The 472,786-nt window shown below is 47.3% G+C and overlaps 1 protein-coding gene and 1 non-coding gene across 5 annotated transcripts; one reads left to right on the top strand and one right to left on the bottom strand.

Annotated features, from left to right (window-relative positions):
* Positions 1-18,486: 18,486 nt before the first annotated feature.
* Positions 18,487-398,086, bottom strand: OLFM2 (olfactomedin 2). Of its 4 annotated transcripts, none has more exons than XM_060253545.1 (6): positions 397,976-398,086; positions 172,772-172,921; positions 103,992-104,147; positions 58,860-59,079; positions 48,832-48,938; positions 18,487-19,504 (listed from the first exon to the last, which is right to left on the bottom strand). In XM_060253545.1, exons 1-6 carry the CDS (start codon positions 398,030-398,032, stop codon positions 18,545-18,547), a joined length of 1,650 nt encoding a protein of 549 aa, XP_060109528.1. In that variant the 5' UTR covers positions 398,033-398,086; the 3' UTR covers positions 18,487-18,544. The 4 variants fall into 4 exon arrangements, with proteins under 4 accessions (XP_060109528.1, XP_060109527.1, XP_060109526.1 ...); XM_060253544.1 differs by having other exon boundaries at positions 103,992-104,150; XM_060253543.1 differs by lacking the exon at positions 397,976-398,086 and adding an exon at positions 308,622-308,799.
* A 64,029-nt stretch (positions 398,087-462,115) lies between these two features.
* TRNAA-UGC (transfer RNA alanine (anticodon UGC)) lies at positions 462,116-462,190 on the top strand. The gene has a single exon. It is a non-coding gene; the product is annotated as a tRNA-Ala (tRNA).
* Positions 462,191-472,786: the final 10,596 nt, after the last annotated feature.

Here is a 472,786-nt window from a genome sequence, read left to right on the forward strand (position 1 = left end):
CGGCTGCCCATCTCAATCTATTTGCCTAGTGTGAGGCCCTGCTCTGTTGCAACAGGGCAGATTTCTTTTGGCCCGGGAAGGGGCTGCCATTCCAAGGGAATTGAGCCGGAAAGGTCTGGGCCAGGTGGGAGAGAGCAGCTCGGGGTCTCCGAGAACTTAATGAGGCCCTATTGATCCTCAGTCCCCAGGCTATAATTCTTCTGGCGGCAAGGTCTGGCCAAGGCTGAGGAGGATGTTCTGCCGTGCCCCACGGAGCACAAATTGCTGTCTCAAGGACTGTAATCACAGAGACGGGGATAATAATAAAAGCTCCAGGAATGAAGCTGCTGCAGTCAAGCGAATGATCAGGACGCAACAGAGGCAGGGTTTTGTGGGAGAGTCCCTGACCCAGAGGTCCTTCCAGCTGGGGCCAGACTTCTCCAAACACCAGGCAGAAAGACCTCCAGACAGCCATCAGGTTGTAAACTAGAGATCTGTCTCACAGGGTTGCCAGGCTCCAGGTGGTGGCTGGAGATCGTCCGCTGCTTGCAGGGGATTGGGCATTATAAAAAGTGAATATGATAAATAAATAGAAGAAGAATTGCAGATTTATACCCCGCCCTTCTCCCTGAATCAGAGTGGCTTACAATCTCCTATGTCTTCTCCCCCAACAATAGACACCCTGTGAGGTGGGTGGGGCTGGAGAGGGCTCTCACAGCAGCTGCCCGTTCGTTCAAGGACAACCTCTGCCAGAGCTATGGCTGACCCAAGGCCATTCCAGCAGCTGCAAATGGAGGAGTGGGGAATCAAACCCGGTTCTCCCACATAAGAGTCCACACACTTAACTACTACACCAAACTGGCTCTCTTACAACTGATCTCCAGGTGACAGATATCAGCTGGAGAAGATAGCTGCTTTGGAAGGTGGACTCTAGGGCATTATACCCCACTGAAATCTTTCCCTCCCCCAAATCCCACCTTCCTCAGCCTCCCTCCCCCCCACCACCCAATTTCCATGTATTTCCTAAACTGGAGTTGATAAACCTAGGTTTAAAGCCAGTCAGGAAGATTCACCAAAATTATCCAGATTAGTTCTTAGCCTTCCGTCTCTGGCTGTGTCTTAGCACATGCTCAGAGATGCCTTTGATATAACTTGGCATGTTTTGAGCTCCAACATTCCAAAGAGCTCCCTTGACACCTTTTTACGCCTTTCCAGTGTTTGTGGTGTGGGTTCAAGTCTCGAATGTCACATTCTGGCCCCTTCACATTTATTGATTCCAGCCCCACCTCACCCCCATAGTTAAGGAAACTCCAGGTTAGCAAGTATGGGGGAGGGAGAAAGAATATACAGACTAGGATCAAGTCAACCTAGAAATGTTATTTTCAGGCCTTTTTTCCTGGGGGAAACGTGGCAGAATGAGTTTCGGAGTTACAAAAAAGAGCCCTTGTATGCTCCAGGAGGATTGGCTATATCATGAGGTGTGGCCTAATATGCTCCTGCTAGAATTCTACCCCTGATTGTGAGACTTGTCTCTTTGCAAATGAACATCTGATGTTTTGAGCCAGCTTGTCTCTGCTGAATGGACCTGAGAACGGGTGCCCTGAGGGAGTGCTCCAGTATGGGAACCCACAGCCAAAGGAGGACATTACACTAACCACTATCCCATGCTGGTTCTCAGCACATATAGTAGATTGGTTCGCTTCTGGTTGGAAAGTACCTGGAGATTTTGGGGGTGGAGCCTGAGAAGGGTGGCATTTGGGAAGGAGAGAGACTTCAGCAGGGTGTAGAATAATATAGAGTCCCCTTTCCAAAGTAGGCATTTTTCCAAGTGAACTGATCTTTGCTGCCTGCAGATCAGTTGTATGAGCAGGAGATCTCCAGTCACCACCTGGAGGCTATAATAGAAGAAACATCAGGGTGAAACTATACTATCAAAACATATACATTTATATGTAATAGGAAAAACCTTTTGGCCTCTACTTCTGAGTAGACTCTACTTCTAAATCAGGGGTAGGGGAACCTCCATCCTCGAGGTCACTTGGTGTGGCCCTCAGGGATTGCTGGGCCGAACCGAGCCATGTGGCAGCCTCTCTGGTGCCTGGCTGGCCGGCGAGGATCATGGGGCCCAGCTGTGCTAAGCAGCAGCCTCCCCAGGGCCCAGGCAGGATCACAGGGCTCCGATGTACCGTGCAGCAGCCTCGCTACAGGGTCTGGAAAAGTTACTGTCACAGTTCAGTTTGCACTTGATTATCCCAGATGGTGTGGCCTAATATGCTAATGAGTGTGTGACCTAATATGCTAATATTTGGGGATGTGGTCTAATTTGCTACTGAGTTCCTGCTGGATTTTTTCTACAAAAAAGCCCTGGACCTATGCATTTGCCTATGGCAGCGGGCCGTGTGTGTGTGTGTGCCAGATTAGGCTCTCCCCACGACTTCAAATAGAAAAAAATATTTGCATTAATTTTGCTGGCCTGAATCATTCTCCCTTGGCGGAGCACGGTTTTTTTAAACTGATATTTTTTTATGGCCCACGAGTGATGTTATAAATATCCATATGGCCCTTGGCAGAAAAAAAGGTTCCCCACCCCTGTTCTAAATAATCTAAGATGAACAATATAAATATGCAGAAAGGAACTTTAAAATCCCAAAGCTTCTACCTTTGAACAGACTGCAATATGAAATACAAGAGTGCACACAGGCACTTGGACATAACCTCTTTTCCAAACAGTCGGCCCTAAAATGAATTCCAACAGTCTGCATAAAATAAATCAGAGTGCACACAGGCACTTTTTAAAGGTTAAGAGTTTGCTTTTTGACTCATAAACCAAAATCATGAGAAGACAGCCTGTAATGAATTCTTTCATCCAGATTGCACACAGCATTTTAAGAAACAAATTATCCCACTTCACAGTCTTGCACGTTCAGTCCACTATTTTTTCAGTGAGGTGCAGGATAAAGACTAAGTTCATCCACATAAAGCCAGTCCACATTAGCCGGTGTCAAACCTTTCGTTGCCTTTTTCATGACTGATGGCTTTTAAGTGGAACCCGAAAATCCTGTCTCTTCCTCACAAGGCTCTAGTTCATTTTTTGTAAAGACGGAGCATGTGAGGCAGTGGATTTTAGTTCAGAACCAACTCCGTCTTTACAGAGGTTATGTCTAAGTGCCTGCGTGCACTCATCTGTTTTCATATTGCAGTCTGTTCAAAGGTTAGAAGCTTTGGAATATTAAAGCACCTTTTGTGCACATTTATATTGTTCATCTTAGATTATTTAGAAGTAGAGTCTTCTCAGAAGCAGAGGCCAAAAGGTTTTTCCTATTACATATAACAGGGTTGTTTTCTAGAAAAACAGGTGGCGGAGCTCATCCAGGGATTGTTATGCAGCTGCACATACTATTCAATGGACAAAGAGGTGGAACTCTCAGAAGGAGAAGGTGGAACTCTCAGAAAGGTTTAGGAGCTGCGCTCCCCCGTGAGCTCCCACTGAATCTGAGGCCTGCATATAAATGTTTTGATAGTATAGTTTCACCCTGACGTTTCTTCTGTTGTAGTTTTGCTTAAACTCAGGAAGCCCCCTTTTTTTTCTATAGTACCACCTTGGAGGCTGATAACCCAAATAGAGGGGGAAAGCCCTGGCAAGTTCTTTTGCAGCATGCTAGACAACCTCAAAAGAGGAGTGACCTTGAGCAATTCAGGTGCAGGCTAATAGGTTCCAAATTTGCAGACCTTACCGGACCTGCGAGAGCTTCCAAGAAAGGAAGTTAATTGATCAGACAAGATGCAAAGTTCAAGGGGAGCCATTAGATTTGCAAGCAGGGCCCGGGGGCTGTGAAAGACCAGCTATTCCCATGAAGCTGCAGAACAAAAAATATCAAAATGTTGCTCTTTTGCCTGGAGCTCTCCACTCTGGTGCCAATGAATAGCTTTGGATTGCACCCTCTCTTTTCTCCTCACAGTGGGATCTTCACTGGCTGGTGGGAGGGCTGATACAGATTCCTCTCCCCAGAGGTCTGAGCAGAACCGACTTACCCATTCAGCCCAGCGTCAAGGGTCATGGCAACCAGGGCTTTTTAGCAAGAAAAGCCCAACAGAAATTCATTTGCATATTAGGCCACACCCCCTGATGTCACCATTGTTTGGCACAGGGCTTTTTTGGTAGGAAAAGCCCAGCAGAATTCATTTGTAAGCCAGCTGGAATTGCGGACCTGTGCGTTCCTGCTTAAAAAAAATTTAATAATTAAAATAATAATATTTTTTTTAAAAAACAACCTGATGACAACCCTGTAGGGTTTTCAGAGCAAGAGACAAACAGAATTGATTTTAGCTTCTGTGATCTGATGAGACAGAGAGCTAACCTGGACCATCCAAGGCAGGGTGTAGGGTGGCCAGTCCAGTTCAAGAAATATCTGGGGGCTTTGGTGGTGGAGCCAGGAGGCATTGGGGTAGAGCCAGGAGTGAGGTTGTGGCAGGCATAACTGAACTCCAAAGGGGGTTCTGGCTATCACCATTTAAAAGAACCACACACTTTTTAAATGAAGGATAGGGGCACCTTCTTTTGAGGCTCATAGAATTGAACCCCCTGGTCCAATCCTTTTGAAACTTGGGGAGTGTTTTGAGGAGAGGCATTGGATGCTATGCTGCAAATTTGGTGCCTCTCTCAAAAAACAGCCCCCTCAGAGCCCCAGATACCTGCAGATCAATTCTCCAATATACCCTATGGGAATTGGGTCTCCATAGGGCAGTGATCCCCAACCTTTTTGGTACCAGGAACCAGTTCTGTGGAAGACAATTTTTCATGGATCAAGGAGGTGGTGGGGGAATGGTTTCAAGATGATACAACTGTGCACTTTATTTCTATTAGTGTGGTGTGGTGGTTAGGTGTGCGGACTCTTATCTGGAGAACTGGGTTCTTGAAAGGGCAGCTTCTGGGAGAGCTCTCTCAGCCCCACCTACCTCACAGGGTGTCTGTTATCGAGGAGGAAGATAAAGGAGATTGTGAGCTGCTCTGAGACGCTGAAATTTGGAGTGGAGGGCAGCCCAGCATATTAGATCACTCCCCCCTTACATCACCATTGTTCCACACAGGGCTTTTTAAACGAAAAAGTCCAGAAGGAATTCATTTGCATATTAGGCCACACTCCAATGTTGTCTTCTTCTTCTTATTATTATTACATTGTAATTTATAACTCACGGCTCGGTTGCTAACAGGCCACAGGCTGGTACTGGTCCACGGCCTGGGGGTTGGGGACCCCTACCATAGGGAACAATGGAGTGTCCAGCAGACATTTCCCCCTTCCTGCTTTCTGATGACCCTGAAGCGGGGGGAGGACTCCAAACTGGGGGATCCCCCTGCTCTCACCTGGGATTGGCAACCCTAGCAGGGTGGGTGTTTGATAGAGGGCTAGTTTTTCAAGGGCTCTGGCTCCTCTTGGCTTTGGCTCCTCCAAAGAGTCTGAAAGCTTTTCCCAGCCTTCCTGTTCCTTTGCTGTTGGAACAATTTGTGCCTCTTCAGGAGCAAGCTGCTGCTGTCCTCCCCCAGGGCCATCCCTCCCCCAATTTTACTTACCATTGGAAACATCCGCCCCCCCCCCCCCCGTGATGGAAGAATTGACAATTGACACTTCCCCACAAGAGGCATCTCAGGTGCTTTTCTGAATTCCCATCTCCTGAACTGTGACGTCAGATCGATTTCTCAAAGGGCTTCTTATGTTACTGGACCTTCTGCTCTGAACATATGCTGCTGATGTTCGTCGTGCATTGTCATACTTTCTTTCTGAGACTTTTTCTTTGAGTTTTGGGTCATGTTAGCATTCTTTGATCTGCAGGGTTTTAAACCAGGGCTTTTTTTTAAAAAAAAAGGAATGCACAGGAACGCAGTTCTGGCTGGTTTGGTGTCAGGGGGTATGGCCTAATATACAGTTTGGTAAAGTGGTTAAGTGTGCGGACTCTTATCTGGGGTAACCGGTTTGATTCCCCACTCCTCCACTTGCACCTGCTAGCATGGCCTTGGGTCAGCCATAGCTCTGGCAAAGGTTGCCCTTGAAAGTGCAGCTGCTGTGAGAGCCCTCCTCACAGGGTGTCTGTTGTGGGGGAGGAAAGTAAAGGAGATTGTGAGCCGCTCTGAGACTCTTCGAAGTGGAGGGCGGGATATAAATCCAATATCTTCTTCTTCAAATGAGTTCTTGCTGGGCATTTTCTACAAAAACAGCCCTGTGTGAAACAATGGTAATATCAGGGGGTGTGCCCTGATATTTTAATGAGTTCCTGCTGGCTTTTTCTGTATCGGGGTGGCCAAACTTGCTTAACTTAAAAGCCACATAGAATAAACATTAGATGTTTGAGAGCTGCAAAGACATGAAATATCAGATATTTGAGAGCAGGCAGGCAGGCAGAAAGGAAGGCTTGAAGGCTTTTTTGTAGAAAAAGCCCAGCAGGAACTCATTTGCATATTAGGCCACACCCCTGACATCATGATTGTTCCACACAGGGCTTTTTAAAAGAAAAAGTCCACAAAGAATTTATTTGCATATTAGGTCACACCCCCTAATGCCAAGCCAGCCAGAACTGAGTTCCTGTGCGTTCCTGCTAAAAAAAAGCCCTGGAAGGAAAATAGATTGGGAGGGGGAAGTGGAAAGTAAGCAATTTTAATTTTAAATGCAAACTTCAAACTCCCAGTCTGCTTGGCTTGGAGAAATGATTTAAAGAGAGAAATGCCTTCTCCAAGCTGGTCAATGGGGGGTGAGGGCTTCAAGAGCCCTGCTTTTTGGCGATTTACGTTTGAGCGGCTTTTGCGAAGGGAGTTTCCGGCGCAAAAGGCTGCTCCGCGGCATTTAGTGCAAAATCCGCGCAGATCCTGCGCGGTGAAGAGGGGGGGTCGCACCGGCTGGAGGTGAGTGCGAAAACGACGAATGTGTGTGAAAGAGCCACATGGCTCCTGAGCCACAGTTTGGCCACCTCTGCTCTGCATGGTGACCCAGGTATCCCTTGATGTTCTCCCTTCCAAAGATCTACCAGGGCTGATCCTTCTTAGCTTTTAAGACACTCTGGACAATGTTGGTCGGCTTACTGATACTTTGTTCTTTCTTCAGTTGCTTTGCCCATGCAGGATCTTCCAACTTCAGCTCTTGGACAAATTCCGTGACTTCTCATCTCCTGACGTTCTGAGAAATTAGTGCTGCAAGGCAGTTGTTTTCCTACAATGGGCCTGAAATGTGCCCAAAGGCACAGTTGTTTACAACCAGTCCAAAGAACATAAGAACATAAGAGAAGCCATGTTGGATAAGGCCAATGGGCCCATCCAGTCCAACATTCTGTGTCACACAGTGGCCAAAAAACCCCAGGGAGTAGGAGAAGGGTACTTGGGGGGGTATGCATCATGCACCTGAACTAAAATTATTTCTCCTTGCGCTTTGGGAGATGCAGACGCACCAGATGGTGTCTCGTGCCTGGTAATAGAACGCCTGCATTCATAACCTGCCAGGGAGATGCAAGCATCCCTCCCTGAGCTTCATCTCACAATGGAAAGTGACTCCCATCCCTAAGTCAACTGGATGGCCTTTGCCAAGATGAATGATAGGATCTCCACAGCCTAAACACGTCTGGCCTGCCCATGCCAAGAGCTTTATCTGTGACAGATGAAGGCAAATACAAGTGTTAAGGTGAACCCTGCTGTAGATTTCAAAAGAATTAGCACCAGCTGACCAACTCTGTGCTTTTTATTCCACAAAGTGCTTTCTCAGGGTGTTCTTCTCTATGGGTAGTCCTTCCATTTACATTAAGGAGAAAGAATCTTTCTGATCTGGGTTTCCCCTCCCCCTCCCCAGAGTGTGGGTGTAATGTGTGTGTTAAGTGGCATTAAGTTGCTTCCAGCTTTTGCTAACCCTATGAATCGGTTATCACCTCAACAGAATATCCTATTGTTAACAGGCTTGTGCAAATGTTGGAAACTGAGGGCCCTTGTGGCTTCTTTGACTGAGTATAATTTAGTATCAGCAGGGCTTTTTTTGTAGCAGGAACTCCTTTGCATATTAGGCCACACACCCCTGATGGAGCCAATCCTCCTGGAGCTTACAGTAGGCCCTGTACTAGGAGCCCTGTAAGCTCCAGGAGGATTGGCTACATCAGGGAGGTGTGGCCTAATATGCAAAGGAGCTCCTGCTCCAACAAAAGCCCTGACCAGAATATCCTATTGTTAACAAGGTCTTGGAAACTGAGGGCCGTGACTTCGTTGATTGAGTCCATCCATCTCATGTCAGGTCTTCCTCTTTCCTGCTGCCTTCAGCTTTTCCTAGCATGACTGTCAAAGAGCCAGTTTGATGTAGTGGCTCAGAGCAGTGGATTCTAATCTGGAGAACCAGGTTTGATTCCCAACTCCTCCCCTTGAGCTGGGTGGCCTTGGGTCAGTCACAATTCTCTCAGTCACTCCCCCCTTCAATAAAAAAACCTAGCTCAAGTTGGTTACTTCAGACATGATAGAGTTAGAATCATAGAAGCATAGAGTTGGAAGGGACCTCCAGGGTCATCTAGTCCAACCCCCTGCACAATGCAGGAGACTTACAAATACTTCTCCCTAAATTCACAGGATCTTCATTGCTATCAGATGGCCATCTAGCATCTGTTTAAAAACATCCAGTTTTTAAACTGTTAACTGTTGTTGTTTACCTGAAAAGAGGATGTGATATATTGTAGCTTAAATCTAATTAGGAACTGTTTCTTCAAAGCTGGGGAAAATGTAAACACGGTATTGGTCAGTTGGCACCTTGTGTGTGGAATTCCTTTGATCACATATGCAAGGGTGAATTGGTCTTCTTCCTGTCCCAATGTTTTCTGGGAAGAAGAACCAGCTAACAAAGAGTTGTAAAAGCAGTCATGTCGTAGATAAGATGTAGACAGCCATATTTCCTTTATCCCAAGTACCTTTTCCTGATGTTTTATAGTAAACTTTATTTCTTTTGATAAGCTGAAGTCTCATCTCCATTTATTGCCACCTCCACACCTCTGAATTTTACACATATTTCCCAACATCACCACAAAAAGAGCTAGAGTTTCAGGTGGCCAAACAATCTTCAGATCGCCTGGCTATACTACACCCACTGCCATATGATAATTAATTAATTAGCATGATTGTCTTTTCCAGGGAGTCTTGTCTTCTTGTAATGTGACCAAAGTACAACAGACTCAGTTTGGCTACTAGAGAGGGTTCAAGCTCAGTTGGTTCTAGAGCCTACTGATTTGTCTTCCTGGTGGTACACATGCTCCATAAGCACTCCTCCAACAGCACATTTCAAATGTGTGTAATAAACACACACATTTGGGGGATATGCTTGGCTGGATACAGATGGGCAGCTTTGCATACATCAAAGTGTCCCCAACTGTGCTACTCCAAAGCAGAGTGGCCAAATCCTGATCAGACACTCCTGCGTGATGCTTCTGTATCTTGTGCATGGGGTGCTTTGGTACGTCCACACTGTTGTTGTGCGCCATTGCCATAGCACAGTTTGGGTTTCTTTTTCCCCCTCTTACATTTTTAGTGGCCATGCTCTCATGTGTTCTGGGCAGTGTTTTTAAATTTTTTAATAAAGAATACTGCTGAGCACCTAGAGCAGATTGTTGGGTTGACACCACCAATCCACCTCGCTTGCGTGCTCCCTCGTTCAGATGCCCAGAAAGATAGATTGGGTGCAGCAGAAGAATTTAAGACCATAAGAGAACATAAGAGAAGCCATGCTGGATCAGGCCAATGGCCCATCCAGTCCAGCACTCTGTGTCACACAATGGCCAAAAACCCCAAGTACCATCAGGAGGTCCATCAGTGGGTCCAGGACACTAGAAGCCCTCCCACTGTTGCCTCTCCCAAGCACCAAGAATAAAGAGCATCACTGCAGCCACTGATGGACCTCTGCTCCATATATTGATCCAATCCCCTCTTGAAGCCGACTGTGCTTGTAGCTGCCACCATCTCCTGTGGCAGTGAATTCCATATGTTAATCACCCTACTGCTCAGCAATTTCATTGAGTGCCCACGAGTTCTTGTATTGTGAGAAAGGGAGAAAAATACTTCTTTCTCTACCTTCTCTATCCCATGCATAATCTTGTAAACCTCTATCATGTCACCCTATTTGATTCTACCACTTCCTATGTGATCCATTTCAGATACATCGGAGAACGGGGTGAGGGCAAGAGCGGGACGGGTGGCAGCTGTGCCTCTCTGATCTCCCTTTTTACATCCACCTGGGAGTGGTGCCTGTGTGGCCTCAAATTGGCCATCTGAATTCAGCCACTGAAACTCTGACATTTTCGCTGTCAAGACCCATTCTCTGAGATCTTTGGGACCGCTTCACATTGATTGACCCAGTTTTTGCAAGGGCAGGTCTCTCCTATGAGGAACTCCGGTCACAAACAGACTGATGAGAAGAGTTGGTTGCTCAATGTGATTTGAGACGCTGATGTGCTGGGCTCACGCTTCACGCTTTTAGTCTGTGTGCTTGAAAAAAATAAAATCCCAGGTGTGAAAAAGCTATGCCCAGGTGAACTCCGAGTTTCAATTTTCAGATCAGAAGGGTGCCATTCCTCCCCCCCCATTTCAGCCCTGAACAACTTGTTCTGGTAGGACGTGAACTTGGAGGATAAAGCACAGGAGGTATCAAACAGTTTCTGCAGTGATCACTCTGGTAACCTATGTCAGTGCCACTAAGTTGCAGTCAACTTATGGTGACCCCAGCAAGGGGCTTTCAAGGCAAGTGAGAAACAGAAGTGGCTTGCCATTGTCTTCCCCTGCAAAGTCTTCTTCGGTGGTCTCCCATCTTAGTATTGACCCTGCTTATCTTCTGAGATCTGATGAGATTAGGGGTGTCAAACTCCATTTGTTATGAGGGCTGAATCTGACATAAATGAGACCTTGTCGGGCCAAGCCATGTCAGGTTCGGCCGGACTATGTTTGTACCTATTTATGATTAGGTAGCAGAGGTATGGTAGAAGGAGGATGGTGGAAGACAGGAGGGCCTGGCATGACTTGGTCCATGGGTCGCAAAGAGTCGGACTCGACTGTGCAACTGAACAAGAAAGCAGAGATATAAACTTTATAAAGGACACAAACACGAGGATTTTTTTAACTTAAAACGTCCTTAAACATTAGCACTCATTGGTCTTAAAGGTGCTTTCATTGTAGATACTTGCCATAAGAACAGCTATAGCTCGTCTTTACACATGAGTTTCCCAGCAGGGGTCATTTGTAGAAGAGAGGTGCTGAAGCTCATTAGCACAACTCATTAGCATATGCCACACACCCCTGACATCTCTGGAAAGTGTACTAAATTATATCAGCTCAGCTTCTTGAACTATAACTGTCATCATAAAACCTTACTCCCATCATACTTTTTCAATTCCTTTCTTCTATGTGACCACAGTGGCATGATGAAGATTTCCATCAGTTTGCTTTGTATGTTTTGGTTATTTCCCCATTGTTTGTGGGGAAAAATATTAGAAAAAGTTTGTCAAACCTTAAGAGGGTTTGAACAATGGCGCCCAAAAGCAAGTATTTTTTTTTTGGGGGGGGGGGTGTTAAAAAAGAAAGAACACAATAAAGTTTAGAGGTTCCGGAGCTCTGCTCCTGTGAGCTCCTGCCAGAAACGAGGCCTGCCTAACAGGTCAAATAGCAGCTCCTCTGGGGCCATTGAAAGCCAGAAAAGTGAGGGGTGGGAGGCCTAAACTTCTGCTTCCTTTGGCTATGCTCCAAACTGAACCTACATGACCTAGGAATTCAGTTCCAAGTAGGGGTGGAATTCTAGCAGGAGCTCCTTTGCATATTAGGCCACACCTGCTGATATAGCCAATCCTCCAAGAGATTACAAGGCTCTCTTGGAGAATTGGCTACATCAGGGGTGTGTGGCCTAATATGCAAAGGAGCTCCTGCTGCTAGAATTCAACCCCTGGTTTCAAGCATGGAACTCTCACCACACATCTGGTGGACAGGACTTGTGGTAGACACAGAGCAGGGGAGAGAACATGAGGACAGTGTACTGTGCAGTTAGATCCCTGAGTTCTTTAGAAGAAAAGTGGGGGGCAGGAATCTGGTAATAATATATCTTGGTTCTCTTGAAAGGTGTCCCCCAGAGCCACCATTGGTTGACAGCACGGGCTGTCAAGACTGAAAAGGAATGAAATAGTAAGCAAAGCAGGGCGCTTTTTTTTTGTAGCAGGAACTCCTTTGCATATTAGGTAACGCCCCCCCCCCCCGATGTAGCCAATCCTCCCAGAGCTTACAGAGCTCTTCTTACAGGGCCTACTGTAAGCTCTTGGAAGACTGGCTACATCAGGAGGGTGTAGCCTAATATGCAAAGGGGTTCCTGCCACAAAAAAAGAGCCCTGAGCAAAAGCACCGTGGTTTGGTTTCCATCGCTGCTCAGATTTCCAGACACAAAAGACCTGAGTCTATTTAGAAGCCACTGCAGACTCCCCCTCCACCAATATTTCCTGAATGCTAAGGAGCAAATCAAGTCATGCTGCTAATCAGACGTGTCTGGCCCATCTGGTCCCCCCAGGCTTTAGGAGACCACCGCAGACATCACCCTGGAATGTTGCAGTGGTTTCTCTGTATGGATGGGGGATAATCTCTCCATTCTTACCAAGAGAGGTTCCTGAAGGGAACAGAGCACGGTTCTTTTGTATGCAGACAAACGGCTGAAAGGAGCACGAAAAGAGTCACGTTCCAACCCTGTAGTGCAATAATTCCGGGAAGGTTGCTGCGTTAAAGACAGGAGTCTTGTGGCATCTTCAAAGAGAAACCAAATTTTATGTCAGAATAAAACGCCATGTGAGATGCCCCAGGACTTCTTGTGTGTTAGGGCTGCAAACTGTCTGAAACAAATAAATGCCTTGTCCCTTTTAGATAGGCTTACTGACACACAGAGCTTTTTGTATAGCAGGAACTCCTTTGCATATCAGGCCACACACCCCTGATGTAAACAATCCCACAAGAGCTTACAGTAGGCCCTGTACAAAGAGTCCTGTAAGCTCTTGGAGGATTAGCTACGTCAGGGGGTGTGGCCTGACATGCAAAGGAGGTCCTGCTACGAAAAAAAAAAGCCCTGATGACACATATGTGCTGTCACTACAACCGTGTTATGGCAACCCCAGCAAAGGACTGTCAAGGCAATGAAGAAGCAGAGGGGGTTTGTTTATTTATTTATTTATTTATTTATTTTATGACTTCTATCCCACCCTTCCCAACAAGTGGCTCAGGGCGGCTTACAACACAGGAATCTGACATAAATAGGCGTTAAACATAGAGCATTAAATTTAAACATCGCCATCCTCTGCATAGTCTTTCTTGGTGGTCTCCCATCCAAATACCAGCCCTGCTTATATTCCAAGATCTGACCCGATTGGGCTATGGTGCCTTCCCTCCCTCAGGATCGGCTTAATGGGACATTATTTGTCCAGTGATATTCTTTACCTCCATGCCATGAAAAACTTCAGCTGTCCATTTCCACATATTTAAAGGAGGTTTTTTTCTCCAGGCTCTTGGGCAACTCTGCTGTTTATTTCCTCCAGATGTGTGTGTGTGTTTGCATATATATACATGAGAGGGCAGCATACTTATTTGGGGAGTAGCACTGGAAGGCATCTTTGCCCAGCATACTGCAAAACCTGGAACTGTAGGTCTTTGAGAGGGGCAGGTAGGTTTTGGCCACAAATGGGTGGAATGGAATCAATAGGAGGTATAGAAGGAACACGCTGCCTGGGGTAGTGATGCTCTGTATTCTTGGTGCTTGGGGTGGGGGTAACAGTGGGAGGCAGGGCTTTTTTGTAGAAACAGCCCAGCAGGATCTCATTTACATATTTGGCCACACCCCCTGACATTGCCATTGTTTCACACAGGGCTTTATTATAGAACAAGCCCAGCAGGAACTTATTTGCTTATTTAGGGCACGCCCCTTGACACTAAGCCAGTCGGAAGTGTATTCCTGTACATTCCTGCTCAAAAGAAGCCCTAGTGGGAGGGCTTCTGGAGCTCTGGCCCTGCTGGTAGACCTCCTGATGGCACAGAGTTTTGGACAGGATGGGCCATTGGCTTGATCTAACATGGCTTCTCTTATGCTCTGTTATGGTTAGACTCTGGAATGAAGGGCAAATTTCCATCATCAGGACACAGGAACACAGGAATTTGGATTTGGAAACACTGATCAAGGCCTCAAACCTCTTTTGTTCACAAACCATGTCTTCCTTCCTTCTTTCCCTTGATCAACATGCGTAGGTCACTAAGATTTTGTCAACATTCCTAATTCACTGAGATACTGGCCATCAGGTCAAAGGGTACACTCATCTACCTATTTCACACTCTCCACATGAATAGATTCCAGCTTGTTTTGCAACCAGAGGCCGTTTTCGCACTTAGCGTTTGCTCCCCTTTTTCCGCGGCGCAATTATGTCCGGATCATTTTTCTCGTTTTCCCACTAGTGACTCTTTGCGGAGTCGCCTTCCCTGAAGCCCCGGCTCAAATCGTTTTCCCACTGGCATCGGCTTGAGTCCGATGCCCTGTCAATCATTTTTTTTTTAAGCGCAAGTCTGGTTGCGTAATGACGTACTAACGTACTAACGTAACATCGAGCTGTTCCCTCCCCTTCTTTTCTTGGACAAACCGCATCACGTGTGCTGCTGCTGCTTATGGATTGGCTGCAGCTGTAGAATCCTCCACAGCCCTTTATGTATTAACGGAAGCATTCACAGTGGAGAATCCTAGCACTAGATTCCCCCCCCCCAAAATTCTGAAGCACTAGATCCCCCCCCCCCCCCAAATTTCCTCCGCTCTCTTTCCCCTCCCCGGCTGGCGCTTGCAACGGGGACCTGACTGATTCCTGCTGCCAGAACTCCCCCCCCCGCTCCATTCTCTCCTTCCCCTTCTATGGCGCGTGTGAAGCGCGAGGTTGCGTCTATTTTCTAACCGAGCGGAATGTAGCCAGGGAGAAGAATGCAGGACTCCAACTTCCCATTTTATACATGGCGATTTTGTGCAGGTCCAGAAATCCTGGTGGCACAGCTGAGGGAGGCATTCCCTTTTTAAAACACACACACATGGACGCTTTGGCCCGCACCGGCACTAGATTCCCCCCCCCCCCAACAATGGTCGTTTTCGCATTATCGAGATAACGCAACAGCGAAATAATGCAACTAAAGTCAATAATAATAAAAAAAATTCTAACGAAACCAATTGAAGTGGCAATTGAGGCTATTCCAGGAGGGTTTTTTTTTTCTGTTTGTTAATTTCGAAATATCGCTATTACGCAAAACTGTGAAGTTTAAAAAAAAAAAGGCCGTGCCGGCACTTTGGGGAAGCGCCGCGAAAGGCTGATGATTGGCCAAGCGGGTGGATGGGGTGGGAGGACGGAAAGGGAGAGGGTGACGCCCACAAAGCAGTCGATCCGGCGTGGATGGATTTCGCACAGGAAACTCCGCTGAGTGGATCCGGAGTGGATCCGGAGGTTTTCGGAAACTCCGGCAACATGCTGAAAAACATACTCCGGCGTAAAATCCCTGAAGCGCCGGAGCAAAGCGCAGCGCCGGAGCAACATGTGCGAAATCCAAGAGAAGATCCGGAGGTAAATGGGGCGCTACGCCGGAGCAAACGCTAGTGCGAAAACGGCCCAGAGGGACTACCAAGGCGCTGCATTATAGCATACTTAATCTGATGACTAATCCAGCCCAGCCCTGTTGCAGCCAAAGCCTCCTCCAAGTTGTGGGGTCATGTGAGCAAAAAATCTACTTCATGAGCGAGCAGCACTTACGTTGTGAGGGAGTGATTTGGCTGCTGTGTACGTCAGTTTGCTCTTGGGCCATCCATCCTGAGCTAAGACAAAAATATGTGAGCCAGAGGCTAAAAAACTGTGAGCTAGCTCACACTAACTCAGCTTAGAGAGAACTCTGTCAACTGTTCTCAAGGTAATTTCAAAGGGAAGCCATGTTGAGCTAAAGTAGAAAAGCTAGACTGGAGTCCAGCAGCAGCTTTGTCACCAACTAGGGTTGCCAAGTCCAGTTCAAGAAATATCTAGGGACTTTGGGGGTGGAACCAGGAGACATTAGGGGTGGAGCCAAGAGCAAGGCTGTGACAAGCATAATTGAACTCCAAAGGGAGTTCTGGCGATCACATTTAATGGGACGGCACACCTTTTCAATTCCTTCCTTCCATAGGAAACAATGAAGGATAGAGGTACCTTCTTTTGGGGCTCATAGAAATAGACCCCCTGGTCCAATCTTTTTGAAACTTGGGGGGTACTTTGGGGAGAGGCACTAGATGCTATACTGAAAATTTGGTGCCTCTACCCCAAAAAACAGCCGCCCCAGATTCCCGCGGATCAATTCTCCATGATTTTCTATAGGAATAAATCTCCAAAGGGACTAATAAAGTTCCCAGAAGACATTTCCCTTCCCTCCCCCCGCTTTCTGATGACCCAGAAGCGGGGGGGAGGGCCTCCAAACTGGGGGATTCCCTGCCCCCACCTGGGGATTGGCAACCCTATCACCAACAAGACTTTGAGGGTATAAGCTTTTCGAAGTCAAAGCTGCTTTTGCCAGATCGGATGAAATGAGCTTTGACTATCACAGGCTTATACCCCCCAAATCTTGAAGGTCCCTCAGTTGCTACTGTTCTTTAATATGTGTTCTCGAGGCCTCTCTAGCCTGATATACTGTTGTAATTGGTTTCTGGGAGGCCTGAGAGTTACCCAGGAGGGCAGGCTGTTGAGCCTTTTCAGTTTCCAGATCAGAGGGAGGCACGGACTTGGCTTCCTCCACCCTGACCTCTCAAACCCCAGGAAACAGGCATTTAAGCCATCTCTGTGAACCGCAAGGCTTCAATGTGTAAAATTCTGCCAAGAGGGGAGAGTTGTTTTGCCCAGGGCCAAATATGACTGTTCTCACAGTTTGCTTTTCAAAAGAAGCTCACAGTGGAAATCATCATTCAATCTGAGGAGCAGTTGCTAAGGGCTCAGTGAGCTTAGACTTTGCAAAAGGACCACAGTTATGTGCTGATGTGCGAGCCCACTGGGCTACAGCTATAACATGCCAACAGCATGCAAAAATGTGTGACTTTGCAACAAAGGATCTGCTGAAGTGCCCAAAGAAATTAATGTATTGGTTCACAAAAAACTCCTGAGAGTCCAGAGTACTCATCCACACTGGGGACTGCCCACCTGTGTCTCCGCATGAGTCACTGTCTGGGCTCAGGAAGGAAGGAAAGAAGGTACATAGATGGGGAGGGAGGGAGAGTTGGGAAGAAAGCAATTTTAACTTTAAATGCCTTCTCCAAGTTGGCCAACGGGGTGGTGGGGGCTTCGAGAGCCACACAATAGGTGTGAAAGAGCTCCTGAGTCGCAGTTTGGCCACCCCGCTATAGAACTTTCCACCACCTTCTCCACCACCCTTTGAGACAGTGGTGAGCAACACATCTTGTGGCAGTGAGTTCCTCAAGTCAACTATTTTAAACAAGGATATTGTTTCTCTTACCCATTCCTTTCCCTCCTCTGTTGGTCTACGAGTCTCCCTGTGACAGCTGTAGTGAGCAGAATTTCAAATCTACCATCAATCAAGCTGTAGCATCTTCTGCTTAACTGGTGGATTCGCAAGAGATACAGAAATTCTCGAGGTTTCAATATGATAGTAACGCTTAGGAGCACTGGTACATATAGAGATATGCAGGGGTGGAATTCTAGCAGGAGCTCCTTTGCATATTAAGTCACACACCCCTGACGTAGCCAATCCTCCAAGAGCTTACAAGGCTCTTTTTTTGTAAGCTCTTGGAGGATTGGCTACATCCTTGGTGTGTGGCCTAATATTCAAAGGAGCTCCTGCTAGAATTCCACCCTTGGAGATATGTGTGCAGTGTGGGAATGCACAGGCTCAAATGAAAGACCTCCTCTGTTGTCAGTCCAGGGTCTGCAATATTTTTTGGCTGGTAGACAAGCTGGTAGTTGGTCATCCTTAGCTGTCAATGGAACATCCCCTTCCAATGATGCCACCTTACAGTGAATCAGACCATTGGTCCATTGAGGCCAGTGCTGTCTATTGAGACTGACAATGGCTCTCTGGGGTCTCAAGCAGAGGTCTTTCCTCATCTCCTAGATAAAGGTAGTCCCCTGTGCAAGCACCGAGTCGTTATAGACACATGGGGTAATGTCACTTCACGGCATTTTCTTGGCAGACTTTTTTACGGGGTGGTTAGCTGTTGCCCAGTCATCTCCTCCTGACCCTTTTATTTGGAGTTGCTGGGGATTGAACTGTCCACTGCATGAGTCACTGACCGGGCTTTGCCTTCTTCCAAGCAGACCTGGCTGGGAACCCTGAAGTGCACTTCAAGTCATTTGATTGCTCCTCCCATTGCTAACTCCGACCAAAATGAATCATTCTCAGAGGAGCCTGCCTGTCGCAACTCTGCATGTTACTGCTCTGAGCTTGCACTACCACTGAGCCACAGCCCCTTCCCACTCACGAAACCAAGAAGGGCCCAAACGTTGTCCAACCTCAACGAGATCATCTTTATTTGCCACCGGTAATTAAACAAAAATAAAATCAATACAAAAATAAAAAATAGCCCCGCCCCCCCAAAGAAGCCCCAAACCAGATCCATGCGTCATCAACCACAGAAGAGAGAGAAAAAGAGTGAGGAAGAAGAGAAAGAGAGCGAGGGGCTCTCTCTCCCTCCATTTTATTATGTAGAAATAACAGCATCACGGAATTGTTCCCAGGCCACCGAGTTTGCAGGCCACAGTGCCCCCGACCCCACCCGCAGGATAAGAGAGAAAATGAACAAAAGGACAACTGAGAGAGTTCAGGCCTCTTAGCGCACAGGATTATAACTCCCCCCGATGTCTTTATGACGTGGAAGAGAGTCACATTGTAGATGACCTGGTGGCCATTGTTCCAGGTGTAGAGGACTCTCTCCCGGGGGTTATAGTCCAACATCGATATGTGGGAATACTGATTGTGGAAGGGAATATCCGTGTACTCATAGCTAGAAGTGTTTGTGTAGTAGGCAAAATAGATCTTGGCCCCAGCCAGGTGAGAATTTGTCACGTAGAGGGTCCCACAAATGATGAAGGACTCGCCAGCACTCCGCTTGGGGTAGCCGGTGTCCCAGCTGTGGAGGATCTCCAGCGTGATGGGGTCCATCCTGCTGACCACAATGTTGCCGGCGTTCTGGTTGGTGGTGTAGACCGCCCACAGCCCGTTCTCGTCCACCATGAAGTCGATGTCAGAGAAGCCGCCCCAGGAGTACGGGAAGGTGTTGTTGTAACCGGCGGCATTGAGGCTGCGCTGCACGACGACGCTCCGCGAGCGGAAGTGGTATTTCACCACAATGTTGCTCTGGTATTTGTTGTAGTAGAGGGAGCCGTTGTAGACCACGTGGCCCGTGCCGGCCCAAGGGTGAGGCAGGAGGTGCTGGACAAAGTTCTGGCCTGTTATGAAGTCGTTCAGGGTACGGTACTCGAGGACACGGCGTCCCTTGTAGTAACCATCCATGTACCAGACCTGAGGGACGACACAAGGGAAGTGAGGATGAGCTCTCATGAGTTAATTCCACCTTCCTCTTAAGGAAGTCACAAAAACTCAAACAGCAGTGGGCCACTCCCCCCAATATTTTGCCGCTGGAGGTGAAAACCCAAATGACACTTACTCCACAGTAAAAATGAGAAAATGAAGCATCAGGCAAGTGTTTTTAGACAGGGGGTGGGACCAGCTGGAGCATTTGTCCAGCAAGGCTTCTAACTGGTCACTGGAGATTAGGATGTGTACTCGGTATATACTGAGCAGAATTTTTTTTTTAAAAAAAACCCCTTATTGGTATTTTTGGGTATTTATTCAGCTATTTATCAATGTTGTTTCAGAATTCCAAAGGTGCCTATAGGCTCAAAAAGGTTGGGCAGATAATATATAGACAGATTGCCTTGGATGACCAGGGCTTTTTTTTATAGCAGGAACTCCTTTGCATATTAGGTCACACACCCCTGATGTAGCCAATCCTCCAAGAGCTTACAGGACTCTTCTTACAGGGCCTATTGTAAGCTCCAGAAAGATTGGCTACATCAGTGGGGTGTGGCCTAATATGCAAAAGAGTTCCTGCTACAAAAAAGCCCTGTGAATGACTATGGCTGGATCTCTGTATTTAGATATTTTTACTCCCCTTTTTTCACCAATGGGGACCCAAAGAGGCTTACAAAGACATTCCTCTCTCCTCATGGTATCCTTACACCTGTCACTCTGTCACACTAGGTTAGGTTGAGAGAGAACAGCTGTCCCAAGGTGACTTAGAGAGCTTTCATGGCAGAGCGGGGATTTGAACCTAGGCCTTTCAAATCAATTCTGCTTATCACACCCTTGCTCCACCCCCCAAAGTCTCCTGGCTCCACCCTCAAAGTCCCCTGAGAGCCAGTTTGGTGTAGTGGTTAAGTGTACGGACTCTTATCTGGGAGAACTGGATTTGATTCCCCACTCCTCCACTTGCACCTGCTGGAATGGCCTTGGGTCAACCATAGCTCTCTCCTTGAAAGGGCAGCTTCTGGGAGAGCTCTCTCAGCCCCACCCACCTCACAGGGTGTCTGTTGTGGGGCGAGAAGATATAGGAGATTATAAGCTGCTCTGAGTCTCTGATTCAGAGAGAAGGGCAGGGTACAAATCTACAGTCCTCCTTCTTCTTTCACAAGAGTAGCAGATCTCCACAGTTTCCAAGAGAGGGCTTTCAAACCTTGCCATCGGCATGCAAAGCATGAGCTTTGCCTCTGAGCTCTGCCCCCCTTCCCACCCCTTGCAGAATTTATCTTGTTTATTTACTATGTTCTGTTTTAGATTTACGGGCTCTGAGCTTCTGGGGCTAGGAAGGTTATGAAGGTGGATAAATAATCATCCACAACATGTGTCTTCTTTAATTCCTCACACGCTTATGCACTGCAGCCTGTGCTTCGTGTTCCCAGTTCCTCCGAATTCTCACCCCTCAACAAGGATAGCCTTCGCTAAGCTGGAATTGCAATCAGTGCGGCTGGTTGTTAGAAGTCCTCCCTGTAGGCTGGTTGCCCATGATACTCATTGAAGAGGAAGCAACACCTTTTCCGAACAACTGAGTAAAATACGGGGCAGGGAGGCTACAGGGAATGGGCAGTAGGTGCAGCATGACTGGGCAGCTCTCTTGGATTTGTCTAAGTCAGCCATTCCCAACCTTTTTGGCAGGGGTCGTTTTGTAGAAAAATAAGTGGTGAAGCTCATTGGCATAACTCATTAGCATATGCCCCCCTGCAACCAAAAGCAACCCCATGCAAGAAAGAGAGCCCCGAGCAAGCGAGGCCTGCATAGACTGGCTAGAGATGCATCCAGCCCAAGCAGGCTTCGCTCACCTGGGGCTCTCCTCAGCTGCCACCCTCCAGTCAAAAGGCCAGCAAACCACCCATCGCCCAAAATCACATAAGAAGTGGAGAAAGGGTGGTGCGAGCTTCTCCAGGGGTTAATGAGGGCTGCTGGGGGTGTGGCAAAGCTGGCTGGCTGCCCGCTCTCCTAATCCAGGGATTGTTATGCAGTTGCACCTACTATTCAATGAACAAGGTAGGTGGAGAGGAAGACGGGGAACCCTCAGAAAGGTTCAGAAGCTGCGCTCCTGTGAGCTCCTGCTGAATCCGAGGCCTGCTTTTTGGTATTGGTGGCCAACAAGTCTGAATTTACTGGCTTTGTGACCAATCAAGGGCTGGCCCAAGGTTTTGGAGCACTCTAGGCGAGCAACAACCTTAGTACCCGTTGTTTTCAGCATTCCGCTTTCCACAGTGGCCAACTGGATGTTTCTGAGAACCAAAAAAGTCACACGAAGGGCATAGCTGCCCCCACTGAACTCCCAAGCAAGCAGCATTCCAGCATACTCAGCCTTTGCATCTGGAGGTCACATTCCATCCCCTGACCAGCCCCTCCTCCATCAAGGGTAGCCAAACTGCAGCTCGGGAGCCAAGTGTGGCTCTTTCACACATTATATGTGGCTCTCAATGCCTTCACCGCACCACTGGCCAGTTAGGAGAAGGCATTTCTCTCTTTAAATCATTTCTGAGGAGGGGCCATGGCTCACTGGGGAGAGCATTATTTATCCACCTTCATAACCTTCCCTAGCCCCAGAAGCTGAGAGCTCATAAATCTAAAACAGAACATAGTAAATAAGCAAGATAAATTCCGCAAGGGGCGGGAAGGGAGGCACATGGGGAGGGGCCATGGCTCAGTGGCAGAGCAACTGCTTGGCACGTAGAAGGTCCCAGGTTCAATCCCCAGCATCCAGTTAAGAACCAGGCAGTGGGTGATGTGAAAGACCTCTGCCTTAGTCCCTGGAGAGCTGCTGCCAGTCTGAGTAGACAATACCGACTTCGATGGACCACAGGTCTGATTCAGTATAAGGCAGCTTCATGTTCTCCAAGCTTAGCTAGCTAGCAGCTTGGAGAAGTTATTTAAAGTTAAAGTTGCTTTCTTTCTACCTCCACCTCCCCATCTCCCTCTCTCCCTTCCTTCTCTCAAACGTTTGATGTTTATTCAATGTGGCTCTTACGTTAAGCAAGGTTGACCACACCTGCCCTAGCATTTACTATTTGATTTTTAAGAGCTTTTGCTCTTCATCACCATCAATTAAAATCTGTACTGACAGAGGTTTCCTGGAGCCCCACTAGCTCCTCCTCCTCTTCCCTGTTAGCTTCTCCAAGCCCAGCCGGCAAACAGCTTGGAAAATGCATTTAAAGTTGCTTTCTTTCCACCTCTCCCTCCCCCATCTATTTTCATCCCTCCCTCCCTCTCTTATGGCTCATGTCATCTGACGTTCATGTCTTGCAGCTCTCAAACATCTGAAATTTATTCTATGTGGCTCTTACATTAAGCAGATTTGGCCACCCTTGTTCTGCATTATTCCCTCTAATCACCCCTAATATTTTCACTCACTCTAGAGACTGTCAGAACACCTTTTGCTTGATCGACAGGTATACGTAGTGAAGGGAAAATAAAAACACAAGATACTGTTTCCAGAGTCAGATCTTGATTTCCACGATACCAGACAGAGCAATGGAAAAGACGAAGGTGGCCATTAGGGACCACTGGTCCCTGACTCACATTCAGAGGCTTCGAGAGCCACCTTGGGGTCCTGACCCATGGGCTGGGAAACATTGTTTTAGACAGGGCATTTTTGGTAGCAGGAACTCCTTTGCATATTAGGCCATACCCCCTCTTATAGAAGAAGAAGAAGAAGAAGAAGAAGAAGAAGAAGAAGAAGAAGAAGAAGAAGAAGAAGAAGAAGAAGAAGAAGAAGAAGAAGAAGATATTGGATTTATATCCCGCCCTCCACTCCGAAGAGTCTCAGAGCGGCTCACAATCTCCTTTACCTTCCTCCCCCACAACAGACACCCTGTGAGGTGGGTGGGGCTGGAGAGGGTTCTCACAGCAGCTGCCCTTTCAAGGACAACCTCTGCCAGAGCTATGGCTGACCCAAGGCCATTTCAGCAGCTGCAAGTGGAGGAGTGGGGAATCAAACCCGGTTCTCCCAGATAAGAGTCCACACACTTAACCACTACACCAAACTGGCTTATGGAGCCAATCCTCCAAGAGCTTACAGAGCTCTTATTACAGGGCCTACTGTAAGCTCTTGGAGGATTCGCTGCATCAGGGAGGTGTGGCCTAATATGCAAAGGAGTTCTAACTACAAAAAAAAGCCCTGTGTTTAAGGAACCTTGTGAGTTCCAACTTAGGTTTGCAGAAGAGGAGGCAGCTGAGAGGTGATATGATCACCATCTTCAAGTATTTGAAGGGTGTCATAAAGAAGATGGTGTGGAATTGTTTTCTGTGGCTCCAGAAGCTAGGACTGGAACCAATGGATTGAAATTAAATCAAAAGAGTTTTCAGCTCAACATTAGGAAGAACTTCCTGATCGTTAGAGCGATTCCTCAGTGGAACAGGCTTCCTCAGGAGGTGGCGGGCTCTCCTTCCTTGGAGGTTTTTAAACAGAGGCTAGATGGCCATCTGACAGCAATGAAGATCCTGTGAATTTAGGGGGAAGTATCTGTGAGGTTTAGGGTTACCAAGTCCAATTGAAGAAATACCTGGGAACTTTGGGGGTGGAGCCAGGAGTCTTTGGGGGTGGAGCCAGGAGATGTTAGGGGTGGAGCCAAGATCAAGGCTGTGACAAGCACCGCAGCCGCAGGTTCCCGCGCCGCAGCCGCCGCCTGAGGAGGAAGCTTTCCCTTCCTCCTCCTCCCCGCTCGTCCTCCCTGCCCCTCGGCCCTGCCTGAGGCTGGAAGCCTGGGTGAAGCAGGGCGGTGGCGCGGGCATGGAGAGCGGGGCCAGGGGCTCGGGGCCTCCTCCTCAGCCTCCGGCGCTGCCGCGCTGGTGCTGGCGGGGCTGTGCTGCCAATGCCGGAGGCCAAGGAGCTGCCTCCGGCGCTGCCGAGGTGCTGCTTCCAGCGCTGCAGCGCTGGTGCTGGCGGGGCTGTGCTGGCGGGGCTGTGCTGCCAACGCCGCCAGCCAGCGAGGCCCTCGGCTGACAGCTCCTCCGTCACCGCCGCCTCCTCCTGCTGCTGGGCGCCAGCGGGCCCCGCCGCCTGCGGCCTCACTGGGCGGGAAGGGGGCGGCAGCGGCGCGGCGCGGCGGCCTCGCACGCTGCGAGACGGGGCGGCTCGCCATTTCCCCCCCTCTCCCCCCCCCTTCCATTTTTTGGGGGAGCGGGGGAAGAGGGGGGGAAATCCTGGGGTCCCCCCGCCAGGGCGGGAGGGTTGGGACCCCTAGTGAGGTTGGACTATGATGTTGTAAGCCGCCCTGAGTCCGCTTGCGGAGAGGGGCGGGATATAAATTGAAAGTAATAGATAGATAGATAGATAGATAGATAGATAGATAGATAGATAGATAGGTAGATAGGTAGATAGGTAGATAGATAGATAGATAGATAGATAGATAGATAGATAGATAGATAGATAGATAGATAGATAGATAGATAGATAGATAGATAGATAGATAGATAGATAGATAGATAGATAGATAGATAGATAGATAGATAGATAGATAGATGACCCTTGAGGTCCCTTCCAACTCTATGATTCTATGAAGTTGCTAGCTCACTCCAAAATTACTTGCCCACCTGCTTACTTAAAAAACTGATCTATATCACTCCAACAGTTTGAAAGGGAGGGGGGAAGGAGCCAACTTTCTGCCAGTTTATGAGGGGGGGCGGGGAAACCAAAACAACAACAAACACCCTTTGGATCAAACTGCATGATGACCTGCAGACATCTTTTCCGCTAGAGGTCCAGCCGAAGGGCTGTTTACAAGCCTGTCTTATCTGACAACTTCCTAGACTGCTGAAGAAAAAAAAATGCAGCAAATTTTCAAAGGGGGCTTTTATCTATAAGCGTTTTCAAATTGCAAAGGAGCGTCAGAAACCGAAGAGCAGATCGATAACAGCTCTGGGCAATGGAATGTATCAGAAAAATGTTACCGATGTTGTAGCTAGACCGCCCGGAGACCTAGATGTTATGATCATTAGATGAGCCAATTTGAACTGTGAATTCTAGGATTGGGCCCAAAGAACTTGGGTGTTTTTTCACAACCATTTTGGCATTGCAGAAAACCCTCCACCTTTCTGTTTTCAGTGGTATTTTGGTGCTTCTTTTTAAAAACATTGACTCATTCAGTTCTGTTGCCTTCAATTACTGTCATTCCGGCTTGCCCTCAATGATGTTTGGTGTAGTGGTTAAGAGTGCGGACTCTTATCTGGGAGAACCGGGTTTGATTCCCCACTCCTCCACTTGCACCTGCTGGAATGGCCTTGGTCAGCCATAGCTCTGGCAGAGGTTGTCCTTGAAAGGGCAGCTGCTGTGAGAGCCCCTCTCCAGCCCCCACCCACCTCACAGGGTGGTCTGTTGTGGGGGAGGAAGGTAAAGGAGATTGTGAACCGCTCAGAGACTCCTTCGGAGTGGAGGGCGGGATATAAATCCAATATCTTCTTCTTCCCTACCCTGGGTGGAACTCAAAGAGGCTGTTAGACCATTGTTCTCAACTTCATTTCTCTCTCTTTCGCAAAGACTAACATCCTGGCATTTTTCCAGTTCTCCCATTGGCTGTGATGTGTACCACGAACCACCACTCAAGACAACTTGTGTGTCATTGGGCTGGATCCACTCTTCTCCCCCTTGTAGACAGGCCCAGAGAGCTTCCGTGGCAGAAGCGGGGGTTCAAACCCAGCTCAACCAAGGTCCTGGTCCACCATTACACCAGAATGGGCCTCCAGTCACCCCCACAGGCAAAGCTAGGGTTGCCAATCCCCAGCTGGGGCAGGGGATCCCCTGGTTTGGAGGCCTCCCCCCCACTTCAGGGTTAGGAGAAAGTGGGGAGGGGGAATGTCCACTGGGTGCTCCATTATACCCTATGGAGATTGCTCTCCATAGGATATAATGGAAAATCAATCTGTTGGTATCTGGGGCACTGGGAGGCTGTTTTTTCAGGTTGAGGCACCACATTTTCAGCATAGCATCTGGTGCCTCCCCTCAAAAAACCCTCCAAGTTTCAAAAAGATTGGACCACGAGGTCCAATTCTATGATCCCCCAAAGAAGGTACTCCTGCCCCCCCCCCATTATTTCCAAAGGAGGGGAGACATTTAAAAGGAGCACAGGCCCTTTAAATATGATGACCAGAACTCCCTTTGGAGTTGTATCATGCTTGTCACAATCTTGCTCCTGGCTCCACCCCCAAAATCTCCTGCCTCCACCCCCAAAGTCCCCCAGATATTTGCTGAGTGAGACCTGGCCACCCTAGCATAGAACTCTGATGTCATCCGCTTGGCAATTCTTAACCAGATGAGAATATACAGGTCTGTCACCCAGGGAAGCAGCAGCAGTAGCAGCAGCCACGAATGGTGGCATTGAGGTTAGAGTTCCAAGCTAGGACTAGAAAAACTCTCAAATCTCCACTCAGCTAGAAAGCCCATGAGGCCAAGTGTTTTCTTGAAGTCTAGCCTATCTCATAGGGTTGTTGGCAGGGCTTTTTTTTTTGTAGCAGCAACTCCTTTGCATATTAAGCCACACCCACCTGATGTAGCCAATCCTCCAAGAGCTTACCGGGCTCTTCGTACAGGGGATACTGTAAGCTCCAGGAGGATTGGCTACATCAGGGGTGCGGTGGCCTAATATGCAAAGGAGTTCCCACTACAAAAAAAAAAAAAAAAAGCCCTGGTTGTTGTGAAGGTAAAATGGAAGATGGGCGAATCATACCTATCACTCACAGCTCCTTGATGGATAAGCAGCATAAAAATTTGACCCAAAAGGAGGGAAAAGGGCATCCTATCCCTGAGGGTGCAAGAAGTGGAGGAGGAAATCTGGCCCTTCCTAGATTGCTCAGGCTAGTTCCGTCTCGTCAGATCTCAAAAGCTAAGCAGAATCAGCCCTGGTCAGTATCTAGATGGGATTGGGAGACTATCACCCTGGAAGTCCAAGGTACACAGAGGCAGGAAATGGCCAACCACCTCTGAATGTCTCTTGCTTTGAAAACCCTACAGCCGGGGTGGCCAAACTGTGGGTCAGGAGCCACAGGTGGCTCTTTCACGCACATTGTGTGGCTCTCAAAGCCTCCTTTGCCCTCTCAGCCAGCTTGGAGAAGGCATCTGTCTCTTTAAATCACTGCTCCAAGCCAGCTGGAGGCTTGGAGAATGCATTTAAAGTTGAAGTTGCTTTCATAAGGACATAAGAGAAGCCATGTTGGATCAGGCCAATGGCCCATCCAGTCCAACACTCTGTGTCACGCAGTGGCCAAAAAACCCAAGTGCCATCAGGAGGTCCATCAGTGGGGCCAGGACACTAGAAGCCCTCTCACTATTGCCCTTCCCAAGCACCAAGAGTACAGAGCATCACTGCCCCAGACAGAGAGTTCCAACAATACACTGTGGCTAACAGCCACTGATGGATCTCTGCTCCAGGTGTTTCTTTCCACCTTTCCCTCCCCCATTCATTTCCCTTCCCTTCCTTCCTTCCCTTCCCCCTTCCTTGTGGCTCTCAAACATCCAATGTTTATTTTTTTTGTGGTTCTTACATTAAGCAAGTCTGGCCACCCCTGCCTAACAGGGTCACCATAAGTGGGCTGTGAGTTGATGGCAAAAAAGAGAGGGAATGAGAGAGAATCTGTAGCCTGGTGAAGTGGCTCCCTTGAATACAGCAACAGGAATGGAAGCTGTGTGTGTGTGGGGGGGTGCAGCTTTATTCAATTCACCAGTTCCTTTCTCCCCCTCTCTCCTGGAAGGAAAGAGCTGGCACAAAAGGAGACAAATTGCTCTCTGCTCTTGCAGCAAGCACCTTCGGCGGAGAGCAAATGGAACACGGGTCAGACTACAGTGAAGCCAAATTGCACGCCGTCCAGACAGTGGAAGATCAAGCAGCATCTCACAGAGCCCATAATGAGAAAGAATGGACAAGATCACATTCCACAGCTTCCGTGAGCAATTGCGCTTGAGACTGGCACACGGCAGACGTGGGGACATCCTGCTTTCAGAGTTGGCCACAGACTGTCTGGCATTCTAGGCAAGGCTAACTTCTGACCCTCCCCCCCCCCCCCCGCATTGATAACATCACCAAATCACATGGAGGGATGCTCAGTTTGGCAACCCCAGAAGGCTGGTGACCTAGGCCAGGGGTGGCCAACAGTAGCTCTCCAGATGTTTTTTGCCTACATCTCCCATCAGCCCCAGCCAGCATGGCCAATGGGGGGGCTGATGGGAGTTGTAGGCAAAAAACATCTGGAGAGCTACCGTTGGCCACCCCTGTCCTAGGCAATTGCCTAGTTTGCCTAGTGGCTGGGCTAGCCCTGCCTGCTTTATTAATGGGGGTCTGCGGGAGGGATTGGCAATATAGCCCTCAGGCATCATAAGGTGGAACTCCCTATTGGCTTGGGACCCGCTGGAAATTGGTACATGACTTTCTGGAAACGAATAAGTGACACGGGCCAAGGTGGTATTCCCATTTTGGTATCAATGCTAATACAGGGGCATCTGCAGGGGAGAATGTCTTCATTTCATTGATTCCCTTTCTTTATTTCAAGCAGGGGACCCAAAGTGGCGTAGATCATTCTCCTCTATTTTATCCTCACAACGACCCTGTGAGGTAGGTTAGGCTGAGAGCGTGGGACTGGTCCAAGGTCCCCCAGCAAGCTCCCAAGGCAAGGTGGGGATTCAGGCCGAACTATCCCAGCTCCTAGGGTGACACTCTTAACTGTTGTTAAGAGAGCCAGTTTGGTGTATTGGTTAAGTGCACAGACTCTTATATGGGGAGAACCGGGTTTGATTCCCCACTCCTCCACTTGCACCTCCTGGAATGGCCTTGGGTCAGCCATAGCTCTCGCAGAGCTGTCCTTGAAAGGGCAGCTGCTGCCAAAGTGCTCTCAGCCCCACCCACCTCACAGGGTGTCTGTTGTGGGGGTGGAAGGTAAAGGAGATTGTGGGGGAGGAAGGTAAAGGACTCTGAGGCTCAGAATATAGGGTGGGGTATAAATCCATATCATCATCATCTTCTTCTTCTCCTCTTTGGATCAAAATCTATTGGTGATCCCCAGCCCTAGAGACTTTGGACATCCTCTGACCTGTCTCCAATCTGGTGGAACTCTCTTCTGAATAACAACTGTGCCTTGCAGGACCTGTTAGAGTCTCCACAGGGCTTGCAAGGCAGAGATGTTCTGCCAGGCGTTTGGTTGAGGGCAGCGATGCTTCCGTTTGGCACTCCCACCCCCTCCCCTAAAGATTGTGGCGTGACTGGCATGTTTGGCACCGTCTTCAGTTACATCAGTATGTTTTAGTCTTTTTAACCTGTTTTATTGCTGTTTTTATGATTATGTTGCACACCACCCTGAGCCTGGTTCTCTGGGGGAGGGCGGTTGAAAAAAAAAATCTAATTCGTTAAATAGATCATACCACACTGGCCCTCCAATTGCCTGCTGACTCTCCCAACAATCCGCCCTCCCAATTTGGGGAGGGACGGTGGCTCAGTGGTAAAGCATCTGCTTGGTAAGCAGAAGGTCCCAGGTTCAATCCCCGGCATCTCCAAAAAAGATCCAGGCAAATAGGTGTGAAAAACCTCAGCTTGAGACCCTGGAGAGCTGCTGCCAGTCTGAGTAGGCAATACTGACTTTGATGGACCCAGGGTCTGATTCAGTAGAAGGCAGCTTCATATGTTCATATGTTCCTCCAGGGCTTTTTTTGTAGCAGGGATTCCTTGGTATATTAGGCCACACCCCTCTTATGTAGCCAATCCTCTTGGAGCTTACAGTAGGCCCTGTAAGCTCTTGGAGGATTGGCTACATAAGAGGGGTGTGGCCTAATATGCAAAGGAATCCCTGCTACAGAAAAAGCCCTGGTCTCCCTATCTGAGCACAGCTGTTTCAGAGATCAAAAAGCAAAACCAGCTACGTGAGAAACAACCAGGGGGCTTTTGAGAGAGCGGAGGGTTCCATCCTGCCCCCCCCACCCCCATCTTCCCTACTAATATCCCCTACCCCTCAGCCTCTGCAGGACAAGAAATGCATGCTTGGGGAAACGTGACCAAGGGAATGTGCCATTCCACATTCCACTTCTTGTGCACCATTAGCATGCTCTTCTTGCCATCCTGGGCCAGATGCTGGATTCGCTCTGTCTCTGCTGTTCGCCTCCGACGTCTGCAAAGCAGACAGGAGGCCCTGAGTGTATAAACTTTGCCAGAGGCTCCTTCACTCATCGCCTGACATCGGGGCTCCACTGAGCCGTCCCCCGGGGGTCTCCGGCATCCTCTCCCTCTTTCATTCTTTTTTAAACAATTAAGCCTGTTTGATGCAGCGGCTGACATCTCCGCGCCTCAGATTAGCCATGTTTGGTGTGTGATGCCTCTCCTCCCCCCCCCCCATAAAGCACAAGGCTGCCTTTTGAAGTTTAAAAATATAATTCATTCCCCCAAAAAAGAGAGAGAAGAAGGGGAGGGAGAGAGGAGGGATAACACATCTTGCAAAATAAGGCTGTACGTAGTCCAAGGCTCTCCGGAGTCAAACAGCAACTGGAATGAAGATCTTGCCGAAACTCGCGTGATCGCCAGAAGTAGCCCAGCTGAACAGAGTGATGCTGAAGATGATGGAAGGAAAGAAAAAGCTGTGCATGTTGCTTGGAGGAAAAGCGAGATCAAAATGAACTAGAATGGGGACAGGGCTTTTTTGTAGCAGGAACTCCTTTGCATATTAGGCCACACCCCTCTTATGTAGCCAATCCTCTTGGAGCTTACAGGGCTCTTAGTGCAGGGACTACTGTAAGCTCCAGGAGGATTGCTATATCAGGGGTGTGTGGCCTATTATACAAAGGAGTTCCTGCTATACAGAAAGCCTGAACAAGGGTGTCCAATGTGGTGCCTGTGGCTACCACACCATCTGCCTACACCCTTCCTTGTGCCTGCCATGTGTTTTAGAAAGTGGGTGAGGCCAGGTGGGATTTTGGATTGGACTATGTGGTTTATAAATCTGTTCCAGCTCAAGGATTCTGTAATGAATCCACAGGTTCCTAACAGGACCACAGCTGCAACTGCCTGAGATTATCTGATCCCTACAGCCATTTGGCCCATAATTTATGCCAGCAGTGTGGTATATATCAGGGCTATTTGCCTTAGCTTCACTAAAACAACCTATGGGCTCTGTCTCCATGAGCTCCAACAATCAGCCCTGGATGACAGCCGAATATAGGCAGATTGCTCATAGTGCCATTGTATTTGTGCACAGAATCCATACAGCATTGTTTGAACTCAGGCATGATCTACATCAGGGGTCCACCCCAACCCTTTTGAGCCTGCAGGCACCTCCGGAATTCTGACATAATGCGACTGAGTCAGGCCCAAAATGGCTGCCATAGGAGGTGGAGCTTGCAGCAAAATGGCTGCCATAGCTTACCTTCAGTCACATGGTAAAGATCCTTGTGCGGTAGTGGCAGCTGCTGCCAAAGCAAGGTTTTTAAAAAATCTGCACAGTCAATTGAATCTCGAATGGCCAACCAGAAGCTTTGCTGAACTGCCCCACCCACTTTATCAAAGACTTGGTGAGCACCAAGAAAAGTGTTGGTGGGCCCCACATTGGGGAGCTGTGATCTCCATGTTAAAAAGAATTTAAAAGGTGATGCAGCCTTTCTTGGATTCCCTGCCACATGAAAATACAGGTGGGAGAACCACAGATTTCATAACTCCCTGCACATAGTAAACTAGGCAGAAGACACACTTAGGATCCTCCTTCCTGACATGCTGGCTTTCTCCTAGCAGGGAGCTGTAGATGAGGGTTCCCAGCCTTCCATGGAGGTAGGGGTTCTCTTGGTTTTGGGGCCCCTGCCCCCAACCTGCTGGCACGGAGCTGGCCCCCAGAGGGATCCCTGTGCCCAAAGAGCTCCGATGTGCCTGCCACGATGACATCACCTGGAAGTGACATCATCATGCCGGCTACTTCACGCAGGGGACGCTCTGGCAATTTGATTAAAAACTCTATAAAGTCACCCAGAGCCAGGCAACCCTACTTTAGATATGGGAGAGTGTTCCACTGGGCAACTCTTGGCTTGCATTCTGATGCACAACATCCCCCTCATGCCTAGGAGGAGATTGGAGGGGGACCAGCTCTTAGCGGTTCAGGGGACCATTGGCACATTGTGACCATGGAAAAACAAAGAAGGGAAAGAAACTTGACCCAAAAACTGGAGTAAGAAACCTAAAAGGTTAATATGCAATTAAAAGGCCGAACATTAAAAACAAAGTGTAAAAAAATCATAAATCAACATACATGTATTTATTGTTGAAAGCTAAAACCATTTAAGGGCCCATCATAAGCCTTGATCCTATGTAAAATCATAAAACCTCAATGGGAACCCACTCAACTTGACCTGACGCTTTTTGACCTAAATTGGTCTTCTTCAGAGGTCAGAAAGGTAAGTACACATATTGGCTCATAATACAGGACAGAATAAAACAATAGAACAATGCTGGACCACAAGGAAATTTAGTGAAGTGACAAAGGCTTAGAGATATTCTTGAGGCCTCTTGTTCTGTAGCCTTATGTCTTACTCAAGAGCATACCTATAGCATTCAGTGCTTTTTTGTATACCACGTGGTCCAGAATTGATCAAGTAAAGTCAGAGCCTATGTGCCAAGAGTTGTGTGTCATTGTGGCCATGGTTCACTGGCAGAGCATGCAGTAGGTCCCAAGTTCAGTCCTTGACCTCTCCGGTTGAAAGGGCTACTAGTAGGTGACCTGAAAGACCTCTGTCTGGGACCCTGGAAAGCCACTGCTGGTCTGAGTAGACAATAGAAGAAGACTGCAGATTTATACCCCACCCTTCTCTCTGAATCAGAGACTCAGAGTGGATTACAATCGCCTATACCTTCTCCCCCCACAACAGACACCCTGTGAGGTGGTTGGGGGAGCGTCGCTGGCTCATGGCGGACGCGTTCTGAGGTAGCCCCCGAGCTACCCTCTTGATGTCGGACTTCTAGCAGCACCAGACTTCAAAGATATAGCCCTCCCAATGGGACAACAAACAAAAAACAAGAAGAAATCGACTTCCAAAGGAGAAAAATCAGTTGCTGACTTCTTTAAGGCAGAAACTTCGGAAAAGGTCAGTTTCCCCCTCACTAGATCGGCATCAAAGATGGCCACCAGCAACCCCCCTTCCCCGGGATCGGATCAAGGAGATGAGGAAGCCCCCTTGTGTAGACGGGACCTGGAGGGCCTAAAAACCGACATACATCGGTTCTTCACGGAATCTATGGAGAACTTTTTAAAACCCATCCAGTCCCGAGTGCAAGAACTCTCGGAAGAACTAACAGTCACCGCCAAGCTGGCGGAGCAATCGGCTGAAGCCGCGTTGGGGCTAAAAGAGGACATCAAAGCAATCAAAAAGCACGAGTCCCAACTTGAAAACAGGATCGCAATACTGGAAAATCGCCATAGAGCCGCAAACCTCAAATTTAGAGGAATGGAAGAGGGGGAGGAACGAGACTCTGAACTATCCATATTCATGTATAAATGGCTGGCAAAGGCATTAAAAAGGGAGGAGGGAAACTCAATCGCGATCGTGAAGGCCCAGAGACTGGGTGCAATGGCGACTACAAAGCACGGGAGGCCACGAGACATACTAGTGACTTTTGTCTCCCCATCAATCAGGGACATGATCTTGAGAGAGGTGAGGCTTCACGGAGCACTCTCCTTTAAAGGCAAAACGGTTATGGCTCTCCTGGATCTACCCCCTGAAGCCTTGGCGAAACGGAGGAAACTCAAGCCCTTCGTCACAAAACTGCACGACGCGAATATACGCTTCAGATGGAGCCCCTCATCCGACATTACAGTTTTCAAAAATGGCGCTCTACTTAAGGCGCATAACATCGAGACCAGAAAAGAGATGCTGAACTCACTGGCCCTCAAACTGTCTCCAGCTGAAGAAGAAGCCTTAGCGAAAGAAGACGATACCGGAGAAAACCTACCTACTGGACACTGAATAGTTTTAAATCGCCTCCTGCATGGAACTCGTCTGCGTCGCCTGTCCCCTCCGGGCGCCATGATCGCAAGCGCCCCATTTAGCACTCAGCAAAGACGTCCCAGCGGCGCCTATGTAAGGTCGTACAGCTCCAAATATGGTCAAAAGCCCCCTCTGGCATTATTTCGAAATCCAAATTGAAGCTTACCCCTGCTTCAATGGTGTAGAGTGAAAGAGATGTGTGATTGGTGATGAGAAAGAATGGGATCGCGACTGCGGAGGTCAGTGGAGGGAAGGGGAGTGAATGAGGAATGTGTGTGTGTATGTGCGTCTGGTGTCGATCTTGAGGAGCCGGGGCCCAAACAAAGGCTATCATGGTCGCTTTGTCGTTGGCGGGGCTTGCCGGATCGTGTTGGGGCGCTCCCCCGCGCGCCCGCTGGTTCCGCCCCTTGTTACTCGGGGCCTCCGTCTCTACCGGCGATGCCTTACCGGGCGGCCGCTCCCTCCTTGGCTCCCTTCCTCCCCCCCCTCCCCGTGGCTGGCCCCCTGCTGGGCGCGCTCGCTCGGTTCCCTTGCCTCCCTGTTGCGCTCCCTCGCGTCCGTGCCGCGCCCGCATGCCCTCCCCCGCCCGGCGGCCCCGCTCGGGTTGGTCGCTTCCGCCGCCAACGGCGCGCGCCGTCCGGGCCCCGCTTGCAGGGGGGGGCGCCCGGGATGGCCTCAGGTCGGAAACCGGCTGGGGGCTGTTGCGGGTGCTTGTTCTCCTCTCTCCCGGTTGGGCGGGGGAGGGGCCTGGGTGGCGTGCGTCGGCGGGGGGGGGGCTGGCTGGGGCGGGGCGGGGCGGCGGGGGGGGGTGGGCTGGGTGCGGGGGGGTGTGGTGGGGGGGCGGGTGTGCTTGGTGGGGGCTGGTCGTGGGGGGGTGGGGGGCGCGGGCCTGGGGGGTGCTGCGGGCGAGGGGGCGCGGGGCTGGGGGGCGGACGCGTGCTCTGGGGAGGTTGGGGGGGGGCCCAGCCAACGACAATCCTATAGAACTGACGGCACCAACAAACTAACCCGTGACTTGCAACGGAGAGGAGGGAGCCATGAGTTGACCAGCCCAATACAGCAACGGCCACGGGAAATGTGAGTAGGGGTGGATGAATGATATGCAGCTATATTGGCTCTATGAAAACACACCATCTAATATGCCAAACATTAAACTGGTCTGCTCTGCACCTTTGGAGATTCCTACCAAATCTAATTGCCCATCCTCTACTGGAAGACCATATGGGATGCAGTACCACAAGACTTATGGTCCCAGATCTTACTACAATACTTGAGAAGCCTGGTTAGGAACTCTTATGTTTAGTTAAAGGGGGGTGGCGATAGAGGTGCAAGGTAGACTGTGTGCACCTATTCAACTTTGATTATAGCTCCCCCACAGAAGTGAAACAGTTTCACGTTAAGGGAGTACATTGTGTATTCCTCCCTTGGCTTCCTAGCTTAGGGAGTGGTGAAACTCCCCCCCCTGAAAAGGGGGAGGTGGTGATTATTTGCACTAGCCACGAAAAGTGGTATAGTGACCTTTTTAGAGAACCCCCTACCCGACTGCCTCCAAGTTTAGGGAGCAGAGACCTTGACCCTAGGGAAGGGGGGGTGAGTATAGATAGACAACCCCCAACTTAGTAATATACACCTCACCCCAACAGAATCAAAGGGGGGGGGTATAGAGTTAGTTAAAGTGTAGTTGTTGATTATTAACTGTTTGATACCTGGACACCTGGTCCCGGGTAAGTCCAGTTTTGCTACATGGCCGATCACATTAAAATAGCCTCCTGGAATTGCAGAGGATTCCAAAACCCCATAAAACGCAAACGTATTTCTAACTATCTGGAAGGGAAAAAACTCAATATTGTGTGCTTGCAGGAAACGCACATCAAGGAGAAACATATCAGCGTCCTCAAATCACGGTGGTTTGTTCAAACATTCCAGGCTCCTGGTACCTCCAAAGCAAGAGGGGTAGCTATTCTTATCTCTAAAAACACTCCCTTTGTCTGCTCTCAAACCAAACATGACCCACTGGGTAGATTCCTGTTCATCAAAGGCACATTAGACGGGACACCTACTACAATAGCCTCAATCTACGCCCCTAACTCTGGACAGATTGAGTTCCTTGAAAAAACACTCTTAGAATTGCAAAACTTCCAAGAAGGCAATGTGCTAATTGGGGGAGACCTAAACATGGTAGCTGACTCCCTGCTAGATAAATCAAACCATCATAGAACAGTAAGGGACCAGACCTCTACCTCAAAACTGGGCACGATCCTCAACAACTTTAACCTACTAGACACGTGGCGTAATCTACACCCCAAAGTTAGAGACTACTCTTTCTTCTCACCAGTGCACAACTCCTACTCAAGAATTGACTTTATACTCGTATCCCAGTCTCTAATCAACAGCATCACATACGCAGACTATAATGTCAGAAATATCTCTGACCACTCTCTGGTGGAATGCAAATTATCAACTCAGGCTACTGATGGAAAGGGACCTAATTGGTCTCTAAACAAGCTCCTACTGTCCAACGAACAGACATGCCAAAAGATAGACCAACAAATACAGACATATTTCGAGCTTAACTCCGACTGCGGGACCCCCCAAGCAGTCATATGGGACGCCTTTAAAGCGGTTATGAGAGGCAACCTTATATCTATAGCAGCTGCCTGTAATAAAGCGCGCAAAAAAACCATAGCAGACTTAAACCTACACATCGCAGAACTCCAACATAGACACCAAAACTATGGAGGGAAAAAAACCCTAAGAAGATTAGACCAAGCTAGAAAGCAACTAGAACTTCTAGAGGCTTCCTCCATACAGAAATCATCCCTATACCTCAAGCATAGGTATGTAACAAAAACTTCCAAATCAATCAGATATCTGAAATTCCGTATCGCCCAAAAAAATCCTACTAACTCGATCCATGCTATTCGAGATGCTAAGGGAATCCTGCACTCATCCTCTAAGGAAATCTCAAGAGCCTTTCTTGAATATTATAAAAAGCTGTATGAATCTGGGAAACCCAACTGTCAGAACATTGAAAACTACCTAAGATCAATCAAATTCAACTCAACCCTCTCAACAGAGCATGCAGACTTCCTAGACAGGCCGTTCAATCTGACAGAGTTAACTGAGGCCCTCTCCAAAATTAAAAACAACAAAGCCACTGGCAGGGACGGCTTCCCATCGGAATTCTATAAGCTATTTAAATCTTCGTTACTAAACCCCCTCCTTGAGACCTGTAACACAGTCCTGAGGGATGGTCAGCTCCCCTCCAGCTGGTTGGAGTCACGAACGATTCTCATTCCCAAACAAGGCAAGGACAAGCTCAACCCCGCATCCTACCGACCCATCTCAATCTTAAATCATGATTTTAAAATCTTTTCCTCTATGCTGGCGGAGCGTCTAAAAAAAATCATCACACATTACATCCACCCTGACCAAGCTGGCTTCATGCCAGGCCGCTCCATCACGGATAACATCCGCAAAACCTTAAATTTGATACACAGGGCAAAGCTGTCCCCAGTCCCCTCCCTGATTCTCTCGTTAGACGCGGAGAAGGCCTTTGACAAAGTGGAGGTCGACTACCTAAAGACCCTACTACAATTCATGAACTGTGAGGTGGTTGGGGCTGAGAGGGCTCTCACAGCAGCTGCCCTTTCAAGGACAACCTCTGCGATAGATATGGCTGACCCAAGGCCATTCTAGTAGCTGTAAGTGGAGGAGTGGGGAATCAAACCCAGTTCTCCCATATAAGAGTTCACATACTTAACCATTGTACCCAACAACTCTTGCGAGAAGTATGGCTGACCCAAGGCCATTCCAGCAGGTGCAAGTGGAGGAGTGGGGAATCAAACCCAGTTCTCCCAGATAAGAGTCTGCACACCTAACTACTACACCAAACAATACTGGCCTCGATGAACCAATTTTCTGACTTGGTATAAGGCAGCTTCATGTATATGTTCCATACAGTCAAGCAGACTGGTATTTAACGAGCCCTTTGGTGCCCCTCAGAATCAGAACAGGCTCTCCATAGGGTTGCCAATCTCCAGGTGGCTCCTGGAGATCTCCTGCTATTACAGTTGATCTCCCGATGGCCAAGATCAGTTCCCCTGGAGAAAAGGGTTGCTTTGGAGGCTGGACACTATGGTATTATACCCAGCTGAGGTCCCTGCCCTCCCCAAACCCCACCCTCCCAGGTTCCACCCTCCCAAATCTCCAGGCATCTCCCGAGCCAGAGCTGGCAACCCTAGCTCTCCAGTCTAACTCAGTTACCACTCACCCTTTAGAAGGTGTCATTTTGTAGAAAAAATAGGTGGTAGAGCTCATGTAATGTAATGTAATGTAAAATTTTATTTGTATCCCGCCCTCCCCCGCCGGAGCAGGCTCAGGGCGGCTAACAACATTTAAAAGTGAAACAGTACAATAATAAAACATTAAGTTCACATTAAAACCAATCAATCGATAATCAAAACATTCCTAAAACTAACATTGGCGGTAAACATTATTAATTTAGCAGTAAACATTAGCTCAGTCATTGGTGAACGCCTGTTTGAAGAGGGCGGTCTTGCAGGCCCTGCGGAACTGGTCTAAGCTCCGCAGGGCCCGCACCTCCTCTGGGAGCTGGTTCCAGAGTTGTGGGGCCGCTTGTTATGGGCTTGTTATGCAGCTGCACCTACTATTCAGTGGAGAAGGTAGGTATGTGGGGAGGAGGAGGGGGAACCCTCAGAAAGGCTTGGGAGCTGTGCTCCTGTGAGCTCCTGCTGAATTCAAGGCCAGCCTTTTAGCAGGAAACAGAGGTAATCTATTGCTTCTATACCAGCACACATTTATCCAGGGTTTTCTGCCGCCCACATTTCTTCTCCCTAAGTTTCCCTGTCAGCTTTATCTTGCCAAAAGAAGCTAAACTGCAGAGAGTGAGTAAACACCTCCCCCCCCCCATTTTTCCGGATGATTTACGCTGGTTTTATTAAATGTTTTCTCTCCTTTAATTTACTGAGTTAAAACACACTTTCGGGCTCTTTTTCTGCTGATCAAACGCCCAAGTAGTTTTTAATAACTGAAGAAGCGTCTGCAATGGCAAGGAGGCGGGAAAGATTGATTTCACACTTGCTGGATGATCAGACAAAGTTCCTTTCTTTGGTCTGTTTTGGACAGCTGGGGAGGGGAAGGGGAGGGGGAGCCTCTTCAGCTCAGGAAATCGCTTGCCATAGAAACCGGGGACTTAGAATCATAGAATCATAGAGTTGGAAGGGACCTCTAGGGTCATCTAATCCCACCTCCTGCACAATGCAGGAAACTCACAAACACTTCTCTCTAAATTCACAGGATGAGTCCTTGAAAATGGGGGAGTCTGCAAGCACAAACAGCAGTTAGGGAGCCACGCCTAGGGTTGCCAATCCCCAGGTGGGGGCAGGGGATCCCCAGGTTTGGAGGCCCTCCCTCTGCTTCAGGGTCGTCAGAAAGCGGGGGGAGGGGAGGGAAATGTCTGCTGGGGACTCTGTTATTCCCTATGGAGATTTATTCCCATAGAAAATCATGGAGAATTGATCTGCGGGTATCTGGGGCTCTGGGGGGCTGTTTTTTGAGGTAGAGGCACCAAATTTTCTGTACAGCATCTAGTGCCTCTTCCCAAAATATTCCCCAAGTTTCAAAATGATTGGACCAGGGGGTCCAATTCTATGAGCCCCCAAAGAAGGTGCCCCTATCCTTCATTATTTCCTATGGAAGGAAGGCATTGAAAAGGTGTGCCGTCCCTTGAAATGTGATGGCCAGAACTCCCTTTGGAGTTCAATTATGCTTGTCACAGCCTTGATCTTGGCTCCACCCCTAATGTCTCCTGGCCCCACCCCCAAAGTCTCCTGGCTCCACCCCCAAAGTCCCCAGGTATTTCTTAAATTGCATTTGGCAACCCTAGCCACGCCTGAAAGTTTGCAGAACCACATTGGGAGGAAGCTCAGAAGGGCTTGGCAGTAGGGTTGCCAGCAGGGCTGGCACGTGGGGTTCTGCTGCCCAAGGCAGAACCCTGAGGTGTGCTCACCCCCCTCCCATGGGGGAAAATTTCCACACATGCGCAAAGCACACATGCGCAGCATGACGACATCACCCAGAGGTGACATCATCATGTCAGACACTGAAGCGCTGTTGTTTCTAGGCGATGAAGGGCAGGGGAGTTCCTCTGACCCTGCAGTGCCCAGAAACAAGGAGAACGCCAAAGCCTGAAAGCACCATTGTTTCTGGGTGCTGAGGGGCGGGGGAATTCCTCCAACCCCTCAGCATCCAGTCGGAGGCTCAGGGACGTCGCGAGTGGGGAGGGGGTGCCTGCCCTGCGCCTCTGTTGGGAGCTGGTACCCTAGGCAATTGCCTAGGTTGCCTACTCCCACGCGCTGGCCCTGGTTGCCAGGTCCGATTCAGGAAATATCTGGGGCCTTTGGGGGTGGAGCCAGGAGACATTGGAGCCAGGAGCAAGGTTCTGAAAAGCACAATTGAACTCTGAAGGCAGTTCTGGCCATCCCATTTAAAGGGATCACACTCCTTTTAAATGCCTTCCCTTCATTGGAAATAATGGAGAATGGGGGAACCTTCTTTGGGAGCTCACAGAATTGGACTCCTTGGTCCAATGTCGTTGATGCTTTGGGAAGGGGGAAGGTTGAGAAGAGTCCCCTATGGGGACTAGTGTCCACAGAGTTTAATGGTGCGCCCAGTAGACATTCAACCCCCCTCCCCAGCTTTCTGAGGATCCAGAAGTGGGGGGAGGACATCCAAATCAGGGGATCCCCTGCTCCCAACTGAGGATTTGATAACAACAGAGGAAACCATGGTCTAGGTTGAACAAACGCTTGGAAAAAAGCAGTGTTAATTAATTCTCAACATATACTAGGGGTGGAACTCTACCATGAGCTCCTTTGCATATTAGGCCACACCCCTTTGATGTAGCCAAAGGAACTTTGTAAGCTCTTGGAGGATCGGCAACATCAGGGGTGTGTGGCCTAATATGCAAAGGAGCTCCTGCTAGAATTCCATCCCTGTCCAGATCTCTGCTGTATCGTTATACAATATAGGCACAAATTCCTCCTCTGTTATGTAAACCTGACTCCCAGCATAATCTAACTCACAGGCAGGGATGGAATTCTAGTAGGAACTCCTTTGCATATTAGGCCACACCCTTCTGATGTAGCCAATCCTCCAAGAGCTTACAAGGCTCTTTTTGTAAGCTCTTGGAGGATTGGCTACATCAGGGGTGTGTGGCCTAATATGCAAAGGAGCTCCTGCTAGAATTCCACCCATGACATATACATTCAATAATTCTCAATGCCATAATTACTGGTAACAGGAGGGGTCTCCTAATGCTAGGCCCTATCTCTCCACCACTGATAAGTTGGCCTATGGGGGAAATTACCCCCCCACACACACAAATAAATATATAAGGAGGAACATCTGACATTTTAGCAACCTGTCTACAAGGTTTACTTTACTTGGCAGTACAATTCTGTTCTGCAGGCCCTCTGAAACTGTACTAAGTTCTGGTAGGTATGCCAGTCCCCAGGTCTGGGTGGGGGATCCCCTTGGTTTTTGGAGCTGCTCTCCACCCTAAACAGCCATGCCCTCATGCGATGTCCCTGACACCATGGTGTCCCATGAAAGCAACATCATCGCATTAGTGACATTGCGTGATGACACTCTGGTTTTTGGGCCAACTCTATGGTTTGAGTCCAATTTGACCATAGAGTTTGCTCAAAAAGTAGAATGTCAATGCCTGATGTCACTGATGTGATGATGTCGCTTCCATGTTCTTATCAATGGCATTCCCCAAGGGACCTGCTCTTTCTTTTACCCAGACAGGGTTCTGTAATAGGACTGGAAGCTACTTTGGTGTAGTGGTTAGAGTATCAAACTAGGATCTGGGGGATCCAAGTTCAAATCCCCACTCTGTCATAGAAGCCTGGTAGGGGTGACCATGGGCCTCTTGCATACTCTCAGCCTAACCTACCTGGCAGGATTGTTGTGAAGATCAAATTGAGGAGAAAGATGCAAGCTGCTTTGAGTCCCCACTGGGGAGAAAGGCAGGGAATAAAGGATAAACTGACAAGCACATAAATAACATGGCTGTCCTTTCTGTGCATCAGTCATGCATCTGGGTTCTCCCTCTGCCTATCATCTACAATATAGATCAGGGGTGGCCAAACTGTGGTTCAGGAGCCACATGTGGCTCTTTCACACATATTCTGTGGCTCTTGAAGCGCCCACCGCCCTGTCGTCTGACATTTCTCTCTTTAAATCACTTCTCCAAGCCAAGCCTGCCAGCAGCTTGGAGAGTGCTTTTAACAGTAAAGTTGCTTTCTTTCCACCCCTCCCTCCTTCCCTATCTTCCTTCCAATTTGACTTCCTTCCAGTTTGGTGTAGTGGTTAAGTGTGTGGACTCTTATCCGGGGCTGATTCCACACCTTTCTCCAGGGCAGGCTTCTGTTTCTGGGCAGAGCAAACTGGTGATTTCGCATCAATTACTCCACACTGGCATTTTGCACGGGGCAAAACCGTGAATTGCCCCGCCACAGTGTAAACCGCAAAATGCCAGCGCGGAGCGACTGGTGCGAAATCGCCAGTTTGCTCTGCCCAGAAACAGAAGCCTGCCCCGGAGAAAGGTGAGTGCGGAATCAGCCTGGGATTCTGATTCCCTACGCCTCCACTTGCAGCTGCTGGAATGGCCTTGGGTTAGCCATAGCTATCGCAGGAGTTGTCCTTGAAAGGGCAGCTACTGTGAGAGCCCTCTCAGTCCCAGCCATCTCACGGGGTGTCTGTTGTGGGGGGAGAAGATATAGGAGATTGTAAGCCGCTCTGAGTCTGAATCAGAGAGAAGGGTGGGGTATAAATCTGCAGTCTTCTTCTTCTCCTTCCTTCCTTCCTGCCTGCCTGCCTGCCTGAAGCTCTCAATCAACTGATGTTCATATCTTGCATTGGGCTGTCAAACACCTTACATTTATTCTATGTGGCTCTTACATTAAGCAAGTTTAGCCACCTCTGGTAAAGAATGCATCAGGGAATCCTTGGGCATACTCCCTTCCTCCCTTGGGGCAATGTTACTGACCACATATTGAGAAAGCAGAAGCTGGGCGGAGGGAAAATCAATGCTGAACAAGCCTTGCATGCTCTGACAGTCTTAGAGAGATAGATGAATCTGGCACCAAGCCTTCATTTTTCAAGGTACACTGCAGTCCTTCTCGCAGTGCATTAGTGTTCCCTTGGTGTGCAGTTTTGGAATCATGGGTTTGGGAATGACTAAGCTTAAAGCACTGGCAGAGCTACAGAGATGCGGACCTCGTCAGTGGCAAGATGACCCTGGCTGGATCCAGCCGCCTGGTTTAAACCGGGCAGCAGGAGAAGGCAGCTCACAGCTATGCCCGCTAAGAGCGATGGATCCCATCAAGGCTTTTTTTTGTAGCAGGAACTCTTTTGCATATTAGGCCACACCTCCCCATTGTAGCCAATCCTCCTGGAGATTACAGTAGGCTCTTAGTACAGGGCCTACTGTAAACTCTAGAGGGATTGGCTACATCAGGGGGGTGCGGCCTAATATGCAAAGGAGTTCCTGCTGAACCCCCCCCCCGGATCCCATAAAGAATTGTCCGACTGCTCCAGAAGATAGCAGGGTATTATTGTTTACCAGGCAGTTTTGTAAAAGGTATCTGCTGCCTTTGCAAAGTTAGTCAGAGCAATGTATAGAAACTGGATTTTAAAAATCAAGTTTTAAAAAAGAAAATAAAAAGTTCTCCAGAGCTTCTGTCGAAGACTCCTCCCCCATACAAACTGCAGCCCTGTGTGCAGCGTGGCGGATTTGCAGCCGACTTTGCACAGGTGTGTGCACATGTGTGCACACAGACACGTTGCCAACAGTGTCCCCTCTAGCTAGCTCACATTTTTTTTAGCCTCCAGCTCACACATTTTTGTCCAAACTCAGGAAGGATGGCCCCAGAGCAACCTAATTTATGCAGCAGCTCATAGCTTTAATGCCAGTAGCTCACAAAGTAGAATTTTTGCTCTTAAAACTCTGAAGCTTAGAGGGAACATTGGTTGCCAATGGTCACAGCTTGCAATGCCAGGATCAGTGGGTTCTACCAAGCATTCTGTACACTCAACATGTGCTCCCCCATATTATGAGATTGTGTGCCTTTTCCCTGTTTTTCACAGTGGCTGATGACACTGCAGAGTATGCCCTAGTGCTCATCAATATGGAAAGTGGGGCTTCAGCTGCTTGTCAGTTTCAGAAAAAGTCTGGTCAGTTTCAACAGTGGTTTCTCTCCCCCACCCCTTGCCTGAGTTCTTTTCTGTTTCTTTTCATTCAACCAAGGGGTTTTTATGTAGAAAAAGCCCATCAGGAACTCATTTACATATTAGGCCACACCCCCTGACACCGCCATTGTTTTGCACAAGGCTTTTTTTTTTTTAAGCCCATCAGGAACTCAATTGCTTATTAGGCCACACCCCCTAAATCACCATCATTTTGCACAAGGCTTTTTTTGTAGAAAAAGCCCAGCAGGAACTCATTTGCATATTAGGCCACACACCCCTGACACCAAGCCAGCTGGAACTGCGTTCCTGTGTGTTCCTGCTTAAAAAATGCCCAACCAATGCTAAAATGCATGTACAAAACCTGAACCATGAGGATTTATATGGAAGGTGTTTGCTGGATGCTATAGCACAGCTGCAATAGAGCAACTGTAGATCTTTTTTTTTTTTAAATTTGGAGACCACCCCCCATGCCACAAGTGGCATTCCACCCCAATTCAGAAAAGTGCATTTTAAACATTGTAGCTGCAGAATAAATAAACTGAAGGAAAAAGAATGGTGCGTAAGGCAGGCACAGAGTCTGAAGTCAAGCTAAAAGGCTTACTGCTCTGCAAAACTGCAGTGAGATGCACGGGCGTAATGGGCCAACGTTACCACCATGTGGATGATGTCTGTCTCAAAACTTCTTCCCTGCCCTGCTGATGTGCAGAGCTTGTTCTCATTCAGACGGATTTGACAGGAGATCAAATCGCTTGGGAGGGAGAAGAAGTGCAGTTTGCCTAATTTATTCTCCCCGCTTTGGATCTGACAAACTTTACTGCTTGAGGCCGAAGTTGGCTCTTAACTCCTGGTCAATCGATAAACCCAAGCGGCTCTTGAAGGTCAACGCAGGCACAATGCTGAGACATCCATGAATGGATCTGCTAGCATTTCTTCCAAAGGGTAAAATTAGCAGGGGAGGTGTGATTGGATAGAGGTTTACAAGATTGTGCCTGGGATAGAGAAGGCAGAGAAATAAGTACTTTTCTCCCTTTCTCACAATATGAGAACACATGGACATTCAATGAAATTGTTGAGCAGTTGGGTTAGAACTGATAAAAAGAAGTACTTCTTCACCCAAAGGGTGATTGACACATGGAATTCACTGCTACAGGAGGTAGCGGTGGCTACAAGCATAGCCAGTTTCAAGAGGGGATTGGATAAGCATATGGAGCAGAGGTCCATCAGTGGCTATTAGCCACAGCGTATTGTTGGAACTCTCTGTCTGGGGCAGTGATGTTCTGTATTCTTGGTGCTTGGAGGGAGGCAAAGTGGAAGCACTTGTAAACCTCCTGATGGTACTTGGGGGTTTTCTCTGTATTCTTGGTGCTTGGGGGGGGGCACTGTGGGGGGGCTTTTAGTGTCCTGGCCCCACTGATGGACCTCCTGATGGCACTTGGTTTTTTGGCCACTGTGTGACACAGAGTGTTGGATTAGATGGGCCATTGGCCTGATCCAACATGGCTTCTCTTACATTCCTAAGTTATGTTCTCTGCTGTTGCTTTATTGCTTGACACAGGCTTTTCCCCTGAGCTGCTGTTTAGCTCTGGCAGACAGGCAAAGAGGGGAGTGGGCTCAATTCCCTCTCTGACCTCCCACACAGGGTTGCCAGCCTACATGTGCTGGCTGGAGATCTCTTGGGATTACACCTGATCTCCAGGCAACGGAGATCAGTGGCCCTGGAGGAAATGGCCACTTTGGAAGGTGGAAGCAATGACCTTATACCCCACTGAAGTCCCTTCCCTCCCCAAATCCCTTTGCCAGGCCCCGCTCCAAAAATCTCCAGGGATTTCCCAACCTAAAGTTGGCGACTCTACTCCCACAGAAAAAGAAGACTGCAGATTTATACCCCGCTCTTCTCTCTGAATCAAAGACTCAGAGCGGCTTACAATCTCCTGTATCACCTTCCCCCACAACATTGAGGTGGGTGGGGCTGAGAGAGTTCTCACGGAAGCTGCCCTTTCAAGGACAACTCCTACAAGAGCTATGGCTGACCCAAGGCCATTCCAGGAGGTGCAAGTGGAGGAGTGGGGAATCAAACCCAGTTCTCCCAGGTAAGAGTCCACACACTTAACCACTACACCAAACTGGCTCTCTCAGTTCACAGCATGGCCCAGCGTGGCTGCTGTTTTCCTTTTAAAATGCAGGGAAGTGGTAAGCAGGGATTTCTCAGCCCGCATGTCAGCAGTCACAGTCATCAAGAATGCCAGATAAGAACGCCAGAGCAAAAACCATAAACTGGGAGCGAGAGCTGAACAGTCGGGGGAAGAGGAGGGGGAATGTGGAATTGATGGACAGAAACACAGGGATTTGGGCTCTTTTTAAGCTCGACATAATCATTTTTCTCTCGCTCTTGCACACATGGAATAATGGACTTTCAGTCCACCTTCAATCCACTTTGCAATGGGATTTACGGTGTGAAATGGCAAAATCTGCTTGCAAACAATCACTTAAGTGGATTGAACGTGGATGATTCAGCTTGTGTGAAAGCGTGCGCTCACTCACAGGGCCAGCCCGGCCACTAGGCAAAGTAGGTGACTGCCTAGGGCGCTGACCTTCTGGGGGTAATGAATTGGGTGCCCCCCCACATGACTTGGTGACATTATCAATGCACAGGGGGTGCCAGAAGTTAGCCTTGCCTAGGGTGCCAGGCAGTCTAGGGCTGGCCCTGCTCACGCATTTAGTTTTTTCCAGATGTCACAGTCCATACATACTGGGAAGCTAGCAACCATACATGCTGTTTCCTTGAAGGACAGCAAGCACACATTTGGCTGCAAATATTTGCCCTGACCTAAATGGCCCAGGGTAGTCTGATCTCATCAGACTTTGGCAGGGGTGGAATTCTAGCAGGAGCTCCTTTGCATATTAGGCCACACACCCCTGATGTAGCCAATCCTCCAAGAGCTTACAAAAAAGACCCTTGTAAGTTCTCGGAGGATTGGCTACATCAAGGGGGGAGTGGCCTAATATGCAAAGGAGCTCCTGCTAGAATTACAAAAAAGACCCTTGTAAGTTCTCAGAGGATTGGCTACATCAAGGGGGGAGTGGCCTAATATGCAAAGGAGCTCCTGCTAGAATTCCACCCCTGGATTTTGGAAGTTAAGCAGAGTTGCCCCTGGTTAGTGCTTGGATGGCAGACCAGTGAGGAGGGGGCTGCTGTCCAAAGAAAGGCAACGGCAAACCACCTCTGTTAGTTTCTTGCCTTGGAAACCCCAATATGACTTGATGGCACTTTGCACCACCACACATGAACAGTAAAAATGGGTTTGTGTACAGCAGTGGTGGCCAAACGTGTTTAATGTAAGAGCCACATCGATTAAACATCAGATGTTTGAGAACCACAAGACATGAATGCCAGATGTTTGAGAGCTGCAAGATGAAAGGAAGGAAAATAGAGGGGGGAGGGTGGAAGAGGAGAAAAGAAAGCAACTTTAACTTTAAACGTATTCTCCAAGCCGCTGGCTGGCGTCTTGGAGAAGTGATTTAAAGAGAGAAATGCCTTCTCCAAGCCAGCCAACGGGTTGGTGGGGGCTTCGAGAGCCACACAATATATGTGAAAGAGCCACATGTGGCTCCTGAGCCACAATTTGGCCAACCCTGGTGTAGAGTATCCAAAGCCTGTAAGTATATGAAAAAAAAAATCAGTGGGTGATACACAACACAACATGAAAGCCACACACGTCAGGAAGATGCCATGAAGGGTTTGTTACTTTTACATGTTTTGGGCAGGCTATGAAAAGAGATTTTTAAAGGAAACAATCTAAACATGCCCACCTTGGTCTCATGTCCTATTTATGTCAGAACAAGGAACCCAGTGGTTCTTCTCCTAGCTGCAGAGCTTGCTAGACAGAAGAGAAAGAGTTGGGCTCTTTCACCCTGGGCCTTACATCCAGGGCCTCTACTGTCTCTGGATCCTCAGAGGGGGGCCTTCTGTGATACACCGAGAGTCACCCAGCTGGAATCTTTTGAGGTGCAGAGAGCACTGTAGGACTTTGATTGAGAGGCAACTCACCCGACTGTCAGAACTTGGAGCCACCGTGTCCGTCATCCATGAGCCGAATCTGGATCCAGAGGCCCGGATAGTGATGGGGTTGCTCACCCCGGTCAGCTTCCCACACCCTGAAGTACAAAAGACAAAGTGGATTAGAATAGAGTTCTTTGATTATTCAAGAACTGGAATGGCCCTTTAACCACCAGGTATCTCTTCAGGGGTCCAGTGAGGACTTAGAACTGTGCTTATGCCGAGTCAGACCCTTGGTCTAGCAAGGTCAGTTGCATCTCCTCTGATTTTGCAGAGGCTCTCCAGGTATCTTCCAGATTGCCTACAACTTTGATCCTGTATGACTATCAACTGCAACTTGGCAAATTCCTGGAGATGTTGTGGGTGGAGTCTGGGGAGGGTTCGGGGAAGGACTTTGGTGGGGTAGAAATGCTATCGATCCCACCCTCCAAAGCAGCCATTTTCTCCAGGGGAGTGGATCTCTGTAGCTTGGAGATCAGTTGTTATTCTGTGTGATCTCCAGACTCTACCTGGAAGTTGGCAACCCTGATGGAGATGCTGGGGCTCAAACCTGGAACCCTACACCAAGAAAGTGATAGGCTGAGAACATGCATTGTGGGATGACGACTTGTTCTGTTTTTGTGAAGTGGTCGTGATCGGATGGCATCACTCAGTTTTAAGAAATGAGCCTATGTAGCCATGCCCAGGGCTTTTTTTTTTTTTGTAGCAGGAACTCCTTTGCATATTAGGCCATACACCCCTGATGTAGCCAATCCTCCAAGAGCTTACAGGGCTGTAAGCTCCAGGAGGTTTGGTTACTTCAGGGGTGTGTGGCATAATAGGCAAAGGAGTTCTTGCTGAAAAAAATGCTCTGGTGCAGAAGATAACAGGGACCATAACTCCGTTTCTGAACTCATCTGCCTAGGTGCTACTGGAGCAGTGACTCATGAAAGCTCCTTCCCGGCCACGAATTCTGTTAAGTCTCTAAGATGCACTGGACCAGCTTGCTCTTTTCTAATGATACAGACAGACTAACAGAGCGATCCATCCTGATCTATCCTGATCTGTCTTGGTAACTATCAGCGTGACCCGCATTACATCCTTCGGTATATGACAGGGCTTGTAAACCTAATTAGCGCAGAGCGAGTCAAACATTCAGCCCCAGAACACAGCGCAGCTTCTTCTGAACACAACCACTTCAAAGTATCTGGGAAGGTGTCGGGCCTGCCAACACTGGGGTTGGGCGGACATTCCTAGATATTTCGGGGAGGGCAGAGTTTGGAGAAGGGAGGGAGTTCAGCAGTGATATGAAGAAGAAGAACTGCAGATTTATACCCCGCCCTTCTCTCTGAATCAGAGAGTCAGAGCAGCTTACAATCTCCTTTATCTTCCTCCCCCACAACAGACACCCCGGGAGGTGGGTGGGGCTGAAAGGGCTCTCACAGCAGCTGCCCTTTCAAGGACAACCTTTGCTAGAGCTATGGCTAACCCAAGGTCATTCCAGCAGGTGCAAGTGGAGGAGTGGGGAATCAAACCCGGTTCTCCCAGGTAAGAGTCCGCACACTTAACCACTACACCAAACTGGCTCTCTACGATGCCTTAGAGCCCACCCTGTAGTCTGGTTTTCTGTAGTCTGGAGATCAGCGGTAATTCTGGAAGAATTCCAGGCCCAGCCTGGAGGTTGGCAGCCCTAGAAGTAGGGGTCCAGATCTCTGATCCTAGCTTCAGTGGCCAGGGAGATCAGGGAATCCTATTAAAGCACCATTTTGATTGGTATATCATCAGTCATACAGCTGCTGATTTTATTTTATCTTTAAAAAAACAAAACACAGTTGCTTTTAACTTGGAAAATCTGCTGTAGGATGAAAGAGGCAGGGTGCTTTGTGATGTCATAGCGTGCAGCCAATCGGCATTTTGCATAGCCTGTTCTGCTTCAAACTGTCAGAGGGTTTTGTTTCTCCTTACAGAGCTCCTCAAGAGAAGATTGCGGATTTCGCGACAGCCCCGTTTGAGTGTGCTTTCCAGAGAGGAGCGGTCTTTTACCACCCTTAAAGTAGGGTTGCCAGCCTCCAGGTGGTAGCTGGAGATCTCCTGGGATTACAGCTGATCTCCAGGTGACCAAGACCAGTTCACCTGGAGAAAATGGCCACTTTGGAAGGTGAGCTCTATGGAATCATACCCCACTGAAGTCCCTCCTTTCCCCAACCGCACCCTGCTCAGGCTCCACCCCCAAAATCTCGAGGTATTTCCTGACCCAGAGCTAGCAGCCCTGGTTGGTGGGAGCCACTGGGTAAAGTATCCATGTGGCTGAAGAACTTATGAAGGATGATTTGATGCTTATGAAGGATGCTGATGATAGCAGATCTTATGCTCATGAAGTGCTTATGAAGGATGATTTGATGGCAGATCTTTGGCTTTGCTGCAGGGGCAAGGTCTTGAACTGATTCTTTTAGCTGACGTTGTCTGATTGGTTTTGGTTGGCAAAAGTTCTTGGGCATCTCAGGCAGACAGGACTTTCTTTTTTTTTTTTGTAGTGAGAACTCGTTTGCATATTAGGCCACACACCCCTGATGTAGCCAATCCTCCAAGACAGTAGGCCCTGCACTAAGAGCCCTGTAAGCTCTTGAAGGATTGGCTATATAAGGGGTGTGTGGCCTAATATGCAAAGGAGTTCCTGCTACAAAAAAAGCCCTGCAGGCAGAAAAAGGTTTTTCATAACATCTGTTCCTGGAGATGCCAGAACTTAAACCTGGGCCTTCAGTGGACAAAGCACTGAATCTCAACCCCATATTTCCCACCTAAGTGCCCTTCCTTCCAGAAGTTTAAGGTGGTTTACATGGGCTTCCCTTTCCCATTTTCCCTCTCACAACCACCTAGAGTGGCCAGTTTGCCCGCTTTGTTGGGCAGCCTCCTACCCTCTGCATTGATCCCCTGCCCTGACTTGCTAGAGTGGCAGCAGAAAAATGGGGAGGGGGGGCTGTGACTCATGATGTCATTGCCAGCTGAATCACCAGAAGTGACATCGCTGTTTAGCGAGTTGCTCTAGGAATCCTCAGAAACTCTATACTGTTTACCATAATGTTTTAGGGAAATCCTGGAGTGTCCTACCATGCAGGGATCTCAATTCCAGTTAGACAACCAGAACTGACATCAGAGCATTATGGGACACCCTACTGGTAGGCCTCCATCCCGCCAGCTCTCAGTTGACAACCTGCAACAACTCTGTGAGATAGGCAAGGCGGAAAGTGTGTCACTGGTCCAAGGTTCACCCAGTGAGGTTCATAGATGAGTGGGGATTTGAACCAGGATTTCCTAGGTCCTATCACTATACTCTAACCTCTGCAGTACACTGGCCCTACTATTTCCCTTTTGGTCACAGGTTATAATGGGCCCAAAGAAGGCAGTAGTAGCCCAAGCAAGGAAGCAAATATACTGGAAACCTAAATTAGCGTTGTCAGGTCCAATTCAAGAAATATCTGGGGACTTTGGGGGTGCAGCCAGGAGACTTTGGGGGTGGAACCAGGAGCAAGTGTGTGACAAGTATAATTGAATTCCAAAGGGAGTTCTGGCCATCACATTTAAAGGGACTGCACACCTTTTAAGTGCCTTCCCTTCATTAGAAATAATGAAGGATAGTGGCACCTTCTTTTTGGGCTCTAGAATTGGACTAGGCTTCCCAAATCCCCCGCCTAGCCGGGGGACCCCCGATTTGGAGCCTTCTCCCCCCGCTCACCAAAAATCTGGAAAGCGGGGGGGAATGGCGGCCCTTCCCACCCAGCCCCGATCCCAGCAGCTTCTCCTTGCCCTTCCCTTCCTACCCAGCCCCGATCGCAGCAGCCTTTCTTCAGTTTTCCCAGGCTGCTTTCCACCCCCAATCAGCTGGCTGGAGGTGGGGGGGGGAGAGGGAGCCCCGCCCGCAAAGGACCATGTGCCTTTGCACCTCCAGAGGTTTGACTTGAAAGGCTTCAATTTAGGATGGTGTGTCTGTGTTTCTGTGAAGAAGCTGGCAGCAAATAGTGAGTAGAGAGGCTGATCCACTGCTTCAGACTCTCCAGAAAGGGGGGGGGGGAGAGAGAGGGAAACGTCTTCATTATTCCCTATGTGATCGATTCTCATAGGGTATAATGGGGAATTGTTCTGGAGGTTTCGGGGGCTCTGGGGGAGCTTTTTTTTTCAGGTAGAGGCACCAAATTTTTAATATAGTATCTAGTGCCTCTCCCCAAAGTACCCCCCAAGTTTCAAAACGATTGGACCAGGGGGTCCAATTCTATGAGCCCCAAAAGAAGGTGCCCCTATCCTTCATTATTTCCTATGGAAGGAAAACATTTAAAAAGGTGTGCTGTCCCTTTAAATGTGATGGCCAGAACTCTCTTGGAGTTCAATTATGCTTGTCACACCCTTGTTCCTGGCTCCTCCCCCAGTGTCTCCTGGCTCCACCCCCAAAGTCCCCAGATATTTCTTGAATTGGACTTGGCAACCCTAAATTGAACCCCCTGGTCCAATCTTTTTGAAACCTGGAGGGTGTCTTGAGGAGAGGCACTGGATGCTATGCTGAAAATATGGTACCTCTGTCTCAAAAAAGCAGCACCCCACCCCCCAGAGCCCCAGATACCTGTGGATCAATTATGCCCTATGGGAATCAGTCTCCATAGGGAATAGTGGAGTGCCCAGCAGACATTTCCCTCTCCCCCCCTGAGCTTTCTGATGACCCTGAAGCGGGCGGAGGGCCTCCAAAACAGGGGATCCCCTGGGGATTGGCAACCCTAGCCTAAAGAGACATTTCAAAAAGCTTTGCTTAGCGCTAAAAGGAGAAGGAGGTAGAAGCATCTTTTTTGCAGTACAGAAGGGCATGGAAGAGGGGTAATCCATGCTGCATACCCTTCCATTTAACGTCATGAAATGCGTTTACAGTTCTCTATTGCTGGGGCACCCTTTTATTGCTTGGCCTCTGGTACACCCTGTAATTTGGCTAGATTGCAGGCTGAAATTCTATGGAATTTAGGCTCGGGAGCAATCACTGGAGTTTGTGCTGCTATTTCCAACCCAGAAGTGGTTTTTTCCCTTTGCTCTTCCTTTCTGACTTCATTTATTTATTTGCCTAAAGTCTTCTAAGCTTACACCAGGGCAGGTTTTTACTTAATCTGGCAAAACACAACTCTAACCCCTGGCACTGATCATCGCACAAGGGTTTTATGGCCTCCGCAGCAGGCAGAAGGAAGGATTGCCACCCACCCATGGCAGCTGGGGGGGGGGGGGGATGGTGGTGGCAGAGACCTTGGCCTGGTTAATCTGCAACCAGGTAATCAGTTTGAAAAAAACAGGAAACAATCTCATTTTGGCTGTGATGACGAATTCTCTGTTGCAAAGATGAGCTGCTTCCTCCACATTCCCGCATCCCGGTTCAAAGCCCCATTCTTCTTCACCCAGGTCTTACTTCCAGAGGGAACAGACATTTCACCAGAGTACAAAAAAAACTGGCAAATATTCTGAATCTGCCCAAATAGATCAAATGGCTGGTTCCTGTGGGGCAATCTGTATTCAAATCCCCCACTCTCCCGAATCCGTTTTCTACCACCTCAGAAAAACCCATTGGTAATTCCAAGAATTGTGATTTAGGAATCTGAGCTCCAAGTTTGGATTCTGCAATCCCGAAACCAGAAAAAAAGGACATCTAAACCGTTTTCGCACACAGTTTACCTCGCGGTCACAATCCTGTTCCCTCCGCAGTGTCTGTCAGATTTCCCACCATCTGCGCCGGAGTTACAGGAAGTGCCGCAGCTTCTGCGTAGCAAACGTAAACTGGGTTTTAGCGGTTTATGTTTGCTACGCAAAAGCTGTGGCACTTCCTGTAACTTTGATGCAGATGGTGGGAAATCCGACCAGATGCTGCGGAGGGAACAGGATTGTGACTGCGAGGTAAGCTGTGTGTGAAAAGGGTCCTACTTAGCTTGGTCAGTTCTGAGAAAATGTTATGTTCTCCTGGAAATGCTGCTGGGCTTTTTTTTTTTTTGTAGCAGGATCTCCTTTGCATATTAGGCCATACGCCCTTAGGTAGCCAATCTTCCTAGAGCTTATCGCAGGTCCTGGACTAAGAGTCCTGTAAGCTCTTGGAAGATTGGCTACATCCCTCTGTCTGTATTCTAGAATCTCCCTTGAACCTCAGTGAGAAAGATGGGTTATAAATCAGCTAAATAAACCAATATTCCTGCCTGTATTCTGAGATTATCACCTGAAGTTCAGTTGTCTTTCACCTGTTTCACCATCACCACCACCATCATTGTCATGAGTTCAGCATCCTAGGAGTTCAGGGCAGGGCACCCTGTTCTCCCCTCCTCCACCTGATCCTCACAACAACCCTGTAAGGTAATCTTTGCTGAGAGAGTGAGTCCTTGCTGGGGAGGGCTCACTTCTGCCCCAGCTTTGACCCAAGGGCAGAAGTGTGCCCTCCCCAGCTTTGACACCCTCTCATCCCAAGATGCCTATATGGTGCCTGGTTTTTCCATGCTCTCCTAGGATTTTAAGTGGTTTTCCCTTTTCCTCTTTCCCCTGGGCATGCCATTCCATTTTTAAGCTTTCTAATTTTAGATGATATTGTTTGTCAGTTTTTTGCTCTCTGCCCTTTTCCTGCTGCTTTAACGCTGCGGCAAATCTGAATATTTTTGCCCACATTGCCGCTTAGGCCTGAAATGGTGTCTGTTTCTTCTGTTTTGCCTATTGAAACTGTTTTATGATGTTTTCATTCTGATCTTTGTTTTTTACTGCTGTAAACCGCCCTGAGCTTGCTTGTGGGATAGGGTAGGGTATAAATAATAATAATAAAAAAATTAAATTAAAATTATATAGAATTAAATTATATAGAATTAAATTATATAGAATTAAATTAAAATTAAATTATATTATATATATTATGTATTATAGAGAGCCAGTCTGGTGTAGTGGTTAAGTGTGTGGACTCTTATCTGGAAGAGAACCGGGTTTGATCCCCCACTAGCATCTGCTGGAATGGCCTTGGGTCAGCTCTGGCAAGAGTTATCCTTGAAAGCGCAGCTGCTTTGAGAGCCCTCTCAGCCCCTCCCACCTCACAGGGGGGGGGTCTGTTGTGGGGGAGGAAGATAAAGGAGATTGGGAGCCACTCTGAGACTCTGAAATTCGGAATGGAGGGCAAGATATAAATCCAATATCTTCTTCTTCTTAAATATATGGTGTTCTGCCATATAACAAACACATACACTAAGCTCCTGCTCATAGGCAACAATTCGGATTTCTCTTTCAGGTTTCCTATATGTTAAAGAAAAGGTCAAAAAAATACAGTACAATCTGTATAGATGGGGTTGCCAATCTCCAGGTGGGGCCTGGAGATCTGGAATGACAACTGATTCCCTGTAGAAAATGCCTGCTTTGAAGGGTGAACAGTCTAGCATTATACTCCCCTCCCTGACCTCCCCACTGAAATCTCCAGGAATTTCCCAATCTGGAGTTAGCAAGGGAACTTAATTCTTTGTCTTTCTCAGTTAAGGGGAAAAAAACGCTTTCTAGTCAATCCTTGATCAAAGCTTGAGAAATATACACAGGGCTTTTTTTGTACCAGGAACTCCTCTGCCTATTAGGCCACACCCCTCGTGTAGCCAATCCTTCAAGAGCTCACAGGACTCTTCTTACAGGGCCTACTGTAAGCTCCAGGAGGATTGGCTGCATCAGGAGTGTGTGGCCTAATAGGCAAATGAGTTCCTGCTACAAAAAAAGCCCTGAATATACATACATAAGATTGCACTTTATTGAGTGGGTAAACTGTTCCAACCAATTCACTCATCTGAAAACAATTCACTCCCCCTGCCAGAACAGCTGGTGTTCAAAACACAGTTGTTGTTGCTTTCCTGGCCTTGCAATTTTTGTAGCCACAGGCTGTTTTTTGTGTGCTTGTCCTATTAAGGGAAGGAGATACTGATCCTTTGGGCATGGCAAAGTGTTAAATGAGCGCTCAGCAAACTCTACAGACACAAAAGAGGCCACTGAGGGGAAGGAAACTTTTCCCTGATGCAGAAGCCAACGTGAAGAAAGAGGGCCGGTAGATGGGGAGCAGGGTTGCCAATCCCCAGGTTGGGGAAAAAAAAAATCAAAGGTACATAACCCACCGTGAAAACCAGCTTCTATTATTAAATTATACAAGGTCAACAAAAATAAAACAAATTCCACCATCATAAATTACAAAACAACCATAACTTTTAGTCCTTAATAGAAAAGGAAGCAATAGCACCAAGAGTCTTTCTTTTCATCCTATGGTAAAACTCCCCATCTTATTCCATGCAATCCTGGTGTAGTACTCCAGATGTTTAATGCTTGTCCAAAGATGCAGCCAATGATCCAAGTTTCCAAGGACAAGGTCGTACTGAACCCTTGTTTCGCGTGAGCTTCTTCAAGCTGCAACAATCCTCTTAGCAATTTCTCTTAAGCGTTAGGCCAAACAGCCAGCATATTTGAAGGAACACCTACAAGGTGTTCTTTTTTTTTTTTGTCCTTTTGCCGTGTTACTCTCTGTGTGTTGTATAATCCCTAGGTGGGGGCAGGGATCCCCTGGTTTGGAGGCCCTCTCCCTGCTTCAGGGTCATCAGAATGGCGGGGGGAGGGAAATGTCTGCTGGCCACTCCATTATTCCCTATGGAGATCGATTCCCATAGGATATAATGGAGAATTGATTTGCGGGCATCTCAGGCTCTGGGGGGGCGGGGCTGTTTTTTTGAGATAGAAGCACCAAATTTTCCGCACAGCATCTAGAGCCTTCCCAAAATACCCTCCAAGTTTGAAAAAGGTGGGACTGAGGGGTCCGATTCTACGAGCCCCAAAAGAAGGTGCCTCTATCCTTCATAATTTCCAATGGAGGGAAAGCATTTAAAAGGTGTATGGGTCCTTTAAAGGTGATGGCCAGAAGGTGTGTGGTCCCTTTAAAGGTAACAGCCCCTCCAGAGCCCCAGATACCCATGGATCAATTCTTCATCATTCCCTATGGAAATCAATCTCCATAGGTTATAATGGAGTGCCCAACAGCAATTTCCCTCTCCCTTCCTGCTTTCTGATGACCTTGAAGCGGGGGGAAAGGCCTCCAAACCAGGGGATCCCCTGCCCCCACCTGGGGATTGTGCAAGCAAAAAGAGCAACACGGATAGTAGAGCAGGGACAAAGGTATAAACCTCTGCGAAAACCAGGCTCTAAATTTATACAAATTATTTACTAGGATTGTTGTCAATAAAAATCTCTCAAAATATTCACCAACAGATTCATACAAAATTAAACATTAAGGAACATCACCCAGTCACCCATAGTCACCAAACAAGAAGCAAATGTTCAATTTTCATAGCAAGAGGGTGCAGGTGACCATTCCAACTACGTAGTCTTTCGCGGAGACCAGAGCTCCAGATGGCTTTCTCTTGCACAGCCTGGCACAAATATGATTTGCTACGTGGTTGTACTGAATCCCACGTTTCACTTTTGCGAAAAAAGCCCTGGCCATGCTGGTATGGTCATTGGAAAACGTTACAAGTGACAGCAGTTGGAATAGGAAGTCATTTTCGAAAGCTCGTTGGAGCAAAAGCAAAACGTGGGATTCGGTACAACTGCATAGCGAATCATATTTGTGCCAGGCTGTACAAGAGAAAGCCATCTGGAGCTCTGGTCTCCGTGAAAGACTACACCGTTGGAATGGTCACCGACACCCTCTTGCTATGAAAATTGGACATTTACTTGGTGTTTAGTGACTATGGGTGACGTTCCTTAATGTTTAATTTTGTATGAATCTGTTGGTGAATATTTTGAGAGATTTTTTGATTGATAACAGTCCTAGTAAATAATTTGTATCAATTTAGAGGCTGGTTTTCGTGGAGGTTTATTCCTTTATCCCTGCCCCACCTGGCGACTGGCGACTCTACTTTAAGTGCTGAATAAATGCTATTCCTATTTTAGGGTGGAACATCCATATTTCCAATCAGCCATGCAACTTTGCCTTCCAAGCCAGACAGAGAGGCGCCAGGAACGATGGCATTTCCTACCTAACTTCTGCATGCAAGCATGCAAGCGGGCCTCCAGAACCAGCACCCGCTGCTGGAGCTCCTCATAGTCGTAGGCGCCCATCTCCTCCTGGATCTGCAGCAGGCTCCCCGAGAGGTTCCTCACTTCCTCCTTCAGCTGGACGATGCTGCGCGTGTCGGCCTTGTACTGGTCCAGCACGCGGATCAGAGGCATCAGCTCGGTCATCTTCTCCTTCAGCTCCTGCCGGAAAGGAAAAGGAGGAACCTCGTGAATGGGAAACCTCTCGCTCTCCCCGCAAATTTCATCCCTAATACTCTACTGTCAAAATGTTATCACTTTATTTGAAATATTTATCCGCTGCCTTTCTTCCTTATGGAGCTCAAGGTGGTTTACAATTATGGTTGCCAGGTCCAATTCAAAAAATATCTGGGGACTTTGGAGGTGGAGCCAGAAGACCTTGGGGGCGGAGCCAAGAGCAAGGTTGTGACAAGCATAAGTGAACTCCAAAGGGAGTTCTGGCCATCACATTTCAAGGGACCATGCTCCTTTTAAATGCCTTTAAATGCTCCTTTTAAATGGAGGATGTGGCACCGTGTGCCTTTTAAATGCCATTGGAAATAATGAGGGATAGGGGCACCTTCTTTTGGGGCTCATAGAACTGGACCCCCTGGTTCAATTTTTTTGAAACTTGGAAGGTGTTTTGAGGAGAGTCACCGGATGCTTTGCTGCAAATTTGGTGCCTCTGCCTCAAATTATGGTGCCTCCCACCATAGACCCAGATACCCACAGTTCAATTCTCCATTATACCCTATGGGAATTGGTCTTCATGGGGAATAATGGAGAGGGCAGAAGACATCTCCCTATCCTGCTTTCTGATGACCCTGAAGCGGGGGGAGGGCCTCCAAACTGGGGGATCCCCTGCCCCCACCTGGGGATTGGCAACCCTATTTACAATTAGGGTTGCTGGTGCCAGGATGTTGGGGGTGGAGCCTGAGGTGGGTGGGGCTTGGGGAGAGGAGGGACATTAGTGGGGTATAATATCCCCCTCCACAGCAGCCATTTTCCCCCATGTTAACCAATTCCTGTCACCTGGAGATCTCCAGGCTCCACCTGGAGGTTGGCAATGCTGCTTACAATATTATCAAAAGGCCTAAAACAGTTTACCTAAAAACCATAAAGCCAGCATTTTAAAAAACACAATTTAGCATTGTTTTGATCAAATGCAGTCCTGAAGAAAGCCATCTTTAACCAAATGGATTTTTAAATAAAACATTTAATCAAATGCAATCCTAAATAAAACATTTTGCCGATCCATGTTCAGGGGGCAGCAAGAGAGTTGCAAATGAAGACACCTGACGCACACAGAAATCCAAGGACAACATTTCTGTGCCACATATTAGTCAAGAGGCTTGTGAGCTCCAGGTTTACATAGTCATTTTTCTAGCGAGATAACACCAGAGAGGGCTTGTTCCTCTCTCTAGCACAGGGGTGGCCAAACCGTGGCTCTTTCACACACGTTGTGTGGCTCTCGAAGCCCCCATTGCCCCGTCAGCCAGCTTGGCAAAGGCAGGTGTCTCTTCTAATCACTTCTCCAAGTCAAGCTAGCTTGTGACTTGCAGAATGCATAAAGTTAAAGTTGCTCTCTTTCCACCCCTCCCTCCCTCCCTCCTTCCTTCCTCCCTCCCAGCTCTCAAACATCTGATGCGTATTCTATGTGGCTCTTAGGTTATGCAAGTTTGGCCACCCCTGCTCTAGCACATTCTTATCCCGCCTTTCAGAAAGAAAGAAAGAAAGAAAGAAAGAAAGAAAGAAAGAAAGAAAGAAAGAAAGAAAGAAAGAAAGAAAGAAAGAAAGAAAGAAAGAAGATACTAGATTTATATCCCACCCTTCACTCTAAATCTCAGAGTGGGTTACAATCTCCTTTACGTTCCTCCCCCACAACAGACATTCTGTGAAGTAGGTGGGGCTGAGAGAGCTCTCCCAGACAGCTCTGTGAGAGCCAGGGCTTTTTTTGAGCAGGAATACATGCAGTTCCGACTGTCTTGGTGTCAGAGTGTGTGGCCTAATGTGCAAATGAGTTTCTGCTGGGATTTTTCTACTAAAAAAAGCCCTGGTGAGAGCTATGGCTGACCCAAGGCTATTCCAGCAGGTGCAAGTGGAAGAGTGGGGAATCCAAGTTCTCCAAGATAAGAGTCTGCGCACTTAACCACTACACCAAACTGCCTCTTGGTAACCACCAAAGTTCTCTCCTCAGAACAGGAGGTAGGTTAAGCTGGAAGACAATGAGCAGCCAAGGTCACCCAGTAAGTTTTCTATCAAACATGGCTTTGAATTCGCCCTGACCTGGATAGCCCAGGCAAGCCCAATCTTGTCAGATCTCAGAAGCTAAGCAGGGTTGACTCTGGTTAGTACTTGGAGGGAGACCTCCTTGAAGTACCAAGTCGGGAGGATAGGGGGAGGCTTTATTCAGCCACCTCTCTGAATATATTCCAGGCCCCCAGGAGGGATCAGTCACCAGAGGTCAACAGGAATTCCAGGTGCAGACGGACAGACAGACACATGCACACAAATACAAAAATAGCACCCCCTCCCCCCAAAAAGCATGGATTTGAATTCAAATTTCCCCACTACATGAAATCATAGAGTTGGAAGGGACTTCCAGGGTCATCTAGTCCAACCCCCTGCACAATGCAAGAAACTCACAAATACCTCCCTCTAAATTCACAGGATCCACATTGCTTTCAGATGGCCATTTAGCCTCTGTTTTAAAAACTCCAAGGAAGGAGAGCCCACCACCTCCCGAGGAAGCCTGTTCCCCTGAGGAACTACTCTGACTGTCAAGAAGTTGTTCCTAACGTTGAGCCAGAAACTCTTCTGATTTAATTCCAACCCATTGGTTCTGGTTCTACCTTCTGGGACCACAGAAAACAATTCCACACCATCCTGTATATGACAGCCTTTCAAGTACTTGAAGATGGTGATCATCTCACCTCTCAGCCGCCTCCTCTCCAAGCTAAACATGCTCCTTCAACATTTCTAGTTGAGAATGAGTTGGGTGTAGCAGTTCATGGATTTGGGCTGGGGAATCAAGGGTCAAATCCCTGCTCAGCCACAAAGTTCACTGACTGCGCATTCATGAAATCTATCTTTAACTGATAGCCCACACTGTTCTTTGTGTCTGCTTCAGCTGAGACAGCAGCACATTAGTAACACAAAATAATTTCCCAAGTTCAAACACGAGTGCCATGTCATCTCTTCCTCGAGCATCAGGTATGTTTCTCACTCAACTCTCCGCCTGAAGTTCAAACGCCAAGTCTACTCTCTTTACTCCCTTCACAGACGGAGGAGAGAGATGGAAAATGCATTGTAATGAAAGAGAGGAAGCCTTTTGGGCATGCTGCTTTCTAAGTTTAACCACAAAATCTCATTTGAAAGGTCCAGGGTTAAATTTTATAATTTCAATGAAACATAACTAGGTTTTTTCCGTCTGGGGCTTCTCTTGAGCGATATCAGAGGTCCATACTGGGCACTGCTGGTGACATGACTGCCCAGTGCTTTGCTAGAACCCTTGTTGCCTTTTGTTCTGGGAAGGGTGCTGGATCCCCATTCAGCAGTGTTCAAGGGGCAGTAGCTGGTAGTTTCCCACTAAACAACCTTATGTGTTGTTCCTGGTCACAGCAGAAATGCTCCGTGCCGCATCTGCTACAAAAGGAACTGCGGCCCTGAAGCCAGCGGGTTTCCCACCACGCAGACGATGTCCTGTTCTCTTTCACCTTCCCCTAATGAAGATCAAGGGGTTTGTACATCCTTCACCCCAGGGCTCTTAATGATGACAGAGCTCCTGGAACATTGTTAGGGACTCATCAGCCATGCAAAAGGCACGCTTTGCCTTCTGGATCCAAAGTTAATAATAATTATGATGCTTAGCAACTCTGCTTCCTCCAAGCGCTTTCGGGGCACCGTCTAATTGCTTGCTGTGCCAACGAATAAAGTTCCTCATTTGTTCACTCTGCCAAGCCAAGGAAGGTAAGAGCTGCGGGACCCAAAGGGTAGAAAGACGGATGTCGGAGGTGGGGAGCAAAGTATGTCATGACACCAGCATTGTGTGAATGGGATTCACGCAACACCGGTGTCATAACATACTTTGCTCCCCACCTCGTGTTATTTGGTCCTCAACATTAGCCTTAGGGCAGAGAAGGGATACGGATCAGTGGGAAGGGAGAGGAAATTTAATTCCCGCTGTTTCCTGGATTGCAAATGTCTTTCTCATGAGCTGTTTTCCCAGTGGAGGATAAAAGACCGGATTATATGAGTACCTGTCTTTTACCCTTAATGTTGGGAGGGGGCATTTTTGATTGGGGAAATGGTGCTTGGAGTTAACCTCCCCTTCCTCAGCACTTGCAGCCTTGATCCATATTTCCTCTTTCTCCTTGTTTTTTTAGGGTCTGATTGCCCACCTGGAGTTGCAGACATGGAGTTTAAGAACATAAGAGAAGCCATGTTGGATCAGGCCAGTGGCCCATCCAGTCCAACACTCTGTGTCACACAGTGGCCAAAAAACCTAGGTGCCATCAGGAGGTCCATCAGTGGGGCCAGGACACTAGGAGCCCTCCCATTGTTGCCCTCCCCACCAAGCACCAAGAATACAGAGCATCACTGCCCCACACAGAGAGCACCAACAATACTCTGTAGCTAATAGCCACTGATGGACCTCTGATCGATACGTTTATCCAATGTTTATTTCAATCATGGTGTGCTTATTTACTGCATTGACATCCCTGCCATCCTCTCTAATGGAACCCAACATGGCTTGTACCCTTCTCCTCTGTTTTCGTTCATCCTCACAAGAACCCTGTGAGGTGGGTTAGGTTGAGATGGCATCCAAGGCCACACAGTGAGATTGCAAGACAGACAGGGAACTCGAACCTGGGTCTCCCACACCCTACTATAACCTCTACCCAGGGCTGGTCCTAGACTGTCTGGCACTCTAGGCAAGGCTTATTTCCGGCAACCCCCCCTCCCGCACTGATAGCGTCACAGTGTCACACTAGGGTTGCCAAGTCCAATTCAAGAACTACCTGGGGACTTTGGGGGTGGAGCCAAGATCAAGGCTGTGACAAGCGTAATTGAACTCCAAAGGGAGTTCTGGACCTCACATTGAAAGGGACGGCACACCTTTTCGATTCCTTCCTTCCAAAGGAAATAGTGAAGGATAGGGGCACCTTCTTTTGGGGCTCATAAAACTGGACCCCCTGGTCCAATCTTTTTGAAACTTGGGAGGTATTTTGAGGAGAAGCACTGGATGCTATACTGAAAATTTGGTGCCTCTACCTCAAACGACAGCCCCCCCAGAGCCCCAGATACCCATGGATCAATTCTCCATGATTTTCTATGGGAATAAATCTCTATAGGGAATAATAATAATAATAATATTTTATTTTTATATCCCGCCCTCCCCGCCAGGCGGGCTCAGGGCGGCTAACAGACATGGGATCCCCAGCAGACATTTCCCTCTGCCCCCCCCCCCGCTTTCTGACGACCCTGAAGCAGGAGGAGGGCCTCAAAACCAGGGGATCCCCTGCCCCCACCTGGGGATTGGCAACCCTATGTCACACAGGGGTGTCCAATTTGGCGCACTCAGAAGGCCAGCACCCTAGGCAATCACCTAGTTTGCCTAGTAGCAGGGCTGGCCCCTGCCTCTGGCCCACACTGACCTGCAGCCAAGCCCATTGTGCAAGCTGGGCACCTGTTTTCTAGAGCCTTACTAAAGAACAGGAAGCCTCCGCATCCCCTTGGCTCAGCTGACTGCCGCTTTTTAAAATGGAGATCGTTTCCAGGCCATCCACAGCTGCATCTCATTCGAACTGCTGGCAAAGGCCGGCCCGTTCACCAGATGGAGAGGTGGCAAGTACCTGGCACAGCAGGCAAAGTCATTGGGCAGCACCGGAAGATAGCCAGGAGGGGGGTGTCTCTCTGCAATGGATTAATCGGACCAAGAGAGTGTCACAGGTCCTGGAACACCACGGCTGGCACAAAGATGGGATTGGCTTCCAGGGAACATCCAGTTCTTGAGGCTGGGAGGATTCTGATCTTCGATGGAGGCAAGAGCATCGCCAGGTCCCCCCGGCCACCGGTGAAGATGGAGTGGGGTAAGCAGTACTTTTTTTTTTTTTGTAGCAGGAACTCCTTTGCAGATTAGGCCACCCCCTGTGATGTAGGCGATCCTCCTGCAGCTTATAGTAGGCCCTGTACAAAGAATCCTGTAAGCTCCAGGAGGATTGGCTACACCAGGGGTGTGTGGCCTGATATGCAAAGGAGTTCCTGCTACAAAAAAAAGCCCTGCAGTAGGGTAGGGCTGTCAGCTCCAGGTTGGGGAACTCCTGGAGATTTGGAGGTGGACCCTGGGAGGGCAGGGACCTCTGTAGGCTACAATGTCATAAAGTCCACCCTACAAAGCATTTTATTTCTCCAGGGGAATTGATCTCTGTAGTCTGGAGATGAGGTGTAATTCCTGAGGGATGTTCAGGTCTCATCTGGCATCCCTAAGAAGTAAAACACAAAGTGGGGGTGGGTGGGACTTAACTCAAATTACAATAATAAGAAGACTGCAAATTTATACCCCACCCTATTGGAATCAAGAACCGAAAAAAGTTAACAAACTAAACTGAGGGCCATTGTTAAAATCTGCCTGCCTGCCTGTCTGTCTCTCATCTATCTATCTATCTATCTATCTATCTATCTATCTATCTATCTATCTATCTATCTGTCTGTCTGTCTGTCTGTCTGTCTGTCTGTCTGTCTGTCTGTCTGTCTGTCTGTCTGTCTGTCTGTCTGTCTGTCTGTCTGTCTGTCTGCCTGCCTGCCTGCCTGCCTGCCTGCCTGCCTGCCTGCCTATCTATCACTTAGATGTTATCAAAATACATATATTTATTATTAAACACTTAAAAACATTTAGGGGCCCAACATTAGCCTCATTAAAATACATAAAGCTCTAGTAGAAAACAAGACAACCCTATGCATTTTGGCCCCAAAAGGCTGTCCTCAGAGGTCAAACATATTTAGAATTCCCAGACCCCCTGGTTGGGGGAGGTGTTCCCCCAATTTCAGGGTCTCCAATCAATGGACGGCCAACCATCCACCCCCAAACAGCCCCCGCCCACATCAATGTCATCAGCATGATGACATCAGCATGATGACATCACATGGAAGTGGTCGGGTGGCAGCACTGTAGCATTTGGGGCCAAAACTAAGCCCAGTAACATTGTGAATGAGATGGCGACAGAATAGGAGGGAGATTGAATGGGAATAATCCTCTTATAACAATATTAGAGGGTCAACTCTGTGGTAAAGGCAGGGAGATTTGAGCCAGGTTGTTCAACCCCCTGATATTTTATCTGCAGAATATTCAGAGAGTTGCCAGCTCTGAGTTGGGAAATACCTGGAGATTTTTTTGGGGGGGTGGGGGGGGATGGAGCCTGGGGAGAGGAGGTCTCCCCAGCCACAGAAGAAGAAGAAATTGGATTTATATCAAGCCCTCCACTCCGAATCTCAGAGTGGCTCACAATCTCCTATATCTTTTTCCCCACAACAGACACCCTGTGAGGTGGGTGGGGCTGAGAGGGCTCTCACAGCAGCTGCCCTTTCAAGGACAACCTCTGCCAGAGCTATGGCTGACCCAAGGCCATTCCAGCAGGAGTGGGGAATCAAACCCGGTTCTCCCAGATAAGAGTCTGCACACTTAACCACTACACCAAACTGGCTCACTGCAGAGGATAGGGGGTAGGTTTGCCAGATTCAGGTTAGGAATCTCCTGGAGATTCAGGGATGGAGCCTGAGGAGAACAGAGACCTCAGTGGGGTACAACCTGGAGTCTGGCAACTCGATATATTCAGATTATGCACCCACCAACTTAGAAAGGTGCCTCTACCCGACGCCCGAAGGCAAACCACAATGCAAGCACCATCTGCTCCTGCCCTTTGGCCAACCCTGTGTCTTCCTTCCAGGTTCTCTCAGCTTCAAGGGCCAGAAAGCCCACTTGCTGGGCAGTGCCAGCTGTGCGCAGCTGACATGAAGCTGAGTGCTTCAAGGTGTCAGAGAAATTGCTGCTGCATTTTTTATGACCTTGGCGGAGAGCAAAGTGGGGGAGAGCTGTGCCAACGGAGATGAGAAAGGGCAAGCCTGGGAAAAGAAAATGCAGGGGATATTGATGGATACAGCCAGGAGGGGGAGGGAAGAAAATGGAGAGGTGGGACTGCAGAAACGAATGATGGGAGGATTTGAGAGGCTCACGGAAGAGGTGGCAGGCCAGGTTTGTGGGTGTACAGTTGTCAGTCTCCAGGTAGGGGATGGAGATCTCCCGGAATTACAGCAGATCCCCAGGCTGCATAGATTCAGGGCTTTTTTTTTCCATAGCAGGAACTCCTTTGCATATTAGGCCACATCCCCTGATGTAGCCAATCTTCCAAGAGCTTACAGGGCTTCTAGTACAGGGCCTACTGTAAGCTCCAGCAAGATGCGCTCCATGAGGGGTGTATAGCCAAATATGCAAAGGAGTTCCCACTATTAAAAAAAAATCCTGCATAGATTGCTTATTAATTAATTAATTAAGGAATATATTGCACTTCTCCTGGAGGAAATGGCTGCTTGGGAAGGTGGGCTGCATAACACTATACCCTACCAAAATCTCTCCCCTCCCTAAACCTCACCCTCTGAGGCTCCACCCTCAGACCTCCAGTTATTTCCAAGCCTGGAGTTGGCAATTCTTTATGGAAGTGTAACAAACACCAGCCTTGGCAAGTTGTTGAGTCAGGTCTTTAGGGGATTGCAGGAGCAAGTCTAAGCAGTTCTACGAAGCTCCAACATTACTCACTGAGGCTTACTCCTAGGAAAGTGCTGAGGATAGTAATCTGCAGCACTATAGAGACACAGTGTGACCATTCAAGCTGGTGGGGAGCAATTTTACCCAATGCACACTGGATGGCACCTAACATTCGATTGGAGGAGGTAGGGGGGGGGGGTTGGTAGAAAAAGCCCAGCAGGAACTCATTTGCATATTAGGCCACACCCTCTGACACCAAGCCAGCAGGAACTGAATTCCTGTGTGTTCCCGCTTTTACACACAAAAAAAAAAGCCGGTAGTTTGCTTTTGAAGTCACAGCAACTTTGCCAAAACTTACCCATTAACCTCGGAGTGCCTACTAACATTTTTTTTTTAAAAAAACCTACTTTGAGAACCCCTTGCTGCAAGAGAGTGGCTTGGTTTTCTCTAGTGTGTCTCAATTAGGCAGAGGTTTGATTGGGAGCCTCTGTGCTAGAGATTAACCCAGTCTGGTGGCAGCCTACACTCCTGGTGTTTCTGGGGTGAAATACCATGCTTTGTTTCTGTTTGTGCTATCAGTTAACAGCTCTGCCGGCAAAACTTGGCCTGAAGGTTGGCAGACTCTGTTACATGGGAGATCTTAGTGAATAGACAACAGGTGGCAGCTGCCCTGGGCCCAGTGCTGGCGGGGGGTGGGGGTTACTGGCCACGACCCTACCCCCAGTGGAAGGGGTGGAGGAGAGCTTTTTTTGTGGCAGGAACTCCTTTGCATATTATGCCACATACCCCGATGAAGCCAATCCTCCTGGCGCTTACAGAGCTTTTAATACAGGGCCTACTGTAAGCTCCAAGAGGACTGGTTACATCAGGGGTGCGTGGCCTGCTACAACAAAAGCCCTTGGCGGGGGGAGGGGGAAGAATATGAACAATAGCTAGGGTTGCCATTCTGGGTTGGGAAATTCCTGGAGATTTCGGGAGGCAGTGTCTGAGGAGGATGGGTTTGGAGAGAGTAGATCCTCAAGAAGAAATAATATCGTAGAGCATGGGTGGCCAACGGTAGCTCTCCAGATGTTTTTTGCCTATAACTCCCATCAGCCCCAGCCATTGGCCATGCTGGCTGGGGCTGATGGGAGTTGTAGGCAAAAAACATCTGGAGAGCTACCATTGGCCACCCCTGTCATAGAGTTTCCCTTCCAAAGCAGCTAAGGAACTGATCTGTGTAACCTGGAGACAGGTTGTAATACTGAAAGACCTCCAGCTATCACCTGGAGGTTGGCAACCCTGTCATCACTGCTCATGCCTGCCCCGTCAAGGGCTTGAGCTGCTGACTTCCAGTGGTGGCAGACACCTCTCGCCTGCTTCACACGGGTGATGGGCGGCTGCCCTTTGCTGGGCCTCAGGGGTTTTTTGGGTAGAAAAATCCCAGCAAGAACTCATTTGCATATTAGGCCACACCCCCTTCCATCACCATTGTCTCACACAAGGCTTTTTGTAGAAAAAAGCCCAGAAGGAACTCATTTGCGTATTAAGCCACACCCCTGACACCAAGCCAGCCAGAACTGTGTTCCTATGCATTCCTGCTCCAAAAAAGCCCCGCTTGGCCCCACTGGGGGAGGTGGGCTCAGGAAGCGGGCCCTGATTCTAAGGCCCATCCTGAACTTTTATGGATTTTATTTTATTTATTTATTTTATTCGAATTTTATCCCGCCCTTCCCGTAGAACAGGCTCGGGGGGGGGGGGGGGTTACATCATAAAAACAGTCAACAGTAAAAACAGTAAAATACCAGTTTAAAATATATAAAATCTAAAATTAGACAGACTAAGATGGCAGATTCGGCCTCACAGATGTGACCTTTTGCCCAGGAAATCGCTAGGACTGTCCCTGCATTGAACACAGTCCATTCCAGAGCAAACAGAGAGAAAATGCAGGGGAAACAATTCTTCTCTACGTCACTGGTGGTTTTGCACAAACACGCAACGGTTCCCAAGGGAGGGTCTTTACAGTGCATTCCTATGCAGAAATCAATAGACTTAGACGAATGCGACTACATAAAACTGCACGGCAACAGTGTTGCCCTAAGCAGAGTTGTCCCTTTCCAAGCCCATTGATTTCGATGCCCATAGAAGGGCGAACTCTGTTTAGGGTTGCACTGTGTGCCACATCGAAAAATATAAATATCCTGAGACACAGAAGACTCTCATATTCCAACGATTCACAAGGAATGACTAACTTTCTTGATTTAAGTTTTTAAAAATGCATATTGCTTCATGTTGGAAAAGCAAACTGACTTTTTTTTCTTTCTAAACTGCAACTTTTAATTCTGCTGCGTGTGTTTTGCACCTAAAAGCAGCAAACAACACAGGATTTCTTCTTCCTTTGACCCAAACAACACAGGATTTCTTCTTCCTTTGACCCATTCCCAAGTGCGACTCTGCACCAGCCTACAGGAGCTTTGAAACCAGCGTTTCAAACTCTGCAAACTTACATTTACATTCCCTGAACACTCGGTCTGATATGTGAAATGTTAATCGCTGATGAAACAAACTACACGAATTAAAGCCGCAGAAAAATCCTCTTACATAAATAACTATATAGAAATATTGATCTTCTATCATTGGTTGACTCAAGAAATCTGGCACGTGCCCTGAAAGACAGAGATCCATATGTACATTAATCGTAAGTGGTTTTTTAATCTTCATAAAAGTGATGTAAAATGCTTATGAAATGAGTGATACATCCAACATTAGTCAGTTCTTGAAATTCTTAATCTCACTCTGGAACATTCTCTATTATGACTAAAGGATGTAATTATCCTTTGGCAGCCTATACTGAAAAATGATATGAAATATATATATATGTGTGTGTGTGTGTGTGTTTGTGTGCTGGCATAGTATAAAATTTTCTGCTTCATTGTGGTCCAAAGACACACATGCACACACATACATACATACCGAGAGCAATCAACGCCTACTGTGTGTTGGAAGTAAAGGCGCTGTCCCCTGTATCAGCCTCCAGACATCATGGCAACAGAGTAGATAACTAGATAGTCACATTGATCCTTCCTTCCTTCCTTCCTTCCTTCCTTCCTTCCTTCCTTCCTTCCTTCCTTCCTTCCTTCCTTCCTTCCTTCCTTCCTTCCTTCCTTCCTTCCTTCCTTCCTTCCTTCCTTCCTTCCTTCCTTCCTTCCTTCCTTCCTTCCCACCTACCTACATGTATACTCTTCTGCCTCTGTCCTTTTGAAGTGCAGATTGTTTTCTCAGGGTACTTCTTTCTGTCTGTCCTCTCTCACACAATGCTAATGCCCTTCTCCCCATGGACACCAGGAGAGACAGCATGCTGTCTGCTCCTGGCCCCGAGAGGCAGATGGCCCTCTTGCCATCTGTTTCACATCCTTAGCTAGTCAGTTAGTAATCTAGCCTTACTCTTTCCTACCCAAGGTGTACTTCTCTAATAAAGAGAGGCGTATTTTCTCCTTTTAAACTTGAAACATGGCTCTGTGTAGCTCTGTAAGCTGAGTAACCTGGTTAAATGACGCTCCTGTGTTTGTAGCTTTATTCAAGCACACGGCTAACTAGTGGGAACTGGCCTAATGATACTAGCTAGTCCCAATATACCGATCTTGGCTTCTACCAGTCAGAGACAACTTTGACATCTGGTGCTGCATTTGGATACAGATCCAGGGAACAAACACAGCGCTTGAGAGAGTATTGTTAACATACATCTTTTGGTTTCCTGTTTGATTTTGGATATTCTCAGATGTGGGAGACTGGGGTGGGGACAAGAATTCCCTGCCGGGTTTGGGCAGCTGGGAAGTCTGACTATTATTTCAGCTCATTTTCAGTCCAGCAGCACCTCAGAGACCAATAAGATTATTGGGGTAAAAGTCTTCAAGAGTCAAAGCTCCTTCCATATGATCTCCCAAGAAGAAGAGGTGGAGGAGGAGGAGGAGGAAGAAGATGAGGAAGAGAAGGAAGAGGAGAAAGAAGAGGAGGAAGAAGAAGAGAAGGCAGAGGAAGAGGAGGAGGAAGAAGAGGAGGAGGAGGAAGAAGAAGAGGAGGAGATTGGATTTATACTCTGACCTTCACTTGGAGTCTCAGAGTGGCTTACAATCTCCATCCCTTCTCTCCCCACAACAGACACCCTGCGAGGCAGTTGGGGCTGAGAGAGCCCTGAGAGCCCCGAAATGCAAAATTTCACAACTTTATTAGTTGTCTCCTGGGAAAAGTCTGCAAGAAGGAGGGAGACGTAAATTTCTTCAGATCTTCCTGGTAAAGTTGGCAGAACCAGAACTATATAGTAAGTAAGTAAGTAAGTAAGTAAAATTTTATTTGTATCCCGCCCTCCCCGCCTAGGCAGGCTCATACAAATACAATAATAAATATAAAAACTTTAAATTTAACAATAAAACTTTAAATTTGACATCATTTAAAAACCAGTTAATGTATTTAAAAATTCATATAATTTAAATTAATCTGGCAGCAATGGTGGCGTTCTGATGCTAGTTCTGCCCATTTGATTAGTTCCATGTTGACACAGGTCCTTAGTTAACAACAATTCAGCAGTCAATATATGCTCGTTTAAAGAGGGTAGTCTTGCAGGCCCTGCGGAACTGATCAAGGTTCCGCAGGGCCCGCACCTCCTCAGGAAGCTGATTCCATAGGGCGGGGGCCGCGGTTGAAAAGGCCCGTGGAGATTGTCATAAAATGGGCAGTGCAGCAGAACATGTTAGACTATTTTTCCTGTCTGGCATGGGTAGAACCATTGGAAGAGTGGGGCACAATGGCATCTGCCTTCTGGGAGGCAGAGGGTAGAATGTCAAAGTGTGCAAGGGTGAAGATTCTCCAATATTTGGCGACTGGGGCTTTTTTGGTAGAAAACCCCCAGCAGGAACTCATTTGCATATTAGGCCACACCCCTTGACATCACCATTATTTTGAGTTGGGCTTGCAGAAGAAAAATCAGCAGGAACTCATTTGCATATTAGGCCACACCCCCTGACACCAAGCCAGTCGGAACTGCATTCCTGTGCAATCCTGCTCAAAAAAAGCCCTTGAACAAAGCAGGAGTCAAGTTTAAGACTCCTTTAAGACCAACCAAGTTTTATTCAGTTTTATTCAGAATGTAGGCTTTTGTGTGCTCTCTAAGCACACTTCATCAGATGAGGTGATCAGGTATAGTGGGCTGAAATACATGCAGTTTGTTGATTAAGAGGGCAAACTGACTGGGATCACATGGTAAAACAGTGTGGCTTGGCCAGTTGATCCGGATAGCCATAAAAGGTAATAAAGTTTCCTGCCAGTTGGTGTTTCTGCAAATCTAGGTAAATCACAAAAGGACACGTATTTCCTAGTTGTAGTCCACCTAATTCACTTTGTAGTGAGCTAAAGATATTATTGTAACCTCGTGACCATGAGGTTCGAAATGTTACCACCGTTTGCTAACGGCTATTGCCCATCTATATAATGCCCTCCCTACGTTCGTTCCTTAATCTTCTCACCGACTCATCAGCAATATGTCCTCTCCTATCTACAACAAATGCATCTATTTGGAAATACAAAGGATCTCGTTATTGTTAGCATGGGTGACTTGACACATAAACATGCAGCACCCCCTCCTCTGCACACACACACACTACAGCGTTAAGCGGCATCATGCTAAGAAGCTTGCACATTATACAGGTTGCATGAACCAGCCACAGCTCTTTGGCGGCAGCATGGCCTTCTCTTTAGCGTGCTGTTTGGAAACTGTTCCACCACCAGCCCTCCCATTCCTGCAAACAGGACCAGATGAGGAAGTCTCTCCCCAAGGGCCTCTGTGTGCACTCACCCACCCACGCACGTACTGGCCGGCCACGGTGCTACAAGCTTTTAAGGGCTCCGACCACTTCACAGCTAAATGCTGAAAGAAGTCTGTGGGTGGGTGAGAGGGAAAGCAGTCATTAAGCCGGAAGGGAAAGTGCTTCCTTGGACCTTAATTAACCCCGCCTGCCTCACATGAGTCTTCAGACAGTGAAGAGGGACAAATTCCTACCACAATTGTGGAGAGGGAAGGAGGGGTCAAAGAAGGTGCTGAATCCCAATTTTGGCCCAATTCTCCCATGAAACATGACAAAAAAAAAATCTACTCACAAGGTCAGGGCTTTTTTAATATATATAGCGGGAACTCCTTTGCATATTAAGCCACACACCCCTGACGTAGCCAGTCCTCCTGGAGCTTACAGTAGGCCCTTTACTAACAGCCCTGGAAGCTCTTGGAAGATTGGCTACATCAGGGGTGTGTGGCCTAATATGCAAAGGAGTTCCTGCTACAAAAAAAGCCCTGCACAAAGTCCTATTCAGGGTTGAGAGCAATGTTTCCTCTAAGCTGCTGAGTCTTGTGAGCAAAAATTCTACTTTGTGATCTACTGGCATTAAAGTTGTGAGCTACTGCATGAATTAGTGTGCTCTGGAGTCATTCTTCCTGAGCTAAGACAAAAATGTATGCGCTAGAGGCTAAAAATCTGTGAGCTAGCTCATGCTAACTCAGCTTAGAGGGAACACTAGTTGAGAGGTCCCCATGACCACTGTTAGGGGATGTGGGGTAAGATTGTCAGATCCAGGTTGGGAAACTCCTGGGAATTTGGGGGATGGGATTTAGGTGGGGCAGGGACCTCAGTGGGGTACAATGCCATAGAGTCTACCGTGCAAAGCATCCATTTTCTCCAGGGGAACTGATCTCCATAATCTGTATTGGAATGTTTGGTTAATATAGTAGAGTTTGCTCACTCCTAGAAGTGTGATACTGAACAGGGGTGTAGACTTTTCAATTTCCCAGGGGTGGGGTGGGCTGGGGCCCAGCCAGAAGCATTTGATTCAGTGACATCATAGGGAGGAGCCAGTGACATCACAGGGAGGGACCTTCATTATCACTACCTATGAATTTATAGAGAAGCTCCCTCTCCGTAAATTTAGGGAGCACCCCCCCCAACAATGCCCATGGACTGGGCCAAACCCAGGAAAAGGCGGGAGTTTGTCAGTGGTTATAATGGTATCTCAGAGGTCTCTTGCTGTATTCTGTTTCTGAAATTCATTTTTATAATAGATCTGCAAATATACATATCATGTACATAGGACAAACCAATGGTCACAAACTTGATAGTAAAAGGCAATACAGAAATGCTTTAGGGGAACATTATATAAGTTTCCCCGGACTTTCACTTACAAGTGTCTTGTTTGTGCCTCATTAATAAAGTACAATTATACTGAAATTGACAAAACTATGGCATCACTGTTTGATAAATTCATGGGTCTCTGACCCAGAGCAGAATACAAAATAGTTTCTGGGTGTTCAATTTCTGAGCAATGTACAAAGTTCAGTTAGTTAATACTATAGCAATATGTATGCAACACAGTGTTATTGTATTAACTAACTCTGAACTTTGTACAATATGTATGCAACATAGCAATACAGAGGACATGCAAGTTAGGGCTTCAGAGTGGGATCTGCCAGACCCAGGTTCTTGCTGTGGAAGCTGACTGGGTGATTTTGGACCAGGCATAGACTTCCAGCCTAACCTGCCTCTCAGGGTTGTTGTTCAGCTCACACGGGGGGAGAGGAGAATGATGCAAACTGCTTTGGCTCCCCCACTGTAGAAGCCGCGGGGAGGGGGAAGGCAATGGAAAGCTGAAGTCAGAGGGGCAGATAAAGGAAAAGAGATAGGGTTGCCAACTCCAGATTAGGCGTGGGGCCTGGAGAGGGTGGAGTTTGAGAAGGGATAGGACCTCAGACAGGTACAGTGCCGTTTCCCTCTAGGGAGGCACTGGAGATCACTCAGATTTACAACTGTTCTCTAGATGGCAGACATTAGCTCCCCTTGAGGTGTGTGTGTGTGTGGGGGGGGGGTTAATGCCCTCACTTGGGTGGGTGGGAAGACAGCAAGGATGGCAGGCACTCGCCCAGAGACTCCTTCTATAGCCTGCTGTATTTTTCTTCACAACAGGCCTTACTCCTAGTACAGATAATAAAGCAGTCAACAAATGTAAGAACTGAGTTGGAGCCCAGTAGCACCTTTTAACTATTCAAAGTCCTAAAGCAGGGGTGGCCAAGGGTAGCTTTCCAGATGCTTTTTGCTGACAACTCCCATCAGCCCCAGCCATTGGCCATGCTGGCTGGGCTGATCGGAGTTGTAGGCAAAAGACATCTGGAGATGTTGGCCACCCCTGTCCTAAAAGATGATGCTGTTAAAGTGATGCACACATTATGTCAACAAATTTGGAAAACACAACAATGACCACAGGATTGGAAGAGATTAGTTTATAATACAATCCCAAAGAAGGGTAATGCCAAGGGATGTTCAAACTATCGCACCATTGCACTCATTTCACAAACCAGCAAGGTCATGTTAAAGATCCTACAAGCTAAGCTTCAGCAGTATGTAGATCAGGAACTACCAGAAGATCAAGCTAGGTTTTGGAGAGGTAGAGGAACTAGAGATCAAATTACCAACATTCGCTGGATTATGGAGAAAGCATGGGAGTATCAGAAAAACATCTATTTCTGCTTCATTGACTATGCTAAAGTCTTTGATTGTGTGGATCACAACAAACTGTGGCAAGTCCTTAAAGAGATGGGAGTATCAGACCACCTCACGTCACCTGAGAAACCTGCACAAAGATCAAGAAGCAACTGTCAGACTGGGATATGGAACAACTGATTGGTTTAGAATAGGAAAAGAAGTTCAACAGGGATGTATATTGTTACCCTGCTTATTTAATTTATATGCAGAGTACATCATGCAGAATGCTGGCCTGGATGAAGCACAAGCTGGAATTAAGATTGCCGGGAAAAACATCAACAGCCTCAGATATGCAGATGACACTACTCTAATGGCAGAAAGTGAGGACCTAAAGAACCTCTTGTTGAGGGTGAAAGAGGAGAGCACAAAAGTAGGCTTGAAACTCAACATAAAAAAAAACTAAGATCATGGCATCCAGCCCCATCACACCTTGGCAAATAGAAGGAGAAGACATGGAAGTAGTGACAAACTTCACATTTCTGGGATCCGAGATCACTGCAGATGGTGACTGTAGCCATGAAATTAGAAGATGTTTGCTCCTTGGGAGGACAGCTATGGTGAACCTTGGCAGTATAAAAAAAGTAGAGACATCACCCTGCCAACAAAAGTCCGTATAGTCAAAGCGATGGTATTCCCAGTAGTAATGTATAGCTGTGAGAGCTGGACCATAAGGAAGGCCGAGCACAGAAGAATAGATGCTTTTGAGATGTGGTGCTAGAGAAGACTCTTGTGAGTGCCTTGGACTGCAAGAATATCAAATCAGTCAGTCCTAAGGGTGATCAACCCTGACTGTTCCCTGGAAGGTCAGATACTGAAGCTGAAGCTCAAATACTTTGGCCACCAAATGAGAAGGGAGCACTCACTGGAGAAGATCCCGATTCGAGGAAAGACAAAAGGCAAAAGAAGAAGGGGACAGCAAAAGATGAGATGGCTGGACAGTGTTACTGATATAACAAAGACGAATTTGAGCAGACTTTGGAGGATGGTGGAAGATAGGAGGGTGTGGTGTGACTTTGTCGCAAAGAGTTGGACTCGACTGTGCAATTGAACAACAATACCACCTTTAACAGCAACAAAGTGGTGTCTATAGCCCCTTCACAGTGCCTTTTTACCTTTTGATATTGTTTCAGATACTAGAGTTTCTGAGGTTACACACAGGCCTGTAGCCATGGTGGGGCCCGGGAGGGCATGGCCCTATCACCCAACCCTCACTTCTACTTGTGTGGCCCCTCCTTTCCCCACTGCTCTCCATGCAGTCCCATTTTCGTCACTGCTGCTTTCCCCGGGCCCTTCCCTGCCTCCCAAGCTCTCCCCGCAGTCCCGTTTTTGCCACCGCCGCTCTCCTCAAGCTCTTCTTCCCATCCCCAGGAGTGTGTGTGTGAGAGAGAGCTGGGGCCCAGAGGCTGGCTTCTGGAAAAAGCAGTCAAGGCTCCATGGCCCCCCCACCCAAAATTTTATGTCTTGCCCCCCCCCCACCCAAAAATTCTGGCTACAGGGCTGGTTACACACAGACACAAATATTTCTCTGACATGAGGCATGGATTTTTTTTTTGCTAGGGGGTTGGATGGGGTATAAATTGAGATGAGGAAGAAGAGGAGGAGGAAGAAGATCGTAGATTTATAACCCGCCCTTCTCTCTGAATCAGAGTCTCAGAGCAGCTTACAATCTCCTTTATCTTCTTCCCCCACAACAGACACCCTGTGAGATGGGAGGGGCTGAGAGAGCTCTCCTTGAAGCTGCCCTTTCAAGGACAATGCCTGTACTTATGCACCTTGACTCTAAATTCTGTTTCACCTGTATCTGATGAAGTGTGCTTGTACACAAAAGCTTATACCTAGGCTAGAATCAAACTTTGTTGGTCCTAAAGGTGCCACTGGTCAAACTTTATTGCTTCAGAACAACACAGCTACCCACCTGGATCTAAATAAAACAGTGTGCATGGGATTAAACTTGGTTGATCTTAAAGGTGCCACGGACTCCAACTTTGTTCTGCTGCTTCTGACCGACATGGCTACCCCACCTGATGCGTTCTGGATATCAAAACCTTAGTAATTAATTTAGAGATTCCAAAGGTACAGCAAAAAGATTTGCAGATCAGAATTACCTTTTAAGAGTTCTCCTTCAACCCCCTAGGCCGGCCAGATCTGTTCCTCCTCCATGGATCGAACAGCAAAAGACCTTTCCTTTCCCTAGTCCCCACCCCTTATTTTTCCTGTCTAGAGATAGTGGAGGGCGGGGGATGTTTATCTATTCTATTCCTGTTCTGCTAGCTCATTAGCATTTGTAAGAAGGTGTAGAAAATCACACCACACCACTGACTTTCTTGTTTTCAGCCTAGAGGAAAAAACTTCAAAGAAGTTTGTAACTATTTGGTTGCTTGGTTGCTGAGCCCTGAAGTCCTGTACTGATTGCCAGCAGGGGCTGAGCCCTGGGTGGGAAACTCTGGGGGTGTGCTCGAGCCCTCCAGCCCCCATGTAGTTTACACCTATGATACTGAGTGCAGTAAATAAATTTCTCAAGGAGTATATTGCCAAAAAGGTAAACATACACGTATTCAAGTAGACACAGTTTACATTCAGTCAAAGGAAGAGAAGGAAGCCTAATCTAAAGAGTCCTTTCCCTAGAAAGTCACAGAACAACCAGCACATTTCACAGAACAATCAGCACAGTCAACAACCATCTTCCTTATCTTCACACCCCTTCCAACCCTCCCAGCAATTAACACAGAACAATGGTCACATTCAACAGCCAGTTTCCTTATCACTACCCTTCCAGGAAGCCCCACCAAACAATGGGCACATCCACAAACCAATTGCCCTTTCACCACACCCCCTCCAGCCTAGAAATAGCAGCTCTCCAGCAGCCCTGGCCTCACTTAATGCACAGCAGCCAAGAAGGTCAGAGCGCCTGCTCCGGCTGCAACGCCACTGAGGATGTTCTCTGCAGCTGAGAACGAAATGTCTGAAAGAAAAACTTTCTCCAGTAGAACATGGCACTTGAGCCCGAAAGATTCTAAAAACCCTAGTCCTTTCCCTGTTACAAATGGCCTGCTTGTCTGTATCATGTGTGTGGGAGCATGAAGGTGTTGTATCTACAGGAGAGGCTTGCAGAGACATGTGTCTCCATGGAAGACCATGAGCATTGAGTGAGAGGAAAAAAGGAGAGAATAGTGGTAAGAGGGCAGCTCTGACATCAAGACAAAGAGAGGTATCCCATTCAAGGAGATAACACCTATACACACTTAAAATGATGTAGCGCCCCCACCCCCCCATGCCCAGACATGCTGAGTCAGTCACTCACTCCAACAGTCTGGAGATGAGCTTTAATTCTGGGGGATCCCCAGGTCCCAGCTGGAAGCTGCCATCCTTAGTTTTGTTCAGTGTTCCAAGTGAGATGACTCCAGGGTTGCTAGGTCACCTGATCAGGCCAGCAGGGAGATCCGTGGGGCATTCCGGGAATGGGCTGGGATGTCCCCAACATGATGATGTCACATGGAAGTGACATCATGTCATTGTGCAGGGTTTGATTCCCCACTCCTCCACTTGCACCTGCTGGCATGGCCTTGGGTCAGCCATAGCTCTGGCAGAGGTTGTCCTTGAAAGGGCAGCTGCTGTGAGAGCCCTCTCCAGCCCCACCCATCTCACAGGGTGTCTGCTGTTGTGGAGGAAGGCAAAGGAGATTGTGAGCCGCTCTGAGACTCTTCGGAGTGGAGGGCGGGATATAAATTCAATATCATCTTCTTCTTCAAACTCTATGACAGAATTGGACTCAAACCATACAGTTTTGCCAAAATAAAGCAGAGTGTCACTGCACAATGTTGTCAATACGATGACACCATTTCCGCATTGGGGACATCATGCAGGGATGTGGCTGTACGGGGTGGGGAAAAGCCCTGAAAAACAGAGAATCCCCTGTTCAGACCTAGGGACTGGCATCCCTAGATGACTCGGAATCGGCATATATGTGACCGATAGAAAGCTTTTCAGGATCACAGCCAAATACTTTCTGGAGATTGTTGAACTGGAGATGCAGGGATTGGACACAGGATCATCTTCATGCAAAGCATGTGCTCTGCCCCTGAGCTGCAGACCCTTCTCTGTTTACCTCCTGTCTGCAAGTTAAAGCAAACTTTCTGGTGAACGTCTTGGGTTCTTTTATTGCTTCGTGTTTTAATATGATTTTTACCCAGAGAGCTTCCTGCTGGAAAAAGCAAACTGAGTCGTACAAACACAGTGGATGCGCAATGTTCTCACCAAAGTAAGCTTCGCGGAATCATGATAGTCAAAGCGATATGAAGCCAAAATATGTCTTAAAATGCCACTCCACCTATCTTAAAACAGTTCACCTTTCTACCCAGGAACTCCTTTGCATATTAGGCCACATACCCCTGATGTAGCCAATCTGCTGCATATTGTAGCAGGAACTCCTTTGCATATTAGGCCACACACCTCTGATGTAGCCAATCCGCCAAGAGCTGACAGGGCTCTTAGTCCAGGACCTACTGAGAAAAAATGGCGGCTTTGGAATGTGGAGTGTATGGCGTTGTCCCCTGCTGATGTCCCTTCCTGACACAGCCTGCACCTTGAAATCTCCAGGAATTTCTGTGCTCAGAGTTGGCAACCTAAAAATGTGGACCCAAAGCAGCTTACGACTTCATCCTCTTGTTCTCTCCCCTCAACAATCAACCTGTGAGGTAAGTTGAATTCAGAGCGTGTTTCGGGGTCCAAGTTGGGTTGTCACCTTTGGGTTGGGAAGTACCTGGAGATTTGGAGGGTGAAACCTATGGAAGGTGTGTCTTGGGAAGAGGAGGAACTGGGGTGGGATGCCATAAAGCCCACCTTCCAAAGCAGCCATTTTCTTCCAGGGAACTGAGCTTGATCAGGTGGAGATCAATTGTAATAGCAGGAGATCCCAGGTTCCACCCTATGTCCAAGGTCACCTGGCCAACTTCCAGAGGGGAGCAGGTGTTTGAACCAGGCTGTTCCAAATACAACAATCTAACCACTATAATCACCCTGACTCTCACATTTAACCGGGGCTTTTTTTTTGTAGCAGCAACTCCTTTGCATATTAGGCCACACCCCTCCTATGTAGCCAATCCTCCAAGAGCTTACAGGGCTCTTGTTACAGGGCCTACTACAAGCTCTTGGAGGATTGACTACCTCAGGGAGACGTGGTCTAATATGCATTTAATGCATTTGCTTTTAACAGGGAGTGAGAAAGTCTTCTGTTCTGAAATAGTTTTGCTCAGGGCTTTTTTCGGGGGGGGGGGGTAGAAAAAGCCAAGCAGGAACTCATTTGCATATTAGGTCACACCCCAGCATAATCATTGTTTTTGCAGGGGGGAAAACCCCAGCAGGAACTCATTTGCATATTAGACCACACCCCCTGATGTCAAGCCAGTCGGAACTGCATTCCGGTGTGTTCCTGCTAAAAAAACACAAACCCTGGTTTTGCCACTCTGGGGCTGTGATCACACACACACTGAATAATGCACTTTCAATCCACTGCCTATGTATTCTCCAACTGGATTTTGCCAGTTCACACAGTAAAATCCGGTGGGAAAGGGCACTGAAAGTGGATTGAAAGTGCATTATTTAGTGTGTGTGACTGCGGCCTGAGACAGCACAGCAAAACTCCAAAGAAGCTCCTTGAACAGAAATTCCGCCATCCTAGCTGCTATTTGAATGTCAGGGTCTTGAATTTTCTCTCCTTCTCATCTCCTGTCCTGGTAAATGTCTTTACACGCAAGCTTAATTAGGGTCCTGATAGACCAGCAGTGAGGAACATCTGTCTAATGTCTGCCGTTCAAGCGCCACCCGCCAGCCGAGGGTACCGCTAACTGTCAGCCTGGGTCACGGGTCAGGCGATGATGCCAGTGGCAAATTGCAGAAATGACCCTGCACGCTGGCAGCTCGGAAAGGCCTCATCGTTTCTAATTAGCTCGGCAAGAGGCAGCTGGAATCCTCAGGCAGGCAGACAAGGGACGTTTTGGATCTTCCATCAAAGAACATCTGGCACAGCGCAAAATGCCCAGGAATGCAGGAAGGAGCACTAGTCTCGGGTAACAAAGGGAGCCGAAGTCGCTGGATGAAGAAAAACATTACTGGGTCAATGAGGAGGAAAATCAAATGAAGGGAGCATCAAAAGCAGGTGGCACCATTCCCCCACTGATGTAATCAGTGTTCTCTCTAAGCTGAGTTAGTGTGAGCTAGCTCACATTTTTTTTAGCCTCCTGTTCACACATTTTTGACTTAGCTCAGGAAAAATGGCCCAGAGCAAACGAATTCATGCAGTAGTCACAGCTTTAATGCCAGCAACTCACAAAGGAGAAGTTTTGCTCACAAGACTCCACAGCAGGGGTGGCCAAACCGTGGCTCAGGAGCTACATATGGCTCTTTCACACATATTGTGTGGCTCTCAAAGTCCCCATCGGCTGGTTGGAGAGGACATTTAAAGTCTCTTTAACTCATTTCACCAAGCCAGCTGGTGGCTTGGAGAATGCATTTAAAGTTGCTTTCTTTCCACCTCTCTCTCCTCCCACATTTATTTCCCTCCCTCCCTTCCTTCCTCTCTTTTCTGGCTCTCAAACATCTGATGTTTATTCTATGTGGCTCGCACGTTAAGCAAGTTTGGCCCCCCCTGCTCCACAGTTTGGTGGTAATTGCTGTAAAATGCAGGATCAGAAGTAGCCAAAGAGAGGAAAATGTTGTTTAATTGACTTCACGTTATACCCAAGCCTGCCAGTCTCCAGGTGGGGCCTGGAGATCTTCTGCTATTACAACAGATTGCCAGGCAATAGAGATCAGTTCCTCTGGAGAAAATGGCTGCTTTGGAGAATGAACTCTATGACACCGTACACTGCTGAGGCGCCTCCCCTAACAAACCCCACCCTCCTCAGACTCCACCCCCCAAATCTCCAGGTATTTCCCAACCCAGAGCTGGCAGCCCTACGTTATACCCTGCCTTCCTCTCCAACAGGAACCCAGAATGGGTTAGAATATTCTCCTTAACTCCATTTTAACGTCACAAGAAACCTGCTTATTTTTCTACTTTGTTTATATCCCATTCTTCTGCTGAACAGGGGTCTGGTCCCACAGTGGTTGACCAAGCTCTCATCGTCTCTGTTTTAATCGCACAACAGCTCTATGGTGAGGTTACACTGAAAGCAGGGCCAGCTCTGCTGCTAGGCAAACTAGGTGACTGCCACGGCACCAGCCTTCTGGGGGCACCAAATTACCTCCCCCATGTTACTCAGTGACATTATCAGCGCAGGGGCAGGAGCTAGAACAGGGGTGTCAAACATGCGGTCCGGGGGCTGGATCAGGCCCTTGGAGGACTCCTATCAGGCCCCCTAGCAACTGGCTGTCATCTGCTTCCTTCTCCCTCTCTCTTGCTTCCGTCTGCATCTTAGCTTGCTTTGCAAGGCTTGCTTAATTGCACAGGAGCTACAGAGCAAACACTATTTTCTCCATTGGCTGAAATTCCTCCCTTGGGAGGAATTGGGAAGGGAGAGCTTGCCTTTGCCAGGCGCTCTCAGTTGCATAGCAGAACTACTGAACCAAGCCTCTCTTCCTTCTATTGGCTGAGACTCCTCCCCCGCCTGGCTCCGTCCTCTGTGGAAGGAAGGAAGGAAGAAGATATTGGATTTATATCCTGCCTTCCACTCCAAATCTCAGAGTCTCAGAGCAGCTCACAATCTCCTTTATCTTCCTCCCCCACAACAGACAACCTGTGAGGTGGGTGGGGCTGAGAGAGCTCTGACAGAAGCTGCCCTTTCAAGGACAACCTCTGCCAGAGCTATGGCTGATCCAAGGCCATTCCAGCAGTGGAGGAGTGGGGATTCAAACCCAAAAGAGCCAGAGCTCCATTGCCCAGTTCCCTGGATCCTATGGGAGAGATATAAAGAAAGCACCTTTAAGACCAACAAGTGCTAATGTTTTAAGCAGGTTTTAAGATTTTTTTTTAAAAAAAATTTATTTGTGTTTGTTTGTGTCCTTTATAAAGTTTAAATCTCTGCTACCTAATCTCATATAGGTACACACATGGCCCGGCCCAACATGGCCCAGCCCAATAAGGTCTCATTTATATCTGATCTGGCCCTCATAACAAATGAGTTTGACACCCCTGCACTAGAAGTTAGTCTTGCCTAGGGTTCCAGACAATCTAGGGCCAGCCCTGGGCCCAAGGCCTCCCAGCAAGCTTTCATGGCAGACTGGGGATTCGAACCTGGCTCTCCCGGATCCTAGTCCAACACTCTAATCGCTACACCACAAAATCAGAGAACAAGAAATTGGAGTTTGATCTTCTAGAGTTCAAGGAAGGATAAGAGTGCATGTGATTTGTTGCTGCATTCCCTTTTTTACTCTGTCTCCTGAGACCGCCACAATGCTGATGTTTTCGTTTACAGCAATCAGGTGGACAAATTTATGTCCCCAAGGAGGAAGGAGAACCAGGTGGCACCACTCCCCCACGTTTGCTGCTCTGAGAAGGAGGGGGAAATGACTGAAGTGATCCTTTCACACTGCTCCATCCCCACCCTCCCTAGGGCTGCATGGCTTTTTGTCCACCCCAAAATTCTAGGACAGGAGTGGCCAAACTTGCTTAACATAAGAGCCACATAGAATAAATGTCAGATGCTTGAGAACCACAAGCCGGATGGAGGGAGGGAAATAGATGGGGAGGGAAGAGAGGAGAGGTGGAAAGAAAGCAACTTTAACTTTAAATGCATTCTCCAAGCCACTGACTGGCTTGACTTGGAGAAATGGTTTAAAGAGAGAAATGCCTTCTCCAAGCTGGCTGTTGGGGTGGTAGAGGCTTCAAGAGCCACACAATATGTGTGAAAGAGTCACATGTGGCTCCCAAGCCACAGTTCGGCCATCCCTGTTTTAGTGTATGCCCAGGATCGAAAGGGTGTACCATGGGCCAAAAAACTGCCTTGGATTGGTCCTGTAAGAGATTGCAAGAGTGAGGCAAGTCTTGGGGTAAAACATTGGGTTTGGGGCTCAGTGGCAGAGCATCTGCTTTGCAGTTATCGGATCCCCCAAGTTCAGTCATCAGCCTTTCTGGTTTAAAGGCTCACTTCACAGATGACCTGAAAGAGCTCCACCAGAAAACCTGGAGAGCTGCTGCCTGTCCGAGCTGGCAATACTGACCTCGATCATCCAAGGGAACTTAACTGCTTCATATGCAGTAGGTCCCAAGTTTACTCCTCAGCCCTTCCAGTTTAAAGGCTCAGCTTGCAAATGACCTGAAAGAGCTCTGCTGGAGAACCCAGAGCTGCTGCCAGCCTGAGCTGAAAATACTGACCTTGAGAATCCAAGGAAACTTGACTGTGGGTGAGTGGCAGAGCATCTGCTTCACACACAATAGGTCCCAAGTTTAATCCTCAGTTTAAAGGCTCAGTTCACAGGCGATGTGAAAGAGCTCTGCCCGAGGACCCAGAGAGCTGCTGCCTGTCAGTAGATAATACAGTGTAGATAATACTGACCTTGATCAACCAAAGAAACTTGGTTGTGGCTGTGTGGCTGAACATCTGCTTTGCACACTGAAAGTCCTGGCATAGGGGAGGGATGGTGGCTCAGTGGTAGAGCATCTGCTCGGTAAGCAGAAGGTCCCAGGTTCAATCCCTGGCATCTCCAGCTAAAAAGGGTCCAGGCAAATAGGCGTGTAAAACCTCAACCTGAGACTCTGGAGAGCTGCTGCCAGTCTGAGTAGACAAGACTGACTTTGATGGACTCGGTCTGATTCAGTATAAGGCAGCTTCATATGTTCATATGTCCCCTCTTCAATCTCTGGCATCTCCAGTTAAAGGGATCAGGTAATGTAGAAGACCTCCACTGGAGATCTCATCCCACTGCTGCCAAACAGAGCAGACAATACTGACCTTGATCAACCAAAGGTTCATTTGGGTCTATGGAAACTTGGCAGTGACTCAGTGGGAGAGCATCTGCTTGCACGCAGAAGGTCCCCAGTTCTAGTTAAAGACCTCCACCTGAGACCCTGGAGAGCTGCTACCGATCAGAGCAGACAATATTGACTTGGACAGACAAAACATCAGGTTCCATATAAGGCAGCGGCCAGAGCTCAAGCCCCACAGTTTCCATCATCAGCGTGTTAGAGGCCCTAGGGAAAGGGCAGCAAAGAATGTCTTCCCCGCACACACATTCCAGAGGAACTGGAGAAACAAGAAGTTGACTGGGCAAATGAGAATATTGCTCTAGATTTGGAGAAAAGAGACAGACTGGCTCTTGCCAATATTGTTTTCATCGCTTGCCATCATTGTATCAACTGCTTGGTTGTAGTGTGTTGCATAGTTCTGCTTTTTCCACTAGATCAGTGGCTCCCAACTTTTTGGCACTAGAGACTGGTTTCGCGGAAGGCAATTTTTTCACAGACCAGTGTGTGTGGGGGGAGGTACTGGGTTTTTTTGCTGTCCCAGGCTGTCCCCTGCCCGCACCCTGTCTCTATGGGGGCTCTTTAAAAGGAGGGGGGGAGATTGGAGCTGTTTCTGCCATCTCCCTGCTAGGTGGCTAGGTGGCAGAAGGCCAATCTGCCTCCCCCTCCAATTTCAAGACCTCTGCCGGCCAGTTGATCAGTGGGGATCTATGAATGAGGGGTGGCTAAGGTCACAGCAATGCTGCTCTTCCACCAGCCCGGGGCCCGGGCAGCTGAAAGAGGAGTTGTGGCCTCGCTCCCCAGCAAGGGGAGGCAGCTTTGGAGTGAGCCCGCATCGCCTCTTGCATTTGCCCAGGTCCTGGGCTAGTGGAAGGGGCGGTGGGGTTGCTCTGCCTCGCTCCGAGGCTGCCTCCCTGCCTCAGAGCGAAGCCACACTGCCTCTTTCATCCACCCAGGTCCCAGACAGATGGGTTTGGGGCGGCACCTCTGCCTTGCTCCACAGCCTGGTTGCTAGCAGGTCATGGACCAGTACTGGTCCATGGCCCGGTTGGGGATCCCTGCACTAGATCTTTGCATTATGCCTTGGAACAATATCATAAGTACTCTCTCTACCCTGGCTACAGAAGGACCTCTCTGTGGGCTAAGATGTATTCCTCAGCACAGCTGCGAAGATCATATGTTATCTGTCCAGCCAGAGACATTAACTTTCGATTCTTCATAAAACAGTCTTGAACTGGTGGGAGAGCACCTGTCTGAGAAAGCCTTTTGAATTGGCAATGGCAAGTGACAATTCATGGGGACAAATAAGAAACCTCCAGATCCTCTCTAACACAGAGCCCACAACAAGGCAAAATGGAATAAGTTTTGTGGGAAACATTGCTGATCTGCTTTTGCACAAAACAGTTTGGAAAATGAAGCAGGGATATTCACAGAGCAGGCCTGTGTGTAGGCGCATGGGAAATTCGCATTATGCTCAAAGACAGACCGAGTGTGCTGGGTGGGCCTGGAATGTTAGCTGTGCCTCAGGCATGGCGATGAGCAATGACCTTGAGGAAGGTCGTGCAGAGCCCTCTTCAAGGCTTTTTCTCAAGCGAGAGGGAAAAGGGAAGCCAACCTTTTTAAAATAGATTTTGCCCAGGGCTGACCCATTCAATGACTGTTCTGCCTGAGGTCTTCGTCGGAGAGAGAAAGAAAGGGTAAATACAAGAAGAGGATATGGAACTAATCAGAACAGTCTACTGGAGTGGACTTAAAAGGCCTATCAGATCGACAATTGATTGGGTTGCCAGGTCCAAAGAACAAGCCAGCAGGGGACTTACTGGGACAGTCCAGGAGAGGAGAGGGAAGAAGCATGCTGTGCCTATGTCACTTCTGGGTGATGTAGGCATGGCAGGGGGGAAGGAACAATGCTCTAGTTTTTGGACAAAACTCTGTATTCTACCATAGTGTTTTGCCTCAAAACCGGAGCTTCACTCCTTAACGTCGCTGATGTGCTTACAGAGAGCCAGTTTGGTGCAATGGCTAAGTGTGTGGACTCTTATCTGGGAGAACTGGGTTTGATTTTCCACTCCTCCACATGCACCTGCTGATGTGATCTTGGGTCAGCCACAAGTTGTCTCAGAACTGTTCTGCTCAAGAGCAGTTCTGGGAGAGCTCTCTCAGCCCCACCTACCTCACAGGGTGTCTGCTGTGGGGAGGGGAACGGAAGGAGATTGTTAAGCACACTGAAACTTTTTTGGGTAGTGAAAGCGGGGTATAAATCCAATCTCCTCCTCCTCTTCTTCTCTTTCAGGTGGTGTAGGTATGTTGCATTTGAGGTGATAATTTTCCTCTGCAGGCCACCTGGCTGGCACTGGGGGGGAAGGATGCCAGAAATTGGGGGATCCCCCACATGCCTGGGGGACTTGACACCCCTAAGGATCAATGATGCTGCTGCGATTTTTCTGTTTGTGGCCTTCTTAGAGGCAGCTGATTGGCCCCAGAATGCTGGACTAGATGGGCTGGTGGTCTGATCCAGCAGGACTCTTCTTACGCTCTATCCAGACCAGCATTCCATTACCGGCAGTGGTCAGCCTTAGGAAACTCGAGATATTTCTGTGACGCAAATCATCATGACTTGTTTCTATTACCTGTTGAGTAACCTCGTGGGAAAGCTACTGGGTGGTCCTGCATTGGAAGGCAAAGAGCAGAAAGAAAGGAAGGATGCGACACAAAGGCAGGAGATGAAAGGATGAATCTGAACAATATTAACAGGATGGCAACTCTTGGGCACTGAGGATGAGCTAACTGAAGGTGCTTAAATGTTTGGAGGCCCTCCCCCTGCTTCAGGGTTATCAGAAAGGGAGGGGGTTCAGTGCCTTCTGGGCACTCCATTATACCTTACGGAGACTGGTCTCCATAGGGTATACTGAAGAATTTATCTGTAGGTATCCTGGGCTCGGGGGTGGTGGTGGGGGAATCTGGTTTTGGGGGTAGAGGCACCAATTTTTCAACATAGCCTCTGGTGCCTCTCATTAAAAAACCCCTTCAGAGTTCAATCGTGCTTGTCACAACCTTGATACTGACTCCACCCCCAGTATCCTGGCTCCACCCCCATAGTCCCAGATATTTCCTCAACTGGACCTGGCAACCCCACTTGAGGTCTAGATAAAGATCAGTTCCCCTGGAGAAAATGGCTGCTTTGGAGGGAGGAGCCTATGGCATTGTACCTCACTGAGATCCTCCCCTCCTCAGACTCCCCCCCTCCCCCCCAGAATCTCCAGGCATTTCCCAGCCTCAAGCTAGCAACCTTACCCAGTCTTATGCATCTGCCTGTCTGGCCCAAGTTGCAGTTCCTTGAGTGGCCACTTGCACGACGGTGCTGTGGCTTACTTCAGGCTTCAGTGGCTTGGTGGCACAAGGAGCTGAGCACCAGTTCCTAGGCAGGGCTGCCCCTGCCACGTGGCAAACTAGGTAACTGCCTAGGGCGCTGTCCTTCTGGGGGTCATGAATTGGGTGCCCCCCATGTGACTCAGTGATGTCATCAATATTGGGGAGGGGGCACCAGAAGTTAGCCTTGCCTAGGGTGCCAAACAGTCTAGGGCCAGCCTTGTTCCCAGGGCCTGGTGTTGGACGTTCTGAGACCCGACAGCAGGACAATGCGGTGGCCTTCTTGCACACAGCAGGGTTTCACAGCTGCAGCTCATTCTCAATGCATCAGCCCTGAATTTATCAGTCAATCCCATACCTGTACACAACACTTGTGGGGGAAGGATCGTAGAAGCCGGCTGCTCAGCTGTCTGAGCAAAGACACCTTCCAAGCGTCCGCCCCAGCCCAGCTGTCTCTGGGAAGCTGCCTGCCTGGCCCGCCCTCCTCTCTCCCATACACAAAACCAGAGGGGGCCCATTATTCTCAGCGAATGTCTCTAATCACCGTGGGCCGGGTTGAAAAATTACCGGGAAAGGTAATTGAATGGCAAAGGGCCCAGAATATGGATGGCGCGGCCCTCATTTATCAACAGTGCCGATTCCTCCTCGGCAGGAGCCCAGAGGGGAAACTGGAGCTTGTTGATTTGCTTGGTTCTTAATTGCAAATATGATGCTCCTCCGGCTGATTTGTGAGCTAACGATGGCAGACAGAGGCGACCCAAGGCAGCCCGCTCCAAGGCAAAGCAATCAGTTCCCTGGCTCACCTTCCCCGGCATATGCCTTCGCTCTGGGGAGAGGCCAGTAGGAAAGTGCTGGCAACAAGCAGCATGCAAGTGCCTGAGAAAAAGACCAGAAAACAAAGTTTGAGTCCAGTGGCACCTTAAAGACCAGCAAAGTTTAATTCTGGGGCTAAGCCAGGGGTGTCGAACGCATTTGTTATGAGGGCCAGATCTGACATAAATGAGACTTTGCTGGGCCCGGCTGTGTTGGGTCGGGCCATGTGTGTACCTATTTAAGATTGGTTAGCAGAGATAGAAACTTTTTAAAGGTCACAGACAAACATGACCAAGGATTTTTTTTTTAAATAACTTAAAATAAAACATGCTTAAAACCAGGGGTGAAATTCTAGCAGGACATAAGAACATAAGAGAAGCCATGCTGGATCAGGCCAATGACCATCCAGTCCAACACTCTGTGTCACACAGTGGCCAAAAAAACCCCACAAGTGCCATCAGAAGCTTCACAAGTGGGTCTAGAAGCCCTTCCACTTTGCCTCCCTCCAAGCACCAATACAGAGCATAACTGCCCCAGACGGAGAGTTCCAACAAGACGCTGTGGCTAATAGCCACTGATGGACCTCTGCTCCATATTTTTATCCAATCCCCTCTTGAAGCTGTCTATGCTTGTAGCCACCACCACCCCCTTTGGGTGAAGAAGTACTTCCTTTTATCTGTTTTAACCTGACTGCTCAGCAATTTCATTGAATGCCCACAAGTTCCTGTATTGTGCGAAAGGGAGGAAAGTAGTTCTTTCTCTGCTTTCTCCATCCCATGCATAATCTTGTAAACCTCTATCATGTCACCCCGCAGTTGACGTTTCTCCAAGCTAAGGAGCCCCAAGCATTTTACCTTTCTTCATAGGGAAAGTGTTCCAAGCCTTTAATCTAGTTGTCCTTTTCTGGACTTTTTCCAATGCTATAATATCCTTTTTGAGGTGAGGTGACCAGAATTGTACACAGTATTCCAAATGAGACTGCACCATCGATTTATACAGGGGCATTATGATACTGGTTGATTTGTTATCACTTCCCTTCCTAATAATTCCCAGCATGGCGTTGGCCTTTTTTATTGCAATCACACACTGTCTTGACATTTTCAGTGAGTTATCTACCACAACCCCAAGATCTCTCTCTTGGTCAGTCTCTGCCAGTTCACACCCCATCAACTTGTATTTGTAGCTGGGATTCTTGGCCCCAATGTGGATTACTTTGCACTTGGCCACATTAAACCTCATCTGCCATGTTGACGCCCACTCACCCAGCCTCAACAGATCCCTTTGGAGTGCCTCACAATCCTCTCTGGTTCTCATCACCCTGAACAAATTAGTGTCATCTGCAAACTTGGCCACTTCATTGCTTACTCCCAATTCCAAATCGTTAAAGAGCATGGGACCCAGTACTGAGCCCTGCGGCACCCCACTGCTTACCATCCTCCACTGCGAAGATTGCTCATTTGTACTCACTCTCTGCTTCCTATTAATGAGCCAGTTTTTGATCCACAAGAGGGCCTGTCCTTTTACTCCATGACTCTCGAGCTTACCTAGGAGCCTTTGATGAGGAACTTTATCAAAAGCTTTCAGGAAGTCAAGGTAAACAACATCTATTGGGTCCCCTTTGTCCACATGTTTGTTCACCCCCTCAAAGAAATGTAACAGGTTAGAGAGGCAAGATCTTCCCTTACAGAACCCATACTGAGTCTTCCTCAATAACTTGTGTTCATCAGTGTGTCTACTCATTCTGTCCTTGATAATGGCTTCTACCAACTTTCCTGGTATTGAAGTCAGACTGACTACAAAAAAAGAGCCTTTTAAGCTCTTGGAGGATTGGCTACATCAGAGGTGTGTGGCCTAATATGCAAAGGAGCTCCTGCTAGAATTCCACCCCTGCTTAAAACATTAGCACTTGTTGGTCTGAAAGGTACTTTCTCCCATGGGATCCAGGGAACTTAGCAAAGGAAGCTCTGGCTCTTTCCCTCCCTCCCCAGGGGACCAGGAGAGGGAAGAGCCTCAGCCAATGGAGAAAATCAAGGTTTTGCTCTGTAGCTTCTGTGCAATTGAGTAAGCCTTGCAAAGCAAGTTGAGAGGCAGAAGGAAGCAAGCGAGGGGGAGAAGGAAGCAGACAAGAGCCAGTTGCTCGGGGGGCTGATAGGAGCCCTCCGGGGGCCTAGTTCGGCCCCTTGGCCACATGTTTGACACCTCTGGTAAGCTTTCACATGCATGATCACCTCTTTGGTATCTGAAGAAATGTGCATGCACACAAAAGATTATATCCAGAATTAAACTTTGTTGGTCTTTAAGGTGCCACTAGACTCCAACTTTGTTCTGTTGCTTCAGACCAACCTGGCTACCCACCTGAATCTATTTTAACAGAAAACAGTCCCCACTTCTGTTGCTGTTCAAGGGTAACCTCAGACCCAACGCATTTAGGTATTCACTTCAAGTAAACGTATGTACAGAATGGATGCTGCAAACCAGGGCTGGTTCCCAATTGGGTTGGGGGGGCAGGCACAGAGTGCCAATGGTCCTCCTCTCCTAGCCAGTAGCCCCCTGCTCACCACTCCCTCCATCCCACAGGTCACCCATTTTGCCAGGTGGCTGCAAGTACAGACAGCTTCAAGAGGGGATTGGATAAGGATATGGAGCGGAGGTCCATCAGTGGCTATTAGCCACAGTGTATTGTTGGAACTCTGGGGCAGTGATGCTCTGTATTCTTGGTGTTTTGGGGGGGGGGGGGGTGCACATTAGGAGGGCTTCTAGTGTCCTGGCCCCACCGATGGGCCTCCCAGTGGCGCCTGGTTTATTGGCCACTGCGTGACACAGTGTTGGACTGGATGGGCCATTGGCCTGATCCAACATGGCTTCTCTTATGCTCTCATGTTCTTAGGGTTTTATTTGTAGCAGGCAGACCTTTGAACATTAGGCCACATACTCCTGATGTAGCTTGCAGGGCTCTTATTATAGGGTTTACTATAAGCTCTTGGGGGATTGGCTACATCAGGGGTGTGTGGCCTAATATGCAAAGGAGCTCCTGCTACAAAAAAAAGCCCTGCATCTTGCTGTGTATCCTCCTGTCAGCTGCACTTACAGGTACTCTCAACTGCCTGCAGCACCGGTGCTTGGCAAGGGAAGGGCACAAAGGTTGGGGATTGCATGGGCAGAGGACTGGTGGCAGTGGACCCCCAGAAGCAACTGACTCCATGACTGAACCATTCAGAGTGTTTCTCTGCATGTTTGACGAATATCTGTTTGGGATGGCACTTTCCCTCTGCTCTTTCCCTCTGGGGCAGCAGAGAACAGGTCTTCCCTCTCTTGCCTGTGACGGCTGGTCTTTTGGAAATCCAGAAGGGATTAATATAATTATGTATATGCTGGCCAGGCTTAGTTTCTGAGATCTGATGAGATCATGCAAGCCTCGGCCACCAGGGTCAGGGCACTCTGCATAATATCTCTGTGCAGCCACAGTACTTTCAGGATGGAGTTAGCCAAATCATTATTTCTCAGTTTTAATATAAGAACATCAGAAGAACCCCACTGGATCAGACTAGCGGGCCATCTAGTCCAGCATCCTATCTCACACAGTGGCCAACCAGTTCCTCTGGAGGGCCAACAACAGGGCATAGAGGCTGAGTCCTTCATGAGAACATCAGAAGAGCCCTGCTGGATCAGACCAATGGTCCATCTAGTCCAGCATCCTGTCTAACACAGTGGCCAACCAGTTCCTCTGGAGGGCCAACAGCAGAGCAGAGAGGATGAGGCCTTCCCCTCATATGAAGAGCCTTGCTGGATCAGACTAGTGGTCTATCTAGTCCAGCATCCTGTCTCACACAATGGCCAACCAGTTCCTCTAGAGGGCCAAAAACAGGGTGTAGAGGCTGAGTCCTTCATGAGAACATCAGAAGAGCCCTGCTGGATCAGACCAATGGTCCATCTAGTCCAGCATCCTGTCTAACACAGTGGCCAACCAGTTCCTCTGGAAGGCCAACAAAAGGGCAGAGAGGCCTTCCCCAGACGTTGCCTCCTGGCTCTGGGATTCAGAGGTTTAACCTATCAGATGGTGCTGTTGTAAAGACATGATTTAACATTTATTTATTTATTTAGATTTTTATCCTGCCTTCCTCGCAAGCAGGCTCAGGGTGGGTTACAAGTCATAAACAATATAAATAAAACTGTATTTCAGTTAAAACATGAAGCAATTACAATCAGGGTGGATTCAGATCAACCGCAATGCTCACTTTGGGCTGGATCCATTGGCCAGCATTGTCAGCAGGGGAAGCTGAGATGGATCTGAATGTCTGCTGCCTTATTATCCAAAGGCCTGGCAGAACAGCTCTGTCTTTCAGGCCCTGCAGAATTGTAACAGCTTCTGGAGGGCCCTGATCTCAAGATGGAGCTTGTTCCGCCAGGTTGGGGCCATGCATGAAAAAGCCCTGGCTCTAGTCGTGGCTAGCTGGACATCCTTGGGTCTAGCGACAATCGAAAGATATTGATCAAGTGAGAACTACACTATGCAAGGGTCATATGGGGAGAGGTGGTCTGTAACTGTTGCAAGCCTTAAGACAAAGGCAATGCTAGGGACATACCTTGCTGCTAATGGTCCTTCCTTAGGACCATGAGTTCAGCCTCCTGGTACTGGTCTACCATGCTCACACACATTTTTGCTAGAACCACACCATTCCACGTGTTGAGACTCATGGACTCTGGTGACTTCACAAGGTGGGGCCTGGTGATGTCACACTGAATAACCGTATGAATGGTAATGCTTCCACACAGATTTAATGAGTGTACTATCGTATCTATGCAAATGTGTGTAAATGTGTTTGAACAGATGACCTATTCATCACATATGCATACATATACACATGGGCTGGAGCTTTCTCAGTGGCAGCACCAGAAATGTGGAATGCCCTCCTGGAGGCCATAAGAGCCCTGCGGGATCTCTCTCAATTCCACAGGGCCTGCAAAACTGAACTATTCCGACAGGCCTTCAACATCTAAACTGGGAGAGGACTGCCACCCAACACCGCTGAGGAGCTACGATCATGATAGGATCACTATCAGAAAGATCCCACCTGTATTGAAGTTGCACAGCATCGTAAAATGTTTTCATGGTATTTTATTGGTTTTAAATTGTATATAATTATAGATGCTTGAACTGACTGTTAGCCGCCCTGAGTCCACTTGCGGAGAGGGCGGGATAGAAATTTAAAGTAATAAATAATGATAATAAATAAAGAATGTTGAATGTCCTAAAGCCAACACAGGATTGGCTTCCATGACTCTCTTCTGGGTTGGAGCCAGGGACCCTCTTCCACTAAATTTACCTCCATGTTTTAGAAGAAATCATTAAGTGAGTAGGCTTAATGCCCTTGAGATTGATTCAAATGTCTGATGAAAATGTGGAATTGGCTGCTAGAGGATGTAGTGATGGCCACAGGCAGAGACAGCTTTAAAGGGGGTTAGATAGATTCATCATGGAGGATAAGTCTATCAGTTGCTACTCGCCATGGTGACTGAGGGGAACTTCCACATTCAGAGGCACGAAGCCTCTGAATCCCAGAGGTAGGAGGCAACATCTGGGGAAGGCCTCAGTCTCGATGCCCTGTTGTTGGCCCTCTAGAGCAGGGGTGTCAAACTCATTTGTTACATGGGCAGGATCTGACATAAATGAGACCTTGTCGGGCCAGGCCACATGTGTCATAAAATGTAATACCAGGTAGCAGGGATATAAACTTAGCACTCGTTGGTCTTCAAGGGCTTTCTTTGTATCTCTCCTGTGTGAATTGGCAAAGGAAGCTCTGGCTCTTTCCTTCCTTCCTCAGGGGACCAGGAGGGGGAGGAAGCTCAGCCAATAGAAAGAAGAAAGGATTGGCCCAGTAGCTCTGCTGTACAATTGAGAAATACTCTCTCTCCCCCGCTCCTCCCCAAAGGAAGAGCCTCAACCAATGGAGAAAACAGAGGCTTTGCTCTGTAGCTCCTGTGCAATCGACCAAGCCTGGCAAAGCAAGTTGTGATGCAGAAGGAAGCAAGAGAGAGGGAGAAGGAAGCAGATGATGAAGAAGAAGATTTTGGATTTATATCCCACCCTATACTCTGAATCTCAGAGTCTCTGAGCGGTCACAATCTCCTCTACCTCCCCCCCCCCCACAACAAACACCCTGTGAGGTAGGTGGGGCTGAGAGTGCTTTCATAGCAGCTGCCCTTTCAAGGACAGCTTCTATGAAAGCTATGGCTGACCCAAGGCCATCTCAGCAGGTGCAAGTGGAGGAGTGGGGGATCAAACCCGGTTCTCCCAGATAAGAGTCTGCACACTTATCCACTACACCAAGCTGACAGCCAGTTGCTTGGGGGCCTGCTAGGAGCCCCTCGGGGGCCTGATTTGGCCCCTAGGCTGCATGTTTGACACCCCTGCTCTAGAGGAACCAGATGGCCACTGCGTGAGACAGGATGCTGAATGAAATGGACTACTGGTCTGATTCAGCAGGCTTCTCCTCCTCCTCCTTCTAATTTATAGACCACTCTTTCTGGAAGGGCTCAGGGTGGTGCACCACAGGTTAAAATAAACAGAATACTTTAAATTCAGTTTATGATTTAATTTCTGTTTATGTTCTTATGAGACTTCAAAATTTTCCCTGAAGCTGGGTCTCAAGATCAAACTCTGAAGACATGCATGATCATCTCCAGGGAAGAGGCTTGACTTGGCCTTCCTCCCCAAAAATATCCATAACTCCACTAGCTTCCTCCATAACCCCTCCAACATCTTGGATTCCTTCCCCAAAGTATGGCCTTCTGCCGACCACACTAGCTACTTTGCATCTAATTTCAGCCAGTCCATTCCTAGCTCCCTTCTGGGTTCCAGTGTCCGGTCATCTCAAGAAAGATGCTCAAAGATGCCAGCTTGGCAATTTGCACTTTGTAGGGGCGGGATTGGAAATGCCATTTTACCACAAGCCAAAAACAAGAGGTGTCACAATTTACAGACGGATGTATCTCAACATATTAATTTCCCAGCTTTTCCACAGCTTCTTTTAGATCTTGGCAATATCGCCAAGGCAACATTTATTCCACATTATCCCAGTTTAAGAGTAGAACTGGCTGCAGGAGGCTGTGCGTGACATGCGTTTTCGTATTTATGTACATGGATTTAGATGCATGAGCAACACAGTTAAGATGTGTCTGGTGTCCATGGCCGAGTGCTGGACAGGGGTGCCCTGAGAGTGTTGGAAAGGCAGGAATTGAATCGGATCTGAGGAAAACAATATATTAGGCTTGGTCTTCCTTCAGCAACACATTTCCCAAACTGGTGTGTCAGAACTTGGTTTAGCGTCTGCATCATTTGCTAATTGCGATCAGCACTGTCAAATGTTTGACCAACTGCCTGTGTGTGAACAGTTCACATGTGTCCAACAGGGCAAAACAGCTGTGTTGGAACACTACTTCCTCATGATTCCCTTCCTGTTTGCCACATTAAATGTCCAAAACATTTCATATTGCAGAGTTCGGAATGTGTTTTTGACATGCCTCCCTAATCTTTTAATAGCAGCCTGTGAATAGAGGAGGAGGAGGAGAAATTAGATTTATACCCAACCCTTCACTCTGAATCTCAGAGTGGCTTACAATCTCCTTCTTCCCCCACAAGACACCCTGTGAGGTGAGTGCAGCTGAGAGAGCTCTCCCAGAAACTGCCCTTTCAAGGACAGCTCTGCGAGAGCTATAGCTGACACAAGGCCATTCTAGCAGCTGCAAGTGGGAGAGTGGGGAATCAAACCCGATTCTCCCAGATAAGAGTCCGCGCACTTAACCACCACACCAAACTGGCTCTCAGAATGGAGCAGGATTAATTTCCACACACATTTTTCTTACACTGCCTGATGGGAATAGGGGTTATTTGGGGGAAGGCTTATCCCCTTGGCAACTGCATGACTCTCATCTTGCACCACAATGAAAAGTTGCTCTAATCAGTTGCCTTTGTGCATTCATGACCATGTAGTATTTGAAGGTTCTTATGATGGAAAACCAAAGTGGATACTGAGCATTAACATGGTGTTTGATGTGCACTTCAGACAAAAACATCAAGGCAATGTGATGAGGGGACTCAACCCACATGTAAATGAACAACTTGATTGCATTAAGCCTGAACGTTCTTGCTCTCAATAGCTCTGAACTCAGTCTGATCCTAAAAGGCTCTTCTTGCTTTAAAGGAGGATGAGACAGGTTCATGGAGGATGAGTCTATCAGTGGCTACTAGCCATGGTTACTGAAGGGGACCTCTATGTTCAGAAGCAGTGAATCTCTGAATCCCAGAGCCAGGAGGCAACATCTGTGGAAAGCCTCAGCCTCTATACTTTGTTGTTGGACTTCCAGAAGAACTGGTTGGTCACTGTGTGAGACAGCATGTGGGTCTAGATGGACCACCAGTCTGATCCAGCAAGGGTCTTCTTACCTAATTGGCAGTGCATATTAGGCCACACACCCCTGATGTAGCCAATCCTTCTGGCCCTGTACTAGGCCCTGTACTGAGAGCCCTGTAAGCTCTTGGAGGATTGGCTACATCAGGAGTGTGTGGCCTAATATGCAAAGCAGTTCCTGCTACAAAAAAAAAAACCCTGGGTATTTGCATTAAACGTCCAAACCCCAAATGGAATGATCAGGGGTAGGATTCTACCAGAGGCTCCTTTGCATATTAGGCCACACACCTCTGATGTAGCCAATCCTCCGAGAGCTTACAAGGCTCTCTTTTGTATGCTCTTGGAGGACTGACTACATCAGGGTGTGTGGCCTAATATGCAAAGGAACTCCTGCTAAAATTCCACCCCTGGAAATGATCCTTATGATTGGTGTTCTTCAACCTTTTCCCTCATTGGCTACAGGATGAGCTTGGCAACTGATCCTAATGTTTAAGTTAAGATCTTTGAAGCTCTGCTCTATTGTAAAATGTATGATGGTTTTCCAAAGCTTGTAGAAGCTTGTCAGTGAAACAGGGGATCAAGTACAGCCCTGTTGCGCTCCTTGAGCCCTGCTGCACTGGATTATTTCATCTTTAAAATTTGTGAAGACATCCTGGAGTGCTGGACTCCCTAGAAGAACCTACCTTTGCCATGACTTGGACTGCTCTTCTCATCTTCTTGGCGTTAATTCGTGGTCTTTGTCTATTTCATGATTAATTTCACGTTATATGTTTGGCTGTTATATTTATAAACATTTGTATCATTTGTTATATATTTTTTTGAGGCTGGTTTTTCACGGAGGTGTATACCTTGTTCCCTGCCCCACCTGGGGAATGGTAACCCTATTCCCAACCAAGAACTAGCAGCCCTAACTAACATCAAATCTTTGGATTAAAACTGACTACATAAATTCTTTTTTAAAAACAACAACAACAACACACACACACAAGATTATTGTGAACTCTTTATCTTGTTTCCAACAAAATAATAGTGTGCCGTTCCAATATCCTGTCTATAAAAAGCTTTTTATTTTTCAGTGAAATCAGGCTGACCCAAACCTGCGGCTGAATGCCTGCCATCAAGCCCAGCATCTCCTCTCCTCTCTGGAACTTCTGATAAATGAGAAGAAGCGAGATGACATTATCTCATGTTGTGAGCTTCCCTGCCTGCCCCTACAAAAAATGACAAACAATGAAGTGGAATGGGATTGCCAGATCCAGGTTGGGAAATTCCTGGAGATATGAGGATGAGGGCTCAGGAGGACAGGGACCTCCACCTCCCAAAAGCATCCATTATTCTCCAGGAGAACTGACTTTTGTAGTCTGGAGATGAAATGCAATAAGAACATAAGAGAAGCCATGTTGGATCAGGCCAATGGCCCATCCAGTCCAACACTCTGTATCACACAGTGGCCAAAACCCAGGTGCCATCAGAAGGCCCACCAGCGGCTTTAAGAACATAAGAGAAGCCATGTTGGATCAGGCCAATGGCCCATCCAGTTCAACACTCTGTGTCACACAGTGGCCAAAAAAAACCCAAGTGCCATCAGGAAGTCCAAAACGGCATTGCAAATTACAGATCATATCCAACGTTCAAACTCAGACAATGATAACTCGAAATTCACAGAGAAATGGTTTCCTTTTATTGAGTTCATTACAGCAAACGACATTCAACCACACAAACTGGAATATCTTGATCTTCTCTACCTATGTTTGTAATATTTTCCTTTTGGTGTGTGTTTTTTCTTTTTACTAATTATTTTTTATTTCTCTTTTTTTTCCTACCTCCTTTTTCTTTTACTGTGCAGGTCGTGGACTGCACCTAATTGTAATTACCCAATAGCAGTTTTTGGAATAACAGTTTGCACAGAAATATTTAGGCAGTTAAGAATTCATAGCAATGCATAATTAATAGTTTAATGATAATATGGGTTCAATTAGATTGACTGTATTTTGATACAGGAATTATTGCCTTAATTTTAACAGTTTTTTCATCTTGACCTCTCTGCTTGGATAGAAAATGATCTACATATCAAGATATATCTATATAACCTAAAATCTTTACTCGATATTTTATTGTATGTATGTAAGTATTTATGCTGGTTTATAACCTGATTCCATAAGATTAATTAATAGTATGTGAATATTAATATTGATATTAACTTGTATGTTTTCAAAAAATCAATAAAATATATAAAAGAGAAAGAGGATGTCCACCAGTGGGGCTAGAAGCCCTCCCACTATGCCCCCCCCCCCCAAGCACCCAGAATACAGAGCATCACTGCGCCAGACAGAGAGTTCCAACAATATGCTGTGGCTAATAGCCACTGATGGACCTCTGCTCCATATGCTTATCTGATCCCCTCTTGAAGCTGTCTATACTTGTAGCCGCCACCAATTCCTGGGGATTCCCAGGTCCCACCTGGAGGCTGGCTTCCCTATGTGGAGGTAGGAAAAAACAGACAATATTTTCTTACACATTTTCATTTCCTTTGCAGAGGAGAGAAGGCAACACGGGCCGGCTGCTTTCTGTGGCAACCCTGTGATTTCCGCAATGTCTAGGTTCAGGAGCAAATGAGACATATATGTAGTGATATATAACTAAGTCATGGTGGTTTTTCTTCTTCTAAAAAATTAAAAGAAGCCTCAGGAGTCTGCAAGGTTGAATCAAGGAGCAGCAGGGAAGCTGAGCCTTTCCTCTGCCAGCCAATTTTTAGGGTTGCCAACCTCCAGTTGAGACTGGAGAGAAAACCCGAAGGCTCCGTGCACAAATACCTCTTGAAGACGTCAATTTCAGCCCTCCCTACAGTGCAGTCATGCTATATCAAAAGTATGAGACTACTTCATCTTTGATAAAATTACAGCAGATTTACAATTTTGAGATTCTCAAATCGAACACTCACAGCTGTTAAACACTCACGGCTTCTTTGGATGAAATGTTATACATCAAGCACTTCACCAAACCTCACAAATGCCTGCTCATTATTTCTTCTTGATCTGTAGCACCCAACACTGATTTATATACTCATCTATATTCATAAATCTATTTGTCTATTTTTGGAATTATGTTCCATTTCTTCTTAAACTTACTTGCCTTGATATGTGGAAATACTGACATACTTCATAATCTAAGTTGTAATAATTGATCATATTCAATGTAACGTGTGCATACCTACTCTACCTTCTTGGTTTGATCATTTACTGCTCCACTTCTTTTCTCCCAAGTAATATTGTGTTGTAAAGAGCCCCGTAGCACAGAGTGGTAAAGCTGCAATACTGCAGTCTGAACTCTCTGCTCATGACCTGAATTCGATCCCTGGCAGAAGCTGGGTTTTCAGGTAGCCGGCTCCAGGTTGACTCAGCCTTCCATCCTTCCGAGGTTGGTAAAATGAGTCCCCAGCTTGCTGGGGAGAAAGCGTAGATGACGGGGGAAGGCAATGGCAAACCACCCCGTAAAAAGTCTGCCATGAAAACGTTGTGAAAGCAACGTCACCTCAGAGTCGGAAACAACCGGTGCTTGCACAGGGGACTACCTTTTTACTAATATTGTGCTGTATCCTGTTTAACATCAATAAAGTTTGCAAATGTGGGGGGGGGGGAGGGGAAACCACAATTTCTTGCCAATAATCTATCCAGAAATTTTCAATGTGATAGTGCTGTGGATTAAGTGGAAAGTGCCTTAAGTGATTGAGAATAAAGTAGCCAAAAAAAGCTGATGTGTGGAACAGGACATTAAACCGGTCTTGCCTGTTGCTAAACAGGTTGAGTGGAATAAAATTATTGGATGTCAATTGGATCAATATTACTGCCTTTGGTGGAATATTATAAGCGCTTGGATTGGAATGTCTTCTTTTAAAAAGTGATACCTGTGTGCTTGGGCACATTAGGAAGAAAAGTAAAACTTTTATCATCACATTGAAAATTTCAGGGTAGATTGTTGGAAAGAAATTGGTTGACGTCTTTAAGAGGTATTTGTACGTGGAGCCTTCAGGTTTTCTCTCCAGTTCCACTTTCTGTGTGACTCTTGATTGCTATAACCTCCGGGGGATGGGGGGGGGGCTGGGGCTTTCCCTGAATAACAGCTGGTCTCCAGACTACAGAGATCAGTTCCCTTAGAGCAAATGGCTGCTTTGGAGGGTGGACTACATGGCATTGTACCCTAATGAGATCCCTTCCCTTCCCAAACTCTGCCCTCCCCAGGTTCCACTGCTAAAGTATCTAGGTGTTTCCTAACCCAGAGCTGGCTACCTGACCTAAGCTGCTTGTTTCGACACCTCTCCCCAGGTAGTGGATATGTGTAGCATGCATTTTTGCCCCTAAGCCCATGTCCAACGTCAAGTGGAAGGAAAGGAAACCCTAGTGGTTGGAAGTTGACATTTCGGTGTACAATTCCTTTCATTTCTATCTGCTCTCCCTTCAGGGAATGGGCTCCCAAAAAGGATGCAAATTTGGCAAAGAAATAAAGCAGACTTCAGAGATCAGCTCCCCTGGAGAAAATGGCTGCTTTGGAAGGAGGATTTCATGGCATTATACTCCAAATCTTGCTCTCCTGAGGCCCCACCCACAAAAACTCCAAGAATGTCCAAACTTATAGTTGGCAATCCTACTCTCCTCCCACCCAGAGTGGTCAAAAACATCTGTCATCTCCTTTCCAGGTGCTTTCAAAAGAACATAAGAAGAACCCTGCAGGATAAGACCAGTGGTCCATCTAGTTCAGCATCCTATCTCACACAGTAGTCAACCAGTTCCTCTGGACATCCACCAACAGGGCACAGAGGCCGAGGCCTTTCCCTGAAGTTGCCTGCTGCCTCTGGGATTCAGAGGGTTAGTGCCCCTGAACATGGAAGTTCCCTTCCCCCCAGTCACAGTGGCTAGTAGCCTTTGACAGACTTATCTTCCATGAATCTACCTAACCCCCTTTTAAAGCTGTTTATTCCCATGGTCATCACTACATCCTCTGGCAGCGAATTCCACATTTGAATCACTCTCCATTAGTCCATCAGTCAAAACAATTAAACCCCAGAAGTCTAGTGGCAGTAGATCAAGAAAGAAAGAAAGAAAGAAAGAAAGAAAGAAAGAAAGAAAGAAAGAAAGAAAGAAAGAAAGAAAGAAAGAAAGAAAGAAAGAAAGAAAGAAAGAAAGAAAGAAAGAAAGAAAGAAAGAAAGAAAGAAAGAAAGAAAGAAAGAAAGAAAGAAAGAAAGAAATCCTGAGATGGTGATCTTGCATAAAGACTTGAGCAGAAGTAAAGTTACCTGGAAACTTTTGGCATTCAGATTTTTCTGACTCTCTGTGGCCACTTTCAGCTTGGAGTCCAGTCCCTTCATCAGTGACTCGGTATTACGGACATACTGCAAATCCCGGTAGGTCCGAAGGTCCAGCTCCACCATGGACTGGGAGATGTTTTGCACCTGCTCAATGGAAGAAGATCACAGACATTAGACACACCACCCCATGGATGGTATGGACATACGAGACAATCTGGAAAATGAGAGAGGTCCCTTTAGATAAATAGATACACATGAACACACCTGAATCTGCCTTATACAGAACCAGATCCTTGGTCCATCAAGGTCAGCGCTGTCTACTCAGACTGGCTGAAGCTCTCCAGGGTCTCAGGCAGAGGTCTTTCAGATCACCTAATGCCAGATAACTGGAGAGGCATGGGATTGAACTGGGACCTTCTGGGTGCCAAGCAGACGTTCTACTACTGAGCTATGCCCCCTCTCTTAATAGATAGAACAGCACCATGAAGATTACACCCTAATGACTAATTGATTGATTGATACTATAAATAGCTAAGAATTAGAGCAGGGGTGTCGAACTCATTTGTTATTAGGGCTGGATCCGACATAAATGAGACCTTTTTCAGCTGAGCAAGGCTGTGTTGGGCAGAGCCATGTGTGTACGTATTTAAGGTTGGGTAGCAGAGGTATAAACTTTTTAAAGGACACAGACAAACACAACTAAAGTTTTTTTTTTTAAATAAAACATGCTTAAAAATTAGCACATGTTGGTCTTAAAGGTGCTTTCTTTGTATTTCTCCCATGGGACCCAGGAAACTGGGCAAAGAAAGCTCTGGTTCTTTCCCTCCCTCCTCAGGGGACCGGGAGGGGGAGGAGCCTCAACCAATGGAGAAAACTGTGGTTTTGCTCTGTAGCTTCTGCACGATTGAGCAAGCTTTACAAAGCAAGTTGAGATGCAGAAGGAAGCAAACGAGGGGGAAAAGGAAGCAGACAAGAGCCAGTTGCTTAGGGGTCTGATAGGAGCCCTCCAGATGCCCAATTTGGCCCCCGGGCCTCATGTTTGACACCCCTGAATTTGAGTCTATTTTGTCAGATAGTGCTTACAAATGTACACATAGTGCTCATTCAATCCCCACATGGATCCCAATCTATCCACTGTGGATCACTTCATGCATCAGACAAAACATTATGCCATCCTAGGGAGATCTCCAGCTACTACTGAAGGCTGGCAACTCTAGAAGTGAAGTCTTCCTGAGAGCCAGTTTGGTGTAGTGGTTAAGTGTATGGACTTTATCTGGGAGAACCAGGTTTGAGTCCCCACTCCTCCACTTACAGCTGCTGGAATGGCCTTGGGTCAGACATAGCTCTCGTAGAAGTTGTCCTTGAAAGGGCAGCTGCTGTGAGAGCCCTCTCAGCCCCACCCACCTCACAGGGTCTCTGTTGTGGAGGGAGAAGATATAGGAGATTGTAAACCACTCTGAGTCTCTGATTCAGAGAGAAGGGCGGGGTATAAATCTGCAATCTTCTTCTTCCTCTTTAGCGTTATATTCACAGCTTTACAATGTTCAAACCATTCCACCTTAAGGAAGGCAGTAATCTTACCACAGCCCTAATGCTGGGAAGCTCATTTTTGCCAGTGAAAATTTTGGAAACAGAGGGTTTAAAAACAAAACAAAAAAAATTGATTGTTTTTGGCAATCTGTTGAGAAGCTTTGTTGCATAAAGCCTTTTTTGATGTAAAATTGATGTTTATTCATATAAAATATTTACAGGCCCACTTTTCTCCCAGAGATATGGGGCCCCAGATGGAAAACAACTTCCAATTTAGAAACAATGGAACGAACAATTAAAACACGCAACGAAGCCAGCACCGGAATACAAGTGAGCCGTTAAAATACTGCAACTGCAGCCCCTACATGACTCTTCCAAAGTTATTCTGAAACGCTGCTGTCTTACAGCTTCTCTGGGAAGTCATCCGGGAAGAGGGAGACTGTTAGAACATAAGAGAAGCCATGTTGGATCAGGCCAGTGGCCCATTCAGTCCAACACTCTGTGTCACATAGTGGCCAAAAAACCCAAGTGACATCAGAAGGTCCACCAGTGGGGCCAGGACTCACTGTTCTATAAAGTGAGGCTGCGACCAGATAACCCTGGGGATGGACCACAGCAGTCCACACCACAGTAGCACATGAAGCTGCTTTATACCTCATCAGACCCATGGTGTATCAGTCAAAGTCAATGGTGTCAACTCCAGCGGTCCCCAAAGTGGTGTCTGTGGGCACCACAGTGCCCGCCAACACCTTGCCTGGTATCTATCAAGTGTTTTTAGAAGTGGGTAGGGCTTCTTTTGTAGCAGGAGCTCCTTTGCACACCTGATGTAGCCAATCCTCCAAGACCTTACAGGGATCTTTGTACAGGGCCTACTGTAAGCTCCAGGAGGATTGGCTACATCGGGGTGTGTGTCTGTGTAGCCTAATATGCAAATGAGTTTTTGCTACCAAAAAAAGCCCTGTGTGATATTTTGTGTTGAGGTAGAGCAGTTGCCAAGCTTGCTTAATATAAGAGCCACATAGAATAAGTGACAGATATCTGAGAGCTGCAAGACATGAATGTCAGATATTTGAGAGGCAGCCAGGCAGGCAAGAAAATAGATGGGGAGAGAGTGGTAGAAAGAAAGCAACTTTAAACACATTCTCCAAGACTCTGGCTGGTTTGGCTTGGAGAAGTGATTTAAAGAGACAAATGTCTTCTCCAAGCCAGCCAAAGAGGTGGTGGTGGGGGGGGGGGGGGGTTTGAGATCTACACAATACGTGTGAAAGGGCTATATGTGGTTCCTGAGCCACAGTTTGGCCACCCCTGCGCTAGTGGGATGTCTGATTAGCTCACACAGATGGGCTCCAGAGGCAAGCTTAACCATGTCCAAAATCTATATAAGGAGGGAAATTTGCTGACAAGTACAAATGGCATTGAACAGTGTGATATTGACAACCATGTACCTGCACCACAACTTTTCAGTTCTCCCCGAAACCCTTCCAGTCATAAATCAAAACAATCCAAAGGGCCTGAATGCATTAATGATTTCAGAAGATGCCAATTATAAGAACATATAAAAGAATGTCTTACAAACACACTTTAATTCCAGTGATGGCCAAGAAAGTCAATTTCTGTTCATTAAGGACCTCAATTAAATCAAGGCAGAAAGAAATATAAGACTTAACACCTAAGATGATAAATGAATTGGTTTGGATCAATTGGTTTAAATAATTCTAAGGTTAAAGCATTCCTGCGGAAACATCCCACTAAGAATCAGTAAGAAAGGAGTTGCCATTGCAATCCTAAGGGTTTTTTTTTTCTTTGATTAAGGGCCACTGACTAGAACAACTTACTACTGATGGAAATGATGGAAGTAAATCTCATTTTATTCTCAATGATGGAAGTATGATAGAAGTAAATCTCATTTCATTCTCAATAGGACTTACTCCCTGGAAAGGGTCCCTAGGACTGCAACCTATGAGAACAAGATTTCCAGCCAAAGTCAAAGGATAAGCAAAATTTTTGTTCATTTTGGCAAGGCAAGGAAAAAGGAAATGTCCCCTGTGCAAGCACCAGTCATTTCCGACTCTGGGGTGACATTGCTTTCACAATGTTTTCACAGCAGACTTTTTACGGAGTGGTTTGCCATTGCCTTCCCCAGTCATCAACACTTCCCCCCAGCAAGCTGGGTACTCATTTTACCGACCTCGGAAGGATGGAAGGCTGAGTCAACCATGAGCCAGCTACCTGAAAACCCAGCTTCTGCCAGGGATCGAACTCAGGTCGTGAGCAGAGCTTCAACTGCAGTACTGCAGCTTTAACACTCTGTGCCATGGGGCTCTTTTTGGCAAGGCAGCCCCACAATTGCCAGGATCATGCTTAGACCTGCCTAGCAGTTTTTAGTTTTATTTGAGTTCAGAAAAGACTACTTGTCTATCAGATTTTACCATCAAAAACACAGTTTCACAACACGGGTGCCTTAACTTTCCACCTACTGTTGCCAACTCCAGGTTGGGAAATTCATGGATATTTTCAGGAGCAGCCTGAGAAGGATGGGATTTGGGGAGAGGAAGGAACTTAGCTGGGTATAATGTCCTGGACTCCACATGCCAAAGATGCCATTTTATCCAAGAGAACTGACTTCTGTAGCCAGGAGATCTGTTGTAAATTCTGGGAGAGATCTACCTGGAGGGTGGCAACCAACATTGTAGACATAATCAAAATTGGAGTTCTGTGGGGGGGGGATTAAAGTATTTTGTATCAGCTTAATGATGGTCTCCTCTATTCGTGTGTATGCAATCAGTTTGTTGTTGTTCAGTCGCACAGTCTTGTCCGACTCTTTGCGACCCCATGGACAAAGTCACGCCAGGCCCTCCTGTCTTCCATCATCCTCTGAAGTCTACTCAAATTCGTGTTAGCTACATCAGGAACACTGTCCAGCCATCCCATTTTTTGCCATGCCCTTCTTCTTTTGCCTTCTGTCTTTCCCAGCAACAGGGTCTTCTCCAGTGAGTGCTCCCTTCTCATTGGGTGGCCAAAGAGAGCCAGTTTGGTGTAGTGGTTAAGTGTGCGGACTCTTATCTGGGAGAACCGGGTTTGATTCCCCACTCCTTCACTTGCACCTGTTGGAATGGCCTTGGGTCAGCCATAGCTATCGCAGGAGTTGTCCCTGAAAGGGCAGCTGCTGTGAGAGCCCTCTCAGCCCTAACCACCTCACAGGGTGTCTGTTGCAGGGGGAGAAGATATGGGAGATTGTAAGCCGCTGTGATTCAGAGAGAAGGGCGGGGTATAAATCTGCAGTCTTCAGAGTATTCGAGCTTCAGCTTCTGACCTTCGAGGAAACAGTGTGCAATCAGTTTAACCAAGGTTTTTTTTAAAAAACAAAAACAAGACCCCCCCCCCGCCTCCCGCGCAATGTAGCCAATCCTCCTGGAGTTTACAGTAAGACCTGTAAGCTCTTGAAGGACTGGCTACATCAGGGGTGTGTGGCCTAATATCCAAAGGAGTTCTGCTATAATAAAAGCCCTGTTTAACCCATGTTTTGACTTTGCATTTTTGACTTTGCATCAGTGCAGGCTTCATGTTCAAGTTTCCTCAACAGGTTGGTAAAATACGAAGGCAGAGATGGAAGCAGCTACCCACCAGGGAAAAGTGCTGACAGAAAGTTTTCCCCTAGCCCAGCTGTCCTGTTGCTGACAAGAGCAACCCATCGATTTATGTCCCTATTAATCCACATGGGTCTTGTGACTAGCACCGCCATCCTCCAGGTGGTTACACAAACTGGGAAACCTGAGGTCTGGCAAAACAGATGAACATTGTGTTACAATATATGATTTCTACAACAAAGTCCAACTGTTCCAAAAAAAAAACCCCATTCCCATCTCTTTCATTTTTAAATTCAAAATGCATTCCGTAAATCAACAGTCAATAATGCCTTTTTACAACATATATTTTAACAATCGCCAGCCTTCTCACAAAAACTCCGCTGATTGCAACAACTGCTGTCAATTCCCACTGATGCAGGCGATGAAAAGCAACGGTTGTCAATTTCAGTCAGTACTTGATAAGTGACAACACAGGTCCTAGATTCAAAAGCATGAATTAGAGAATCTTCTGGTCGCCATTGCTATGGGAACCAGTGCTCCAGGCTAATGCTCTTAAGTTACAATCTGTTCAGTTTTCAGACAGCACCAACAGTACCTCTCCCCTTCCCATACCCAGGGCTTTTTTTTTTAGTAGAAACGCAGTTCTGACTGGCTTGGTGTTAAGGGGTGTGGCTTAATAGGCAAATTAGTTCCTGATGGGCTTTTTCTAAAAAAAAGAAGAGCCCAGTGTGAAACAAGGGTGACATCAGGGAGTGTGGCCTAATAGGCAAATGAGTTCACGTGGAGCTTTTTCTACCAAAAAAGCCCTGCCCATACCCCACCCTCCTCAGGCTTCATCCTCCAAATATCCAGGTATTTCCCACCCCAGAGTTGGCAACCAATCCTACTTGGGAGGAAAGCCTAAGAGTCAGGGGTGGAATTCTAGCAGGAGCTCCTTTGCACGTTAGGCCACACACCCCTGAAGTAGCCAATCCTCCAAGAGCTTACAAGGCTCATTTTTGTAAGCTCTTGGAGGACTGGTTACATCAGGGGTGTGTGGCCTAACGTGCAAAGGAGCTCCTGCTAGAATTCCATCCCTGCTAAGAGTTATCTAAGAAATGTTGGAAACATTTAACTTGAACCCTTTCTGAACTGGGCTGGGGTTGGGGCTTTGTACATCAGCTACTCTTGTGCATGTATTACAACCTGCCCAATCAAGAGTTGCCAGTCTCCAGGTGGTGGCTGGAGATCTCCTAGAACAACTGGTCTACAGGTAACAGAGATCAGTTCCCCTGGAGAAAAGGGTTGTTTTGGAAGGTAGGCTCTATGGCATTACATTGCACTAAGTTTTAGGGTTGCCAACTCTGGTTTGGGGAATTCCTGGATATTTTAGGTGGGGGGAGGAGCCTCAGCTTTTCTTAATGTTGCACTTCTTAGGCCAAAGGAGGATCTCTCCCCATGATAAAACTGTCTTTTAGGAAGAACTTCCTGACAGAGCAGGTCCTCAGTGGAACAGGCTTCCTTAGGAGGCGGTGGGCTCTCTTTCCTTGGAGGTTTTTAAATAGAAGCTAGATGGCCACCTGACAGCAATGCTGATTTTGTGAACTTAGGCAGATCGGGGGAAGGAGGGCAGGGAGAGTTGCATCAGTGATTAGTTCTTGTGGCCTTTTCTTGCACTCCCAGGGAAATGCTGATTGTCACTTTGGAGTCAGTCAGCAATTTGTCTCCAGGTCAGTTTGCCAAGGGATCCTGGAGGTTTTTGCCATCTTCTGGGCATGGAACAGGGGTCACTGGGGATATATGTGTGTGTGTGAGAGAGAAATGTTTGTGTATTTCCTGCATTGTGCAGGGGGTTGGACTAGATGACCCTGGAGGTCCCTTCCAACTCTCTAATTCTATGATTCTCTGCCTCCTCTCCAGCCATCTCATACCCTTTCCTGCCCTTTCGAAGCACATTCTCCAAGATGAGGCTGCAAACGGCATATAGACAGATGGAGAGAACTAATATATATGAAAATGCAGACCAGCCAGGTCCATCCATCCAGACAGTCTCAAGTCCCTCGGCTGTCTTGCAGACGGGATCGCTCCGCAATCCTGGTTCGGCAGGCACACAATGAAGCCTCTCCTTTGGGGAGCTGAGCTGGAACCCACAGTCTGGAGCACCAGCTGGAATGCAAGTGCCTTTCCCCTGCTTTGCACCCATGAAATATGGATGATAATAATGGGACTGGAATGAGCTGAATACTGATGAGAGCTGGGAGGGGAGGGGGGAAGAGGGAGAAATACAAAACTTCCTTTTCAAAAACGGGGTTCCAGGACCATGAAGGAGCCCAGAATGTTAACTGGCTGCCCTGGAGGAAACTCTCCCCCCACAGCCAGTGATAGGTTTTGGAGGGCCCTGGGCACAGCATGCCCAGGGTCCCCCTCCCCTCCTCTGCCCACCATCGGGCCCCCACCGACTCCTCCCTTCCCATTCATCTCACTGTGCTTCCTCTTCCCACATGGCCTTTCTTGGATGGCCCCGAGCAGAACCAAGCCAGATAAGTGTTGGGAGTACTAGACCTGGGAGAGCATGGTGATATAGTTATAGTATAGGAATAGGATCCAAGTAGGATTGCCAATTCCCAGGTGGGGGCAGGGGACCCCCCAGTTTGCAGCCCCCCCCCTGCTTCAGGGTCATCCGAAAGCTGGCGGGGGGAGGGAAATGTCTGCTGGGCACTCCATTATTCCCCATGGAGACTGATTCCCTTAGGGTATTATGGAGAATTGATCCGTGGTTATCTGGGGCTGTGGGGGGGTGTATGTGTGCTTTTTGAGGTTGAAGTACCACATTTTCAGCATAGCATCTGGTGCCTCTCCTCAAAACACCCTCCAATTTTCAAAAAGGTTGGACCAGGGAGTCCAATTCTATCAGCCCCCAAAGAAGGTGCCCTATTCATTATTTCTAATGGAGAAATGGCATTTAAAAGGTGTGCGGTCCCTTAAAAGGTGATAGCCAGAACTCCCTTTGGAGTTCAATCATGCTTGTCATAACCTGGCTCCATCCCCAAAGTCTCCAGATATTTCTTGAATTGGACTTGGCAGCCCCAGATCTGAGAGACCCAGGTTCGAATCTCCAGTATCTATAGGGTATAATGAAGTGCCTAGCAGATATTCACACCCCCCCCTCCACTTTCTGATAACCTTGAAGCTGACGGGGCCCCCTCCAAACCAGGGAATCCCCTGCCCACAACTGGGTCGGCAACCCTAGGTTATGGTGAGGATAAAAAGGCAGGATGGTAGAACAGTGTAAGCTGCTTCGAGTCCCCATTGAGAAGGGCTGTTAATCAGAGCTTTTTTGTAGCAGGAACTCCTTTGCATATTAGGCCACACACCCCGATGTAGCCAATCCTCCTGTAATAAGAGACCTGAAAGCTCTTGGAGGATTGGCTGCATTTTGGGAGTGTGGCCTAATATGCAAAGGAGTTCCTGCTACAATTTTTTTAATATAAAAAACTGTAAGAAAGGTGACCTGCAACAATGCACAACAGAAGGAAAGTTAACCCCACATCGCTGTCTCTCACTTACTCCCCTCTTACTCTGCCTAAGTGTGTGTATTAACTTGCCCAATTATGCATTTATGTCCTCCCTTCTCTCAGGTATTTCTCTACCTTTCTCCACATTTAATGCTTTTTCTTTTTTTGCAGCGCCTGTGCAAAAAGAAGCTCCCTTTTGCTTGCATGTATAGAATATACTCACCTCATTAATCCACAAGAGGGCGACAGGGCAGGAAACAACATCTGATAATGAAAATGGAACAAAAAGATGTTCGCTAGAAGAAATCAAGTAGCACTTTTAACAGCTGGAGGATAAACTGCAGCTAGGGAAGGAAGGACATGACCTGGCTGGTCTAGGCTAGCGCAATCTCACCAGCATTCAGAGTCTAAGCTGGGTGGGCTCTGTTTAATACTTGGATGGGAAACCAGGGTTAAGAACATAAGAGAAGCCATGTTGGATCAGGCCAATGGCCCATCCAGTCCAACACTCTGTGTCACACAGTGGCCAAAAAACCCGGGTTGCTACACAGAGGCAGGCAATGGCAAACCACTTCTAGAAGAAGAAGAAGAAGATATTGGATTTATATCCCGCCTTCCACTCAGAGTTCCAGAGCGGCTCACAATCTCCTTTATCTTCCTCCCCAAAAACAGACACCCTGTGAGGTGGGTAAGGCTGAGAGGGCTCTCTTAGAAGCTAGCCTTTCAAGGACAACTTCTGTCAGAGCTATGGCTGACGCAAGGCCATTGCAGCAGGTGCAAGTGGAGGAGCGGGGAATCAAACTCGGTTCTCCCAGATAAGAGTCTGCACACTTAACCACTACACCAAACTGGCTCTCGAAACGTCTCTTGCCTTCAGGGCCAGCCCTAGACTGACTGGCACCCTAGACAAGGCTAATGTCTGGCACCCCTCCCCTGCGCTGATAACATCACCAAGTCACATGAGGGGTGCCCAATCTGGTGCCCCCAGAAGGCCAGCGCCCTAGGCAATTGCCTAGTTTGCCTACTGGCAGGGCCAGCCCTGCTTGCCTTAAAACCTTACAGGATACCAGCAAGTCAGCTGTGACCTGATGGCACTTTGCACCACCTTGGAGCACAGCCACAAGGAAAGGGCTCTGTGCTAACACAATCCAAACTCTCTGATCAGAATAAAGGCAAACTCAACGTATTTGAAGATACTGATTTGATATAAGTTATTCTGCTCTGTTATCTGAGAAGTGACCCAGAGCACCTAATAATGCAGTCCTGTGCACAGAAGCAGGGATATTTTTGAGCAGGAACGCACGGGAAAGCAGTTCTGGTTGGCTTGACATCTGAGGGTGTGGCCTAATATGCAAATGAGTCCTGCTGGGCTTTTTCTACACAGAAGCCATGTGTGAAACAATGGTGACAACAGGGGGTGTGGTCTAATATCCAAATGAGCTCCTGCTGGGCTTTTTCTAAAAAAAAAAGCCCTGCCAGAAGTAAGCCCTACTGTATTCAATGGGGCTTACTCCCAGTTAACTATCTCTAGGACTGCAGCCGAAGTCACAGTTTTTAGTTGTTGGACATTCTGTCCAACCATCCCCTTTTGCTGCATTTGCAACAGACACCGACCACACGGCGTCAAGCTACTCTTCAGTCACAGAGAACAGAATTTGTCATGAATTAATTAAAAAACCCTTGTGCTAGTCAATGCTGCAGTTCATACAAGATTACACACCTGCACCATTAAACTAGGAGCCCCGTGCAGGGCGGTCAGCTGCAGTGCTGCAGTCCAAGCTCGGCTCACAACCTGAGTTCCGTCCCAGCAGACACTGGGTTCAGGTAGCTGGCTCAAGGTTGACTCGGCCTTCCATCCTTCCGAGGTCGGTCAAATGAGTACCCAGCTCACTGGGGGTAAAGTGCAGATGACTGGGGAAGGCAATGGCAAACCACCCCGTAAAAAAGTCTGCCATGAAAACGCCATGATGTGACATCACCCCATGGGTTGGTAATGACTCGGAGCTTACACAGGGGACTACCTTGACCTTTTTTAACTATTAAACTGGGGCTCATGAAGCCTTGCTTGAAACCCAGCATCTCCCCAAACACATAAACCATTCAGTTTAGCATGAACTGCTCCCTAATTCCTTAATCTCAACAATCAAGCTTATGTTATTTTGATGGTGGTCTCGATGCCCAATTGCAGCTGCTTTATGGCAGACCCTCGTGGGGTTTTCATAGCAAGAGATGAACAGAGACTGTTTGCCATTGCCTGCCTCTGAAGGGCTGTCATATTAAGGGTGGTGTGGAATTGTTTTCTGTGGCCCCAGAAGACAGGACCAGAACCAATGGTTTGAAATTAAATCAGAAGAGTTTCCACCTCAACGTTAGGAAGAACTTCCTGACCGTTAGAGCGGTTCCTCAGTGGAACAGGAGTTCTCAGGAGGTGGTGGGCTCTCCTTCCTTGGAGGTCTTTAAACAGAGGCTAGATGGCTAGATCCTGTGAATTTAGGGGGAGGTATTTGTGAATTTGCTGCATTGTACAGAGAGGTGGACTAGATGACCCTGGAGGCCCCTTCCAATTCTATGATTCTATGATTCTATGAGGGCTGACTCTGCTTAGCTTCTGAGATCTGTTGAGGCCTCCTTCCTTGGAGGTTTTTAAACAGAGGCTAGATGGCCAGCTGACAGCAATGAAAATCCTGTGTATTTAGGGGGAGGTATATGGCTGGAAAGCGTTACTGATGTAACTAACACGAATTTGAGCAGACTTGGTGGAAGACAGGAGGGCCTGGCGTGACGGGTTCGGAAAGAGTCGGACTCAACTGTGCAACCGAACAACAACAAATATGTGAGTTTCCTGCATTGTGCAGAGGGTTGGACTAGATGACCTGGAGGTCCCTTCCAACTCTATGATTCTATGAGGCTGGTCTAGCCTGGGCCATCCATGTCAAGGCATCCGATCTCAGTCTCAACATCCCCCCGAACACAGAGACAGACATTCCAAAGAACGATCCATAATTTTAAAAAAAAGACTTAGTCATATCCTTCCCGCGGAAAGCAAAGAGCCAAGTTAGTCTTGACAGCTACCTTTCTCTGGGATGAATAAACTGTCTCAGGTGACCTCGGAGCTGTCGACATTACCAGCGCTGGCATCTTACGTTTCTGCAGATCCAGGGATGATCTCCATGGCCCTCTCCTAACCTTCTGATCTCTGAGGTGGTAAAAATCGGTAGGAGCTTCCCGTCACTCCAATAATAACTGACAAGTCCCCTTTTTGTCATTTTAGACCCCGGCCAAGCTTTGCAGCTGCTTAGGTTTGAGAAGCCGCCAAAGGTGCCCGGTGTTCTGCCAAAGGAGGAGAGGAATCAAAATGGGAAGGCAGCTGACACATCTCCGTGTCAGTCCGAGCCAAGCTGTTTATGCATAAACTGGGGGATTTGGCTTTTCATTATGCAATGGTAATCTCATCTGGGTCTCGAGCCAAGAAAGGAAGGGAAACTGGCTCTTAGCAACTCTGCTGATGGAAGACCAGGCTTGCTGAAGAGATCTTCTCTATGAGTTCTTCCAAAGGTTCCAACCTCCAGGGCAAGATTAAACCCTGTGGAGGCAGTCAAAATCTCGGGGGCCCCTTGAAGAGTTGGAGCGGCCCCCACCTCTGCCCGTGGCCCCTGCTGTGGCCTGCAGGCACCTTCTCAAAAGCCCCTTTGACAAAGCTGCAGAGGAGAGGCAGAGAGAGGCAAACTTGGCAACAACGCAAGCAGCAGCCACACCAGGCAAGTCGGGCAAGAAGCAGCTCAGTTGCTGGCTATGTGTGAAAGCTGGGAGGGCTGCAAGCAGGGGGGAAACCAACCTGGGGCCCCTAAAGGCATGGGGGGGCCATAGGCCAGTGCCTACTTGGCCTAATTGTTGATCCAGCCCCGTCAACCTCAATCTATCCTCAGGCACAAATGTGAGAGTTTAACACTCAGTTTCTGATCTGAGTTCCCAGGGTATACTGGGAAGCTAAAATGACCAAAAATCAAACCAAGCTGATCAGCCTCTGTGATAGCAGCAGTGGACACAATGGACATCCATTACTTAGAATCATAGAGCTGGAAGGGATCTCCAGGGTCATCTAGTCCAACCCCCTGCACAATGCAAGAAATTCACAAATACCTCTCCCCGCCCCCCCCCCCCCACTTCCCCAGTGACCCCTGCCCAGAAGGTTGCAAAAAATCCCACGATCCCTGAGCATGTAAGAAAGGGCTACAAGAACTAAGCACTGATGCAACCCTTCCTGCCCTCCTTGTCATGATCTGCCTAAGTTCACGGAATCAGCATTGCTGTCCGATGGCCATCTAGCCTATGTTTAAGAACCTGGAAGGAGAGCCTGTTCTACTGAGGAACTCCTCTAACTAAAGTTCCTCCCAGGGATTTTTTTTTTGGTAGAAAAAGCCCAGAAGGAACTCGTTTGCCTATCAGACCACACCCCCTGATGGCAAGCCAGCCAGAACTGTGTTCCTGTGCATTCCTGGTAAAAAAGAAAAAGGAAAAAAAACCCTGGTTCCTCCTAATGTCTAGCTGGAAACTCTCTTGATTTCATTTCAAGCTGTTGCATCTGGCCCGACCTTCTGGGGCAAGAGAAAACAACCCTGCACCATCCTCTTTATGACATCCCTTCAAATACGTGAAGATGGTGATCATACGTGAAGATGGTCATCTCTTCTCCAGGCTAAACATACCCAGCTCCTTCAACCTTTCCTCGTAGGACAACTCCGCAGGAGGAGGCAACTGGTGAACTGACATGAGGGTTGCCAGGTACTTCCTGGAAACTCTTGCGGGAGGGACATTATACTCTATGGAGACCAGTCCCAAAAGGGTATAATGGATAATTGATCTGGGGCTTTGGGGGAGCTGTTCTTTGTGGTAGAGGCACCACGTTTTCAGCATAGCATCTGGTGCCTCTCTTTAGTCCCCCAAGTTTCAAAAAGATTGGGCCAGGGGTCCAGTGTTATGAGACCCCCCAAAAGGTGCCTCTATCCCCCAATATTTCCAGTGGAGGGAAGGCATTTAAAAGGAACACAATCTCTTTAAATGCGATGGCCAGAACTCCCTTTGGAGCTCGATCCTGTCTGTCACAACCTAGCTCCTGGCTCCACCCCCAAAGTCCCTAGATATTTCCAGAGTTGACCTGGCAACCCAATTATCAGCAGCAAACTGAGGCCTAGGCCACTGTTGCTGGCAAGAAGACAACATCACTTTTGGCCCATCATCTCTCCACTGGTGATGTGGGGATGGTTTAGTATTTGGGCAAACACTTTATGGTAGAAGTCATTTTTACCATACAGTTTCTGCCCAAATACCAGAGCATCCACACATCGCTGGTAATGTGATGATGTCACTTCCAGTGCATGCAGGAAGTGATATTGCCATTTTGCTTGTGACAGAGGGCTAAGTTGCAGGTGAACTCTCCCCCCACTGGCCAGTTGAACAGTGCTGGGGGTGAGGGCCCCCAAAGCAACGGATCTCCCACTCCTGACAGAGATCTGGGAATCTTAGGTGACCTTGATCGATGTGGCCATGGAAGCCAGGTAGTCCTATGGGACTGGCAGAGCTCGTGAAGCTTAGCTCTTCTCATTCCTGGCCTCCAATGTCCCTCTAGAACAGCAGTGCACTGGGAAATTTCCCATTAAATGCAATGGCCAATCTGCCGAGTGCTATGGTCCCATAACCTCCAGCTGGCACAGGTGAATAAGGCAGTCCAAAGGACTCAGAACCCCGATGGACCCGGGTCTGTCTTTCTTGCAAAAAGTCATTCCTTTCTCATCTCACCACACGCTGCAGCACGAAGCCCGTAGCCCCTGGTTAAGCGTTGTCACGCAGAGATATCAGCAAATGCAATTTGCTTGCTCAATGGCTGTGTGTGGTGTCTCAACCGGCGCAGAAACCAACTGCACTAGTTCCAGCTGAAGAAGCAGCCAGGAGAGCTTGCTCTTAGTTGCAGCACTGCAGGAATTGGAGCCATCTCTCAGAAAAGATAGACCTCAATTTGAAGTCTGCTTCTATGGAATTGAAGAGCCCCGTGGCGCAGAGTGGTAAAGCTGCAGTACTGCAATCGGAGCCCTCTGCTCACGACCTGAGTTCGATTCCAGCAGAAGCCGGCTCAAGGTTGACTCAGCCTTCCATCCTTCCGAGGTTGGTAAAATGAGTACCCAGCTTGCTGGGGCGAGAGTGTAATGGCCGGGGAAGGCAATGGCAAACCACCCCGTAAAAAGGTCAGCTGTGAAAATGTTGTGAAATCAGCGGCACCCCAGAGTCGGAAACGACTGGTGCTTGCACAGGGAACCTTTCCTTTCCTTCCTTTCCTCTATATGGAATTAGTTGCGGGTTTAGAGGAATATCCCATTAGCCTTCTAAAATGGGGGGGAGAGCACTTGACTAAAATAGATCCCAATTAAATCATACTACAGTCAACATTAAATAATCTCATTTTATATATATGAGGTTATTTAATGATGACTGTTGTATATTCTATTTATATCTATCTATCTATCTATCTATCTGTCTGTCTGTCTGTCTGTCTAGGGCTTTTTTGAGCAGGAACGCAGTTCCAGCTGGCTCGGCATCAGGGGGTGTGGCCTAATATGCAAATGAGTCCATGCTGGGCTTTGTAAAACAAATGGTGATGTCAAGGGGGTGTGGCCTAATATGCAAATGAGATCTTGGTAGGCTTTTTTGATAGAAAAAATAGATAGATAGATCTCTATTTATATCTTGCCCTCCCTGCGAACAGGCCAAGGGCAGCTAACAGCATATTAACATAATAAAACACAATAATCTATCATAAAATAGTATTAGTATAAAACATTAAGCAATTATTAAAACCATAATATATAAAATTAACTTCTTTGTTGCTGTATCTGCTGATATGTAATGTATAAAATAGATTTGTGTCATTATATGTATAGTGTGTATGTATATTTATAAAAAATCAGGAGACCCCAATCTTGTTGAACCCGTGGATGCTTTTGACAATTTTGAGAACAAGTACTGGGGTGCCATAACAACATGGCTCATCTGATAAGTGGGCCAAATCACAAAATAGCTGCCAGGGAATCTGATGCAATTGCGCAGTGTCAAGAAAGTCCGAACAATGGCTGCGATCATGTAAACTAAACACTGCACTTTCAATCCACTTTCAATGCACTTTCCAACTGAATTTTGCCAGTTCACACAGTAAAATCCAATTGGAAGTGCACTGAAAGTGGATTGAAAGTGCATTATTTATTGCATGTGATCGCAAGACAATGTTAGGGTATTCAGAACCGAGTATTCTCCTGTTCCGAAGGCAGCTGTTTCCCAATGAATGTTCCTAAAGTCACAAAGGTGTTCCCTCCTGTTCTCTTCTGAAGCACCTTCTACTCCAGTGAAAAGGAAGGAAGCCAGGATTTTTCTCTTTGCTTTTATGAAGTGGTGCTTTGGAAGAGCAACTAGAACAGGGGTGTCGAACTCATTTGTTACGAGGGCCGGATCTGACATAAATGAGACCTTGTCGGGCCAGGCCGTATGTTTTAGGTAGCAGAGATATGAACTTTATAAAGGACACAAAAACAATTACATTTAAAAAAAATTAAAACATGCTTAAAGCATTAGCACTCATTGGTCTTAAAGGTGCTTTCTTTGTATTTCTCCTGTGGGATCCAGGGAACTGGGCAAAGGAAGCTCTGGCTCTTTCCTTCCTTCCCCAGGGGACCAGGAGGGGGAGGAAGAGGGGCTTGCCTCAATAGCTCTGCCTGGCAAAGCAACCTCTATTTCTGACAGGAATGAAGATCCTGTGAATTTAGGGGAAGGTATTTGTGAGTTTCCTGTATTGCGCAGGGGGTTGGACTAGATGACCCTGGAGGTCCCTTCCAACTCTATGATTCTATGATTCTATGGCTCCAAAGCCAGGTCTCCATATGTGCATACTAGCACTTGTGTATGCAAACAAATGAGACCTAACTCAACATTCCAGAACATGTTTTGTCCAAGGAATGTCAGAATGTTATGACAATGCATTATTCATTCCAATGCATTGATTGGGCAGAAGACACAAGGGGAAAGGTCCTGATAGATTCATTGTGGGGGAAGGGCATAAGATCAGTGCCATTTTGATATAATTGAGTTTTATTGTTGAATAGCTTTAACAGTTCAATTTGATTTATGGTGAAGTATAAATGTATTTATTGACATGATGGTCATCAGCCTGAACCCTGTCTAAAAGTAAAATTTAAAAAATAAAATAAAAACCAAAGTAGAATTAGTCTCATTTTATCAGTCATGGGCATTTTTCATGTACCTGAAGACTTAACAGGCTGAACTGTGTGCAGATAGCCAAATTTGTGCAGTGAGGCCAATGAAGTCAGCCATTGTCACAGGTTAAAAAGGTAAAGGTAGTTTCCTGTGCAAGCACTAGTCGTTTCCAACTCTGGGGTGATATCGCATCACAACGTTTTCATGGCAGACTTTTTACAGGGGTGGTTTGCCATTGCCTTCCCAGTCATCTACACTTTCCCCCCAGCAAGCTGGGTACTCATTTTACTGACCTCAGAAGGATGGAAGGCTGAGTCAACCTTGAGCCAGCTACCTGAACCCAGCTTCTGCCGGGATCGAACTCAGGTCGTGAGCAGAGCTTAGGGCTGCAGTACTGCAACTTACCACTCTACGCCATGGGGCTCTTGCTGTCACAGGTTAGGGGTCTGCGAAATAAACTGCTGGAGTTCATGGAGCACTTTGGGATGTTATGGCAAAAGTGGGCAGGTGGTCAATGAGGAAGCAACCACTGCTAGAAAGAGACAAGATTTGGGGTGGGGGGTGGGGGGAGAATGAGATATCCTCTTCTCCACAAACTCATATGAGACTGACTTTTGTAATAAACAACAACAACAACAACAACAACAACAATAATGTGTTAGTTCTGAGTACCAACCCACCAGCAAGACACGGCTGCTTTAATTTCGTTATTGGTCAAAAACAGGCTATATAAATAGACCCATAGCTGCATGGCAGATTATGTTTGTTAGTTTAATATGCTGTTGATCTGCAGGTGATTTTTCTTGCTTCTATTGCTCCCAGATTCAGCAGTCAACACAAAACGCTGTTCCAAACAGATTTTGCGTTGCCCTCCTCTGTCAAAATGAAAATCTAGGTACGTCCATTCAATTTCAATCTCTTTCCCACTTCTTAGAGTGAATTAACCAAATCCACAACTGATGTATTTTGTGAAAGGGGTGGTTAGTCTTCGTTTAGGGCAGGGGTGGCCAACGGTAGCTCTCCAGATGTTTTTTTGCCTACAACTCCCATCAGCTCCAGCCAGCATGGCCAATGGCTGGGGCTGATGGAAGTTGTAGGCAAAAAACATCTGGAGAGCTACCCTTGGCCACCCCTGGCTTAAGGGGGGGGGGAATATTCATAGAGAAGGACATCCCATAACTGCGCCATGGCCCTGCACCATTGGCTCTGCTCTTTACTGAGGTGTTTTCATCACCCTGTCTTTCTGCTCAAAACAGCCCTCGGGGCTGCCTGTCAATCAATAAAACAATCTAAAGCAGTGGAATCAGATTAAAACTACACACAGATGCAGCTATAAAACACAGTGACATTATTATTATTATTATTTTAAAAAGAAGAAATAGATCACATCCAAGTTACCAGTTATTAAACATACAAGTGGACAAGGTGAATTTCAGCAAGGGCTTAAATCAGGGGGTCCCAAGGCGGTGCCCGTGGGCACCAAGGCACGCACAGATATGTGCTCACTTTGGCAGCATATGCTCTAAAAGTGGAACTCTGGTACCCATTGATACTCTTCTTGGTCTCCACCAGGTGTCTTTAGAAAGCAGGTAGGGGCAGGTAGGGCTTTTGTCCAGCAAGGCTTCTGATTGGCCACTGTTAGGGCTGCTGACTCCTGGTCCGGTCAGGATTCCTTGGTCTGGGGGGTTCCAATCTGCCACTCCCCAGCTGGCCAGTGGGGGAACCCCACCCCCAAAGAGGGACATCATGGTGATATCATAGATTTGTAGCAAAAAAAACCCAACCCAGATATTTTTTGCCCAGTTCCTAGAATGTCATGTGCAACGTCCCTGATATGATGACATGGAGATGGAGCCTGGATAGGACAGGGACTAGGGTTGTCAAGTCCCTCTGCTGCTGTTGCGGGGGACTCCTCTTGTGTGATGACATCACCTGGAAGTGACGTCATTGCGCCAGGCACATCACACCAGGGGGCACTCTAGGATTCGCGGTAAAAACTCTATGGTACCATAGAGTTTTACTGTGAATCCTAGAGTGTCCCCAGCATGATGACATCACTTCTGGGTGATGTCATCATGCAGGGCACATCACATGACGATGGGGCTCTATGGAGGACAGGATCTCCCCAGTAGCCTGCTCCATGCCGGTGGGTTGGCGGCCCCCAAACTGGGGGATCCCCCACTTCTGGCGGATGCTTGGCAACCCTAACAGGGACCTCAGCGTGGTACAATGCCAATAAGTCCATCCTCCAGAACAGCCATTTTCTTCAGGAAAACTGATCTCTGTAGTCTGGAGATAAGCTGCAGTCTGGAATCCCTAATGGGAAGAAGAAGTGGTCCTCAGGTATACTCCAGCACAGCCTTCTCTCTCTCCCTTCCCACTTGTACCTCTCTGCTATTTTTTTTTTTTTTTGTTTCGGAGTCTTATCTGGTTTCTCGGCTTCTGATTTGGAGCTCAGCTCCCCTCTAGCTCTCCCGACCTGAGCATCAATGATTCTATTTGACTTCCTTCTTTGAAGTCAGGCTTCCCCTTATGCTGTTCCGGGGACTGCAGAGCATATTTAAGGCAATTATGTAAATGTTCTGGAGAAACAGGTTTCCCTCAGCACCGTTAATGTCCGCAGTAACGGCTTTCTCTCCGCTCGCTCACTTCAGCTTTAATGTCCGCTTCGGCTCCCCCTGCCCGAAGCCCCCCAGAGTCCCCTTCTCTACCCAAACCAGACACTTTCTCTCCTTAATTCTATTTGTCATAGGTAGAAAAGTTATTTTATTCCACAGGCCTTAAAGAGACTTGATTCTATACAGCGGTTTTAACAGTTGTTTATTTATTAACATGGGCTTGGTTGGTGTTTTATAGCTCTGGTGGTGGACTCTGAAGGGAGCAGTTAGCATCTTTCTTTCTTTTTCTTTTTTTAAAAAACAGCAGGTTACAATAAAAGTTTAATCGATTTCTGAGGCCCTGCTTCTTTGCACGTATGTGTAAAAAAGCCAAGGGAGAAAGAAAATACAGCTCGTCTGTGGTACCCCCTCCTTTCCTCCCACAATGCAGGCAGGGGAGTGGGGTGCCTTTAAAGAGCACACACAAATGTATCTAAAGTAACAACTTTTCACAATGTCAGAGCGACCTTGAGATTGGTATCAGTGGACAGCGGATGGTCTACCTTCTGTCCTCGTTTCCTCCAAGGATTCACTTTGCAGATGCTAATCAGGGCTTATGTTCAGCCCTGTTCCCCAGAATGTTGTGAAGGTCAGAATCCAACCTGAGACAACGCCAAGTTAACAAGAAGTGAGTCCTCTGAGCATAAGCAGAGAGCAAGTTTGCCATGACTAAATAAGCGTGACACGTGGCGTAAGGAAGCGGAATTTCAGGATGATAGGGTGTGGGCCAAGATCATAAGCTTGCAAACTCTAGTTTCTGGGCTGAGAGCAGGGGTGATGGGGTGTGTGTAGAGGGGAGGTATTTGTGAATTTCCTGCATTGTGCAGAGGGTTGGACTAGATGACCTTAGTGGTTCTCTTCTACTCTATGATTCTATGAAATACCTGGAGAACTGGGCAGAGGAGACTAGAGAAGTAGGGTTGCCAAGTCCAATTCAAGAAATATCTGGGGACTTTGGGGCGGAGCCAGGAGACTTTGGGGGTGGAGCCAGGAACAAGGGTGTGACAAGCATAACTGCACTCCAAGGGAGTTCTGGCCATCACATTTAAAGGGGCAGCACACCTTTTCAAATGCCTTTCTTCCATAGGAAATAATGAAGGATAGGGGCACCATATTTTGGGGCTCATAGAATTGGATCCCCTGGTCCAATCGTTTTGAAACTTGGGGGGTATTTTGGGGAGAGGAACTAGATGCTATACTAAAAATTTGGTGCCTCTGCCTCAAAAAATAGCCCCCCCCAAAGCCCCCAATACCCGCGGATCAATTCCCCATTATTCCCTGTGGGAATTGTTCTCCATAGAGAATAACAGAGTGCCCAGTAGACATTTCCCTCCCCCCTTACACTTTCTAAAGCGGGGAAGGGCCTCCAAACCAGGGAATCCCCTGCCCCCTCCCTCTCTCACACACACAAATACTTACTGGGTCTTGTTCCTGCAGAATATTTCTGCTTGCTCTGAAAACAAAACCAAAAGAAAGGGAGGGGCCGTTCTCTGAAGAAACTGTTACTGATCCTTTTCCCATGAAGCCCTTCCTGTTTCCTACTTCCTCTTCAGCCTTAAAGGCACACATTTTAAAAACTGTTTGCAGGTTTCTAAACCTGCAGGAGCTCTAAAACTACAGAATGACTCTGGGGGCGGGGCTTCCCCCGCAAGCCAGCTGCTGGGGGCGGGGAGAAGCCTGTCAAAACGGGGGATCCCCCGCTGGGACCTGCGGATTGGGAAGCCTATAGAGAAGGCAGATTTGAGGAGCAATAGGATCTCAGTGGGACTTAGTGCCTTTGAATGTGGAGATTCCCTTGAGTCCCCACAGCTAGTAGCCACTGATAGACTTATCCTCCATGAAGATATCTAATCCTCTTTTAAAGCTGTCTATTCCTGTGGCTCTCACCATCCTCCCGCAGTAAATTCCACCTTTGAATACCTCTGTGTAAAGTAGTATTTCCTTTTTTTGTTCATCCTGAACCTACTGCCCATTAGTTTCACTGGCTGCTCTTGAGTTCTAGTATTTTTGGAGAGGGAGAAAAAAAATATATTTTCGCCAACTTTCTCCACCCCTGTGCATAATTTTTTTTTTTTATCTGTAAAAACAGATTGGAGAGAGTTTTTTTCCAGCCAGAAACTAGTGCAGAAGGCAAGTTGCCCTCATCCATGCTCTTTTCACCTTGATAAAGCACTCGTAGAGTCTGAGAAAGGTGATGTTTGGGGAAGGGAGGGTACAATGCCATAAAGTCTACCCTCCAAAGCAGCCATTTTCTCCAGGGGACGTGATCTCCATCAGATGGAGATCGATTATAATACCAGGAGAGCTCCAGGCCCCACCTGGAAGTTGGCAAGCCTATCTGTGAAAAGTCATTAATTCCTTTCTGGCTCTCTCTGACCCATTCCTTTCTACTTCCATGACTTAGCACTGATTTCCCCCTTTCTGTGTTGCTGACCACTCTCTGCTTCTCCTTATCGCTGCCTTCTGTTACATTCTTCAGCCCATCTCTGCAGAGAGATCCTGGAACCTCTCCACAGCTAGTGGTAGAACGGCTCTCAGGCACACACAAACTCTGGCATTTCTTACAGCAGCAATTCAAATTACAGGAACTAACCCGCGAGTCGCTATGTATAGCTTTGAGTTTTAGGCTTGCCAATCCCCAAGTCTCAGCGGGGGATCCCCCGGTTCTGCAGGCTCCACCCCACCCCCAGCCAGCTGACTGGTGTTGGGGGGGAAGCCCTGCCACAACAGCCAGGATGGGCCATTAAATCTCCACAGGTTAGCAAACTCCTTATGGTTTTAGAACGTGTGTGTGCCCTTAAATTTGAGCAGGAAGTGAAAATGGATTCGGGAGGAGCCAGCAGCAGAGCCATGTATGAGTGAGTGATATTACAGTCTTGTTTTGTTTTGTTTTTCAGACATCTTTTTAAAGGAACCAGAGTCAGTGAGAGAGAGAGAGAGAGAGAGAGAGAGAGAGAGAGAGAGAGAGCACAGTCTGTGGTTGTTTTGCATTGTTCCAGACATTTTTTGTATAGGAACCTGTTTATGGGATGGAGGAAAACTCCACCTCTCTCTCTTTTCATTTGTATGTGTTAGTATGAAGAAGTTGGTGGAAATACAGCAGCTCCTGTGAATAGAGCCCCAGTGAGATCACTGATGTGTGTGCTTGCAAACTCTGTTTATTTTGGCTGCTTTGTTAGTGTGTGTTCACTTTCATTTACTGGGATTGCAGCTGCTAGGGGCCGAGGAAATGAAGACTATTCAGGAGAACGGCACTGCTGTACTTTTATTGATTTATTTTAGGGAATTGAGAAGTCTCCCGGCTCCACCCCCAAAGTCCCAAAATATTTTCTGAGTTGGACCTGGCAACCCTATTGAGTTTGGTCAATGACTTTGCATACAAGCTCTGACATTCCTGCTTATAAAATTTGATTTTTTAAAAAAAAATATGAGTGGTATACAACTAATTTTAGGGTTAATGCAGAGGGATAAATAGCTAATTGCACCAACAGCCCAGTAACATACAAAGTGTGCTGTCATTTCGTTGAGAAATAAGTGCACACCGAAGGGCTGCGGAGAGACAGCTGATATTTTCCCATCTCATGAGGCCATATATCCTGGATTGGCCCCGTGGGACTCTCTGGGCACATCAGCCAAGGGATATGAGCTATGAGCTAAAGACAACAACAAAGCTTTAATACATCCAGACGGTATGAAGAGGCCCTGAGTGATCCATCAGCTCTCCTTCCCCTAATCAACAGTGGCGCACCCACAGAGCTTTTCTGGCTTTCAGATCTACAAGAAGGACAGCTTCTTCCCCCCCCCCCCCCCATCTTGCCTTCCAGTTATTTCAATCCCAGCCAAGGTCAGCCAGCACCTTCACTGTCACCTGAGCCCTGCCGATGCTCAAGGGAAGATTTATAGCCATGTTATTCTGCATCCTCAGGTCGGGCAGGATACACAGTGATTTCCCCACCAATCCCCGCTAAAGAATTGCCTGTGCGGTTTGCTCCAGGAGGCTGCTGAATGAAAAGATTTATCTTGGTCTGGGGGCAGATCCTACCTTATGGACTGATTGCACACCTCAAGTGAGTTATTTGGGCCAGAGGGGAAGAGGTTATTAGATAGCAGGGCTCTCCACAGCCGGGTCAGGCAGCAGTGGGTGGAAGAGGATTCATATGAAAAGGCTGCATCCCTCTGAGAGGCAAAGCGTACATTGCAGGGATCTGTACTGGAGGGGCTGTAGCTCAGTGGCAGAGCATCTGCCTGGCATGCAGAACGTCCCAAGTTCAATCCCCGGGACCTCCAATTAAAAGATCTGGCAGTAGGTGAAATGAAAGACCTCTGCCTGAACACATGGGCCGTTTTCGCACTAGCGTTTGCTCCGGCGTAGCGCCCCATTTACCTCCGGATCTTCTCTTGGATTTCGCACATGTTGCTCCGGCGCTGCGCTTTGCTCCGGCGCTTCAGGGATTTTACGCCGGAGTATGTTTTTCAGCATGTTGCCGGAGTTTCCGAAAACCTCCGGATCCACTCCGGATCCACTCAGCGGAGTTTGCTGTGCAAAATCCATCCACGACGGATCGACTGCTTTGTGGGCGTCACCCTCTCCCTTTCCGTCCTCCCACCCCATCCACCCGCTTGGCCAATCATCAGCCTTTCGCGGCGCTTCCCCAAAGTGCCGGCACGGCCATTTTTTTTTTAAACTTCACAGTTTTGTGTAATAGCGATATTTCGAAATTAACAAATAGAAAAAAAAACCCCTCCTGGAATAGCCTCAATTGCCACTTCAATTGGTTTCGTTAGAATTTTTTTTATTATTATTGACTTTAGTTGCGTTATTTCGCTGTTGCGTTATCTCGATAATGCGAAAACGACCATTGTTGGGGGGGGGGGAATCTAGTGCCGGTGCGGGCCAAAGCGTTCATGTGTGTGTGTTTTAAAAAGGGAATGCCTCCCTCAGCTGTGCCACCAGGATTTCTGGACCTGCACAAAATCGCCATGTATAAAATGGGAAGTTGGAGTCCTGCATTCTTCTCCCTGGCTACATTCCGCTCGGTTAGAAAATAGACGCGACCTCGCTCTTCACACGCGCCATAGAAGGGGAAGGAGAGAATGGAGCGGGGGGGGGGGGAGCTCTGGCAGCAGGAATCAGTCAGGTCCCCGTTGCAAGCGCCAGCCGGGGAGGGGAAAGAGAGCGGAGGAAATTTGGGGGGGGGATCTAGTGCTTCAGAATTTGGGGGGGGGAATCTAGTGCTAGGATTCTCCACTGTGAATGCTTCCGTTAATACATAAAGGGCTGTGGAGGATTCTACAGCTGCAGCCAATCCATAAGCAGCAGCAGCACACGTGATGCGGTTTGTCCAAGAAAAGAAGGGGAGGGAACAGCTCGATGTTACGTTAGTACGTTAGTACGTCATTACGCAACTAGACTTGCGCTTAAAAAAAAAATGATTGACAGGGCATCGAACTCAAGCCGATGCCAGTGGGAAAACGATTTGAGCCGGGGCTTCAGGGAAGGCGACTCCGCAAAGAGTCACTAGTGGGAAAACGAGAAAAATGATCCGGACATAATTGCGCCGCGGAAAAAGGGGAGCAAACGCTAAGTGCGAAAACGGCCATGGAGATCTGCTTCCAGTAGACAATACTGATCTTGAGGAACTGGTGGTCTGATTCAATACAAGGCAGCTTCATATGTTTATGAGTACAATACGTGTAATGTCAATGGTTCATCTAAGGCAGGTGTAGTCAACTTTGGGGACAAGCATCGGTCACAACTTACTATGTACATGATTTCCTATGTACAGTACCCACACTGTTATCTTACCCTCCCCTCCAACAAATTTGGGGCAGCATACATGAGCCCCATGGAGCAGAGTGGTAAAACTGCAGTGCTGCAGACGGAACCCTCTGCTCACGTCCTGAATTTGATCCCAGCGGAAGCTGGTTCAGGTAGCCGGCTCAAGGTTGACTCAGCCTTCATTCCTTCTGAGGTCGGTAAAATGAGTTCCCAGTTTACTGGGGGGGAAGTGCAGATGACTGGGGAAGGCAATGTAAAAAGTAAAAAGACTCAATGCACAGCAGCCAAGAAGGTGAGAGCGCCTGCTCTGGCTGCAACGCCACTGAGGATGTTCTCCACAGCTGAGAACGAAACGTCTGGAAGGAAAACTTTCTCCAGTAGAACACGGCACTTGAGCCCGAAAGATTCTACAAACCCTAATGATGTTACTAGCCATGAAAACCTGAAATCTTTGAAAAAGTAAAAAGTCTGCCGTGAAAACGTTGTGAAAGCAACGTCACCCCAAAGTCGAAAATGACTGGTGCTTGCACATGGGACTACCTTTACCTTTTACATGATTCTTGCCTCTTCCAGTGTAGCCCCACAACAATCCTGCAATGTAGGAAAGTAGGAAAGAGAGAGAGAGTCTGGTCCAAGGTTACTCACTTGAGTTTCATGGCAGAACAAGGACTTCTGGTTCAGTCTGATCCACAACACTAACAGCTGTAGCATGCTGCCTCATTGCAAGTAGATATCCAGCCTTCCTCTCCCTAGCACAAGAATCCTCACCCTTTTTCAGCCTGCAGACATACTTGGAATTCTGACACAGCATGGCGAGCATAGAAACAATATAGCTGCCACAGGAGGCAGAGCCAGTCACAAAATGGCTGCCACAGCTTGACTTCAGGAACACAGTGTAAATTTTTATGCTGTGGTGGCATCTGCAAAGGAGCTCCTGCTAGAATTCCACCCCTGCCCCAGACAGAGAGTTCCAACAATACACTGTGGCTAATAGCCACAGAAGGACCTCTGCTCCATCTGCTCTCTCAGCGTTATGCACTTCACAGGGTGGTTGTTCTGAAAATCGAATGGAGGAAGGCGGGAAATATTGTAAGCCACTTTGGATCCCCACTGGGGAGAAAAGCAGAGTATAAATATTAAAGCAAATGCTGACCTGGGCACAAGTGATGCACACTACCTGTGCTACTTTTGCTACGGATGAACTCTCTGTAATTGACTGCTACCTTACAGGATTTCCTGTGTCTAAGAAGTTACTCGCAAAGGTTTCCAACAGAAAAGAACGCTGTGTTCTCTCCAAGCCATTCGTTGTATGGAGCACATCTGCAGTTAAGCAATTCTGAGTCTGGCCTAGACTTACCATTGTATCATTTAAAGGCGTCTCCAGTGCATGAGCAACAGTTTCTGCTATTCATTCTGACATCCTAACTATGGCATCATATGGTCCATTTCTGAGCATGTGGAAGAGAAAAAAACCTACTCTGGATTCTCAGTCCAGTTCCGGTTCCTCTCTTATGGAGCAGAGATCCACGACTGGCTATTAGCCATAAGGTATAGGTCATGAAACACTCTGTCTGGGGCAGTGATGCTCTGTATTCTTGGTGCTGGGTGGGCAACAGTGGGAGGGCTTCTGGAGTTCTGACCCTGCTGGTGGACCTCCTGATGGCACCTGGATTTTTTGGCCATTGAATGTTGAACTGGATGGGCCGTTGGCCTGATCCAATATGGCTTCTCTTATGTTCTTTATTTAGATCAGATCAGGCCTATCCAGTCCAACACTCTGGGTTACACAGTGGCCAAAAATTCCAGGTGCCATCAGGAGGTCCATATGCCTTCTCTTATGTTTTTTATTCAGAGCCCTGTGGTGCAGAGTGGTAAGCTGCAGTACTGCAGTTCAAGCTCTGCTCACACCCTGAGTTCGATCCTGGTGGAAGCTGGGTTCGGGTAGCCAGTTCAAGGTTGACTCAGCCTTCCATCCTTCTGAGATCATAAAATGAGTACCCAACTTGCTGGGGGTCAAGTGTAGATGACTGGGGAAGGCAATGGCAAACTACCCCTGTAAAAAGTCTGCCAAGAAAACTTCATAATGTGATGTCACCCCATGGTAGGTAATGACTCAGTGCTTGCACAGAGGATGACCTTTACCCTTTTATATACGGTAATTTATTCACTCCATGTTTCTTTTCTTTCTTGGTCACTGTCACCTTCTGGCCTTAAAAGAGCATCTTCTGCTACAAGGATACTGTCTTTATTTACTGTATAATCCTCCTTTCTCTCTAGGCTCAAAGCAGGATTACACAGTGTAGATCGATAACAGTCCATAGAAAGAGACGTCTAATCGGCACTGTGTAAGGTCGATGCAATCAATACGAGACATCGTGTGAGCAATGTACTAGAACGAGGATTGCTGAAATCTAAATAAATTTAGCATACTAGGCATGATACAGGGTGTGGATCTAATGAAGAAAAATAGTATTAACATCAGTAGAAAACAATGAAACAGCAACAGGGTGGTAGGTACAGTGAACCGATCATACATCTTATAAACAGCAGTATAATCCACAGACCAGTTCCCTATATAAAGCATCTTCCCTAATATTATACAGTGAGTTCAGCCAGCTTGAGGTAAGCAAGAACATTTACTGAACAACAGCAGAACTGAACACAAATAGGCCACCCCACTCCTTATATCCATTTGGCCTGAGTTAAACACACCCCCTTATGTGGGCAGCCATCCACCCTATTGGTCTCTCCAGGATCCTTCATTTGCATTTCCTGAGAGAAATGCCTCATGTCCCGATTGGCTGGTTCTAAAAGAACAGCCAATCGGAATGTAGGCATCAGGGTCCTGCAGGGCAATGAAGGATGCTTCAAGGTCAACTAGAAAACATACCAAAGCAACAGTCAAAAAAGCCAATGCACAACACCAAACTATTCTGCTACATTATCATTAGAACTAAGGTCTCCTGAACAGCTCCCTTTTGCATAACTTGCAGAATAGCAGGGCCATGGGAACCTTCCTGAAATCTTGGGGCAGGTGATTCCACAACAGAGAAAACGCCTGTACAGACAGCAGATGATCTTGTCTGTTTGCAGAGAGCCCTGAACAGACCACACAGGGCTCTGTACACTAGGGTTGCCAGCCTCCAGGTAGGGCCTGGAGATCTCCTGCTTCTACAACTGATCTCCAGACTAAAGAGATCAGTTTTCCTTGGTGAAAATGGCTGCTTTGGAGGGTGGACTCTATGGCAGGGGTGTTGAACTCCTTTGTTATGAGGTCCAGATCTGACATAAATGAGACCTTGTCGGGCTGGGCCATGTGTGTCATTAAATGTAATGCCAGGTAGTGGAGATGACAGTCAATAAAGAATACAGAGGCTTTGCTCTATAGCTCCTGTGTGATTGAGCAAGCCTAGCAAAGCAAGCTGTGATGCAGAAGGAAGCAAGAGAGAGAGAGGGAAGCAGATGTCAATGAATTGTTCACAGGCCTGATGGGAGCCCTCCAGGGGCCTGATTTGGCCCTTGGGCTGCACATTTGACACCCCTGCTCTATGGCATCATATCCTCCTGAGGTCCCTCCTCTCCTCAAACCCTACCCTTTCCAGGTGCCATCCCACCCCCAAATTCCAGGTGTCTCCCAACTCAGAGCTGGTAAGCCTACTACATGATCATCAGTGTCTTGAACTGAACTCTATATCTTGCGTCCATCCCTCAGAAAGGAATGTTAAGGTATAGCCAGTGACTTGCACAACCTTGTCAGCAACCCGCTACTGCCTAGAGCATGGGTGTCAAACATGCGGCCTGGGGGCCTAATCAGCCCCTCAAAAGGCTTCTATCAGGTCCCGGAGCAACTGGCTGTCATCTGCTTCCTTCTCCCTCTTGCTTCCTTCTGCATAACAGCTTGTTTGCCAGGCTTGCTCAATTCCACAGGAGCTACAGAGCAAAGTCTTTATGTTCTTCATTGGCTGAGGCTCCTCCCTTGGAGAGGAAAGGGGGAGGGAGAGCTTCCTTTGCTAGGCTCTCTCAATCGCACAGCAGGGCTACTGAGCGAAGTCTCTCTTCCTTCTATTGACTGAGGCTCCTGGGGAAGGAAGGAAAGAGCCAGAGTTTCCTTTGCCCAGTTCCCTGGATCTCATGGGAGAGATACAAAGAAAGCACCTTTAAGGCTGAGTGCTAATGTTTTAAATATGTTTTTATTTTAAGGTGTTTTTGTTTTAAATTGTGTTTGTCCTTTATAAAGTTTATGTCTCTGCTACCTAATCTTAAATAGGTACACACACGGCCCGGCCTGACATGGCTCGGCCCAACAAGGTCTCATGTATGGCAGATTTGGCCCTCATAACAAATGAGTATGACACCCCTGGTCTAGAGGGATTCTTTACTGCTTTGCCATTCAAGTGTTCTACCCTCTGTCTGCATCTTCTCTCTCTCTCTCTCTCTCATACACAATCTGGGGGTTGCAGGATTAACCTCTGCCCAGGGTTCTCTCAAAGACAGGGGTGGCCAAACTTCCTTAATGTAAGATCCACATAAAATAAATGTCAGATGTCTGAAAGCCACGGAAGGAAGGAAGGAAGGAAGGAAGGAAGGAAGGAAGGAAGGAAGGAAGGAAGGAAGGAAGGAAGGAAGGAAGGAAGGAAGGAAGGAAGGAAGGAAGGAAGGAAGGAAGGAAGGGAGGGAGGGAGGGAGGGAGGGATAAAGAAGGGAAGGAGAGGTGGAAAGAAAGCAACTAACTTTTAATACACTCTCCAAGCTGGCTTGGCTTGAAGAAGTAATGTAAAGAGACAAATGTCTTTTCCAACCCAGCCAATGGGGCAGTAGGGGCTTCGAGAGCCACACAATATTTGTGAAAGAGCCACATGTGCCTCCCGAGCCATGGTTTGGCCACCCCTGCTCTAAAGTGTGCACATGAGTGGCTGCTCATTAACACAGGAGGCCCCAAACAGCAGCAATCCGGAGCCACACATGGTCTTGCAATAACCATTGCCCATTTGAAGATTACAGCAGTTCTGTTCTGTTCAGGAGGTGAGCAGATTTCAAAGACCCCAGCCACATCTTCCCTTCCTTCCAATGTTATAACACAAAATAAAATATAAATTATCCGTGCTCTGCCTACTGCATGAAGGGGCTAACCATTTCTCCTCTTTTCTTGCAGACAACCTATTTAACAACCACCGCCTCCGCATCCAGACGAACAGTGAAAATAATGTTATTTTGTCATTTATTTCACCATGCCCTGTGTGTACGGGGAGGGGGGGGGGGATAAAGGTTGAGCGTATATCAGGAGCAAACAAATCAAAGGGAAAAGAAGAGGGTAATGCCAAAGGGAGGAAACTGAGGGAAGAAAAACATTTGAGGAAAATAGATCTTCAGTATCGACAGACAGCACAGAGGGTTTAGGGAAGGCGGCAGAGATTTCGGATAACGGGATTTCAGAAAGTACGGAACACCGCTTTTATGTTTCAACTAACACAGAAGTTGAGGGAGGAAAGAGGGGGAAAGGGAATGGAATTATGGGAAAACAGAACATCTCAGTCACTTCGTGGGATTTTGTGTTCTTTGGAACCATTCCGTTTCTCTCTATCTTATTTTTATCTCCTCCACACAGGATTTTCTCCTCGACGTTTTTATCCCAACTGCAGATCTCTAAGGTTGGCTAGGTTGAAAGAGAATGGCTGACCCAATCTGTTCAGGTTTACTCAAAGTAAAATCCTACTCAGTTCTATTCAGTAGGGCTTACTCCCAGGAAAGCATTTTTAGGATGACAGTATAGGACCACTACGTAAGATAAACAGAAATCAACCCTGGCCCGTTTCATTGCCCTCCCATCTGCCTTTCTTGAAGGGAGATGTACCATATAACAAAGTTTGAGTCCAGCGGCACCTTTAAAACCAACAAAAGCTTACTCAAGGTATGAGCTATTGTGTGCAAGCACACTTCTTCAGATACAAGTGTTCCATATGTATGTCTCTGCCCATGTCAGGAATGGTACAATTGAACATGTTCTTTTACATTGTTGATTTTATCAAGACTTTTGGAATATGCACATTCAGGGCCTTTTTTTGAGCAGGAATGAACAGGAACGCAGTTCCAGCTGGCTTGATATCAGGGGGTGTGGCCTAATAGGAAAGGAGTAGGGAGATGGGAAAGGAGAAGGAAGGCATGTAAGATGCAATCAGGGGCAAGAGGAGAAAAAGTAGGGAGTGTGAATGGAGCAGAGGAGGATAAAGAGCAGAAGGGAGCTTGAGAAGAGGGGGGCGGGGAAGGAAGAAGGATGGAAGGGATCAGGATGTTAGGAGGGAAGTGGGCACCAGGAGCATACAGGTGGCCTCTATGCTAGAGACCACAATTCTAACCACAACACCACATTGGCTCTTGATTAGGTGAAAGCAGGGGTGGAATTCTAGCAGGAGCTCCTTTGCATATTAGGCCACACACCCCTGATGTAACCAATCCTCCCAGAGCTTATAAAAAAGAGCCTTGTGAGCTCTTGGAGGATTGGCTACATCAGGGGTGTGTGGCCTACTATGCAAACAAGCTCCTGCTAGAATTCCACCTCTGGGTGAAAAAAAGAGACATGCCCACATATCCCTTATGGTGGCGGCTGCCTTGTGGGATGGCCTGCTCAAGGCAGTCACATCTGAAGCCCTCCCGCCCTCCCACTTGTTATTTTGCAAGATGATGCACAAAACAGAGATGATGAAGAAAGGATGCTCATATATAGGTTTGAAGTGTAGTATAATGGAACAGCTCAGCAGGTTGGCTGGCTTCGATTGCATTGTCTTCTACCTCTGGGATCCACTTTCTGCATATATATGTGTGTCTGTCTGTCTGTCAATCTGTCTGTCTGTCTGTCTGCTTGCCTGCCTGCCTGTCATCTCATCTATCTCCTGCGGTTAACCAAGTATTATAGTTTGGATGTAATTACTTTAGTAGTTAGTTTAGAAGTTAACATATAGAGTAACATTTTTAGAAGTGGAGGCTGCAACAGGGGGATGTGACCCTGAAAATATCTGCTAGCTCAAAAGTTATCTCGTTTCCTAGGAGATAGAAGACAGTCGAAGGAGCGAGGGTTTTTGGACTGGAATGTTTAGTCTTGAATTAAGCAACACATAAAAGACCTGGGAAATCTTTTCAATAAGTTGAGGCACGCAGTTTGGGCACCCAAAATTCTATCCAGTATTCTTTAAAAAATGGTAAAGGTAGTCCCCTGTGCAAGCACCAGTCATTTCTGACTCTGGGATGACGTTGCTTTCACAATGTTTTCATGGCAGGCTTTTTATGGGGTGGTTTGCCATTGTCTTCCCCAGTCATCTACACTTCCCCCCCAGCAAGCTGGGTACTCATTTTACCGTCCTTGGAAGGATGGAAGGCTGAGCCAAGCTTGAGCCAGCTACCTGAACCCAGCTTCCGCTTGGATCGAACTCAAGTCGTGAGCAGAATTTAGGACTGTAGTACAGCAGCTTTATCACTCTGCACCACCAGGCTGCTCTTTCCATTATTCTACCGGTCTATAAATAACTGTTAGCTTCACTTTTGTCAGTTCTGGCAAGAAGGCATCCTTGCCGCAAGAGTTTGCTATGCTGATCTCTCTTCTGGATTTATACAAGAAGTCTATCTGATTGATACCAAGCAAAACCTTACAAAACTTAGGTGGAAGAGGTCTGCTGAAAATTAAGCAAACAGTTGAAGAAGAAAACGAGCAAAGGATAACAACAGTAAGAAATGCAAAACAAAGCTTCTAGTCGAAGTGTACAAAGACAGACTTATTTAAGATTACACAAACCAAAGAAGATTACAAAAAAGACTGAAATCAGAACTCACTTTGACCACTGGAAGCAGTAGCACTGGCACAGGCAGACATAGAAAGAGATTTGAAAGATGTAGAAAATAAAGTTGTTAACAAAAACGCCTGTAAGTGGCGCCAAAATGGGCACTTGAAGAAAGAAACAGGGACTCATTCTAGCTGCACAAAAGCGCGCACTTGAAATGAAAAGCATAAAAGCCAAGATCCAGAAGACCAGCGATAACAGCAAGTGTTGACATTCAAAACAAAAGATGAAGCAGTTGACCAGGTGGTCAGTGCCTGCAGTAAAATTGCTCAAACTGAGTATAAAGAATGTCATGACCAGAGTTTCAGCTCTGTTGCCCTGGAATCTTTACAAGAGGAATGGCTTGCCATTGGTCAGAATTTCATGTGAGCACAAACGAGACAAGATCATGGAGAATATTGAAACAAAGATTCTTGGGGACTTCTGATTACAGACAGATAAGTACCTGGAACATAACACCCCTCATATCACAATTGTCAAAAAAGTGAGAAATGGTGTTTGGATCATTGACGCTGCAATCCCAAGAGACAGCGGAATAGAAAAGAAAGAACAGGAGAAGATCGCCAAATACCAAGACTTACAAACTGAGTTAGAGCACCTCTGGAAGAAGGTGACCATTATGCCAGTTGTCACTGGAGCCCTTGGAGCAGTGCCTATAAGTCTCAAGAAATAGGTGGGCATTCTGGACATTGAGCAAATAACACCAGCTCAGCTTCAGAAGATGGTGTTGCTTGGAAGAGCAAGAATCCTGAGAAGACACCTCTGCAATTCCCAAGGACTTGGCTAGATCTCAAATTGCAGAACACCACCTACCAGTCAAATATCTGTGACAATTCGTTGTCACCATCGTCGGCATCGAATAAGTAATTTTCTCCCTTTCTCACAATACAAGAATTTGTGGGCACTCAATGAAAATGCTGAGCAGTCAGGTTAGAGTGGATAAAAGGAAGCACTTCTTCACCCAAAGGGTGATTAACACATGGAATTCACTGCCACAGGAGGTGGTGGCAGCTACAAGCATAGCCAGCTTCAAGAGGGGATTGGATAAACATATGGAACAGAGGTCCATCAGTGGCTATTAGTCATAAGGTATAGATGGAACTGCTGCCTTCAATGTCGCCTAGCAGAACTATGGGGGGAGGCGGGAATAGGTGATGACAGGGCTTTTTTTGTAGCAGGAACTCCTTTGGTGTAGTGGTTAAGTGTCTGTATTCTTATCTGTGAGAACCTGTTTGATTCCCCACTCCTCCACTTGCACCTGCTGGAATGGCCTTGGTTCAGCCATAGCTACCGCAGAGGTTGTCCTTGAAAGGGCAGCTGCAGTGAGAGTCCAACAGGATGTCTGTTGTGGGGGAGGAAGATAAAGGAGATTGTGAGCCACTCTGAGACTCTGAGATTCAGAGTGGAGGGCAGGATATAAATCCAATATCATCTTCTTTTTCTTTGCATATTAGGCTACACCCCCCCGATGTAGCCAATCCTTCTGGAGCTTACAGTAGGCATTGTATTAAGAGCCCTGTAAGCTCTTGGAGGATTGGCTACATTAGGGGTATGTGGCCTAATATGCAAAGGAGTTCCTGCTCCAAAAAAGGCCCTGGGTGTTGGTGACCTTGGGAATAAAAGGAACTAGCTGGTGATATTTTCATACATTTGAGTTGGGTCTGGTTTGGGGGAGAGGAAATTATCTGATGGAACACAATGACTTGTAATCATCTCGCATTTAAGAATCATTGCATCTAAGGTACAATCTATGCCAGGGGTGGCCAACGGTAGCTCTCCAGATGTTTTTTTGCCTACAGCTCCCATCAGCCCCAGCCATTGGCCATGTTGGCTGGGGCTGATGGAAATTGTAGGCAAAAAATATCTGGAGAGCTACCGCTGGCCACCCCTGATCTATGCCTCTATTGCCACTAAATGTTTCAATGCCTATCAGTTTTTCTCCTGCAGCTCCAGTTTTTTTGGGGCAAAATTGAACACCGCTTTTCATGTTGCTTTTCTCGGGAAAAAAAAATCCAAAGAGAATAAATAACTGTCAGACTTCATTGCAAACTACAAAATTGCCCATCTTCAAATGGCTCCCTGGTATGCATCTTGAGAACTGAGAAGAGATGCTTTGGCAGGAATTCAAAAGCTTCTCTTACAGTGACACAGAAAGTAAACAATAGATTTTAAAGATGCGCCTTGGTGAAGAGCAAGATGGCAGATCAGCCAGTCTCTCGACAGGCTTGGGAAATGGATGGTCAAAACATTCCTTGAGAAGGTTCAAGTGATATTTTCAACCTCCTCTTGACCTCTTTGGAGAATCCCAGATTACACTTTGAGGATCTAAAGTGTAGATTAAAAAATAACAGATAAAAGGAAGTGCTTCTCCACTCAAAAGGTGATTAACACATGGAATGCACTGCCACGGGAGGTGGTGGCAACTACAAACACAGAGCTTCAAGAGGGGATTGGATAAACATATGGAGCAGAGGCCCATCAGAGGCTGCTAGCCACCAGGTATAGACAGAACTCTCTGTCTAGGGAAGTGATGCTCTGTATTCTTGGTGCCTGGAGGGGCCAACAGTAGGAGGGCTTCTAGTGTCCTGGTGCCACTGGTAGACCTCCATCTTCAAGTACTTGAAGGGCTGTCATATAGAGGATGGTGTATAATTGTTTTCTGTGGCCCCAGAAGGTAGGACCAGAACCAATGGGTTGAAATTAAATCAAGAGTTTCCGGCTCAACATTAGGAAGAACTTCCTGACCGTTAGAGCGATTCCTCCCGAGGCTTCCTTGGGAGGTGGTGGGCTCACCTTCATTGGAGGTTTTTAAACAGAGGCTAGATGGCCATCTGACAATGATGAAGATCTTGTGAATTTAGGGTAGGTATTTGTGGGTTTCCTACATTGTGCAGGGGGTTGGACTAAATGACCCTGGAGTTCCCTTCCAACTCTATGATTCTATGATGGCACCTTTTTTTGGCCACTGTATGACACAGAGTGTTGGACTGGATGGGCCATTGGTCTGATCCAACATGGCTTCTCTTATATTCTTAACAATATTCAGATATGCGTGCAGGCACATGGGGCCTCTGATATCTCAGACAAAACTAGTGTACCCTACCTCTCCAGCTATGGCAATTGATCTCCAGATGACAGAGAGCTGCTATTACACTGAAGGGAAGAGCAAAGTGAGAACCAACAGCTGGGAGAGGAAGCTGGACAGTTTCCAAGTCGAGACAATGCAGCAAATTAATACCAAGGATGATTAACCATTGGTGCATGCTGCCAAGAATGAAGTGGAACTGCCATCCATTTCTACCTTCAGATGTTGATGGAATACTCTTGGAAAAGGGCAGCTAAGAGAGACCACCAGACTCCTCCTAAAGGTAAAGGTAGTCCCCTGTGCAAGCACCAGTCGTTTCCGACTCTGGGGTGATGTTGCTTTCACAGCGTTTTCACGGCAGACTTTTTACGGGGTGGTTTGTCATTGCCTTCCCCAGTCATCTACACTTTCCCCCCCAGCAAGCTGGGTACTCATTTTACCCACTTCAGAAGGATGGAAGGCTAAGTCAACCTGAGCTGGCTACCTGAACCAGCTTCTGCTGGGATTGAACTCAGGTCATGAGCAGAGGGCTCTGACTGCAGTACTGCAGCTTTACCACTCTGCGCCACGGGGCTCTTCATATAATAAATTCTGACAGATGTTTATCTCCTGCTCCAGCCAAATGAGGGCCACTTCATATTTGGGCATTTGGAGATGAATTCTCATTGATTTTCTCCTTACCTAAGGTTGCCAGTCCCCAGGTGATAGAGATCAGTTGCCCTGGAGAAAATGGCTGCTTTGAAAGGTGGACTCTCTGACATTGTACCCAGCTGAGGTCCATCCTCTCCCCAAACCCCATCCTCCCCAGGCTCCACCCCCATCTCCACCGAGTGTTGGCAACGCTCGACATAACTAGAAGAAGAAGAGACTGGATTTATGCCCTGCCCTTCACTACTCAAAGGAGTACCAGAGCATCTTACAGTCTCTTTTCCCTTCCCCTCTCCACAACAAACACCCTGTGAGCAATGTTTCCTCTAAGCTGCAGAATCTTGTGAGCAAAAAAAATCTACTTTGTGAGCAACTGGTATTAAAGTTGTGAGCTACTGGCATTAAAGGTGTGAGCCACTGCATAAATTAGCTTGCTCTGGGGCCATTTTTCCTGAGCTAAGCCAAAAATGTGTGAGCTGGAGGCTAAAAATCTGTGAGCTAGCTCACGCTAACTCAGCTCAGAAGGAACACTTCCTGTGAGGTAAGTGGGGCTGAAAGAACTCTAACAGAGCTCTAACAACACCCATGGTGAGTAACTTGCCCCAGTGAGACCACAAAGTGTGTGCTTCCAAACTGTTTTTATTTTGGCTGCTTTGTGTGTGTGAGAAAGAGAGAGAGGGAGAGAGAGAGAGAGGAGAAGAAGAAGAGGAAGAAGGGCAGCCAGCTGCTGGGGGAACAATGAAATGAAGATTGCATTCAGGGGAACTGCACTGATGTATTTTTATTTATTTTAGGGAATGGAAAAGTCTCCTGGCTCCACCCCCAAAGTCCTCAGGTATTTTCTGAGTTAGACTTGGCAACTTAGAAGCTAGTAATGGAGTTTGGGGAGGAAATGGTTGTTATAGGAGAGCAAACAAGAAGTGACTTCTACACAGGAAGATGTACCCTTATGTGTGGCTATAGGGAGGAGGGGGGGTCAATCAGAACCTGATGAGGGTTATAGACAACCAGCCCTCAGTTCCCCATAGCTCTTATGCACTAAATACTTTGCCCTTTGAGGAATTTCTGACTTGCTAGGCCTTGAAGAGTCTCTGCTTCTCATTGCACAGTGGCATGAGCATGGCTTAACACACCGAAAATCAGGCTGAGATTACAACAAGCATTAAACGCAGCGATAAAAGCCAAAATAAAACCAATGTGCCGTGTCCTGGGCCTTGTGAGCCATAAAAGATTTTAAAAGGCAATTTAGGGAAAAAATAGGTATATTTAAGTCAAATCTTCTGTTTCTCGTAAAAAGGAGGAAGGGAGTTGTCACGAACAGGTCTTTTAAAGAATCGAAAGCGTTGTCCCTCATTTTCTATTCCTCCGTGCCTAGACTGGGTTCTTTATGGATCACTGGTCACACACAAAAATAGGGTCGAAACAGCAGAAGGTGCCTTGGGAAGAACTGGCCCCCTCATCCCGTCTCACGCATCTTCTGAGGGTGAGGATTAATTCTCAAAATGACCTCGCCTGTCTCCTAACAGTTATTTAACTGGGGATAATGTCAACATCTGGAGTTCTATAGATTTGGTGGCAAAGTCTTGATGACTCACAGCCCTCCTCCATTCACTGCCACAGGAAGTGGTGGCGGCTACAAGCATAGCCAGCTTCAAGAGGGGAATGGATAAGCATATGGAGCAGAGATCCATCAGTGGCTATTAGCCACAGTTTATCATTGGAACGCTGTCTGGGGCAGTGATGTTCTGTATTCTGGGTGCTTGGGGGGCACAATGGGAGGGCTTTGAGTGTCCTAGCCCCACTGATGGACCTCCTGATGGCACCCGGGGGATTTTTTGCCACTGTGTGACACAGAGTGTTGGACTGGATGGGCCATTGGCCTCATCCAGCATGGCTTCTCTTATGTTCTTATGTTCATGGAAAGCTCGCAGGATGCTGGTGGGCGGAGAGGGGGGAATCTAGAAATCTAGAAAACTGCCTGAAGTTCTGCACATAGGGTGGGTGGCTAATTGCCCACTGGTGGTAGGAAATCTCCTGTGCCCATTACCCATCATCACATAGCTGGGCAGCAGGAGGAAAATTGTTGGTTAAATGAGGGGTGTGATGAACATCCCCAGTGCGATGATGCCACTTCTGGGAAGTGACATCATCACATCTGGTGTCACTCTAGCATTCGCCCAGAATTCTATAGTTAAACCAGAGAGTGCTAGGCATCATCTTGCAGTGCAACTGTATCACTTCCATGTTGTGTTGGAAGACACAACATCACACATGGGGCTAGGGCTGCCGAGTCCCTAGTGGACATGTGACGTTCACCTTCTCAGGTCCTGTTGCCCACCGCTGCTCTGAATGGTGGTGGGAGAAAAATTAAGAAGAAGAAAAAACAGCCTCATGCACTTACTGGAGTTTGATGCAGGAAGTGACAAAGGGTAGTTCTAGGAATCACCAAAAACTATTTTACCACAGAGTTTCTGGTGATTCCTAGAGCAAACTTCTGGGATAGATATAAGAACTGACAGATTCTCTGTCATTTACCATAGAGTTTCTGCTGATTTGCCATAGGGTTTCTAGATGGTGGCTGTCACCTGGTTGGAGACCGGAGAGGGGACATGGGCTAGCCCAAGGATGTAAAAATCATTTGTTATGAGGGACAGATCTGACATAAATGAGACCTTGTCGGACCGGGCTGGGCCGGACCATCTGTGTACCTATTTAAGATTAGGTAGCAAAGTTATAAACTTTTTAAAGGACACAGACAAACATGACTAAAGATTTTTTTTAGAAAAAACTTTTAAATAAAATATGCTTAAAACATTAGCACTTTTTGGCCTTAAAGGTGTTTTCTTTGTAGTTCTCCCATGGGACCCAGGGAACTGGGCAAAGGAAGCTCTCGCTCTTTCCCTCCCTCCCCGGGGGACCAGGAGGGGGAGGAGCCTCAACTAATGGAGAAAATTGAGATTTTGCTCTGTAGCTCCTGTGCAATTGAGGAAGCCTAGGAAAGCAAGCTGAGATGCAGAAGGAAGCAAGAGAGAGGGAGAAGGAAGCAGACAAGAACCAGTTGCTCGGGGGCCTGATAGAACCCCCTCGGGGGCCTGATTCGGCCCTTGGGCCAGATGTTTGACACCCATGGGCTATCCTCTCCCAGCATGCAGAACAGATGGGGACAAATGGATTTCACCAACCAAACAGGAAACCACTAAGTAAGGAAGCCTTCCTGTGTTGGAAAAAAAGAGCATCATGTTTTGAAAGGCAAACATATGCTCTAGGGCAGCTGTCTTTGCTGCAGTAGAATAACACAACTAAATCTTTTTTTCCTCACCTAAAAAACAAAACAAAACTATACTGATTGAGAAAAATAGAAGGAAGCACATCTCTGACAACTGAACTGCAAAAAGTGATAGCTATTCCTCCTCCAAAATAACCAAATCAAAGGGGGTGGGTGGGGGGGAGAAGTGTAGAGAAAATTTCCACACATTAGTGGTGTCAGATCCTGTATATTTTGGGAGTGAGTGGGTTGGCTTCATATAAATTTTGGATAAGAATGCATGGCAGAGGATTTAAAGGCTGCTTCATTTACTGTTGTAACCTAACTATGCTGTTTCTGTGAAATAACAAAAAATTCACTATATATTTTATGAGACTTTAAATACTGCATTATGGAGCCCCGTGGTGCAAAGTGGTAAAGCTGCAGTACTGCAGTCCAAGCTCTCTGCTCACAACCTGAGTTGGATCCCGGTGGAAGCTGGGTTCAGGTAGCCGGCTCAAGGTTCACTCAGCCTTCCATCCTTCCGAGGTCAGGAAAGTACGTACCCAGCTTGCTGGGTGGAAAGTGTAGATGACTGGGGAAGGCAATGGCAAAGCACCCCATAAAGTCTGCCACACAAATATTGTGATGTGACATCACCCCAGAGTTGGAAACGACTGGTGTTAATGCCTGTTAAGTGCCACCACGTTGCATGCTGACTGACAGCAGCCCCCAACAAGGGGCTTTCAAGGCAAGTGAGAAGCAGAGGTGGGTCGCCATTGCTTTCTATGTGGAGCCAGTTTGGTGTAGTGGTTAAGCACGCGGACTCTAATCTAGAAGAACCGGGTTTGATTTCCCACTTCTCTACTTGCAGCTGCTGGAATGGCCTTGGGTCAGCTACAGCTCTTGTAGGAGTTGTCCTTGAAAGGGCAGCTTCTGTGAGAGCTGTCTTAGCCCCACCCACCTCACAGGGTGTCTGTTGTGGGGGAGAAGATATAGGAGATTGTAAGCTGTTCTGGGACTCTGATTCAGAGAGAAGGGCGGGGTATAAATCTGTGATCTTCTGCAGAGTCTTCCTTGGAAGTCTCTCTTCCATGTACTGATCCTGCTTAGCTCCCAAGATCCGACAAGATCTGGTGACACCATGCTGCCTTCTCTCCATTCAGCAAAGTTACAGAAAGATCATTTGAGAGGAGAAGAAGCTGGATGAGCCCTTCTCAGCAAGCATCTGATCCCCTGCTGTGGAATATCTCATTCATGTGGATGCGGCCGGAATAAGCGTCACAATAACACTTCCCATTCCTGCAGTCCAGGAGGAGCTCAGGATAATTTTGGATATTATCAACTCACTGGGAAGTGTCATTTAAAAACGGGAGAGAAGTCTCCAGTTCCGTTTTAACAAAAAAAGGACATTATTTCTTGATTATTGGGACAGACATCCAGAAAAAATTAAAAGAAAAAGAAAGGCTCTTTTCTTTCATTGATGTAATGATTACGAAATGTACAGTATGGTATGTCTTAAAAGCAGGGCTTTTTTGCAGCAGGAACTCCTTTGGATATTAGGCCACACACCCCTGATGTAGCCAATCCTCCAGTCTAAGAGCTTACAGGGCTCTTAGTGCAGGGCCTTCTGCAAGCTGCAGGAGGATTGGCTACATCAGGGGGGCATGGCCTAACATGTAAAGGAGTTCCTGCTAAGAAAAAAGCCATGCTTGAAAAGAAAAGCATCCACCTAGCCCACTTCCCATATTTCTTTAACCTGTAAAGAGAATCGATTCCTCTCTTACAATCAGACCAGAGAAGAATGCAAGCGGAAGACGCAAGCACGCTTTTTCTGACTCCCTCTAGGCTGGTAAAAACACTGGCTGGGATTGCACACAGTGAATAATACACTTTCAGTGCACTTTCCAACTGGATTTTGCCAGTTTACACAGGAAAATCCAGTTGGAAAGTGCATTGAAAGTGGATGGAAAGTGCATTATTTAGTGTGTGTGATCCTAGCCATCCTTCCCTCTGTGGAGAAGGGCTACAGCTCAACTCAGACTTTGCATGCAGAAGGTCCCTGGTTTATTCTCCATTCTTTTTTAAAAAAACGTCAGGTAGCAGCACACTTTATGAAATGCCTTTGCCTTAGATCCTGGACACTCAGCGCCAGCAAGAATAGACAATACTGACCTTCCTCCACCAAGGGTTCATCTCGTTATAAAGAACCTCGGATGGGGATCTGGCACAGCAGCAGAGCATCTGCTTGGCATGCAGAAGGTCCCCGGTTCAATCCTGAACATTGGCAGTTAGCAGGATCAGGTGATGTGAAAGAGCTCTGCCTGTGACCCTGGAGAGCTGCTGCCAGCCAGAGTAGACAATACTGACCTGCGTCAACCAAGAGTTTATCTGGGTACAAGGAAACTTTGGTGGGTCTTGTGGTTCAGCGGGGAAAGCATCTGCTTTGCATGCAGAAGGCTCCCAGTTCAATTCCTGGCACCAGAGCTTTTTTTGTAGCAGGAACTCCTTTGCATATTAGGCCAAACACCCCTGATGTAGCCAATCCTCTAAGAGCTTGCAGGGCTCTTAGTACAGGGCCTACTGTAAGCTCTTGGAGGACTGGCTACATCAGGGGTGCGTGGCCTAATAGGCAAAGGAGTTCCTGCTCCAAAATAGCCCTGCCTGGCACCACCACTTAAAAGAATCAGGTGGCATGACCTGCCTGTGACCCTGGAGAACTGCTGCCAGTCAGAGTTGACAATATTGAAAGGTCTTATATAGTATAAGGTGGTTACACGTGTTCACATGCAGACAGTGAAACCACCACATAAATACATACTCAGTGCATGTGACTGTGTGAATGGGAAAACAGCACTGCATTCCCTACAAGGGGAGGGGTACACCCTTTGAGTAGCTGACAGCTAGAAAAATCTTCCAATCAGCTGTATGTGTAGTCCAAGACAACTCTATGAAGTGCAGTTGCAGGCAGGAGTAATTTCGTGGAAGAGGTGCTGGGGCTCATTAGCACAACTCATTTGCATTTGCCACACACCCTTGACATCACCGCAAGGTGTGGTAAATTATATCAGCTCAGCATCTACCTTAAGAACAAAAGGGAAGCCATGTTGGATCAGGCCAAGGGCCCATCCAGTCCAACCCTCTGAGTGGCCAAAAAAACAGGTGCCTTAAAATGCTTCTTGAATTATAACTGTCATAATAAAACCTTGCTTCCCTCATACTTTTAAAAAGTACTTTCTCGTATGTGGCCACAGTGGCGATGAAGATTTCCATTTGTCTCCTTTACATGTTTTGGTTATTTTCCCATTTTGGTGGGGGGAAAATATTGGAAAGTTTGTCAAATCTTAAGAATTTAGCAAAATTCTCACAAGGGGGTAATTCTCACGGGGTTTGCACGATGGAACCCAGAAGCAAGTATTTTTTGGGGGAAGGGTAAGAAAGAAAGAGCACAATAAAATTTAGAGGTTCCAGAACTCTGCTCCTGTAAGCTCCTGCCCCAAAACAAGGCCTGGTTACAGGTAAGTGCAACCCTATTTATTTTTAAAGCACCTGACCAAGTGCCCTTTTCCTGTGCTTGGAGGCTGTAATGAGAACTGTCTCACTGTGTCAGACAAAATGTCCATCTTGACCAAGAGGACACTCTCTGTTGTGCCCCTCTCCCCCTTTATGGAATAGCCTAACTAATGAAGCCAGAAAGGCTCCCATTCTCCCAACTTTCTGCAAGCTGTGCACAATGGAATTATCTAAGAAGAAGAAGATATTGGATTTATATCCCGCCCTCCACTCCGAAGAGTCTTAGAGTGGCTCACAATCTCCTTTACCTTCCTCCCCACAACAGACACCCTGTGAGGTGAGTGGGGCTGAAGAGGGCTCTCACAGCAGCTGCCCTTTCAAGGACAACTTCTGCCAGAGCTATGGCTGACCCAAGGCCATGCTAGCAGGTGCAAGTGGAGGAGTGGGGAATCAAACCCGGTTCTCCCAGATAAGAGTCTGCACACTTAACCACTATACCAAACTGGCTCTCTATGCAGATGACAAGGCCGCAATGGAAGAACACAGCACCATGGTACAAATTAATTAAACTGGAACACTCACGATCTCCATACTTAGTTAACATACATGTGTTTTTCCTTCAGTTCTGTTTAGCTATCAGGTTGGTTCCAGATGTCTACAATCCAAATCCTACCGCATTGCCTACTGGGTGTCCCATCCTGATTATTGCATTGACCTACTCTGTAAAACACCAGGAGTCTCAGTGAGAAAAGTAGACTAGAAAGAATGTAAGTAAGCAGTCCAAGAAAGAGGTGTGCTACCAAGATGAGCACAAAGGCAACATCCTTCCCTTGTTGTTTATTGCCAGCATTTATATTCACAGGCATACTGTCTTTGCGAATGGCAGTTCTATGTAGTTATCCTGGCCACCATGACCAGTGCTCCCTCTAAGCTGAGTTAGTGTGAGCTAGCTCACAATTTTTAAGCCTTCTGCTCACGCATTTTTGTCTTAGCTCAGGAAAAATGGCCCCTGAGCAAACTAATTTATGCAGTAGCTCACAACTTTAATGCCAGTAGCTCACAAAGTAGTTTTGCTCACAAGACGCTACATCTTAGAGGAAACTTTGGCCATGAACTGTCCTGTAGGAACTAATCCTTATCTAATCCTTTCAAAGCTACAGGCCATCATCCCATTTTGCAATAATGGGTTTAGTGAACCTTGGAAGATCTCTGCTTTCTTTTGCTGACCCTGAATGAACTACAAATCAGCTTCACTTTAATTTAATGGAACAGAATCACAGAATCACAGAGTTGGAAGGTACCCCCAAGGTCATCTAGACCAACCCCCCTGCACAATGCAGGAAATTCACAAACACCTCCCCCTAAATTCACAGGAGAAGCAGTGGACACAATGGACATCCATTACTTAGAATCATAGAGATGGAAGTGACCTCCAGGGTGATCTAGTCCAACCCCCTGCACAATGCAGGAACTTCACAAATATCTCCCCCCCCCACACACACACAGACACCCAGTGACCCCGGCTTCATGTCCAGAAGGTTGCAAAACCCTCCAGGATCCCTGGCTGATCCCAAAATGGCAATCAGCATTTCCCTGAGCATGTAAGAAAGGGCCTCAAGAACTAAGCACTGATGCAACCCTTCCTGCCCTCCTTCTCATGATCTCCCTGAATTCATGGAATCAGCACTGCTGTCAGATGGCCATCTAGCCTCTGTTTAAGAACCTCCAAGGAAGGAGAGCCTACCACCTCTCGAGAAAGCCTGTTCCACTGAGGAACCGCTCTAACAGTCAGGAAAGTCTTCCTAATGTTGAGCCGGAAACTCTTTTGATTTAATTTCAACCTGTTGGTTGTGGTCTATTTTTCTGGGGCAGCAGAAAACAATTCCACACCATTTTATTTATTTTATTTACTCCTTTCATTCCCCACTGGGGACCCAGAGTTGCTTATATTGTTGTCATTTCCTCCATTTTATCCTCACAATAACCCTGTAAGGTAGGTGAGGCTGAGAGTGGGTGAACAAGCCAGGTGTGCTGCAGCCTAAGCATCTACTCACTCCCAGCTCAAATAAATTCAAAAGACTACCCAAACAAAAGAGTTATTTCACTGCATCAACCAAACATAAGCTTTGCTGCCCGTAACAGCTCTTTTTCAGAACTGTACAGAAATAGAGTTGCCAATCCCCAGGTAGGGGCAAGGGATCCCATGGTTTGGAAGCCCTTTCCTTGCTTCAGGGTCATCAGAAAGTGGTGTGGAGCTGGGGAGAGAATGTCTGCTGGAGATCAATTCCCATAGGGCAGGGTTTCCCAAACTCCACCCCCACAATGACCCGGTTATTTTTACACTTCTCTTTTGTAGCCCACTAACATTCGGCGGTGGAGCCAGGAGACTTTGGGGTGGAGACAGGAATCATGTCATTTCCTGTGGTGTCACTTCCAGGTCAAGGGCCAAGTGATCACTTCCGGGGCACACTGAACCAAAACTCCACCTCTTCCTGTGATGTCACTTCCAGGGCACTCCCCCACACCTCCCTCTTCTAAATTAACTTTGTTTTCAGAAAAATGCCTCTGAAACTCATGCTGAGCCAAAATGGGGGTGGAAAGTGGGTGGTCTGCAACTTTTTCATACATTCCCAGGGTCCTCGCTTTCCACCCCCACACCTGCATGCACCTATCTGTTTGTGTGTTCTTCTCCAGCTTGCAAGCACTCCTAATGCCCATGTTCAGTTGCCTGCACCACCTACACATCCCTTCCTCAACAGAACTGGCCATTGTATGCAGTTGGGAGTGCTGTTGCCATTGCCATCAGGAATGCCAGCACTGTGTACCACCCACACTGGGCCCTGGCAGCTGCTCTACTTCAAAATATGCTGACACATTTAGTAGGCCCTTCCTTCGGCTGCTTCTACTGGAACCCTGCCTCAAGCTACAACCAAGTTTGCTTGGTTTCAAGAAAATCTTTTGACAGCTATTTTTCTTACTTTTCCTTGGCTGAAACACTGGGAAATTGCTGTGAAAGGTAGCAGAGAATTGTACTGCAATTAATGAATTAATTTCAAGTTATATAAAGTTCATACACATTTTTCTCCAGTTATTCCACAAAGGATATTTATGAGGGGCTTACAGATTCTTACTGGCTGTGTTTCCCATGCATTTAAAAGCAACCTGTTGTGCAGATATTTAGCCAGTGAACTTCTTTCATCCTTTTTAATATCTACAGGAGGAGTTTAATTTTGGTGTCATACAGCTGTTAAAAGCAGGACCAGTAACATGGTGCCAAGTTCATAGTACCATCACTTCCAGTGCTGTTGAGATATACAGCAGTAATCTCCAATAATCTCTTTCTGCCCCATCTCTCTCACTCTCAGTCACTCACACAGAAATCTTATAGAAAGGCCAGCTGGCTACAACTGGGGGTGCCAACTTTTCATTGGCAGAGCTCCTATGCCTGCAACAACAGTATGATGAACAGAAAAGTTTCATCCAGTAAAAATGGAAGAAAAGAAAAAAAAGAGAAAGGAAAAGAATGAAATGGAAGGACAGGAAAGGAAAGACATAGAAAGAAAGAACATAAGAGAAGCCATGTTGGATCAGGCCAGCAGACCATCCAATCCAAAATTCTCTCACACAGTGCCCAAAAAGCACCAGAATGTTCACCAGTGGGGCCAGGGCACTAGATGCCCTCCTACTGTTGCTCCCCCCACCCCCCAGCACCAAGAATACAGACAGAGCATCACTTGCAGGGAACAAAAGAAAGAAGGAGGAACAAAGGAGGGTCAAGGGCCTTACTCACCATCAGATGACCCCAGCCAGCAACAATTCTGCCCAGGGGTCGTTTGGTTTTTAAAAAAAGCTACTAGAATGCCCACTCCCCGTCCCTCCTGGCTGAAAAAAAAACATCCCCCCTTCTTTGCTGCCCAGGCCTCCTGGGGAAATCTCCCCAAAAGAACATACTGCAAAGCACATGACAGCTCATACCTTGAAGAACACTTCATGGGTCTAAAGTGCCAGTGGACTTCGGCTTTTCTCTCAAACACTGGGAGGGGGGAAGAAGGAAGGAGAGGCAGCCCAGCTCCTCTCTGCACAACACAGAGAAATTGGGGGATGAAAGGAAGCAAAATGGGGCTCAGGCTTTGCAGCCTGTGTCAGTCTTCAAGCCTAACTTTTCTCTGCACAACACAGAAACGTTAGGGGATGGAAGGAAGGAAAACGGAGCTCAGGCTTTGCAGCCTGTGTCAGTCTTCAAGCCTACCTTTTATCTGCACAACACAGAGACGTTGGGGGATGGAAGGAAGGAAAACGGAGCTCACGCTTTGCAGTCTGTGTCAGTCTTCAAACCTAGCTTTTATCTGCACAACACAGAGATGGGAAAGGAAGGAAGCAGAGCTCATGCTTTGCTGGGGGCTGGGCTAGCTTTGGCTTTTCTTGTGACCCGGTATTGAGGCTTCTGTGGCCTGGTACTGGGTTGCAACCCTGCAAATGGGAAACACTGTCATAGTGTATAATGGAGAATTGATCCATAGGTATCTGGGGCTCTGGGGAAAATGTTTTTTGAGGCAAAGCCCCCAAATCTGCAGCATAGCATCTGGTGTCCCTCCTCAAAACACTCTGCAAGTTTCAAATGGATTGGACCAGGGGGTCCAATTCTATGAGCCCCGAAAGAAGATGCCCTTGTCCTTCATTATTTCCAATGGAGGCAAGGCATTTAAAATGTGTGCGGTCCCTTGAAATGTGATGGCCAGAACTCCCTTTGGAGTTCACTTGTGCTTGTCACAACCTTGCTCCTGGCTCTACCCCCAAAGTCTCCTGGTTCCACCCCTAAAGTCTCCAGAGATTTCTTGAACTGGACCTGGCAACCCTATACAGAAAAACAGCACCCTCCCGTGTGCCCTGGGCTTGGCGACTTGGCATACGGCAGCTGTCCTTGACCTTTGCTGCCCTTTCCCCACTCGCTCCAATTAAGCCTGTGCAGACAAAAAACAGTCCCCAGCAGTGTTGCTGGATAAAGGGACCTGTCTTCCGTTTTGTAAGAGGCTTTCACCTTCCACCCTGTTCTCAGCTGCCTTCCAAATCTATTCGGCCAGCCTGATCATTTACCAGCGAGGAAGCTACAGCAGCTGCTGGCTGGCTGCACGCCGGCAGGGCATCTGTGTTTTCAGCTCCCCGGGAGCCGTCCCTGGGGTGCCGTCACTCTCCTTTCCCCCATTGATCCCTCCGCGTTCTCCGAATTCCCCCCAGCATTTATGGCTGCCCACAGCTTTCTTTCCTTCCTCGGCAGCCATCTCCCCATGAGGGCAGTTAATTAAATGTCAAATGCTTCTAAATGGCAGCAGCAAATGAAACCTTCCTGTGCGGGTGGTGTGGCCAGAGGATGGACATTAAGCCGTTTATTCTGACCCACAGCGGCAACTCTGTGGTCCCATTTAAGAAGACACCCCTGGCTGTCTGGAAACCATCCCGCCCACCGCCCCGTAATTTCCTGCAGCCCCCTTGGACCTTACGGCTCGTGGCCACAGTCCATTTTGCCCTGTAAATTAGATGTTGATAGTTCACACCGCTTCCCTTTGGAAGCTTGAGCGGCCGGGGATAAATGACAATTCCTTCCAAATGGCAAACCGCAGCAAGCCCCGCAATTGTTGGTTAAAACCTAGAAAATTGTAGAGGTGACCATGTTAACTAAAAGGTTGTGTTATTGTGTGAAAAGGGGGGTGGGGAGGGGAAGCCAAGCTCTGAGAGATGTTGCTCATCATTTATGAAACACTGCACACAGCAACAACCTCAACAGAAACAGGCCTCATTTTGGGCAGGAGCTCACAGGAGCAGAGCTCTGGAACCTCTAAATTGTATTGTGATTTTTCTTTCTTACCCCCTCCCCCCCCCAAATGCTTGCTTCTGGGCTCCATTGGTCAAACCCCCTGTGAGAATTTTGCTGAACGCTAAGATTTGACAAACTTTCTAATATTTTTACCCACAAAAAATGGGGAAATAACCAAAACGTATAAAGCAGACAGATGGAAATCTTCATCATGCCACTGTGACCACATAGGAGAAAGTAGCTTCTCTTACGTTCTTCATGGCTTCTCTTATGTTCTTATAAGGGTGATTAACATGTGGAATTCACTGCCACAGGAGGTGGTGGTGGCTACAAGCATAGCCGGCTTAAAGAGGGGATTGGATAAAAATATGGAGCAGAGGTCCATCAGTGACTATTAGCCTCGGTATATTTATATGTGTGTGTATGTATATGTGTGTGTGTATACACACACATATATTTGCCACTGTGTGACACAGAGTGTTGGACTGGATGCACCATTGACATGATCCAACATGGCTTCTCTTATGTTCTTAGTAGATGGGAGTAAAGTTTTAGAAGAAGACGACGACTGCAGATTTATACTCTGCCCTTCTCTCTGAATCAGAGACTCAGAGCGGCTTACAATCTCCTGTATCTTCTCCCCCCACAACAGACACCCTGTGAGGTGGGTCGGGCTGAGAGGGCTCTCACAGCAGCTGCCCTTTCAAGGACAATTCCTGCGATAGCTATGGTTAACCCAAGGCCATTCCAGCAGGTGCAAGTGGAGGAGTGGGGAATCAAACCTGGTTCTCCCAGATAAGAGTCTGCACACTTAACCACTACACCCAACTGGCTCTTAACCACTACACCAAACTGGCTATTATGACAATTATAATTCAAGAAGCATTTTAAAGTAGAAGCTGAGCTGATAACATTTAGTGCACCTTCTAGTGATGTCAGGGGTGTGTGTGGCATATACAAATGAGTGATGCACATGAGTTGTGCTAACGAGCTCCAGCACCTCTTTTTCTACAAAATGACCCCTGAATAGAAACCAATATAAATAGGGCGTGGCTCAGCAGAAGAGCACCTACTTGGCATGCAGAAGGTCCCAGGTTCAATCCCCAGCATCTCCAGTTCAAAAAGATAAGGAAGCAGATGATGGGAAAGACTTCAGCCTGAGACCCTGGGGAGCCACTGCCAGTCTAAGCAGACGATACTGACTTAGATGGACCAATGGTCTGATTCAGTATAAGGCAGCTTCATGTGATCTTGCAAATATTTTGCAGTGTCTTAATTTTCATGCAATGGCTTGTGTCATTCCCTACAATGCACTGGTCTATGTAGAACATATTTATTCCTCTCTGCCCCGCTACCCAGTGGCTCCGGATTCTTCCCTTCTCCAGTTTATACCAACAGCCTTGCGAGCTAGGTTAGGTCGAGAGCAAGAGCGACTGATCTGCATTTACTCTGTGAACTTCATGGCAGAGAGATCTAAACCTGTGTCTCCCACTTGCTGGTCTGGAATAGAATTGCCAGTCTTCAGCTGGCACCTGGAATTTTCTTGGAAGTACCACTGACCTCCAGACTGCAATGCCCCCAGAGCAAGAGACGACTTTACAGGGCAGACTCTTTGGACCAGGGGTAGCTACACTGCTGCTTTGGAGCAACATGTGGCTCTTTTACATGTATTGTGTGAATCTCAAAGCCCCCACAGCCCCATTGGCCAGCTTGGAGAAGGCATCTGTCTCTTTAAATCACTTCTCCAAGCCAAACCAGCCAGCAGCTTGGAGAATGCATTTAAAATTAAAGTTGCTTTCTTTTCCCCTCTTTCTCCCTCCCATTTATTTTCCTTCCTTCCTGACTTGTGGCTCTCAAACATCTGATGTTTATTCTGTGTGGCTCTTATGTTAAGCAAGTTTGGCCACCCCTGCTTTAGACTCACATCCCCCTGCTGAGCTCCATCCCCTCCCCACAGTCCCCTTTCTACAGGGGCTTCTCTTGGGTTTGTAACAAGATCTGTCTTAACTGTCCACAGCCTCAGTCTGCGGATGTAAGAATCCAAATCACAAACTGTGATGAGAATCAGGTACAAGAAGTGGGGAGGTTGCAAGAATTGCAGAGGTGGGTGGAGGGATATATGAAAAAGGGCCTTTTCCCTGGCAGCCCCACAATTAAAGGACAGGTACGTCTGGCCCCCCTCACTCTCTAGGAGGCAGCTGAAGATGGTTCTATTTAGAATTGCATTTTGAGTGGTTTTGCTTTTATTATTGGCAGTCCTTGCCAAAGATTCTGAATTGTGACTTCTGTGCATTTTAGAATTTGCCATCTTCTGCTGTGCTTTTAGTAACATTTTTATTTATATTGTAAACTGCCTTGGGTTCTGAAAGAGAGAAAGGTGGCCAATAAAGGTTTTTGATCAAATGAAAGGCAATGAAATCTTCTTTCCCCACCGTTTGCTCAGCCAGCTGCTTGCCAGCCTGCTCACCCAATTTCACAGCCTGTAACTTATGCGATAGTGTGTTTGGACTTTACCTGTTGAACTACCTATCTGTATTCAACATATGTGATAGCAGGGCTTTTTTGTAGCAGGAACTCCTTTGCATATTAGGCCACACACCCCTAATGTAGCCAATCTTCCTGGAGCTTACAGTAAGCCCTGTAAGAAGAGCCCTGTAAGCTCCAGGAGGATTGACTACATCGTGTGTGTGTGTGTGTGTGTGTGTGTGGCTGAATATTCAAAGAAGTTCCTGCTACAAAAAAAAGCCCAGTATGATAGCAAAATTCTGGTATAAATTTTATATATTAGTTTCTCACAGTTTTCTCCTTTAGTTTATACTGAATCAGACCCTTCTGAATCAGACCCTTGGTCCATCAAGGTCAGTCTTGTCTACTCAGACTGGCAGCAGCTCTCCAGGGTCTCAGGCGGAGGTCTTTCACATCCTCTATCGGCTGATCCTTTTAGCTGGAGATGCCGGGGATTGAACCTGGGGCCTTCTGCATGTCAAGCAGATGCTCTGAGCCACAGTCAAAAATCAGTCGAGGTTTATGGGGGAATGTGGGTTCTTTTTCCACTGATTTTTTTTCTCCTCCTGCTTGAACTTCACAAAGATTAAGTTTTGCTCAGGAATCAGTAACAGCTTTACAGTTCTTGCTGCTATGCTTTTAGGACCATAATCAATAGCAACTCTCACGTAATCACCCTTTACCTGTATATTTATTGGTGCGATTTGCTTCACATTCTGACCCGCAAATGGAGGCAATAAAGCCAAACTTCTGGTTGAGCGTATTTGTTGCTTTTCCCCTTCCCGGTCTCATTAGGGAGACAGAGGCAGGGGCAGGCAAGGTGCAGAAGCTGTGAAAAGAACCTGTACTGCAAGCAATCTCCATTCATCATGATCACGTCGCGACCCCAACAATGATCTTCTGCCATTTAAAGGGACCCCCCCCCCCTCAAGAGCAAGCTATGAACACTGCAAAAAGATAATAACGGTGAGGAAACAGTGGTGCAGCATGCAAGAAGGTGTCCTTGAACATGCGTGGGCAAACAGAAGGAAGTGGCATTGAAGAGAAGGGAGATTGCACGTGGAAGAACTTGATAATGGTGCCGCTCTGTAATATCGATGCAAATAACAGTGGACAGCTTGGATCCTGCAAATGCGTTCCGGGCGTGCTTTGCACCGCTCGACTGCTCTGCTGCCAGCACTTTCTTTTTCACAAGGGGTCGTCTAAAAATGGTATTGATCTTGTCCGAACCGAAGCACTAGCAAAAGAGAAAGCAAACAGTGCTGTATCCAGAGCAAAGCACACCCAGGATACGTTTGCAGGATCCAAGCAGATTTTCTTTCCGCCTGTGAATTAGGCAGATCATGAGAAGGAGGGCAGGAAGGGGGTGTGTGGGGAGGTATTTTTGAAATTTGCTGCAGGGGGTTGGACTAGATAACCTGGGAGGTATTTTCCAATCAGGGCTTTTTTTTGAGCAGGAATGCACAGGAATGCAGTTCTGGCTGACTTGGCATCAGGGGGTGTGGCCTGATATGCAAATGAGTTCCTGCTAGGCTTTTTCCACAAAAAAGCTCTGTTTGAAACAGTGGTGACTTCAGGTGGTGTAGCCTAATATGCAAATGAGTTCCTGTTGTGCATTTTTCCTACAAAAGAGCCCTGTATGAAACAGTGGTAACTTCAGGGGGTGTGGCCTAATATGCAAATGAGTTCCTGCTGGGCTTTTTCCTACAAAAGAAGTCCTGTGTGAAACAGTGGTGATTTCAGGGGGTGTGGCCTAATATGAAAATGAGTCCCTGCTGGGCTTTTTCCTGGAAAAAAATCCCTGTTTACAACTCTATGATTCTATGTCCAGCTTGGAACATAAGCTCAGGCTTCCACAGGGTCTGCTCCCTCCCAGTCTCACCAGCTGGAACCAAAGGCAGGTGAGACAGAAATAGGGTGGGCTGAGGAGAGGCACCCATTAGCAGGGACAACTCCGGAGAAGCTGGCCTCTTAAAGGCCACAGTAGGAACAGCTTCAGTGAAGAACACCTGCTCTGTAGGGTTGTCAGCTCTGGGTTGGGAAACACCTGGAGATTTTGGGGGTGGAACCAATGGAGGGGAGGGTTTGGGGAGGGGAGGGAGGGCATAAGGCCATAAAATTTACCCTCCCAAGCAGCCAATTTCTCCAGGAGAACTGACCTTGGTCATCTGGAGATCAGTTGGAATAGCAGGAGATCACCAGGTTTGACCTGGAAGTTGGCAGCCCTACTGCTGCCTTATACTGAATCAGACCTTCCATCCATCAGAGTCAGTATTGTCTACTCAGACTGGCAGTGGCGCTCCAGGGTCTCAAGCTGAGGTTTTTTCATGCCTATTTGCCTCGACCCTTTTTCGTTGGCGATGCTGGGGATTGAACCTGGGACCTTCTGCTTACCAAGCAGATGCTCCACCACTGAGTCACCATCCCTCCCCAAGATCTCCTCACCCTCTTGTGGGTCTGGGGCTCGTCTATGATTCTATTCCAATTTCATGAACTTGGAGTTAATATCCCCTTCCCACTCTGTTAGCCAAATTGGGGAATTAACAGGCAACTGGCAAGCGCAGGATCAGCAACCCATGTCTACGGGAGTCAGGCTTCCCCAGAAGACCCAATGAAATATAAGGAGATTGATTGCTAAAATTCAAGGTGTTTTTATTCATAATAAGATCACACGATCATTCAGTTACATGAGCATTCCCACAACCATAACAGAACTAAGAATAAAAAGGTAAAGGTAGTTCCCTGTGCAAGCACCAGTCGTTTTCGACTCTGGGGTGACGTTGCTTTCGCAACGTTTTCACGGCAGACTTTTTACGTGGTGGTTTGCCATTGCCTTCCCCAGTCTTTTACACTTTCACCCCAGCAAGCTGGGTACTCATTTTACCGACCTTGAAAGGATGGAAGGCTGAGTCATCCCGGAGCCGGCTACCTGAACCAGCTTCCGCTGGGATCGAACTCAGGTCGTGAGCAGAGGGCTCTGACTAGGAATGCACAGAGGTGAAAAACTGGAGAGGGGCATTTGCATTAGCAGGCCTGAAGCACTGATCACAGGGTGATATGATTACCTGTCCAAAGAGAAGAGAAGGTCTCAACAGCAATGGAAAAAGGGAAGGGGACATCAAGAACTGACCAGCAGATCTCATCATAATGGTCTTAGACCTGATCAGAGCCTGGGGTCTACCTCTGCTGGCAATCAAGGGATACTACCAGGAGGAGCCCAGAACACCCACTTAAAAAGCTAATGGTAGTCCCCTGTGCAAGCACCAGTGGTTTCCGACTCTGGGGTGATGTCGCATCGTGACGTTTTCATGGCAGACTTTTTATGGGGTGGTTTGCCAATGCCTTCTCCAGTCATCTACACTTTCTCCCCAACAAGCTGGGTAATCATTTTACTGACCTCGGAAAGATGGAAGGCTGAGTCAACCTTAAACAGTCATTCATAACTTGAAGTCAAAAGGGGCAGTGGCCATTGGGCAGTAGCCCTGATTGGAGGGGACATTTGATTGGTTCCCAGGGAGGACCAATGAATTCCAGAATTCTGTTACCATGTGAGAATTTGGAGTCCAGATGCTAACTACCTGTGACACCTCTAGGAAACTTTAGCAAAACGGAAAGGAGGAAAGGAAAAACAACGGATGTGGCCTGTTGGCTGCAGAGTCTTGATGGTGAGTATTGACTTGCTGATGAGTCCCTGGCTCCTTCGATGTAATTGCCTTTCATCTGAATCAAAAGTTCTCCATATGCATAGGCATGATTGCAGCTGTGTACATGATGCGGCTGCTTTGCAGTCATGACGGCTAGGAAGAAAATGTGTTGTCTTTTCTCTACCTTCTCTCTGGAAAATGGCTTTCTCCTTGGCTTCATAGCTTTCCTCAGTGTAGTGAATCCTAGTCGGTACTGGAGGGGATGCCTAAGACAGTAGTCTTCCTGCCTGTTACTTCGGCTGTTTCTACACTTGGCAAAAAATCTTGTCTTTGTGCGTATTTAAAAGTAATCATCTACATTGCATATCACCGTCACTTCTGCCTTGCTTTGCATTTTCTTAAGTATTCTACATTCGTTTTGTTGAATGGGCACTGAAAACGCTTTCACCCTGGAGTTGCCCCACAGCTCTCAAGAGTACTTTTGAACAGGAGTTTTCCTGAACATCCGGATCTAATGTTGTAATTGTAAAACTTCCCCTCCGAGTTTTCAAACTCCTCCCCAAAGCCCTGTCATGGTTTGTTTGCAAGAGCACTGATTCAGTAAGTTGCTAGGTGCGCTGCTCAGAGGCACGTCGGTGTGTGCTCTCCTCCAAGCAGGGCTTCCCTCGCAAGGAAAGCCTGGTCCAGAGGAGCCTTAAAGGCAAAAGCAGCCGGGCAGGGCATTGGCGTGTCTTCTCCGAGCGCGACTTAGAGGAGAACGCCTCCACAGTGCGCTCTTGGAGGTGCTCTGTGCCTCCAAGAGTGCACTGCACAGGCCCAGCTTGGTCAGAGACTGCCTGGCACTCCTTCCACGCCACAGCACCTGCTCGCCCAGCACACAGGGGTGCGGCGGTGGGACAGGCACAGTTGGGGGGGAATGGGGCAGGTGCTGGCCTGGGGCACCTGAGGCCCTAACACCGGGCCCGCCCGAGTCCCAGTCAGGTGAAAGAGGCAGTTGCAAAAGAAGGCAGCCTCCGAGTGGTGGAGAGGCACACCACCGCCCCCTTCACCTGCCTGGGATGCAGGCAGGCAAAAGAGGTGGCACACAGCAGCAATGCGTGCAGAGCCACACTGGGTGGGGGTGGGTGGGGACAAGGGTCCTTGCCTGGGACTTCCTTCTTTTGCAAATATAGAAGTAAAACTCGACAAAAGGTGAGGAGCAAATTTTTAAATGTAGAAGCATTTTGAATGATGTGAGTTTGTAGCAGGCGTAGAAAGGGCCTGTGTGTTTGAAATGTGCATTCAGAGCCTTATGCATGGCTCTGTGTTAGTCTCTGGGACAGAACTGCCCATTCCTGGCAATATTTGGCTAACAGCTAGGAGCTGAAATACAGTCCATCGCAGATGACTACCCATCGGGCACAGTCCTCAGTGGGTAGTTATGGGGGATCTTTGGGAGACCATGGCCTCTGGTGTACAACTCAGGCCCAATCCCAACATATGTGCCGTATGCTGAGTTGACCTACTGTTGCCCATTTAGTTCAGTATTTTCTGCTTTCTAAGGTTTTCCTATTACTTGAACCTCTTCTTTCAACCGGGGCATTAAGGATGGGCTATGGAATATCCTGTGCATCCCCAAACCTGACGTGAGTGGTAGAGTGGCTAGGCTCAGCTTGGGAGAGTTGGGGTGCAGGCATGATGATGAGGAAAACAGCCGGCGGTTCTAGGAACTGCTAAAAAGTCTATGGTAAAACCATAACATTATGGAAACTCCTAGAGTGACCTGCCATCGCTTCTTGAGTTTCCCTGGCAGTGATGTCACAATGCGTGAGATTCCATCGGTATTTTTACATTCCTGACTACCACCACAGTTGCTTGGAGTGGCAGTGTGCAATGGGAGCTTGGGGATTCCCTGCCCCAGCTGGCAGAATGGCAAGTCTAATGAGTAGCAGGGCAGTCATTTGAATGCACAGACAGTTATCAACATTCAGCAATGCGGTTCAGCACTTCCAGATGCCATGTCCTACAACAGCAATCACAGCCCCAAGAGACTGCAGCGTTGGCATGGATGCAATGCAAACATAGCAGTGAACTTCCCAGGTCTCTGTCCACGGACCTGATACTCACCACACAGAGCTTCATCCCTGTTTTTAGATATCAGATTGCCACCTGTAAAGTCACCTGGTTTGAATGATAACTGGAGCCAGTTTGTAGTGGTTAAGTGCACAGGCTCATATCTGGGAGAATCCCATCACTCTCACAGAGTTGTCTTTGAAAGGACAGCTTCTGGGAGCACTCTCTCAGCCCCACCTACCTCACTGGGTGTCTGTTGCAAGGGAGGAAGGTAAAGGAGATTGTGAGCCACTCTACAATTTGGAGTGAAAGGCGGGATATTAATCCAATATCTTCTTGTTGTTGGGTGAAATATTCAATAAAACTAAAAGCAGAGCAGGTGATTTTAATGCAAGAATAGGGGTCAATCATGCTCAAAACTGCACGGTCCTAACAAAGAAAATTTTCTTAGTCCCTGGTGGTTTCGTTGGTCATCAGAAGATGCTGGAATAAACACTGGTGGCTTGAGGCGGGCCCCTTTGGCTATCCAAAGGAATTCAGTAATTTAGATGTTTGATAGATGTTTTCAGCAGCTGCTATACAACTAATAAGAGGTTTGTGTTGGGGCTCTCAATCATAAATGCCACATTGCAAACAACCCCTGCCCCCGGGCAGCAGAAAAAAGAATGAAAGGGATCTTTAACAAAAAAGGGGGGGGGGGAAGGATGGGTATTCATCACTTTAACCATAAAAGTGTGATTACGCCTCTCTTTGTCCTGGTCTAGACATGAAGCTGAATGCATTAAGAATTCTTAATGTTCCCCCGCATAAAAATTCCCACCCATTAAGGAAAAACAGCTTATCAAGGAGAAAAGTTCTAGCATAGTCCTTCACATACTGAGTCATACCAAAGTCATCCCAACCCCAACTTACAGTCACATCTCACATTGGGGAACTATTGTACTCTGGGGCCCAGTTTGGCTCAGGAGCCAGGCACAGTAGGAGGAGGGGCTTCAACCTTTCCTCTTCTGATCTTCCTGAGCCCAAACAACCGCAGAGGGGGTCTGTTTGCCTGTCTTCAAGGCTTGCCCCAAACTGTCTGGCACCCTAGACAAGGCTAACTTCTGGCACCATGCCCCCCCTCCCCAGCCTGCACTGATAACATAACTGGGTTTGATTCCCCACTCCTCCACTTGCAGCTGCTGGAATGGCCTTGGGTCAGCCATAGCTCTCATAGGAGTTGTCCTTGAAAGGGCAGCTGCTGTGAGAGCCCTCTCAGCCCCACCCACCTCACAGGGTGTCTGTTGTGGGGGAAGAAGATAAAGGAGATTGTAAGCCACTCTGAGTCTCTGATTCAGAGAGAAGGGTGGGATATAAATCTGCAGTTCTTCTTCTTCTTCACTAAATCACATGGAGATGCCCAATTCAGAACTCCAGAAGGCTAGCGCCCTAGGGGCAATTGCCTAGTTTGCCTAGTGGCAGGGCCGGCCCTGACAATAAGTGTATTGGTTTCAAGATGTTTCTAGCTTAATTTGTCAATGAACAATAGCTTCTGACTGAAGTGTCACTCTCACTTCACCCACTCCTCTCTCTCCAGTCCTCCTTTCTCTTCCTAACTCAACTTTCTGACAGCTTCTGTCTCTCACACTGCTAGAATACTTTGAGGATATTAGGTTCTGGATCTCGCTATTTAGCCCCTAATATGTCCTCTAAAGTATTCTACTTTTCTTCCCTTAACGCCTTTCACACCACTATATGGGATTCTAATCAGAAGACTGCTTCACAGACTCTGTATACTGCTGACTGACCGCAACTGACTATTAATGGCTGCTGAGAGTTCATTGCTGACTGACTTCTCTCTCTCTCCACCCCCCACATACTTCTTAGCTCTGCCCACACTCTCTCAATCACCAACCAATCACCTCCCTCCCTCATTCTCCCTCTTTCATTCCCCCCTTTCTCAACTGGAGCTTACCTACAATTCAAGGAACACACGGATATAAGTTCATATAATTACACGGACTCTATGGCATTATACCCCATTGAAGTTCCTCCCCTCCCCCAGACCCTGCTCTTCTCAGGGTGCACCCCCAAAATCTTCAGGTATTTTGTAATCCAGAGCTGGCAACCCTACTGATATTTTCTTTTTCTTCCCCCTCACCTGCTCAATAGTCTTGCCTTTTCTCTTTCTCCTCATCTGAAGAAGACACCTCTCTACGCAGATTCAGACAGCTAATGTCTCTACTTTTTTAAATACCACATTGATATTCTACCTTGCCTCCCCACTGAGCCCATGACAGTTTACATAAAAATATACCATAACATTTTTAAAAATAATGCTATCCACAAACAGACATCACCATATCCGCCCTCCCCCTCCCCTTCATCCTGGGTGATATATCTATCTCCTCCACAAAAGCTTCCTCAAGAAACCTGCCTTGAAGATTTTCCTTTAGGCTGGCAAAGATATCTTCTCTTCATCCCATCTGCAAGGCTCCAAAGGGGCCCTGACTGAAAATCCTTGTATCTACTCTGAGTAATACCTCAACCGCCCTTATGAATAACAAAGAAAACAAAGATAGATATTGGATTTGGATTTATACCACACCCTTCTCTGAATCTCAGAGTCTCAGAGCAGCCTACAATCTCCTTTACCTCCCCCCAACCACAACAGACACCCTGTGAGGTAGGTGGGGCTGAGAGAAATCTCACAAGAGCTGCCCTTTCAAGGATAACTCTGCGAGAGCTATGGCTGACCCAAGGCCATTCCAGCAGCTGCAAGTGGAGGAGCAGGCAATCCAACCTGGTTCTCCCAGATAAAAGTCTGCACACTTAACCACTACACCAAACTGGTTTGGTTGTGATGATCCTAGCTGGTAGCCAGGTATGTGCAGGGAAAGATGCCCCCCCTCATCTGTTTGTGATGTCACAAATGTGCATCATGAGAGCTAGGAGGGTTTGGGGGGAGGGGTTGGACATATGAAGAAGTTTTTCCAGTTTCAGGTGGGCAGACATGTTGGCCGGCAGTAGGAAAATAAGATTCATGCCCAGTAAGTATTGCTAGGGTTGCCATCTCTGGACTGGGGGATACCATGAGAATTTGGGGGAAGAGCCTGAGGAGCCTGCCCTGAGCCTGCTTTGGCGGGGAGGGCTGGATATAAATAAAATAAAAATAAATAAATAGGAGGGTGGGCTTTAGGGAGGGGAGGGACTTCAATGGGATATGATGCCATAGAGTCCATCTTCCAGAGTGGCCTTTCTCCTTGATTTCTATGGCCCGGAGATCACCAGTCACCATCTGGAGCCTGGTAACTCCAACCATAGTTCCCTCTAAGCTGCGCTAGGGGGCGGTGGTGCACAAAATTTTAACAGATTGCTCAGGAATTTCTGTTTTCACCCCACAAGGCATTTCTCCCCCCTACATTGGAAACAATTGAGGATGGGGGCACTTCTTTCTGCTGTCCAATCTTCTTGGGGAGATTTTTGAGAAGAGGCTCCAGCAGCTTGCTACAAATTTGGTGCCTCTACCTCAAAACACCTCCCTCCTCCCCAACTCATTCTCCATTATAGCCTATGCAGCCCATTGACTATAATGGTCCCTATTATAATGGTTTTTTGTATTCAAATAAGGGATATCGACTGTTTACTCATTACATATACTAAACCCATCTTCCGCTATATTTTTAAAGTATTCTTTTTGCCTAATAGCAAACTAGAATTATGTTTATAATGTATGTTACATGTTAAAAAGTAAATCAGGTGGACAATAACACCTCTAAGAAAGACATGTTCTTAGCTTAACCCAGACTTGTTAGCAATAGAGCAATTAACAGGCAACATTTATCGCCTCATTCTTATATTTACTTTGGATTTATATGTCACCCACTCTGCAAGCGGACTCTGGGCGGCTAACGGTTATAGTAAAAACAATCCGAATTACAATTTTAAATGATAAAAAAAATGTATAAACAATTTTTTAAAAACTAAACATTAGGTGCTATGCAAAAGATTTTGTAACACAGGCGGATCAGATTATATCGATATCTCAGTTTTTCTGTTGATCTGTTAGTGGTCCTACAGATAGCATCATAGCAGTGGCACTCGTCCCTGATTGGTTGTTGTAGGTCTGTTGCAAGAGTTTGCTTTTGCAGGCCCTGTGGAATTGGGAGAGGTCCTGCAGGACTCTTATGGCCTCTGGGAGAGCATTCCATAACACTGGTGCTGCCACTGAGAAGGCCCTGGCCCGTGTAGAGCTTCGTCTGGCCTCCCTTCATCCAGGGATGGATAGCAAATTTTGGACTCCCAAATGCAGTGCTCTCTGGGGTGTATATGGGGAAAGGCAGTCCCTTAGATAGAGAGGTCCTCAGCCATAAAGGGGTTTTAAGGTCAATACCAGCATTTTGAAACCGATTTGGTACACAATAGGCAGTCAGTGCAGCTCTTTTAGCACTGGCTGAATGTGCTCCCATTGAGGGAGCCCCATTAGCAACTGCGCCGTAGCATTCTGCATTAGCTGCAGTTTCCGAGTCAGAATCAAAGGTAGCCCAGTGTAGAGGGCATTACAGTAGTCTATTCTTGAGGTAACTGTAGCATGGATCACCATTGCTAAGTCGCAGTGATCCAAGAAAGGGGCCAACTGCCATACCCACTGCAGATGGAAAAAGGCAGACTTGGCAGCGGCTGCTACCTGGGCCTCCATTGTCAGAGAGGACTCCAGGAGCACTCCCAGGCTCCTGACATTTGGAGCCAGTATTAGTGGTGCCCCATCAAAAGCCGGCAAGGGAATTATTTCCTTTCCCAGACCACCACGACTCAGATAGAGAACCTCCGTCTTTGTCAGATTTAACTTCAGTCAACATGCTACTGTTGCATCATTGCCTCATTCTGACATGTTTCTGTTTTATTGGTTTCCCGCACAAATGCTGTCCAGACCAAATGTTCTTTCAAGTTATTAATTTCACTATTTTGCCATTGGATTCTAACACTGTACCACTTTGCATTCTTAACCACTGCCCACCAGCTATAAGTAGCTTTGCTGTACCTCATTCCATTGTCTGATGACGTATGCATGCATATGGAAGCTTACATTCTGGATAAAACTTTGGTGGTCTTAAAGGAGCTACTGGACTGTTACTAACCCTAACCCTAACTGCTTCAGACCAACACAGCTGCCTACCTGGATCGATCTTTAAGCTAATAGTTTTTTTTCACTCCCAAGATCAAATTTCTGCTCACAATACTGTGGAGCTTAGAGGGAGCATTGAAGCTCCTTACCAACCAACAAGATTTCCAAGGTATCAGCTTTCAGGAGTTAAGATTAGTGTGCCAACCACCCCACCCCTCCCCCCCGCCCGGTAGAGGAAGGGCTCTCCTGTTGTCAAACCAAAAGTGACATCATGACACCAGCGACATCTGGGTGATGCTCTGGTATTTTGGGGGGAATACTCTATGGTAGAAGCCCTTTTTACCATGGAGTTTCTGCCCAAGTACCAGAGTGTCACCCAGATGTTACCGGCATGATTATTTCACTTCCAGTGCAATGTCAACAGCATGGCCTGGGCCTTCCTCTTTCTTCTGGTGAGTCCCTTCCCCAATCCCCTGCTGGTTTCCAATAACACCTCTGGGACCTAGCAGCCCTAGTCAATATCCTACCATCAGCTGCATGTAAATGTGCTGTATCAGGTGACTCGTTCCTACCCTCTTCTGAAGCAGATGAATTGTGGCAAGAGCTGGTCTTGGAAGCGTCTCCCACCTACAGTCCATCTTGCTTGCTTTGTGTGTGCGTGTGTGTGTTTGGGGGTGGGACAGGGAGAATTCCGTTAATTGCATCTGTAAATTGGTGCCACGGTTATTTGCCTAATAAATACTTTATTTGCACGTGCAAAGTCAATAAGAAGCCATTTTCTCGTTTGTAATAAGATTTTAATGCAATTAATCTCAAGGAAGGGGGGAATTTACTGCTCCAACTGCCAGCCTGCTGCTCTACTTGGAACAATAAAGGCGCCATTTGCATCTCATTAAGTGGGAGAAAAGGTGAGAAGGAGGGAGGGAGGGGATGCTCTCCTGCTTCCTAAGAGGCTCCACTGTCTTGGAGCAGACAGCTGGTTTGGCATAGTGGTTAAGAGCACTGGACGCTAATCTGGCGAACCAGGTTTGATTCCCCACTCCTCCACTTGGCTATATCAAGGGGTTGTGGCCTAATATGCAAAGGAGTTCCTGCTAGAATTCCACCCCCTGAAAAGATGTATTGCAACCAGCACTCTGTATGCAGGGTTCAGCCCTCATTTGAGAAAGATGCCTTTTCCCCCCCAAACCACAAAAGTTTGTACTATTCCCCGCAGCCTTTTGCTCTCTCTGCATTTAACTGGAAACCAGAGGCTTGGATCCTTCAGTTGGCTCTGGGGGGGCTGTTTTTTGGGGTAGAGGCACCAAATTTTCAGTATAGCATTTAGTGCCTCTCCCCAAAATACCCCCCAAGTTTCAAAAACATTGGACCAGGGGGTCCAATTCTATGGGCCCCAAAAGAAGGTGCCCCTATCCTTCATTATCTCCTATGGAAGGAAGGAATTGAAAAGGTGTGCTGTCCCTTTAAATGTGATGGCCAGAACTCCCTTTGGAGTTCAATTATGCTTGTCACAGCCTTGATCTTGGCTCCACCCCTAATGTCTCCTGGCCCCACCCCCAAAGTCTCCTAGCCCCACCCCCAAAGTCCCCAGATATTTCTTGAATTGGACTTGGCAACCCTAGGTTCGGGCCCTCTTGAATCTGTTGCCATTTCAGAGGGCCTGTAAGACGGAGCTGTTCCGCCAGGTCTTTGGCTGAGCGTCCCTATCTTGCTATACCATCTAACTGGCTTCCCAATGCTGACACTGACAACACCGACTACCAATACTAATTACCATCTGGATTGAGGAGAAAATCGGGCTGATATAGTTGGAATCTTTGGACACCTGGCTGTGTATTTGTCCACACTATCCACGCTGTGACTGGTTTAACTGTTTTAATTTTTAATGTTTTAATTGTTTAACTGCTTTACTGTTTTATTGCAATAGTGTAATTATTGGTTTTACTGTTTGATATGCTGAAATCCGCCGAGTCCAATTTGGGAAAGGGCGGAATATAAATCCACAGAAATAAATAAATTTGTTATGAAGGCCGGATCTGATATAAATGAGACCTTGTCAGACCGGACTGTGTTGGGCTGGGCCATGTGTGTACCTATTTAAGATCATTAAGCGTCGGAATTGACTGTGCGACTGAACAACAAAGCGGAGATATAAACTTTTTAAAGGACACAGACAATCACGACTAAAGATTTTTTTTAAAAAACCCTTAAAATAAAACATGAGCTCTTGTTGGTATTAAAGGTGCTTTCTTTGTATTTCTCCCATGGGATCCAGGGAACTGGACAAACGAAACTCTGGCTCTTTTCAGCCCTTCCCATGGTACCAGGAGGGTTGTCATGAGCCCTGACGAGGAGGAGCTGGAAGGGTTAACAGACCTGGAAGAGTTGCCACCCAGTTCCTCAGCTGAAACAAACAGCAGTTGGCCCATCAATCACTCTCCAGGCACCCGTCTCAATGTTGACTATCAATCTCTTCCAAGCTCTCCTCCTCCCATCTCAAGAGTTTGAAGCAGGCTCTGGAAAGAACTTTCAGAGCAAAGACATGAGGCACGCCAATGCTTCAGATCTCTCAGCCCTGAGTTCTAGCAGAGTCACTGCCACCCAGGGAGCAGGCTGATTGAGACTCCCATATAGCTCCCACCCAGGACCTGGTAACCTTGTGGAAGCAACAAGTTTATTCCCTTGCTTGCATCCATGCTCCTTCCTGATCTAATGATTTCCTTGGCACCCTGACCTTTTGGCTTTTGGACATTGACTTCTGATTCCGGTTTGTGATTCTGCATTGGTGACTTGGCTCCTGCTTGACTTCCTGGACTTTGACCTTGGACTGGCTTTGGACTCCTGCCTGCCTGCACCCTGAGAACGTGACAAGGGGGAGGAGCTTCAGCCAATGGAGAAAACTGAGGTTTTGCTCTGTAGCTCCTGTACAGTTGAGCAAGCCTTGCAAAGCAAGCTGAGATGCAGAAGAAAGCAAGAGAGGGGGAGAAGGAAGCAGACAAGAGCCAGTTGCTCAGGGGCCTGAGTTGGATAGGAGCCCTCAAGGGGCCTGATTTGGCCCCTGGGCCACATGTTTGACACCCCTGTTCTAGGGCCAGCCCTGCTGAGATGTTCAAGGAGGTTTGAAAATGGAGCTAGTGCAGACATCATGTAATGTGAAGTTTGATCTGTGTGATCTCTTCCCCCCAGTCTCTATCTGACAGTTAAGCACAGCTGAGGAAATTTGTGTGTGTGTGTGTGAAGTGACATCAAGTCTCAGCCCACTTATGGTGACCCCATAGGGTTTGGAAGGGAAGGAAGTAACAGAGCTGGTTTACCATTGCCTGCCTCTGCATAGCAAGCCTGGACTTCCTTGGTGGTCTCCCTTCTGGGTACTAACCAGGGCCGCCCCTGCTTTAAGCTTCTGATCAGACAAGGTCAGGCAAGCCTGGGCCATCTGAAGCAGTAGAACAAAGTCGGAGTCCACTGGCACCGACCAACAAAGTGGAATTCTGGGTAGAGGCTTGTGCTTACGTGCACACTTCATCAGACAGAATCCCATGGGCACCTTTAAGACCAACTGAGTTTTACTGCAGGTATAAGCGTTTGTGTGTAAGCACACTTCTTCAGATACAGTGAAATGGAATTTCCACAGCCATTACATATAGGAAGAGGGGGTGTTGTCACCAGCAAGGGCTATTTAAGAGTCAAGATGCATAAGTAACTGGAGGGTTATAGGCAGGGCTTTCTTTTGTAACATGAACTCCTTTGCATATTAGGCCACACACCCCTGATGTAACCAATCCCCCAAGAGCTTACGGGGCTCTTAGTACACGATCTACTGTAAGCTCCAGGAGGATTGGCTACATCAAGGATGTGTGGCCTAATAGGCAAAGGAGCTCTGGTTATAGCTGAGATTGGATTATTGCAGCTGATAAGATCTGTGAATATGAACATATGAAGCTGCCTTATACTGAATCAGACCCTTGGTCCATCAAAGTCAGTATTGTCTATTCAAACTGTCAGCGGTTCTCCAGGGTCTCAAGCTGAGGATTTTCACACTTATTTGCCTGGACCCTTTTTAGTTGGAGATGCCAGGGATTGAACCTGGGACCTTCTGCTTACCAAGCAGATGCTCTACCACTGAGCCACCGTCCCTCCCCTGAATGGTAGTAAATTAGCATACAAATTCAAGCGTTAACAAACAGATGTGAGAATGAAGTCTGAGTCCAGTGGCACCTTCAAGATCAAGAAAGTTCAATTCTGGGTAAAAGCGAAAGCTGAAAGACTTAGCATGTGTAGATGCACACTCCTTCAGGTGCACAAGAACAGATTCCCTCAAATATTGCATGTAGATGGTGGGGGAGGGTTTGTTGCCAGGATGAGCTAATTAGAGACAAGATGCAGAAGTAACTGAGCCATAAATACAACTAAGACTGGAATAACACATTTGGTAAGACATGTAAATAGCTGCAAATTGGCATGCAGATAATAAAGGAGTTGTAGGATTCACCATAGCCTAATTAGTGCTTCTGCCTGCTACAGAAGAGAGTGTTCACATTTTTTCTCCCCTTTGGTACTGCCTGCTTTATGTATTAGAAATGCCTTGCCCTTCCCAGGACTTTACACAAGACCAGATGAAAAGAGGGAAGAAAAACAGTAACTTTTCTTCATGTCCTAGAATAGGGAATAAGGATGCTCAGAAAAGAGGCTCAAAACCGTTTGTGAGTGTAACCAGGGCTTTTTTTGCTCATACTGACAGAAGAAAGAGGCGGACACAAAGGATTAGGTAAACAAGGGCCACTTTCTTTAGTAACAATGTTTAAATGGCAACGGCACTAACGTAACTAATGGCATGGGCAGGGTCAGATGTGAAAATCCTCTTCCCTGCCGCATAATGGGTGAGCCACCCTAGCCCCTAGGTAGAGCCACCTGCAAATGGCTCCTACCCGGACAGCACAGCAAATGGGCAATGCCCAGGAGTTTTAACCCCAGCCGTACGGCTGCAGGGGAGAATTGATCCAGGGAAACCAAAGGCAGTCTGCGTCCTCATTCAACCAGACTGCACAGTCCAGGAACAATTCAGCAAGACCCCCATGCCCTTTAAAGGGGGTGCTTATGGTGCTCACCAAGCCACATAACATACTTCTGAATCGGGGTATTTGGCGGTCTATTCAGTTCGGCCATCAGTAATGCCCTAACTGCTCTGTAATGCTGTACTCTGAGCGTTTTTTGTAGCAGGAACTCCTTTGCATATTCAGCCACAACCCCCTGGTGTAGCCAATCCTCCTGGAGCTTACAGTAAACCTGCACTAAATGCCCTGTAAGCTCTTGGAGGATTGGCTACATCAGGGGTGTATGGCCTAATATGCAAAGGAGGTCCTGTTACATGTGCCCATGTGCCTAGGGCAGGTTTTTTTAAAAGAATACTAGCGAGTGTCTAGAGTGGATTGGTGGGATCACACTGTCAATCTGCCTTGCTTGCACTCTCTGGTGTTCAGATGCCTGGAAAGGCGGATGGCATGTGGCAAAAGAATTTGCTACCACTTTTTGAGCCGCAGGAGGGCGGGGTGAGTACAGGAGCCAGATGGGAGGCAGATGTGCACGTTGCAGTTGTTTTTTTAATCTGTCCCTGAGCTGCCCCTGTGTCATCTTAAACTGCCCATCTGGACCCAGCCCTAGTGTAGCTGTATCAGATGCCAAAGGAGAGGCATCCATGAAGGAACGCCTTGGCTTGGAGAGGTGAACAAAGGTGAACCTGGCCGGGAAAAGACAACAAAAGACATCACAACACCAAGACATCACAACACCCAGGGGTTTTTTTGTAGCAGGAACTCCTTTGCATATTAGGCCACACACCCCTGATGTAGCTAATCCTCCATGAACTTACAGTACACCCTGTAAGCTCTGGGAGGATTGGCTACATTAAGAGGGGTGTGGCCTAATATGCAAAGAAGTTCCTCCTACAAAAAAAGAAGAAGAAGCTTTGACAACACCCAACTCCCATCGTTTCGAGCCACTCCCCCACCCCAAATTAGGAACACATCTCTTACTTTTTCCTTCAGATGCTGGAGCTGCCGACTGCGGAGGTCTCGTGAGCAGGTGCCCTGGACGGGGATGACAGCTGTGCAGAGACATTTGCTGTCAGGGACCTGAGCTGAGGTGTAGACCTGCCAACCTTCATTGGAGCTCTGGAAGAGGGTCTGCAAAGAGAAAAGAGCACACGGAGGTCAGCAAAGAACTCAACAAGTCCCAGGACAGACATAGTGGCAGACAGGTAAGTTGCACCTGACTTCTGGTGACCCCAGCGTGGGGCTTTCAAAGTGACCGAGAAGAATTCCAGCCATTCATTTTTAATTTCGCAATCAGTTTCAGACTTTACTTATTGCAGTATTTAGGACTCGCCTTTCCTTGTAGTGGCTAGAGGTGGCTTGCAAGTCTTTGGTGAAGCAATTTAAAGCTGACAGACTAAAACCCCAGAATAAAGCCTCTCTCCCCAAAAGACACCTACAGTCTATGAGTGCGATCACACTGGAGATTAGGCGCAGCATTAACTCGGCTCTGAAAAAGCCGGTTCTCTTTTATTGATGCCTCGGCATTCACATAGCCCTTGCCCTGCGGCGGGGAGAAGTGCCGGCCGCATACATACAAGCAGGACTTTTTTTGCAGCAGGAACTCCTTTGCATATTAGGCCACACAGCCCTGATGCAACCAATCCTACCGGAGCTCAGAGTAGGCCTTGTACGAAGAGCCCTGCAAACTGCAGGAGGATTGGCTACATCAGGGGGTGTGGCCTAATGGGCAAAGGAGTTCCTGCTACAAAAAAGCCCTGCGTACAAGGGGAGTCTCCAGACTGCTCCTGTGCATGCCGGGCGGGTGCCGTGCACACCCAGCCATTCAGACAGCTGGGAAACGCACCCTACATATGATTTAGAGGTGTGCTAGCTGGAAGTTCCCAGTGGTTTTTAAATCTGGTTCCTGCCCATCCCGAGACAAGGAAGGTAGGGGCTGGATTCAGGAGGCAGATACACTCGTGTGATCGAGCACATCAAATTTGGATGCGAGACGTAGTTAAGTAAGGCCAAATCTCTCGTGTGATTGCACTCTATGAGTGTGTGTGTAAACGACCATTAAGTCACAGCTGACTTCTGGCGACCCCAGCATGGGGCTTTCAAGGTGAGCAAGAAGAAGCGGAGGTGGCTTGCCATTGCCTTCCTGCATGGAGTTCTCCTTGCTGCATGGAGTTTAAGAATGAAAGAACATAAGAGAAGCCATGTTGGATCAGACCAATGGCACATCCAGTCCAACACTCTGTGTCACACAGTGGCCAAAAAAATTCTAGGTGCCATCAGGATGTCCATCAGTGAGGCCAGGACACTAGAAGCCCTCACACTGTTGCTCCCCCCCCCCCAAGCACCAAGAATATAGAGCATCTCTGCCCCAGACAGAGAGTTCCATCTATACCTTCTTGAAGCTGTCTATGCTTCAAGCAGGTATAGATGCTGATCCAATCCCCTCTTGAAGCTGTTTATGCTGGCAGCTGTCACCACCTCCTGTTTCTCTTCCAAGTATCAACTATGTTTAACTTCGATTATCTAATGAGATCCTGCTATACCATGCTGCCATACCTCCCCCCGCAGTTTATACATGGTTAAAATCCCTGGTAAACATATGGAACAGAGATCCATCAGCGGCTATTAGTCACAAGAACAAATATTGAGTCCAGTAGCACCTTCAAGACCAACAAACATTTATTTTGTGCGGTCTTAAAGGTGCCACTGTTGGTCTTAAAGGTACCACAAGGCTCAAAATTAGTACTATGGCTTCAGACCAACATGGCTGCCCACCTGGCTCTATTAGCCTCAAAGTATAGATGGAACATTCTGTCTGGGGCTGTGATGCTCTGTGTTCTTGGTGCTTGGGGGGCAACAGTGGGAGAGCTTCTGGAGTTCTGGCCCAGCTGGAGGTCCTCCTGATGGCACCTGGGTTTTGGCCACTGTGTGACACAGAGTGTTGGATTGGATGGGCCATTGGCCTGATCCAACATGACTTCTCTTATGTCCTGTAAATAAAATGGTTCTGCAGTGCCTCATGGAGACTGTTAATGAAGGCACTCGACCCACCTCTAGGGGTGTGCATTCGGTTGGGCCGAACTGAATAGACCGCCAAATACCCCCTGATTCAGAAGTATACAGTGTCGTATACTTCTGAATCCAGCTTGCATGCATTACATGGAAGCCGTATACAGCTCCCCGTATACTTTCAATTCGGAAGTATACGGAACTCAGTGTAAAAGGCGGGAATGGAGCTTCTGCAGCCTCAGAGAAGCTGCTTGCCTCCTCTTCCGCCTTTGGAAGCCTTTTCCCGCCTCTCCCATAGCCTCCCTGGGATCAGGGAGAAAGGAGGAGGGGGAGAGGAGCCCCAGCAGCCAATCCAAAGCATGCATTTGCAAAATGCATTGCAAATGCATGCTTTGCAGGGCTGTTGTATAGCTGATGGCTGGGCTAATCCCCCAGCCATCAGCAACATTGTTGTTGTTCTGTTTACTTGGGTATCCAAGTAAACACTGTTCTCTGGCCAATCACAGAGCAGTGTATTTTTTGAAACTGCTCTGTGTAGGACCAGAGAACCTTTTTAAGGAGTCTGCCTGGCTGGACTCCATTCTATTGCTGCTGTGTTGGTGTGAGAGAGAGATTGTGCTGCGCTGGCCCTTGGCTTCAGCTGCTGCTGCTCTCTATCAGCCTTGCCTTACCTGCCTGGAGAAGACATCTAAGGTAAGACAGTCTTGGGGTTGTTGTTTTTATTTTAGTTAGGATAAAAGTAAAAGGACTTTTTAAGACTCAGAGTCCCTTTACTTATCCAGATTTGGGTGGGTAGCTTATTTGGGGTTAGGGTTAAGGGGTTCTGCTGGGGGTGGGGGCCTGGGGTGGTGGGATTTGCCATTTTGCCTAATTCTTACTTTAATGAGAGGACTTTTAAAACTGCAGTGTCCTTTTACTTTTCCTGATTTGGGTGGCTTGGATTTCTTGGGGTTAGGGTGAAGGTTTTTTGGGGAGAGGGGTTGGTTAAATTCCTTTATTGTTAAAAGTCAAGTTTTTTACTGTTTTAAAAGGATTCTGTGTTTGATTTGTTGCTGCTGAGTTGTGCTGCTGTTGTTCCTTTTCTCTTCTGGTTCTTGGGGGGGGGGGGTGCTGTTTGGCCTAATTTTTATTGTTAAAAGTTGAGTTTTTTAACAGTTGAGTTTGTTGGCCTTTCCTCAGTTGGATTTGTTTGTATCTGTTGCTGTTGGTTTTGCATCCTTGTTCTGTTTTTTTTTGGGGGGGGGGAGGGGGGGAGGGGGGGAGGTGTTGACTGATTTGCCCTGAGGTTTTTTATGGTAAAAGTTGGGTTTTGTAACAGTTGAGTTTGTTGGGCTTTTCTCAGTTGGATTTGTTTGGATCTGTAGCTGTTGGTTTTGCATCTGTCCTGTTGTCCCTTTTCCTTGTTCTGTTTTTTTTTTGGGGGGGGGGGTGGTGGTGGTGGTTAAAAGTTAAGTTTTTTTCTGTCACATTTTGGTTTTTCTTAAATTACCTCTGGTTGGTGTGAGGAGATTGGTGTGTGGGCTGTGTGGGGTGGGTCACTTTCATGTTTTTATAGAGTTATTTTTGGAGTCTGAGGGTGCTTTCTGTTTGGCTAGGGTCACTAAATAGGCTGCACCACTAATAAGGGTGTTTTTAGGGATTGTGTTTTTTGAAATTTAAAAAAAATTAATCCAGTTTAGGGCTTTATCTTCTTTCAAAATTCAATTAGGCCAGATAGGGACAATTTAAAAAGATGTTAGGTTTCTCATAAAAGGCAGCATGACTACTAGGCCACATCAGGCTCCCTTTTAAAGAGACTAGGGTTGAAGTGCATCTTGCTTTCAGCCACTGAAAGTCGGTGCATCCTTAGATTTCCATGGGGTAAATCACAGCTTCTCTCCAGTTATAGGGGACTCCTGATTTCTAGTTTGCAAGGAAATCCGGTTTTTCCGAGGAAGTTAGAAGTTTAACTAGGAGAATATAACAAGGACTGCCTTCATCTCAAGGTAGCCTTTTAAAAACTGTAGCCAGGTAGAAACAGGATCACCTAGTCTTCTAAACTTTACCAGACTACTGCTACCCCAACCCAAAGAAGGACAGTTTAGGGACCAAAAAACCAAACAAACAAGTTTTGTTGGGAGGGTTTTTAAAAAGAAGTCAGGGCACCTCTCGGTTCAGGGTACAGTGTAGTGAGTTAGGTTTGTAAAAAAACCCCACTCTCAGTTCAGGTTGTGTGAGACTGGCCAAGGGTGACATGAGTGACAGGGAGCAGAAGAGGGGCCCTGGGGGCAAGGCCAAGGAGAAGACTAGAGGGGTGGAGGGGAGGGGGAGGACCCAGTTCCCCCCCACACACACACACCTGTGCGTAGGGCCACTCCACAGCCACCTTTCAGCACTCTGACCTCTGGCTGGAGTGTGATGAAGAAGAAGGCCCACCTTGGGCCCTTCATTGAGGCTGCTGCTGGGGCACCCCCAGGAGATGCCATTAGGTGCTGGCGCTGAGCAGGGGTCTGCTGCTTGCGCTGTCTCTCTTCCAGCTGATGTTGCTCGGCCTCAGCAGCCAGAGGAGGGGCAGCAAGAGCAGCCCTCCTTGGAGATGAGCTCTGGGGACAGTTTTCTGTCCAAAACAATCATCCCAAGGAGGGTGCAGAGTGTCATGCAGGAGCTGGAGGAGAAGCTGGTTGAGGAGGACCAGCCCCCTTCTTCAGTTCCTTCGAGCACCAGCAGGCCTTCAGGGGATGGCCAGGAGGGGAGGCCGCATGGGGTGGAGAAGGAAGAGATGGAGACACACGAGGTGCCTCCATCTCCGCCCACTTCCCCCCGGCGGCCAGCCCCTCCTGCAACCCCAAGAGGATCCACGCTATGCGCAGTGCCAGCTGTGCAGGACCCGGATCAATCGAGGGCGAGACCCTGTCCACCTGACTCCGGGGGGATGCAGAACCACCACCAGGTGGTGCTTCTTAAGGGGGAGCAGGCTGCTGCTGGGGTGCCCAGGTGGCCAGAACCACCCAGCCAGGAGGTCAGTGCCACCGCAACTACCTCCAGAGCTCTCCAGGAAAGTCCTGCGACAGGGCAGGGACACCAGGCATCTCTGCCTGAGATGTTTGGTAGAGGTGGCACCTGTTAGGCTGCAAGAGGAGGAATCAGGTATGGCAGGAGAATGATTGCCTGGAACCTTGCCAGGTCGGTTGCTCATGGGCTTCCATTTTCAGTGGTCAAGAATCCTGAGGTGCTATGGTTGCTCGAGTACCTAGTGCCCTGGTACAAAGTTCCTGGTACAAAGCTCGAGTACCTAGTGCCCTGGTACAAAGTTCCTGCTAGAACCACCATTAGCAGGACCATTGTGCGATCTGTTTTCAGGACAACCAGATCTGTGGTGAAGGAGCATTTGTCCCGTGCTGCCGGGGGGACTGTTCATTTCACCTCAGATATCTGGAGCTCCCAACATGCATTCGAGGGGTATCTCTCCCTGACTGCACATTGGTGGTAACCCAGTGAGCTGAAGGGTGGGGGTGGCAGTAGCAGCAGACAGTGTCAGGGCCACCAGGCTGGCTATCACTGGGCCTTGCTGCACGCCGAAGCAGTCGATGCACTGCACACGGCGGACACTCTCGGAGCCATCCTCTCATGGCAGTTAGAGGGCTGGGTAGGCAGGGACATCGCCACGGGCTACGTGGTGACTGATGGTGGCTCCAACATCAAGGCAGCTGTCCAGCGTCAGGGTCTAAAACACCTTCCTTGCTTGGCCCACCTTCTCCACCTCATGGTTAAGGACGCACTGGGCCAGACGAAAAGCCAGGATCGTCAGTATCTAGCTGTGACCCATGAGTACCGATTTCTGCTCCAGAAGTGTCAGCACATCACAGGTCACTTCTCACGCAGCAATACGGACTTGTATCTGCTGCGTGAGAAACAGACACTGACAGGCGTGCCAGGGCACTGCCTGATCGGTGACATTAGCACATGCTGGAACTCCACCTATGCCATGCTGGAGTGCATGGTGGAGCAGAGAATAGCCTTAGATGCCTTTGTCTCTGAAATGAAGGTCTTTCGGCATGAGAACCGTTTCACCCAAGAGGATTGGGTGGTCATTTCTCAGACTGTGGAGGTTCTTGGGCCCTTCAAAATGCTCTCGTCTGACACAGTGAGCATCACACTGGTCGTCCCCATGGTCCACATGGCCCATGAGGACCTGGCCTCGTTTCTAGTGCCAGTTCAAGGCCGTGCAGATGTTCTTCCAGAGGTGCGCGCCCTGGTTGTTAGGCTGCAGGAAGGGCTTGAGGCCCGCTTTCAGACTTTCACCCAGGATAAGGTCTACATGATGATGACCATGTTAAACCCGCTCCTTAAGGGCACAATTGCCAAGTGGGCCAATGAGCTTGATCGCTGGCGAGATGAGCTCTCCCAGAAGGTTGAGTGCTGCAGAGTCAGGGCGGACCCAGTGCCGCTAGCTGAGGAGGAGGGGGGTGAAAGCAGCTCATCTGCCACTTCCACTGCTGTTCATCCCCAACCTCCCCAGCTAGGCACTGTTTCCCACCAGACTCACGCCAAGAAGAGTGCCTAGATGACACTCATCGGGTGGCTCGTTGGCCCCTCTGGAAGCTGTAGGCCCCTGAGAGCGGAGTCAGGTGCTGCGATGGTGAGGGACTATCTTTCGGAGCCCAACGAGTCCCAGGAAACATCTCCTTTTGACTACTGGGCTGCAAAGGAGGCAGTCTGGCCTCCGTGGCCAAGGTGTTCCTCTCATGCTTACCGACAAGTGTGCAGAGCGAGCGTGTCTTTTTGCATATGGGCGACATTGTCTGCCCGCATTGCAATTGCTTGCAACCCTGAACAGTTGAGCAGTTGGTCTTCCTGAAGGTCAAGTTGCCTCTGTTTGGCTCCCCAGACATAGACTTTGAGAGTGAATGAAGTGAGCACCTACTTGTGCCTGCATCCTCTCTTGGCCCGCACTTGGAAGGTGGTTGTAAAACACTCTCCCACTAAACATAGAGTAGAGTCCAAAGACAGCCCAAAAACTCACTCACAAATTGATTGGCAGTGCACCCCCTCACCCCTCATCCATCCCCAAACCAAAAGTGAATGCTGATTTAAAATCTGCAAAGCAACCCAAATTTCCCCAGTCTGCATCCACACATGCCTAATAATACTGAAAGGGCCACTGCAGTCCCCACTATAACCGACAGCACCCACAGGCCCAGTCAGGATAACCTAGGTTTTTTTTTTTTCTTCAGGGGCAGGAGGAAGGAAGAGGGAGGTGCCAGTGATGATGACAGGCAGCCAGCAGCCATACCAATGCTGAGGTCCCTCTAATGGGACAGTGATAGCTGGTGTGTTGCTGCTGAGCTGAGAGAAAAGGAATGGTTCCCTTCCTCTCACACAATCTGAGGCCCTCCCAGTGATCTTCCTCATATGGGGTGCAACTCTGGCTCACCTCCTCGTGGTGCACCCTGGGTAATGCAAAAGAGCTTGGACCAGCCAACCATCCATCACTCAAGGTAAGTCTAAATGCTTTTTGCTTTGTGTCAGATACAGAATGATGTGGAGCTAGGTGTGGTCCACCGCTTCTCTTGTTTGAGAGTTGTGTTGTTTGGGGCAGGGCTGGAGAGCTGGCATCTGGGTGCGTGTTCTGTGGCAGGGAAGCTAGCATCTGGGTGAGAGACCCAGAACCAGCATGATTGTTGTGCTTGGCCAGTTCTCCCCGCGTTGTTTGGGGCAGGGCTGGAGAGTTGGCATCTGGGTTTGCTGCAGCCAGGTCTGCAGAGTAGACCTTGAGCAGATTGTGTTTTGTGTAGTAGTGAAATTGGCAACTGAGTTTATATTGGTTCCAGGCCAGCAGGGTTCATAGAGTAGATAAATGGATGTAGTGCATTTGGGCGCTTTAGAGATTCTCTGATGTGAAGTTAGGTTTGGCTTTGGGTGCCCCAGGAATTGGACCCCCTGATCCAATTTTTCTTGGCCTTGTAGGTTTTGTGTTGGACAGTGCCCTGAAGCTGCACAGCAGTTTGGGGGGCTCCCCTCAAAACCCCCTGCTCCCCAGAGCCACTTTTCCCAAGATAATTACAGTGGGGGAAGTGGCTCTAATTGGTTTTTTCTCACCATTGGGAACAGAGTTCCTTTTTGGGTGCCCACAGCTGGGTGCAGTCTTTCTGGGGCAGGGGTGTTCCATGTGGGGGAGTCCCCTGAAGCTGCCCTGCAGTTTTGGGGCCTCTCCCTCAAACCCCCCTCTGGCCAGAGCCACTTTTCCCACAGCAATTATAGTGGAGGAAGTGGCTAATTGGGCTTTCCCAGCATTGGTGGCAATGGGCCTTTTGGGGAGCCCAAAGATAGGGACCCCTTGGCCCAATCTTTTTGGGACTTGGGGCTTTTATAGGGGAGAATCCCCTGCGGGTTCCATGAAGTTTTGGGTGCTCTCCCTCAAATCTCCTACCCCCAGTAGCCTCTGATTATGCCCTATGTTGCCATTGAGTTCAATGGCCCATAGGGTATAATGGTGGGATAGGGGCACCCTCTTTGGGTGCCTCTGGAATGGGAACCCCTGGCCCAATCTTTTTGGGACTTGGGGAGTTCATAGGGGAGAGTCCCCTGCAGGTCTCCTGCAAATTTGGGGGCTCTCCCTCAAACCCCCTCCCCTCCAATATACCCTATTTTGCCATTGATTTCAATGGCCCATAGGGTATAATGGGGCCATATATTCAGAAATAGCCATATATCTGCCATATATACGGCTATTCCAAATACCGGTATTCGGAAATATACAGTATTCCTAATATTTTGGCCCTGTATATTTCCAAATCCGAATAATCCCGATTTTTTTTTTTTTTTGCACACTCCTACCCATCTCCTCAAGGAGCCTACTCCACAAAGTGGAAGCCATCATGGGAAAGGTAAGGGCTTTGGTTGATGCCAGGCCAGCCACCTTAAGAAGGGGACCAGCCAGCAGGTGGCAGTGTGAGGACAGAAGATGGTCCCCAGGGACATGTAGGAGGATGCAGCCCTTTAGATATGTGGGCCTTAAACTATATAAGGAGTTGCAAAAGTCATAAACCAGGACCTTAAATGGGAGGCTGAAACAAACTGGCAAACCATGAAGCTGTTTACTGTCAGCTTCCATATTAGAAATCTGTCTGTCTGTCTCTCTTTCTTGCAGTACAAAATTCTCCCTGGCAGGGCTTTTTTTTTTTTGTAGCAGGAACTCCTTTGTGTGGCCTAATATGCAAAGGAGTTCCTGCTACAACAAAAGCCCCGGAAATAATCATGAGAATAATAGCTCCAAAAACATATTTGGAACTTTTCTTATAGATTAGAAGGTTTGAATGGGCACCACATTAATTGGATTACAAGCCATCTGGCTTGGCTGTAGGGAAAACGGAGCCTCAGATTGTTTTACACGTACACGCATGCATTTGCATAATGTATGTAAAAATATGAAACAACACACAGTTCTGTACGCTCCCTGTATTCTCTCGTCTCTGGCCAAAACAAGGGCTTCGCAGTCAAAACAAGGGCTTCACAGTCAGAGACGGTTCGGAATCTCACTGCTTGTTGCGTCCCCCAGATGGAGAAGCTGAGGAGATTCCAAGATGCTGCGTTTCCACACGACAGCCTTGAACAGGACGTGCCACTGGCTTCCTCCCCTGTCTGCCTGTCTGGCACCCGCCCACCTCGCACATGGCATCTCTGTAAATATTTGCTGCCTGACTAAACAATAGACCAATTAGTTGCCGCTGCCATTTCACGTGCACGCACCCCTCCCCCGGCAACCTTGTGTAATGGAGGAAGATGGTGGAATACGGGGAAGTCTGGGAGGCTATGAAAACGCCACACAAATATGACTGAGTTATGCTAATATACAGCCTACCTTTAAGAAAGACTTCTTTGGGACTATATTAGGGATGCTACTGAATTTTGCAACCCCTCTATTTTGACACGAAACATCCCAACGCGCTTGTCCTTTGTGCTGATCGAACCCTGGTCTTCATGTTTCAAACCATTTCCTGTTTCCTCAGCTCTGATCAATTCCTACAGTTTTTAGCCTTATTTTGGCACTGGTTGCACATGAATCCCACAAATGAATAGTGAACCTTTTGGGGCACATATGTGGCTGGGTACAGGGGTACAGATTTTTTGGGGGGAGGGGACCCTCAAACAGGTCTAATCCTGACTACAATTGATAGGGAACCTAAGGAAACCCAGTTTTGTAAAAGAATCTGAACTGGGATGGGGGATGGGTGTTAATTGTCCCAGATATTAAAAGTGATGTCTCTGTGCATGCAGACACAGAGGAGAAAAAAACAAGAGATCAAGGAGGTATGTTTGATTATTATAGCAATCCAAAATGGCACCCTGGTGAGCAAAATAGGGTTGCCGCTGCCATTTCACATACACGCATTCCTCCCCCGGCAGCCTTGCGCAATGGGGGAAGATGATGGAATACAGGGAATAACTCTGGATTGGGGAAGTCCTGGAGATTTGGGGTAGCGCTCATCTTTACAGCATCTCTAAGATCATATTCATAACAATACAATTAATAGCACTGCTCATAAATTAGAGTAAACCATTCATTAAAGTCCTAAAGTACATTGTTGCTTCAGAAGACTTTCAAAGATTTAGAAAGACGATCCTGCCGCTCCTCACGCAGTGGTTTACTGTAATTTATGAGTAGTGCTATTAATTGTATTGTTATGAATATGATCTTATAGATGCTGTGAAGATTAGTGTTTTGTAGAATTACTAAACTTTCCATGAAATTGTTTGAGTTGCTGCTTTTTGAATTTTGTTTGAAGTATTAGGAATTGTATTCATTGTATTTCGTGATTTTCCACAGTTATTTTTTGATTGCTATCCATCTGGAGGTTGGCAATTCCTGACAGCCTCGAAGGAAACCACAAACCCTCTTTATAATTCTTAGATTATACAGCAGTACAATAAAGAAGTGTTGATCAATATGATGGTGAGCTGTATACAGAGGAAGGGGCTGCATCAATCCTTTGGGGGATCACCCACAAGCAAGAACCGCTATACCCATCGCAGGTAGTTTTTGTCCCTGGCCCAGTATGGTAGAGCTGATGGTTCCTCAGACAAAGCCTGGAGAGACTCGGGTTTGAATACTGGCTCAGTCATGAGACACTCTCAGTAATGAGTGTGTGGACTCATATCTAGGAGAACTGGGTTTGATTCCCCACTCCTCCACTTGCACCTGCTGGAATGGCCTTGGGTCAGCCATAGCTATCACAGGAGTTGTCCTTGAAAGAGCTCTCTCAGCCCCACCTACCTCACAGGGTGTCCGTTGTGGGGGGAGAAGATATAGAAGATTGTAAACCGCTCTGAGTCTCTTGATTCAGAGAGAAGGGCGGGGTATAAATCTGCAGTCGTCTTCTAATCCTGAGCCATCTCTTGGTCTAACTTTCCTCCCAGGGTTGCTGGATGAATACCTATGAACATGCGAAACTGCCTTATACTGAATCAGACTCTTGGCCCATCGAAGTCAGTATTGTCTACTCAGGCTAGCAGCAGTTCTCCAGGGTCTCAGGTAGAGGACATTCACATCAACTGCTACCTGATCCTTCACTGGAGATGGTGGGGCGTGAACCTGGGACGTTCTGCATGTCAAGCGAATGCTCTACCATTGAGCCACATCCCCTCCCCAAGGGAAGCAAGATCTGTGCATGCCATCCCAACCTCCTTGGGAGCAGGGTTTTTTTTTTGAGCAGGAACACAGTTCCGGCTGGCTTGGTGTTGGGACGTGTGGCCTAATATGCAAATGAATTCCTGGTGGGCTATTCTTTTTTTTAAAAGGGGGGGGGGGTGTTTTTATGACTATTGGCTGTTTTTATGATGTAACCTGCCCTGAAACTGTTCTAAGGGAAGGGTGGGCTAAAAATTGAATAAAACAAACAAACAAATAAAAGCCCTGTGCAAAACAATGGTGACATCAGAGGATGTGGTCTAATATGCAAATGAGTTCCTGCTGGGCCTTTTCTACCATAAAAAAGCGCCGTGCTTGGGAGTATTGAAATGTTGGAATGAATGGCCACACTCGTTGTATGAGTGGCAACAGTAAAGAGGCTGCGCCGTTGAAGCAGAGACCAACCCTGTTTCCTGCCTCCGTGGACACCAGCTGTGAAAACCGATAGCTTTCCCAGAAGTGCCTATTCCTTGGTCCCTCCAGAGTGTGACTGCATGCTGGGAAATGGCTTTCGACCAACAGATTTGGATCACTGCTCGTTGCAGAAATGACCAAAAACATTCTGCGAGGATAACAAGGAAGAGGAAGCCATTGGTCACAAGGCCGCCTGCTCACAAACTCTCCCCATTTGTGCAAATGTTCCCAGGCTGGGGGATGCCTTGGGGTTATAGGCTACGAGGGCACAGTGCGCCACAGCGGTTTCATGCTAGTTCAGCATGGTCCGTTCTCTATGCCCTGCTTTCAGGGACAAGGTGGTTGGCATCAGCGCCTCCGAGGCCACCACCTCTTCCCAATCCCTGCGAGCGGCGGGGGGAGGGGGGAATGTGTTTCTAAAACTCGTTTGACTCCTAACTAAAAATGGAGCCACGGACGCTATTTTTAGCTCCCGCCTGCCCTGGGCCGTGCTGAATGCAGGCACGTAATGAATTGTGGCGTGACCTATTCTGTCCTCTTGTGTTATGTCGCGAAGCTTCATCATCCGTTGGGCTGTCTTCTCCCCACCCTCCATTTTATTCTTGTTCTTAAAGAGGCATCTGCTAAGAAATCGAGGCGGGGTGTGTGTGTGGAGAAAGAAAGACGAACATTCCGAAAGAACTCTCCCCTGCAAACAAGAAATGGCCACGAAAACATTCGCCGGTCCTCCATCGCTCCCTGATCTGTCGTGCAAGACGTTCAAAAGGAGACCTCTTGGGAAGAAGATCTGAAGGAGCAGTGTTTTGTAGCGGGGGGGGGGGCATCATAGAAGCAGACAAAGGATGCAAACTAGGTCAGCCCCTCGTTAGCCGGCTGAATGGTCCGTCCTTCTGGATGCAGCCTGCCCCTAATTCACGCAGAGTGGATTAGTAATCGACCCTGAGTGATACCGGGCAACCATTCAGACACAGCTGTCCTGTAACCACTTGCAGATTCCAGTGCAATTCGAGCTTTACCGAACATGGGCTGAAGAGGTGAGACCCAGGGCTCCAGAATTCCAGGCAGGGGCTGGAATTACAACCAATCTCCAGACCCTAACCCTAACCCAGGGAGGAAATGCTGCTCTGGAGGGTGGCTTCAGAGAACCAGTTCATCCAAAGGGTGATTAACATGTGGAATTCACTGCCACAGGAGGTGATGGAGGCTACAAGCATAGCCAGCTTCAAGAGGGGATTGGATAAAAATATGGAGAAGAGGTCCATCAGTGGCTATTAGCCACAGTATATATATATGTGTGTGTGTGTGTATGTGTGTGTGTGTGTATGTACACACACACACACATATATTGGCCACTGTGTGACGCAGAGTGTTGGAATGGATGGGCCATTTGCCTGATCCAACATGGCTTCTCTTATGTTCTTACGTTCTTAGTAGTGAAGTGCACGGACTCTTATCTGGGAGAACCGGGCTTGATTCCACACTACTCCACTTACAGCTGCTGGAATATCCTTGGGTTAGCCATAGCTCTCACAGGAGTTGTCCTTGAAAGGGCAGCTGCTGGGAGAGCCCTCTCAGCCCCACCCACTCACAGGGTGTCTGTTATAGGGGAAGAAGATATAGGAGATTGTAGGCCGCTCAGAGTCTCTGATTCAGAGAGAAGGGCGGGGTATAAATCTGCAGTCTTCTTATACCCTGCTGATTTTGCTCCCCAGGGTCTTCCCTAGCTAGATCCAGGGCTTTTGGAGAGCCAGTTTGGTGTAGTGGTTAAGTGTGTGGACTCTTATCTGGGAGAACCAGGTTTGATTCTCCACTTCTCCACTTGCACCTGCTGGAATAGCCTTGGGTTAGCCATAGCTATCACAAGAGTTCTCCTTGAAAGGGCAGCTGCTGTAAGAGCCCTCTCAGCCCCACCCACCTCACAGGGTGTCTGTTGTGGGGGGAGAAAATGTAGGAGATTGTAAGCCACTCTGTCTCTGATTCAGAGAGAAGGGCGGGGTATAAATCTGCAGTCTTCTTTTTTGTAGCAGGTACTCCTTTGCATATTAGGCCACACACCCCTGATGTAGCCAATCCTCCAAGAGCTTACAGTAGGCCCTGTAAGAAGAGCCATGTAAGCTCATGGAGGATTGGCTACATCAGGGGTGTATGGCCTAATATGCGAAGGGGTTCCTGTTACAAAAAAAGCCCTGGCTAGATCTATGACAACCTTGGACTTCCTTAACGGTGTCCCATCCAAGTGCTAACCAGGGTCTGGAGCCCAAAATACCCGAGGACTAATTCTCCATTTTACTTTATGGGGGATGGTCTCCATAGGGTATAATGGCAAGCCCGGCAGACATTCAACCCCTCCCTCCCGCTTTCTGATAACCCTGAAGTGAGGGGAGGGCCTCCAAACCAGGGAATCCCCTGCCCCCAACCGGGTCCAGAGCCCGATATACCCAAAGACTGATTCTCCATTACACTCTATGGGGGGCAGTGTCCATGGGGCATAGTGGAGAGCCCAAAAAACATTCAAACCCCCCCTCCCACTTTCTGATAACCCTGAAGTGGGGGGAGGGCCTCTAAACCAGGGGATCCCCTGCCCCCACCTGGGGATTGGCAACCTTAAATTTGCATTGGTTGCTACAGAATGCACCACCTGATACTGAAGTATATTCCATTGGCCTGACTGTGTCTACGCTTGGATGTTCAACCAAGTTCTACCTACAGTCCCTGCGACAGCAAACACTAGATATGGGGAAGTTTCCTTCTGTGTTATGGAGCTTTTTTTGTTCCCACGAGGCAGGAAAGGGCTGCAGGAAGGAAGGGAAGGGAAGACTTTACTCTTCCCAATCACTCTCCTTGTCATAGGTTTTTAATTCATAGGACACATTCCTTTGTACTCAGGAATGAATATATTTAATTTACCGCTCCGAAGCGGGTTGTAACTCAAGAAAGGCAAGATCACAATAAACCAGCCATAAAAGCTTTATATGCGGGTCGGCACTTGCAGGACTGAACTTAAAAAAAAAAAAACATTTTACAAGCGTTCGACAGGGATTTTTTAAAAGGCAGCAAAACAACACGATCCTTGCGATTACAGCAAGTTATTCCTGCTTAAATAAATATTTCATGCCTAACTGTGGGGGAAAAATGCACTTTGAGTTACGAAATGCATAATATATATTTATTTTTTGTCCATTAATATATTTTTTGTTTGTTTACTGGTGGGAGAAAAAAAAATGAGAGCGATGGGGAATGTGCTGTGCAGTGCTTCAGAATAACAGGGTTTGAAAGCAATCCCCCCCCTTTTTTTAAACCTGCAACTCCTTATTTACAAGGATACAAACAAATTGAAAGCACTGAAAGGAGTTGCTACATTTAACTTTGTTGGTCTTCAAGGTGACACTTGACTCCTACTTTGATCTACCCGCCTGCGCGAGAAGTTACATCTGTGGAGAGTTTTACATCTTCAAGGTTTCTGCCCAATCTAGGGTTGCCAGGTCCAACTCATGGAATATCTGGGGACTTTGGGGGTGAAGCCAGGAGCCTTTGGGGGTGGAGCCAGGGGCAAAGGTGTGAAAAACATGAATGAACTCTTAAAGGAGTTCTGGCCATCACATTTAAAGGGACTGCAAGCCTTTTAAATGCCTTCCCTTCATTTGGAAATAATGAGGGGCACTTTTGGGGCTCATAGAATTGGAACCCCTGGTCCAATCTTTTTGAAACTTGGGAGGTTTTTTGAGGAGGTTTCTCTACCTCAATAAACAGCCCTCCCTGAGCCTCAGATACTCATGGATCAATTCTCCATTATACCCTATGGGAATTGGTCTCCATAAGGAATAATGGAGTGTCCAGCAGACATTTTCCTCCTGCCCCACACACACTTTCTGATAACCCTGATGTGGAAGGAGGGCCTCCAAACCAGGGGAATCTTCTGCTCCCAACTGTAAATTGGCAACCCTAGCCCCATCCCAAGTTGCTTACAGACTCAGCTACATCATGTGCTAAGCTGCCTAAAAAATGCTCCCATCTGTGGTGCCCTGTTGCATTGTCTTGCATAGGACAAGACTGTAAATAAAAAAAGGAACCCTTGTTTTAACTAGGGAAAGCTGCAGTCCGCTATTCCCATTACCCACAACAGGACTGTAGTCAGAGTGTTACCCAAAGTGCCTTGCTCAGCTAGGATGTGGAAGCGAGCTCAAGAGATAGAGCTGGCAGAAAGGGGTAGATAGAGGGATCTTTCCATCTATGAGGATGCATTTCAAGAGGAAAACTCTCAAAATAGCTGAGATAATTTAAAAAGAAATAGTGCTTTATTTAGACCTCATTTTGGGCAGGAGCTCACAGGAGTGAAGCTCTGGAACCTCTAATCTTTCTTTCTTTCTTTCTTTCTTTCTTTCTTTCTTTCTTTCTTTCTTTCTTTCTTTCTTTCTTTCTTTCTTTCTTTCTTTCTTTCTTTCTTTCTTTCTTTCTTTCTTTCTTTCTTTCTTTCTTTCTTTCTTTCTTTCTCCCCCCAAATACTCGCTTCTAGGATCCATTGTTCAAACCCCCTGTGAGAATTCTGCTGAACTCTAAGATTTGACAAACTTTCTCATATTTCCCCCCACAAAAGATAGGGAAATAACGAAAACATATAAAGCAGACAGATGGAAATCTTCACCATGCCAGATGCTACTATGGCCACATAGGAGGAAGTAATTTAAAAAGTGTTCCCTCTAAGCTGCAGTCTTGTGAGCAAAAATTCTACTTTGTGAGCTACTCGCATTAAAGTTGTGAGCTACTGCATAAATCATTGTGCTCTGGGGCCATTTGTCCTGAGCTAAGACAAAAAGGTGTGAGCTGGAGGTTAAAAATCTGTGAGCTAGCTGACGCTAACTCAGCTTTGAGGAAACACTGGATAGCAGTAAGGTTTTCTTATGACAATTCAAACTCTAGAAGCGTTTTGAAGGTAGATGCTGAGCTGATATAATTTAGTCCACCTTCTGGTGATGTCAGGGGTGTGTGGCATATGCAAATGAGTTCCGCAAATGAGTTCTGCTAATGAGCTCCGGCACCTTTTTTTCTACAAAATGGCCCCTGGCTTTATTTGAGAGGTATTGACAACACACACACACAAAGAACAATCAAGCATCACATCAGCCAAGGTTTCAGGAAAAGGGGTAAATAGGGTTAGGGTTAAGACTAAGGTTAGGTTACCAAGTCTGGGGGTATGCCAGCCCACCTACAAGAACAGATATACTGAAGGGTTTTTTTCTTCAGAAAGTAAAAGGGTAAAGGCAGTCCCCTGTGCAAGCACCAGTCGTTTCCGAATCTGGGGTGACATCGCATCATGACATTTTCTTGGCAGATTTTTTACAAGGTGGTTGGCCATTGCCTTCTTCAATCATCTACACTTTCCCCCTAGCAAGCTGGGGACTCATTTTACCTCAGAAGGATGGAAGGTGGCTGAGTCAACCTCGAGCTGGCTACCTGAACCCAGCTTCGGTGGGATCGAACTCAGGTTGTGAGCAGAGAGTTTGTCTGCAGTACTGCAACTTTACCACTCTGTGCCATGGGGCTCTTCAGGAGACAATCCCTTCAATTTGTAATGTGGCAACTTCTGTTGTTGTTTTTTTAAAAAAAAGTTCTATTCTAAGGAGAAAAAAAATAAGTGGTAGCTAGTTCTTCCTCCAAAGTCTTTGGGAACAAGCCAAGGCAACTCACATGAGTTCACTTTTGGAACTGCCTTATACTGAATGAGACCCTTGGTCCCCCAAAGTCAGTACTGTCTCCCCAGACTGGCAGCAGGAAGCATATTATTACATCCAATAATGGATATGAAACTCTGACCTGGATAGCCCAAGCTAAGCTCGAATGTTCCAGATCTCAGAACCTAAGCAGGGTCAGCCCTGGTTAGTTACCTGAATGGGAGACCACCAAAGAATACCAGGGCTGTTATGCAGAAGCAGGCTGTGTCCAGCACCCATACCTAGATGGCCCAGTCTAGCCCTGTCACATCAGATCTTGTTTGCATTTCATAATAGATACAATCAAGTTTGGAAAATTGTGTGTGTGTGGGGGGGGAGATCTCAGAAGCTATGTTAGGGTCATCCCTGGTCAGTAGTTGGACAGAACACTATCAAGGAAGTCCGGGTCTGTTATGTAGAGGCAGGCAATGGCAGAGCACCCCTGTTAGAATCATAGAGTTGGAAGGGACCTCCAGGGTCATCTAGTCCAACCCCCTGCACAATGCAGGAAACCCGTAAATACCTACTCCAAATTCACAGGATCTTCATTGCTGTCAGATGGCCATCTAGCCTCTGTTTAAAAACTTCCAAGGAAGGAGAGCCCACCATCTCCCGAGGAAGCCTGTTCCACTGAGGAACTGCTCTAACGGTCAGGAAATTCTTCCTAATGTTGAGCCGGAAACTCTTTTGATTTAATTTCAACCCATTGGTTCTGGTCCTACCTTCTGGGGCCACAGAAAACTGCACTGTTCATTTCTTGCCTTGAAACCCTACAGGGCTGACATAAGTCAACCGCAACTTGATGGCACATTCCACCACCAAGGGATGGCCAAGGCTGACAGGCAGGCCGTTACAGATGCACCTTGTGTCGGGATCTGTGCTGTGATTTGAACCAGGGACCGTCCAACTCATACTCATTACGCTTACGGTATGCCAACAGGGCTTTTTTTGTAGCAGCAACTCCTTTGCATATTAGGCCACACCTCCCTGATGTAGCCAATCCTCCAAGAGCTTAGCGTAGGCCCTGTACGAAGAGCCCTGTAAGCTCCAGGAGGATTGGCTACATTGGGGAGGTGTGGCCTAGTATGCAAATGGGTTCCTGCTAAAAAAAAAAAGCCCTGTGCAACCAGCATGATTTGTAAGACAGAACAGATTCTTTGTTGTTCCTCAACAGCAACAACTGCAGCTCTTTCCTCTCTGAAAAGAGACAAAAACCTGAAGCCAGGCTTATAAAAACAGTCCTGTTAGGGACATTTATTTCACATATGCTAATGTGGGCTTCACTGCAGGAGCAGGGTAGGCTCTGCGGAAAGGACGTTTGTCAAAGGCTGGCAGTACGTCCCCGCTGTTCTCTCTCAGGCATGTCTGCGGAGGCAGGAAAGATCATTTTGTTGTGAATTCCACTCAAGCTCCCCTCTCCGTGCTTCTCCTCCTTTTGAGATGTTCAGATGCCACGATGTAGCTATCCCTTCCCTGCTTGCCCGCTTGGATCCTGCTGGTTACTGTGGATGCAGCAGGGAAAGGTTCAGTTTGACTGGGCAGGAATCAACAAGTTGGCATTAACGATGAGCAATAAAGCCCACACTGAGAACTGGAAGTTGTTCATATTTTCGGAAAGCAACCCTGCTGAACATTGAAAGAGTTTGACCAAATTGAGAGCCGGTTTGGTGTAGTGGTTAAGTGTGTGGACTCTTATCTGGGAGAAGTGGGTTTGATTCCCCACTCCTCCACTTGCACCTGCTGGAATGGCCTTGGGTTAGCCATAGCACTCACAGGAGTTGTCCTTGAAAGGGCAGCTTCTCTGAGAGCTTTCTCAGCCCCACCCACCTCACACGGTGTCTGTTGTAGGGGGAGAAAATATAGGAGATTGTAAGCTGCTCTGAGTCTCTGATTCAGAGAGAAGGGTGGGGTATAAATTCACAGTCTTCTTCTTCAAATGCTTGAGAAAGCGGGCACACACATACAAACACGGATGCCTGTCCTTTGCCCTTTCTCCATAGATCTTACACATGAACACATGATCCTGCCTTATCCAGTTTGGTTTAGAGAGCCAGTCTGGTGTCATGGTTAAGTGTGAGGACTCCTATCTGGGAGAACCAGGTTTGATTCCCCACTCCTCCACATGTACCTAATAATGTGACCTTGAGTCAGCCACAAGTTCTCACAGACCTGTTCCTATCAAGAACAGTTTCTGTCAGAACTCTCTCAGCCCCACCTACCTCACAGGGTGTCTGTTGTGAGGAAGGGAAAGGAGATTGTAAACCACTCTGAGACTCCTTTGGGTAGGGTGGAGTATAAATCCAATCTCTTCTCTCTTTTCTTTTATACTGAATCAGAAACTTGGTCCATCAAGGTCAGTACTGTCTACTTAGAATGGCACTGTCTCAGGTGGAGGTTTTTCTCATCATTTACTTCCTGGTCCTTTTATACTGGAGATGCCCGGGATTGAACCAGGGACCTTCTGCATGCCAAGCAGATGCTCTACCACTGAGCCACGGCCCCTCCCCTCAGTTATATATGTGTAAAGTGCCATCAAGCTGCAGCTGACTTCTGGCAGCTCCCTAAGGTTTTGACTGAGGTGGTTTGCCGTTGCCTTCTTTTGCATAGCAACACTGGAATTCCTTAAGATCAAGATTCCTGGACTTCCTTGGCAGTCTCCTATCCAAATACTAACCAGGGCCAACTCTGCTTAGGGTAGGAAATCTGGCGAGATCAGGCTAGCCTGGGTCATAAGAACATAAGAGAAGCCATGTTGGATCAGGCCAATGGCCCATCCAGTCCAACACTCTGTGTCACACAGTGGTCAAAAAAACCCAGGTGCCTTCAGAAGACCCATCAGTGGGGCCAGGACACTAGAAGCCAGTTATAGGACACTAGAAGCCAGTGGTCACCCAGGTCAGGGCCAGTTATATACACATTACCCTATATCAGGGGTGACCAACCTGTGGCTTGGGAGTCACATGTGGCTCTTTCACACATATTGTGTGGCTCTTGAACCCCACCCCACCCCATCAGCCAGCTTAAAGAAGGCATTTGTATCTTTAAATCACTTCTCCATGCCAAGCCAGCCAGTGGCTTGGAGAATGTATTTAAAGTTAAAGTTGCTTTCTTTCCACCCCTACGCCCCATTCCACCTTCCCTCGCCCCATTTACTTCCTTCCCTCCTGTTCTCAAACATCATGTCTTGCAGCTCTCAAACATTTGACATTTATTCTGTGTGGTTCTTATATTAAGCAAGTTTGGCCATCCCTGCCCTATATGATATGAAAAGTCAGGACTTTTTTTTGTAGCAGGAACGCCTTTGCATATTAGGCCACACACCCCTGATGCAGCCAATCCTTCAAGAACTTACAGTAGGCCCTGTACTAAGAGCCCTGTAAGCTCTGGAAGGATTGGCTAATCAGGGGTGTGTGGCCTAATATGCAAAGGAGTTTCTGCTACAAAAAAAAAAAAAAAGCCCTGTGAAAAGTTATCCAGAATCAGTTCATAACTGAAGTCACAGTTAAAGCAAGAAGAACAAGAAATACCAAAATACCAATCTCAGAGCCCTCTACCAGAACCTGCTCCCCACCTTCTATTTCCCTTTCTCAAATTCATCCTTCCAATGGTTTCCTGGAAAAATATAGTTTGTTTTATCTCCCTAGTCTAGGTTTAGAAAGCACAAGCAGCCTCTATCCATTCAACAGAATCTCCTGAGAGTCTCAATATTGAATCAATACTTGTTTTCAGCTAGATATTGACTGTTGTGATCAGGGTTTCAATTGCCGTTTGGAGCCAAAGCTACCAAGAGATTTTCTAAAAATTTGTATTCCGTTTTGGTTCTCCAAGAAGCAAAAAAACCCCCCTCCCTTAGTCAATTTTTGGGCTCAGATTCAATTTGACTGCATGTTGGCCGGCTCCCAGATCACACTCCTGGATCAAATACCTGGAGATTGTCTGCATCGTGTAACATTTCTCAGCATCGCCCTCTGAGTCTTGTTTGTTTACAATCCATATGAATCAAACAGTATTACTAATTTAGGCTCAGATGTTTAAAATATAAACAGAGACTGAATGATCAGGAATCGAAATCCTCCCTGATTCTGAATAGGCTTTTCTCACTTCTTCAGATACATTTTCAAGTGTACTCCTTCCCATTGCCATAAGGACTAGAAACTTACAGAAGGTGAAATTCGGAAAGCCGAACGATGCCCTGCATGGATAGGGTTGCCAATCCCCAGTTTGGGGCAGGGAACCTCCTGGTTTGGAAGCCTTCCCTCCTGCTTCAGGATTAGCAGAAAGCAGTGGGTGGTGGTTGAATCTCCACTGGGCACTCCATTATAGCCTATGGAGACTGGTCCCCCTACAGTATAATGGAGACGATCTGTGGGTATCTGGGGCTCTGGAAAGGGCTGCTTTTTTGAGGCAGAGACACTAAATTTTCAGCATGGCATCTGGTACCTCTTCTCAACCCCTCCCCCAAATTTCAGTAGGGGGTCCAATTCTATGAGCCCCAAAAGAAGGTACCCCCATTCTTTCCAATGAAAGGAAGGCATTTAAAGGAATGCAGCCCCTTTAAATATGGTGGCCAGAACTCCCTTTGGCATTCAATCATGCTTGTCACAGCCTTGCTCCTGGCTCCACCCCCAAAGTCCCTAGATATATTTCCTGAGTGAGACTTGGCACCCCTACCTGCATAGTAGTTCAGTGGCAAGTTGTCAAGTGCTTTTAAAACACAAGATTGTGTTGGGGGGGTGGGGAGGGTTCAGCTACTCCCCAAATTCAGATCGCTAGCATCCACGTAGAAGCTGGAGATCTTTTACCATTACAACTGATTTCCAGACAACTACGGTTGCCAAGTCCAATTCAAGAAACATCTGGGGACTTTGGGGGTGGAGCCAGGAGACTTTGGAGGTGAAGCCAATAGCAAGGTTGTGACAGGCATAATTGAACTCCAAAGGCAGTTTCAGTTTATTTCAGTTTATATCCCGCCCTTCCCACCGAAGCGGCTCAGGGCGGCTTACAACATATAAAATCTAACATAGAGTTTGGTTTTAAAATACATCAGTTTGCAACAATTTAAAACAATAAAACAGTAAAACATATAGAACAAACGATCTGCCCAAGTGCTACACTACAACCTTCCATAAAGTTTCCAATGTCAGTTAGTTATAGGCCAGCCGGAAGAGGGCAGTTCTGGTAGGGTTGCTAAGTCTGTCTCGGAAGATGTCTGGGGACTTTGGAGGTGGAGCCAGGAGACTTTCACATTTCCTAAAATAAGTAAGTAAAAAAACCCCAAAACCCAGCAGTGCAGTTCCCCTTAATACAGTGTTCATTTCCTCACCCCAACCAGCTGCACCTCCTCTGTACTCACAGAGAGAGAGAGATGCCAAAATAAATAGTTTACAATCCCACACTTCTGTGGTCTCACTAGGGCAATTTACTCATGAGTTGCTGAAGTTCCAAGTTCTAAAGAATAACACAAGGAAACGAAAGGTTCTAGTTTACCCTTTCCTGTGCAAACGGCCTCTGAGACGATCATAAAACCAACGTAGTTTCTGGACTCCTTTCCTTCCCTTCCAAATTGCTAGACTGTCTGGGAAAACCATAAGAGTTTTCCTGGAAGCTCCTAGAGCGGCCTGCACGTGACATCTCCGGCATGATGATGTCACTTGCAAGTGACGGTATCGCGCCATGCATGCTATGCACATGCAAAAAAAAGTCCCCCGCCAGAAGCCAGGGGGGACTTTGCAACCCTAATCTCTTTTAATTTAAAACATAAAAATTAAAAAAAAGAATCAACTGAAATAAATCTTCTGCCCCCCCCCCAAAAAAAACCACCCCCTTTCCCTATGCTCCTTTTATGCTGGGAAGAAGCAAGAAGTTAGTTTAGTGGGGAGATCAGAAGCCGAATGCCTTAGTTTTCTACAAGCAAAACCGCAAATGTACTTAGCTGTTGAGAGCTGCACATTCCTCTTCCCTATGCTACCATAGCACATGTATCTCAGTGTTTGCCATCTGAGGAATAAAGAACAAACAAACCTGAAAGTTGTAAGTGTATTTTTATGGCAAACTAAACAGGATCAGTCTTCTACAATCACAACAGGAGTAGTGGCATATTTAGGGTTGCCAAGTCCAACTCAGAAAATATCTGGGGACTTTGGGGATGGAGCCAGGAGCAAGGGTGTGACAACTGACCTCCAAAGGGAGTTCTGGCATCACATTTAAAGGGACCACTCTCCTTTTAAATCCATCCATATGGAATAATGAAGGATAGGGGCACCTTCTTTTGGGGCTCACAAAATTGGACACCCTGATCCAATCTTTTTGAAATTTTCTTTTTTTTTTGAGGAGAGGCCCCAAATGCTATGCTGAAAATTTGGTGCCTCTACTTCAAAAAGCCCCACCCCCCTCCAGAGCCGCAGATACCCATGGATCAATTTTCCATTATACCCTATGGGAATCAGTCACCACATAGGGAATAGCGAAGTGCCCAGCAGACATTTCCCTCCCCCTCCCCGCTTTCTAATGACCCTGAAGCAAGGGGAGAGCCTCCAAACTGGGGGATCCCCTGCCCCCACCTGGGGATTGGCAACCCTATCAATATACTGAAAACACCAGACTTCTCAATAGAATACCGCAATCATACACAAGATATCATATTACTTGTGGCTATTCGACGGAGTGAGCAGTGGCTCCCGAAAGATCCTCCCCTGCCACAAATGTTATTAATCTTGAAGGTGCTCTTGCTCTTTTCCACTGCTACACACAGATTGACTCAGCTACCAGGGTTACCACGTCCTCCCTGGCCACCAGCAGGGGATGGGGGGGTAGGGTTGTCAGCTTCAGGTTGGGAAACTCCTGGAGATTTGGGAGTGGAGCTTGGGGAGGACAGGGACCTCAGTGGGGTACAAAGCCAAGGAACCCACCCTTCAAAGCATCCATTTCCTCCAGAGGATCTGAAGTCTGGAAATGAGCTGGAATTCCAGGGGATCCCCAGGTCCCACCTGGAGGCTGGCATCCCTAACAGCTACCCCCCTCGACCTATCTCCTTGTAGTAGAACAGTTAGACTGGACTTCAGCCAGACCTTAGAGACCAACAAGAGTTTCTGCATATACCTAAGAGAACTTGAAAGCTCATACCCTGAAACGCAGGGCTTTTGTAGCAGGAACTCCTTTGCATATTAGGCCACATCCTCTAATGCAGCCAATCCTCGAAGAGCTTACAATATGCCCTGTAATAACAGCCCTGTCACCTCTTGGAGGATTGGCTACATCAGGGGTGCGTGGCCTAATATGCAAAGGAGTTTCTGCTATAACAATAAAAAAAAGCCCTGCTGAAACGGTTGCAAGGCATCCCATTGGCAGTCCAGATTTTCTGAATGTAATTCCTAAGTGGAAGGAGCCGACAATTGTTGCCCAGGATGCAATAGGCAGCTGAGTGCCTGTGATCGTTCGAGCCCAACTTTGAAGCCTGGGAACAAAAATCCCCTTTGAAAGCAAATTCCTTTTGCTAGTAAAAAGAAATACAGCCAAAATTACAACACATAGCCGCTTTCAAAAGGGGCACGGTTCTCCATTTCCCTCGTGGCAGCCTTGATGTTTTTGTGGGAGCAGGTAGCAATTTCAGAAGCTCAACTGTTGTTTTTTCTGGCACATAAACTACACATGGCCCCGGGGGGAACCAGTCACTAGCAAAGAAGAAAACCCCTTGAAATCAAAACTGGCCCTCCTAATAATCAAAACTCCAGATCAGTCCCTTTAATTTTTTTTTACACCGTTCACATTGAGAGAGTGCAAACTTGAGAGAGTTTGGAGGTCCTCCCCTCACTTCAGGGTCATCGGAAAGCGGACGGGGGGGGGGGGGGAATGTCTGCTGGGCTCTCTCTCTCTCTCTCAGCCTTGCCTAGTTCACAAGCTTATTAAGAGAACAACATGGGGCAAAGGAAGAATTCTATATCACAGTCCTTGAAGGAAGGATGTGATAAAATTTATTAAGGTAATTTAATAAAAGCTGAACGGACAGGGCATTTTATTAGTCCCCACCATGCTCTAATAACATCAACACGGTAAATGGCCTTGAAAACAAGCTCGCATTCCCCTCCCCTGCATTCAGCTTTGTCAATTAAAATTGTTTCCTGGCAAGTGCTCAGCCAAAGGTTACCATCCACATAGAACCCAGATCTTAAATGAGGGCTGCCAGCCTCCAGGTGCGACCTGGAGATCCCCCCAGAAGTACAGCTCATCTCCAGACTACAGAGACGGGAGGAAAAAATGGTTACTTTTGAGGCTGGACTCTATGGCATTGCACCCCACTGAGGTCTCTGCTGTCCCCAGACTCTACCCTTAAATCTCCAGGAGTTTCCCAAATTGGAGGTACCAGCCCTACGAGCTCCTCTATCCCCTATCAGTGGATGGATGGGACCTGGCAACTCTACCACACCAAAGAGTTCCACTCCTGACTGGAAGCTTTTCTACTTCCTGTTTCCCACAGCAACAGTCAGTTCCTCTCCTCCCAAAGCAGGGTTGCCAGGTCCAATTCAGGAAATATCTGGGGACCTTGGGGGTGGAGCCAGGAGATATTGGGGCTGGAGCCAAGAGCAAGGTTGTGAGTGACAAGCATAATTGAACTCCAAAGGCCATCACATTTAAAGGGACCGCACATATTTTAAATGCCTTCCCATCATTGGGAATAATGAAGGATAGGGGCATCTTCTTTTGGGGCTCACAGAATTGGACCCCCTGGTCCAACCCTTTTGAAACTTGGAGGGTGTTTTGGGGAGGGGCACTGAATGCTATGCTGCATATTTGGTGTCTCTACCTCAAAATATAGCCCATCTGGAGCCCCAGATACCCATGGATCAATTCCCCACTATACCCTATGGGAATTGATCTCCATAGGGAATAATGGAGTGCCCAGCAGACATTTCCCAACCCCCCCCCCCACTTTCTGATGACCCTGAAGCGGAGGGGAGGGTCTCCAATCTGGGGGATCCCCTGCCCCTACCTGGGGATTGGTAACCCTATCCCAAAGCCACTCATAAGGTTAAGGGGCCCCATAGAAAGGCACACAAGATGCAATCTATTCTTCTTCTATTATTTCTGTTATTCAATCTATTATTCTTATTTTTAAGTTCATGAGGGGCACCTGTGCGTTTTCCCTTCATTTCCCTCTTGAGAGTTCCAGAACCTCTTTTCCCAGGAAATAAGCCCTGCAATCGATTATCTAATAAAGGCCACCATTTGCATCAATGAACTGTCTGACCCTCCAGTGCAGCCATGGAGCATCAGAGGACTGCTCACCTGGACTTCCAGTTCAGGGGACAATGAACTGGTGACCTAATAATACTCATTGTTTGCTTCAATGAAGCCCTCAGATGCTGTCTTGAAGTGCCGTGACGGCTAGTCAACTTGCCATCCAGTTTGCTGGATGATGCAACGTGTTATCTAATAAAGCCCGTTGTTTGCGTCACTGAACTGCCTGGCCCTACAATACTGGCTTGCAGGGGTGGAATTTTAGCAGGAGCTCCTTTGGATATTAGGCCACATCCCCCCTGATGCAGCCAGTCCTCCAAGAGCTTACAAAAAAAGAGCCTTGTAAGCTCTTCAATGATTGGTTACATCAGGTGGGTGTGGCCTAATATGCAAAGAAACCCCTGCTAGAATTCCCCCCCTGCCGGCTTGTATCATCAGAGGGTTGCTCAGCTTTGCTTCCAGTTTGGGGGATGATGCAGGGGGTGACCTAATAATACTCATTGTTTGCTTCATTGAGTCAAGTGGCCCTACAATGCTGGCCGGGAGCACAGTGAGGGCTGTTCAGCTAGCCATCCAGTTTGCTGGGTGATGTGGCGGGGTTATCTAATAAGCCCATTGTTTGCATGGGTGAATTGTAGAGCCCTACAATGCTGGCCTGTAGCAACAGAGAGCTGCTCAGCTTGACTTCCAGTTTGGGGATGATGCAGTGGGTGACCTAATAATACGCTTTGTTTGCTTAAGTGATCCTGATGCCCAAGGCTGACTCTAAACTGCCTGGCATCCTGGGCAAGGCTAACTTCTGGTGCCCCCTCCTGTACTGATAACATCACCTAGTCATGGGGGGGGGCACCCATTTTAGCCCCCCAGAAGGAAGGCGCCCTAGACAATCACCTAGTTTGTTCAGTGGCAGGGCTGGCCCCGCTGGCCCCAAATGCTGGCTTCTAGCATAGTGAGGGCTGCTCACCTAGCCGTCCAGTTTTCTGGACGATGCAGTGGATCAGGGCTTTTCCCCCCTGGGGGAACGCAGCAGGATGAAGTTCTGGAACCTCTTCATGAAAACAAAGTTCTCCCATAATGTTTAAAAGTTCACGAGGAGCACCCAGGTGTTTCTCCTTCACTTCCCTCTTGAGAGTTCCAAAACCTCTTTTTCCATAAAAAAAAAAAAAAAAAGCCCTGCTCATCAGATCTTGGAAGCTAAGCAGGGTCCTCCAAAGAAGGCCAGTGTTGTGACATTGAGGCAGGCAATGGCAAACCACCTCTGAACGGCTCTTAAAGGGTTACCAATCCCCAGGTGGATCCCCTGGTTTGGTGGCCCTCCCCCCACTTCAGGCTCATCAGAAAACACGGGGGAGGGGGGAATGTCTGCTGTGTAGGGGTACAGGAAGAGTATCCGACGCCATGCTGGCAAACCACATGGTCGCCTGTGCTGCCTGCACCCTGCAGGGCCCCAACCGAAACTGCTTCGTGTGCATTGTACTTTGCCCTGGCACTGTACTGTTGTAAAAGGGTATCAATCATTACCTGAGCCAACGCCTGGCTTACAAGGATATAAAATAAAGCAAGCGCTCCTGGCTAGGGAGAGCAGCTCTTTACCCCACGGTCGTCTCGTCTGGTTTCTTGACTCCCACAGCTTTTTGGCTCCCACAGCTTCTTGGCTCCCACAGCTGGTGACCCCGACGTGATCAGCTCCCGGCTCCTGCTCACCCGACCCTTCGGTCTTCACGGTGCACCAATTTCAGGTGAGTATGGGGGAAACGTTGTCTAAGGAACAGGTAGTGCATGCAGATGAACTATGTCAGTCACAGCAGCCAGACAGATGCCTGTCAGGGAAAGAGATCCTTGAGCTCCTGCGGGAGATAGACTGCCAGTGTCCATGGTATCCACAATGTGGTTCCATGAAGCCCAGTGACTGGGGGAAAATCGGAGCGGAATTAAAACAGGAACCCCGCGCTCCTATGTCTCTGCTCATAACCTGGCAGCGGATTCATCATGCTATTTGCCAGTTCACTCCGGCTGAGAACATCCTCTGTAAGCCCCCTGAGACGTCGGGTGAACCCCCTCCTTATCTCTACCCGGCCCTGGCCCCTTGGTCAGAGGCCTCAGCTCCCGTGGGAGCTCCCCAGACGGTTGTGTCTCCCAGTGAGCCGCTGGGCTCAGTCCTCCCGGCGCCCCAGTCCTCTCCCACCATCCTTCTCAGTCCCTTAGAATGCTCCTTGGCTCGAGCCCGAGAGGCAGGGGAACTGGACTTGTCAGAGGATTGGGGTGGGGGATCTCCAGGGCTGTTCCCCATAACACGGGGACCAGATCCTAGTCACCCTGACCGAGGTTAGGTGACCTGGACAGGGCTACCTTATTCTGTCCTGAGAGAATTGAATAAATCTATTAAGGATTATGGGTTAAAATCCACCTTTGTGCAAGGGACCTTGGAGGGCATCGCCCAAGGATATGCCATGTTGCCCTATGATTGGAAAACCCTCTTGAAATAAACTCAGCCAAATTCAGCTTGAGTTAAAGAAACTGGAAGGAGTTACAATTTTGAGCCCCACCCAGGCAGAAAGCTCATTATGTCCCTCTTTTCCACCTTTCTTTGTAAAAACTTATCAGGATTAGATAAGAGAGTACTGGCCAAATCCATTGTGTCTGTTAAAACCTTCCCCTTCTTTCCCATCTAGGAGGGGAGGTGGAAATAGTGTGGAAATATTTTTGTGCTGTTTTGAATTCTCATCTCCTGATTTTGGGTCTAAAAGATATAATTTCAAAAGTCTTTCATTACCAAACCTTTTTCTAATATTGCAGTCTCTCACAGACAGCCTCTCCCCAGCCAGAGAAATACCTGGATGGAAGATGTGCATACTACTTTGTTTTTGTAAGGTCGCCAGTCTCCAGGTGGGACCTGGAGGTCTCTCCCGAAATCATAGCCTTTTCCCCAATACATTGAGGCTAAAGCCTCTGGAGGGAATAGGTGTCCAAGGAAATGAACTGCATGCCTTGTGATTCTCACATCTGATTCAATATTTCAGGAATCTCCAGCCTGGAGCTGGCATCCCAAAGTTCTACTTACAGCCAATCCTTCTCTGCTGGAGAGAATCCTCTGCCTGTAAACTGCCCTAATACCAGGAGTTCTCCTAGGTTAATAATTTTCTAGTGACTGGTAAACCCTTTTAAAATAGTCAGCCTATGATTTCCATTGTTCTAAGGAAATGGTGCACCTAATAGAGAATCCTTTTTGTTATTTCTAGTAGTTTTCTTATACAGGGCAATGTTTTAAACTTTACCTCACAAATTTTGGTTCCTACAAGCAGTATAGGACATCTGTACATTTCCTTGGGGTAAACTTACCCTCTCCCTGTGCTTTTTCTCTCTTAAGCTTCCAGACCTCATACTCTTGTTTTTTGGCAGAATTCCTGAAAGTTCTTGGTCTCCATTAGAAATCTGGATTCCTCAAATGTATTTCAACTATTGATATCTTCATTTGCCCTCTGAATGTCATTTGTAGTTATGTTCCATCTATGATCAATCTTCCCCTTTCTAGCTATTTGGTGCAGCTTGAGTTTTAATTGTTGTTTAATCCAGTCTGCCTGTGGAAAGAGGTATCCACATGTTCTTAAAAGGCCCCACCTTGTGGGCTCAGTATATCTTGTTAGAGTCAGACTTTTCTGAGTGAACACCCTTTTCTATTTTCCATGTTCTCAAGGAAATGAGCCATAACCTGTTAGATTCTTAATGTAGATCCCTCAGGGTACATTTCTGATCATGATTTTCTTCTTGCTACTAAATGTCCTTTTGTGTTATTTTTGCCTCAATAAAGGCCCTTCAATTTAAGTCTTGTTGTATTATGCTCAACTTTTGGTCTACTTGGTATTTCTGACAGCGTGTTGCCTTCCAGCAACACATTCTTTGCACTCTGTGTATGCACAGAGGAAAATCATTCTCTGGCACAAGCCTTAAACCTGGAGCATTGTGCCATCATCCTAGTTCTACCTTTTACTCCATAAAAGGTCTCTTCTTAAAGGGATATGCTTTCGTGCTTCTAGTCTTTCTTTTGACTTGTCCTTGCAACAACTCAGCATTTTAATCTTGGTCCTACAGATGCCTTGACACATCTTTTCTCTTTTTATGCATTGTTTTAGTGTGTCTATCAAGGTATTAACCATGATTTGCTTTCTAGGATGTTGTAACCGTTTTGTTAAGTTTGCTCATCTTCTCTTTCAATATAGATGTGCAGGGAATCTGGACCTGCACATCAAATCTAATGCATGCTCAGTAGTTCTAAGAGTTGTTGATAGTCCTGTTGAGAATTGTTTTATGTATGTGTAACCATTCTGTTGCTTTTCAGAATTCTTGTTTGTTACGTTTTTGTTGCAATCTGTGCTCGCATGTGAGATCGTTTTAGCTGACCTAGCCCAGAGAAGAACTGGATTTAGTGGGACCTGATCACCTCACTTATGTCCAGGTTTTTAATTTCTCTGCTCTAGCTCACCTGTCATTTTGGGTATGATCCCTCTCATATAAAGCTAGCTAGCATTGTTCTATTGAGGCCTCAGTTTTTGTTTTTGAAGTTTTTATATTGTTTTGACAATTTATTATATTCCAAGGCTATAGCAAAGGTTTTCTTTTGTCTCTTTTTTATGGACCTATTTTCATCATATGGGGGACGCCCCACACTATGGTCATTTTCCTGGATTGTGCACAATGTTTTATTTTAAGTTTTATGTTGCAACAAAGAATATTTTGGGTTGTGTTTTCTGTATTGTGTATGTTACTTTCCTCCCTTGACAAGGAAGAAGCCTCCTGACGTCCTGCATGCTTAGTGTACTAGGCAAACCTGCCCAATGCGGGCCCCTAACATGACATATGTAAGCTTGTGACGTAAAAGCTCACTGGTCACCATACTCTGGACAGGAGGACAATGTTAACGACACTCGGTTTCGAATGTTCCACTATCAATATGCATTGCCGGGTATGTGTTTTTGTTGTGGTGCCAACCGTACCTTGAAAACTGCCCTGGCTGTTCTTAAAAACAGAAAGGGGGAGAACCCCCCTCCGCTGTCTCCTGTGAAATGCTCTTAGCACAAACCCTTTTTACTATTAACCCTTTTTACTATTAATCACTTACTATTGATCACTTGAATTTATGTTTTTCTCAGCAGTCAAGCCCACTGGGGTCGGGGTGTTCTGATCTTGTCTTTGTAGACCCACAGTTAAGTGGGGGTCCCGAGAAGTGGGGTACGGGGAGGGCAGCCGCTGCAAGTTTCACAGGCATTTTAACCTTAGGCGGCTACTCTAATATAGTAGCACAGGAGAACCGTGCTTCCATCATTGGACTCACCTGCCGTCTAGAACAATCCATTAATGCAACTACCTCCATCATTCGTGACCTACAGAAGGAGATCTTCAGTCTGCACCAAATACAGTTGCAGCACCGGCTTGCCCTGGACTATCTGTTGGCACGCCAAGGAGGGTTTTGCAAGATTGTTGGGCCAGCAGCCTGTGAGGTACGGTTTCAAGACTTCAACCGGACCATCGAGGAAGAGTTGAAGCACTTGCACAACCTCATTGCGGATAATGCACTCCGTCCTGATTGGGACCCTTTTGCTTGGCTAACCTCCCTGCTCCCAGACCCTACTTGGCTCCGACAATTGATTTGTGCCATAATTGTAATTGTTGTTCTTTTAATCACTGCCTGTTGTTGTATTCAGTGCCTTCCTAATTTGCTGCAAATGTGTACACGTTCTAAGGAAACATGGCAACGGCGTGCATTGTATTATGCTTATTATCAGCTTAAAAACAAAAAGGGGGAGATGTAGGGGTACAGGAAGAGTATCCGACGCCATGCTGGCAAACCACATGGTCGCCTGTGCTGCCTGCACCCTGCAGGGCCCCAACCGAAACTGCTTCGTGTGCATTGTACTTTGCCCTGGCACTGTACTGTTGTAAAAGGGTATCAATCATTACCTGAGCCAACGCCTGGCTTGCAAGGATATAAAATAAAGCAAGTGCTCCTGGCTAGGGAGAGCAGCTCTTTACCCCACGGTCGTCTCGTCTGGTTTCTTGACTCCCACAGCTTTTTGGCTCCCACAGCTTCTTGGCTCCCACACTGCTGGGCACTCCATTATTCCCTAGGGAGACCAATTCCCATACGGTATAATTGAGAATTGATCTGTGGGTATCTGGGGCTCTGGGAGGCGGTTTTTTGAGGTAGGGGCACTAAATTTTCAGCATAGTATCCAGAGCCTCTCCTCAAAATAACTCCCAAATTTCAAAAGGATTGGACCAGGGGGTCCAATTCTATGAGCCCCAAAAGAAGGTGCTCCTATCCTTCATTATTTCCAATGTAGGTGTGCAGTCCCTTTAAATGTGATGGCCAGAACTCCCTTTGGAGTTCAATTGTGCCTGTCACAATCTTGCTCCTGGCTCTGCCCCAAAGTCTCCTGGCTCCACCCCCAAAGTCCCCAGATATTTCTGGAATTCGACTAGGCAACCCTTGGCTCTTGCCTTAGACGCCCCACCAGGGTTGCTACAAATCGGCTATGACTTGACAGCAAAATAACAACATCCCTGCAAGACAGTCTTGTGAGCAGGACTTTTTTTGTAGCAGGATCTCCTTTGCAAATTAGGCCACACCCCACTGATATAGCCAATCTTCCAAGAGCTTACAGGGCTCCACTGGGCCGACTGTAAGCTCCAGGAGGATTGGCTACATCGGGGGTGTGGCCTAATATGCAAAGGAGTCCCTGATACAAAAAAAGCCTTGCTTGTGAGTAACTCTGAAAGGCAGCAGATCATAACACCAGGTTTTGCTGTTGGCTGAGTCAAAGCCTCTAGGCCCCTCCAGCATGATTATGAATCGACAACCCCAGCCTGCTCCATTTCCCCCAGCCTGCACCAGCAGAAGTGGCTGGCAAAGAGAGAAGGCAGAAGCCCTGAACTCAGCCCAGCTTGTCAATCGCAAGCTAAGTTATGATGAGGAAAGGGCTGTCTCAAGAGTGGCAACTGGAGAGAGAGAGACAGGCAGGAGATCAAGGAGTGGCATTTAGCCTCGTTTCCATCACAGTATGCTCCTCTGGAACAATTGCCAATGGCCACAGATTCTACAGAGGGGCGAAAAAAAGGATACTTCTGTAGACTACCAAGGCATCCAAGCACAGCCCAGAACCTACACTCTTCTTCGCTCACAAAGCAAAGATTGCGAAGCAGAGAGCTGATCTTCAGCCTCCACATATCCATGAGAGGCATAATTCAGCAGGAGCTGAACCTTTCTGACGGTTCCCCCTCTTCCTCCCCACCAACGTACCTTGTCCATTGGATAGTACGTGCTGCTGCATAATGTGGATGAGCTCCACCACCTATTTTTTTCTACAACATGACTCCTGCCCCTGTGAGCAGGGCAACCATCTGAGCAAGCAAAGGCACAGCATGGCAACTCTGCTTTAGCCCTGCCTACTATGAACTGTGATGTCATAAAAGGGCTGTGAAGTCATTATTACTTCCAAAGTGGTCTGGGCTTGCTGTTCATAATCAGCACTGTTAGGTTTGGGTCCAGGAGCATCTTAGAGTCCAATAAGAGCTTCAGGGCATAAGCTTTAATGCTCGGGCTCTGAAAATGTTTAAAGTTAAACACATACACATGCCTGTCTATCTATCTATCTATCTATCTATCTATCTATCTATCTATCTATCTATCTATCTATCTATCTATCTATCTATCTATCTATCTATCTATCTATCTTCTCCTGATTTTCACCTGAGCAGTGGGGCTCAACAACAGCCAATACAAAAGACAGAAAGTAAAACAAAAGCAACTAAAACTAGCAGGGGAGCTATTGAATAGAGAGGAATTTTTTTTCTTGCTCCCCAGTCAGCTTATGGCATCTTTAGGGTTTTCAAGACAAGAGATGTTCAGAGGTGGTTTGCCATTGTCTGCTTCTGTGTAGTGACTCAGTTGGTGGTCTCCTATCTAGGTACTGACCAAGCTGGCCATGTTGAGGTCTGACAAGATCAGGATAGCCTGGGCTATCTAGATCAGGGACTTGGAAATATATGCTAAATTTTGATTACTGGAACTTTAGAAACCCCAGTTCTATACCAGGTAACATGGCAGCATTAGCTAGTTAAATATGCTACAGAGGAGGAGGCCAGCCAAATATTCACCACTCTTTCTCCTTTTATGGATATTTTAATGGGGCTGCCAAGTCCCCCTCGGGGGGGGGAGGACTTTTTTCTGTGATGTCCCACTCACCCTCTGGAATGTCCCCCCAAATCCCCCCGCCATGACAGAGAGGGGACCTGGCAATCCTATTTTTAACAAATACCTGTTAAAAACACCCGCAAGTGACGTCATTGTGCTGGCAATGTACCATAGAGTTTTCCCTCCCAAATTGCTAAAACGTCCAGGAAAACCATAGAGTTTTCCCAGAAACGCCTAGAGCGGCTGGTACATAACGTCAATGGCATGATGACATCATTTGCGGGTGACATCATCATGCCGGCGATGTTGGGGAAGGTTCCCCCCACTGGCCCAATGTGGACTGGTGGGTTGGGAACCTCCAGGGCGGGTGAATCCCCGCCCGGCCTGGGGGCTTGGCAGCCCTATCTTTTAATCTTACGCATACCACCTTTTCACACCAATTCGAGCACAGCCCACTGGAGACAGTATGGTCCCCTTTTCTTTATCATACTGTCTCTCCACCAGGCTCAAGACACTTGGATGTTAAGATCTAAGAAAGGAAAGTCAATTTGATGATTTGGAGACTTTCTTTTTTGGAAGAGGTGATGTGACTCCACAAAAAGAAGTAACCCAACAATCTTGTCCAGCACGAGTGGAGATAGTCACAAAGGGGGTCTTCATACAATTTCAAAGACTTCATACAATTTCAAAGAAGGACAATGGAGGTGGAACACAAGTGGTTCCTTACTCTCTGAATCCTAAAACTTTTCAAGAGTTCTAGTCCCGTAACAGCAAACAATGACCATTCCATATTCACCAAAGGAGATTATATAGTAGGAGCAGAGGGGAAGTTCAAATTGTAAAACCGCTTTGAGAATCTCACAGTCAATTCCAATTGGATCTAAAGAAACAGATGAGTTGTCCCCCCCCCACCCCGTTTTGTGACAATTCTGATTTGATATGGAAATTCAAGTTTCTATTACGGTTTCTCCACGCTCAGACCAAAATCGCAGGCCCCCTCCCCACCCACCTTGACAAAACTCAACAGAAATCTTGCTGTTAAAACTGATGACTGTTTTTGCACCCGATGCGTAGATAAATGGAGTTTTAAAAAATGAAAACTCACCCCTGCCAAGAGGAGGAAAGTTGCAAAGAAAATAGGCAGGACATAAATCATTCACCTGACTGTGCACAAAGTTTGAAATAAAAGAAAAGGATTATATGAACATATTTCCCTACTAAGAGCACTGAGGTGGATGCAGATTCCGAATGAGGAAGTGCAGTTTTGCAAGAAGAAAAATAAAATAAAATGGCCACACCAGTTACAGGAGGTTAATAAAAAAAACAGATCAAAGCCAATAGAGCAAAAATCAAATACAAATATATTTTATTAATCTGTTAAAAATAATAAAAACGTCCTACATGTTTTGCCAACAGGATTCACATCAGAGGAATTTGTTCATCGTGCAGGGATAGAAGAATTACTTCCAATAATGGAAGAATGAGCAGTGATGCTCTGTATTCTTGGTGCTGGGAGGGGCAACAGTGGGAGGGCTTCTAGTGTCTTGGCCCCACTGATGGACCTCTTGATGGCGCCTGGTTTTTTGGCCACGATATGACACAGAGTGTTGGACTGGCTGGGCCATTGGCCTCATCCAACATGGCTTCTCTTGTGTTCTCTTAATTACTGCAGGATTAACAGATTCCCCTGATGAAACCTGTTGGCAAACCACATGGGACATTTTTGGGGTGTGTGTGTGGAATTTTAACACAGTAATAGATTATGTTTTACCTGATTATTTACCATTGGCCTGTGTCTCATTTTGTTTTTAATCTCCAGTTTTGCAAAGAGCTCACACACATTGAAGCGCATTATTGAAACAGCCCAGAGGACACAAGGGCAGTATTTCATCTGGACAGGGCACTAGGAGCCAGCTTCTGGTTGAGATGTGTTTTTTTAACTTATGTTTTCTTCAAAACATCATCAAAGATGAGCCACTGCGTTAGTCCGTCTGCAGCAGTAGAAAAGAGTCCAGTAGCTCCTTGAAGACTAACAAAATTTATTGCAGGGTAGGAGCTTTCATGAGTCACTGTATCTGAAGAAGCAAGTAGTGGCAAGAAGAAGAAGGAGATGATGAAGAAGATGATGATGAAGAGGAGGAGATTGAATTTATACCCTGTCCTTCACTACCCAGAGCAGCTTGCAACCTCCTTTCCCTTCCCCTCCTCACAACAGACATTCTGTGAGGTAAGTGGGGCTGAGAGAGCTCTGAAACCTGTTCTGAGAGAGTTATGACTGACCCAAGGTCACTCCAGCAGCTGCAAGTGGAGGAGTGGGGAATCAAACAGTTCTCCCAGATAAGAATCCACACACTTAACCACTACACCAAACTGGCTTTCATGAAACTGACTCGCAAAACTACACCAAACTGACTCATGGAAAGCCCATCATCCTCCAAAGTCAGCGTGTGAGTTCCTCTTCCGGTGAAGCCTACATAGAAATAAGGGGGGAGGGAGTCTCATTACAGCCAGCTACATTTCTCAAGGGGCTTCCTCCCATCTGGATTTTGCTGGAAAGGAAAAATCAAAGCAGATCTGGAGGTTCCCCTTCATCATGCAAGACATCTGAAGAATTCTGAGGGAGGTTGAAAGAGATTTAGTGAAGCTTGCCACATTCCCCAGGGCTGGCAAATCCCCATAGTGTGTGTTGAGCACAAATTAAGGGCAGATGTAAACACATTTCCAGTTGTGTGTTTGATGTTAATATGCAAAGCTATGGCAGGGAGAAAGCTGGCAAGGATGTAAGCAGAAAGGCATGTTTAACCCTTTTCTCTTGGCCAGGGCTTTTTTTGTAGCAAGAACTCCTTTGCATATTAAGCCATACACCCCAATGTAGCCAATCCTCCTGGAGCTTTCAGTAGGCCATGTACTAGAAGCCCTGTAAGCTCTTGGAGGATTGGCTATATCAGGGGTGTGGCCTAATATGCAAAGGAGTTCCTGCTACAAAAAAAAGCCCTGCTCTTGGCTTATCCCCAGCAATACCCTGACCTGGATGGCTTAGGTTACCCTGATCTCATCAGAAGCTAAGCAGTGCTAGCCCGGGTTAGGACCAATCTTCCCTCTGAGCTGCAGAGTCTTGAGAGCAAGAAGTCTACTTTGTGAGCTACTGGTATAAAAGTTGTGAGCTACCGCATAAATTATTGTGCTCTGGGGTCATCCTTCCTGAGCTAAGACAAAAATGTGTGAGCTGGAGGCTAAAAATCTGTGAGCTAGCTCCCGCTAACTCAGCTTAGAGGGAACACTGGTTAGGACTTGGATGGGAGACCACAGACGTTCAGGGTTGCTACAGAGAGGCAGGCAATACCAAACTGCCTCTGAACATCTCTTGCCTGGAAAACCCCATGACATTGCTGTAAATTCACTGCAGCTTGATGGCATTTTCCATACACCCCCCCCAAACAATATCCCTACTTGTCCCTTATGCTCAAATGTCTGGCACATAGCTCTCCAGCAATGGAAAAAGTGATGGGCTGGTCTGAAGGTAGAGGGTTATTTCAATTGATTGTTCAATGCCAGTCACAGATTGATTTCCTTGTTCTCTCTTTCCCCCTTTCCCACTACTGCACTTGTCTAGTCATTAAGATAGAAATAAAGACTGACAGACAGACAGACAGAGGAAAGGAAAGGAAAGGAAAGGAAAGGAAAGGAAAGGAAAGGAAAGGAAAGGAAAGGAAAGGAAAGGAAAAGGGAGGGAGGAAGGAAGGAAGGAAGGAAGGAAGGAAGGAAGGAAGGAAGGAAGGAAGGAAGGAAGGGAGGGAGGGAGGGAGGGAGGGAGGAAAGGGAGTGAGGAAGGAAGGAAGGAAAGGGAGGGAGGGAGGAAAGGAAGGGAGGGAGGAAGGAAAGGAGGGAGGAAGGAAGGAAGGAAAGGGAGGGAGGAAAGGAAAGGAAAGGAAAGGAAGGGAAGGGAAGGGAAGGAAAGGAAGGGAAGGAAGGAGGGAGAAAGGAAAGGAGGGAGGAAGGAAGGAAAGGAAGAGAAAAAGTGATGCAGATGCATTACGTGGAATACAGGGCCAGCCCTAGACTGTCTGACACCTTAGGCAAGGCTAACTTCTGGCACCCCTCCCTGCACTGATAATGTGCCCAATTTGGCGCCCCCAGAAGGCCAGCACCCTAGGCAATTGCCTAATTTGCCTAGTGGCAGAGCCGGCCCTGTGTGTGTCCCATGATTCAGCACGAAGATGCCAATTTTTAAAGAAAACTCCAGGACTGTGCTAAAGTAGAGCCCTCGGCCCCGATTGACGATCCCCTCCTCTCACTTTGCACTTCCTCTTCAAAAACAGCATGCGTTGGCACAGATCTTCTAATCACTCTCGCTTTGTTCCTGACCCTGGGAAAGTGAGATCAGAAGTCCGAAGCAAGCAGGTTTCTTTTCTTTCCACACCCTTCTTCCCAGCAACAAAGTCAAGCAACTTAGATCTGCAATGCCCCCTTTGGTCTCAACATCCCTCTCATCAAGACTATTGATCTTTCAAGGACAGGGAGGCTACCTCTTCCCTTCTGGCAGGGCTCCAGATGCCCGGCAGACAAAAATTCAAGAACTGCAGCACAGATTAAATGGTATGTGCTAAATCTATGTCTTGGGGAAGCAATACGTTATCCAAATACCTTATAAATCAGAGAGGGAAGTGGAGTAGAAAACAGTTACCTAAATAAGTACCAAATCACCAAATAGGAGAACAGAGTAACCCTTATGAGTCATCTCCTGCCACAAAGGCACATAACCCCCAGCGTAAGGTCTAATGAAATAATTCCTGCCCATCTTTTAGCAGCACCTGGCCAGAAAGTTGCACGTTTAGAAGATGAAAGAAACCACTGGCAAACTGACAAATAAGATTTAGCTTTACCTCCAAGCTGCTGCTCTCCATCATCACACAATTCCACCCATTTGGAACTGGCATTTTTTTGGCGGTGGGGGGGGGAGAGTTAATTTGAGGAGTCCTTTAAATCCATTTGTTTCAATTAAACCTTTTCATATTGGACACCAAGCAAGAAAGATCTAGGAAGTTAATTAATGTACCACAATGCTTGTTCAGTTCACAAGGGATAGAATGGATGCTTCCCCATATATGATGTGCTAGGAAGGGCATGCACCCAGCCTGAGATCAATGCCATGGATTTTAACCGGCAATAAAGCTGGTTCCTGGGTATACCCCATCCTCATAGGATCATAGAGTTGGGAGGGACCTTCAGGGTCCTCAGGGCATGCTCCTTTGTGTGGAAGGCTGGCTAACCATACCCCATCTCCGATTTAAGAGAGCAATGTCTGCTGTGTTCTTCCCATGCAACATGCTTCACCAAGAGCTAGTAATTTATGCTCCCACCAAGTCCCATTGGGCTGCATTACCTAAGGGTAAAGAACATAAGAAGAGCCCTGCTGGATTAGACTAGTGGTCCAGCTAGTCCAGCATCCTAGTCTCACACAGTGGCCAACCAGTCCCTCTGGATGGAAAACAACAGGGCAGAGAGGCCAAGGCCTTCATAAGAACATCAGAAGAGCCCTGCTGGATCAGACCAATAGTCCATCTAGTCTAGCATCCTGGCTCACATAGTGGCCAACCAATCCCTCTGAATGGCCAACAACAGGGCAGAGAGGCCAAGACCTTCATAAGAACATCAGAAGAACCCAACTGGATCAGACCTGTGGTCCATCTAGTCCAGCATCCTGTCTCACACACTGGCAAATCAGCTTCTCTGGAGGTCCAACAACAAAACATAGAGGCTGAGTCCTTCCCCTGATGTTGACTCCTGCCTCTGGAACTCAAGAGGTTGACGGCTTCTGAACACAGAGCTTCCCTTTACTCGCCATGGCTAGTAGCCTCTCCTCCATGAATCTATCTAATCCCCTTTTAAAGCTGCCTATGCCTGGGGCTATCACTACATTCTCTGGCAGCGAATCAATCGTCATACAAAGAAGGATTTCCTTTTGTCTGTCCTGAGTCTACTGCCCATCAGCTTCATTGGATGCCTTCAAGTTCTAGTATTTAGGGAGAGGGCAAAAAAGCTGTTTGTAAACTCTCTCCACCCTAGGGCTGCCAATCCCCCGGTGGGAGACTATGGTCGTTTTCGCACTCACCTTAATCAGCAGCGACGACCCTCTTCACCGCGCAGGATCTGCGTGGATTTCGCACTAATTGCCGCGGAGCACCCAGAAGAGCCGGAAAGTCCCGGCGCTTTTGCGGCGCAAGCGGAAACCGCCAAAAACCAGTTTCCGTTTGCGCCACAAAAGCGCCGGGACTTTCCGGCTCTTCTGGGTGCTCCGCGGCAATTAGTGCGAAATCCGCGCAGATCCTGCGCGGTGAAGAGGGTCGTCGCTGCTGATTAAGGTGAGTGCGAAAACGACCTATGAGATAACCGTGTCTGAAATGTTAAAGCTACAATTGCTGGATGCTGTCACTCCAGAGTATCACCATATACTTTATATCATAGTAATTGCTCTTTATATCATAGTAATTGATCAGATTACAAATACTTCTTTAAGAACATACACATAATGACTGTATAATCATGCAAAAAATCATCTGAATAAACATTAAAGTGCAATTGACTCAAAACAAGGTCCCGTGCAACAACAATAATTATATTCACAAAAATGTGTACAAAGGTGCCAGAGTCTCTTTCCAGGATATACAATTGTGACATGCTTCCGGTAAAAATAGGCGTGTTTCGAAGGCAATTCTTCATCCAACAAATAATTTTTGTGGAACCACAGCTCCATTCGTTATGAGTATCGGTCAATTTCACAAGGCAACAGTTCTCTTTAGCGGCCAGGTTTGCCGCTGTCTGCTGATAATTAAATAACCCGAAACCAGTGCTCTATATGCTTCAAACACCGTATTTCTGATCAATTACTCAAAGCGGCACAGATGGTTCTCTTTGGGGAGGGGGGTCTCAATCACCAGATGGGGCCAGGGGATCCCCTGGTTTGGAGTACCTCCCCCTGCTTCAGGGTCATCAGAAAGTGGGGGGGGGATGTCTACTGGGCACTCCATTATTCCCTATGGAGACCAATTCCCATAGAGTATAATGGAAAATTAATCCATGGGTATCTGGGGCTCGGGGGGGGGTATTTTTTTAGGTAGAGGCACCAAATTTTCAGCATAACATCTGGTGACACTCCTTAAAATACCCAAGTTTCAAAAAGATTGGACTAGGGGGGTCCAATTCTATGAGCCTCCAAAGAAGGCACCCCTATCCTTCATTATTCCAAATAGAGGGAAGGCATTTAAAAGGTGTGTGGTCCCTTTCAATGTGATGGCCAGAACTCCCTTCAGAGTTCAGTTATACAACCTTGTTCCTGGGCCCACCCCCAAAGTCTCCAGATATTTTGTTGGACTTGGCAACCCTTCTCCACCCTGTGCATAATTTCATAAACCTTTTTATGAAGAGCTGATCCTCTTTTTCCCCTTCTCTCATCCTCGCCGATTTATTTACACCGTACGCCGGTGCTTTGGCGCTGAGACGCTTTTGCATTTTGTACGGGTAATTTGTAATTATTAATTAGGAAAATAAAGAGCAAAGACATCTGTTCCACAGAGCCCAGGGAAGATAAATGACCTGATCCCTTGGAACGAGCTAGGGATGAGATGCTATATTTTCAAGGAGCGGTTTAAACTTTGGGTTTCGCATTAGGAGGAAAAGGGATTTATTGGGCATGGCGTTAGATAAGAGCTTCTCAATTCTGCTGGCACAATGCATTTTAAGTGGAGAGAAGGATTTAGGGCACCCCGGAACAAGAAAACACAACAAGCATCATGGCGGAACAAATTGCCCTATAGCGAAACCCCCCCTCCTCCTGCAAACAATTTAAGATTTATTAGTTGCACTTGTACCCAGCCTTTTTTCTTTCTTTTTGCTAAGAACGCGGAGCAGTTTGCATATGCTATTAATCGATGCTGCCATCTAATCCCCAAAGCACCTAATGGCCCCAAGAACAGAATACTGAAGCAGTTACAAATGAGCGTTTCCAAATCAAATTTTGTAAAGCAGGCTTCCAGTCAAATCCCGAGCGGCAGCCTGGCCATAAAGAACTTTGCAATCATTGATTGGCCAGTGAGGTCTCCATAAAATCTACATTTGATGTCAGAGGACGGCCTCATGGAGAACCACCCGCTTATTCACCTGGGGTGAGCAAGAATTGTTTCCAGGAGACCACTGTGTTTGTAAACTGGAGTGCAAGCTGCCCCTTCCCCTAATCCCAAATCAAGAGCAATCACTGGAAATCCTCAGGCCAATTACTCTCTTTCCGCCTAATCCACCCCATAGGACTCGAAGGGGAGAGGATGACTCATCTCCACCACCCTCAGCTTTTTGGAAAGAAAAGACGAGCAACAGTGCGGCAAAGAGACAGGATTACTTAAATTATATCCATGCAGGCAGGCTTGGGGTTAGTAATTTTGTAGTGGTGGAAGGGGCCGTCAAGTCGCAGCTGATTTATGGGGACCCTGGTGTTTTCAAGGCAAGAGCTGTTCACAGGTGGTTTGCCATTGCCTGCCTCTGTGCAGACTTCCTTGCCCATCCAAGCATTAACCAAGAGATGGGGACTCCATTGGGAAGTATGTTTTTTTTTAATCACCATGCGTTGTAACCAGGGTTTTTTTGAGCAGGATCGCACAAGAACGCAGTGTGCCTGCATGTGGCCTAATATACAGATGAGTTATTGCTGGGCTTTTTCTAAAAAAAAAAAGCCCTGTGTGAAACATTGGTGACATCAGGGGGTGTGGCCTAATATGTAGATGAGTTATTGCTGGGCTTTTCCTACAAAAAAAGCCCTTTGTGAAACATTGGTGACATCAGGGGTGTGGCCTAATATGCAAATAAGTTCCTCCTGGGCTTTTTCTACAAAAAAGCCCTAGTTTTAACATTAAGTTCATTGCCTAAGCCCCACTTCCACCAAAACCCTTTATGTATGTCAATTTGTCCTGACCTCAACTCCTGCTTTTATTCCTGCTTCTGTCTAAAGAGTGGTCTGAGGGGGAGAGATTCAGGAACAGCAGAGTTTGTCTCACAAGGATCCCACTCCCTAATGTCTAACCCAGGGGGTGTCAAACATGCAGCCTGGGGGCTGAATCAGGCCCCTAGAGGGCTTCTACCAAGCCCCTGAGCAACTGGATACCATCTGCTTCCTTCTTTTTCTTTTGCTTCCTTCTCCATCATAGCTTGCCTTGCCAGGCTTGCACAGGAGTTACAGAGCAAAGCTTCTATTTTCTCCATTGGTTGAGGATCCTCCCTTGGAAAGGAAGGGGGGAGGGATAGCTTGTTTTGTCTCTCAATTGCACTGCTGAGCTACTGAGCCAAGCCTCTCTTCCTTCTATTGGCTGAGGCTCCTCCCTCTTCTGATCCCCTGGGGAAGGAAGGAAAGAGACAGAGCTTCCTTTGCCCAGTTCCCTGAATTGCACAGGAAAGATACAAAGAAAACACCTTTAAGGCCAATGAGTGCTAATGTTTAAACATGTTTTATTTTAAGTTTTACAAAATAAATCTTTAATTGTGCTTGTGCCCTTTATAAGGTTTATATCTCTGCTACCTGGCATTACATTTCATTACACATAACCTGGCCCAACAAGGTCTCATTTATGTCAGATCTGGCCTTCATAACAAATGAGTTCAACACCCCTAGTCTAACCCTTAATTGCTGTTTTTCATCTGTTTCTCTCTAATATCTCATCAGATCCCATTGGTCTCTCTTAGGGAGAGTCAGAATCTAACCCATCCGTCACCCTGAACTGCATTACTGGTTAGTTGCCATTCTTGTATCATCAGATACGTACACAACTCTCAGATTCTCTCTCCCCTTTCAGATTCCTTCATCTTCTGCAGAAAGCAAAAGACTACTGCCTGCTTCTGGGAAAGCATATCAAAATAAGCTGACATGAACAAGTAGAGAAGCTGGTTTGATTCTGTGCAGGCCATCCGTCCTGTGAAATCCAGGGAGATCAAGATGACAGTACTGCTCTTTTGGAAACTGATTCTGATTTTTTTTTTTGGGGGGGGGGTGGACTTGAGATGGTGGAAGGATTTGGAAGGACACATGAGTTTGGAGTAGGGGGTTATTGCTAAAAGGAATAGGGAAACTTGTGTTCATCTATCCAGCTTAGCATGATGCTCACCAGGTGGCCTTGAGTCTGTTGCTAATGGATTTTGTTTGCTAGCTGATGACACATGCATCCAGAATATTCCAGAAAGCCAGTTTGGTGTAGTGGTTAAGTGCACAGACTCTTATGTGGGAGAACCAGGTTTGATTCCCCACTTCTCCATATGCAGCTGCTGGTGTGACCTTGGGTCAGTCATAACTCTATCAGAGCTGTTCAGCTCAAGAGCAGTTCTTGGCAGGGCTTTTTTCCTTTTCTTTTTATAGCAGGCAATGCTCCCTCTGTGGAGTCTTGTGAGCAAAAATTCTACTTCGTGAGCTACTGACATTAAAGCTGTGAGCTACTGCATAAATTGGTTTGCTCTGGGGCCATTTCCCCTGAACTAGGACAAAAATGTGTGAGCTGGAGGCTAAAAAACTGCATGCTAGCTCATATTAATTCAGCTTAGAGGGAACACTGGAAGGAACTCATTTGTATACTAAGTCACAAACCCCTGATGTAGCCAATCCTCCAAGAGCTTACAGGGCTCTTAGTACAGGACCAACTGTAAGCTCGAGGAGGATTGGCTACATCAGGGAGGTGTGGCCTAATATGCAAAGGAGTTCCTGCTACAAAAAAGCCCTGGTCCTTGGAGAGTTCTGTCAGCCCCACCTACCTCACAGAGTGTCTGCTGTGGGGAAAGGAAAGGAGATTGCAAGCCGCTCTGTGACTCTAAGTGAAGGGTGGGGTATAAATCTAAACTACTCCTCCTCTATTCTTGGGAGTCTACTGAGACATGGGGGTAAAATTCCAAGGGTCTTGGAAGACTGTAGCAGTTGACTATAGCAGTGGTGAGGAGGTGGGAAAGTTGGTATTTACACAGCTCACTGCTCATATGACATCACATCCAAGCCCAGGTACACTGTTCTGAGCTTCTTGGAGGGAAGGTCCAGTTATTTTCTTCTATTCAGTTACTGGGTTGGATGCAGAATGAAATTTCTGCATGCAATAAAGCTCTTGAGCAAGTGAAAACACTTCCAAAAAAGGCCACGGTAGATACTTCTGCTAAGTCATACTAATAGCATCTTCACTTGCATGTACAGAGGCATAAGGTCTCCTACAACCCATTTCTGGGCACTACAAAATACAGGGAGGAAAGTGCTAAGATTTGCACAAGATCTTCCGCAAGTGGAACTGCGTTAAGTCCATTGGGTTTCCACTTGTGTACTGCTGAATCCCAGCCCCATGTTCAAGGAGAAGACCAGTGTCAGTATAAAGCTTGACTCAACACTCAAACTTGCCAATCTCCAGGTCACACCTGGAGATCTCACAATATTATAGTTGATCTCCAAGTGTCTTCATCAAGTTATGTGCTAATTTGCTTTTCATCCCTGTCCACAAGTTGGAATAGTTTTCTTCCATTGCATTCTATCTGAAGAAGTGTGCTTATACACAAAAGCCTGAATAAAACTTTGTTGGTATCAAATGTGCCACTTTATTTCAAATGATTTTATTCCAAATGACTAGGACCAGTTCCTTTATTCCAAATGACTAGGACCAGTTCCTTTATTCCAAATGATTAGGACCAGTTCCTCTGGAGAAAATGGCTGTTTTGGAGGGTGGATGCTATGGCATTGTACCCTGCTGAGGTCCCTCCCCTCCCCAAACCCCACCCTCCCAAGCTCCACCCCCAAATCACTAGGTATTTCCCAACCCAGAGCTGGCAACCCTAGAACACATATATGAACATATGGACATATGAAGCTGCCTTATACTGAATCAGACCCTTGGTCCATCAAAGTCAGTATTGTCTACTCAGACTGGCAGCGGCTCTCCAGGGTCTCAAGCTGAGGTTTTTCACACCTACTTGCCTGGACCCTTTTTAGTTGGAGATGCCGAAAATTGAACCTGGGACCTTCTGCTTACCAAGCAGATGCTCTACCACTGAGCCACCGTCCCTCCCCTAAATAGGACTGACAGATGCTGCTGTTACGATCTGCTATGTTGGGAAGAAAACACTCGTTTGTTTGTTTGCTCATTTCCCGGAGAACTGGAAACAATTTGAGAGAAGGATTATGGCTTGTGGTATATAAATTAATCCCCATTTTTGCCTCTGGTAAACAGGTGTTATGCATTTTTGTACTCTTTATGGGTAATGATGTTGGGATGAAAGAGGTTGTTTTCAAAGCCAGGTACTAAAAGAACTTCATTTTATTTACTATTATGTTGATTCCCCCTCCCCTTTATTATTTTCCCAAATGACACAAACTAAGTTATGTTTAAGCACCTTAGGGTGAAGCGGCTTTTATATTCCATCTTTTGGTATATCTGTAATGATTGCCTGAATCAAATCCAAGGCGTTTAGGCTTTTACATTTCCCAAACATACCAAAATTGCTACAATTTTTGTGATAACTAAATTACACAAAATGAATTTTGTATTCTTGAAGTAATAAAGAAAGTTTTTGAGCTGATCATAAACCCACCACCGTATGCTTCATTTCCCCCTCCCCATAAGTAGGGGAACTCCCCCTCCTGTATTCCTCCACCTCACAGGTCCAACCGTTCTGGAAACCCTACTGGCTTTGATTCTATGTCATTGCTTCTCTCACACTTCCTCTGCTGCAGAGTTTGCCACCATTGCTGTTAGTATTTCTGTGCATGCAATGCAAAACATTGATGCACACATGCGGGAGTGTCACAGCAGAAGAAAGCCTCCACAGTGGCTGAAAAGAAGCACAAGGAGATACTTCAAATCCTCTTCCCCATGCTGCAGTCCATACCCACATGCCAGCTCAATACATGCAACACCCAGAACAGATTTGTTTTTGAACAAAGCAGGAGTCAAGTGCACCTTTAAGACCAACCAATTTTAATTCCGAAGGTAAGCTTTCGTGTTCTCTTAAGCACACTTCATCAGACGAGGAATCCAGCACAGTGAGCAAAGCCATACATAGCTGAGCAGAGCCATACATAGCTGGTAGGTAGTGGCCCAGAATGCAACATGGTACAGATTTAAGAACCAATGACAGTGAAGTAAAATTATCTGGTAGGCAGTGGTTTAGAATTTAAAATGGTACAATGACAGAATAGTAAAATTAACAAATTGAGCAAACCTTTGATCTGAGTGTCATGAGTAGTTTTTGTTTTTTTGGTCCCATGCAGCTTAGAGATCCCTCTAAGCTGAGTTGGCGTGAGCTAGCTCACAGATTTTTAGCCTCCAGCTCACACATTTTTGTTTTATCTCAGGAAGGATGACCCCAGAGCATGCTAATTGATGCCATAGCTCACAACTTTAAAGCCAGTAGCTCATCCTGCTTTAATGCCAGTAACACAAAGTAGAATTTTTGCTCACCAGACTGCAGCTTAAGAGGGAACATTGGTCCCAAGCTACAATTATGCACTAGCACACACACACAAAAATTGGTTACAGTTTCAGATCTGGGCTTTTGAAGGCCAAAAATTACCATGATTGCTTAGTTTGGGGTAGGATGTTACTCAAGTTTAACATTCATGCCGTGTTTTATATTTTTGGGACTATTTCAACACATGAGCACTGCAGACATTATTTTCAATGGACAGCCAAATCAAGGGTCTCTCGCACAGCTTGGTTGCAAAAGTGGCTGCAACCCTGTGGCCCCTTTGCCAAGATTTGGCCAGAAGGAAGGATTGTGTTGCTTAGGAAATGAGCATCATATGATTTAGAAGTATTTAAGATGGAGTGGAAAAAGTTCAGAAGATACGTAGAAAAAGAGTGGAAAATAAAAGGACATTGGACAATTTTTGATAACGACAAAGTACAAGAGGGAGGAGGATATTAATTTTGGTTCTTATTAATTAACGGTACCTTTTAATATTAATATTTTAAGTATATAACACTGGCGGAGGCCAAGTAATGGGGGGAGGGGTGGGTAGAAAGTAATATATGGGATAGATTAAAAAAGTAGTTATTAATGATGTAAGAAATTGAAATTTATTACCATATGTTACTAATAAAATTGTTTGAAACGGGAAATGAACATCATCGGAAGTGGGGGGGGGGAATGGGTTCACCACACATGCCTGCTGGGCGTTCCTTCTTTCTGCAACTTTTCTGCAAAGGTGTTTGGCTGTGGCTGAGAGTTCTAAATTCCCTGGATCCAATTGGAAAGAAGGGTGCTGTTACCATTGTTGTCCAGGGCAGGGAATGCAATCTAAAGAACAATACAGTGAGCACATGTTCCTGGAGGCTGGTAAACATCCAGAGTTGAAACAACACTGATTTCTGGTGATGCTAATTGCATTATAGAAAAAAACAGCGGATTCTTTACATAGTTCTGGGAACCTGGACTAATGACCCAAAATAGCTACTTCCAGCCAGCCCAAGCAGGCCTCACTCACCTGGGGCTCTCCTTTGCTACCCCCTACAGTCAAAAGTCCAGCAAGCCACCCGCCACCCAAAATCACATAAGAAGAGGAGACAGAGTGGTGCAGACTTCTCCAGGGCTTAATGAGGGCTGCTGGGGGTGTGGCAAAGCCCCTGGTTGCTGGCTGGCTGGCTGCTCTTCTAATACACAGATTGTTATGGACAAAGTAGGTGGGGAAGAGAAGGGGGATGTCAGAAAAGTTCAAGAGCTGCGCTTCTGTTAGCTCCTGCTGAATTCAAAGCCTAAAAGGATATATCAGAGGGGCGGGACAACACTAACACACTGGGATTCCCATATGAATGAGCTGGCAGGGATGAGAGGATCTCCTGAAACATTATCACAGCCCGGAAAGTATAATCCCTTAATTGAATTCAGACTGAATGAGCAGAGGAAAGGTTGGGATGCCAGAATTCAAGAACTGACCTGATCTCACAGCAGCAAGGGACAGATACGTCCACTGCTCCGGGAGCCGACAGCTGTTTTCTTAACTGAGCAAGAACCAGTGCGGTGTAGTGGTTTGAGTGTCAAACCAAGATCTGAGAGACTCAAGTTCTAATCCCCACTCTACCAGGGAAGCTCTGTGGGTGATCCAGGGTCAGTCACTCTCTTTAACCTACCTCACAGGGCTGTTGTGAGGAGAACTGGAGGTAGGGAGAACAATGCTGTAAGTGCACTTGGGTCCCCATTAGCGAAAAAAGCAGGGTGCAAATATCTGGGATGAATGAATGCATGAATGAAATGTGCTCCCTAAAGCTCATCTGTAGGGAAAAAATTACCCCATGCTCTTGGCATCCAAAGTTTAAGAAATAAGGCTTTGAATGGATCTTCAAGCTCTATGGTAACGAACAAGGAGAGGAAAGGAAAGGTCCCCTGCGCAAGCACCCATCGTTTCTGACTCTGGGGTGACGTTGCTTTCACAACGTTTTCACGGCAGACTTTTTACGGGGTGGTTTGCCATTGCCTCCCCAGTCATCTACGCTTTCCCCCCAGCAAGCTGGGGACTCATCTTACCAACCTTGGAAGGATGGAAGGCTGAGTCAACCTCGAGCCGGCTACCTGAAAACCTAGCTCCGCCGGGGATCGAACTCAGGTCATGAGCAGAGCTTAGGACTGCAGTACTGCAGCTTTAACACTCTGCGCCATGGGGCTCTTATTAGCGAGAAAAGCAGAGTGCAAATATCTGGGATGGATGGATGGATGGATGAATGAATGAATGAATGAATGAATGAATGAATGAATGAATGAAGTGTGCTCCCTAAAGCTCATCTGTGGAGAGAAAAATACCCCATGCTCTTGGCATCCAAAGTTTAAGAAATACAGCTTTGAATGGATCCTCAAACCCTACTGTAACGTACAAGAGATAAGCCCAATTAGAGACATGATTAAGAACATTAGCACTCCCCATTAAAGTTAATATTTTAAAAGTTCACAGATATTAAGACTTGATGTTTCGAGAAGTGACCCCGCCTGCCCTCCCAGCTAGCACCAGGCCAGGGAATTCCCTCCTGTTCGTGCTAAATCACTTGCCCTTCTGAAAGAAGTACATCATGTGCCTGGCTCTTTCAGCTCCACATTAAGGAAAGGTTCAGGTGCCAATGAGTATTAAATAATAAAGCTGCTTTTAATCCAATGCAAGGGACGAGAAGTTTTTAAAAAAAAGAGCAGGGGCAATCGAATTAACAATAAAATACTGTGTTTTCTTGAAGCCCGAACAGGGAGAGGTCGCGTTGTTGATTCTTGTTATTTCATTATAGTTTGCGAATAAAGATCAGGTCTTATTGTGACACTGATGCATTGGCGAAATTAGAGGGGCTACAACCGAGACCGTTGCGGCTCAACAGCGGGTACTTGGCAGGCGCGTTCGACCACCACATTTCACCACCTTTCAGCCTCACAACTGTTTACAAGGCGGCCTGGAAAGCTCCCAGCTAAGATATATATCCAGACCAGGGTGATCCGAGCCCGTTAATTAACCCAATAAATCCACAAAAGCCCACAATTATTTTACTAGTCCGCTAACCCACAGGTGGTGATGTTCATTATTTATGGCTCGCTGACAAGAGTAAAAAGGACTGTCTTTTAATTAACAAAACTGCCCAGTCACCTGGAAGAGATTATTCCTCACCGCAGATAGATGTGCCCCCTTGCCCAGCTGGTGCAGAACTTTGATGACACCCAGCGGTACTTGCTGATGAGTGGCTGGCCGAGTCCCACCTCAGGTACTTTGGCCAGGAAATTGGAGGCTGTGGTTGATTGGCTAAAACTTAATCCATCAAAGACAGCGGTCCTGTGGCTGGGAAGATTCAGGGCTGGGACGCCAAATCCTGACTCTTGACGGGGTGCCAGTAACAGCTAGGCCAACTGTAAAGAGTCTGGGTGTGATCCTGGATGCCTCAATGGAGGTCCAGGTCACAAACATAATTAAACTTGCCTTTTACTAACTGTGCCAGGTTAAACACTTGGTCCCCTTCCTGTCTTCCCAAATTTTAGCCACAGCGATCCAAGCAATGGTCACCTTTAGGCTAGATGTCGAGATGATTCTTGCCATTATCTCAAGACACTTTCACTTTCCAGTGCCTCCGCTTTGCTTTTCTGCCTGGTCTCAGGAGTTACCAAGGTCGCTCTTGTCTGATCATGCGTGCACCTTCAAGGGGCCTGGGAAAAGTCTTGGGGGGGAGGGACTGCTTACTTCCCGCTTGTTCGATTCCCACTTTTCTTTGAAAATGTAACGGTTTGGACCTAGACTATAAGAGATGGGCAAAAGCCCGCCAAGCCAGTTTTCGCATTGGTCCACCTTGCTCTGACCTGTCAATAAACAGCTATTCTTACAATAGACTGTTTCTGATCATTGAACTGTCAGGGTCTTGACACTAGATCACTGCAACTCGTTCTGTGTAGGGCTATCCTTGAGACTGACCCAGAAACTGCAACCAGAATGCAGCTGTAAGTGTTCTTACAGAAACTTCTTTTAGAGCTTATATACAACTGGTGACCTACCAGCTTCACGGCTCCAGATTGAACACCAGATCAGATCCAAGGTCTTGGTGCTAACCATCAAAGCCTCAAATGATCTGGGACCAGCATACCTGTGGGACTGCCTCTCCTGGTACTTCCTCTAAAGAGCATTACGCTCAATTAACAAAAACTTACTGGTGGTCCCTAGCCCAAAGAGATTTACCTGGACAATAAGGGAGTGGGGAGATTAATCTGGACAATCAGGGAATGGGAGAGAATCTGTTCTTAATCATGTCTCTAATTGGGCTTGTCTCTTGTACGTTACCGTAGGGTTTGAGGATCCATTCAAAGCTGTATTTCTTAAACTTTGGATGCCAAGAGCATAAGGTAATTTTCTCCCTACAGATGAGCTTTAGGGAGCACACTTCATTCATTCATTCATTCATTCATTCATTCATTCATTCAATCATTCATTCATCACAGATATTTGCACCCTGCTTTTCCCACTACCTGAACAATCTATTTTAATCTCCATGTCAAAGTGTATAGGCAGCACTTAATCAACATCTATTGCTTTTTGTCCCTTCCCATTGAGCAGTGCAATACAAAACTCCCCCTGTACCCAATTTGCAAAATGTATACAAGGAAATGCATTTCACTTGTCTTGCTGCAGATTCTTCTTTTTGTGCAGGGTACAGTTAACACAATACAATGGTTAGAACCACCAACCTACGGCTACGGCAGTCCCCATGAAACTCCATGGCTGGCCTTGGGTGATTTGCTCTTCTTCAGCTTAGCCCACCTCACAGGGCTGTTGTGAGAATACCACAGGAGAAAGGGATAGGGTATATACCAGCCTGAGCCCTTTGGAGGTAGGGCAGGTTTGAAAATGGATAGACAGGATGAACACAGCTCTGCCCAAGTGATGCAAGATGGAGGACTGTCCCACTGACCTTTGGCCAGCAGAGAAGTAGACAGCACCCAGCTTCTTGTATTATTATCCCTGTATTGCCAGGGAATCCTGGCAATTCCCTTGGCAAGATGACACTGGTTGGGCTTGTACTTCATCTTACCAAGGAAGAGCTCAGGCTCCGCCTCCCATCTTGAGAAGCGGCGAATCAGGGGTAGGAGCACACAAAGGTCAGGTCATTGATCTATCAACATCAAAAATTGTCTACTCTGGCTGACTCTGTTGTCTCTGTTTGTTTGAAATAACACAGTATACAGAAATATCATGAAGGAAAAGAATCCACAAGCCTCAAATGAGCTGGTGCCTAATGGAGATGTAATCAAGTGGTCTTAGTTTACATCCAAAGGAAAAGGATAGCAGATTGGCTCTATGAGGAAGCCTTCTCTTGCAAAACGTGATCCAAAAGTCGACGGGCATGTAAAGGACAATTACCCTTGGAGCCTGGATTTTAAAGGAATTTGGATACCACAGAGAATTGAACAAGAGGAGTGAAGGACGAAGCAGTTTCCTGACATTTGAATTTTCAGTTTTGTGGATCCTTTTCCTTTTTGTGTATTTGGTATTATTTCAAACAAACAAGCACCAGAATACAGAGCACCACTGCCCCAGAGAGAGTTACTGGTTGTTTTTCTTCTGTTATATACTGTGTTGCCACTTTGTTTGGTATTACTCTGGCTGGCAGCAGCTCTCCAGAGTCTCAGGTAGTACGCTTCACCTACACACTGGTCCTATGCCCCGAAGATGCCACAGAAAGAACTTGGGGCCTTCCACATGCAAAGCAGCTGTTCTACCACCGAGCCACAGCCCTTCCCCAAAAGACCTTCCAGCTACGCCTCAGAAGCATCTCTGTTAGCCTGCGACTAGGGTCCGCTGGGAATGCCAGTCCCCAGGGAAGGCCCTAGACCAGGGGTGGCGAAACTTGCTTAACATAAGAGCCACACAGAACAGACATCAGATGTCTGAGAGCTGCAAAACATGAATGTCAGATGTTTGAGAGCTGGAAAAGAAAAATAGATGGGGAGGGAGAGGTGGAAAGAAAGCAACTTTAAATGCATTCTCACCCCATATGAGCCCCAAAGGCAGCTGTATTCTGCCAATCAACATCTTCTGGTTATCCCTGGCCCAAAGGATGTCCATCTTGCCTCGACCAGGGCCAGGGCCTTTTTGGCCCTGGCTCCATCCTAGGGGAATCAGCTCTCAGTGGAGATACAGGCCCTACCAGATTTGCTACCTTTCCATAGGGCCTGTACGATGGAGCTGTTCCACCAGGCGTTTGGTTGAGGCGGGCGGAAACCTTTTGCTTTATTGCCTATACCATCGGCTATCCTTCCCCACAGTGATCTGTCATTGAACGATTGTATCTGAGCCACTGATTATACTTCAGACTGCACTATGAGCCTGCCCTCCTTTGTATACTGTACTGTGTTGTGTTGCTGTTTTAATTGTATTTTATTGGTTTTATTGTATTGTATTTGCTTGGTGTTATTTGAGTGTAATCCACCCTGAGCCTGCCTGGGAAAGGGCGGAATATAAATTAACCAAATAAATAAAAGAAATCAAAGCCACTGGTTGGCTTGGCTCGGAGAAGTGATTTAAAGAAAAAAATGCCCTCTCCAAGCTGGCTGACAGGGTGGCGGGGGCTTCAAGAGCCACACGGTACGTGTGAAAGAGCCACATGTGGCTCCTGAGCAGCAGTTTGGCTACCCGTGCCCTAGACTGTCGGGCACCCTAGGCAAGGCAAACCTCTGGTGCCCCACCTGCACTGATTACATCATCAAGTCACATGGGGGGCACCCAATTTGGTGCCCCCAGAAAGCTGGTGCCCTAGGCAGTTGCCTAGTTTGCCTAGTCCCTGTGCGGGTGAAGTCATATGCTGGCTGCTCTTAATCCTGTGCCTGACGTTGCTCGAGCCAATGAACTCCCTTTTGCAGCAATCTCCTGCTAAGCGACAGCCGGAGGAGTCCTGCCAAGTCCATTCCGCCGCCGTCTTCTTTGCTCTTCTTGATGCTGTTATGATGACCCCTGTCAAGCAGGCATTGGATGGCCCCTGTTTTATTGGTATTGATGTGTATCGGCTGGCTCGCCTTGCGCACGGATGCATCAGGGCTTCGCATAAATCTACATGGAGGGAGGGGAGCGAAGAGCATCGTTCAGCCCTCAAGATAGCTTATCGGCACCGTCTACCTGGAGAAGCCATCTCTCATCATAACGAGCGCTTAATACAGATCCGATGCGCTGAATGGGAGCATTCACTTACTGCCGTGACAAGGGGGGAAATTAATATGATGTACACGCATCAAATAGATATACCAGTAAAAGCTTCCAGCTGACAGCTCGCAGCCTGCCACTCAGAGGTTTTCTTTTCGGAGAGCACAGTGCCATCCTTCCTGTGTTATCGGCTGATATATTACACCAATTCCCCTTTGATTGATGAGCCCAGGGATCCGGCAGAGTGGATGAACCCGCTTGCCAAACAAGGCCACTGCGGTTCACTGCCCACTGGAGCCGACTCCCGACCGCCAGTGCCACTACTGCAGGGGGAAGAAACAGCCTGTTGAAGGAAAACTGGGCAGAGGGATGAACCCATAGACCAGGGGTGTTGAACTCATTTGCTATGCGGGCCGAATCTGACATAAATGAGACCTTGTCAGACCGGGCCATGTTGGGCTGGGACGTGTCGGACCGGGCCATGAGAAGAAGAAGAAGAAGAGGAGGAGGAGGAAGAAGAAAAAGAAGATGATCCATCCCCCACTCTGAATCTCAGCGTCTCAGAGCAGCTCACAATCTCCTTTATCTTCCTCCCCCAGAACAGACACCCTGTGAGGTAGTTGGGGCTGAGAGAGCTCTCACAGCAGCTACCCTTTCAAGGACAACCTCTGCAAGAGCTATGGCTGACCCAAGGCCATTCCAGCCGGTGCAAGTGCAGGAGTGGGGAATCAAACCCAGTTCTCCCAGATAAGGGTCCGCACATTTAACCACTATACCAAACTGTACCTATTTCAGATTAGGTAGCAGAGATATAAACTTTATAAAAGACACAGACAGATGCAATTAATGATTTCTAAAAACCTTAAAATAAAACATGCTTAAAACATCAGCATTCGTTGGTCTTAATGGTGTTTTCTTTGTAGTTCTCCCATGGGATCTAGGAAACTGGGCAAAGGAAGCTCTGGCTCTTTACTTCCTTTTCCAGGGGATGAGGAGCCTCAGCCAGTAGAAGGGAGGCTTGGCTCAGTAGGCCTGCTGTGTGACTGAGAGAGCCTGGCAAAGCAAGCTCTCCCTCCTCTCCTTCATCCCCAAGGGAGGAGCCTCAGCTAATGGAGAAAATAGAGGTTTTGCTCTGTAGCTCCTGTGTGATGGAGCAAGCCTTGCAAAGCAAGCTGTGATGCAGAAGGAAGCTAGAGAGAGAGGGAAGGAAGCAGATGATAGCCAGTTGCTCAGGGGCCTGATAGGAAACCTCCGTGGCATGATTCAGCCCCTGGGCTGCATGTTTGACATCCCTGCCATAGTGACATACACCAGGCAGCTGTGCAAGCCAAACCTGCACCTGCCTTTTGAAACTACAGACTGCACTGTTGTTTCCATGTCCAGCGCAGATCAGGCAAATCACAGACCTTTGTGCATCTTTACTGGCTTCAGAGAGGAAGCCGCAATGGCCTGTGGTAGACCAGCTCGATTCGAGTCCAGTTGCACTTTACAGACCAACACGATTTTGGGTACTTTGTCATCTCACTCTCTTCCATGGCCTTCCATGCAGACATATGTCTCTGCAGGGCTCTCCTGTAGATTCAATGCCCTTCTATTCCCACACACATGATGACAGACTAGCTGGCCATCTGTAATAGGGAAAGTTCTCTTTAGATCAGGCTTCTCTCTCTTCTTTTGACTGCAACTTGAATGTAAACTGGATCTATTTGAATAAATGTAAGTTTATATTTTTTGCAATATACCTCTTGGGAGATTTATCACACACAGTCTCAGTCTTCTAGGACTGGGCAAATTCCGCTATATTAGCCAACTATCCCAATAGATTAATGATCAATTCTGCACTTTTGCAGCCAGCATGGAACGCAAACACTCCAACACAGGTCATGCATCACACTCAACAAACTGACATGAAAAGGGGAACCAGGAAAAAAACCCCTGCCGACATCTTCTCCTTCCGCATCACACAAAGAAATGTTTGTGCAGCAGCACCAGGAACAGGAAGAGGAAACTCTTCTGGGAACCCCCTTCAGCAACAACTGCGACCAACTATTTGCCACACCCCTGCATCTGTTAATTGTCCCCACTCCCAACTGTTACAATGAAAGCTGGAGACAGCTTTAGGATATGACTGAGCTCTGCAGGAGATCGTAGAGACATATGCAGTAAAAATGGCTTGAACATCATTTCTGAAAGCTCTAGATTGATATCTAGTCCTTGTCAGGTTCTCAGGGTTAATATACAGCACCAGTAGGTCTCCTCTACAATGTGAAATATAGAAGGCTATCTAGTCCAACCCCCTCCTCAATCCAGGATCAGAATCCCTGGCAAACATTCGTCCAGAAAGGGGGAGCTTACCACTTCCTTAGACAGCCGATTCCACAGCTGAACATTTCTGCCTATAATTTAAAACCCATGCTTACGAGTCCTCTCCTCTGCTGCCAGCAGGAACAGCTCCCTGCCCTCTTCCTCTAAGTGACAGCCCTTCAAAGACTTCAAGAAAGCAATAATGCACCACCACCACCCCCCTCAACCTGCTCTTCTCCAGACTGAACATGTCCCTCAGCCTTTCCTCTAAGGGGCTTGGTCTCCAGGCCCTGATTATCTTTGTTGCTATCTTCTGTCCACATCCTTTTTGAAGTGAGGCCTCCAGAACTGTACATAGGCATGGCTGACAAATGTTGTGTACAATGGGACTATGTCATAGTCAAACACAACTCATTCTGCCGTTATGGAGCAATATGAGTCAGTATGTTGTAGCTGTTGAAAGAGGAGGAGAAGGAGGAAGAGGAGGAGAAGGAGGAGGAGGAGAAGGAGGAGGAGATGATGATATTGGATTTATGCCCCACCCTTCACTCTGAATCTCAGAGAAAGTTAGACTAATGGACCAGGGAGATCTGGGTTCCAATCCTCACCTGCCAGGAAACTCACTGTGGGTGACTGTGGATCAGTCACTCTCTTGCAGCTTCACCAACTTCAGAGGGTTGTTGTGAAGAGAAAACAGGACAGGAGAACCATGTATACTATGGGGGAAAGGGCAGAACACACTAAAACAAACCAGTTATCTTGTGCCAAAGGACCATCTTTTTAGAAGGTTTTAAAAAAAGCTTTTGGTTTACCAGTGTAGCACAGCTAGGAACAATATGATTAAGAACCTATTAATGGCATATAGATAACACATTCCAAGCATTCCAAATACTTTGCACCATTTCTTACACCAGTCTTATAAGGCAGGCCAACATTATACCTGAACCACAGAGGGAAGACAGAGGGAGGAAGGGTGGGCTGCCTAATGGTACCAATTGAACTTGGGGCCAAGTAGGGCTGCCAAGTCCAACTCAAGAAATATCTGGGGACTTTGGGGATGGAGCCAGGAGCAAGGGTGTGAAAGGCACAACTGAACTCTGAAGGGAGCTCTGGCTATCACAATTAAAGGGACCGCACATCTTTTAAATGCCTTCCTTCCATTTGGACATAATGATGGATAGGGGCACTTAGGGCTCATACAACTGGACCTCCTGGTTCAATCTTTTTGAAACTTGGGGGTTGTTTTGAGGACAGGCACTGGATGCTATGCTGAAAAGTTGGTGTTTCTGTCACAAAAAACAGCCCCTCCAGAGCCCCAGAGATCAATTCTCCATTATACCCTATGGAAATTGGTCTCCATATGGAATAATGGAGCGCCCAGCAGACATTTCCCTCCCCCTCCTCGCTTTCTGATAACACTGACGTGGGAGGAGGGCCTCCAAACTGGGGGATCCCCTGATCCCAACTGGGAATTGCAAACCCTAGAGCCAAGGTAGCATTGCTCATTCTAGGGATTTCCTAGCCAAGTTCTCTATTCACTTCTCAAAAGACATCCATTGCACAAGGGGACTTTCCAGCCTGGATTTACGTTTCCAGCCCGGAGCAGCTGAGTCGCTTTTGCTGGCCCTTCAGTATTCTTTGTCACTTTGGCCAAGCTGTATCCATGACCTCCAATCATTTGTCAGCCACCATTAGGCTCTTGGGGACAGCGTGCAAAGGCAGCTGTGTGTGCCCAGCTCTGAAAGTTCATCCCATCTCGCTCACCGGCTTGCTCTGGGAAAGAGAGGCCATGTGGAGACTGCAAGGGGTCAAGCATATCCCAAACAACCCTGCTCAGCTGCTCCATGCTGTAAGAGATGTCTTGTGGTCAAGATAGAGATGACACACTTCCCAAACCCTCCCCCTCTTCCATATCAAAGAAGTTCTCTCCCAGAGGCCTGCTTTAGACAGTTCCTTGCTCCCTGTCCCTTCTTTCCCTCAGGCTTCCTGCATCCTGCCTTTCACTCATGTTTATTCTTCACTCCATTGACTGCTTTAACCCTGTCTTCCCTACCTCATAGAAACTCCTATTATCCCTCTCCTCAGTGAAATTCTAACCCCGGTAATTTCCCTTTCCCTCATTCCGATTGGACTGCAAACATTCCGTTGGACATTTTTCTCCCTCAGGTGTTTCAAAGGCGAGGGAATTCTGTGATATCACAGCAGCTCAACCAATCCTTGGCTGAGGATTCCTCACCCGCCCTGCCCTCCCTTAAAAGCCTAGCCCTTTCCCTCCCTGCCGCCGTCACATCCTCTCATCTCAAGTTTCATCGGGTAATTTTGTCCAATTCCCTTCAAAATAGGCCACTTTCCCTCTGTTAACATTTCCTCCATTTAACAATGAAAGAGGAAAGCAGTCTGGTTCTTTCAGCTGCAATCCCCTCCCGCCCTCCTCCCCCGGGCAGAGCTGCGGAACGTTTCTGAGTGAAGTCAACTAGAAATGGAGAGAGAGAGAGAGAGAGAGAACAACTTGCTCTGTGCACACCACCCTCTTCAGCATTAGGGAAATGGAGAGGGGGAAAAAAACAACAGGAAAAGGTCATTTCCCCGATACAGGAGCATATACATGTTGGGCTGCAGGGCCTCACAAAGAGGACTGGGCTGTAATAATCTCTTTCCCATTTGATTTCTGGCTGCAACGCGCAGTGTTCGCAACTCAAGACGTGACTGAAACTCGCTCGACTGAAAAGGCCCTCCAGGGGGAGGGGGCTTGACAAGGAAGCTGACTTGGACAACACAGTATAATTGCTCTTCTTCGTACTCACCAGAGGCGGCCAGGCTGTGTGGCTTCCAGAACTGTGTTATGAAATCTGATTTCAAGTACAATATGGCCCCTCCGCCCCTTTCACTCTCAAAGATGCAATAAATCTCCATCCCAGCTCAGAGACGTTCAGAGCCCAGTGCGGTCGTAGGTTGCGATCACATGAGCAGTTTGGCTCAACGTAGCCACCCACCCCTCTAGATCAGATGGGTGTGATCAAATCTGGCTTCCATGCCCTACTTGTCTCTATCTCACGTGAAAACGATTCCCATGCGGATTAAATAGCCACCGGCAGATTCCAGTGGGTATCTCAGCGAGGCACTTCCATGGTGGGTTTCTGGCTGTTTGATCACTCGGGCATGCCATGGAAATGCATGAGTGGTACGATCATTCCACTCTGTTTCCAGCACATCCTCTCTGATGTGCACTTCCAATACACCCCACTCTGATGTGCGCTTCAGCACCTCCACATAACAGGACCAGGAGCATGGGTGCATATCTGCTTCTCTGCATGCACAGTGGGAACTAGGAAAAAACAACAACCACCACCCAACTGTGGGTCTATGGTTGCAGTGTTAGCAATGTGAATGGCCAACCACAGGCCTGTGGTGCTATGATGCCACTTAGGGGCCACTGTCTGATCAACATAAGCTGCCCCAAATTCAAGTGGCTTATTTAAAGCTGAGATCCTCCCATGGCAACCAGCCTGTCTGACCACACCCATATATTTGGTACGTAGCCTTGGTGGAGCTTCTCTCTCAGTGCAGGAGGTGGGATAATACTTGGCCACCACACATGAGCCTTTGTGACTGGAAGGTTTGCAGCAGATTTTGAGGCGCCAGAATGAGAAAGATGGGCAGGTCTTTGTAGATCTCCCCAGTCATCAATGTCTATTTAAAACTCTCTTCTTCAGACCTAAAGAAGTGGGCAGTGACTCTTGAAAGCTCATTCCCTGCCACAAACTCTTGTTAGGCACAGGGCTTTTTTTGAGCAGTAACACAGTTCTGGCTGACTTGGTGTCAGGGGTGTGTGGTCTAATATGCAAATGAGTCCCTGCTGGGCTTCCTCTACAAACAAGCCCTGTGTGAAACTATGGTGATGTCAGGGGGTGTGGCCTGATATGCAAATGAGTTCCTGCTGGGCTTTTTCTGCAAAAAACCCCCTGGTTAGGCATTGCTCTTTTCTACTGCTACAGACAGACCAACACAGCGACCCATCTTGATCTGTCTCCGTGGAAGGCACTTACAGCCATATATAATGCAAATCCATCAAACTTGGATTCTGAAAAAGCGAGCAGTGATTTATGAAAGCTCTTCCCCGGCCACACATTTTATTCACCTTTAGGGTGTGACTGGACTCTTGCTCTTTTCTACTGCTGCAGACAGACTTAACACGGCTACTCAACTTGCTTCAAACAAGAGTCAGAAGGGATTTGCAAAAATCCATTTATCCGATATCCAGAAGCAAGCGAAAGCCAGACTTCCTGGAGACCTGGCAGAAGGGCTTTTTTTTATATATATAGCAGGAACTCCTTTGCATATTAGGCCATATCTTTCCGATGTAGCCAATCCTTCAAGAGCTTACAGGACTCTTAGTACAGGGCCTACTGTAAACTCCAGGAGGATTGGCTCCATCAGGGGTGTGTAGCCTAATATACAAAGGAGTTCCTGCTTCAAAAAAACAGCCCCGCCTGGCAGAGAAGTACTCCAAAATGTTGTTTGATGTTTGCATTTAAATACTGTCATAGGTAGACCAGACAACAAAATCATTCATGGGATTCTCTTCTTCAAGGATGAGAGCCATTGTGACACAGCAGTTAGAGCAGAAGTCCCCAAGATTTTTGAGCCTATGTTCATCTTTGGAATTCTGATATAGCCTGGTGGGCACAGCCACAAAATGGCTGCTGCAGAATGGCTGCTGCAGGAGGTGGAGCCGGCCACAAAAAGGCTGCTGCAGCTTACCTTGAGTCACACAGTGAAGTCACACAGTGAAGATCCTTGAGCTGCGGTGGCAGCTGCTGCTGAAGCAAGTTTTTTTTTCCAAAAAAAATCTGCACAGCCTATCAAATCTCAAGTGGCCAATCAGAAGCCTGGATGGGCAAAAGTCCCACTTGGCCCCACCCATTTTCTAAGAGCACTCAGTAAGGCACCAGGAAAAGTGTCAGTTGGCACCCCTGGGCACCGTATTGTGGACCCCTGCGGTTAGAGTGTCAGACTAAGAGCTGGGAGATCCCCCAATTCAAATCTCTGCTCTGCTTGCTGGGTGACCTTGGGGCAGTCACGCTTTCTCTGCCCTAATCTTCCTCACTGGGTTTTTCTGGTGATAAAACGGAGGCAGGAGTGAGATGCAGGCCATTTGGTGTCACCTCTGCAAAGAAAAGCAGGTTACAATGAATTCAAAAATAAAGTCAAAATAATTTCACGTCTTTAAGAAAATCTAGAAGATCAGATGTGGGTCTGATTCATGCATGCACATTCCCAAAGTTGCAATGGCAGATTCTTGCATTGTGCATTTAGTTTTCAGCCAGATTCTGTCCAAAGGGGGCAAAAAAAGAGATTCCCCATCCATGGCTAGTTTCAGGATTATGGAGAACCCTGGGCAAGAATCCACAGGAAGCTTAACCAGACTTTTCGCCTACCAAGATCAATACTGTCTACAGCAGGGGTATCAAACATGCAGTTTGGGGGCCAAGTCAGACTCCCGGAGGGCTCCTATCAGACCCCCGAGCAACTGGCTGTCATCTGCTTCCTTCTCCCTCTCTCTTGCATCCTTCCGCATCACAGCTTGCTTTGCCAGGCTTGCTTAATCACACAGGAGCTACAGAGCAAAGCCTCTATTTTCTCCATTGGCTGAAGCTCCTCCCTTGGGGAGGAAGGGGGGAAGGAACAGCTTGCTTTGCTAGGCTCTCTCAATCGCACAACAGAGCTACTGAGCCAAGCCTTTCTTCCTTCTATTGGCTGAGGCTCCTCTCCATCCTGGTCGCCTGAGGAAGGAAGGAAAGAGCCAGAGGTTCCATTGCCCAGTTCCCTGGATCCCATGGGAGAGATACAAAGAAAGCATCCTTAAGACCAATGAGTGCTAATGTTTTAAGCATGTTTTACGTTTCTAAAATATATATATATTTGTGTTTGTCTGTGTTCTTTATAAAATTTATATCACTGCTACCTAATCTTAAATAGGTACACACATGGCCGGGCCCAACATAGCTTGGCCCAGCCCGACATGGCCCAGCCCAACCAGGTCTCTTTTATGTCAGATCCAGCCCTCATAATAAATGAGTTCAACACCCCTGGTCTACAGGGACTGGCAGTGTCTCTCTGGGGTCTCACTAGGGCCCCTTAGATAGCAAAAGAATAGAAGAACACCCTCGACCAAGCGACTCATGCAAGCAAACCAAGCTTCACACCCAATTATCTTTCTGAAAAACATCTCCCTCGCCTCTCCATGGCATTCCTAAAGGTCACTTTCCCCGTTCGCCATAATAGCGCAGCCCTTGGGTTACACTGAACACAAAGTCATGCAAATGTCTTTATCTTAAGCAGGCCTTGAATTCAGCAGGAGCTCACAGGAGCGCAGTTCCTGAATCTTTCTGAGGGGTCCCCCTCCTCTTCCCCACCTACCTTGTCCCTTGAATAGTAGGTGCAGCTGCATAACAATCCCTGGATTAGGAAAGCAGGCAGCCAGCCAGCCACCAGGGGCTTTGCCATACCCCCAGCAGCCCTCATGAACCCCTGGAGAAGCCTGCACCACCCTTTCTCCTCTTCTTATGTGGTTTTGGGTGGCGGGTGGCTTGCTGGCCTTTTGACCAGGGTGGGGGCAAGGAGAACCCGAGGTTAGCAAGGCCTGCCTGGGCTGTCTGGATCTCTAGCCAGCCCAAACAGGTCTTACTCACCCGGGGCTCTCCTTTCTTGTGTCAGGTTGCTTTTGGCTGCTAATGAGTTGTACTAGTGAGCTCCACCACCTATTTTTCTACAAAATTAGTAATCAGTAATTAAAATCAGCATTTCATTTCATTTGATGCTAAACTCTAAGTATTGCATCATTCCATTTTCAGTGCGATGGTGTTCCAGCTGCGATGTAGGTTCCATGTTAATTAAAGGCCAGCTGGAAGAGGATGGTTTTGCAGGCCCTGCGGAACTGGCCAAGATTCCACAAGGCCCGCACTTCCTCTGGCGGTTCCACCAGTGGGGGACAGCGATCAAAAAGGCCCTTTCCCTGGTGACTTTCAGTTTGCCCTCACGTTTGGGCACCCTCCATTTCCCCAACAACAGATTTCTGATGTCTCTGGACTCTCCCTACGGCTGCGCAGAAAGCAAACTCTCTCTTTCCTGTGGAAACCAAAACCAGAACTGCATCCCCCCTCCCTTTAAGACACGAGGCAGCTTCACTTTCCCTCCTGTGAGTCAGTTTGGTGTAGTGGTTAAGTGTGTGGACTCTTATCTGGGAGAACCGGGTTTGATTCCCCACTCCTTCACTTGTAGCTGCTGGAATGGCCTTGAGTTGGCCATGACTTTTGCAAGAGCTGTCCTTGAAAGTGAGAGCTCTCTCAGCCCCAGCCTCTCTTCTGTGAGAGCTCCCTCAGTCCACCTGCCTCACAGGGTGTCTGTTGTGGGGGAGGAAGATATAGGAGATATAGGAGATATAGGTAAACTGCTCTGAGTCTGATTCAGAGAGAAGGGTGGGATATAAATCTTCAGTCTTCTTCTTCTCCTCCTCCTCCACCTTTTGTGGTACGTCAGCAGCATTGTGAGACATCACCTTGGTGACTACAGGCAGAGCCAATCCAGAAGGAGCTGCCTCAGTTGTAGGCGGAGATTCAGCTTGCAGCCTCCCAATGTTTTGCAGCTGTCCTGTGCCAATCATTACGTAGCAAGCAGCCATTTTGAGGCAGCTTCTACTACCCTTTCTAAAAACCCCATCAGCACTTGCAGGCTCAGTGCAATGCCTCCAGGGGTCTGCTCAGGAACTCCTTTGCATATTAGGCCACACCCCTCTGATGTAGCCAATCCTCCAAGAGCTTACAGGGCTTTCAGAACAGGGCCTACTGTAAGCTCTTGGAGGATTGGCGACATCAGAGGTGTGTGGCCTAATATGCAAAGGAGTTCCTGTAACAAAATATGCCCTGGATCTGCTACACTTCTCTGAATGCTGGCATCTCAGCTGTACAGAAGCTCACTGACTGGGCCTTAGATGCTAACAGAATGTTGTAGGTTGTGGCGGTTCCGAGGATGCGGCCCTACGCAATTGCCAGTCATACAATTAGGGGTCCCATTTGCCTGCTAAAGGCAGAAGAACTCCAGCCAATCTTAGTCCTCACCTGCCAATGCTTAGCTGATAAGCAGGTAGAAACTGGGGCCAAAGGGGTGTGTGTAATCATTAGGGTTGCCATGAGCAAACCACAACCAACAGGTTATAGTGACATAAAATAACTATGAAGCTTATACGAATGCAACCACACTGTCTATACCTATATACAATGCACATGCAATAATTCCATCAATGTACATACAAATCAGAGCCCCGTGGCGCAGAGTGGCAAAGCTGCAGTACTGCAGTCCGAGCCCTCTGCTCATGACCTGAGTTTGATCCTGGCAGAAGCTGGGTTCAGATAGCCAGCTCAAAGTTGACTCAGCCTTCCATCCTTCCGAGGTCAGTAAAATGAGTACCCAACTTGCTGGGGGGAAAGTGTAGATGACTGGGGAAGGCAATGGCAAACCGCCCCATAAAAAGTCCGCTGTGAAAATGTCGTGATGGGACTTCACCCCAGAGTCAGAAACAACTGCTGCTTGCACAGGGGATACCTTTACCTTTACATAAAATCTTCCAGAATCTCCTGGATCTCCCAGAATCTCCAATGACCATGCTGATGGAAAGGTGATGGGAACTTTCTGGGGGCTGAATGATGCCACAGACTTAAATCATGCAGAAGTGACATTATCATGTCATGGATGTCACACAGCAACATTTTTGTTTTGGGGCAAGACTCGATGGTAAATCAGCATCAAGCCACAGAGCTTTGCCCGAAAACCAGCGTTGCCAGACAGCATCCCAATATGATGACAGAGAGTTGTCAAATCCCCCATGGCCTCTGGCAGGGGACTTTTTTCACGTGTGTGTAGCACGCGCGGTGCAATGATATCACTTGCAAGTGAAGTCATGGCAACGTTGCATGCCGGCCGCTCTAGGAGCCTCTGGGAAAACTCGATGGTTTTCCCAGATGCTCTAGCAATTTGGGAGGGAAACTAGAGTCAATGCTAACTTGGATTGGGCATGTCCAGTTCGTTCCCCGTAACTTTCTATTCCTGTGTGCAAAACAGTTCCTGACTTTTCTCAGTTGCTGCAGAGCCCTTGTATCCTTAAACCCTTCCTTCTTCATTTCAGCCCACTTGGACTCTTTTCAACTGTCCCCATTTTAACAGAGAACAACCCTCAAGACTCCGTTTAGAGGTCTGGGGTAACGTAACCCAGATCTACTCTAACGAGCCCCGTATCTTCTTCACTGAATGTTGCTATAGGCCGAATGGAGGAGGGGAACACAAAATAAACTATGACCCACACAACAAATGACATGCTCCAGGGCGATCTGTCCCACAAGGCTCTTTCCTGCCACATCTCTTTACCACAAAGGATGCAACCGGAGGTCATAATGGGACGTGACAGGGACATGGAAATACAAGAGGTTTTCGAGGAACGTTGGATGCTCCTGTGAGAGATGCAGAGGGGCTATAGACAAAGGGAGCTGGAAAGGAATCCGGGCCTTTTAAGATATCCAGGGTTAAGATATCCAGGAGATATCTTTGGGCACCACATTTTAAGAAGGATATAGATAAGCTGGAACAGGTCCAGAGGAGGGCGATGGAGCTGATGAGGGGTAAGTCCTACAAGAAAAGGCTGAAGGAGCTGGGTATGTTTAGCCTGGAGAGGAGGCAGCTAAAAGGTAATATGATCACCATCTTCAAGTGCTTGAAGGGCTGTCATGTAGAGGATGTTGTCTTCTGTGGCCCCAGAAGGTAGGACCAGAAGCAATGGGTTGAAATTAAATCAGAAGCCTTTCTGGCTCAACATTAGGAAGAATGTCCTGACTGAGCGGTTCCTCAGTGGAACAGGCTTCCTTGGGGGATGATAGGCTCTTTTCCCTTGGAGGTTTTTAAACAGAGACAGCAATGCGATCGATACCTGTGAGATTAGGGGGAGGTATTTGTGAGTTTCCTGCATTGTGCCAGGGGTTAGGCTAGATCAGGGATCCCCAACCTCCAGGCCGTGGACCAGTACCGGTCCATGGCCTGATAGCAACTGGGCGTGAATTGTATAATTATTTAATTATATACTGCAATGTAGTAATAAGAAGATGAAGACATTGGATTTATATCCTGCCCCCCACTCCAAATCTCAGAGTGGGTTATAATCTCCTTTCCCCCCCTCCCCCACAACAGAAATCATGTGAGGTGTGTGGGGCTGAAAGAACTGTTACAGCAGCTGCCCTTTCAAAGACAGGTCTGTGAGAACTATGGCTGACCCAGGGCCATTCCAGCAGCTGTTAAGTGGAGGAGTGGGGAATCAAACCCGGTTCTCCCAGATAAGAGCCCGCACACTTAACCACCACATCAAACACTTTAGAAATAAAGTGCACTATTGTATCATCTCAAAATCACTGCCCACCCCCCCCCACCCCCAGTCCATGGAAAAACTGTCTTCCACAAAACCGGTCCCTGGTGCCAAAAAGGTCCATTTGGCTAGATGACCCTGGAGGTCCCTTCCCACTTTATGATTCTATGACAGGGGTGGCCAACGGTAGCTCTCCAGATGTTTTTTGCCTACAACTCCCATCATCCCCAGCCAGCATTGCTGGGGCTGATAGGAGTTGTAGGCAAAAAACATCTGGAGAGCTACCGTTGGCCACCCCTGTCCTACGAGATGCTCTTCTCTGTGCATGCTCCCCATCTTTGGAGGAGAAGCTGCAAGGGGGAAGGTGACCTCCATGATGGTACCGCTTCTGCGAAATACCCTCCCCATCAAAAGTCTGCCTACTGCCTTTGCTTTAATGAGGGAGGCATTACCACCTAAATTCTTCATTCCCCATTTTGTCCCCAGGTCAAGAAGAGAGGGTGCAACTGGCCCCAATAGACCTGATGAGTTCCAGGGCTGGTAAACTTTAGGCAGTAGCTGGAGACCTCATAGAACTACAATGAATTTCCATACTGCAGAGATCAGTTCTTCTGGAGAAATGGCTGCTTTGGAGGGTGGACTGTAGGGCATTGTATCTTACTGAGGCCCCTCTCTCCACACAATGTCACCGCACTGAGGACATCACACAGTGACATCCCTATTTGGGGGTGGGATTTCTCTCACTGGCCAGCTGGCTGGCAGTGGATTAAAGCCCCCCAAAGTGGGGGAACCCCCACTGGGGCCTAGAGGCTGGCAACTCCAGGGCTTTTTTTTTTAGCAGGAACGCACAGGAAACGCAGTTCCAGCTGGCTTGGCGCTGGGGGTGTGGCCTAACAGGCAAATGAGTCCCTGCTGGGTTTTTTCTACAAAAAAGCCCAGTGCAAAGCAATGGTGAAGTCAGAGGGTGTGGCCTAATATGCAAATGAGTTCCTGCTGGGCTTTTTCTACCATAAAAGCCCTGGGCAACCCTAACTTGAACCCAGGTCCTCTAGATAACAAATCTGACATTCTAACCTCTACACTGTACTTTTAAGCTTTCAGCTGCTTCTTTTCTTCTTCTTTCCACATTTGGCATGTTTCTTTTTTCTACATCTTTTCAATGTGGTGCAGTGGTAGATGGTAAAATCAGGACCTGGGAGACCCAGGTTCGAATCCCCACTTCTGCCATGGAACCTTGGAGTCACATACATTCAGCCTAACCTACCTCACACGTAGGTTGTTGTGAGAATAAAATGAAGATTTTATTTTCACAACAATCTTGTGAGGAGGATTAGGCTGAGAAGGAGAGATTGTGGGAAGCTAGTTTGGGGCTCCACTGTTGAGAAAAGTGGGTATAAATGAAGTGAATACAGGGTTTTTATTTTTTTAAAATAATAACTACTATAATGGGTTAATTTTTAAAAAAAACCTTTGGATTTTTAACTGTTGTTTTTATTCATTCTACAGCTGATTATCATTTTAGAAGATTATATTGGATTTATATCCTGCCCTCCACTCTGAATCTCAGAGCAGCTCACAATCTCCTTTTTTTTTTTGAATTTTAATTTTTTTTATTAGAATAATAACATATAAATCATTTAACAAACATCAACTATAACACTAACAAACATAGAGTCTATCCATGAGCCATCACATTACAGAGCTTGCCAAGCAGAGTGTTGTTCTAATATAAAGCAAAAGTTAAGTACTTGTCTGGTAATTTACACATTGTATTTTGTTCAGATTGTACATAATTAAAAAAATGGAACCATTTTTCCACAAACAAGTTTTTTACCTGGCCTGTATCAGATGTTTCAGAAATTCTTATATTAGTAGCTAATTTGTCCATTACTACTATGTCCCAAATTTTTAAAAACCAAACACGTTCCTCCCCCACACCCTTTGAGGTAGGTGGGGCTGAGACAGCTCTCACAGAAACTGCCCTTTCGAGGACAGCTCTGTGAGAGCTATGACTGACCCAAGGCCATTCCAGCAGCTGCAAGTGGAGGAGTGGAGAATCAAACCGGTTCTCCCAGATAAGAGTCTGCACACAGAAGGAGAAGAAGGAGACTGTAGATTTATACCCTGCCCTCCTCTCTGAATCAGAGACTCAGAGCAGTTTACAATCTCCTATATCTTCTCCCCCCACAACAGACACCCTGTGAGGTAGATGGGGCTGAGAGAACTCTCTCAGAAGCTGCCCTTTCAAGGACAGCTCTGCCAGAGCTATGGCTGACCCAAGGCCATTCCAGCAGCTGCAAGTGGAGGAGTGGGGACTCAAACCCAGTTCTCCCAGATAAGAGTTCATGCACTTAACTACTACACCAAACTGGCTTTTCCTGTGCTGAATGAAGACTGCCTTGTAATAAATTGTTTTAAAGAACCTTCATGAGAGTTGACTTTTTCAGCTGAGAAAGCAGTGGAAGAAATAAAGTAGCAAGGGACCTGAGCATCTTTGCAGAGTACTTTCCAGGCTAGATTCATGAGGTCAATTTAAACTTTTTATAGCTCAAGCTGAGGAATGTTTGCCAAGAGGTAAGAACCATTCATCTCAGAACTACCCTAAAGGCCTAAATGGCTTAGACTTGTAGTAACTTCAAGAGAGAACCTATGAACTGCCTCATAAACTGTTAACAAACCCCAATTTTGGGTGTCGCTGATGTCAGAGATGCTGGTAGAAGCCCCCACTTGTAGATATCTCTCTCCAGGGCTTTGTCATCACAATGGCTTTACGCCATTTCTGGTGTGGTCCAGTGGAGTCATTTACCGTTTTCGCACAGAGCTTACCTTGCAGTCACAATCCTATTCCCTCCGCAGCGTCGGGTCGGATTTCCCACCATCTGCGCCGGAGTTACAGGAAGTGCCGCAGCTTTTGCGTAGCAAACGTAAACCGCTAAAACCCAGTTTACGTTTGCTACGCAAAAGCCGCAGCACTTCCTGTAACTCCGGCGCAGATGGTGGGAAATCCGACAGACGCTGCGGAGGGAACAGGATTGCCCCACTTAGCCTCTATGCCAGGGGTGGCCAAACTTGCTTAACGTAAGATCCATATACAATGAATATCAGATGTCTGAAAGCCACAAGACATCTACATCAGATGTTTGAGAGAAGGAAGGAAGGAAGGAAGGAAGGAAGGAAGGAAGGAAGGAAGGAAGGAAGGAAGGAAGGAAGGAAGGAAGGAAGGAAGGAAGGAAGGAAGGAAGGAAGGAAGGAAGGAAGGCAGACCAGACAGAATGGACCGGACCCGACAGACAGACAGATAGGAGAGGTGGAAAGAAAGCAACCTTAAATACATTCTCCAAGCCGCCAGCCAACAGGGCAGTGGGGTCTTCAAGATCCACACAATGTGTGTGAAAAAGCCACATTTGGTAAAAAAGTTTATTTTGGTAAATTTACCAAAATTTACTTTGGTAAATTTACCAAAATTCCTGAGTCACAGTTTGGCCATCCCTGCTTTATGCCATTCTTCTTGACCCTCCAGGACAACTGGTTGACCACTATGTGGAACAGGATGCTGGACTAGATGAGCCACTGATCTAATCCAGCTGGGCACTTCTTATCTGCTTACCATTTAGGAATTTAGCCCACCCAAGATCATTGGAAAAGTTGAGCCTTTTTATGGTACTAATTAACTGATCTTTGGACCACTTCTTGAAAGGAGAAGATAGCAGAACTACCAAGGGAACAGGTAGGCAGAATTGCAGCTGCCTCGTCTTTCCCTGCTTTAAATAAGATTCAGAGGTCTGTGTACATTGCAAGGTGGCACTTCTCATGCAAAGCGGTATTTTAAAAGATGTGTTTGATGCAGAATGTTTTAAAAGGAAGCTGGTGGGAGTGGTGGGGAGACAAAAGGGCTTCCTTTTTTTACCAATAGGCGGGGGGGGGGGGGTTCTGAGCAGGAACACAGTTCCGGCTGGCTTGGCTTCAGGGGGTGTGGCCTAATATGCAAATAAGTTCCTTCTGGACTTTTTCTACAAAAAAGCCCTGTGTGGAACAATGGTGATATCAGGGGGTGCGGCCTAATATGCAAATGAGGCCCCACTGAGCTCTTTTCTTTTCTTTTCTTTTCTTTTAAAAAAGCCCTGCCAGTGGGCTATAATAACCATATACATTGTAGATGGTCTCTGGCTCTTTTACGTTTCTCTGCATTGCATTTGTCTGCAAGTTCCATCGCGATACGAAACACGTACCGCGAAAGGCCAGGCTTTATCCATCACCTGGTCATTAGCAGGCATTGCCTGCTTTCAAATCTGAAAACAGCAACAAAAATTGCTGACGGCAACCAGGTGATGGATTGAGGCACTGAAGACTGCCTGCCCCCCCCTCCCCCTGAACTACTAGTGAGACCTGCTCTCTTGATGCTTTCCTCAGCATCTTGCCTGGGGGGGGGGGAGGGAGCCTTCTGTTGGAAGCTCTTTTTTTTGCTTTGAGCTCAGAATTTCAAGGCTGGAGAGCCACTTAATAGGCCAAATGGCCCATAGCCCCACACCCCAGGATCAATTAAGTCCAAACCGTGTCTGATTAAGAGATTTATGGAACCTTGTTTTTGTTAACTCAGATGATGAAAACCATATTCTCCCTCTGGTAATTTGATTACTCTTGGGGTGGACAGAAGAAATAAATTAAATACGATGGGCAGGCACTCAGAATCAGAGAATGATAGAGTTGAAAGGGGCCATAGAGGCCATCTAGTCCAGCACCCTGCCCTAGTCCAGCACCTTGTTGGGCCAAGCCATGTTGGGCTGGGCCATGTGTGTTCCTATTTAAGATTAAGTACCGAAGATACAAACATTATAAAGGACACAGATAAACACAAAGATTTTTTTTAAAAAAACTTAAAACATGCTTAAAACATTAGCATTCATTGGTTTTAAAGGTGTTCTTTGTATTTCTCCCATGGGATCCAGGGAACTGGGCAAAGGAAGTTCTGGCCCTTTCCTTCCTTCCCCAGGGGACCGGGAGAGGGAGGAGCCTCAGCCAACAGAAGGAAGAGAGGCTTGGCTCTGTAGCTCTGCTGTGCAATTGAAAGAGAGTGGCAAAGCAAGCTCTCCCTGCCTCCCCAACACAGCTTTGAGCAGTGGGAGAAAATCAATGAGGCATTGAAGAAGACTTGTTAATTCTCTCTCCCTCCCCCCCTTTCATTAGTAAAAAGCTTTTGTGTACATACACTTGAAAATTTATACCCAGAATTAAACTCATTGGTCTTGGTGTAGTGGTTAAATGGTAAAGTTTAGTGTAGTGATTAAGTTTGGTGTAGCGGTTAAGTGCGGAGACTCTTATTTGGGAGAACCAGGTTTGATTCCCCACTCCTCCACTTGCACCTGCTGGAATGGCCTTGGGTCAGCCATAGCTCTTGCAGCAGTTGTCCTTGAAAGGGCAGTTGCTGTAAGAGCTCTCTCAGCCCCACCTACCTCACAGGGTGCCTGTTGTGGGGGAGGGGAGATAAAGGAGATTGTGACCACTCTGAGTACAGGGTGGAATATACATCCAATATCATCATCATTTTCTTCCTTCTTGCCACTGGACTCAAACTTTGTTCTGTTCAACTTCAGACCAACATGGCTACCCACTAGAATCTATCAAGTTAATTCAACAGGGCTTGCGCCCAGAAAAGTGTTCTTAGGATGGAACTGTCAGGCTGCAATCTTAAGCACATTTGCTAGAGAGCAAATCTCAATGAGCACATTATAGTAGTGACAAAGCAGTGACACTGAACACAATGGGATTTACTTCCAAGCACACCGCTTCAGGATCGTACTGCCAGGTTTTTAAGCTTCTGGCTTAATCTTGATTGCTACTATTTCCCAGCAGCTAGATCAGATCAGAAGCAAGAGACAGTCGCCTGGCCAACCCATATGCTGGTCTTGCACCCTGAAGTAACATTAGGTAGACCCCCAGGGCTGAAGCACATTTTAATCCAGACATGGTTTACGAATATATCCATGGTGCTTCAATTTCCCCCTTTGTATTGCTGTTTCCTGCACATTCTGAAAACATAGTTGGCTGAAGAGAATCTTCTACAAAGCATATTCCTAAAATTGATTCATTTTTAATCCACCTTCAGGGCAACCTGTATAGTCCATCTACGTCTTATCCTCACAACAACGCTGGGAAGTTGGTTAGAGAGCAAGAAGACCAAGGGAATTCAGTGTGTTCCATGGCAGAGTGGGGATTCGAACCCAGGTCTCCTCTGCTCTAGTCTGATGACTGAACTATTATGATACGTGGGCATTCTGCCCCTTTCCCTCAATCAAGGACTCTGGGCCAGTCAGGGGTGGAATTCTAGCAGGAACTCCTTTGCATATTGGGCCACACACCCCTGATGTAGCCGATCCTCCAAGAGCTTACAAAAAAGAGCCTTGTAAGCTCTTGGAGGATTGGTTACATCAGGGGTGTATGACCTAATATGCAAAGGAGCTCCTGCTGGAATTTCACCCCTGAGGCCAGTCGCCGGAAAAGAAAATCATGCTAAGAAAAGTTGAAGGCAGCAGGAAAAGAGGAAGACCCAACAAGAGATGGACGGACTCCATCAAGGAAGCCACAAAGGCCCTCAGTTTGCAACACTACAGCGAGGCTGTTAATGATAAGGCTTTTAAAGAGGTCATAGAGTCATCATAAATCGGAAGCCGTTTGGGAGCACTTCACACACACACAAATAAAGGGATCAAGGATGATTTCAAACTGTCACTGTATGGTCAACCTGACAAATACTCATTTCAGTTTGGCTTCTCCCTCGTGCAAACTTAACATCAGGGAGGGCCGAGGCTCAGCAGACGAGCCTCCGCTTTGCATGTAGAAGGCTCCAGGTTCAATCCCCGGCATTTCTAGTGTGTATATATATATTTATATATATGGCAGTTGCTCTGTTGCTCAGAAGCATGGGGAATGCTGTTGGGGGTAGGGAGACACTGAGATGGGTGGCCAGCAGCTTTTTATTCTAAGGGCACAGCAGCATGAAGCGTTCTACAGATTCACTGCTGGTGCATGAGAAACAAAGGGTCAGATTCTCTAGTCTGTGGTACATGCCCCTAAGCAGGCCTCAGATTCAGTGGGAGCTCACAGGAGCACAGCTCCTGAACCTTTCTGAGACTTCCACCTCCTCCTTCTGAGACTTCCACCTCCTCCTTCTGAGAGTTCCACCTCCTTGTCGATTGAATAGTATGTGCAGCTGCATAACAATCCCTGGATGAGCTCCGCCACCTATTTTTCTACAAAATGACCCCTGCCTCTAAGTATGGGATACATACGTGCACCAACGGGTGTACACACTGAAGTAGGAAGTGCAATGCCAGATTAAATGCTGTGGAGGCCCCTAGGCAGCCAAAATCTAGGGCCCCTTTGCAAATTAACTCAGAGTTGGAGCGCCTGCCCTGCTGCCCCCGCTGTAGCCTGCAGGCACTTTCCCAAAAGCCCCTTTGACAAAGCTGCAGGGGAGAAGCGGAGAGAGGCAAACTTGGCGACAATGCCAGTAGCAGCCACACCAGGCAAGTCAGGCTAAGAGCGGTTCAGTTGCTGGCTCCGTGTGCAGGCTGGGAGGGCTGCAAGCAGGAGGAAAAATGGGTGGGGAGCCAGCCCAGGGCCCCTAAAGGTGTGGGAGCCCATAGGCCAGTGCCTACTTGGCCTAATTGTTAATCCAGCCTTGAGGAAGTGTTGGGCACTTGGGGGGGCAGCGGAGTTCAGACGCTCAACTGGCGTCATGAGCAAATGTTCAGTTTTCAAGCAAAAACATTCAGCCCATTATGCCGCTGTTTGTTCCAGCAAAGCTGGAGGTGCCTTTCATTTTTGCTTCATTCCTTCTGGGAGGAAAAAAACAGTTGGTTTTGTTTTAAAAAATTGTTACTGGCACTATTCCCTTTAATTATTCAATTTGTTCTTTTGCCCCATGCTGTTTTGCCAAGGCTGTTCCCCTTCCCTATTCATCCAACACACTCGACAAGAGGGTGGGGGGAGGGAATCACCCAAAAGATAGAGATGTGTTTTCTTTAGTTATCTTGATTCTGCTGGAGGGGAAACTGCATGGCTTATCTTCCTAGAACTGTTGACTCACCCATTTAGCCTTCCAAAGTAGATTGCGTTTGTATGAATACAGCATCTCATGTTCTCACAAGGCCAGCTGGGAACCACAGTTTGATACAGTAAGTTCTGAGGATATACCAGGAGTCCCCCAATGTATCAACCAATGCCTTTTCTGGCACCTGCCGAGTCTTTTTGGAAAGTGGGTGGGGCCAGCTAGGCCTTTTGCCCGGCAAAGCTTCTGATTGGCTGTACAGATTTGTTGGGGGGGGTTTTAATGTTGCTTTGGCAGCAGCTGCTGCCACAGCACATGGATCTGCAGTTTGTGACTGAAGTTAAGTTGCGGCAGCCATTTTATGGATGGCTCCGCCTTCTGCGGCAGCCATACTGTGGTAGCCATTTTGTTGCTATGCCAAACCATGTCTTGCCAGAATTCCAAATGTGCCCTCAGGCTCAAAAAGGTTAGGGACCCCTGACATACACTAATATAATGAAGAAGAAGGAGGAGAAGGAGGTGGCCACAGATTTATACCCCACCCTTCTCTGTGAGAGTCTCAAGAGTGGCTCACAATCTTCTTTATCTCCTCCCCCACAACAGACACCCTGTGAGGTGGGTGGGGCTGAGAGAGCTCTCCCAGAAGCTGCCTTTTCAAGGACAACTCCTACAAGAGGTATGGCTGACCCAAGGCCATTCCAGCAGGTGCAAGTGGAGGAGTGGGAAATCAAACCCGGTTCTCCCAGATAAGAGTCCACACACATAACTACACCAAACTGGCTCTAGTTCACCAAACTGAACATCAGTGACAGAGAAAGACCATGAATGAGTGCAAGTACAAAAGCAGAACTTATACTCACAAGACATCTATGTGACTCACACATGATGACCCCAGGGGCACACAGAACCTAAGCTTGCTGACTGATTTGTAAGAATGTACCAACACCGGCTACCCAGAAAGTCTCCGTACTGGATGCCACAGATGGCACAAAACTGCTAGGAATACCACTCTTTGAAAGCTATCAAATGATCATCAGTGCAAAACATACGGAGTATCAGACTTGAGAAATATACTGGTGTGACAAGCAGAGCAGGTCAAGGTTCGAAACGTATCCTTTGGGACAAGTCACTCCTCCTGACTGCCTGGGAAGCAGACACGAAATGTACACAGTGGCAACAGCTGCATGTCTCTTGTGACCTCAAATTCTAGTCTCTTTGGAACTGGCTCCTGTCCTAACATCTGGGCAGCAGATCTTGCAAACAATTCACATAGGGTGTGCGCGCGTGTGTGTGTGAGGGGGAAATAATCCCTTGCTTGACTTTGCTTTATGTTCTCTCTTTTTGAAGTCCGCCTTCTGGCAGCTAGAAAGCCAAGCAAATGCCCAGAGAAGTCAAAGGACCCTGCCCATTTTGTGGAGCGACTGGTGTTTGCACGGGGGACCTTTCCTTTCCTTGTTTAGCTCAATACACCACAAGGGCTGCCTGGAAATCTCTGTTCCTTCTCTCTTGCTCACTCTTTGCCATCAAATCCTTCCTCTCTCTTGGATCCAGCATCCGTAACTTCATTTCCTGATGTTCCAGCTGCTTCTGCCAAGATCCAATCAATAAATCAATAAATCTTCAAGGGTTTGGAGAGCTGCCATATGAAAGACCTCCTGTTTCTAAAGACAGAAGAAAACTTGGTTGACCCTTCACCTACCAGCGGATTCTCTCTCACAACCCCTTTCCCAGCTGTTTCCTTTCTCATGTTTTTTTTTCCCCCACACCTGGCTTGGACCAAAACTAAGGGCAAGGAAGCACACAAAGGCACAGTGTTGGACTAAGAGACCTGAGTCTGAATCCCCCACTCTGTGATGGAAGCTTGCTGGGTGATCTTGGACACTCCCATCCTAACCTACCTCATAGGGTTATTGTGAGACTAAAGGGGGAGGAGAGAAGAGGAGAATGCTGCTAGTTCCTTTGGGTCCCCACTGGGGAGAAAAGTAGGATATAAATAAATGAATACACAACCCGCCGTTTCGGAGAACAGGCTGGAGGAGGCAAACCTACACCCCTCTCTTGGTTGTTCCCTGCAAATGCCTCCCCGATCACTGTCAACAAGGAAGCAGAATTTTGATGAAATAGGTAACCACTCCTTTAGTTAGGGCAGCCATTCCAAGATTTAGTTAATGCAGCCATTCCAAGAGTTATCTAGTGCGGTCATTCCAAGAGTTATCTAGTGCAGCCATTCCAAGATTTAGCTAGCGCAGCCATTCCAAGAGTCAGCTAGTGCGGCCATTCCAAGAATCAGTTAGTGTGGCCATTCCAAGAATCAGCTAGTGCGGCCATTCCAAGATTTAGCTAGCACGGCCATTCCAAGAGTCAGCTACTGCAGCCATTCTGAGATTCAGCTAGTGTGGCCATTCCACGATTCAGCTAGTGTGGCCATTCCAAGATCAGCTAGTACGGCCATTCCAAGATTTAGCTAGCGCGGCCATTCCAAGAGTCAGCTACTGCAGCCATTCTGAGATTCAGCTAGTGTGGCCATTCCGCGATTCAGCTAGTGTGGCCATTCCAAGATCAGCTAGTGAGGTCATTCCACCAGGCCTATAGCTGATGGCTGCAGCAGTTTTCTAGCTAGCCTGACTCCTTCCTTCCTTCTTCCATACTGGGAAAAGGATACTAACGTGTGTCTTTTTGTGCCCCCTGAAATTGTTAGTTGCACCACAAAGGTTATTTTATTTTATTTTAAACTGTTTGTGAACAGAGCTGAAAATGTTCCCCGCCCTGAGCCCTGCTTACAGGGGAGGGTGGGTTAGAAAGTGAATGGAATAAAAACAAATAGATGAATAAGTGAAAAGCATCCAAAAATCATTCTGGAAGTGGAGATGAGCACCATACAGAAAGACAGCGGGGACAGAACTCAGCCCTCTGGGGGATAAATATTTTACTAAACGAATGAATGAAATTTGTCCAGGATCAGGTGGGGTTCCTTCCAACCCCGATATTTTATTTCTGACAAAGCTTTGGAAGGTGGGAGGAAAGAAGCAAATTCCAGCAGAAACTTGATCTAAGCCACCAAGCAAAATCAGGACCTTGGAGACTTCCAGTGCCAGCCTTAGTAGACTTATAGCCTTCTAAATAGATGGGCAGCCACTGGCTTAAAAGGCTGTGTCTCTGCTTCAGATTGCAGTGTTAGGCACATGAATACTGGGCAGTAGGTTCAGAGAGGTGATTGAAATGTAGAATTCGCTGCCAGAGGATGGCGTTATGGCTACAGGAATAAACAGCTTTAAAAGAGGAGGAGATAGATTCACGGAGGATAAGCCTATCAATGGCTACTAGTTATGGTGGTTGAGGGGAACCTCTACATCAGAGGAAGTCAGTTTCTGAATCCCAGAGCCAGGAGGCAACATCAGGGAGAAGGCCTCCGACTCTATGCCCTGTAAGAATTGAACAGAGGTGGTTTGCCATTGCCTGCCTCCATGTCACAACCAGTGTTCCCTCTAAGCTCAGCAAGTGTGAGCTAGCTCACAGGGGGTTTTTTAGCCTCTGGCTCACATATTTCTGTCTTAGTGCAAGGAAAATGGCCCCAGAGCAAACTAATTTATGCATATCAGTAGCTCATGATGTAGAATTTTTGCTCACAAGACTCCACAGCTTAGAGGGAGTGCTGGTCGCACAACCCTGGTATTCCTTGAAGACTTCCTATCCAAATATTGCCCAAGGCCAACTCTGCGTCGCTTCTGAGATATCAAGCTAGTCTGGGCTACACATTGTTTAGGGTGGTCTTAAAACTTGTAATGAGGTGGCGTCACCCCCGTTTCCAAAAGCTACACAGCACCAGAAGGGGGGAACCCCATTTGAAGGCAGAGATTCTTTCTCCAAAGCAAAACCAGATCTAACCCCGGGATATAGGCGGCCTCTACATTCTGCCACTAAATCCTAGAGATGGGCTTCTAGTCAGAAGGGGCTAGGGAAAATAGGTAGGTAGACCTCACATCCAGGAAAGCAGCTGCCACAAAAACGGGAGTTCCACATTAAGGACTGGAATTCCATTTTTTTTTTTTTTTTGCATCGGGTCCTTGGGCTCAAAGCTAATTAGCACGGCCCAGGGGAAAGCGAGCGATGCTTTACAATAATTGGCTAATCATTAGTCACTGTAAAATCATTAATGGCAACAGGAGAGCGTGTTGCTAATGCGGTTCTAAGAGGCCGCATCATCAACGCTCTGGTTTAATGGATGGCTCCGTTAATGGGGAACAGCGAGGGGGATGAGAAATCCTATTTAGAGACGAGGATTCACAAGGAGCCGAACAGCGGCCGGCTCCATCTGATCTGTAAAAGGCTCAGAAAGTTGGTTAAAGGGCTGCCCCATAAGCTCAAGGGAACATTGCCACAGTCAAAAGTATCAAGGGGTTGAGCAGCCCCCCCAAGTCAAGGAAAGAAGCTGGAGAAGGAAAGGATTCAGTCGGGCCAGCCAGTCCTTTAGGCAGCCCTAGGTGGCTGCCTAGGGTGAGACCCTGGGGGGGTACCAATTTGGGGCTGCACTTCCAGAAGCATGGGGGTGGCTGAGCAATGGCAGCTGGGCGGTGTGCACACTCTGAGGCGCAGGAGCTGTGTCATGTTGCAGCACTTGCCCTTGCTGGAGGCAAGGGTGGGGGGGAGGAAGGGTGCAGGTGGCAGGGGGGGGTGAGGGGGGGGGGCTCACCTCAGGCACCAGACACCCTGGGATTCGGGGGTCTCCCTATGAAACTGACCAGCAGTAAATATAAGCCTCAGAAAAGTATCTTCTTTTGTACAATTTACGAATTTTACTGGTGCTTTATAAGGGCCACTAGCTCAGGTAGCTTTTTACTATCATTTCTGCGGGGGGGAAAGGATTACCAGCTCTGGGTTGGGAAATACCTGGAGATTATAGGGGTGGGGCCTGAGGAGGGTGAGGTTTGAGGAGGGTGGGGCTTGAGGAAGGGAGGGACTTGAGCAGGATATAAAGTCATAGAGTCCGCTTTCCAAATTCTCCATTTTGTCCAGGTGAACTGATCTCTCTTGCCTGGAGATTAGCTGTAATCCCAAGAGATTTCCAGCCAACACCTGGACAGCCTTAATAATCCTCCATTTCAAAACTGTCTTTTTCAAGGAGGGTTTGAGAAGAGCCCCAAACTCCAGTATATCTCAGAACTTCAACATCACAAGCACCAATTTCTTGGAGATTCCTCTTATTCTCTTTTAAAAGAGCGGCTTCTCTTTCATTTCTCTCTTTCATTTCTCAATGCACGCTTTTGGGGTGTTTAATGTTCTACACTGCAGGGTGGTGCTCTAGTGGGAGGGCAGGATGCTTTGGGAAGACGCAGTTTGTCTCTGAGCATCTACAGAGGGACATTCTGAAATCTGGCTGAACCTCCCTTGTCTTTGGAGGCTTTCAAGGCAAATGAGAAGCAGAGGTGGTTTTTATGGTCTGCCTTTGCAGAGTCTTCCTTGGTGCGCTCCCTTCCAAGTACTGACCCTGCTTAGCTTCTGAGATCTGATGAGATAAGGTTAAACTATGCTGCCTTCCTGCCTCATAACATTACTTTTTTAAATCAGAAAAATAAGAAAAGATTCAAGAAATTCAATAAGGATGCTGGGTAGGGGAAACAGGGAAGAACAGTGGCCTTCCTATCACATAGGAACGCATACGAAGTTGCCTTATAATGAATTAGACCTTGGCCCATTGAAGTCAGTATTCTCTAAGACTGGCAGCAGCTCTCCAGGGTCTCAGGCAGAGGTCTTCACAGCACCCATTGCCTTATCCTTTTAACTGGAGATGCTGGGGCTTGAACCTGGGGACTTCTGCTCTATCTCTGAGCCACAGCCCCTCCAAATGGCCACCGATGGACCTTTGATCGGATCCAGCTCATCTCCTCTTTTTTCCAGCCCTTCCTGATTTGAGAGTGGAGTCTAAGCCTAGAAGGAAGAGGAAGAATAGGAGGAGGAGGAAGAAGAAGATGATATCATATGTATAATCCCCCCCTTCACTCAGAGCATCTCAAAATCTCCTTTACCTTCCTCCCCCACAACAGACACCCTGTGAGGTAGGTGGAGCTGAAAGAACTCTCCCAGATGCTGCCCTTTCAAGGACAGCTCTGCAAGAGCTACAGCTAACTCAAGGAAACAAGGTATAAGAATGCATGAGAGAAGGATTGGGATGCAGGTATGGAGGAACAGAAGGATTTCTCCTTTCTTCCTCTGCCTCTTCCTTCACTTGCCTGCACCTTCCAAGCCCTTTACGTGACCCACACAAATGCCCCAAATCCCATCTCATTTGTTCCTATTGCTTCAGACTCACTGCCCGCTCTGTCACAACGAGACAAATTCTGGGCTTGGAAAGGAAGGACACAAAGCAATATGCCGGCTTGGCGGCAACATCTCCCAGCTGGTTGCAAATCAGATTCTTGTTTTAAGAAATGTTCAATTGTCTGGCCGCAACAATCCATTCTGCTACAGTTCAGTTGAGCTTCTCTTCCCATCCCACCCCCCACACGCTGCCACATAGCTGCTGTTTGCTTGATTTTAAAGATGCAACTTTTCTAGAAATTTTCATGTCCTGGAGTGGAAAAAACATTTTGCCTTTTTTTTGGAAATACGTGGCAATTTGGGAAAATATTGAAATCTATGCAATGCTTGCTTTCATAGCAACCCAACAGCAGTTTTACTGCTTGAACAACATAAAATGCATCATTTAGAACTCAGTTAGCGTATAAAATTATACCATTTGGCACATAAAGGCCTTAATTTTCTACTAGCAAAAATTGCAAATACACCCAATATTAGAGAAAGTGAGCTGCAAATGGCTACCTTCACTGGTGCCTCTATTTTTTGGCATCTGAGAGATAGTGACAAAAAAAAAAGTTGAAATTAGAAAACAGTTTCTTACAATGAACAGAAAGAATATTGTTTGGAGAGAAACAGTCCCACAGAGTCTTAATAGGCAAATCTACCATCTTATTTGGATATCAAGGTAAACTTCATAACACTGGCAAAATGAAGCACTCATGTAGTGTATCATATAATGAAGCATAGTAACTGTGCATAAACTCTGTTTAAACAATAAAAATACACTTGAAAATATGTCGCGTCTGTCTTCTGAAAGCAAAGGAGGTTTCAATCTATCTAATTCTTAACATAGCCAAATCTATAGGCATTTAAATCCAGAGAGGGATGCCACAAATAAACAAGACATATTTTTTAACCAATCTGAATATGCTGAAAAATCTGCAATCTTAAATAAATCAACAAAGCAGAGGCTCTCCCCACACACATAATAGAAGCAGCATCTGTAGCTTTAAGAAATATATAACCTCTGTGGCCTATGCTAGGCAACCAAAACAGTATTGCCTGCCTTCAAGCCTTGGTTTCTGCCAGCAAAAGGGGAGGGGAAAGGGCAGCAGCCACTGGATGACTTCATGCTACCTGACAGTGTGATTCATCTAGGCCTGGCTGCTTGCTACTGTTCAACAATAGACACCCTATGATAGTCAGTGTGGTGTATTTGCATATTAGGCCATGCCCCCTGATGCCAAGCCAGCCAGAACTGTGTTCCTGTGTGTTCCTGCTTTTAAAAAAAGCCCTGATCACCAACATGATTAATTTGGGGAAGGGAGGAGGACAATTCTTTGAAGATGAGGTGTCCCATCCCTTCATACCCCAAAAGTGCCTTTCTGTACACGAGAACATCTTTATGGGAAGTCCATTGCCCACTACAGGCTGTAGACAATTGTTGAGCAGTTAAACAGACATTACCAGCTGCAGCCAAGGGGAAGCCAGCAGAGTGAAACACATCAGCGCTCAGCTCCAAGCCAACGGGAAGGAGCAAAGTCATTTGCTGGGTGTAATCGCCGGCAAGGCCTGGAGGGGATAACAAACCTTATTAGCCACTCCTAATTAAGGGTGCCTCGGTTGACATTTTCATACACCGGAGAAGGGAGAGGTGCTTTGCTGGGAAATTGGCAAGAGCACAGCTGCGGCATCCATAATTGACATGGTTTCAACCAGGATCCAATCACTAACCAGCCACTTAGAGCTCAAGTGGTTTGAACTTTTTATGTTTTTTAGAGTGTGGGGAGGGGAGAGAGAGAAGGAAGGCCCATTGCTCCCCTTCAGGTAACTATGGAAACATTTATCTCCTAGATGCAAAATTTAAGAGCAACGAGCGTAGTTGGTTCGCTTGCCTTTCCGGCTGAATAACTCGCTTATTGGAAAAGTGAATGTTAGGCATGTGGGACCACAGTGGCAGAGAAACGTCCTTTTATCAACAGTTCAGGGTGAGCACAAAGCCAAACCTATAGTCAGAACCATGCTAAGGTTTCACCTTGTGGTCTTCACCGAACACCTGATCCAATAGGAGCCCTTCTCTGCTCCCATTCATTGGTCCACAACCAGCATTCTAGCTCATTGGCATTCTAACTAATCAGCCCCTGATTAGTTACTCTTTGTAGCTGGCAAAGACTGTTGACAACCAGTCCTGGAAATTATGCAGAAATCTGAAAATCTGAACCTTTTTATGTCAACATATTTCATCTGCTACTTTATCTTGTCCACAAGCACAGGGGAGGATGCAGGAGCACTTTCGCAGATGCCAATGATCCACTTTCAACCCACTTTGAAGGCACTTCAGTGATCATTTGCAAGTGGCTTTTGCTGTTTCACCCAATAAAATCCAGCTGCAAAGCACAGACTGGAAGTGTATTATTCAGAATGTTTTGAAAGCACTTTGGTATACTTCATGTGGCCACACACTGTGTCAGTCAAAGTTCTTAGGCAGAGAGCCCATCCTGTTGCTGAGACTTGGGGCCCTTAATAGAAGTATAACCACCCCCTGCAAAATGGAATGAAATGCTCCCCCAGGCTCAACCAATCTAGTGTTGCGGGTCAGCCAGGACTCAGCAACAGCGAGCAGTCCTCAGGACAAGAGCCTCAAAAAATCAGTTCTGAACCAGCAGAAACAGGCAAGCAAGAAAATGAGCTGCAGGCTTGTCAGAGTTCACAATCAACAGCTGATGCAGAGCCACCAGCACATTCCAACAGAGGAAACCCAGGTGGTCGTTGCCAGCCCTCCAGTTTCACCCACAACTTTTGAGTGCCAGAGATGAAAGCTTGGAATGGAGCTCCAGGAGAGAAAACAAAGCACACATCTCCTAGCCCAATGCCAGTTGCTTGCTGCTGATGTGTAGCTGTAGGGTTACTCCCAAGTAGCTGGTTACAAGTAAGACTAGGGCTGCCAAGCTCCAGCTGGTGGTGGGGGATCCCAACCCACTAGCACGGAGTGGGCCACCAAGGGAATTGCCAACCCCAAAGAGCTCCGTCATTGTGCGACATGCCCGACGCGATGACGTCACCTGAAAGTGACATCATGGCACTGGGCATGTTGTGTTGGGGACATTCTAGCCTTGGGGTAAAAACTCTATGGTACCATAGAATTTTTACCCAAATCCTAGAGTGTCCTTGGCACAACATGCCCAGCATGATGACATCACTTCTGGGTGATGTTATAGCTTTGTGCATGCGAGAATTATCCCCCCCCCCCCGCTGAAGCCAAGGTAAGACTTGACAACCATAAGCAAGACCTTAGTGAAGGCTATAAAAGCCAGTCAAGGGAGACTGCTTGATGTGGAACCAAGTCAGCAGTCTCTTGACTCAATGAGCTCTGAAATCTGCTGTGCTCCTGCAACCCTTGAGCTGGCTTTTTACTCTGTCATCTTCCTCCTTGCACTTGTGAATGACCTTGGGCTGTTGGACCTTGCTTCCTGTATATCACTCTGAACCGTACTCCGCTCTCTTGGTAACTGACCTTTGGACTGCACTTTGACCCTGGGATTTGGCTTGGACTGACCTAGATTCTGACATTCTAGCCTTAAGATGACAATACAAACAGCTAAGGCATTTTCAAAACAGGGATGGGCTTGCCTTGTGTCCTCACTGCCACTGCAGCTGCTAAAGCAATACAGTGACAACAAGTTTTCTCCACTGTAGGCTACCCCTTCATTATTTTCTTGCTCCAGTTGGTGGGTAGTGGTAATCCCCATCCCTATGCTGGGGAGGGGGCTTTTTCAACTTTCCATTTTTAAAAAATTGGCAATTGACTAACACAATATTATAATGATCTATCAGGTTCTCTGAATTCTCAATTTTATTTTTCCTAACCTCTAGCCCCTTTCATTGGGGAGATATAAGGGGGACAGGCAAATATCCACAATGAATTCATGCTCTGTATTATCTTTACAGCAACTACAGTGTGAGATAGATTAGGTTGACTGATGGAACCATGGTCACTCAGTAAGCTTCCAAAGCAGAGCGGAGATTTGAACTTGGATCTCCCAGATCTTGGGGATGGTGGAAAGTGCTGCCAAGTCACACAGTTGGCTTATGGTGACCCCATAGGGATTTCAAGACATTTAGAAGTGGTTTACCATTGCCTATCTCTGCTTAACAACCCTGGACTTCTGTGGTGGTCTCCTATACAAATACCAACCAGGGCTGACTCTGCTTAGCTTCTGGGATCCAATAAGACTGAGCTAACCTGGACCATCCAGGCCAGGGTCTCAGATCCTAGTCTGGCACTTTATGCAATGCTGACTGTCACTGCAAAATGTGGACCTCAGACGACCCAGAAGAAGCCAAGAACTATGGGATAGGCCTTGTAATATCTGAGTGGTGGTCCACTTGGGGAAATGGAACTTTCTTGCCTTAGTTTCCCACTGTAGCCTCCACAGTACTGCCCCTGGAGGACTCCCCAACAAGTGGAGAGATGGTGGCTCAGTGGTAGAGCATCTGCTTGGTAAGCAGAAGGTCCCAGGTTCAATCCCTGGCATCTCCAACTGAAAAAAAGGGTCCAGGCAAGTAGGCATGAAAAACCTCAGCTTAAGACCCTGGGGAGTTGCTGCCAGTCTGAGTAGACAATACTGACTTTGATGGACCGAGGGTCTGATTCAGTATAAGGCAGCTTCATATATTTAAGCGGGTGTGATGTGGGGAGTCTATAATGGAAATCAGCCAACAGAAGTTCTGTTATGCTGGTAGTAACAGGACTGTAGGGTTCAGCTTGGTGAGCCTGTGACAGTGAGGAGCACCTGCTTGATAAATTATTTTCAAAGTTCTATGATGCAACACCCTCTTCTCTGCTACAATCTATTGATTGCATCCTGTAGTCCTGTGTGTTCAGACAAAGGGCAACTGCTACTCATTCCAGACAATGCAGGTATCTGGCAAACTACAAGTCTGGATGACTTTTTTTTATTATTGCTGACCCTGAAGTCAATGCCCAGTGACCCTCCATGTCAGCAGCTAATATGTCAACGATGCCTTTGATGCTAGATAAGTCACCTTTCCTTCTAAAAAGTGCTGGGAAAAGACTGAATAGCACCACACAGTCCAGTGAACAAACAAGCCCCACAGAGATCACTACGGAAAATTCCGTTCCGCTTAATGCTTCTTATTTTAGGGTTCATTAAAAACAAATAATTTGGATCAGGCAATGGGATCCAGAAATTAAAAAAAAAACACCCGGATTTATTGATCCCCACATTACAAGAGACTTCCTCTTTTTGTCATTACCCCAACTTTCCCCAATTTTTTTCTCTCAACAAAACAGAGAGCAAAATATCCCAGATCATATTCTGTGCCACTTTGGGTTATGTTCCTACTTCTATATTTCACTCACACATTGCATTTGTCTCTGAAGTTGTTTCTTTCCATCTTTATCTACACTGTAATGTAAGTAAGGCAGAGATGGTCGATTTCAGAAACGCTCCAAAAGGGATACATGCAAAAGGGATATATTATCCGGGATATATGCCAGCCTAAGGCTAAGGGGTTTAGGGCTTTTCAGTGGGGGGGGGAGACTCAGGGGACATGGTAGAGGTTTATAAAATCATTATGTGGGGATCCAAGAGATTTGTCAAGGAAGGAAATCCCATTTGATTCCCGCTGCCCCCTCAACACCTCTTTCCCTGCCTCCTTTCTACCCCCTCCTTGGTTATTGTTTCCCCTTTTTCGACTCTCTCACTACTTTTCACCCCTTGCCGCTTTTTGCCTCCTTTCCCTCACATTTTGCCCCCATTTACTGCCCCCCTTGACCTCTTTCTTACCTCCCAGTCTGTGCTTTCAGTGCCCTTCCCAACTGAAATCCTCCCATTCCGGTGGAGTAGCTAGGCAACCCCACAATGCCAACTGTGATCTCGTGGGGTTCTACATGATCTCAGTGTGTATCCTCCATTTTGAGGGGATCTTGACCCTCCTCACCATTGGAGGGTGTCTGGAAACCTGGGAGGGCTGTCCAAGGTTTGTAGGAAAATCTTTTTTTTCTCTAAGCATAGCCTCACGAGTGGATATCTTGATCAACATTTCGGACCTATGTTGAGAATTAGATACATAGAAAGAAGCATTGAGTAGAGAATGTGGATAGAGAACATTTCCAAAATGCATGAGACCATGGGCAACCAATAAAGGGAATGGGCAACAGATTCAAGATAAACCAAAGAGATCACTTCTTCACACACACTGTGCGTTTAACTTTCGGAACTCATTGCCACAGGATGCTGTAGTGGCCACTAGTTTGGTGGCCTTTCAAAAAGGCTAAAAATTTATAGACACCTATTAAAGGCTATACAGGACCTCCATGCTCAGAAGCAAAACACTTCTGAATGCCAGGTTCTAGGGGGCAGAAGCATGGGGACCTCTAGGTATCTGGACAATCACTATTGGCAGGACTTTTTTTTTTAGCAGGAACTTCTTTGCATATTAGGCCTTACCCCCCCCCCCCCCGATGTAGCCAGTCCTCCAGGGCTACTGTAAGCTCTTTGAGGATTGGGTACATCAGGGGTGTGTGGCCTAATATGCAAAGGAATTCCTGCTACAAAAGAAGCCCTACTGGTAGGCATGAAAAAAATCTAAAGAACAATATTTTTGCAACCCCCTCCCTCCCCCCAGTTTTTAGCAGCATTCAGGAGGGAAATATGCCCCTTGGCCCAAATATGCCCCATGAGCTGGCTCATCACACCGATGGATGCTAATCTCTCCTCTCTCATACTCAAAATAATGCTTTGAACAAGCCCCTCATCTCAACCTCCTTCCCTGCAGTGCTTTTTAAAAAAAGAGAGACACATTACAACCTGTAGCTGTTTTCAGGAAGAATGAAAACACTGATGCAAAGGAAAAGCAATAAACAGAGGTCTCTGCCACCTTGAGGACTTTTTTTGTTGTTCAGTCGCACAGTCGAGTCCGACTTTTTGCGACCCCATGGACCAAGTCATGCCAGGCCCTCCTATCCTCCACCACCCTCCAAAGTCCACTCAAATTCATGTTGGTTGTACCAGTAACGCTGTCCAGCCATCTCATCTTTTGCCGTCCCCTTTTTCTTTTGCCTTCTGTCTTTCCCAGCATCAGGATCTTCTCATTGGGTGGCCAAAGTATTTGAGCTTCAGCATCTGACCTTCCAGTGAACAGTCAGGGTTGATTTCCCTTGGGACAGACTGATTTGATCTTCTTGAAGTCCAAGGGACTCTCAAGAGTCTTCTCCAGCACAATTTGAAAGCATCTATTCTTCTGCACTCAGCCTTCCTTATGGTCCATTTCTCACCGTCATATATTACTACAGGGAATACCATCACCTTGACTATACAGACTTTTGTTGGCAGGGTGATGTATCTACTTTTTATTATACTGCCTAGGTTTGCCATAGTTGTCCTCCCAAGGAGCAAACATCTTTTAATTTCATGGCTGCAGTCACCATCTGCAGTGATCTTGGAAAACTTTATTCCAGCATAAATATCCATGGACTAGAGCTCACTTAGCCAGATGAAGGGGTGGGCTCTAATCCATGAAAGCTTACACCCTAAATACAATGTAAATTTTAGCTGCATTGCATAATATTGGGACTTCTATTATATTTTCAAGCTACTAAAAGGTCATTAACATCTTTAACATATTGCCTAATGTTTTAGGGGTCCACTTCATCAGGGGCCTACAGGGCCCACTAGCCGTTGGGCAAACTGACACCCTGGCCAGTCCGTCACTGGCTGAGATAAAATCTTGTTAGCCTGTGTCTGTATGTTAAGCACCATCAAGTCGCTTCTGGGGACTCTATGCATGAACATCTTCCAAAATGCCCTACTGTTAACAGCCCTGCTCAGGTCTTGCAGACTGAGGCCTGTGGCTTCCTCTATAGAGTCAATCCATCTCATGTTGGGCCTTCGTCTTTGTCAGCCTTTAAGGTGCCACCAAATTCTTGTTTGATGCACTACAAAAGACCAGCACAGTTACCCTTCTGGAATGACGACTGTCAGACACACCAAAGCCAGTTTGAAAGCCAGTTTCGTGTAGTGGTTAAGCGCACGGACTCTTATCTGGGAGAACCGGGTTTGATTCCCCACTCCTCCACTTGCTCCTGCTGGAATGGCCTTGGGTCAACCATAGCTCTGGCAGAGGTTGTCCTTGAAAGAGCAGCTGCTGTGAGCTGCATGCACATCTCTCCATCTTGGGCAAACATAGGCCTACCCTTGATGCCAAGACTGCACTGGGCATGGACTGCAAATGTATACGGTATAGCTGCAATCCTTAAGCTCAAGTAGCTAAGCCTCCTCAGGGGAGAGCTTTATGCACAGAAAACCCAACATCTACCTGAACAAAAAAAAAAAAAAGGACTGCAGCGCTGTCCAAAAGAGCCAAGTTTAACCTGATGTTGCTGTCCAAGGTGCTGAAACAACCCACCTCCATTAGCAACCCTTTCAGCTTCTCGAAACCTTTCATCTCCCGCTCTCCTGGCCAAGCACAGCGGCTCTGCTTGAAACTTGGGTGCAATGCCTGGCACGTAACTCACTGTTTAGGAGGGTAGATCCATTAGGGAAGACAACAGCACACGGGCTTTTTATAGCCATAATGTGCAGCTGTTCTCAGTGCCGGCACGGGGGTGGAATGGGGGGTCGGCGGTGTAAATTCTTAAAGCGGAAGGGAAATGTTGCTGCGGGGGGCATTTATGGGCTGGCTGGAACCAGATGCACTAATAAAACTTTTGGCAGGGAAAGCGAACAAGCTGTCTTCGAGAGGGGTTGAGGCAAAGGGGAGGGCTTGATGGATGGGAGCAAAGATGGGAGAAATCCACACAGAGAAAGCAAAGCCATGTTCAGAAGCTGCCAGGGTGATTAGCTAGGTGCGGGCTGCCCAAGGAGGGGGAGGGCAGGCTCCCTTATTTGTCATGAGAGCAGGATGCTCCTCGGAAAGGGAAAATGTAATGGGATCAACGCCATCGGTGCTCCCTTTCACAGGGCCCACTAAGGAAGCTTAGCATTCAGTTAAGCAGAGAAAGTTAACACTTGCTTGGCTACAATTGACACCCATGGACTGGGGAGCCTTTCCTAATACAAGTTGGGGCCTGGCTGCAGTAGGAAAAGGGCACTGTCTTCATCCACCTCCTTCCAAATGATCCACCTTCCTTCCAGGATAGCATGCATCAGCATCCCCTGAGGTGGGGCAGCTGACAGGGCCCATGGCTTCTAGAGGGACACACTGACACTGATCTCCTTTGATGGCTGCACTCACGGCCTTCCACTGCCTGCTTGTGAGTCAGCCAGTTTGGTACAGTGGTTAAGTGCATGGATCCCCCACTCCTCCACTTGAAGCTGCTGGAAAGGCCTTGGCTCTCACAGAGGTGTCCTTGAAAGGGCAGCTTCTGTCAGAGAGCCTCACCCACCTCACTGGGTGTCTGTTGAGGGGGAAGAAGATAAAGGAGATTGCATGCCACTCTGAGACTCTTGATTCAGAGAGAAGGGTGGGATATAACATGTGATGGGCAATATGTGATGATATGGTAAAGTTTTCTGAGTACTGTTGAGCTGTTCTTTTTATAAAATGGTTTTTATTGTATTGTATTGTTTTATCATATGTTGTACTCTGCCCTGAGCCCTACGGGGAATGGGCGGAATAGAAATATACTAAAATAAATAAATAAATATACAGTCGTCGTCTTCTTTTTCTTCTATGCTCCCAACTACAGATGCTGCCGAGAGCTGTTGGAGAAGGGCATGCGAGTGGTGCATAAAGCATCATTGCTCCTGGTGGCCGTGGCACCCCTAGCTGCACCCCACACTATCGGGGACAGGGTGTGCAAACAGTGTAGGTAGCTCCGTGACTGCTGGTGGAGGAACACCTTGCAAGTGGGCAGAGGAAGGATGCACAAGCAGCAGGTGGCATGTAGGCAGGTGGGCAGGAAGGGGAGTCTAGTAGCGGGCATGGGAATCCCCTAGGCCAGGGGTGGCCAATGGTAGCTCTCCAGATGTTTTTGCTTACAACTCCCATCAGCCCTAGCCATTGGTCATGCTGGCTGGGGCTGATGGGAGTTGTAGGCAAAAAACATCTGGGGAGCTACCATTGGCCACCCCTGCCCTAGGCAATCTGTGCCTAGGGTCCCCAAACCATGAAGCCAGCCCTGCTTCTAGCAATGATCAATGATCATAAAACTCATCCACAGCTCCTTTCGCATCAAGTCCTTTCATCAACTATCCTTCTTTATGGTCAGGACTCACAGGCCATAGAAGGTTGCTTAACCAACCACTGATACTATGTCCTCAAGAAGTTGGCATATAAGATCACCTAGGACTGACCTTCCCTTCTGCTATGGTGACCTCTTCCCCAAAGTACCCAGCACAGAATGAGAGACCCAGCCCCTTCCACACATTGCGAGGAACCAGGAGGGATTTAGCCTTCATGGCATCTCCAACTAAAAAGGGTCCAGGCAAATAGGTGTGAAAAACCTCAGCTTGAGACCCTGGAGAGCCACTGCCTGAGTAGACAATACTGACTTTGATGGACCCAGGGTCTGGCTCAGTATAAGGCAGCTTCATATGTTCAGAGGGATGACTGCCTCCAAGAGTCTTCTAATGCATTCAGAGAACTGGGGAGACTGTCAAGTCCTCATATCTCACTTTGTGCAATGCATTTGGCAAAAAGTCATACCTGACAAGACACGCATGTGCCACTTCAGCATTTCTCCAAAGTCTGTCTATAACGAGTGACCTACCTCAGCCTTCCTAATTCTGAGAAGGTGCAAGAGGAAGAAACGCGAGGCAATGGTGGCAACAGATCACAGAAGCAAGGCCAGTCCCGCCAGATCAGATGGACATGGGTGGATGTCCCAAGTCAAACTGGAATCTGAAGGGCATGTGCTTCTCTACTATGCAGCCTCCAGGGCTTTTTTGTAGTAGTAGGACCTCCTTTGCATATTAGGCCACTCCCCCCTGATGTAGCCAGTCCTCCTAGAGCTTACAGTAGGCCCCGTACTAAGGGCCATGCAAACTCTTGGAGGATTGGCTACATCAGGGGAGTGTTGCCTAACAGGCAAAGGAGTTCCTACTATAAAAAAAGCCCTGGTAACCTCTATGATTGCTCCCAGAAAGGAAGGCAGCATGGCACAGCCCAATCTCATCAGCTGCCAGAAGCTAAGCAGGGATAGTAATTGGATGGGAAAGCACCAAGGAAGGTTCTGCAGAGGAAGGCAATGGCAAAACACTTTCTGCTTCTCACCTGCTTTGAAAGCGTCTGGCTGGAGTCGCTGTAAGTTGTTCGCAACCTGATGGCACTTATATACGTACCGTTGCTCCCACACTTTGGATCCAAACCCTGCCCTGAATATGAAAGTCATTTCTTGCTTGCGGCAGCCAAATTAGTACATGAGGAGCTGCCAACAGTACTACTTATCCCACTGAGAGGTGGTCAGCCACGACACAGAACAATCCACTACTACTGCTAACTCTATTATTGCTCCTGGGAATGGAGGTGGCAAAGGATAGCCAATCGTAGGAGCTAAGTAGAGTCAGCACTCGGCTAGGAAACCACCAACAAAGGTTCTGCAGTGGAAGGCAAGGGCTGGAATATGAAATAGCCCAAATATGGGGTTAGCCGCAATGCAGGAGCAATGATTCCACTGGTGGCACAGAAGAAGTTACTGTATGCCTGCACCACTATACATAGCCATGAACCATGTTTCCTCCTCTTCACATGTGGCATTTTCAGCATGGCCTTTGTCTAGTTTTAGTTCATTTATAACTTATTATGTTAAATTTATAGATCACCCAATCCCGGCTATTTCAGGGCCCTGAGCGATACACATGATTTTATAAAAACAACAGGATCTTAAAATCGCACACAAACAATATTAGTACAAGGCAGAGAAGGCAAGAGCCCCTAAGTTCCAGATCAGGGCTAGCCTTAGACTGTCTGGCACCCTAGGCACGGCTAACTTCTGGTGCCCCCCACCCCCCGCCCTGATAGCATCAATGAGTCACATGGGGGCACCCAATTTGGCGCCACCAAACCAGCGCCCTAGGCAATTGCCTATTTTGCCTAGTGGCAGGGCCCAGATGCAACTCAGACTTGGCCTTCCCTATCATTTGGTAATGTTTTCTATTGGTGTGGGTCCCCCGTTGGTCTTCCTGCTGTCATCTTGCCAAGGCCGTCTAAGCAAGACTACCATTTTCCCAGCCAAAGGGTAACAGTACCGCCTCCCGGGATGTTCAATTTAACCTTAATTTGGATGCAGACTCAACTTCAGATCAAATGAGTTTGCTAAAAAGGAAGGAAACAGGCTCACTCAACGGTGAATTCTCCTTCGGCACGACCGTTTTTTAATATATTTTGCACTCTTAAATTTGCAGTTATGCATTTCATAAAAAATGGCGGAAGAGATGAAACAGACGCCGGGCCAGCTAATCGCTGGGAATGCTGCTGGCTGCTCAGAGTGCGTTCATCAAGAAAAAAAAACATTCAGAGCAAAAAAATTACGCAGAATTCAAAAAGGACAGCATGCGGGGGATGATGTCTGTAGATGACTTAGAGACAGGAATACAGAATATACAGCAGGGATCTCCAACATGGTGCCCTGGGCATGACGGCACCCTTTGAAACCCTTCCTGGAACTGGTCAAGTGTTTCTACAAAGTGGGTGGGTCTAGATAGGGCTCCTGCCGAGCAGGGCTTCTGATTGGCCACTGGAGACCTGATAGGCTGTGCAGTCTTAAATAACGTTTCAGTGGTGGCAACCAACAGAGTGTTGCTTTAGTCTCCTGTTCACGCATTTTTCCAAGTGCATTTATCTAGGTCATTTGTCTTCTCCCCTATTAAACTGTTTGGTGATGGTGGATGGTGCCCTCAAGTCGCTAGCTGACTTATGGCGATCCCACAGAGTTTTCAGGGCAAGAGACATTCAGGGGCGGTTGGCAATTGCATCCCTCCATGTCACAAAGGATTCAGATTGGCCAGCAATTAGGTTAATGTTTAATGTTTATTTGCATTTATATCCCGCCCTCCCCGCTGAAGCAGACTCACAATAAGACGCAATAAAACAACTCATAACATTAAATACATCAGGGGTGGCCTACGGTAGCTCTCCAGATGTATTTTGCCTACAACTCCCATCAGCCCCAGTCATGCTGGCTGGGGCTGATGGGAGTTGTAGGCAAAAAACATCTGGAGAGCTACTGTTGGCCACCCCTGAAATACATCATCATTAAAATACAACAGTTAAAAACAGTCTGGTGCTAATATCATTGATGCTATTTCATTTCCGATGGTTTCAATATTTCGTTGGGTGTCATTCCCTACTACTGTATCGGCAGTCTGAAATCAATTAAAGGTCAGCTGGAAGAGTGTCGTCCCGCAGGCCTTGCAGAACTGGGCAAGGTCCCACACGGCCCTGACCTCTTACATACAAACAAAAGCACTGTCAAGCCACAGCCAACTGATGAGTACCCCAGCAAGGAGTTTTCAAGGCAAGTGGTACTCAGATGTAGGAGTCATTTCATAGAAAAAGAGGTGCCGGAGCTCATTTGCATCACTCATTTGCATCTGCCGCACACCCCTGACATCGCCAGAAGGTGCACTACATTATATCAGCTCAGCATCTCCCTTCAAATGCATCTTGAATTAGAATTGTCCTAATAAAACCAGACTCCCATCATTCTTTTTACATTACTTTCTCCTATGGGGTCATAGTGGCATGAAGAAGATTTCCATCTGTCTGCTTTAGATGTTTTGGTTCTTTCCCCATTTTTGGTTCCTGCTGTGTGACAGGTCCCTACAGAGTCTTATTCCCAAAACTCATAATTTGGGTCCCCTGGGTTGTGATATGCGGGTCATTCATGCTCCCTCATTCGTGGAGTTTTGCGCATCTGGATGGGAAACATCTCCTCTCCTTTGATATCTCTGAAGTCCTCCATTTCTCCATAGTATGCGTATTTTTAATTGCCTTGGGACCGGTGTCGTTTTTATATTTGTCAGTAAAATCAATCTTTTCCTAATTTGGCCTGGTTTATTTGAGAACTGACCTTGTTATACACAAAGGAACAGATCCTGCCTGTTACAAACCTTTGGCCAGGACTGGTCTCCACACTAATTTCCCCATCTAATACGGAAACAGGCAATTGGGGCAACATAGGATATATAGCAGGTTTAGATGGGGAAAGGAGCAGACATATCCATGCAGAACAGATCTATCAATTATTTCTGGTCCTAGTATCCAAGAAGAACATCATGCTCATAGACCCTTGGCTTGCTACATGGCTGTGGATAACCAGAATAAGGCCAATAATTCCATGTGGGTTTTCACATGCATCTGGCTGGCTATTAGGAACAATTGGCTATTCATTTTTATTTTGCCCTCCCTATAAGGAGCCCAGGGTGTCACACGCTTTTCCTCCCATTTTGCTCTTGAGTTGCTATGTCCATCCCCTGGCAACCAGCTGGGGGAAGGGGACAGAAGGTTCCCAGCTCCAGACTGGAAAACTCTTGGGAGATTTGGGGTGGAGCCTGGGAAGGACAGGGACCTCAACAGGGTACAATATCATAGAGTCTGCACTCTACAACACCCATTTTCTCCCAGGAAATTGATCTCTGTAGTCTGGAGAGGAGCTGTCGTTCTAGGAGATCCCCAGGCCCCGCATGGAGGCTAGTATTCCTATTTTGCTCGCACAACAGCTCTGAGAGATAGGTCAAGTTGGGAGATGACAGACTGGCACTCTGGGCCGACTCAGAGATGCCTCTGAAATGGACCCAAAAAATCCTCCCACACACAAACATCTGCCGCTCATCCTCGTCCTGTCCTCCCAGTGCAACTCAAAAAGTCACCACTTCCGAAGTGGTAGCGAATATCCAGACGCCTTCTTGGCATCTGGAAGCGGAAGGGTGCAAGCAAGGCACCTTGGCAGTGTGAAACTGCCAAGCTGCCCCAACTCACATCTGGCTTTTTAAAAATAAAAACTGCTCAGTGCGCATGTACGCACATGCACACCTATGCACATGCATGCACACGACTTCTGAAAATGTATGGGGAAGCTGAGTGATGGGAATAGTCCGCAACAGCCATTTGAACACGCTCATGTTGCCCCATGGACAGGATAGGGACGGCTTGCGGGGGAGCGTGTGGAGGCTTCAGGATGGCTCTTTTTGAGATGTCCTGATTTGAGCCACCTCCCAACCGCCCCAAAATGCCCGTCTGTTATCAGCCATTGTAACTTTTGCCAAGACCAGACTTTCAGTTTCTTTCGGTACTCCCTGCCTCCTTGAGCACACCCAGTTCTTATCAGGTCTTTTCCTTTCGTTCGGTTAATTCACAAGTCTTTTTCCTGCAGATCCAACAAGTCTCCCAAGTGTGTAGAGACTCTCGCCTTGCCTGTTGTTGGCCTGGTTTTGTGGCAATCACTACCCACATAGGGGCCCAGCCGCTTTACTAGTAATTGTCACACCAAGTTACAGAAGAAAGGCCTTGAAGAAAGTCATGTTTCCTGAACTCCAAAAAACCACAAAGGAAATACAACACACTCACAGAGAATTAGCCAGCTTCAAAAGTACAAGTCAGAAAAATGTTGGCAAAATTACATCACCCACATATACAACAATGGTTGCGAACACAAGAAACCTTATCTGATAAAATGGAAGGGAGATGTGCAAAGGAAAAAAGAGAGGAAAACGGGAAAGTTCTTCTTTATAAAAGACTCTCTGTTTGTAGTCTGTTTAAACCCGAGGGGGAAGTGCTGTGAAATGGTAGCAACAGTGGCACTTTGTGCAAAGGAAGATCAATAAAATCTGGGAGTTTGATAATGGAGGGGGGGGGGTTGGTTCTAGGATGCTTTTAAGGAAATTGTTCTCACATACGGTGAGGATGTAAAAGGGCTCCGAAATCCCAGAAGATGGCAGTCATTGAAGAAATGGGAGATGCGTACCAGATGCCAGGAAGCAGAAGCTCAGCTAAATGGTTGTCAAAAGTTGGGGTTGACAGAACTGGAAGCATTTTCTGTGAACATCTGCAGCAGTGTCCAAAAGCACACGTATTCCCTTTTGGCTGTGTTTCATGCATCCCATCAACCATAATTTACTAATCTGTAGATCACTTAATCAGAGCCGTGGTCAGGATTTTAAAAGTCGGGCGGCTTTTTTAAAAGTCAAGAGGGGCACCCTTTCCCATCCACTGTGGAGATTGCTGCTTCTCAGATGCTTTCTGGGGCGGTGGCAAAAGCTGGAGGCTCTGAAAGTGGCCAAGTGGAGGCAGCCAACCCTAAAACCTTGGAGTCAAGAAGAGACTGCACCTTGCGTGCAAGTGGGGGGAAGGGGTTCCTTTCTCCTTCTCCCCACCCCGGCACTCTGCAGCCAGCAGCTCCATCTGTCCCCGCCCCCTCTGGTCTAGCTCATGTGGCTTCCTCTGCCTCCCTGCTCTCCACCAGCAGCTTTTGCTGCTGCAGTGCACTGTGTCCAGTGTCTCTCCCAGCTCCAGCTACCGCTGATGACACTTCACTGGCTCAGCCATGGCAAAAGAAAGGGAGGGAGGGAGGGAGGAAAGAGGGAGAAAGAGGGGAGAAAGCAGGCTGCACCCTGGAGGGCCCCTTGAAAGTCAGGGGTTCAGCTTGGAAGTCAAGCAGCAGTGCCCCCCAGAGGGCTCCCCACGTAGCTACGGGTCTGCAATTAATGCATTAGAACATCCCTGCTGGATCAGACCAGTGGCTCATCTTGCCCAGCATTCCGTCCAATGAGTGTTGGCCTATGGAATGTTGGCTCTGGATGTTTTTTGCCTACAACTCCCATCAGCCCCAGCCATGGGCCATGTTGGCTGGGGCTGATGGGAGCTGTAGGCAAAAAACATCTGGGGAGCCAACGTTCCCTATCCCTGGAGACCCTATTGAGTAGATATCCATTTGGGTCAAAGAAGGAAACTCCAGCCCAGGCCAATCTGGGGATAAGCAGTCGAAATGAGCAAGTGTCCAGGAGCAACTTAAAGGCGAACAAAGTTTGTGGCTTGGTATGAGCTTTTGTGAGTCACTGCTCACTTCTTCAGATAAGCAATGACTCCCAAAAGATCACACCCTGCAATAAATTTTAGTCTTTAAGGTGCAACTAGACTCTTGCTTTATTTTTCCCCCTACTGCCACAGACAGACAAACCCAGCTACCCATCTTGATCTATCTCCATGGGAATAAGCAGACAGTGCTTCCAAAAGGCCCTGTCCTGGATGTCCCAGGCTAGCCTGATCTCCTTGGATCTCAAAAGCTAAGCCCTGCTCAGTACTTGGATGGGAGACCACCAAGGAAGTCCAGGCTCACAATGCAGAGGCAAGCAATGGCAAACCACCTCTGGACATCTCTTGCCTTGAAAACCCTGTAAGGTTCCCCTAAGCCGGCTGTGGCTCGATGGCACTTTCCATCATTACAGATTCCTAAACATTGCATCATTTCCTGTCAGTGACATCACAATCAACAACTGGTGGCTATGTATTGTCACATCATCCTGGTCACTACCTGCTCCCCATGTAGAAAAAGAAGAGGAGATTGAATATATACTCCGCCCTTTACTATCCAAAGGAGTCTCAGAGCGGCTTACAATCTCCTTTCCCTTCCTCTCCCCACAACAGACATCCTGTGAGCAGTGTTCCCTCTAAGCTGAGTCAGCATGAGCGAGCTCACATATTTTTAGCCTCCAGTTCACACATTTTTGTCTTCGCTCAGGAAGGATGACCCCACAGCCCACTAACTGATGCAGTAGCTCACAACTTTAATGCCAGCAGCTCACAAAGTAGAATTTTTGCTCGCAAGACTCTGCAGCTTAGAGGGAACATTACCTGTGAGGTAGGTGGAGCTGAGAGAGCTCTGACAGAAACTGCTTTTGAGAGGAACAGCTCTGCACGAACTTGTGACGGACTCAAGGTCACACCAGCAGGTGCATGAGGAAGAGTGGGGAATCAAACCCGGTCCTCCCAGATAAAAGTCCATGCACTTAACCACTACACCAAACCGGCTGTCATTAGAGGGGATCAATTGTGCTTCTGTTCCATAGTAATAATTTTTTTTTAATAAAAGAAATGTTATTGAACCAACACCCTGACAGTCTTGTTGGCTGCAGCTAGTACTTGGATGGGAGACCGCCAAGAAAGTTCAGGGTCATGATACAGAGGGAGGCAGTCACAAACCACCTCCGGATATCTTTTCCTTGAAAACCCTATGGGGTCACCATGAAGTCAACTGTTACTTTCTACAACTATGCTAAAGCAACAGATTGTAAGTAAGCAATGGCAGTGAAACAGCAAAAAATAAAATTCTCAGCAGTAGGCTGGCCATCTCTCTTCCCAGAACTAGTCCCCCTTGTCTCACTGAAAGCACTACCCCAAAATAAAACGGCTGAAGTTTGGTGCAGTGCTATTTGTGAGTACAAAAAGCAACCCAGTTCAGCTCGGTTGCATTGATTTAGCCATGGGCCATAACCTCATACAACACAACACAACTTCTGGCTATACAAGCAGGCAATCATTTATTTGAAGGCAAAAGTGCTTGATCTTTACAACACAGTTAATAACAAAGCAGTCAACAACTACAGCACACAGTTTGGTTGATGTCAAGCCTAATGTACCATACATCAGTGTGAGTACTGGCATTTTTTTTTCCTGGGCTATGTATTTGAAAGTTAGTATATTAACCTCTGTTTACAGTTGCTCAATCTACCTGGGAAAGCTGTACTTTGCACTCTGTGATCCCTGTGGAAGGAGGAGGAGAAGGAGGAGGAGGAGGAGAAGAAGGAGGAGAAGGAGAAGTGGATACATACCCCAACCTTCACTCATAGTGGCCCACAATCCCCTTCCTTTCCCACAACAGATGCCCCGCGAGGTAGTTAGGACTGAGAGATCTCTTCAAGAACTGTACTTGAGAGAACAGTTCCAAGAGAACTGTGACTGACCCAAGATAACCCACCTGGCTGCATATGGAGGAACTGGGAATGAAACCTGGTTCTCCCAGATTAGAATCTGCCACTCTACTACATCACTACACTAAACTTCTACACCAAACTAAGCTGTTCTTCTCCCAAAGCCCATCTTATACCTTTTATTAAGACCAACCAATCTTGGTCTTAATATTGCATGAGTTTTGGATTGTGCTATCAGTCGGCATATTTAGCAGTTCTAAAAAGAAAATGTGAGCACACACATGAACACCCAAAACTGCCTTGGTGCTTCCAAGTCAGTCTTAAAAGGCACTACTAGATGCCAACTTTGTTCTATTGCATCAGACCAACATGGCGACCCACCTGGACTTTACTGCTCATACTGGCAGCAACTCTCTGGAGTCTCAGGCAGAGATCTTTCAGAACAACTTCCACCTGGTCCTTTTAACTGGAGATGCTGGCGACTGAACCTAGGTCCTTCTGTGTATTGAGCAGATGCTCTACCACTGAGAACATAAGAACATAAGAGAAGCCATGTTGGATCAGGCCAGTGGCCCATCCAGTCCAACACTCTGTGTCACACAGTGGCCAAAAAACCCCAGGTGCCACCAGTAGGTCCATCAGTGGAGCCAAGACACCAGAAGCTCTCCCACTGTGCCCCCCAAGAACCAAGAATACAGAGCATCACTACCCCAGACAGAGATTTCCAACAATATGCTGTGGCTAATAGCCACTGATGGACCTCTGCTCCATATGTTTATCCAATTCCCTCTTGAAGCTGTCTATGCTTGCAGCCGCCACCACCTCCTGTGGCAGTGAATTCTGTGTGTTAATCACCCTTTGGGTGAAGAAATACTTCCTTTTATCTGTTCTAACCTAACTGCTCAACAATTTAATTGAGTGCCCATGAGTTCTCGTATTGGGAGAAAAGGACTTCTTTCTCTACCTTCTCTATCCCATGCATAACTATTAGGGGATGCAGTTACTGAAACTGACAGTCTAAACGTTTATTGTGCAAAGCAGGTATCTTCGAGAGATCAGGTGTATGATGCATTAGAGCAGAATTCAGAACAGAAAATAGAAATGAGTTTGAGATTAATTGGTTGTGATAGAACCTTGGCAACTTGTATGAAACAGCATTCATCTGTGTTATATTTTGGACATTTGCATTATTTGATTGAAGAAAGACTGTCTACTGATATTCATGTCAGTTTAAGTTTCAAGAGAGTTCTGGGTATGAAGCTTGATTAGGAGGTGGCAAGCCAAAGGAGCAGGTTCCTGGGAACTAATCATGGTGAGCGCAGAGCTAACAGATCCTTCTGAATCTCTGCACTGGGAATGATAGAATGCCCCAGACACTCCAGACACAGAGAAGGTGTCAAATTACTGATGTCCAGGACTCATACAGAGGCACAGCAGTGAACCTCCACCATGGATGAGCACTTTGGGCTCCCGGGAGCCTCTAACTCAGGGGTCTCCAACATGGTGCCTGTGGGTGCCATAGCGCCCACAGACACCTTTTATGGTGCCCACCAAGTGTTTTCAGGAAGTGGGTGGGGCCTGGTAGGGTTTTTGCCCCACCCAGCAAGGTTTCTTATTGACTAGCGGAGATATAATTGGATGTGCAGGTTTTTTAAAACCTCGCTTTGGCAGCAGCTGCCACCACAGCTCAAGGATCAGCACTGTGTGACTGAAGCGAAGCTGCAGCTGCCATTTTGTGACTGGCTCCACCTCCTGCAGCTGCCATTCTGTGGCTGTTCTAGAATTCCAAATATGCCCGCAGGCTCAAAAAGGTTGAGGGGCCCCTGATCTAATGTATTTCTCACAGTGCATTAACATTCTCACTATTTCTGATGCCGTGCTAGTGGCTTAATTGTAAAGTTTGCTAGAGATGGAAGGAGTTCTGTCAAGTCAAATCTGGGCATGGAAGCATTTCCAGCACTGGCACAGCATTTGTTTTGCCCTCCCCTACTAGCAGTTGTTCCAAGCAGGAAAATACATGGAAAGCACACAAAATGTTGGCTATTCCTATGCTACACCTTTCCTTTGCCTCTATGGAACTCACCACCACAGGATGTTGCTATGCCCATGGGCTTAGGCTGCAATCACACATGCTGCATAATGCAGTTTTAATCCACTTCCAACGCACTTTCAAACTGGATTTGGCCAGTTTGCACAGTAAAACCCAGTTGTAAAGAGCATTGGAAGTGGACTGGAACTGCATTCTTTAGCATATGCAATCGCGGCCTTAGTTGGCTTTGAAGGGGTTCCCATAAATTCGTGCTGGATAGGTCCATTGCTGGCTATCAGCTGCAATGAATAGATGGAACCTCCAAATATATCTATGGTGCTGCTTCATTTGGAGGACAAAGCACAGTTCTGGTTGTCCTCTCTCAATAACAACAATGTCGAACTGGCAACACTGCACAAGAGAGCAACTGAGATTATTAAGAAACCGAAGAGCCGTTCCCATGAGGAAAGGCGAAGAATCAGTGCAATGCAGTGGTTAAGGGCGACAGACTCTAATCTGGAAAGCCGGGTTTGATTCCCCGCTCTACCACAAGAAGTTTGCATTGTTCCCTCTAAGCTGCAGAGTCTTGTGAGCAAAAATTCTACTTTGTTTTTTTTTAGTAAAACAATTTTTAATATTCAGCAACATTAAGCAATAATTGTCCAAAAATAAACATCAAATATATTGCATCACATTTCCCATCTCCCTCCCCCCTTTTTATGACTTCCTCGGTGCATTCAACTTAAAATACAAAAAGAATAAAAAGGTAATATTAACCTATTAAGAACCTTCTAAAAACTTATAACTATTATAAAATACAAATAAGAATAAAATTACTTATTACTAATATTTTCTGTCTTAATTAATAGTCTTATAATATTACTATACTTAATTTTTGGTGTTATCTATTTTAATCGTTATCTATTAATCCCAATCCTCATATGAAAAAAACACTGTATATTTCCATAATTTTACTTTATCTGTAGTTAACATTTTACACTAAAAAAGAAAAAAAGAAAGAAGTTAACCATTATTAAAAATCACCAAATGTCCTTTCACCTTCCACTGTTTTTCAACATACTTTTGAAATTTCTCCCATTCCGTTATACTTATCTATATCAAGTTCTTTTAAAGTTCTAGTAAGTTTGTCCATTTCGCTCCAATGCATAACTTCCATAATCCAGTCCCATTTTTCTGGTAATTTATTTTGCTTCCACAACTGCGCATATAATGTCCGTGCAGCTGAAAGCATGTATCCAAAAATTCTACTTTGTGAGCTACTGGCATTAAAGTTGTGAGCTACTCAGCCATGCTGGCTGGGGCTGATGGGAATTGTAGGCAAAAAACATCTGGAGAGCTACTGTTGGCCACCCCTGAGCTACCGCATCAATGAGTGTGCTCTGAGGTCATCCTTCCTGAGCTAAGACAAAAATGTGTGAGCTGGAGGCTAAAAATCTGTGAGCTAGCTCATGCTAACTCAGCTTAGAGGGAACACTGGAAGCCTGCTAGGTGACCTTGGGTCAGTCATAGTTCTCAGGGAGCACTGGGAGGGAAAGGGAATGTGATTGTGAGTCACTTGGAAACTCCTTACAGTGGAGAAAAGCAGGATATAAAAACCCAGGGCTTTTTTGTAGCAAGAACTCCTTTGCATATTAGGCCACACACCCCTGATGTTGCCAATCCTCCAAGAGCTTACAGTTGGCACCGTATGAAGAACCCTGTAAGCTCTGGGAGGATTGGCTATATCAGTTCCTGCTTAAAAAAAAAAAAAAAGCCCTGTAAAAACCTAATTTTTTTTTTCTTCTTCTTTATCTGGAACTTTTCAGTTTCAAAATGGAGACAAGGGGAGACATGACAAAGGTTTACAAAATTATGCAAGAGGTCGTGATAACAGATGGAAAAAACTCCTCCCAAAAAATTCAAATATGGCACATCCTATGAAGCCATTGGGCAATAGATTTAAAATGGACAAAATGAACTACATTTTTACTCAACCAGGGATGAAACTGCGGGATTCGGAGCTGGTGGATATAGTGATGGCCACAACTGTAGATGACTTTAACAAGGGATCAGACAGATTCATACAGGAGAGGTCCAACAACAGCTACTTGTCATTAATGAGTAAAGGGAGTTTCCATCTAGAGAAGTGACAAAGCTGTGAAACGCAGTCCTAGGAAGCAGTATCAGGGAAAGCCTTGGCTTCTATTATGCCCTATTTGTTGGCCCTCCAGGACAACTGTGAAAAAATGGTGGAATAAACAGGCCATTGGTCTGATCCACCACGCACAGTCCATGGGAAGTCTCATAATCAATGCAGAATGGTCTGGTAGAGTTCACCAGAACGCTCTAGCACTCCCCTTGCCTGCTCAAAGCCTTCCTATCCATCAGGGTGGGCCCCGCCACTAGGCAAACTAGGTGACTGCCTAGGGTGCCAGCCTTCTGGGGACATGACTTTGAGTACCCTCAGGTGAATCAATGACATAATAAGTGGGGGGGGGGGCGCAGAAGTTAGTCTAGTCTAGGGCCGGCCCTGCTATCCATCATGTGTGCGTGCACGTGTGGGTGTGCTAAATGCCATCAAGTCATTTCTGACTTATGGCAGCCCGATGCATCAATGACCTCCAAAGCAGCCTCGCCCAAGTTGTGCAAACCAAGGGCTTCCTTGACTGAGTCCGCTCATCTCATGTTGGGGCTTCCTCTTTTTCTGCTGCCTTCAAATTTTCCTAGCATCATTGTCTTTTCCAATGAGTCTCATCTTCTTATCATGTGAGCAAAGTACAATAGCCTCTAGGGTTGCCAGCTTCTAGGTCATGGTTGGAAATCTTCTGGGATTACAAGGAATCTTCAGGTGACAGATATCATTTCACCTGGAGAAAATGGATTCTTTGGAAGGTGGACTCTAGGACATTATTCCCCACTGAAGTCCTTCCCCTCCCCAAACTCTATCCTTCCTACACTCCAATTACAAAATCTCCAGGTATTTCCCAACCCGGAGCTAGCAACTCTAATCACCTTAGTTTAGTCATTTAAGTTTCTAGGGATAGTTCAGGCTTCATTTGATCTAAAACCTCCTTCTTTGTCTTGTTGCCTGTCCACCACAGCCAGAAAACATTCCTCCACCAAGTAGGTAATGATTTTTGTAGGTACTCCCAGTTACCATCTTCTCAGCTTGCCAGAGGCCTTGAAGCATGTGCAAAAAGGCCTACCCATGCTAAATCTTTCTGCACATGCCCCCAGGGGGATTTGGGAATCCATTCCAGATAATGCAATCCAGTCCAGAGTTTTGGTGGAGCAGCCTGGATTCATTCCACTCTGTGCCAAAACTTCTCAATGCATTCAGATACTTTGCAGAGATTTCTCTCTCTCTCTCTTTTTCTTGTTCTTTTTTGGAAAGTTGCCTTATTCTAAACCCTGTAATCTAAAATTAATGCCATTTGAGGAGGGGTGGGGGGGTTGGAAATAATCAATGGGAGCCGGATTGCCTGAAGTGCGCTAACTGTTGCATTAATGCAGTTTATCGACATCCGCATTAACTCATCTGGATTCAAATTCATTCAAAATCATGAGCCATTCCAGCTCCATTTGAATGTGAAGGTGCCCAAAGGAAGAGCATTTGAATCTGAATGCTGGCCTAAGTGAACCAAGATCCAAATCTGAATCACAGATTTCTCTCCAGCTCTGCCAACCGATTCGCTATGTGGCAGCAGACACGATCCGCAACAACCAGGTGCTCTGCAGCAATGGAGCTTTGGGCTGAAGCTTTGTACTGATCAAAAAAAACCCCCAGTGGGTCAGATGGGGTTGCCAAGTCCTTTTCAGGAAATAGCTGGGGAGTTTGGGGGTGGAGCCCCGTGATGCAGAGTGAAAGCTGCAGTACTGCAGTCCTAAACTCTGCTCATGATCTGAGTTTGATCCCCAGCGGAAGCTGGGTTTTCAGGTAGCCGGCTCGAGGTTGACTCAGCCTTCCATCCTTCCAAGGTCAGTAAAATGAGAACCCAGCTTTCTGGGGGGGGAAGTGTAGATGACTGGGGAAGGCAATGGCAAACCACGCCGTAAAAAGTCTGCCATGAAAACATTGTGAAAGCAATGTCACCCCAGAGTCAGAAATGACTGGTGCTTGCACAGGGGACCTTTCCTTTTCCTTTGGGGGTAGAGCCAGGAGCAAGGTTGTGACAAGCATGATTGAACTCCAAAGGCCAATTCTTATGTTGAACAAGTTTGCCCCCCACCAAAAGGCCAGTTTTGCACTAGACCTTTAATCCTGGTTCAGCCCTGTTCCCAAATTGATTTTCTACACTAGAATCAAAAACTCATAGAGTTAGTTTCTGTGATTCCATGATTCAAGTGTAGAATGTCAGTTTGTGGACAGGGCTGAACCTGGATTACAGATCTAGTGTGGAATTGGATTAAACACCCAGTGTTTGAGAACTGCAAGACAAGAAGGAAGGGTGGTAAGAAAGGGGAAAAGAAAGCAAATAGATGGAGAGGGAGGGAAAAGAAAGCAACTTTAACTTGAAGGGCATTCTCCAAGCCACCAGATAGCTTGGCTTGGAGAAGTGATTTAAAGAGAGAAATGCCTTCTCCAAGCCAGCCAATGGGGCAGTGGGGGCTTCGAGAGCCACATAATATGTGTGAAGGAGCCACATGTGGCTCCTGAGCCACTGTTTGGCCACCCCTGGACTGAATAATCTGGTTGCACTCAATTCAGAGGTGTGGCACCTGCCAATGGAAGCTGATTGCTCTGGCTTCATTTTCTTGATATGAATCACGCAGAGATACACTGGGCAGCCTCCTCTTTTCAGGGGTATTTTGAGTTCAAAAGAATCTTCAGGGGTTTGTCCTTTGTTTCCCCCTTGGGAAACACTAAAGTACCCAGGATACAGCTGGGGAAGGGCTGACATATCTCAAATAAAGCAGATCTGATACCCTTCAAAGTGATTGAGCTAAAGATATTGTGAGGCTTGCCAATAATGCGTTCGTAATGCAATTTTCCTTCCACTTATAAAATCTTCCTCCACCTTCAATCGCAAACAGTAGAGCATCAAGCGGGAAGAATTAAAGAACTCCCTCCGGTTCCCCAGTCAGCTTTTTCTTTCCTTTGCTGAAATCATAATCCCTTCTTGTATCCAAGCTCAGCTTAGAAAGTAAATACATTCTTCCCTAGCAGAGACAGTATTGAAGCACTGCAGTGAATTCAGCAGTCAAAATCTACTTTGAAATTCATGACGGGCTGCTCTGAAGTGGCCATTTCAGACCTATTTCCCACCCACCCCAACTCACCTTCAAATTTCAGATATTCATTTAGGGCTAAATTTGATCTCAGAAATTGTCTTGGCCTTCCAAGATATTCATCTCCCAGAACCCAACGAGAAAATGTCATGCTTTTATTTCCACAGTTACAGTCTCAAGTGCATTTACTTGAAATTCAGTTCCACTAAAACCAACAGAACTCACTTCTGAGCAAAACCCTTTGGGGATGGATTTGTGGATTCCAGGGCCCAAGAATGGGGAAAGAGGGAAATGAGTGAACTTTACTCCAGGTCAGGGAATGCCAGGGAATATAGGGGGCGGGGTTGGGGAGAGACGGAACTTCAATGGATATAAAACGATAGATTCTACTCTCCGAAGCTGCAGTTTTCTCCAGGTGAGCTGATCTCTGTCGCCTGAAGATCAGTTGTAATCCCAGGATGTCTCCAGCCATAAGATGGAGGTTGGCAACCCAATGGGGGCCTCCTCTAAGCTGCAAGCTGACTAGAATATGGCCTATTTATGTCATTGTGGAAATAAAGTACACATTTTTCTGCCGTGGTTCATGAGGTCAGGCATAAGAGGTATTCATGTGCCTCAAGTTGGGCATATCACAAATTTGTACTGGGTCTTGAGCAATCATATGCGGGTCCAAGCAAAGTATGTTATGCAGTTAACCCCCCCCCCCCTCCCAAAGCAGTTTTCCTGCTACTTGTTAAATGGGAGTTATTCACTGAAAGCTACAAGCACGTTTTGCGAAATTTATTTTGAGACTCTAGGAACTGAACTGATGGGTGCTTTCTCAGGGAACACTTCCCGAGAGATTTGCTTCCCATACCCTGAATCCCCTGCATCCTGTCATTCTAAACACAACCTAGGGTTGTCAGCCTCCAAGTGGCACCTGGAGATCTCCCACTTATGCAATTAATCTTGCAATAACTAAGATCAGCTCCCTTGGAAAGAATGGCTGCTTTGGAGAGTGGAGTCTATGGCATTACACCCTTTTTCACCCCCCAAACACAGCCTTACCCAGGGGTGGAATTCTATCAGGAGCTCCTTTTGCATATTAGGCCACACCCACCTGATGTAGCCAATCCTCCAAAAGCTTACAAGGCTCTTTTTTGTAAGCTCTTGGAGGATTGGCTACATTGGGGGGGGGGGCAGCCTAATATGCAAAGGAGCTCCTGCCAAAATTCCACCCCTGGCCTTACCCATTATTTATAGTCTGCTCTTCTCACTGGGACTCAAGGCAGCTTACCCAGAGTAAGTTCCCCTTTTCAAAATGCACACAATGAATTGCATTATGACCTTGGCCAAAAACTTGCTCAGGAAACAAACCCACCCCACTCTCATTGCCCATTCTTGACCTCAGAGAAGTTTCTTTGGCAATTCATTTGGAGCAGCTGAAGCTAAAGAGCCCAGGTAAAACTTTTGATGGACAGCCCTATCAAAACAACACGCTCGTTAATCAACTTGGCTTTTAATCACCTAAGTGATCGATGCGGCTCAAATTTACATATTGCTGACGCTTCAATGCAGATATCTTCTGGGCAACATGAAATGAAATGCAAGGTGCGTTTCAGTTCAGCCACCAAGTACTGACTCTGATTAGAGCCTCGATCTGGGTGGCCCAGGCTAGCCTGATCTCATCAGATCTCAGAAGCTAAGCAGGGTCGGTCTTGGCTAGTATTTGGATGGGAGACCTCTAAAGAAGACCAGGATCATGATGCAGAGGCAAGCAATGGCAAACCACCTCTGAATGTCCAGGATTCCTGGCCAAACTGGCCTGGAGAAAATTGCTTCCTGACCCCAAAGCGGTGATCAGCATCCCCCTGGGCATGTGAGAAACTATGTGTGCATTCAGAACTAGTTTGGTGTAGTGGTGAAGTGTGTGGACTCTTATCTGGGAGAACTGGGTTGGATTCCCCACTCCTCCACTTGCAGTTGCTGGAATGGCCTTGGGTCAGCCATAGCTCTTGTAGGAGCTGTCCTTGAAAGGGCAGCTTCTGTGAGAGCTCTCTCAGCCCCACCTACCTCACAGGGTGTCTGTTGTGAGGGGACAGGGAGGTAAAGGAGATTGTGAGCCACTCTGGATCTCAGAGTATAGGGCAGGATATAAATCCAATATCTTCTTCCTTTTCTTCTTGTCTACAAAACCCCACTTGAGAGGGAGAAAAAAAAACCCACTATAGAATCATACCGTTGGAAAGGACCTCCAGGGTCATCAAGTCCAACCCTCTACACAATGCAGGGAATTCACAAATATCTCCCCTCCCCCCACCCCCAATGACGCCTGCTCCATGCCCAAATGATGGCAACAAACCTCCAAACTGCCCTGGAGAAATTTTGTCCTGACCCCAAAGCAGTGATCAGCATTTCCCAGGGCATGTGAGATGGGGAGGGACGTTGGCTCAGTGGTAGAGAAGAAGAAGACAATGACATTGGATTTATATTCCACCCTTCACTCAAGAGTCTCAGAGCGGCTCACAACCTCCTTTATCTTCCTTCCCCACAACAGACACCCTGTGAAGTGGGTGGGGCTGAGAGAGCTCTCACAAATGCTGCCCTTTCAAGGACCGCTCTGCAAGAGCTATGGCTGATCCAAGGCCATTCCAGCAGCTGCAAGTGGAGGAGTGGGGAATCAAACCTGGTTCTCCCAGATAAGAGTCCACGCACTTAACCACTACACCAAACTGGCTTTCTGTTTGGTAAGCAGAAGGTCCTAGGTTCAATTCCAAACATCTCCAGCTAAAAACGGTCCAGGCAAGTAGGCATGAAAAACCTCAGCTTGAGACCCTGGAGAGCCACTGCCAGTCTGAGTAGACAATACTGACTTTGATGGACCAAGGGTCTGATTCAGTATAAGGCAATTTCATAGTTCATGTATGAGATCCTGGTTTAGTGGAACGTACCTAGCCACAGTTCATGGAGTAGGCTACATTCATACAAGGAATAGGAAATACTTCTTTACACCAAGAGTGATTAAAATGTGGAAACGGCAGCCATGGGATGTAGTGATGGCCACAGGAAGAAACAGCTTTAACGGGGGATTACATAGATTGATAAGAGGATAAGTCTACCAGTGGCTACTGGCCATGGTGACTGAGGGGAAGCTCCATCTTAAGAGGAAATCAACCTCTGAATATCAGTACCAGGTGGCAACATCAGGGGAAGGTCTCAATCTCTGTGCCCTGTGGTTGGCCATCCAGAAGAACTGGCTGGCCCCTGTGTGAGACAGGATGCTGGACTACATGGAGCACTGATTTGATCCAGCAGGGCTTTTCAGAGAGCCAGTTTGGTATAGCGGTTAAGAGTGTGGACTCTAATCTGGGAGAACCAAGTTTGATTCCCCACTCCTCCACATGCAGTTGCTGGGTGACCTTGGGTCAGTCACTGTTCTCTCAAGAGCAGTTCTCAAAAGAGCTCACTCAGCCTCACCTACCTCACAGGGTGTCTGTTGTGGGGAGAGGATTGTGAAGCACTCCAAAGGGATCTGTTGAGGCTGGGTGAGTGGGCGTCAACGTGGCAGATGAGGTTCAGTGTGGCCAAGTGCAAAGTAATGCACATAGGGGCCAAAAATCCCAGTTACAAATACAAGTTGATGGGGTGTGAACTGACAGAGACTGACCAAGAGAGAGATCTTGGGGTCATGGTAGATAATTCACTGAAAATGTCAAGGCAGTGTGCGATTGCAATAAAAAAGGCCAACGCCATGCTGGGAATTATTAGGAAGGGAACTGATAACAAATCAGCCAGTATCAAAATGCCCCTGTATAAATCGATGGTGCGGTGACCAGAATACTGTGTGCAATTCTGGTCACCGCACCTCAAAAAGGATATTATAGTATTGGAAAAAGTCCAGAAAATGATTAAAGGCTTGGAACACTTCCCCTATGAAGAAAGGTTAAAATGCTTGGGGCTCTTTAGCTTGGAGAAACGTCGACTGAGGGGTGACATGATAGAGGTTTACAAGATTATGCATGGGATAGAGAAAGAAGTACTTTTCTCCCTTTCTCACAATACAAGAACTCGTGGGCATTCAATGAAATTGCTGAGCAGTAGGGTTAGAATGGATAAAAGGAAGTATTTCTTCACCCAAAGGGTGATTATCATGTGGAATTCACTGCCACAGGAGGTGGTGGCGGCTACAAGCATAGCCAGCTTCAAGAGGGGTTTGGATAAAAATATGAAGCAGAGGTCCATCAGTGGCTATTAGCCACAGCATATTATTGGAACTGTCTGGGGCAGTGATGCTCTGTATTATTGGTGCTTTGGGGGGGGGGCAAAGTGGAAGGGCTTCTAGCCCCACTTGTGAACCTCCCTTTTTTGGGCCACTGTGTGACACAGAGTGTTGGACTGGATGGGCCATTGGCCTGATCCAACATGGCTTCTCTTATGCTCTTATGTTCTAATGTCTGAATGGAGCCACTGTTAGGAACTTCTTCTTCCAGTCTCTCTTACAGCAGCAGCAGCAGAGCCAAAACAATCTATTTCAGGAATTAAAGGATGCTCTTCCATCTCAGCCTTCAGCACCTGCTAACCCAATCAACACCTGCTGCAGTTGATTAACCCAGCAATTAAATCTGATTCAGAACTTCAACCCTCGTAATTTTGCCCTGTGGATAACAGGCCACGGCAGAGCCCATGGCACGTTCTGCCCATAAAAGAGCATCCTAGAACAAAAATCCTCACGTGTCCTCGAAGCAAAGGGATGTTCCCAACAACTCAAGTATGCTAATGCACCCGCTTCTGCATTGCTGCTCAGCAGCTGATGGGTATTTTAATGCCTTTATGCTAATTAAATACATTACCAATTAATGATAATACATCATAAATTATACTACGTTCATGAAGCAAAATCAGTATTGTTTATAGAACATTAAAGCACAAAGTCAAAACCATATATAGAACACAAAGAACAGAGCTTTTTTTTGCATATACCTTTCTTCTTTATTTATATGTTTGAAATTGTTGCATAGACGATTGTCCTTTCTACATGGCACCTGAAATTGTTCTTAATCAGAGCTTTTTTTGTAGCAGGAACTCCTTTGCATATTAGATCACACACCCCTGATGTAGCAAATCCTCCAAGAGCTTACAGGGCTCTTATTGCAGGGCCTACTGTAAACTCTTGGCAAAATGGTTACATCAGGGGTGTGTGGCCTAACATGCAAAGGAGTCCCCGCTACAAAAAAAGCCCTGATTAAGAACAATTTCAAGTGCAATGTAGAAAGGACAATAGTCTATGCAACAATTTTAAACATATAAAGAAAGAATAAAGGTCTATACAAAATAAAAACCAACAGCTCCAAAAAGTACATTCATAACAGCTGTAATAGGCAGGTAAAATGCAAAATCTTGCTTTCTTGCGGCTTGCATTGAAATCACTACCGAAATTCCTGCTGTCTTGCATGCAAATCACAATCTTCTGACAAGTTTCCTAGGTAGGTTCTCATTTTCTTTCTTCCTCAGAGTAATATTATAGTCACGCAAAAAACCCTGAAAACTGGAGCTGCATTGTAATATATACACGAAAGCGAGCTGTGTCAGTTGCAAACAAAATGTTAAAACGGTAATACAAGAAGCCATTACTAAATTAGGACTTACCCAAAATATAACAACAATGACTATTCCAGCCTTAACTCAGAGGAGTTGCCAACTTCAAACTTGCCAGGGATGGTAAAAAAGGTAAAGGTAGTCCCCTGTGCAAACACCAGTAGTTTGCAACTCTGAGGTGACATTGTTTTCACAGCAGACTTTTTACAGGGTAGTTTGCCATTGCCTTCCATCCTTCCGAGGTTGGTAAAATGAGTACTCAGCTTGCTGGGGGGAAAGTGTAAATGACTGGGGAAGGCAATGGCAAACCACCCCATAAAAAGACTGCTGTGAAAACGTTGTGAAAGCAGGAATTAAAGGATGCTCTTTCATCTCAGCCTTCAACACCTGCTAACCCAGTCAACACCTGCTGCAGTTGATTAACCCAGCAATTAAATCTGATTCAGAACTGCAACCCTCGTAATTTTGCCCTGTGGATAATAGGCCACGGCAGAGCCCCAGAGTCAGAAATGACTGGTGCTTGCACAGGGGACCTGTCCATCCCCAGTCATCTACACTTTCCCCCCAACAAGCTGGGTCCTCATTTTACCAACCTCAGAAGGATGGAAGGCTGAGTCAACCTGGAGCCGGCTACCATGGCTATGAAGCTCTCAAAACTGGCCTGAGCCATCCAGGTCAGGGCATGTATGAATATGCCATACTGAAAAGCATTTCAAGGGGCAGGGAAGCTCTTTCACAATGGCCTGTCTTACACCTGGAAGCCTTGATCCTACTACAGAACACATCGGTGCGATCCATTTTACTCCATGTTCATTTCACTTAGATCAGGGGTGGCCAAACTTGCTTAACATAGGAGCCACATAGGAAAAACATCAGATGTTTGAGAGCTGCAAGTCAGGGAGGGAGGAAGGAAAATTGAAAGAAAGGTGGAAAGAAAGCAAATAAATGGAAGGGGGGAGAGGGAAAGAAAGCAACTTTAACTTTAAATGCATTCTCCAAGCCACTGGCTGGCTTGGCTTGAAGAATTGCTTTAAGGAGACAAATGCTTCCTCCAAGCTGGCTGATAGGGTAGTGGGGGCTTTGAGAGCCGCACAATATGTGTGGAAGAGTCACATGTGGCTCCTGAGCCACAGTTTGGCCACCTCTGACTTAGATACTGATACTGATTCTCACTCCCAATGGGAATCCAAAGTGGCTTACAGCATCATTCTCCATTTTACCCTGTAAGGCAAGTTATCATAGTCCTACTCACAAGTTACAGTGCACACACGTACAATTCAGGGTAGCAACCGCTTGATTGTTCTTTGTATGCATGTTGAGCAATTAACATTACTATCGATGCACATAGAGCTGAACATGGAATACAAACTCTGCATTTATCCAGGTACTGCTCCCTGGTTTCATTCACAAAGTGAACATGTATTTGCTCTTTCTTGCAGCCGTATGCACGTACAGGAAGGATGCATTGGTCATGGTAACATTTATTGATTTAATTCATTTGTGCCCTGCTTTTCTTCTCCATGGGGACCCCAAAGCAGTTTGCATCCTCCGCCTCTCCTTCATTTTATCATCACAACAACCCTGTGAGGTAGGTTAGGCTGAGAGTATGTGACCGACCCAAGGTCATCCACCAAGCTTCTATAGTACAAGTGGGATGGGAATAGAGCTGGTGTGACTGGCCCGAGATCACTCAGCCAGATTCCATGGCAAAGTGGGGATTAAAATCTGAGTTTTCCAGTGTTGGAGTGAGCAACTCAATGTGCCTGGACATTGGGAGGTGGTATATCACTCTAAGGCTGCAGTCACACACACTAAATAATGCACTTTCAATCCACTTTCAATGCACTTTATAACTGGGTTTCACTGTGTGAACTTGCAAAACCCAGTTAGAAAGCACACTGAAAGTGGATTGAAAGTGTATTATTTAAGTGCATCCTTAAATTGGATGCCTCTCTTTCTCTTAACTGGGAGCTGCTCTCGACTTCTTTCTCCCTTTATCCTCTCACTCTATTCACATGGCCTTCCATGGAGACACACATCTCTGCAGATCTCTCTTGTACGTACAATGCCCTCATACTCCCACACACAATGCTGGACAAGCTGGCCATTTTTTAGATTAGGCTTGTTTCTCGCCCATTGAGGCAGATCAAGATAGGTAGAGATGTCAGTCTGCCTGTAGCAGTAGAAAACAGCAAGAGTCCAGTTGCCCCTTAAAGACTAACAAAATTTGTGTTAGGATATGAGCTTTCAGTGACTCATGAAAACTCATACCCTTCAAGGTATTACTGGACTTTTTCTGCTGCTTTGACTGCAACTTGAAGATAAGCTGGATCTACTTGAATAAATGTAAGTTTACCTTTTTTTTTTGCAATATACTACTTGGGAGATTTAGTTACTGAACACATCACACTTCTATAACTAGGCAAAACTCCACTATATTAATCAACTATCTCAATACCCAGATCCTAATGCGACCCTCTAACAGCTACAAACACTCATGGCTCTCAATTACTTTTATGGTCATTTCAAATTACTTTAGTCATTAACCTACAAAAACTTTCACTCAGCTGCTGTATTCAGAATGGCTCATAAAGAAAACTCTACTCCAAAGAAGACCTTGGAAGCATGAGATAAAAAAGAAAATTCTACCCAAAAGGAGGCTCTGGGAGGATGAGATAACAAAGAAAAGTCTACCCAAAAACAACGTTCTGGAAGCACGAGATAATAAAGAAAACTCTACCTAGAGCATGGAAGCACAACATAACTCAATCAACCTTTTTAACCATCCCTCCTTCCCACCATTTGTATACTGGCAAAAAAGGTGGTAAAAGCATGATAAGGACTCAGTGTTCCACAGAACAAAATATGTTGAAGACGCGCCCTTTTAAAACAATGTGCAGAGGAGGATTAATATATCTGCTGTATATTAACGCTGCTCATTCAACCCAACACACAGCAGGCTGCCTGACCTTTGAAGCAATAGGTAGCAATGGCAAGAAGCAGATCTGACCAGCAACCAAACCACCAGAAAGAGAAAAAAGAAGAGGAAGAAAAAGAAGAAGAGGAAGAAGAAGAAGAAGAAGAAGAGGAAGAAGAAGAAGACATTGGATTTATACCCTGCCCTTGAAGTCTCAGAGCAGCTTACAATCCCCTTCCTTTTTTCTCCCCACAGCAGACTCTGTGAGGTAGGAGAGGCTGAGAGAGCTCTGAGAGAACTGTTTTTGAGAGAACAGCCCTGAGAGAACAGTGGCTGACCCAAGGTCACTCCAGCAGGTGAATGTGGAGGAGTGGAGAATCAAATTTGGTCATCCAGTTTAGAGTCCACTGCTCTTAACCATTATACCAAACTGGAAATCCCTTAGGGCACAGGGTGGGATCAATGAAAGGCAGATCCCCTTGGTCCACTGATGGGGAAAGAACTTTTTGAATGATGGTGCTTGAGGCCTTCTTGGAAACATCAGCTGCTTCTGAGTATGGCAGATGGAGAGGAACTGCCCAGTCAGAAAAGAACACATTTTACCAGGATCAAGAGATTCACTGGCTTCCTAGATCCTGGACAAGAGGTGAGTTCTTTCACACACACTAAATAATGTACTTTCAATTCACTTTCAGTGCACTTTGCAAATGAATTTTACTGTGTGAAATGGCAAAATCCACTTGCAAACAGTTGCTGAAGTGGAGAGAAACTGCATTATTTAGTATGTGTGAAAGCACAGAAAATTCTCACCCTTGCTGTGACACTCCACCTCCATCACCACCCACTGAAATCCCCATTTCAAATTTCATGATTAGTAGTCAAAAACATATAATTATATTATTTAGTTATTCTCATTAACTTTTTCATAGTTGTATATCTATTAGTCATGATAGTAAAAAAAATCTTATATAAAGCTGAGAAAAAATGCTTTGTTTTCTTTCTTTCCTTCTCTTTAGTTCCTTGTTTACATGCCTTTTTACTTAGCACTATAGAGAGGAAATAATGAAAATATATTATGTGTACGTAGAGATCAGGGGTGGCCAAAGTTGCTTAACATAAGAGCCACATAGAAGAAATGTCAGATGTTTGAGAGCATGATAAGGACTCAGTGTTCCACAGAACAAAATACGTTGAAGAAAAAGAAGGAAGGAAGGAAGGAAGGAAGGAAGGAAGGAAGGAAGGAAGGAAGGAAGGAAGGAAGGAAGGAAGGAAGGAAGGAAGGAAGGAAGGAAGGAAGGAAGGAAGGAAGATAGATGTGGAAAGGGAGAGAGGTGGAAAGAAAGCAACTTTAACTTTAAATGCATTCTCCAAGCTGCTGGCTGACTAGGCTTGGAGAAGTGATTTAAAGAGAGAAATACCTTCTCCAAGTTGGCTGATGGAGCAAGTGGGGGCTTTGAGAATCACACAATATGTGTGAAAGAGCCACATGTGATTCCCGAGCCACAGTTTGGCCGCCCCTGGTATAGACTGTTTTACTGCATTGAAATTTGCCATGCCATTTTTTTCATGTTTTATATGTTCATATTAAGCAATGTCCCTACTACGTGTTTAACAAATGACACTTTATGCTCTTTATTTCCCCTTTCACCCCCTTTCAATTCTGTATCCCCTTAAAAAGCATATATATATATATATATATATATATATATATATATATATATATTCACAAATTTCATTTTGGGTGGACGGAACCCACAATTATTGATTTTCATGTCACCTTCTGCATCAGCATCTCCTTCTTAAATGACAACATTTTATCACAGTTTCTCCATCCAGACATCAGCAATAGAGTTAGTAGTTTCTGTTCTGCTATTCTTCCCATGGGCTTACCAGGAAACAGAAAAGTATGCGATAAGTTTAGACAAACAAACTTCGGTGTGGGAAGGCAGTCACCAGGAAGGCTAGTTAAGAGTCAAGTGGACTCAAACTTAGTTCTCACATCTGTACGCTGATTCGCTGCCATTCACAGTTCTTACCAACTGCTTTAATCCAAACTCAGCTATACTTATCACCAGGAGTGGAATTCTAGCAGGAGTTCATTTGCATATTAGGGCACCCCCCCCAAGGTAGCCAATCCTCCAAGAGCTTACAAAAAAGAGCCTTATAAGCTCTTTGAGGATTGGCTACATCAGGGGGGAGTGCCCTAATATGCAAAGGAGCTCCTGCTAGAATTCCACCCTTGCTTATAGCTCAGTTATTTATGCATCTTGACTCTAACTAGCCCTTTCTGGCAACTAAGCGCCCCCCCCCCCCCACCTTCTCTCTATATGTAAGGCTTGAGGAAAGCTGTTTCAACATATCTGAACAAGTGTATATTCACACAAAAGCTTATATTGAACCGTTAGATTTGTTTAGCACGAACTGATTATTCTGATTAGACGATTACTTATTTAGAATTCAATTCCATCTGAGTAAATTGGAGGAATGTTATAATTAATTAATTAGTGGTATTAGAGAGATCTGGCACATGTGACCAAAACCTGGGTGCGTGATGGTGAAACTGGCACTGAACCAACTTGCCCCGCCTGGGTTCTCGGTCCTTCACCAATCCTGGATGACCGGGCGGAGAGAGGGTTGCAATGCTCATTCATGATTCTTTCTCTTTCAGGGCACTCCCTGCCCCAAATATCACTGGCATTGAATGTGTCGGCCTTCTGTGGGAGGCTGAGGAGAGTTTGGCTATCTGGGTGGTGTACCGGCCCCCTAACGCACCCCAGCAAGCCTGCCTGCCCTGTTGGACGCAGTATCGGCCTGGGCACTGGACTTACTCAGGTTAATGGTCCTGGGGGATTTCAACATCCATGCTGACAATGCGGTGTCCATACAGGCACAGGACCTAGTGTCCTCCATGGAGACACTGGGACTCAGCCAGATTATATCGACCTCCACACACCAGGCTGGGCACACGCTGGACTTGGTTTTTGAGGCAGGGATAACATCTGATCTGATATCTGCCGTTCCAGTTCCATGGTCAGATCATTATGCCCTGAAAGTCTGATTTGACTTCCAGCCTCCTCCTGTTTAGGCGGCGGGCAAATTTATGCTCACCCGCGGAGCCAAATGGACCCAGAGTGGCTTCAAGAAGCTCTGCGGGATCCAATGCCCCCTGGTGGGTGATTAGATGAGCTAGTGGAGGACTGGTATTGTCATGTTCTCAGGGTGCAGGCTAGCAGGAGTCGAAAGCCAGTCCAAGGTCAAATTCCAAAGCCAAAAGGTCAGGGTGCCAAGGAAATCAAGCAGATCAGGAAGCAGCATGGATGCAAGCCAGGGAATAGACTTGTTGCTTCCACAAGGTTACCAGGTCCTGGGTGGGAGCCATATGGGAGTCTCAATCAGCCTGCTCCCTGGGTGGCAGTGACTCTGCTAGAACTCAGGGCTGAGAGATCTGAAGCATCGGCGTGCCTCATGTCTTCTCTCTGAAAGTTCTTTCCAGAGCCTGCTTCAAATTTGAGATGGGAGGAGAGCTTGGAGGAGACTGATCGTCAACAGCTGACACTGGTGCCTGGAGAGTGATTGATGGATCAGCTGCTGTTTGTTCAGCTGAGGAACTGGCTGGCAACTCTTCCAGGTCTGTTAACCCTTCCAGCTCCTCCTTGTCAGGGCTCATGACAGATATTCCCAGTTCTCCACTGCCATCGATGACATCGCCCCCAGGCGCCCTCTTCGTCGCCATACCAAATTGGCTCCATGGTATACCCTGGAGCTGAAGTTGATGAAACGGCAAATTAGACGGCTAGAGCAAGTGAGGTGGAGATCTTGTGACAAGGGGTCTAGTACTTCTTATAGAGCGTTTTTGAAAGCCCATGAGAAGGCAGTGAAGTCCGCGAAGAAGGAATTCTATGCGGCCTCCATTGCATCTGCAAAGTCGTGCCCGGCCCTATCATTTAGGACAATTCGATCATTGACTACAGTGCCTATGGGCAATTCAAAAGTTAGAGAATTGGATATAGGATGTGAGGCATTTGTGACCTATTTTGAAAAAGATCTCGACTCTCTGCCACAACCTCCTGGCCATGATTGATACAGTATGGGAACTGGAAGCCTGTTGCCCGTCTTTGGGTCCTATATTGGACCGCTTCAGCCATTTTAATAGGGAAGATGTGGACAGGATCTTGACTGCAGTGAAGCCGACCACTTGTCCACTGGAAGCAAGCCCGTCCTGGCATATTAAGGCAGGGGGCGAGGGTATCCAGGGCTCATTAGCCAATATTATTGATCTATCCTTGGAAACATGGACCTTCCCAGCTAAACTTAAAGAGGTAGTGGTCCGTCCACTTCTGAAAAAGCCAGCTTTGGACCTGACAGTCCTGGCCAATTACCCCCCAGTCTACAATTTACCATTCCTGGGTAAGGTAATTAAGAAAGCGGTGGCAGAGCAGTTTCAAGCATTCCTGGAGGATACCTTTACCCTTGGCCCTTTCCAGTCTGACTTCCGTCCTGGTCATGGGATAGAGACGGCTTTGGTCATCCTCACAGATGACCTTAGACGGCACCTGGACCAAGGCGGGTCAGTGCTGCTATTGTTGTTAGATCTCTCAGCAGTGTTTGACGTGGTCAATTATGATCTAATGACCCACTGCCTTGCTGACATTGGAGTTCAAGGGGTAGGCTTGCAGTGGCTCTCTTCCTTTCTCCACAGTCGGGGACAGAGAGTGGCGAATGGTGGGCAGACCTCACTGTGGCACCCACTTGAATGTGGCGTGCCGCAGGAAGTGATTCCCTCACCAATGATGTTTAACACCTATATGCGCCCCCTTGCCCAGATTGCCAGAGGTTTTGGGCTGGGTTGTCACCAATATGCAGATGACACCCAGCTCTATCTGTTGATGGATGACCGGCCAGATGCCACCCCAGACCATCTGACCAGGGCCTTAGAAGCTGTGGTGGGATGGCTGCAGTTAAGCTGGCTGAAGCTTAATCCAACTAAGATGGAGGTCCTGTACCTGGGTTGGGTGGGGGGCCAGGATTGGGCATCTAACTTCCCAACCTAGATGGTGCCCTTTTGGTGCCAGCCCAGCAGGTGAAAAGTTTGGGAGTGATACTGGATACCTCCCTTTCCATGAAGGCCCAGGTCACTGCAGTTGCGCGTTCTGCCTTTTATCATCTTCGGCAGGCCAGGCAACTGGTGCCCTATCTGACCTCTCAGGACCTAGCTACAGTGATCTATGCAATGGTCACTTCCAGGTTGGACTACTGTAACTCGCTCTACGCAGGCTTGCCCCTGAAACTGATCTGGAAACTCCAACCGGTGCAAGGCGCGGTGGCATGACTTCTGACTAGATTGCCTCTATGGGCAGACAGTTGACCAATGCGATGCACATTGCACTGGTTGCTGATTGAGTCCCGGATCCACGTCAGGGTTTTAGTATTGACATTCAAAGCCTTACGAGGCCTGGGACCGACATACCTGAGGGACTGCCTCTCCCCATATGAGCTCCGAAGGCAGCTACAATTTGCTAATCAACAGCTTCTGGTCATCTCTGGCCCAAGGGGCACCCGGCCCTGGCCCCATCCTGGTGCAATTAGCTCCTGGTGGAGATACGGGCCCTACCGGATTTGTTACCTTTCCGGAGGGCCTGTAAGACAGAGCTGTTCCGCCAGGCGTTCGACTGAGGCAGGCAGAAGCCCCTGTGTTACTGCCTATACCATCGGCCATCCTCCGCCACAGTGATCTGAACTGCCATATCGGGGCCACTAATTTACCACAATCTGTATTATTAGTCCGCCACTTTGTTATACTATACTGTATTGTGTGCTATGTTAACTGTATTTATTGGCTTTTATTGGTTTTATTGCATTGCAGTTATTGCATTATGCGTTGATTTTATATGTATGTGATCCGCCCTGAGCCTGCTTGGGATAGGGTGGAATATAAATGAACCGAAATAAATAAAATAATAAATAAATATCCAGAATGAAACTTTCCCGGTCTTAAAGGTGCCGCTGGACTCAAAACTTTCTTCCAAATAAAAGGAAGGGAGCTTCCCAGTTAAAACAGGCCTTGCGTCTATATGCGCTGTCCGCACCATAGCAGTGCTGAATGCCTGTGATAGTTAGCAGTACTTGTGTGTAAAGGGCTGTGCCAAGTCGCAGCTGACTTAGGGCGACCCAGCAATGGGGCTTCCAAGGCCAGCAAAAAAAAGAAGTGGTTTGCCATTGCCTTCCCCCGCAGAGTCTTCCTTAGTGGCCTCCCTTCTCAAGCTTCGACCCTGCTTTATTTTCTGAGATCTGATGAGACCAGACCACGCCATGCTACCTTCCCTCCCCAGTTAGCAGGAAGGTATAATTATCAATTCCATCAATAGCAGGTATAAATGACAGTAGCGTTCAAAGCAAAATACGCACAGGATCTCATGACTGTTGCATGCAAATCAGAAACTGCGTCAGGAAACATTTAGACGTTTGTTTTCAATTTTGAAAACACGACTAGGAAGCGTGTGCACAGAAGGTGACACAAAATGCTGTCATGATGGAAAAAGATCTCAGCATCCGTTAAACAGTTTAGCCATCTCATTCTCCTTCCAATTGGATATCGAATACCTATACTGCTTTGTGCTTGGAACAGTGGCGTAGATCCCCATGGGCTGAGCTAATGGAATGACTTGGAATGTGAAATGGCTAAGGGGACTTCATTGGATTGCAAGCCAGCTTCTAGGAGGGAAAGGAAAGCTGCGTGATTGGCTGCAATAGCCAAGTGCTGGAAAGAGAGCCTGGAAGGGAGGACTGATATGCAGCAGGGACCCCACACTGGAGAAAGCAGATGGAAGAGCGTCGAATTGGTGGTGGCCCAAGAAAGAGGAAATTAAAAGATGAAGGAGAAAAGTTAAGTACGTATCCTGGGAAGGGAGAGAACTGAGTCAGCATAGTGCAGCAGTTAGCATCAGGCTAGGACAGGGGTCCCCCAACCTGGTGACCATGGCACCAGTGCAAAGTGTTAGAAGAACAGACTGGTGATGGCTCTTGCTCAGTCCGCCAAGACTGCAAACACCATAGAGCAAGCTAGTTAGATAGGCTGATATCAGTCTCCTTCCTATCTATTCTACTATCACTCACCCTCTCTAATCAGTAGAATGTTAACTCAGGGAACTTCCTTACTGTTTGTTTTCCTCCTCTTCCTCTTCTTTCCTGCACGCATCAGGAAGAACAGCATGGTGTCTCCTGATCCGAACCAAGCAGATGGCCTACTATCAATCCAAAACCATCCAGTTAGCTAGAATAGTTTAGTCCCTCTTTCTCTCCTGCTATACTTATATGTGATGTTTCTTTCAATAAATCCACTAGTATTGGTTTCTTAACTTAAAGCAAAGGCTCTCTGTGCAGTTCATGAGATAATGTGGTAACCATTAGACTAGGCTACGCTGCTGTGCTGAAGCTCAGGAAGAAGAAGAGACAGAAAAGGTAGAAAAAGAGGAGGAGGAAGAAAGGAGGAGGCAGAGGAGGGGGAAGAGGAAGAAGAAGAGGAAGAAGAACTGCAGATTTATACCCCACCCTTCTCTCTGAATCAGAGACTCAGAGCAGCTTACAATTTCCTATATCTTCTCCCCCCACAAGAGACACCCTGTGAAGTGGGTGGGGCTGAGAGAGCTCTTACAGCAGCTGCCCATTCAAGGACAACTCCTGTGAGAGCTATGGCTGACCCAAGGCTATTCCAGCAGGTGTAAGTGGAGGATCCGGTTCTCCCAGATGAGAGTCTGCACACTTAACCACTATACCAAACTGGCTCTCCCCTGCTAAGCACACTGCTAAGAGAAGGCCAGGATGGCTGCCTGACCAGTCCAGCCATCCTAAACCAGACCCAACACAAACTTGTGAACTGGCCGCTATAAATGACAGGAAGCTATTCCTTTATTTTCCTGTATTCATAGTCTACCTTTCTCACTGAGACTTAAACCAGATTACAACATTTGGAAACTCTAAAAGATGTAGGGGGGGAATGGTCATTAAATGGGATTACAAAGGGATAAAGCAATGCAATAAAAACATCATCTGACATGACATCAATGCGAGAAGTAGATTATGGGGATTAACGAGATGGAAATAAATATGAAAGGCCTAGATTGATCTAAAACATACAAATCATCCTTCATAGGGGACTCCCCATATGCTTCAGCTTGGGTTATGATACCCCACTTAGCTTCTCCCTCTCCCCATTGGGACAGTGAAGATGACTGGCAGTTTGGGAAGGAAGTAAAGAGTACAATGCTTGGCAATTGGCCATCCAATAGTCAAGACGAATCAGAGCTAGAATCAGGGCTTTTGTTGTAGCAGGAACTCCTTTGCATATTAGGCCACACCCCCTGCTCTAGCCAATCCTCCTGGAGCTTACAGTAGGCCCTGTACTAAGAGTCCTGTAAACTCTTGGAGGACTGGCTACATCCTGGCTACATACATTAGGCGTGGCCTAATATGCAAAGAGGTTCCTGCTACAAAAAAAGCCCCAGCTAGGATAAATAATCTTTCAGTATTCTATAGGAGCCACCCTGGGAATCCTTCAGGATAGAAAGGCGGGTAGATATCAAATTAACAAATCAATAGATATTTCATGCTGTTTATACTATACAATTAGCCTGCCCGTGTTACTGTACTGTGATTTTATGTCTCTTAATGGAAACTGATCCATGCACAGAAGCAGATAGGCAAAACATAGTTTTTTTAAATAATAATAATAATAAAGGTCTGAATATGGTGTTCCTTGTGCAAGTTTCCTTTCGCCCAAATCCAGAGCTGACATCTTTTAACAAAAGCACTATTTAGTTAGCCGAGCCATTTAACCCATTTGTAAGAATGACAGTTTGGCTCCAGCATAGATTGCTGAAAAACAGGAGTCATTTCGTAGAAAAAGAGATGCCAGCGGTCATTAGCACAACTCACTTACATAACTCATTTGCATATGCCACCACCCCTGTGCAAGCACCAGTCATTTCCAACTCTGGGGTGACGTCACATCATGATGTTTTCATGGCAGATTTTTTTTACGGGGTGGTTTGCCATTGCCTTCCCCAGTCATCTACATTTCCCCCCCAGGAAGCTGGGTACTCATTTTACCGACCTCGGAAGGATGGAAGGGTCAACCTGGAGCCAGCTACCTGAACCCAGCTTCCACCGGGATTGAACTCAGGCCATGAGCAGAGCTTGGACTGCAGTCCTGAAGCTTTAATACTCTGTGCCATGGGCCTCCTACACTGCCCAAAACAAGGCCTAAATGAGAAGATCTAAAGCTGGCTATGCTGCATGCATGTAACCCTTCAACACTAAAGAACTGGCTCTCGGGTCACCAACTGCGGGTTGGGAAATTCCTGGAGGTTTGGGGAGGAGCCTGGGAAGGGGAGGGTATAACACCATAGAGTCCATCCTTTACAGCAGCCATTTCCTCCAAGGGAACTGACCACTGTTGTCTGGAAATCAGTGGTAATTCTGGGAGAGTTCTAGGCTCCACCTGGAGGCTGACAACCCTATCTGGCTCCCACACGTCTGTTCCTCACATTCACTGCAACATTACAGTTGACTGTAACCAGGGATTTTTTTTTTTTGTAGCAGGAACTCCTTTGCATATTAGGCCACACACCCCTGATGTAGCCAATCCTCTTGGAGCTTACAGGAGGCCCTGTAATAAGAGCCTTTATAAGCTCCAGGAGGATTGGCTACATCAGGGTTGTGTGGCCTAATATGCAAAGGAGTTCCTGCTACAAAAAAAGCCGACTGTAACCTTACAGCTGGCCATGCGAAGGGACCATCCCAGGCTTAACGCCCCACCGAACTTGCAGATCCCTCAACACTCATTTCCTCTGTTATCAACTGTATGAACCCAGATGTTCACCCAAAAGTCCTTGAGTGAGCGTAATCAAGCATAATCGAGTGATGGAGAACGTCAAGAGATTCAGCCTTTTTTCATAGGCTCTTGTCCAAAATTCAAACAATGGTTCAGGCTGGGGACTAGAAAATAAATTGACATTTTCTGTGAAAGTAAGGTCAAGCTGATTGGCTTCAGAGGGAGAAATAAGAAGGATGGGGAGTCTTCACAGACGCTCAGTAGATCATCAGGCCTCGCAGTTTCAAGGCCACCAGAGTGGGCCTATGCATCCCATCTAGTTTACAGAAAAGTTTGTGGATTGGAAGATACCTGCTTCATTGCATCTGATACAGCCGCAGAGTGTCAGAGCCAACTAGCAATGTTACCTAATTGGTGGAGTCACCTGGTTAGTAACACCAGTGATGGGTGAAGTTATACCATCAGGCCTATACCTGACTAGCCAACAAGAATAATTCCAACGCAGGTCATGAGGCATAAAGAGAAGATCTTTTATTCTAGTTTTAACTGCTGTAAATTATTTAATGTATTTTAATGTTCATTAACTTTATTGTTAGAATTTCATGTTGTAAGCCACCCTGAACCCACCTCGGTGGGGAGGGTGGGATATAAATTGAATAAAATAAATAAATAAATAAATAAATAAATAATAAATAAATAAATAAATAAATAAATAAATAAATAAATAGTTTTGTTCTCTCTTCTGATACGCAAATAGGTTTTTGAGACACTTTTGGTTCCGGGTGAGCCAGAATGGCTGGTCACCTGTTTGACCTGGACCTTGGAATGATCTTGGACTCAGTTTTGACAAGGTAATGTGTAGACTGGAACGAACACTTGCAAAAGTGCTTAGAATCACAGAGCTGGAAGGGGCTAGGCATGCCTTCTAGTCCAACCCCCTGCTCAATGCAGGATCCCCAAAAAGTGTTTGTCCAGCAGCTGCTTAAAGACTGCCAGTAAGGGGGAGCTCACAAAGGCAGTGGATTCCATGGCTGAGCTATTGTTACTGTTTAAAAAAAGTCCTAATATCCAGCCAGTACCTTTCTGCCCATAATTAAACCCACGATTGTGAGTCCTCTTCTCTGCTGTAGACAGAACAGCTCCTGCCCTCCTCTAAATGACAGTTTTCCAAATACCTAAAGAGAGCAATCATGTGCCTCTCCCTTTGGCCTTCTCTTCTCCAGACTAAACATTCCCAGGTTCCTCAACCTTTCCTCAAAGGGCTTGGTCTACAGGCCCCTGATCATCCTCACTGCTGTCTTCTGTACCCGCTCTGTTGTGTCCACATCTTTTTTTTGAAGTTAAGCCTCCAGAACTGCACACAGTACTCCAGGTGCAGCCTGACCAATGCAGTGTATAGCAGGACTATTGACATCTTGTGATTTGGATATTATGCCTCTGTGGATACCCCCAAGACTGTGTTCGCCCTTTTTGCTGCTGCATCACACTGACTGATTTAGGTTAGTTATTTAACTTTTTATTATCTTTTCCTCATTGTTACTGCTCTTTTATTGCATTTTCCTGCACAATCTTTAAATAAAAATAACTTTAATGATATTTTGCAGTGTGCTTGAACTCTGGGGCTTTATTAGAATCCAGTACTTGGGCCAACTTTTGGCTACAGCTACCCAAATAACTTGTTCTGAAACTCGCCTTGTCAGCATTCTGGCAAAGCTGGAGGCTTCATCCCTTCATCTCTGGCTGCCTTGGTAGCTAAGGGGATTGCTAGCAGTGCTACCCTGAGGTGTGTGCACTCACACATTGGTGCTTTGGTTTCATTTGCCCAGCCCCACCACCCTTAAGTGAAACATTGGCCTTTACAATCCTTCAACAGAGAACTGTGGTCAGCACAAACATTTAACACAAGCCTAAACTCACCCAGAATATCCATCACCTATCCAACCATACCAACAAAAAAATATATAGTTCTATGTTCCAGCTGTAAGCCCATCAAATATTGTCCCGCCTCCTCTCTCCAACTACCTGAACCCAGCTTCCGCCAGGATCGAACTCAGGCCATGAGCAGAACTCAGGCCATGAGTATTTCTTCTTGCCACTTTGGGGCAAGAAAAGCAAAAAGAAGAAGAGGAAGAGCTAGTACTGAGTGCAAAAGAACCCTTTCAAGTACACAAGGCAGGGGGAGTATGGCCCCTATGGAACTGCAACATGCAGAGAGGGGAAGGAACATGTCTGAATACTTCCTCCTTACATGTAAGCCTGGCACACCAGGGAGAAGAGGAAGATAGAATCCCTCCCCCCACCCATGCATTCCATTAAACAAGCAGTTACTGATGCTAAAGCAGCACCAAAACATGCAACTGCCCCACACCCTTTCCATAGACACCCCCATACGCCTGCATTTTGAGGGTGCTACGGTCCCATGTGAAGTGTCTCATGGCTTTCGAACCAGGCTGTATCTACACATAATTGGGAAAATGTTGCACAGCAGCGACGATATGCAAGTGGATTCTCCTCTGAGGACAAGACCATCCAGGAGGTGAGTAACTGCTAAAGCCCAAGGATTGAGCAATGCCTAGTGAAGTGTGGGTCCAGCACTCGGCAAGCCTCCGGCGCTTGGCAAGCTCCCACAGGAGAAAAATTCCACAGCCAGGAGCCAGAGAACCTGATGTGCCCCTGAGGTTTGCAGTTCTTCTGTGGATAGCAAAGCAAAAAAGGGTTCTCTTGGTCATCTCCGGGCTATTGGCACACGCAACACAGACAGCACCTTGGAGCCTCTTGGCAGTCATGCCCATGCACAAAAAATACAGGTGGCACCCAGCAAAACAAGCAGAGGGGCACCATTGGTAAACCTGAGGCACATTCCAGACCTTGTAAGCTTTGCATCGGCATTCCCAGATGCAGGGAACACGCTTGAAACCTCCAAAGTGCAAATGCACCTAGATCCCTGTTCAAGGTACAGGCAAAGCCATTGCAAGTTCTGCAGCAACAGGAACTGAAATGAGCTGACAGACGCTGCCTTTGCTTCCCTCTGGGACCTCAGCCTGGCCCTCCCCTTTTGGCCCTGCCTGATGAGTCCAGCAAGGAAGGAGAACAACAGAGAGGCATTTAAGTGGTGAGGTTGGCTGTAGCCCCAGAGAGACAGATGCCTACACAGAGACAGGTAGAGTCGGGCAAGCCTTCCCCAGCTGCCTCCAAAGATTCTTGGCAGAAACGCCGGCATCTGTTCCAGAAGGCTTGCTGATCTCCCAGGTGCCAGATTCTCCCACACAACAGAGGATCTGGGCCATCGTGTGGCTAACCCACTTCACGGCATCCACAGCTCTGCTTACCCGGCGCTCAAACCTGTTTGGCAGCAGAGGTTTTCTGCTTAAAAGAACTTCCTTTGCCCAGCTTTTAGCTTTGAGATGGGCAGGAGAACAGAGGGGCACTGGCCCTGCTAAATCTCACTCAGCACGTTGCAGGGAAGCAAGTGGCATTCGGAACTTTGTCCTCTCTTAGAATCATAAAATCATAGAACAATAGAATTGGAAGGGACTGCCAGGGTCATCTAGTCCTACCCCCTGCACTATGCAGAAAATTCACAAACACCCCCTCCCCCTAAATTCACAGGATCAGCATCACTGTCAGATGGCCATCTAGCCTCTGTTTAAAAACCTCCAAGGAAGGAGAGCCCACCACCTCCCGAGGAAGCCTGTTCCACTGAGGAACTGCTCTAACGGTCAGGAAGTTCTTCCTAATGTTGAGCCGGAAACTCTTTTGATTTAATTTCAACCCACTGGTTCTGGTCCTACCTTCTGGGGCCACAGAAAACAATTCCGCACCATCCTCTAGATGACAGCCCTTCAAGTACCTGGAGATGGTGATCATATCACCTCACAGCCGCCTCCCCTCCAGTCTAAACATGCCTTTGAATTCCTCCCCCCCACCCCCAGTTTGCTGGATTTTTTCACCCAGTCCCACAGTTCACTATTCATCATGCTTAACAATTGTTTACACTGTGGTTTTTTCCCTCTCTCCCTGAGAATAATCCCAGGCTAGCCCATTCTCATCAGATCTTGGATGCTAAGCTGGGTTGGTCCTGGCTAGGATTTGGTTGGGAGACATCCAAGAAATGCCAAAGCCGGGACGCAGAGGCAGGCGACGGCAAACCACCTCTGACCCTCTCTAGCCTTGAAAATCCTATGGGGTTGCTAGAAATCAGCTGTGAGCAGTGTTCTCTCTAAAGTGAGTTAGTGTGAGCTAGCTCACGGATTTTTAGCCACCAGCTTGCACATTTTTGTCTCAGCTCAGGAAGGATGGACTCAGAGTACACTAATTGATGCAGAAGCTCACAGTTTTAATGACAGTAGCTCACAAAGTAGAATTGTTGCTCACAAGACTCCAAAGCTTAGAGGGAACATTGACTGAGACTATTTTGTGAGCTACTGGCATCAAAGTTGTGAGCTACTGCATAAATCAGTGTGCTCTGGGGCCATTTTTCCTGAACTAAGACAAAAATGTGTCAGCTGGAGGCTAAAGGTCTGTGAGCTAGCTCACGCTCACTCAGCTTAGAGGAAACACTGGCTGTGACCTCATGGCACTTTTCACCACCACTGCCCCGAGTTTTAAAAAAAGAACACTCTGTGTTTGGGTTTAAAGCTTTAATAAAGTCATGACACAAAGCAAACACAACTGCTTCTCTAGAGACCTAGACACAGTCTGTGCCCAAGACTGCCTCTCCGATTCTTTAAAGCCATTATGCGGTAGTGTGTGTGTGTGGGGGGGGGGATTCATCCCACTGTGGGCACAAGCATTCTATAGATCAGGCCAATGGCTGGGGCTGATGAGAGTTGTAGGCAAAAAACATCTGGAGAGCTACCATTGGCCACCCCCGCTATAGATCAGTGTCGGCAAACTGACACTGTAGCCCAGAGCATCTCTGAACTGCGTCAACAACATCTCACTCTCTGATCTCTCCCGGTGCCCCCATAGCAGCCAGCAAACCTGTTACTCCAATCACATTTGAGCACCTTCCCCCCCCCCCCCACTTCTCAAGCGTGCATTTACTGATCACACCAGCCCTTGCCCCTTCCTCCCCTCCTTCCCTGTGTTTCTCTAGTGGTCCCTGCATCCCTCCTCCTCCCTCCTTTCAACCACTTTATCCCCCCCCAAAAAAATTTCTCTTCCTGTCAGCCTTTGCTTTTCCCCACCTCTCCAATCCACCCTTCCCTTCTCTATCCCTTACTTTTTCTTTCCCTTGCCTTATCGGTGCCTCCCCCCGCCCATCCGTTTCTCTCTTCCCACCCCATCCCATCACTAATTGATAAAAATATTTAAAAGTCCATGAAATACTTCAATTGACTTGGTTTTATAATGAGAAATGGAAATGGAAACATATAATATTTTATACTGTGCGCAAGCTGAATTGTATACCTTAGGGGTTTTTTTAAATGTCCCTTGTTACTTATTTTTCTTTCTTTTTTGGATGACTTGACTTGATCATACCAGCAAAGTGCCCCTTCACCATCACATTTCTGGAGTCACACCAGCGCAGCTTACACGCAAGCAGAGTACAGAGCCAGGGAAAGGCTCAGTTCCTAAACAGCAAGAGCTGTCCTATTTAAAAAAAGGTGAAATTATCTTCCCCTTGCTGGGCAGAATGGTGGCATCTAGATATTCGGAGCCATTTCCTAATTTCCCGCTCCCCTTCTGCTTCTCAGTGCAGGAATTCGGAATCCCTAAACATTCCAGTGCAGAGGAGAGAAGGGGTTTTAACCTGCCCACCTCCAAAACTGAATCCTTTGCAGGGAAGAACTTGACAACTGAGAGATCAATATTTCACAGGCACTCAAAGCTCATATTCTAGCAGGCTCTGTGAGAATCCACAATCCCCGGGTACCTCCCCTTGTTCCACACAGAGGAACCCCCCCCCCCTTCTACACACACACATTCTCTCTTTCTCAAACACACACACACACAAGATTAAAGCAAGCGGCTCCAGAACTGAAGCACATTCCCTTCCTCTGAATGCAGAGGCGAGCCACCTCTGTTCCCCTCTCGCCTGGAAACCCCTAAGGGGATCACCCTAAGTCACCTGCGTCTTGGCGACACTTTACAGGGAAGGCAACTTACCGGTAGTTAGACATAGCATGAATCAGAGGAAAAGGACAGCTCCTCTTTCTTCCAATAGGGCAACCGAGCAGAATTAACCCCTTGGAAGCAGTGTTCCCCTTGGAAGCTAGCTGAGTTAGCGTGAGCTAGCGCCCAGATTTTTAGCCCCCAGCTCACACATTTTGGTCTTAGCTCAGGAAGGACGGCCCCAGAGCACACTCATTGATGCAGGAGCTCACAACTCTAATGCCAGTAAAAGGTAAAGGTGCAAGCACCAGTTGTTTTCGACTCTGGGGTGACGTCGCTTTCACATCGTTTTCACAACAGACTTTCTATGGGGTGGTTTGCCATTGCCTTCCCCAGTCATCTACACCTTTCCTCCCCAGCAATCCGGGTCCTCATTTTACCGACCTCGGAAAGATGGAAGGCTGAGTCAACCTGGAGCCGACTACCTGAACCAGCTTCCGCTGGGATCGAACTCAGGTCGTGAGCAGAGGGCTCCGACTGCAGTACTGCAGCTTTACCACTCTGCGCCACGGGGCTCTTTTTACTGATGCTAGTAGCTCACCACTTTCGTGCCACTAGCTCACAAAGTAGAATTTTTGCTCACCAGACTCTTGCAGCTTAGAGGGAACCTTGCTTGGAAGGTGTGAGAGAGCTATTGCGCTTGGGGGAAGCCCGTTCTGGGTTGCATTCTGGGTCCTCTGGCACTAGGTCATTGGCACGACCCCCCTCCCCCTTGCAGGGGGCAGGGGGAGAGAGCCTTCCCACCCCCCTTCAAGTAAAGCAACTTCAGATACCTTGATCCCCCCCCCCCCCGCAAAAATTCCACAGAGCGGGAATGCAGAACTGAACTTCTTTTGAAGAAGGCATCAGACACTGAGTCTCTGGGAATGTTCCCAGCACGCTGCTGCATTTGTAAGACGACAGAATTGGGCTTTAAGGAGCTCGGATGGGAAGGAGAGGAACGGATCCATCGCAGCAGCGCAGCAGCTAACAGGACTTGCCCTCCGAGGTGAAGAAAGGCGGGGGGGGGGGCACAGTGCGGGCTCTGTCTCCAGTGATCTGCCTCTCCCGTGACCGCCGGTAGTCACGACACAGTCGCCGCGATGGAGCAAAAGGAAACCAGGGGAGTTCAGAGCGATTTCGCCGCTCTACAGACCAGTAGAACGCTGGAAGAATTCGAAAGGATAGAACTAAGGACCCTGGAAGATGAGCGGCATGGAAGAGATCTAGTGGGAAGGATCTGGGAGGGGGGGGGGGGCGGGAACCTAGATGTGTGGGGGAGGATCAGGATTCAGAAGGGAAAGATCGGGGCAGGTCGAGACAGCCAAGGCACAGAGCCCCAAACCAACCCCCCCCCCCCAATAATCACACAGGAAAGAAAGGCAACCAAATGAAAACAGTCTCAGGCGGGGGGGGGGGGTCCGTTCTGAAGAGAGATCTGGGGTCGCCCCTGCCCCCGCTTGCTCCATAGCCCTGGTGGCCCCGATCCGGCCCCCGACTCCACCACAGCGACCGCCCCACTCCGCTGAACGCTGCCTTCTCCAACCGGCAGTCAGTCCTGAATCTTTTCTTTTCTTTCCTCCCCTTCCTTCTCCGGAATCGGGTCCTGCCGCTCACACAGACGTGGGTGACCCCCCCCCCCCACGCCGGGGCGCACGCGGATCTCTCCATCCTGTCCATTGATGTCAACTTAAGGTTGTTTTGCCGTCGGGGATTCCGCTTGTCTGGGGTTTTTTTTTCCCCAATGCGCCACCTAAAAAAAAACCCCAGACAAGCGGAATCCCCGACGGCAAAAAAAAACCCTCAAGTTGACATCCAATGGACCGGATCGGGATGGGGCGGGGGGGGGGGGTAAAGACAAACAAATATCGCCTCTTCTCTCCCCCCCCCCCCTCAAATCACACACACAAACACCTCAAGCACCAAAGCGAAACCTCCAAGCCCAGAAAACCGAGGAACGCCACCGCTGCGCTCTGCAACCCCGTCGAAAGTCTCTCGAAAGCTCCATCTAAACAGGGCAAAGGAGAGGACCCCGAGATGAGAACCTCCCTACACAGAGAGGGCGCTGAATCAGGGACCCCCGCTCGCCCCCGAGGATTAGAGACCCCCCTCTCCTCCAAGAATTAGGGACCCCCTTCTCCCTCCAAGAATTAGGGACCCCCAATTCCCCCAAGAACTAGAGACTCCCTTCTCCCCCCCCCCCCAGGATTAGATACCCCCTCTCCCCCCACAAGAATTAGCGTCCCCCGATTCCCTCCTCAAGAATTAAAGACCCCCCTCCCCAAATTGGGACTACTTTCTCTCCCCCCCGCCCGCCCATCTCTCCCCGACGGCGCTGCTGGAAGGGACTCACGCTGCTCTCGGAGGTGCCGGCCTGGGAGATGGCGGTGCCGTTGAGCCCCACGAGGGAGGGCAGCGTCTGGGACATCCAGTTGGTGACCATAGCCATGGTGCTCAGCACGGCGCCGATCTTCAGCAGCGGCACGGTCATGTCGCCCCCGCCTCATGCCCCTGGCCCTCCGGCGAAGCCCTCCTCCTCCTCCCGGCTCATCGGCCCCGTCGGGGAGGCGCCCAGCCCAGCCCAGCCCAGCCCAGCCCGGCCCCCCGCCTCTCGGCCAGGCTGCAAAGCCGAGGAAGCGGTGCCCGTCGCGCCCCTCCTTATAAGCGCCCCGGCCGCTCGCCGCCGCCCTGACGTCACGCCGCCGCTGGCCACAGGCCGCCGAGGAAGGGAGGGAGGCAGGCAGCCACGGAGGGAGGCAGGGAGGGGAAACTTCCGAGCCCAGCTACTAGCCCGGCCAGCCCTCCCCTTCGAACCTCACAGGGCTGCCTCCTCGCGTGTAAAGAGGGGTAGGATCGGGACTGGCCGGGCGAGCCCCTAAGACTGCGCCCCCCCATGGAAGAAGTCCACTAACTTCACTCCCCAAACTCTGTTGCATAGGATGCAGAATAGTTTTCAGGGCTTTTTTTTGTGTAGCAGGAGCTCATTTGCATATTAGACCACACCCCATCTGGTGTAACCAATCCTCCAAGAGCTTACAGGGCACTTCGTACAGGGCCTATTGTAAGCTCTTGGAGGATTGGCTACATCAGGGGTGTGTGGCCTAATATGCAAAGGAGTTCCTGCTACAAAAAACAAGCCCTGGTTAGTGCTGTTTTGCCAGCGCACTGGGGTTTTTTTGTAGGGAGGGGTGTCTCTGTAAGCACCCCCCCTCACCCCAACCTTTGGAATTTTTTTGGGTAGAGTGCATTGAGAGGTTAACCCTCAGTGGCCTGATCATTAGATTATCCTCATCTCTGCCCCCTCACCACAACATACACATAGCTATATCCACCATGTATTGAACCCTAACTGTCCCCATGCAGAGTAAAAATCAATTGCCAATATAATTTGTACCACACGCTCACACAGGTTCCCATCCTAGAAGAAGAAGAAGAAGAAGAAGAAGAAACTGGATTCATATCCCACCATACACTCCAAATCTCAGAGTCTCAGAGTGGTTTACAGGTTTCCTCTAAACTGAGTCAGTGTGAGCTAGCTCACACATTTTTAGCCTCCAGCTCACACATTTTTGTCTTAGCTCAGGAAAAATGGCCCCAGAGCACAATAATTTATGCAGTAGCTCACAACTTTAATGCCAGTAGCTCACAAAGTAGAATTTTGGCTCACAAGACTGCAACTTAGAGGGAACATTGCTTACAATCTCATTCATCTTCCTTTCCCACAACAGCCATCCTGTGATGTGGGTGGGGCCGAGAGAGCTCTGACAGAAGCTGCTCTTTCGAGGACAACTCTGCAAGGGCTATGGCTGACCCAAGGCCATTCCAGCAGCTGCAAGTGGAGGAGTGGGGAATCAAATCGGCTTGCCTCAACCAGGACCAGTGCTTTTTCAGCCCCGACCTGGTGGAATCAGCTCCCTACGGAGGTTCGGATCCTCCCGGATTTGTTATCATTCCGGAGGGCCTGTAAGACGGAGCTGTTCAGCCAGGCCTATGGCTGAGGCAGATGGACGTCCTTACCATCTAAACTGGGCCCCCTGCGCTGACTGCACTGATCTGTCCTCACCATCCATGCTGCCTTAATGTGAGCGGTAGCTTAATTGCTTTAAATTTAAATTGTTTTAACTATTTAAACTGTTTTGATTGTTGTATTATGTTGGAAGCCACCCTGAGCCCACTATGGGAAAGGGCAGCCGATAAACCTGCAAAATAAATCAATAAACCAGGTTCTCCCAGATAAGAGCCCTGCTGGATCAGACCAGTGGTCCGTCTGGCCCACGTAGTTCTTCTGGAGGTCCGACATCAGGGCAGAGAGACCAAAGCCTTCCCCTGATGTTGACTGCCTCTGAATGCGGAGGTTCCCTTTGGTCACCATGGCAAACAGCCACTGATTGACCTTTCTTCCAAGGCCCTCCCCCCCAGCTAGTTCCCCTGTTTTGACACCAGCGCATAAGAACATAAGAGAAGCCATGTTGAATCAGGCCAACGGCCCATCCAGTCCAACACTCTGTGTTACATAGTGGCAAAAAATTTTATATATACACACACACTGTGGCTAATAGCCACTGATGGACCTGTGTTCCATATTTTTATCTAAACCCCTCTTGAAGGTGGCCATGCTTGTGGCTGCCACCACCTCCTGTGGCAGTGAATTCCACATGTTAATCACCCTTTGGGTGAAGAAGTACTTCCTTTTATCCGTTTTAACCTGTCTGCTCAGCAATTTCATCAAATGCCCACGAGTTCTTGTATTGTGAGAAAGGGAGAAATTTCTCTACTTTCTCCATCCCATGCATTATCTTGTAAACCTCTATCATGTCACCCCACAGTCGACGTTTCTCCAAGCTAAAGAGTCCCAAGCGTTTCAACCTTTCTTCATAGGAAAAGTGCTCCAGCCCTTTAATCATTCTAGTTGCCCTTTTCTGGACTTTCTCCAATGCTATAATATCCTTTTTGAGGTGCGGCGACCAGAACTGCACACAGTACTCCAAATGAGACCGCACCATCGATTTATACAGGGGCATTATGATACTGGCTGATTTGTTTTCAATTCCCTTCCTAATAATTCCCAGCATGGCATCCACCCCACAGATAAGGTATCCAACCCAATCCTATGTGTTCCTTACCCAGGCTGTTCAACTGACTTCCCCTAAGCAAATGGAATGCATTAGGGGATTTGCCATGTGATGCAATCTTCAGTATAAAAATCCCATTGGATTCCATTGTGATGTAGCAGTTAGCACCTCGGAGAGCCATCTGGGAAATCCAGGCTTGAACTCTGGGTGAACTCTGCCATGACATGTGGGGTGACACTAGGCCAGTGGTTTTCTTGCAACCCAACCTACCACGCGTGGATGTTGTGAGGATAAAACTGAGGGGAGAATCAGGTAAGGACCAAAACCAATGGGTTGAAATTAAATCAAAAGAGTTTCCGGCTCAACATTAGGAAGAACTTCCTGACAGAGTGGTTCCTCAGTGGAACAGGCTTCCTCGGGAGGTGGTGGGCTCTCCTTCTTTGGAGGTTTTTGAACAGAGGCTAGATGGTCATCTGACAGCAATGAAGATCCTGTGAATTTAGGGGGAAGAGTTTGTGACTTTACTGTATTGTGCAGGGGATTGGACTAGATGACCCTGGAGGTCCCTTCCAACTCTATGATTCTGGGTACACTGCAATGAACTCCTTGGTGGAAGGGTGAAATTGCTCTAGTGGTTAAGTGCATGGACTCCTATCTAGGATAACCGTGCTTGATTCCCCACTCCTCTACTTGCACCTGCTGGAATGGCCTTGGGTCAGCCATAGCTCTCGAATTGCTCGTCCTTGAAAGAGCAGCTGCTGTAAAAAGGTCTCTCAGTCCCACCTACCTCACAGGGTGTCTGTTGTGTGTGTGTGTGGGGGGGAGGAGGTAGAGGAGATTGTGACCGCTCTGAGACTGCAGTCACACACACTAAATAATGCTAATATGCTAATAACACTAAATAACAATCCACTTTCAATGCACTTTCCAAGTGGATCTTACTGTGTGAACTGGCAAAATCCAGCTGGAAAGTGCATTGGAAGTGGATTGAAAGTGCATTATTTAGTGTGTGATCACAGCCTGAGATTCAGAGTATAGGCTGGGATATAAATCCAATATCATCATCATCTTCTTATAACAAAAATTGTGGCAGGCTAGGAACTTTTGTAAGTCATGGCTGCAGCTCACTTCTTCAGTGCTGCACTAACTTATTTGGGAGCAAGACTCACCGAATTTGGCCAGAGAGTAAATCCGATTGCACACTTTCAGGGGATTATGCCTGAAGTAGACAATGCCTGGGATCCAGCTATGTATACGATGCACAGAAGTGGGACTTGCCTCTTAATAAGCAGACATAAGATTAAACCTCAGCTGTCATCCTACGTTCACAGGTTGCCAGATCCTATGCAGAATTACTTCTGGGTAAGCAAATCTGGGTCACCCTGTGGCAGCGTGAATTCTAAGCGGCAGAGATCAGGCATCTGCCCTCCATGTATGAGACCCAGTGGCAGAAAACCTGGTTTCACAAATGCCTAAAACCACTGGACGCTTTAAAAATCCTATTTAAAAGTGTGCATTTGTATCGCCTGCCGAAGCCAGAAGTATTGCCCACGCTGGGCATTTAATTAAAGCTGATTTAGATTCATGACTTTAATAACTTCCTCTTGCCTATCTGCAAATGAAGTCAAGGAGGTAGGATTTTTTTTTTTTTTTGTTCCCATTGCACAGATGGAAGACTGAGGATGAGTGAGAGGCTTTACCCGAGGGGGTCCATTGTGGGAAATCAAAGATCAACATTGCATCAAGTTATAGTAAATATGGCCTCGCTCTCTGAATGTTAGGAAAACTTCTGAAACAAAATGATGGCAAGTTGAGATTTGAACCTTGCTCACCTCAGTTCATGAGAGCCAGTTTGGTGTAGTGGTTAAGTGCTCAAACTCTTATCTGGGAGAACTGGGTTTGATTCCCCACTCCTCCTCTTGCAGCTGCTAGAATGGCCTTGGGTCAGCCACAGCTCTCGTAGGAGTTGTCCTTGAAAGGGCAGCTGCTGTAAGAGCTCTTTCAGCCCCACCTACCCCACAGGGTGTCTGTTGTGTGTGTGTATGGGGAGGAAGGTAAAGGAGATTGTGACCACTCTGAGACTCAGAGATTGAGTATAGGGCGGGATATAAATCCAATATCATCATCTTCTTCTTCATCTTCACCCTTAGCCTATTTTCAGTACACAGCTCAGCCTTAAAATATACCTCCAAAAACTGATTCATTCAAATAAGGACCTATTGCATCAGTACACACCCAACATTCACTATTTAAGTCAATGGCTGGGTACAGATGGGCAGCTTGGGGTGGCAGCGTCCCATCTCAGAAGAAAGCTGGTTTAGTGGAAAGCACCCTGGGGGTGGTCAGACTGCACACACCCCCTTGCTGGAACAGGGATGGGCTGTGCACACCATGGAGGAGCAGCCACACTGCTCAAGCACGAGTGAGGCTTCTTTGGCGCTCCCTGGGGGGCCGGGAATCAGTGATTTGCTACCACTTCCTTTGTCTAGTCGAACAGCTGAGTCTGACTCTTTGCAACCCCATGGACCAAGTCATGCCAGGCCCTCCTGTCTTCCATCATCCTCCAAAGTCCATTCAAATTCATGTTAGTTGCATTAGTAACACTGTCTAGCCATCTCATCTTTTGCCGTCCCCTTCTGTCTTTCCCAGCATCAGGGTCTTCTCCAGTGAATGCTCCCTTCTCATTGGGTGGCCAGAGTATTTGAGCTTCAGCATCTGACCTTCCAGGGAACAGTCAGGGTTGATTTCCTTAGGACTGACTGATTGGATCTTCTTGCAGTCCAAGGGACTCTCAAGAGTCTTCTCCAGCACCACAGCTCGAAAGCATCTATTCTGCACTCTGTACTACTTACTACCTGGTAGCTTTTTGAAGTGGCAGAGCAACAGCAGAGGATGAGGTAAGGGCAAGAGCAAGGCGGGATCCAGATGTGCACGTTTGAATGTGCCATTTAAATCCAGACAGGGATTGTTCCTGTATTGGCCCAATCTGGCCATCTGAATTCAGCCAATGGCTCCATGATGCTATAATCTTATATTTATTTTGTTGCTACCCCTCCCCCTTTCTCCCCAATGGAGACCCCAAAGTGGCTTACATCCTGCTCCTCTCCTCCATTTTTATCCTAACAACAACCCTGTGAGGTAAGTTAGGCTGAAGCGGTGTGGCTGGCCCAGAGTCACCCAACAAGCTTCCATGGCAGAGTGGGGATTTGAACTGGGGTCTTTGGGATCCCAGTCTGACGCTCTAACCACTAGCTCAGGGGCGTAAGCAGTGTCTTGAAGAGGGGTTTTGTTTTCCCTTCCCAATACAATTTTATCTGGGGGAGAAACTATTGCAGAAGAGATGCAGGCTGTCCGCCAAGGGTAGCTTGGCATCTCCTGAATTTATGAAAGTAATATGCAAATCAAGGAAATTAGCAACAACATGCAAATGAGCTACAATCGGTTTTTATTGCTGCTGAATAACCCTTGATGTTAAACAGGGTGCTTTCATATGCTCAGAAGGAAGCAAGACATGAGACAGGAAGTGGATAAATATATCTAGGAGGTAGGTGAAGATACATGCAGTGTTCCTTCTACGCTGAGTTAGTGTGAGCTAGCTCACAGATTTTTAGCTTCCAGCTCACACATTTTTGTCTTTGCTCAGGAAGGATGACCCCAGAGCATACTAATTAATGCAGTAGTTCACAACTTTAATGCCAGCAGCTCACAATGTAGAATTTTTGCTCATAAGACTCTGCAGCTTAGAGGGAACACTGGATACATGCAGGGGTCGTTTTGTAGAAAAATAGGTGATGGACCTCATCCAGGGATTGTTATGCAGCTGCACCTACTGTTCAATGGACAAGGTGGGAAGGAGGTGGAACCCTCAGAAAGGTTCAGGAGCTGTGCTCCTGTGAGCTCCCGCTGAATCTGAGGCCTTGATACATGTATTCTTTCTAGTTGTGGGTCAGTTAGCTTCCTTATGAAGGAAAAGATCCTAGATCTGCTGCTTTCTAAACTATTGCAGTCTGATCAGGCCTCATTTTGGGCAGGAGCTCACAGGAGCAGACCTCTGAAACCTCTAAACTGGGCTGATCACTCAGTGGAAAAGCATCCAAGGAGGGGCCGTGGCTCAGTGGCAGAGCATCTGCTTGGCATGCAGAAGGTCTGAGGTTCAATCCCTGGCATCTTCAGTTCAAAGGATCAGGAAGGAGGAGGAGATTGGATTTATATCTTGCCCTCCACTCAGAGTCTCAAAGCAATTTATCATCTCCTTCCTTTTCTCTCCCCACAACTGACACTCTGTGAGATAGGTGGGGCTGAGAGCTCTTTGAGAACTCCTCTTGAAAGAACAGCTCTGAAAGAGCTGTGGCTTGCCTAGGGTTACACCAGCAGCTGCATGTATAGGGGTGGGGAACAAAACCCAGTTCTCCCGGATTAAAGTCCGTGCTCTTAACCACTACACCAAACTGGCATTACAGCCCTGATTCAAGTCCCACTGCCAGTGGCTTTTCAGCTGGAAAACACAGTGATCTCAGTGAAAACAGCAGGCAATCGCTCAATCCATCAATGCATTTTCCAACATTGTTTGTGTGTCAATTTACCAGTAGAATACATTAAAAGTTAAGTCTAAACGAAATCATGGCAAGATATAAGCAGAGATGATTTGCCATTGCCTTCCTCTGCACAGCATTCCCAGTCTTCCTTTGGGGGGCTTCCATCCAAGTCCCATTCCTGCTTAATTCCCAAGCTCTGATATTGAGCTAGGCTGGCCTTTTAGGCCTGTTACAGTATACATCACTCATGGAACATACGAAACTTGCCTTTTACTGAATTAGACCTTTGGTCCATCAGAGTTAGTATTGTCTACTCAGACTGGCAGACGCTCCATGGCGCAGAGCGGTAAGCCACAGTCCTGCATTCCAAGCTCTGCTCACAACCTGAGTTCGATCCCGGCAGAAGCTGGGTTCAGGTAGCCAGCTCAAGGTTGTCTTAACCTTCCATCCTTCTGAGGTCAGTAAAATGAGTCCCCAGCTTGTGGGGGGAAAGTGTAGATGACTGGGGAAGGCAATGGCAAAACACCCTGTCTATCGTGAAAATTTCATGATGCAACATCACCCCAGAGTCAGAAATGACTGGTGCTTGCACAGGGGACTACCTTTACTTAGACTGGCAGCAGGTCTTCAGGGTCTCAGGCAGAGGTTCTTCACATCACCTACTGTGAGATCCTTTAACTGGAGATACTGGGGATTGTACCTGGGACCTTCTGCATGCCAAGCAGATGCCACAACCCCAAACAGCATACATTGTCCGTCCTTCCTTCCTTCTTGCCAGGTTAAAGCCAATTTATGGCGACCCCACAGGGTTTTCAAGCCGAGAGATGTTCAGAGGAGGTTTGCCATTGCCTGCCTCTGCGTAACGACCCTGGACCTTGCTATCCATCTCAGGGCCACATTGTAGTACATATACCAGCTAAATGCCATATGAAAACACAACCGTGCATATCCACAACATGAACATGATTCACAGAATCAACTGAGAAAATCAGAGAGCCGAAACCAGGGGGAAATGATGAAAATGAACCCCACAAAAAAGGAAATGGGCACTATTTGTTCATCTCAGCGCCAACAATATGTACAGTGCCATCAGAGATCGTAGCTCAGGAACTCCACTGAAAACGAAAGCAGTCGATAGCAGCCACAGGGGAAAGGAGCAAGTTAGAACAGGGGAAGAACATGGGAAAGGTTAACCCTTTCCAGAGCTTTTTTTGGTAGCAGGAACTCCTTTGCATATTAGGCCACACCCCTCTGATGTAGCCAGTCCTCCTACAAGGCTTTTATTACAGGGCCTACTGTAAGCTCCAGGAAGATTGACCACATCATGGGGGTGTGGCTTAATGTGCAAAGGAGTTCCTGCTGCAAAAAAAGCCCTGCTTTCTCTCATACTACTTTCCTGGTCCAAAGCCCAACTTGCCCTGCAAGGTAAATGAAAAAAGTACTAAATAAATTGTCCCCATCCCAAATTGCAGCTTGAAGAGGAGCAATTTCCAACAGGACAAAGGCAAATGGTAAAGGATTAATAGCCAATCCCGCCATGACATGCCCCAGTTCAAATCATTTCCCAAACTGCTATTAGATTTTTTTCAGGGAGGAAACGCCATGTAGCAGCTTTCCTGTGTGATTGCAGTCATTCAGATTGTTAGGCTAAGGAAGGCCAGAAACCAACGAGAAAAGCCAAAAGCCATTTTTCCTTTACAAAGAGCCATTTTCAAAAAGAGGAACGAAATGACATTTTCTACTGTTCCATCCAGCCAAAGCCAATATAGATTTTGGCTAGGATTCGAGATCAAGGCAACTGCGATGTTCTAAGCCTAAAGTTCTTGCAAATGGACCACTCTGAGCTATGCAAACAACAGGAATCGCCATCAAAAGTCCCTAACAGGTATGGGGGTGGGACGGGGTGAGGCTGGAGATAATGTGAATGACAGTCTTATATACATATATTTCTAACCCGCCTTAAAGAGTTTGACAGCCAGCTTAAGGAAGATGGACAGAGAAATGCAGAGAGAAAAGGAACCTCACATAGCCATCATAATTGCTTAATTACAATTTAATTTTCTTTACAGAAATTCTGACAGGCTCTCCAGGAAGCAAGAAGAGGTTAATGGTTAGCATTAGCTAACTTACCTAAGCATTAGGAACTGGGCCAAAGAGAGCAAAATCCATAGAGTGTTTTCAGGAGAGGCACTGGATGCTATGCTGAAGATTTGGTGCCTCTGCCTAAAAAAAAAAAGCCCCCCTGGGGGCCCCAAATACCCACAGATCAATTCTCCATTATAGCCTGTGGGGAATTGGTCTCCATAGGGAATAATGGAGTGCCCAGCAGACATTTCCCTCCCCCCCTCCCGCTTTCTGATGACCCTGAAGCAGCGGGAGGGCCTCCAAACCGGGGGATCCCCTCTCCCCACCTGGGGATTTATAAAGCAGAAAAAAGTTGCACGAACAGGAGGTTTACAAAAAAGTGTTGACTCCATGTAAAAAATTGATGATGATGATGATGATGATGATCTTCTCCAATGTACAGTGTTTCACAAATGCCCAATAAAGATGCTCTCTTCAATAATTATGGAAAATTCAATTTCTTTACTCATATCAAAAGTTCATATTCCATTCACAATAATTCTGGATTAGCTCTCTGTATGTACAGGCAACTCAATTTCATTTTCCATCAGTTTACAGGCATAACCGGTCTGAACTTCCTGTTTCGCATTACTGCTTTATCCTAGCTAGAATTTCATACCACTGTATTGCTTCAGAATGTCAGCAAACATGGTGGAGTAAAATAAGGTGTATCATTGAATGTGAAGAGAAGAAGAAGAAGATGATGATGATATTGGATTTATATCCTGCCCTCCACTCCAAAGCTTACAAGGCTCTTTTTTGGCTACATCAGGGGTGTGTGGCCTAATATGCAAAGGAGCTCCTGCTAGAATCCCACCCCTGGGGATGATGCAGTGGGCGACCGAATAATACTCACTGTTTGCTTCATTGGTCCTGGTGGCCCTACAATGCTGTCTTGAAGCACAGTGAGTTCGCTAGATGATGCAATGGGTAATCTAATAAACCCCATTGTTTGCATCACTGAACTGCCTGGCCCTAAAATGTTGGCTTGTATCACAGGAGGGCTGGTCAGCTTTGCTTCCAGTTTGGGGGATGATGCAGGGGGTGACCTAATAATACTCATTGTTTGCTTCATTGATCCTGGAACCCTATAAATGCTGGCTTGTAGCACAGTGAGAGCTGATCAGCTAGCCACAGGCCTCTGATTCAGCAGGCGCTCACAGGAGTGCAGCTCTTGAACCTTTCTGAGGGGTCCCCCTCTTCCTCCCCACCTACCTTGTCCATTGAATAGCAGGTGGAGCTGCATAACAACCCCTGGATTAGGAGAGCAGGCAGCCAGTCAGCCAGCCACCAGGGGCTTTGCCATGCCCCCAGCAGCCCTCATTACCCCCTGGAGAAGCCCGTGCCACCCTTTCCCCACTTCTTTTGTGATTTTGGGCAGCGGGTGGCTTGCTGGCCTTTTGACTGGGAGAGTGCCAGGTGAGCAAGGCCTGCTTGGGCTGGCTGGATCTCTAGCCAGCCCAAGCAGGCCTCGCTTGCCTAGGGCTCTCCTTTCTTGCATCGGGTTGCTTTTGGCGGGGTGTGTGTGTGTGGCATATGCTAATGAGTTATGCAAATGAGCTCTGCCACCTATTTTTCTACAAAACGATCCCTGGCTAGCCATCCAGTTTGCTGGATGATGCAACAGATCAGGGCTTCTTCTTTTTTTCTCCCGAGCGGAACTTGACAGAATGGAGCTCCGGAACCTCTTCATGGAACAAAATTCTTCCAAAATGTTTAAAAGTTCACCAGGAGCACCTGCGTGTTTCTCCTTCATTCTCCTCTTGAGAGTTCCAGAACCTCTTTTTCCAGGGGAAGAAAAAAAGCTCTGTGTTCTACTACCCTTTTCCCTGAAGGACTGCTGAGATTGATATGCGCCACTTGCCATGTTCTTACGTTGCTTTCCATGCTCCGTGCTGCTTATGTTTTATGCTGCTTGGAGTAAAAAAAGAAGGCTTTGATACAGGCAAGGATATTTTAGGTTAAGCTCAGCGACGTGCTCTCGATGTATTTTTTCTGTGCTGGGGTACGGTCTGAAAATCCTGGCTATGATTGAAAGGGAGAATCCTTGTTCGAGTTTTTGGTACTAATAAAATCTCATAAAATTTATGAACCTGGTGTTCGAGTTCTTTCTTTTCCTGGAAGTATCTTTCCCAGAGTTAAGATTCAAAAAAGATCCCTCTCACAAGCGCAGGCTTAGCCTGGAAACAACATAGGTTAACAAGACGTCGCTGGAAACCATTCACAGGGAAGTTGCAACCCCTACTCAGGGCTTTTTTCGTAGCAGGAACTCTGTTGCATATTAGGCCACCCCCACCACCCCGGTGTAGCCAATCCTCCAAGAGCTTACAGTAGGACCTGGAAGAAGAGCCCTGTAAGCTCTTGGAGGATTGGCTATGTCAGGGGTGTATGGCCTAACATGCAAAGGAGTTCCTGCTACAAAAAAAGCCCTGCCCCTACTACACTGGTAACATAAGAATGAGCCCAAAGCAGGTGGATGAGGAAGCATAAAGGCCATGCCACGTCATACAATTGCCAAAGCTTTTCCCTGGAGGGCGCCTCTCCTTCTTCCTCCTGCTCCCCCACCCACCCAAATAACTGTCCTGCGGGAGAAGGTGCAGAGAGCAGGGATTTTTTTGAGCCGGAACACACAGGAACGGAGTTCCGGCTGGCTTGATGTCAGGGGGTGTGGCCTAACATGCAAATGAGTTCTTTCTGGGGGGTTTCTACAGAAAAGCCCTGTATGAAACCATGGTGATATCAGGGGGTGTGGCCTAATATGCAAATGAGTTCCGGCTGGGCTTTTTCTACAAAAAAAGCCCTGGCAGTGAGTATGTTAGCACACACCTCAGCTATGACAGGCAACATGTTGTCTAGTTTATAGGGCAAATCTTAGACATCTGGTCTTTAGGGTACATCAGGGATGACCAAACTTGCTTAATAGAAGAGCCACATAGAATAAACGTCAGATGTTTGGGAGCCACAAGACAGGAAGAAAGGAATGCAAATAGATGGGGAGAGAGAGGTAGAAAGAAAGCAGCTTAAATTTTAAATGTAATTCTCCTAGTGATTTAAAGAGAGAAATGCCTTCTTCAAGTCAGTCGATGTGACAGTGGGGGCTTCGAGAGCCACACAATATGTGTGAAAGAGCCACAGTCTGGCCACCCCTGAGCTATATCCTCTGCTGCTCCTTCTTCAACCTGACATCCTTTTTTTGCATGTATCCATTTATTTGTTTCAGCTGCCTTCACTTGCCCTTCTATTACACTGCAATAGTGCTGGTTTGGTGTTGTGGTTAAGTGGGTGGACTCTTATCTGGGAGAACCACATTTGATTCCCCATTCCTCCACTTTGCACTCCTCCACTTGCAGCTACTGGAACGGCCTTGGGTCAGCCATAGCTCTCGCAAGAGTTGTCTTCAAAATGGCAGCTTCTGGGAGAGCTCCCTCAGTCCCACCTACCTCACAGCTGTTGTGGGGGAGGAAGATAAAGGAGATTGTAAGCCACTCTGAGACTCTGATTCAGAGAGAAAGGCAAGGTATAAATCTATGGTTTTCTTATTATTACTCTCACTTGCCCTCTGCCTTAGGTGTCCTCATTGGCCCTCAACATATAACCAAATAAAGTGTCAACCCATTTAAGTTTCTGGAGACGTTGTAGGCTGCAAATGGGCCCTTGCTGTGCAAGGTATGTGCTTCATTGCTGACTTATTGCTATCACAGGGCAAGGTGTGCATGGGGGGGAATACGTTGCCATTGTACTTTTTGGACTGAAAAGGGAGTAAACTGGGAGGGGCTAAAGTGGCCAATCCAATGAACCCTAACCAATGACCAAAAGGAAACAATGGGATTAAATTGCAACAACTTTAACTCCCCTCTTCCAAAATGGGAGAGAGCTATTCTTTCTCCCTGCTTGTCTTCTTTGAATCCACCATTTCCTGTGAGCCACTCCTTCTTCCTTCCATGAGGAATCCCATCCAATCAGGGAGCACCTAAGGGACAGGAAGATGTCACAACACCTGAAACAGTGAATCCTTATTGATTGATTGTAATTTGTGTTCTGTCTGTGCATGCATTGCATGGTGACCTCCAATGACCCTCACTGGAGCCTAGATGTTTTTCAGAGAGGTGACTTGATATGCCTGCCTCTGTGTCCTGGCCCTGGTATTCCTTTGGAGGCAGGGGTAGAATTCTAGCAGGAGCTCCACTGCATATTAGGCCACACCCCTCTGATGTAGCCAATCTTCCAAGAGCTTACAAGGCTCTTGGAGGATTGGCTAGAATGCCACCTCTGTTCGGAGGTCTCCCATCCAAGACCAACATGGCTACTCACCTGAATCTATTCTTCACGTGTGGGTAGACGAGGCTAAGAGACGAGGCTAAGTTTTCTTGCCTGCTCACCTGCAGGGAATGTTCATTCACCACAGGCGACCAGGAGAGTTGTGATCTGAACCCTTCAACCTTACGCAGGGCCAAATGAGATGTGATGATGTCCTTCTGGCTGCCACAAAGCTGCCACTGCCTCAATTTAAACTCATTTAGGGATGCCACAAGGGCTTGATTCCTCTCCCCCACCCTGCATTCATTTTGGCACCGGATAGGGCAAGGAGGGGGACAGTAGCCCCTTAGCCCTCTGTGGTTCACAGCATTGTTAAGTTTAAAATAGCAGCAGCGCCCTCATGGTGGTTGTGAAGATGCAATCGTTTTCAGTTTGGCCCCTGGGAGATTCCATCCCAGTTTTCTTGGGAAAACCTTCACAGATAATGTGTTCAGCGACCTTCTCCGGCAATGTAGCCCATTGCTAAGGCCAACAAAGTTTAATTCTGGGTAGAAGCTTGAGTGTGCATGCCACCTGTGAGCTGTCGTGGTGTAGTGGTTAGAGCATTGGACTAGGCTCTGGGTTTTCTGGGTTTGAATCCCATACTCGGCCACGGAAGCCTGCCAGATGACCTTTGGACTGGCACATTCTGTTGTCTTGCAGGATATGTATGATTAGCATAGGTATGTCTGGGGCAGTGATGCTCTGTATTCTTGGTGCTTGGGAGGGCCACAGTGGGGAGGGCTTCTGGAGTTCTGGCCCTGCTGGTGGACCTCCTGATGGCGCTTGGGTTTTGGTCACTGTGACACAGAGGGTAGGACTGGATGGGCCACTGGCCTGATCTAACATGTTTTCTCTTATGCTCTCTTATTTTTTTTATGCATGCATAAGCAAGCTAGTCACACACACACATACACACACACACACACTTTCTGTGAGCTAGTTACTTGAAAGTCCCTGGTTCTATAACATTTAATTGGCAAGAGCTAGTAATGACACCAAGAATTGAAAGAGGGATTCCTCAGCTATAATTGGGAATGACAAAATTAAGAAAGGGCTGTCGATCAGCCCGGCAACACAGCTGGCGAAAGATCTCTGATTCTGATAAAAGGACAGCAGTGACATCTAGTGGTTGCTCCTCTGGAAGTTGTCATGGGTAAAAAATACATCCTGTTCCCCAGAAGGTAAATACTTGTAGTCCTTTCTCCAATGTGAAGTGGTACAAACCTGTAGCCCAACTTTACTAGACCCAGGAGCCACCCTTTATTCCAACCTATAGTGTGGGATCCATTTCTTATCTCTTTTCAGATTCAGGTGGGTAGCCGTGTTGGGCTGAAGCAACAGAACAAAGCTGATGGCACTTTTAAGAGAGAGCCAGTTTGGTGTAATGGTTAAGTGATTCCCCACTCCTCCACTTGCAGCTGCTGGAATGGCCTTGGGTTAGCCATAGCTTTTGTAAGAGTTGTCCTTGAAAGGGCAGCTTCTGGGAGAGCTCTCTCAGCCCCACCTACCTCTGTTGTGGGGGAAGAAGATAAAGGAGATTGTAAACCGCTCTTTCTGATTCAGAGAGAAAGAGGGGTACAAATCTGTGGTCTTCTTAAGACCAACATTGTTTAATTTGGGGCATGAGCTTTTGTGTATGCACACTGGGCATGCACCCTCAAGTTTCTACCCAGAATTAAAGTTCATTGGCCTTAAAGGTGCCACTGGACTCAAAGTTTGCTTTAACTCTTTCATGAGTAGAATTAGCTATGATCTCAGAGATCCCAAAATATCACTGTTGCAATAAAGCCAGTCAGTAGCCAAAGAAAAGCTTACTAACTTTCTCTCAGCCTTTCTCTCCATCTGCCATTGCAGGTTAGTGTCACTGGCCCTACCTTACAAGGTTGTTGTCCGGATTACAGTGATATTGTATGCTAAGCACTTTGAACTCTGAAAGTGCTATACGAATGATGGGTCACCTTGACAGGCTAGCCCAATCTCATCAGAACTCGGAAGCTAAAGCAGCGTCGGCCCTGGCCAGTATTTGGATGGGTGACCTTCAAGGAATACCAGAGACATGACACAGAGGCAAGCCACCTCTGAAACAGTTGCCTTAAAAACAAGCAAAAGTTCTGCATTTAGGTAGGAAAACCTAAATACAATACTCTAGGTGAGATCTAACCAGAGCAGAGTTAAGCGATACCATCATTTTGCCTGATCTGGACATGATGCTTCAGGTTCAGTTTTGGCCACTGCAATTTAAGAAGATATAGACAAGCTGGAACATGTCCAGAGGAGGGCAATGAAGATGGTGAGGGGAAATGCTGTTCACCGCTTTGGAGTCAGGCAGCATTTTTTCTCCAGGCCAGTTTTGTCAGTGATCCGGAAGGAGTGTGTGTGTGGTTTGTTTGTTTGTTTGTTTTTTTGGGGGGGGGGGTTGCCATCTTCTGAGCATGGAGCAGGTGTCACTGGGTGTGGGGGGTATTTGTGAGTTTCCTGCATTGTGACAGAAGTTGGAATAGATGACCCTTCCAACTCTATGATTCTATGATTCCATAAGTCTAGCCTGCCACCTTGTGGTGCAAAATACTAATAGAGCTAGAACTTCTGGTTGTCAGACAATCTTAGGATCTCCTGGCTACACTACACACAATGCTATATGATTGTTGTTTGGTTTTTTGTTGTTGTTATTAATGATGGGTCCTCATAAAGCTGCCTTCTATTGAATCAGAACATTTGTCCATCAAGGTGAATATTAGCTACTCAGACTGACAGCAGCTCTCTGGGATCTCGGGCAGAAGTTTTTCACGTCACTTACTACCTAATTCTGTTTTGTTATCAGCTGAAGATGCCAAGGTTTGAAGCTGGGACTTTCTGCATGCGGAGCAGATGCTCTACCATTGAGCCACAGCCCTTTCCCAATTTACTGCAATTATTGATTACAATTTATTACAGCTTTTCTTATAGCAGGGGTGGCCAACGGTAGCTCTCCAGATGCTTTTTGCCTACAACTCCCATCAGCCCCAGCCAGCATGGCCAATGGCTGGGGCTGATGGGAATTGTAGGCAAAAACCATCTGGAGAGTTACCGTTGGCCACCCCTGTCTTATAGGATTCACTTCAGGTCAAGCATGATTTAGCTCTGGTCTGAAGACCCACAGCAGCAATGGTCAACTCTTGAGTCTGGGGGAGCAGATTCTTGTGTTATGCATCACTCAACTAGGTGGTGGGCTAGACTTATAGAATCGTAGAGTTGGAAGGGTCATCTAGTCCAACCCCTTGCAGAATGCTGGAAACTCACAAATACCCCCACACAACCATGCTCAGAAGCACACATACATACATACATACAGGGGTGGAATTCTAGAGTTTTCTTTCTGATACTGGACCTTCATATTGGTGTGAGAATTCTGCTCCAAAATAGGTCAACCTATGGTCTACCTCTTGCTAATTCCTCCATCAAAAAGAGGAGACCCCAGCAATTTGGCTGACAGAGGCTCCCTCTTGATGTTGCCTTCTGGCTCCAAGATTCAGAGGTTTCGTGCCTCTGAACATGGAGGTTCCCTTTAGTCACCATGGCTAGTAAGCACTGATAGACCTCTCTTCCACAATTATGCCGAATCCCCTTTTAAAGCCATCTATGCCTGTGGCCACTGCAGCATCCCCTGGCCACAAATTCCACATTTGAATCTCTCTGTAGAAATAAGTAGAGAGCCAGTTTGGTGTAGTGGTTAAGTGCGCGGACTCTTATCTGGGAGAACCGGGTTTGATTCCCCACTCCTCCACTTGCACCTGCTGGAATGGCCTTGGGTCAGCCATAGCTCTGGCAGAGGTTGTCCTTGAAAGGGCAGCTGCTGTGGGAGCCCTCTCAGCCCCACCCACCTCACAGGGTGTCTGTTGTGGGGGGTGAAGACAAAGGAGATTGTGAGCTGCTCTGAGTCTCTGATTCAGAGAGAAGGGCGGGGTATAAACCTGCAGTCTTCTTCTTTTATTACTTTTTGTCCACCCAGAACATCTTTTGAACTCAGCCAAACGTCCCAAGGAGAGGGAGAAACTAGCAGTGATTTTCTGAACCGATCTCAGGAGACTCACGAGCCCAGGCCCGAAGGGGTGGTCCTTCACAGATGTGGGTCACAGCTCATGAAGGGTGTTAACAGTAACAGCCAGCAGCAGCTGGAGGTGAACCCAGAAACAGAAAGGGCAGCCAATATAGCAGCATTATGGCTGAACAAGCTCAGATTTACTCCGAGAAGCAGGTTTGCTGCTGCGTTCTTCAGTGGCTGGAATCTCTGGATTGTCATTAGGGACAGCCCTACACAGAGCAAAGGAGGAGTCCAGTAGCGCCTTTAAGACCAATGAAGTTTTATTCAGAATGGAAGCTTTTGTATGCATGCAGACTCTTCAGACGAGGGGATGGGGTACACTGTGAGCAGAACTTAGATATAGCTGGTGGGCAGTGGTTAAGAATGTAAAGTGACACAAAGTTAGGACCCAATGGCAAAATAGTGTAATAAACAACTTGAAAGACCATTTGGTCTGGATAGCAATTGAGTGGGAAACCAATAAAAGATCATAAAGGTTGCCTGTTAATTGCTCTTGCTACAAATCTAGGTAACGTGACAACCTGCCTCCAAAGAAGCAAGAAGACAGTATTCTTTTTTTAAAAAATAATTATTTGAAATATTAGTAACACAAAAGATAATATTATTAACACAAAAGATAATATAAAATATGAAACAAAATTACAGCCAATCAAAAACCCTAAGCAAAATTTCTTTTCCAGTTTGATGTAGTGGTTAAGTGTGCAGACTCTCATCTGGGAGAACTGGGATTGATTCCCCACTCCTCCACTTGCACCTGCTGGCATGGCCTTGGGTCAGCCATAGCTCTGGCAGAGGTTGTCCATGAAAGGGCAGCTGCTGTGAGAGCCCTCTCAGCCCAACCACCTCACAGCATGTCTGTTGTGGGGGGAGGAAGATAAGAGGAGATTGTGAGCTGCTCTGAGACTTTTCGGAGTGGAGGGCGGGATATAACTCCAATATCATCATCAATATCATCATAATTTGATACCCCATTATTCCTCTGCTCATTGTTCTTTGTACAGAACATCCATAGTGAATACAAGGGAAGGACTAAATTAAGGAAAGGTTCAAACCACAAGACCTTTGAAATTGTAACTTGATTGGGTGCAGAGCGGTAAAGCAGTACTGCAGTCTGAGCTCCCTGCTCACGACCTGTGTTCAATCCTGGCGGAAGCTGGGTTTAGGTAGCTGGCTCCAGGTTGACTCAGCCTTCCAAGGTAGTAAAATGAGTACCCAGCTTGCTGGGGGAAAATGTAGAAGACTGGGGAAGGCAATGGCAAACCACCCCATAAAAAAGTCTGCCGTGAAAACGTCGTGATGCGACATCACCCCAGAGTCGGAAAAGACTGGTGCTTGCACGGGGGACTACCTTTACCTTGTGTGCAAAAAGTTGGAATCTTGCTGTGCTCTGACAGATTGTCTGAAAGCTGGTCAAAGCTTCAAGTGAAATGAGGGAATATAAAGTACCACCTCATCGCTGTATTATGCTGTGTATAAAACCAGTTTTGGAACTGGAATACCACAGGAACACTACACGGTCTCCTCAGGAACTTTTGGACTGAGGATTCCTTGGAATGTGGTAGAACTAGTGGTTGCTTATAGACCGTGGTTTGAACCTTTCCTTAATTTAGTCCTTCCCTTGTATTCACTTCTTTGGAGCTCCAAATCGCTTCTTTGGAGGCAGGTTGTCATGGAACCTAAGGGTTTTCTCCTGTCATTCTCTGCCATGATACTCTATTTGTTGCACAAATCTGGGTAAAACAAAAGGACACGCATTTCCTAGTTATGTTCTTGTCCACTTAATTTACTATACAGAGTGTGCTATAGGGTAGCTTCTCATTTCCTGGTAGGAGGAGTAGTTGAGATGGGACATATGATTATTGCCTCTTTCCTTCAGCCTCCCAACTCTGCTGAAGCTCACAGAACAAGAAGACGACGACATTGGATTTACCGTATATTCTGCCCTCCACTCAAGAGTCTCAGAGCGGCTCACAATCTCCTTTATCTCCCTCCCCCACAACAGACACCCTGTGAGGTGGGTGGGGCTGAGAGAGTTCTCCCAGAAGCTGCCCTTTCAAGGACAGCTCTGCAAGAGCTATGGCTGACCCAAGGCCATTCCAGCAGGTGCAAGTGGAGGAGTGGGGAATCAAACCTGGTTTTCTCATATAAGAGTCCACACACTTAACCACAACACAAAACTGGCTCTCCACTCAAGGGGGCCACTCAATCCCTCCTCCTGTAGTCCCTCTATCTCCCCCTTCCATTGTACAGCTCTCAGATCTCTCCCTTGCATTGTTCAGTTTCCATTTCCCTCTGGAGGGTCTCTGTGGCAGTGAAGGTTCTCTGCCCAAGGGAAAGTGGTCCAAGGGGGATGTGTCCCGTGCCTGCCAGAAGCTTCATCTCCCACGCTTAACATCACAGATGACTTCACAATGCTGCTCTTGGAGATCACAATGACTGCCTCCACTAGACCACTGGAAGGGCTGACAGATCTTTTAAGACAGAGATTTTCTCATATTCCATCTGCACATTGCAGTGCATCCTCTCCCATGTACAGCGTGTTAAGGGAGGAAATAAGACATTGGGGTAAATCAGGGAAGGAGGAGGAGGAGATTGGATTTATACCCTGCCCTTCACCACCCAATGGAAGTCTTGGAACAGCTTACCATCACCTTCCCTTCCTCTCCCCACAACACTGTAGGTGGGGATGAGAGAGCTCCGAGAGGACTGTGACTGACCCAAAGTCACCCAGCTGGCTGCATGTGGATGAGGATTGAGAAATCGAACCCAGTTCTCCAGATTAGAGTTTGCTGCCACTCTTAACCTCTATACCGCTACACCAAACTGGCACCGATTGCTGCTGTATTCTTCCATTTGTACTCACAGCGGATTATCCCGCTTCCTCCCCTGGAGGGGGGTGGGTAGAAGGAAGACCTCCGAAAATCTTATTTACAGCAGTCAAAACCTCTTTTATTGCTATTATTGGAAACCCACACGCCGCCGTTACAGTTATAAATAAGATGGCCAATTAGAATGCATCTTCTGATCCACTTATTACATTGGTAAGTCAATCGAAGGCTATCACAAAGGCCCAGGAGAGAGACTCAATTGGGAATGTATCGATTTCGAGTACAATTATTTTAGCAAAACGTTGGCATGTTTATTTTTGTTAAGAGGCTCCCGACTGTGATTACTGGTGCGTAACGCGTGGGATGTAATGGATAACAAGTTCCTATGGTTTTTCGGTGTGTCTGCCAGAGGAGAGGTCAACAAATGTCTGTATACATGCAGATATCTGCCAAAGGTTTATTATCAGAACTTAATGCATCCTGAGAGCCATGCAAACTGAGAGCCAGTTTGGTGTAGTGGTTAAGTGTCCAGACTCTTATCTTGGAGAACCAGGTTTGATTCCCCTTTCCTCCACTTGCAGCTGCTGGGATGGCTTTGAGTCAGCCATAGCTCTGGCAGAGGTTGTCCTTGAAAGGGCAGCTGCTGGGAGAGCTCTCTAGGCCCCACCCACCTCACAGGGTGTCTGTTGTGGGTGGGAGGTAAAGGAGATTGTGACTGCTCTGAGTCTCTAAGATTCAGAGTATAGGGGGGATATAAATCTAATATGATGATGATGATCATCATCATCATCATCTTCTTCTTCTTCTTCTCTTCTTTATTTAAAAAAAATCTGAGCCAAAGTTTCCCCAATATTGTGTCATGTATGATAGATGCAAATTAAAGGTGCATGATTTATCTAATTTTGCATCATGTGCATGATTTATCTAATTTTGCATCATGTATTCCGCTGCTGCTGGGTGGAGGGGTGCGAGCGTGCAATGAACCATCATGTCTGACCTCTGAATAGCTTCTTCTGCAATATGTTTTCAATAGGCATAGAAAAATGGAAAAGACGGGGAAAAATCTGAAACAATTGGGGGAGAGACGTGGCTTTTTTCTGTAGTCCCCCACCCCCTGACCTTTTATACTTTAGACTAGGAGACCCCAACATGGTGGTCACAAGTACAATGGCACCTATGGACAACTTTCTAGAGGCCCAACAAGTGTTTTAGAAAGTGGGCAGGGTCAGGCAGAGCTTTTGCTCAGCAGAGCTTCTGATTGGTCACTGGAGATTAGATTGGCAGTGCAGATTTTTTTAAAACATTGTTTTGATGGCAGCTGCCCCCATGGCACAAAGTTCTTCACTGTGCAAGTGGTAGGGTTGCCAGTCCCCAGTCGGGAGCAAACCAAAAAGCCCAAAGAGGAAGCCGTGTGAATAGGGTTGCCAATCCCCAGGTGGGGGCAGGGGATCCCCCGGTTTGGAGACCCTCCCCCCACTTCAGGGTTGTCAGAAAGCAGGGGGAAGGGAGGGAAATGTCTGCTGGGAACTCTATTATTCCCTATGGAGATTTATTCCCATAGAAAATCATGGAGAATTGATCCGCGGGTATCTGGGGCTCTGGGGGGGCTGTTTTTTGGGGTAGGGTTACCAAATTTTCAGTATAGCATCTAGTGCTTCTCCCCAAAATGCCCCCCAAGTTTCAAAAAGATTGGACTGGGGGTCCAATTCTATGAGCCCCAAAAGAAGGTGCCCCTATCCTTCATTATTTCCTATGGAAGGAAGGCATTGAAAAGGTGTGCCGTCCCTTTAAATGTGATGGCCTTTGGAGTTCAATTATGCTTGTCACAGCCTTGATCTTGGCTCCACCCCTAATGTCTCCTGGCTCCACCCCCAAAGTCCCCAGATATTTCTTGAATTGGACTTGGCAACCCTACGTGTGAAATACAGAACAAAAAAGCAAAAGCTCACGGCTGATTACTGCAAATGCTTATGTATTCAAGAAAACATGAAATCAAACTCTTACAACTATACCAAACCATTTACATGCACACACGGTTGCACAACACTCTGGGCTTCCGTAAGTGCCAGCACTTTGTGTCTGACTCGATAAGTATCTGTGATTGTATCACTTGTAGTCCCACCACAGTGATTTTGCCTGACAAAGCCTTCTGGGAAACGGTCAGTGTTTACCAGTCTGCTGTTGCTTTTGGACTTCCATCTTTGGGACTCGTGGAACACGGTGTCCACCTCCAATATTTCTACAGTTTCACCATATTGCATAGAAACGTGGGAGTTGGAATTTAAGAGCTTGCTCTTTAAATATAGAGAAACGCGCATCCCACAAAGAGACTGTTTTTCTCGGGTCAGAGTGTTGTGCAACCATGTGTGCGTGTAAATGGTTTGGTATAGTTGTAAGAGTTTGATTTCATGTTTTCTTGAATACATAAGCATTTGCAGTAATCAGCCATGAGCGTTTGCTTTTTTGTTCAGTTCCCAGTTGGGGGCAGGAGATCCCCTGGTTTGGACCCCCCCTCCCCCCACTGTCGTTATACTCTTGAGAGTAAATGAAAGCATAAGCGTTTGTACCAAGCCATTAAGGATATTTTTTCTGTGAAGCTTAAAGAAGCAGATGTGAAGCAGAGGGATCATGTATGACCCCGTAGTGGTGAGTTGTATGCTGCCTGCATTTTGAAAACGTGGTGGATGTTATGTTGACTGCGTCTTGAAAAAACAAACGGACAGACTTGCGAAGATCTATTCAAATGTGTCTAATGCTTGTCACACCCTTGTTCCTGACTCCGCCTCCAAGTCTCCTGGCTCCACCCCCAAATTCCCCAGATATTTCTTGAGTCAAATCTGGCAATTTTAGAGAGTGAAGGGAAGCTGTAGCAGCCATTTTTTTTTTTTTTGGCTTTGCTTCCTGTGACAGCCATTTTATAAGTTTTCAAGAGTCAGGGCTGTCAAGGTATTGCTCAATTCCATTTGAGCTCTTCTACTGCAGACTAACACAGCTGCCCTCCACCCAAAAATATCATCAAAGGAAAAAGTGAGACAGCGGCTGCGATCACACACACCAGATAGTGCACTTTCAATCCACTTTCCAACTTGATTTTTTTGTGGCTAATATTGCACTTTGTTGGATAATGCACTTTCAGTGCACTTTAAGCAATTGTTTGGAAGTAGATTTTCCTGTTTCGCACAGGAAAATCCAGTGCAAAGGTTCACTAAAGCACATTGAAAGTGCATTATCCAAGGTATATGAAATTAGCCTGTGTGAACTGGCAAAATCCAGTTGGAAAGTGCATTATTTAGCGTGTGTGATCACAGACAGTGAAGTGCTGTGTCTTGTTCCTTACTACAGTAATACCCTCAGTGTTGTTCCTTCCATACGTGACCCCAAAGGAAGCACCTGGAAATCTAGTAGAAATAGGATAACCTCTCTGGCATAAGAAGTTGCAGTAGGAAAGGCTAATTTAAGAAGAACATAAGAGAAGCCATGTTGGATCAGGTCAACGGCCCATCCAGTCCAACACTCTGTGTCACACAGTGGCAAAAAAAAAAAATTATATATACAAACACACTGTGGCTAATAGCCACTGATGGACCTGTGCTCCATATTTTTATCTAAACCCCTCTTGAAGGTGGCTATACTTGTGGCCACCACCACCTCCTGTGGCAGTGAATTCCACATGTTAATCACCCTTTGGGTGAAGAAGTACTTCCTTTTATCCGTTTTAACCTGTCTGCTCAGCAATTTCATTGAATGCCCACGAGTTCTTGTATTGTGAGAAAGGGAGAAAAGTACTTCTTTCTCTACTTTCTCCATCCCATGCATTATCTTGTAAACCTCTATCATGTCACCCCGCAGTCGACATTTCTCCAAGCTAAAGAGTCCCAAGCGTTTCAACCTTTCTTCATAGGGAAAGTGCTCCAGCCCTTTAATCATTCTAGTTGGCCTTTTCTGGACTTTCTCCAGTGCTATAATATCCTTTTTGAGGTGCGGCGACCAGAACTGCACACAGTACTCCAAATGAGATCGCACCATCGATTTATACAGGGGCATTATGATACTGGCTGATTTGTTTTCAATTCCCTTCCTAATAATTCCCAGCATGGCGTTGGCCTTTTTTATTGCAAACGCACACTGTCTTGACATTTTTCAGTGAGTTATCTACCATGACCCCAAGATCTCTCTCTTGGTCAGTCTCTGCCAGTTCACACCCCATCAACTTGTATTTGTAGCTGGGATTCTTGGCCCCAATGTGCATTACTTTGCACTTGCCACATTGAACCGCATCTGCCACGTTGACGCCCACTCACACAGCCTCAACAGATCCCTTTGGAGTTCCTCACAATCCTCTCTGGTTCTCACCACCCTGAACAATTAAGTGTCATCCGCAAATTTGGCCACTTCACTGCTCACTCCCAACTCTAAATCATTTATGAACAAGTTAAAGAGCATGGGACCCAGTACCGAGCCCTGCGGCACCCCACTGCTTACCGTCCTCCACTGCGAAGACTGCCCATTTATACTCACTCTCTGCTTCCTATTACTCAGACAGTTTTTGATCCACAAGAGGACCTGTCCTTTTACTCCATGACTCTCAAGCTTTCTAAGGAGCCTTTGATGAGGAACTTTATCAAAAGCTTTCTGGAAGTCAAGGTAAACAACATCTATTGGGTCTCCTTTGTCCACATGTTTGTTCACCCCCTCAAAGAAATGTAACAGGTTAGTGAGGCAAGATCTTCCCTTGCAGAACCCATGCTGAGTTTTCCTCAATAACCCGTGTCCATCAGTGTGCCTACTCATTCTGTCCTTGATAATGGTTTCTATCAACTTTCCCGGAATTGAAGTCAGACTGACTGGCCTGTAATTTCCCGGATCTCCTCTGGAACCCTTTTTAAAGATGGGGGTGACATTTGCTACCTTCCAGTCCTCAGGAACGGAGGCAGATTTCAATGAAAGATTACAGATTTTTGTTAGAAGATCCACAAGTTCAACTTTGAGTTCTTTCAGAACTCTTGGATGTATGCCATCCGGACCCGGTGACTTATTAGTTTTTAATTTGTCTATCAGTTGTAGGACCTCCTCTTTTGTCACCTCAATCTGACTCAGGTCTTTCAACACCCCTTCCAAAATTAGTGGTTCTGGGGTGGGCAAAAAGTTTTCGTCTTCCACAGTGAAGACGGAGGCAAAAAATTCATTTAGCTTCTCAGCCATTTCCCTATCCTATTTCCCTATCCTATTTGGCAAGTACTATCACATCCATGCAGAAGCGCATGCATGCATATAAGATGGGAAGGTCCTTGGGAACAGATGTCCAGGGTCAAAGACATTGTGACTTCTTGAATAATTCCAAGCAGGGATGGAATTCTAGCAGGAGGTCCTTTGCAGATTAGGCCACACACCCCTGATGTAAACCCAGGAGCTTAAAAGGTTCTTTTTTTGTAAGCTTTTGGAGGATTGGCTACGTCAGCGGTGTGTGGCCTAATATGCAAAGGAGCTCCTGTAGAATTCCAAGTATCACAAGCCTGAAGGTCCTACCATCACAGTGGGATCATAGAAGTTTCCACTATTCATCTGTGCTGAGTTGGCTGTTACCCCACTCCCCAGTAATTTTGCACACAGCAGTGGGGGAAATCAAAGTGAATTGGAAGATTGCCATTTTATTGCCTTTCTTAAAGGAAAAAATGACAGGTCAATAGAGTCCAGTTATTGGCACTGGGCTCCTGTCAATAGTCGAGGCAAGCTGCTTTGCGGCAAAACTGGGAGGACAGCTGAAGCTGAAATCCTACACTGGGGGGAGTGGCCTAATAGGCAAATGAGTTCCTGCTACAAAAAAAAGCCCTGGGCCCTACATCTGGAATGCTGCTGCTCTTCAAAACATTTGACCACTGCTCTGCCATCCCACCCATGCCGCCCTGCTTCTCTTTGACTCCTAGCGCTTCCACTGCTCTGAGGCTCCGTATGAAGCCCTGTCATTATTATTTAGACCAGGGATGTCAAACATGAGGCCCAGGGACCAAATCAGGCCCCCAGAGTTTTCCTATCAGGTCCGTGAGCAACTCACTGTTGTCTGCTTCCTCCTCCCTCTCTTGCTTCCTTCTGCATCACAACTTGCTTTGCCAGGCTTGCTCAATCACACAGGAACAACAGAGCAAAGCTCCTCTCCCTTGCGGGAGGAAGTGGGGAAGGGAGAGCTAGCTTTCCCAGGCCCTTTCAATTGCACAGCAGAGCTACTGAGCAAAGCCTCTCTTCCTTCTGCTGGCTGAGGCTCAACAAGCCAGTGAGGTGAATTAGGCTGAGTGTATGTGTTTGTCTGTATTCTTTATAAAGTTTATATCTCCCCTACCTGGCATTACATTTTATGACACGCATGGCCCGGCCCAACAAGGTCAAGATCCGGCCGTCATAGCAAATGAGTTTGACACTCCTGATTTAGACATTTATATCCCATTGCACTCCCCCCCACACACACACACTGGGGCCCAACACAGCTTGCATGTTTCCCCTTCCATTTTGTCCTTGGGAGCAGACGTCCAGGGTCAAAGAAGTTGCCACTTCCTTAAAACATTCCAAGCGTCACAAACCTGAACGTGCTACCGTCACAGTGGGATCGCAGAAGTTTCCACTATCCGTCTGTGCTGAGTTGGCTGTTACGCCCCCTCCCCAGTAACTCTGCACACAACGGTGGGGGAAATCAAAGCAGATTGGAAGGCTGGCATTTTATTGCCATTCTTAAAGGAAAAAATGACAGGTCAATAGAGTCCAATTATCAGCACTGGGCTGTCAATAGTCGAGGCAAATTGTTTTGCGGCAAAACTTGGGGGACAGCTGAAGTTGAAACCCTGCATTCTCAACACTCGGGATGCTCAGCGGTTCTTGAGAGGAACCACCCTGCACCAGTTGCCCCCACATCTGGAATGCCACTGCTCTTAAAAACATTTGACCATTGCTCTGCCATTCCGCCAGTGCTGCCCTGCTTCTCTTTGACTCCTTTAGTGTTTCCACTGCTCCCCATATGAAGAAGAAGAAGAAAATGACGACATTGGATTTATATTCTATCCTCCACTCTGAATCAGAGTCTCAGAGTGGCTCACAATCTCCTTTATCTTCCTTCCCCACAACAGACACCCTGTGAGGTGGGTGGGGTTGAGAGAGCTCTCCCAGAAGCTGCCCTTTAAGGACAAATCTGCCAGAGCTATGGCTGACCCAAGGCCATTCCAGCAGCTGCAAGTGGAGGAATCAAACCAGGTTCTCCCAGATAAGAGTCTGCGCACTTAACCACTATGCCAAACTGGCCCTCATTAGAATTTTATGGAACAGGTGTAACATTAAGCACTGTCAGTATTATTTAGACATTTATGCCTCATTTCCCCCACCCACTGGGGATCCAACACGGCTTGCATTGTTTTCCCTTCCATTTTATCCTTACAACCTTGTGAGGTAGGACCATTCCAAGGTCACCTAGAGGATTTGAACCTGGATCTCTCAGTCTGAAACTATAACCACTATACCACGCTGGCATCCTGTCTTTGTTGGGACTATTGTCAGCCGATCAGAAGACTGGGGATGAAGGTTCAAGATAAAACATGGGGCTGAATTGGAATTGATTGGCTAAATGTCAGTAGTCTTAGACAGGGCTTTTTTGTGGCAGGAATTCCTTTTCATATTAGGCCACACCCTCTTATGTAGTCAATCCTCCAAGAGCTTACAGGGCTCTTAGTACAGGACCTACTGTAAGCTCCAGGAAGGTTGGCTACATCAGGGGTGTGTGGCGAAGAAAAAGACTGCAGATTTATACCCCACCCTTCTCTCTGAATCAGAGACTCAGAGCGGCTTACAATCTCCTATATCTTCTCCCCCCACAACAGACACCCTGTGAGGTGGGTGGGGCTGAGAGGGCTCTCACAGCAGCTGCCCTTTCAAGGACAACTCTTACGAAAGCTATGGCTAACCCAAGGACATTCCAGCAGCTGTAATAGAACAAGTGGTTACTCAAACCCAGTTCTCCCAGATAAGAGTCTGCACACTTCACCACTACACCAAACTGTCTCACTTGTTCCTTACCATGCAAAGGAGTTCCTGCTACAAAAAAAGCCCTGGTCTTAGAACTTGGTTAGCAGGCACGAGGAGGAGGAGAGAAAGCACATGTTGAGTCCCCAGCAGAGCTCCTCCACACCTTGTAGGTAATGTGCAGAACTGCAATGTTAGACTTCAAGCCTCTGCACAAGTAGGGTTCAAAGAAATGAGATAAAGATCACTCATCAGATCCTGTCCGTAAAAAATAAATGGCTGTTTTGTACAACCTCAATCTGCCTTGGGACTAGGCAGGGGACAAGGTGAATTAATTCTTCCAATTCTTCTCAGTTTTGCTCACCAAAATCTGGATTCCCCAGCCCTGACCTGGATGGCCCAGGCAAGCCCGATCTCATCAGATCTCAGCAGCTAAGCAGGGCCAGCCCTGGCAAGTACTTGGACAGGAGGCTTCCTTGGAATACCAGCAGCTGGGAGGCAGGGGCAGGCTTTATTCGGCCATCTCCCTGAATATTCTCCAGGGTTCCAGTAGGGGTCAGCCACCAGAGGCCACCATGACTTCCAGATGCAGAAAGACGCACACACGAAAAATATCACACACCAGGGCTGGCACTGGCCTATGGGCTCCCATGCCTTTAGGAGCCCCAGGCTGGCATTTCCTGCCCAGTTTTCCCCCTGCTTGCAGCCCTCCCCGCCTGCGTGCACAGCCAGCAACTGAGCTGCTCTTTGCCCAACTTGCCTGGTGCAGCTGCTGCTGGCGTTGTCGCCGAGTTTGCCTCTCTCTGCCTTTCACCCGCAGCTTAGTAAAGGGGCTGCAGCAGGTGCCATGGGCGGTGGGTTGAGTGCTCTGACTCTGAGATACCTTGCAAGGGGGCCCCTGAGATTTTGACGGCTTAGGGGCCTCCACAGGGTTTAATCCAGCACTGACACACACACAACACAGGATTCCCCAAGTGGTGCTTATCATTTTAAGGATTTTTTTCTCCTTTAAAGTGCTAATAGCAGAGCTGGGAACCTAGTTTTTTAGAGGGAAAAGAAGCATAAGACGAAGGGTTAAACTCCTCCTCTCTTCTTTGCATGGCCCCAGGCAAACTGAGGCTGTAAACAACTTCAATCTTATGGGCAGACAAGATGCATGGTCTTTGTCTTGTCTGAGCCCTTCCTTGGCCGCGAGCCCTACCGAAATAACTGGGACTTACTTCAGAGTAAAGATGGATATTCTCCGGGGGGGGGGGGGCACGTAGATTAATGCCAGGAAATCAAGCCAGTTTTAGAATAGCAAGAAGGTCTCTGTCGACGGCATCTGTGTCCTACGCTAGTTAATTAGAAAGAGGGCTGACTTCAACAAACTTTGTTTTATGGCTTTTAAAGATTTCCGAGAAAGCTTCGATTCTGTCTGGGGGGGGGAAAAAAAACAATCTATGGAAGCCAGCACATCCTCAGGGTCTCCCCCAACCAGAAATGCTGCTGGAGATGGCAACTCCAAAACTGCATGAGTGAACTGGAGAGGATGTGGGTGGAGGTGGGTGGGTAGATGGGAGGAATAGAGGCAGGGCTTTGTTTGAGCAGGAACGCACAGGGACGCGGTTCCGGCTGGCTTAGTGTCAGGGGGTGTGGCCTAATATGCAAATGAGTTCCCACTGGCCTTTTTCTACAAAAAACCCTGTGTGAAACAATGGAGGCAGGGAGTGTGTCCTAAAATGCAAATGAGTTTCAGCTGGGCTTTTTCTACAAAAAGCCCTGCGTGAAACAATGGCAGCAGGGGGTGTGCCCTAACATGCAAATGAGTTCCTACTGGGCTTTTTTTCTTCAAAAGTACTGTGTGAAACAATGGTGGCACCAGGGGGTGTGGCCTAATATGCAAATGAGTTCCTGCTGGGGGTTTTCTACCAAAAAAAGCCCTGAATAGAGTTGCCAGGTTCCCTCATCAGTTCAGCAGGGAGATTTAGGGGGAGGCATCCCAGGGGTGAGTGGGGAAATTACATAATGTCGCCAATGTGATAACATCCCCCAGAAGTGATGCCCGCACATTGGGGACATTGCACAGGGGACACTCTGGTTTTTGGGGGCAAGCTCTATGGTTAAACCTGACTTAAATCATAGAGCTTCCCTAAAAACCTGAGCGTCCCCCACCTGACATCCCCAATGCAATAACATCCCTTCCAAGTGACATCACTGCATCAGAGTCATTGCATGGGGTCGCCCCTGTTTAGGGGAGGGGTTTCCTGCACAGTCCAGCTGGCCCATGGCAGGAAGAAGCCCCCCAAACTGGGGGATCCCCTGTCAGGGCCTGGGAGCTGCAATACAAGAAGAGCGATCGCACAAACTTGAAGCAACAACTAACCTGCAAAGGCTACTGTAATCAAAAATCACTATGCTATAACAATAAACAAAATAGAATTTAATGGAACGGGTGTAATATTAAAAGCATAGTATACGAAAACAATTCTTCAATATCATATAAACAGTAACGACATGCAAAACAGTCCATATTCCAAATTCACCATAGGATATTTCTCTTTCTTAAAATCCCATGAAAAGTAAATCGCGACAGGACTGTTATTTTTCATTTTGACCGATTTCCCACTAGCCTTACTCTCACTCTCCTCTTCCCCTCGGGACTTCCGTTGGATTTCATGCTATCTGCCTCGTAGCTGCAACTCACTCCGCCTCTTTCGCGCAGCAAACAAGATCCTCTAAAAGCCAGTTTCTGTTTGCCATGTGAAAAAGGCGAAGCAAGTTGCAGCCCCGGTGGAGAAGAGGAGTGCGAGAGCGGCGTAAGGCGAGTGGGAAATCGGTCTTCCTGTTTCATTCAGCAATTGCTTCAGGCTTCAGATTTACTAGAAAATTCCAAACATCAATTAAGACACCGATTTATTCAATTTCCAAGGGACCCAAAGGTCTCCACAATCCTTTTTAGCCGGCAAAATGCTCAGTTAGGCTTACAGCTCTACCACCAAGGCACAGCGACTCACATTGTGGCAAACTTCATACAAATTATATGAAAAGGAGGAAGTAAAATTTGGAATCTAGAGTGGTTTTCTTTTTAAAGGTCATCTTCTATATAAGATGTCTGTTATATATATCCTTCCCTTCTCTACACAGCACACTGTGATATTTAAGAGTATGAATCCCCATTACCCTTTTTTTCCCCCATGGGAAAAAAGCCCAAGAGGAATAGTTTTAAAAGGCCTTCCCCCTCGCTCTGGGATCCAACTTCAAATTGCAGCCTCAATAGCTGCGTTTTGTTCAAACAACATTCCAAAAAGGGAATCGCAGAACTACACAGAGTGGGTAGTTCTCTCTGTAGACAACATAAGAACATAAGAGAAACCATGTTAGATCAGGTGAATAGCCCATGCAGTCCAGCACTCTGCATCACACAGTGGCCAAAAACACCAAATCCAATCAGGAGGTCCACCAGCAGGGTCAGAACTCCAGAAGCTCTACCACTGTGGCCCCCCAAGCACCAAGAATACAGAGCATCACTGCCCCAGACATCAGAACATCAGAGAAGCCATGTTGGATCAGGCCAATAGCCCATGCAGTCCAACACTCTGTCAAACAGTGGCCAAAAAAGCAGGTGCCTTCAGGAGGTCCACCAGTGGGGCCAGGACACTAGAAGCCCTCCCACGCCCCCTAAGCAGCAAGCGCACAGAGCATCACTGCCCCAGACATCAGAACATAAGAGAAGCCATGTTGGATCAGGCCAATAGCCCATGCAGTTCAGCACTCTGTGTCACACAGTGGCCAGAAAAGTCAGGTGTCATCAGGAGGTCCACCAGCAGGCCCACGACTCCAGAAGCCCTCCCACTGTGGCCCCCCCAAGCACCAAGAGCACAGAGCATCACTGCCCCAGACATCAACATAAGAAAAGCCATATTGGATCAGGCCAATGGCCCATGTAGTCCAGCACTCTGTGTCACACAGTGGCCAAAAAAAACCCAGGTGCCATCAGGAGGACCATCAGTTCAGCCAGGATGCTAGAAGCCCATACGACAGGGCATACAATGATGTAATCCCTCCATCATGACAGCCCATCAGGATGCTGGGACTGCCTCTGGGCTCGTGCTGATAGCTCATGCTGGGTTCATGCTGAAGCTGCGTATTTGGGACACCAAGTGGGGCCAGGCAAGATCCAGGTGTTGGTGTCCCAGGTGGAGAGAATCCAATGGTAGCTTCCCTTGTGCACAAAGAAACAGGTGCCGTGTTCCTGGGGTGGGCAGAGTACTAGAGGAAGTTTGTGCCATGCCTAGTCCAGCACCATGGCTATACCTTTAATTAGCATGCAGGAAATTACACTCAGACAATGTGGTCTGGCTCAACAAATGTCAGGCACTGAAAACCAAAAAAGAAGCTATGCCAATGTCAAAGGCTGCTGACTAGGGATGGGCAGGGACCAGAAAAATGGAGGTTCGTGCAGGTTCGTGATTTGTGAATTTCCTGAACCATGAACCGCAAACTTCCAGAGACTTTCCTGGTTTACAAACCAGTTTGCAGCTGGTCCATGATGCGATGTGACCCGAAGCGGGATCAGAAGTAATTTAAATGCCTCTTGAGCTCACCCGTGGCACACCACAGTGGCAGCGTGGCTTCAAAGGGTTCCCTGTGTGCTGGCATGTCTGGCCCACAAACAGGCCCTGCGCTAGGGGTTCTGGCGCCCCCGGCCGAAACCTGCACCTCTGGCCCCCTCCAAGTTTTATTTCCAGTTAGGAGAGTTGATTCTAAAATGCAGTGTAGCAAATGCACTTAGCTGATTGTACCAGGAATAGGAGAATGTTTTGAACTGCTTTGGGGGAGGGGGTGGGGGCGGTTCCTTGAGCTCTAGTGGCAATCTAAGTCTTTGCACAGATAGCCTTCCCCCCAAAACAGCATTAAGTCCAGGGCTTTTTTTGTAGCAGGAATTCCTTTGCATATTAGGCCACACACCCCCTGATGTAGCCAATCCTGCTGGAGCTTACAGTAGGCCCTGTACTAAGAGCCGTGTAAGCTCTTGGAGGATTGGCTACATCAGGAGTGGGTGGCCTAACATGCAAAGGAGTTCCTGCTACAAAACCCCCCTGGCTTTTAGAAGGGTAAACTGCAGCTTCCTGGGGTAATTCCAAGTCAAGGAAATGGCACAAGAAAGGGATCTCAGGTCCGTAGTCACAGGGGTGCATTTTGAGAGTGACACCCCCTGTCAAATATGCCCTGCCCCCTCACTAGTCATCCCTTCCCAGACCCAGAGGGGACACAAGAGCTTTCCGAAGTCCAACTTAAACCACAATGGGCAGAAGCCGGGGACGTTGTCAGGCTCCACAAAGTGTACTGAAGCATCACATCTCTCGATGGAATTCTGCATTCCTGGATGAGGTGTCCTGATCAGTTTCAGATTTTCAAGACAGACCACCAAGAAAGCCTATGCGAATTTATCAAAGCCTAGAGCTACCCTGCCTATCCCCACCCCACCCCACTCCCCGTCTACTGAATTTGCAACCCATAATCAAATGCAAATATGCAATCCAATGCTACATCAGTCCTGGAAGAAAAAGAAATCGAGAAAGAAAAGCAAAAGTCAAGGATATCCCAAAAGCAACCGTTATGAACTTGTGGAGGAACTGGACTCTCCTGGAGTCATAGAAATAACAGGTGCAACATTGTATTTATAAAACTGAATCCCTGAAACAAAGTTTGCTTCAATTGTCCTGCGCTGCCATCTTGTGGCAACAACCTGAATATTACACATATGCACAGGCACCAGTACAGACACGGCTTGGGGGTTCGAGGAGAAAAATTCAATCGGCGACCCTTTGCTCATGAATGAAAGCACAAACACAATGCCCCAGGAAGTTTTCCTGCATGAGACCTTGGCTCAGTGGTGGAGCATCTGCTTGGGAAGCAGAAGGTCCCAGGTTCAATCCCTGGCATCTCCAAAAAAGGGTCCAGGCAAATAGGTGTGAAAAACCTCAGCTTGAGACCCTGGAGAGCCGCTGCCCGTCTGAGAAGACAATACTGACTTTGATGGACCAAGGGTCTGATTCAGTATGACAGCTTCATATGTTCATATGTTCACACAAATGAATGGGAACAGGGAAAGTTCTTGGCATTGTCAATGTTCCCTCTAAGCTGCAGAGTCTTGTGAGCAAAAAATTCTACTTTGCGTGCTTCCGGTATTAAAGTTGTGAGCTACTGCCATTAAAGTTGTGAGGTACTGCATAAATTATTGTGCTCTGAGGCCATTTTTGTCTTAGCTCAGGAAGGATGGCCCCAGAGCACACTATTTTATGCAGTAGCTCACAACTCGAATGCCAGTAGCTCACAGAGTAGAATTTTTGCTCACAAGACTCTGCAGCTTAGAGGCAACACTGAACAGGGTATGAATCCAACTTCCTCCTCCCCTTCCTCCTCCTCGTCCTCCCCCCTGGGTCAATCTGGCCTGGAGGAAGATTTCTTTCTGACCCTAAAGTGGCAATTGGCAATACCCTGGGCGTATAAGAAAGGGCCACGATAGCCAAGCCCTGACTCTTCCTTTCTTGCTCTCCTTCTCATGATCTGTGTAATCAGCCCAAGACAGAGTGGGAATTCAACAGCAGGGTTTTTTTTTTGAGTGTACAGGAATGCAGTTCCAGCTGGCTTGGTGTCAGGGGGTGTGGCCTTATATTCAAATAAGTTCCTGCTGGGCTTTTTCTACAAAAAAACCCCTGATGGCCTCCCAGGTCCTAGTTGGACACTTGAACCATAAAAGCACACTGGCTCTCATCTCCCCTCCCCCCCCCCCCAGCATACAGAACCTACTTGAATTCTGGTGAACACCAATTCAGAGGTATCCATTTCCTCAACAAATGGGAGATAAACTCACATTTTAAAAATGGAGCTACAGAATACCTCCCTAGAATGCATGTGGAATTCACTGCCACAGGAGGTGGTGGCAGCTACAAGCACAGCCAGCTTGGACTGGATGGGTCACTGGCCTGATCCAACATGGCTTCTCTTATGTTCTCTTATGTTCTTAGATTTCTTTTCTTTTTTTGCTGCAGTGACATTATGGACATATGAAGCTGCCTTCTACTGAATCAGACCCTCGGTCCATCAAAGTCAGTTCTGTCTACTCAGACTGGCAGCGGCTCTCCAGAGTCTCAAGCGGAGGTTTTCCATGCCTGCCTGGACTCTTTTTAGTTGGAAATGCCAGGGATTGAACCTGGGACCTTCTGCTTACCAAGCAGATGCTCTACCACTGAGCCCTGACATTGTTCTATACATAAATGAGCTGGGAACTGTCCTGTGAATCGCAATGCGGTCCCCAACCGAGTTCCCTGCCCTTCTGAGTCCTGTGACTTCTAATGGACTTGGAAAGATGAAACTCTGCCCTAAGATTGCACTGGCAGCGCTCCGGTTTGACTCCTTGGAAAGAAAAGAAGAACAACAGGGATTGGATAGCTTCCAGTCACTGCCTGCAGGTGAGTCATAATTACATCAAGGCATAACAATCATCTAGTTTGTTTCAAAGATGGTTAGAATCCAAGGAGCCCTGCGCATCCATATATACCCTCCCTCAACCAGTGAACAATTACTTAGCATCTTTCTTGGAGAGGAACCTCTGATGTATTCTCAGGGACGTGTTCTCCTGCCATTAATCTCAAGGTTTCAGGAGTGTTTTTATCGGACAACCCAAGCCCTGGTCAGGCTCTGTGATATGAGTCAGCACCTCTATGTTCTAAGGGTCCCATCATTATATGACACATGCGCTTAGGCATATCTGGAGCCATCACACCCGTGTGATCCAGTGGTTAAAGTGTTGGACAAGGACCTGGGAGAGCCGAAGCCCCACTCTGCCACAGAAATTCATTGGGCAACCTATGGCCAGTCCTTCTCTCTCAAGTAAAACTCAAAACGGGTGTTTCTGTTTGTGTGTGTGAAACTGCCAAACATTTCCCCCCAATTTCTCCTAGAGCAGCGGTCCCCAACCTTTTTGGCACCGGGGACCGGTTTTGTGGAAGACAATTTTTTCCACGGACCGGGGGTGGGAGTGCGGCAGCATTCGGGATGATACAATTGTGCACTTTATTTATTCATTTTACTAAATTAAAAGTTTTATTGAGTTTCAAATTCTAGAGAAGGGGGGATGGGAAGAATCAAACAGAGAGATATGAAAAAAGTCAGGGTTGGAGGGGGAGAACAAATGTCTTTTTTGCTTGCATTTTCTTTCTTGTTGCAAATACATCTAATTCTATCAATTCACAATCTGTGTATCATTTACAATGTATATCTTCCGTTTTGTCTCTTATAACGTTCTATCTCTTTATAACTCTTTCTTGGCTTACAAATACACATTTCTTATAATTGCACAGATCTTCTGACTGTCCCCGGCCCAAGAGATGCCCGTCTTGCCACTACCAGGGCCAAGTCTTTCTCAGTGCTGGCCCCAGCCTGGTGGAATCAGCTCCCTATGGAGATCCGGGCCCTACCTGGCTTGCTGGCCTTTCATAGGGTCTGTAAAACGGAGCTGTTCTGCCAGGTTTTTTGGGTGAGGCGGCGAGCATCTATTCACTAGACGAGTTGGCCTCCCCTCCTGCACTATTCTCCTTGCTAATGATAACTGCCATCCTAAAAGAACAGTATTAGCACTTTTATTAACTTAATTAACTAATTTTTAAACCTAATCAGAATTTTAATGCTTAAATGTAATTTTGTGTTTTTTGCTTTCTTTGTATAATTGAAATTTGTATGATGTTGTTAGCCGCCCTGAGCCTGCTCCGGCGGGGAGGGCGGGATACAAATAAAATTATCTATCTATCTATCTATCTATCTATCTATCTATCTATCTATCTATCTATCTATCTATCTATCTATCTATCTATCTATCTATCCTACTGTGCTGTTTTGCTGCATTGTATTGTTACGCCATGTGGTCCTGCTGAACTATCCTGTTGGACTGAATATTGAAACTGGTTTTTACTGTTATGCTGTTTTATTGTTATGTTGATTTTATTGTGATTTTATTATTCATGTTGTGCTCCACTCTGAGCCCCTATGGGGAATGGGCAGAATATAAATATAAATAAACAGATAATAATAATAATAATAATAATAATAATAATAATAATAATAATAATAATAATAATAATAATAATAATAATAACCATCATCATCATCATCATCATCATCATCATCATCATCATCATCATCTTATATATTGCCACTTAGTTACCTCAAATTCCGAACTCATACTACACTCAACCAATCATACAGCGGTTGCCAGATCTTCTTATGGTCTTGTATATTTCCTTCTCTTAATTTTATAGAAAGTAAGTCCATTTCTGCCATCTCTAATTGCTTCTGAACGCGCACATTATTTCTAAAGTGTTTGGTGTAGTGGTTATCTGGGAGAACTGGGTTTGATTCCCCACTCCTCTACTTGCAGCTGCTGGGATGGCCTTGGGCCAGCCATAGCTCTCGCAGAGTTGTCCTTGAAAGGGCAGCTTCTGGGGGGGAGCTCTCTCAACCCCAGCCACCTCATAGGGTGTCTGTTGTGGGGGAGGAAGGGAAAGGGGATTGTGAGCTGCTCTGAGACTCTGAAATTCGGAGCGGAGGCAGGATATATATCCAATATATTATTACTACTACATTGTAATATATAATGAAATAATTATACAACTCACAGCCCGGTTGCTAACAGGCCATGGACCAGTACTGATCCACCGACCAGGGGTTGGGGAACCCTGTCCTAGAAGGTCCCCTGGCAGTCAGGGGGCAGGAGCCCCACAGGCCCCTCGTGGCTATGGGCCTGGTCCTTGTATGTCAAACAGATTTGTTCTGAAGGACATTTTATAAAGGGAATGATGGAGTGCCTTTATGTGGCAGCCATCTTATTATGACCCGCGTGGGGTTTTCTAGGCAAGAGATGTTCAGAGGTGGTTTGCCATTGCCCGCCTCTGTGTAGCAACCCTGGCCTTCCTTGGTGGTCTCCCATCCAAGTAATAACCAGGGCTGACCCTGCTTGGCTTCTGAGATTGGATGAGATCAGCCTAGCCTGGGCCGCCTGGGTCAGGGCATAAATGGAATAGGGCTGTATTATAATGGAACGGTCCAAGTGGGCACTTAGATAAAGGGAACAAGACTACACTACTGCGTATAGCATAATCCGTTTGCTGTCTGCATTGTCTCGCTCTTACTGCATTGCTTTCCGCCTTTGTAGTACCATGTTCTGCATCGTTTGACCCATCACATCTAATACCTTTTGCTGTGTTGCAGCACGACAAGGAAGTGCTGGTTTCTGAATTCCTTTTGCAAAGGACAGATGAAACGCCTAAAAGTTCCAGCCCTCCCCCTTCACAATCCCTCCTGTCCTTTCTTAGAATTCAAACAAGATGTGCATTCAACCACTGCAGGGTCTCCTCTCCTGACCGTTACTGTGCATCAAGTCCCTTGGACCCCTCATTTTTTGGGGGGGGGGGATCATGATGAACTATGATGAGGGGGCTGTGATTAGAATATAAGAGAAGCCCCATTGGATCAGGCCAATGGCCCATCCAGTCCAACACACTTTGTCACACAGTAGCAAAAAAAACCCCAGGTGCCATCAGGAGGTCCATCAGTGAGGCCAGGACACTAGAAGCCCTCCCACTGCCCCCCCCAAAGCACCAAGAATACAGAACATCATTGCCCCAGGCATAAGAACATAAGAGAAGCCATGTTGGGTCAGGCCAATGGCCCATCCAGTCCAACACTCTGTCACACAGTGGCAAAAAATCCAGGTGCCAATAGGAGGTCCATCAGTGGGGCCAGGACACTAGAAGCCCTCCCACTGTCCCCCCCCCCCATCCCAGCACCAAGAATACAGAACATCACTGCCCCAGACATATGAACATAAGAGAAGCCATGTTGGGTCAGGCCAATGACCAGTCCAACCCTCTGTGTCACACAGTGGTCAAAAAAACCAGGTGCCATCAGGAGGTCCACCAGTGGGGCCAGGACACTAAAAGTCCTCACACTGTTTTATTTATTTATTTTATTTAGGTAATTTATAGTCCGCTTTTTCCCAAGGAGGGCTCAGGGCGGATAACAGCATTCTAAAAACAGTGAAAAATGGCAATTAAAACCAGACAAATCAGAACAGATTATAAATTATAACTTATAATTCCATCCCAGTGCTATAACATCTACTGGACCTGGACAATAGGCCATGTCTTTGAGGCAGAACCTGCCATTTTAGTCTATTGTCATTCTGTAGTTTTAGATGTTATATATTTAAATTGGTCTTTTATTGTTTTATTGTTGATTGTTTTTATGATGTAAACAAGCCTGTCCTATGGGAAGGGCGGGCTAAAAATTGAATTTAATTCAAAAAAAAAAAATTAAAAATGGCAGCTCAGTTGGGCACATTATATGAACCAAGATAGTGAATAAAATAAATTTATATCATAGCGCAGATGGATCGCCACATAGGGCCAGCCGATGGAGTAAGACGCCCACTGCCTCAGCCATAGGCCTGGCGGAATAGCTCTGTCTTACAGGCCCTACAAAAGGATAACAATTCGGTGAGGGCCCGGATCTCAAGAGGGAGCTGATTCCACCAGATTGGGGCCAAGGCCAAAAGGCCCTGGCTCTGGTTGAGGCAAGACGGACGTTGCCCCTCCCAAGCACCAAGAATACAGAGCATCACTGACCCAGACAGAGAGTTCCATCAAAATGATGTGGCTAACAGCCACTGATGGACCTCTGCTCCATATGTTGATCCGATCGCCTCTTGAAGCTGTCTATGTGTAGCTGTCACCACTTCCTGCAGCAGTGAATCCCAAGTGTTAATTACTCTTTTGGTGAAGAAATCTTTCTGTGGTGGAGCCTCTGCTTGGCACACAGAAAGTCCCAAGGTTCAATCCTCAGCATCCCCAGCTGAAAAGATGAGGCAGTAGGTGATGTGAACCACCTCTGCCTGAATACCTGGAGAGCAGCTGTCAGTCTGAGTAGACAAAAGTGACCCTTGGGGGACCGATGATCCGACGCAGTCGAAGGCGGTTTCAGGCGTTCACGATTAGCCCCAGCGGAAAGAGAACAAATGACGTTTTTAAAGCAATTGACCAAGCCAAAAACTGAATGCTGTGCATTACTCCAGTGCTGAAGGAGCTTGTCTGTGCAGAACCGTCACTGCACAATGGGGCAGCTGCAGGATTACAAGAGCAGACGAGGCTGCCTCTGCGATGCTGGCAGAGCCCCAGCAGGGCCTGGGGGAAGCAAACAGGGTGTTGGAATAAGCAGGCAAACAGGAAGCCGGAGGGAGGCCAAAGCCGACACTGATCGACAGTCCGTGTGCTCTTTCCCTGGCAGAACACATGAAGCTGCCTTGTACTGAATCAGATTCTCGGTCTATCGAGATCAGTATTGTCCACACCAAGGGTGTCAAACTCATTTGTGATGAGCTCTGGTTCTTTCCTGCCTTCCCCAGGAGCGTCAGCCAATAGAAGGAAGAGGGACTTGGCTCAGTAGCTCTGCTGTGTGACTGGGGGACTGGAAAAACAAGCTCTGCCTTTCCCCCTTCTTCCCCAAGGGAGGAGCCTCAGCCAAAGGAGAAAATAGAGGCTTTGCTGTGTAGCTCCTGTGCGATTGAACAAGCCTGGCAAAGGAAGATGTTATGCAGAAGGAAGCAAGAGATAGGGAAAAGGAAGCAGATGACAGCCAGTTGCTTGGGGGCCTGATAGGAGCCCTCCAGGGCCCTGATTTGGCCCCTGGGCCACATGTTTGACACCCCTGGTCTACACAGACTGGCAGCAGCTCTCCAAGGTCTCCGGCTGAGGTCTTTCCCATCACCTTTCACCTGGTCCTTTCAACTGGAGATGCCAGGGATTGAACCTGGGACCTTCTGCATGCCAAGCAGAGGCTCTTCCGCTGAGCCATGACCAATGCTCTCTTTAAGGTGTGGAGTCTTGTGAGCAAAAAACTCTACTTTCTGAGCTACTGGCATTAAAGCTGTGAGTGAGCGAATCGGCTATGGCATAAAATTGGTTTGCTCTGGGGCCATCCTTCCTGAGCTAAGAACAACAATGTGCGAGCCAGAGGTTTAAAAAGTGTGAACTAGCTCACGTTAACTCAGCTTAGAGGGAACACTGTCCATGACGAGGTACATAATGAAGGCGCAGCTGATGCAATTCAATTCTGTGCCTCTGCTTAATGCTCCGCTTCCCAGTTTCACTGCAATGCAACTCCTCCTGAAGGGTGTTGGAAGGAATGCTCCCTCTTCACCCAGTTACCTCGCTATATGCCAGGTGACCAAACTGCAGCTCAGGAGCCACACGGAGCTTTTTTCACACATATCACGTGGCTCTCAAAGCCCCCAATACCCCGTTGGCCAGCTTGGAAAAGGCATTTGCCTCTTTAAATCACTTCTCCAAGCCAAGCCAGCCAGCAATTTGGAGAATGCATTTAAAGTTAAAGTTGCTTTCTTTCCACTTCTCTCTTCCTCCTCCCTCCCTGTCTATTTTCCTTCCTTTCTTCCTTCCTGTCTTGCAGCTCTCAAACATCTGATGTTTATTCTATGTGGCTCTTGCATTAAGCAAGCTTGGCCTCCCCTGCTATATGCAGTGGGCAAGCTGGCCCGTGGGTGAATGCATTCAGAGGTTAGTGTCCGCTAAATGCACCACTGGAGCTGAGGCCTGATGAAAAACCTGGACCGTCTCGTCTGCATAGGCAAAACCCACATGAGCTTTTCTTTCTTTGGTTCTCCGCGACTGCCAAAAGCAGGCAGCGATCCAGTGCACGCGAGCTGCAGGCAGATGGCAGCATTATCCCAAGTTTTCTACCAGCCCTCTCCAAAGGTGTGCCGCTCGGCTTCCCACAGGTGTATCACGCCGCATCTCAGGGATCCATGCAGAAAGGGCTAGAAATGAAGGCTCTCCACCCTTTCCAGACCTGGGAGCCACTGAATTGCAAGCCCGTGACCTCAGAGTCATGTGACAGGAAGAGGGGGGCATCAAGAGTTATGTCCTCACTGGCGTCAAGACCAAGACAGCCAGGGAGAAGAAACAGTGGCTAAGCCCTGGGACATGAACTGTGGTAGGGAACATGCCACATGCCACATGGCGAAGAAGAAGAAGAAACTGGATTTATATTCCACCCTATCCTCTGAATCTCAGAGTGGCTTACAATCTCCTTTACTGTCCTCCCCCACAACAGACACCCTGTGAGGTTGGTGGTGCTGAGAGAGCTCTATCAGCAGCTGCCTTTTCAAGCACAGCTCCTGCGAGAGCTATGGCTGACCCAAGGTCATTCCAGAAGCTTCAAATTGAGGGAATCAAACTCGGGAATCAAACCAGTTCTCCCACATAAGAGTCCATGCACTTAACCACCACACCAAACTGGAATGAACCTCCAGGGTCATCTAGTCCAACCCCATCTAGGCACCCTAGGAGGTGGGTGGGGCTGAGACAGCTCTCACAGCAGCTGCCCTTTCAAGGACAACCTCTGCTAGAGCTATGGCTGACCCAAGACCAGGGATGGCCAAACTGTGGCTCAGGAGCCACATGTGGCTCTTCCATACATATAGTGTGGCTCTTGAAGCCCCTACTGCCCCGTTGGCCAGCTTAGAGAAGTCATTTGACTCTTTACATCACTTCTCCAAGCCAAGCTAGCTGGTAGATTGAAGAATGCATTTAAAGTTGCTTTCTTTCCACCTCTCTCTCCCTCCTATCTGCTTTCCTCCCTCCCTGTCTTGCAGCTCTCAAACATCTGATGGTCATGTCTTGTGGCTCTCAGGCATCTAATGTTCATGTTTTGCGGCTCTCAGACATCTGACGTTTATTCTATGTGGCTCTTAAGTTAAGCAAGTTTGGCCACCCCTACCCAAGAGCATTCCAGCAGCTGCAAGTGGAGGAGTGAGGAATCAAACCCGGTTCTCCGAGATAAGAGTCCGTGTACTTAACCACTACACCAAACTGGTTCTCAGTGGAGAAGATCCTCTTCTCCCCTGAGCAGACTCTCCTCCCCATCCTGCTCCTCTCTGTAGGCATGGAAAGAGAGGCAGGAGGCATTTGGCCCCAACAGCAGTCTTCCAAAAGCAGCAAACAGCTGATCTCTATATGGGCTCATGATTGAGGAGGTGGTTTGCCATTGCCTGCCTCTGTAGTAACCCCGCACTTCCTTGGTGGTCTCCCATCCAAGTATTAACTGCGGCTGAACCTGCTTAGGTTATGAGAACTGATAAGATCAGGCTAGCCTCAGCTATCCAGGTCGGGGAGACACATGTTCAGAATGGGTAGGAGAAAGTGGATCATACCTTAGGACAATGGAACCTCCCGGGGCTTAACAGAGATATCAGTTTCTTTTCTCATTATACAAGCTAATGTCATTCAGTTCTTGAGTCTGTAAATTCTTTTGTTGTGCTGTATACTAATGTGTTGCTGTTCACAGGTTTTACCAGTTGCCTTAATCCCATCTTAGCTATATCTCTTGCTCAGTGACTTATGCATCCTGACTCTAATTAGCCCTTTCTGACAACACCCTCCCTACCCTCTACCTATATATAATGGTTGCTCACTTCTGCTTCAATGTATCTGAAGAAGTGTGAATGCACATGAAAGCTTATATCCAGAATCAAACTGTGTTGGTCTTAAAGGTTCCACTGGATTTGAACTTTGCTCCAATATATCAAAATTAGTCTGCAGTTTTCGCACATCAGACATGCATCTAAGTAGTAACACTAGGGTCTGTTTTCTTCCTACATCCCTCCGCAATAGAATTTGCCACCATACCATGCAGCGGGAGACTCTTCTAGATGTTTCTGCCCATGAATTAAGATCACAGGGAGAGGCCATCCTGACTGTCCTACTAAGGAAGCTCATTTGGTGATAGGGCCTTTTTGGTGGCAGCCCCACCATTATGGAACAGTATCCACAGGCCCAGGGAGGTGCACCCCCCCCCCCCGTCCCCTCTCTTTCAGTCTTTAGGACACATGGTTTTATTTGAACATGGTTTTATTTAGGACTGCTGCACATGGTTTTATTTGAACATGGTTTTATTTAGGACTGCATTTGACTAATCTGTTTTTTATTTATTGGCAGCCCTAACAATTTAAATCAAGGACTTCTATTTACATTGTATACTAATGTGTTGCTATTCAAAGGTTTTACCAGTTGCCTTAATCCCATTTTAGCTATATCAGTTGCTCAGTTACTGAAGCTTTGTGGAGCAGAGTGGCAAAGCTGCAGTGCTGCAGTTGAAGCTCTGCTCATGACCTGAGTTTGATCCCGGCAGAAGCTGGGTTCAGGTAACCGGCTCGAGGTTGACTCGGCCTTCCATCCTTCCGAGATCGGTAAAATGAGTCCACAGCTTGCTGGGGGGAAAGTGTAGATGACTGGGGAAGGCAATGGCAAACCACCCCCTAAAAAGTCTGCTGTGAAAACGTCGTGATGCAACGTCACCCCAGAATCAGAAACAACTGGTGCTTGCGCAGGGGACTACCTTTTTATTGCTCAGTTACTTACGCATCTTGACTCTAATTAGCCCTTTTGGGCAACACCCTCCCTACCCTCTACCTATATATAATGGTTCAAATCCTGGCATCCAAAGCTTCCTGGGCTACCATGGGCAAGCTTTTCAAGCTTAACCAATCAAACAAGGTGGTTGTGAGAGTGAAATGAGAGAGAAAGAAGCAATTGCCACTTCTTGCACTCACATTAAGAATACGGTGTGCTGCACCTTGAGAGACAGAAGGTGGGATCATGCTGGGAATTTGGCATGGCAGTATCTTTGATGTTCTCTTAGATGCAAGCCCCAGCAATCACACAGGCCCCACCCTGATGCTGGGAGAGGCACAGGCTGCACACGTGCAAGAGGAGCATTCAGACTGCTCCTGTGTGCGCGGGGCATGCGCATCGCGTGCCTGGCCCTTCAGACAGCCGGGAAATGTGCCCTGCCTGCGTTTTAGAGATTTGCTACCAGGAAGTTCCTGGTAGCTATTTAATCCGGTTACAGCCTGTCCTAAAATGAGGTGAGTATGGGTGGGACTCGGGGGGGGGGGCAGATGTGTGAGTGTGATTGTGCGCATTCAATGCAGAGTGGAGGTGTGGGTAGGTCAGGTCAACTCTCTCGTGTGATCACGCCCAGAAAGAGCTCATGGAAATGGAGAAAATCTAGGAAAAGGCAGCGGAAATGCTTGGAACATGTTAAAAAAAAAAAAAGTTTACCAAAATGGACCAAAGGGAGGATGTCAATTTGAAAAAGGAAACCACTGCGAACAAGAACAGTAAATGCAAGTAATTTATGATCATTAATAAATTGCACAACAAAATATTGGGGAGGGATGGTGGCTCAGGGGAGGGACGGTGGCTCAGTGGTAGAGCATCTGCTTGGGAAGCAGAAGGTCCCAGGTTCAATCCCTGGCATCTCCAAAAAAGGGTCCAGGCAAATAGGTGTGAAAAACTTCAGCTTGAGACCCTGGAGAGCCGCTTCCAGTCTGAGAAGACAATACTGACTTTGATGGACCAAAGGTCTGATTCAGTATAAGGCAGCTTCATATGTTCATATTTCATGTGTGTTTTTATACTGTGAATGTTCTATTTATATGTATTCGAATACAGAATATCAAATTCATGCACAATTACCACAAGATAAATGTCGCTTCAATTTTCTCCAAGCCATGTATGCCGAAGTACAGCTCTCATGTATCAATGTACATTCACACATCCGTTCCTGCTTGCAGCTGCAGCGGTTTCCTTTTTCAGACTGATGCTTCCAGCAATGAGATTCCTCTTGCTGTGATACTATACAAAGGGGAAATGTGGCAGGAGCGCATAAAAATTATTAATGGCATGGAGAATGTAAATAGCAAAATTCTCCTTCTGAAGACACAGAGTCATTGCTGAAGCTAACCGATCACAAAACTGGGAGAGGGGGAAGATTTATTCTCACGGCTCAGAAGTGACACATCGAACCAGTTATGACAAAGTTGTGAGTGCAGGAAATAAAGAATCCACGAACTCTCCTGTTGCTGCTGATAAGAAATGACAGCCCAGTCCTAAAGGGGGTGCCACGTTTTGCAAATTTCAGCCGCTCTGAGAAGTGTCCCGCCATGTTACAACCCAAGGAAGGCAGAGAAGAAGTTGTAAGCTGCTTTATTCAGTTGACTGGGATCATCCCTGACCAGTTTGGAACACCCCTTCCTTAATAACACAGCCTAGCAAGGCTCTTTTTCTAGCAGGAGCTCCTCTGCATATTAGGCCACGCCCCCCTGATGTAGCCAATCCTTCAAGAGCTTAGAGGGCTCTTAGTACAGAGCCTACTGTAAGCTCCAAGAGGATTGGCTACATCAGGGGGGCATGGCCTAATATGCAGAGGAGCTCCTGCTAGAAAGAGTCCTGCAGCCAAGCAACCAGATCTGATTGGCCACACATTGTCACATGAGAGCATCACATTGGATTGGCTGCACAGCATCACATGAGGGTTTCACGTTTACCGAGCAATCCCTGATTGGCTGGGAGAACTCAGGGAAGCAGAAAGCAAAGGAGAAAAATGAGGTTGGGGAAATAGGAGTGCCAACTGCCTGTACCAGAAGAAGTCCAGTCCCTTTAAGCCCTGACCTGGGTAGCCAAGGCTAGCCCAGTCTTGTTAGATCTCAGAAACTAAGCACGGTCAGCCCTGGTCAGGATTCAGGAGGGAGACCACCAAGGAATAACAGTGTCACAGTGAAAAGGTAGGCAATGGCCAACCACCTCTGAACATCTCTTGCCTTGAAAACCTCAACAGGGGACTCCGTAATTCAGCTGTGACTTGACAACAAAAAACAATTCAGTGATATGATTGACTTCCATGCCACGAAAAAGCTTTAGCTGTTCATTTCCAGAAATTAAACCCCTCCTAAATGGACAGGAGCAGGGCTTTTTTTCTTTTAATAGCAGGAACTCATTTGCATATTAGGCCACACATCCCTGATGTAGCCAATCCTCCTGGAGCTTACAGTAGGCCCTGGAAGAAGAGCCCTGTAAGTTCTTGGAGGATTGGCTACATCAGTGGGTGTGGCCTAATATGTAAAGGACAGGACACTCTCTTCCTTTGGAGGGGAGGGATCCTACATAGCAGAGAGGAGCCGGGGGCATGAACGCTCACAGCAATGTTGGCTTAAGGTTTCTTTCCTGGGGAGCAGATCGGTTCTCATGAAAACCATGCTTTTGTGGGAAGAAGTTAAAGTGGAATTTGACCAAGCTCTAATTGATCTTGCAGTTCTTAGACCAGGGGTGTCAAACCTATTTGTTATGAGGGCCGGATCAGACATATATGAGACCTTGTCAGGCCAGGCCATGCCATGTCGGGCTGGGCCATGTGTGTACCTATTTAAGATTAGGTAGCAGAGAGATAAACTTTATAAAGAACACAGACAAAAACAATTAAAGATTTTTTTAAAAAAATCTTAAAACATTAGCGCTCATTGGTCTTAAAAGTGCTTTCTTTGATCTCTCCCATGGGATCCAGGGAACTGGGCAAAAGAAGCTCTGGCTCTTTTCTTCCTTTCCCAGGGGACAAGGAAGGGGTGAAGCCTTAGCCAGTAGAAGAAAGAGAGGCTTGGCTCAGTAGCTCTGCTGTGCGATTGAGAAAGCCTGGCAAAGCAAGCTTTCCTTCCCCAAGGGAGGAGCATCAGTCAATGGAAATAATAGAGACTTTGCTCTGTAGCTCCCTGTGTGATTGAGCAAGCCTAGCAAAGCAAGCTGGGATGCAGAAGGAACCAAGAGAGGGGGAGGAGAAAGCAGATTACAACCAGTTGCTCAGGGGCCTGATAGAAGCCCTCCGGGGGGGGCTGATCTGGCCCCCAGGCCACATGTTTGACACTCCTGTCTTAGACAGTTTGGATTTGGGAGTACTCCTAGCCCCACATGAATGCCAGGAGGGGCTGTGGTTCACTGGCCAAGCAGAAGGTCCCAAGTTCGATCCCCGGCATCTCCAGTTCAAAGATTCAGCAGGAGATGAAGTGCAAAGACCTCTGCTGCCTGAGTCCTTGGAAAGCTGCTGCCAGTCCGAGTCGATGAGATGGACTTTGATGCCCTGATTTAGTGTAAGGCAGCTTCACAGGTTCACATGCATTCAGATATTCCCATCTAGGATTGCCAGCAGCCCTGGAGAAAAAAAAAAAGAAAACTGGGGCAGGCTATTTCAGATACCCTCCTTAAAGCCCACCATAGCAGGTGGAGGGGAAGAAGAGGGGCCAGTAGGTGGATTGATACCCACATATGCTCCCCTCTGTCAAGTACAGAAGTCTGGGCAGCTACAGGAGTATCAGTGCTCCACTCTAGGTAGGGCCTAACTTTGGTTCCGATGGCAGTGCAAACTTCTACTGGTGGGAAGACTAAATCCATGATCACACAAACGAAATAATGCACTTTCAATCCACTTTCCAACTGGATTTTACTGTGATAAATAATGCACTTTACTGTGATAAATAATGCACTTTCAGTGCACTTTCCAACTGGATTTTAAAAACATAAGAACATAAGAGAAGCCATGTTGGATCAGGCCAATGGCCCATCCAGTCCAACACTCTGAGTCACACAGTGGCCAAAAAAATTGTGCGTGTGTGTGTGTATATATATATATATATATATATATACACACACACACACACACACACACACACACACACACACACTGTGGCTAATAGCCACTGATGGACCTCTGCTCCATATTTTTATCTAACCTCCTCTTGAAGCTGGCTATGCTTGTAGCCGCCACCACCTTCTGTGGCAGTAAATTCCACGTTAATCACCCTTTGGGTGAAGAAGTACCTCCTTTTATCCATTTTAACCCAACTGCTCAGCAATTTCATCGAATGTCCATGAGTTCTTGTATTGTGAGAAAGGGAAAAAAGTACTTCTTTCTCTACTTTCTCCATCCCATGCATAATCTTGTAATTCTCTATCATGTCACCCCGCAGTCGACGCTTCTCCAAGCTAAAGAGCCCCAAGCGTTTCAACCTTTCTTCATAGGGAATGTGTTCCAGCCCTTTAATCATTCTAGTTGCCCTTTTCTGGACTTTTTCCAATGCTATAATATCCTTTTTGAGGTGCGGTGACCAGAATTGTACACAGTATTCCAAATGAGACCGCACCATCAATTTATACAGGGGCATTATGATACTGGCTGATTTGTTTTCAATTCCCTTCCTAATAATTCCCAGCATGGCGTTGGCCTTTTTTATTGCAATTGCACACTGCCTACACATTTTCAGTGAGTTATCTACCAAGACCCCAAGATCTCTCTCTTGGTCAGTCTCTGCCAGTTCACACCCTATCAACTTGTATTTGTAGCTGGGATTTTTGGCCCCAATGAGCATTACTTTGTGTGAACTGGCAAAATCCCGCTGGGAGGAGTACTGAAAGTGGATTGAAAGTACATTATTTAGTGTGTGTGATCGCAGCCTCAGGGAGCAAGGTTTAGAGCAGGTCTCCTTAGAAGGAATTTCCTTTTTCTTCAATGAGGCTTCCTTCCAGGAAAGTGTGTTCCTAGGACTGCAGCCTGTCTGCTGTGACATATGGGCTCTCTCCCTAGCAGAAGCATCTTCCAAACTTCAGCCAGAGGACGTGCACTTGTGGTTTGGAAGTGGCTGCTGGAAACCTATTTCAATGGCAGCTTTCGGGATATAAAAGTGGCAAATGCAAACCACTAGGTTTAATGGGATTAATTAAAGAAACCCTCAGAAATTTAAAATCCAGAAATGGCACCATAGAGTTTTACTGCAAATCCTTGGGTCCCCGGTGCAAAGTGTCCGGTGGGATGACAGCACTTCTGGGTGATGTCACTGCGCAGATCATGTCAAGCGATGATGGGACTCTTACTTACTTACTTACTTACTTACTTACTTACTTACTTACTTACTTATTTATTTATTTATTTATTTATTTATTTATTTATTTATTTATTTATTTTATTCGATTTATATCCCGCCCTCCCCACCGAGGCGGGCTCAGGGCAGCTTACAACAGAAAAAAGCTAACAAAGGTCAATTTAAATATGTTAATAATTATACAATAAAATACATAAAAACCTAAAAATACATAAAACTTGCATCGATATACACTATGCTACGTTTCCTTAAATCAGTCTTCAAATTTTCCAGTATTCAATAATCTGATGTTCGAGATTTAATATTCAGGCATTCCGATCACAATTAATTATATGCCAACCGGAAAAGGGTTGTTTTACAGGCCCTGCGGAACTGTTCAAGGTTCCGCAGGGCCCTCACCTCCTCCAGGAGCTGATTCCACCAACAGGGAGCTGCAATTGAGAAGGCCCTGTCCCTGGTCGCTTTCAGACGGGCCTCCTTAGGCCCAGGGATTGTAAGGAGGTTCTGAGACCCCGACCTCAGCACTCTCTGGGGAACATGTGCGAAAAGACGGTCCCTAGGGTAGGCAGGTCCCAGACCATAAAGGGCTTTAAAGGTCATGACCAGCACCTTGTACCGAACTCGGTATGTCATCGGCAGCCAGGGCAGTCCCCGAAGCCCCGGCTGAATGTGCTCCCATCTAGGGAGCCCTAACAACAGCCGGGCAGCGGCATTCTGCACTAGCTGCAACTTCCAGGTTCGGCACAGGGGCAGCCCCATGTAGAGGGCATTGCAGTAGTCCAGCCTCGAGGTGACCATTGCATGGATCACTGTTGCCAGGTCACCGTCCTCCAGGAAAGGGGCCAACTGCCTTGCCCGCCTGAGATGAAAAAATGCGGACTTGGCAGTGGCTGCTATCTGGGCCTCCATAGTTAGAGTAGGCTCCAGTAGCACCCCCAGGCTCCTAACCCTGTGCGCCGCTGACAGAGGCACACCGTCAAGGGCCGGTAAGGGAATCTCCCTCCCCGGACCACGGCAACCCAGGCAAAGGACCTCTGTCTTCGTTGGATTTAGCTTCAGCCCACTCAGCCTGAGCCATCTAGACACGGCCTGCAATGCCAGGTCCAGGTTTTCTGGGACACAGGCAGGCCGGCCGTCCATAAGTAGATAGAGCTGGGTGTCATCAGCGTACTGGTGGCAACCCAGCCCATATCTCCGGGCAATCTGGGTAAGAGGGCGCATATAGATGTTAAGCAACATCGGGGATAGAACTGCTCCCTGAGGAACCCCGCAATCCAGCGGGTACCTCCAGCGGGTACCTCTTGGGGGGCAGGGATCCCCCTGGTGGCCTATTCCATGCTGGCGTATTTATTTATAGCCACTGATGGACCTCTGCTCCATGTATTGAATAAACATATGGAGCAGAGGTCCATCAGTGGCTATTAGCCATAGCTTATTGTTGAAACTCTCTGTTTGGGGCAGTGATGCTCTGTATTCTTGGTGTTTGGGGACGGGGGCAAAGTGGAAGAGCTTCTAGCCCCACTTGTGAACCTCCTGATGGCACTTGGGTTTTGTTTTGTTTTTGGCCACAGTGTGACACAGAGTGTTGGACTGGATGGGTCATTGGCCTGATTCAACATGGCTTCTCTTATGTTCTTAGTTTTTATTTATCAGATTTATATCCTGCCCTCCCCTAATGGGCTCAGGGCGACTATCAACAGTTAAAAAAATTAACAATTAACAAACATAGCATATTAAAAAATAAAATATATAATAAAACATTTCCATACATATTAACAGTCATCAATCCATTCATTAAAAGTCCAAGATGACAAGTTTCTAATTTCCAATATATTAGTTCAGTGAGATTGTCAGTGCGGTAAGGGAACAGCCACCTCCCCCTAACTGTTGAAGGCGAGTTTGAATAATTCAGTCTTGCAGGCCCTGTGGAACTGTGGCACGTCCCGCAGGGCTCTGATGTTTTCGACGAGGGCATTCCACAGTGGGGACTATTACCGAGAACGCTCTGGCTCTGGTGATGGACAATCGAGCTTCTTTAAATCCAGGGATCTTAAGGAGATTTTGAGACCCTGAATGTAGTGCTCTCTGAGGTACGTATGGGGAAAGGCAGTCCTGGAGGCAGACAGGTGTTGTCCCCTCCCCCAAACCAGGGGATCCCCCACCCCCAGCAGGAGCTGGGCAGCCCCAAGTCTGACTTAGATTCAAACCCCACTTCTGCTGCAGAAGTCAGCTGGGAGTCCTTGAACCAGTCGCTCTCCCTCAGCCTAAACTATCCTCGCAGGGTTGTTGTTATTGTGAGGATCAGATGGGAGAATGATGGAGAAGTCTATCAACAGCCACCAGGCATGGTGGCTGAGGAGAACCTCCACATTTGGAGGCAATAATCCTCAGCATCCCAGGAAGCAACATCCAAGGAAGGCCTCAGCCGCTCTGCCCCATTGTTGGCTCTGCAGAGGAACTGGTTATCCTCTGTGTGAGACAGGATGCTGGATTAGATGGACTATTCATCTGGTTCAGCAGAGCTCTTCTGATGTTCTTATGAAGGCCTCAGCCTCTCTGGACTATTTATCTGGTTCAGCAGGGCTCTTCTGATGTTCTTATGAAGGCCTTGGCCTTTCTGCCCTGTTGTTGGCCTTCCAGAGGAACTGGTAATCTGTGTGAGACAGGATGCTGGATTACATGGACTATTCATCTGATTCAGCAGGGCTTTACTGCTGTTCTTATGAAGGCCTTGGCCCTTCTGCTCTGTTGGCCCTCCAGAGGAACCGGTTATCCTCTGTGTGAGACAGGATGCTGGATTAGATGGACTATTCATCTGGTTCAGCAGGATTCTTCTGATGTTTTTATGAAGGCCTCGGCCTCTCTGGACTATTCATCTGGTTCAGCAGGGCTCTTCTGATGTTCTTATGAAGGTCTCGGCTCTCTGGACTATTCATCTGGTTCAGCAGGGCTCTTCTGATGTTCTTATGAAGGCCTCGGCTTCTCTGGACTATTCATCTGGCTCAGCAGGGCTCTTCTGATATTCTTATGAAGGCCTCGGCCTCTCTGCCCTGTTGTTGGCCCTCCAGAGTATGCAAATGAGTCCTTACTGGGCTTTTTTTGGAACCAGCCATTATACGACAAGAAAAAGGGATAAAGGACTGGGTGGTGGAAAGTGCTGTCAAGTCACAGCTGATGTACAGTGACCCCATGGAGTTATCAAAGCAAGAGGCATTCAGAGGTGGTTTGCCATTGCCTGACTCTGTGTCACAACTCTAGTATTCCTTGGTGGTCTCCCATCCAAATACTAACCATGGCCTACCATACTTAGCTTCTGAGATCAGACAAGATCAAGCTAGCCTGGGCTACCCAGGTCAGGCCGACCTAGGGTTGCCATGTCCTCTTCATCCTCCGGCAGGGGACATTCATGTATGCGATGTGCACACGATGAAATGACATCACCCAGAAGTGACATCATCAAAATGGTGGCGCCAGTGCAGGACCACTACAGGCATTTCCGGAAAAAACTCTATGGTTTTCCCGGACGCTCTAGCCACTTGGGAGGTTAAAACTCTATGGTACCTATTGTACCATAGAGTTTTACCTCCCAAATGGCTAGAGCGTCTTGGAAAAGCCATAGAGTTTCCCCATAAATGTCTATAGCGGCCCTGCATGGGCACCGCCATTTTGATGACGTCACTTCCTTCGTGACAACAACGCAGGGAGGTTCCCCCCGCTGGCCCAATGTGGGCCGTCAGGTTGAGAACGTCCCAAGCGGGGGCTTGGCAGCCCTAGGCCGACCCAAATTATGTAAGCTGCAGTTTTGCCAGCAATGACCAGCCCATCTGGGTTCAAGCCCAGCTATTGTTCTCTTGCCCTGAGCTAAAATATCTCCCCTGGGCAAGGAGAGAAGAAAGGAATTATAAGAGGCAGACTCTTGTATTTATTACAGCAATAGTGAATATTTGGAAAGAAATCAAAACGAACAGATCTGCAGAGATATCCCCTGTGGAGTTCCTTTTCTTCATTCCACAATAACAAAAAAATTAGGCAAACATTGCAGCCAAGTTGAAAAGAATGGTCCCTCTCACATCCTAAAGATTTCCCCCCCTTTCTCCCCCTACATGGTTCTTCCTTGGCTTACGATCAGATTGCACCCAACATGAATAATAATTATCATTGATGCTTCCAATATTTTCAAATTAGAAGTTCTCTGTAGCAATGATGGAGCAACCCCAGGGAAGGGAGGCGGCAAAGTTATTCCAAGTAAACAATGCGAAGAAGCTGTTATCTAATACAGAGCAATCTGGCAGGATATTAGCTCTATGCGGAAGTGGGATAAGGAAGACAAATGGGAAGCAAAATGCAGATCCATTTGTGAAAAAGTTGGATTAGGCAGAGGGGGGTGGGTGGGTGGAAATCACCCTGTGCTAGTACAAGAGAAAAGCACAAATAACTCATTGCAGGGGGAAGTGATGCTCGGTGGGAAATGAAAGTGGAGTGGGATAATGCCAAACAGGAGTTTCTACACATATTACAGATCATGGGGAATGTGGACCACATGAGTATCCTAAGGCTTAGTAGCAAAATTCCAGGGATAACACAGATGAGAAGTCCTTACACCTGCCTGTTGGTCAAGCCATCTATCCCCCCCCCTCCAGCTGTCTCTTGATCTGCCAGTCTGTCCATCTAACTGTCCATCCATCTGCCTGTTCATTCACTCAGTCATCCATCCATCCACCCACCCATCCACCCACCCATCCACCCACCCCCCAGCTGTCTCTTGATCTGCCTGTCTTTCCATCTAACTGTCCATCCATCCACTTGTCCATCTCCCTGTTCATCCACTGTCATCCATCCATCCATCCACTCATCTGTCATCTCTCCAACCCTCCATTTGCTTGGTTAAGAATATAGTGTAGTGGTCTGGTGTAGTGGTTAAGAGTGGTGGACTCTAATCTGGAGAACCAGGTTCGATTCTGCGCTCCTCCACACGAAGCCAGCGGGGTGACCTTGGGTCATTCACAGCTGTCTCATAGATCTCTCAGCCCCCCCCCGCCCCCCCAAAACAAATCTAGGTCACCACTTAGTGGTGCATAGTGCTAGAAGAGTTGGAACTTTAGGCTGCCCGACACTCTTAGGATCTCCTAGCTATACCATACACAAAGCCATAGAATAATTATAGATATTAATAGTGGGCCCACGACTTCTGCAGGGGTATGCGGCACCGGTCCTGCAAGTCCATCTATGTGCAGCCTCAATCCTGAATTGTGATCAAATACCTTCATTTGCAGCCCCGTGGTGCAGAGTGGTAAAGCTGCAGTACTGCAGTCCAGTTCATGACCTGAGTTCGATCTCGGTGGAAGCTGGGTTCAGGTAGCTGGCTCAAGGTTGACTCAGCCGTCCATCCTTCCGAGGTCGGTCAAATGAGTCCCCAGCTTGTTGGGGAGAAAGTGTAGATGACTGGGGAAGGCAATGGCAAACCACCACGTAAAAAGTCTGCCGTGAAAACATCATGATGCGGCATCACCCCAGAGTCGGAAACGACTGATGCTTACGCAGGGGACTACATTTACCTTTTTTTTAACCTTCACTTGCAAGCTCCCTCTCTGTGTCCTGCCAGTCTGTACCTCTTCGGGTTCAATTAATGTCTTAGATTAGAAATTTGAAATATGGCCACTGACACACCTAGACTTTGGAATTACACTGTGATTATTATTTTTGAAAGAAATGCTGAGTATATTGAATTAGATTCTTAGCTATGGCATTACTGCAAGATGCCACTGTGACCCTGATTGGGGCTTTGATGGGGTTGGGAAACATAGCCTGAGACAAGGTTGTATTCTCTGTGTTTTTCTTTTTCTTGTATTGTTTGTCATCAAGTCACAGCTGACTTATAGTGACCCCTAGCGGGGTTTTCAGCAGCCCTGTAGTGGCAGAGTGGTAAAGCTGCAGTACTGCAGTCCTAAGCTCTGCTCACAACCTGAGTTCGATTCCAGCGGAAGCTGGGTTCAGGTAGCCGGCTCATGGTTCTCAGCCTTCCATCCTTCCGAGGCTGATAAAATGAGTACCCAGCTTGCTGGAGGGAAAGCGTAGATGACTGGGGAAGGCAATGGCAAACCACCCCATAAAAAGTCTGCTGTGAATACATTGTGATGCGACGTCACCCCAGAGTCAAAAACAACTGGTGCTTGAAGAAGAAGAAGAAGAAGAAGAAGAAGAAGAAGAAGAAGAAGAAGAAGAAGAAGAAGAAGAAGAAGAAGAAGAAGATGATGATGATATTGGATTTATATCCCACCCTCCACTCCGAAGAGTTTCAGAGCGGCTCACAATCTCCTTTACTTTCCTCCCCCACAACAGACACCCTGTGAGGTGGGTGGGGCTGGAGAGGGCTCTCACAGCAGCTGCCCTTTCAAGGACAACCTCTGCCAGAGCTATGGCTGACCCAAGGCCATGCTAGCAGGTGCAAGTGGAGGAGTGGGGAATCAAACCCGGTTCTCCCACATAAGAGTCCACACACTTAACCACTACACCAAATTGGCTCTCCAATTTGCAAAGGGGACTGCCTTTTCTACCTTTTTAGTGGGGTTTTCAAGGCACGAGCTGTTCAGATGTGGTTTGCCATTGCTGGCCTCTGCATCGCAATCTCAGTATTCCTTGGTGCAGGCCCATCCTTTCAAACCCCCCTTCCAACTGGATGGCTCCTCCATTGGAGGGCCCCCACTCTGTCCCCTTTGCTCACAGCCCACTCTGAACAAGTAGTAGCATTGCTGCTGGTCTGTTTGCTTTTTTCTCTCCCCTTCCCTTCCACAGTGTGCAGAGCAAAGTGTGTGTGTGGGCGGGGCGGGGGGGAGTCAAGGTCTCTGCTTCTCTGAGAGGGGCACATAAGAAAGGGGTGGGGGAGCAGAGCTGCTGTGACTGCCCAGGTGAAGAGGGGTTCGCTTGTGGAACTCAAGGCAGCTTGCGGTGCCGAGAGCTCAGGGCTGCCAAACCGAGTGGCCCCTTGCCCCGCCCCCCAAACAACAATCCCTGCTGTGAGCACCACCAAACATGAAATTCTGGCTATGTCCCTGCCTTGGTGGTCTCCCGTTTGAAGAAAAAGAAGACTGCGGATTTATACCCCGCCCTTCTCTCTCAGAGCGACTTACAATCTCCTTCCCCCACAACAGGCACTCTGTGAGGTGGATAGGGCTGAGAGAGCTCTCCCAGAAGCTGCCCTTTCAAGGACAACTCCTGCGAGAGAGCTATGGTTGACCCAAGGCCATCCCAGCAGCTGCAAGTGGAGGAGTGGGGAATCAAACCCAGTTCTCCCAGATAAGAGTCTGCACACTTAACCACTACACCAAACTGGCTCTTTTTCATGGAGAAGCTTTTGTGAGTCATTGCTCACCTCGTCAGACACTCGCAAAAGCTCCCCCCCACAGACGTTTTGTGAGTGCTTAAAGTGCTCCTGGACTCTTGCTCTTTCCTACTGCTGTAGACAGACTAACACAGCTCCCCATCTTGATCTGGTATTCCTTGGAGGTCTCCCATCCAAACGCCAACCAGGAATGGCTATGCTTTGCTTCTGAGATCTGACAGAATCAAACTAGCCTGAACCATTGGTGCATTAAAGGTGAAATGGTAAAGGTAGCCCCCTGTGCAAGCCCCAGGTTGTTACCTCCCCATGGGGTGATGTCACATCATGACATTTTCTTGGCAGACTTTTTGTTACGGGGTGGTTTGCCATTGCTTTTTCTCCCAGGGGTTGTTTTATAAGAAAAATAGGTGGTGGAGCTCATTAGCACAGGGGTGGCAAAAATCGCTTAATGTAAGAGCCACATAGAATAAACATCAGATGTTTGAGAGCCACAACATATGCACATCAGATGTTTGAGAGCCGCAAATAGATGGAGGAGGGAGGGGTGCAAAGAAAGCAACTTAAATACATTCTACAAGCTGCTGGCTGGCTTGGAGAGGTGATTTAAAGAGACAATTGCCTTCTCCAAGCTGGCTGAGGGGGTGGTGGTGGGGTGGCCTCAAGAGCCATACAATATATGTGAAAGAGCCACATGTGGTTTCCGAGCCACAGTTTGGCCGCTCCTGCATTTGTATATGCTGCCCCCCCCCCACCAGCCAAAAGCAACCTGACGCAAGAAAGAAGAGTCCCGAGCGAGCGAGGTCTGCTTGGGCTGGCTAGAAAGCCAGCCAGCCCAAGCAGGCCTCGCTCACCTGGGGCTCTCCTTGGCTGGGGCCCCACAGTCAAAAGGCCACCAAGCCACCCGCTGCCCAAAATCACAAGAAAGGGTGGTGTGGGCTTCTCCAGGGGTTAATGAGGGCTGCTGGGGATGTGGCTAAGCTCCTGGTGGCTGGCTGGCTGCCCACTCTCCTAATCCAGGAATTGTTAGGCAACTGCACCTACTATTCAATGGACAGGGTGGGTAAGGAGGAAGAGGGGGAGCCCTCAGAAAGGATCAGGAGCTGTGCTCCCTGTGAGCTCCTGCTGAATTCAAGGCCTGCCTTCCCCAGTCATCTACACTTGACTCCCAGCAAGCTGGGCACTCATTTTACCAACCTCGGACTGGATGCTAAATAGAACTGGCTCCAGGAAGAACCATCAACCAACAGATGGCTTGTTAAGAGTAAGAAAGTGTTTGCAGTGCAATCGTCAACAGAAGAAAGCCAAAGTCCACCTCAAAGGCTACAAAACATATTCAAGGGGGTTTTTTTGTGTGTGAATCGGACCTCTCCTCCTTTGATGTGCTGGCGTGTAAATCCATCCCACCCAAGAGAGGGAAAAGATGTGACAAGATCCGCTCCCAAGAACAATTGCTTCATTCCGCTTGAAGGTGAAGCATTTCAGCATCTATTTGTTAGAGAAGCAAAATGTAACACACACACACACACACACCACCATGCAGCAAGAAATGTGAAGAAGCAGGTATAATAGAAAACTACTGGGGTGCAGCTGAAGTAATTAACATCTGGGAGGGGTGACATATTGACGATATTGATACTCTGAATCTCAGAGTCTCAGAGCGGTCACAATCTCCTTTACCTTCCCCCCACAACAGACACCCTGTGAGATGAGTGGGACTAAAAGAGCTCTCCCAGAAGCTGCCCTTTCAAGGACAACTCTGCGAGAGCTATGGCTAACCCAAGGCCATTCCAGCAGCTGCAAGTGGAGGAGTGGGGAATCAAATCCGTTTCTCCCAGATAAGAGTTTGCACACTTAACCACTACACCAAACTGGCTCTCTCAATGTATGATATAGTCATGATATTAGTACATATCATGAGCAAAGAATCCAAGATCCATTTGGAGGGGGGGGGGTGCCTTGGCTTGGATTCTGTCCAAAAGACCTGTCTGTGCAAAGAAGGACTGGTTTTTGCTGATTCCCCCGCCCCCACAGTCCCTCCTCAGGCTGCCTCCCACCTCCCAGGAACAGCAGCTGGGGGGCACATTTCAGGTTGTGGGAGGGGGAAGGCAAGGAAGTCATGTTTCGGTGAACAGAGGTCCTTCTGAGTGCAAAAATTTTAGACATGCTTCAAGATCACTGCTCCCTCCAGTTTTTAGACAGGCTTCAAGTCCAGTGCTCTCTCCAATTTATTTCCCCCCTACCGAGCAGAGAAGTTCACATCCTGAGCAGAACAGGCTGGTATCTTTGGCTGCAGTCACACACACTAAATAATGCACTTTCGATCCACTTTCAGTGCACTTTCCAACTGGAGTTTACTGTGACCAATTTCGCACTAGGCTTGTTCCGGGTGGACAGTCCTTTTGCTCCTGGGGCATCTCTCCGTTTTTGCACAAGTTGCCCCGGAGCTGCGAGTTGGGGTGCTGCTCTTCCACAGCAAGCCAGATCCTCTGGCAAGCGGTTTCTGCTTGCTGCGGGAAAGCGGCGGCCCAAATCGCAGCTCTGGGGCAGCTTGTGTGAAAATGGAAATAAGCCCAGGGGGCAAAAGGGCTCTCTACCCGGAACAAGCCGTAGTGTGAAATCGGTCTGTGTGAACTGGCAAAATGCAGTTCAAAAATGCATTGAAAGCGGTTTGGGAGTGCATTATTTAGCGTGCGTGATCGCAGCCTTAAAGTGGGCAATGGGCAGTGCAAGTCCCTGCGGGGCTCCAGACTGCTGCTGAGCGGGGCCTCTTGTATTTAGGTGGCTGCTCATGTGCCTGGCTTAGAGAGATCCATTCAAGTGGAGGACGTGAAAGTGGACGAGGGTATATCTGATATTGTCAAGTCCAGGAATGGTGTTTTGATTTGTATGACAGTGGCAAGTGCTGTCAGGTCACAACTGACATAAGGAAACACCGGCCATGAATATGGGTTTCAACTGCACACAAGGCATCCTTTCAGCCCCCATCAGACCACCACCATACATGCCAACATGCTTCAAATCACCTTCTACAGGAGCATCCGTTAAACCACAAGAAAGAGCCTCGGAAGCACAGCCCTCTCCCCCTTGTCCACCCAGCTCGCATAGAGACTCTCACCGAGCTGTCAATCTCCTCCAAGAAGAAGATATTGGATTTGGATTTATATCCTGCACTATACTCTGAATATCAGAGTCTCAGAGCAGTCACCATCTCCTTTACCTCCCCCCTCCACACACACACACACACACACAGCAGACACCCTGACAGATTTCCCACTCACTTTATGCCGCTCTCAAGCTCCTCTTCTCAGTGGGGCTTCTGTCCGATTTCAAACTATCTGCCCCGGGGCTGCAACTCGCTTTCGTTCTTTCGCGTGGCAAACAGAAACCTCTAAAAACCAGCTTCACTTCGCCACGTGAAAAAGGCGGCACTAGTTGTAGCCCCGGGGCAAATAGTGTGAAATCGGACAGAAGCCCCGCTGAGAAGAGGAGCTTGAGAGCGGTGTAAGGCGAGTGGGAAATCGGTCCCTGGGAGGTAGGTGGAGCTGAGAGAGCTCCCACAGCAGCTGCCCTTTCAAGGACAACTCCTAAGAGAGCTGTGGCTGACCCAAGGCCATTCCAGCAGCTGCAAGTGGAGGAGTGGGGAATCAAACCCGCTTCTCCCAGATAAGAGTCCCCACACTTAACCACTACACCAAACAGGAACCTCCTTATTTCACTGCCCAGTCCCTTCCTGTAATTACAGAACCTCTGCATGCAAATGGCTCATTAATTCCAGCGGGTCTGGCAGCCTTTAGAAGCAGAGGGATGTGCCGGAAAATGTACAGTCTGAGAGGAATAGAGAGAGGTCGTCCAAAGGGCAGCTGGAGGGCCAGGGTCATGGTGACCTCTCCCCCCCCCCACACACACACAGCCCAATCTCCAGAGCTTGCTGGAATAGAAGTTTCCCTGCTTTACAGTTGGGCAGGGAAAGAAGAATCTCCACTCCAAACTGGCATTTCCCCATTAACAATAAAGACCTTGACAAGACAGAAGCAGTTGGGTGGAGGGGGGGAGATAGAAGAGATTATACCCAAGGCTGTGTTGTGCATTGAAACTCTATACAGGGGTGGGGGGTGGACGGGGAAGTTCAGAATACACTATTCAGGATGGAGTTCAGAGTCTTGAGACTCTTAAATGCTTGTCTGTTTTAAAAAGCAAGGTTCCAGCCCTTAATTTGATTCCAAGTTCATTAGATACTTGTTAATGCAGTTCCAATTACTAAAGTCTTATTAAGATTGAAAGAGAAGTTATCTCCGAACATTACAAATACATTTTATACTTGAAATACACAATTTATTATGTTTATTAATATTTTATTGTCCTTGTATATTCAAAATCTTTTTTTGTTTAAATCTTTGTCCCTTTTTCCCCTGTGTGTGTGTGTATAGATGGATGGATGATGATGATGATAATAGATAGATAGATAGATAGATAGATAGATAGATAGATAGATAGATAGATAGATAGATAGATAGATAGATAGATAGATGATAGATAGATAGATAGATAAAACTTTCTGACAGAGGGGTTCCTCAGTGGAACAGGCTTCCTCGGGAGGTGGTGGGTTCTCCTCCTCTGGAGGTTTTTAACCAGAGGCTGGATGGCCATCTAACAGCAAAGTGGATCTTGTGAATTTGGGGGGGGGGGGCAGTATTTGTGAGTTTCCGGAATTGTGCAGGGGGCCGGACTAGATGACCCTGGAGGTCCCTTCCAACTCTATGATTCTGGAAAAACCTGGAGATCCCTTCCAACTCTTTGATTCTAGTTCAGCAGTAGTCTAACCACTACACCACCTTGCTTCTCTAACAAAACACAGGCCTTTCGTGCTTGTGAATCGGCTATGGAACACGGCACAGAAACAGCTTCTTTCTCACCCAGAGTCTGAAGCCCCCCACCCGCTCCCCTTAAGTCTACTAACCTTTTTTTCCCCCAGAGAGGGCTAGAGGCACAACGCTGATATTCTCTGCTTCTCCCTTCGCCTCTCATGCCTCCCTCTTAAGCCCCTCTGGCTGCACAGAATCCATGCCGAACAGAGACTTGGGCATCTGACGCACCCCGCCAAGCGTGCACAATAGCCCCACAGAGCTGAGGGTCCCAGAGACTGCAGAGCCATTGATGGAGGGCAGGTGTTTCCATCCCAGTCTCCCTCAAACACACACAAACGCTTATCTGTGCCGACGCCGAAGCTGATTTTTATGGAGCACCTGGGCAGCCCCACATAAAACATTGCAAGCTGTGTCTTCTTTTGAATGGTGGGGCCCCCGTGCGACACTGATCACCCGTCTTCGCCGCTATATTAGCACGGACATCTCAGCAAGGGAGGGAGTCGGGATGCACTGCAATTCCCTGACAATAGCTTATGTTGCTGACAGATCTGGGGGAATCCCTGAAGAGCCGGCATGGCCAAGAAATCACCCTCTAGACTCTGAGCCTTGACTGTCTGGGCTTGGGGAGTCATCAACCATTTGGGGAGTGGCAGCAGGCCAGGAGACAATAGGATCTGGGGGGGGCGGGGTGGAGTGCCCACTGTTCTGGGAGCCTGCCGTGAAAACACATGTATTTATAAGTACGCATACTTGCAAGCAGGAATTAAACAGGAATTAAGACTGCCGGCGAAAACATCAACAACCTCAGATATGCAGATGACAGCACTCTAACGGCAGAAAGTGAGGAGGACCTAAAGAACCTCTTGTTGAGGGTGGAAGAGGAGAGCACAAAAGTAGGCTGGAAACTCAACATCAAAAAAACTAAGATCATGGCATCCGGCCCCATCACACCTTGGCAAATAGAAGGGGAAGACATGGCAGTAGTGACAGACTTCACGTTTCTGGGATCCAAGATCACTGCAAATGATGACTGTAGCCATGAAATTAAAAGATGCTTGTTCCTTGGGAGGACAGCTATGGTGAACCTACACAGTAAAATAATAAGTAGAGACATCACCCTGCCAACAAAAGTCCGTATAGTCAAAGTGATGGTATTCCCAGTAGTATGGCTGTGAGAGCCGGACCATAAGGAAGGCTGAGTGCAGAAGAATAGATGCTTTTGAGCTGTCTTGCTGGAGAAGAATCTTGAGAGTCCCTTGGACTGCAAAAAGATCAAATCAGTCAGTCCTAAGGGAAATCAACCCAGACTGTTCCCTGGAAGACCGGATGCTGAAACTGAAGCTCAGATACTGAAACTGAAGCTCAGGTCCACCCCTTTTCTGAGGGTCATCCGGAAGCTCTGGGGCGCTCTATTTCCAGCTGGCTCTCTTTGAGGCGGCTTGAACCAGCCATCTGCTATCAGCCATAGAAAACTCTTCAGATGTTTTCAGACACATTTTGTAGCCCAGGACATTTTTGTTGAGTCTGGAAATCTAAGTGCAGCCGCGCACCAAAAAATGCATCCCCCACCCCCAGCATCCAAACACAGTATTTCCAGAGTCCAACATCAATGCTTATCGGACACACGAGCCACAAATCCCACAGACGTGCAGAGTTGTTTTCATAAAACCGAAGGCAGCAGTGAAACTTTCTCCTGAGTTGTGTTGCATCCTTAATACACAGCCGAATCTTCGACGGGCAGGTGGAGGATGGATTCAATAGCCGAGCCCATCATCAGTGCTAGGAATGCTGCCTTCCAGAGAGCCATCAAGTCCCACGGAAAACTCGTCCGCCCACATAACTTCTACAGCACGGAGGAAAAGTAACATTCGGTGACTAATTACATAGCAAAAAGTGGAGAGGGCGGAGTCAGTGTGACACGGTGTACTTTAATTTTCAGTGGTGAATTTTGAAACAATAGAGTCTTCAAATGGGAGCTATAAAGAGAGGGCTCAAAAAGGGGGGGAGGGTTGAAGATCTTCACATTAAAACTTTGGTCTTTTTCTTACAAAGTGAAGCTACAGAACACGTGAAGCTGCCTTAGAACTTGCTCAGATCCTGGGCCCATCAAAGTCAGTCTTATCTACTTAGCAGGCCTTTTTTTTGGTAGCAGGAACTCCTTTGCATATTAGGCCACACACCCCTGATGTAGCCAATCCTCCTGGAGCTTACAAGGCTCTTCTTACAGGGACTACTGTAAGCTCGAAGAGGACTGGCTACATCAGGTGGGTGTGGCCTAATATGCAAAGGAGTTCCTGCTACAAAAAAGCCCTGCTACTCAGACTGGCAGCAGCTCTCCAGGGTCTCAGGCTGAGGTCTTTCACATCACTTCCTACTTGATCCTTTCAACTGGATTGAACCTGGGACTTCCTGCAAACAAAGCAGAGGCTCTTGATTGATTGATTGGTTGATTGATTTATTAAATTTATGGATCACCCAATCCCTGCTTTGGTGGGGCTCTGGGCAATGTACAACATATTTAAAACAATTACAGTAGAACAATTAGAGTAAAAACAACATTTTAAAAAGCATATGAGAGATTAGAAGATTGTAAAAACCTGGGGGGGGGGGTGTAGCAGGAACTCCTTTGCATATTAGGCCACACACACCCTGACGTAGCCAATCCTCCTGGAGCTTACAGTAGGCCCTGTATGAAGAGCCTTGCAAGCTCTTGGAGGATTGGCTACATCAGGGGTGTGTGGCCTAATATGCAAAGGAGTTTTTGCTACAAAAAAGCCCTGGTAAAAACAGTGTTCTTCCACTGAGCCACAGCCTTTCCCCTCTCAAGGTCAAGACTCTCCAGGGTTTCAGGCTGAGGATTTTCACATCACCTACCACCTGAGTTTTTAAATTGGAGATATCAGGGATTGAACCTGGGACCTTCTGCATGCCAAGCGGATACTCCATCACTGAGCCACGGCCCCTCCCGGTAGAATGCTGCTCCTGATGCTTGAAATCTTACACTGAATTGCTTTCTGTCCTCTTTCTGTAGCTGCTGTTTACCATGCTAGCCAGCCGGGAAGAAACACACACAAGGCCAGGGGTCATCCCTCGAGGAATAATTCTGCAGGACATTGCAAGAATATTAAAAGCCTGGTTTTGGGCATCACTTGCTGTACTAGAAGCAATTCCAGTGGCCTCTAAAAGAAAGCCTTCGGTGTGAAGAATCCCACCTGAACACCCTTTTGAGTACTTGATACCCAGAGAAAGAGCCGCAGAATCATAGAGTTGGGTGGAACCTCCAGGGTCATCTAGTCCAACCCCCCACACAATGCAGGAAATTCACAAGTATCTCCTCCACACACAGACCCAGTGACCTTTGCGCCATGCCCAGAAGATGGGGGGGGGGGAAACCCTTCCAGACTGGCCTGGGGAAAAATTGCTGGCTGATCCCAAAATGGCAATCAGCATTTCCCTGGGCATGTAAAAAAGGGCCACAACAACCATGCACTGATGCCACCCTTCCGCCCCTCTTTCCCATGATCTGCCTAAGTTCACACAATCAGCATTGCTGCCGGTTGGCTATCTAGCCTCTGTTTAAAAACCTCCAAAGGAGAGCCTGTTCCACTGAGGAACCACTCTGTCAGGAAGTTCTTCCTAATATTTTGTCAAAAACTCTTCTGATTTAATTTCAACCCACTGGTTCTGGTCCGACCTTCTGGGGCCAGAGGAAACAACTCCGCACCATCCTCTATATGACAGCCTTTCAAGTACTTGAAGATGGTGATCATATCACCCTTATTTTGACCCAGGCTTATTATCAATAGAATAATCAAGAGACATTCTCACATTCTGACATGTTACTGTTTTATTAGTTTCCCACACTAATGCAACCCAGACCACAGGTTTTCTGAATTTGTTAATTTTACTATTCTACTATTGGATTCTAACTTTGTTCCACTTTGCAGTCTAAACCCCACAAGCTGTATGTAGCTCTGCTCACTGTACCCCATTCCATTGTCTGATGAAGTGTGCATTTGGAATAAAACTTTGTTGGTCTTAAATGTGATACTTGACTCCTGCTTTGTTCTACCGGTTCAGACCAGCACGGCTGCCCACCTGGATATATCACCTCTCGGTCACCTTCTCTCCAGGATAAACATGCCCAGCTCCTTCAACCTTTCCTCGTAGGACTTGGTCTCCAGATCCTTCACCATCTTCGCTGCCTTTCTCTGGGCACGGTTCTATAGCTTGTCTATATCCTTCTTTGTCTTCTATATCCAACTTTTTCTGTGGTGGCCCCCACCTGGTGGAAAAGGCTACCTGCTAAGATAAGGCAGGGCCCCCCCTCCCACTATTGATTTCCAGAAGGTGTAAAACAGAACTGTTCATGAGGGTATTTGTCGAGATGATGCAATGAAACAGAATTCTGCAGATGGGCAATTTCTATACGAGGAATAAAGTTTTAATTTTAATTGCCTGTAAAACGGCGAGGCAGCTTTCTTTCCCAGTCCCTTGACAACTGCAATGCTTACAGGATGCATTAGCCTGTCTGTAGCTCAGGGTCCTTTAATTGTGAAATCCAGTTTATTAGATCTTGCTTCCCTAATTGTGAAATCCAGCTTGCGCTATGTCTTACAGTGTGTCCATTCCATCGCTCTTTAAGAGGTGTCGCTCAGTTTTATAGCCCTGTTCATTAGACACCCCGCTGCACTGTTGGTTTCCTCGGCTTTTGCAGCTCTGTAAGCTGGCTTGAGTCTCAACGGGAAAGGTGGACGACAAATGAAGCAAATAAATTAGAAATGTTCATGGGCCCTTTGAAACTCTTGCTCCAAAGTTCCCCGCGGTCACCAGAGGGCTTGAAACTATGCTGAGATGCTTTCTTTCACACCCACTCAAGCTTACAACAGGTTGGTCTCCTCATTTAGGGGAGGGGCCATGGCTCAGTGGAGAAGCTTCCGCTCAGGATGCGGAAGGCCCGGGGTTCAATCCCTGCCATTAGAAGGATAGGGCGGCAGGTGGTGTGAAAGACCACCTCCTGCAACACAGCGCAAAACTGCTGCCAGTCAGAAAAGACAATACCAACCCACTGTAAGTCTCCATCGTGTGTACAGCTTCGCAACAGACTGGCAAACAGGGCTTTTTTTTCTTTCTTTAGCAAGAACACCTTTGCATATTAGGCCACACACCACCTGATGTAGCCAGTTCTCCAAGAGCTTACAGTAGGCCCTGCACCAAAAGTCCTGTAAGCTGTTGGAGGATTGGCTGCATCAGGGGGGTGTGGCCTAATATGCGAAGGAGTTCCTGCTACAAAAAAAAGCCCTGGAAACAAGTATTGAGGAAACAGTTCAAAGTAAGAGGCTAAGATTATGTGAGGAAGAAGAAGAAGACCGTAGATTTATGCCCCTCCCTTCTCCCTGAATCAGAATCTCAGAGCAGTTTACAATCTCCTTTATCTTCTTCCCCCACAACAGACACCCTGTGACATGAGTGGGTGGGGCTGAGTGAACTCTTACAGCAGCTGCCCTTCCAAGGACAACTCCTGTGAGAGCTATGGCTGACCCATTCCAGCAGCTGCAAGTTGGGGAGTGGGGAATCAAACCCAGTTCCCCCAGATAAGAGTCCGCGCACTTAACCACAACACCAAACTGGCTCTGATGTTTTTTAAAAAATTCCCTAACCTTTTCTTATGCTGGTTTCGGGGTTTTTTTGTAGCAGGAACTCATTTGCATATTAGGCCACACCCCTCTGATGTAGCCAATTCTCCAGGAGCTTACAGCAAGCCCTGTACAAAGAGTTCTGTAAGCTCTTGGAGGATTGGCTACATCATGGGCATGTGGTCTAATATGCAAAGGAGTTCCTGCTACAAAAAGAAGCCCTGGCTGGTTTTATGGGGACTGTTATTCCCCGCTTTTCTTTTAAAAAAAGAAAGTCTCATTGTAGCATGGCTGTGAGTGTGTTTTTGGTGTAGTGGATAAGCCAATTTGCTGTAGTGGTTAAGTGTGCAGACTTATCTGAGAGAACCACGTTTGATTCCCCACTCCTCCACTTGCAGCTGCTGGAATGGCCTTGGATCAGCCATAGCTTCTTGCAAGAGCTGTCCTTGAAAGGGCAGCTTCTGGGAGAGCTCTCTCATCCCCACCCACCTCCCAGAGTGTCTGTTGTGGGGGAAGAAGAGAAAAGAGATTGTAAGCTGCTCTGAGACTCTGATTCAGAGAGAAAGGCGGGGTATAAATCTACTGTCTTCTTGTCGTTTTGTAAAGTGCATACATATGTCATTTTGTCTTTCTGTGCGTTTTGATAAAGCCGTGTGTCTAATATTTGTTCATGTCTTGCGGCTCTCAAACATCTGACATGTATTCTATGAGGCTCTTACGTTAAGCAAGTTCGGCCACAGCCTGGTTTGGCAGTTCATGCTCCCAGTTCCAGGCCTGACCCCCTGCTCACATAAAGCATATGCCATCTGATCAGAACCAAGGGCAATAGCCGGCCTGCATATCTGCACTGCTGCACAAACCCTGAGAGCAAGCAGCAGAGCAGTGGCTGCAAAGACACGAGGGAACCAATCCCCTCTCTGGACAGGGTGATGCTCCTTCTCCTCTCTCTGCCTCAGCTGGCAGCCCCTCCACCTACACCCCTGAACAACAGGAGCCCAGCACAGATGCAGCAGGCCCCATCCCCAAAGGACAGAGCACCTTTTGCCAAAAAGGACTCATGGATCCCTTCCAAATGGCCATGGCAGCCACAGCAGAGCTCTTGACAGCCTCATGAATATTCAGCGCATCAAGCCAATGTGTTAAAAAAAAAAGAACAGAGCAGCCCCTGGTGAATATTCACGAAGCCAAGCTCTCTAATAAACGGCCGCGGCTGGACAAATTGCAAATAGCGGCACCCGTTTTTCCTCCTCCCCAATTGATTTCCAAGAACAATTAAAACCCAGAGTTAGGCAGCACACGAAGTCGCACTGGCACCAGGCAGCCGGAGTGAGAGTCGCTTTGCACTCTGCCACTGTCCTACAGGGATATTATCACCATGTGGAGGAAGAAGCGCGGGGGGGCCAAAGGAAGGCATGTGACAAACGAGTTATGCGATGCTATGGGTTTGGAGCTTTGATCGGTTTAATCTGCCGATCTGTCCGCTGCTGCTTGAGCTGATTTCTCAGTGGGGCCCGACATTAATTACAGAGGGCAAATTTTAATCGGCAAGGCAAAATGGCACAACGGCAGAGCCAGGGCTTTTTTTTTTTGGTAGCTGAAACTCCTTTGCATATTAGGCTACGCCCACCTGATGTCACCATCAGGGGGGTGTAAGAAGAGCCCTGTAAGCTCTGGGAGGATCGGCTGCATCAGGGGCGTGTGGCCTAATATGCAAAGGAGCTCCTGCTACAAAAAAAGCCCTGAGAAGAGCCAAACTACCACTGAGCATGCTCGGTAGGGAGCCGCGGCCCACGCCACATCTCTAAAGATAGAATGTATGTAAGACATATATGCCACGGATAGTTCTAGAGGACAACCAATTGGGTCTGCAGGAGAACCGCTAGATTCGAGTCCATTATCACCTTCATGACGAAGGGAGCGTTGACTCACAGAAGCGCATGCTGTGAAAATGTGGTTGGTCTCTACAGTGCTACCGGGCCCACATCAAGCTGTCTAATCCATGATGTAATAGATGTAATCCATGATGTAAAAAACCAGCTTGTCACATTCACTTGCTAAATGTGTAGAGGCATGCTTTTTTAAAACCATCTTAAAAGTGTAGGTTTTTAAATATATATATATATCTGAAGCGTGACCTCCACCCCTTATCATCCACCTGCTTGGGTGCTGAGCTCTATCCAGGGTCCTCTTCAAAGGGGAATGAAATTAGATTGGCCAGAGGCTATGTTGTTGTTATTGTTCAGTCACAGTCGAGTCCGACTCTTCGTGACCCCATGGACCACATCACACCAGGCCCTTCAATCTTCCACCGTTCTCCTAAGTCCACTCAAAGGCATGTTCACTGCATCGATAACACTGCCTAAACATCTCTTCCTTTGCCATCCCCTTCTTCTTCAGTCTTTCCCAGCATCAGAGTCTTCTCCAGTGAGTGCTCCCTTCTCATTCGGTGGCCAAAGTATTTGAGCTTCAGCTTCAATATCTGACCTTCCAGGGAACAGCCAGGGTTGATGGGGGCTCAGTGGTAGAGCATCTGCATGGTAAGCAGAAGGTCCCAGGTTCAATCCCCGGCATCTCCAACTAAAAAGGGTCCAGGCAAGTAGGCATGAAAAACCTCAGCTTGAGACCCTGGAGAGCTGCTGCCAGTCTGAGTAGACAAGACTGACTTTGATGGACCGAGGTGCTGATTCAGTATAAGGCAGCTTCATATGATTTCCTTTAGGACTGACTGATTTGATCACCTTGCCGTCCAAGGGACTCTCAAAAGTCTTCGCCAGCACCACATCTCAAAAGAATCTATTCTTTGGAATAGAGGCTATAGGATTTTTTCCTGCCTCCATGCCCATCTGTGGCATGCTCTGCCCTTAGGGCTGAAGATGGCCCCCTCTCTCCTGCCCTGTCAAACTAGCTTAAAAATTCTTTCTTTTCCAGGAGGCCTTCAATATGGATCACGATAGGAAGGCTGTCTGTTATATATCCTCAGGCTGTCTGTCGTTTATAGATCGATACAGTGTGATGGTCTCTGCCGCTGGTGGCTCTTCAGAGTTGGCTTTTTGGATTGCCGTTTTTATGAATTTATGAATATGTCACAGCGACAATAAGGTTTATGTTTGTGCACTGCTCTAAACACTGGTTCGATGAATGAGCGGGCAATAAAGTGAATAAATAACGCGTGAAATCTTTCAGAAACATCTTTGCGATGTTGGTGTCATTAGCATTTTATGGCCAGAAGCCTGGTGTCAAATAGAGAAGGCGGGAAGAATGATTCAGAACCATGGACAGTTACCCAAAGTTCTCAAAGAGGGGGGCTGCACTAGTTAAGGTGAGCTAAGGCAGGCGTCCCCAACCCCGGGGCCGTGGACCGGTCCCAGTCTGTGGCCTGATAGCAACCGTGCCGTGAGTTGTATAATTATTTCATTATATATTACAATGTGGTAATAATAAGAAGAAGACGTGGGATTTATATCCTGCCCTCCACTCCGAATCTCAGAGCAGCTCACAATCTCTTTTATCTTCTTCCCCCAGAACAGACACCCTGTGCAGTAGGTGGGGCTGAAAGAGCTCTCCCAGAAGCTGCCCTTTCAAGAGCAACTCTGCAAGAGCTATGACTGACCCAAGGCCATTCCAGCAGCTGCAAGTGGAGGAGTGAGGAATTCTCCCAGATAAGATTCCGCGCATTTAACCACCACGCCAAAATAAAGTGGTCAGCTGTATTATCCCGAAATCATCCCTCCCCCCCCCCCCGATCTGTGGTAAAATTTCCTTCCACAAAACTTGTCCCAGGTGCCAAAAAAGTTGGGGACCACTGAGCTAAGGAGCTGGCCTGTCCTTGGGACAAACCAATATAGGGTATAGTATTGAACTAGAGCATTGGCTCCAGGTGTGGAAAACTAATGTTAAAGGTACAAAGTCAGTAACCTTCAAAGAAAATCTATATAAAATGTTTTATAGTTGGCACATGATACCAGATAGATTAGGTACGATCTATCTAAAAATGTCCAATACCTGTTGAAAAAGTGAAAAACGTTTTACCATATCTGGCGGTCATGTAAAAGGGTGAAGGTTTATCGGGCAAAAGTACATGAGTTATTACAAAAGATTTTAAAAATCTATATTCCTTTTAAGCCAGAAATCTTTTTATTAAATATAATGCCTCAAATGTTTGTGGGGAGGGAACTAGATGCTTAATTATACATATGGTAACTGCAGCAAGAATTATTTTTGCTAAACACTGGGGGGAACAGGGATTTACCGACTATGGAAGAATTACTATACAAGATATTAGGTATAGCTGAAAATGAACATTTTAACAAACTTATTTAACATAGAAACCAAGCAGAAAGTAACAGACAAATGGAGTATTTTATATGATTGGATAAGGAGGTCCTGAGTTACAAACAAAGGGGTGAAATTCTAGCATGAGCTTCTTTGCATATTAGGCTGCACACCCCTGATGTAGCCAATCCTTCAAGAGTTTACAAGGCTCTTTTTTGTAAGCTCTTGGAGGATTGGCTATATCAGGGGTGTGTGGCCTAATATGCAAAGGAGCTCCTGCTCCAAAAAAAGCTCTGAGTGAAAACCAACTCTTCTTCTACCACAGAGGATTTTCAGTCAATCCCAGAGAGTGTAAATATATTGTCAAGCATGCGCTTAATTTCTAAGAGGACTACTTTTCAGACTTTGTCGCAGATCGTGTCTCAACTTACACTGTGGCAATCAGATTCAAGGAAAACAGTGCTTAAGAATAACAACTGCTTAACAATTATCTCTCCATGTGGGGGGGAATGGTGGCCCTCTCCAAACTTCATCTTTCAAACATTATATTAATCAAAGTGAAACTGTACAACACTTTCAAAAACAAGCCTGGGAAATGCAATTCAGAACTCTTATGGGTTTTTTTTTTTCACCAAAGCGAAAGAGAGAGAGAATGCATTGACTAGATTTAATGGATTGAAAAGAGACCTTTGTGAGTCACTCTTATCAGTCTCAATGCGCTCTTGGTATTTAACCCACCATTGTCTCACAAGCGTTTGATGTGCTAATTAGAGCTGAAACGCACAAACCGGAATGCTGCTTGTTTTCAATGAATTGTGCCATGCGCACTATGGCGTGTTATCCCAACACCACTCTCTTAACCAGACTGATTTATCTGAGCTCGATTTTAGCAGCCAGGATAAAACCCCGATGCAGAGTTGAGATTTTACTGTTTACTTTCCAACTGGATACTTGACAATCGCAGTCTAATTTGTCTTCAGCCGCTGGAACAGGATAAGCTGGAATTCTTAATTGGGCCTGTCACCATTTTTTTTTTAAATCTTAGTTGATTCATTACACATGATTTAATTGATTGATCAATTAAAGCTGCATCAACTTACCTATTAGTGCAAAGCTGTAGTTTTGAAGAATAAAATGTTTTGAAGTATGTCTTGGGAAGGGAGAGGGAATAAGATGATGCATTTATATGTTGGAACAGACACTATCTTGGAAGAGACAGAGCATGGAACACAAACTAGCTGTTAGCTATAATGGCTAACTGGGGAACATCCATGTTCATAGGCAGTAATCTTAATTACAGTGCCATAGGTCAACAACATGAGGAGATTTTGCCTGCATGTCCTCCTTGTAGGCCTTCCAATGGCATAAAGATGGGCACTGGGTGAGAAGATCCAGCATTGGTATGATCTAGCAGAACTGTTCACATTCTGATTCCCTCCTGTGACAAAAGGATAGAAGAATGCTTCTTCTCAAATTGTCCCTGCCATCTGCAGGTAGGTAGGTAGGTAGATGATAGACAGACAGACAGATAGATCAGGGGTGGTCAACGGTAGCTCTCCAGATGTTTTTTGCCTACAACTCCCATCAGCCCCAGCCGTTGGCCATGCTGGCTGGGGCTGATGGGAGTTGTAGGCAAAAAACATCTGGAGAGCTACCGTTGGCCACCCCGAGATAGACAGATGAGAGAGAGAAAGGGAGAGGAAGAGGGAGGGATAGACAGAGAAATGATAGAGAGATAGAGACAGACAGAGATAGATGGATCTATACAGGAGTCATGTCATAGAAAAAGAGGTGCTGGAGCTTTTTAACACAACTCATTTGCATATGCCACACACCTCTGACATCACCGGAAGGTGGACTGAATTATATCAGCTCAGCATCTACCTTATAATACTTCTTGAATTAGAACAGTCATAATAAAACCTTAGTCCCTTCGTACTTTTGAAATTACTTTCTCCTATGTGGCCACAGTGCCATGAGGAAGATTTCCATCTTTTTGTTTTATATGTTTTGGTTATATCCAAAACATATATATATTTCTGGTGGGGAAAAATATTAGAAAGTTTGTCAAATCTTAGATTTCAGCAAAATTCTCACAGGGGGAGCCCAGAAGCAAGTATTGGGGGAGGGGTGGGGGGTAAAAAAGAAAGAGCACAATAAAATTCACAGGTTCTGGAGCTCTGCTCCTGTGAGCTCCTACTCAAAATGAGGCATACACACACACTTTTTTCTTGTTCAGCTCATTGGAGGAATCTTTTTGAGACCTTCTGAAGACTTTTTTTTTGAAGTCTTTCTGAATCAGAGAATCGATTTGTCTCACTGTCTAAAGCAGGGGTGGCCAAACTGAGGCTCGGGGGCCACATATGGCTCTTTCACACTTATTGTGTGGCTCTTGAAACTCCCACAACCCCCTTAGCCAGCTTGGAGAAGGCATTTGGCTCTCTAAATCACTTCTCTAAGCCAAGCAAGTTGGCTTCTTGGAGAATGCATTTAAAGTTAAAGTTGCTTTCTTTCCACCTCTTCCTCCTCCATCTTCCTTCCTTCCTGTCTTGCTGCTCTCAAACATCTGATGTTTATTGTTTGTGGCTCTTACATTAAGCAAGTTTGGCCACCCATGGTCTAAAGTTTGTGGCCCCAGACAACAAATAGAAATCTGATTCTGATTTCAGACCACACCTTTGCATGACCCCAACTCTGGATTTTCCATAGCAGTTCTCAAGCCGCATGGCTCAAAAGAGGAACCTCTCTCCCTCATCCAAAGCAAACAGGATGTGCAGCCATGCCTGGCCATGGCGGTCCCTTCCAAATGCCTAAGCGCTCAATGCCTGGCACTCGTATGATTTGGCTTGGCTTAAGCACAGAGTTCTATGAAACCATATTAGGTGAGACATTAATCTTGAACTGTCTCCTTGTGCTCTTTGCGTTCATAATAATAACCTATATCTATCCCATCTATTAATTCATTCACTGACTGGCTCTGCAGAGACCTGAGCATGGTGGCTCAAATGATAAAAAAATATCATAAAATAAGTAAAGGTAGTCCCCTGTGCAAGCACCAGTCGTTTCTGACTCTGGGATGACATCACGTCACAACGTTTTCACGGCAGACTTTTTACAGGGTGGTTTGCCATTGCCTTCCCCAGTCATCTACACTTCTGCCCCCCCCCCCCCAGCAAGCTGGATCCACATTTTACTAACCTCAGAAGGATGGAAGGCTGAGTCAACCTTGAGCCAGCTACCTGAACCCAGCTTCCACTGGGATCGAATTCAGGTCGTGAGCAGAGAGCTCAGACTGCAGTACTGCAGCTTTACCACTCTGCGCCACAGGGCTCCATAAAAAAATAAAGCCAATAGTTTGTTTGTTTGTTTTTAAAAAAGCATAAAAATAACAAAAAAATAGCATAAAAGCGAACAAACCACAAGGTATCACTAAAACAGGCCTCAGGCTAAAAGAAGACTATAAAAAGCAGAAGGAACCCTCCAGTTAGTCTGGGTGAAAAGCAGCGCTTTAGAGCAGCACCTAAGGGACAGTAGGCAGGCGCTGTGTGAGCCTCAAAGGAGAAGGCATTGCAGTGATGAGGCACCACCACTATGGGTTCGATGCATGAGGAGGCTTGATTGCAGTGAATCAAAGCTCTTTAATGTGATTACAGCATGGCAACGGTTAATACTAACTGTGCTGGGCCAATAAAGGTAAAGGTAGTCCCCTGTGCAAGCACCAGTCGTTTCCAACTCTGGGGTGATGTCGCTTTCACGACGTTTTCACGGCAGACTTTTTACAGGGTCGTTTGCCATTGCCTTCCCCAGTCATCTACACTTCCCCCACAGCAAGCTGGGGACTCATTTTACCCACCTCGGAAGGATGGAAGGCTGAGTCAACCTGAAGCCAGCTTCCTCTGGGATCGAACTCAGGTCGTGAGCAGAGGGCTCCGACTGCAGTACTGCAGCTATACCACTCTGTGCTAACTATATATATATAGCCAATTTCCTGCACTAGAACGTCATTGGGTCATTTGAATCAGCAGGGGGCTGGCGATTGGACCGGGAAAGTAGAGATTTGGATCCTACTTCCCATTGTTTCCGGGTCCCTGAGCTCTGTCCTAAAGGCGCCAATGAGCCAAGCAGGAACTACCCACACACATGAGACATAGAGTCCACATACACAAAAGAGGTGGGCTGCAGTTACTCCAGCACCAAGAATTTTTCCTGGGATTCTGTATATTCCATGGCTCTAGTGAAAAAGCCCTGGCTCTGGTGGCCACCCACTTCACCTCTGCAGGCATGGCAGACCTGGGAAGAGGATCTTAGTTCGTGGGTGTGTCAGTATAGGAGAAAGAGATCCTTCAAGAACCCCGGCCCCAGGTCATTTAGGGCCTTGACATTCTACCTCTCAGGGTAAAAGGTTTCTGAAACAGCCAGCTCTAATAACTTGAATCAAACCATTCCAAATCTAGCAGAGAGACGGAAGATGGCGCTCGACCATCAACACAGCACAGTTGTAGGCAGCACAGTTGTAGGCATAAGAACATAAGAGAAGCCATGTTGGATCAAGCCAATGGCCCATCCAGTCCAACACTCTGTGTCACACAGTGGCCAAAACAAACAAACAAACCCAAGTGCCATCAGGAGGACCACCAGTGGGGCTAGAAGCCCTCCCACTGTGCCCCCCCCCCAAGCACCAAGAATACAGAGCATCACTGCCCCAGACAGAGAGTTCCAACAATAAGCTATGGCTAAGAGCCACTGATGGACCTCTGCTCCATATGCTTATCCAATCCCCTCTTGAAGCTGGCTATGCTTGTAGCCACCACCACCTCCTGTGGCAGTGAATTCCACATGTTAATTACCCTTTGGGTGAAGAAGGACTTCCTTTTATCAGTTCTAACCTGACTGCTCAGCAATTTCATTGAATGTCCATGAGTTCCCGTATTATGAGAAAGGGAGGAAAGTACTCTACCTTCTCTATCCCATATATAATCTTGTATACCTCTATGTCACCCCACAGTCGACGTTTTTCCAAGCTAAAGAGCCCCAAGCGTTTTAACCTTTCTTCATAGGGAAAGTGTTCCAACCCTTTAATCATTCTAAGCAGGATCCCACAGCTCTACAAGTGACCTTCACAAAGCAGTGGGCTTTGTTGTCCTTCTAGAATTTGGGCAAATGGCATCCGTCACCTGCTGGTTGAAGCTGCAAGAACTGGGAGCTTCTGGCTTCAGAGAGGAGCCCAAGAACTGACCCAGCAGAGAAAGAAGTCATTTGAGCCCATACAGAATCCCAGGAAAAATTGGAGTAACTTCAGCCCAGCTCTGCCAAAGTCCTTGCATCCTTAACCGTTTGTTGGTTGGTTTGTTTTATACCTTACCTGACCTGCTTTCAACTTCATTAGCTACGTTGGGAGGCTCTTTGGGAGCAAAGCTGAGACACAAATGTTGTAATCAGGACTTTTTGGGTAGCAGGAACTCCTTTGAATATTAGGGCTCTTAGGACAGGGCCTAATGTAAGCTCCAAGAGGATTGGCTACATCAGTGGAGGGTGGCCTAATATGCAAAGGAGTTCTTGCTACAAAAGAAGGCCCGGTTGTCATTATGGAGTTATTACTTGGGGTCAGCCAACTAGGCTTTCTGATTGGTTCTCAAGCCCCAATCCTACGGCATGAAGACCAGTTGAACTAGGTGCAATGAGGATTGGTTGAGCACCTAAAACCCTGGAGTTGGGCTGGATATCCAGTCATTACTTTCAGTGGTCATTGCTTATCACTTGATGGGGACTTTCACAACAAGGCCAGGCTGCCTGCCTCCCCCTTGTCCTTCATGTGGCCCCCATTTTCATTGACATGCAGCCCAGATTCCTATCTTGCTACCTTTGTCATCCGGCATTCCTTTACCTGGATGTCACCCGCCATACTTTGCTTTTTACATGCTTACTTTTGTACGGTAAGAGTCGTTCAACGGTGGAACCAGCTCCCTAGGGAAGTGGTGAGCTCCCCCTCATTGGCAGTCTTTAAGCAGCGGCTGGACAAACACTTGTCAGGGAGGCTCTAGAGCTGACCCTGCATTGAGCAGGGGGTTGGACTAGATGGCCTCGAAGGCCCTTCGAATTCTGGGATTTTATGATTCTGCGCTCCCAAAGGCCCAACCCCTGGAGAGAAGCACCAAGACACACCTAACATTCCGACCAATCAAGCCATCCCTGCTTCCTAATCTTGTGATTGCCAAAGCGGGACAGGGCCAGTGTTCCCTTTAAGCTGAGTCAGCGTGAGCTAGCTCACGGATTTTTAGCCTCAAGCTCACACGTTTTTGACTTAGCTCAGGAAAGATTGTGCCCCAGAGCACAATAATTTATGCTCACAATTTTAATGCCAGCAGCTCACAACTTTCATGCCAGTAGCTCACAAAGTAGAATTTTTGCTCACAAGACTCTACAGCTTAGAGGAACATTAGACAGGGACAGGGCTTTTTTGTAGCAGGGACTCCTTCGTATATTAGGCCACACACCCCTATGCAGCCAATCCTCCTGGAGCTTACAGTAGGCCCTGGACTAAGAGCCCTGTAAATTTTTGGAGGATTGGCTACATCAGGGGTGTGTGGCCTAATATGCAAAGGAGCTCCTGCAGGGCAGGGCTGGGCAGGGCTGAACCGGGAGGAGGGGATGCTTGGATTACACAGGAGAAAGTCCGAGGGAGGGGACATGACTCTCGTTATCAGACACGATCTGGAAGCTGCCAGAATTAAATTGATGACTGGCACTGGTGACATGGGAACCATTTCTTCAGTTCCTCTGGCCTCATAACTCTCAGCAGTCTGTTTTTGTGCCTCCCCTGCAATGTTGTGTGACAGACAGAACTGCTGTCTACTCTTGGAGGAAGGGACAGCAAAGCTGGAACTTGGCAGTCCTTCCACAGTCACCAGAATACTGACAGGCAGTGCTGAAGAACAGCAAAAAGGAACCCTCGATTTTTGTTAACTGGAATTTTTCTCTAAATTAGAAAATCTGGACCCCACCCAGAAACATGATGTTTTGACACCTCCCACTCGCTTGTCTTCTTTTGTCTTCTCTTCTCTTCTCCCTTTATGCTTCAAATGCCCCCTTATTTTTATTCACCACCACCCCAATTGGACCCAAGGCTATTACCGCCCCCCTGGATCGTTCCAGGGGGCAAAATCACCCACTTTGGGAAACACAGCTCTAGACCTTATGGGGGGGGGGTTGTATTTGTGTGTGGTTTGTCTGCACCTGGATGTCATGGTGACTTCTGGTGACCCCTACTGGGGGCCCAGAGGATATTCAGAGAGGTTGCTGAACAGAGCCTGCCCCTACCTCCCAACTGCTGGTATTCCAAGGAGGTCTCCCAGCCAAGTACTTGCCAGAGTCAGCCCGGCTTAGCTTCTGAGATCTGATGAGATTGGGCTTACCTGGGCTATCCAGGTCAGGGCTTAGACCTCATTATTGCACAAAGTCTGCCATTGTTGTATGCAACTCCCAGCCCTCCCCCAGCCCCAAATGAGGGCAGAATAAAATGATGTGTGCCGCAGGTAGGCCTACCTATTGGAGCAGTCCTATGTCCAGAAGCAGAGTGATGGCAGCCAGGCAGCACACAACCTCTCTGCACTTTGCCGTGCCAGCACATGCACTCTCCCTGCCCTCTGGCTTTGCCCGTGGCAGCAGCAGAAGGGGGCAGGCAACGTGGTAGGGTGAGGTGGGTGTCATGGAGGAGGCCGGGTGCTGCACGGCCTCTTCCCGGCTCCCAGAGGGGCTCTCCTGGGCAATATCAATCACCCTGGAGGCAGGGGTGGAAGGAGGATCCAATCTGGCGCCCTCCCCAGCCGGCGCCCCAGGCAGCCGCCTAGGGCTATCTAGTAGACGGGCTGCTTCTGCTACCTATCTACCTAGCTGATTAACAAACAAACCCAAACCCACAAAAGTACAGCAAACTCCGACACAAGCATGCGATTCAGATACTTTATTGATGAGTGTGCTCGTTTGTCACTTCTTAGCAGATCTCTTAATGGATAGATCCTCCCTTTACATTCTGACAGCAGCTGTATAACTTGCCACGGCAATAAAATATCTTTGATCTCAACCCTGAGCTGCAACAGGGGTGTGTGTGGGGGGGAGAGTGGAACAAAATTAATAGGCTGCGCACATCCAGCCAACAGATCCAGCCCAGTTGTCCTCTCAGAATCACAGAGATGGAAGGTGCTTATCCCCACTCCTGCTTGAAAGAGGGACACTCTCTCCCTAAAGCAGACATGGCCAAACTTGCTTAATGTAAGAGCCACGTAGAATAAATGCTAGATGTGTGAGAGCTGCAAGACAAGGGAGGGAGGGAGGGAGGGAGGGAGGGAGGGAGGGAGGGAGGAAGGAAGGAAGGAAGGAAGGAAGGAAGGAAGGAAGGAAGGAAGGAAGGAAGGAAGGAAGGAAGGAAGGAAGGAAGGAAGGAAGGAAGGAAGGAAGGAAGGAAGGAAGGAAGGAAGGAAAATAGATGAGGAAGTAGAGGTAGAAAGAAAGCAACTTTAACTTTAAATGCATTGTCCAAGCTGCTGGCTGGCTTGGCTTGCAGAAGAGATTTAAGGAGATAAATGCTTTCTCCAAGTCAGCCAATGGGGCAGTGGGTGCTTCAAGACCCACACAATATGTGTGAAAGAGTCACAGTTTGGACACCCCCCATCCTAAAGGATCCCTTCTAGACATCTCTCCATTCTTGCTTCAAAAGCCACCAAGAAAGGGCAGTTCTACAGCCTCCCTAACCACAGGGCTGCATCTGCTCCGTGCTTACAGTCCTGTCTGCAAAGAGTCAGCAACCATTCCCCATAGACTTTCAAGGACTCCTGCGCACCCACCCTGTCAGGGCTAAGAATCAAAAGGTAAGAAGTTAAGCTTCTCGTCCTGATGACAGACAAGTTATCGATCCCACTTAACTCTTTCAGCTCACAACCAACATCGGTCTCATGTCCTCTGTTTTATCCTTACAACAACCCTGTGGGGTAGGTTAGGCAGAGAGTGGGTGACTGGCTTAAGGTCACCCAGCAAGCTTCCAAGGCAGAGCAGAGGATTCAAACCTGCATTTCCCAGATCTTAGTCTGGCACACTAACCACTGCACCGCACTGCCGGTCCCAAATGGATCCCTCATATCTCCTTAAAATAGGGCTTTTTTGTAGCAGGAACTCCTTTGCATATTAGGCCACACACCCTGATGTAACCATTCCTCCTGGAGCTTACAGGGCCCTTCATCCAGGGCCTACTGTAAGCTCCAGGAGGATTGGCTACATAAGGGGGTGCGGCCTAATATGCAAAGGAGCTCCTGCTAGAATTCCACCCCTGATGTAGCCAGTCCTCCTTGAGCTTACAGTAGGCCCTGTACTAAGAACCCTGTAAGCTCTTTGAGGATTGGCTGCATCAGGGGTGTGTGGAGTAATATGCAAAGGAGTTCCTGCTACAAAAAAACCCCCTGCTTTAAAGTGTCAGCAGCTGGGGAAAGGCTGATTTAAGTCAGACAGCTGGTGCTAGGGAAGTGGGGAGTAATCTCCCCCCCCCAACATAAATCATACAAGCTATTTGTCTTTGGGGGGGACCACGGAAGTATCCTCTGATTATGGACATCTGTATTTTTAAGCTGAGGGTGGATAATTGATGTAAGCGTAAAGGGGAGGGGTGCAGGAGTGAGTCAGTCGCTTGAGTCAATGCTTTGCCGTCTATCCTTCCACTCAGCAAAGTTGGAAGTTTTCATCCGGTGGCCCTTCTGCCAGAGGTAGACCCACTTCAGTCAGAGGACGGCCGCTTAAGCTACAGGGAGGCTTCCAGCTTTAATTAAAGGCGAAGGGAGAGATAAGCCACTGCCGCCTGAGCCCCGCTGTTCCCGCTTGTTTCGCGAACGCTTTGATACAGATTTTTGCATTTGTGGCACTGTGTGTTTGACAAGCTGAGCGCGAAGGATTTACTTTGGAGAACAAAACATAACGGGGTGGATCCAGAATGGGCGATTCCCACTGATTCCCCTTTCCTACAGCAGACTCCCCTCATGCCATTTCTGTGGGTCTCCTCTCCCCCAGGGGCAGCATTTTGAGGAGATCAGCAGGCTGCAGTTTTGTTCAGCCACTGGAAAAATCTCATCTGCAGCCTCTTATCTAGGAGAACCGGGTTTGATTCCCCACTCCTCCAATTGCACCTGCTGGAATGGCCTTGGGTCAGCCATAGCTCTTGCAGAGTTGTCCTTGAAAGGGCAACTGCTGTGAGAGCCCTCTCAGCCCCACCCACCTCACAGGGTGTCTTTTGTGGGGGAGGAAGATAAAGGAGGTTGTAAGCTGCTCTGAGTTTCTGATTCAGAGAGAAGGGCAGGGTATAAATCTGCAATTCTTCTTCTTCTTCTATCAGTTCGGATCCCCACTCATGCCATGGAAGCTTACTGAGTAGGGTTGACAGTCCCCACACCCCAGATGGTGTCCCCCCACAGCTGGCTGGGGGAGGAAACTCTTCCCCCAAACTGCAACATCACTGCATGATGTCCCTGATGTGATGTCACCACCCAGTCATCATGGCACCAGGGTCGTTGCACGGCAACATTCTGGTTTGAGGGCAAAACCCCATAGTTTGAAGCCAGCTTTACCATAGAGTTTTGCCCCAAAACCTGAGTGTTGCTGTGTGACATCTCTGACATGATGATGTCACTTCCGGGTGATGTCATCGCATTGGGGGACATCCCAGAATGCCCCCCAAATCCCCCTGCTAGCACAACGAGGAGACCTGGCAACCCTATTCCTGGGTGACTTTGGGCCAGTCAGTCTCTCTCAGCTTGGTCTACTTCACAGGGTTGCCATGATGATAAAATGGAGGAGAGTGATGGAAGCTGCTTTCGGTCTCCCCTGGGGAGAAAGGTGGGGTATAAATTAATCAAATAAATTACCCTGCCGTTTTGTCAGAGGAGTTCCTGCTGGCATGTGCTGTTTCCTCTTCCCTTTTCTCCACACAACAACCCCATGTGGTTGGTCATGTTGAGCCAGAGCAATTTAGCTCCATGTCCTCCAATTAGCTTCATAATTGGGTGGTGATTCCAGATCAGGTCTCCCGAGTCTTATCCAAAGAGAGAGACGCATGCTTTGTTGCCTTAGCTTATAAGCCACAGCAAATGATACATTTCCAATACAAGCAATAACGACAAAAAAATGCATATATATCTAAATGCAGAGATTTCTGTTCTAGCAGGACCTCCTTTGCATATTAGGCCACACTCCCCTGATGTAGCCAGTTCTCCAGGAGCTTACAGTAGGCCCTGTACTAAGAGCCCTGGAAGCTCTTGGAAGATTGGCTACATCAGGGGTGTGTGGCCTAATATGCAAAGGAGTTTCTGCTACAAAAAAAAGCCCTGCCCAAATATACCCTCTAACCACTTCTCACACTCCCTCTCTAACAAAAACGGAATCTGTTGACCAGGATGCTCATTGTTGCAGCACAGGAGAATAAGAAGAGCTCTGCTGGATCAGACCACGCTGGCCCATCTAGTCCACCAAGCTGTTTCACGCAGTAGCCAACCGGCTGCCCTGGGGGGCCAACATACAGAGGCCACAGCCTCCCCCTGATGTTGCCTCCCAGCACTGGTCCTCAGAGGTTCACTACGTTTGTATATGGACATTCTTGTAACTCACCATAGATAGTAGCCCTTAACTCCTCCAGGAATCTGCCCAGCCTCCTTTTCTGTACACAGGGCTTTTTATGTAGCAGGAACTCCTTTGCATATTAGACCACACCTCCCTGATGTAGTCAATCCTCTAAGAGCTTACAGGGCTGTTAGTACAGGGCCTACTGTAAGCTCCAGGAGGTTTGGCTACATCAAGGGGTGTGGCCTAATATGCAAAGGAGTTCCTGCTACAAAAAAAGCCCTGGATATGACCTAACTTGTGCCTCCTCCATTGTGGCTCCCACCTTGCAGAATGGCCTGACTGAGGAGGTTTGGAAAGCTCCCGCTCTCCTGGCTTTCTGCAAATAATGCAAAATTGATTCAGGTTGGTAGCTGTGTTGGTCTGAAGCAGAATGGTATGCGTGAACACCAAAGCTCAAACTAGGAATAAAACTTTGTTGGTCTAAAAGGTGCCACTGGACTCAAACTTTGTTCTGTGCAAAACTGAATTATTGCAGGGGGGCTTTTCTACAAAGGCACTATACCAAAGACATCATGAAGTTACTTGGATAAGTTATAGAGGGAATGTGGTCTGTAAAAACAGTAAAGGTAGTCCCCTCTGCAAGCACCAGTCGTTTTCGACTCTGGGGTGGCATTGCTTTCACAACGTTTTCACGGCAGACTTTTTACGGTGTGCATAACAGGGGTGACCAAACTTGCTTAACGTTTAGAGCCACATGGAATAAACGTCAGATGTTTGAGAGCCACAAGACTTTAATGATACTGCTCATACAGTTAATTCGGCTCTGTGCGGAGAGAGCCGCAAGACATGGATATCAGACGTTTCAGGGGCGGGAGGAAAATAGAGGGGAAAGAGGTGGAAAGAAAGCAACTTTAAATGCATTTTACAAGCCGCCAGCTGGCTTTGCTTGGAGAAGTGATTTGCTTGGAGAAGCAAACTAGGGAATGAACCAAAGTTTTATGTTTTGTTTCTTTTTATATATACAGTTTTGATTCTTTGCTTTTGCAGATGGATGCACTGTGTGTCTACACAGCACTTTCTTAATACAAAATGTCTAAGTAGTTATATGTGCAATACATGTCATTTTTATCTACAACGTATAACCAATGTTGATTTATGGGCGCCCAAAGAATGCTTTAAAAGCCTTGCATATTTTAGAGGACAAATTATGCATGAGAAAACGGACAATAGGGTAGAAATAGAGAATCACAGGTTTGAGTCACTCAAAGAAAAAAAAAGTTCACATCAAAACAGCAAGGCAGAGAATCTCAAAATCATCCCTACTTTCAACCAAGTTTGAAAAAGTCCTGGTTCATTGGACAACAAACTCATAGGGCCTGCAAGACAAAGCCCATGGCTGAGGCAGCAGAGATCCATCTTCACTGGCCTCCCCCTATTCTGCCGTGCATGTCAACTTTTATTATCCCTTGTCCACCTGTTTTCCCAATATCAACTACCATCCACCTGCAACACTTGGGGGATTCAGGTGGGAGCTGATTGAGGTGGATTTAGGTGGGTAAAAAGGTAAAGGTAGTCCCCTGTGCAAGCACCGGGTCATTACTAACCCATGGGGTGACGTCACATCATAACGCTTTCTTGGCAGACTTCCCCAGTCATCTACACTTTCCCCCCAGCAAGCTGGGTACTCATTTTACTGACCTCGGAAGGATGGAAGGCTGAGTCAACCTGCAGCTGGCTACCTGAACCAGCTTCCGCCAGGATCGAACTCGGGTCACGGGCAGAGCTTGGACTGCAGTACTGTAGCTTACCACTCTGCGCCATGCGGCCCCTTTATTTAGGTGGGTGCTGATATATAAGTCTAATGAAATAAATAAACCAACAGAGTGATTGAATGGCGCCATCGACTGTTATTGTCTGCTATTGATGGATTTTATTTTATATTGGGTTTTAATAACTGCACGAGCTGTGAGATTTAGAGTTTGGCATCTGTACCGTTTTGTGTGTGGTTTTATGATTTTATCATTGTTATGAAATGATGTACATCTCCCAGAGCCCTGCAGTTGCAAAGACTGGGTGATCCGTAAATTTAACATAATAAATAATAAATAAAATAAATATTGTACCATGCACTTATTGCTTTATTGTAATCTTTCCTGAGCCTGCTTGTGGAAGAAGGGAGTAGCTAGAAGCTGCATAAATAAATAAATCAACACTAACCAAGGTTCGTTCTAGCATAAGCTATTGCAAATGAGAACCCGCTTCATGCCACTCATATTTGTTGCAATAGTCCCAGCACCGTGACTACTTTTCTGAAATCTGTTACCAGGTTCCTTTCATCATTTTGCAATTTGCCTTTGCCAGGGCTTCAGCCTCAGAATCAGTTTTTGATAGCAGGGCTCCATCTGGGAGAAGAAGCAGTAATGTGAAACCTCTGAGCATGTGCGGAAAGCTTTGCTTTCATCGGTGAAGAACCAGACCCCTGGCCAGTTACCCACTAGAGCTAGGGATAGGGAACGTTGGGTCTCCAGATGTTTTTGCCTACAACTCCTATCAGCCCCAGCCACTGGCCATGCTGGCTGGGGCTGATGGGAGTTGTAGACAAAAAACATCTGGAGAGCCAACATTCCCTACCCCTGCACTAGACCATTAATCCTGGTTCAGCCTGGTCCCCAAACTGACATTCTACACTTGAATCATGGTATCATAGAAACCAGCTCTATGAGTTTATGTTTCTAGTGTAGAAAATCAGTTTGGGGACAGGACTGAAGCAGGATTAAAGGTCTAGTGCAGAACTGGCCCCTGTCTCCACATATCTGGAACGATGTGGTAGGAAGAAGGGTTATGGCTCTGTGGCAGAGCATCTGCTGGGCATGCAGAAAGTCCCAGGTTCAATCCTTGGCTCCTTCAGTTAAAAGGGAGGTGAGCTGAAAGACCTCTGTCTGAGACCCTGGAAAGCCACTGCCACTCTGAGTAGACCAGGGCTTTTTTGGTGGCATGAACTTCTTTGCATATTAGGCCATACGCTCCTGATGTAGCCAATCCTCCAAGAGCTTACAGGGCTCTCGTACATGGCCTACTGTAAGCTCCAGGAAGATTGGTTACATCAGGGGTGTGTGGCATAATATGCAAAGGAGTTCATGCTACAAAAAAAGCCCTGTAGTAGGCAACACTGCCAACCAGGTTTGAAAAAGTTCTGGTTCACTGAACAACAAACAGACAGGGCCTGCAAGATAGAGAAGTTCCACCAAGCCCATGACTTATCAGTGGCCTGGTTCAGTTTTAAGGAAGCTTCACATGTTCAAGAATTGCTTTCAGGCCAGTGGATCCGATTTCCACACATGCTCCTGTCCCGCAGTTCCTCTCACAAACCCGACACTCCATCGGCCATTTCCCATTCACAAAGCGTCCTTGGAACATTCTCCTAACAGCCGACAATTAGAGTTAACACCACTTTTATTAATGCCTCGAGGGACCTTTTTTTTGTGGAGCCTCAGTTCACTACAGGGGATTTTTTTTTTCAGCAATGAGACTTTTTTAAAAAAGGAATGTTTTATACCCTCAGGGAACACTTTCCACCTTGACACATCTGCCAAGAAAACTCAAAGAGTATTTGAATATTGGCTGGCAGGCTCAGAAGCCCTTGAGAAGCAACCGCATGTTGCAAAACGTCAGGCCGTGGCTACGGCGCACAGCTCATGAAGGCCAGCTGTGCCAAGCTTTCCCACTGGCCTATGGGAAGCAGTGCCATGGCTTAGAGGCCCACCCTATGTTTCCCTTCGGAAGGGACGGTGGCTCAGTGGTAGAGCATCTGCTTGGTAAGCAGAAGGTCTCAGGTTCAATCCCCGGCATCTCCAACTAAAAAGGGTCCAGGCAAGCAGTGTGAAAACCCTCAGCTTGGGACCCTGGAGAGACTGCCAGTCTGAGTAGACAAGACTGACTTTGACGGACTGAGGGTCTGATTCAGTATAAGACAGCTTCATATGTTCATATGAACTGACCTGAATGTGCTGGGGTTAACTACCTTGCAGGGGAGTCTCCCCCCTCTCCTGTTATTACTGATCTTCTTAAGAACCTGTGAACAAGTTTCCCAGAGTCCCCCAGTTTGAAAAAAGCACGGTGCTCTCTAGCAATGTCCCTCTTCCCTCCACCCGCAAGGAGACCTGCTCACTGTCTCCCATTCGAAGACCAAGAGGATGCCACACAAACCACCATCCGGAATTAGCACACTGATCAACTCTTGCAAGTGTTGCAACCTATGTTCTATTTGCAGCATCCAGAGCTGATCGTACCAGCAGACAAACTAGGCAATTGTCTAGGGCGCCAACCTTCTGGGGGCTCCGAATCGGGCAGCCCCATGGGACTCGGTGATGCTATCAATGCGGGGGGGCGGGGGGTGTTACCAGAAGTTAGCCTTGCTTATTATGCCAGACAGTCTAGAGCCAGTCCTGGTAGCATCCTGATACCCCCCCCCACCCCGGTTTAGGGTTGTCTTTTTCTTTTTCAAGGCGCACCGCACAGCAAGTAATGGCCTGTAAACTTCTTGAAGTCAGGTTGGCTTCCAAGCCGCTGAGCCCACAAGCCAGCTCGGGAGACCTCCCCGATCAACACACACCGCGCCCCCCCCCCCCAGTTACTCGCCTTCATTTCAGGAGAGAGGGAGGGAGAAACCGGCCCCTCTTGAGAGGGGGGGGGGGAAACGACAGACTCGCACCCAATTCCAGACACAAAACGATACCCAGCAGGCAGGCACAGACATACACAACACCGGAGAGTGATTTTGGCATCGAAAAGATAGTAGGAAAGCCTCAACGTGCAGGGGGTGGGGTGGGGGAGTGTCCAAGCACCGAGACGTCTGGCGGGGGGCGTGGACTGACGGAGGGGGCGGAGGAGAGCAAGCAGGATAAATATGTATATTAATATATATCACAAACGGACAGCGTTGCGCGCTAGGATGGGGGGGGGGGTAACTTTGGAAACAAACGAGCGGCGACCCGTTCCACTCCCCCCTTCCAAAACTCAGATCCCCCCCCAAAAAAACCCCGCCTCCTTGACCCCTCGTTGGCCCCGTTGTTGCAAGCCGGCGGAGGGGACTTCGCCCCTGCCTGACCCCGGCTGGGAGGGAGGTCCCTCCTGCCCCCGCTCCCTTTCCCGCCACCCCTCCTCGCCCCACCCCTGGCTGGGCAGTGCAGCGGCGGCGGCGGCGGGCACCCTCTTCCTCTTCCCCCCACGATCCCCGGGGCGCTTACCTGCGCAGCCCGGGAGACGGCGATCGACAGCAGGAGCAGGTCGGCGAGGAGGTGCATGGTGCAGGCGCCCAGCCCAGCCCCGCGCTGCCACCGGCGGGCTCCCTCCTTCCCCTCCCCTCCCTCCCGCCAGCCGGCCAGTTTCCCCCCGCCGCCGTCGGCTCAGCGGCTTCTCCGCATCCCCGCGCCAAGCGAGGCAGAGGGGGCGCCGCGCTCTCGCCAGATTCCAGCGCGCCCCGGGCGGGGAGGGAGACTGCCCGGGCGGCCGAGCGGGACGCAGGAGAGGCGGTGGCCGCCCGCCGAGGCTGCCTGCTACTGCAAGGGGGTGGGTGGGGGAGAGCAGGCGAGAGAGCCGGCGAGAGGCAGCGGCAGGCTCCGCCTAGCGCTGGGCCAGACAGGCGAGCGCGCCCCGTGCGCTCTCGCCGCTCCCCCTCCAAGCGCCACCACCTCGCCCAGCCGGCCGGGGGAAGCAGGAGAGGACGGCGCGGTCCCACCGTGGAGGGGGGGGGGGATAGGACGGGGAGGGGGCCGCTCGTCTCATTGGCCCTTTCAAGCCCATCGCCTGCCAATGCCGAGCGCTCCAGGAGCCCCTTGCTCGACACGACGGCGGCGGAAGGGAGGAAACAACCCGGCCCGGGAAGGACGGCTTGGCGAGGTTGAGGAGCCAGCGCTAGCCTCAGTTATCGTTTTATTTTTATTTATTTTGGGGGTGGGGGGGGAGCCTTTGGAACTGGGGGCCACGTCTACCCCAGGCACCATCCGGTCATTGGGACCTCTCGGGTCTCAGATGTGCAGTTTCCGAGTGGGGGACGCACCCACCCACCCCTGTACCCATCAGAGCGCATTGGCGAGAGACTGGTTTGAAAAACGTGTTTCGGCTTAACCTGCTCTCGAAGGGGTTAAACGTCACCCCCTACACACACACACACACACACACACACACAAACAAAACAGACAAGATAGATGGGACGTCCTTAACCCCTCTGCATACAGCAGGAGGTTACAATTACAGGGATTTCAATTGCGTTATATTTACATGCTGCAGATTTGGAACGTGGAATCAGGTTACCTCCGGCTTCTCCCTGCATCCAAGAAGAGTCGGGTGAAGTTGGAATGCCAACACTGTTTGGCAGTTTGTGGTACAAAATTCTAAGATCATCTTTTGGCTCTGGATTAACTCCTCTGGGAGTAACCACTCTTCTTGGTTCAGTACCTTCAAACGCTAAAGCGGATAAGAGTTCCTTAGGGATACAGAGCCTGGGAGTTGTAGGGATATTCAGTTGGTGCAGCCTATCTGTTAGAGTACTCAGTTATCGGGCACTGCAGTCAGGTGGGAACTGGTCCAAGATTCAACCAGAACCACGCCCATTCTTTAATATCGTCCATGCTCTGAATCTCAAAAGAATTTATTTCAAATGTTGATGAATGGTCAGAAACAGGGCTGTTTTGGTAGACATCACCATTGTTTTACATAGCGTTTTTTGTAGAAAAGGCCCAGCAGGAATTCATTTGCATATCAGGCCACACCCCCTGATGGCAAGTCAGCCAGAAATGTGTTCCTGGTCAAAAAGCTTCTGATATCACTTATTCTAATGCCTTGCAGTCTGGTTTCAGTTTTCTGCATGGTGGGGGGACACTAGGAGGGTCAGAGATGTGCACAATAAGCCAAACAGCCAAAAGGCCTTAAAAACTGTATTAACAATGATGTTTGTCAAAGAAGCAAGGAATGTATCTTCAGCTACTGCTTTTATCCTTTGCAATATGATTGCTGTATCAAATCTTGCTGTGTTGCAATGCAATCATGTTGCAGTTGACAATATTTATAATTGGAGCTAAAGATAAACTCTCTGTTTGATTAATGTCATTGTTAATACATTGCTTTTAAGGCCCTTTGGTTGGTTGGGGTTGGGGGTGGTTATTGAGGACCTGCTCCTTTTGTTCTTATTGTGCATGACAGGGATGTAGTCCAGCCAAAATATCTTGCCTGTACTCCCACAAATAGTGTCCCTCCAAGGGCTGACAGGCCAGACATGATGCTGGGGGTGTGACAGAAGAAGGTGCATCTCACCCAACAAAAGGTTGGGAAGGGGTCTGTGGTTCAGCGGCAGAGCCTCTGCTTGGCACGCAGAAGGTCCCAGGTTCAATCCTTGGCATCTCCAGTTCAAAGGATCAGATAGGAGGTGATGTGAAAGACCTCAACCTGAGACTCTGGAGAGCTGCTGCCAGTCTGAATAGACTATACTGACCTTGATGGACCAATGGTCTGATTTAATATAAGGCAGCTTCAAGGTATGGGCTGATGTAGAGTTGCAAGAGATCTGTGGTGAAAGAAGAAGATGATATTGGATTTATATCCCACCCTCCACTCTGAATCTCAGAGCAGCTCACAATCTCATCTATCTTCTTCCCCCACAACAGACACCCTGTGAAGTGGGTGGGGCTGAGAGGACACTCACAGTAGCTGCCCTTTCAAGGACAACCTCTGCCAGAGCTATGGCTGACCCAAGGCCATTCCAGCAGGTGCAAGTGGAGGAGTGGGAAATCAAACCTGGTTCTCCCAAATAACAGTCCGCACACTTAACCACTACACCAAACTGGTTCTCTTGATTTGCAAAGAAGATTTGCAAATGACCACTGTCTCTTAGGAAACACATCAACAGGTGACATGGTGCCCATGGGCACCATAGAATCATAAAGTTGGAAGGGACCTCTAGGGTCATCTAGTCCAACCCCCTGCACAATGCAGGAAACTCACAAACACCTCCCCCTAAATTCACAGGATCTTCATTGTTGTCAGATGGCCATCTAGCCTCTGTTTAAAAACTTCCAAGGAAGGAGAGCCCACCATGATGGGGATCACTGAACCAGAGCAAGGGGGAAATCATTGGACTATTAGGTAATAGGAGAAATATTAAGAAATTTAATGGACAGGCTGTTTGATCAAGAAATAATGAATAACAGGAGACTGAGTACTGGGAAAATATAAATGCCCAGTGAGAAGAAACCATCCCACCAGGCCTCATTTGGGGCAGGAACTCACTGGAGCAGACCTCCAGAACCTCTACATTTTATTGTGCTCTTTCCTTCTTTACCCCCCCTCCAAATATTTGCTTCTGGGCTTCATTGTTCAAACCCCTTATGAGAATTTTGCTGGACTCTTAAGATTTGACAAACTTTCTAATATTTTCCCCCACAAAAAATTGGGGAAACAACCAAAACATCTAAAGCAGACAGATGGAAATCTTCATCATGCCACAGAGGAGAAAGTAATTTAAAAAGTATGATGGGAGCAGTGTTCCCTCCAAGCTGAGTTAGCGTGAGCTAGCTCGCAGATTTTTAGCTCCAGCTCACACAGTCTTGTCTTAGCTCAGGAAGGAAGACCCCGGAACACAATAATTCATGCAGTAGCTCACAATTTTAATGCCAGGAGCTCACAAAGTAGAATTTTTGCTCACAAGACTCTGCAGCTTGGAGGGAACATTGGATGGGAGTAAGGTTTTATTGTGACAATTGTAGCTGAAAAAAAACATTTTAAGGGAGATGCTGAGCTGATGTAATTTAGTCCATCTTCCGGTGATGTCAGGGGTGTGTGGCATATGCAAATGAGTTGTGCTAATGAGTTGCGCTAATGAGCTCCAGCACCTCTTTTTCTACGAAATGACCCCCACATGGAGGGGAAAAGGAGACCTAATTCCAAATGCTCCGTCATGGGACTGACCTTTAGGGCCTCAGGGAAGAGAAGCCTCACAGGACAGGTAGATACACCTGTGGCAGTTCCTAATTCAGTCATTGCGTAAGCTTGACACAGTTACTGTAGATAGATTCAGGTGGGGTTCTGCTTAAAGACTGAAGTTTAACAGAAGGGTCACTGCTTGACCTTTGTTGTCTGTGTGATTCTGTCATAAGAAATTAGCAGTGTTGAAGAAAATGAGTCATGGGTCTATTTGGGCATCAGTGCCCCCCCCCCCAAATTTTAGTGGGTCCAGCTGTGGACCTTTAACCATCCACGTTCATTAGATGTGAAGTTCTTGAAAAAGGTCCTTTCATGTACAAGCTCAAGAGGTGCACCCTTTCCCCATCCAAATCCCTTTCCAACGGGATCCAGTAAAGAGCAAATCCAAGCACCTCCAGCCACATGTAATAAAAGCAGGGAAACGCCTGCTTTTAAACAAGGAGCTCATCAGCCAGGAAAGCTCAACCCTGTCCTGTCTGCTGCATCTTCCTTTCAGCAATTTTTTACTTTTAGAGCAACTGTCTGGAGCCAAGCTGGGAGAAAGAACCCTGTTAAAAGCACAAGAGCATGGCAAAGTAAGTCATGATGAGGGGCTCAGGGTTTTGTCCCTCTCTTTCGTGTGCTCTGTTTTTTGCAACCCAGACTTATAGTCCATTTGTGCACGCTGTGCTAAAAAGAAAAACTCGTTCTCATAGCAATATCATTGCAGCGCAGCTGCATCCATAGCAGAGGAGGAATCTAATGGCCTCTGAGATGCTTTCTTCTCTTGGTCTGCAATTTGGCAAGAAGTTTTTTGTTGTTCAGTTGCACAGCTGAGTTCAGCTCTTTGCAACCCCATGGACCAATTAATGTCAGGCCCTCCTACCTTCCACCATCCTCCAAAGTCTGCTCAAATTCATGTTAGTTACACCAGTAACACTGTCCAGCCATCTCATCTTTTGCCATCCTCTTCTTTTGCCTTCTGTCTTTCCTAGCATCAGGATCTTCTCCAGCGAGTGCTCCCTTCTCATTTGGTGGCCAAAGTATCTGAGCTTCAGCATCTGGCCTTCCAGGGAACAGACAGGGTTGATTTCCCTTAGGACTGATTGATTGGATCTTCTTGCAGTCCAAGGGACTCTCAAGAGCAGTGTTCTCTCTAAGTTGAGTTAGTGTGAGCTAGCTCACAGTTTTTTAGCCTCTGGCTCACACATTTTAGTCTTAGCCCAGGAAAAATGGCCCCAGAGCAAACTAATTGATGCAGTAGCTCACAACTTTAATGCTAATAGCTCACAAAGTTGAATTTTTGCTCACCAGACACTGCAGCTTAGAGGGAACATTGCATTCCAGCTATATCTGAAGACAACCTCCATGTCTTGCTGGTGGATCTACCTTCAATATGCAGATGGATTTTCCCGCTTTCCATTTCCCAACATCAACCTCACCATGGAGGGAGTAAGGATTCTATCAACAGCAGCCCAAAATTCAGGAACCACTTGTGCAAACCTGTGTGAACCATCCGTGCAACGCCTGATGTTTCCATTAGCTCAAAGCAGCCAAAGAATTTAATTGATGCAGTAGCTCACAACTTTAATTACAGTAGCTCATGAAGTAGAATCTTTGCTCACAAGACTCCGCAGCTTAGAGGGCACACCGCTCAAGAGTCTTCTCCGGCAACACGCACACTGGCAAGAGGTAAGCCTTGGGAAAGGGCTACATCTCCTGTGAATTTTATTTGCATTGGGGTGCGTGTGTGTTTTAAATGTTATCAAGTCACTTCTGACTCATGGCGGCCCTATGAATGAATGTCCTCCCAAGGGTCCTATTGTTAGCATACTCGGTCATGTCTGACAAACTGAGAGCCACGGCTTCCTTGATGGAGTCCATCCATCTCAGGATGGGTCTTGCTCTTCCTCTGATTACCCTCAACGTTCCCTGGCATTATTGTCTCTTCCAGTGACTCTTTTCTTCTCGGAATGTGACCAACGTACAACAGCCTCCGTTCAGTCGCTTTAGCTTCTATGGAGAGTCAAGGCTTGATTTGACCTAGAACCCACTCATTTGTCTTTGTAGTGGTCCGTAGTATCCGAAAAGCTCTCCTCCAACACCGCATTTCAAAGGAACCCGCTTTCTTTCTGCCTGTTTTTTTGCATCACCCAGCTTTCGTATACACAGAAATGGGGAATTCTATGGCAAGAAGAAGAAATTGGGTTTGCATGCCGTCCTATACGCAGAATCTCAGAGCAGTCACAATCTCCTTTACTTCCCCCCTGCAACACACACACACAACAGACACCCTGTGAGCAATGTTCTTTCTAAGCTGTGGGGTCTTGGGAGCAAAAATTCTACTTTGGAGATACTGGCGTTAAAGTTGTGAGCCACTGCATAAATTAGCTTGCTCTGGGCAGGGGTCGTTTTATAGAAAAATAGATGGTGGCTCTCATCCAGGGCTTGTTATGCAGCTGCACCTACTATTCAATGGACAAGGAGGGAAGGAGGAGGAGGAACTGTCGGAAAGGTTCAGGAGCTGTGCTCTTGTCAGCTCCCGCTGAATCCAAGGCCTGGCTCTGGGGCTAATTTTCCTGAGCTAAGACAAAAATGTGTGAGCAGGGGAGGCTAAAAAACTGCGAACTGGCTCACACTAACTCAGCTTAGAGGGAACACTGCCTGTGAGGTAGGTAGGGATCACAGAATGAGTAGGCACATTGATGAACACGAGTTATTGAGAAAGACTCAGCATGGGTTCTGAAAGGGAAGATCTTGCCTCACTAACCTGTTACAGTTCTTTGAGGGGTTGAACAAACATGTGGACAAAGGGGACCCAATTGATGTTGTTTACCTTGACTTCCAGAAAGCTTTTGATAAAATTCCTCATCAAAGGCTCCCTTAGTAGGCTTGAGAATCATGGAGTAAAAAGGACAAATACTCTTGTGGATCAAAAACTGGCTAATTAATAGGAAACAGAGTGAGTATAAATGGACAAAATACGCAGTGGAAGACAGTAAGCAGTGGCGTGCCGCAGGGCTCAGTACTGGAACCCATGCTCTTTAACTTGTTCATTAATGATCTGGAGTTGAGAGTAAGCAGTGAAGTGGCTAAGTTTGAAGATGACACTAAATTGTTCGGGGTGGTAAGAACCAGAGAGTATTGTGAGGCACTCCAAAGGGATCTGTTGAGGCTGGGTGAGTGGGCGTCAGCGTGGCAGATGAGATTCAATGTGGACAAGTGCAAAGTAATGCACATTGGGGCCAAAAATCCCAGCTACAAATACAAGTTGATGGGGTGTGAACTGGCAGAGACTGACCAAGAGAGAGATCTTAGGGTCGTGGTAGATAACTCACTGAAAATGTCAAGACAGTGTGTGATTGCAATAAAAAAGGCCAACGCCATGCTGGGAATTATTAGGAAGGGAATTGAAAACAAATCAGCCAGTATCATAAAGCCCCTGTATAAATCAATGGTGTGATCTCATTTGGAATACTGTGTACAATTCTGGTCACCCCATCTCAAAAAGGATATAGCATTAGAAAAAGTGCAGAAAAGAGCAACTAGAATGATTAAAGGTTTGGAACACTTTCCCTATGAAGAGAGGTTAAAATGCTTGGGGCTCTTTAGCTTGGAGAAACATTGACTGCGGAGTGACATGATAGAGGTTTACAAGATTATGGATGGGATGGAGAAAGTAGAAAAAGAAGTACTTTCTTCCTTTCTCGCAATACAAGAACTCGTGGGCATTCAATGAAATGAATGAGCAATCAGGTTAGAATGGATAAAAGGAAGTACTTCTTCACTCAAAGGGTGATTAACGTGGAATTCACTGCCACAGGAGGTGGCTACAAGCATAGCCAGCTTCAAAAGGGGGTTGGGTAAAAATATGGCACAGAGGTCCATCAGCGGCTATTAGCCACAGTATATTATTGGAACTGTCTGGGGCAGTGATGCTCTGTATTCTTGGTGCTTGGGGAGGGGCAAAGTGGAAGGGCTTCTAGCCGCACTTGTGAACCTCCTTTCTTTTTTGGTCACTGTGTGACACAGAGTTTTGGACTGGATGGGCCATTGGCCTGATCCAACATGGCTTCTCTTATGTTCTTATGTTAGGGCTGAAAGAGCTCTCACAGCAGCTGCCCTTTCAAGGACAACTACGAGAGCGATGGCTGACCCAAGGCCATTCCAACAGCTGCAAGTGGAGGACCCAGGAATCAAACCTGGTTCTCCCAGACAAGAGTCTATGCACTTAACCACTACACCAAACTGAATTAACTTGAACTTGGTCAAAAGCTTACACTTAAGAATCTTTCCTATGTCCTTCATGGCTGCCCTCCCCAGTTTCAGTCTCCTGGTTTCCTGGCTGCAGTCTCCCTTTTGGCTGTGGGAGGTATGTATTAACACAAGGCATTTATTTTCCATTGAAATCAATGGTTGCTTTAGCATTCCCACAGGGTTTTAAGGTGAGTGGCAAAATGTAGCTCACCATTGCCCTCCTCTGCATAGCAACCTTGCACTTCCTAGGTGGCGTCCCATTCAAGTACTAACCAAAGCCAATCCTGCTTAGCTTGTGAGACCCTGATGGGATCAGACTAGCCTAGACAGGTCAGCCTGGATCATATAATGGGCTCTAACAAACTAACCAGCACCCAAGTCTATCTTAGGTGCTTACTCACCCACCTGCTTCTCCTAAGAACATAAGAGAAGCCATGTTGGATCAGGCCAATGGCCCATCCAGTCCAACACTGTGTCACACAGTGGTAAAATAAAAACAGGCACCATCAGGAGATCCACCAATGGGACCAGGACACTAGAAGCCCTCCCACTGTGCCCCCCCCTCCAAAGCACCAAGCATACAGAGCATCACTTCCCCAGACAACGAGTTCCATCTAAATCTTGTGGCTAATAGCCATTCATTCTTAAGAACATAAGAGAAGCCATGTTGGATCAGGCCAATGGCCCATCCAGTCCAACACTATGTGTCACACAGTGGCTAAAAAATCCAGGTGCCATCAGGAGGTCCACCAATGGGGCCAGGGCACTAGAAGCCCTCCCACTGTTGCCCCTGCCAAGCACCAAGAATACATAGCATCACTGCCCCAGACAAAAAGTTCCAACAATACGCTGTGGCTAATAGCCACTGATGCACCTCTGCTCCTGTTTCTGCTTTGACCTGTAACTGAAATTGGAACTTCATCCTATTCAGTAAATTATTTGCTGGCAGCTCTTAAGGGTTTTTATGAATACAAATTGTCTTTAACATTGTTTTATGATTGCATTCTGTTTTGATGCCGTGCTCTGCTTCAACTTGGCATGGTTTTCAGAATGCTGTGACCCACCCTGAACCTGCTTGGGGGGCGGGGGGGAGGACGGGATAAAAGTCAAACAAAATAAATAACTCAAAAGCTGCCAGTGGTGATTTTGCACGGGCCTGCTAGACTGAAGTTTGTTTTTTAAATTCCTGGGCTCAGTCATCCATCAAAAGAGAGACCACAACCAGTAGATCAAAGGAGACTATCCCGATTTCCCACTCACCCTACTCCACTCTGACATTCCTCTTTTCAACTCGATGTCCTTCTGATTTCCCACGATCTGCCCTGGGCCTTCAGCTTGCATCGGCGTTTTTCCATGGTAAACAGAAACCACTAAAAACCAGTTCCTTGTTGCCATGCAAAAATGCCGAAGCAAGCTGAAGCCCCGGGGCAGATAGTGGGAAATCGGAAGAACGTCCAGCTGAAAAGAGAAACATCAGAGCAGCTGAGGGTGAGTGGGAAATCAATCTGCGACTGGGGAGGAACCAGAGAAGAACACGAAGTGTCATGATCAATGTTCCCTCTAAGCTGCAGAGTCCTGCGAGCAAAAGTTCTACTTTGTGAGCTACTGGCATGAAAGTTGTGAGCTGCTGGCATTAAAACTGTGAGCTACTGCAGAAATTAGTGTGCTCTGGGGTCATCCTTCTTGAGCTAAGACAAAAGTGCGTGAGCTGGAGGCTAAAAATCTGTGATCTAGCTCACGCTAACTCAGCTTCAAGGGAACATTGGCCGTGATGTGTTGCTGGCCAGCAAGTGTCAAGGTAATTCATACTATATTATTCCCCATTATGGATGTGAAATTTGGTCAATGAAGAAAGCTGACGGGTAGGGCTTGACCTAGACTGTCTGGCGCCCTAGGCAGGGCTAACTATTTGCAACCCCCTCACGCCTACACACAAACACACATGGGCCCATATTATAGAATGGAGAGATCGGGCCAGCACTGCCGCCTGAGCCCAGAGAAGGGGTTAACCTACCAGCCTGCATCTCTTGGAGACTCCAAGAGGCATGGAGGGCAAGGAGATCTTTTTCCTAAGAAGAAAACCTCACCATCCGCACCTCTTGGAGATGCCAAGAGTTGGGGGGGGGCACATCCAATTCTGTGCTCCTGGACCTTTGGCGCTCTAGGCGATCACCTAATTTGCCTAGTGTGTGGTCCAACCCTGCTGACATATGGTGGTGGGGGGGGGGAGTTGATTCCTTTGAAATGTAATGTTTGAGGAGAGTTTTACAAGTACCATGGACTTCCCAAAAGACAAATCAGTGGGTTCTAGATCAAATCAAGCCTGAACTCTCCCTAGAAAATAAAACTACTAAACTGAGGCTATCATACTTTGATGGTCACATTATGAGAAGACAAGACTCACTGGAAAAGACAACAATGCTAGGAAAAGCTGAAGGCAGCAGGAGGAGGAGAAGACCCAACACGAGATGGATGGACTCGATCAAGGAAGCCCCAGCTGTCAAGTTGCAAGACCAGAGCAAGACTGTTGCTGATAGGATGTTTTGGAGATTGTTAATTCACAGGGGCACCCTGGGCTTCTTTTGTGGTAGGAACTCCTGTGCATGTTAGGCCACATCCACCTGATGCAGCCAATCCTCCAAGAGCTTACAGGGCCTACTGTAAGCTCCAGGAGGGTTGGCTGCATCAGGGGTGTGGGGCCTAATATGCAAAGGAGTTCCTGCTACAAAAAAAGCCCTGAGGGCATCAGAAGTCAGAAGCAACTTGATGGTGCATAACACACAAACATCTATCTATCTATCTATCTATCTATCTATCTATCTATCTATCTATCTATCTATCTATCTATCTATCTATCCATCCATCCAGGGCTTTTTTGTAGAAAAAGTCCAGCAGGAACTCATTTGCATATTAGGGCACACCCCCTGACATCACCATTGTTTCACACAGGGCTTTTTTGTAGAAAAAAGCCAGCAGGAATTCGTTAACATATTAGGCCACACCCTCTGACACCAAGCTAGTTCCTGTGCATTCCTGCTAAAAAGTCTGTCTGTCTGTCTGTCTGTCTGTCTGTCTGTCTGTCTGTCTCTCTCTCTCTCTCTCTCTCTCTCTATCTATCTATCTATCTATCTATCTATCTATCTATCTATCTATCTATCTATCTATCTATCTATCTATCTATCTATCTATCGGACTGCAGCCCTAATTTGGAGTGAAGCTGAGGGACAGGATTTAATGATTAAATGGCAGACAGTGAATGAAATCAGCATCTTGACAATCAGGAGGAAGGTAAATCCCATCTTGTTATTGTTCGAAATAGGATGTCCAGCCTGTATCTAATCAGCATGATGTACTGAGAAGCAGATTCAGTTTGAGATTCAGATCTCTGAACACAGCAAGCTCCTTTACATGGATTCAGACTCTTGATCAGTCAAGGACAGTATTGTCTACTCAGCTGTCCAGGGTCTCAGGCGGATATCTCCCACATCACATTGCTGACTTATGGTGACCCTGTAGGGTTTTCAAGGCAAAAGATGTTCAGAGGTGGTTGGCCATTGCCTGCCTCTGCATCCTGACCCTGGACTTCCTTGGTGGTCTCTCATCCCAGTACCAACCAGGACAAATCCTGCTTAGCTTCCAAGATCTGACCAGATCAAGCTAGTCTGAGCTATCCAGGTCAGGCATCACTTGTTACATTACCCTTTTTTAAACTGGAGATGCTGGGGATTGAACTTTGGACCGCCTGCATGCCAGGCAGATGCTCTACCACTGAGCCACAGCCCCTCGCAGTATCTTGAAGTACATAGCAGGAACTTGGGATTATATTTCAACCAGAGGGGGCTGTTGTAAGGACAAGATGAGACAACATAGATATGGGTAAGCAAGCACACAGTAGATATGTGATATTTAATGAACAGCGAGGTGAGTTAATCACTGTTTTCAGACCAGAGTGATCCCTGTACAAGAAGTTAGCCAAATATTAGGACGGGAGGCAGGAGAGTGAAGGGCAAATTCAGAGAGCGTTCATTTATTTCTGTATTTACTTAATTTATAATTCACAGTTTTCCCCAGTGGGGGAACCAAAGCAGTTTATAGAATTTTATCTACAATACCCTTATGAGTGAGGTTAGGCTGAGAGAGAAAGAAGTAACTGGCTCAATGCCACTCCACAGACTTCCACAGCAGAGAGAAGGATTCAGATCTGGTTATCCCAGATTCTAGACCAGTGGTGGCCAAACTGTGGCTCAGGACCCACAAGTGGCTCTTTCACACATATTGTGTGGCTCTTGAAGCCCCCACTGCCCAACTTGGAGAAGGCATTTTTTTCTTTGAATCACTTCGCCAAGCCAAGCCAGCTGGCAACTAGGAGAATCCATTTAATTTTTTTTTCTTTCCACCTCTCCCTCCCTCCTCCCTCACCCATCAGTTTGCCTGCCTGCCTGCCTGCCTTCTTTTCTTCCTTCCAGTTTGGTGTAGTGGTTAAGTGTGTGGACTCTTATCTGGGAGAACCGGGTTTGATTCCCCACTCCTTCACTTGCACCTGCTGGAATGGCCTTGGGTCAGTCATAGCTCTTGCAGACGTTGTCCTTGAAACTGTGAGAGCTGCTGTGAGAGTCCTCTCAGCCCCACCCACCTCACAGGGTGTCTGTTGTGGGGGAGAAAGATAAAGGAGATTGTGAACCATTCTGAGATTCAGAGTGGAAGGTGAGATATAAATCCAATATCTTCTCCTTCCTTCCTTCCTTCCTTCCTTCCTTCCTTCCTTCCTTCCTTCCTTCCTTCCTTCCTTCCTTCCTTCCTTCCTTCCCTCAAACATCCAACATTCATGTCTTATTTATTTATTTATTTATTTATTTATTTATTTATTTATTTATTTATTTATATTTCAATTTATATCCCGCCCTTCCCACCGAAGCGGCTCAGGGCGGCTTACAACATATAAAATCTAACATAGGTTTAGCTTTAAAAACATCAATTTACAACAATTTAAAACAGTAAGATAATAAAACATACAGAACAGTGGTCTGTCGAAATGTTACACTACAGCCTTCCAAAGTTTCCACTGTCGGTTAGTTATAAGCCAGCTGGAAGCGGACTGTCTTGCAGGCTCTGCGGAACTGCCCAAGGTCCCGCAGGGCCCTCACCAGAACTGCCCAAGGTCCTGCAGGGCCCTCACCAGAACTGCCCAAGGTCCTGCAGGGCCCTAACCAGAACTGCCCAAGGTCCTGCAGGGCCCTCACCGGAACTGCCCAAGGTCCTGCAGGGTCTTGCAGCTCTCAAACATCTGATGTTTATGCTTTGTGGCTCTTATGTTAAGCAAGCTTGGCCACCCCTGTCCTAGATCCACATTAGCCCTTATACCAGACTGCCTGACTTGGAGGTGGGGAGAGGCATTACATTTGTGTTAGATGTGCCTGGATGTTTTTGCATCCCCCAAACTGTTTCAATTACATTTGTCTGCTTCTACCAGCAGCAGGAGGCATCCCTTTCTCCGTTATTTGTCACACTCCTGATGATGCCACCCCGAAACCAAGCGACAGAACTGTCATTTGCTTTCACAGGTATCACGTTGGTGTCTGTCCAAAGAAAAATAGGAGCTTGTTTCTCCATTAATTAGAGGCCCAAGTCCTCACTGATTCCCTTCAGCACAAAATTAGGACTAATAGAAAGACATACTAAGTAAGCACAACTTGCATTCTGCACATTCCTGGAGTGGTTGCCACTAGAGATGCCATGGTCCCAGCCCCGGGACATTTCAAGCACCCTTGTCAGATTGCTAGCCCACAAACATTGGGCCTCTCTTCCCTGCCTTCAAAGGCTTACATCCAGATAGATCCAGGTGGGCAGTCGTGTTGGTCTGAAGTAGTAGAACAACATAAGAGTCAAGTAGCATCTTTAAGACCAACAACGTTTTATTCAGGATGTAAGCTTTCGTATGCATGCACACTTCTTCAGACAAGGGAATAGGGTACAGTGAGCAAAACTACATACAGCTGGCGGGTGAAGAGTGTAAAGTGATACAGAGTTAGGATCAAATGGCAAAATAGTGTAATAAACAAACTTGAGGACCATTTGGTCTGGATAGCATTTGCGCGGGAAACCAATAAAAGGCAATAAAAGTTGCCTGTTAATTGCTCTTGCTACAAGTCTAGGTAAAACGAAAGGACGTGTATTTTCTAGTGATGTTTTTGTCCACCTAATTTTCTCTTTAACATGCAACATATATTATAAACGTCATTCTATACATTACAAACATCATTCTAGTTTATCATTAGAAAAAAAAAGAATGCATTAAAATGTAGTGAAAACGTGTTAAATATATGTAACGAGATAAACAGCCAATATCCCTTATTTGAGTATGTCAACACAAAAAATATTATTCTGATACACTAGTCTAAAAGAGAATTCCGTCTGAAGAGTATGCCTGCATACGAAAGCTTACATTCCAAATAAAACTTTGTTGGTCTTAAAGGTGCTACGGGACTCCTGCTTAGGCTTACATCCAGTTATTAAAGATCTGGTGGTAGTTTGTTTAGAAGTGAGAGATAAAATATTAATCAGTGGGAACAGTGCTTTGCATGTGTGATGTTCCACGTTTACATTCTGGCTGCCGCAGCACATTTCTCTCCCATCAAGTCATAGCTTGTTTTGAAAGCTCCACAATCCAAAAATCCTTGTTTTGCTTGCTGGCCTCTATAATATTAACCAAGACAGATTTCCCACTTCAGATTCTGAAAGAAGAATGGAACCTGGCTCAGACTTTTCTACGTCAGGGTATCTTGGAAATACGCATGGACCGAGTTTGGCTTTTCTTCCTATTGAGGAGCATTGATAGCCCCATTAATAATGACGTCCGAGGCTGAACTTATCTCTTGGTACATACCTTGGAAAGACTCCTCCTGTCCCGCAGATTCCAGTGATAAATCGGTCTGCATTTGCCATATTGGTTTTACTGACTGTGAGCCATAGGCTGCTTCCCGAAACGATGCAAAGCACATTTTGTTTCGGTGCTCACTCTATTAATCATCTTTTAAAAGAGTTCCTGCAGCAAGCAACAACAGGGAACAGCCATTTGCTGTTAAGCTGGTGGCAAGAAGCAGTTGGGCCCTCAGCTGCTCCTGGTGACTTGAGGAACAGCTGGTGCTGAGCACTGCTGACGCCAATGGAGAACTGCAGCAAGGTTACCCAGTAGCCAAAGAATCTTCTGTCCGCTGATTGGGCAAGGCGAGTCAGCTGACCCCTTCTGATCCCTCCTTAATGCTACTAGGTCAGGTTTACTCAGAGGGTTGGGGCCACATCTTGACTTGACAGGAGAAGTTCCATTTGCGCAATTGTATAAAGAGGAGGTGAGGCCCAGTTCTAATCAGTTAATTAAATACGGGGCCTATTGTAAACTTCAGGAGGATTGGCTACAGCAGGGAGGGTGGCCTAATATGCAAAAAAACTTCCAAGTTTCAAAAATATTGGACTAGGGGATCCAATTCTATGAGCCCTAAAAGAAGGTGCGCCTATCCTTCATTATTTCCAAATGGAAGGAAGGCATTTATAAGGGGCACGGTCCATTTAAATATGATGGCCAGAATTCCTTTGGAGTTCAATTGTGCTTGTCACAACCTTGCTCTTGGCTTCATCCCAAAGCCTCCTGGCTCCACCCCAATAGGCTTCCCAATCCCTTGGTCCCAGCAGGAAGCCCCCGGTTTTCCAGGCTCCACCCTGCCCACAGCCAGCTGGTGGGGGAGCGGGAGCCCTGTCCCAACAGCCACTTTTTACCTTTAGTTCTCTGCAGGTTTAGAAGCCTGCAAACACCTTGGGCATTTTCGCACTGACCTTAATCAGCAGTGACGCCCCTCTTCACTGCGCAGGATCGGCGCGGATTTCGCACTAATTGCCGCGGAGCACCCGGAAGAGCCGGAAAGTCCCGCAGCTTTTGTGGCGCAAATGGAAACTGGTTTTTGGCGGTTTCTGTTTGCGCCGCAAAAGCCACGGGACTTTCCGGCTCTTCTGGGTGCTCCGCGGCAATTAGTGCGAAATCCGCGCCGATCCTGCGCGGTGAAGAGGGGCTCGCTGCTGATTAAGGTCAGTGCGAAAACAGCCCTTGTGTTTTAAATGTGTGTGTGTGCCTTTAAATTTGAGCAGGAAGTAAAAGCTGCATCGGGAGGAATCAGCAGCAGAGCCATGCGTGTGTGTATGTGAGAGTGAGAGCTCATTCCCTCTGCTTGATTTGCTTTTTTTCAGATATTTTTGTAAAGGAACCAGAGCCAGTAAGTGTGTGTGTGTGAGAGAGAGAGAGAGTGTGTGTGTGTGTGAGAGAGAGAGCACAGTCTCTTGCTTGTTTTGGATTCGTTTCAGATGTCTTTGTATAGGAACCTGTTTATGGAGGAAACTCCACCTCTCTCTCTTCATTTGCCTGTGTTAGTTTGAAGAAGTTGATTGGAAATACAGCAGCTCCTGTGCATAAAGCCTCAATAAGATCACAAAAGTGCGTGCTTGCAAACTCTGTATATTTTGGCTGCTTTGTTAGTGTGTGTGTGCCACTTTCATTTACTGGAATTGCAGCTGCTGGAGGGACAAGGAAATTAAGACTGTTCAGGGAAATTGCACTGCTGTATTTTTATTTGTTTTAGGGAATGGGAAAGTCTTTTGGCTCCACCCCCAAAGTCTTCAGGTATTTTCTGATTTGGACTTGGCAACCCTAACCCTCAAAGCCCCCGGATGTTTTTTCAGTCAGACCCGGCAACCCTAAGTTTTACCAAAAGGACAAATAGCAGTTCTGGAGCCTTTTCAGATCAGAAGAACAAAGTTCTCAGCATGTAATCCCATCCCTGGGTCTAGGATGTCAACTTTGTAATGTGTGGATCAGCCCTGCAGACACAGAAGACAATGGCGAATCACCATTTCTTCCTTGACTCAGATACCACAATGTGGCCAAACTCGCTTAACGTAAGGGCCAGCTGCAAGACAGGAACATCAGATGTTTGAAAGAAGGAAGGAAGGAAGGAAGGAAGGAAGGAAGGAAGGAAGGAAGGAAGGAAGGAAGGAAGGAAGGAAGGAAGGAAGGAAGGAAGGAAGGAAGGAAGGAAATTGCTTTTACTTTGAATGCATTCTACAAGCCGCTAGCCGGCTTGGCTTGGAGAAGTGACTTAAAGAGAGAAATGTCTTCTCCAAGCGGGTCTACAGGGCAGTGGGGACTTCAAAAGCCACACAATATGCATGAAAGAGCCACATGCGGCTCCTGAGCCACAGTTTGGTCGCCCCTGAGCTAGACTAATGTCACCAGTTCTCAGAGAGTAAGCAGGGTTGGTATTTGGATGGGAGACCACCAAGGAATTCCAGGGTTACTACACAGAGGCAGGCAATGGCAAACCATCTGTGTTCATCTCTTGTCTTGGAAACTCTGTGGGGTTGCCATAACTTTGCTGTGACTTGACAGCACTTCCCACCACCAGCACCACTACTACGCCTCAGGACTGGGCAGGTCTGCTATCCCTATCAGGAGTCTGGATTGCTCATTGACCTGGTCAGAGATGGAATTCTAGCAGGAGCTCCTTTGCATATTAGGCCACACACCCACATACAATCCTCCAAGAGCTTACAGTAGACCCTGGAATAAGAGCCCTGTAAGCTCTTGGAGGATTGGCTACATCAGGGGGTGTGGCCTAATATGCAAAGGAGCTCCTGCTAGAATTCTATCTCTGGACCTGGTCAGTATCTCCTGCCATCTGCACTTCCAGTCTCAGCTTTGGCTAAGATCCATAACTGACTGCATAGACCCTGAATTGATAACTTCATCACTGCTCCTCCAGCACACAGACAGGGCCACAGGTTGCCCCTCACCACCACCAGCCTGACCCTGATGGTGTGTCGCAGAAGATACCACCTCTGCAAGAATGGAAAGCTACAGGCTCTTTCTTTCCAGTGTCAGATATCTCCATCTGAGTGGGTCTTTGCTGGTGAGGGCACTGAAGCTTTTGGTTTCTTCCAGCCCAGAGCCTTTCGTACACCAGATAAAAGGAAGGGGTGGGAAGAGACATAATTTGTTCTTTGTTCTGCAGCGAGAAGGGAAGTCGCATGGCTCATCTCGTTCTCAAACAATAGCATGCAGAAGACAGCCCAGTAATTATCTTGTTAAAAATGTACTGCGTAAGCCACCTCCACCGTGTGGAAGGTTTGCCCCTTGGAGAGGTGGGCGTCGGAACAGAGCTTGCCTTGGTGAAGCTCAAGGAAAGGACTGCAAAGATCATCTTCCTGTTGCCTTTTGGGCCAGAGAATTATTGATCACCCAGGTTTGGCTCCCATTTGCTGTCCACTTCAGTCCTCACATAGGGTCAGGGCTTTTTTGTAGCAGGAACTCCTTTGCATATTAGGCCATACACCCCTGATGTAGCTAATCCTCCAAGAGCTTCCAGGGCTCTTCGTACAGGGTCTACTTTAAGTTCCAGGCAGATTGGCTACATCAGGGGTGTGTGGCCTAATATGCAAAGGAGTTCCTGCTACAACCCTGACAGGTTGTCAGGTTTTTCCTGGTCAAGGGTGAGAGATGAAAGGGGAGGTTTGCCAGATCCAGATTGGGAAGATCCTAGACATCTGGGGGCGGAGCCTGAGGAGAACAGGGACTTCAGGTGAGGTACAATGCTGTAGAGTCCACTCTCCGAAGCATCCCTCACCCAGCCCATTAGAGTCCTTACAAACAGGACCAGCAACTCAACAAGGGTGTTCCACACAGAGTAGGACCAGCAACTCAACAAAGGCTGTTCCACACAGAGTAGGACCAGCAACTCAACAAGGGCTGTTCCACCCACAAGCGATGTCATCGCACAAGCGATGTCATGTGGTGGCCACTCTAGGAGCTTGCAGGGCTCTTCTTACAGGGCCAACTGTAAGCTCTTGGAGGACTGGCTACATCTGGGGGGTATGGTCTAATATGCAAAGGAGTTATTGATACAAAAAGAAGTCCTGGGAAGCAGATTCTTGCTTGTGAAAGAAGGTTGTCTTGCACATGGGCGTTCATCATTGGATGACCCCAAGAGCACACCAGCATGGTGTAGCGATTTGAGTGTCAGACTAAGAACTGGAGGATCAGGGTTCAGATCCCTATTCTGCCAGGAAGCTTGCTGGTTGACCTTAGGCCAGACACACAGCTGAAAATGGAAAGTGCAATGGAGGGGAAGAGAATGATGTAAGTTGTTTTGGATCCCCTTTGGTAATACCGGTGAGACAGCAAAGAAGTGAATAAATAAATATCCCTGTTGTCAAGATTTTGGAAAAGGCACTATCCTACTCACATAGACCATGCCCTGCTTTGTCCTCCATTTCTCCTTGCAGCTGCTAGCCATTATTGTAAGGAGCACAGCAAGTGTTTATGTTGCCACCCAGCCAGGCAGATAATTTTAAATGATTAGCATATATCCGACTGGGAAATTGGTCTCTGCTCTCATAAAATGAGGCATCCAAATGCAACTGTAGAGCCTTCCCTTCCCTGCTCTGGGTCGTCAGTTTGAAACCAAGCTCGCTGAGATTGCATGAACTGGTGGGCTCTTCTGTCCTGAAACATAAGAGGGAGAAAGTCTCCCCTTCACTTCCGTTTCTGATCTTGAGCACCAGGTTTCCACAGAAAGCCTTGTCTTCCTGTTCTGATCCACTTATACATAATTTCAACCAATATTATTGGTATGTTAAGCTAAAATCCCCCCCAAACATACACACATTGCAAAATGTTATTGGGCATGTGTATTTCGTTTATAAGAGCCCCATGGCACAGAGTGGTAAAGCTGCAGTACTGCAGTCCTAAGCTCTGCTCGTGACCTGAGTTCAATCCTGGCGGAACCTGGGTTCAAGTAGCTGGCTCGACTCAGCCTTCCAGCCTTCCGAGGTTGGTAAAATGAGCACCCAGCTTGCTTGGGGGGGGGGGGGGAGTGTAGATGACTGGGGAAAGCAATGGCAAAGCGCCACATAAAAAAAGTCTGCCGCAAAAACATTGTGAAAGCAACGTCACCCCAGAGTCGGAAATGACTGGTGCTCGCACAGGGGACTACCTTTACCTTTTTATTTTGTTTATGAACTATACTGCATCATGAATTTTGTAAGGGCTAACCCACTGAAGCCTCAGCCATGGTAGCCAGATCTCATATGATCTCAGAAGCTAAGCAGGATCAGCCCTGATCTCTTTTTGGAAGGGAGACCTCTGAGGGATACCAAAGTTGTGATGCAGAGGCAGGCATTGGCAAACCAGCTCTGAATGTCTCTTGTATTGAAAATCACACCAGGTGTCACCATGTTAGTTGTCTGTGACTTGATGGTAAAAAACAAAAACCAAAATGACTCACATACAGACATCCTCCAAAAGATGGAATTATCACGAGAATGCAGGTACTGTGCATGTATATAAGGCAGATTCACACAAATGTGATTATCTATCTATCTATCTATCTATCTATCTATCTATCTATCTATCTATCTATCTATCTATCTATCTATCTATCTATCTATCTATCTATCTATCATCTGTCTGTCTTCTACCTGCCTGCCTGCCTGCCAACCATCTATTTCTTGACTTTCATCTCTTGACTGTCTCTATGCCCACTAATAGCTGGTATACTATGATCTTATGGAATGTTCATACTTGCTCTAACCACAAACTGGGAATGCTACATTCTAGAATGTTGACAGTCAATGTAGGTTCTGTGAAATGAAACAAAAGGACTGTCTGTCTTGTAGACCTTCACTGACCTAGACACTATGAATGCTTCACCAGGCAGCAGGGAGTGGGGTAAAGACGTGCGAAAGGTGCTTAGTTTCGGGTACTGATCTGAAATAACCAGATTTGGCCTTGAGTCTCTTGTTTTGAAAAAAAATCAAATTTTGCCAAGGGCTGAATGAGACAGTACATTTTTCCATGAGTCAGGTTGGGGGTTCCTTTTTAGACACATGGCAATTTCAGGGAACAAAGTTCCTAACCCCTTACAGAGGCCTGATCTCGATCAGAACCACAAGACAGATGGAGGAGGGTCTTAAGCTCTCCTCCTGCACTATATCTGCAACCTGAAATTATTTGAGGGGGCCTAATTTGCCCTACTGGGGGAGGGACCACCTGGGCAGAACCCTTGACCTGAATTGCAGAAAAAAAGTCACCCTCAGAGATGAACTGCCCTCTTGTTCCAGTCTGGGGGTGATCACACTGGAACACGAGTGGGAAAGCAAGCATGACAGAGTTAACTTTGGAAGAGCCTGTTATTACAGGCTGGAGTCAGATTATGCTGTTGGGTTGTTGTTGTCATTTTCCTCCCTTGTAACTTTCAAGTTTCTGTTCAGTGTCCATTCCAGCAGAATAATGGCACGTTCTTTGGTCTAAAATAACAATGATTGATGCACACTTTTTTCTGGCAGCGGTCACCTTTTGTAGGGTATCCTCCCATGTCTGGGGGGAGGGGGAGAAATTGGTGGGAATCAGTGCAACCTTATCAGTACCGGCACTTGTTTTAAACAAAAAAAGAGCATGGGATTCGCACCAGAAAGTGGGCTCCTGTGCTAACGCACAGACTTCTGCCATAGCACAACAACTCGTGATGGTGGAAAGTGCCATCAAGTCGCAGCTGATTTGTGGGGACTCCCGTGGAGTTTTCAGGGCAAGAGACATTCAAAGGTGCTTGGCCATTGCCTGCCTCTGCGCCATGACTCTGGTATTCCTTGGAGTTCACCCATCCAAATACTAACCAGGGCTTTCCCTCCTTGGCTTCTGATATCTGATGGGCGAGAGCTACTCTGAGCCATCCAGATCAAGGTCAGATGGTTCATTTGCATCCTAGTGGTTGGTTTGTGCCTTTACTCGTGTTCCCGGTCCCAAGGGCTTTCTTTGCAGCTTGCTCCTTCTTGCATCCATGTATGCATGCTTCTTTTATTAATTTTTATCAGGAGTTTTTTTTTTGTATGTGTGTATGTATGTCCATGCCTGGAAGTCATGGCAGGCAATCTTGGGTGACTCCTATTGGGACATAGAGGACATTCAGGGAAGTAGCTCGATAGCCTTCCTATTTCTCCCAACCCTAAGAACATAAGAGAAGCCATGTTGGATCAGGCCAATAGCCCATCCAGTCCAACACTCTGTGTCACACAGTGGCCAATATATATATATATATATATATATATATATATATATATATATATATATATATATATATATATATATATGGAGGCGGGTCTTCAGCTCTCCTCCTGCACTATATCTGCAACCTGAAATTATTTGAGGGGGCCTAATTTGCCCCACTGGGGGAGGGACCACCTGGGCAGAACCCTTGACCTGAATTGCAGAAAAAAAAGTCACCCTCAGAGATGAGGGTATATATATACACTGTGGCTAATAGCCACTGATGGACCTCTGCTCCATATTTTTATCCAATCCCTTCTTGAAGCTGGCTATGCTTGTAGCCACCACCACCTCCTGTGGCAGTGAATTCCACATGTTAATCACCCTTTGGGTGAAGAAGTACTTCTTTTTATCCGTTTTAACCTGACTGCTCAGTAATTTCATTGAATGCCCACAAGTTCTTGTATTGTGAGAAAGGGAGAAAAGTACTTCTCTCTACCCTCTCCATCCCATGCATAATCTTGTAAACCTCTATCATGTCACCCCGCAGTCGACGTTTCTCCAAGCTAAAGAGCCCCAAGTATTCCCTGGTATTCTTTGGAGTTCTCCTGTCCATATTCTTGCCATGGTCACCCTGGCTTGGTTTCTGAGATCTGATAAGATCAGGCTTGCCTAGGCCTGGTCTGGGCAATATATGTTCCTAAGAAACTGCCCACAGAAACTGCTGGATGCTACTCTGGGGCCATCAAGGATGCATGGATGTATGTATGTGGGTCAAAAAGATCTCCTGTCCTCTACTTAAGCTTTTCATGAGGCATGGAAATTGTTGTTGTTGTTCAGTCACACAGCTGAGTCCGACTCTTTGCGACCCCATGGACAAAGTCACGCCAGGCCCTCCTGTCTTCCACCATCCTCTGAAGTCTGCTCAAATTCGTGTTTGTTACATCAGTAACACTGTCCAGCCATCTCATCTTTTGCATGGAAATAGGTCCTGTTAAATACTGGATTCGATGCATTGGAGTCCAAACAGGAACATGCTTTATTGGTAACTACATACTAAGACAAAATGGTGGGGCCATTATTGGTAACTACATACTAAGACAAAATGGTGGGGCCCTGACCCCACTTATATACATGCAAACGAAACCACACACACACACGATTCCCAAGCCAAATCACAGCAGCCAAGTTTTGTGCCAAGACTGCTCATTGGTTACTGCTTCATGTTCAAATCTATCAAGAGTCTAACATTTCCTGCTGCTGCTCGAGTGCGCACGAAAGCTTCCCACCAAACATAAAGCTCAGTACATAACAGGTCCCTTGGGCTATAAGCCCATGCACACTTACTCAAGACTAGTAATCCCATTGAATACTATGGATTCTCTGTCAAATCACAGCTTGCACAGTATTGGATGCACAAGGGGTTAGCATCCATGGACAGATGGGAGAGGAAGACTTTGATAATGGAGGTGGAACCTTTCTTTTCTTTTGCTTTCTCTGAATCAAGTCCATTTTATTGGGTGACTCTGAGTTTTTGTATTATGAGCCAAGGAGGCGGAAAACGTCTGCACGCTCTGCTATAAAAGCTTCTATTATGGACAGTCTCAGCCCTCTTTTCCACTCAAGTAAAAAACCCTAAATGCTGGTTTCTTTCCTCGTTAGAAAGTCAGCTCTAGCCCTCAATCGATCAGATGACTCTTTTCTAGCTTTACGATAACCTGTTCTATAAAATGCAAGCTGGGTGGTGGACAATAGAGTCTCTGAGCACACGTAGAGTGCATATTCCTCCCTTTGGAATCACGGTAGGCATCCCCGACAAATCTTCGGTTAAAAGGCAAGGCTCGCCTGTCGGTTGCCAGCAGGCACAGGCCCAAGCAATTTTCTTTGTATAAACTAAGTGTTGCGACCCAGCATGCTTTCCCCCCCCCTTTAAACGATGGCACGATTAAAAAAAATTTAAAAGATCCCAGCAGAGCGTGGCAATCTGAAAGCTCAATTAGCCTGGAATGAAACCGTTCCAAATTAAATGCTTGATTCGGGGACAAGATGGAAGCAAGATTGATGAGGAAGGTTATTGGGCTTGGTGTTTTCTTTGCGCTAGTTGCAAAGGTGAAAGCAGGGGAGAGCGATTAGTTATGACATGTCAGCAGCAGAAACGCAAGGGGGCAGGAGGAAAAGCAGAGCCACTGTCCCATCCAGGGCGCTGTTTTTTTTTTGTAGCAGGAATGCCTTTACCTATTAGGCCACACACCCCTGATGTAGCCAATCCTCCAAGAGCTTACAGGGCTCTTATCACAGGGCCTACTGTAAGCTCCAGGAGGACTAGACAAACTAGGTGATTTCAGTAAATCTACGGAAATTGTTCCTGTCCAGATCTGCTGCGATTTTTGGATAAACGCCCCCCCCCCGCCCCGGAAATTATGATGGCTGCAGGGCCGGCCCTGAGGACGGGGTATAAATCCAATCACTTCTCTTCTTTTTCCTCTCACCAGTTTGGTGTAGTGGTTAAGTACGCGGACTCTTATCTGGGAGAACCAGGTTTGATTCCCGGGTCCTCAACTTGCAGCTGCTGGAATGGTAGGGTTGCCAAGTCCAATTCAAGAATTATCTGGAAACTTTGGGGGTGGAGCCAGGAGCAAGGGTGTGACAAGCATAATTGAACTCCAAAGGGAGTTTTGGCCATCATATTTCAAGGGACCGCACACTTTTTAAATGCCTTCCTTCCATAGGATATAATGAAGGATAGGGACACCTTCTTTGGGGGCTCATAGAATTGGATCCCCCGGTCCAATCTCTTTGAAACTTAGGGAGTATTTTGGGGACAGCCACTGGATGCTATACTGAAAATGTGGTGCCTCTACCTCAAAAAATGGCCCTCAGAGCCCCAGATACCCACGGATCAATTCTTCGTTATTTTCTATGGGAATAAGTCTTCATAGGGAATCATGAGTACCCAGCAGACATTTCCCTCCCCTCCCCCCGCTTTCTGATGACCCTGAAGTGGGGGGGAGGGCCTCCAAACCGGGGGATCCCCTGCCCCCACCTGGGGATTGGCAACCCTATGGAATGGCCTTGGGTCAGTAATAGAGCTGTCCTTAAAAGGGTAGCTGCTGTGAAAGCTCTCTCAGCCCCACCCACATCACAGGGTGTCTGTTGTGGGTGGGGGGAAGGTAAAGGAGATTGTGAACGTTCTGAGACTCTGAGATTCAGAGTATAGGGTGGGATATAAATCCAATAACTTCTTCTTCTCTCCTGCTGTATTCATTTTCTGCTTGCAGGGAGATTTTTCAGGGGGTGTACAGGGGATTCGCTTGGAGGGTGGCCAGTCTCCAGGTGGTGCTTGGAGATCTGCTTTTACAGCATCCTCTAGACTAGGGGGGGGGGGGGATACCTTGCTTGGAGGCTGGGATTTGTGGCCTTGTACCCTGCCCATTGGTGATCTTCAAGCAGAGTCTGGATGAAAACATGTAAGGGATGCTTTAGGCTGATCCAGGACTGAGCAGGAGATTGGGCTTGATAGCCCTTATGGCGCCTTCCAACTTGACGATTCTCTGCTCAGCTCCCTCTTTCTCCCCAAATCCCACCCTCCCCAGGCTCCACCCCTAGCATCTCCAGGCAGGGGTGGAATTCTAGCAGGAGCTCCTTTGCATATTAGAGCCCACCCCTCTGATGTAGCCAATCCTCCTGGAGCTTACAGTAGGCCCTGTACTAAGAGCCCTGGAAGCTCTTGGGGGGATTGGTTACATCAGTTAGGGTTGCCAATCCCCAGGTGGGGGCAGGGGATCCCCTGGTTTGGGGGCTTCCCCCCACTTCAGGTTCATCAGAAAGTGGGGTGGGGAGAGGGCAATGTCTGCTGGGCACTCATTATTCCCTATAGAGATTTATTCCCATAGGAAATAATGAAGAATTGATCTGCGGGTATCTGGGGCTCAGGGGGGGGGGTATTTTTTGAGGTAGAGGCACCAAATTTGCAGCATCGCATCCAACACCTCTCCTCAAAAGGCCCCCCAAGTTTCAAAATGATTGGACCAAAGGGTCCAATTCTATGAGCCCCAAACTAAGGTGCTCCTATTCTTCATTATTTCCAATGGAGGGGAGGCATTTAAAAGGTGCATGGTTCCTTTCTATGTGATGGCCAGAACTCCCTTTGAGGTTTAGTTATGCTAGTCATAACCTTTCTCCTGGCCCCACCCCAAAGTCCCCAGATTTTCTTTGAATTGGACTTGGCAACCCTAGGGGTGTGTGGCCTAATATGCAAAGGAGCTTCTGCTAGAACGCCACCCCTGTCTCCAGGTATTTTGATCAATCCAGAACCCTGTTCTCCTCCTCCTGGCGATCTGAAGTGGTGCAGTCTGTTCAGTTACTGCAGGGTTCTGTAGGGTTTCCAGATCTTCTGGGCAGCCATCAGGGGATTTGGAGGGGGGGCGACTTATCAGGAGTTTATCCCATATTTCATAGATGTCCTCACGTGACTTCAACGTGATCTGGAAGTAATGTACGCAGGCACATTGGGGGCGTTGGGGTGATGCTTTGGTTTTTGGCCAAAATTCTATGGTAGAATAAGCTTCTTACCATAGCGTTTGGCCCCTAAACCAGTGTCATCCCAACATCCCTGACATGCAGGGCTCTTTTTTTTTTTTTAGCAGGAATGCACAGGAACACAGTTCCAGCTGACTTAGTGACGGGTGTGTGTGTGTGTGGACTAATATGCAAATGAGTTCCTGCTGGGCTTCTTCTGCAGTAAAGCCCTGTGTGAAACAATGGGGATGTCAGGGGTTGTGGTCTTATAGGCAAATTAGTTCCTGCTGGGCTTTTTCTACAAAAAAAGTCCTGCTGACATACCTATGTCACATCCAGGTCATGTTGAAGTCATATAGCAGGAATGGCCAACGGTAGCTCTCTAGATGTTTTTTGCCTACAACTCCCATCAGTCCCAGCCATTGGCCATGCTGGCTGGGGCTGATGGGAGTTGTAGGCAAAAAACATCTGGAGAGCTACCGTTGCCCACCCCTGTCATAGAGGCACATCACTACATGAGTTTCTGTTAGGGCTGCTAAGTCCTCGGTTCGGGCAGGGGTTCCCCTGCCCGGGAGGTTCCCAACCCCTGGCCTACATTGGGCTGGCAGGGGGAACCTCCTCCTACATTGCCAGCAAGATGACATCACCTGGAAATGATGTCATTACGTTGGCTACGTTGCACGGCAGCCACTCTAGTCATTTCCGGGGAAACTATGGTTTTCTTGGACGCTCTAGCCATTTGAGAGGGGAAACTCTATGGAGAACACAGGTGACTTGGCAACCCTAGTGTCTGTTGTACATGAAGGTGTCTGTTATGGGGAGGGGAAAAACTGCAAACCGCTCTGAGACTCCTTTGGGTAGTAAAGGGCAGGGTATAAATCCAATCTCTTCTCTTCTTCTGAAATGTCTGGCGGTTCTCCTTTTTTTGGGAGGGTAAGTCCCACCCATTGGTCATTTGATTGGCAGAAGAGAGGGGTATAATGCCACAGAGTCTTCTTTCCAAAGCAATCATTTTCTCCAGGGCAGCTGATCTCTGCAGACTGGAGACCAGTTGTAATTCTGGGTGATCTCCAGCCACCAGCTGGAGACAGGCCACCCTAAAACAGAACCTGAGAAGAACCAGGGAAGAAGGCACTGGAAGGTGGGTGGAGACCATCTCAGCAGTTGTTGCCATCCAATGGAACTTTCTCCCTAAACGAAAATTTGACAGACCAACACTATGCTCTTTCAGAGGCACCAGAAGTTAGTCTTGCCTAGGGTGCCAGATAGTCTAGGGCTAGTCCTGCCCACCCTCCACTACCTGAAGGAGTCTCAGAGCGGCTTACACTCTCCTTTCCCTTCCCCCCTACACAACAGACACCCTGGGAGGGAGGTGGAGCTGAGAGAGCTCTGACAGAAACTGCTCTTGAGAGGAACAGCTTTGTGAGAACTTGTGACTGGCTCAAAGTTACCTCAGCAAGTGCATGTGGAGAAGTGGGGAATCAAACTTGGTTCTCCTGGATAAGAGTCCGTGTACTTAACCGCTACGCCAAACAGTAGTCTTGGGGGCCCTAATTGAGTGGAAAGGTGGCATTAAAATGTTTTGAATGAATGAATGAAGGTTCCATCATTTTCCTGCCTGTGAACTAGAATCACCACCTTTTTCCTTGCAAAGGAATGAGGTCTAGAGCATGCGGCACTGATACTCCAGAACACCTATTCCTTTCTCCTTGACAGGAATCTAAGGACTTATGGAGTGTTAAGGTAAACAAGGTCAACTCTGGCAAGTACTTGGAGACCTCCTTGCAGGGCGTTTTTTTTTTTTTTAGCGGGAGCTCCTTTGCATATTAGGCCACACACCCCTGATATAGCCAATCCCCCCAAGAGCTTACAGGGCTCTTCTTACAGGGCCTACTGTAAGCTCCCGGAGGATTGGCTACATCAGAGGGGTGTTGCCTAATAGGCAAAGGAGTTCCTGCTACAAAAAAAGCCTGCCTCCTTGGAACACCAGAAGGATGGAGGCAGAGGCAAGCTTTTTTCAGTTGCCTCCCTGAATATCCTCCAAGCCCCCAGGGGTTGCCATGACTTCTAGGTGCATATACAGAGAGAGGATTCCTGGCTCCAGTTCCCCAGTTAGGTTATAGTCAATGCCTTGAGGCTCCCTCACCATCTGGTGTGTAATGAGGCTTTAATCTGTTATGCTTAGCAGGGCTGGGTTTCCTTCCTCGCTGTCGCGCTCCGCTGCTCGGGTCCTTTTTTCATCCTGCCCAAAGAAAGAAAGGTTATTTCAGCATTAACACAATGGTACAGGTCAGGAGGGGCCCCAACTGCAGCTCGGGAGCCACATGTGGCTCTTTCACACCTATTGTGTGGCTCTCGAAGCCCCCACCACCCCATTGGCTGGCTTGGAGAAGGCATTTAAAGTTAAAATTGGTTTCTTTCCCTCCATCCATCCTTCCCTCTGTTCCTTCCTCCCTTCCTCCCTCCCTCCCTTCTCTTCCTCCTTCCCCTTCCTCCCTCCCTCCCTCCCTTTCTTTCTTTCTTCCTCCCTCCCTCCCTCCTTCCTTCCTTCCTTCTTCCTTCCTTCCTTCCTTCCTTCCTTCCTTCCTTCCTCCCTCCCTCCTTTCCTTCCTTCCTCCCATCCTCCCTCCCTCCCTTCCTCCCCTGCTTCTTGCAACTCTCAAACATCTGACATTTATTCTGTGTGGCTCTTCCATAAAGTTCGTTTGGCCACCCCTGGTATAGGTGAACGTTGGGGGTGCACAAACTTGTGCCCAGCCGTTTGCAACTCCTTTTGCCTTACTATGCCAGCCTGGCGCAGGGTTGAGGCCTGATCGTCACACTGGATAGCACAAAGAGGCAGGATCTCGGCTGGGGAGTGAACAGGATCACTTCAGTCTGCAGACGGAAGAGGTCCATTTTTGAAATGTTTTTCCCCCATCAGGGTAAATGTAGCACATCAGGGAGAAAGTTTTTTTTTCTTTACGTCTTATGGATAGCCAGTTTGGTGTAGCAGTTAAGTGTACGGACTCTAATCAGGGAGAACTGGGTTTGATTCCCCGTTCCTCCACACGCAGCTGTTGGTGTGACCTTGAGTCAGTCACAGGTTCTCAGCAGAGCTGTTCTCTCACGAGCCATTCTCCCAGAGCTCTCTCAGCCCCAACTAACTCACAGGGTGTCTGTTGTGGGGGGAGGAAGGGAAAGGAGATTGTAAGCCACTCTGAGTGAGGGGCAGGGTATAACTCCAATCTCCTTCGCCTCATTTTGGTCAGGAACACTGCCCCTCTGGATTAAGATTAGAGGTCAATTAGTAGTAGGGTTGCCAAATCCAATTCAAGAAATATATGGGGACTTTGGGGGTGGAGCTAGGAGAAAGGCTATGACAAGCATAATTGAAGCTCCTAAGGGAAGAAGAAGAAGAAGAAGAAGAAGAAGAAATGCAGATTTATACCCCGCCCTTCTCTCTGAATCAGAGACTCAGAGTGGCTTACAATCTCCTATATCTTCTCCCCTCACAACAGTCACCCTGTGAGGTGGTGGGGCTGAGAGGGCTCTCACAGCAGCTGCCCTTTCAAGGACAACCTCTGCCAGAGCTATGGCTAACCCAAGGCCATTCCATCACATTCTGGCCATCACATTTTAAAGGGACCGCACACCTTTTCAATGCCTTTCTTCCATAGGAAATAATGAAGGATAAGAGCACCTTCTTTGGGGCTCATAGAATTGGGACCTCCTGGTCCAATCTTTTTGAAACTTGGGGCTTATTTTGGGGAGAGGCACTGGAAGTTATACTGAAAATCTGGGTGCTTCTACCTCAAAACACAGCCCCCCCCCCTGAGCCCCAGATACCCACAGATCAATTCTCCATTATTTTCTACGGGAATAAGTCTCCATAGGGAATAATAGAGTTCCCAGCAGACATTTCCCTCCTGTCCTCCTTCCTCCTGCTTTCTGATGACTCTGAAGTGTGGGAGAGCCTCCAAACTGGGGGGTCCCCTGCCCCCACCTGGGGATTGGCAGCCCTAATTAGTGGCTTGGGGTTTTTTTTGGTTTTTGGGGGGGGTTTTGCTGCTAAGCCATAAACTGGCAATGCCTTTTGCAAAAGAGGCATGGAGATGCCTATAACTGCATAGCAACTCTGGACTTCCTTGGTAGTCTCCCATCTAAAGACTAACCAGGGCCAACCCTACATAGCTTCCAAGCTCTGACGAGACTTAGCTGCCCTGGTCTAGTAGCCTGATGGCCACCTTGAAATTGTTAGCTGGAGGGTGATGAACCACTGAAAGTGGCAGAGTAGGAGAGAGGACCACACCTGGGCCTCAACAGGAAACATGTTTAAATCGATGGTGCAACCTCATTCAGAATACTGCGTACAATTCTGGTTACTGCACCTCAAAAAATATATTATAGCATTGGGAAAAGTCCCAAAAAGGACAACTAGAATGATTAAAGGGATGGAACACTTTCCCCATGAAGAAAGGTTAAAATGCTTGGGGCTCTTTAGCTTGGAGAAAATTGACTGAGGGGTGACATGGTAGAGGTTTACAAGATTATGCATGGGATAAAGAAGGTAGAAAAAGAAGGGCTTTTCTCCCTTTCTCACAATACAAGAACTCATGGACACTCAATGAAATTGCTGAACAGTCAAGTTGGAACTGATAAAAGAAAGTACTTCCTCACCTCAAGGGTGATTAACACGTGGAATTCACTGCCACAGGAGGTGGTGGCGACTACAAGCATAGCCAGCTTCAAGAGGGGATTGGATCAACATACAGAGCAGAGGTCCGTCAGTGCCTATTAGCCACAAGGTATAGATGAAACTCTCTGTCTTGAGTAGTGATTCTTGGTGCTTGGGGGGGCAACAGTGGGAGGGTTTCTAGTATCCTGGCCCCACTGATGGACCTCCTGATGGCACCTGGGTTTTCTGGCCATTGTGTGACAGAGTGTTGGACTGGATGGGCCATTGGCCTGATCCAACATGGCTCTCTTATGTTCTTATCTTTCAGCAGCTCGCTGGAATGGTTGGATTTAAACAGAGGTGTGCTGGAATCTCTGTGGGCTAACTAGCCCTAGAAACAGAAAAAGCTCTGATGGAGGCCTCCAAATCAGGCAGAGACCCAGATGTGACCAGCCATCTTCTCTTCAGGGCTTTTTTTTTTGGTAGCAGGAGCTCCTTTGTATATTAGGCCACACACCCCTGATGTAGCCAATCCTTCTGGAGCTTACAGTAGGTCCTGTACTAAGAACCCTGTAAGCTCCTGGAGAATTGGCTACATCAGGGGCAGTGTTCCCTCTAAACTGAGTTAGCGTGAGTTAACTTGCAGATTTTTAGCCTCCAGCTCACACATTTTTAAGAGCCCCATGGCACAGAGTGGTAAAGCTGCAGTACTGCAGTCAGAGCCCTCTGCTCACGACCTGAGTTCGATCCCAGCGGAAGCTGGTTTCAGGTAGCCATCTCAGGTTGACTCAGCCTTCCATCCTTCCGAGGTCGGTAAAATGAGTACCCAGCTTGCTAGGGGGGAAGTGTAGATGACTGGGGAAGGCAATGGCAAACCACCCCGTAAAAAGTCTGCCGTGAAAACATTGTGAAAGCAACGTCACCCCAGAGTCGAAAACAACTGGTGCTTGCACAGGGGACTACCTTTACCTTTTACACACATTTTTGTCTTCGCTCAAGAAGGATGACCCCAGAGCACACTCATTTATGCAGTAGCTTACAACTTCAATGCCAGTAGCTCACAAAGTAGAATTTTTGCTCACAAGTCTCTTCAACTTAGAGGAAACACAGATCAGGGGTGTGACCTAACATGCAAAGGAGTTCCTGCTACAAAAACAAGCCCTGCTTCTCAAAAAGTTTCTTTGGTTCCATCCACTGGAATGGATTCCACCCATCCCACCTCAACCCCAACAGGTCTGGTTTCTACAGGGTTGCAGTTCTTCATTTCTATAGGGCGGGGATCCCCAACCATCGCAAATTGGCGTATGCTTTTGTAATGTTGAAGGTATTTAGCGAGTGTACAAAACGGAGCCCATAGGGCGCTGGGAGCCATCGCAAAACGGTTGCAACCCAAGCATCTTCCAACATTCAACGTTCTGGTTTCTCTTTCCCTGCCGTCTCACATCCGGCACAATTAGCCAGATGCGCTTTCCACAAGCGCAGCAACCCTGGCTTTGCCATGAGGCAGCTCAGCTCTGGCTGGAGGCTTTCCTGGCCCCTTTTTCATCCATCTGCCGTCCCAGCCAGTGACTAGTTTATCAATCAGTAAGGGGAAAGTGACAGCTCGGAGATTAATCTCCATCCCGCTAACTTCACTGCTGGAGAAGTAATGGCCTTGTGGGGGGGTCTCTCTCCTGTACCGAAGATGGAACTGTCTGAGCTGGTGGAGGCAGCAGCTGCTGGGAGCTGACAGGTTGATTTGTATGGATCATAACTGGAGTTGGAAAGAACGGCTTCCACCCCCCTCCCCAGCTGCTCCCCTGCCTTTGAAAGAGAAAATAGAATCTATTGGAAAATGCTCGAGGATCTTCAGACAAAGAGGTGGCCGGGTTTGAGCGCCACGGACAGCTCCCAAGTCCCAGATTGGTGCTCAGTGGTTGGATGGAGGTAGTAAAGATGTCAGGGAGGAAAAGAGGGGGGGGGGGGAGGAAGGAAAGCTTTTCATTTCTCATTTCGATTCATTGCTCGTCAATTGAGATTTATAGCCAGAGCCGCACGCTTTTCCATGCCAACCGGAATGCGAGTTCCGTACCAAGGTGACCCAAATTCCGTGTTCGGAATAACAAGCGGGAGGGCCCTGCAGCAGAAAGCGGCCTGTTTCTTGGAAGAAGGATTTCGAGACATTTTGGGAGGGCAGGCGCCGAGGCACACCAACGGAAGCGAGGGAGCGTCTCCCAGCTTCTGACAGAATGGGTCCAGTTCATGGATTGTGAGATGCCCCGTCTACCCGAAGGATAGAGGGCAGGGTGACCAGCTCCCAGGTAGGGCCTGGAGATCTTCCATAATTACAACTGATCTCCAGGCGACAAAGATTGGTTCTGATGGAGAACGTGGGGAAAAGTGGACTCCAGGGTCTTTTTTTGTAGGAGGAACTCCTTTGCATATTAGGCCACACACCCCTAATGTAGCCAATCCTCCTGAAGCATACAGTAAGCCCTGTACTGAGAGCCCTGTAAGCTCTTGGAGGATTGGCTATGTCAGGGCTGTGTGACCTATTATGCAAAGGAATTCCTGCTGCAAAAAAGCCCTGGTGGACTCTATGATATATCATAAAGCAGGGGTGTCAAACATGTGGCCCAGGGCTCCTATCAGGCCCCTGAGCAACTGGCTCTTGTCTGCTTCTTTCTCGCTCTCTCTTGCTTCTTTCTGCATCTCAACTTGCTTTGCAAGGCTTGCTCAGTCACACAGGAGCTACAGAGCAAAACCTCCATTTTCTCCATTGGTTGAGGCTCCTCCCACTACTGGTCCCCTGGGGAGGGAGGGAAAGAACCAGAGCTTCCTTTGCCCAGTTCTCTGGATCCCATGGGAGAAATACAAAGAAAGCACTTTTAAGAACAATAAGTGCTAATGTTTTAAGCATTTTTAAAAAATCTTTAGTTGTGTTTGTCTGTGTCCTTTAAAAAGTTTATATCTCTGCTACCTAACCTTAAATAGGTACACACATGGCCCAGCCCAGCATGGTCTCGTTTATGTCAGATCTGGCCCTCATAACAAATGAGTTCGACACCCCTGCCATAAAGTCTAGGAGAAACTGACATCTCTCCCCAGGTGCAGTTCTCAAATCTCCAGGAATTTCCCAAGTCAGAGCTGGCAACTCTGATGGGGGGTGGTGGTGGTGTCATTCATGCTTTTGCCCCCAGCCAGTGATTCAGGTCCCTTCGTCTTCTGAGCTTCATGATTGTCAGGTTCTGTCTCTTCATCTTTAATGTCAGGTGTTCTGAGAAGTACACTTCCCAGAATGCATTGGGACCTGGGAGTAGAGGACCAAAGATGCAGGTGAATGGCGTACAGTTCACTCTTCTCTAGCAAGTGAGAGCCAGTTTGGTGTAGTGGTGAAGTGTGCGGACTCTTATCTGGGAGAACCGGGTTTGATTCCCCACTACTTCACTTGCAGCTGCTGGAATGGCCTTGGGTCAGTCATAGCTCTCGCAGAGCTGTCCTTGAAAGGGCAGCTTCTGGGAGAGCTCTCTCAGCCCCACCTACTTCACATGGTGTCTGTTGTGGGGTGGGATAAGTAAAGGAGATTGTAAGCCACTCTGAGATTCAGAGCGAAGGGTGAGATATAAATCCAATATCATCATCTATGGATTGGCTTTTGGAGGGCTGCTTCTGAGCTAGGGGGTGGGGTCCTGTGCTCCCAACATGTGGCCCTGGCAAGCATTCTTGTCCCCTGGAATTTCCTTGTTCTCCTAACATCCCCAAACAGCTAGGCATCTGGCATCTCTTCTTCAATCATGCCACATATCAATTGTTCTTTTCTTCTCTTCTATTCTCTAATGCCATTAGCAAAGGCATGCTAGTCTATAACCCTCCATCACACATTTCCACCCTCCCAAAAAAACCTGTTTGATCATTGCATTTCTCTGTCAAGCAGGTTTTTTAATATTTATTTATGAAGAAGAAGAAGAACTGCAGATTTATAGGCCGCCCTTCTCCCTTAATCAGAGACTCAGAGCGGCTTACAGTCTCCTATATCTTCTCCCCCCACAACAGACACCCTGTGAGGCGGGTGAGGCTGAGAGGACTCTCACAGCAGCTCTTTCAAGGACAACCTATGTGAGAGCTATGGCTGACCCCAGACCATTCCAGCAGCTGCAAGCGGTGCAGTGGGGACTCAAACCCGGTTCTCCCAGATAAGAGTCAGCACACTTGACCACTACACCAAACTGGCTCTCTATTTATTTAGATTTCTATCTCGCCCTCTCTGCAAGCGGACTCAGGGTGGCTAACAGTCAGTTCAAACATCTACAAATACGGTTTAAAAATGATAAAATGCAACTAAAAGCATTTTATGGTGCTGTTCAACTTCAGTATAGGCGGGATCTCCTGACAGTGATCCTATAATGATCGTAGTTCCTCAGCAGTGTAGGGTGGCAGTCCTCTCCCAGTTTAGATGTAGAAGGCCTGTCAAAATAGTTCAGTTTTGCAGGCCCTGTGGAATTGAGAGCGATCCTGCAGGGCCCTTATGGCCTTCGGGAGAGCATTCTGTATTTCTGGTGCTGCCACTGAGAAGGCCCTAGCCCGTGTGGAACACAGTCTGGTCTCCCTTGGTCCAGGGACAGATAGTAGGTTTTGTGTCCCTGAACGCAGTGCTCTCTGGGAAACATGCGAAGAAAGGCAGTTCTGTAGCTAGGCAGGCTCCCGACCATGTAGGACTTTAAAAGTCAATACCAACACCTTGAAATGGACTCTGAATACAATAGGTAGCCAGTGCAGCTCTTTCAGCACCGGTGGAATGTGCTCCCATCGAGGGAGCCCCATTAGCAGCTGCGCTGCAGTGTTCTGCACTAGCTGTAGTTTCTGAGTCAGGATCAAGGGTAGCCCCATGTAGAGAGCATTACAGTGATCTATTCTTGAGGTGACGGTAGCGTGGTGTGTATTATTGTATCTGTATTAAGGAATTACTTCAAAACAGGACCCTTTATATGGTTATTTCTTACAGTGGAAACAAATGGTCAGCTTTTTTTTTTTTTTTAAGTAGCTTGTTTTCATTTTGCATCTTAGAAATTCAAATGGTGTCATTTGGAGAGGCCGTGGAATGAAATTATAACATTGCTGGAGCCTAGAGGGGGAAACGAGGAACCAGCAGGGTTGGAGAGAAGTATGCAGATTCTTTGGCTGCTTTGAGCTAATGGAAACATCGGAGGCAGGCATTGCATGGAAGGTTCACGCAGGTTTGCATAAGTGGCTCCTGGATTTTGGGCTGCTGTTGATAGAATCCTTGCTTCCTCCTTGGTGAGGTTGATGTTGGCAAATGGAAAGCGGGAAAATTCATCTGCATATTGAAGATAGATCTACCAGCAAGACATGGAGGTTGTCTTCAGATACGGCTGGAATGAAATGTTGGCTGCCAAAATCAGGAACTGCCAATATGCAGGAAGCCTCTTTTGCCAAGAAGACCAAATTCAGCCTGAGTAATTTTATCTTGGGAGGGAAGGTGGCACGGTTGCATGGTCCTACAGAGCCCTACTCCAGCTCCCAGGTGCTGAAACTACAGTCACCTGGGTCTGCTAGGAGCCTACAAGGGTTCTAGACCAGGGTTGGCCAAAGTGTGGCTCTTTCACACATGTTGTGTGGCTCTCAAAGCTCAACCCCCCCCCCCCCAGCCCTGTCAGCCAGCTTGGAAAAGGCATTTGTCTCTAAATCACTTCTCTAAGACAAGCCAACCAGCGGTTCCTTCCTTCCTTCCTTCCTTCCTTCCTTCCTTCCTTCCTTCCTTCCTTCCTTCCTTCCTTCCTTGTCTTGCGGCTCTCAAACGTCTGATGTTTATTCTATGTGGCTGATATGTTAAGCAAGTTTGGCCACCCCTGTTCTAGACCTTTTACCAGAGGTTTTCTATCTTCCCCAGGTTCATCTCTGAGGTTATCTGCATGCATTCAGTTAGTCAGACACCAGAAGGTAGAAAAAATACTCCATTTTGGTAAACTGCTCAGGTTACAGACTGTATGCTGTGCCAGAACTACTCCTAAGGTGCAAGCAATGGCAGATAAAAGGACAAATAATAGTGGACTGCACCTAGCTGAAAGCTACCTTTCTGTACATTAAAAGCTTGCCGGCTCGCACATCAGGTGCAGATCTGTCACATGGTTCTTGCTCACGGGCTTGACAGAGAACGTCTGTCCTGTGCCAGACAGTCCATGTTGCGGAGGAAGAGAAGATAGAGCCTCTTCTCACCTGTTGATAGAATAGCTGGCTGGCCGCTCACCCAAGCGAGGCATGTTTTCAGGCGTCATTGCCTCAGCCCATGAACCCATTAGCCAATCAGGACATGGTTAGCTAACTGGCACTGGTAGGTTGAAATGAATTAGGGAGTCTCTCAAGGACGGTTTTCTTAACAGCCCAAAGATGTCTCCAAGCTGGCTGTCTGGGAAGTGGGGGCTTCATGAGTCACACAATATGTGTGAAAGAGCCACATGGCTCCCGAGCAACACTTTGACCACCCTTGGCCTGGACTAGGATATGCTTATACTGTGATAGCCAGCAATGTAGAGAATGCATGAACTATGACTTTTTGCCCTCTGACGCAGGTCTTGAAAACATGTTTAGATAGCGAAGCTAGTTTTCTTGTTTTTTGCTGTGTGATTTTGGACTCTTGGTTTCCTGTAGATTAACCCGTTTGTTTTGATAGAAATTAACTAAAACTTTATATAAATGCAGGGCTTTTTTTGCGGCAGGAATTCCTTTGCATAGTAGGCTACACCCCCCCTGATATAGCCAATCCCCCAAGAGTTTACAGGGCTCTTCTTGCAGGGCCTACTGTAAGCTCCAGGAAGATTGGCTACATCGGGGGGGGGGGGTAGCCTAATATGCAAAGGAGTTCCTGCTACAAAAAAAGCCCTGTATAAGTGGTTTCAAAACGCAGAAGGAATTGGTTCCTTGTGTACAACAGCCCTGGGAAATCGATGGAGCTCAGCCTTGGACTCAACAGGAGCCTTTTTAAAAAAAAAAATTGGTATTGAGCAAGTGGCACGGCGCACGGTTTTGAGAGCTGGTCCTCTTTGATGTGGTGGCAGATGCAATTTGTTGGGCGTTTGTATTTAAATTTAAAAAACCCATCATTTTACCTGCAAGCAGACATCTTCTTTCACAAGAGGCAACGTGCTTTTTCCATGCCAGTTAAAACCGCACACCCGGCTTCTTCTTTTTCTGCATCGCAATTATACCGAAGTAAGCCCCTCCGCCCATCGACTGCATTTGCTATTGTTTATCAAGCTTCGTTCTTCTAGGCTGGGCTCAAAGAGACATCATGCCAGAGAGGGAAGGTGAGGGGAAATCACATTTGGACGAGTGGGCAACGATTCCATCGCCGAGAACGTCTGTGCTTTTCGCCTTTGGTGATGAAGATGATTGCATGATTACACTGAGGCTGTTAAGGGAATTTCCGCGGCAGCTTTCTTTGGATTCCCGCCTTTCCGCAATTTGACAAATTGCACATTTGCTGCCATTCCTCTTCTCCCTCTACAGCTGATCAGGGGAGCAGAAGTTCTTTTGCTGAAAGGCTCCCAGAGGAATTTGATACAGGCCTTTCTCAGTGAGGCAGCCAACGGGTTTCTGGACTGTACCATGCCAGGCAGCAGCTGGGGGCTCAGCTGACTGGATGCGCAAAAAAAAAAAATTAATCCCTCCAAGTAGAAAACTAGATGTTGGGCCTTCTCCCCTGCGCTGGCTGTAGACTGTCTGGCACCCTAGGCAAGGCTAACTTCTGGTGCCCACCACTCTGCACTGGTAATGTCACTAAGTCACATGTTGTTGTCATTCAGTCGCACAGTCGAGTCTGACTCTTTGTGACCCCATGGACCAAGTCACACCAGGCCCTCCTGTCTTCCACTATCCTCCGAAGTCTGCTCAAATTCATGTTAGTTACATCAATAATGTTGTCCTGCTTTGCAGAGGCTGCCAAGCTATTCGGCCTAGAAGTTAGTCTGAAGAAGACAGAAGTTCTCCACCAGCCTGCACCCCAGGAAGATTATCACCCTCCCTGCATCACTGTGGGTGAATCAGTTCTGAAGACAGTCCAGCAGTTCAGCTACCTGGGGTGCATCATCTCCTCAGATGCCAAGATCGACAAGGAGATTGACAACAGGCTGGCAAAGGCAAACCGTGCATTTGGCCGACTGCACAAAAGAGTGTGGAGCAACAAGCATCTGAAAAAAGGCACAAAGATCAATGTTTACAAAGCGGTTGTGATGACAACCCTCATCTATGGCTCCGAATCGTGGGTTTTATACCGTCATCACCTGCGACTCCTTGAACGCTTTCATCAGCGCTGCCTTCGCACCATCCTCAACATCCACTGGAGTGACTTTGTGACCAACACTGAAGTCCTCAAGCGGGCAGAGGTTACCAGCATCGAGGCACTGCTGTTGAAGACGCAGCTGCGCTGGGCAGGGCATATTTCTAGGATGGAAAACCACCGCCTTCCCAAGATTGCCCTGTATGGCGAACTCTCCACCGGCCATCGAAATAGAGGGGCACCAAAGAAGAGGTACAAGGACTCCTTGAAGAAATCCCTTAGCACCTGTCACATCAACCATCACCAGTGGTCTGACCTAGCCTCAGATCGCAAAGCATGGAGGCACACCATCCACCAGGCTGTCTCTTCCTTTGAGAACACACGCATAGCTGGTCTTGAGGACAAAAGGAGATTGAGGAAGAATCGCACTGCTACAGGACCAACCCTAAATCAGACTTTTCCCTGCAGCCGCTGTGGCCGGACCTGCCTGTCCCACATTGGTCTTGTCAGCCACCAGCGAGCCTGCAGCAAACGTGGACTATTGCACCCTTCTTAAATCTTCGTTCGCGAAGCCAAGCCGAGAGAGTTGTCCAGCCATCTCATCTTTTGCTGTCCCCTTCTTCTTTTGCCTTGTCTTTCCCGGCATCAGGATCTTCTCCAGTGAGTGCTCCATTCTCATTGGGTGGCCAAAGTATTTGAGCTTCAGCTTCAGCATCTGACCTTCCAGGGAACAGTCAGGGTTGATTTCCCTTAGGAGTGACTGATTTGATCTTGCAGTCCAATGGACTCTCAAGAGTCTTCTGCAGCACCACAGCTTGAAAGCATATATTCTTCTGTGCCCAGCCTTTCTTAGAGTCTAACTCTCACAGCCATACATTACTACTAGCAACACCATCGTCACATGGGAATATCAAGTCACATGGGGGATGCCCAATTTGGGAGAGTCCAAGGGACTCTCAAGAGTCTTCTCCAGCACCACAACGTGAAAGCATCTGTTCTTCTGCGCTCAGCCTTCCTTATGGTCCAACTCTCACAGCCATACATTACTGGGAACACCATCGTCACATGGGAATATCAAGTCACATGGGGGACACCCAATTTTGGAGAGTCCAAGGGACTTTCAAGAGTCTTCTGCAGCACCATAACGCGAAAGCATCTGTTCTTCTGCGCTCAGCCTTCCTTATGGTCCAACTCTCACAGCCATACATTACTACTAGAAACACCATCGTCACATGGGAATATCAAGTCACATGGGGGATGCTCAATTTGGGAGAGTCCAAAGGACTCTCAAGAGTCTTCTCCAGCACCACAACATGAAAGCATCTGTTCTTCTGCGCTCAGCCTTCCTTATGGTCCAGCTCTCACAGCTATACATTACTACTGGGAATACCATTGTCTCATGAGAATACCAAGACACATGGGGGATGCCCATTTTGTCACCCCCCAGAAGACCAGCGCAATTGCCTAGTTTGTCTAGTGGCAGGGCCAGCCCTGCTTCTCCCTGACATCTGGTTTTCAATTAGGAGTGGAAAGTGTTGTCAAGTTACAGCTGACTTATGGCAAATCCGTGAAGGGTTTCAAGATAAGGGATGTTCAGAGATGGCTTGCCATTGCCTGCCTCTGCATTGCGGCCTTGGTACTCCTGGGAAGTCTTCCATACAAATTGGAGCCAGGGCTGAACCTGCTTAGCTTTCAAGGGGACGAGATTGGGCGAGCATGGGCTAGCTAGGTTGGGGAGTTTTCTGTCAGAATGAGGGCTTTGTATATGTGTCTGTGTGTTTCCTTTTAAAAGTTACGAACAAAAAACCTCCCTACCGTTTCAATGTGGGAAGAAGAAGAAGACAAAGAAGATGAAGAAGAAGACATTGGATTTATATTCCACCCTGAGATTCAGAATGGTCACAATCTCCTTTATCTTCCTCCCCCACAACAGACACCCTGTGAGGTGGGTGGGGCTGAGAGGACTCTCACAGCAGCTGCCCTTTCAAGGACAACCTCTGCCAGAGTTATGGCTGACCCAAGGCCATTCCAGCAGCTGCAAGTGGAGGAGTGGGGGATCAAAGCCAATTCTCCCAGCTAAGAGTCCACACACTTAACCACTACACCAAACTGGCTCTCTAGAAGTTATGGGCAATTATGAGGAATTGTCCTGACCTGAATAACCTAGACTACCCCAGTCTTATCAAATCTTAAAAGCAGGGTCAGCCCTGGACAGTATTTGGATGGGAGATGACCAAGGGAGTCTAGGGTTGCAACACAGGAGAAGGTAATGGCAAACCACCTTGGAACATCTTTTCCTTGAAAAGCCCATGGGGCTGGCATAAGTCGCTTGCAACTTGACTGCACTTTCTACCACTACCATGAGGAATTATGAGGTTAAATAAAATATCATCCCAATCAAGGTGCTTTTTTTGTAGCAGGAACTCCTTTGCATATTAAGCCACACTCCCTGATGTAGCCAATCCTCATGGAGCTTACAGGGCTCTTAGTATAGGGCCTACTGTAAACTCTTGGAGGACTGGCTACATCAGGGATTGTGGTTTAATATGCACAGGAGTTCCTGCTACAAAAAAAGCCCTGATTCCCAGTTGAAAAGTATGGAGAATTTCAGGGTTCCCTTTCCTTTTCTATAGAACCATAGAGATGGATGGTACCTCCAGGGTCATCTACTCCAACCCTCTACACCAGTGTTGGCCAAACTGTGGCTCAGGAGCCACATGTGGCTCTTTCGCACATATTGTGTGGCTCTTGAAGCCCCCACCAGCCCATTGGCCAGCTTGGAGAAGGCATTTCTCTCTTTAAATCACTTCTGCAAGCCAAGCCAGCCTGCAGCTTGGAGAATGCATATAAAGTTAAAGTTGCCTTCTTTCCACCTCTCATTCCCTCGCCCCATCTATTTGCCTCCCTTCCTTCCAGTCTTGCAGCTCTCAAACATCTGACATTTATTTTGTGTGGCTCTTACATTAAGCAAGTTTGGCCACCCCTGCTCTACGCAATGTGGGAAACTCCCCCCACACCATCAGCGACCTCTGCTCCATGCCCTGAAGATGACTAAACCCCCCCCCCCTCCAGAATCCCTGGCCAAACTGGCCTGGAGAAAAATTGGTGATTAGCATTTCCCAGGGTATATAAGAAGGGACCACAAGAACGAAGCCCTGATCAACTCTTCCTGCCCACCTTCCTAATGATCTGCTTAATTCACAGAATCCACATCGCTCTCAGATGGCCATCTAGCCAAAAATCCCAAAACAATGTCTGTAACCCCCCCTCCCCAAATAAATTTACTTCAATCTATATACTTCAAACACTAACGACAGAGACACGTAATTTCTTCAGAATATTATTTATGTGTTAAGAATGACTTAAAATAATTACTAGACAGTGGCTGTTCTCTAATTGCTTTTTCTTGCTTCTTTGTGTTTTATATAAACTGAGCAGATTCTTTGACCCCCTCCTGTCTGTAATGCTTTGAGCCTTTTTGTTAAATGTAACTTGTGAGGAACCTGTATTTAAACAAGAGAGAGAGAGAGAGGTTTTTTCTCCCCCTTAAGCTAGAGACCTGCAGCTTCACTGCTTCTGCTCCATTCTGCTGTCTGCCTTCCTTTCTCCCCACCTGGCATGGGGCAAAAAGGCTTTGGAACGCCTTTGCATTTTAGGCCACACACCCCTGATGTAGCCAATCCTCCTGGAGCTTACAATAGGCCCTGCACTAAGAGCCCTGTAAGCTCTAGGAGGATTGGCTACATCAGGGGTGTGTGGCCTAATAGGCAAAAGAGTTCTTGCTGCAAAAAAAGCCCTGGATTGTTACATCGTGGTGGAAGAAGACAACAGTGAGCAGGTTTGCTAGCTCCAGGTTGGGAAATATCTGGAGATTTGGGGGAGGGGGGTGGGATCTTGAGGAAAGCAGGATTTGGAGAGGGGAGGGACCTCAGCAGCGTATGATGTCCTGGAGTCCACCTTCCAAAGCAGCCATTTTCTCAGGTGACCTGATCTCTGTCCCCTGGAGATCAGTTGCAGTCCCAGGAGATCTCTAGCCACCACCTGGAGGTTGGCGGCCTTAAAGGTGAGAGGCAAACCAGGTGCTAGTCAACATTTTAACCTGTAAAGGAGAATAGGCAACATCTCTGGTAGGGTTGCCAGCTTCCAGGCTGGGCCTGGAGATCTCCCAGCATTACAATGATCTCCTGAGTACAGAAAAAAGATTGCTCCTTTGGAGGGTGGTCTCTAAGGCATTATATCCTGCTGAGGCCCCTCCCTTCCCGCAAACCCCACCCTCCACGGGCTTAACATCCAAACCTCCAGGAATTTTACTACCTGGTGTTAGGAACCCTATCTCAGGGATGCATCCCTTATTCTGTCTCAGGGGAATCATCTGAGGTGGTCATCCGTCCCTCCAAGACATCCCAGGGATGATGAACATGCGTGGGTGAAGCAGATCTGGCCTCCGTGGGTCTTTAGTGCAGCTCATGAGGATCTGTTTGAAGCCAGCCTTTCCTAAGCAGCCCAAGAAGACACCTTGCCGAGAAGTCAAAGACAAGAGTTGACCCCCATATCCATTGGGTTTGTCCTGCACAGAACTTGGATGCTGTAGCAGTTAACATGCTTGCGTATTTAGATAATGGCACTCTGCTTTCCTTCCCCAGACAGACCCGAAGTGGTCTGCAGCATCATTCTCCCTTCCTCAGAACAACAGCCCTGTGAGGTAAGTTAGACTGAGAGAAAATGACCTTCCCTAAGGTCACCCAATGAGCTTTCAATGCAGAGTGAGGATTCAAACCTGGGTCTCCCAGATCCTGGTCTGATGCTGTAAACACTACCTCATGGTGGATGTTTTGAGTCCTATCTCAGCTCATGGGAGGGGGCGTGTGGGAGGGCTTCTAGTTTCCTGGCCCCACTGATGGGCCTCTTGATGGCACCTGGGTTTTTTTTGCCACTGTGTGACACAGAGTGTTGGACTGGATGGGCCATTGGCCTGATCCAATATGGCTTCTCTTATGGGACCCAGAACTCATGATCTCTCTCAGCTAGGGTCTCATCTAAGTTCATGATGTCTCTTAGCTGGGGCTGCCAGCAATGGTCCCTCTAAGCTGCAGAGTCTTGTGAGCAAAAATTCTACTTTGTGAGCTACTGGCAAGGGTGGAATTCTAGCAGGAACTCCTTTGCATATTAGCCCATACACCCCTAATGTAGCTAATCCTCAAAGGGCAGCTCTTTTTTGTAAGCTCTTGGAGGATTGACTACATCGGGTGTGTGGCCTAACATGCAAAAGGGCTCCTGCTAGAATTCCACCCCTGGTGGTATTAAAGTTGTGAGCTACTGGCAGGGCTTTTTTGGTAGAAAAAGCTTAGCAGGAACTCATTTGTATATTAGGCCACGCCCCCTGATGTCACCATTGTTTCACATAGGGCTTTTGTAGAAAAGAACCCAACAGGAACTCATTTGCACATCAGGCCACACTACCTGACACCAAGCCAGCCGGAACTGTGTTCCTGTGCGTTGCTGCTCAAAAAAAGCCCTGGCTACAGGCATTAAAGTTGTGAGCGACTGCATCAATTAGCGTGCTCTGGGGTCATCCTTCCTGAGCTAAGTCAAAAATGTGTGAGCTGGAGGCTAAAAACCTGTGAGCTAGCTCACGCTAACTCAGCTTAGAGGGAACACTGGTTGCCAGGTCTCCCCACCCACCCCACCCGGCCCCAGCCACTGACAGGGGTGGGATAGGGTTGCCAAATCCAGGTTGGGGAAACTCCTGGAGGTCTGAGGGCGGAGCCTGAAGAAGACAGGAACCTTGGTGGGGTACAACGCCAAAGAGCCCACCTTCCAAAGCAGCCATTTCCTCCAGGGGAACTGATCTCTGTAGTCTAGAGAGCAGCTGTAAGTCTGGGGGATCCCCAGGTCCCACCTGGAGGCTGGCATCCCTACCGGCAACCCTACCTCACAGGGCTGTTGTTGTGAGGATCACATGAAAGAGGAGAAAATGACAGCTGTGTTGAGGGCTAAAGAGGAGGGGCCCCTATGCTGCTCTGAGTTCCTTGGAGGAATGAAGGGGGTCGAAATGGATGGATTAGTCATAGATGGGTCTCTGTAATGCAATGGCTGCTTTTGCAACGCTAGCCTTTCGAGTGGTCTGAGTGGCAAGAAGAAGATTTCTATCCATCTGCCTTATATGTTTGGGTTATTTTCCCATTTTTTTTGTGGGGAAAAATATTAGAAATAAGGTTGCCAAGTCCAATTCAAGAAATATCTGGGGACTTTGGGGATAAAGCCTGGGGACTTTGGGGGTGGAGTCAGGAGCAAGGATGTGACAAGCATAGTTGAACTCCAAAGGGAGTTCTGGTCATCACATTTAAAGGGACCATGCTCCTTTTTAAATGCCTTTCCTCCATTTGAAATAATGAAGGATAGGGGCACCTTCTTCTGAGGCTCATAGAATTGGACTCCCTGGTTCAATCTTTTTAAAAATTGGGGGCTATTTTGGGGAGAGGCACCAGGTGCTATACCAAAAATTTGGTTTCTCTACCTCAAAAAACACGCCCCCCCCGCGCTCCAGATACCCACGGATTATTTCTCCATTATTTCCTATGGGAATAAGTCTCCATAGGGAATAATGGCGTGCCCAGCAGACATTCCCCTCCCCTCCCCCGCTTTCTGGTAAGCGTGGGGAGGGCCTCCAATTCGGGGGATCCCCTGCTCCCACCTGGGGATTGGCAACCCTAATTAGAAAGTTTGTCAAATCTTAAGAGTTTAGTAAAATTCCCAAAGGGGGGGGGGGGGGTTGAACAACGGAGCCCAGAAACAAGAGGGGTTTTTTTTGGGGGGGGGGGGGTAACAAAGAAAGATCAGAATAAAATTGAGAGGTTCCAGAGCTCTGCTCCTGTGAGCTCCTGCCCAAAATGAGGCCTGTTCCTGGGTAAAGAAAAGTAACGTAAGAAATGGGCCTGGGTCAAAGCAAGGACTGCAAGGGCAGCAATGGCAGCAATTGTCTCCTGTGGCCGGAATGGGATGTCTGTCCCTAATAGTTCCAGTGAAGCCTGCCTGCTTGCGGATGTGTCTTGCCTTACCGCGGGAATCTCTGCTGCCACATCCAATCTGCCTGCCCATTACTCAGGTGTCAGGGCAATCAGATGAGATCTCCTGTCTGGGGCGGAGGTCTGAATCACCGCAGCTGGGATTGACAGAAATCCAGGCTCGGCCAGGCCACTGGAGGAATTGACTGTCATGTCCTGGGAACGAATAAACGTAAGCACCATGCAAAAGCGGGGGCTGGGAGGGATCTTTGTGGAGTGAGGCTGTTTGGTGCATTCATTAGAGCTGCCAGTTCCAAGGCTGGGAAATGCCTGGAGATTTGGGGGTGGGGTTTGGGGAGGCCGGGGTTTGGGAAGAGGTTTGGCGGGGGAATGCCTTGCCCCAACAGCCACCATATGCCTTCACACCCTGGCAGGTTTAGAAAAGGCTTGCGACTCTTTGTGTTTCTGAATGTGCCTTTGAATCTCGACAAGAGGAAAGCTGCAGGGGGGTGGGGCAAGCAGACAGAGCCACCCAGACCCTCTGTTTGGAGGAAAACTCCACTCCCTAGGCTGTTTTTTTTTTCATTTTCTCAGGGCTGTTTTTTGTAGAAAAAGCCCAGCTGGAACTCATTTGCATATTAGGCCACACACCCTGACATCACCATTGTTTCACACAGGGCTTTTGGGTAGGAAAAGCCTATCAGGATTCTATTTGCATATTAGGCCGCACCCTCTGATGCCAAGTCAGCCGGAACTGTGTTCCTGCTCAAAAAAAGCCCTGCATTTTCCTATTAGTCTGAAGAAGTCAGTAACATGAGTAAATTGCTCCACTGAGATCACAAAAGTGTGTGCTTGTTAACTGTGTTTATTTTGGCTGCTTCGTGAGAGCATGTGAGTGTGTGTTCACTTTCACTCAGTGGAAGTGTAGCTACTGGGGATGAGGAAAAGAAGAGTGTATTCAGGGGAACTGAACTGCTGTATTTTTTATTTATTTGGGGAATGGGAAAGTCTCCTGGCTCCACCACCAAAGTCTCCTAGCTCCACCACCAAAGTCCCCAGATATTTTCTGAGTTGGACCTGGCAACCCTAAACCACTTTGATACGGGCTTCCCAGAACTATTAGGCTCCACTGTATAGGTCCAGTTTCATAACAGATCCACATGCATAGAAGCATAGGATTGGAGGGTCCTTCTAAGCCAGGGGTGTGAAATTCATTTGTTATGAGGGCCGGATCTGACAAAAATGAGACCTTGTTGGGTCGGGCCATGTGCGTCATAAAATGTAATGCCAGGTAGCAAAGATACAAATTTTATAAAGGAAACAAACAAGATTAAATATATATATATTTTAAAAACCCTCTAAAATAAAACATGCTTAAAACATTAGCACTCGTTGATCTTAAAGGTGCTTTCTTTGTATCTCTCCTGTGCAATCCAGGAAACTGGGCAAAGGAAGCTCTGGCTCTTTCCTTCCTTCCCCAGGTGGACAGGATGGGGAGAAGCCTCAGCCAATAAAAGGAAGAGAGGGCTTGGCTCAGTAGCTCTGCTGTCCGATTGAGAACCTGGGAAAGCAAGCTCTCCCTCTGCCCCTTCCTCCCCAAGGGAGGAGCCTCAACCAATGGAGAAAATAGAAGCTTTGCTCTGCAGCTCCTGTGCGATTGAATAAGCCTGGCAAAGCAAGCTGTGATGCAGAAGGAATACAAACTGTGAAAGGTCACTACACAAAAAAAAAAATACAAGCTAGTGACCAATTTACTAAGAAATTTATAGAAACCAGTCCAAATGTCCAAAACATGTACATTCAAGTCCCAAAGTAGTGTGGTGACAAGCCAATCGATTTAGTACTTGTTTCTTTTCAGTCTTCATCAGACCTGGGACCAATATTGATTCAATTATATAGATTCTTCACATAATTTTTTAAAAAGCGGACGCGGAGCGTCTCCAACAGCAATTTCACATTGGCTACAGCTCAGTATGTGGCTTCTTAGTAGAATACTACAGCTCAGTATGTGTCACCACACTACTTTGGGACTTGAATGTACATGTTTTGGAATTTGGACTGGTTTCTATATATTTCTTAGTAAATTGGTCACTAGCTTGTATTTTTTTATTGTGTGATGCAGAAGGAAGCAGGTGACAGCCAGTTGCTCGGGGGCCTGATACATCTCCTGGGTCTCATGTTTAACACCCCTGTTCTAGGCCAACCCCCTGTTCAGTGCAGGATCAGCCTTAAAACGGGGGGGGGGGGGTGGTTGAGCAGGAATGCACAGAAATGCAGTTCTGGCTTGCTTGGCATCGAGGCGGGGTGTGTGGCCTAATATGCAAATGAGTTCCTGCTGGCCTTTTTTTTTACAAAAAAAGTCATGTGTGAAACAATGGTGATTATTAGGGGTGTGGCCTAATATCCAAATCAGTTCCTGCGGGGCTTTTTCTGAAAAAAAAAGCCATGTGTGAAATAATGGTGACATCAGGGGTGTGGCCTAATATGCAAATCCGTTCCTGCGGGGCTTTTTCTAGGCAAAAAAGCCCTGCTTCAAACATCCCTGGCAAGGGTTCATCCAACAACTGCTTCAAGACCTTCGGCGAGGGGGAGCTCACAGGATCTGCTATAGGGTTTGGCATCAGGCAGTTTCCCATTCATGGCGAGCTTGTCTTCTCCCCGCATCAGAAAACCAGGCTGCACCACTCCTAGGGCAGGACGAAGCCATCTCATCTTGCGTACAGAACCAATCTGTTACGGTCTCTTGAGTGTGAACAAACCTGTAGGATAACTAAATCATTTTATAACGTCTCCCACTTTTCTCACTGTAGAATAGGATTAGCCCAGTCTCATAAAGATGTTCGCAGACGCTGTAAGATTATCCTGCTTCAGCAGCAGATCTCAGCTCAGAAGCATTAATATTTCATTTCACGCCATCCGGAGATGTCCGACAGCCGCGTCGCATCAAAGTTGGGATAGCCAGTTCAGCAGCGGTCCAGAACACCTTCTTCTGGCTTGTTCTGGGACATTGCTGCAAGGAAAGAATATGTGCGTGCGCATGCATTCATTAACCAGATCGGGGGCAGTCACCTTAAGATATATCTGGTATTTTGAGGAGGAGAGAGATGATTTTTGGAAATCTGGAGGGCGGGGGGGACCCTTCCACGTTTACAGTGGTTACATCTGCATGCGCCTTGAACTGAAGGTGTTAAAAAGCACATTCAACAAAGCCAGGACTTTTTTTTTGCAGCAGGAACTCCTTTGCATATTAGGCCACACCAGGTGTGGAATTCTAGTGAAAGCTCCTTTGCATATTAGGCCACACACCCCTGATGTAGCCAAGAGCTTACAAAAAAGAGCCTTACAAGCTCCAGGAGAATTGGCTACATCAGGGGTATGTGGCTTAATATGCAAAGGAGCTCCTGCTAGAATTCCACCCTTGGGCCACACACCCCTGATGCAGCCAATCCTCCTGGAACTTATAGCTCCAGGAGGATAGACTACATCAGGGGTGTGTGGCCTAATATGCAAAGAAGTTCCTGCTACAGAAAAAGCTCTGAACAAAGCTCTCCAAAGCTTGGAGAAATCAGAATACCCCAGTGTCAGCAGCTGACAACCAGCCCTAAGCCAGCCTGTCCTGGCTGCCCGAGTTAAGGACAGGACAAACCCATGTGAGGAATTCTGGGATCCAGACTAAAGAAAGGCAGCTGGGATCCAGACTAGAGAAAATGGCTTCTTTGGGGAGTGAACTAGGGTTGTAGGTTAGGAAATATCTGAATATTTGGGGGTGGAGCCTGGGAGGGAGGATTTGGGGAGGGGAGGGACCTCAGCGGTTTAGAATGCCACAGAGTGCCAGCCTCCAGGTGGGGCCTGAAGATCTCCACTTTTACAGCTAATCTCCAGCTGACAGAGATCAGCTCCCCTGGAGAAAATGGCTGCTTTGAAGGGTGGTCTTTATGGCATTGTACCCTGCTGAGGCCCCTCACCTCTCGAAACCCTCCCCTCTCCCGGATCCACCCCAAAGTCTCAAGGTATTTTCCATCCCAGACCTGACAACCCTAGTTCACTCTCCAAAGCACCCATTTTCCTTAGGGGAACTGGGTTGCCAGGTCCATTTTAAGAAATATCTGGGGACTTTGGAGGTGGAGCCAGAAGACATTGGAGGTGGAGCCAGGAGCAAGGTTGTGACAAGCATGAATGAACTCCAAAGCAAGTTCTGGCCATCACATTTAAAGAGCCCGCACGGCTTTTAAATGCCTACCCTCCATTGGAAATAATGGATAGGGGCACCTTCTTTGGGGGCTCATAGAACTGGACTCCCTGGTTCAAACTTTTTTTAAATGGAGGGTCTTTTGAGGAGAGGCATCGGATGCTCTGCTGCAAATTTGGTGCCTCTATCTCAAAAAACAGCTCCCCAGAGCCCCAGATACCCGCAGATCAATTCTCCATTATAGGAAATAATGGAATTCCTAGCAGACATTTCCCTCTCTCCTGCCATGCTTTCTGAGGACCCTGAAGTGGGGGGATGGCCTCCAAACCGGGGGATTCCCTGCCCCCACATGGCGAATGGCAACCCTAAGGGGAACAGATCTCTGTTGTCTGGAGATCAGTCATAATAGCAGAAGATCTCCAGCCCCCAGAAGATGTCCAGCCTCCACAGGCTGGCATCTCCCCTAACCCAGGCAGGATGCTCCAGTACAGCTGAAGACAAGGCCAGGAGCAGGCAGGAGCAGAGAAGGGCATGGGCAGAGTGTAAGGCTGTGGCTGGACTTGCGAAAAGCCAGGAAGGAGAAGACAAGAAGGCAGTCTTGTACAGAAAGGGGAAGGAGAGGGGCAGGGAGATCAACACCAGAAGGAAGAGAGGAGGAGAAATCTAGTACCTGTTTGATGCCAGCTTTTTAAAAAAAAATTCTGCCCCACCAATCAGTTTTACTTCATTTGACTGTTTTACTCTATTGGTCATTGACTTTTATTGATTGACACAATATGTTAATGGCTATTTTTATGCTGCTGGTTAACTATCGATGATTAATCATTGATCTAATGATGATAATTCCTCATTTTTATGAGGAAGCTGCCTTGGAAGCCATTTGGCTGAAAGTTTTGGCACGATATAAGTTATTAAAGAAAAAAAAATAAAAAGCAAAGAGGCAAATAAACCTCCCTGCCCATAGGGAAGGAGCCTCAAAGCAAGCTGGCTCGTCCGAGAGCCATCCAGGCATGATTCGGCTATAGGGTTGCCAATCCCCAGGTGGGGCAGGGAACAAGGTATACACCTCCACGAAAAACCAGCCTCCCAAAAATATAACAAATGAAAATATTGGCAGATGATTCAACAAGAAATTTCTAGAATCTTGGGATATGAATTTAAGAAAGTTGCAGAGACTTTTCTGTTGGGATTACAAATGGAAAAATTTCCAAAAGAAGACAGAGCTTTGATTTGGTACTTGCTTTCAGCAGCTAGGACATTGTACGCGCAGTTATGGAAGCAAGAAAAAATACCAGAAAAATGGGATTGCATTATAAAAGTTACGACATGGAGTGAGGTGGAAAAACTAACAAGAGACTATGATTTGGAAGTTTATTGAAAGGAGTGGGAAAAGTTTAGAGGTTATGTAGAAGAACAGTGGAAAATAAAAGGACATTGGACAATTTTTTAATAATGATTAAATATTAGGGGGGGGGGAAGAATATAAATCCAGGTTCTTATGGTTTAAGGGTACCTTTAAGTTTTAGCATTTTAAGTTTATAACATCGGCGGGAGTCAGGTAACAAGGGGAGGGGGAATTAGAAATTAGCATATGGGATAGATAAAATAAGTTATTAATGGATATTGTTACCATATGTTACTAATAAAATTGTTTAAAATGAAAAAAATATAACAAATGATACAAATGTTTATAAATATAGCAACCAAACGTATAAAGTGAAATTAATCATGAAATAGACAAAGGCCACGTTCACACTCAAGTCCCTTTGTAGGCGAATTAACGCCAAGAAGATGAGAAGAGCAGTCCAAGTGGCGGCAAAGGTAGGTTCTTCTAGGGAGCCCAATGCTCCAGGACGTCTTCATGAATTCTAAAGATGAAATAATCCAGTGCAGCAGGGCTCAAGGAGCGCAACAGGGCCGTACTCGATCTCCTGTTTCACTAACAAGCTTCTACGAGCTTTGGAAAAACATCATACATTTTACAGTAGAGCAGAGCTGCTGTTGTTAAGGTCTTTGAAGCTCGGATGTCAACTATCTTGGGGACCCAGTTCAGTTCTTTGCTAGCTAGCCTTCAGTGCTAAGATTGGGAATGGAGAAACGGGGGCCCTCTAGGTTTGCCAAATGCCAATTTCCCAGCGGGGCCTGGAGATCTCCTGGAATCACAACCGATTTCTGGACAACAGAAATCAGTTCCCTTTAGGAAATGGCAGCTTCTCTATAGCATCATATTAGGGTTTCTAAACCCCAGTTGGGGGCAGGAGCTCTCCTGCTTTGGAGGCCCTCCCCCTGCTTCTGAGTCATCAGAAATTGGGGGGGGGGATGTCTGCTGGGCATTCCATTATTCCCTATGGAGACCAATTCCCATAAACTATAATGGAGAATTGATCTGTGGGTATCTGGGGCTGGGGGGGGGGGCTGTTTTTTGAGGTGGAGGCACCAAATTTTCAGCATAGCATTTGATGCCTCTCCTCAAAAAAATCCCCCAAGTTTCAAAAAGATAGGACCAGGTGGTCCAATTCTATGAGCCCCGAAAGAAGATGCCCCTATCCATTATTTCCAATGGAGGGAAGGCATTTAAAAGGTGCATGGTCCCTTTCAACGTGATGGCCAGAACTCCCTTTGGAGTTCAATTATGCTTGTCACACCCTTGCTTCTGGCTCCACCCCCCCAATGTCTCCTGGCTCCATCTCCAAAGTCTCCAGGCTTCACTCCCAAAGTCCCCAGCCATTTCTTGCATTGCACCTGGCAACCCTACATCATATCCCTGCTGCTCCCCCGCACTTCCCAGAGCTCTGCCTGCATACGGCCTGAAGTTAATAGCAATCAAAAAAATAACTGGAAAATCACGAAAAACAATAAATACAATTTCTAATACTTTAAACGAAATTCAAGAGCAGCAGACAAAACAATTTCATGGAAAACATAGTCATTCTACAAAACACTAATCTCTACAGCATCTCTAAGATCATAACAATACAATTAATAGCATTGCTCGTAAATTGCGGTGAACCATTCATTAAAGTCCTAAAGTACGTCATTGCTTCCGAAGACTTTCAAAGATTTAGAAAGACGATCCTGCCGCTCCTCTCGCGGTGGATTAAAGGGCTCGTGCGCTCCAACAGTCCTGTGGCCAATATTGATCTTAAACGCTGATAGATGTCTCAATAAGAATTTTAATCCAGCCACAATCAAGGTTTCAGTTCTTGGAAAAACAAACCAATGGGTGTGTGGAGGAGAGTTTCTTAGTGCATAGTGCTGTGAGGCTGTTACCTGGGCAAGTTGATGAGTGGGTAGGGTTGCCAATCCCCAGGTGAGGGCAGGGGATCCCCCAGTTTGGAGGCCCTCCCCCCCTTTCAGGGTCATCAGAAAGCGGGGGATGGGAGGAAGGAAATGTCTGCTGGGCACTCCATTATCCCCTATGGAGACCATCCCCATAGTGAATAATGAAGAATTGATCCCCAGGTATCTGAGGCTCTGGGGGGGCCCTTTTTTTTTTTTTAGATAGAGGCACCAGATTTTCAGCATAGCTTCCAGTGCCGGTCACCAAAATACCCTCCAGGTTTTAAAAAGATTGTACCAGGAGGTCCAATTCTATGAGCCCCCAAAGAAGGTGCCCCTATCCTTCATTATTTCTAATGGAGGGGAGGCATTTTAAAAGTGTGCGGTCCCTTTAAATGTGATGGCCAGAACTCCCTTTGGAGTTCAGTTGTGCTTGTCACAATTTTACCCCTGGCTCCACCCCCAGTGTCTCTTGGCTCCACCCCCAAAGTCCCCAGATATTTCTTGAATTGGGCTTGGCAACCCTATGAGTGGGTGATGCCTCTTTGATAAAAGACTGGGTCAGAAACAGTGATATATGCTCATCCCCGTCAGAGGTTATCCACACACCCACCGGTTTGTGGGTCAATCCTAGGGTTGCCAGCCTCCAGGTGGGGCCTGGAGATCTCTCACTTTTACGACTGATCCCCAGCTGGCAGAGATCAGCTCCCCTGGAGAAAAGGGCTGCTTGGAAGGGTCGATTCTGTGCTATTGTACCATGCTGATGCCCCTCCCCTCCCCAAACCCTGCCCTCTCCTGGATCCATGCTCAAAACCTCCAGGTATTTTCCAACAGAGACCTGGCAACTCTAGTGGATCCTGGAGTTTGGGGAGGGGAAGGATATAATGTCACAGAATCCAGCTTCCAAAGTGCCCGTTTTCTCCAGGCGAACTGATCTCTGTCTCTTGGAGTTCAGTTGCAATCCCAGGAGATCTCCAGACAACTGCCTAGAAGTGGACAACCCTAGCTTGGCTCCTTTCTTCACATAGCCTTGCAGTGTCCTTTATTACACCCTCCATTCATCCCTTTAAGTACAATTAGGGCTTGAACTGGCCCATGTTGTTTGGGCCTCAGTAGCCAGTCCCGTTTTTCAAGAATCCTGCCTTTCATCCTTCTGCTATAGCACACCCACCGAGTCATTCTTCTGCACCTTTGTGCCAAATGACAATTTTGCCAGCTCCCAATTTTTGTTTGCATTTCTGCAAAGCCATATAGGCAGGTTCCGCTCCTCCCCCCCCCCCATGTGTGTCTATGTAGGGGCAGCAGATTCTTCTGCAAATGGCTTCTCTTTCTGTAAAACCGTGCAGAGCCATCGCACATCCGTCTTTTCCCTTTATATTCCGATTGCCCTGTTGCTTTTGATTTCTCTCTCTTCCTTTAGAAGAATGCGGGGAGCAAGGAAACCGGATCATCGTTTCCTGTGCCCATAATCAGAGGGAGGGGAGGGGACAGCTCGCAATCTTCTCAACATCCTCAAGACCCCAAAGGAACTATTATGATCATTTTTTTTTTACTGAATCAAATCTATCCCGCATTTCTCTGCTTTGAGACGCAGATGGATTTTTGTCTTCTCCCAGTTGGAACAGAACACCTCTTGGGTACTTGATCTAAAATTAGACTCCGAGCAACAGGGAATCCTTATCTACCTTGTGAACACTTCCGCACTTTAATGTTTCCCTCCACTAGGAGCCTGTTTGTCTTTATTATTATTTTTTGTGTGTGTGGCAGCTGAATGTGTTGTGTCTTTCATCTGAATGAAGTCCTTCCCCCACTGGATTTTGCTCTTCGTTTTTCGCTCAAGAAGGCCTGCCAAGCTGTCTACCATGTTCCAAGCTTTAACGTACATGAATCCAAAATGACACGGGCTGCCTTTTTCACTGGATATCAGGATGCGGGGCAAAAAGCATTGGGGGCAGCTTCCCAAAGTGGGCATGAAGCAGCATTTGAGGATAATCTTTTTCCCAAGATTTCCCAATACCCAAGGCTTTTTTTTTTTGCAGCAGGAACTGCTTTGCATATTAGGCCATGCCCCCCTGATGTAGCCAATCCTGGAGCTTACAGTAGGCCCTGTAAGCTCTTGGAGGATTGGCTACATCAGGGATGGGTGTGGCCTAATATGCAAAGCAGTTCCTGCTTTAAAAAAAAGCCCTGCCAATACAATTTCTGGAACAAAATGTCCCTCTGGGCTTAGGGCAAAGTTATCACAACAAACTTTACTCTTGGAAAGTGCAGACTGGGTACAAAGTGATGACCAGCGCAAGATCAGCAAGGAAGCACACCTGCTAATCTTGCTAGTCAAACAGTCTCTCCTTCAGTAGTCTCGTATGTTCCTATGATCATCAGCTAAAATTTGAGAGAGGAAGTGAGCTTCCCTCCCTTTAGACAGAAGACAGAGAAATGAGCACAGCCCTGGAACACAATCCCAGAGACAGATCCATGGAGGATAAGTCTATCAGTGGCTACTAGCCATGGTGACTGAGAAGAACCGCCACATTAGTGGCACTAAACCTTTGAATCCCAGAGCCAGGAAGCAGTATCAAGGGAAGGCCTCACCCTCTGTGCCTTGTTGTCGGCCCTCCAGGGGAACTGGTTGGCCACTGTGTGAGACAGGATGCTGGACTAGATGGACCATTGGTCTGATCCAGCAGAGCTTTTCTGGTGTTCTTATGAAGACCTTGGCTCCTCTGCCCTGATATTGGCCCTCCAGGGGAACTGGTTGGTTACTGTGTGAGACAGGATGCTGGACTAGATAGACCGCTGGTCCAATCCAGCAGGGCTCTTCTGATGTTCTTAGCCAGTTTGGTGTAGTGGTTAAGTGTGCGTACTCTTATCTGGGAGAACCAGGTTTGATTCCCCACTCCTCCACTTGCACCTGCTGGAATGGCCTTGGGTCAGCCATAGGTCTGGCAGAGGTTGTCCTTGAAAGGGCAGCTGCTGTGAGAGCTCTCTCCAGCCCCACCCACCTCACAGGGTGTCTGTTGTGGGGGAGGAAGGGAAAGGAGATTGTGAGCCGCTCTGAGACTCTTCGGAGTGGAGGGCGGGATATAAATCCAATATCTTCTTCTTCTTCTTATGAAGGCCTTGACCTCTATGTTGTATTGTTGACCCTCTAGAGGAAATGGTTGGTCACTGTGTGAGACAGGATGCTGGACTACATGGACCGTTGGTCCAATCCAGCAGGGCTCTTCTGATGTTCTTATGAAGGCCTTGACCTCTATGCTGTATTGTTGGCCCCCCAGAGGAAATGTTTGGTCACTGTGTGAGACAGGATGCTGGACTAGATGGACCATTGGTCCGACCCAGCAGGGCTTTACTGGTGTTCTTATGAAGGCCTTGGCTCCTCTGCCCTGTTGTTGGCCCTCCAGAGGAACTGGTTGGTCACTGTGTGAGACATGATGCTGGACTGGATGGACCACTGGTCTGATCCAGCAGGGCTTTTCTGATGTTCTTAAGCCAAGCTAAATGGCCCTTCTAACAAGCTAGAGCTGTGGTGCTACTTTGGTTGCCAGCTTTGGGTTGGGAAATACCTGGAGATTTGGGGTTGGAGCCTGGACAGGGTTTGGGGAGTGGAGGGAGCTTAGTAAGGTATAATGTCAAAGAGTCTACCCTTCAAAACAGCCATATTCTCCTGAGAAACTGATCTTGATCATCTGTAGATAAGGTGTAATTAGCAAGAGATCTCCAGGTGGTACCTGGAGGTTGACAACCCTCAGTGCTATGCAGGAACATTGGTTCATTGTTGCCCTCCAATAAACTAGGAAGACCTGATCCCAGAGGCATCACTGCTGGAGCTTGGCTCGGCCTGCTCCTGGCCACCATTGGCCCTTGAGGGCAGCGGTCCACCAGGAAACACCTTTGTCAGTTAAAGGACCAGACTATCCCTCCTTTTCAGGCTTCAGTAACCCAGTGAGGGGTTTCCGCCCATTGAGAGCCCTGGGCCAATCAGAGGTGGAGCTGTCCTGAATGGTAATGTGCACCAGAAATTAATAGCCACCCCTTTTGCAAGAAATGAAGACTATGGATATTTAAAGTGTACATATTGGGGGCGGGGTGTGTGTGTGTGTGTGTGTGCAGTCCTTCTTCTGTGCGGGACGGCCAGGATTCAGACTCAGAAAATTACAGATAAACTTCTAATAGAGAGCCAGAGTGGTGTAGTGGCTTGCATGATGAGCTAAAGGGTTTGGATGGGTGGTCAAACTGCTCCTCTTTCACACATATTGGCTGTGTTCACGCACAGTAAACAATGCACTTTCAATGCACTTACCAGTTGGGTTTTATTGTGTGAACTGGCAAAATCCAGTTGGAAAGTGCATTGAAAGTGGACTGAAAATGCGTTATTTTAGTGTGTGTGATTGCAGCCATTGTGTGACTCTTGAAGCCTCCACCACACCGTTGGCTGGCTTGGAGAAGGCATTTGTCTCTTTAAATCACTTTTCCAAGCCAGCCAGCAGCTTGGAGTATGCATTTAATGTTGCTTTTTTTCCACCTCTCCCTCCCCGTCTATTTTCCTTCCTTCCTTCCTTCCTTCCTTCCTTCCTTCCTTCCTTCCTTCCTTCCTTCCTTCCTTCCTTCCTTCCTTCCTTCCTTCCTTCCTTCCTTCCTTCCTTCCTTCCTTCCTTCCTTCCTCCCTCCCTCCCTCCCTCCCTCCCTCCCTTCCTTCCTTCCTTCCTTCCTTCCTTCCTTCCTTCCTTCCTTGGCTTTCAAACATCTGATGTTTATTCTATGTGGCTCTTACATTAAGCACGTTTGACCACCCCTGGCTTAGAGGGAACATTCCTCCTCCTCCTTCCTTCTCCCTTTTCCTTCCTTCCTTCTTCTTCCTCCTCCTCCACCTCCCAAAGTGGCCATTCCCTCCAGGGAAACAGATCTCTGTCACGTGAAGAGCAGCTGTAGCAGTGGGAGATCTCCAGCCACCCCCTGGAGGTTGCAAGCCTACCAACACCCCTGCAGATTCTGCATCCTTCCCGCCCTTTCTCCAAGCCACAGCAGGCGCCTCGCCTTGCCCAGAAGCAGCCCATTCTTTCTTCCCCCGTCCCCATTCATTTCTAGGGATGGGGCCTGTGCTTCAGAAGGCCAGGAGGTCCCCATGGGCTGGCGCTGTTCAGTGCCACTCTCCAGCCGCCTCTCATTTCACCAGCTGAACAAAGGAGCTGCTGTGGAAGCTATTATATGTGGGGTGTGCTTACTGGCGAGGCAACCCTGTGTTCCCGCATGGCTACAGGGCTTTAAATTAAAAAAAAAAAGTCATCAGCATGCAAGGATGTTACCCGCTGCCTTTATCTGCTTTTGAATACAAATTTCACTTGCTCGGCCCTCTCTGCTTTGCTATGCACATTAATAGCCTTTTTCCCCCCCTTGCGGCCAGCGGGTGCTGACAGAAGTGGAGAAAGGGGGGAAAGCAAGCGCTGGTGGTGGGTTGGTGAATATTCAAAGCCTGCCAGGGCTTCAGAGCAAACGGCTGGGGAAGTGAGCGCCTTGGCGGACACAGGTGGTGTGGGGGGGGGGGAGGATGTGCTGAACCAGCAGCTTCTATTTTGGTTGCACAAGAACCCTGAAGGGGGCAGCTGAAAGATTCATGAAGGTCAAAGTGGATCATTTCTTCACAAGGCCCAAGTCCTGCTCTCTGAAATGGATGAGAAGACAGGCATCCTGAGTTTTTCTGCTAGGGATGCTACCCAGGGCTTTTTTGTGTGTAGCAGGAACTCCTTTGCATATTAGGCCACACCCCTGATGTAGCCAATCCTCCTGGAGCTTACAGTAGGCCCTTGACTAAGAGTCATGTAAGCTTCTGAAGGATTGGCTACATCGGGGGGGGCGTGGCCTAATATTCAAAGGAGTTACTGATAATAATTTTTAAAGCCCTGGATGCTAGTCTCCAAATGGAATTTGGGGATCCCATGGAATAAACAGCTCACCTCCAGAGCACAGAGATCAATTCCCCAGGAGAAAATGGCTGCTTTGGAGGGTGGACTGTGTGGCATTGTACCCCACTGATGTCCCTGTCCTCCCCAGACTCTGCCCCTAAATCCTAAGGAGTTTCCCAGCCTGGATTCGGCAACCCTATCTCCCACCCCCACGGTGGGCCGAGGGGACCTTGCAACCTTTATCTTCTGCTCATTTGCCTGGGATGTTTTCAGGGGAGGGGCCAGGGCTCATTGGCAGAGCATATGTTTGGCACATAGAAAGTGCCAGGTTCATTCCCCCAGCATCTGCTGTAAAAAGGATCAGGCAGGACAGTTTTTTTGTAGCAGGAACTCCTTTGCATGTTAGGTCACACCCCTGATGTAGTCAATCCAAGAGCTTTCAGTAGGCCCTGTACTAAGAACCATGTAAGCTCTTGGAAGATTGGCTACAGAGGAACTGGTTGGCCACTGTGTGAGACAAGATGCTGGACTAGATGGACTATTGGTGTGATTCAGCAAGGCTCTTCTGATGTTCTTAGGATGCTGGACTGGATGGACCACTGGTCTGATCCAGCAGGGCTCCTCCTTTGTTTTTACTTTCCTTTAGGCAGGAAATGGAGATATGAACATGTGAAGACAGGGTGTCTTCCACATAGGGATGGGATTTTGTGGTTTCCTTGTTGCTGGTGTGGCTTCAACACAGCAGGACTCCTCACAATTTCCCTGCCCCAGTCTCAAGGAATTGGCCACCCCACCTCACCCCTGAGACAGAGTCCGCACACAGGATGATCTTGACAGACAGGGAACCTGGGCTAAAAAGCATGAATTTTTAAAGGGATAAATGTAAAGTCCTGCATTTAGGTAGGAAAAATCAAAAGCATTATTATAGGATGGGAGAACTTGTCTTGGCAGTAGTTTGCGTGAAAAGGATGTAGGGGTCTTAGTGGATCATACACTGGACATGTGATGCATTATCTAAAAAGGCAAGTGCAATTTTGGGTTGTATCAGTGTTCAGATCATGTGAAGTGATGGTATCCCTTTACTCTGCTCTGGTTAGATCTCACCTGGAATATTGTGTTCAGTTTTGGGCACCACAATTCAGGAAGGATATAAACAAGCTGGAACATGTCCAGAGGAGGGCAACTAAGATGGTGAGACCAAGTCCTATGAGGAAAGATTGAAGGAGCTGGCTATGATTAGCCTGGAAAGGACTGAGAGGTGATATCATCACCATCTTCAAGTGCTTGAAGAGTTGTCATATAGAGGATGGTGTGGAGTTGTTTTCTGTTGCCCCAGAAGGTCAGACCAGAACCAACAGGTTGAAATTAAATTAAACAAGTTTCCAGCTAAACATTAGAAAGAACTTCCTGACAGAATGGTGCCTCAGTGGAACAGTGAGAATTAAAGGCCTATCTGGCGTCAGCCAGTTAAACTAACAGTGAGAAGGAAAAGAAAAGGAAAGGTCCCTTGTGCAAGCACCAATCGTTTCCAACTCTGGGGTGACGTTGCTTTCATGTTTTCATGGCAGACTTTTTACGGGGTGGTTTGCCATTGCCTTCCCCAGTCATCTACTCTTTACCTGCAGCAAGTTGGGTACTCATTTTACCAACCACGGAAGGATGGAAGGCTGAGTCAACCTCGAGCCGACTACCTGAAAACCCAGCTTCTGCCGGGGATTGAGCAGAGTTTAGGACTGCAGTACTGCAGCTTTAAAACTCTGTGCCACGGGGCATATACATATACAGTGACTTTATATTTATCTTTATATTTGGTGACATCTCATTTAGTTGAATCGAAGTGCCGATAAGTATTAATTTGCAAACGATAGTTCTTAACTAGGCGGATAAGTTGGGATACATATAATTAAATACAGTGATGCTGTATTTGTAATTTCATGAATTATAGTTTGATAGTTAAATTACAGTTGTTAAATCTAGATACTTTGTAGGAAAAAAATCCACTCTTTTTATAGTGTTAGTTGGTGTATAGGAGCCCCATGGCACAGAGTGGTAAGCTGCCAGTACTGTAGTCCAAGCTCTGCTCACAACCTGACTTCGATCCCGGTGGAAACTGGGTTCAGGGAGCCAGCTCAAGGTTGACTCAGCCTTCCATCCTTCCGAGGTCGGTCTAATGAGTACCCAGCTTGCTGGAAGGAAAGTGTAGATGACTGGGGAAGGCAATGGCAAACCACCCCGTAAAAAGTCTGCCATGAAACATTGTGTAACATCACCCCAGAGTCGGTAACAACTCAATGCATGCACAGGGGACTACCTTTTCCTTTAGTTGGCGTCAGCAGTCATTTTGTAAAAAAATAAATGGTGGAGCTCATCCAGGGATTGTTATGCAGCTGCACATACTATTCAATGGACAAGGAGGTGGAACTCTCAGAAGGAGGAGGTGGAATTCTCAGAAAGGTTCAGGAGCTGTGCTCCTGTGAGCATCCACTGAATCTGAGGCCTGGTTGGTGTACACATGGTGCGGATTCCTTTATTTAGCTTCTATTCCACCATGTGACTTATATTGTTTAAGCCTCTAGATGCGAGCTGGGGATCCCCTGGAATTAAAGCTCTTTTCCAGACTTGGGGAGAAAAGATAAAGGAGATTGTAAGACGCTCTGAGATCCTGATTCAGAGAGACGGACGGGATATAGATCTACAGTCTTCTTCTATGGAGGTCAGTTTCCCTCCAGAAAATGGATGCTTTGGAGGGTGCACTCTATGACATTGTGCCCCAGTGAGGTCCTTGTCCTCCCCAGCCTCCACCCTAAATGGGTGGAATTCTAGCAGGAGCTCCTTTGCATATTAGGCCACAAACCCCTGATGTAGCCCATCCTCCAAGAGCTTACAAAAAAGAGCCTAAATCCTGTTAGAATTCCACCCCTGCCCCTAAATCTCCAGGGGTTTCCCAATCTGGATCTGGCAACCTTACCTTCCCACCCCTCACCTGTGGCCAGGGAGGAATTGGCAATGGCAAGCCTAGTTCCAAGACGGGAGAGACAGAAATGCGATAAAAGATAATGAAGACTAAAATAAGGTTTATTCCTGAGTATAGAGTGTTAAAGCTGCAGTCCTAAGCTCTGCTCACGACCTGAGTTCGATCCCCAGTGGAAGCTGGGTTTTCAGGTAGCCGGCTCGAGGTTGACTCAGCCTTCCATCCTTCCGAGGTCGGTCAAATGAGTCCCCAGCTTGCTGGTGGGAAAGCATAGATGACTGGGGAAGGCAATGGTAAACCACCCTGTAAAAAGTCTGCCGTGAAAATACTGTGAAAGCAACATCACCCCAGTCAGAAACGACTGGTGCTTGCCCACCTTTCCTTTCCTCATAGAGGCATAGAAACGGAAATGTCATTTGGCTGTCATTCAGGCAAGGAACTGTGGCGTGTGCCAGGGACCGTGGCAGGACTGAACATCAGGAGCTGAGATGCTCCACCTTTGGTGAACAGGCATGTAAAACGTGAAGTGGGGGGAAGAGGGTCGAGATCAGTTGCACGACAGCAGCTGAATGTGCAAGTATAGACCCGGAGAGAAGGCAAACGTCCTTGCTTTTCTTTGTGTCTTGTCATTCGCCATTTAAAAAAAAAGTTCCCTGGGCGATTAGGGTCAGATGTTTCTTTTTGAAGGAGAGAGTGTTGCAAGTTGGGATGGAGAAGCAGCAAGATTCCAGTTTTTGAAAGGCCTCCCTTGAAAGGGAGTCTCAGCCTTCTGACAAATCGGAAGCCTCTTGAAGGTGGTGAATAAGCAAAGCTTTTGCAATAAAGGCGCCGGACACTCCACAAATCTCCTTACTGCTGCCGGATTTGTTTTCTTTAGGCTGTATTAGGCATCAAGCTTAGCATCCTCCAAGGTCATAACATTGAGGTTCCTTCTTCCTTACCAGGGCTTTTTTGGCAGAAAAAGCCCAACAGGAACTCATTTGCATATTAGGCCACACCCCTGATACCAGCATTGTTTCACACAGGGCTTTTTTGTAGAAAAAGCCCAGCAGGAACTCATTTGTACATTAGGCCACACCCCTGGCACCAAGCCAGCCGGAACTGTGTGTTCCTGCTCAAAAAAAGCCCTCTTTCTTACCATTTCCAGAACGTGCACAGGCTAATAAGGCTTTGGTGAGTCCCCAGAGAAAGAGGATTCTGTAGATGAGGGGGAGCAGCTGTTGAGATGTGTTGCATATCCTTGCAATCCTGACTTGTGAGTGGATGGTATACTTAGGAGAAGGTTCCTGGAGGAAGCTAGAGGAGGGGCTGTGGCTCAGTGGTAGAGTGTCTGGTTTGCATGCAGAAGGTTCCAGGTTCAATACCTGGCGCCTCCAGTTTAAAGGATCCAATAGCAGGCAATGTGGAAGACTCCCATCCTGAGACCCTGAAAAGCAGCTGCCAGTCAGAGCAGACCAGGGTTCCCAAGTCTAACTCAGAAAATATCTGGGGACTTTGGGCAGGATCTACATGTTTTTTGAGGGGGGGGGGAATTAAAAAATGGTGCCCCCATATGGGCCCATTCTACCTTATGAGCCCATTGAATAGAATGGACTCCATACCTGATTTGGTGCCCCCACTCCGGTGGTGCCCGGGGCAAGCACCCCCCTCTGCCCCCCCCCAATCTGGTCCTGATTTGGGGGATTGAGCCAGGAGACTTTCATATTCCCTAAAATAAATAAATAAAAATATAGCAGTGTGGTTCTCCTGAACAGTCTTCATTTCCTTATTTCCCAGCAGCTGCATCTCCTCTCTCCCTCCCTCCCTCTCTCTCCCTCCCCCTCTCCCTCTGTCTCACACACACACACACACACACACTCACACATGCACAGCAGCCAAAATAAAAGTTTGCAATCCCACACTTTTGTGATCTTACTGGGCCAATTTACTCACAGAGTTGTTGAATGTAATCATCTGTATATTCAGCCAAGTTCTTCAGGCTAACATAGGAAAACCAAAGGTTATACTTTACTCTTTACTCTCTATTTTACTGTGCAAATCACTTCTGAAAGAAATGTAAAACAAATCCTCCATTTGTTGGGCTGGTTTCCCTTCCAGTTCATGCAATATGGAGTAGCCATATTGTTCTGCAGGCTCGCCCTGCCCCCATTTAGCCTGGCTCCTACAGATTTAAAGGTACACATGCCTTCTAAAAAGCAAACAGTTCCCAAGCTTCTTCTAGCCTTCTGAAATGGAGAGGCACGTGGTGGCTGTCGGGGCAGGACTCTCCCTCCCCTGGCCAGCTGACTGGGGGTGGGAAGGAACCTGCAAAACTGGGAGATTGGGAAGCCTAGAGCAAATGACACTAATCTCAAAGGACCTAGGGTCTGAATCAGTAGGAAGCAGCAACTCTGCAAGGTGGGGTAGTTTCCCCAGCAGGAGGTGAGAAGCTGATTCCCAGGTGCTGGGGGGGGGGGGTTTCACTCGGAGTCAGCTTCAGAGCCCTGCTGCAACTAGCCGGGGGTGGACAACAGGCACAAACAGGTAGCCTGTTGATTAATCAGCTCCCTGTTTGGATGTGATGAGCCAAACCCAGAGTTGACCAGAGCCGGATTAACAATTAGGCCAAGTAGGCACTGACCTATTAGCCCCCACGCCTTTATGGGCCCCGGGCCAGCTTCCCCCCTGGTTTCCCCTCCTGCTTGCAGCCCTCCCAGCCTGCACGCGTAGCCAGCAACTGAGCTGCTTTTTGCTTGACTTGCCTGGTGCAGCTGCTGCTGGCGTTGTTGCCAAATTTGCCTCTCTCTGCCTCTTCCCCACAGCTTTGTCAAAGGGGCTTTTAAGAAGGTGCCTGCAGGCTGCAGCAGGGGCCGTGTGTGTTGGGGTGGGCACTCAGACTCTACAATAATTCACAGGGGGGCCCCCAGATTTTGACTGCCTAAGAGCCTCCACAGGATTTTATCTGGCACTGGTCAACCCATCTATCAGACACACCTAAGGAACGGCTTTGGGTGCTAGAGGCTGTGGGGGTACCTAGTAGGATCGCCAGCCTCAAAGTGGGTATGAAAAACACAACCCCCAAGGTTATAGTGACCAAAATTACTATGAACTGTAATATTATCTAAGTTACAATCTTTAGGTGTTACAGAGATATATATTAGTGTTATTAACTACAATTGCTAGTGTAGTATATTATTATGGATATTTTTGTTATAGTGTGTATGGAATATTGAATATCCTTTGCTGGAAGATAATTCATATGGAAAAGTGGAATATTCCTTGCTGGAAGATAGTTTGAAGCAGGAGCATCAACATATGAACATATGAAGCTGCCTAATACTGAATCAGACCTTCACTCCATCAAAGTCAGTATTGCCTACTCAGACTGGCAGCAGCTCTCCAGGGTCTCAAGCTGAGGTTTTTCACAACTATTTGCCTGAACCCTTTTTAGTTGGAGATACCGGGGATTGAACCTGGGACCTTCTGCTTACCAAGCAGATGCTCTACCAGTGAGCCACTGTCAACTTCCTGTCCATTGGGACTCTACACCTGTATTTTACGAACATCAGACGTTCGTACTGAATATTGTATGCTTTTGTGGAATTGTGAATTGTTTATTGCCTTTACCTAAAGATTGTAACTTAGAGAATATTACAATTCCTAGTAATTTTGGTCATTATGACCTTAAGGTTGTGTTTTTCATACTCTTTGAGTGACCTCTCTCCAGGCTCTGGGGGGGATGTTTTTTTGAGGTAGAGGCACCAGATTTGCAGCATAGCATCCAGTGCCTCTCCTCAAAGCAACCTCCAAGTTTCAAAAATATTGGACTATGGCATCCAATTCTATGAGCCCCCAAAGAAAGTGCCCCTATCCTTCATTATTTCCAATGAAGGGAAGGCATTTAAAAGGAACACGGTCCCTTTAAATGTGATGGAGTTCAATTATGCTTGTCACAGCCTTGCTTCTGGCTCCACCCCAATGTCTCCTGGCTCCACCCCCAAACTCCCCAAATATTTCTTGAATTGGACTTGGCAACCCTACCACCCAGCCTGCCTGTAGCATCTGGCATCGTCTGCAGCAAGTGGCAGCACTGGACGTTGCCCCCCAGGCCCTGTGGGTGGCCCGCCGGGAGCCCACTCCTTCCCTCCCTCCACCATAGGGCTGGTCATCCTCCTCCTTCCTTCCCCCCAATGTTGGCAGGGGCGGGGGCAGAGGCAAAGATGAGCCAGGAAGCAGCAGCCTTTCCAATGGCCACTGTCATAGGGGCAGAGGGTAGTGCAGAGACTGAGGAAGGTGGTTAGCTTAGACCGAGGAAGGTGGCACAGGGGGAGGCAGGAAAACCATTCGCCTGGCAGGGGCTGAGAACCATCCTCAGGCCATCCATGGATGTCTGAGCACCTTGAAATGCATGAATTTAAACTTAATCCAAAGGACTGGATTGTCAGCAGAGGTCCACCGGTGGCTATTGGCCACAGCATATTGTTGGAACTCTCTGTCTGGGGCAAGTGATGCTCTGTATCGGGGTGGCCAAACTGAGACTTGGGAGCCACATGTGGCTCTTTCACACTTATTGTGTGGCTCTTAAAACTCCCACAACCCCGTTAGCCAGCTTGGAAAAGATATGCGTCTCTTTAAATCACTTCTCTAAGCCAAGCCAGCTGGCTGCTTGGATAATGCATTTAAAGTTAAAGTTGCTTTCTTTCCACCTCTTCCTCCCCCATCTTCCTTCCTTCCTTCCTGTCTTTCTGCTCTCAAACATCTGACGTTCATGTCTTGAGGCCCTCAAACATCTGATGTTTATTGTTTGTGGATCTTACATTAAGCAAGTTTGGCCACCCCTGCTCTGTATTCTTGGTGCTTGGGAGGGACAACAGTGGGAGGGCTTCTAGTGTCCTGGCCCCACTGGTGGACCCCCTGATGGCGCCTGTTTTTTGTTTTGGTTTTTTTGCTGCTGTGTGACACAGAGTGTTGGACTGGATGGGCCACTGGCCTGATCCAACATGACTTCTCCTATGTTCTTATGTCAGTGCTTTGCCAGTCCCACGCCCCATGTTTAAGGAAAAGAAGAGCATTCAGCAGAGCTTCAATCACGCCCACAGAGGCATCCTGTTCTCTTCCTTTTGCTGGGGAGTTGCCTGAGTTTCTGTTCACCCCAATGCCCCCCCCCCCCAATTCCCGCTGGTGGTTCTTCGAGTGGCTTTTGGGTGATTTGATTGGCAGGCTGCCGCTGTTATCCCTTCTCCCGTCTTTGTTTGCCAATGAAGTCATGAATAAAACACAGAGGGGGGAGAAGTGACATCAGCGATCCAAAACAAAAGCCCCAGGAAATTGGGAAAAGGAGGGGGGGAGAGGAGGAAGCTAAGAGGTTCGGCTGACTGACGGGCAACTAATTCCCCTTGTCAAGGGAACCAATTATTAGAGAATTTAGACGGGCGCTAAGTGATCAACTGGGATGCCAAAGGATATGCAGACAATCGAGGGCCAGCTGCGGGGTGGAGTGGGGAAAAGGAGAGGGGGCAGAGATCCCACAAACCAATTCAGAGCCGAGTCTCTGCCCCTCCTGGGATGCGTGTTGCTCAGCTACTGTCTTGGAAACCTTTGAATCGGGAGCAAAAAAATGTGTCATTTTTGAAATGATTCACCAAGGTAGAGGCTGGGGCCCCGTGTTTATGGAAGCTGCAGCTTCAAGGTTAGAGCTGTTCTACCTTCCAGGAGTGGGAGATCACAGAGGATATTCTACTAGGGTGCCCAAACTGTGGCTTGGGAGCCACATGTGGTTCTTTCATGCATATCATGTGGCTCTTGGCTTGGAGAAGGCATTTCTCTTTAAATAAATTCTCCATGCCAGCCGGCAGCTTGGAGAAGCACTTAAAGTTGCTTTATTTTCACATCTCCCTCCCCTCTTCCCCATCTATTTCCTTCCTTCCTTCCTTCCTCCCTCCCTCAAGCATCTGACATTCTTGTAGCTCTCAAACATCTGTTTATTCTATATGGTTCTTACATTAAGTAAGTTTGGCCACCCCGGGCTAGAACGTAGTGGGTGCCACATTAGGCATTGCCCTTTGTCATACTGTTGGCCTGCCTTGACACTGAACAATAAGGTTTCAACTGGATCAGAAAGCCTTTTTCCCCAGGGCAGGGGGCAGTGCCCCATCTGTGTTTCAAGCAGGGCTTTTTTTTTGTAGCAGGAATTCTTTTGCATATTAGGCCTCACCCCCCTGATGTAGCCAATCCTCCAAGAGCTTGCAGGGCTCTTAGTACAGGGCCTACTGTAAACTCCAGGGGGATTGGCTACATCGGGGTGTGTAGCCTAATATGCAAAGGAATTCCTGCTACAAGAAAAGCCCTGGGTTCAAGATGGGGATAGAGCAACTGCTGGTGGTTTCAGCGGATAGTCGTGTTGACATGCGGTAGACGAGCGAGATTCGATTCCATTGGCTTCTTGCGGGCCAACAAGATTTGGGGGAGGTGAAGAGATTATGAGAGTCAACACTCCATTTGTCAGAATGGAGATCCTTGAGTCCTTATGTCCCAGCTAGAAGGTGGGAGGGATGTTGCAAAGAAGGGATTCAGTATGCCAAAGTGCAATTCACATTGCAATCAGCTTGATGAGAGCACAGGAGGAATGCTGAGGGGCAGAGATAAGAGGGAGGGAAAATGGCATTGTGTAGCCTGAGCTCATCCGATCTCAGAAGTGAAGGAGGGTTGGCACTTGGGTAGGAGAACAGCAAGGAAGACTACAGAGTAAGGAAATGGGAAACCACTTCTGGCTCTCACTTGCTTTGAAGCCAGTTTGGTGTAGTGGTTAAGTGCACGGCCTCTTATCTGGGAGAACCAGGTTTTTTATTCCCCACTCCTCAACTTGCAGCTGCTGGAATGGCCTTGGGTCAGCAATAGCTCTCGTAGGAGTTGTCCTTGAAAGGGCAGCCTCTGTGGGAGCTCTCTCAGCCCCTCCCACCTCACAGGGTATCTGTTATGGGGAGGAAGATAAAGGAGATTGTGAGCTGCTCTGAGATTCGGAGTGGAAGGCGGGATATAAATCCAATATTATCTTCATCTTCTTGAAAGCCCCTTGCTGGGGTCGCCCTAAGTCAGCTGTGAGTCAATGGTGCTTTATACACATACCCCGTGAGATAAGGATCCTATGTTAAGAACATAACAGAAGCCATGTTAGATCAGGCCAATGGCCCATCCAGTCCAACACTCTGTGTCACACAGTGGCAAAAATTTTTTATATATACACACACACTGTGGCTAATAGCCACTGATGGACCTCTGCTCCATATTTTTATCTAAAACCCTCTTGAAGCTGGCTATGCTTGTGGCCGCCACCACTTCCTGTGGCAGTGAATTCCACATGTTAATCACCCTTTGGGTGAAGAAGTACTTCCTTTTATCCGTTTTAACCCGGCTGCTCAGCAATTTCATCGAATGCCCACGAGTTCTTGTATTGTGAGAAAGGGAGAAAAGTACTTCTTTCTCTACTGTCTCCATCCCATGCATTATCTTGTAAACCTCTATCATGTCACCCCGCAGTCGACGTTTCTCCAAGCTAAAGAGTCCCAAGCGTTTCAACCTTTCTTCATAGGGAAAGTGTTCCAGCCCTTTAATCATTCTAGTTGCCCTTTTCTGGACTTTCTCCAGTGCTATAATATCCTTTTTTGAGGTGCGGCGACCTATTCACCAGGGCTGGGATTGTTTTACATTTGTGAATAGTGCACAGAGAGCTTGTTGCTGGATTGTGGTTCAGAAGCAAAATGATACTAACAAGGTATGCAGCACCACAGGAGAAGACATTGCTGGCCACGTTTCTCACTTGGCTTCCACCTGTGAGGTTCAGGGGACCATCTGGGTGCTGAGTGTGGGAACAATCGTAGAGACAGAAATGTTAGAGTGATGCATTGGTTTCCAGATGGATTTGGAACATGCACTGATTTTGGCTTGTTCTGAGAGAACTATGGCTGACCCAAGGTCATCCAGCAGCTGCATGTGGAGGATGAGTGGGGAATCAAACCCAGTTCTCCCAGATTAGAAGCTGCATACTTAACCACTACACCAAACTGGCTCTCAGTACCTCTGCACATCTCCATTTTTCGAGATTGCAAAATAACTATTGCTTACATGGGAATAAGAATGGTGGGGTTGCAAGTGAGAGAGCAAGTTTTTGCCCCCACCCCCAGCACAGCTCCAGGAAACAGGGGCCTAGCAATTGTCAAGGAAACATGAACAACCTCAAAAAAGCATGGTGGGCAAAGCTTATGTACTGCCAGGAGGCCTTTATTACTGCTTTTTACATCCATTTTGTGGAACCAGTGTATGTTACTGCAGAACCAAACGTTTATGTCTTTTGAATTTTCATCTCCAGCCCTACTGTTTCCATATTGTAGTAAAGCCTTCCATTTCACACAGTGGTTCATGTGTATTTCTAATCACTGTTTATCTGCAATCATTGCCCTCTGTCTGCTCCTCCTCAAATACTTTTTTGATTTGAAAAATTCTTTTGCGTGGCATCACTGAGCTTTGAAAATTGCTGCCCATTTAGAAGTGCTGCCTATGGAGGGCAGAGATGTGATGTTGCGGAGCCCACCCTTCAAAGCTGCCATTTCCTCATGGGGACTCCTCTGTAGTCTGCAGACCAGTTGCAAACTCAGAAGAACGTCAGGCTTCACCTAGAGGTGGCAGCCCTAGACATGATCCTAGCCAATCAGGGATCACATAATGCAGGGGTGACCTTACTTGCCACATAGAATAAATGTCAGATGTTTGAGAACTGCAAGATGGATGGAGGGAAGGGAAGGGAAGGGAAGGGAAGGGAAGGGAAGGAAAGGAAAGGAAAGGAAAGGAAAGGAAAGGAAAGGAAAGGAAAGGAAAGGAAAGGAAAGGAAAGGAAAGGAAAGGAAAGGAAAGGAAAGGAAAGGAAAGGAAAGGAAAGGAAAGGAAAGGAAAGGAAGACATGCCATGGGGCATTAGAGGTCAGAAGTTTACCTACACTGCCAGTAAAACAACTAGATTGAAGTCCAGTAGCTTGTCAGAGATGACCAAGATTTTCAGGCCATCAGCTCCCGAGAGTCAAAACTCTGTCCATCAGTTAGTAAGTCTGATTGTGTGTGATGAAAGGAGCCTTTTAAGAACATAAGAGAGGCCATGTTAGATTAGGCCAATGGCCCATCCAGTGCAGTTCTCTGTCACACCATGGCCAAAGAAACCAGGAGCTATCAGAAGGTCCACTAGTGGGGCCAGGACACTAGAAGCCCTCCCACTGTTGCTACCCACCCAAGCACCAAGAATAAAGAGCATCACTGCCCCAGGCAGAGAGTTCCATCTATACCCTGTGGCTAATAGCCACTGATGGACCAGTGCTCCATGTTTATCCAATCCCTTCTTGAAGCCATCTATGCATGTAGCTGCCACCACCTCCTGTGGCAGTGAATGTGTCAAATCACCCTTTGGGTGAAGAAGTGCTTCCTTTTATCTGCCTGACTGCTCATCAATTTCATTGAGTGCCCACAGGGCTTTTTTGGTAGCAGGAACTCCATTGCATATTAGGCTACACCTGATGTAGCCGATCCTCCAGCTGTTTACAGTAGGCCCTGTAAGAAGAGCCCTATAAGCTCTTGGAGGTTGGCTATAACGGGGGGGGGGGGGTGTAGCCTAATATGCAAAGGAGTTCCTGCTACAAAAAAAGCCCTCAGTGCCCACAAGTTCTTGCATTGTGTGAAAGGGAGAAAAGTGCTTCTTTCTCTACCTTCTCTATGCCATGCATAATCTTGTACACCTCTATCATGTCACCCCTCAGTCATCATTTCTCCAAGCTAAAGAGCCGCAAGAGCTTTAACCTTTCTTCACAGGGAAAGTGTTCCAGCCCTTTAATCACCCCAGTTGCCCTTTTCTGGACTTGACTCTCAAAAGCTGACAGCCCGAAAATCTTGTCGGTCTCTGAGGTGCCACAGGGCTTGAATCTACTGGAGATTTGTACTGCTGCACTCTGAAACTACTTTGCCTTTTGCAAAAAAAATGTTCTTTTTTAAGAAGGCTGTTTGTTCAGGCTGGCACCAGGGTCGATAGTTTCAGCCTGTTGATGGTGATAGCCACTCATTGTGAGTTTTCAGTTGTTAAATGTCAAGCGCTTTTACTTTGGATTGTTTTCGTTTCTTCGGATGTAATTTATGTGAACCCGCCGTGTCACCCCCACTTATTAGAGCAGGAGGCAGGATTACAATTATGTTAATAAACAAATCAACTGACATCCCAGTGCCTCCTAGCTAATCGGATTTGGCTATGTGCTGATATCAGCCCTCTGATTATCCTTGCGTGGAACGGCACAAGGAATTCATCCCCGTAGCCCAGAGAAGCAAGCCACCATCAGCTTGGCTTGGCCTACTCCGCTAGTGGTAATTGCCGGCGGGACTTGGGTAATGCTTTTGCTGTCTCTAGCTCTGCTTGCATGTACCGATGCATAAAAAAGATAAAAGGTAGTCCCCTGTGCAAACACCAGTCGTTTCCGACTCTGGGGTGACATCGCATCATGACATTTTCACGGCAGACTTTTTACAGGGTGATTTGCCATTGCCTTCCCCAGTCATCTACACTTTCCCCCCAGCAAGCTGGGGTCTCATTTTACCGACCTCGGAAGGATGGAAGGCTGAGTCAACCTGGAGCCGACTACCTGAACCCAGCTTCCGCTGGGATCGAACTCAGGTTGTGAGCAGAGAGCTTGGATTGCAGTACTGCATCTTTACCACTCTACACCGTGGGGCTCCTACTGATGCATAACCAGTTGACAAATGGGGACCTGGACATGGATGCACGTGCAATTGAACATAATGCCAGAAATATGGGGGGTTTTGGATCCTCATTTCCCTCATTTGTAAGTTCCTGTTTCTTCGTGGAAGAGAGATCTGTGCTGTATGCGTTTTGCTCCCCCTAGTGGCCAATTTGATATTATACCGGTTTGTGTTTAGCATAAAAACCTGCAAGTTTAAATCTGCAGGGAGATATGCCAGACATAAATAGTGCTATATCGAATCCACCAGTAGCAGGAGTAAAACACATGCTAAGCAGGGGGGAAATAACCAAAGGAAAAACAGATTGCTTACCTGTAACTGATGTTAGTAGTAGTAGTTATCTGTGCAGTCACATACTTGGGTTAAGGCTGCATATGAATTCGACCTTGGAGAATATCAGAGCTAGCCTTTAACATTTTTAGTACACTTTACCACCCCCATGTTCTGGGGAGCAGACATCGACTGTTCATGCCTGGAGCTGAAAAGTAAGTGCCCTTTTGGTCAGTTATTTTTGACTGCCACTGGTAAGTGACATCAACTAAAGGTAAGTGATCCAGAGATACCAGCAGTGAGGAAGGATGGGCGGGCATGTGTGACCCTACAGATGACCACTCAAAGATCATAGTATCATAGAGTTGGAAGGGACCTCTAGGGTCATCTAGTCCAAACCCCTGCACAATGCAGGAAACTCACAAACACCTCCCCCTAAATTCACAGGATCTTCATTGCTGTCAGATGGCCATCTAGCTTCTGTTTAAAAACCTCCAAAAAAGGAGAGCCCACCACCTCCCAAGAAAGCCTGTTCCACTGAGGAATCACTCTAATCACTCTTCCTAATGTTGAGCTGGAAACTCTTTTGATTTAATTTCAACCCATTGGTTCTGGTCCTACCTTCCGGGGCCAGAGAAAGCAATTCCACACCATCCTCTATATGACAGCCCTTCAAGTACTTGAAGATGGTGATCATATCACCTCTCAGCCGCCTCCTCTCCAGGCTAAACATCCCCAGCTCCTTCAACCTTTCCTCATAGGACTTGGTCTCCAGACCCCTCACCATCTTCGTCGCCCTCCTCTGGACCCGTTCCAGCTTGTCTATATCCTTAAAATGTGGTGTCCAAAACTGAATACAATACTGAAGGTGAGGTCTTACCAGAGCAAAGTGATACCATCACATCACGTGATCTGGATACTATACTTCTGTTGATACAG

The sequence above is a fragment of the Heteronotia binoei genome, chromosome 13 (genome assembly GCF_032191835.1).
Source record: "Heteronotia binoei isolate CCM8104 ecotype False Entrance Well chromosome 13, APGP_CSIRO_Hbin_v1, whole genome shotgun sequence".
In the NCBI taxonomy this organism is placed as follows: domain Eukaryota; kingdom Metazoa; phylum Chordata; class Lepidosauria; order Squamata; family Gekkonidae; genus Heteronotia; species Heteronotia binoei.

Excerpts from the sequence above, each read along its gene's own strand:
- OLFM2 (XM_060253542.1), bottom strand. The coding sequence starts at position 308,759 with ATGACCGTGCCGCTGCTGAAGATCGGCGCCGTGCTGAGCACCATGGCT. Across the intron at positions 104,151-172,771 it reads TCCAGCATCTGAAGGAAAAA|CAGGTGCAAAACATCTCCCA; the intron begins GTAAGAGATGTG and ends TCTTCCATTGAG. Across the intron at positions 48,939-58,859 it reads TGCTTGCATGCAGAAGTTAG|GGTGTGGGAAGCTGACCGGG; the intron begins GTAGGAAATGCC and ends TTTGTACTTCAG.